The sequence below is a fragment of the Caloenas nicobarica genome, chromosome 2, assembly GCF_036013445.1.
Source record: "Caloenas nicobarica isolate bCalNic1 chromosome 2, bCalNic1.hap1, whole genome shotgun sequence".
Taxonomy (NCBI): Eukaryota; Metazoa; Chordata; class Aves; order Columbiformes; family Columbidae; genus Caloenas; species Caloenas nicobarica.
In genome coordinates, this window is record NC_088246.1 from 100,609,020 (window position 1) to 101,170,316 (window position 561,297).

A 561,297-nucleotide genomic window follows, 5' to 3' on the forward strand; every position below is an offset into this window, starting at 1 on the left:
GCCTTTATTGTGAAAGTTGGGCAGACATTTGATTGACTGTCTCTGTTTAGCTTTGACTGAGGCTAAAAAACTAAGAGACCAAGGGAGCCCTCAGAGCATTGAAGTCTGAACTTCCCAGATAACAGAAAAGGATATGTTATTTCTCTCTGAAACATAAGGACTAGTTGCTTCAGTGAACTGTTTTCAAAAGCTAGTTTCTGAAATGTAACTCAAGGAGAAGTATAAATTATTCTCTCTCTTGACATTCTCAAAAGGTTAAATTGAAAAGGAAACTGTGCCTGTGTCTGAGCTTCTGGTAAATGGAGGAGGAAGACGAGGGCTGAAATAGGAATGTTACTTCTAGTCAATACAAGTTTTACGTTTTCTAGTGCTTTCAATTAGAAAACGACAAGTATTCAGAAACATGTTGCTTTGGTTAAACTTGGATTACAAAGGTGAAAAGATTGCTTAACCACATGGCTTTTGTAAAGTGATGGTGGAGACAGGTCATAATCGTACAGCAATTGTACATGAAGCAATTTTAAGACAAAAGTCACAGTAATTCATTTCAGTGTTACATGGGCAAAATAAGTACAAGTGGAAAAAGGTCTGAGGAGGTGGCCCAGATCGTATGACCTACATTCTTTGTAGTCCTCAACGCTTATGGATGTTTTACCCGACTCTAGTTTAACACCAGCCACTCCCTGGTTTCATAGGAAATAAAGCTTCTAAATATAAATTCAAAGCCTCAGTACTCTTGTGAATCTGGCTCTGTACTTCCTTCTGTATTCAAATATCTGTAAAATCAATATTGTCTGCCTTGGTTTTATCTCATTTCAATAAGGTACAATGATTATGAGTCCCTGTTGTGGAATGGTGATGATCTGGTGAAGGGATTTCTCGAAGATTAAAGACTAGAAGTGATATCTCCAAATAACCTTAGTAGCAAATTGGGATGTAGCTTGGGGAGAACAGAGATAAATGTAGAAGTAAGAGTTTATAAGCAGTGTGGGGAAGGCAAATGTTACATAGTCTATTGTAATAGAAATACTGAGAAGTTGTATTCCAAAAAGTCAAACAATGACCAGTGTTAATTTAGTAATTCTTTTTTTGCAGCTCAGTAATGTCTATAAGTAATTTTCTACATTTCTTGCTTAAAGTTAGCATTGCCACTGACAGGTTTGTCCAAGCACATATTTATTTAATCACTTATTTTTGGCTGAATTTTGCTCAACGAGATTCTTCGTAGAAGCCATAAAGATTACTTGAGTATGTGAACCATTCACAAACGAACAGAAACTTTATTTTTTCTGTCAATGTTTAATTAAAAAGTCCTCTTGATTGTTTTTGTTGCTATTTCTGCTTTTGTTTTTACATGTCATAGGGTTTTTATGCCTTATGCTTTTCATATTTTACACTTTGAATTTCAGATTATATATGTCTGATATTTAAAACAAGGAAAATAGTCTTAAATTGCATTTATTATTCTAGAATTTTTTTTATTCTGGACTTTGCTGCCACCAGATAAAATGTTTGTGTACTTATTATGATTGCAGTGTCATCTGTAAGTATTAAATATACTCATCTGATACTTTAGTTAGCTTCTTGTCTTTTCATCACATCTGTATATAAATCAGCACAGTCAAGATTTTATTTTAGTGCTCTTATGACTTATAAGAAGTTAATTCATTTGGTAAACTACCTCATTTGTATACATGCTGTATAGTTGTTAACGCAATCAAATTGTAGATCAGTTGCTCTAGATTTTAATTGTATTGGATTCACTGAAGCTTTCACTATCCACCCTAATTATTTAGAGACCCCTTGTGGATAGTTATGACCTTGATTACTATAGACACAGGCAGAATTATAAGTATGGAAAAATCATTTACAATGTATAAGATAAAACTGGAAATATATGTCAATCAAATTACACAAAAACTGAAAATGGAAAAGATCAGCTCTGTATGTCTGCACATTTAATCCTTAGCCTTTTTCCTTCACTATAGTTTTGAATACAGCCAGTAAAGGTTTTTCCACTATTTATTGGCAGAAACTGTTATACTACCTGAGAGTTTATAAATTCCATTTGCACTTCATTTTTCATCATATTACTCATAGGATAGTGATGTAGGTAACAAAGTTGAATTGGCATCAATGCATCACCCAACCTTGAGTTGTTCTAAACCTTTGTAACCACAGGGCTGCCTGGATGTGTAATGCAGCATTTCCAAAGCCATTCTTGGCAGAAGGAATATTGCAGATTACCTTTTGAGGTCTCCCCAGAGGTCTCAAAGAAATTATAGAGAGAAAGGTGAATTCTCCTGAGGGTCTCCCTTAGGTATCCATAAGCTAGCAGTACTCAGAGGTACTCTGAGAAAGAAGGTACCAAGCAGACTACTCTGAATGAGCTGTCTGTCCAGCAATGTTTGGAATCCTGCTGTTACAAGGGTGTCTGTGTGTCACAGTTATGCATTCACCAGGGTCAGTAAGTTTAAGCATTCTGTTTAAAAACAACTAAGATGATTTCTGCACCCAGAAATGTGGCGAAAATGGATGCCACTACTTTAGGTGGGGTTTGAAAGAACTCCCCACTTTACAAGGAGACTGAGACTCCACCAAGACATTAGAAAGTCATAGCTGCCTACATGCCGATTCAGAGGCCTCTCCCCTCTCCTATGGAGGAGACTTCCCACCTAATCCCTACTCAGTTGGTTTTACGGAGGTGCTCAGCAGGCCAGGCATCATCGGAGTTGACTTGGATCTCTTGCTCCAGCTTCCAGCATTGTTTATCACAGAAGATACTTAGAAGTGGAATCAGAAATTCAGAGGGAATCTTGACTGCATGAAAAAAGACCTGTCCTCATTTCTGAAGCTCTGTCAGAACCTACTGTACCATCAAATACAAATTCATATTTGTTTCACTTACCCTTCGAGTGTTTCTAGACAAATTGAAGGAGAGTTTGTTTATCTGGATAAACGTCCCTGTAATAGTACTCTTCCATTTGCATACACAAAGAAAGAATGGAACTCTTTCAGCTTCTTTCGTAGGACTTGCTTTTGAGAAGCTCTGGTAGACACCACTCATTTGCTTCAGTCTTCTCAAAAAAGTGCATCAGGATCTTCCCATTCCAGTAATCAAAGCGAGAGTGTGTTCTGCTGGTCAGACAGTTTCCTCTCAACATCAGCTGACCTCATCTAAGGAATCTGAGGTAGGCTTACTTCGCAATGTTTGTCTGAGAGTGTCCCAGTATTTGTTTCTTTACTCCTCTGCTTCTACAACTCAGCGTTTGTGCTTGAACTTTGCACTCGGAATGCCCATATACTCGCATTTGAAACAGCCTGTTGCACATTGTACATTTAAAGGAAACATGGTGTTTGCAACTCTGATCGATGTGTTACTGGTCTTTTGCTTCTGGTGGTTATTCTAAAATATCTCCTCTTAGGGGTCATAGTAGATTTTCTTGTGGCCTGCTTATGACCTGCTGTGGATGTCTGAGTTTCCTCTGCAGGTTAGGTCAAAATGAATTTTAGAATCTCTTGTTGTTTTACGTTTTGCACTGTTGTTGAAAGTTAGATAGTTGCATCAGAATGCCACGATTTTGAAGCTGGAGTGTTTTCTCTTTATTTTCCTATACAGGTGGATCTCTAGCCCACAGGCTAATTGGAACCATGACCAAATAAATTTGTCTACCTGAGCTCACAGACAGCCTGAAACAGCTACTTTCAGGGGTGAATTGCATCATTCGTGTCAAGAAGTTACCAAAACCAAAAGCCCGTTCTTTGAGGGGCAAGCACTGATCTCTCTGGCGACCAGTGACAGAACCCGAGGGAACGGCAGGAAGATGTGCCAGGGGAGGTTCAGGCTGGACATGAGGAAAAGGTTCTTCCCCCAGAGGGTGGTGGAGCACTGGAACAGGCTCCCCAGGGAGGTGTCACGGCCCCAAGCCTGACAGTGTTCAAGCAGAGACTGGACAAGGCCTCAGACACATGGTGTGACCTGTGGCAGGGACAGGAGTTGGACTCGATGATCCTTGCGGGTCCCTTCCTACTAAGGACATTTTATAATTCTATGAAGCCCCCTTTCAAGAGAATGTCATCTAAATGTAAACACCAAGAGCTAATGAGAAAAGGAGTCTTTCCTGTTGCAGCCAAGGTGAGAAGAATCAGCTTGTTCTCTTGAGAAGTGTAAATAGGAATGCTTTCACACCTTCTTTTCTGGGCAGGAAAGAGGTGTCCTCTGTCAATGCCAAAATCTTTTCTAAGAGTAGCATACTAGCTATTTTCGATTTGAGAAATTTGATCATCTACATTAATGCAACATTTCTTAATGTGAATAAAAGTCCAGATTCTCTAACACGGTTAGCCAAAATCACATTGAAATTCCATACATCTCTTTCCAGTTTAATGCCTCTAAGATTTAGTAGAACATGTTTAATTTACAGGCATTACATTTTTTTAGAATAGTTAAAGTTTGAGCTCAGCTCTCATAATAATATATCAGGAATTTAGGCAGATAAACTATTAATGGGATTACTGATTCCCTAAAAGCAAGAGAGCTTTCAGAAAATACCTTCTGCCTTCATAATGTAATTAAATTGTAGTTAAAGTCGCATTATACATTATTAATTAAAGGGGGAAACGGCACTCACATCTCCAATTAATTTTTAGATAATATAAATTTGAAGAAAATACCTTTACCCAAACTTTTCAAACAAGATTGTCCCAGGTCAGAGAGGAGGGCTGTAGACAGGATCCTCTTCACACACTGTGATCAGTGGATGAACCACTAAGTCATGCTCATGGAGACTACTTTGTAAGGGCAAATATGTGATATATTTCTGACTCTGTTATTAAAAAGGAGCGATGTCCTACATTATTTTCACAACAATCTGAGCGTTTCAAACTACCTTTGAATTTATGAGGCGTTATTTACAGTTCTGAAGACTAGAGTGTAAATGCTTTGAGGCAGGTATTGCATGCTGCTTTGTGTTTGCACCACATCTACTATACTGTGAATTCAGCCAGAATACAAACAGTCTCTGAAATGTGCGCCAGGCAAGTAGGCTCAAGTTGAGGCATAGGTGTGAACTCCTACAGGAGACACTAAAAAAGCTCCTTTTGGGAGCTCCCGTTGTTCTGTTCTGTATACGTGATCAATCCAGTGACAGTACCTGCAGCAGTCTCTACAAGGATACATGCCAGAAGCAGGGTTGGTTTTTTTTTTGTCACTTAGAGTTCTGTACTGCTACTGAGTATGGGAGTCATTGTCAATGTAAAATCAATAGTATCAGCTCTGTCTTCAGTGTATTTATGGAATTTCTATTGCCATGTTTCTGGATCTTGTACAACTTTTGTTCTTGGTCTTGTGACCTGCTCAGTGCCATAGGAGTCCAGCTATTTCCTGACTGCTGGTCGGTCTGTAAAAGAGCTGGGAACTGACCATTAATTTAATTGAACGTTAAGATGAAAACATTGCAAGCCTTAGAATCTGATCAGCAATCGGTTCAGGCTGCATTTACAGTGATACATTATTTTCATTTGGAATTTCTGCTTATAAAAGTTTTTTTTTTTAATGGAAATGTAAGATTCATATAAAGTTTGGTAAGGAAGATTATATAGCCATTCCATGGAATTTCTGACCTGATGGAAAAAAGTTCAGGTCCTTGCTCTTTTCTGAGTCAAGACTCTGGTTGGTTTTGTTTCTGCAATTTTTTTCCATATCCAGGTTCAGACCCCGAATTGGTAAATCCCACCAGTACTGAGGAGACAGAGGAGACAACAGCCTAGATTAAGGTAGTTAGGTGCTTGCGTGGAGTGAAATTTCCTGGAAAAGCAGACATGAATTAGCATCTGTGTAGAAAACTGATGCACTCTGGCATGTTTAATTTCTCATTCTGCCTAGCAGGGCACGGATGAGCACTAAGGCTAATGAGTGAACACTTAGGACTATGTGCTTTCCTAAAGGCTCATAGTTGAAATAACTGGTGTCAGTCTTATTTATCTAGAGTGGGCTTTACCCTGCTTTTTACATTACTTATGTTTAGCAGGATTCTTTCAATTTTCAGAGACTTTTAACACTTATATCTGGCTGACAACACAAGACGGTGCACAGAGGGGAGGCTGGTACCCATAGCAGGGGGGCAGCCAAGAGACCCAATGCCTGGGCACCCCAGGCTCAGCCTCAGGTGCCTTGTGGCAAATGCAGCAGCCAGCAGATCCCTCTATGAGCAAGGTGGGAGCCAGTGGGGCAGGAGAAGCCACTTCTTCCCTCTCCTCAGCCGTTTGGGAGACCACAGCTGAGGAGCTGGCTGCCCACCACCAGAAAGACACCAGCCCAGTGGATGGGGCTCCAGGGAGAGTGGTGAAGGGGTTGTACTGTACTCTGGGCACAACACCACAAGGGTCAGTCATGGGGGCTGTGCCATTGAACATCTGGAGGAGGCAATGGAGTGCTTGATCCTCTAGTTTGCAGGTGACACCAAACAGGGGGGACTGATGGTTGTGCTCGAAGGCAGGGCTTTTATCCAGAACAACCTAGACAGACTGGAGAGATGGGCCAGGAGGTACATCGTGAAATGCAGCCAAGACAAATGCCAAGTGCTGCACCTGGCAAGGAAAGAAGTCTTTGCAAGAATACCAGCAGGGGTCTGAATGGTGAGGAAGCAGCTCTGCAGAGAAGGACTTGGGAGCCCTGGTGGACAGCAGGCTGGACATGAGACAGCAGCATGGCCTGGCAGCAAAGAAATCCCACAGCATCACCAGCTGTATTGGCAACAGTACAGGCATTAGACAAGGGGAAGTGATTATCGGTCTTGACGTGGAACTTGTTAGATACTGTCCAGAGTAACGCATCTGGTCTCTGTCCCGTTATTAGAAGAAAGGCATGGATAAACTGAAGGAAGTCGAGTGGAGGGCCACTGGGGTGGCCAAGAGCTGGAACATTGCCCTGTGAGGGGAAAGGGTGAAGAGGCCTTGTTCAGCCTGGGGAGGAGGTGGCTTTGGGGGCACTGTTTCCATAGCTACAAAGAGGTCATGAAGAAGATCGAGTTCAGCTGGGCTCAGTGGTACGTGGCAGGATAATGGGAGATAACAGGCATAAACTGAAACCATGGGGGTTCAGAGGTGATGTGAGGAGAACCATTTTGCCATGAGTCATACATTGGGACAGGTTGCCCTGAGAGTCTTCGTCCTTGCAAGTTTTTGAAACTCAAGTGGATAAAGCCCTGAGCAGCCTGGTCTGCCCTCATAATAGCTGACTCAGCTGCTCTCGGAGGATGCTGGTCTACCATGGTGTGTAACGCTGTGCACAAGTGAAGAAGCTGGAGTTCAGGTCACCTTTAGCAACTTGGACAATGCCACCAGTGCACAGGACGGCAGGAAGGCCTCCAAGACTGCTGTTGGGGCTGGCCTCCAGCACTGCAGGGACACTCTCAAGCGTTGTTACAAGGTCATGGGGCAACCGGAGAGGATTGATGGAACAGGAGCAGTTTCTGAGGCCTGGAAAAAAGACCAGAGTGCCCCCTGCCTTCCAGATGGGTAAAGGAGAGTGATGCAAAGTGCATTTCCACCAGCCATACTTCATAGTTGACTCAGCTGGTAGCAGGAGGTTGGAATTAGAGGACCTCCTGACATGTCTTCCAACCTGAATTATTCTATCATCATGTAGCAACCCGGTAGACCAGGAGTGAGCTTGCAGGCATCGTGAGGCCATCTGCCACCTCCCAGATGCCAGGAGTTCGTAAACCAGGGCTGACCACATCCCCTGTGTCTTGGAGGCAACCCAGAAGAGCTGTAGCTATGGACCAGCTTCCCCGCTCTCCTTTCTCAGCCCTCTCTGGGCTCTGTGACTCAGTGAAATGGGCAGAAGTGTAACTCCTAAATCTTTACCCTCAACTCATACCTACTGTTTCCATAGTATGTCTCATTCAGAGTTGATATTTCCTATACGATTCAATATTGTCTCCATTTGCTGGTTTTGACCCTGATTGAGTTTAACCAGTATGGTGTTTAAAGCAAAAATGTGACCCTGGCATTAAATACAGAGAATAGGAAGTGGGGAGAAGAGTTTTAGGGGAATGATACTGAGTTCAGCTTTTTTTCATGTTGAATTTAAAAGTTTGTCAGATAAAGATGTGGAACTTTGGAGAACATGAAACTACTGTTAGAGAAGAAAAATCTGTGAGAGCAGAATTGAAATGGGGGCCAAAAAAGAAAACCTGTGGATAAGAATGGTGTACCACAAACCAGAAGATAATAAGATGTTGGAAACAGCCATCATTGGGCTGCACAAATGAAAAGGTGCACTAGAGAGGACTATGCATGACAGAGGAACTTGAGTTCCTAGGCTTAACTTCTATTGCCTTGGACAAATGCAGTAGCAAGACTGTTGCTATTTAAGTGAAAGTCTAGATTGGCCACTACGACAGATTGAAGAGTATAGGCTGTTTTAGAAGTCATGGGTCATGGCACCACTGGGCTTAAATGGGTGGTGGTGATATTGAAGTGGAGTTAGTATTGATTGGAGTCACTGAACTTTGATCTGAGAATGTGTTCTTGAAATCATCGAGTCCTGACTAGCCATTACAGTATGAGGAAAATTGACCCAGATCAAGAAGAGTATTAAGGATTGTATCCTTCTGAAGGATACAATTTGCACTATGAATTGCTTAAAAATGCTAGGTCCTTAAAAAACAAAAAGGTCTCCTCATTTTTAACTTTTCCTTTGAAAAGCATGGGTAATTTTCCAGAAATAATATATCTCGATAGCCCAGCAAACTAGAAAAATGGAACTTCTACAAATATACTGGATTGAAAGTCTGTGCTGAGGAATAAGGTTCTGCAAAATGGAAAATAAGAAAATACCTAGGAAGCAAATGCACACATTTAGCATAATAAAGTCTACATGTAATCTATATCCTAGTCACTTTTTCTCTAAGATTACAGACCTGAAATGTATATTCATTAGCTTTCAGACAGGGCCTAGTACAATGAGATTACGAAGGTACTTGGTTCCTCTGAGTATTACTGCCACTTAAATTTTAAATTGTATTGAGATATAATAACTATGTGAAACGACCGCTGGAATTGAGAAGTCGAATATCACAAAACTAGAAAAATCCAAAACGCATGCTTTTAAGTCTCAGTGCCCACCAGAGCAAGAGCAGGATGCAGTTTCCTGAGTCCTAGTCTGCCGTGACCTGTAAGGAAAGATCAAGAGGTCTCGTGGCAAAGGCCATTGAGCACTTCCAAGGAGTAGGTGTGCTTAGTGACAGTGAGCATGCAGAGACCAGCCATGGCCATGCCGTTTGTCTTGTGGTTTAGCTGTATGTTGCAATTGCTGTGTTATGCTTGTGTTGTGATTTCAGCATATCACTGTCTCACGCTTCTGAATCAAAATGGCATGTAATGCCAAATACATCAAATAAGTAAACTTGATGTTAAAGCATTAAACTCTTCTTGTGTGGAATATCTAAAGATTTCGGTGAGATACTGTTGGACTCTTCACACCATGAGAGGTCTGAAAATAGTTCAAATAAGGCAATTTCATGCACTATTTATAAATGCATCATAGCATCCTGATAGCAGATTCTGCCCAGTAATAATACATTTCTGAGGTATGTGGGTTCTTTTCATTGCAATGTGGATCACTTTGTTCTAGAACACTACATTTTTCAGAACTGGAATAAGTAGTAATGGGTCCTACAAACTCATTAAAGAGGCTGGATCCAGCCATAAACTCAATACTTGTAATTCCACAACAAGAAAAGTAGAGCCTTTTGTGAAATAGTTGAGAATGAAGCAAAGTTTTATTAGACTATTCCTGTTTAGTAACAGTCAAAATGTTTATTCTTTCACATAGGAGGTGTGTGACCAAATGAAATAGAAACCAAATGATGCATTTCAGGTTATTGTCCAGGCACAATCTAAAATGATGTGTCTGAGCACTTTGAATATTTATCTGGGCTAAGAAAGGTGTGAAATCAAAATAGAGATTGTCTCTCCAAAGGATCACTCCTTTGTATCTTGTTTGGTTTCTTTTAAGTATCTGGCATGTAAGCTAGACTACTCATTTGGACAGGTATTGGAAATATCTAAATAAAATTGGATTAAAATCAAATAAACACTCTCTTTGTCTGGGTTTTTTTTTGTGCGAGTATACCACTGAATATTTTTGGTGTTAAAAGTTATTTTTCATCTTTTGTTGTAATACTACTTAAAAGTCACAGGTTTTCTTTAACATCTCCTGTTTATTTTTCGAAGCTCTATTTAATATAGTCCTTTATATTCTTAGAGTACAAGTTAGTTTTCTTGCAAGAACTGGATTAAGTTTGGTCTTGGCCCATATCAGTGATTGCTGAACCAAGCAGAATAAATTGAAACATAAATTCACAAATCGCGGTCAAATCAGCACCACTTTGTTTGAGAACTTTAGTATATTTGTCATGTTTATCCACCAAACCACTGGTGATTTAGGATAAGGTTGGGCATTCAGATCATAAATATCAATTGAAAATATATAAGCTTAATTAAAATATAAAAGTGTAATTAATATTACAGAAAGTTTAGAAGCTACAATGTCACAAATGCAGCCGCGGCTTCACAAACTTTCCTTAGAAAAACAACCCCATTACACTAATAACAACAGTTATTTCTAGTAAGTCATATCACAGTTATAGCATGTGTCAAAAAAACTGAGCTGTTGAAAAATGTTAGTCATAGTAATAACAAAAAACCTCTTAGCATATGTCATTTATAAGATGTTCAGAAAGTTGCTTCATAAATAAGCCCTTTAACCTGACAATTTGGAATATTCAGTGGCAGAATATCCTTCTCTTATTGCAAAGAAATCTCAGGGTATATCAAATGGGTCTTTGTTCCCTCATGTGCTCTGTAGCAAACATCTTTAGCTATGCTTGGAATGCTACCCATATAAATAACACCCATACATATATCCAAGTATATATTTGTATATAAAAAAATATATGTACCAATATAGCACAAGCCAGCAGTTAAAGAATCCACAATATCCAAGTGAACAAGCACATTATACTTATGAGAATTGACAAGTGACTTTTCAGGTGAGAATATATATTTTTTCTCCATTCCAAGAAAAAGCTCATAAATCTTAAAGGGAAATATTCACTATCTCTTTACATGAGCACTTTTATTTTCTCTAGTTATGAGGCTAATAAACCTGTCAGCTTAGGACAGATTGACTGATGGCCATGGATAAGCAGGAAGTTTCCCCAGCACACCTGGACACTTGACCAGGGATCATTTGCAACAGATCTCTATCATCTCTGTCTCCATGGCAGAAATATACTGCAGAGCATGATGTTTCCACCTCTGGGTGAAGTGGTTTGATTTCTTTCCATGAGCCATGAGCTCTTCTGAGGCCTAGTCTCTTTGTTTTCCCTCCTGGACTAATTTTTTTCATGGCTTCCTCAGGGCAGCAGTCCAGCACTATAGGTTTTTTTACCTTCCCCCCCCCCCCTCCCCCCCCATCAAGCTAAAAATTGGCATTGCTAAAAACCTATCAACCTTGCTCTGGTTTAACTTGGCTGCCCCCCCCCCACCTCCCCAGTGTGTGTGGGGGAGAGAATACAAAAAAACCAAAACATTAAACTTGTGGGTTAAGATAAAGACAGTTTAATAGGACAGAAAGGGAAAACAATAATAATAGTAATAATGATAACAGAATATGCAAAATAAGTGATGCACAATGCAACCTCTCACCACACTCTGATTCTGAGCCTGTCTCTGAGCAGTGATCACCAAGCCCCAGCCAAATTCCCCCAGTTTATATACTGAACATGACATAATATGGTATGGAATATCTCTTTGGCCAGTTGGGGTCAGCTGCCCTGGCTGTGCCCCCTCCCAGCTTCTTGTGCACCTCCTCGCTAGCAGAGCGTGGGAAGCTGAAAATTCTTGACTTATTATAAGCACTACTTAACAACAAATAAACCATCAGTGTGTTATCAACATTATTCTCATACTAAAACCAAAACACAGCACTATACCAACTACTAGGAAGAAAATTAACTCTATCCCAGCCGAAACCAAAACAGTATCCACCGCTTATTCTACACCATTTACATCATGCCCAGATCCTACACTTTCCAATATATTCCATTTAATCACCACCACTTTTCCTGTCTTTTGATATATATACACAGATATCATTCCCTTAGTCTGTGGGCCATCCCTCTAAACTGTCTGTTGAGTTCATTTAGTCCATGACTTTTGGGTCCATTTGCCATAACAGTCCTTCAGGGCAGGAGAGATGTTGCCAGTCCAGATCCACCTGAGCCACTTCAGTCTTAGCAGCCTGATCCGCCTGCTGATTCTTCAGTGGACCGACTTTTAGGCACATGAGCATCTATGTGACGTACTTTTACAACGAGGTTTTCTACTCAGGCATCAATATCTCGCTGCAATGCAGCAGTCCAGATGGTTTTACCTCTGCTCTGCCAGTTGTTCTGCTTCGATTTCTGTAACCACCCACATAGGGTGTTTGCCACCATCCATGAGTCAGGATCGAGGTAGAGCACTGGCCACTTTTCTCATTCAGCAATGTCTAAAGCCAGCTGGATGTCTTTTACTTCTGCAAATTGGCTCAATTCACTTTCTCCTTCAACAGTTTCTACAACTTGTCTTACAGGACTCCACACAGCAGATTTCCACCTCCAATGCTTTCCTACAATACGACAAGACGCATCAGTGAATAGGGCATATTGTTTCTCATTTTCTGGTAGTTTATTATACAGCGAGGTGTCTTCAGCATGTGTCATCTTCTCCTCTGGTGATATTTCAGGATGTTTGTCTTCTGACCAGTCCATGATCCCTTCCAAGATTCCTGGGCAACTGGAATTGAGCCTGTTGTCTGATCAGTGCGACCTACTTACTCCACATAGCATCAGTTGCTTGATGTCTAGAGACAACCCTCCCTTTGAACACCCAGCCCAGCACAAGCAGTCGAGTTGCCAGGAGAAGCTGTGCTTCAGTACCAAACACTGCCAAAGCAGCTCAAACCCTTCATATGCTGCCAGTACCTCTTTTTCAACTGGAGTTATAGCAGACCTTGGATCCTCTGTATCCCAAACTCCAAAACCCCAGGAGTCAACCTCAAGTGTCTCCTGGTACTTTCTGCCAGTAGCTCCAGGAGGGGTCATTCTTCCCAACTGAAGTGTAAAGCACATTTTTCACATCTTGCCCTGCCTGGACTGGCCCAAGGGCTATTGCATGAACTATTTCCCATTTAATTTGTTCAAAGGCTTGTTGTTGCTCAGGGCCCCATTTGAAATAATTCTTCTTCTGGGTCACTTGATAGAGAGGGCTCACAATCTAACTGCAGCTTGGAGTGTGCATTCTCCGAAAACCCACAATGCCTAAGAAAGCTTGTGTTTCCTTTTTAATAGTTGGAGACATAGCTGCTGTTTTGTCAATCACATCCATTGGGATCTGATGACATCTGTCTTGCACTTTTATTCCTAAAAACTGGATGTCCTGTGCAGGTCCTTTGACCTTCCTTTGTTTTATGGCAAAACTGGCTTTCAGAAGGATTCGAGCAATTTTCTTCCTTTTCTCAAAAATTTCTTCCACTGTATTTCCCTACACAATGATGTCATCTAGGTATTGCAGATGTTCCAGAGCTTTGCCTTGTTCCAGTGCAGTCTGGATCAGTCCATGGCAAATGGTAGGGCTGTGTTTCCACCCCTGGGGCAGTCCATTCCAAATGCTCTGGATGCCTCTCCAAGGGAAAGCAAACTGCAGCCTGCACTCTGCTGCCAAAGGAATTGAGAAAAAACGCATTAGTGATATCAGTTGTGGCATATCACCTGGCTGCCTTTGAATACAGTTTGTATTGAAGTTCTAGCATGTCCAGCACTCCAGCATTCAGCAGCAGCGTGACCTCATTCAGGCCACGGTAGTCTACTGTTAATCTCCACTCTGCATTAGACTTTTGCACTGGCCGTATATTAAAGGGTGAGTGAGTCTTGCTGATCACTCCTTGGTTCTCCAGTAGATGAATCAGCTTATGGATGGAAATCAGGGAGTCTTGGTGCAATATTGCTGCCAGTGCACTGTTGTGGGAGTGACTGGCACCTGCTGTTCTTCAACCCTCAGCAACCCCACAACAGAAGGGTCCTCCAAGAGACTGGTTAAGGTAGACAGGTGTTTAATGTGTGCTGTCTCCACAGCACCTATACCAAAAACCCACCAGTACCCTTTGGGATCCTTGAAATACCCTCTCCTGAGGTAGTCTTTGCCAAGGAAGGATGTATGTAGCCTCTGGGCCAGTGACACTGGAGTGCTTTTGCCACTCATTCCTCATTAGGCTCACTTCAGCCTCCACTACAGTTAGCTGTTGGGATCCTGATGTCACTCCAGAAATGCAGATGGATTCTGCCCCTTTGTAGCTCGATGTCATTAAGGGTGCATTGTGCACTGGTGTCTACTAGAGCCTTATCCTCCAAGGGGTCTGACATTCCAGGCCATCGAATCCACACAGTCCAGTAAACCTGATTGTCCTTCTCCTCCACCTGGCTGGAGGCAAGGCCCCTCTCGTCTTGATCAGAGTATTCATTACTCACTTCATGGAAATACGAGTAAGAAGTCCTTTCATTAAGATCAGAAGCAAGAACAGCCCTTACATTCTACCTGGGGAGCTGCCCACTGGAAACTGGAGAAGCAATTTTCCTGGAAGAACCCCCATGTGACTGTTTTTCCTTGCAACTCATGTACCCATGCCTTTAGGGTCGAGATAGATTTTCCATTCCACTTCCTCATGTCCTCTGTGTGGTCATGCAGGTAAAACCACAGGGTGCACTGTGGTGTGTACCCCCCAAATCCTCTCTCTTGAGCAGAGGAACACCTACTCCTAATAGCTGAGATACTCGTCCGTACAGCTGGAGAGTAGGACATATAATCTTTGAACTGTTGGAACTCCCAGGACTGTTTCTTGTCTACCATGTCCAGTAGCTTCTCCGCAGCTGAGACAAGGGAGTAAGAGAGATTTTCTTCATATTGCTGGAGTTGGCCAGCCAATTCCCTCTCTCTCTCCATCTTTCCAGGTCAGTATTGCCAATGAGTTGGCATATGATGGTGGTGTTCTCCACACAAACTTCCACCACATGGTGGATCGGTTAAACATAATTACCCCTGTGTAAGTTAATATGCCACCTGTTAGTGTCTGCCAATGGGCTGCTGTAATAATGGGTATACATTTGGCTTAAGTACATGGTCCCATGATTACTGAGAAAAAAATAACAACAGTTACAAGTTATCCATATTCTCTGTTTCTAAGCAGGAAAAATAGTGTTGCTGAAGAACAGCTGGTTTTACCCCATTCATTCTGTCAATTATCTGAAGAAAGGAATGGCAGATGCAGCAAGGGTAAGAAGAAAGTGCCATCTAATTCCTGAGTAGTCACTGAAAAGGGTTTTGCATTTCAGTTGAGCAAAAATTGAATAATCTCAAGTTTTTGTAGCACAGCAGAAGAAATGTATTTATCTAATTGTGTCCTCCAAACACAGCTCTGTAAAAAGACAGTGAAATGAAAAATAACTTGAAAAGTAACTTGAATTAAGTCATTTTACAGAGATGAGTCTACTGTTCTCTAATATTTTCTACAATATAATAATTACAAGGAAATTTGAGGAGTATAGTTTTTAGGCCAAAACTTACTAAAATTATAGGGGGACCCCAAAAGACAAATAAACAAATGTAGTTTTGAAGTATCTGAATTATATAGCTGTTACTTCTGTTCTTTAAAACTACACATCAAAAATTAAATCAGAATATAGCAGAATAAAGAAAGTATGAAAAGTAAGTGGAGCATAACACATATAGGGTGAAAGAAAACGGAATTATACTAACTGACCCTGATCATATACTAGGTCAGAGATTAATTCCTGAAGAAGTACATGTTCTGTTTGAAAAAGTCCATAGGAGTTCATTAAAAGGTTAATGAAGGTGATGTTTTAATGAACTTCTCTAAGAAGAGATTAAGGGTGATAACTTTTAGAAATATAATTTCCTTTACCTGGAGCAGACACAGTGCCTGAGTATCGTCACAGAACACTGAGCAGAAGCCAGTGACTTGTGACCAGCACCTGAACTGTACCTTCACTGAATGAGAGCTTAGACTTGCTCCTTTCCTCATGCTCTGCTTAAAAAGATGAGCAAAAAGAACAGTTCCTAATTTCGACTTGTTCTAGCATCCTCACAAGATCAGAGATGGTTGGGTTGCATGGGTAGTGATGCCTTATATTTTCCTTTACCAGAAGCTAGAACACAGATGCACTTGGGATTCTGGAAGGATTGTCTTCTACATCTGCCCATTCTAGCCCTCTTTTCTTCAAGGATGCCACACAATGTGGGACTGAGCAGAGCACAATGGAGAAGTTCAGTGGACTCCCCATGAAGCTGGGTGCAGCTTGTTCAAAGAACAGATGATATTAAAGGTTTAAGCCAAAGATGAAGTCATCCAGCACCATGCACGGCACAGCATTCTCTGTTTTCTTTCCTACCCACTTTCTCCTGGATTACTTTGTACAACCTCCTCCCTCTAAAAGCAGCTGCAGTGGCAACATGAAAGGCAATCTGCTATTTCTTCCTCTTTTGCTGAGAGCAGCAGCATAGGAATGAGAGAATTTTACATCTTCCCGGTTGAGTTAGTGGAAGGAAAGCATCTCCTGCACATCCTTCAGGGATGCTGGTGAGCAATCGAAGTATGAGGATTTTAGTGTATGTAGCATACCTACCTTTTCAACAGTAATCTGTGATCTACCTTCATATGGCAGGGGCCATAGGCAGTGCTCTGCCATAACCATGCAGCACAAGACATATTGTCATGCCTTATAGTGGTTAAGCAGATCAAAATCCCTTTAGCATTATCGGATAAACAGTAGCCATGACTCTACCTAAGAAAATGTATGTAAAGTGTGACTTGCTATATTGCTACAGTATATCTGCAGCCTGAATCCTTGGTTCAGATTTGGTTATTTTTCTTGACAATCTTGACAGCAGTGATGAAAATTAAGAGAGTGTATGTGGGAGAGGAGAGAAATGTGTATATAATAAGAATTTTAAAAGAGGAATATTGTGCAAGTTCTATATATTGAATACTGTACAGTAAGCAGACTTTGTGAACATTAAGAAAGTAACAAAGCTGAACACAAAATGTGAAAGCAGAACATTTAAAATTGACAAAAGATATATTGCAGCCAACACAAACACTTTGTTACCGATAAATGTCATGGAGTCAGGAAGTCCAGCAGGCTTTACTGTTATGGCATGGGAATATTATGGAAACGAGAAAATGCAGGGCAAACCAGTTTGTTATATATGTACTTTGGTTGAAAGGAAAGTGCAGAACAGTATCCATTACTAACACACCATGTCTACAATATTAGATAATGATATTACAACATCACAATAGTATGATATCATTACTGTCTGCCGTAAATGAGCTATACCCAAGGTCTGATCCAAAGTTCACTGAATATCAATAAAAAGACATCAGTGACTTCAGTATGCTTGGGATCAACTGGTACAGAAATAAGAGAATTGCTGATGCTACTCCTGCCCCTAATACCTTATCTAATTAACACTTGGTTGCAAAGACCTCTTAGGGGTGGTTGCAGCAGCCCAGTGAAAACCAAAATGTCAGATGCTGTGGAAATGCCAGTCTTACTCAGACCCTGATACAACCCTGTGTCACTGCTGAGACAGTAAAAAGCATTTAGGTCTTAGCTACAACTGAAGTACCTGTAAACCAATTGTCACAATCTCTGAGCACGTTCAAATGAATTCTTCCTCATGTCCTTGCATGTCTTTGTAAGGACATACATAAACCCTAAGATGAAGCCAGCATTTGGGTCCCTACTTGGTTAATATCCAACTCCTGGAGAACACACCTGAGCCCAGGCTCAAGCACAGGGCAATGTGCAGAGCATGACAGCGAAGTTAAAGCTCTTATATGATTTCTGGTTCTTGGCATTGTTGAAGTAAGAATGGACTGCAGATGAATTGGGACGTGTGCACTGAATTCACATTCCTTACCATATAACCCATAACACCTTGCAGCATCATCATGAGATCGATATTAGAAAGGCACGACTGCTTTAGGATGACTAAAGTACCAAAAGAAACATGGAAATACACTGTTTCATCCTAGTCTAATCCAAGCTCTTTCACAGCAATAGAAACTCATTCGAAAATTAGGGAAAAGCCATTGCATAAATATATGCTAAATATTAAAGCTGAAGCATTGGAAGGGCTTTCCTTCCAGTAGTCATTACAGGCACAACTACACTAGTTAATGAAACAATGCTGGAGTACAGGCTTGAGCACTGGCCTGAGAAGATCCCTGATGTTCGTTACATGCTCCCTGGACATTTTTGACCTCTGCCAACTAGCTCCCTACCAGGTAATGCCTGAGCACTGGGGGACAGAAGCACAAGGGGACAGTCCTCCTAAGGTGGTACAGACAAAGCCACTTTGGGTAGGGAAGAGAGAATCATTTGGAGAGGAAATGTCCTGTGTCATTTGACCTCACATGGGTAATGAATGGTCCTTGGCCCTGTTTTAGAACATGTTGCCTTTAAGTATGCCAGACTTATCAAAATCAAAGAAAAATCTGTAAGAATGTTATCTCATTATAAGATAATGACCTGGTATACCAAAGAATTTTTTCAAGAAATTAACTTTATGCTGCAGTGGTCAATGTAACAGAGGCTGTGTAATGATTAATAGTATAGTTAGAGAAAACACATTGTACTTTCTTGCTTGCCTGGCTTAGATTTATGCTACTGCTATGGTATGCATATATGTCTTAGAGAAATGAGAACTGTGTAAAACTAGTAGCAAATGGGAGCTCAGCAATGCTGTCAGAAAGTTCTCACTGCTGCACAGACGTGCACCTTCCCATTTCCTCCAGTAAAGGTTATTACATTTACTGTTGTATTATACGGAATGAAAAGCAAGATGCAGCACTTTTAAATGTCCATATAGGATATTCTTGGAGAGGGAATGCATAAGGTCTGGCTACACTTCTAAAGAAAAAAGGATGCTTAGAAAGGGCTGTAAGTAACAAAGTATGGAAGCATGTGGAAATACGTGTGTTGTTTACCTGGCATCTTTTGAGAAGCTATATTGAATCTTGTTGTCCTAAATAAGACATTTGTTGTTAGATCTCAGACTGAAGTCTACATCACTACATAAGGCTGTTGATTTGCATACAAGTTAAGGTAAAAAACAGTACTCTTTAGGGATCTTAAATTGCCACCACTAGATGAACAAAACGGTGAAAGAATGGCTACATTTACTCCTTGAAGCATCTTAACTGTTGTTTTAGCAGTTTCATTACACTAGCTGCCCTGTTTTCTTTTTATTCGTTTAGTATGGAGACAAAATATTCTTTATATTTATTTAAAAAATCTAATGTCTGTAAACAGTAGCAGGGATCTCATTTCTTAAGCTGTGAGTTCAGCATGCTGTGAGTTTTAATAAAGTCATTATAACTGGCTACTCAGTTCTCTCAAGTGCATAATATTTTTCTTTTAAAATGTTAATAGCGACATTTTTATTGTGAAGGTTCTCCTTCTTTAAAGTGCTAATATTATTCTCTACAAATCTGAAATATTTGGTGCCATTTTTCATACAACAGCAGTTATGGAGACTGAAAGGCTCAAAAGGGACATTCTTATCTGGAAGACTCTGACATGCTAGAGAGGAGGACTCAGTGTCTAACACAACCATGCATCAACATGGGCTGTCAGTTTAAGGGCACCCACCTATTGAACATTACTTGCTGATGTTTGTTAGGTAACTAACCTACCTAGATTCTCGGGTAGTAAAATTTTTAAGATACTTCCATATAGTGCATTTTGTTTCCTTGAATAGATGTGGGTATCTAAGATCAGGATGCTCAAAAGCCTGCACTCTCACCGGGAGTCACTTCATATGTAGCCAGTAGGAAACACAGAAGTCTTGTAGGTAGCACCACCCTTGGCATTCGGTCGTCTAATGCTGGACTGCAGGGATTAGGGTTTCATTGACCTGAAATATTTTAACCTTAATTTGAAGTGCCTAAGCCTTTTTTATAACAAACAAAAAAGTGTAGAACAGCCTTTTATTTTAGAGGCCTGTGGAAGGATGGTGTTGTGCATTGTCTTTTATCCAAGACCTGGGGGAACACCATGAATTTTACAGTCTGCACAAGACAGCTGAAACAGGTCAGTGCCCTGCTCTGGCTGACAGCGTGTAACCCATCGTTTGCACAAAGAGAATGTTCTCCTTGGCCCAGCAGATATATAATTGCTCTGCACAAAGTTAAACGGCAAGAAAGATAGACAAAAGGGAGCAAGAAGGTCCTATCCCAGAGCAGACTGTAGCAAGGTTGTGCAGCTACACTGTGTGGGAGAGCGTGTGGATGACTCTGACTCCCAGAGCTGTGTTCCAGCTACCGGCACAGATCTGCATTGCTCCATTTTTGGCCAGAGATGTAAGATCTATTTTCTAAAAGCAATATATGTAAACAACACTGGACTGATTTTTACTTTTATGTCCGGCTGTTTAGTCCTCTACATAGGTGTCTGACAACACTCTGCTGTAACACCATCTGCTCTGATCCCAACCCTGAAGCTCTCACATCCCTTTCCAATCCCTCCGGCTACTGGAAGCCATACCAGTCCTTACAACTCTGCTATCCAACCTCCATACCCTGTTTTCCAGCTGCATGCTACCACTTCAACATTTCCAAGCCTCAAGGATCCTTTATTCTTCTTTACTGCACATCCCTACCTTCTTAGCCTCCTCTTCCATTTTACACAGCCTCCTGGTCAAAACTCTAGTTTATTTATCCTTTCTGCCTTCCTCCCTTGTGCCTGCAACTCTGTCCTCTTCATCTCTCAAGCTTTGTCCCCCCCAGCCTCATGCAGAAATGCTGGTGTTATGAGGGACCGAGCTACTCCACAGGATTTTGCTGAGATTTGTGGGAAACAGCAGCTACTGTATTTGGGAGGGGAAATTACAGATCCAAGAAAAACTTGCTGAAAGATAAGAAATCATCAAGTATCAACTGCTCCATGACAGCGACCCTAGTTCATTTTATTTCCTCGTGGTAAACAGGAGATGGTTTGTCTTTTTGCAAAAGTGTATCACATTTACTCTGGGGTACGAACATGCCCCTGGGAAGTTACCATGATAAATTTTCTCCACGTGTCTGCACAGCTTTCTTTATTGTCAAGCCAAATTATCATTCACCACATGACTGGTAAACTGGTAATATCAGGTACCACACTTCCTCTTAGCGCCTCACTTCCTCTGCTCTGCCCATTGCCAGGGATGAGGTTGAAAGAAGAAACTAGGACAATTCACAGAAGCTAAAACAATTTTCTGTTCCAACAACCAGAAGAATGATGTGGATTACCACTAAGGAGCAACATGGAAAAGAAATGGCTTAACAGCATGTGAAGTGGTTTGCAGGATTGGTCTAAATTACCAGTGTAGCTGTACACTTAAGTGTAATTCTGGTCCTAATTACCAGCTGAGCCTTGAGAAGCCAGATTTTTGGCTTAGGCAGCTGAAATGACAGTCAGTAACAACTTCTGCACCTACACAATAAAATTTCCTGTATTTAAATTCTGAATTTCATGATAACTAAAAAGAAAAAAAAAAAACCTGCAAACCTGGAAATACTTACGAAAGTCCTCTTTCCCATGATATCCATTAGAGAACAATTCATTCTAACATTACATTATAGAACCAACTATTGATACTGATCCAGAATAGAAATATGAGGGTTTATATTTTCTCTACTAATTCTTACCTGTTTAACATGATTTCATTTAGGAAGTATGTGAAAAGGCCACTATTATTGTGGAGCAATTGGCTACAGTTGAAATTTAACCTTAGATATCAATAATAATTTCATATTTTTTATTGATTGTGGACTACATTCCCATTTGTTAAGATGAACAGTATCTTAGTTTGTAAGCAGTAGCTGCAAAATATGAACAACTTGCATGTGGCTAGGGGTACTTAATTATCTCTCTGAATATAGAATGTGTTTTTGTTGTTATGTCTCAGTTCACAAAAAGTACTGTATCTATCTACATTTTCAGAATAAATGTCTTGGTTTAGACAGGATGAAGTGGAGATTGTTTGAACAATGTCCTATGTGTCAGTCCACAGAAAATTTCTTAACTCTTTACGTCCACTGAAAGCAGAAATGATTGATATTCCACATATACCATGGAAAAAAAGGCATACCAATCTAAGTAGAATTATACAGAAATATCAGTTTTCGAAATATGAAGATGGAAACAGCTAAAGAAAATTGCATCTCGTATGACCTAGAATACTCTGAAGCCTATATAACTTTCTTAAAGTATGTGCACAAACTGACTTCAGATTTATTATAATTTTGTGAGTCTCAGAAGCCACAAAATCCAGATGGTTTTGCTTTCTTTGATGTAAAATGGTAAAACTGATGATGACTCATGCATAAGCACAGTAATTTTACAGACTTGGCATTGAGGATTCAGAAGTATCCAACCAATATAAAAGTTAGATTTCCAGCGTAGCCGCAACACTGTCAAGTATAAACTAAGCAAACGAATGCAAACATATTTTATGTGCATGGTAATTAAAATCTAAGTCTGAATCTTCTGAGGCCTTGGAATAAGGACAGTAATTTCAGGATATATACTGCTTACTCGGGGATGGTGAGATGCAGGAATTCCAGGTTTAGTTCACAAACAGAAGGCAACCAGTGGCTTCCCAGACAATCTGTTGAGGAATAGCGGTGGCCTTGGTGTGCAGCTGGATCTCCGAGGGGTCTGGCACTTGCTGGCTTGCTTCCTCATACTGCTGAGGATTTACTGAGCAACCTTTGCTCCAGCTCTGCCCGGCTGCCAGTCAGATCCACGCAGTCCTGGCATAGGGATTGCTCTTGAATTGTTCACAAAGTCACAAACAGTTCGTCAGCCACTACTGAGCCCTCTGTCAGAGAAGAATGGAAATAACATACCTAAAGTTCAGTTCAGCTGGAAACTGATCCCACCAAAAGCTATTGCAAACTTTTTCATCAAAGTTTTCTAAGATTTTTCAAAATATTTTTATTATAACGAACACTAAGTCTTTCAACCGAATTTCAGTTGCTAAACTTTAAAATATTCTTTATTTCACCATAAAACACATTACGTGCTCTGCAGCTATGAGAGGTCGGATTATACAGAGTGCCTGTATTTCCAGTCATAGGCTCAAGGCAACATCAAACTCCTACAAACTCAGAAGTCATCAGGTTTCACGACAGCACATGATTTAGCTCTGGGCTTCCTAAAATTTTCTGATTGCCCCTTTCTAGTCAGACAGGGATGCTTGCTGACGGTGGTGTGTGGAGCTTGGTGGGCTGCCAGCTGCCCTGCTAGCTGCTCTCTTGCTCCCCTTCCTCAAGAGAACAGGGGAGAAAAGATGTTGAAATAGCTTGTGGATTGAGATGAGGACAGGGAGATCACTTACCAGTTATCATCACAGACAAAACAGACAACCTAGGGAAGGCCGATTTAATTTATTGCAAATTAAAATAGATTTGGATGGTAAGAAACTAAACCACCTTCCTCCCACCCCTCCTTCCCAGTGTCAACTTTGCTCCTTCATCCCTGACTCCCCTATGTTGCCCTCAACCCTGAACAGCACAGAAGGATGAGGAATCGGGGCTGTGATCCGTCCGTCACAGCTCCTCTCTGCTGTACCTTCCTCCTCATGACGTTCCCTGCTCCAGCCAGGGTCCTTCCCATGGTCTGCAGTCCTTCAGTATACACCTGCTCCAGTGTGGGCTCTCCAGGGGCCACCGTTTGTTCAGGAAACATTCACCTGCTGTGGCGTGGGCACCTCCATGGGCTGCAGGGTGGGTATCTGCTCCAGCATGGTCCTCTCCACGGGCTGCTGGGAAACACCAGCTCCACCATTGTCTCCTCCAGGGGCTGCAGTAGCCTGGAGCATCTCCTTGCCTTCCTTCAGCTCTCCTCTCAGGCCTTGCAGGGCTGTTTCTGTCACATTTTTCCTCGCTCTTCACTGCCAGGCAGCATTTTGCCCTTTCTTACACACACGTTCCCCAGGGCACCACCATCTGGGCTGCAGGGCTCAGCTGTGCCTGTGGTGGGTCTGTTGGAACTGGCTGGAACCATCTGTGTCCAGCACGGGGCAGCCCGGGCCGCTCCTCACAGAGGTCCCTGCATCCTCCTCCACCAGCTCCTGGTCGCTTGCACCCTGTACGCATTTTTGATTTCTTTCCAATTCTCTATTCTCGCTGTATTTTTAACTTGCACATTATAGCCCAAGTATCCTATGACTGGTAAGTAAAATTACCTGAAGTTGGTAATAAAAATTCAAGATAAGTGACCTTAATATGGGTATTAAATAACTTATGTAGCTCCTATGTAAGAGCCTAGTAAAGTTCAGATCTGCCCAGAAAAGCCAAACCTCAAAAGCTTTTGCAGAAGCCGGTACCAGAGAAATGTTTACATTTGTGTCACAGCCAGGCATCTGTCTGAGAAGAGAGTTAATATGTGGGGATGGATCGTCTTGCATATCTGTAGGATTTTGTCACCTCATAGATATTTTGTAAAAACTGAGATTAGATCTTTTTGTCTGTGTGGTAGAGTACTACCTGAAAAATTAAGTACAGGTTAAAACTGGCTCAGATATGATATTGCCATCATGAAGGGAGAGTTGCTAAGCTATGGTGATGATTGCAGGTAGTGTTCTGCTAAAACCCTGAAAGGTCAAAACACTCCCAAAGCGGTAAAAACAAGAGATTGATCTGCTTGAAATGTTTTCACACATCGTTTTTCAAGTGCTAGAATGAAAGGCCTCTCTCCCAAAGTGCCATGATAAAATAAATAATAAATGGACTTCAGCATTTAAGCCCAACAAGTGAAAAAGTTTACGAACAGAGAGAGAAAAAGGTAAAGAAAGGAACCAGTAATCCAGAACGATACTATACAGGTAAATGGAAAAATAAATGTTTATGTAGGGGGTGTGTGGTTGGTTTTCTGTCATCCAGGCCCTGTACGAGCAGATCTTTTGAGAATATATCTACATATTTTTTTCCAATCTGACTAATTATGAGTACTTTGCATAGGCATTTTCACAATTAGCATCTCACAATATTAGCCAGAGTCATTAGTGAGGTGTTGCGTTGGACTGTGAAACCTTTTCCTTCAAGTGAAAGGGAACTTCCAGTTCAGATACGTTCTTCATGGTGACTGATAAATGCAGGTTCCCTAGACGGCATTCATTTCTGCCAGGGCTGAGCCTGTGCGATCTTCCTGGGGCCAGAGCTCAGGGTGAGGGGTGTTGGAATAGTTAGTTCAAATTCGAAGGATGATTTAGCCACATCTGCCATGTATTCACATTTCTATTAGCTGGGCTTTGGTTGAAATGGAAACATTATAAGATGATCAATAAGGGTACACGATTTAACACATAGCAGTACACCATCCCTTTCCTACTATTTCCTTAGAAATTGTGAGCAAAGCTCAGAAGTTATGCTGTTTGCTTTCTGTGGGCTCATACACTGTGTTATTAATAAATGATAAGTAAAGCAAATGTTCAAACTGATATAATTTAAGATGCAACGTGTGTTTGTAAACATCAGTAGGTTAGCCTTCACTTCTCATCCATGCCTCCCCAGCACCTCAGTTCAGCTGGGGAACAACAGCAATGCACCAGAGCCACAGCTCATCCCCAGCACTGGATTTTCATCATCTTCCTCCTGGAAGCACAGCTCCCTGCAGAGAAGAACACAGCAAACCTCCCTGGAGAGAAATGACACCTTTCAGACACAAAAAACACAGCCATTTCCTCTTTCCAGTGCATTTACCTTGTTACGTGAGCTTGGATCAGTAATGCAGCCCTGCAGTGCATTTCCCAGCCCTCCTTAGTGATCATGCTTTGATTCACATTACAGAGGGGTTCCTGAACTCACGAATTTGATTCCTTTTGCATGAAGCTAAACTGGAAGTTGCAGTCCAGGTGCCAATAGGTGTCCAGTTCATGGGGCCAACTTCAACCTGGCTGAAGGAAGACATCCTCAAATGGGCACTGCGAGGATGGAAGATCCTCAGAACCAGCTGCTTTACACATCTGCTCTTGCTGGTCTTCGATGGCTGCTAAGGCAAACATTGCCTTTGTGGTGATCTGCCTTGACCTCAGCAATTCATTACGAAGTTTTCATCTCTCCAGCTACAGATGTGGCTTTGAGAAGTTGTGGGCACTGCCATGTGCTCTGCAAAGCGAGCAGGTACGTTGTGCATGGCCAGTTCAGGGCACATCTCCCATTGACCAAGGAATATTTAGGTGATCTGATGGGACAGAAGAGTGGCTGGATAGCCAGAATCTCTTCCTCCTCTGTGTGCAATGCTATCTTGAAATGCTGGAACACCACAGGAGTAGGTTTTATGGCATTTTAAGGAGTTTTGCCAGTGTTTCAGGGTGGACAAAACAAGTCATATGTGGAAAATGCCAGGGCCTGGAAGGTGGTAACTTGCCCTTTTCTGTATATTATAAAACCAACAAAAGGGATCCTGGCTTTCTGACTCAAAACCAACCCTGGTGCCAAATGGTGAATCATGGAGAAACCACAGTTCCTTAAATACCGATGTAAGACATTTTATAATGGAAAAAAGCCAGTTATCTTAACTAAAGGTCTCACCGCTTCTTGCCTTACCAAGCAGAGTTTAAAATAATACAACAGAGCTTGATGATTCACTTCAAAAGAAAGTGCTGCTGTGCTGGAAGCATAATTGGAACATTACTAACCAGAATAAATTAGTATACCAAAGTCAGGAGCAATTGAAAGGTGGTGGGAAGATGCTATAACAGAAGTTGCATTTCTCTGCCAGTTAGAACTTTGTCACAGCTTTTATTTTAAATGGGTGAACAAAGCAGATTCTAAACACTGGATTTTTCAGATGAGTTCAGCAAGCCATCGACAGTTAGAGGTCAAACTGGCTGAACAGGTTCTCCAGAGAGCCAGGATCTGGAAACTGCTGGACGCTGAACTTTTTGGAGCATGATGGTCCACTGGGTTTCTGGGCATTTGGAAGCATTAGTAAAATATTGCCAAACATATTCTAGCCTGAGGACTGACCTAAACTTCCAGATGTCATTCCTACATTTCCTTGTACCTACTCTTCTAAGCTTTTCTGAAGTAGTTTGTGTATTAGTATACACAATGTATACAGCAGTTGCATGTACAAACAATAGCAGGTCCTGGTCTGGATCTAGCCAGGACATTGATGGGAGGAGCACAGTATCTCCAAATCATAGAATAGTATATCTCAAGTTGGAAGGGACCTACAAGGATCATCAACTCCAGCTCCCTGCTCCTCACAGGACTACCTAAAACTAAACCATACAACTGCATCATCCAGATGTTTGAGATCACTTTGTAAGTTTTTATACCAATATACAATCCTATTTTTCCTACACAAGAGCCCCAGCTTGCAGCAGAGCAGGTTTTTTTAGACAAGACCAGCCTATTTGTATCTTATGAGTCAACAAATTTATAAACATCTTAGAGCCTACACATAACAAGTGCCTATTTTTATATCTTCATATCACATTTCTCTTAATTTCATATTAAATTTCTTTGTCTAATTACATTTTTTGCAATATTAAAAAGATTATCTATTCCCTAACAAAGCTCTCACTGTATCTCATTAGTCAGGTGGCTCAAACTGATAATAAGACATTTGAAATAGCAACATCATGCTATTGCAGTGCTGGATTATTTTATTTCTCTCCTCTAGTGGAAAAATGCCTCTTCAACATTAGTAATTTATGTTCATTTGTCTAGCCATAAAAATAAGAAGTTTTTGAACCAAAAATAAAAATTAGTTTATTAAAAATTCATCTCAGTTCTAATCCTTTATTCTGAAGATATCTCACACATCATTCCTCACAGATATCATAAATTAACAGGAGACTTTTTCTATTTCTCTCACAATAGTCTTCAAAACAATGGAAGAAATCAGCTGTATTGTCTTCTTCTTAGACATCCAAGTTCATATGATGGAATAAAACGGGATTGTTAGTTATGTATCGTGAGTATTTGTTAGCTACTTTTTAACTCAGCATCTAAATACTTAAGGGAAACATGTTTTCTTCCAAGTGAGTAGTTGTATCACCTTTCTGAAAAATATAAAGCTAAGTCCACATAAATGTTGGTTGAGGGGAGATTCTCAAAACTGAAACCTTTTCTTCTTAAAAAAAATGTAGAAAAAACAGCCACCAACACAGCGATATTTTAGAAGAGTGTTTGTTGCCTACAGGAGTCACACAGCAAATAACAAACATGTACAGCAATAGTTTTCTAATAAAATACATGCTCACATGCACTTGTGCTGTTCATCATCACTATGACTACAGTGTTCCTCACAGTTCAGCGTCTTTCATTTCAATCATGAACTGAAATAAATCAGGGATGTGACAAATCCATTTCTCTCCTGATTTGTCAGAACCGGCAGCTCTGGTTAGCACCAGCTGCGGTACTTCTTGCCGTGCCAGCCTTGCTGTGACCAGTGTCTCAGCCGAGGGGGAAGGTCTGTCCAGCTGCCCATCCAGGAGCTTTCAGGCTCTTCCCAACTCCAAAAACAAAGACCTGCATGGCAGATGAGGTTTCCTTTTCCTTCCTGGCCCACCATCTGCCTTGCAGAGAGGGTTTTCAGAAAGGCAGTGGAGGATGTGGCTTTGACAAATCTGGCTTTCCTATTTAATAATTCCTATATAATCTTTTCTATTTTCCAGAAGGTAAATAGAAGTTGGATTTTGATCTTGCCTAGAGGTGTGTCTTGAAAGGAGGAGGACACCAAATCCATACTCATTGACTTTTCCTTTTTGTTTCTCCTGGTAGCAAGCCTGTCCTCTTCATGTTCGCGACTGTGTGAGCAGTGTGACCACAACATACGGGTCTTGTCCTGGAAGAGGAAGTGGAGACCAGGATAAAAAAAGGGAAAACATCCTGGTGGAGTGGGAGCCTCGTGTGTGGTGAGGCTATGGAAGAATGCATATGCACTCTGGAGGTTAAATTAAAATCTTCTTGTTTCTTAGTGTGAGAACAGCTTGAACGTTTTCTCCTCAGTTGCACTGACCATATTTGGCTCTGAGCTCATCCCAGGAGAAGTTATGCCGGTGGAACTGTGATATTGTACAGCATAAGGAGACTTTAACAGCCCTTCCACCACTTCTTCCCAGGGATAGATTCTTGCTGAAAAGATGATGTGTACAGGAAGCTATTTCAAGCAATAGCTTCCTTATCCACAGTGGTGCAAGCTGGGCACATATCTGGAGGTACTGGAACCAATACAGTTGCTACATCTATACGGAAAACATACTTTCCTGCATGCTAAAATGTATTTCGAAGTAATGTATGTAACATAGATCTTGCACATTTCAAACTTCAAGTGACAGAGATAAAAATATAACTTAAAAACCGTGATGTATCTCCTTGCTTAATTTAAAACATTATGCTGAATAAACAGAAATGTTTCTTATTCCAAGAATGGAGCCTTAAAAGCAGACTACCTGCTACCATCGTTACTACAAATTCATTTAAACATTCTTTTGAAAATGAGTTATCTCAGTGATGCTTGCCACTAATCAATGAAATATGTAAAAAGTGGTCCATAAAATCCAAGTCAACTAATAAAACCAAGATTTTTCTTATTTTCCTTCAGCCTTCATGTGAAAGTTCATTGTGTGTAGCAGATTGAAATTCAGAACACGGTTCAGAACCAGTTCTCTTTCCTTCGGTAGCAATCCTATTGTCAAGCTCCACACGGCATTCAGAATGATGCTGTGCTATTCCAGAAGGAATATAAGTATCCAGAGCTGTGTCAACAATAAGTTCACTACATATTATGCTACTAGGTATAGAAAGTGCTTTGGTAAAATACGTCTTTTTAGAGCAATCTGCAGTTTTTGTGGCTCCGATGCAATTCCATTTCTCCCTTTATAAAAGCAAGGAGCGTAGCAAGTTCAGGATCTTGTGAGGTAAAACTCCTTTCATCATCTCAAGCGTCAATAGTGTGTGTGACCTGATGAAGAACAAAGGGATTAATGATATTCTGAAAGTTAACTATGACTCACGTCAGTATCCACAACATCATGTCTTTTGGGGAGGGAGGAAATAATCAAATATAAATAACATTTCATTGCCTCTCTTGGGGCTGCATGGTAGTCGTATAATTTCTCTCTATGTAAAATGTAGTGCATCTCACTTAATAGTTTTAGCCAGTGCTTTCATATTGATTGATATATTTCAGCCAATTTAGATTGCTCCCCACTTACAAGCAATTAGTGCCTCTTCCCAATGCACAACACATATCCTGGGGCAAGGGGAAGGTCTTATTTGAACCTCACAAGCTGAGAAGCATCCTGTCATGCAGACAAAAGTTCCACATTTAAAAACTGTGTGTAATTCATGCTGTACTCCAATACCTACTGAATCTGCACTCTAATGCTGCCTGTATTTTCTACAAGAGAACCAAAATCATTAAATATACAGCAATACTGCTTGAAGACCATATGCGAATGTGGTTATGTTGGATGTGTTTACACCAGCCATGTGCCTCTCAAAAGGAAAAGATAGCCCCCCCGGCTCCAGACAAGTGTTTGGAAAACCGGGACATACTAGGAGACAACAGGGATTGAGGCAGCTTGGCAATGAGGTTTTATCCCTGTGACAAAGTCAGTTGTCCCCAAGTCAAGTGGCAGAGCAGCTTGAAAAAGAAGGGAAGGCCTGCAGCCTGCTGATGGCCAGGGAAGCCTGGAGAGCAGCACCTTGCCACCAAAACCCAGCAGAGCTGGAGTGTTCTGCAGCAGGAGCTCAGTCTTTAAACCAAAAGTACTTTTTACCAGAGAGAAGCAGGTGGGTCTTGAGCAAACTAATGCTCATCGCAATATAACGATCTAAGGGAAGAAGCATAACTTTTCCTGAGGGGAAGCTGGGACAGGAGAAACTGAGGCATAAAAACAAACCATGTGATTACAGAAAGTCAAGAGATCTGCACTACCTGCAACAAGTTATATTCATCTCTTGTCTTTCCAAGTAGAATTTTCACTATATTGGTATTACTTATTCAATCACTTTGTCAGAAAGATTGAAGCTGAATTCAGACGTTTATTACAGTTGCATAACTGATTGATGGGAAATGTTTGGTTCAGCTACCTTTTTAGTGTGTGTGTTTATTTTTTGTTTTGGTGTTTGGTGGTTGTGGGGGGTTTTGTTTGTTTTTTGTTTGTTTGTTTGGTTGTTGTTGTTGTTTTTAATATGGGCATGCAATTGCAAAATCATCCTAATTCACTACAATTACAAAAGGCTCTTAGGGACATGGGTTAGTGCTAGAGTTAGATTGTGGTCTTAAGGGTCTCTTCCAACAAGAATGACTCTATGATTCTATTATATGATTCTATGATTCCAACCAAAATGATTCTATGATTCTATGAAAACTGTTATTATGCATCAACCAGAAGTGCCATATTTCCAGGTGCACTCTCACCAAGGTGCACCAGCTGTCACTTGTCAGATGGTGTGACAGCTCACCCAGTGGGTCTTGTTCTTACCTTGAAAACTTCGGGCAAACAAACAGAAACATATGGAGCAAGATAGCTGATGTTTCGGACAGTCTAAATCCCTAATAGTCTCATATTTCTGGGCACAAAAGTAATCATATTAGACAAGTTCCTATGGAAATTTATTCATTTGGCTTTATTATCTACCAAAGGAGGTTTCATAAGGTTCTGGAAATCCAATAAACCTCCCATTTATAAGCCATGGCTTGCAAATACTTAGAGATGTGCTCCACTGGAAAAAGCATATTACTATGTTAATGGACACACACTGGGCTTCCATGAGATTTGGAAGTTCTTTCTGAATTTTTGTGGAGCAACAAGATAAGAATATATTATTATTTAAGAATGTCATTATTCTGGACCCTAATCTCTCATTAACACTGAACATGCATTAGGTTAGAGTTGGCACCATGCCTAATTCTTATTTTATATGCTACTATCTCTGTGCATGTTAAAAAAATACAGTTTCTCTTTCTCCTTCCTGACAGTTTTTTTTCTAAGTATATAGTTACATATTAACATAATGACAATGTAATTGCTTTTGTGCTTATAAGCATTATATATAATGTGGATCAAGAACAATGTAATCTGTCTCTTTTGTGTAAACATCATTAAAATAACTAAGAAAATGAAGTTTGGACAGTTTGGTAATGATAAAAGCATGGGAAATGCAGCTATTGATAACAACGCATATGGCTATGCCTGAGAAAGCTAATTGTATAATGATAGAAATCAATGTGCAGCCTCCTGGAAATGGTTAACAAACTTTGAAAAGTTATGCAAAACTAGAGTATGAGAGCAGCAGAAGGCTGGGGAAAATTAGACTGGGAAATGCAATGCAATATAGCAATAAAGAAAGGCTTATGCAATTTTGAATTACACACTGTCACAGCGCAGGGAAGTAGCAGTCCCTTTCTGTATGTCTTTAGTGGGCTGACAAGCAGTATGCTGCATCCACTTGTGTGGTTCTGTAGCAAAAATTAAAACAAAATAAAATCGAAATTACAGAGCCCCTTGACAAAAGTGTTTGAGAATATTTTACTATATAATGTACTACTAAAACCAGCCATTGGGGACAATTAAATGCAACATAAAAGATGTCATTCTTTAATCTGTTTTTACATTTTGATTAAGAATTGCAGATAACAAGGTGAAGGGTATTCTCAAAGCAAGGGGCATAATTGGCAAGAGCCATAGTACTCATTAACTGAAGATTACACTTCAAGCAAACTGAATACCCATCTGATTCAAAATACAGAGAGCCGTCGGGGCAACACAACTCAAGTTCAGTGAAATATTTTTGCCCTTGCAAATGCCAAAAGCAGGATTAAAAAATTAGTGTTATTAGTGTTATTTTATGGATATGGTGGAAGAACTGCAGAATGGAATAAGGTGTGACTTTCCTGGCACACCTAAGCACATACAGATTATTATGCTGTGAATTACCTGCAGTAAATATATGATTCACTGGGGTTCAAGCTAACAAAAAATTGAAATAGTCTGATCAATAAGTGACAAAAGCATTTATCAACATCTGGAAATCACTTTTACTGATCAGTGGTTAGAGTCTGGCAATACTTGAATAAAAGAAAGATGTCAACAAATTAGAAGAAACTGAGAAAAGAGTAACAAACTGATTAATGTGCTGAAGAAATGATTAATGAGGAAAGATTAAAAGGACTAAGTATGTGAAGGTGCTAAATGACAGCTCGTATTTCATTATATAAGCCAAGAAAGGAGAAAAATTGTTTGGAATGAATGAGTAAGAACAAAGAATATGTACGTAATGACAATCTGAGATGGGCACACCAAATGGGCACATGCATTTGTGCCCTGAGAATGTTTTGCAGTTTTCACTACTGTTCCTGCCACCGCTCTGAATAAAGGTCAAACAAAGGTGTTGGTGTTCAGAGGAGCTAAAATGCATTGGAGAAGCGTGCATCTGAAACAGCGTTTTGAAAGGTAAGGATTTTGTTTTCCAGTGGCTATAGAACCCTTTGTGTTCTGTGGCTGTTGCTGGGAAAGAAGAAATCTCTCGGTGCCCTGTTTTTTCCAGCAGCAAAATGGGCTCAGCAATATTTCTTGATTTGTGGGGACAGTGTGACAGGAAATTCAATAACATGTATGGGCCAGCAAGCTAGAGTGGGGACAAGATCATAATTACATTAGTGAGGAGATGAACTAAAAGTGTCATCATGAAGACATGAGAATAAACATCTCTAGCCTTGTTCTTAAGAATTGTCGTTGACCCAAATGGGGTTTTGGTGGTGTCTTTCAACTGAATAAAGATTGGCTGGGAAAGGAGAAGCAAGAAGAGAAACAGATCTGTCAACATGGTGAAAGGGGAAGGGAAAAGCAGAAAATTAGGGAAGAAAAAAATAATCCAGGCAAACATCTGAAAAATTAGAGATTGAAAGCAAAAGAGGGAAACAGAAGAACCACAGGAGTGAAGTATAAGATGCAAAGCAGAGTGTCATAGCAAGGCAAGGGAAAAAAGATCTCAGCTTCCCAGGAACAACTACCCTGAAAGTGTTGCTGCCTCAAAAATTGGTGAGGCATTGGGGCAGCCTTATGCACTGGAGAAGGACACCGCTGCACAGGGCAGCAGGGTGCTGGGGTATCAGTAAAATAAACACTGCCCATGCTGCTTGCCTCAGAGCTATCATCAAGCTATACTGGGGGGAAGTGGGAACATGCAATCATCTGCCTTCTCTTTCCCACCTTCCAGGAGCAGCAGGATCAAGCCCAGCTTTCCTGAGCTCTTGCCCTTGCTCTGCCCTCATTACTGTGCCGGCAATTTCAGTTTGGCCTAAACTGTCTTTTTTTTCTAGCTTTGAGCGGTGTTAAATACTTGAATCACTTGATCAAGCTTCTGCACCAAAAGTTAGATGTGAAACCTTAACAGAGGGCAAGTACTGATCTGAGACTGGTGCCACATATTTAGTCCTAGACTGAAAGGAGGAAGACAGTACTGTGTTAAACACCCTTTCTGTTCAGCAAAGAGCCTTCCAGGCAAGAAAAGTTCTCCAAGGTTATGTTTGTACGGCAGGTGTCGAGTTTGGCAAGATAAACCTGTGGGAGGTCTGTTGGATCTGCTCCCATGTCCTACACCGTGACCTCGCTCTAAATCCTGGGCCATACACTTGATTGCTGAAGCACTCAGCAATAACACAGAAGAAACTCTATGGCACCGAAAAATAATTGTAATGTGAATCAATTAAATATGAAATTCAATAGCTAGTGAACTCTGTGTGAAACTAAATTACATAGCCGCCTGGTCCTTTCTTGACTGTTTTAATTTTGCACTCATTTTTTGTTATCAGATTGTGGTGGGATTGTATACTGAAGATCCTTATTTGTATTATCCAAGTCATAAATGCTGAAGGTGGCAGATTTAGGTAGGTGTCTGTTGAGATTTTGGGCACAGAAAATGAGTAGAAAAAAAAATGGGAGCAGATAAATGAGTTCAACTAGTGGACAAACTAAGTGTTTTTGATAAAAAGTCGAAAGAGAAATAGTTTATATGAGAGGACTCCTGTGTCTTGAGGCTTTTATTGAAGCTGATTCTAGATGTGGTTAGACAACAAGATCTTTGGCTCAGGACAAGAGGCAATGAGCACAAACTGATACACAGGAGGTCACCCCTAAACATCAAGGAAACACTTTCTTACTAAGAGGGTGACCAAGCACTGGCACAGGTTGCCCAGGTAGGTTGTGGAGTCTCCATCCTTGGAGATATCCAAAAGCCATCTGGACATGGTCCTGGGCAACCAGTTCTAGATGGCCCTACTTGAGCAGGGGCTTTGGGCCAGATGACATCCAGAGCTCCCTTCTAGCCACAACCTTCCTATGATTCTTTGAACATTGTTCCAATTTATACTATTAATGTTTTTGAAGACTTCTTCACAGCTACAGGAGTTGGAAGCATTATTTGGTTAAGAATGAAAAGTTGAGATTAATAAGTACAATTCTCTGCCAAAATACCTTGCAAGGGCAGGATTCTACTGACTGATGCATAGGGGAGCAGTGGGCTCCAAACAACAGCTTAATGGTTTCACTAAATTATATTAATAGATCTCCTCCATTTTGTTCTCCAAGATGAAATAGAACAGTGCTTTCACAATTAACTGTATCTGTATTGTATCCAGATGTCTGGCGAATGAAACCACTCTCCCTGGTCGGGAAGCTTCTCTCTGCTCCTGCATATTGCCTGCTTCCCTTTGGTTGTGCATCTTCCTTCCTACAATGCCTGTGGAAAAATAAGGGAGGGCAGAAATTGTGTGTGTACCAGCAGTGGTCTGAAAAACTGCTGTTGGTGTTCAAGAGCTCACCAAAGATGACGATTTTCAACAATTTGTAGAGCTTCCTGCTTTCACAGGAGAGCAGTTGGATGTGAACAGAAGTGAAATTACTGTACAATTGCAATAAGGTCACATTTACCTGCCAAAGATGGAAGGTACCAAATGTGACAGAGTTTAGCATGATCTCAAAGACATACCAGATCTATCATTTCATCGGCATGGCGTTCCCTCTGCTTGTAACAATTTGTGTTGCAGAAGCAGCTTGCTCAAATTCTTTCAGAGTTCCTTTGCTTCTTTAGCTGGCAGGAAAGTGTTTAGGGTTTTTTTATACATGTATCAGAGAACAGAATAAGAATGAATACCCAGCTGGCATAGTGTGAATTTGCCAATCAAGCATGACTGTATCACTCAAGACTAGCTAGAGATGCGTCCAGGCAGATAACACAACTCAGACATGGCTTTTCCAGCTAAAAAAATGGCCTGTCATCCATCCTGGGAGTCAAAAAATAACAACAACAAATCCCCCTAAGCCATATCCCATGAGATTGATTTACAATCTATCTGGATTTGTTAAAAACTTCCATATGATGCATTGTGGGGATTGCCTAGTTAAACTGAAAGAGATCAGGTACTGAAAAAAAGCTGCAGATTCAGTTAGGAACTCACCACAGATGACAACACACTGCCCTGGAAGGGGAGCATTTGAACTGGGAGAAGTTACTATTACCATTTCTTAAAGTTTATTTTAGGACTAATAGCTCGTATTTGCATGTATTTGCATTATTGTGAAGGTGGGCGTGCTCTGGACACAAAGAACGGGGCAGGACTGCCAACAGAAAGGATGTTCAGAATATCCTACAGTGGCAACTACGCAGTCTTGAGGACTGGAATAACAGAATTGACATGAAGTTCAATAATGGAAAAGATAGGGTCATGCACTTAGACATTTGTGAAAAGCGTTTTTATTATGGACTGTAAATGAGAGAAAAATAGGAGGAGTTGCCTGTATTAGTCACTCATCCAAACCATCAGTGAGATTTGGTCATATGAAAAGCAAATTGGCTGTATGAGAAAAGGTCGTTTTGGAAGAAATGATGAGAGACTCCCTCCATTGCCAAGACTGGCAATACTATGTGAAAAACTGCTACGTGTTCCATGTCAGCTATGCACAAGAAAGCTGAATTCAAATTGTATCTAGTGCAGAAAATTTCAAGTTACAGAGGCTCTGTGTTATAGGAGGAGACTAACAAAACTTATTGATAGGCTAGACAAGTTGAGAGTGTCTATGACTACTGCCTATAAATATAAGTTTGAGTGCAAGGGAAAGAGAAATGCCCAACTGAAATAGTGTATGGCACAAGGACAGTTGCTTACCAGCCGATCTTGAAAATGTGCAGGCTGACTGTTAGAAGGAGCTTTCTAACACAGCAATAGGGCAGTTCTGGTCCAGCCTTCCAGCAAAAAGTGCAGGAAAACAATATATTTAATATTAGATGGATGTAGATGTGATTATGGAAAGGGTTATATGAGTATTTGCTCCTGCAACAGCAAAGTACTGCCTTCAAAACACAAGATCTGTGCCAGCCCCATGGCCTAAAGATCCAAAAGTTTACCTCCTTAGCAGACCAGATTGTAATATGCAGATCTGACCAAGCTTTAAACATGCTGGCCAATGTACCTCAGCAGCCCAGATACAGCAGAAGAGGCTCCATGCGAATTAATGCACCTTACCTTACTGAGGAGCAGAGCTCTTCTGACATCTAGCATCACTACTAGCAAAAGGAGCAAGTAATTACAGAAGAACGTTACTTGGCAGAGACAGTCAGTATTGAACTCCATATGCTGAAAGAAAATTGCTCACTCAGTCTTGGCAATACAGGACTTATGTCTTCATCGTCGTGTTTAAAAAGACAACAATCTGACTTTACGTGTCTGACCACTGTGCCTACCCAAAGCTTACGGCTGGATTTATGGCTTTATTCCTGACCGCTCTGGTTAATGAACTACTTGAAGATCCCTCCACACAAGAGCTATACCTTAGAGCAAGCTGGTGGCATGCAGCAGCAGAGAGACCAAGGAAACAAGCAGTTATTGTTCCTGAAAATGGAATGGTTTGAACGGTGGATTTAAAAACTTGCATAAAATGTGACAACTGAGACAGGAAAAATTCTTGTTGAATGTAAAGCATTGTCCAGTGTTTCCCCTATGTAAAAGTGATAACAGCGCTGTCAATTTACACACAGCTTTCAGCCACACAGTGACATGCTGAGGGTCTGCACTCAAGACGTGTGCCTGGCACCCTGTACCCGTGCAGTGCTTTTGACCCTCTGAAGCACATCCATGCAAGGGACTAGAAAAACCCCAGGTAATAAAAGCACTGTTACCAGAAGTCACTACTTTCACCATAAACATATTTATTTACCTGGATCACCACAAATGCTCCTGCCATACGTGCTGGGCTTCCGTTCAGTAAAAACTAAACACAACCCTGACAACTAATCAATAGCAGAGACGGTCTCTTTGCTTTCTTCCCCATCCCCACGCAGGCCAGCTTATTAGTGAATAATAAACCATCTCCCGGGATGACAAACGTCGTGCCAGTGGCCCTCCTTCCTCGCCGACCCTCGGGACCCGCTCTGCTTTCGTTCCCCCGCCAGCGTTACCCCTGCACGCCTTTCGGCGGTACCCATCACCCGCCCGGCCCGGCCCCCGCCGCGCCGGGCTCTCCCCACCCGCTCCCCGCGGGGGCGGCCCCGCTGCGCGGGCGGGCGCTGCCGCCACCGCTCGCCCTGCCCGCCGAGCGAGGAGAAGCCCCTCACCTCCCCTCCGGTCCCGGGGGAGGGGGCTGCCATCACGTGTGCTTCCTCCCCTTTCCCTCCCTCCTCCTCCCCCTCCGCGGCGGCGGCAGCAGTAGCAGCAGCCGCCTCGGCTCCGCTCCCTTTGTTGCAGGCGGAGCGGCGGCGCTGCCGGGCGCCGCGCACAAAGGAGCGCGGCCGGGGCCAGGCGGCCCCGCCGGCGGCCAGGAGCGGAGGCGGCCGCCGCACCGCTGGGCTGCGGGGGACGCGCTGCACCGCCGGGGCCAGCCCTGCCCGCGGCCGGGCAGCGGCGGAGGCGGCGGCGGCGGGTCTCTGCGGCCGCCGCGACGGGGATGCTGAAGGTGTGCTCCGGCGCGGCGGAGAAAGGACGGTCCCTCCCGGGCGGCGCCGCGGGCTCCGGTTGATGCTGCGGGCCTGCCGCCGCCGCCATCCCGCTGCCGCCGCCGCTGCTCCTCGGCCGCCCCTCGCCATGCTGGGAGAGAGCCCGGCCGCCGCCCGGCCGCTCCTGCGAGCGGGACCCCCCCTGGCGCTGTGCTACACCTCGGCCCTCCTGGTGCTCGCCCTCTCCGCCCTGCCCGCCGGCCGCGCCTCCCACCCCCTGCCCGGCTCCGAGTGCCAGGGCGGCGGCAAGGGGAAAGGCATCAACTGCTCAGGTAATGCCCCGCCGGTTTCCGCGCACCCCCGGGCTCCGCGCCCACCCGTGCGGGCGACCCACGCGTGTACGTGGGGGGCTGAGCGCGGTCCCCCCGGCTCCTCCCGGCCCGGCCCGGCGGGCGGCGGAAAACAAAGGAGCGGCGCCCGCCCCGGCCCCGGCTGCGGCGGACCGGCGCCCCGGCCGGCGGGGAGATCCCCCTCCCCGGGGGCGGGGGAAGTCCCCTCTCCAGCGGCTCCCCCGTCGAAAGGACGGAGTTTGCCGCTGTCTCTCGGCTTTTGTTGTTCCCCTCCGCCCTCTCGCCGCCGTGCCGGCAGGTGCGCACCGGCAGCCCCGGGCGCTGCCCGCAGCCGCCCCGTGCCCCCCGCCGCTCCGTCCTGCCGGGGGCAGGGGGCGAAGAGCCGGCAGGCAGCCGTGAGCCCGAGCCCTTACGGCGCTCACACGGGCTCTTTCTTCGGTCTCTGTTCGTGTGGGCAGCCCAGACCCCAAAGCCGGGGTAGCCTCACCATCCGTCCTGCTGCCGCTTGCTGTGTGGATTAACTCGGGATGAGGTTAGACAGCAGCTTTTTAGGCATTTTTTTCCTGCTTTGGTTGCATGACAGGAGAATGCTTTATTATGTCTGCCCATCCTGTGCATAAGTATATGCTGGTATAGTACAGTTTCAATGTAGGTGAATTGGTCTGGCATGACGGTGGCACGTTTTCTTATATCTTGAGGGATATGGTGCTTTTAAAGTAGAACAAAGTAAATGCGTGCAATATAAAGTTTATGATTTGTTAGAAAGACTTGCTTTTTCTTCTAAAACTAATAGTTAGAAAAGGTAATTTATTTATTTTTCTCTCAAAAATTGCTGTCTATGCCTCCTACTGCGTTCTAAACTGATAGGTTTATTCCGCTGCAAGGATCGCCAGCGAGAGCCGCACAAAGTGCCTTCTCCAAGGTGATGAACGTTTCTTACCCTATGCTCAGAGCACTCCCATTGTCTTCAGCGGGATTCGGAAGGCAATTTCCACGTTCGAAAAGCTCTTGATACCTCCCAGGATAGGGTCCCCAAACTGTGTAACAGCTTTCAAGAAATGAGTGAATGGAATAGTGATCTTCCTCCCAATTCCATTTTATAATATGGATAATGCTGCTAAAGCAGACTATCAAATTCACAGACCAGCAAACTGTGGCAAAATGATTTTGCAATATAATAAATCTAACTGCTCTTCACTCTTGATATGCTCATTTTTTCTTCATTTTAGCTAGTTTAGATATCTACTGTGTTAGCGTGTGATACCACAATGCTGCTGTTTTACTGCTGCCTTTTGCATTCTGTTTGTATGAATATCATGGTTATTTTTAAAGAGAGGTTAATAGGTTAATGTGTCACTGGCGTTAGCGGCTTACCCATCAGAGCCATGTGGGTCATTAGACTACAGCATGTGCATAAATCAGTGAGATTAAATATGGAAGGCTGATGAAATATATGAGGAAGTTTCTAACATACTGTGGAACGCATGGATACAGTTATTTAGAAACCATCACGGAAAGAGGGCTTTCCAACCTGGAATTAGAAAAGCATATGCTGTATTGAAGGCATTCAGAATGCTTTGGTTCTGCTAAAAATAGGCAGAAGCAAATATATGTGCTATATATGTATGTATGGCAGGTGCTATTTTTAGTGTAACTACAAAAATATGGAAAGAAAAATTCACTTAAAAATACAGTAGTCAGATTCTGCTATGTGTTAATTGTTTCACGCAAGACGGCGGTGTTTCAGTTCTCAACATTAATTTCAAAAGAACTAATATCAACACCTAGTATCTGGGACAGATTTTCCCCTCACTTAGCTCTGCATAGCTTCATTAACTTTTACTGGATAAGCTACTCCTTGCAAAAGGTGATTTTCCTATACTTAGCGTGGGGCCAGACATTGGTATTAGCACCTTTCTCAGTGGACTGCTACAATGTACGTTGCTATTTATACCGAAAGTTAAACTTAAAACCACTATCACTACTCTTTCTTCAAACATTTGGACTCTCTAAATTACTTTGCATACTCAGAGAAGTAAAATTCTCTCTGCCATTATATTCTCATTTTAATATTTGCATCACATTGACCCGCTGCTCTGGAACAGTTTCTTATACTTTCTGGGATGGTTGCTGAGCTCGTAAAATTTTATCATCAGTAGATTATGTGGCTACCTTTATTTTTTTATTTTTAGGAAATGCTGAACTCCTCACCTTTATTCCTCCAGAGTATACCATTTAAGAAAAAGTTTGCTGGTGGCAGACAGAGGCAGACAACAGGAAAATTAAGATAGCCTTTTCAACCTTGATTGTGCCCCTTTGGCACAGGCATTGCAGCTCGGTCTTTTGTTAAATTGTGATATAATTGCATCATCTAAGGGCAGAGCATATAATCAAGTGATTAGAACAGGAAACAGAGAATTAAGACATATCTGCAGTTAATGACGATGAGGAATTGAATGTGTCTGTTCATGTGTCAGTCCATAATTTGCTAAGCTAGGAAAATGAAATAGCCTCATTTTACCCAGAATGGGGTAAAAAACAAGTTGGTGTCTCTGGAAAAGGGAATCTTAGGAGTGATGTTTTAGAGACATTATTATATTCCCAGCGCTACCTGTAGTCATCTTCTGTAACATTTCTGATATTCACTGGCTGTCCGTGAGCAGGTTGGCGTGATGCTTGCTTCTCTGCTCAGGCTATAAGATAGTTGTGTCCTTAGTAAAGACTGTGAACTACAGGGGGTTATTAAGCATCTGGAGTGTAAAGGTAAGTACAAAATGTAGTCAGCTCATGAGCTCTTAATCTGCTGGTACTCTCCAGAGACGCACACTGCATGTGGGCATCTTCAGTTTCGGTTTCAGTCCGGTTGAATCTCTGGTGTGAGATGTGCTCCGGTCACACGTGTGGCAGCCACCGGGGTTGCAATTTGATCATAACTGACCACACTCTGAGGATGTTGGTGAGAGGTACACGGACTTGACAAGAGAGATAGCTCAGTGCATTGGTTTGGATTTGTGCACCTGCGATTTTGAACAACGTTGGTAAGCCTTTCAGGTTGCTGCTCCTTCATGTGATAAACTATGCTTGTTTGGGATGATTCCGTACAACTTCTGTGAGTCTCATAGGCCATATGCTGCCCTTGGTTTCTTAAATGCTCTCTGAGTGAAGTGACTAAAGATAAAACCGCTTCAAGATAGCTTACTGAAGATTGAATGAGGTCAAGGAAAAATTAAGGACACCTTCTCTTCCACAGAATTCTTCTTCTTTTCGTTTGCACAATCATAACGTGTCTGAAATAGTTTGTAGATAAAAGCAGATGGAAATTACCAATTAGGGGGAGGGAAGGGGATGCAGGGACAGATTAAAATATCCATCCAGTGATAGGGTAATGGTTGAATGTATGATGGGCTCTTTATTGAGCGCGGAAGTACAAGCTCTCAAAAAACTTGTAAATTTTCAGAGAGAACAGCAGAGAAAGCTATAGTGGAGCCATCCTTCCCCATATACACATTATCTTAACTTTCAATATGCTTTAGAGGAATGGTTTCTGCCCTGACATAACTCATGGAGTAAATTAGGCAAACAGAGAGTATGGAAACATTAGAAAAAAACAGGGACATGAAGCAGAGAACATGGTGAGCCAACATGAGTACAACAAGCACAAGCAAAACTTAAATGTTTTCATATTTTAAAATGTGATAGGAAGGGAAGGCAGGAGCAGACATCATCAGTAGGATGAAAGCATCTGGAGGCTGGACAACAAGAGCAAGTCCCGAAGAGGGGTGGGAGTGGAAGTTGTTGACTGGTACGTGAACAGAAAGGAGTAAGGAAGCAGCATGAGAAAAGATACAAAGCCAAGAGTGGGAGCAACTCACAGAGGATGGACAAGACATCATATGCCTCCCTCTGTTTTAAAGCATGCCTTTTTCCCTTGTGTGAACAGAGTTTAGAGGAAGAAGGGTTGGGAAGGGCACAGAAAGTTAGCGAGGTGAGCAAAAGGAGGTCCAGTTTAAATGCAGATAAGGCATGAACGTTCAGGAGCGTGATCACAAGCCTGTGTAGTGTAACAACAGAAGAGAAAAATGACATCAATTATTGATTACTGCACACACTCAAAGAAGGAGCAGTGCATTTTAAGTATGGCTACTGTCACTGGAGTTACATATGTTACCATAGAAAAATAATACCTCTTTTTGCCTCATCCTTGTTCTTGTCTGCTTTCCACTACTGATGAATGTTGTCTCAGTCAGAATTTGCAAGTCGTTTTCCTCAGCGTCTCCTGCTGAGGTTCTTGTTGCCCCATGTCCTTCATGTGCAGCAGAGGCTGCTTGATTAGGGACTCTGTTTCCATTACTTTGTTAGATGCCATCAAGTCTGTTCTCCAGACTCCCTCCATCAGGGATCCCCAAGCTTACCATGGCTGGATACCATTGCTAGCAGAAGAGGCATCGCATGCACATTTCCAGAAAAATATTACCTGCTCAAGCCTTATCTGTGTAGCACTTTGATGTGGTGTATGTAATGTGTTCACACCTGCTATATCCAGGAACTAGAAGTGAAGAACATATCTTCTGCATTCTGTGTGCGGGCTACCGGTGTGTGCTCTTGTTCAGTGCTTGACGGCTGGTGGGGGTGGTGGGGAGTGGCAAAATCTCAGGACACAGAGGCCAAACCAAAGCAGGGGAGTACTTGGAATACCTTGCCTGATCAGGAAACCATCTCTGCTTGAACATTGCTCTTGCCTTTGACAACTCTCCTTCCTTCCAAAGGGGTTTGACAGTGGCAGAGTGAGATAAGGAGAATTTTTGAAGTGCTAAAAACCTAAACAAACAAGAATATGGTTGGGTTAGAAACACAACATTTGGGGCACAAGCTCTGAATGCATAAGGAAACAGTTTCCTTGGAAGACAATTATTCAGTCACCTTTGCAAGGGTTTATTTCTCAGAGGCATCTAAGATATATAAGCATTGAGGACAAAATATGCTTTCAAAAATGCTATCTGTATTTATTGGCAAATTACAGTCCTAGAGTTCAAGCAAGGATGAACTTTTGCTACTCTAAGGCATATTACCTATTATGTATGAGTTGTTGTAGCTGAAAACGTCACCTTTTTCCTTGGGATAAGAAGACTTCTAAAGCTACTCCTGTCTACTACATCTATACTGTGAGGTGAAGACTTGAGTTTATGAGTGGGTTGGCCAAAATGAGTTTTATATACGCTCTTTCTCACTCAAGGCTTGTGTGTTGTCTGAAGCTTGGGTCCAGACTGTCCCCACTGTGACAGGGAAAAGCTGAACACAAGCATGGAGCTCCCTTGGCCCTGCCTGTGCCCAATCCACATGGCAGAGGTGAACATGGATTTGGGAGGCTGTAAAGCTCAGGCACTGCCAGTCTCTGGAGGCTGGCCTTAGCTTCTGCCTGGGCTCAGTGGGGACTCTGAACCAGAATGAGATGTGGCCTCAAGACTGGCTTTCATCCATGCTTATCAGCTGGAACAGACATACCCTTTGTGTTTTTTGTGAAGATTAAGTGAAGGAGGGTTTGTTTTTTTTGTTTTTGTTTTTGGTATATCATTACACAAGGCCAAACCAATTTGTGCTAAAGATACGAAGCCACGTTGGCAAGAATGTAAAGGGAGAGGATGGAAGAGAGGTAGAGGTTCAGGTAAACTACCCTATCTGTTTTGAGAAGTACACATCTTTTTATGTTTGCATGGATAAACTTGATCTGAAATGCTAGAAAGGACTAGAGTAATTGGTTATTTTATCTAAGATACTATGACTTATGTTCCTGTAAATGAATTGTAACAGTCAAGACAAACAAACTGTGATAGGTGTTTGTGCTGATCGAACTTCTGAAGTAAATGATCTGGACTCAGTGAGGTTACATTTCAATTTGAGAAACTATCGTAAGGCATGAATATAAATCAGCTATGAGTAAAATGTAAGAACAATGATTAAAAAGAGAAATTAAAACTCAGACAGTAACATGCACATATTTGTTTCCCTTTAGTGTAATTACCTATACATGAAATGTCCCTGCAGTACAGATTCTCATGCTGATTAAAGAGCCGAAAGGTAAGGAAATAAAATTGAAAGTGTCAGAATAGCAGCAAATAATCTTGTAACAGGTGTCACTCCATCATTGTCACTAGTGGGAACTGGTAGTGTGATGGAGCAATTGAGGCTTGACTAAAGGGACTGGATTGAGTCCAATTTCTTCATCATTTTTTGAAAAGGGGAAAAGAGGAGCTTTGTTTGTTGTGGAAAATATTGCCAAGAAAGCATTATTTCGGTACCAAAACCTCTCTGATAATTCCTGTTAAAAGGAAAACAAGAAGTGTGTTTAATAAGAGCAGTCTGGCCCTTTTTTGGTATTGATGTAAGGATAAGGATTTCGTACTTATAGCCTGCTGGTTTTCTTCTAGAGTTTACAGTAGGCTGGATAAAGGTTAGAGTTAAGATTTATTTGGACTTGAAAAAAAAGAATCTGTGGTCAAGTTCTTTAAGTAGAGAAGTACGACAGCAGAGAATCCCAGATATCGACAGGAAGCTCAATTTACCATTTTCCTATGAAGAGATGATCACGTTCCACCATTGATCCCTCAGCTGAAAGTGCTTATGACTTTTCCGGCCTGTGGTCAGACTTTGGCGAGTGTCCACAAAGCAGGTAGTGGCAGTAGTTCCCAGAATAATTGTAGCTGTAACATTTGGGGAAGAAAAAATACCGAGCAGCAGAGTGTGCAAAAAAAATATCTGTTCTTCTGGGTCTAGACTGCTGTGTATCCCCCTGGATAAGTTCCTACAGATGCTGTGGCATGAAAGTAGAGATAGAGGACATTTTGGTGTTTTTGAGGTGAAAGCCTGTCTTTTTTAAAGCAGTCTGTACTGTTCAATAGAACCGAAGACCAAGGAAGTTCATTGTAAATGATTCTTACCAAAAATGGTTCTATCCCAAGAATAGCTTTAGATAATAAGAAGATTATAATTAAATGATGTGCTGTAAACTAAATAGCCCTCTCTAATCTAATTGCTGTAGTTTATTTGTAGATCATCTTGAAATTCTAACAATTCAGAAATACAGAGAAATATAGGAAGAAAAAGGGAAAGAGTGCGAGAGGGTGGAGCTGTATTTTGTGGAGTTCCTAAGTGTGTAGAGAAGGGCTGGTTTGATTACATCAATCCATAATAAATTTCATTTTATTAAACTATTTTTTGGCAAAATGGGTTGTCTTTGTGTGATATTTTTGTTCCAAAAAAGGATAAGAAGATGCAGACAAAATCTGGTTAGGAGTAAGTTTCGCCATCAAAATTGTGATCTGATGAAATTAAATTTTCCTGGAGAACCTTAAATCTGTCCCTTTGTCTTGATGAACAGCTACAGCGTATCTTGAGTTCTAGTTTAATTCACAGATGACTTCAAGGAGATCTGAGAGCAGAATTGCTTTATCTTGTATTATTAGGTAGATATCTAGTGGTGCCATTAGTTGTTTAAATAGTTGGGATTTCTGGCTCATGTGTTCTTAAATTTATTTATTTGTTTATTTTTAAAAATCAAAATGTCAGGTCAGTTTTTTCCCTTAAGGATTCTTACCAGGAAACTTCTGTGTTCTTTAGAGTGAGGATCAAGAAGCCAGTGGATCTCTTTGCTAGAAGACTACCTACAAGACAGGTCTAGAAGAGTGCCTAGAAGACTTCTGTTCTTGCTGGCCCAGTTGCATCCCCAGACTTGGCTGGGTGGGACCTGGGAGACTGACCAGGCTCTGAGTGCATTTGCATATATATTGCTGATGTGAATTTCTCTCTTTAAGAGAGCAATTTAATGTTACACTGATATCAATGCTCAATTTTTTTAAGTTGCTCTAAAACTGCCTCATTGATCATAATGTGGTTTGTGAGGAGGCGGTGTTTGACTAGCAAATCGGGATTTATTTTAGGTTAATTTAAATTCTCATTATAGTAGACAATTTCTAAGGACTGAAAAGACAGGACTTTTCTGATAATAGATTATGTGTTACAGCAACAATGTTTAAAGGATCTGATTCAAAATAAAATTAAATCCTTCTAATACCTCTCTTTTGAGGTATTAGAAAGAAAAATAAATTTAGTTACAATTACAGTCTTGAAACACTCACATTATATAACCGCGTGCAAGCTGGCAGGATCCTCATCCATGCTTCAAAAATAGTGTTAATTAAGACCAGCAGGAAAACATGTGAAAATGAAAGGGAAGAAAATAGGGAACAAGACAGAACTGTCAGTAATTTTTCTGAAGGAGCCTGCTACTCTTGGTAGCTGCCAGCTCCACCGCTAGCCCATTTCTACCAGGCTGAGACCTCACCGTTCTGTTGTGTGTCTTAAATAGGTGCAAAACTCTCTGTGCTTTCATAAGATGCATAGAGCATCCTGTGGGGCGCCGCTGGAGAAGAGGACAGGTACGATGTTCTTGGCAGACAGACAAAAGGGTGTTCAGGACATGAAATGGTTCTTCTCAGTTGTGGTCTGGAGGCCAAAACCTCCTGAAATCTGGCTCTGCCTGGTGGCAAAGCCTTCGTAGGCAGCCTGATCCCAGCTGCCTGGCTTGCTGGCAGGCGACAGCCGGATTCCTCAAGGAATGGCCCTGGGGCATCTCCTCTGCGGCCCGTCTCACAGGATCGATGTGGAAGCAGATGGGGGAATGGGGGTGGCGAGGCGAACCAGAGAGCTGGGTCTGTGCAAACTCTGGTTAATCTGCCCTTGATGACTGTAGCGTGTTCAAGACGAACATCAAATGCTCAATTTTAGGAGCTCCAGTTGCTTCACCCCAGATCCAGCCCTGTTTATTTCCCAGGCTGGCATGTTTTCATCCGGCTTCAGGGGTTTGACACATTTCAGTGTTCACCTACTCCTGACCAAAAAGTCCTGCTTTAAGAAGCACTTAGCTGGTCTCAGTTACTAACTCATGTGAGCACTGTATATGATTATGGAAGAAGAAACACACAGCCCACAATGAAATCATGCCATCACATCTCCATTTGTACGACTACAGAAAAACCTTCTATAAACACACATTTCAGCAGCGGGTGAGAAAGTGCTCCCTTGCTTAAACCTGCAGCATACAGAGGAGTTAGTTGCACCTTACGAGAGTTTTACTTGTTCTCCTATTCAGAGACTGTTTCACATATGTTTTCACATATGACTACAAAGAATGAGTGATTAGATAAACATCATTTGCAGAAGTTGACAAATTTCCACTAAAATTTTAATATAAACAAGAATCTTCACAAATGCAATGTAAAAGCTCGAGATTTGCTCTAGCTAAAGGTGTCATTGCAGAAAATGCCACAAGCAGACTAGGCATTCAAAATGAGTGCTTTTGAAAATGTAAGTTTTAATCCCTAAGTTGTCCATAAAACACAAGACCAAGTTATAAAGTCTGTAGCTGGTTGATGGAGACATCTCAAACAGTTTTTCCAAGAGGTATTTCCATAGAAAAAGTGATTAAAAACTGTGGCTGGGTAGCAGTTTGTTGCTTTAAAACTCAGGGAAGCATTCATCTAATTAAATGTTTACATTTTGCTAATTAGTATTGACTCTGTGTGTTGCCTTTATCTGATCCCCCTGGGAGAGGCAGAGGTCAGTGCGTTGTGCCGAATGGGCTCTCTGGAGCAGAGGACAGCAGCAGAAAATCCTCAGAAAGGCTAAAGAAAGGGACCCCCCCCGAGCGATACTGCCATGGGTAGTGGTGGGGAGATGGACTGTTAACTTTCCTAAAGCACCATATCCCTCCAGCAGCTTTTCCTTCATTTTCCATCTCTCACAGAAGTTTACCTAGACAATTCTGAGAGGCAGAGTTGCTTTTTCCCCGCCTTGATTGGAAGTATAATTTTACGGACGTATCATTTCAAGGTTATAAAAGTGAAAATAAAAAAGGCAGGCTCCTACTGAGGTTATAGACATTTTTTTCTCATATAAAACATGGGTTGGGAAGGCAGTTTTTTTCATTGTATTTTTTCTGTGTTTAACTGCAAAGGATGTCATTTTCTTTGCTTGCTTAGATGTTTACACCTACAAAGAATGTATTTGTGAAAATAGTTATATACATTTGAAATGTGCAAAATTGGTTCTGAGCTGTAAGAAATACTCTTTTTCATGTTAGAAACTAGTGGCTATGGTAGGCATGAAACAAAAATTTTGGCTAGAAAACACAAAGAACAGCTGCCTATTGTTAATTTTTTTTTTAAAGTGAGAATAGGCTTATCATTATCTCTGTGCTCTTTATTAAACCCTCTGTCTGTGATGTAGAAGAGTTATCCAGGTGAGAGAACACAACCTCCGCATTTGCAAGTGATATTCATGCTGCTGGCTGAGCAAACAAAGAGGATCACTGTAACCAGACTCCGAATTTGAGTGTTTTGGGTGATTTATCTACCAGATGGTAAATGCAGTCCAATGTAAAAAATTAGTCTGGGAGCAGGGAATCAATCATCCAGCACACTGATCAGCAAAGGGATTTGGGTGTTATAGCAGAAAAATTAACGAGCTGGCAATCCACTGCAGAGCAGCATTAAAACAAAAAGATACTACACTGTAGTAAAAGAGTCCTCACCCAGAAGACAAAGGAGATGAACATTCTGCTTTATTAGATACTTGATAAACCTAATCTAAAATAGTGTATTAGATACTTAAACCCTAATATTATTCAAACATAATGATTAAAAAGTTGAGTATAAAATTCTGGAAATCAGAGTTGATTTAGGAAAGTGAAGTTTTTCACTGCTTTCACATTTGTTTCACAAATACACAGGCTCTTCTGCCATAGGAATTATTTATTAGTATTCTATGTTATAGTAATAGATATTTCTATGCTATTTAAAGTCACAGCACAGTGCATTCAGAACTACCTAACGAAAGATTATAAGATACCAATACTAGCTTTATGCCATAATGATATCTTTCTATAAAAATATTGAAAACGTATCCTTAGCCCCTTTCTGTCACTCAGGCTACAAGAGATCAGAATAGCGTCACCACCAAAAGTTCTTCATGACTTTTCTCTGGCTTCATGGGAAGTCATTGATTCTCCAACTAGAAAAGACTAAGAAAAGGTGGCTCCTGTGCTCAGTTTCCACTTTTTAAGGTTTGTTTTATTTTTTTTTAAATGCTAAGGGTTAGGTGCAGGTTGGGGTCTTCGGGAAATGACACGATGTACAGACTGCTTCTGCAGGGATGAAGGGCAGCAGCAGGGTCTGGCCGTGCTAGTATGGGGCCACTTGACACAGGTGGCAAATCTAGCTATGGGTCCCCTCTCAAGCCTGAGGCATCAAAGTTATTTCTATGACTGCAGGTAGCTGAAAGAAGTAGGTGGGAAAATATCTCTTTTCTACTGTGGAAAGCTACCCATAACTACTCTTGTGTGTCTTCTGTGAGTAACCACTTTTATTTCTGAAAACGGCCAAGGAGATAGGCAACCTTAATACCGTACTGTCCTCAGATTTTGGCCTTTTTCTTTTCTTCATGGGGTTGGGGATTGGTAGGTTGGTGAACAGCCAGCGAAACACACAACAAAAATCTCCAGCGTCCCTGTACATCATGCAAAGGTAATCCCTAAATCGTTTTTCACTTACTTATCATGTCCTGCTTGGGTTTTGTTGGTTGGTTGGTTTCGGTGTTGTTATTATTATTATTTTAAATGGTTCCTGGATAAAGATTTGTGCAAACACAGGGGAAAGGAGCTGATGGTGTGACTACCTAAACAGTAAAGCCCACTATCTAAGAAGTTTTTCCAGAAATGCTAACCAGTGCTTAAAATCAACAAGAGCTCCTAGATGATGGTTCCCCTGAAAAACAGATTTCTCTATGAACAGAGTAAGCAGTAAGAATCTGCAAATATTAGTTTCATGCAGCTCTACAGATTACAGATGTAGAAACAATGATTTTCTGTAGGCCTGCAGGAGCTGCAGCCAAGTCCATACCGAAGAGATGGACCGATTGATTACATTTCTCTGAGCCACAAAGACATATATTTGCCTTAAAATTATGCAGAGCATGTAAAAGTAGTTTCTGATGCAGTGCTGGATTATACTTACACAGCTCCAGTGCTAATCAGCTTGAGCCTGGGTGTAAATACGAGTTGTACTTCCATCAATGTTTGTACATTTCAGGGCTGAAACTGGGCTTTTATTTCGTTTCAGTTGTATGGGTGCGAGACAAAGGGCAGAATTTAGTCATGTGCATATTTACATGTAGGATTTTTTTTTTCCTTGCTATATTGATATGAAGATTTTTGCTGGCTGTATTTTTCCTGCTATTTTGGATGTGCACAACATTGTTAAAGATGGCTGACCAAAGCTGTGGCCTGAGGGTGCTTGTGGCCCTGCATTCAAACAGAAGATGGTGATTAAATCCAGATTGGCAGCAACGCAAGGTCTATCAGTGCCACAGCAGCGAGATGATTCAAAGCAGGAGTGATAACACATCTGTGATCCTGGTTTCATGCCCCTCCTCACCCTATATGTGGGAGGAGGAAGGCGCTCCCCTCCTTGCTGACTTGGCCAGCTGTTGGAAGACACCTGGCAAAGCCAAGGTCTCCTTTGCAGTGTCTAGGCGAGGGCAAAATGAGAGCCGACGAGTCAAAGTTCCTTGATTCTCCGCTGTAAACCAGGTAATAGCAGCTAATTTATGGCAATTAGGAAGCCTCCCTCAAGAGCTGTAAGCTGACACCAGGCGTATTTTGGCAGAGTGTCCGCTAGCTGTGCTCCTCAGCCCGGGGAGCCGCAGGGAAGACGACTCACGAACTGGCTAATCCGCTGTTACATTTGCCGAGGGAATCCCCAGCAGGGAACCGTGAATAATTTCCACCTGCTTCGTACTGCATGAGTGGTGCGATGGGAACAGGGGGAGATAGATAAACACATCGAAGGAGAGGTGGCCTCCAGTCTGTCCTTTAAATACGGCTTGCTTTCAGTCCGAAATTCATCGCAGGTGTAGCGGCTTTGTCCGGCTTGCCGGTGTGGTGGGCTGCAGAGATGCCGTCAGCTCTGGGCAAGCTGGAGTTGATCAGTTCTCTGCAAATCTGGCAGCTCCACCAGCCCTGTGACAGCTGTCACTGTAAGAGATGATGAGGCAGGAGAACATGCCTTGCTGGATGGATGCCGTGTTCTAGCCCGACTGTCGACTCCTGGGCCCTGAAAATCCTTTTGAGGCTGGCAAAGGGAGTTAGCAGGAGCTTTGGGAATTGTATTTCTCCTTGTATTTCAGTCAGGATAAGCAAGCAGGCAGAGAGGAATTATTAGCTATAGGTTTAGCTGACAAGAATGCATACGGGAGGAAAGCATATTTCAGTAAGCTGAGCAACTCCTCAGCGGTGATTTGTTTTTTAGAAGCGTAATAGAGTTGTTAAAGTTTGAAAGGAGCAGAGCTCCTGGCTCGGGTCCTTCCTGGTTTCTGTAACTTGCTGGAATTACCAGAATTCATTAAGAAACCCTAACGATCAACTGGAGGCTTGTTTGTTTGTTTTCTCCCCATGACTTTTATGCGGCTGGTTATTTTGTTACTTTTCCAGGGGGTTTCTGACTGTTTAATTACGGTTTTCAGATCTAGCCCTAAATAGTGTAGTGTATGTGTGTTTGGAGGAGAGAGTTTATGCAAACCTAATTATGCTCCAGCACCATTCATACTGCTTGTTTCAGCAATGTTACCCAAGAGTTAATTTATTTTCTTTATTTGTATACAAAATAGGAATCTAGTGCTATTTTTACAAAGGTATGTTTATCACAAGAATGCACCGTAATGATTTTTTAATTTATAGATCTGTTAAGGGATTTTAATGAGACTAAACTGCAAGAGGAAACTGAGGTTTTTGTATTAATTTGGAAACTATCAGATTTAAATTTTACATTTTAATCTCTTAGATGGAACATACTCTCTTGTTCAAATTAGTTTCTACATAATATTCTGAAAATAAAAAGATACTTCGTCTTTCTTTTGAAATCAGTAACTACTTAAGATATTTTCATAAATTCTTGATTTTGATGTAGACTGGTAGGGTCTGCGGAGACCTGGAGGTATGATTCACTCTAATTAAGTTTTGAAGTGTATCTCTGTTGTTTCCTTCTTGAAAAGGTCTGTACTATAGAACATTCAGGGCTGGCACTAAAATCTTTCAGACCACAAATACTGCAAAAGCCTTTCATTTTTTTTTTGGTTGGACAGCTCACTTTTTTAAGCAAGCCGATGTTTCATTTCCTATATCTAGTTAAGTTCTGTAACTGACTTAGAAATAGATATTTCTTTCTGTGCTTTTAAATAAAAGGTAATATTCCCACAAAAGAGCTTGTCATGCACACTGACTGTCATGCTGACCGTCTGTCATCCACGTGGCTGGAAGAGATCTCCCCTGGCATCGCGCCTCCTTCATCATTATTGCTGCACTCAAGCCTACTCCTCAGAATCACCCATTTCTTTCTGACTGACCCTCCTGTATACTGTTTGCTTAACCGTGTCTTACCAATGGAATTGAAAAAAATATTTAAAAAGCTTGATATGTAGCTTATAGTAAAAAATAATAGAATAGAGAGAATAGATGTTAGGAACGTTATTGTAAATATTCTTACAATAATCTTGCTTTTATAACTTCTATGTTCAGAAATTTCCTACCTCAGGAACATAACCAGTAACTTTTTTTGGATGTGGTTTCAAAGATCTCTGAAATTTATACACGGACTAGCCTGAAAACTGCTATACAATTTTTTGTGTGTGTGTTAATTAAACTGTTATGTTTGGGTGAAAACTTGGATGTTAGGAAAACAGTGCATTAGGGTACTTAGACTTTTTTAATAGAACTTGATGTATTCAATGAACAGCTTCCAGTGCTGTGAATTATTGTATCTCTCTTGAACTGCTTTGAGAAAAAAAGCATGCAGACAATGAGAAATGCCCAATTAGTGAATATGTCTGGAAAATCTGATTTGAGCAACTTGTCTAGCATTGCTCAAGGACATAAAAATTACATTTGCTCAAATAACATTAACTCAGGAATCTTCTTGTTTCTAAGTACTCGATTTGCTCTTTTATTATGGCTTTGCTTAACATAAGTTACTTTAAAAAAATAAAGATCAACCCTTCACACTGACAGCTAGGGAAAATACAGGCATTTCATAGGATGGACTGATACACAAGTGTCTGTGAGGAAGGCTAAAACTGGTATATCCTGGCAGAGACCTCTCACTTGAATTAATGGCATAACGGGTACCACTGAAAGTAGTTGTCCCCTGTCAACCAGCCACCTGAAAAACAGAATTTTTCTGTGTACTTACTGGAAAGCAAAGACCCGACGACCCTGGGCTCTCTGTCCAGGCCTGGGATCCCATGTTTTGCAGTGGTTTAGTTTTTCACCATCCTTGCCTCTCCCGCTCTCTGGTCCCTCTCTTCTGGCTTTGCTCATGGTCTTCTTTCCACCTCTGCTGTGCCTGCCAGCTCTCTTTCCTTTGTAGTCAATTCTCACCTTTGTACTTGGACCATTTTCTGCTCTTGGGCAAGGAGACGGCTGAGGCATACAATTATTACAGGTATGACAAATATACAAATTTGCCAGCGCTGATTTTTGATGCTGAACCACAGCTTACCTGGAACACCATGAAGACGGAGTGTGTGGAAGGGGGATCCTGTGACCAATTTTGTAGATAGTATGTTAACAGATAGACTTCTTTTAGCGGCTTAAAATTTTAGGTGGATTCAATGTATTTCCACATAGACGAATACAATAGTCTGAGCCTTGAAAATCATACATCTTTCACTGCACCTTGTATTTCAGCTCTGGCATGTGAAGGTGGAAAAGCTCTGACATCTTAATGGTAAAAGTTGCAATTTTGTTACTTAAACAAACAAACAAAACACCGTATATGCCCCAACTTCATTCTTAAAAACTACACAACTGGAAATTTTCTATGGAAACAATGAGATCGCATGCTATAAACAACTTAAAACACGATCTTATGATGGAAAATGTTATACAATGTTAACTAGCAATACAGTTCCCAGCTCTGTGTATTGCAACTTCAGAGTTAGCAAGTTGTATTAAAATCAAAGAAATCTGCATTTGCTTGAGAAGCTGTTCAGAAGTTAGAAACTGCCAACATTTTGGACTATCAGACTCACTTTTTCATGGGGATGTTTCTGATATTCCCTTGGCCTGCAGAAACTATGTACAGCTTTTTCTTACAGGCCCAGTAAGCCTGTCTATTTCTTGTTATGGAAAGGAAAATAATACAAATGTAACAAGTGTTTATGCTATTTATCTCATGGAAAAATCAGCTGGATAATATAATCAGATAACACTGGAAGCCAGTTTTGTAGAGTAGGAATGGAAAGTTAAAGGGTTTGGTTTTGGGGAGGGGGTTGCGTTTGGATCTGTTTTTTAAATGTCACAGCCCAATTTAAAGTATGGTTTTATGAGCCAAGGTATTGAGAACTGACCATGCACATGGTTTCACCCTCCTGCTCCTCGCTGTGTATCCCATCGCAGACCTTGACCTACCTCAGCCTCCAATGCCTCCAGCTCTCAGCTGGCTCACCTCACTAAAAAGTGGCAGAACAGCAATGCAGTAATGCAGCAAAAAGTGGGTACTTTATTTTCTTAGTGTTATTTCTGGCTTACTGACTGTTCTGGTAAGTACCAGCCGTGACAGGACCACAAGACAGAGAGCAGGAAGAGACAGATAATGAGGAGATGTGAGCCCTGCAAAACGGTACTCTTGCCACACCTGGAGAAGGTCCTGTGAACTCCAGGTGTTAACCAGATAGGAAGGTAAAGTCTTTAGGAAAAAGTTTGGCTAGTGAGGCCATATATGTATTTAACATATGGAATGACTTTTGGGTGAGTTGTGGTATTTCTCCGTGAAAACGCATCACGTATTCAGACTCGCACATCTTCCTGGCTTGGACAGGCTCACTGCAGCCATAAATACATCTTATGCCATAGGTTTTCATCACAGCACTGCAATAATGAATTTCAATATTTCTCTTTCTGTGTAATGGCCAGAAATCTTGTGGAGTAAATATCTGATCTTTCTGAAAATGGGGACTAGTGCGTGTGGGTGTGTAGTCACATTGCCAGGGAAATTTCCTGCAGATTTTCAGTGTAACTGAGGTCTGTCAGACAGAAAACGCTTGTTCCCATTTTTCAGAGTCTTACATAGCCAGTGTAGAAGCACTGCATACGAGTAATTTTCTTGTTTAATTTGCCTTGTTCTTCATGTTACACTTCATTAAATGTATTTATTTTTATTTCTGCCATTCCACACGACAGAATTTATCTGCAAGAAAGGAATTTTAACTGCAAGAAAGGTTATATAGGCAGAGAGTGAAGTGGCAAAACATGAGGCAGGAATCTAATGCAAGATGTTAAGCACTGTCTTTCCTGAAATCGAGGGGCAATTAAACTTCTTATTCCACTAAAGAACTTGAAACCTGTAAAGTAATATGGTAGCATAATGGGAAGCAGCTCTTAATGGGCTTGTGCAGTTATTGCAAGTTAAAACCAGTTGCATGTTTGGCTAACAAAATACTGAGAATATGTTATCATTAAATGTTAATGATAATATAGCAATATACGTAAGACTCACAGAGCTATTAAATTTACTGTATCTTCTACAAGGAGCAAAAACAAGCAAGGAAAACAAGACACAGCTGTAGGGAGAAAAAACCCACAGGATTAAACCAAGAAAGCATGGTAGCTAATGAAAAAGAGCGATCAAGTTCACCTTGAATAGCAAAAACAAAACAACCCCAAACAAAACAAAACATAAACCTTCTCTCTCAGAGGAATCCTCTTTTTCAGAGTTAGTATCTCTGGAAACATGTTTGGTGGGAAATTTTAATCATCTAATCAAACAAGTAATAGAAACATTAATGATTTCTAACCTGCTGAAACTCGGCGTCTCTCGGGGTCTGCTTTATTACCTGAACTTACAAGACCTACATCTGCCAGCTTGGCTCATGAGCACAAAACACAAGGAAAACCAGGCTTTTTTCTGAGAGAGCTATGTGAACCCGCTCCACTTTAGTAAGACAGTTGATTTGAAATACTGCCTAAAATATACATTTTTTCCCCCGTGTGTTCGTGGAAACAGCCTTCCCAGGCACTGGATAGCAGGGAAGCTGAGGACACGGTGGCTCTTCTGTCCTTCTACTCCTGTGTCTTCCTGCAACCTGGCATTACCTGCAAGCTTGCCCACGGTTTCTTCTGTCTCAGCACAGGCCATGGATGAAGATAGTCAAGGGTACATGCCCCTGATGTACCTGGCTTGTTACTGGCTACCAATGGCATGTCAAGCCATTGACCACTACCTTTTGAGCCTGGCAGTCCAGCTAACTTGCAGCTGATCAGTTTGTCCCACCTGCGTTTCCTTAACTTGAGAAGGAGACTGCTATGGGAGATGGTGTCAGAAGGCTAAATGTATTTTACATCTACCACTCTCCCTTCAGACTCTTTCTTCATGGAAGAAAGTGAGCTGGGTCGAGCATGTTTTGCCCTTAAAAAATCTGTGCTGGCTGCTTCTGCTAGCCTTCTTCTCCTCTCTGTCTTTAAATATGGATTACAAAAGGGTGTTTGCCAGGTGACCTTCCAGGGGCTGAGATGAGATGGATCCACTAATTGTGGGTCCTCTCCCTTGCCCTCCTTAAAGACGAGCATAATATTAGCCTTTTCCTAGTCATCAGGGACCTTCCCCTATGACCTTGATTTTTCACGGCTGAATGACAACAGCTTCACAATCACATCAGTCAACTCTGTCAGAACCTTGGGTGAAACCTGGCCTGATGGATCTGAACATATCTGGCTTCTCTAAGTAGTCTCTAACCTATTGCTACTTTCCTCTTGGCTGGCCATCTGTTTTCTGAACGGAGTTCATACTTGCTGAGACTTGGGAGCAGGCTTTGTCTACGAAGACTTGTGAGAAAGGACACTGAGTGCTTCAGCCTCTTTGATGCCCATTGCATATCTGTTCCACATCCATCAACAGACTCACATTTTTCCTGACCTTCCTCTTGCAAACAGCATTCTGGTAGAATTTCTTTTTAACCTTCATGTCCCTGGCTAGCTCCAGCTGGGCTTTTGCCTTCCTTTATTTGTGCCAGAGTGCCCAGGCTATGCTTTTATTCTCCTCCTGTCTTTCCTATCTGTTTTTGCACTTGTGTACTCCCTTTTTGTGTTTTCAGTTCATTAAGACTCTTCTCAGAGAAACCAAGCAGGCACTCTGCCAGAAGGGTGAACTCAAGGCAGGGAATAGTCCGAGCCATGTGAAGACGCTACTTGTGAAAAACACAGCAGGTGAATGACTTTTCTAAAGGAGATAGGTTTAGGCTGATGAGAGCAAGGACTTTAAATAAGACGAGGTGTCCTTGTTTGTCCAGGAAGAGGACATTGGCTGTGAGGAGATCAGGGTGGGTGAAATGCCAGACTGTTCACCTTGCTTTTGGGTAAGTTTTTCACTTTGTGCTAAACTTCATATTACTGCCGCCACATTGCTGCCAAGATAGTTGTATGCAATTCACTGCGTGGAGTCAAAAGCGGAGAGGACAGCAGGAAGGTAACGAAAGTGGAGAGCTTTCTGAGGACATGGAGAAGTTGTGTCTGTCCATGTAGGAAAAGTCTGTGGAAGGTTAGTGTATAAGGGGAGCTAGAGAGGATAATTGGCTGGATGTCAGAAGAGGTGTGGCAGGATGGCAGGTGAGGAGAGTTGTTCCTCAGAGAACGGGAATTTGAAGATTAAAAGATCAGAAGGAGGAGTTCATTGTTAAGTCTCGGTCAAGTGGCTGAGACAGGCTAAAACAAGCAAGAAGGGAAAGGTCTTCAGTCGGAAGTGAACGAAGATTAAAATTGCTTCAGCTCAAGGCAAAAGGTAAAGAAACAAGAAGGGGAAGAGGCAAATATAAGAACAGAAAGAATAGTAAAAGGGGGATTTTGAGACGTCAGCTTGGAAAGAAAGAGTAAAAATCTTGCTGGTCTCAGGAGAAAGCAGAAGCCCGCAGGGTGAGAACAGGAACCCTTCCTAGCCATGGAGAGCAAAGGGGATGGTGGTGCGAGCAGAGGCTCTGGGTGGCTGAAGCAGGACATGGTGAGGAGGACATGGCGGTGAGGGCATGGCAGGGGAGCTCATGGGCAGCAACCAGCCTGTTGGAGAAGCAACTGGAGGAAGGATGTTTAAAGAGGGAGAAGAGAGGAATGGGTGGTATTGCCTCTAGCTGGGGAACTGGCTAAGTGGGGGAAAAAACCAAATCAGTAGGAAAGAGAAAAGTGTTGAAGATTCCTGAAGAAAACCCTCCCACACTAGAAAGCAGGAAAGGCGAAATAGGTTCATCAAAATCTAATTTATTGCTTCTTTTTTCTGTTAAAACAAAAACCCAGAAAAACAATCCTTCCCCCTGCTAGTGTATCCTCTTCTAAATCCTTTAATCAGTTAGTGGTTTCCAGTTAGAAAAATATATATTTTCTCGGTTAAACGGACCATGAGGAAAAATGACAGATTAAACCCTTAATCCTGAAAATATGCGCGTGCTTAAATCTGCAGTCATATACATATGTTCTTAACTCTTTTGTTAGATCAGAGCTGGAGTGCTCAACTGCTTTAAATATTGAAAATGAAGATACTTTCAAAAGGATTTAATGCTGTTTCAGACTTAACAGATTTCAATATTAGATCAAGAATACTTAAATAGAACAACTCACCCTGAAAGACACACATAATTTTTAATTTGCTATGATATCTTTATACAGGAATAAATTGCATATACTTATCATTCATGAGATTTTCAAAGCTGAAGTTACTTAGTTAATGTTCATTGTTACCTTTGAAAATATCCTTCTAATTAATTTCAGAAAAATGTATGTTCAAATCCAAAATTGGATTAAGACACATAATGATGCTGGACCTAATCTGCAGTGACTGGACGGATCAAGTATTTAAATTAAAACCGACTAGGTATTTTTCTGGTTTGGAATCAGAAATATGGAACATGCGCAGACTTGTTTTTGTGTTTATTATTCACACCTAATTCATTCAAAACATTTGGTTAATAAGTTTTAATTGAAATTTTTCATTGGAATTTTTAGTTGTGCTGTCAAGTTACAAAGAATTATATTGTATTGTTGGTGTTTTCTGAGCATGCTCTGATTTTATTCTTAGAGATCCATATTAAAATGGATGAGGTTGATAAGACAGATGTTTATAAACTCATTTAGAGACCATTCCATTTAAAAATATAATTAATTTTTGTGTTATTTTCTTATATGTTGCAAACTTTTGATGAAGAAAGTTAGATTGGTGAAAAAGAAACTGTGCCCTTTTTTTCCTCTGATTAATATTATTGATAAATATGGAGTCACCCAATGTTACATTTTTATCCTGTAGTCTCTGTGTAGAAATGCGCAAATGATGGTGTAATTTTGTATCTGTGACTTAGAAAAATAAGTCTTGTTCCTCTCTTACATAGTTATTATCCAACATAAATGTTATGTTATTACACTGTCAGAGCTTAATGTAGACATGCTGATCATCATTGACTTTTATCTTGGCAACTGCAAGAGGTTCTGTGATGAAATCTAATATTCTGATTTAGGTTCTCAAATCATTACATTTACCTATAGTTTTTTCGTATTTAACATTATAATATAAAGTTGAAATATGTGAGTTGTTTTTGATAGACAATTCGGAAACTATTACAATTTTCTGTGTGTTACAAGACATTTCAGAAAATTAATGTTGCTTTCTGTTCAGGTCTTAAAGTAAGTGGCTTATAATTAAATGCCATTGCCACAATCTTGATTTGGTGACTTAGTAAAAACAAAGCACCTTGTTGCATAGTACAGGTGTCAGACAATGCATCTTCTGGAGAAAAACTGGTTGGAGAAAAAACGGTGAAAATAAATGTTTCTGTATGAAACCAAGACCCTTTTTTGAAAGTGAATTTTTACATCTGTATTTGAAAAATATGTATTAAATACAGGAGGCACAGTTATGGGTTCTTCTTCAGCCCCAGGTGAAATATGGTGCCCTGGTGTGCTGTCTCAGAAGCAGCACAGACCAGTGACTGATTAATCAGAAAGTCTCCTAGCTGAATATTCCTCCCTTGAATGCACCTGCCTGCCTAAAGAAAAGGTTCTGGGAAAGCTTTGCTGACCCATCCTGGGAGCAGAGAGGAAGATGATGTTGTAACAAGTGTCTGGTTTTGTTTTCACAGCATGATGCCATCTGGGTCATACTCCACTCCCATAATCCGTATTCCACACCACGAGGAGGACAAAGCAAACGCTCTGTTGATGTGCTTATCTTGTACATACAGTGATTTTTATGTTGAGGTGATCCCTGGGACAACGTGATTTTAATTGTCTGACATTCAGACAGTGTTTGGGTTTGACTGAGCTGTCTGACAGATGAATACCACAGTGGATTAGTGCTGGACACAGCACATGTGCATTATGTATGTATATAATTTTTGTAAGGTTGGATGAAACACATTAAGGCGCATTCTCCATGTTATGTGCTCCTGTGGCAATAGTATTACTAGTGTACTAGTTACAGAGTAACTTATGTAGAAATAGTATGCTAGCAGAATTACTCCAGTAGAAATAGTATATATTCTTCAGCAAGAATATTTCTGGCAATAGCTTTCTGATAAATGGTTTTGTGGCCTTTGGGAAAGAGTTTATTGCCGAATTCAGCAACTGTCCCATCCTCTAGCAGCAGCCCTGGGCAAGAGCATCACGCCAGCATCTCCAGCTTTTCACAGTGGACACAACTTAGAGTTCAGAAACTTCCTCTGCAATCCATTGCTTTCTTGATCTCACAGATCTTTATCCTTATTGTATTTTGGGTGGGCTATCTTGTTTTTTGCTGCCCTTTCTGTCTCTGAGATTCTTCATATAGGCAGCCTTCTCCTTCTCCTTCTCCTCATTCTCGTTCTCCTTCTCCTCGTTCTCCTTCTCCTTCTCCTTGTTCTCCTTCTCCTTGTCCCTTGCCCTCGCGCTCTCCTCCTCTCCTCAGCCTTGCGATATTTCATCATTTCGTAACAGGCTTATGGACAGCAGAGATAAAGGTGGCCCTTCCATCTCATCCTCTTCTGCTCATATGTTGCTGTGACAAGCCCATAGCCGTGGTGTTTGAGTACCTGCCCACTGTGCATTAAACAGAACGATAGCATTTGTCATGTATGATCCTTCCCTTTTCTCTCTCCATCCCCTGGGGAAAATCGGATGCTGATTATATTGCTATATTTAGATGAGTTTATGAGTGAAGCAAAAGTTGAGTAGGAAAATGCAGACAACAGGAAAAAAATTGGAGGGCCAGATTTGTCAAGACTCAGGTGCTGTCAAGCTGTCTGAGGCAGAGCACGGCTCGTCTCAGCAGGAGATGGAGCTGTCCCCGGGGACTGGGCCTAAGGACCATCACAAACATCATCACTGGATATGCAAGGCGTTTCTTAGTGTTTGTGTGTTCAGGCATGCTCTGTGTTTACCCAAGTGCCCTCGTCTTCTTTCATGAAAACTCACATCCTCCAAGAACTCTTTGTGCTTCATGCTCACTCTGTTATTCTACTTTTTAGAATTTTTTTCCTTTTCTCATCTTGTACTGAGTTTGAATTTCTTATGGCAAGACAAAGGCCTTTTACTGTTGATGAACTACATCAGAAGCATTTTTTGCACTCTGTCTTTAACTAAAAGTGACCCAGCATTCAAGAGAGCACAAGAATTTCAAGCAAGATTGTGTTTCCCAGTGCTAGGAGCAGTAAGGGGAAGACACACTCATTCTGTCTTTCTCTGAGAAGCATCCTTGGTCCAGGAGGAGTGAAAAAGCAAAGTTATGATTGGATCTATCACTTTTATCCAGTGTTGCCTCCAGCTGTTCTGGATGCCAGTTTTAATCCTACTGCTCAAGCTGTGGCATGAGGTTACTTGAGACATTTTTACCAACATCCCCTTATCCCCCTCTGAAGTATGTGAAGCCTGTGCAGGTACTTAAAGCAGTCAGCATGTATTGATTGTGGCTGTATGGGGAGGATATTTGGACAGATGGGATTTTTCAGAGCTATTTGTCCAGCACAGCCATATCCAGCCTCCTTGAGCACGTTTCGTGCATGAGCAAATAAGCATCATGTCTGTCCCTCTTTCTGCTCCAGACCTCAGACGAATTTGACTCACTGTTTAGATCCACTGTGGAAACCATCGTTTGAGTAGCTGTGTCTTGGGGATGCAGATTCCTAATTATGGAAGTGGTGTGGTTCCCTGGCACTCAGCACTGTTACAAGTATAAATAACAGGGTCTATCTGTGTGCACCAGTAGAACCTATTTCTTAGAGTCTTAAGACCAGTTTCAATGAAGATTTCAGCAATGAGTTTGGCAAGTTTTCCTACTGTTTCTAACAAAAACTAAGGAATGCCTCTTCGTACACTCTGCATGCTCTGCCAGTGCTTCAAAAATACAGTATCAAAATTTTCATCAGTATAAATCTTAATATGGCAGACCACAGAATAGTCCCTCAGAGAGGCAGATGGGCAGACATGTATGTCCCACAAGCACTTCTCTAACAGGCCTTTGAACACCCTGTTATTCTACCCAAAACGATGAACCTTCCCACAGACCACAAAAATCACTGATCTTCTATTTTGCAATATCCTTTTTTGGGGGCATGATGGGAGTATCAGAGGGGGCAGATTGCAAAAAGAGGTTTGGATGAAAATATGATAGCATACTTTAAAGTAAAAACAGTCAATACTTTAATATTTCATGGTTGTGATAAGAGATTTAGATGTTATTGTCTACATTTTTTACAAAGTACTAAAATAACTTTCTCATTTATACATATTTGTATATACAAAGGAAAAAAAATTGTGCATTTAATTCTGTTTTGGCAAATATCCACAGAGGACTTGCGTAAAAAATGATGTTTGCTTAGCAAGAAATGCAAATGCTTTCTTTAGAAAAAGTGTTTGTTTTTTTTTAAAGACAAACATTTACTAGATCAAAATATTTACTAGATAAATTTACAAATATATGTAGTAAAGCATCTCTTTTTCTTTCTAACTCCTCCTTGTAATCTTGTTATCATTCCATGATGTAATAAATGGCCAGTCTGCTAACTACTTTGGGGGAAAATGTATTTTTTGCAGAAATTACATTGTACAGCAATCCTGTGAGCTTATATCTATTGGATAATTAACATATAGTTCCAGTTCATATAAATCATTGTGTCTGATGTATAAGTATTAGATTAATTCAGTTGTTGACAGAATATGTGGAAGGATACTCATTGAATGATATACTGCAGGTCGTGTTAAATGTATGATTACAAAAATGAAAATATTGCAAAAAGCATACGAAGCATTTTTATAGGGCACTTGGTTTTCAAATGACCTTGTAAAACTAATTGTTTGTGGAAAAGTAGTTTTCTGTCTTTGAAAGTCTGCTTAATATTCTTTTGGTTTTTTATCTCTTTAAAGACAAATTCAAAGGGAATTTGAAAGATTTTATGTATTTCTTCCACCTTAATCTCTCGCTGAGGATAGTATTTTAAAGCTGGGGTTTTGCAGGTAGTCTTTTAAATACCATCACTGAAAATATACAATGAAATGGAAACATAGTATTATTGCAGAGTTGCAAAATTCTCTTGCAAATAATAGCATCTGAATATTTGAATATTGAACAGCCTTTATATAATGTAATTCAGATTGAGGTTGGTTTACAAACATGAGCCTTAGTTAAATTCCTTCAAAGCACATGAGTGTGCATATTTTTTTTTAAGCCAAGAGAAATTATATTTTTAAGTTATCACAAAATGTAAAATAGGAGGAGAAATAATCTGAAATTTAATTTTAAGACCAGAAGGGACTGCTATGAGCATGTAGCCTAACCTCTACATGTGTGTGGTCTAGATGTTCATTCAGTAATTCCCATATCAAGTCCATAATTTCTGGTTGAGCTAAAATGTGGATTTTAGGAAGACACCCTCAGCTTGATTTTTAAAGACTTGAAAAGGCAGAGCATCCGCCAGGTCCCCAGGTATGTTTCCACAGTGGTTAGTCCTCGTCAGTATGAAATCTGCTCCACATTCTGTCTTTGAATTCGTTCAAGCTTCTGCTTCCAGCAGCCAAACCGTGTTGTTGTTTCCTAAATTAAAGTGCTTTCTACCATCAGGAGACATCTCTCTGCTGAGGTGTTTGTATACAGCATCATCAGCTCAGCTCCCGAGCTTCAAGCTGAGAGAGGATGCTAGTGCTCAATGTCAGAAATTATAGAAACCATTTCCAAATCACAGATGACCGAGATCTAAGTGGTCTTCAATGTCTATGGATATGTTGCAGGTGTTGTCCCAAGCCAAGCTGTCACACTGGCTCTGGTGGATGTGATGGTTGACTCTTTCTGTGCAGCCATGTTTAGTGTATATGTGAAGCTTTTGTTTGGTAGATGCCCCATCCCTGGAAACATTCCAGGCCAGGCTGGACGGGGCTCTGAGCAACCTGATCTAGTTGCAGATGTCCTTGCTCATTGCAGGGGGTTTGGACTAGATGACCTTTGAAGGTCCTTTCCAACCCAAACCATTCTAGGATTCTAATACAAAGCAGCCAAGGTTCAAGAAACACACGTGGGGGCTTTGTCCTTGAAATTTGTAAATACCACGGAGTGGAGTTCCTCTGCTACTAGTCCCAGCTGTGGGGTGATAGCATGTAATTGCCTGTCTAAGGAAAACTTTTGCAAACCTCCAAATCCTGCTTTGCTGCTCAGGTTTAGGGGCCCCAGCAGCACCTTTGGGGAGTGGAGCTGGGGTGGGTGGGCTTGCCCTGGCTGAGGAGCCATGGCGGGGGCTGAAGGGCTGCAGGCAGGGCACTGAGGAGAGGGCTGGAAGCGGGGTGCTGTGGGTCTCCTCTGCTTCGGCACATCCCAGCAATGATGGAAAGAAGATGCACAGGATTCGGGGAACTGTGCATCCATGCATGTGTCTGGAAAATGTCATCAACAAGAGTCCATGTTAAGCAGAGCTTTAATGCCTTCTCTCTTTGAAAACCAGGGGCACTTTTGCCACTTAAGAGGTGGCTGTGGCAGAGAAAAGCTGCCCTTTGCAGAAAATAATGAACTTGTCACAGAAGCAGTTGTCGGTGAGGTACAAATAATAATTTCTGTTTGCACATTACTAATATGATGAAAGATATACTAAGGATAGTGTATATGTATATATGTACTTGGGCTTTTAAAAAGGCCAGTTTCACAAAGCTGATGATACTAATTAGGCTATGAGGAAAAACTGTTTTCATCCAGCATTCATATTGTTTTACAGTTTAAATTCCAAGTATATTTTACCAAATGCTTGAGTATACTTATCCATCGACAGTCTGGTGCAGGCAGGAGAGAAGCAAAGTTAATAGGTAAATAAAAGTTTCCATGTGCACATCAACAGGTTCATCTACATTTTTTTTTTTATATGTATGTGTGTGTGTAGAATCATAGAGCCATGGAATATTCATGTTGCCAGCCACCTCCAGAGGTCATCCAGTCCATTGTGTGTGTGTATATATATGTATATTTATGTGTGTATATGTGCATACCTATATGGTTATGAAATGAAAAATAAGGATGTTGATACAAATTTAATGTTAGGAGGAGTAGTGTATTGAAAAGGGAAGCAAGAGGACACAAATGAGAAGAAATCAATGCCCAGCAGAGGTAAGAACACCAGAATGTTTTCAAGGCACAATAGGATGAAAAAAAACTTTATTAAAGATGTTTTTTTCATTACTATGTGGAAAGAGTAGAGAATCTCCAATAGTTGTACAGAAAAGCACTCAGCTCAGGGAAACGTTCCATAAATATTTTCCTCTGAATTAAAAAAAAATGCAAATGATACATGTATATCGAAAAACAATGAGAAAGGGAATTAAATATTTTCCCTTTCAACAGTAACTGGGGAGAATTTTAAACTGTACCTCTTGATAATGTTCAGAAAGGGAACCAAGGAGTTTTGTCAGTCACTGTTGCTGACCTGTAGTGAGTGAAAATGAAGATGTTTCACCAATATTTAGAAGTGCTGGATGGGATCCTCACCTAGGAAATGAGCGTTAACCATGGCAGGAAGGTGTCCCAGCAGGGCCCGGGCTGGAGTGATGGGTGACCGGGGCTGTGGCCGCAGCCAGTGATGCCCAGGAGGGCAGCCTGACAGGCCGCGCGCCTGGAAGATCTTCATGCCTTTTGATCTAGGAGTCACGGTGTAGCTAAACAGCTCGATAATCACTTAAGCAGGGTTTTTACTTTGCAGATTTTGGTTTTATTACTTGTCCTCGATCTCTTAGACTCCTAACGCAGTTTCCCTGTTGGAGGGAAGTGGGAAGAGGGGTGTCGGTTCCTGTTAGCTACAGGTTTCAAACTCATTTTGGAGACTTCTAAATCCTTTTCTGAGGCAGTTTTACCATGACTAAGCTCCTTGTTCTGTAGACACAAACACCATTTTTTTCTTTCTCTTTTTCTTGCCATTGCCTTGACTTGGTATTGTCGTATTAAAAACCCTTCAGAAGTTCAAGCAAGCCCAAGCTACCAGGCAAAACTGATCACTCTGTAGGTCAGCCTGTCTCCACCATCATTCACCCTTTCATCTATTGTATGGCCTGTGAACTTTATTTAGATGAAGACTATATTTTGTCTTAGGCCACAGAAAAAAGTGTTGAATAGTGTCAGGCCCAGAATGTGTATCTGAGCATCTCATTGAAAATGGCCTCACAGAAATCACAATTCTGGATTTACAATTATTGTGGATTTGTAAGTCAAAAAGTGTCACGGATATTTGTGTATGATTTTTTAAAATAATTCTAAACAAAGTGCTTTGCAAAGGTCCATTTAACAATATAGTTACTCTTCACAAAGAAACAGTAATCTCATGAGAGAACAGTATCAAGTTTGCTGTCTGTCATAAAACTGTTGACTCACAATAATAAAAATAAATTAAGAAACAAAGATGGCAGCACACTCATTTCATTGCTCATCTGCTGTTGTGTGATGTTACCCAGGATCAACATCAGCCTAACTTGAATTGTTAGGGGCATATATTGTGGCATTTTTTGTGTAAGGAGCTGCATCTATTATGCAGTCTCTCCTGATTAGCTTGTTCTGTCCTTTATTTTCATTCTGCCACAGAGAAACAAGATTACTCTCCAGAGCTCTCCTGGTTTCAGCAAATTGAGCCAATCCTCCATGCTGAGGGAGGACCTGATCAGAGGCCTCTGCTAGTTTTCCCAGAATTAGAATTGGTCTTGTGACACAACAGCAAAACTTGTTCAGCTGGCTGGAAAGCAAATGGGCCCAGCTTTGCATGTCACTCACATGCCAGTCAGCATCTCTGTTGAAGGAGGGAGGGGGTGGAAACCAAAGCCTTGCTATCAAGTTGGTTCTAGCAGATGAAAATCAATATTTCCTGCAGAATTCCTCTAGCACAATCAGGAAAGTGACAATGCAGATATCATCAGTTTAAATGAGAAGAAAGGGATGATAGCAGACCATTGAAGAAGTGCACACATTAAGACATAGTGTGAAGTAACATAACTAACCAGATACATCTAGAAAATACGGTGCAGCATGGACACCTCCCCAGGCAGCAAGAAGAAGTACAGAAGAAACATCCAGCCTTTCCCTGCAACTGAAGTGAATAAATCTCTCAGCAAGATAATGTATTCCCTAAATTTTATGAGAAATGGTTTTCGGCTGCGTCCAACAAATGTCAATAAACTACCTGAATTTCTTCATGGCCTGGAGACTTAGTAGCTGGGTACTATATGGGTATTGCCTCTTAACTTTCACTTTTATGTTTGAATAAGCTTGCATTTCTAGCTAGTCAGCAACCACCACCTTGTCAAGACTTCCAAAAACCAGCCTTCAGCAAAGGCCAGAAAACGAAGTATGTGGTCCCTACATATAGACTAAACTAACCAGAGACAGCCTCACCAAGTCCCTTTGCTATAAGCACAACACAGAAACTTTCTGCTCAGATGTTAGCCCCTCCTGTTCTCAGTTGATTCTTCTGTCACTTGGAAAGGAAACAATAGCACAGTGATGCTAACAGGGTTTGCAATGATGAGATTTCGAAAGTCTCAGCTCTTAGAAGGAAGTGATCAGACAAGACAGTCAATAATGGCCAAGACAAACTTTGGGAATGTAGAAATAGAAAAACATACGCAGGGAACTTTAATTTATAGGTCCAAACAACATTTCTTTAGTTTGACTGTAATATGGAGAGCCTACCTCCATGCTTTTATAACCTTGAGATAGATAATAATGGATAATGCTGCTATTTTTCCTTACTGTCATCTTTCTTGATAAAAACTGCTTTTCTCACCTGTCTCACAGTAGCAGGAAACATGTACTCTTAGTTCTGGAAACTGAAGAATATCTGGCATTGGGGAACTGGGGAAATGGATTTTCCGATCAGCTCCTGTCCTGGTAGAGATCAGTGGTATTAAATATCTCCATGGACTATTACACTTCAGATGTGAGGGGAGAAGAGTTGCTGAAGTCCACTGCTTAGGAGAATTTTTAATACAAATAACTGCAAAGAGAGCAAGACAGTTTCATTAAGACTTTTTGTTTGTTTGTTTTGTTTTGTTTTTACATAACTACTTACCTGCCTAAGTCCTTTATCCCTAGTTTTTCTTTTCTAGGCCACGTCTGAGTTGAGCATAATCTGACCAGGGTCTTTGTGCTCCTGTCTTACAAATCTAATGAACCAGCGTGGTGTCTCTTTAAGAGAAGACTGCCTTTTGCTTCTGTAGTTTTCTTCCTTTAGCTTTGATGGTAAATAAATGAACTCCTTGGGGTCTTTTCAGAGCAATCTGAGACTTGTGATGCCAGAAAGTGTCTCTGAAAGGAATAAGGCTGTGAAATGAGTGTTCTCCATTATACAATTGTCTTCCTCTAAGTGGTAATTATGATTCTCCTAAAAAAATAAAAACTACAAAAGCCTGCTGAAATGATGAAACAGACCAGCTCTTCCCTCTGTTCCAGGTAACAAAAATGTGACTATTAGCCTCATTCGAGCACCATCCTTCCTAGCCTTCTGTATCGATTTATCTTAGTATACCATACAGCACAGAAAAAATAGTCTTAAATGAATATTTAGATATTACACAAGAATAAACCTGTCAGGAAAATAAGTTAATTATAAATGCCTCCCCTGTATACAAGTTATAATTTAGGGGTTTTGTGTGTAAGTGGAATAACAAGAAGAAGAAAGACACTGTGTTTGAATTAGCATTTTAATTTCTACTTTAAAATTTGAACACTATTGTTCAAAAGATTTTGTTCTCTCCTTTGTTGTAAGTATTCACCCTGGCTTTTCAAAATAAAAAAGTTTAACTCTGTGAGACAGGAGGTTGTTTTCTTTAAAGCTAACAGCTACTTTTAGGGAACTTCTAGTAAAGATGCTGAAAACTATCCATTCGATAAGCAGACTATTCTGGGGAATTTTGATGGCAGGAAAAACTATGTGAGAGCTCCCCAGGCACCTGGGAAGATGAGAAGAGTCATCTGTGAGTCAGAGGAGGGGAGAACCTGCCAGAATCAGTTCCGTTCCCAGCAACGCTGCTGCCTCACCGTGTGGCTCCCTCTGGGTTGATCAAAACTGGAATAATCCATCGAGATTTCCAATCAATGCTTCTTAGCCAGTGCTGCTGTTGCCATTACCGATGTAGAACATTCAGAGACGTGTGTTCCAGGTCGCAGATGGCTGTTCCTGGTCATCGTTAGCCAAGTTGAAGACAAGATGTTACGGGTTGCAGCGTGCCTGAAAATCCTAGTCTGCACAGGCCATCTGCTATTCATTTGACTTATCTATAAATAGGCTTAATAATGCAGATGACATCTTGAGAGGGAAATGTATGCTTTTAAGGGAACAAAGCTTTCAAATAGGAGGCACATCTCTTCCCATGTATGGATTTGATAAGAAACAGGGAGTACTTGCAGTGGTGGGTTTTCCAGTGTAGGCAAGCTGATTGCCCTGAAGGTTAGGAAAGAGGAGTCCAACTCAAGGAAAAGTATGAGAGGGTGAAATACAACCATGAAGTGTCTGATCAACATCTTCCCTTTTGTCCACAGCAACGTGTGTCAGGGAGGCTCAGGATGCTAACGTGCTATTTTCATGTAATCATTACCTGAAGAATTGAGTGTCTGCGTGCTAGTGCTTGGGAAGGTGATGGATGTGGCTCAAAAAATACAGCAACTATGAGAAAAAGGCCAGAGGGGATTGCCAGAGAAATGCAGTGTTCAGTTAAGCAATTAACATTTGCTAAACAAGAAGAGAAAAGAGCATTTATAAAACCATTCAGTGGATTTGTAATCTGAAGTTTGTGATTTTTACCAGCCAGCATTTAAAGACAATGCTTCGAAGGTTAAATCTCAACCTTAAAACAGCACTGAAATTCAAAAACTGTGTGAAGAAAAAGACAGATTTTAATATGTTTTCCATATCTTCCTGAGTCTTCTTCTAACGGATTTCTTTTTATCCCCATAGATAGTTTAACAACAGCTTAATCAAGTTACAAGTGTTTGAAATCTCTTCTACATGCCAGCTGAGTTTTGTAGCATCCTCCTGACCATGCTGCTCTGCACCCTACCTGCGCTGAACCTCAGCCAGAGGACCACTTTGTACTCTTATTGCTCACTTTCTTAATAAATAAAGTAACAGAGAGAGTGTGTGTAGAATCCAAATCTTACCATGGTACTGGGAAGTTTTATCAATCTTTTTCCATTGTAGGAAAAGGGTGGTAGGTACATAGATACTAAATTTCAGGGCAGCTGATATGCTTTTTATTGAATACAACAGCAAAGCAGTAAAAGCAGAATGCACAACAATAAATGCTGAAAATAATGATAGTTTAAAATGAAGTTACTCTTGTTCACACCAGCACTCGAAGGCATTCGAAGTGCTGTGATATTTTTTATCTATTAAGGTGGGCTGTATCTATTTATTTAGCTGTAAACTTGCTTAAATGTTCGGTGTTTTTTTAAAAATGCAGCTTCACATTAAATCATAGAAAAAAATTAAGAATTTAAAATGTAGACATTTATTTTGGCCTGGGAGAATAGAAAAAAAAAAGATATAAAACCTCAACCTGTCACACATTTTAATGCTTATGCTATTAAGGATCGTGCCCTTTGACACAGAGCCATGAAATACTGAACAAATGACACATTTACACCCACCCCTTCCACCCCCTGGGATGGGGACACAGTTGCTCTCTGACCTCCCACCAGCCCAGCCCCCTCTTCCTGGCCACCACCACCTTTCTTTCAAAACCCCTCATCCCTTTCCCACCTGCCTGTCCCCATGTGGCCTTTCTGTGACCTCCCGTCCATCAAAATCCCTGACACCTCACTCTTGGCCCCATCCTTCCCCTCACTGCTCCCAGCTCCCTCAATTCGCTTCTTGTCTCATTTTTGCCCAGTCTGTCTTTAACCCCAGGCTACCGTTTTCCTCCTGTTCAAAGCATCCAGTTCTGGCTTGTGCCTGGCATGGATGTGAGCCACGTGCCTCCACAGAAGAAATCTCAGGACCACCCAGGGACCCGTTGCTGAAAATATTTTCTTGCTTCTTTGACTTTCTTCTGTCACAGCTTGTCTTCTGCACGCTCAGGTCATATGTCTGTGTGCCTTTCTACCAAGCAGGCACCGGTTCCTTCTGTCCTTAAAAAAACCCTTTGGCCTCCCCACAAACAGTCCTATTCAAAGTCCTTTTGAACTCTGATACCCTGATGGCTGCTTCAACTTTCCCCTCTTATTTTGTTCAAATACACCATTTTTTCTGCATCCTTGTTTGTGAATTTCTCTCACTGAGGTTTCTAATGATCTGGACAAATAACCTGAAGTAAGCTCTGGACCTGCCATCATTTACTTCACTGCGGTAGCTTTGACTTACTGTAACATGCTTTTGCTTATTTTTTGCTTATCTGTGTTTTCAGAGTATGGCTTTCCTTTCCTTTCCTTTCCTTTCCTTTGCTTTCCTTTCCTTTCCTTTCCGCACCTTTCCGCACCTTTCCGCACCTTTCCTTTCCTTTCCGCACCTTTCCTTTCCGCACCTTTCCTTTCCTTTCCTTTCCGCACCTTTTCTTTCCGCACCTTTCCTTTCCTTTCCGCACCTTTCCTTTCCGCACCTTTCCGCACCTTTCCTTTCCACACCTTTTCTTTCCGCACCTTTCCTTTCCTTTCCGCACCTTTCCTTTCCGCACCTTTCCTTTCCTTTCCTTTCCTTTCCTTTCCTTTCCTTTCCTTTCCTTTCCTTTCCTTTCCTTTCCTTTCCTTTCCTTTCCTTTCCTTTCCTTTCCTTTCCTTTCCTTTCTTTTCCTTTCCTTTCCTTTCCACACCTTTCCTTTCCGCACGTTTCCTTTCCTTTCCGCACCTTTCCTTTCCGCACCTTTCCGCACCTTTCCTTTCCTTTCCGCACCTTTCCTTTCCTTTCCTTTCCGCATCTTTCCTTTCCTTTTCTTTCTGCACCTTTCCTTTTTCCTTTCCTTTTTCCTTTCCGCACCTTTCCTTTCTGTACCTTTCCTTTCCTTTTTCCTTTCCTTTCTGCACCTTTCCTTTCCACACTTTCCCTTCCCGCACCTTCACTTCCCGCACCTTCCCTCACCTTCCCTTCTTTCATCTCCTGGTTCTCTCCATGCAGTATCTTTTGCTCAATTGCACATCTATTCCCCTGCCTCCAACCAGCTGTATGGGAGCATTACACGTTGCTGGACTCGGGGTCAGACTCTTGCTCACACAGTATGCTGCCTCTCTGCTCAGTTTGCTTTCTTTCTCACCAAATATCCTCCCTCTTACCTCTTTTTCATATGATGTCTTTTATTCCTGTTCTCCAGCGCTTTCTGCTGATGCTCTTTCTTGAAATGACAGCAGCAGACAGCACATCTGTATGGGTGAACAGTAAAAGTTTGTGAATGGGCTTCTTGTAGCATTTCCTGGGAGCCTTCATGGGCAGCCTGTCATATATATGTCTATATATACCTATCTAGGTCTATTCAGACTTGGCACGGGTGTAGGCTAATCTTTATTGTTACTCTCTCTTAAGCACAAACCTCTCCCCAAAGCTAATTTCAGGAAGCACAATGAGGTTCCCTTTCGCTCCTGCTAGTGTTACATCTGCAACCCTGCATCATTACCACCACCTCTGTGACCTGCATATTTAGAGTCTGTTTAAATCCTGATAATTACTCCTGAAAAACATATATCCTGGCTGGCCTTTTGTTGCTATTGCAACAGAAAAAATAAGATGTATGTGTTGCCTCCCGTTTTGCTTATTGTAATCACTGCTGACACCTCCACCTCCTACTTCAAGCCCTGTGAAAGGCAGCCATCAAAATCCCCTTTCTTGCCTCTCACGATGACCTTATTGCCGCCTTCTCTGAATCCTTGTGCTGACACCTTTGGCTGCCTCTAGTTCAAATTTCTTATTCTTTTGTTTTCAGGCCTCCCATAACTCTTACCCTTGTCAAGAGGGTTCCCTTTTCATTTTATCCTGCTCCCATCTCTTTCTGCTCAGACGCTGCCACCGCTCACACTCTTTCTCCTTCTCACCCAGCCCTCTCCCCTTGACTCAGGCTGCAAGTGCCTTGACTTTGTTGTCATTGGTTATAACCATTCATAAGAAGCCTTGCTGCTTTTTTGCACAAACAAAGGAAGAAAGATTTCTTTTTTTTCCTATGTTTCCTCTCATACCCTGTCTGGAGGCATCTCACGGGCTTGCCCAGGTCACCTTGTCTATCACTCGTCTGCAACTGCTTGGCAGGTCCTCGTGGTCAAGGTGTGCTGGGTGCTTTGGGGAGGGAAATCTCTTTTCCTCTGCACTTCGAGGTCTCTCAGAGGCACTCAGACAATTTGAAACGAGTTTTCATAATTAATCGTGGCAATTCAGGCGCAGAGATGTCAGGGGTTGTTTTGGCTGCAGAGTATTTGGTTGTCCCTAGGACAAAACTGATTTCCTCTCTATCTGCACTGAGTTCTGGCCTAGGACACCACTGCCACATCTGAATGGTATTTCCTGAGTTGGAGCCTTTTATTTCAGTGATGAATGGCTTCCTGCACACTTTGGAGTAGGCTAGTTGTGTTGTATATTTATAGTTTGTTCTGTTTGCATTTACAAATCAGAGTTCAGTTATGGATGATCCTTGAGGTCCCTTCCAACCTGGTATTCTGTTCTATGATTCTATGATTATATTGAACTAAAATAAATTAATATTTTTATATTCTTCTGTTTTATTATGTTTTTTGGTCACATTATCTGTGTGGGCAGAATTCAGTGTCTTAACACCCTCAAGTACTTCCTAATATATTTGTCCTTTTTTAACAAATGAGTGAAAGTCACAGAGAAAGCTCCTGATTTTCCTGGAGCTTCCCTATTATCTCTCTTCACTAAAGGTGTCCAGAAGTTACCTGCAATTTCAGTGTTTTGCTGGTAACTAATATTTTTTTGCTGCCTGAGAGGCATCATGTAAGGATATATTGAGCTCTATTTTCCACTTTGTATCTGCAAATCCCACAGTGTGTGGCTTGCAGAGGAGAAGGCTTGGCAGAACTGCTGCAAGGTGGGTGCCCGTGCCTTGGCACCTGGCACAGCTGGAGAGTCGGCTGTGGCCGTACGCAAGCAGCGTGGGCAGTGTGTTTGTCCACTGGATGGAGAAATCCCCTGAGTGTTTTAGTGTGCCGTAGCGTCTGGCTACCAAGTGGCAGACACCAAAGCTGGCCAGATCTTGGCTTTCAGATGTGGTCATCGTGCTTGCAGTCCAGGGGAAGAGCATCATCTGAGTTCAGTGGGGCATCCAAATCTTCAAAATTGTTAACGTTTTAAATTCCTAATATTACATTATCATGTTCCTGCTTTATCAAATGCAAATTTACTCCTTTGGTTTAGTTTTTATCTGTACTGAAAGACTTGATTTAAGGGACTTCAATGTTAGGTTGCACAGGACCATGTTGAAGACTGCATTTTACAGTGGTAATGGAGTTTGTCTGAGACAAAATGACATTCAGTATTACGTATTGATGAGCCACTGTTTTTCTTGATTTATATATATTTTTATGCTTTGCCAAAGGATTTAAAAAACCCCAATATTATTGCTCTGTGGATACTGTCCAGTTTTGTAGAGCTAAAAAAACCCACTCATTCTAAGAGAGTTCCATGGTGAAATTAAGTGCTGGCATAAGTGAGGCTTTTTGCTTATGTTTTCTACACACTTTTTTTTTTTCATTTATTGGAAATGATGTTTACAATAATCTACTAATTTCCTAATTGCCTTTACCTCTTGGAAAAAATATTTTTCTATCAATGACTTGGGACTTTTAAGATAGCAATCATGTGCTCTGCCACTTTACAGTCAACTTTCGTATGGTTTCCCTCCTTATTTATTCACAGTCATAATTTCTCGCTGGTGTTTCTTCCCCCTTCACAGCAGCAGTATATTTATAATAGCCCTTTTGTTCTCTGTAATCACTTTAGCTAGCATTAAGTCATTCTTTTTTTCTGCTGCCCTTATCTTTTCTCTGCAAGGCTTAACCACTGTAGCTTTCTTTCATTTTTCCCTCCTTCTCCGCTTCCCTTTGCACTTGGATCTGTGAACAATTCCTATGGAAAGTGTATTAGTTATCTCCCATCCCTCTTTTCTGACACTGTTGTTTTCTGCTCCTTAACTCAGGTTTGCATTCAAAATTTTCCAGCCTTCTTCCCTGCTGCTAGAATTGAGCGCTTCTTTCCTCATAGTGACTTACAATAACACTTACTGTTTGAAAACTGGTTTTCATCTGCAAAGTCCTTTGTAAAAATTAATTGATGAATAGTAAAGCATTCTCTGAAGGTGTTCTCTTATCAAATCCTGAGCACTCTGTGGCCCTGCTCCCTGCTGTGAAGAGGTGAAGTAGCTCATGAATATTGTCCTCAGTGCTTTCTTCTATCAGTCAGGTCTGTCCTTAATCCTCAGGGAAGACCTAGGTGTAACCTGAGTTCAGGGTGAGGAGCTGAACAAAAATTTAAGAGAAACTCGGTCTCTTTCAGGCGAGAGTGTCCCTTAAAAGCTCAAAGTTGCTTCTGTAGCCAGGGATAAGTGCAAATAACAAAATGAGATGGAGATAAATGTTCAAATAATTTACCTGCTTCTGTAGTTTTTGATTGAGCTTTGAAGTAAATGTCTTGCACATTGATTATTTGCTTTTTAATGATCTTATCAAGAATGCCTTTTAGAGATGAAGAAATGCTTTTGAATGAGGATATGAATGGGCACAAATAGATCCTCTCCAGTATGAATACCTGCCATTCAGACAGGATGAATTGCTTTTCAGAATTGTGTGGTTTCTCTGATCAGTTACTACAGTCAGGAGCAGCCAAGAATACCAATAAAAAGGCAGACTTTCTGGGAGCAAGTCAGCAGTACTCTGCCTGTGCTTAACTTCCCAACCCTCTCTGCCTTTCAGAGGCACTGAGCAGCAGAAGGGCCTTCTCCTGCGTCTCCTTCTGTACCGCTTGTGTTTTGAATGTTCTGAATAGAAAGTCTTAAAATAAAACAGAAATAGCTAGCAGCTTTGGAGAAGTGACGGTAAAATCACTTGTTCTCACTAGAGCCTGCAGAGATTTGGGGTTGTTGTTTTTCTTCCTTGCTGTAGATTTGATATTTCTCGACAGCATAGGTTTCGGCTAGAAAATGGTTTATTAGCTGAATTAAAACCTTTTTGCAAACAGGCCACCACTCTGAAGAAAGCTTCCATCTCCTCAGAGAAGACAGGCAGCCGAGGCAGCCTTCTAAAGACAATAAGGGTTTATCCAGCCCCTGGAGAGACAGAGAAGCTCTCAGCTGAGGATGTCCCATTGAAAGTTGGCATCTGAGCTCAGAAATGCTTTCCTGGTTCAAAGTGAATCCCCAAGTTGCCCCTACTTGCCGTGGTTTGATTTACATCATTGAGTGGTTTTGGCGAACATGCACTGGATTCAGTAAAGGATTGCACGCACCCTGCTCCAGGTGCTGATGGGAATTCAGGACGTGGGGCCAGCCTCGAGCTAGTCTGAGGTGGTGCCTCCAGAGAACATGTGGTGGGGCATCAAGTCATCAAGATCAAATGTTTTGTTTTGCAGATCCTCCTGTTGTGCCACTCTGGAAGTCTGAAATTTAGGACAGACTTATCTAATAAAATGGGACTGGGCACTAGCCATGATTTCTAGAGCTCTGAACTTGTAAGAGAGTATTTTGGTTCCAGTGTGCTTCACCATCTGTCTTTGCTGTGTCTTGTGTTTGTGGATTTGGAACAACAGGTTTAATATGAGGAAAGTTGCAGACAGGTTTGGCAATCCAGACTCAGTAGTGCTATATGTAGGTAAGACAAGATTGTTCAGTGCTTTTGGGCCAATCTGTAGGCTGCAGGTTTGTGATATTGTCACATTTCAGTTGAGGGCAGCAGGTACTTTCGCTGCAATTTTTGGCCTGGAACGGGTTGTTGGGCTTCTGGCAGGAGAGACAGGGCATTTTGTGTAGCAAGTGCTCTTTGAGACATGGGATGACTGTCACATTTTCTGTGCGAGATAACAAGTTCATTTTTCAGCATGAAGTATTTCCACTGTTCCTGGTAGCAATTGTTTTTCACTGGCTCTCACTGTCAGTATGAGGGCTCTAACATATTTCAGGACCTCTTCAGTGGTTTTTCCACAATCCATCGCTGAAGCCTGCCTACTGTTAGATATTGAAAATGATGACAAGTAGCTCTCACATAGGGTGCTTAGTTTGGTAGCGATTGTAACAACATGCTTGCTTGCTACTTAGCAAAAATTTAAGTATCTTAGTATTACAGCAGAAACCTGCTATTTTAACATGTGTAGTGCCATCTCAGGACACCTACCTGCATTTAAGGTACTGCACAAAAAAGACGCGGTACTCATGGGAATCTCATGCTTTGTCTTTTAGCCCCATGCAGACCTCCCAGATACCACATAGCACAGGGGGTGCAAAAGGAATTGCGGTTTTTGCATTGTTGAAATTTGCTGTTTGATATTGGAATATATTCTTAAATAAATGTGGTTATGTTATACATAATTTTAATGTGCTTTTCTCACTTTATGGTGTGGGGTTTTTTTTGCTACTGACTCATTACTTGCTGTGTATTTTGTATTTATTTTAGACTGTGGAAACTATGTTAGACAAAAAGCAAATTCGAGCGATTTTCTTATTCAGGTTCAACATGGGTTGTAAAGCAGTGGAGACAACTCACAACATCAACGACACATTTGGCCCAGGAACTGCTAACGAATGTACAGTGCAGCGGTGGTTCAAGAAGTTTTGCAAAGGAGATGAGAGCCTTGAAGATGAGGAGTGTAGTGGCCGGCCATTGGAAGTTGACAATGACCCATGGAGAGCAATCATCGAAGCTGATCCTCTTACAACTACATGAGAAGTTGCTGAAGAACTCAAGGCTGACCATTCTATGGTTGTTCAGCATTTGAAGCAAATTGGAAAGGTGAAAAAGCTCGGTAAGTGGGTGTCTTGTGAGCTGACCAAAAATTAAAAAAATTGTCATTTTGATGTGTCACCTTCTCTTATTCTATGCAACAACAATGAACCATTTCTTGATTGGGTTGTGATGTGCAACGAAAAGTGGATTTTATATGAGAACCGGCTGTGACCAGCTCAGTGGTTGGACCGAGAACCACCTCCAAAGCACTTCCCAAAACCAGACTTGCACCAAAAAGATGTCATGATTCACTTTGGTAGTCTGCTGCTGGTCTGATCCACTCCAGCTTTCTGAATCCTGGTGAAGCCCTTACATCTGAGAAGTATGCTCAGCAAATTGATGAGATACATCAAAAATTGCAATGCCTGCAGCCGGCATTGGACAATAAAAAGGGCCCAAGTCTCCTCCATGACAATGCCTGACCGCACATCGCACAACTACCTCTTCGAAAGTTGAACGAATTGGGCTACAAAGCTTTGCCGCATGCATCATATTCACCGGACGTCTCGGCAACTGACTGCCACTTCTTCAAGCATTTCGACAACGTTTTGCAGGGAAAACGCTTCCACAATCTGAAGGATGCAGAAAATGCTTTCCAAGAGTTTGTTGAATCCCAAAGCACGGATTTTTATGCTGCAGGAATAAACCAACTAATTTCTCATTGGCAAAAATGTGTTGATTGTAATGGTTCCTATTTTGATTAATAAAGATGTGGTTGAGCCTAGTTATAATGATTTAAAATTCATGGTCCAAAACCACAATTACTTTTGCACCAACCTAACAAAATGGCACTAGAAGCCAGTGGTTCGGCAGCTAAACCTCTGGTCCAGCATGCTGTCATGGGAGCTGGTGGTGAAAACCACCTCCAGAATCTCTCAGCTGCACTGGGGAAAGGGAGGTGTTGCAGGGTAACGCAGGGATTTATGAGATGAGCCTGAAGGTGACCGTATTACACAAGAAAAGGAGTGATTTTTTTTTCCTAAGATTTTGTTCCATATTAGATGAAACATTTGGCAAAGGTGTTGCATGAATCACAGGGGGGATGTTGTTTATCTTTGAATTGCCGAGACATTACATAATTGTGCCTCTTTCTTGCTCTGGTCATTCATTGCAAGTGGATCACACACAGCTTGGTAGCAGCATGATATCCCCGTATGTACTGTTGGTCTGTTACAGCATATCAAGACTTTATAAGCTGAAATAAAGTTTATGGCATCACAATAAGCCACGGTGTTTCTTTGCTAAGAGAACGGATGGTGGTTTCTCAAAGGAAACGCATCTGTAACTTTACCCACTCGCGGAGGCTTGCTGCCTTTGCCTCTCTGTCTCATAGCTCCGTTCAGATCGACACGGAGGTCAGAGCTTAGTTTGGGAATTAAAAAGTTTTCTTGCTGGGACTGTGCGTGAGGGAAGCAATGCTAAAGGTGGCAGCAGATGGAGCATGTATCTAAGTGAGTACTTGGTATGCCCTGGTTCAGCTAGCTATTTCACAAGAGCATCCTTGTATGCATTGCAAGTGTGCTGGGGACTGCAGAGCACATCTGTGCAAGGGCACGTGGGCATGACTCCTCCACTGGTTCAAGCGGGCGTAGTGAAGCTTTTAAATTCACGTGCTCTTCTAGGTGCAAATCAAAACTCTTTTATTTCAATCACAGTGGAAGTCTTGAAAAAGAACATTTTGCAGAAAGCACTGATTTTGATCATCTTTATCGCTTTATGTGTCTTTTATAGTTTGATTTCGAGAGTGCCAGAAAGCTAGCTTAGTTTTAGTGGAATACCACTGGGTTTCGATTATGTTTGCTGGAAATGAGGTGGGGGGGACCTAGTTTTGCACTAGAAAATGCCACAGGTTTTGCTTGCAATTAAATGTACATATAAGTTAATCTGATTTTTTGCAAAGCAAGGTTCCAGACACTGTGTAAGAGAGAGAGAGGGGGAGAAAAATGAAGACTTCTCTAATAATGGCTTGTCTGCCTCACTTATTTTGATGGTTTTCAAATTTGTCTACCTAGACCCCCAGAATGCATAATTAAGATCCCTGCATGTCTACGCAGCCAAAAAACTAGTTGTATTTTGGGGAACAGAATGCCTTCATGGATACAATTCACATTCAGCATCAGAAGTAACATTTTAAGTATCAGCCTACTGCTTCAAGGTGCTCCTTTCTTTCTCTGCGTTTCTCTCCACGTGTACCTGTGAAAGCCAGCTCTGCCCTTTACAAAGTCATTTTATTGTGGCTTCCAGTTCATCAGCTACTGGGAATAAACAGCCTATCTAATATCCCTTCTGCCTTACAAGTGGGAGACAGAACAAACCAACTAATAAGGGCACAGAATCAGAGAATAAGGAGGCAAATAAAAAAGCGATAAGAGAAAAAATGTATTTCTAGCCCTTACTGAAAAATCTCACGCAAATGTGACAGAAGGAAGAGGAAAAGAACCAAACTGGACCTTTAAAGAAAGGAATTATGCAGATACGTATCTTGATTTTCACAAGTGTTATTAATTTTTTTAATTAAAATGGATCTTGTAAAATATGCAAGATTTACAGTTCTCTTAAGAACAGCATGATCAAATGACAGCAATTCTTTCCCCACTTTAAGATCTCCATAGAGCTCAGCAATAATGTATTTTCTCAATTTGAAAGCTTTTAATGTCTTATCTCAAAGATCAACTATGGTCAGCTGGAAAAAAAAAAAATCAAAGACAGCTTAAAATAAGGATGGAGTGACATGAATTTACTTAAATTTTCCTATGAGCTCTGCTTGCAAATACTATTTCTCATCGTAATGATAATATATTCCTGAAAAAAACCCGTTTCACTGCTACGATGATATTTGTAATATCATCTGACGCCATATCAAAATAGCTAAAAACCATGAGTAATTTCACCAGGAATGTGAAATACGCTATTGGACTGTGAAAAGGAAGAAAACAAATCAAACCCAATTGAGATATCTTAAAAGCAACTTCTCACAAAGCCTGTTTTAACAGAAAGCAAGGCAAAATGTTGTTAAGTATATTTACATCATGATGGGTACCCTTACCTACATGAACAGAGAAGACTTATTTCTGACATTAATTCAGAAATCTTACCCCAGTTTAGAAAATTAACAGGGGTGGAGTCAAACTTTTAGACACATCAGTATTTTGCACTGAAGTCCATAAACACATTTATCTGTGTGTGCTGAGCCTGGAACAGCCTGAGGACTGAATCTTAATTCTTGGCACAGAGCTGTGGGACTCTCGAGTTACAAGAAGCGGAAACTGCCCTTGATCTAGACAAAGGGACTTAAAAACTATGAAAAAAATACTAAAAAAAAATAGAAAAGGGGGAAAAAAAACTCTTCATGCCTTCCAGAAAAGTAATTATGTGACTTTTATTGTTATTCCCATCTGTGAGCAGGTGTTCTTTGAAGGTGGACCAAGCAGACTGGAACTTGTGAGCTGCTGTCCAGTTTTGTCCAGAAGCTGAGCAAGACCTTCGTGTCTCAGGTTTGGGATCTTTCAACCCAGTTGTCAAGGCCGTTGTGCAGGATGAAGAAGAGTCACACAGCAGCTCCCATCCTCTTCTGTGGAGCTCAGGGGACTTGCATATGGCAGCCAAGCAGGGAGGGTGCTTGTGCTTTTTCTTTCCCATCACCTATGAGTGGGATGGGCTGAAGCACGTTAGACTACACAGTCTTCTCAGTCACAGTGGTTCATCCCAAGAGCAGATCAGGAGGACTTTGGGCTACAAAGATGTTTAGGGGCCTAGAGCACCTTTCTTATGAGGAGAGACTGAGAGAGCTGGAGAAGAGAAGGCTGAGAGGGGATCTCATCAATGTTTATCAATATCTCAAGGGGAGGTGTCAAGAGGATGGGACCAGACTCCTTTCAGTGGTGCCAAACAACAGGATGAGGGGCAATGGGAACAGACTGAGACACAGGAGGTTCCATCTGAATATGAGGAGAAACTTCTTTACTCTGAGGGTGCCAGAGCACTGGAACAGGCTGCCCAGAGAGGCTGTGCAGTCTCCTTCTCTGGAGACATTCAAGACCTGCCTGGACACATTCCTGTGTGACCTGCTCTGGGTGAACCTGCTTTGGCAGGTGGGTTGGACTAGATGATCTTCAGAGGTCCCTTCCAACCCCAACTATTCTGTGATTCTGTGACCGTGAATTGAGCATGCCTGGAAACACCGGGGGGCTCAGAGCAGGTTTGGGACATGTTGTTGGCCACAACCACAAGGCTACTGAGTGCACCAAAACCAGGGAAGCACCTCCACAGACATAAAGGCGACCACCAAATATGGTTGTTTCCTGGTTTTTTATTCATCAGGCATGAACAGGCCTAAGTGGTGCCAAATGCACCACAAAATACAGGATCTGAAAAGCACTGACAATACGCCCCTTATTTGATATCATAAAGCATCATCTGTGGTTTGCTTTGCTCCTCATCCCGCATCCCACAGCCTCGTGGATGTAGATAGGTGAATGCTGGGTGAGGAGGTGGATCCATCGTGGCAAGAAGGAGACTGAGTGGTTTGGGCGGTTCCCTGTTTTATAATAACATCTGATACACAGACACAATGCAAATATGTGCTGTTGACAGAAATGGCCAGCTGGCAGAGTATGTGTCTGCCTCTGATATTTTAAATTTAGGATGTCTACTTCTCTATCCTTTTTCATGGACATGATGATGATTTTTTCAGAGCCCCTGATTGTTCAATATAATCTGTTTACTACAAAACATCTGATAGCTATTATAGAAAATATCAGATAATTTATGTTCCATTTTTCCATCCTGAGGAAAAAAAACCCCAAACATTTTATATCAAGAAACATTTCAATAGCTTATAGAAAAATGGACAAAATGCACAAATGTCAGATGCACAGCCCTGAGCAATGGGGACATGAGCTGAATAAAATTCTAGTTGCATTTGCTAATGCCTGATAATTGGCACGATAATAGAAGATTACAGATACAGGTATTGTTTATATTCTAACCCCATTTTCTGTGATTTTCACACTGCAAAGGCTATTGCAAAAATGATATCCTTTTGGTATTGAGATTAGTTTTATAAATAAATTGAGATTTGGGAATGACACTTCAAATTAGCACTAAGATAATGTTCTAGGGGAGCTGGATAAAATGGATACTGGAAAACCTATTGCATTTTCAATCCGATTATAGTAATTTACCCGAGATAAGAAAGAAGCATCTCTTTCACTTTTCTGTACTTATTACAGGGCAAATTTTGTATTGTAAAATACAAAGATTTATTTTCCAGTCTTATGATTATGGCAAAAATGTTTACTTGCTTTTAAAATAAAAAAGTAAGCTCTAAGAATGCTTTTCTAGTTAAGAGACACAATATATAATAGCATAATACTCGAATGATGGGATTTTATATAAAAAGACATTATTCTCTATGAGTCTTTTTTTTTTACAGATAAACATGAGATAAAAATCCCTGATGAATTTCATTAAAGTTTTATAGACATGTAGTTGTTTCAATTTAACCCTTCCATTTGTATTTACAGAGGAACAGAATACTAAAACCAAGCCAAAATATTAGTGCTTTGTATATTTGTGAAAGAAAAGAAATTGTTATTTGAAGGCAGTTCTTTCAGATGAGTCAGTTAAATGTGAATGGAAATGAAAAGCTACAGTTTAAAAGCATTTTGTGCATTATACTTTTTGAAAAAGGAAAGAGCCTGTGCCTTTGACAAAACAATTTGTAGGGAGGCAGATTTTCCATGGCTTCAGTTATTGTGCTCCAGGAGCGACAAAGAGGCAGCCGGTGTCCTCTTTGTCAGTTCAGGGGCTTCCAGTCTCTGTGTGTGGCAAAGCGCTATCAGCAGCACTCACAAATATTTCATAAGCTAAGGAAGATCAGCTGAGGCTCAAGTGAAAGGAATTTCTTCTTTTCAAAATCATTGACATCACTCACAATCCATATAAGTACAAAGGAGTGATTTATTATTAGTAAAACCAATACATTTTTTAAACTCCTTTATTCGGGAGTCTGACTGCCTTACCCAGACCTGTATGTTCCTGCGAAAATGTTACCTTTGCTATAGGCTTCTTGCTTTATAAACATAGAGTGAGGAATTCTGCTCCATTTTCACGACAGCTTTGCATACATCTTTGTCCTGGAGAGTCAAGAGAAGAGAGAATTTCCCTTTAGCTTGTAGTCCTTTAGCTCTTTCTGAAGCCTTATGGGTTGCCACAGTTTTCTTCCACTGTAATCACTAAAATACTGGACTTAGAAACCTGCTTTATTGATTAGTGGTGGTTTCAGTTCGCTTTCTCTAGATTTAAACACAAGGAATCCCCTATTTTCTCTCCACGCCCGACACAACTTATTTTGCATAATTAAGCAAAGGAAAAATGTTTTTTTAGAGAAATCTTGATATCACAGTCACAATGTAGGCAACTGAAGTCTTGTCCTTCAAGTGCTGAGGTTTCTATATTCCTTCATGTATTATTTACAGTGCTTTGGCTGGCCTACTTCTACTCTTGTTGGAAATTACCCAGAAAAAGCTTTATAATGCTCTGCTGATGGAAAAATTGGCAAGCTCTTTCCCCATTAAATGTAGCCAACAGAATATTCTTAATCAGAATTTAAGTTTCTCTTGTGACGCGTGGTTTGAAGAACATTTCGAAAGTTTTTGCCACAACTCCTTAATCACAGGGTTCGGTAGTACTGATGTTGCCTCTCTGGGCAACCTGTGTCAGTGTTTCACCACCCTCATTGTAAAAAATTTCTTCCTCCTGTCTAGCCTGAATCTCTTGTCTTTTAGTTTAAAACCATTACCTCTTGTCCTGTTGTAACATGCCCTGCTAAAAAGTTTGTCCCGATCTTTCTTACAGGCCCCTTTTAAGTACTAAAGGCCACAATAAGGTCTCCCTGGAGCATTCTCCAGGCTGACCAACCCCAACTCTCTCAGCCTGTCCTCACAGGAGAGCTGTTCCAGCCCTCTGACCATTTCTGTGGCTCCTCTGGCCTCTCTCCAACAGGTCCATGTCTGTCCTGTACTGAGGGCACCAGAGCTGGACACGATACTCCAGTACTTCTTTGTCTCATCGTCAAAAGTTCTTTGTCTTTCAGTCTGTAAATTGTATGTGGGTTTGAAAAGTGACCTACTCTATGTCGAAAAAGAGCCTTAGGGTGGAGCATCCCTGAGCAACCTGGCTTCCGTGCAAGCCTGCAAACAGCAGTGGTGAATAATTATTACTGATGATGGTGGCAGCAATGACTGCCTATTTGTGTCTGTAGTTAGGGTGTAGTATAGTTAGGGTGTAGTAGTGACTGGTAGCTCCCCATCTTTAAAACTGGAAGAAAACTGAACAGATTACAGAGGACCAGGGCACCTCATGGCTTTTTTTCCTAGTGATGCCAGTCAAGCAAAGTTAAATACTGATAATGGCATAGTAACTTCTAGTTACCTAAAATAACTTTGCTTTGGTGAGACTGAACAATACTTAGATCCTAATGTCTTTGGAAAAAGGCATGGGAATGGTAAAACTCATTTTTAACATCTGAACACGTCAGGGTTAGCTAGAAGCTACTTTACGTCACCATCCACTTGGCAATTACTCTGGTGAAGCACTCACTATTAGCACAGGGTCTGATTCCAAGACTAGGACTATGTTTTAATTCTGAGCCAGGAACTTCTGAAGAACATAATCGTTTCCTCTTAAGAACACCATCATTTCCTTTTAGATCCTTAGACCTTTAGAGAAGCATCTCATTCTTCAGCCAAGTATCTCTGTTATTACTAGTCCTGAGCAAATGCCATTTACACTGAATTGTATGCTTTCTGATTTCAGGAACATACATTGCCGACACAGCACCTTGTAACAGAGGTCTAGATTTCACTGGAAGACTACAACCAGTCTATAAACAAAATATAACCATATATTCATTGGGGAGAAAAATGCTAAATGAAATTGTGTTATTTTACTGGAGAACAGGTTTCAGCATTAGTTAATTTGGATTTAATACATGTGCAATGGAAGACTGTTCTACATCAGACACAGTGAATATTGAATTATTTAGATGGGGTCAAATTACAAAGCATTGTGATAATCTGTAGTTCTTACTTGTAAATTAGTAGACTTCTTAAGCTTTTAAAGTAGTGTGCAAACCACTTCAGCCTTTTAATAATGATGTCCTGTGCTTCTTTTAGTTTCTGGGCTTTTGAAAAGGGCTTTGTTTGTTTGTTTGTTTGTTTTCTGTTTGTTTGTTTTTTCCTTTATTTTTATTTTTGTTTTGTGTTTGGCTTTGTTTTGGTTTGGTTTTTTGGTTGGTTGGTTTGTTTGTTTGTTTCACCTGAATGTTACCTGTGTGGTAAGAAATATTCTCAGATGAAATATGTTCTTGTTCCTTTTTGCTTTTTCCTCAATTTCTGCCACACTGTCTTTTCTCAGCTGTATTGTGGTGGGCATGGAATTAAGTGTAGATGCTTCCTCAGAGGTGGGATATTGGTTTTTCTCCTTCAGAGGATGAGGGGGAGGGAAGAGGGAAGGGAAAAGGAGGGACATACTTGCTTTTCACCTCTGCTTATGGAGGCTTGCTTTTGTTTCCACATTTGGCTAGGCGAAATAAAAAATGGAGTTCAAGGCCAAGCATCTTAGAGCCTTTAAAATGGTGCTATTGATTTGCACTTTACTTGACATATGTAACAATACATGCGGAGCAGGCAGGGCACTCATCCTGCCTGAGACAGACTGGAGCACTTTTAGACTCTTTTTCTCAGACCTGAGCATCCAAGATACTCTCAGTGGTATCCACCCATATATTTTCATAATGAAAATTCAGTCCAGCACCCATCCCAGACTGTTAAATATGGAAATAATTGTTACCAGGATGTCAAGTGTATTCCTACTGTAAGTGGCTACAGCTTCCAAATTTGGCTCCATGACTTACGGTTTTAGTCACGTTTACTTCTAGGATAGGATCTTCAAACACTCTTATCATTCTGTTTTAACTTGAAGCCAATGGGAGTGAGCCAATGCAGAGCTCTTGAAAATCCAACTGCAACCCAAAGACAGATTAATACTGAACTTCTGCCCCAACAGAAAAAATACAAACAATGAAATTCATTGTTGGACACTTAAAATGTTCCCCAGCACTTCCTAACAGAAAGAGTAATAAGTGATTTGCTGTTCAAAGAATATAAGTATCTACAGTGGGTTGTTTTTAACACCAGGGTTACAGAATACAGTTAGAGATGCAACTTCATTTGGATGACAACAGTATGATTGTGAACATTACTATTTGGGAGGGAAATATGTTTGGTTTATTTTGCTTTTTTTCACTTGTTTCTCCTATTTTTGGAACTCCTAACACCACAGAAAATTGACTTCTCAAACAATCTGATGAATATAAAGAAAACCAGCCTGGCAAATTCTTCCAATTTAAAAAAAAAAAAAAAACAACAAGGAAAGGAAACTTAAGAATGAAATTAAAATGTGAGGGGACAGTGCAAGAAATCATGCCAGATGGAGCATTTCTCCAGCAGTTTGCTCAGTCAAAAAGAAAGGTATTATTTATTTCAGTACTTTTAATTGAATCCCATTGTTTCTATGCTGACTTTACAGGACAGACCCTGTAGTCTTTTGTTTTGCTGTTGCTTTGGGATATCTAGGTATGCTTCTGCAGCAGTCTGGTCTTTTGGAAAGGACTCTCTGCCTCTGGGCAGGGGTAGCTGGGGGTCGCTTTGGGGCCCAGGGGTTGTGAACAGGCTTGAGCTGTGTCCCATTTGCTGCAAGTTGTCTGTCTGAGGTGGGGACCAACTCCTCTTCTGCAAGATTTTTTGCCTTAAGGTGACTAGGTAGTCAGGTCCCAGGCTTTATGGACATCCCCTTTTTTTTTTCCCCCAGATCCCATCTGCTTCAGCCTTAATGTATTGTGCATCCTTTTTCCCCTCTCCCTGGATTGCTCTAACAGGCTTCAATGTTTGCTTCTGTGGTGCCCAGTGTACTCCCAACCTGTTGCTCTGTTTGCTTTCTGCCTGTGCTGTGTCATAGGGTGCTCAGCATCTGATGGGGCAGGTGGCAGTATGTCTTCTAGTGTTAGCAAGGAAAGTTAACCACTGCCATGCTCACAGAGGGAAAGCCCCTACTGGAAAATGAGGGGAAAAAATAAAGGATGCATTATTTTTTTTCTGATAAACTGTCATGTTATTTTAATATCTTTCCCATTATTCTACAGTTACAGTTGAGGAGACATTGCTTATTTTATTCCCTTTGTCTGCAGGCACTTACAACTCTTCAGAAAATTTACCTCTGGGCTAAAAGAGGTTTATGGCAAGGATCTCATACGGCTTCATTTAGGGTTCCTTTTTATACCAAGAAAATCTCATAGAACCACCTGTCCTACTGTATAATATTGTTTGACCCTTCTGTCTTACAATTTTAAATCATACTACAGTTGCAATAGTAACTTAAATTGAAAAATGATGCTGGGAAAGCATCTTCATTGCTTATGGGAAGTGGTTTCGTTTCAATCATTTGTAATATAATACTGATGGCACGTTTTGATGGATTTTTATATATGGAAGCTTTTCTGTGTAGTGCCTCAAATACTGAAATTCAGTACAAGCATTTGTACACTTAAGGACTCTAAACTTCAGACCTGTTGTCTGAATTTCAGAAAAACATGGTCTGGGTCACATTTGCTGCTTATTGTTACATTTCAGCTTTGTGTATAATAGATGCCTGCTTCTCCTTCAATCCTTCCCATCAGTTTTATTCCATATAACATCCTTAGATAGCATATTAGATAGCATATTCAGCTTAGAATGTGATGACATATGACCCACATGTGTCACAGATGGCACAGAGATACGTCCCTGACACTGAAGGTGGTGAACACTCAGGGAACCCAGAAGGCTAGAGGAAAGTCCAGCTTAATTCCTTCTTCCCCACGTCAGAAGGGGAGACAAGCCTTATTTACTATCACCTGCATCATTAAAATGCTGGAAGAATACTTCGATCATACTGTGTTTATCTGTGGATAAAGGGAAAATTTCACTTTATCATTCTTGTCAACCAGACTGCATTTTAGAGAGATGAAATATAGAGGAAACTTGACTTGCATACATAAATGCACAGATGTTTCCTTAAATACACCTTCACCTACTTCTAAAGAGCATCCCTTCTTGGAACGGACTAAAGTAAAACTTCAGTATTCCAAAAACTATTCAGATACATGCATCAAGGGACCTGTAAGAAGATGGGGGCAGACTTTTTAGCAGGGCCTGTTGTGATAGGACAAGGGTAATGGTTTTAAACTAAAGGAGGGGAGATTCAGGCTAGACATGAGGAAGAAAGTTTTTACAATGAGGGTAGTGAAAAACTGTCACAGGTTGCCCAGGTAGATGGTAGATGCCCCATCCCTGGAGACGTTCCAGGCCAGGCTGGACGGGGCTCTGAGCAACCTGATCTAGTTGCAGATGTCCCTGCTCATTGCAGGGGTCTGGACTAGATGACCTTTGAAGGTCCCTTCCAACCCAAACTATTCTATGATTTGTCTATTTATTTGTCTTCTTTTTGTAATGTCCTGTTAACGTAAGGTAGTGTACTGGAAGAAGACTGCAAGTGTCTGCCCTTTTGCTACAGCCCGTAGCGAGGATCTCAGCCTGAGTTGAGGAAACCAGTGGAGCTGGAAAACCAGGGAGGGTTGTGTCAGGGCTCCTGGTGGGGAAGATGTGGGAAGATCGGGGAATATAATGTCTGCCTGGCACGGGTGTTGATCAGACGTGCCTGAATGAAATGGTCAATAGCTTAAGTAAAAAGCTTGTAGCTTTGAGCTACTGGACTGGGGATTTATTTGAACAGTAAAAGAAACAGTGTGGCGTTAGCTTGAATGTTGTGCTCCTCCAGGACCAAATTAACTACCTGAGTTCCTTTTGGGAGGCAGCCAAAATGCTGCCCAAGTTATGACAGGTGGAGACCACAAAGCAACATGGATTATATCCCTGGAAATGACCCCTTTTCTTCTTTCATTTCCATGCCGAGAAAATGCTTTTCTCAGAGTTGTGCTGAGTGGTGGGGATGGACATGGCTAGGAGCTGGGAGTACACGTAGTAGAACAAGGATAGAAATAGCAGTTTGGGCTTTATCTCAGGAGGAAGCTAAACGGCCCTTTTAGAGAATGTGAGACTTAGTGGACAGAAACACAAATTGCATAGGATATTTTAGAAGATTGTGCCTTTAAATTCGGTTTGTGACACAACGCTCTAAGACTTTGCAGTAGTTTTCTGAAAAGTTTTTCCTCTTTCTCGTTCAAGAATACTGGATAATAATGTTATTATCTACATGGTGATTTTCACCCAAATGTCTGCAATTGCTTTACAGCTGTAAACATCAGGAATCTCATTGTACAGCAGCTGCAGAAAAACATGCAGAAGTTTGTTACATGTTTAGGAATATCTTTGAAAAGGAAAAAATCTGTGTTTGGACTCCATTTTTTCTACAGAAGAACCAGATTCGATATTTTTCATCTTGGTTTTGTCATCTCTGAACTTTTTTCCATTCTGCTATGTCCTTTTTGTGATAATGGACTAGACGGCACACATTATTAAAAAGGCAGGGTGCACTCTAGATTATATGGTAGCATAATAATGTTCTCTGGTTTATTCCTTGTTCTCCTCCTAATAATTCATAACATTCAATTTGCTTTTTTTTATCACTATTAAGTGCGGACCCGACATTTTTGTAAAACTGTCTATTATAATGCCAGCATTTTGTTCTTAAATGGTAATAAAATTCTTGGGACCTATCTCTAATACATATGTGCATAGAAAGTTGGATTTTTCTCTATATGGATTATTTAACATTTATCTGGATTGAATTACATCAGCCATTTTATAACGCAGTCACTTGGTCTCACGAGGTTTCTGCAACATTTCTGTTAGCCATCTTTTTTAGCACCCTGAGTAACCTGATACTACCAGAAAGTCTTTTCACCTTACTCTTCATACTCTTTCCTGATAATTTATGAAGAGACTGAAGAACAGGGCTGAACACAGACCGCTCTTGGACTCCACTGGGGACATCCCTCTGACCTGAAAAGGGACTCTCTGTGCCCTAATGTTTCATGTGATCACTCTTTGATGCATTAGCTTATTTAGTGTTTCTGATGAAGGCCTTTATCAAATGCACATTTAGGCATCTGAAGATCTCCCTCATCCACCTGCTTCTTTAGTCCTTTAAAGGACTCCAGCAGGTTTCTGAGGCAGAGATCCCTGTTGCAAAGTCATGTTGGCTTTTCCACAGCATACCTTGTTGGATTTTGTTTTGGTTTGGTTTGGTTTTGGGTTTTTTTTCTGCTATAGTTTTTTCTTCTAATTTACCAGGAAACACTCTACAGGAACCCTTCAGAAATCAGGAAACTGAAAGTTTCCCAGTCATCAGGTACCAGGCTTTTGTGTATGAGGGGGGAACCTGAACCTCTCTCCATCTTCACAGTAAACGCTGAGGGAAAGAAGCTGTTTAGTTCTTGTTGCATTTTTCTGTTTTCTAAAGGCTCTTTCCTGCTCTTTGGGCATGGACTGTCAACCATTGCATTTGTGGAAAGTGCCTTCCACATGAGCGTGGTCTTTTCATGCTATTGCAGTTTTAGTTATACTAAATAATGTTTAAAAATTCTTCATGCTATAATTTGTGGTTTCCCCATTGTTCTGTCATATACACTGTTCTGGATCATGTACAGCCTACAGGAGGGATCCTTGCCCAAAGGGATTTGGATCTAAAATAATCTGAAACATAACAACCAGGTATAAAACCAGTATTCATTTCCATTTTATCTTTCCATGACTTGCAAAAGTCCCAGGGGATTTTTGGAGGGTTAAATCATCTGACTTTTCACTCAGACTACAGGGCAGAAGCACTTGTGACCACTTCTGCAGCCATGAACCCCTGGTTGTCAAGACTGTGGGGCTGGTTTGGGGAGCACTGAGAGACTCTTTTGCATCCTGTGTTCACATTTCCTCCTTAAGCAGCTGAGACTTGTCTGGGGCACTCACTCAAATGCAGAAGCTGGAAAGTTTATATTAAGTATTAATCCCACCCACATACCAGAAAAATGCAATGTTTCGTTTTTACCATAGAAAGCATTAAAAGCTATGGAGTAGAAAGCAATTGCAAAAAGGTGCTAACATAATATATTAATAAAGTAGTTTAAATCTAAATAAAGCAATTAAAAAGTTGCAATACTGAATGAACATCATTCAAAGAATCCTCTTCAAATGCCACTGAAAAAATCAGAGCACGTGACCTTTAAGATACTTTAAGAAAAATTTGAAACGTCAGACGCAGGAAGCATAAATGCCATAATGATGAGGAAAAGGTGTAAGAATTACAACATTCAGATATTCTGAGAGAGAGAAAATTCTCCCATGATGACTGAAGCAATGTTTTAGTATCTGTGTTTTGTACTATGCTGTACAGGCCTTTTGCTTTCAGAGACCATTAAAGAGATAGATCTCAAATGAAGATGCTGGGAAGAGGAAGGGAAATGTTACATTTCTTTTTAGTAACTTATTTAAAGAATTGTTCAAACCATATATAATAGGTGAGAAAAAGGGCCCAAGAGACAGAATCAGAGAATGCCCCTGTCTTGCTGCTCAGATGAATTAAGTTGTACTGAACCTGGGCAAGAAAAGTTGTTTTTATTTCTGTAATACATACAAATCTTATCAATACCAGCATAATCTTTACCTGCTCATGTAGAAAATATAAGACACTCTATTCGCAGTCAGTGTTTCCAAAGACAGAACTACTGACCCATCATTGCTTATAAGTTTGAGGTTACAAGAAGTAGACTCATGTTGTATAATTGCATTTTCATATAATTGCTTTTTTGCTTTAGATTTTCTGCCATCTTTATTCTCTACCTTTGTTTACAACGAAAATTGGTCCCCTAGTTGGTTTAAAAGTGTAAGGTAGCCTACAACAACCTATAATCTATTTTTATGCAGTTTTCTTATTTATTTCCTTTAAAAATGTTATATTTACTTTTTACACATTCTAAATGTGGATGGTACTTTTTGCAATACCCACCCAGACCCAGTTTCTTCTCCAAAGGGTCAGCTGCCAATGTGTTCCAACCTAAATACAACTTCCAGGTTGAAAGCTGACCCTAAGTCACTGTGAAAATTAGAAAATGGGATGGCAACTCTCAGAAGAGAAAGGTAAGAGTTGAGCAAAGAAAGAATAAAGTTGGGATTGCTCACAGATAAAATAGGATAAAATTTCCTCACCCACGATGATAGGTTTTAAACTGTTAATGAGTTCTACACAATGCTTCTCAAAGATTAACTTTTCAGCCCATTTTGTTTATATCTTACATTTTAATGCTAGTAATGAATTATGGATCTTTTCATTCATCTTAATTATGCAAGATCATAGTTATGAATGAAGATGTGACTTTGTCAAAGTTGGGGTTTTTTTCTGTATATACAAAATAGGGAAAATGCACATAGCTTCACAATAGAGTTGGAAACAGAGAGAGGAACATGAGGAACTTTGAAGCGGATCACTTAGTCTTCCAGTTGCATTATTTTAAAGGTCCTTTCCATCCACTGAGGATGTGGTCCAGCTGAGCAATGCAGGATGACTGGGGTTAATATTCTGTGGTGAGAAAAAAGAAATGAGTAGGATAAGGAAAGAAGACACATTTCTCTGGGTCTCTCTGGGGCTTCACACTTTCTGAGCTAGTTAGAAGTGGTAAAGTTCAGTCCCATGTTCCTTCTCCCCTGCGTGCTGAAGGACTGGTCCCAGGGCAGCTTTGGTTCATGTGCTCAGCATAGGAGCTGCTTATTGTTCTCGGTACAAAACCATGGCTCAGACACGTACATACAGTGAGACAACCTTGGAAATCTGCAGTAGGGTTTTGCATAAACGTATCAATAAGTGTCATACGATGGCATTCGACACAAAGCATTTGGTCTTCACATTAATGTGTTGGTTAATGGCTGTTTCAAAAGTCTGCATGAACTGGGAGGAAAGGCATGAAGTTCTAAATGCACAAAAATGTGTAAAATTGCATGGCACCAGCAAGAGACATTATAAAAGACTCATGCTGTTCTAAACAGCGAGTGCTTCTAGCCCGCTCTTTTCTCCAAAACCTTCTAAAAGCACCCAGCTGTGAGCCCTTTTAATTAAAGTCTAAAGTCTAAATTTAAAATAAAGATGTTAAATTTATGTTTTGAAATCAATTTTTAAAAGATTACATGGCCACTAAGCAATGCTGAAAACTCGTATTATGTGAGGCAGCTAAGAGTAACTACTGAAGCCTTCCCAAGAGATTTTCTTATTTATTGGTAATGCCTGCTATCCTTTTTCTGACTCTTTTCACTGCTCATCATTATCTATTCTTTGTTGTATTTTGATCTGTCTGAATTACTATTTACCTTTCTTCTGAAATTCATGTTCTGTTTTAAAGTCCTGCAGACATCTTCGGTATTACAGAGTACATATTAATGATATTTTTGAAGTCCTGCAGTGGCACGATAGCAGATTTATGTATTTGATATCTTAATGTTTCAGACAGCCTCGTGTAGACAGAATGTTTTTCCATAGTCACCAAATCACCAAGAGACTCGCCACAAAATCAGTTTTTGTGGGAAACCTGCACAGAGTGACAAAAATTTAACACAGGTAGAAAGCTGATGAAGTGACTGCATAATTGCCCATCAGTATCAGGTATGATCTGTTTATAAAAGCCATGTATTAAAAATAAGACTTGGCCATGTTTCTTGGCATTTCTTTGTAGTAATTCTAAAATGTCACTGCTGTGGAAATGTGACTTCTCTGTCCCTAAACAATCTCATCTGTTTATAATAGTTTTTGTGACTTTTTAGTATTCTAAAGGTATGTCAGCTATGCCTTCAGATTGCAAAGAGCATTCTAGAAAAAAAAAATATTCCACACAGCAGATATTCCAAACGTCTTCATTCTGTGCAAAGGAGGCCAAGGTAGGGTGCAGACTTTGTCTTTAGGATTTAAACACAGAATTACAGAGTCACACAGAATCACAGAATGGTTGGGGGTGGAAGGGACCTCTGGAGATCATCTAGTCCAAGCCACCTGCTAAAGCAGGTTCACCTGGAGCAGATGGCACAGGAATGTGTCCAGGCGGGTTTTGAATGTCTCCAGAGAAGGAGACTCCACAACCTCTCTGGGCAGCCTGTTCCAGTGCTCTGGCACCCTCAAAGTAATGAAGTTTTACATCATATTCAGAAGGAACCTCCTGTGTTTCAGTCTCTGCCTGTTGCCCCTCATCCTGTCGTTGGACACCACTGAAAAGAGTCTGGTCCCATCCTCTTGATAGCCCCCCTTGAGATATTTATAAGCATTGATGAGATCCCCTCTCAGCCTTCTCTTCTCCAGGCTGAACAGACCCAGCTCTCTCAGCCTTTCACTTCTAGAGTGTCTCTGGCACCATTTTGGATTGCAGAAGGGAGCTCCTTCAGCCTGTTCATGGGATCCTGTGAACAACATGGCTTTAAAGATGTGCATTTAATGGCCCCAGAGGCCCCAATCATTCTTCATAGAGCGTTGTGCAGGCAGAAGCAGAGACTTGGAAAGAAAGAAGTGGCCCGTGGGCTCTGAGAAATTTCTGCAGAAAGCCTGCATCATGGAACCATCTGCAGGTGCTTTTTCTGCTGTCAGAATCTGTGAAAGTTCTTTTTTAAAAAAAAATTTCATACTGACATGTGCAACTGACCTTTGAAGTAGCTACTGAGTCAATACATGGCTCTAGATTAATTCAGAGGCCTTGTTTTTCCCCCCACTTAGTATAGCAAAAATAGGAAAAAAGTGATCATTTGAGTAATGCATGGAGGATTCCAATTATATATACAATTAAAATTTAGTATTAGTGTATACATTTAGCTAGAATCTTCTTTCATATAGTCATCTCCACTATTGACTGAACAAGCTACTGGGGTGTACATTTTAGTGCCAGGACCTGCGATATTCATCTGTGTTCCAGTACATAGTGTGGTTTCCTATCTATGGATGTATAATGTGATACATTATGTGTCCATTTTTATACTTTTCTATAATTCTTTTAGGCTATGATGTGGAATTATAGAAAAGCAATATAGTCACCATGTTAGCATTAATAATGTATTAATAATGTTATGTATTTACTGAGAATTTCATAACATTATTATATGAGGGATAAACACACAAAATATAATTTTCTATCTGAAGAGAGTCCTCCTTCCATTTTTTTAATACATCCTAAAGAAACTGCTAAACAGTTTACCTTAATGTTTAAAGATACACCAGCTATGTGTGTTAGTTGAATAGCTAGTTAGGATGGTGATAAAAAATGTTATGTTCTTCTTGTTGAACCTGTTTTAAGTAACAAGTAAACCTAAGGAGATTTTATTATAGGAAGTATCCCAAAATAACCAGAAGGTTTTGCGAAGTACTACCCTGCTTTGTCATAGGCCAAGTAATAGCAGAGCGTAATGCAATTTAAGAATGAATTCCTGATTCTCTTCCATATTTAAGACATTCCAGTGCTTATCAGCTGCAAATAAGAAATCGTTGGAAAGCATATGGCATCTGTTGCACACCACATCATGTGTTTCAGTAACAGGAAAATTGCAAAACTGGGGGAGGAGCCTGGGTATGAAAACCCTTTTCCCCACCTATAGCAGATGGTCAGATTTCTAATTTAAAATTTTCTTGGAGTTTTGGCATACTGCCATCTGTCTCCACAGCTGCAACAGTGCAATAACTCTGTCATCTCTCTTAGAAAATGTTTCTTGAGCGTAAATTTAATGCCTAGCGAAGTGTTGAATTTACAGCTGCTGGGAGCAGAATATAATATGTAAGAGTTGGCCGTGAAGCCCTGCTGATTTCCCTCACCTGGTTACAAGTAAGGTTGTGTTTGTATGAACTGTTGTGAACAGCATTAGGGAGTTGGAGGGAAAATGTTTCCAGTTGCTTGTTTTCACAGGACCTCCAGTAATCCTGTGTACAAAGAATCTATCAGCAGTGTCAGTGGAAATCTTGCATGAAGAGCTTGACTGAGCTTATGGAAAACATTCATAATTATTATAATTGCAAGAAGATTCTTTTCTGTAAGTTTTTTCTTTGTCTCAGCTCTGTCAGTCTCTATTAACACTGAAAATAGTAGTGCAGAGGGGTGGTTGTAATGATAAATACCTTGCCAAGTGGTCAACCCATGAATCTGCTTAGGTATTCAGTTGGAGGTGGTGACCCACCTCTGCAGAGCTTCCAAAACAGTTTTCAGAATGTCACTGAACAGGTACTTGTGGCATGCAAAATCCTTTTCTGATTTTCTCTGACAAGGCCGAGTCAGACTTTTCCAGAGAGAAGATGGGTATCAGGCTCTACTATCTGAATTAGATTTGAAATTTGGTTCTGGGATGACGATCCTCCTATCCCATGACCACAATCTCAATTGTCAAGTTTGATGTGTAGTCTATGTTGCAATAGCATGGAGGTTACACATACAAGAAATTTACTTTATTTCAGAAATTCATGTGTAAGTTGGGCTGGCTCATCCACTTTTGTAAACTTAGAAATAAGACTGATGACAAGTTTACAGTTTCCAGATCTTGCAAGGCTTTCAAAACCTTTGTTAACCTTGTCACCTTCAGATGACAGGTGACTTGCTGGCATTTTTGGAAAATGTCAGTTGGATACTCTGGGTCCAGTTTCTGCCTGTGTGCAGTCAGCCTTGCACGGGCAAGAGCTGCTTGACGGCGGGAGAAATCACAGAGCAGAAATCCTTTTCCTCACACCGTCCAAAAGACAAAGTCCTTTCTGCAAAATGGTATCTGTGTTTGATTCAAGCCCGACTTATCCTCTTATTTGTCTCTTTGCCTCTCTGTCTCACCCTCCCTAGGGTGAAACACACCCCAAAAGTGTGTTCAGGCTCCTCTGTCTTCCTCTGTGTTGCTGCTCAAGAGCCAACCCCATACGATGTTGGGTTTCTGAATAAACAAGAGCTTTTCCCAGCGGGGCTATGAGGCACGTTTCTGGATTTGCGTGGTGCTGTCTGCATGAAACTCTATCACAGCAGCACAGTTTGAATTCTGAGCAGCGATTATCAGCTATTTGAATACAGCAAATGAGTCCTACAAGCTGCGCTAATGTATCAACATAGCTCTTTAGTTAACATTAGTAGCCTTAGTGAGTTAGTATTCATTTTTTGCCACTTTTTAAACTGACAGGCATGTACTCCCGAAATCTTTTCTGTGTGCTCCGTTTTTGGTGATCATAATGATTTTCTAGGTGTGGTATTGAACATATTTCTATTAAAGCGAAGGTGATGAGAGCAAGGAAAGATAACCTTGTGGCAAAACAATTGGACAAGGACAAGTTCTGTTGTGGCATCCTGCCTTGGCCTTGTGTTGTAGCCTCAGATAAATCATTTTATCGCTCTGTACTTTTCCTCCTCAACCACTGAAATGGACACAATCATATCTAATTTTTATCACATTTGTATGACTTCTCTGCTTATGCTGTAAGAAATGGACTGGTTCTCATCTGTGTCTTTCAGAAGGGAGATACAATCTTCACTGCAGCCTCTAGCTATTACGATATTTCACATAGCTGTTAATGATAATGACTGGAAGTGATGAGCAATGTTTAAATTCTAAGATATTTAGAGGCCACATTTTATAGTTCTGCTATCAAATCATCTTGCAGACAGCAGCATTTTCCCCTTAGAGAGTGAATAATTAAGAGTAGATTAATACACTGACAACTTGTTTTCAGATATTTTCCGCTGCCTTTAAGGGAAAGTTTCAAATCTGAAGAATAAACGGTGCCTTAAAATATTTCTCCACACTGTAATTCTATGCATTTGTGCCCAATAGGCAGAAGCCCTAATCAAGTCAATTATTTGCTTAAAAATCAGATCCTCAAAAAATTGCTTGTGTCCTTGATCCTACAAGCACTTAAAGGCATCCTTAATCTTACACATGATCAGTTCCTTTTAGTTTATTTAGATTGCATAGATGCTCAAGGTTAAGTCTCTGCCCAGGCATTTATACGATTGAAGCCTCAGATTATGTATGCTAAATGGTAAAACACCATTTCAAATAGAGTTGTTCGTCATTGAAAACCATTTTGTAGAAAAAAATTCACCAAAAGCCACCTATTTTCTTGGTTTTGTAGCTGAGAATGAAAGGACTTTGCATTCCAGATAGTTTCCTTTTTCTTCGGTCTTTTTAAGTCTAAAGGAAAAATGTTGGGATAAATGGAAAAGTGGAAGGGAAGGAGAGTAGCATAGGAGCCAATACTGAACACTGAAAATATAATTACAGAAAATACTGGGTTAGGATTGTGTGTATATATATTTATTTTGCATTTTTAATATATTTCTTTTTTTCCCATGAAACATAAAATTTTTGGCAATCATTTATACTCTGTATAAGATGCAGAGTGTGTGTAATAACCGGAGTTGTGCTGTGTAATCTATGACAGTATGGCGTTGGTTTATCCCCAAAGGTCCATGAAAACCTATTGGATTCCTCTAGTGTTTTCCTTTATCCTTGAGAGATTTTTCATTAAAAAAATAAAAATAAAAATTGGAATTTATTTTAAAGCTTTCAAAATAAGTCACAAGGAAATGGCTCCCAGGAGGACAACGCATCCCTAAGTGTATTAGTTGACCACCAGGGCTGCTGTTCTCCAGCTGCAAACACAGTTGCCTGTGGAGCTCTGAAGGATCAAGACTCAGCTGCTCTTTAAACATCTCTCTGACACTGGAACGACAAGAAGAATAAGGGAAAAGGAAAGTGGTGAGGTTAATGAAGCATTTGTAGTTGACTTTAATTTCCCAGTCCCTGAAATATCTTTAAAGTGAAGTAAAACAAACAGTAAGAAGCCAAGCAACTTCCACAACTTTCCTTGAGAAAAGTGTAAATCGAGGTACAGAGCCTGTGTCTCCCTTCACATTAGGATTTCCAGACCGCTGAAGTCACGCATATGTTTACGTGACCTTGAGAGCGAATAAAATGTATGGGCTTTGTGGTAAACTAACGTACTTCTGATGTGCTCAAGCTTCTACTGAATTCAGCTCTTCAGTAACGACAAAAAACCTCATGATCGGACCCTTTTACTGCTCCCCTTCCCTCACAGAGGAGAAGGCTCCTTTTTCTGATCGCAGCACAGAGCTCTGAAGGCAGCGATGAGGGAGGAAAGATGACTGAAGTGACGACAGAAAGGCTACATCTTCTTTGCACCAAGCGCTGTTGACACCAGGGCTTGTTTCTCTTCTGCTGCAGAAGAAATTGAGGAGCAGACAACAGAAGGAGGTGTGCTTTTAGCACCATGGCAAGGTAGATCTATTAGCCATCTGTCCCCCACCTGTAAACAAATCCTGTTATTCTGGAGGCTCAGTAAAGCATTTTACCTCTATTCCAGCTCTTAATCTGTCAAGGTGGTCCCTAAAGCAATGCCTTCAAATTTTGTGCCAGGAATGAGATCAACATTGGGCCAATACTATTTTGCAATCTAGAATCAACTTGAGTTGCGTGTGTCACCTACAGATCAAAGAAGAAATTCCCTGCAATATTTAAGGAACCTAATTAGTTGCTTCGATGTTGGTTTTTACCACTGGTTTACTTTGCTTTGGCCTTCAGGTTCTTCAGGAGTATAAATGAGAGCTCTGGTGTTCCAGAGTGTTCAAACAGCTTGTCATTCCTCTACAGGCATAGGAAAATAACTGTCAGATTTACTTTATGAACAGGACTAAAGAGTTCGCCTTGATTTGTAATTGGCATAGAAAGACACTTCAGGACACGGATTCATTAGCCAAATCTATAGCTTCCATGGGAGCAGTATGCTTGCCTCCCTTGTTCTTACATGGGCAATGATGCTAGAAAGCAAGTTAAACTCCCCAATTTGGGGGCCAGGGGAGAGAAAAGATCTAACAACCTTAGCAAGTCACTTGAAAATGTTTTGGATATTTGACCATCTATTTTTCAGACTGAAAGACAGAGCAAGTAGGCATTAAGGGAACAAAGACAAATAACATTTTCCCACTGACGGCAGTTGCCCATGCTGCACAACTATCAGGAATTAACGGTATAATTCATGCAAATGAAACATTTAGTAGGAGTCCCACTAGTTTAAAAGGGCTGGCAAAGTGTAAGAACACTATTTTTAAAGCTATCGTACCAGAATGCATCCATTTGTATAGGCATTAGCATTCAGCAGCTCAAGTTACCCAGTGTCCTAAAAAGTCCATGTATTTAGAACTGTTTACATGATCCAAGTCTAAATTTCCAAGTCTCAATATGCAAGGAGCATAACAGTGCCATGAGTGGAAGACAGTCGACGACCACTTACTTGCATGTGTTTGTGAAAAGAAACACATTGCATGTGTTTGTGGTTTTGTTGCATGAACCTTGTCTCAATGTAGGTTCCTTCAACTCCTCCAATTAGCATGACTTCGGACCCCTCTTCTCCAAGCAGCCACTGATTTTTCATGAACTTGTAAAAAGCACGTGGTCCCAGGCCTCTGCTGCTGCCAGATTTGGCTGGAATTGCCCAAAAGTTATTGGGAGAAACCAACAGAGACACATTTGGAGAGCTGCTGCTCTTGCACAGCCTTGGTTTCCTTAGAAACTAAAGATTGATAATACGTGTTGTAATCAATCTTGCTGTAAATATGCACGTTTCTTTTCTAGTGTTTTATTTTAATTTTATGTAAAGATATGCAGTGGCATACTAACTTATTTATGACAACCTTGCATAATCATATTCAGGAATTTTTTCTAGTAAGACAGACACTGCTTTGTAAGCAAGTTTCGAAGTCAGTGTCCCGGATAGCTGCTAGCAGAAAAGCACACCAGACCTGTGTCCTGAAGGCCAGATTGCTGTACTGCCTAAACCCTGCTACAAAAGTGTTTATGAGAAAGGAAACGGTTTCAAGTTTTCACGGCATGTTTCCGTGTCTCCAGCCAATTGCAAAGCTAGTTGTTTTGTACCATTTGCTGAAATACTTACCTACAGATTATACATAATTTCTGAAATATTGTCAAAGCTTTTAATATAACAAAAAAGTGCCTCATCTTTCTCCACAAATACATTATTTTTTTTTTGCATGATGGAAACAGAAATGCACCATGGGCTGAATCCAATATTTTGACAGAGCTGTCATCCAGACACTCATCACTATGACACTTTCCTTACTTTTTTTCACACTGAATAGAGTTGGTTTGAAGCACACTGGTAATGTGAATAATTGTGGTGTAGGAGACTTTCAGGTTCAAAGCCAATCTTGTTACCTTGCTGTGTGAGTGCTAGTTGTTCAAATCTGCTGTGGTTTCCTATTGTGTACAAGTATACTAATTACTTTAGCAGCACGTATGCATTCTGTTTTTCACTGTTTTAAAAGGAGACTAGAAATGTAACAGTATTATCATCCTAGGTAAAATGGACTGCACTGAAGCAATCAAATGTTAATGCAGCCTTATAAAAGTAGTTTTAGGGAAATATTTCAAGCTTTATTCACTCAGCTAGCATTCCCCAGAGCCAAAGAACAGCTTTCTTTTTCTGCACAATTGAATCTTAAATATTGCATCAAGACACAACAAAACAGGTTTTACTAGTCCTGTAATACGGCTTAAGATTGTTTTGAAAACAGCCACCCAAGGCATCCATTACTTGACCAATTAAAAAAATGTCTGGGAGTGTCTTAATTCCATTAGACTACGATCGTCTGGTTTTTTTAGGGTAAATGAATTTATTTTTTTTTTCATGTAAATGTGTACAACATGTAGGCTGTTCCAATGAATTGTTTTCTTCTAATGCAAGTGTGAAAGAAAATGATACACAGAAAAGGCATTTAAATAAGTTCCAGTTAATAAATCTGTCAGTTATTTAAAACTTGTATTTGTTTTAGATTGTCCTGTGTTACATATTTTAATTTTCCTCTTTTTGTTCTCTGACTGCTTTTTGAAAGAGCTCTTTTCCTCATTTTTATCTTTCTGTTGTCTACACTCTCCACCTTCTTAATTTCTTATAAGTTGTTTCTTGCTAAAATGTCATCTCAAATCAGTGACAACAGCCATCACGTGCAGTTTCTGAATGGCATCCTCCTCATCTCTGAATGGCATCCTCCTCATCTCTGAATCATTTCCCAGTAGAGTTTGTCTTATTTTCTGTTTTCTTTTCTGAAAAATATACTTTTTTCTATGAACAAGAGAGTGTGGTCCATTCTGTCTTGCTTTGACTTGTTTGACATAAGTGTTACTTATTTGGACAAGTAATTACTAACTTTGGCTGAGGGTTTTGTCTGCTCTCTTATTCCTCCCCCATAACCTCAGACAACTTCTGAGAAGAAATTCTGAGAAAATTCAACAGATGTAAACTCTACGATGCAAATTATAATGATTTTTGTAATCTACAACTGCTGAAATGGATGGGAACAGCAAAAAGATATGGATAACCTAATGGAGACGCTTTATTAATTACCAAATAAATGGTATTTTCACGTTTTGTCAATGATCCATACTTGTTAGGAAGGTCATAGTCTCTGATGGCACTATAACGCTAACCAATGTAGTGAGAAGCAGCACTCGCTCCTTTGGTTGCAGCGCTAAAGCCAGGGATCCTCCTCCACCAAGGGACAGGTAGCAGTGCCTGCTCACTCAATCTCTGCTAGGATGAGCTTGGTTTCAATGAAACACTTCGTGAACATGAGATGAAGAAAAAGCAGGAGTAAATACTAGGTGTTTTTATTCAAATGGCATCGGTGGCAGGTGTCAAAGAGATTGATGCAAAGCCTGGGGGCTTCGTTTCCCTCGGAACTGTTAGTGTAAAGGTACATGTCTGAACAGCACATGCTGGCTTGTTTTAAAATAAACCATCTTCACACAGGCACAAAGCAGGTGGAACAACACTTCACCTTCAGTATTTGGCATATGTTAGGAGAGTTTGGCTCCTAAGTTTGCTTTTTGCTAGAGAAACAAAGCACAGAAGTTGTGTAAGAGATGTCGGGTTAGCGCTGCTGGATGTGGCACACTGAAGCTGGTAGAAGATAAAAGTATCCTTCTGTGTCCACCATGCTAACAACCTTTGCTTTCTATCTCCTGCAAAGAACTAAGACGTGCATGTGTCTGCATCCGTGTCCCTGTTTCACATTTCTGTTGTACAAATTAGAAGTCCAACATATGGTTTCACTATCTTAAGCCACGAAGTCTCCAGGAAAAAGACTATTCTTAGCTATTCTCACTGTTGGGGTAGCATGATGCTAGTAAGGGGAATGCTCCTTCTCCACCAGTGCTTGGTCATTGCTTCTTCAACGGCTCTGCAAATGGACCCCCCTACTTCAGAGATTTTTTTCCCCTTAAACTTCTTATTTCAACTTGGAAAGCAGAAGTGCCCTGTTTCTGGAATGTTGCTCTGGTGTTTTGAAGGGGACAGAGAAAATGTAGTGGATGAACTGTAAAGAAAGATTGGTTAAGGGGGGAAACTGGTGTAGTAAGTGTAGTAGGAACCAGTGGGAAGCTGAAGACCTGCAATAAAATAGGTAGAAACAAGTTCCATTGTACATGGCTGTAACTTGCATTTATCTGTGAGATTTGTACCCAGTAGCTGAAATGGGGAATAACCTATGCTGCCTCACTCCAAACATGTATGCCAGCACTTTGCCAGTGTCAGAACAACTAGATCACACACAGGGACTCCCAAAATTATGCCTCCTGTCCACAGCTTTTGTGTAATGGCTCTGTAAGCATTTGCATGACTTACGGCAGGAATGGCTGTACTGGGTGCACTTTGAAAGAGCAGTGGGATGGGGGCAAGCTTGTGGATTAAGGTGCTAAATGTTTATGTGTAGATGTGTACATGTGAGCTAAGTGTCTGAACCAATGTCAAAGTCACTCTATGTGATGACAATCTAAAGTAACTTAAGCTAGTACCAGCTGGGATGCTTGTATATCTGCATGGGACTGACAGGACCTACAGGAGAGCTGTGCTGTTTTGTTCTGAGGTGGCAGCTGGACATGAGCAGATTTGTCCCAGGGTATCCAAAATATTCCCTGGAGAATCTGTTTTGCAGTTATTTTAGTTAGCTGTGATGTCACTCAAACTCACCTTCACGGTTCAAGTGGGCAGGCTGTGCTTGGGAGCAACTGTCTCTGGGTATCATCTTTGCTGTGGGGCAAAGGGTGTGACTGGCAGGTGAAGTTTTATTCAAGGTTTAGATTTAAGACACAGGCTATTACTGTACTTGTCATGTGAGCAGCTCAGCTTTATAATCCTTAATGGAAAGATTTTTTTTCTTTCCCCATTAAGCTCTCCAGTCATTCCAAAATAATTTGCCAAAACCAGAATGGTTTGCCAAAGCCAAGTGAAAGTCATAAGTCTGACTCCCAAAATCAAGTAGGTTATAGGTTTTCTGCGCATTGGATTTTGACTCTCTTTTGTGGTCCTAAGAGCTCACCCAGTCGTAATGCCACTACCTCCAGTATACCTTGTGGGCTCTAACATAACCCTTATACAACATAATTGCTCCTCTGAGCCCTTTCTCAAGACAATGTTGACCCACTATAGCTGTTCTTACAATTTTGGGGGTTCTTTTAACCTTGTAGAGTAGCACACCCTTGACTTCAGAAAGAACAAACAATTTGTGGGACAGAAAAGAAGGAGTGAGGTGCCCCGCACTGCTTTGCTCTTCCCTTCTAGTGAGAATGGTGCAAGCTGCTCCCCTTCTTGTACCAAACCCATATGTCAAGAAGAAAAGGAGGTAACGGGGTCCCAGCAGATCCCCTGTTTGGGGGTGGATCTGTTTCCCATAGGAAACAGAAAACAGGCAGGCAGGCAGAGATGGTTGTTCCCAAGCACAGCTAAAATTTTCAAGAGGGCCAAATCTGACAGCACTGCTACTAAACCCACCTGCTCACTTCCACATGGGAAGGGTGTTTTTTGGTTCCTTACATCCATTCAACATTGCTATGTACTATTGCCAACCTGAAGAGAAACATGAGTTTTGAAAAAATAAATTGCTTACGAAGTTACCAGGTTTGCCCATCTTAGATTTCATTTTATTCTCGAGGTATCCACATGGAAGCAACATGTTTGATGTTCTTAAGCCTACAAATTCGATTTCATCTTCAGGTTCAGCATTTTGACACAAGTAATTTAGCTACACCAAGAGGTTCACGCCTCAGAGCAATGCGTTTTGAGGTCACAGGCAAAAAGCCAATCTCTAGCTACTTCTATCAAGCTGTACGTCAAGTTCTCTGAAGTACTAATTTCTGAAAAGTTCTACTTTCTGAAAAGGCATCAAAATGGAGAAGGCTTTCCCCATTTTTAGTGATGAATCAGATTGTCACAAGGTGAATTCATTTCAAAAGAGGGGAAAAAAACCCAAAAGACCTTGATGTGGGTCTTTGCTGCCAAATTCCTGCAGGTTGCTCTGTGCTGGTCAGTCCTCACACCACTAGGAAGTTTATTGGCTGAACAGATACCAGCAAATCATTTTTGATACCTCATTTCAGGTCTTTGGAGATTAATTCTATCATAAATTTGGAAGCCTGATTTAATTGCACTAATTATATTTTCTCCTGGGAGTTGATGAATTACTACTTACCATCTTCTTGCTGTATGTAATGAATCACACTGAGGCTTTCTCTTATTTGTATCTGCTAAAAGTCTAGGAAATTAGTTGCGATAGTCATTAAAGAAACATGTAAGAAATTACCCTAAACCATTTGCTACATGTTCTTACTCTTTTCGTGGGTCTGTTCTCACATATGATGATAATGATTCTGTTCTTCTGGAAGTAATTGCAAAAGCTCCATTTTAATTCTCTCTGTGGGGAATCCACTGAAGAAGGAGCATATTTCACACATGTGAGACATTTATGGTTCCTCTTCACATCGCTCTATTAACCTCCATCCTCATCTATTCATTTCTGAACTGAATGCTGTAGATGTCAAAGTCGTTATGGCCCCCGCACTCCCTGGTACTTGTGATTCCATCAGATGTAATCACGCACATGTCGGAGGCTTGATTTTGCAGCTGCTGGAATTAGCCACTGAATGGAAGGAGGGATCAGGTGACATCCTGTCATGGAATAAAGTTCCTCTGTCACGTTCAAGTGCCAGTCACCAGGGTATCTTTTCTTTCATACGGTTTTGGAAAATCAGGTTGGCCCCAGGTCACTGAATGACCTTCTCTGCTCAGCGTTCATCTCATGCAAAAAAGCTTATCATCAGTATTTATTCATTTATGTGGAAAGGCAGTCAAATCCTAAAATTAAGTAACCCTTAGAACTGTGTGCTTTCTGTTATCTTAATTCTTCCCGTGGCTTTTTTTTTTAAAATGAAGTCTTTTTTTCTTGAGGTGAGGGGAGCTCACAAGAGCTGATGCCCCACTCCCCAGCCCCATCTTCACTTCTCCTGCTATAGTTTTGTTCTGAAATCTTTCTCACTGGTTTTGCAGCCAGAGCAATAGCTATGTTAGGAACAAGTACATCTCTGGTTCAGCCTTGATGCTGAACCGCTTAGCTGGGGACTAGTAGGACACCCCTGGCATCCTTCTCCTCCCACACAGAAAAGTGAGGTCCCTCGCCCCCCACCGTGGTGAGGATGCGCCTTCCTGGGCAGTCGTGTGTCCTCTTCACAGAAGAGGACACAGAGGTCAAGGGAAGGTCTGCCCAACACCGCTTGGGTGCTTGGACATCGTGTAGACCCTCAGGATTTCAAGCACAAGTTGCAGCTACCAAGGGGTTTCTTCTGCTGATTTGGGGTACTGGGTAGGATGCTGCAAAGCACCGAGTCCAGAGAGCTCAGATGAGTGTTGAGAAATGGGGACCTGCATCTCTTTATTTTCCTGAGATGATGAAAAGAGGATTTTGAAAGCTGCTCATGCTGTAATTTGTCTATCTGGTTACTCACTTTCATAAATTGCTTTTTCTCAAATGTGGTATCACCTAAAGGTGGATCCGTCTTTCAGATATGACAATCATTTCTCCTTAATTAATCTTGATAGTTTGTTCATCTTCATGGAACAGATCTTCATGAGGAGAAAGAAAGGCACATTTCCTTCAGGAGCAAGTTATGAACACACTAAATTGAAAAGCTACGATGTTCTGTCACATTAACTTGGTCCCTTCAACACTGCACTCGCGTTTGATAAATGGCGACATTAAGAACAACATTAGAGAACACATGCACAGGGTTGTGATGGCAACCAGGATACCTAACTGCCCGTTGTTACACACATTGCCCTCCTCATTTATGCCTTCAGGAATAATGGATATATAGGGGAAAAAAAACCCAAAAAAGCCAATATTTTTTTCAATTTTTTTCTCACAGTTGACAAAATGTTTGGATTATAACTGGACCTTCCATTGGGCTGTAATCCTGTAACTTTAGTGCTATGAAAAAATACATAATTATACTATATTAAATACAGAAGCATATGACACATAGTATAATTTATTACATAAATTATTATATACTTGTATATTTATATAAACTATGTGCGTGGGTGTATAATGTTGCGTAAATCCCCAGGAGCAGTTTTCCAGGGTGTTTGTCACTGTCATACCAAAGTGCTGACATTGCTGTGAGCAGGAGGGTGACTGCCTATTTAAGACTGTAAGTGGCAGCAAGCATTATTTTCTTCTGCTTTTGACCTACCTTTCCCCATCTCTGAATAGCTGGCATTCAGTGCTTTCTTTAACCCAGTTATCTGCGTAGGCCTTGCTTATTAAAAGTCACTGTCATTATTTTAAATCACAGCACTATCAATGAATTTCTTCCGTATTGCTATAGTGTCCTAGAGGTTTCTGGCTCAAGACGAAGTACAGACAGCTTTGAATTATATCCTCTGATATCAGGGCAGCCTTAAACAATGGCAGGGGATTTTTCCGGAGCCCTTGGTGTTATTTTCACCTTTTAATTGCAATCGATAGTAACAGCACCGTTCCCACACAGCCTGGCAAGGTCACATTTAGGCTAACCCTGACCACTTCCATTATCCCACCAATAACCTCTTTTGCTCTCTCTTTATATATAGTTCAAGTCAAATACAAGCTTACTGAGGCAGGAGCTGCATTTGTGCTCTGTATTTCTATGCAGCAGCTAAGACAGAAGGCTCTGGTTCATTACTCCAACTGCTACAATGCGAACAGATTATAATAGTTTAAACACACTTAGGTTTATTTTTAGAAGGTTAAGAGTGTAGGCAAGCCAGAGACTGGAAAACTGGGCAGAGAAATTCTGATGTTTTAGCTTTTTTTCTTCTTCAGGACCTTTGTGGTAAGGCAAAAAGAGGTAGCAGGTGGGAAACACGGGCTATGTCTTATGTAACTGTCCTGACTGCTACTAGGTGCAACTTCCGCGAAGAAAGGTTTTGTACTGGGAGCATCCCCAGCAGAGGGGGTCATGGAAGGGAATTTGGGCAATGCAAACACGTGCCTGCTCTGTATCTGTTTGCGTGGTGAAGCGACATTTAGCTACAGCTGCTGTGCCAACCAGACAAAGCTGCCTCTGAGGAGCAGGACCTGCCGCTGGGGAGCATGATGGAGCCGACACAAGGCAATCTGGATAAAGCTCTGGCTTTTTTCCTTTAATTTCTGTAGGGGAGTAAGGCAGCTGGGGGGCTTGGTGGGTTTCAGAACAAGGCAGTCCCAAAAATTACTCATCTTACAATTTCTTTTCTGTCTCCTTTTTCTATTTTGTTCACAGAGTTAAATGTAAGGGAATCCGACGTAAGAGTGTGTGATGAATCGTCATGTAAATACAGAGGAGTGTGCAAGGAAGAGGGCGATGGCGTGAAGTGTGTGTGTCAGTTCCAGGTAAGGGCTGCTCACCTTTTTGTTTGCTATTTCTGACCAGTCTTTCAGGTCTATTGAAGTATTTATAGCATCATCACTTCAAAAGTTTTGCTCATCAACAGGCTTATATAGTGTAACCGTAGGCTCCTTCATGGCACTGATTGGGATGGTACGTGACTGAACTTCACCAGGGTGTGCTCAGGGAGCAAGTGGAGAGCGTGGCATCACGTTTGCTTACCAAATCACAGTTTTGGTAAGTCAGCTGGCAGCACAGAGCGGCGTGGGGAAGAATGAAGGGCCACCATGTGTGTTAGGAACCCTACCTGTGACCGGCACGAGCCAAAGTGGGGAGCGCCGAATGACACCCACTTTGCATCCCCACCTTGCTTCATCCTGCCCTGAGACCCGAGATGGGAGGGGAGGTGACCCAGAGCAGGGTGTCCAAGCTTTGTCACACATACTAGATGAACCTTTATACTTTAAATGCGGTATTTATTATGGATTGCTTACTCTAATGCCCAGTATATAGAGCAGGGGTGTCAAGCTTATTTTCACCGGGGGCCACATCAGCCTCGCGGTTGTCTTCAAAGGGCCGAATATAATTTTAGGACTGTATGAATGTGACTACTCCTATGAAAATGTAAAAATGTGTTTGACACCCCTGATTTAGAGGATTCTTCCTCGCTCTGCTGGTGGCTAAATGTGGTACATTAGCCACTGGAAGATCTTAAGGTATTTTGAATATCAGATAATAACAGGATCACCAGTGATCATGAAGTTTATGAATGAAAATTGTGAATTAGTCCCCCTCAGGAAAAAAAAAGTATGGAAGTTTGATTTTAAAAAATCCTCTGAACTTTTAAAACGTAGTAAATAGCAAGTTCAATTTGCTTCATTGGTTTTTGAGCCTTTAGTTTACATTTTTGATAACTATCATGGCAATCCTTCCTCCCCTCCTACCCCTCACTTTTTAGATAAAAGAATACTGAAGTTCTTTCTTTTCACGATTTATAGCTACGGCAAATGTATCAAATATTATGAGACTCCAGGTAAAACTGCAAGAGATGGCAGTGTTATCAACTGGCCCTGGAGTGGGCTATCCTTCAGTGTTTTAAAATAATCTTGTGTTCTGTTTCCAATAAATAATAAATCAAGGGGAACCAGAATAGCAACAGTGTGTGTATGATCATATACTGGTTTTGGTTTCCAGTGTTTCAGAGCTGGCTTTTGATGTGGTGTCGTTCAGGTGAGTACCTGTGCTGAAGGCATCCTGCAGCTTACATCCCATAAGAAAAATGGGATCTGACTGCTTTTTAAAAGGAGAAAAAATTCTTAGGAGGTTTAGTCATCAGCCTTCACTCTAGCTCTAACTTTTATTTATGAAAAATGATAAAATCAAAACTCAGTAATGATTTTAAAAAGGAAAAGAAATTCAACCCTAAGCTAAGCAAAAGTGTAATTTATTTTCTGTAGATAGTAAATTTTGTGACTTCCTAATATCCAGGTCATGAGGACTAAAAAAGGAACTGGCCCATGTGATAAGCTGATACTTCGTTTTGAAGAATCTGGTTTTAAAATCAATATTATTTTTAGGCTAATTGTAAGCTCACCTGTACTTCTTGAAAAAATAATCCTATACACTAAGGAAAGAATTCTACGGGTGAGGAGAAGGTGGTGTATTTTTCAGATATAACAGGTTGAATTCTTCCTGTAACTCTCAACCTTAATTATTCAGCTGCAACTATCACCACCACAGAGGGGTACAGCTGTTCACAGCCACCCTTGAACTAAAGCCAAGGCTGGCACAAACCATCCCTCAGATTAAACCACCCCTCAGATTCAGGAAAATGCACAGAGATTTCAGTTCCCTTCCAGGCATCACTGCTCCCTCCTCCTCCTCTTTATCTGCCACCACTCCTGACCTGGCATCATTTCTTAGCTGTTTAGTTTTCTAAAACTTTCAATATTAGTTGGTTGTAGTTTTTCCTCCAAGGATCCCCTTTGGAGATGACTGGCTGACAAATTTCCGTGTTGTCACTGAAAGAGCTATAATGTCATGGCAGCAAGAGTTCCGCAGGCCACGACCTCTCTGAACACCTTGTAGGCTTTCCCTCTCTTACCAAGTCATCTGACATAAAGCAAGACACCTAAGTTTGTTTCCCCAGAATCAAATTTACGAATTAGACCGTAGGAGAGGTGCTGAAGGATTCAGTTGTGCTCTGCTTGCAGTGACCTTAAAGATATCCTGAGTTTCTGCAGGCCTAGTCAGGAAAAAGGATAACTTCCTTTTTATTATAATGGAGGTGGGAGATCACACATGTTCACCAAACTTTTGTAAAGGTCTTTTGCTGTCATTTGGATGATGTTTTACAAAACCTAAATTAAAAAGTGATCACTACCTAGTGAGTTATGGACTGGCATGGGGAGGTGAGAGAGAGCTGGCACAGGGCTCTTTTTCGATCTCAGTAAGAAAAGCTCAATAATGAATGGTTTAATAAGATAACTGCTTTAATAAGACATGACACGAAAAGGAATATAGATAGGGAGTAAACCTTATATCCTTTCAGATGCTGGGCGCTCCGCAATCACAGAGCATTGGATGAAGCCCAGATGGATTTTCCCATGGGCTGCTGCACAAAGCAGATCCCATCCATGGAGAGATGCTCTTTTTGTCCTTTTGGTCATTCAAGCTGTTAGAGGATTTCCTCACAAGAAAACCACTCTATTCCTAAGGGACATCTACATGAGAGCTTTTGGCTGCGCTGTACCAAATCGCTAAAGTCTTACCAAACTATAAAAAAGGAATCACTTTGCCTTTTATTTTCTATCCTCAAGACAGAAACCTGCAACTTTAAAATAACACAGCAACTTTAAGAGAGAACAGAGATTTATCTATTGGAAAGTATTGTTCATTCCAAGAGTTGCCCGTTTAATTATTCCCTAGAAGTGAGTGTTCAGTGTGAGATATGACAGGACTGATGGTTGTGGTTGAATGTCTGGGAGCTACTTACTATGGGAAAGTATTACAAAACTGTTAGAAATAATTTTCAGAGCTGGCAGCATGATTTATTTCTGTTTGTGTATGCTTAGCTCAAGTTGGTCATCTGTGGCAGGATGACAAAGGAGAAAGGATAATTCTCTTCAAAATTATGTTTTAAAAATTGAGCATTTTGAGGTTTGCGTATGCCAAAGCACAAAGAAACTGTTGTGGCAGACACTTGTTTGGAATTTGGAGAAGAAACTCTTGTCATTTTGGGGCAGTTTAGCTTAACTAATGCTGCCATTTCTATGTGAACAGTCACTGGTTGAACTATACCAGTTTAATCGCACACTCTACATGGCTGAGAATTTTGGTGGCTAGTCTGTGTCTTTCTTCATTGCTTTTTGTTGTTTGTGGGTTTTCTTTGCCTTAGGTTTTTAAAGATGCAAAAAGTGTTTGTAATTACAGATACCATTGCAGCCCCAACCAGAGCTCCACACAGTGAAATGGGGTTTGGATCTCCAGTTCCTCAGGGAGCGATGCAGCACTTGCAGGTGTTAGGTGGATTGGCTGTCTCAGTGTATTTTCCAGCATTTTAATACACATTACACACACAAGGGGTATATAATCCATCTTGCTTAGAATGTAAGAAAATAGCAAAATAGAGGCTGCTCCTGCTAAAGCCACTCCAAATGATAAATTTTCTTTCCTTTCTTTTTATTAAATGTACTAACTTTGAGCACAACATTTTTCAGTATAGTAATACAAAAGCATTATTATAGTTGTTGACCAACTAAATCAGACTCATGATGCTCATGAATTTAATGGGGGGCAGTGATTGTTTTCCACCTCCCCTGAAAGATCCCTCTATGATCAAAACATTATCAAGTCTCCCCTTAAGCACTGTTCACCTAAAATTTTCCTTTGCTCTGTTTCATCCCACCGTGCCAAGTAATAACATTCTTTTATTATCTTCAAGAAGTTCTCTCCTTTCTCTGTGTTTATCCTTCAAATACTTCTAGATGCTTGTCATATTCCCTCTAGCCATTAATGAGTCCCACTATAGTTATTTTGTTCTTTTAGTCTTTCCTACTGAATTCCTGTGTTCAGCCCATATGGAGTTGGACTATCATTTCAGTGATCTGGAAGGAATACATATAGTGATATTGAGAAACTAACATATTTTAAGTATTTCTTTAGCGAACAGGGTTATGAGTTACTGCTAGTAATCATATTTACACAACTATCTTCCTATGTATTAATATGCAGTTGAGATTAATCACATGGTTTTCTATGACTGAGTTATTTTATAATTTCTTTTTCAGTGTGACACAAACTATATTCCTGTTTGTGGATCAAATGGAGACACTTACCAAAATGAATGCTTCCTCAGGAGAGCTGCTTGCAAGCATCAGAAAGAGATAAGAGTGGTATCAAGAGGACCTTGTTATTCTGGTATGTAAAACATCACTTTGTGTCACTAATGAATGATGTTATATGGTTAGCTCTTTAATTTTGCCCTTAGCTCCAGAGATTTTAATTTTCATGCATTTCCTACAGTAAGATAATGTGGAAACCCCAAGTCTTCTTTAGTGATGAAATACAGTTACAGAGAAGAATTCTGATATTTCTTCTGATATGCTAAGAGGTTAATAAATAAACATTAAAATGAGAAATAGTTTATCTGAGAAAATAGTTAGTGAATGCTTCTGTCTTATGTGTAGAGGAGCCTTGATATTCATCAAAAGATTTACAACAAATTTGGAGCAGACTCCTAATTAGTCATATCTTTCTAACTCATTTATTGGATGTACAGAATTAGTGTGACATCCACCAAGTAACACTGATCACCCTGACTGCCGCTGTGCCTGTGTCCAAGGCATCATCTTCGACTAATTTAAATTTGTGTCATTACATTGAAGGTATACATAACTCTTACAAAATCATTGTACCTCACATTTCTAATGGACTGTTCTTTTCTGTCTTTCCACACACTTAAAACACGGATTTTCCATGTGCTTAAAATACACGGGACAGGTTTTCACTGTCTTGAATGCTCTTGGACACAGAAGCTTTATCCACCAGAGGTCTTCTGAACCTCTGGACAGCTTCAAAGCCAGGGACACCAGATATGTGGCTGCCTTTCTCAGAAGCAAATTAGATTACTTGGTAGCATCAACAACTGCATTCTTTGGTACATAAATAGCACCCCAAAAATTTAAGTTGTGGGACATCCCTCATCTTTTGATACACAATAGTTACTCGAATTAGCTTGAGCAAGGGTTAATCTGTATGGCAGCCAAAAGCATGATTACAGATCATGTACACACTCCTAGCTAGCTTAATAACTCTAGTTATCTAGCATTGATAACTCTAGTTATCAATGACAATTTAGGGGCAGCAGCCTGGAACTCACCGGTAGCTGCAACATCCTATCTGGAAATTAGGGTAAATATTTGGGTAGTGTACCTACTCCCAGTTCCTTGCTGCGGCTGCCAGTCCCAGAGCTACTTCATTTGAATGCAGCATAGCTGTTTTACATGAGCTGCTCTAATGCCTTTGACTGCAGCTCAGACCCGTACTGAGATCTGGGGTTGTTTACCAAGGTCCAAAACGATCTATGACCTTGGTCCTAGAACTGAAGGAAACCTGCATTTTGTGCCCTGCTCAGTTGCATAACTCCAGTTTACCTCAGGCAGGTGACAGAACTTACCTTCTTCCTCAATCTGCCACCTGTAAGTTATCTCCAGATGCTGCAGAAACAGGAAAAAAAGCATTACAGCTTTGGAGCACTCATTTCTATAACAACACCCAAGAAGTACGAAGGTTTGAACAGAGGGCGTATAAGTAAATATGGTTTTTTTATTTCATACCCAAATTATTTTAAAAAACAGACTCGCAACATGAAAGTTTTTTTCCCCTCACTAAAATAAAACCCTAGGGTAATGTTTAGGTAACAACAACAAAAAAAGTGATTATTCTTATATACATTCTAACCTACTACGAAAAAGACATTTTGAAATGAAAAATCAATTCTTCTCAGCCTCAGGTTAATGTCAGCTAATTACTATGTTACTCAGCTGGTGTGAGATTTTTTTTTAACCTCTCCCCCCTTTTCTTAAAGTCCTACGTAAAACCCAGGAAATGCAGCATGATTTTTAGCACTTAGTGTAATAGATCAAGACACGTGCTGAGACACAATTGACCAGAAAGTACTGGTACTTTCCAAATCTGAGGCTGCAATTCAGGCTGCATACTGCATTTCCACTGGCGCAATTTAAAGCGCTTCAGCGGGGCTCTACAAGAACAACACCTGTGACCCCGAGTGTCTGACACGCTCCAGCTGATGTGAGAATACTGGATGATAAAAGCCATCATCTGGAACCTCGCCATGCCCTCCCGGGTATCATAGGTCATCGAGAAGTCAATATATTTGTACTCTTGATCTGTGACACACATATATTGAGAATCAAATGCCCAAATTAAAAAATCCTTTATAGACTCCCATTAATTTTCACATAGTGCATCTCAATTTGCTATGGAAATGCTTTGCCCTGGGATGTCATTGGAAGCTAAGCATAGATTCACTGGCTTCCTATCAGAGTTTTGATTTTTCGAAGAAAGGTGTCATCCTAGTGGGATACACCTGTGACAATAGGACAAAATTCCCCCTAGTGTTGCAACAACCATTTAATATTTAAAGTACCACACACTTCTGAATCTCATACAGGAATGAAGTACTTCCCATTTGCTAGGGATTGGTACCTTCTGAAGCTAAGGCACTGGAACAGACTATACTGAGTGATTTAATCAGACCTATTTCTTGGCAGGTAACATTTTAATTATTTTTTATGTTCTTGGGTGATTTAGGAGAGTATTTATATATTCATTTTTATTTTGAGTGCTGTCAGAGTTGCGAGATCCTAGAATCAGCAACGTTAGAAAAAGAGTCAATCATAGGTGCTTTAGGAATGAACAGAAAGCAAGTTTTCACACTAAAAATGATGGTTTAGAGATGGTTTAGGGACTGTATGGCTGAAGTTTTGGGGATTGCATATAGAGGTCTTAACATTTTCAAAACCCATTTTTCTATGAAGGGACATCGTTTGTTCGAATATCTGGGTTTACAGAGGTGTTTATGTGCCTAATTACCCCTGACACAAGCTGTGGATGATTATGGTCTGTGGGTTTCAGCCAATGCCTGTAGCCCCGTGTTGTAAAATACAAAGAAACTAGGAAAATGAGTGAAACAGCTTTAGCGTTCTCTTTGCCTAATGCCTTAATATACCTTTGAGAAATGATGGTTCAAATCAAGCTAAATACAATTTGGCCTATGCCTAACCTGGCCTTTTGCATTCACGAAGGAATCATCTGGTGTGTGACTGAATGGAGATGAACAGGGATGTGAAGCAAAGTCCTCATTGATGGTACTTCCCACCTTCCATAGCTTCTCCTCCTTCCTCTGTGGGATTATGTTGTGAACAAGACCAGAGCACTGCCCTAGCCTTTTCTTTTTTCTTTCTTTCTTTTTTTTTTTTTTTTTTTAATTTCTTAACCTTATCAGTTCCCAGTTTGCAGTTCAGCCCACAAACAAATACAGAGATGGGACCATCCAGCAGGGCGGGAGGAGATGGCAATAGCTACACTGGGACTCCTGCCTAACTCATAGCATCAGTAGTCTTGCTGCTGACCTGAAGCCTTGATCAGTTCATAAAGGGTGACATTACACTGAAATTAATTCATGTTATGCCATCCTCTACTGGAGGTTATCCTGAACTGGCTTGCTAAACAGATTTAAGAAACCAGGAAGAGACGGCAGTCGGGGTGCTCAGAGCATTGGGTGTCACCAAGTCCCTTGATCTCATCTGCCTCCTTTTGTTGGTAAATTTATTATCTTTTATTAGTTTAAATAAAATAAAGTAATTTAGTAAATAAGAAAAGGACCTCGACGATTCGTTTCTAAGAATGCGTGTTCCTGTTAGCCTGCACACAGAGCCATGATTTTGACTGCTGCCAGATTTATATTATATGCACATGAAAATGTAACGACAAAATGATGTAGTACTTGATATATTGTAATTATATATTCTCAGTGTACTGTATATATTTGGAAGGCACAGTCTGTTGCTTTCTGTTGGGATTTCTAAAGTAAAAAAAAAAGACAATTTGCAGAACTAGAAACAAACACTATATCTCTGTTAGATTTAAGGAATTATTCTCTTAGGAGTGGCTTTAACTTAGTGTTCTTCAGTCTGAAGTAATCAAGCTCTTACCCTGAGTTTGGATGCACATATTTTTACAGTAGGTGTGCTGGGTTTTGGTTTTGTTTTCTGTGGGAGGCTTACAGTGAAGCATAATCAGATGCACACATTGTCCTGAAAATAAATATAATAAGGTCAGTTTAATCCTTTTGAAGGAGTTAAGGAAGAAATTCTAGGCAACTCATTTGTAGATTAAGGAAATGTGAAAATAACTCTTTATGCTCTCTCAAGAAAGCCATAACAAACCTGAAAACTTTCTGTAAAAACATTCATTCACTCTGAGAGGTGACGGAGACCCTGATTCCCAGAGCCAGTGCAGTACTGGAGCTTTCCTGTCCAGCTTGCAAGGAGGGTTTGCGACTGCACAGTGTCACCGTTCTGTCATTAGGAAATGTTTTGGAAGGAAAGAAATAGGCTTACCCAGACATATCTCATCAATACGTGCCAGGATTTAATATCCTGCTTTTTTTTTTTTTTTTTTTTTTTTTTTGGCGTGGCATAGTTAAGCAGTAAATGGCTACTAGGATCAAGTGATAGCAACCACTTGTTTCCTGAAGACGTCAAGGCAAATGGACATTCCCCACACACGGCCCCGGCAATGTGGAGGTTAAAAGCCTGTCTCCAGCAGCCAGAGGCCTTGCAGCTGCTGGCAATTAGGCTTGTCAGCAGAAAAAAAAAAAAAAAAAAAAAAAATCTCCTGCTGGCATATCTAGATCCAGGGTAATTGCTAGCAGGCAGGCTTGCTCCTAGAGGGTGGGGTGGCTGAGCTGATGTGTTTCTTCCCCAAATGCTTTTGTGCAGCAGTGAGAGCTCTGCTCCACTGCCAGCAGCGGGAAGTTGGAGCTTGTTTTGGTCTTTCCTCTGGCTGGTGGCTTGAAGTGGGCTGTGCTGATTTTAGATCTCATCCAAAACATTGGTGCTTGTGCTGCTGTTTGGAGATTTCGGGGACTGTGCTGCTGCTGCAGGAGCTGATGGAGAATTGCAGTGTGCTGAGGAAAGGGGGAAAGTTAAAAGCTCTCCCTGAGCAATGCAATAGGTTATTATCCCCCTCTACTCTGCCCTGGTGAGGCTGCATCTGGAGTACTGTGCCCAGTTCTGGATTCCTCAGTTCAAGAAAGACAAGGAATTACTGGAGGGAGTCCAGCAGTGGGCTACAAACTGATTAGGGGTCTGGAGCATCTTTCTTATGAGGAGACACTGAGAGCCGGGTCTGTTCAGCCTGGAGAAGAGAAGGCTGACAGGGGATCTCATCAGTGCTTATAAATATCTCAAGGGAGGGTGTCAAGAGGATGGGACCAGACTCCAATAATAGGATGAGGGGCAACGGGCACAGACTGAAGCAAAGGAGGTTCCTTCTGAATATGAGGAGAAACTTCTTTACTTTGAGGGTGCCAGAGCCCTGGAACAGGCTGCCCAGAGAGGCTGTGGAGTCTCCTCTGGAGACATTCAAGACCCGCCTGGACACATTCCTGTGTGATCTGCTCTGGGTGAACCTGCTTTAGCAGGTGGGTTGGACTAGATGATCTCCAGAGGTCCCTTCCAACCCCAACCATTCCGTGATTCTCTGACTGGTGCTCTCATCACCATGTCTCATGCCACCTGTGTAGATCATGATAGTCATCTTTGGTAGCGAATTCTTGATAATTTTAGCCAATCTTTAGTTAGAGGCACTCTTGTATACCTAGGGTTAAACTGCAGCAAGCTTGCCCTGTCCTACCATGGGGAGGACTACTTGGTTAGCTCTGTTAACCAGGAAATCCAGGCTAACAGGGAACTAGGAGTTGAGACAGCAGCTGTCCTTTCTCTCTTCCACTTCTGTGTCATCTTATGAGCAACCAAAGATAATTGAATAAAAGAGTCAACATTATTCAAGACTTGCTCAGTGAGCTTTCTGGAGTGCTGGTGTGGGAAGACCAATTTCTGCTTGGTGAAAAGTGGCACGTACTGTCTTTGTACTAAAACCCCACAGCTATATCCCCAAAGCTTTAGGAGAAAATCCAGGACTTGGGTATAAAGAGTATAATAACTCTTGGGTGACAAAGTTCAGATGCTGGAAATCCCTTCTCAGCTGTCAGCTAAGCTTTGCAATACCCAAATTCCGCAAATACATCGTTTTTTGGCTTTGTTTCCTGGAGAACAGCGTACAGTTTTACCTTCAGTGTGTCTGAAGGTGGGCATTCTGTTTTGCTCACGGCTGAAAAGCTGCTGACCTGTTTCTTACATAGATCTAAAAAAGGTGCAGCGTTTTGGTATTTCTTTGCCTGCCTCGCTGTGAGCAGGATCAGATAGGTTTGCTCTGGAGGTGCCTGCTGGATCACCTGCCCCATGTGAATCAAGTGGAAGGGTCTGCTTGCTTAAGATTTGTCAGTGGTCTGTTTGTCCTCCTGTTCATAGTTAGTGGTTTGGAGCTCTTGCCCTGAATGGGGAAGAGATGGGTTCAATTTTCATGCTAGTTTGAGTTAAAAGCCATCCCTCCTGAATAAGACAGGTTTGGAGAGCGTACCTTCTGCCTCTGCACCAAAGCAGACCCATGGTACTCTCCTGTTCAGAGAGAACCTAAAAAAAAGACCAACCAAAAACCAAAGGGATTCTGACTGTAGCCTAGTGCTTACAGTGCTCAGATGCTGTGGCTGATCCATGTGCTCCTTTATGTATTTTAGCCAGAAACTCCTTCATGGATAAAAACAGCTCACAGCAGGAGCCTGTACATTTGTGTATAAGCATATTTTTATAAGCCTATTTGGGAAAGAGTGGCTTAAGTAAAGAGAGAAGTCACTCACTCTCTGATTACTGACCCATGGCTGAGGGGGATACTCTTTCTGTCCAGCTTCCTCCCTTGTCTGAGCATCTTTCTTGCCAGGTCTTGGTGCATGGAGACCACTTTTGGAAATCCCGAATTGGTTAAGGGCCTGAAAAGAGCAGGGCTGCTTGTCCAAGTAAGCTTCAAATAAAGCTACTTTTTTAACCAGCAGCTGCTTGGGAAAATGTAGCCAAGACTCAGAAAAAAGCAGGAACACCGGCTTAGTTTAGCACAGTTACCCTGGAGACAAGAGTCCTCACACAGCTCCAAGGCTCAGAGGGGAGACACAAGCTGCTGGTGAAAAGCTGAAAATGACGCAGTGTTACAGAGGATGACACTCTTATTTTTTTTTAATGGTTTCTTGAGATCCGAAAGCCCAGAGGAGTGGGAATGGATCTGTCCCGTTACTAGGATATCCTGCCAAGTGGTGACAGAGTTGCCTGTGGACTTCATGTGTATCAACCCAATAATCTACAGAGAGGGATGGTCTGAGCATCACCTCTGTCACTTATATAGCTCTCTCATTGTGGCTCGTACTATGTGATGGTGCCTCCTCTGCCGCACAGCACCTCATGGTATAACTTGAACCCCTCATGCTAGAGCAGAGCGGTGTTTCTCACCTTGGGCCGAATGCGCAGGGGAAGGTGGTCAGAGAGTGAGAGCTGGAAACAAAAACATGGAACAAGTCAAGTTTCTTTGAGACATTTTAACCTTTGTTTTTTATATGAATTACAGGTTGAACTTGCTCATGTTTGTCTGTCAGCCTTCTCTCCCCTAGAACAGCTTATGACGCAATTTCACCACTACAAATAAGCCTGTATACTTACTTCATATAAGTAAATTATACTCCTTCGAATTTCTTAATGAAGCAACACCACATATTTCTCAGTGACTCAACAGTGACATTTTATAGGGGGTTGTCTGCTTTGTCAGTAAAGTGGGTCACTATCGATGGAACAAAAGCCCTTCTGTTTTTGCATTTGATTCTCTAAGGTAATAAGATCAGTCTATTAGACATGGAGTAGTGGTACAGGAGGAAAGAAAGGAAAATATAGGCGGAGGAAAGAAACCCTTCTATTCCTGATACTCCATGTGACAGGAGATTATTTTTAATGTGTGACGTGACCCAGTAATGTGGAATTTCACACTTTCATCCACGCACTAGAGGGAATTATTCTTAGAAATACAACTGCTTAAAGAAAAAGTGGGGGGAGGGAACTGAGCAAACAGAGGGTTTGGTTTTTCTTTTGATATGAACAACGAGCTCATATGTGGAAGTAAGAACCGCACTCCTGTCTCTGTCTGTCCTCCATCTTCTTTCAGATTTGTGGAAATAAATTCAGCTGCCTTCTCCATCAGCAAAGCACGCATGAAAGGAGAGGTGTGGGTTGAGCAGTGTGTGTGCTCTGCTCCTCTCCTCATCTTCCATAGAAGCTGAGCTCACGGGGATGGGAAGTAATTCACTGACAGTAATTGCCATCCCATCCTCTCCTCTCCACTTCCTTTGTGCAAGAAAGACGGAGGGAGGGAGGTTTGTGACTCAGAGGGTGTGTTTCAGGGCTGTGCAGAGCGCTGCCCAGCGGGGTGCCTGTCCCTGTACAAAATCCTGAGCCAGCTCTGTGCTGCTCTGAAGTGAAGTTAGTTGGCCTGGGGTGGTGAGGAAGCTCAAGTCCTGCTGACGCTTGAACGCAAGGGGATGCAGCCACAAGCTGTCACTCATCAGATGCTAATCCAGTCAGTCTAATGTCAATGAAATAACTATGCCATTAAAGCATCCTTATATGAAGTGACTGACTCAGCAGAGGAGCTATTTTGTGGGTAGATGACTTAAGCCAACTTTACTTTGAGCATCAGTTGTCTTCTGGAAGTACTTCTGCAGTCATGTGGTTTATATATAACTCCTTCATGTACCACTCCCAGGGCCCAAAGATAAAAAAAAATAAATATTCCAACAATCAGAGTCTGCACTCTTCATCTGTTTTGGTTTTAACTCATTTGAATAACTAACAGTTGGAAAAATGCTAAGAAAGCAATTTAGTTTTCAGTATTGAATGATGCTGTTCCTTGAGTAAAAATATCTTGCCAGGCAAGAGAGAGAATAGGGCACAGTATGCATGGACAAACTGTATTAAAGGATGCCAGGCTTTATGTGGGATGTTTGTTTTTACACCTGGCTCATGAAATGTAACACCTGTGTAATGTTTCACAGTGACAAGTTCCTGAACAGCTGCTCCCAGAGCAATATATTCATTTGCTTTCTTTTTTTTTTTTTCCTCCCCCTCTGTTTCTTTTTCAGATAATGGCTCTGGGTCAGGAGAAGGAGGTGAGTACCAAACTCCAGTTACACTTCCTTTTGGTCTTGCTTTTTTGCTATATGTGTATCGGTTTTATGTACGTGGTTGCTGTATACCACATGAATTAAGGAAAAGTTATAACAACTTAAAAATAAGCTTTAACATTGCAGTGTTATCTGACCATCTCAGAACAGTATTTGTATAGGAATAGGTTGTAGTGTGCATTTGACCAGTGTTGTTCTTTCAGATTTGACCTATATAATTTGTTGCCAGCAGTACAGTGTAATATTTAGATTCCTGTTTCACCTGTATTTCACTCCTGGAAATGTCAATTCACAACAATTTTCTTATCTTTTTTTTTCTTGTATTAATTTCCTTAGTGTCTACAATGTCTATCCTTCGTTCAACATGTTGCCTAAAATATATGATTACAGTACAATACCTGTTTTCAACAAATATTTTACATGTTTCTGTTCAAAGCTGTATGTTCAAAACTAGTACTTGTAGAAGTGTTCCTATCTTTGAACACATCTTAACCTTCTTCCAAGGATTAAAAAAAAAAGACTATTGTATCTTAATTCTATCTTTGATACTGCTAGAAAGAATATATATAGAATGAAAAATGTGAGATACAGATATATACAGACACGGAAAAGCCATTTTGCTTTTAGGTTTTGCATGTATTAAGAAAGTGTTGCAGTTCATACTGATGGGACTGAGTTTTGAAATACTGGAAATCTTGTATAGCTACATGAAAATGTGCTTTTTTGGAAGACAATCGATGGCATCACTATCTGTCTAAACACAACAGTTAACTTTCCAAAAATCTGGAGCTAGCTCTCTTTTCATGTGTGGAGTGACGGGGAGGCATTTCTCTCCCCTTTACTAAGATGCTATCAGTAAATTCCTGGGCTGCTGCCAGCACATGGCTGTTCTCACCTTTGTTTCCTTTTAGAGCAGTATCTGAATGAACAATTTTCTGCTCAAACACTGCCTCTTCTTACCTTCACTGGTGGGGTTTTTTTTTCCGAAACTCTTCTTCCTGGGATTGTATCATGCTCTTTCCCAGCTCTGTTTGCTTGTCCTTCCCTCTTTGTTCCCCAGCCTGTTATCCCACCACAGCTGCTCCCTGCAAGCTGAGCCTTGCTTGCCTTCACACTGCTATTCACTTCTTATAGGAGACAGATGACAGTAATTTAGTCCATGTCCGACTTTTATTTTTGGAACAGTTTTAGAAATGTTTGAATGCTGCTGGGAATTTTTTTTTTTCAGTGTTTCCCAATTGGATACAAAAATCCCCGTTGAAGTCCCTTGTAAATGTTACTGTGTTGGTCTGGAAGAGATTGGCAGCTGACTGACAGATGTGGCAATTCTTTGGGTAATTTTATGAACAATTTGGAGAAAAGCAGGACAGAACATGCTGTGTCTTCTTGGTTAGGCTACTCAATAAAGAGCTGAAAGATGCACGTTCAAATATACTCATTGCTTGTTCTGGGGCAGAAGACTGAACCAGGTCCACCGTCTCTTGGTAAGAGAGGTCCAAAATGGGTTTCCCTTGGTCACTGCTGTTGTTTCTGTTCTCACTTGAAATATTCATTGAGCCTGGGACAAAGGCAGCAGGGAGGAAAGCAACAGCCTGGAGGCTGGGAGGATGTGTGATGTAGAAAGGCTTTGTTAGTTGGGTCTCAGTGTGCTAGTGAATTTTAATTATTTATGCAAAATAGAATGACATCAGCTGAGGAGATTTGGGTTCCCTCCATACTGCCTTGTAGCAGTGGCTAGTGTGTTGTCTTGAGAGGTGGAATAGGTAGGCTTGGTTCGCTTCAGGCACAGAGGAAAATATTGAATCTGGGTTTCTTGGCCCCAGATAAGTATCTGCCCTGCCCAGATGTTGAATAAAGAAGGGACGACATACCCACTGCCTCCTGCAGCAGTCTTGTGATGTTAGCCCTTCATTTATTTGGCTTTCTTCCAAGTGCCTTTGGGCCACCTGAAGTGTTCCTGCACCTGTTCAGTATGAAAACAGTTGGGTTTAGTTCTTAATTTTAGATAGAAATAATATTTTAAACAAACAGAAATTGGAAATCCTGCTTGGTACTTTTTCCTTTTTTGGATACATCTAGGTGGATTTGTGACACGTTGAACTAGTACTGTTCCCATCCACATTCCTCACTAAACTGGGCGCTGGGTAATACTTCCACAAGACAGTTGGCTAGTCTTCAGCGTGTTGAGTCATTTTCTGTGTGTGAAAGTGATCCTTCAAGGGATGGAATTCACTGTTGCTTTGATTACTGAAGTCTGCTTTGGCCAAAAACTCCAAGAGTATTTTTGTACTCACAATAGCTTTTTTAAAAATCTGGAGTTTGTTTTATTTCATTTTTCAAGTAACTGTAAAACTGTTACAAGGAGACATTAAAAACATCAAAGTTATATTACAAGTTGAGGGAATTTAGAATTAAACCCAAACTTCCAAAAGAATGCCGAACGTATTGAGGATGTCGGTGCGTTGTTCAGGATCCAGGCAAAGAGAAAGGACAGGAACCCGGGCAGAGGGTGCCCTGCAGGGTAGGGATGCTCCCTGGTGCACATCGCAGTCCTGCCCCCATGGTTATTCCAGCTACAGGACTGACTGGAGCACAGCACAGCTCCTTCCTGACCCAGCCTTCCCCATTTTCTTCTTGGAGGAATCTAGGACATGCTGAGATACAATAATCACCCTAATCATTTAATATGAGGCTCTTGGCCGAGGGTACACAAATGGGAACCAAGTTGCATGAGGAGCTCCTGTAGCCTGTGGGTTAGGTACAGCTACTGCTTGTAAGTACAAGGAAGCAGCAACACAAGTGGAAAAATGCAAGGGTGAGAGGGAGCCAGCAAGTGAGCTAGCTTAGAAATTTCTGTTTTCTTCCTAGGATTTACATTTCCAGATGTTAATCACAGAATCAGTGTATGCTATGTTTCTTAAACACACAATTAGTGTGATTGTGTATGCACCAGCGATGCTTGCACACATGGATTGGATGAGTGCAGCTGCTTGTATACGTTCAGAAAGCATCGCGGTTGCTGTGCAGCAGGCGTACTGTTTGGTGGTAGGTTTTTAACTGTGAAGAAAAGTACGGGGAAAGCATCTGAGCTGTACCTTTCAGTTGTTACAGCTCTGCCTGTGACAATCTCCGCTGCTGCCTCACGTGTGGCTGAGATTTGCGCTGATGGTTCTCACTGTTCTCTTTCATTTTCCAGACACAGAACAAGCTCATTAATGATTCTGAAACTTGACTTCATGCATATTTTCCCTCCTACTCCCAAATTGTATGATGTTAAATGCATTCATTTTTATGTCAAAAAGAAAAGGTAGATTCAGAACTGATTAAAAAAACCCACGAAAGTCCTCTTCCTCAAAGATTATTTCAGGCAATGTCTTGTCTCAGAAGTTGTCATGTGCCACAAAAATGCTAAAGACTGTGGATCCAGGTTCTCTCCCAGATCCTGTTTACTGTGATAAAGATACTAGATTTTAAGAAAATAATTAAGAGTCAGAGAATTTTTTCAATACGCCTGAATGAGATGAAAGAGCATAATTTTTAAGGGTGTCACAATGGTCTAGTTGCCCTCTGACATTCTGGATAAGCGATTTCTATTTTCTATGCTCTGATGGCACAGTATTAATAAAGAGTTGTAATAAAATTACTCATTTTGCTCATTTCAGAAGTCTGAACCTTCAATTAGCATAATAAAAATTACACTTATGAAACTATGCTTTTGGTCACTTGTGGCAATAGGTATCTATTCTATCTTCTAAGAAGAGTATGGATTGTTAATTCAGAAATTAAAGAAATTTTGAAAACCTCATTACCATTATCTTTCAGCCCTACAGAAAGCAATGTCAGAGAGTGGGGACTCAAACCTAAAAAAGTTGCTTAGTTGAGGTCACAGCTGAAGACGGTGGGATCCTTTAGATTTTCATTTAACATATGGGCTTCTCTTTGCAATCTTGTGTGAATCGTTCTGCAGTTTCCCGGTTCTGAAGAAAACAGTCATAAAAGCAGCTCCTGATCCACTTTGTTTAAACAGTGATTTGTTAGAGTTTGAGGCAGAACTGGTGAAAGAGGAGCTACAGACTCAGATTTATGTTGTAAATTGCAACACTGTTTGACCTGCTGGATGTACTTCCACAACTGGTAGTTTGGGGCACGAAAAATGATCCTCAGGCTGTCATGTGTACATAAAGTAGGTAGATTGCTAGCTTACATGAAGCATTTTCTTTTTTTCTGACAAGAATTTAAAGTTTTTATTTCTGGTGGAACTTGCCATGTTCTCCCTGTAAAAAGAACTGCGCTGACCCGATAAAGTAACCTCTGGAAGATTAACTTGTATAGGTTTATATAAGTGTGACTAATGATGAGCTTTTACAATTTTTTCTCCAAGGTGCTTTCTATGTGCTTAAAGGTTATTTTTTTCCCTTCAGTTTACAACTTGATACTAGCCAAGAAGGTCAAAAAAGAAGGAGTCATCTTAGTGATCTTGCCTTCTCGCTGTACGAAGAGCTGGCACTGAGCACTCCTCGCCAAGTAGAAGCCCTGTCATTTAACTGAAGTAGCCTCCATGGTCAGAAGACCTCAGATTTGGGTTAAAGCCAAATTGTCAATATTGTAAAAAAGATCCAAGCACAACATTACCCAGCTAGTAGTGAGACAACTGAAAGGGCAGTCAGAACCACTGGTGTAAATTCTGCTTGGATTTACAGTCACATCCTACATTATATGCAGGCACATCGCAAGAAGAGCCAGAGGCCACAAATGCATTGCAAAGAGCAAGTTTTATTTTAGTTACCTCTCTACTGGGGGATCTCCGAAGTCGCACCTGAGCTCCCAGGCAGAGGTGACACAAGGGGGACGCGGGCGCTGGTCAGTTCAGCCCTGCTGGAAGATCGCTGCGCCTGCTGAGCTCGCCTGGATTTCAAGGCTTCAGGCAGGCGCAGCCTCCCACTCTTTCCCACAACAAAGCAGGAATCTCAGACACAGTGATAAGGTGCCTAGAGTTCCTCACAGGCCTATGTTCTCTAACACAGAGGTTCTACTCATCAAGCACACAAGGTCAGTAAAACAATTAGTGTGATGTGTGTGCTTTTTCTACAGACAGGTGCAAGTCACTTGAGCGTATTTACATTTAACTAACCTCCTCGCCAAATTGTCCGCTACATTCCCGTACAATTAATAAAAGAAATTTTGGCCCACTACAGATGGGAACACTTATTCCTAGAGGAAAGCTTTGAAAAAGAAGCCGGTTCCTTTTTTGTGTGTGTTAAAGGTATTTGTGACAAAAATAATTTGCTTTCATCTGGCAGTAGTCCTTATTCATAAGGCTTTTTTTAGTAGTCCTTTCCATCTTGCATCCAAGTATAGTGCAATAACTTCTGAAGGACAACCTTATTTCTTCTGAGCTCCAAGGTCCCATCTTTGGTAAATGAGCACTTCTGAGCTGTTCTTCTCATGTCCCTCCAAGTAAAGTTCTTTTTTCCTCTCACTCTGGATAGTCCTTACTCTCTCTATTTGATACTGCCAGCAAATGGCAGCTGTGATGTTGACTTTGTGATATAGTTAGGCCTTTGCAAGAATGTGTTGAAAACCATCAGCAGGTGTTACGTACACCATCAAAGAGTTAACAAATGGTAATGACTTTTCAAGCCAGCTTCTCAGAGACAAATTGGTGTCCTAGAAGAAGCAGGTTCTGTGCTCTAGTAATCAACCAACACGGGTAAGATTTCTAAGTGTCCTGCTATGCCCATAACATTAATTTTTTATTCTTCTTGTTCAGTGTCTATGTGTGTACCTAAGCAGAATGCACTTTTGATATTAAAAAAGATGTAATGGTTAGGCAGATGGCACCCAATCATTTCAGACTTTTAAGCTAAGGAAATAACATGCTTGCAATACATATAGCTAAGTTAATTATTATTAAAATAATTTGTTTTGAATTTCTAATCCCTTGGAAATTTAATAGCTAAAGTATCTTGTGATGAACGTCTAGCAGATTGCATTTAGTAATTAATAAATTGATATACAGTGTGTGCTTTTTAGCAGGCTGCCATCTGTTCCTTCCCCTCACTGGGGACAACACTTATCCAGTAATTGTCACACAGTCAGGGTGTTATAAACAGACACAGTTTAGAATCGCGAATATTTTTTATTTTAATTTGTAATAATGCTACTGATTTGTTTTAATGTATTTTAATATGACTGCAGGAACTCGATGGTGATTAACACCCTACATAGGAGGTAACATCATGTCTTTTAGCATATTTCTGTAATGGCGTATGACTTCAAAAGATTTAAGTGCCGATTCCATCATGTGGCTTTGTCTGACTATCACTTTCGCTTCAAATAGCCCTGTTTATTTCTGTTGAGATACTACTTTCTGTAAAGTTAACACTGAACAAAAACTTGCAAGAATTACTGTGTTTTCACCAGAGGTTCAGCAAGGCAGAGGTAAAGGTCCTGAATGTTCAGGCCTCCTGTTGGTGAAAACTTATTCTAAGCAGGGTTTTCAGGGGGGCTGGAGCTTTTTCAGAAGGATGCTGGAGCCAGGGGCATGGAAGGACAGATGCCTCTTGCTTCTTGTGCAGGATGACAGATAGCGAATGAGGGCTGGTTTATCTTGTGCAGCCTGAATGGGGCCCGTGGAATGGTGTTGGGCATGTTCATTAAATTGTGGGACACCTCCCTTGGCATCTGGTGACTTTCTTGTCCTTTCTGTTTTCCACCATCATCTGCTCATGCATAAATAATTTCCCTGGTGGTTACTCTGAAGTTGTTGTGTCTCCCTTTGGAGAAAAATGAGTTAGCTGCAAGAGTTAGCAACACAGTGGAGTGACTGGGTATTTGACTTCTCCAACCAGAGAGTCCTGCAGTGTAGAAGCTGATCCAGCTCTCACAGGATGCTGGCTTTCTCCACCATTATCCATGGTGCCATATGCACAGAAGCCAGGTAGAAGTTATAGTTGCTAGATGTGTAAAATACCTAACGCATAACAAGGGTAATGGTGGTAGGGAGTCTTACAGTGCACATCCTCAAGTCCTTTGCTTACAAGTGCACGTGCTGTCCTCACCATAACTGCTGGGCAAACATATAACCTTGGCTGAGTTGTGATTAGGATATCAAACTTTGAACTTCCCTCCTCCAATCACTTCAGTCGTAAATAGACCAGGCATCCTTGTGTCAAACCTGTAATGCCCATCTTTGCAAAATTAAACTTCAAAGGCTGGTGTCTTTACTGGAGTGTCCTTACAGCTGCTCTATGTGGTCCATACTGCACAGGGAAAGTATCTTTCAGCCAGGTAGAGATTTCTGGATGTACCAAGCCAGGCTTTGCTTCTGAGCCGGCTGGGTAGTTGGATAAGAGATAACAGGGCCTTCCACAGTGTTAAATATTGCTTTTGCATAAGATCCAGCAACATGGTCAAGATAATTCAAGACACTGCTTGTCAAGAATTTGAGATAGCTAAGAGCAGTTGTTGCACTTGTTTTAAATTTGCACTTACAGACAAAAAAGTAAGTTTGCAGCTTGGTTTTAAATTATAGCGACAATCATCAGTGTGTCATTAAATCTGCCCTAAAAATTAATGGAAGAGATGATAAGTCACTAAAATGTTCAGTGAACTGCAGCCCATAATGTGTGATGCTGTGGACTGTGGTATTTTGAGAGGGATTTCTAGTGTGAGCTGTACTGAGGGAATCAAAGTCTAATCACAGGGGGTTTCTTGGGTACTTTAGGGTGCAGAAGGGGATTTGCTGTGGCCCTTCCTATTTTTCAAAAGTCTTTTTGCAATTAGTTGCTCCCATGGGATAGCACATCAGCAAAAATAACTATACTCCCCAAACAGATAGGAATTGGTTTTTAGAGGGCCTTTCGTAGATGAGAGGGCCTTCATTCCATCCATACATGGCTACTGAGTAGTTGCAGCTCTCCACAAGCTCCCCCTGCTTTACTGTGACTGTGAAAAATATATATATATACACACGCATATAGAGCACAGCTCCCTCTCCAGGCCATGCCTTAGGGCAGACCAAACTTCACCTTGACACAGCCCAATGCTTTTGCTTCGAGTGTGATTGAAAGCCCTCAGCAGAAATCCATATTACCACAGTAGGAACACCCAAATAAGTTGCTGAGGGAAATTATTTACTGCTGGCCAATTCCTCTAGAGCTACTATCCATTTGCAGGCTCCTGCCCTGCAGCTCCTAAGATATAGCTGGCCATCTTCTGCGGAGGAATAATGACTCGAGGAGAAGTTTTAGGGAACACTGCAGCTCAGAGAGGTAACTGAGAGTCACAGATCCCATCCTTGTGCCTCCTTTCTTTGGAAGGACAGAGCATAAATGAGGTGCTGCCCTGAAATATGAATGTAGCTGAAAAAAGGAGAGGGAAAATGAGCTTTCACTCAGCATGAAATTAAGATGTCAAAGAACAGAATTAATCAAGATACCAATGAAACTGAGGAGAAGAAATTCTGTAATCATCTATACATCAACATTAGAAGTCTGCATAATAAACAAGAGGAGTTGAATTGCTCATTTAGGAGCATATTTTGACCTAATTGATATTACTGAAACCTGCTAGGAAGATCTGATTGATCAGAATATTAAAATTAATGGCCATAACCTACTTAGAAACAATTGAGTGTGAGGGAAAAAGGAGAAGGGAGGACAGTCTGTCAAGGGATGCATTGCCTATTTGGAGACATTTGCACCAAACTTATGCTCTCAAATATTAATGGATTAACTTATTTTAACAGCACACAAGTTGGGTACTGAAAATATCTGCTAACAATTCAGGCTGAAAACCAGTATTTATCTATTCTGTATTGGTGGGAAAAGCTGCATTTTCTTCAAGGACTTTTGTCTAATTGATATGCAGTGTCTCGTGCTGTTAGTACTAAAACATCATGCAGATACTAATGAAAGAGGCTTCTAAAAATTGCAGATGACTATCACCTAACTTGGAAATGTAGCATCAATACATATTCATCTGTATTACACCTCATCCTGACAGGTGTAAATTATTAGTACCCGAGGTGCAGGTGTTCTCGACTTGCACATATTTACTATATGCAAACAAAGAGGTCCAGCAAGTTCTGTTCAAGAAAAAAAGGCCACACTTTTTCTAAAGCAAACCAAATTTTAAAAGGTAGAGAAAGCAACTGGGGGGCGGGGGGAAGAGGAAGGAGAGAGAGAGAAGTTTACACTGAATAGCATATAGAATCATAGAATCATTTCGGTTGGAAGAGACCCTCAGGATCATCAAGTCCAGCCATCATCTAACTCTAGCACTAAACCATGTCCCTGAGAACCTCATCTAAATGCCTTTTAAACACCTCCAGGGATGGTGACTCAACTGCTTCCCTGGGCAGCGTGTTTTAATGCCTGACAGCCCTTCCCATGAGGAATTTTTTCCTAATACCCAATCTAAACTTGAAGCCATTTCCTCTTGTCCTACCACTTGCTACTTGGGAGAAGAGACCAACCCCCTCCATGCTACAACCTCCTTTCAGGCAGTTGCAGACAGCGATCAGGTCTCCCCTCAGCCTCCTTTTCTCCAGGCTCAACAGCCCCAGTTCCCTCAGCCGCTCCTCATCAGACTTGTGCTCCAGGCCCCTCACCAGCTTTGTCACCCTCCTCTGCACTCTCTCCAGCACCTCAATGTCTTTCTTATGATGAGGGGCCCAAAACTGAACACAGGATTCGAGGTGCGGCCTCACCATGTAGAAACAATGAACAAGTAGTTGTGGACTAGTGTTTATGAAAATGAAAAGGTGCCAGGGCATTCACGGGGAGCAGATCTAAAGCGGGCGAGGAAGGGGGTGCATGTACCCCTGCGTGTGTGTACGTGTTGCTTCTTTAGCTCCATTACAAAATTGAAATGCTAATAGTGCAGTGAAAGTGCTCTGTATAGCATTCAGGTTGAATTTGTAGTCAAGTCAGAGAGTATATATAGGATATGATGAAATATTTTCCATGCTAGCAATAATGCAGAAGGATATTAAGCACCAAATGTTGAAGACAGGTGTTTTGTAACCAGCAGGTCGGGCTGGTTTGCACCTGATAGCTTTAAAAATGGGTGGTAAAGAATTCTCTGGGCCAACAATGAATTTTTTTGTCTTTTTCAGTAGAACAATAAGAAACAGTGTACAAATCTTCTGAGAAAAGATAAATGTGATGATTGAGCGGGCAACAGCCTCTCATTCTGGTATCAATTAGAAGAAAAGCAGTGGAATAGAAGGTCAAAGAATCAACTGAGTAGAGGATTAAGGGAGAGGAAAATATTTAGTGCCAGTCATCATGGGTTCATGGAAAACCTTTACTGAGAAATTTGCCTTTTTTTTTTTTTTTTAACTTAGTCTTCCATGAAAGACGTTTGTACAACAGAACATTTTATGTAAGCATACCACCTCAAAACCATAACCTTCCTCAAAGGCGATCTCTCATACAAGTTTAAGTAACCAGAGGGCACAACATCCACACAGTGTACATGTACTGTGCAAAAATATTGCCAGTCAACGGATCGTTACAGGTTAATGAATCCTTACAAAATGAGTGTTTTTCTAGGGACTGTTCTTGGCCTCATGACCCCTTCCACTGGGGGCCTGGGAGCAAATCAGTCAGTACTGGTCAGGCCTGGGTGACAGAGGACGGGTCATTCAGCTAACAGGAGGCAAAAGCAGGTGGGATGTTAATGCCTGAGGACAGAGCGATATGTAGTGAGTCCAGGATCTGTGTGATTTTTTCCTGGATGTCAGCCTCTCTCCTTACACAGACTGATGACCCTGACAAGGACTCATTGGGGAACAGGGTGAATAATGAAGTGAATGTGAATAATAATGGTCAGTGCAGAAAAATGGCCAAAAATTAAAATGCTTGTTGGATGTTCTAACTGAAGAATATCATAGATGGCATTTGGTTTTGATGACAACTCTTCTGGAGCAGTGTCCAGCTCTTGTACCCATAACTCTGGAGGATGTTTATGTGCTGGGGAAGAGCATCAAGGGTCATAAGAGCAGCGAAAGAAGTAGAAATACCATGAATGAAAGCCATGAGCAGTGCCATTTGTTTAGCTTATTCAAACTGCAGGAGGTCACTTAATGGCATGGAAAAGTGAAACCTGACACTAAAGGACACTTCAGGATGCCAAACACAGGCATAGGAATGTGGTATCTAGAAAGAAGGAAAATCACAGAATCACAGAATCACAGAATGTTAGGGACTGGAAGGGACCTCAAAAGATCATCTAGTCCAATCCCCCTGTCAGAGCAGGAACACCTAGGTGAGGTTACACAGGAAGGCGTCCAGGCGGGTTTTGAATGTCTCCAGAGAAGAAGACTCCACAACCTCCCTGGGCAGCCTGTTCCAGTGTTCCGTCACCCTCACTGAGAAGAAGTTTCTTCTCAAATTTAAGTGGAACCTCTTGTGTTCCAGCTTGAACCCATTACCCCTTGTCTTACTGTTGGTTGTCACCGAGAAGAGCCTGGCTCCATCCTCGTGACACCCACCCTTTATATATTTATAAACATTAATGAGGTCACCCCTCAGTCTCCTCTTCTCCAAGCTAAAGAGCCCCAGCTCCCTCAGCCTTTCCTCATAAGGGAGATGCTCCACTCCCTTAATCATCTTTGTTGCCCTGCACTGGGCTTTCTCCAGCAGTTCCCTGTCCTTCTTGAACTGAGGGGCCCAGAACTGGACACAGTATTCCAGATGAGGTCTCACCAGGGCAGAGTAGCGGGGAAGGAGAACCTCTCTCGACCTACTAACCACCTCCCTTCTAATACAGCCCAGGATGCCATTGGCCTTCTTGGCCACAAGGGCACAGTGCTGGCTCATGGTCATCCTGCTGTCCACCAGGACCCCCAGGTCCCTTTCCCCTACACTGCTCTCTAACAGGTCATTCCCCAACCTAAACTGGAACCTGGGGTTGTTCCTGCCCAGATGTAAGACTCTACATTTTCCCTTGTTATATTTCATTAAATTTTTCCCTGCCCAACTCTCCAGCCTGTCCAGATCTCACTGGATGGCAGCACAGCTTTCTGGCGTGTCAGCCACTCCTCCCAGTTTGGTGTCATCAGCAAACTTGCTGATAGTACACTCAATTCCCTCATCCAAGTCGTTGATGAATATATTGAATAATACTGGTCCGAGAACCGACCCCTGAGGGACTCCACTAGATACAGGCCTCCAGTCAGACTCTGCCCCATTGACCACAACTCTCTGGCTTCTTTCCTTCAGCCAGTTTGCAGTCCACCTCACTACCTGATTGTCCAGTCCACACTTCCTCAGTTTAGCCATGAGGATGCTGTAGGGGACGGTGTCAAATGCTTTACTGAAGTCAAGGTAGACCACATCCACAGCTCTGCCATCATCAATCCACCTTGTTATGTCTTCATAAAAGGCTATGAGGTTGGTCAAGCATGACTTCCCCTTGGCGAAGCCATGTTGACTGCCCCTGATGACCCTCTTGTCCTGGATATGTCTTAAGATGGCACCAAGGATAAGGTGTTCCATCACTTTCCCAGGGATGGAGGTGAGGCTGACCGGTCTGTAGTTGCCCGGGTCCTCCTTCTTGCCCTTTTTGAAGACCGGAGTGACATTTGCTTTCCTCCAGTCCTCAGGCATCTCTCCCGTTTCCCAAGACTTGGCAAAGATGGTGGAGAGTGGTCCAGCAATGACTTCAGCCAGCTCCCTCAGCACCTGCGGGTGCATCCCATCTGGACCCATGGATTTATGGATGTCCAGATTGCTTAACTGGTCCCTAACCCAGTCCTCATCAGCTGAAGCAAATTCCTCCATTGCCCTGCCTTCCTCTGGGGCCTCAGGGGTACGGGGCTCCTCAGGACAGCCTCCGGCAGAGTAGACAGAGACAAAGAAGGCATTCAGTAACTCTGCCTTCTCTGTATCTTGTGTCACCAGGGCACCCATCAGTGGGCCTACATTGCCTCTGATGTTAGTTTTATCTGCCATGTATTTGAAGACGCTCTTTCTGTTGTCCTTGACCCCTTTTGCCAGGTTTAACTCTAAGGAGGCCTTAGCTTTCCTAGTTGCCTCCCTGCATTCTTTAACCACAGCCTTATATTCTTCCCAAGTGGCCAGCCCCTCCTTCCATGATTTGTAAACTCTCTTCTTCCACTTAAGTTTGCCCAGCAGTTTCCTATTTAACCAGGGAAAAAAAAAAATCAAATAAGATGTGCATTTGTAAAGAAAAAAGCAAATTAGTTCTACTGCAACTTAGTAAGAGTGGTGATAGAATTTCTATGGTGGGAATTTTGTAATAAAGTTTGATATTTATTAATCTTTGAAAAATGCAATGCATACTTTAGACAGAAGGTAATTTGAGAGGCTCACTTGCACTATTCTCCATGTAAGCCCAGCTCCACAGGTAGGAGGGAGAGACACCCTTCAACCAAGATCCAGAAAAATTAGGAAGGACTCTTCTAGATTACTTTTTCTTGTTTACATTTAAAGAGTGTAAATGCAAAGTTTTTTAATGATGGCGTTTGATTAGCTGTTGCTACGGGACATAACGCTCCTGTGAGAAAGAGAAGCACGGATCTACGTCCATCTGACAGCCTTACGTAGTCAGCCTTACACTACCATGATACTGTGATATGTTAAACGGTTTTCGACTCCCTCTCAAATTTCTATGTTGTTTCCCTGCATTTCAAATGTCTCTCTTTCCTTTATGACTTTATTAAAATAAAAAATAGGAGTTACTAATGGTAGTGAAATAATAAGAATATAGTTATATTTCTCTTGGTGAAGAGTTTTGGTGTCCATGTGAACAGTAAGAATGATGCAGAAGTTTTTAGGATCAGAATATTTGAGATATTAATTTTACATTTTTAGGGAAATAGCATTTCTACCAGTTTCTTGTTAAGATTACTTTTTTTCTGCTAGTCTTGTACAACTAATCAGAGTAGTCTGGAAAATATATCATGGCATGTATGAGATATGAGCACAGTATATTCCCATTGTTGGAAAGAGAAAAGGGAAAAATGAAAGCAGTTACCTTGCATAAGGATATCTGTAATTAAAGACTGTCAAAGAAAATAGCATTCAAATCCCCACTACCTAATATTCAAGGATATTAAAAGGCACGGGGTTTACACATTATCAGTGCCAATTAAGATTAAACGTGACTGGGATACATGTCAATGCCAGTTATATGGCTGATGGGGTGAGAATAAATACAAATCACTGAAATAAGAATAAAGGAATAGTCGATCAATGAAGCATTAGTGTTTTCAGGGATGCTTTCTTGTCACTGGTAAAGTTCTACCAATCTCCAATTGCTTGATTTTGAAAAAAGGAACATTATTAAGGTTAATAGCTTCATGTTGACAATATACCTGAAGGCAAATGGATTTAGGTAAGCAAAATCAGAGCTTAATAAGAAAATCATGCTTTTAGTTAACAATACCTTATTTTTCTTAGAGTATGAAGGATCTGGGACAGAAGTTCAGAGAAAACACTCAAAATGTGGAGTTTGCAAATATAGAGCTGAGTGTGATGAAGATGCAGAAAATGTTGGGTAAGTAATAAGTTTTCCTTAACAATATCAGTGAACAAAAAGGGCAAAAATGTTATTAAAAAAAAAAAAAGAGAGAAAAAGAAAAAAAAGGTACGTGATCATCTGCTTGACTGTGTTTATCCTACTAATTGAAGCTTTAATGCTGTCCAATAGTAATGCGTTTGATAAGTGTCTGTAAAGAGCAAGCGATCTGCACTTGCAAGCTAAAAGGAGAAAACAACGAAGAGGTATATTGGAGAATCTTTATCAAATATTTTTCAAACAAAGGACCTTGATTTGTTTTATCTTGGCAACCAAAAACACCCCAAACCAAACAGGAATGCAAAATGAATACTGATAATTCACCTCTGAGATTTTTTTCCTCTATGTTCTGCTCGTTCATAAAGTAGTATACGCATCTCAGAATAATAGTGCCTGAACACCGCTAATTGGGGGCAGCATCGCTCTTCCTTCTTCTGTCTTCCAGCTGGAATACATTTCATGTTGAAATATGTCTTAATTGCAGAAGATTTTATTATGGGATATCAGCATGAAGACACCTCAGGCAGTAAAGCAGCTTAGCACTAATATTCGAGATGTGTATTGAAGATTAAATAATAGCATACAAGGAAAACCAAAATGGCAGTAGTACTCATTAATACTAGTGTGATACTTCACATTTCATAAAACGTCATATTACCAAAGTAGGCTTGCATTTTTCTGGAGAGACAAATGAGCTGTAGCTGTTTTTTATAATACTAATAATTTTCTGCAATATTGCCTTGGTCTGTTTAATTTATGACTGGCAAAATGGGTATAGATTTGTTTGTTATATGCACTGAGATGTGTTCTTGGCTTTGGAAAATAAATCATGAAGCATCCAACCAGTAAAAGGTCGCCTAATTGTTCTATGCCTGTAGACTTGGCATTCCTGCAGCTATGTAATATCTATAAGAAAGTTAGGATAAAGTTGAGGAGAGTGGAAGATTCATTCCCTATGTCCTACTCACATAAAATGAAGCCATGCTTCCTCTTTTTGACAACAGGAGGAGAGCTCTCTTTTGCCTCTAAGATTTCTTTAATTAGTCCTCATTAAAAATATATGTGGAAACAAAAAAATTTACTTAGTAAATACTAAAAACTTAGAAAATATTCCTAGGAGGGTTGGTGACAGTCTATCAGATAATTTTTTCAATTTTGTCAGTTTTCCAACCTAAATAATTTAATTCATTTTTTTTCACCGAGTACTTTTGGCCATTATGGGACGCTTTAGTGATATTCACTGCCTGTTTAGACTTAGATTAAATCAGGCTCTGTTAATACAGATTGCCTTCACAAGGTTGATTTTGACAAGTATGTAGAAAGTCACAGACTTGCTTAAGTGGATGTTAGCAGTTGGCTTCTCTTTTTCTAAAATCAAAATACTTATTTACCTGGCAGAAAAAAGATGGGATTGACATCTTCTGTCTGGGAAACAGTAGCAGTAGAACACCCCGTAAGAACACTTTTTGCATCTTATTTTTACTCCCTTTCCTGTTGAGTTTCAACATAATTTTTAGCCTCATAAAATTATATAATGATACGTAAAATTATTGACAGCACAGATACCTTTCATCAGACTTATATAAACACTGCTACATTCGTATTGTTATTTAATTCAATTTTGCACCCTATTACAACCACTATCACCCCTAGTTCTAGCAAATCACACAAACACCTTCATTTCATAAAAATATGCTTTCTCGCTTTTCCTTTTTAAGGCATGGGAATGGCCGCTGTAACTTTTTTGGATAGTGGGGTGGTGTCTATTGAACATCAAAGAAAAAGTAGGTTTAGTTCCATTCAAGTAGACTTCATAGGCCTGGATAGCCCTTGCTTGCACTTCGTGATGTTAAAACACTTTATTAAATGATCTGTGTGATTGCAGAAGGCATTTTAAGAGGATTTTACTTGATGATAGCAACCAAATAAGTTAGCTGAAATGTCTCCTAGTGTTCAGTAGATAATCTCGATCCATATTTATGAGATGCTGTCTGATACTGAGTGTAAATATATAATTATGCATTTTTTCATCCTCTTTTCCAAGCCGTGCAACCCGAGACCTTACAAACATCAGCTCCTTCCGCTCCAAGTGCTCTTGAGAAGCAAAACGGTAGCTCTACTCCTGGTTTATGAATAGAGAAACTAAATTATGGGTTAAATGATTAGTGAATTGGTGGAAGGGGAGTCATCCATGCCACAAAGTGTTGAGTGGTTTGAGGTAAATGAGCTGGCATTAGTGAGAAATCTCAGGACCTGCCAGTAGGCCAGCCACAACAGCCTGGAGTGCAGAATAAGCAGATTTTCTCCCAATAAAGGAAAGATCCTGCTAAAGACAATTCTATTCCACGCAGACTGTGATTCGTCTTTTGGGCCTGGAGGGATGTGGGAGTCCTGTGGAAAAAATGATGGCCCCTGATTGTTTCAGTGAAAACTGTAGGATGATTCTTGCAACAAAGGAGCAGGAGCAAGACCTCTTGGCATTTCCTGATTTTTAGAGTTGGATTTGCTCATGTCTAAGCAAGTCCGTCCTTGTTCGAGGTGCACAGTGATAGCCTGAGGGGCAACAGGCGCGTGTCGGAGCATGGGAAATTCCGATTTGACATAATGGAAAATGTTCCACCGTGAGGGTGATCAGACACTGGAACGAGTTATCTGGTGAGGCGGTGGAGTTTTGATCTGTGGAGATGGTCTGAACTTGAACAGACATGGGCCTGGGCCAGCTGTGAGCAGGGGCTTGAACTAGGTGACCTCTACACATCCCTTCAAGCCTAAATTATTCAGCGATTCTGTGTAGTTACCAAATCTCGGTGCTTTTTTAAAGCAAATTTAAACAAGTTCAATTGTACACAGCTGTGATGCACTCCATATTTTAAGTTAGTGATGTTAATTTTTTGCTGCTCTTAAATTGTATTTTTACAACTTTTAGGTTTTGTGCTTGGCATTAAAGCATTGTGGCTGTCTCTGACCAAAGTTGCTGCGTGGGCTTTTATTACGCAAGATCACACATAGTCTGAAGAACTCGGGCTTTGCACAGAGTTTTAGATTTGTATCTTCATTTTGTTTGATTTCTCAGAAACATTATCTATCTAAACCAGAAGTGGCTACAATGCATAGTAAATTGAATGCAAAAATATAAACAACTTTATAATTTCCACTGCCTCTGAAAAAATTTTCAACGTTGAATTTAAGTGGACTGATTGGGACAAAGAAATAAAGTCTGAGGAGATGGTTATCTTAAACAGCATGCAATTCTTAGAAAATCAGTATTCAACTGTATGCAAATCAGTACATCATTTCTTTATATAAATGCAAAAAGAAACAGGGTTGAGGAAACATCACGGAAATATATTTCTCCTTTTTTTTTTTATTTTCTCATACAACTTAGAAGTATTTTTAAAGAGTTGTTAGTTTATGAGCAGGCTTTTCAAGAGCGTAGAAAGTCGCTTGTGGATGCACTAGTCTTAAGTTGCATAAACGTGCACTATGTCATATTGTCCATACAGTGGTTTTCTGTAGGTCTGCAGTAACAGGATGCAGACAACTGTTTTCATGTGGAGTGACCGTGATTTTTTTTTTCTCCTTTAGCAACAGAACTGAAACAGGTTGTATATGTCTTGGGAAAAGCTGCTGCCTGAGACTGATCAGTCAGTATCTCCCATCAAAAATTCTCTCTGGCTAGAACCTTCCTCCGCTGTGTTGAAAAAGCATAGTGGTGCAAAACATGTGTCAGGGGAGTGAAAAAGTACACGAGAGGTTGGTAAATTTAAACTTTCATGTGGGAAACAGGCCAGAAGCCTGAAGACTTAGGCAGTATGACGATGGTTGTGTGTTTTCTGCTGGAATTTTGGATTTGAAATGCAGTTGGGTGGAGAAGTGGAGATGGAGGTGGCAGCACAAAGCTCAGGGCCACCTAGAGCTGATGGAGTAAATCCTGTAGGGCACCAACCCAAACATGTATGGTTTGCTGTTGATATGCTCTGGGGTATCCAATGCAGTTTTTTCTTGGCACACACCAGATTTTTCAGTTCTACTGGTTGTTGATGTAATAAACAGATCAGTACACAGTCAGAAGTTAGTATATTGATAATATTGAAAAACTTAATACAGTATGAATGCAAACCAAATGAAAACAGATGTGTTGAAAAATCATTTTCATCAGTGTAGCACTTATATAGACTCTGCAATGAAAGCGGTGTATATAAATATTTGTAATACTATTGTGGCTATTAAGGACTCCAAGTGAATTTTTTTAAACTCAGATAAATAACGTTCTGCATATTTTTTATAAGCTTCCGAACAACATAATGCTTCAATTTACTTTATATGATTGAAACTGAAATTATTATTTAGTCTTTTGAGAGCTGAATAACCTTTTTTTTTTTTTTTTGCAATAGCCACCTGCAGCACTGGCAAAGAAACTGGTAATATAAACTTACTTGTGGATTTGGGTTTTTTTGATATTGTGATTAGGTGGTCTCTTAAGTATATATATTTTTTCATAAGACTTCCATTTTCAAATGGTCCCAATTTCCATGTGTTTTTTAAAGCTTCTGGTCATTTTTTTCCACAAGTATCTTCTTACACATACCAAAATTCATGCTCCAAGTGAGAACATTTTAATACTTATATATTAAATATAAATAAGATATATTTATAGTATTTTAATATTAATATTTAAAATATACTGAATCAATTGAAGAATAGGGATTTCATCTTGCATTTTTACTTCAAATGCGAAGTATCTTTCCAACATAAAAAGTACCGTTGCTTACGAGGAGTTATATCCTCTGCTCTTGCACTCTTTTATGATGCAGTGTGTTTCTTGCCTCTTGAATGCCAAAGCAATTATACATACCTGATAGAACAACATGCTGGCACCTAGTGAATGTCCGAAGGAATGTTGGTTTAAAAGGAATTTAAAAATATGTTGTAACTTCAATATCCAGAATGTAATTGTGAACTGTAGAATAATTTAGGTTGGAAGGGATCTCTAGGGAAATTGTCTGGTACAGGATTCCTCCCTCCACTGCAGCCAGGGATAGTCCATTCAGGTGGCTCAAGGGCTTCCCCAGGAGAGCTGTGACCATCTCCATTAAGGGAGATTTAACATCTGGGCAGCTGTTCAAGGGCTGAGCCGCTCTCACTTTGAGGAATAATTTCCTTATGTTCAATCAGAATTTATCTCACCATGACTTGCAGCTGTTGTCTTTCGGCCCTCTACTGCGCACCTCTGAGAGGAGCCTCCCTCAGCCTTCTTCATAGCCCCTCTTAGGTTGCTGGTGACAGCAATCAGTCACCTCTTCTCCAGGCTGAACAAGCTCAGTGCCCCCGGCCATTCCTTACACAACACACGCTCCGGCCCTCTAACTGTCACAGTGGCTTGCCACTGAACCCTCTCCGGTTCCTCAAAGTATTTTCTGTTACTGAGGTATCCCAAAACTGGCCAGGGTGCTCCAGATGGGACCTCATGAGTGCTGAGTGGAGGACAACAGTCATTTCCCTTGCTCTGCTGGTGACACTCCTGTGCAGCAGCCCCCCAGCCCTGCTGCTCCCCTGGACCCTCAGGTCCTTTTCTGCAGAGCTGCTCCCTCGCCAGATGCAGGAGGTTCCTCCACCTTGTCAAAGCCCCCACTTGCATGGCCGGCAGGTTGAGGGAGGTGACTCTGCCCCTCTGCTCCACTCTGGTGAGACCCCACCTGGAGTCCTGTGTCCAGCTCTGGAGCCCTCAGTACAGGACAGACATGGACCTGTTGGAGAGGGGCCAGAGGAGGCCACAAAAATGATCAGAGGGCTGGAACAGCTCTGCTGTGAGGACAGGCTGAGAGAGTTGGGGATGTTCAGCCTGGAGAAGAGAAGGCTCCACGGAGACTGTATTGCGGCCTTTTGGTACTTAAAAGGGGCCTGTAAGAAAGACGGGGACAGAGCTTTTAGCAGGGCCTGTTGCGATAGGACAAGGGGTAATGTTTTTAAACGAAAGGAGGAGAGATTCAGGCTGGACATGAGGAAGATGTTTTTTACAATGAGGGTGGTAAAACACTGGCACAGGTTGCCCAGAGAGGTGGTAGATGCCCCATCCCTGGCCAGGCTGGACGGGGCTCTCAGCAACCTGATCTAGATAAAAATGTCCCTGCTCTTTGCAGAGGGGGTGTTGGACTAGATGACCTTTGATGGTCTCTTCCAACCCAAACTATTCTATGAGTCTATGCTCAGTAACAGCCTACCTTTCCTTCAGTCCCTAAATGGCTGGAATAAATTTCATTAATTTTGGTTTAAAATCTGGATTTTTTTAATCTTTGATAAGGAAGTCATTAACTTATAAATAGTCTCACTGTAAAAGTTCAAATGTATCATGTTCTCAGTTTTCCCTATATTTTTTTAACAGATAAAATATGGAAATGAGATTCTGAGCACATTCAGTCTTTTTTTAATAAGTGTACTATGCTGTCAAAGACCTCTTTTAACTCATAATGTAGATATTCAAGAAAGATTGACAACTGATCCTCAAACAGACCTTTTGAGATTAACTTTTCACAAATTCTACTTCGGAAAGAAAATGTGTCTCAGCAACATAGAGGCAACTGGCCTATAATTTACACAATGTCTGTTTTCACAATGGCCAAACCAGAAATTAATTGTAAGTTTTAACACTGACAAATACCAGAATGGACTTTTAAGTCCCAGTCTCTGCCTTGTCTATCTAATTTGTCTTCCAGAATAAGATTTGGTCTATTTGAATTACAGCATGCTGGTTTATACTTACCTCTTTTGACCACTTTTTCACTCAATTACCATAGCCAAACTTTTGGGGGGGGTATGATAGTGTACACAGGTATTCATAAACAAGGGTATCTTAATCCTGTGTAAATGCAATTCACAGCTTTCTGGTCCAGCAGAAAAAAAAAAAATCCTATAGTCTCTGTGGGTAAAACAAAACACAGACACAAACGATAGAAGAAATCGACCTAAACAAAAGATTTAGAATTGTGTTATGGGATCACTGAATTATGCAAAATTGGGCTATAGGAAATCCTGATATGAAAGGAGTAGTATAACGGTCTTTTCATTATACTGACTATCAAGAGACTGAATAGATCCTAGATGGATAATAATCCAGGCCTGTTGTTTTAATGTATATTTTCAACAATCTTTGCAGCAGTGTGTGCCAAGTCTTTGAAGGTTTCTGTTATTTGAGGGTGGAGGGAAGGTTAGGTCGCTCTAGTGAGAGCATGAGTTCACCACGTATGTTGCTACATGCTCACTGCAGGTAAGGACTAAATTTCTACGTTGGTCAGAGAAAACCATGCCATTAAATTAAAACAGGGAGTGAGGGGTGGCTGGAGAGTAGCTGAAGCTTATGGTATTCAAAGGGTGTTCTGCATTGCTGGGCAGAAGTAAAGACCGAGAGGTTGTTCAAGCAGGGCACAGAGAAGCTTGTAGAATTGAAATCTACTTTTCTTGCCCTTATGTCCCCAGTGCTAGAAAGGGATTTTTTAAAAAACGCCAAAATAAAACTAATGAAGATTCAGCTTGAGTTGAATAAGTAGAGAAATCAGTTTGAAATCCAGATTTTCTAAGTTCAGGTTTCATCTGGGAAGGATTGCACACAAGGGAAGAAACATCAAATGAAAGGTAATCCTTCATTTGACATGGTTATCTTCCTAACTGCAATTGCAACACCCTTGCTATTTCAGTTCACCTAAATTTATTCCACCGAGCACACCCTTATCCATCTGTGTGCATTTCGCACACTTTGTTTTATTCTAGTGTTTCCATTTCCCATTTGTAAGCAGACGTTCCAATAAATAGCTGAGTACCCACGAAAGCTTACTATTGCTGTCGGCTGCTGGGAAGGGGCAGCGAGCAGCACTCTCTGTGAGGCTGGGCCAGAAAAATACATTTGTGAGCAAATCCCGGATGGGCACAAATGCGGCAGCCTGATAGAAGCACCAGCCTCTCTCAGTAGCCAAACCCAACCAACAAATCTGCAATTCCTTTCATTTTTTTTCTTTCTTTTCTGTGAATCTACTGTGGTTTTTAAGCATGCAGAGTTTCCAACAGACCACGTACACCTTGAAGCCTGACAACAAAAAGTAGCCTTGAAATGTGTTCTGATCTCTGGGGATCTAATTAATTTACTGATAGCGGCAAGTGCTCTTACAGCCTGAGCTTGTTTCAAATGTGTCAAATCATTTTACTAAACACGTTTTCTTTGTTACACCTAGTGGCCCCTAATAAATGAGTTGTACATTCTCGTTTCTTATTTATTAAAACCACCTAAAATTTTTATTTGGTTTAATTATAGCACTTTGTATTTTCCTGAAATTCAAATGCTTTTCTGTTTAACTAATGGTGTTAATGACACACGTGCAACTTCGAAAAGCACATTGTCACAGCAAGCTGGTGCCTTTTTTCTTAGGTTGTCAACTCTCTGATGACAGGTGACAAAATTAAGGGTTTTTTCTGTATACACTAGTACATCAGGAAAACACTTGAATACATCCTGTTGACTTCCTAGGGCTAAGCAAGAGAAAAGATCTGTTGAGGACATTGAGCAGCAACCCTCTCTTGCAAGACATCAACTTGGAGAATTAACCACCTGTTTCAATCCTTTTGGTTAAAACCAATAGGAAGGTTATTGTGAAAAACACTCTTGTAGTGCTCCGACTCCTTTTATCCCCATGCGGCTTATACAACAAGCTGTTACAGCACAAACTTGAAGCTCTCGTTTGCGTCTTTCTGGTATGAAGCATCAAGCATGTTCAAGCCATCCTTAGTACATGATTCTGTTAAGTAAGTTTTCCCTAAGTGACTCTTTTCTTCTGAAGGTTGTGCTGAGCAGCCACACATCAGGCCGAAGGCACCAGTTGGTAGTTTTTCTTTATTTTTGTGGGACACTAAGAAGGATCATGCTTGTCAAACACACACAAAAAAAGACCACAGCAGAGCGGTGGTGGGGCCTAAGCTGTGGAGTCCTCACTCAGTTCCAAGTGACAGTGGCAAAACACTCAGTATCAGTAGCAGGGCTTAGATTTTGCCGTAGTTTTGACTTGTGTTAGGATGTGATGATTGATCTACCCGACGTGGCATGGCTTCGGCAAGACCGAGGGAAGACTGGCACTTCGAAAAAGCAACTAGGCGAACAGAGAAACCTTTTATTGTAGGGGTTTGAGTTATTTTTTGTTTTGTTGTTTTGTTTTGGTTTTGTTTGTTTGGGGATTTGGTTTGTTTGTTTTGGGGTTTAGTTTGTTTTGTTTTTTATGCAGACTTTGCTATGCTTATCCTCACTTTTAGCAGCTCAAGATCAGCTTGACACAACAATTTATGCTTACACCGCTGCTGGACTTCAGGCAATTGTTCCTGGAAGTCACTCCAAATAGCAGGAGTAAATAATTCATAGCAAGGAGAAAGATACTATGATGTTTAACAGTACTCTGGCATTTTTGGTTTGCAAGCTTTCAAAAGAATTACGTTTCTCTTTGTGAGAAATCTACACGATTCCACATTTTCCTTCCCAAGATCCCTTCTGATTCCCTTGTAGGGTCACTCCCAAGGAACAAACGTACCTGTCAGAGCAGCATTTGCCTGAGAGACGGGGCTCAAGCTGCTGCGCTGCCGCCCCAGGAGACTTCTCACACGTGAGCCCAGCAGTCAGGCTGGCTGCTCACCTCAGCTGTGGTTGCCCCATGTTCACCTTCCTGGTCTGCTCGCAGCATGGAAGCAACTCAGACCTGGGTTTGAACCTCATGTTTTCCACACTAAAAGCTTAAATACAAGGTTTTGTTCTGCAGTTATTTATGACTGACATCATCACATGCTATCATCTCCTTGGATTGTGTCAGCCATCCGAACTCAGACCAGCCTTTCACACCTGTGAAAATATACTGAGAGGTCAAAATAGCCAGAGGTTCTAAATAGTTAATTCGGCACATAAGAAATTAAGTTTCTACATCTGAGGAATTTCCTATTATTACACGTAATGTTGTGTAATAGGTTCTATTCTGGTTTTGGGGGGTTTTTTACATTTTTTATTGCAAACCAGACATTTTGCTACACTGTAATTTCAGTGTGCGCCTACCTGCTCACACCAGAAAGCACATGCTTACAGCACACCTCATTTTTATTTCCGCTGGTAATGAGGGATGAAAATGCATCTTGCTTCCATTCTTTTCTGTAAGGAACAGAGCAAAAATGTTACCTAAAAATCAGTGTTAAAAATATTTAAGGCTAGAATCAAAGCTGTGTTGTTGTCTCAACAAAACAGGATAGTGTTTTAATACATCTTTAAAGGGAGTAGAAGGTGGAAAATTCTGTTAAAAATAACTTTTTTATATGGTTTAAAATCCTAACCTAAATCTTGCTAATACAAACTTTCCAATGCTTCCTGGTTTATAAAATTGTCTTCTGTTGCATCATATTATTATATTGTATCTCTAATTGTTTAGCCTAATATTTTTATGCTGGGTATGCGAATTTAGAAATACGATCAAAGCCTTTGCATCCGTGGCGGGATGGTGGCTGAGGAGTCCAGCTTCATAGCGGGGCTGCCCTTCATCTGTGCCTCAGCCCACATCGTTCTGGAAAGTGTCCGTAGCTGCTTGGCCGAGCTTGGGGAGCTGCACATGGCACTGCTCTCATAGACCACTGTACATGGACACAGTGCTGGTGGGAGCTAAGGCAGAAGTGAGAATAAGTGCTTAAAAGGCGGGATATTAAGAATTTTAGAGTTAGGGTCTATTCTTCTCCTGGGTGCCCCTTTTGTGCTCCTCCCACGTATCCCCGCTCGCCCATCATGTTTCCAAGTTTTTCCTGCCCTCCCTTCCTGAGCAGCACTCTGTGTTGTCCTCTGCTCTCTTCATGCTCTCTTCCCAGCATGAGGGACTTGTCAGGGAACAGAGTACGCTATGTGACTTCGGTTCTGTGTCCAGCTTCAGTCTTTAGCCGTGAAGAAAAACAACGCCCATAGGCTGTGTTGCCTCACACAGGTTCTCCTGGCTGCAAAAGCCCCGGTAAGATTTCTGCGCTTTGAGGCCTCACTTTTAACTCATGAATACTGTCTGCTGCATCTTCTCCCGTACTTCTTGTGCTGCTTGTATGGTCCCTGCGATGGTTCAGCCTCCAGGGCTGTGCTTGGTAGTCTTGGGCTTTGACTTCTGCCTGGCTTTAGCACTCAAACTGGATGGTGAGAGGCATTGCTTCCCCTCAGGAAGTTGGATTTTCTGTCATCTCCTCAGTATCAGGCTGTTGTCTGCCTTCTGTAACTCTCTGACTTCAGGGTGCAACATATTTTCCATATTTCATAGCAGGTTCATTTGGAGATCGTCCGTTACTTTCCTGAGCTGCTTTTTTGTTTCAGTCTATGGTGGTGGTCTTGTCTTTTTGTAGGGACTCAGCTACTAGTTTCCATGTGTTTGATGTGCAGCATCAGAGCAGCAGCTTGCTCTCCCGCCGTTTTACCTTCCTTCACAAACACCGAGCAGTTAAAAACAACTTGTGTTTCAAATTTTCTATCGGGAGCAGCACTCCCCACATTGCACTGTTCCTGTCTCGCAATTTGGTGCTTCCTGCTGAACCTGGCTGTATTTTGGGTGTAGTGCCAACCAGCTACGAGCAAGAACAACTTCACTGCCCTCCACATAGATTCTCTGATGGGTACAGGTCTCTAACATGAGCTTCTGGCTCCATCTCTGCCACCCTACTGCATCCATGGAGGCCCTGCTCCCTTCAGAGCACCACAGCCCAACCATGTCCTCGCCTTAACTCCTTCCCTTTCAGCCCTCTGAAAGGCTTCAGGCTTTTATGTTGGAATAACAAAGCAAAATAGTTTCGGGTTTTTGAAGTTCATCAGTCCAGTTCAACTGTTCATTATTCTGCAGTACACTTAGACCAGCTGCTTTTACATGCCAGACAGCTCTTTTGAAGCATCTGCACCAGTAACTGAATGGCCAGGTGAAGGCCAGACGTACCATTTGGCATCATGGTTGTAGGCAAAGAAGTAGCTAATGACATCGGGCAGATAATCAGATGCACGGGGGGGTGGCAAACATCTGAAATTTAACTTTTGAACTCCTGAGCTGCAACCAGGATGGACTGGTGGTAAATTTTGGGTGATAGGTCATGTCCTCAGTCATCCAGTTAATAAAGAGCCGTGAGACAGAGCAGCTGGGAGGCTGGTCGTGCTGTGCGCTTGTGCAGATAGACGGCTTAGACTGGGAAACTGAGGTCCTGGGCTCTGGAGAGAAGAGGTGTCCTGAATGACAGTGCCCTTGGACAGAAGAAGGATGCCTGGAAGAAGGATGGTGTGGATCCCAGAAGAGTGGGCAGATCCTGCAGATCAGGGACATAAACACCAGGGGATGCCCCAGGAGCCCAGCTGGTTTTGCTGGGCACTGTGGCCAGCAATGGCTGGTATCAGAGAGCCACGGCAGGGTAGAAACCACCATGAATGTCTGCCCCATCTCCCCATGGGGAAGGAGAGACAGGACCTCTCCAGGGCTGTCCTGCCTGGGAAGCCTGTCCATGAGCAGCAGGGCCGATGGGCAAGCAGCAGACATGTCCCCATCACCTGGCCTGGCTGTCCGGCCGGCGAGGACCTTCACTGGAGGCCTGATGTGCCTGTAGCCCCCACACCCGTGGGCAGCAAGCACGTATGTCTGCCAGCTGCTTGGGGTCTGTTGCGCCAGCGGGGCCCCACCAGGGATGTGCTGTGCTTGCAAGCCTCCAGCAAATCCCAGTATCCAGACTGGCAGCAGGCTGGCATTCCACTGGCTCCCACCCCAGCAGTGACCAGCTCTGTCCCGCTCCAGTAACGCAAGGCAACTGCAAGCCTGGCGCAGCTGGTCAGTGGGGGCTTCAGCTGCTTCACCCTGCTCCACCACTTAGGGACATGTCACAAGCTCTCCTCTTGTGGGTTTTTGGTCATTTTTTTTGTTTGATTTGGTTTGGTTTTTTTTGGTGTGTGGTGTGCGTGTTTTTGTGTGTGTGTGATTTTTGCTTGTTTGTTTGTTTTCAAATCTTCCTACTTTTAGATGTAAATTTTAAGTGACAAAAAGATTTTTTTGTACATCGAAGAGATAATTAGAGTGTTTGTCAGAAAAACGGGGTCAGGAATGCACAACTACCCCCAAAACAAGCATTCAGCAATGCTAAGAAAGCCAGCATTTAACATTAGATGTTAAATCTAAACACAGCAAAGCATGAAAACGTAGCCTGTAATGTCACCATGAGGAAGAAAAAATTATTGTCAAAACTCACCTTATTTTATCACTAGGAATTACAAAACCCAACAGTAATTATGATGCTACAGACCTTGGATGGTGACTACAAACAAATTTAGAACTGTTGAGATACAGAAATATAGATGGAATTGGAATCGGAATTTGTATATACATATACAAATGTGCTCAACTGTGACAAGGGTGGGTGCATGCAGGCTGCGGTGGTTCCTGAGTGCTGAACAAAGGTGTCTGTAAGCACGTAGCCAGTGTCATACAAATTAGGACTAAATCTCTGCTCGTTTGTGTCAATAAATGTGCACAACTGCTGAGCCGTGAGCCTTTTATTTGCATATGGTAAATCCTAATAAAGCCCTCATTAGGCTTATTAGGCTTGAAATCATGTGGGAGCATGTAAACAAAATAGTACTTCCCTTCCTAGGTCTAAGGTTTACAACCATTAGCATTTCTAGTAAGAAAATTTATTGTATGTTCATCATATTGATATTTAGAGGCTTCACGAGTACTTTGAGGTAGGTCCCTAAAATGTGTCGAGACTCATCACTGAGGCAGGTTTTCACTGTCAGTAGGTGCACTTAAAAACCTGTTTGCAGTAGAGATGTTCTTTTGTCTAGCAACAATCCAAAGTTCATAGGCATGAAATATTACTGGTGAAATTAGCGTCTTCAGGCAACAAAACACGCTCGTAGAAAAAGGGAGAGGGAAAGGTACACTGGCCATCTTCAGCATTTCTGCAGCATGGAATTAGGTTCTGCTGTGAGATTTGTTACTGACTTGAGGCACACATATGTCTATTTAATCATTTAATTGTATCTGGAACAGCTGGAAAGAACATATAGAACCTGCCAGGTTGGTAGCTTGGGTGTTTTTTCCCCACCCCATGTCTTGCAAGAGTGAATCAAGGTGGAGCTAGCAGCAGCTCCTAGCAGGCAGGCCATGTGCCCCCTGTGTAGAGCTTTCTGGCAAGGAGAGGACCCTGTGCCCGCTGCCACCTCTTCAGAAGATGCAGAGCGGCTCTTCCTGCGCTCACAGCATCAGGAGAAGCTCGACTGAGAGCTGGACCTGGCACCCACCTCACCCCTCGTTCTGCTGCCACACTCCTTATTTTTCCCAGACCAGAGGTGGAGTGGAGCTTGCAGAGCAAAGTGAAACACACACAGAAACTTTCACTCAATAATAGAGGTTCAGTTAAAAAGCAGAATATTAATTAAAATAAGCAACAGGGGTGGGGTTTGGAAAGCTGGAAAGTGTTCCTGTGCCATTCACACCTGTAAAATTTCAGGACTTTTTGTTGGGGCAAAACCAGGTAAGTCATAGCATTGTCTGAGTCTTTGGCTGTCCTACATTTGTGTGGTTAGGAACCAGCTACATGCCAGGTCTTCATTTTTCCCACTTTCTTTTCACAATCCCGGGTTGCAAATTATATGGAAAATGGTGTGTCTAAAACAAGCAAAGTGTCAATTGGCTGCAATACAAAATAATTCAGATTGCATAATCCTGTTTAAAATACAACATAATAAACCCACTGTTAACTTTCAAAGGTACAAATGAATGTCTTGCTGTAAATGGCACAGTTAACAAAGCGTATTGATTCTGTACAGCCTCTGAAATAGAAAAACTCCTTTTACTGTTAACAGAAATGGGAGTCCCTTTCTTTTTGTTTCCCTTTCAGATCCTGCCACCTCAAAAAAAAGTAGAATATTCATCTGGTTTTGTTCACACCTGAGAATAGACACCATGAACTGATATATTAATATAGTAAATCTTCCTAGCAATGTGTTATCGATTTTCAGGTGTTAATCAATGAGATTGATGTCATAGTAAAACTACAAGAAACCTCAATACATTATTAAAAAGCACACCGAAGCACCTATTCATAATTTTGTACATTCTGCTTGGAAGCCTGAGACCTCAACGAATTCTTCAGCATCCTCATGCAAAACGCTCTTCTCTCCTGGTGTTAGTGCATGAGTTAGTGTTTACTCAGGACTCAACATGACTTAATTTTTGTTTGCTGGATGTCAATTTTGTATTGCTGTATGTTTCAATTAACAGGTGTGTATGTAATATAGACTGCAGTGGATACAGTTTTAATCCTGTATGTGCTTCTGATGGAAGTTCCTATAACAATCCATGCTTTGTTAGAGAAGCATCATGTCTGAGGCAAGAGCAGATCGACATCAGGCATCTTGGACACTGCTCAGGTAGGCATAATTTTGTTTTTCTGGTAGTGTAAATTCTGACATAAGTGGGCTTGGTAGAGCTTTCCCTTTTCGATTTTTGATCAGAAGCCACTGATCCATTTTTCAGTGAACTTCCTGCCTATATGTTAGCGTTTCTCGTGCGGAGGTTTGTTTACGCTACATACATATGTGCCATGTTTACATTATCTTTCTTTGGCTGCTGTTACCTGGAAAGGCAGCAAAAGCTGTTAGGAGAATCTAAGCAATAGTCCAATGGGTTGTACCTGGCGGGGTGGTAAGAAGTAGGAGAGTGAAAGGAATATTGGAAATGTTCCCTCTGGCTGCTGTAGGCTGTACAATGTGCTTCCAAGGTGAGTCAAGTTTGGCAGTGATTGCACAAATATTTATCCATTTCCTTTTCCAGTGTTGGAATGGTCCTCTGAAACTCTCTGTCTGCTGCCTTGTAGTTAATCATGGGCATGACTCTTCAGTTTAGGATCTAGCACTTTGGACCTTCTCATGGGAATAATAGCTTTCCACCATCACTTTGCCAGCTACATCTAGATTTGTAACTTGGACAGTTCCAAAACCAGACTTGTCACCAAAATAATGCCCATACCACAGAAAAGTTTTTAGTTCAAAACCTACAGCTTGAGGTTTACCGTGTGTTGGTCTGGATGCTGGGGTTTCTGACTGTGACTGACCAGGTGTGCTACCAGCCTGGTTGTGTGGGAATAGCAATGTGGGAATGTGTCCAATTTTGCTGTGATTAAAACACTTCTTTGAATATTATTCTGGCTTCTCAATGACATACATGTAGCAATCTAGAAATAAGGCCTTTCCTAATAGCTCTCCATGAATGTGTTTATCATCTAGAAACAGATGACACAAACGCAGTTGGAAAGAAAGACGATGGCATGCAGTATCGGCCAGAGGTCAAAGGTACTGTGCTGACTTTGTGCTGTTTGGTTATGGTTTTGCAAGATGAGAAAAAAGAGCACGCAGCTCCCTTCTCCTCTGCCTTACAGCTTTGATTTGTGTAACCAAGGCAGACCTGTGAACAGCTTCTTTCTTACAGCACTGAGGTTGCAAGGCTGGCAAGAAGATGTGTGTGATTTGTGAGTTTTGCCTGCCCTGTTCCTCTAGGATGCCCAGCTGCTCCCCACCCTAGGCAGGGGTCACAGGATTAGACTCCCCCCAGGTGCTGTGAAAATGCCTTTACTACAAGATACCAAGCTGTGACATTCCTTATGAAATGACACAAGCCCCACCTGACCCCATCTTTTCTGATAATCTCAGAAAAAAAAAATTATGGTTTCTGTATTTGTTAGGTTATTTTAAAATGTTTTGGTGAAGTAATACGCTGAATCACATTGATAAAGTTGAAAATGTTTTACCTATATGACCTTACTTTACCGGTATGAACCTTAGTATAAATGAAATAAGGCAAAGTTTCACTTTCTGCTAAGTTTTATGTGTTGTTAGCTCATGCATGTTAGGTGAATTCTCAGAACAAACGTTCTTCTGCATTTCATGGCTTCTCTCTTACAGTGCTTCTGTCCAGGACAAAATGACTCTGTCTTTCTCAGGTTATTGTCAAAGAGTAGATCTGCATAGGTGTTAATCTTTCCTCCTCTTCTCTCACAAGTAATAGCACTGTTATTTTCCTGTTACCTCTGGTCTTTAGTTTTTTTCTGTCATTATACCTTTTTTGCATTCCCATGGCCTCCCAGACTAAAGCAATCCCACCATGGCTTTCGATATTCCTTGTGTTCTTGAAAAGCCATTCAGGACCAAAAAGCTCAGTATATTTTTCTTTTGTCACAAATTCTCTTATTTTCACTCCATATAATGTACCAGTTGGAATGATTTAACGTCAATTTTCACTTACATTATGAATGCATAAAAGGCACCAAATGGAATATACATCTTCTTATGTGATGTAATGAAACACCACTTTTGGTTCCTGTTGAGAAGAAGCTGAAGCCTTTTATTCATTGCATATAAATTTCCCTTGAAATCTAGTTAGTGGGAAAAACATTGTATATAACTATTACTATTAATGTGTATAGCTTGTGCAGTTTCAAGTTCAGCAAATGATGTGCATGGAAGGAGTATGCCTTGTGCAAAAAAATTGTTTTGAAATTTTTTTTATGCAGTAGTCAGGTCTTTTTAGATAAGTTAGATTCAGTGAAAGCCTGAACTGAACTACTTTGAATGGCTTTTTCTTCCACAATAATAGAACAGTCCACACTTCCATCTGTTTGCTTTTGCTTTAAATTCCCATGTGTTACTCTTGTTGCACCCTGTTCGCTAAATGTGTGATACCTTCTAGTCTCTAGAACCACAGCTGTGACAGTCTCCTCCTGCAGCACAAGTGGCTACTTAAAGTTACACCAGAAATGTCCCTCTTCCCTGATTCAGCTGGCTTGCTGGTTTTGATGTACCAAGATGAGCTTCAGGGTATCAGCTTTTGTGCATGCCTCTTCCTTCTGGTGAAATTAGATCCAGTCACTCTCTCAAGGTTCCTGCGCCAGTTAAACCTTTCACTTTGAAGCTATCGAATAGTCTAGTAGGCCTCTCAGATTAAAAGTGCATTCCCATCAATAAGTGGGTAAATGTCTGTTTTATGCTCGAAATCACCTCCTGCATTTATCAGCATTTCTTTTCTTAATACAAGTTTTGCTCTGACTTGGGTGGCCGCGGCTACCTGGCTGCCTTTCGGGAGACGCGTCTTTCACTGGGCCTGCGTTAGTACATACATTAAAACCAGACATGGCACAGCTACCTCAACAGGCTAATATAACTGTATGTAGCCTTTGATTGGGATCAGATACAACAGTAATTAATGTCTTGGAGAAGGCAACTGTTTTGGGATGAGCCAGCCCCACTTTTCTCCTCTTAGACATGCCACGACATAGGTGATTCCAACAGGGCAGTGGTGGACGTATTGTCAATATTAGGCAATGTTCCTCCCTTTTATCAAGTTTTCTATATCTTTGAAGCATAGCCTGAACCATCAAGCTTCTTTATATCTAAAACCTCTAACAGATTTTTCTTTTCCTGGAACGAATGAGAAAACATTCCAGAACATGTTCAGTGAAAACCTAAAACAGCAGTATGCCTTTTTTTTTTTTAATACAAATACATTCTCTTTCTTCCTGGTGTTATTTCAAATATCTGCAGTTGTGTAAGAGATTTCTTCTTTTTTCTTTGCATCTGAAGTTCATTATAATCTTGTATTTGTGATGCTATAGTCTATTGCCATGGAAATGAACATAATTCCATGGTTGCGCTCACATCTTTAGGTCCCTGCTCTTTAGAGAAGTTCATTATGAAATACTGACTTCTGTGTTTAGGACTTTTTTACAGAACAATTTGGGGGAACGAATGATTGAAAATGTATGCAGCTTTAGATAGTTTTAGTAATGTGACAGAAGGTGGTGGTGCAGAAGGAATTGCCTTCCTGCGCTGGGCTGACCTGGCCAGCAACTAAGCGCTCAGCAGCTTCTTACTTAACCCAGCTGTACCCCCAGCAGAATGAGGGAGAGAATCAGAACCAACTTGTTTTCTACCCAGTAATCATAAAATATGGTTCATTTTCTTTCTAACCCTTCAGGTTTTTTTCCTGTATTTGGACATGAGAGAGAACTCTCTGTACCTGTGTATTAGCTCTTTGCCCCATTGCTACTGACAAAGCTGCTGCTGATTTTCCTGCACTGGCTTGTTTCTGTCATGAACACCTTTCTCCTTTCAAGAAACCTGACATAAGAAGCATATTTAGATGTCTCTGAGGATCTTTTTTCAGTGTAATACATCCTGGCAAATCTCTGTAGGTGTCTCTGAAACTTCACCTGTAAGCCTTTGCTTTATTATTCTGTATTCCTTTAGTCACTGCAAGTTTTTAAGAGTATGCTATTCTTGGTTGAGATTTTTTATAAATATCATACAGCCATGTATAATTGGTTATGTATATTTCTTTTTAAGATGCCAGTGATCAAAGAGAAGACATTTACATTGGAAACCACATACCTTGCTCAGAAAGCTTCAATGGCTACTGTATACATGGAAAATGTGAATTCATTTATTCCACTCAGAAGGCTTCCTGCCGGTAAGTCCTGCCTGCACGCCTCCAAAATCTGCTTGAAATTGCTGTAAAGCTTAATTGAAATGCTCTCTATAGGTAATTACAGCACGTATCACTTTGCGGTTATCTAAACAGGGGCACTGGAGCCATGTCCCTGTGCTGTGGGCAGCACCCAGCGGCCCCAGCCATGCAGGATGGTGCTCAGAGGAGAGCACCATCACTCAGGCAGTTCAGAAGCTCAACCCCTCTGAGGAGTGTGGCCTCACTGTTGTCTTCTTCTTTTCATCTGCTAAATCCTATACAAAGAAAAAAAAAAAAAACCAAAATGAAACAAAACACGAAAAAAGACTTTGCCTTGCATGGCCTCTCTGTATGACTCTGCTTTCCTCATTGACCGTCTGTTCTTACGCTATCTATACATTTTATTGTTCTTGTCATAAACTCTCTCTAGAATATCAGTATCTTATTTTTCACATTTATTGACCTTTTTCACAATAACAGGCTTCATCTAGAGATTGCAAAATATTCTTTAGCCCAGATTTTTTTATAATCTAGCAGCTCAGTACAGTCAGTATTAAGCTACTCAGTGTTTCCGAGGAAGTCTGAATGTTCCATTTTATTTCCTTAGCTCCCAGATAATTTTCCCTTTACGTTTCACTGACTAAATTATGTTTCTTTGTTTGCTTTAAAGAAGAAAATTAATTTTAATGGTTGTTTATAGAAAAAGGCCACTTCTTAATAACATGGAGTGCCCTACTTATTAGGAGGTTTCACTCTTGAACTTTTTTCTTGCAGGCTTGTACTTTCAGATTAAGGTGGTTGAAGATGCTATAACTCTTTGGTTTGCTTTGCTTTGGAAAATTCAGCTGTAAATCCATTAGATACTGTCACATTGTCTCCCTTGATCTTTATCAATCGAGGATATTTAGGGTTTTTTCCACTGCCAAGATCTAAGGGTTTCCAGACTGACCAGGAAGCAGGAAGCCCAAAAGGCAGAGCCAGTATGGTTGTCAACATAAGCATTTGAAAGCTTATATTATTTCTTTTCCCATCTGAGACCCTATCTTGTTTATTTTCACCTTTCCAATACAACTTATTTGTTTTTCTCTTTTCTTTGGCCAGAACCAAAAGAGCTCACCATGGCTTTGCTTCTCTTGGGAAACTGGGTGCAACCCCAACATCATCTTGATGAGCATTGTGCAGCACTATTTCTTTACAGTATTCTTTTGATCTAGTACTTTGTTTAACACAATTTCTGATGGATTGTCTCTCAAAATATTCAAAGTGGAGGTATTTCAAGGAGAACATTTCTGGCTGAATGAACTGGGTTTTTATTTCTCAGAATTTTTTTTCTGGAGGGCACTAATCATATGGTCATTTATTCATGATTCAATTACTATTCAATCATTTAAATAATTATTACTGTAATAATTACTTATAAGAAATGTTTTGATGAATTTAATTCAAGTACTCTCCCTTTCAATTCTATTTTATAATTACATTTACTATTACTACCTTCATCTATTTATTTAAACAGCCTGAAGAGTAGCATATCAGCACTGGACCTAGCACAACAAACCTCATGTGGTTGCAGTCAAGAATTTCTGACTGTCAGTTCTTAACCCTAAGTATCAGATCTCCTTTGGTTTTTTCTTGGCTATTTAAATACTGATGGTCTCATACTTTGTGAATGTTTCCTACTGGAGCAGAGTTATTAAGGAAACAAATTATTTATATCAGACAGCAATCCACCGTAGTAATCACGTAAAAATTCTCTCTTTTTCTGGTGAGGAAAATGTAATCATGAATGCTAGGGGCAAACTGTCCTTTTCAAATGCTTTGAATTCACATACACATCCAGCATATACATTGTTTAATCTGGTCCTCATTTCCTGGTAGTGTTATATGTCAGGTATCAGATGACCTACAAAACTGAAGAAAATACCTTCACAGAGCAAACTCTGACTTTTGCATTCACTGAGGGCAATCAGTCTCCTTGCTCATTGTACTGCAGCCCTCCAGCACTGCCAGCAGGCAGGCAGGGGGAAGGTTTTGTAGTAGTCAGTTGCATAATATTTAGTTTAGCAGCCTTTGCACAGCTGGGATCTGGTCTGTCCCCTGCTGCCCACCTTGTGCAGGGCAGTTCTGCCCTGTCCTTATGGCAGGATGCATCAAGGAGGCACAAGTTCAACCCTTTGCAAAGAAATCTAAACTTCTTTCCTCTAGCTCATTTAACTGATCAGCATAATTTGATAAATCCATGCTGACCTCTATTTATCTTGTTATTATATTAGTTCTTGCTATATATTAATGCAGCAGAATGCTTTAAAATCTGTTCTACTAGTTTAAAGTAGCTTAAACTAGTGCCTAGTACTTCATCCCACCGTCAATATAATTCTTAACGCAAGCACTTCTTTGCAGGAATTCAGTACTCCTGAATCTCCGTTCAATATTTCTCAGAAATAATTTCCTGTTGCTTCAGTGTTTCTGAAGAAACATCTTTGAATTATTGTGCGTCCTCTGCTTTGCTTTGCCTCATACACTTTAAAGCAATTCTCACATTGATCACACTTTGACTGTTACCTTCTCTAATGAAAACAAAAGCAAAGTAACAAATAAGAATTCAATCTTCTTCACCAGTGAGGAGTCCTCTTATTGTTCTTTTTGCATGATTACCAGCATGTTCCCCATCCTCTTCCTTCTCATACGCTAATATATGTTTCTCTTGATTCCCTTCCTAGTCATTACCAAGCTTACTTACAAGAGTCCATGGGGGCTTTTCTTTAATAACTCTGCTCTTACTGGAACTCGTTTCAAGCCTGAACCGAAACTCCTTACACAGCAGCTCATGGCTGGAGAAAGCAGGGTCACGAGATTATGAACATGTAAACCCCAACCATTATCCCTGCATGCAAATGGGGATTAGGAGTTGCATTAGCAGTCATAGGAAAGTCTGAAGAGTAATGATTTCCTTCCTCCAAACAGAATAAATTCCTACCCTAGCACCAAGGTTTTGGGTGGATGAGACGAATTTTGCATTGCATGTGGACTTATCTAGTCTAGTTTACAAAATGATTGTTTCTCTGTCTGCATGTGAGTATTTCTTCTCCACCTTTCTACTATAGAGCTGAGGCCAATTGTATGATTCAGTTGCCCTTAACGATGCATTCGCATCAGTTGGTTTTAAAGGACAGCTACACCAGTAGCTTGCTCAGGGATGTAAGTGGTGGGCTTTGATCCTGCAAACTCCAGCTCATTGTCTTGGGTGGCTCTTACCTTTCCTTGTTGCCTTGCGACATTTATTCCTCCAGGGCATGTTTCCACTGCCACCTTCACCACCAGCACATCTCGAGTTCCCTGAACACAATTTGCTGTTTGGGAGCAGCCTCTGCTGAGTTTCTCATTGAGCCAACTGCTGCTTTGCTCAGACAAGGTACCATTTAGAGCAGCTGCTTTTCTTCTGTCTTCAGACATTTCTCCCCGACCCCTGGCCAAATTTTTATGGATTCTTTCATGAACCTTCACTTGAGTAGTTGTGAGCCACTGGGTTTCTAACCCGACCTTTGGTTTGGTGACAAGGCAGAAAGGAGTTTGATGCTGGTCTCCTCCAATAAGTTTTGCAGGATTCCACTTCTGTAGGCTGCAGCTTGAGAAGGAATCTTCCTTTTTTCCCGTTTTTCAAGGTTTCTCTTCCTCTTTGTCACTCCTCTCCCATATATATGCTCACTTTGTGTCTCATGAGCCTGGGCCTTTGTCTCGCATTTAGCCTCGTCTACTTGTTTCACCTATTTGCTTTATTCTTCCTAAATATTGCCCCATTTTAATAATGACCCCACATATTCTTTTGCCAAATCAGGGCATTCCCTACACTGATGTGTTGTCAGAGAGGGCCACTATTATAGTAACGTTATCCAGGAAGGCAAAGCATACCTGCTCTATCTCTTCTCTTGCCACAGAAATTCAAACCTTTCCCCAACCCAAGCATTACCACACCAGCTCTTTCTCACCCGGAGTCACCTTGAACTCCTTATTTCATCTACAAAATGACTGGTCTGTTGTCAAATTACAGATTCCAAGAAATATTCCTTTTGTTTTGCAGGTGTGAATCAGGATATACTGGACAGCACTGTGAAAAGACAGACTTTAGTATTCTTTACGTTGTCCCAAGCAGACAAAAGCTTACGCATGTCCTTATTGCAGCAATAATTGGAGCTGTACAGATTGCCATTATAGTTGCAATTGTCATGTGCATAACAAGGTAGGTAAACACAAAAGCAGTGACAAATTACACATTGTATGGATATACTTTTTCTGGATTTAAATATCCACCCCCTCCAATTTCATGTGCTTTAACATATATCTTAAAATATCCACGTAAAAAATACCTAATGACTGAAGTGGAAGGACTATGTAAGATCTTATTGCCATTTTTTTTTTCTTTTTTTCACAAAACACACATTTGTTTAAATTCAGAAATCACCAGTAACCGCTCTCAATCCCCAGACCAAATACCCAGCAGAACAGATCAGCCTTGAAACACATCAAAGGGTCAGCTACTGTGTTAGACCTTCGCTGGGGTTATTCAAGCGTTGCTGGTATCTTAAAGAAGCTATGATGCCCCGTCCCACCCAGTGAAACCAGAGAGGTTGACAAGATGCTGTTCCCCGCAGTACCACTGTAAATGGTGTTCCACAGAGAAAAGTATCCCTCACACCATATATGCTTTCTGCAAATTGATGTGTAGCTAGTCCTTTTATTAGGCACTCTCCATGGGAACCTATTTTATGAAAGGTAAAGATGCACAAGCACAGAGTTCAGGTTTCTGGGTTGTCTCAGACTCTCACTCTGTATGAAAACTGAGATGAGAACCATGGATTCTTTTTATGACAAGGGATTCAGTTTGCTCATAAAGGACTTGAACTCAATGAGGACTGGAGGCTCTGGGCTAGATTAAGGATGGCTTAGTTCCCTTATAGGTGCATGAAGCATTTAAGTCCTGCACTTAGACATCTCTGCTACACTTTGCCTTTTCCTCCTTGACTCCTTCACTTTTTCAGCTCCACTTACATCAGGTCATAAAACTTTCTGCCACTGCGTTAGTGCATGGCTTCCCAAGCTTAGTGATGTAGAGTGACACCCTAAGCAAGAACAATATAGGCGTCCTCCCCTCTCTCTTGCGAGGTTCAACATAGCAGATATCTAAATTATGTCTAACAAGATGTAAAAGACATCCATTTGGCTCATGCAGTTGATGTCGCCCCCTTTTTACCCAACACCCTGCTGGCCAAAGCTGTGGTGGGGAAGGCTGTGGTTCAGCAGCCCTCCTCTTTCAGCCTCCTTACGGCCCTTCCCCAGCTCTCAGGGACAGCCTGTCCTCCTGTGTCCCAGCGGGACTTCTCCATCATGCATAGCCCACTGTCTGGCAGACTAAGGCCCATCCTGTTCAGAATTGCTGGCTTTTGTGAATCTTTTCTTAGTTGTGTACCCATCCCCAAGAAAGGGATCCCCCGAGTCACCACACAGGGAGTCCCGGGTGGGCTCTGCCTCAGGGGCTCCCATGAGCAGCCAAGCATCTGCAGGTCTAGCACTTCAAAAGGCTGATTGATCCAGCCTTACCATCCACTGGATGTTAAGTATGAAATATGTATGAAATAAAGCCAATGCAATTATTCACCATGGTATGCATTTTCACAGAATCACAGAATGGTTGGGGTTGGAAGGGACCTCTGGAAATCATCTAGTCCAACTCACCTGCTAAAGCAGGTTCACCCAGAGCAGATCGCACAGGAATGCGTCCAGGCAGGTCTTCAATGTCTCTAGGCTGTCTGGGCAGCCTGTTCCAGTGCTCTGGCATCCTCAAAGTAAAGAAGTTTTACCTCATATTCAGAAGGAACCTCCTGTGTTTCAGTCTGTGCCTGTTGCCCCTCATCCTGGCACCACTGAATTGCTGGATTGAGGCTGAAGGACGTGGCACCTTGCTGGTTTCAGTCTGAAGTTCAAGCAGAACTTCTTTCCAAGTGATCTGGGGTCCCACAGACGTCCCCAGGCGACAGTCCAGTACCATACAGCAGGAGCGTCCCCCCAGTCAGCACAGCTCATAGACTGCCTGCTAGTGTTAAATAAAGAAAATAAAGTCAATATGTTATTGCTAGGTTTAATTTTCTGTGGCATATATGAAAGCAGCCCTCCTTTCTCTTTTTCTTTTTTCTAACAGAAAATGCCCCAAAAACAATAGAGGACGTCGGCAGAAGCAAAACCTAGGCCATTTTACTTCAGATACATCCTCCAGAATGGTTTAACTTAGTGATTTTTATACCTACATTGACCATGTGATGTACATTTTTATTATATCTTTTTTTAAAGAATGGAAATATTTATTTCAGAGGCCTTATTTTTGAACATTTTTAGTGTAACAATGTTGGTCTGTATTCTGAAAGCATCAGCTCTAACAGCTATGGACTGTTTTCGTAGCTTTACTTTTATGTTTTTGAATACAGTAGTTCATTTTCTGTATCTGTATCACATGGTTATATAATAGACTCGTGCTCTATTCATGGAATGTAATATTTTTGGGAACATAGATTTATTCCACCAATGGTTGTAGATTTAAAAAAAAAAAAAAGACAACAAACCAACAAAAAAGTCCATATTACCTAGCAAACAAGGCATGAACTAAAGGTAAAAATGTTTACAGCTTACTTTTCTTATGAGAAACTAGAAAACACTGTGTTTAAATACCGTAGATATTTAAATGTTTTTGGAAGTTAGTAACTGATTTTTTAGACACTGCCTATCGCATGAACTGTGAAGCTGTGTGCTGTGTGTAGTTGTAACATATTTATAAAATGTGTGGGCTGGGTCTAAGCACTGCCATCTTCATAAATAATTCCAACAATTTATTTTTAAAGAGGAAAATTATAAATTTCATAATTTGGGAAGTTACCTGGTAGAGCAGATGGCACAGGTCCAAAAGAAGTAGGTCTTAGTAGATTTAGGTATTGTAAAAATTGGTGTTGAATAACTGAACACAGAAAATTGGAATAAAGCCTACTTTATCACTGTTAAAGCTGTTTTAATACTTCTTAAACTTTTTTTAAAGAAAATACATGTTTTAACACCCGCAATATGGATTGTATAGTGTTTGTGATTAAAAAAAAAAAAAATAAAAGTGAATGAATTACTAGTGCTCTTGTATAGAGTATTTTCAAGAGCTAAAGAAGTCCATCCAAATTAGTCTGCTGGTCATAGTTATATTAATAGACTGTTAGTTGTTGTTTGAAAGAACCCGAGATAAAGTGTGAATAGGATGTGTTCAGCTGTTTTAACATGTAGTTTAGGCTTTCAAAATTTTGCATGTAGGATTTAATAATTTGTTCAATTTAAAAAAAATGCTTTCAACATTTTGAACTGGAAAAGCATGTCACAATACAATGTTTTCACTATATTGTCTCTGGTTTAGTGTGTTTATTTGTTGCCCCATGTGGTAATTGCAACAAGCTGAAGACTTGAAGTTGTTTTGCTGGAAAAAACAACTGTGTTCATTTTCCTGACCACTCTTTTGATTCCCTCAGAGGAAAGCACTCCAGTAACACGAAAACAAAAGTAGATTGCTAAAAATATGCAAGTTTGCTTTCCTGCTTAATTAGTAAGTTACTTAACTTTCCTGGATTAACACTAATAACTTCATCAGTACAGAAGCGTGACCCTTTAAACGTATGTTCCTTTCCAGACATTGCTTCCTAATTTTAGGGGTTTCATGTTGCTGAAAGTATCCGAACAATCATGTGTGGATATTCTGTAGTCAGAAGCATTTGACCGAGCTCCAGGAGTGGCGTTTCACGCCCTACTTTGAGCATCGCCGGAGCCAGCTGTCGCCCTGGCTCTCCACAGGAGCTCCAGAATCCTCCTGGCAGGATCACCGAAACTTCACCTCCCGCCGAGCCAGCCGAAGGCAGGCAAGATGGACCGCCACGAAATCACCCTGGAAGCCGACAAAACCCACCAAAATCGTCTCTCCAGCGTCACCGAGGAGGAAGAAGAACAAGATGCAGCTTATACTATTGTGACGGTCCTGGACAAAGTGGCCAACGTTGTGGACAGCGTGCAGGCGAGCCAGAAGAGGATAGAGGAGAGGCACAGGGAGATGGAAAACGCCATCAAGACCATACAGATTGACATGCTAAAGCTTGCCCAAGCTCACGGCAATACGGGCTACACGGTGAACAAGCTACTGGAGAAAACCCACAAGGTCAGCTCCACCATGAAGGAGGTGCGGGCCCGCGTGGAGCGGCAGAGCGTCAGCGTGCGGAAGGTGGAAGCCAAACAACAGGAGATGCTGAAGAAAAACAAATTCCGGGTTGTAATCTATCAGGTAACCGTGAACCTAATTTCATGTAGCATTGTCATTGTGCCACCTCCCTGGTGGCTGCTGGTAGGCGTCAGTAAATGAACAAAAAAGGCACGGTCTGTCCAATGTGAGAGTTATTTTATGCTTTCTTTAACACTCAGTTGTGCTCCGCGGTGCCTTTCAGCATGAACCTACTGCCGGCAGCACACACGGGTCTATTATTAGTGTGGGGAGGTTTCTGAGCCAGTCGTGTAAGATTAACTGCAGATCAGCAAGGACTATTTGTTGCCTCTCCGAAAGGTAATATGAGGCTGGCCCTGTAAGTCTTGTCATACAAACCATGCCTGACATTCGTCCCTGTTATTTTTTTCGCCATATTAGGTAGAAGTCCAAATAGCAAAAGTGTTTGCAGGCTCCCTGGAACACAGGCTGTCTTCTAACACTAAATGTCAAAACAGATGGTTTATTTAACTTGCAGGATTACCCAGGCTTTTGTAGTGCTGACAAATTGGGGCTTTTTTGCATTGTTTCAGTCTATAGCAGTATATTCACAAACTAAAGCTCAGACCCATAAACCTTCATGACAGCAAATAGTCCCTTGCATGCTCTGCTTTGGCAATGGTTTAACACAGCGCTGTTCTTCCAGTCATATTGGGCAAGAAAATAATACATTTTCTTTCATTGACCCCATTCTAGGATGTTCAGTGTTCTTACAAATAGTTGTGTTCAAAGAGAATCTTCATGAAGTGGCATGGTCTTGCTTACATCCGTGCAAACAGACGGCGCAGGCAGTTCATGGGGTCTGTCAGTCACTAGCCAGTGCCATGAAATCCCTTTGATTAATGGCCCGAACCTGCATTTGCTGAAACTTGCCAGTTCCCCAAGTCAGTAGAAAATAAAAGTGTTTAATCTTTTGCCAGAAGCACAGTCGCTCTTTCACACCAGTGAGCCCCCAGAGCTTCTTTCAAATGGGTCGTGTTCCCTATTAGGTGTTCTTCAAAATACCAGCCCTCGTGAGTAACACATCGCCCAGCCTTACGCCCTGGTCTTGCATCTGTTTGTACATAAATAACTTTACTTGCGATGAATGGAACTGTGTGTTCCACTGAGTATATTCACCACTGTATACAGCTGACAAATTCTTCTGCATAATCTAGCTTTCTTAGCTACTTTATTTTCTACTACTGGGAAGAAATAGCTGGGAAAAAATGGGGGGAAAAAAAAAGAGTAAAAGCTGAAGGTAGGAAACATTACCTCTTTAATATTGTGTTAGTACCATATGTAGCCAAATTGTGCCACCCAGATTTTCTGACTGAACGACTTACTATGGATGTTCAGGAGAAAGCATGGGCACAATTTGGCCTATTATTACAATTATTGCAGGCTGCACCATCATGATGGAATAGAAAACAGGCACTTTCGCTTTTTCCTTGCAAATCATTTCCCAGCTAAAGGCAATAAATATCTCTGACTCCCCTGGTTAATGGCATGATGCCATTTTATTGATGGGCCTTTACCGTAATGATTGCAGCAGAATCAATACTTTGAAAGTATTTATTCTTAAAACAGTATTCATTACATAATGTAAATTTTCTCCTAGCAAGACATGAGTTGCTGGTTATTTTAAAATGTAGTAAAATATGGTGAAAATGGATTTACACACACCTATAAATAACAGCTATTTTCAGATATTTAATACAAAAGGTGGCTCTCATGAGGTGTGCTTTCTCTGTGAATCACCTCCAGTAGGAGTTTCTGAACTCTGCTGGTTTTGCTGGAGAAGAATGACCTTCACGCTTTTCGGTATACTTAGGTGGTACTTTTCAGGAAAGGAAACAGCATTTTAGACTGCTGCCTTTCTACCTTCCTCTTCTGACAGTAGTTGAGAACTGCCAGCCTTTTGTAAGGTAGATTGAAGAACCTTTTCCCTCTTGCACAGAGGAGGAGCAGCAGATCTGCTGGTCCCTCTAGGATCTGACATTTAACACTTTTCTGGAGGATGATAACTGCGTTGCTCCTCAAAAACGGGAACATGGCAGGTAGCCAAGAATGTGCTGAAGCTTTAAGGCATAGGTACACTTGTGAAAGTCTCTTTCACACAAGTGCAGTGATTTCACACTGTTGATTTACACCAGTGTAGACATACTGATGGAGTGCCAAGACCTGACTGACCTAAGCTTGGCTACGATGAGTGGGAGTCTGTTAATAGCTACGGAATCAGTGTGCTCCCTTAGCTATATTTTACAAATGGGTATAACCAAGTTGTTTACTTGGTGGTTGTGAGTGACATCTCGTCTGTAGTGAGATTTTTTTTTTTCTGGTGAACCATTTGGGACATTGTGAGGGAGCCAACGACCTGTGTGTAGCTGGCATTGAATGCCTGCGTGGATGAGCGCACATGGTTTTTAGCTTCAGCTTTTGCCAAAACATTGGCACATGAGGAAACGGGAAACACCAATTAAATCCTAAAGATTTTCTTTCAAGTGGGTAGCTTTGATCTCATCAATGATAGAAGGAGTAGGCAGGTTGAAAAGGATCATTGACTGGAGGAGATTGTCCCAAGAGACCCCAGCCATGATGAAAAGAGTTGGCAATATCCTTGCATTAAAAAGAGACAAAGTGATAATCCATGAGCATAATGATTAAGGAAACTGAGAGCATTCATTTTTAAAAGGCCATGTGTTTGAGGAAAAGATGTGGTAGCAGGCAGCTCTCCTCCCCAGGCTGATTGCATGATTAAAAATGCCAGGTTATTTCAGAGTTTCTAGGGAAGTCTTTTGACCCTGGAGTGCTATGTGCCCCTAAGGGTATAGTAGGGAATGCAAAGTACATTGTAGGTTGTGCGGGTCACTGTTCACTTCTGTTCAGCTTAGTCTGAATAATCAGCTGTGAGAGCTATCATCTCTCTGCAGTCAAAGAGCATCTGACAATTTAACTCATTCTGACTGAATTATTCGGAAATTAAAAGGGGCTTTTATTTTTTTAAAACCCTGAAAGAACTTGTTTCATTTGCTTTTCTGCATGTTCTGCAAGTCCGTCTTTGAATGTGAGCACACTGGCACCAGAAAGCCCATGTTACGGTTCCTGGGCTCTTTTCTATTATTTATGTAAGTACTGTAAATAAGTAACAATTTCCTATAGAATCACAGAATTATTTTGGTTGGAAAAGACCTTTAAGATCATCGGGTCCTACCGTTAACCTAACATTGCCAGGTCCATCTCTAAACCATGTCCCTGAGAACCTCATCTACGCATCTTTTAAACACCTCCAGGGATGGTGACTCCACCACTTCCCTGGGCAGCCTGTTCCAAGGCCTGACAACCCTTTCCATAAAGAAGTTTTTCCTAATATCCAATCTAAAACTCCCCTGGTGCAACTTGAGGCCATTTCCTCTCATCCTATCACTTGTTACTTGGGAAAAGAGACCAACACCCTCCTCACTACAACCTCCTATGAAGGACGGATGCATTTGTTTCACTTGCTGCTGTCTGATGCTTAAAATTAGTGGACAGTCACAGTGGACATGTCAGAAACCAAGTAAGATGATGGCTTGACTGGCCTACAGAGCCATGTTACAATTGATTTGTTTGCCCTGTGATTGCAGACATGAGGAGAGGCTAGCACAAGCAGCCTTCCATATGCAACTCATATTATGCATAAATAAATTAAAATGTAAGTGGCTTTTCCTGGCCACTGTCCATCTGCAGCATAATGACTTGGACGGTAAAAATGGTGAGATCAAGATGGGGACAGTAATCTGAAAACTGAAGTGGAAGCACTTCCATCCGAAGTGGCAGTAAGAATCAGGGTGTCAAACAGTCAAGAGGCTCTGGAAAACCTGGTGCACAAACTTGCCATCCATCAGCATGGAGTTTTAATTACAGCTATTCTGAGAAAAAAACTGTGACACTAACAGTGACATGAAAGACAGCAAATATAACACTGCTATTTAACAAAGGACAAACCTATCTGAACCATTGCCATTAATCTGAAATCGTTTGGGCGTAAGAAGGGCAGGCTCAGAAGGGGCTCTGCAGGACAGAAACATTAGTACCATGGAGTTAAATAGCTCACCAAGAGCAGATTGTGCTAGGTAACTCATATTTGATCATTTCTCTGTTTCACAAAAACATAAGAGGTCTTATCCTTTCTCATATTTATGTACCTAATATCTTACCTCAAAACAGATAATCTGGAAAAGCAACAGCTGAGAGTGGATTGTGTTGAAATGGGAAAGTCAGGCTTGTGATGGGTTTGTAAAAGGGTTTGCTTCTAAGACTGTCAACTGTGTAATATTTTCATTAAAGATCTTGGCAAAGAAAAAGGTGTGGATACTCAAAATATACTCAACACATGAAGCTGTCAGTCCAGAGAAAGACATATAGACAAGAAACCAAATAATCTTTAGAGTTGGAGTAATGCTAATCTAAGTATCCACAGCGTCGATTCCTGTACTTAGCAAAAGCCCTTTTTCTTAGTTTTGTCTTCTGAGGCCCCACAGTTTGGAAAGGACAGAAAATCGTGTATTAATTGCTCGCAAGATGACTGAGAGCCCACTTGATGTTGTGGCTCTTTAAAAAAGAAGTTAAATGTGGACATGAAGGGCTTCAGGCAAGATATTTCCAGAAATTCTAGAGAAGCCCAGTGGCCTTGCCCAAAACACTTCAGAGCCCACCCAGACTAACACGTGCAGCTCTGATCACCCCTGTTGAATTAAGCTGTGTTCAAACTGAAGAGGTTTGGAGAACATCTACCAGGTTGATCAGAGTAATGGGAAGTCCTGGTAAATAAGAGGACACCAGAAGGGCCTAGCTTGGTTTAGTTCATCAAGAAAAGAGGCTAAGAGAGGTTGTGGTTGTCGTTTTTACAAACATTGGGGCATGGATGAGGAGTCCAGTAAAAGACCATTGTCAAAGGTGAAATATGTGTAAACTGCCCATGAGTCATCTCAGGTCAGAACCCATAAACTGATTCTTAATTCTGGAGACATGAGGGTCTGTACAAAGCCTTCTGCCAGAATCCATGGGGAAGGAAGAAAACCTAAATTGCTGTTAAAAGTGGAATCTGAAAAGTTAGTGGGGAAAAAGATGGCATAGGTTGATTGCCTGTGGCAGCAGAGCACTGGCCTCAGACACAGGGGCCTCAGCGGCCCAGCAACGCAGGGCCTATGTTGGAGACTTGTGGCACAAACCTTATAAATATTTTTACAGCTGGGACAGGTAATTGCCTTTGCTGAGATTACAGAGAATACAAGAAACCCAGTGGTTGTTGCAGAGAGTGTAGCACCAGTCCTTTGTTTGCAGAGTCAGGCCCCGGCCTGCAGCTGAAAGCGCGGAGCCAGCGCTCAAGTACTGCGGCCAGCCGAGATGGTCATCAATTACACATCGTTTTTAGGAAAGAATCAACCACTTTCAACCTGCTAGAGAAAAACAATGTTTCTAGGGATGTGTCCAAAAGGAACGAGGAGAAAGGAAAATTGAAAGAAAAAAAAAAATTAAGAGCAATTTTTGGGCCATTTCTGTGTTCCTAAATTGAAACAGGTTGCATATTTCACAGGGCTGTGTTCATAGCAAGTTATAAACTTGACACTACACTATTTGGTCTGGTGTAACTGGAGTCCCCAGACGTGTTCCTTTTTGGCAGTCCTCACGAAGGACAGGCAGTCATCTTCTCAGGGCTGCCATCAATTTTTCTCCACCTATTAACATCGAGTGGTGGAAACAACTGATGTTAATTTACATTTGCACTGGATGCAGTTGTTCAGGGCTTTGCTTGTGGTTGTCTGCAAGTTTGTAGAACAACGTAGCTACATCATGAGCCTCCTGTGTCCTGCCTCTCCCCCACGGTCCCAGAGGCTGCCTGGAGTGATTTATGGGCAGGAGCTGTGGCTGGCCGCTGTGGGCACACACGTGTCTTCAGCCGTACGCTTCATGCCCGAGACCCAGACTCAGGAGTGGACTTGGCACTGGGGGGATGCAGTTGGGCTTCACAGGGTGTTTCAAAAAGACGGGCTCAATTTGAAATCACTACGTCTCTGCAACCACAAACTGGCCATGAATTAAACTCTTGCCACTTGGGAGGGCAGAGCACAGTAGAGTTTCAGATGATTACTGCTAGATAGCTTATTAAACTGTTTGTAAATTTTTGTGTAATTGTAACATGTTGCCATCGTGAAATTTACTGCTTTTAAATTGGGTTCATCTTTTTGAAACACCCTGTGAATTCTCAGCACTACTGAAGACAGCTGAATCTTGCAATTATTCCTTTAGCACAGGAATAAAGTTGATCGGAACAGCACAGGCACAGACACAAGGAATACGTGAAGTCATTAACAGCAAATTCAGAATTTAGAACAGGATTTATCCTGCTAGGCTTTAGAGATCAGTACATTTGGCCTGTAGACTCCCTTCGAGCAAGCAGAGAGAAATGTATGGAGCTGGATTTACCCGGCCTGTTGTAGACACCTACTTCTGGATAGTGTCTGCTTAATAAGTTCCTGTTATTCAGCTCCATTGGATTGAAAGGGTGTCCAGAAGTGAGTCAATATGGAGACACGGTTGCTTGGGCAGACTCTTCAGCAAGCCCTGAAGACTGTCTGGGTTTCACTGGTACTTCCCTGCTCTAGCTAGCTTGCAAGAGCAGTCACCTTGTGAGGAATGAATTAATCAAAATATTACCAAACATATTTTTGTGTCTTATCACAACTTGTGATCGCTCTTTCTCCTCCACTGACAAGAGGTTGGTATCTACAGATCAACTGGAAGTGAGAAATTTCACCAGTTTGCAAACCTGCAGAGATATTCCCTAGGCTGGCTCCATAAAACAATAGCAAAGCAAAGCCAGTGCGAAGCTGTGATTCTCCCCTGGAGCTGCAGAAGTCCTTTTTGTGCAGCATGTGGTGGCCTGGAGCCAAGGGCTTCTCCGAGTGATGTGGTGTATAACTGGGTACCGCTCACTCCTTGTCTGTAGCTTGCTGCTGTCAGATAATGAGAGAATGAGCTGGGTTTTTTTTTTTTTTTGTAGTCATTGTATACTCTTGGTTAAATTAATGGACTTCTGACATAATTTAAAGAAAAGGGATGTGTAGTAGGATTCACAAAAGAGAAATGGGGGGAGGGGCTGTGTCTTCTGGCCAGAACACTTTTTCATTATGTAAAAATTATTCTAAATACAAGCAACAGCACTTGGCCATAAAGTCTTACGTGCTGAAGTGTTTATTCTTTGTCTTCTTTACTTGATAAAATCCCTCAGGTGCCCTTTTAAAATAACCCCATTTCTTTCTCATCTGAGCAGCTATTTGCCTGATGGCAGAGATTTTGAAATGGCATATTTGCGGAAAAAGTGAAGGGATTGCTTGAGATTTATAAAGCTTCACTCTTAACTGTTGGAATATGAGTAAAAGGACTGAATGATTTGTAATTGGTTATTCATCAGCGGTTTCATATTGATTTAGAGAGCAATTTCAAGGGGATATTTTAGTGATTTACCTCAGCTGCTGGTATGAATAACAAATCATTCGTTTAACATGCAAATTTCCAGGATTTTTTTTAAATACTATGGTGATGCAGTTTCCTGCCCATACGCTGCCAGTCATCTGCATCCCCCGTTGTCATAGACACGGCAGCAGCGCCAGGCCAGGCGCTGCGTGGCCTTCAACCATTTCACTGCTTCGTGCTCTGCTTCAGAATTGTCAGGTGATCGCCGGTCCCATCTGTGCCTGTGTTAATCATCACCTGCACCTTCCCTGTCACACATCCCAAGGCTGAAAGGTCATTTGCCGTGACCTTTTCCCCGTGCAATACAATGACTCCAAGTTATGGAGTTCATCATTTTCCTGTGAGCAGTTTCTTTAGGAGCATTTTGAGTCTTGATTTTATATATATATACACACCATATATATATATATATATATATATATATATATATATATATAAAAATAAAGGATTTAATTATTGGTCATTCTGTTTTTCTCTGCTATTGTTTTTGTATTTAAAAAGCTTTTGTTCTGCTAAAGTTTTCATTCAAATGACATAATAGTTGAGACCTAATAACAGATGAAGGGAGTAAAGTTCTTGAACTGGCCATACCCATTCAAATGCCCTTATGTCCCATTATTTTTTATTTTAAATGACATTATATTTAAATTATTACCAAAATAAACATTTGAAGTGTTAATGTATTTAAAGCCAAAGTATTGCTGTGGAGTGACACTAGGTCACTGCTTCGTGTAGCGAATCTAGTGGACTCTAAATTAGCAACACACCTCTTCTTAATGAAAATGATACTATTGCTGCTGTTATTGATCCAACCTGTGCTTGCAAAGATAAGGAGTGGCGATTCAGCTAACAAGTTTGCGAGGGAAGTTTTTTAATAACCTTCTTCCTTTGCACGGCCTGTTCCAGCAGCCCCCTTGGCTTATTTGCTCCTTATCTCGGCAACATGGGAGAAAGATGGTATTAGAGCCAACCTGATCTTTGCCAGGACACAACTGTAGCAAAATACCTGAGACATGGCTCAACAATTTGCCATTTCCCTTCTCTCCCTGCCCAGAGATGAGAGGAGCCTGACTGTGCAGGCAGGGTTATCAAGCAGGCGCATTTTGAGACAGTCTCTTTTCCCACGCAGTTTTCATCTAGCATCAAACAGCATCAGTGAGCATTGCCACCTCGAGGGTCTCATAACACCGATTAGGGGCATTGCCACATTTAAGATTATTTACCTATTGTTTTTAAGGTTCCCGTGAGGCAAAAAAGAGCCTGCACCTTGGCTTTGTGTAGTTTAAGGACCAGGTGTGTTAGTCTTCCTTCATAAACACCTTGCTGTATCCTATGGGAGGAAAATGCTGCTGCTGCGATCGCTTCCTTGTGATCAGGAGGTGCCGGCAGTGCCTGCAAACTGGTCAGTGCCCTCACGTGCTGGTGCAGAACAGCCAGAGTTTCGGCAGCTGATGAAACGTTTGAGGAGCAAAGGGCCTGTGTGAAGGACGCAGACTACATCCCTTCGAAAATGTTCTAATTGTGAATTAAATTGAAATGAGAGCAGAGGGAGAAAATGACAATGATGGAGTCAGATTTTCTTGGGAAGCCAGTGTTAGACACACCTGGGTTTCAGTGTTCACTGTCCACAGAGCAATCCAGTCAAATAAATGCCATGCAGGCCTTCTTCATCAAAGCTGAGGTTTACTCATGTATTTTTGTATTCAGTCAGGCCCTTGTATTCAGTCAGGCCATTAAAACTCAGACTTTTGACTAGGCATATTTTAGAAGTTAAATACTCAAAAATTATGCAAATCCGAAGTTCCAGTTTAAAATGCTTTCTTAGCAATCTTACTACGCCAGAGGCATCACCAGTGACTCCTGAATTGTATGATTGTTCTGTACAACATTATACCTTTAAGTTTCATTTGTTAAAGTTGTTTATTAAGCAGTGAATCAAACTAAGCTTACAGCTTTGTGGTCTATTTCTCTCCTTGCCCAGCTGAACTGCAAACATCTGCAGGCTTTCCCCTTACCATTGCGACCAATGCCTTCAGTCTCTCCTCTGCTACCACAGAACCTGAAGCCTTTCTCCTTCCTTACACACACATATATTTTTCCAAAATATTTCTAGTTTCAACAACACAACATCTAATCTTACTCCTTTCTCCTCTCCTACACCCATTCATAACACATCCCCATCACTTGCCAAAAACATCGGGTCCAGATCTACAAGCAAGGTACCTGAGCCATGGTGTGTTTGCTCGGGATAGGCATCAGCTGGGAGGACAGACAGAATGACTCACAACACAGCCAACTCCTCAGCAGAGAGCTTATTTCTTTGTGTCTGAGCTCAGCTCCATTCTCAAATTGGTGGAAAACACCCAAATGCTTATGTGTTAGTGGAGAGGATGTGTAAAGGTGAGAAGGTGGGAGATGCATAAGGTGTATATGCTACACTTCTTGTAGAAAAACAAGACAAACTCCAAATCAACCATTTATGTGACTGATTTCACAGAATCACAGAATGGTTGGGGTTGGAAGGAACCTCTGGAGATCATCTAGTCCAACCCACCTGCTAAAGCAGGTTCACCCAGAGCAGATCACACAGGAATGTGTCCAGGCGGGTTTTGAATGTCTCCAGAGACAAGACTCCACAACCTCTCTGGGCAGCCTGTTCCAGTGCTCTGGCATCCTCAAAGTGAAGAAGTTTCTCTCCATATTCAGAGGGAACCTCCTATGCTTCAGTCTGTGCTCGTTGACCCTCACCCTACTGTTGGGCACCACTGAAAGGAGTCTGGTCCCATCCTCTTGACATCCACCCTTGAGATATTTATAAATATTGATGAGATCCCCTCTCAGCCTTCTCCAGCCTAAATACACCCAGCTCTCTCAGCCTTTCCTCATAAGATGCTCCAGAACCCTAATCATCTTCATAGGCCCCTGCTGAACTCTCTCCAGTAGTTCGTTGTTTTTCTTGATAGAATCATAGGGACCCACAAGGATCATCGAGTCCAACTCCTGTCCCTGCACAGGACAACCCCACAGGTCACACCATGTGTCTGAGGCCTTGTCCAGTCTCTTCTTGAACACTGTCAGGCTTGGGGCCGTGACACCTCCCTGGGGAGCCTGTTCCAGTGCTCCAACACCCTCTGGGGGAAGAACCTTTTCCTCATGTCCAACCTGAACCTCCCCTGGCACATCTTCCTGCCATTCCCTCGGGTTCTGTCAGTGGTCACCAGAGAGAAGAGCTCAGCCCTGCCCCTCCTCCTCCCCTGGTGAGGAAGCTGCAGCCCCATGAGGTCTCCCCTCAGTCTCCTCTTCTCCAGGCTGAACAAACCAAGTGACTTTAGCTGCTCCTCATACGGCTTCCCCTCCAAACCCTTCACCAACTTCATAGGCCTCTTCTGGACACTCTCCAGATCTGAGGAGTCCAGCACTGGACACAGTCTCCAACTTTTTTTTCTTTTTTTCTGACTTTTTTCTTGGAAGAGAAGAGAAAAAATTGTTTTGTTTTGAAAAGTCCAGGTCTATTTTCACTGTGTTGAGTGGTGGACTAAATTTTCAGGAGATAATGGCCAACAAGCACACCCAAGTCAGTGTGAGCACCCACTGCAGGGTGCACCCTCTCCAGGTACTCCATCTAGGAGGAGCGATGAAAGGGAAGGGGAATGATCAGCTTCCACAGATTTATTTCTTGGTTTCTGGTTCTGGCATGTGAATGTCTTTGGTTTTTGCCAGTAGGCAAGGCAAGTAGAGAACATGTCCTTTGTTTTGAGCAATAGACAGACCATATGACTGTACTCCTCAATAAGTCAGGTTAGAAATACCCAACTGTTTGGTAGAGTCTTTCATTCTGAGATAAGCTCTCGTCCTCATTTCATCTGAGCACTTACAAATTTCGTGTAAAGATCCTCCCTCCCATGAGGTAGTGCTGGCAGACATGGGTCCTTCCTAGAAAAACACTTAAGTAGAATTTTAACTAAAAGCTCGCAAGCAGCATCATCAATTGTTCAACTCCTTCTCACCCTCCCCTAAGCCTGGGCTGCCCAGTCCTGCTATTTCCAGTTCCATCTGCTTTCAATCCAAGAAAGGTGTCACTTGGTTTAGGGCTTTGTCCTATGCAACTGAAACCAGTAGGTGTTTAATCTTTGCTTTTAGTGAGTCTCTAAATGAGCAGGTAGCTAGATGCTTTGACTCTATCTATTTCCCACATGGTGCTAAAACATCATTCCTACTTTAAGAAAGATGAGCTCCTACCTTGTCTCTACCCCACCAATATCTAGTGATAAGAAGAAACACGCGTATGAAAGTTAAAGTGCTCTCTTCTTTAGGTGATAGACTATAAAGCTAAACACAATGAAAATCTGGCAAACAATTGACAAAAATACAGAAAAAATTGTTCCTCTTCCAAAGGAGGGCAGCCTAAATATTGCAGAGAAAATAGTCTCTCTGCCTCCTTCCTTTTTAAAAAGTAATCTTCATATGAACAGCAGACCCTATTCACCATATTGTATTCATTTCTGTATGTACTGAAATTTCAGAATAGTCATTCTGGAAATGTTTTTTGTTACCATTTCAGCTGAAGGAGTGGGCTATAATTTACAAACTTTGAGAAATTATTATCCAGCTGTGTTTTAGTTCATTTTCAGAAAAGAAGGGATTATGTTTATATATAGAAGGCTTTATATGATTAATGTTAATTTGCACATGTTAATGAAGATGATTATTAGCAAAGCATTGTAGTTTTGTTCCTGCTGATTTTGACAGATGAGTTGAATAACATTCTGCTGTAATCAATGCAAAATGACTCGTCCCTATTTGTTCTAAGCATTAACAACTATTTTAGTAGAGGGCTTTTAATGAAGCCAAGGCATGATGAAAGACTCTTAAGTGGGCTTTATCTGCCAAATAGCTTAATGTATTTTATTTTACATATTGCTAGTACTCTGTATAATAACATTAAATGTGACTTGCTACTAACAAGTCATTGTGAAAAATGACAGATGTCTTTTTGGCTGGAAAGCAGTTCACAGCAAAAAATCAGTAAGACTGACCCACTCTTCATGGGTTCACAACTTCTAATATCTCTTCTATTTTCTGCAGTAAGATAATAATACTAAGGATAGTGCCCAGACACTGTCATGCCTCAGAAATCACCTGAAGTAGTTAGTACTAATGCAAAACAGCTTATAGAAGTTTTATATAGCTGTTGTACCTGTCTGCATCCTAAAGGGCTGCTTCTCTGAGGAGAAGAGCACATGCACATGTGCTAGTAGGCAAGAAGAGGCTGGAATTGGCCATCTCATACACCTCCTACAAGTTATGGGTTTTCTACTCTGCATGCAGAAGTACTTCTAGACAGAAGTGACTCTCTGATGCTGAGCCACAAAATTGTAGTGTCCATGCAGGCAGCAGTTTTCAGCGGATCAACTCTCTTAGGGGATTCTCCCCGTTCAGATAATTCATATTACTGAATCCTTCCATGAGCCTTTTTTTGCACATCTTTAACCACTAAGTGATACTTGATAAATTATTTGTTTACTGAGGACAACTTTTGGAAATCTTCTGTGTGGCTTTGAGCCTCTAGTAGTCTTTCTTTGGAGAGGCTACATACATTCCTAGTGCTAAGATATCTTGGATAGTCACCACTTCCAGGCTTGCAGCTAATACATACCGTATGTATAATATAAATATTTAATACCGCATGGTCATACAGGCCATCAAACTTGCCACAGGAGGTAGAAGTGCTTGCTTGTGGTCATTCATCTGTTTCCAGATGGAACAAGTTAAGTTCACCTCGGCAATGGTGGAGGTGCTGAGAGAATTGTATGGAACTGGCCTTACTGAATAACATCTCATTCTTTTACTGACTTTGTCTCCTTGTGGAGCCAGCACATGTAAGTTAATATGTTGGGGTTCATCCTCTTCTGGGCAGCAACAGAAATGTTTGCTAAGTTCCAGTTAGTCGAAAATGTGGTAAAGGACTGAAGCTGCTGGTACCGAGGCACTTATTTGGAGAATGTAAAGTGACACAGGCACAAAAGCCTATTTTGTCTACAGGATGTCTGCTTTTATTGGTGAGGAATAATGGATCTAAGTCAAATCTCTGAGAAGCAGATCAGCTTAAAAAAAAAAATGAACTAGACGAATCTGCTCTGAAAACCATTAGGGGCCAGTACATATAGGACCGTACCATTAATTAGCTTCAGGTAGAACCACACTGAAAAGAAATCTTTAATCTTGCATAATGTCTTTACAGAAGTTGGCAAAGGTTTGTTCTGCCATTTATATTCTCTATAGGTCACATATGATAGTACAAGCCTACATTACTTTGTTACAACATTGTATTTCAATTAACATTAATTAATTAAAAGCCAACCAGCAAAATGCTTAAATCACCATCCTTTCCAGAGACACTTGCTGGAAGATGACTCTGTGCTTTCATTCACAGGAGGAATCCGAGTGTCCTTCATCTCTCTCAGTTATCAAAGAGAGGACACCGGGTGAAACACTAGAGGATGATTTCTTCCCACCTGATGATCTCTCTTCTGATGAAGAATATTATATCGAAGAAAGCAAAGCAACCCAGTTCAAGAGATCGGGCATGAGGCGCATAGATGATATCAAAAAGGCATTTTCAAGGGAAAATATCCAAAGAACAAGACAAAATTTTGGCAAGAAGGTAAACAGGCTTCGAACCAGAATAGTGACCCCTGAGAGGAGAGAGAGGATCAGGCAGTCAGGAGAGAGACTGAAACAATCTGGGATACGGATCAAGAAATCCATTTCACAAGCTGCCCCAACGAAGGAGACATTTAAGATCCATAAAAAAAATAAAGAACGAACAGGAGCCGAAGGTCAGGAGGGCATCCAGGAAGCCGGTGTGCACATCACCTCTGAGCTCCCAGCAGCAGAGCCCTTCACTGAAGAAATCTCTTACACAGAAGTGATCACTAAGGTAAAGAAAGACAAGAATAGCACAACAAAAGGTGCTTCCCAGTCAACTGAAAAGGGAATGACAACCCCAGAAGTCGTTCATAAGCAGGAAGGAAAAGAAGGAGGAGGAGGTGATGATGTCCCTTTGCTGGACTTAAAGCAATCAGCATAAGCAATCAATTAGCAAACACACTGTACTATCCTTACTGAACAAGAGATAACACAGTATAGAATCACATAATCATATAATGGTGTGGGTTGGAAGGGACCTTGAAGATCATCCAGTTCCAACCCCCCTGCCATGGGCAGGGACACCTTCCACTAGACTGGGCTGCTCAGAGGTTCCAGCCTGGGAACCTCTGGCTTGCAAGAAAAGAAATGTATTCACTCAGCTTTAGAAAAACGTGTGAATTCGTGTCATATCACAAAACGTGTTGGTGGTATTCTATCATTTACACAGGTGTCTGTAGTGTTGTCTTCCTGACAAAAGCCAAGCCATGCCAACTGAATGAAGGGGCTCCCCCTCCGTCTCGCAGTGTGCCGACGGCCACTGCTAGCCCACGTGCAACTCGCATGTCAAAGGGAGATGGAAATCTGCTGGATTTTCAAGATTGATTAGAGTCACTTTACAGCCTAATCACTCTCTTTAGTTTTATGTACAACAGTATAAAAACATTTTCCATTATCTTATACTGGCTCCTCTAATTAGGAAACAATAACAAAGCTATTACTTCATATTAGCAAAAGGAAGAACTATGAAAAATATCCATTCAGCTACACAAATCTTTTTGTTTAAGGGCCCTCACTGAAAGAGCAAAAGGAGGAAATTTTTCCTTTACCCAGGGTGCAACAAGACATGGCAGAAATTATAGGGTTTTGAGTAAATTGTGTTTCCTCTCAGTGGAAAAGTGAAGCTCCTGAAATGACTAAAGATTATTTCCAGAGTTCTGGAAGAGGAAGGTTTGCTGTAGGTAAGCAATGCATTTTCTTCACTTACGGAGTAAGGAAAAAAAGCAGAAGACACATTAAATATGAAGCAGCAGGAGGAAAAGAGAATGAGATGTCGTATTCATGTTGTAGAAAGATGCAATTGTGAGAAAGGCAAGAGTATGAAGCAATAAGAGAGGAATAAGATTAATGCATGGGTTCTGGATAAATAGAGAAAAAAATGAGAATATCGTAACTGAAATTTCCTTTTGTTGTTACTCTATCCAGAGGATCACAGGGCATAGGATCATGAAGGTAACTGAGCAGACAAGGGACTTGTTTTGTTTTCCATTCTCTGTCTTTTTTCCGAGCTTCACTGCAATTAAAATCTATTCTACTAAGCCGCTGAAATTCAGGGCAAATCCATAACCCAATTCTTTGTTTCCCATCATCATCTTTATCGACCAGCCACAGCCTCAGGGATTACAAGACAGACACCCTCGGGAGTATGGAATGCTGTTTATTTGCAACACTCGGGAGCCAGTGGCCTGACATCAGATATGTTTGTAAACACGGCTGCTACGCTGACATGGGGTGCAGGACTGTATCGCTCTCTTCATTCCTAAATGGAGTTGCCTTCAAAGCACTTACCTAAAGCAATGTTAGTCATTACTATCTGTGTGAAACTTGTACAAGATTGCCAAAAGCTGTATGATTGTATTGAATATCTCAGATTTGTTTTAACAGCAGAGCATAACTTGGTTATCTATATACATTGTTTGAGGACTCCCAGCTAATTGTTAATCTATCGTTTAAATATAATTAGTTTGATTTCAAATATTCTGCCTGCCAGTCCTTTCATTTAGTCTGGTGTACATTTGAAGTGAAACACCTTCAGGAATAGTAACTAGGGTACACTCGTCGGGGAAGGTCAATGTTATATTATGTCGATGACATTTCAAATCCAATTAATGTTGTCAGATTGGAAGCAGCAACTCCACTGAACAGAAGGGCAGGACAGGGCAAGAGAGGGAGACAGAGAGAGGACGACATTTCTTTCAACAATAAATTCTACATCACTGTACTGTAATTACATGCAAAAAGAAAAAAAAATGGGGGTTTTCTTATAGGATAGATTGGAGGCTTTGGTTGGTTGGTTTTTTACTAGTTGTAGGAAGTCTTTTCTGGAACCAGATGACTGTATGTTCTTCCAGTTCTGTATAAAACTGTAGCTGTCTTCAGTGAAATACTGTATGATTTGTCTGTCTCTTCTGCAACATGGCCTGCTTTCTGTTCTGCAAGATTTGATGTTTTCCTAAACTGACAAACAGGGATTAATTATTGAAATGAAGATGTCAAAGTTCAAAGCAGTTATTTCTTTGTACTTTATACAGCAGAACACTAAGTGCTAGAACATACGTACCTACGGATTTTCTTTATATAGCATTTAATTTTCTCATTTTACTTGACAAAGAAAGGGAGTGATGCAGTTTCCATAGAGCTTATAATGTAGCGTTTACAAGGAGAAAAAAGTGATTAACAATGTACTCGCTGCAAATCCTTCTTTCATAACATCCCATAGCAATTTTTTTGGTGTTGAATTTGTGCTAGTGAAAAAAAGCCAAACGTTTTCTGTCAATAGCCGACCATCTATTAAAAAAGTAGTAGCAATCACCCTTCAATTACAGGGCAGACAGCAACGGTGGTACCACACAAAACCACAAAAACTAACAGATCCAAACTGGTGTTCAGATGTGTTCACTCTGAGAAGAATTGCAAAACTTTTTTCTCACTAGTAATGGGGGGTTGCACATCTTCCGTATAATGGGAAATAGGTTTAGAAATTAGTTAATATGTACAAAGATAAACTTGCCTGTTTGTACAACTTCTATTACTGTTTTGCAGAAACAAGTGACTAACCAAGGCAGTGGTAGCATCCATTAGTAAAACTACCCACTAAGTTTACAAATGCAAAATCAAATGAGCTGCGCATTGGAATACATGCAGATAAACATAAAGTTTTACCATACGTTTAATTCACTTGTCATTGCAGCTTCAATAATGCTACAGATGATAAGTTTTCAACTCCAAATTGAATTTGAAAATAATTATCTTATATTGTGAAGTAGTCTTGTTATAAGAAGAAAAGATAGCATCTACAAAAGAACCACCATAAATGTCAAAGCAGTTGTCACTATCATAAGCAATTTTTTCCTAGTGTTCCCATAATGAGCAAGCTAGCTGATTATCTTCTCACTTGCGTTATAACAGCTGCCAAATTCTACACCTGCAACTGTTTTCCCTCTGATATTCCTTGGTTAAATACGTTTACTGTTTTTGCTGTGAACAGAGTAAACTAATCTATGTGCAATTAACACAATCTCTGTACATCACTTGCTAATTTCCATACCCCGATGAGAAGGTAGGCACCACTTTGTCAATAGTAGAAGTCCTACCGGCTGCAGATTAATCTTCCTAGGTAGTTCTTTCCTTTTAGCTGTATGCTGGCCCTTATTTTGAATTGCAGAGCAGTGCAACCCCCCGTAATGTCCAATGATCAGGATTCTGCACCGTTTTCAGATACAAAGAGAAAATATACATCAGATCTGTTCTCCGAGGCTTTTTGTAGACAGGGCAGGAGTACACACTTCCGTCTTGCTTCTTCGGGTCATGTAGGGCCGATGTGCTAACAGCGTACACATGGACTACGGGAAGACTTGTGAACAGCACCTGGGAATGTTAAAAGAGACATAGGGCTCAGAATTAGAGAAGCAGGACAAGGCGTCTGAATTCCAGATGCTAGAACTCCATTCAGTGATGGCTTTCAGCAAAAGCTCCAGCACCACAGCAGAAGTGCACACCAGAACACAAGTCCTGTGCTCACTGCTCCATTGGCTTTAACTTTAAGGCAGTGGCAGCTCAGGGACAACAGATGTAAGGAAGCCTGGAAGAAAAAGAAAGCAGCAGAAACTTGGAAAACTGCACCTCATGGAAGCAGACGGAAAAACGACTGGGTGGTTCTAAGGGGGAGAGATACCATTGTCTTTTTTCCCGTCCTCTGCCCCTTTGGCTAGTGTTCCCCATTCTTTCCCCACCTTCTGTTCCCTGAATGGCAGGACTGGAGCTACAAAGGCCAAGCTGCATTTAGCAAACCTCCTTGTTAACTCTGCACTGCTGGCAGTGGAGCTTCAAAGACTCAAGGTGCCTCTTGGCACAGACTAGATCCCTTCAGGTCTTCCAGCATTATAAAGTGTTCATTGTCAGGGGATAAAAAAAAAGACCCAAACCCAAGAGCAACATGGAGGCTTGCTGAACACTCCAGGGCACTTGAGTAAACTTCAGGTCTGAAGATGTGTTTTGACAAACCAAGCAACATCTGTCACCAGAAGCTACAGCTGGCGAGCTTTGGTTTGGAAAAGTTTGCTCTCAGCCAGACACAGAAGTGCTTTACCTACGGAGAGGAATTACCTCAACTCCCAATTCCAGGACAGTTATCACTGGTTTGGAGAAAGTCAACAGCAGCTTTCCCTACTCCATAGTGAGGCTTTAAATCTGCCTAGTCACATCAGTAAAATGTAAGTCCATGGAGCATCTGAGCATAAGTGCAGAACTCTTTCTCCTATTCAAAAAAAAATGCCAGGGATTTCTAGTCATTCAAACACTGACCTCCACAGCAGCTGTCATCAAACCCAGTCCTGAGTTTTGGAAGTTGTGACAGGGTCCCACTTGGTCAGTCAAAAGAAGGCTGACCATGGGTTGCACGATTTTATTCAAACATAGCTGTGCTTCTAGGGCTCCAGAAGCCAAGGAGCCCAGCATCTGATCTGCTCTAGAGCAGCGCATCCTGAATTCATTTTCTAACAAAAGTCTTTTCATTCACTGCTAGTGGGTAAACGCTCTGTCCCCTGCCCAGGCCTGCTAGTATTTTACCCTCTTACAGCCTGTTGTGAAACCACTGCTGCAGGCACTTGGAATCCTTCCCACTGTTCTCTCAGCACACCATGTTGTGCCACAGTCAGTCATGCTCACTTGATCCTTACCTTTGGTGCCGACTCGACCAGCTTGCCGTTTCTGCGGTCCCAACCTGCCCCTTCCAGGAAAAGGCCATATATGTAAACCCCACCGATGTCAGCGGGAGGAGGGCCAACAACATCTTCTTTCATCATCTTGGTCACTTCATTGTGTAAAACAACACTGTCCAGTGTCCACCCTTTTGCTAAATTCATGCGAGTTGTCTCTTGCCTCATAGCAGTTAGGAATCCCTAAGGAGATTGAACATGACTTAGAGGGTTGTAAAAAAACTTGAACTTACCCATTTTCAACTTTTTTCCTATATAAATGACATCATCAGCATAAAACCTCCTTCCACAGAATCCCTGTATATATAAAACTAAATTCAGTAGTGTAAATCCAATGCTTTCCTAAACTTCCCTAGTACCATGCATTCTTATATACTTGGTGTGCATGTGTTGGTGCTAAGAAGCCACCAAACCGGCTTATTTAATGTATCAGAAGCTGACTGTATATCTCACCTCACCTCACATCCTACTTTACAACCAGCCAGATGGAGAGAAGTTTACAAGGCTGCCAGATTAATGTGTTTTGTGAGGTTCCAAATACAGGTAATTGCTAAGCCACAAACAGCACTGGTATTTTGTGTGCTATTTAGTCATCTTTTCTTATACCAAATGCTCTTCAGTCAACAAATCATGAAACATTTTGCAGAACACAAAGGAAATGCAAACTGGAATCACGCAATTAAATAGTGAAATGTCCCTGCCACTTTGCTCAGTGCAAAGCCTTAATATACTACAATAACGTACTATTCCAGACATGGGCAAGATAAACTCACAGCACTTCAGCAGCACAGAATGAAACTCACTCTGGGCTCTGAAGAGCTACAGTCTCATGATTTAGTTGCAAGCTGTCACAAGAGAAGCCAGGCTGAAGATGCTCTTTAGCTTCTCTCATACACCTGACTGCCCATGTGCACGCACACTGCAGGGTATGAGAAACACCTTAGTCCTAAGAGACAGGAGGGTAGGTTGCTTTGCACTTCAGTCAACATGCTGTAGATATACACCTAATTTAACTTATGGAAACCCATTTGCAATAGCTGGGAGATGAATGAATAAAACAGTGAAACTGAAGATGCAAGAGCAAGAGGGACTTAACTGAGAAGGACAACGAGGAAGGAGGCAGATTTCAAGGCAGATTTCGGGGCAGAGAAACAAGGTATCTGGAGACTGAGATGGGGGAATACACACATAGGTGGGTATCAGACAGCCAAGAGCACAGCTAGGAAGAAATCAGGAGCAATGAGGGAATTGAACAAGCTCTTAATTTTTCTTCAGTATCCACAGTGTGGGATGCTCTGCTGAGCTACTGGCAGGGCCAAAAGGATAGAAAGAAGTCAGATGCAGAAACATAAGCACTTTGGTTTACTGAATCAGAGGCCACCCTCTGGCTGCTGAGACTGGAGTGCTTGTTGCATGTGCTACACACTTAGTACTACACAACACCCTTCAAACTATGAGAATGTGAGGTGACATTCATGACCTCAGATGTTTCTGTTAACTGACATCAGTTTCTTCTCATTAATATCATTCCAGAGACCCCAGGAGAAGTGTTTTAAAGAGGTTTTGTGATAGCACAGATAATTGTAATTGCGTTTGAAGTAGTTGAGAACTCTAGCATATAGCTAAGGGAGACAGGATTAAAGGCCAAATTCTTCTATCAGAGATGCTGTTCAATGAAAGCAGAACCCTTGTAGTTAATTTGAAGTCTTTTAATTTGTAGAAACATGCTAGTACCAATAGTTTAAAATACACGAAGTGCTCACTGCCAGAAGGCCCCAGAGGGCTACTGGATCCCAGATAAACTGAAATATTAAAGAAAGAAGAGCCTGAAGAGGACAAGACAGAGCAATGACTGCATTAAGGGAATCAGTTCAAAGACACTGTGGAAACACGGGAATAAAAGTACACTCAGAGCTGTGACTTGTCTTCAGGGATAAGATTTAGACTGCACACTATTCTTACAGAGATGGCACGACCCATGCGCTGCTGTCTGCAGTGGGACTTGCAACACTTATCTGCTCATTTGAATGAATCCTAGACAGCGTTTAAAGTCTGCAGCCCGGAGCTGGAGGCCCAGCTGGGTATCCCAGAGTGGGCGAACTGCACAAATGAACTGCAAGAAAGAATCAAGTGGCTTGAGGTGCCACTGTGTGGCTGAGGGCTTGACTCCCCGCAAACGCCACTGTCAGAGACACAATGGACCACTTGCCATGACATTTGTTTTGATTCGTGGTAATCTTTTCCCTGATTTATTTCTTTTTTCTTTGTGTGTGGGGGTTTGGGTTTTGGGGGGGGCAAGGGGGGGTCTGTGGAGATTTCAGAAACAGGGGAAATTATTTCTTCTTTCTTCACCTGCCTTTTACTGAACTTCTCCATGGACTGCACAGTGAGGCTGCTAAATCTTTGTCCCTTTGCCCTCTAACAACCCAAGCAAACTAACTCTGAACCTTCCAGTGAGGGAGAAACAGGCATCCATGGAAGCTATGACAAGAAACATGGAAATCGGTTAAGTCTATTGCTTTCACAATCATATTTTCTCATTTACGTGGCTTAGGAGGTTACTTGTTTGCCACTTATTTTGCAGTTTCTACAGCGAGCAAATTATGGCAGGTTTACAAGATTTAAGTGGGCACAGAGGAATGGAGGCAATTGTACTTCGTATTCTTATTAGTATTCACATTGCTTTGGCATCTAAGGGTCTTAGGCTGAGAGTTCATTATGCTAAGTACTATACAACCAGAAAGACAGTTCTGCCTCACAGGGCTTAAAATCCATATATAGGACAAGTGACAGCAACTGGATACAGAGATGCAAACAAGAAAACAATAAAACAGCATCAGCCACAATGTGGAAATCGGGAGGTAGAAATGAGATATGCATAGTGTCAAGTTTTTTGAGGAAAAAATCCAGCAACGTCAGATTAACTTCCAGGAAGGAAGAAAATTCATGGCATTGTCTTGTTTTGTTCACCCCAGCTATCTTGGCCCAATGCAGATAGAGACAGGGAATCAGGTTTCTTTTACATAGAAGCCTGAGCCTGCTCTTATTTGTATCACTATAAATAAAGATTAACTTCTGTGAAATTACTGAATTTATCCTAGTGTATAAACAGTCCAAGAGAAGGCAGAGTCAGGTCCTATATTATTTTTTATTGCCAGCATGTCTCATTCTCCCAGTGCTATAAATCTACTTTATTGTCTTGTGCCATCCATGGCATTTATCCATTGACGATAAAGCAAACAGTGAGATCTATGCAAGTAGGCAAATTACAAATTACTTAGGAGCTGCATTTCATCTCACAAATGAAAGGATTTTTCTGACAATTTCTCAGGTATTACAAACAAGCCATGAGAACTGTAGCACTAATACTTCATCACCTCAACCTGCTTGAGAAGATGAAAATCCATTTTCTTAACATATGAAATACTGATTTTAAACATAGCAATATGACTATTAAAAAAATAATTAATTAAATAGAAAAGGAGTTTTTGCTCAGGTGAATTTCTTGTAGAATGAACCACTCACACAGCTTGGGTGGCAGAAAATGGAGACTACAACAGTAACCATCTGATTCTTAACCTTGTGATTGTCAGCACAAATACATTTTTAAACCAGGTAAGCACATCTCATTCTCAGATTTTCTTCTCTGCACACTGTGTATTGAGGGATTTTTAGAACTGTTATGAAGTGTTTAATTTTGTGGTTTTGGAGGCTTTCTCACCTACTATGGTCTACTAAATCACAACTTGTTTGGGGACATTTTACTCTGATTATTTGGCAGCTTTTTTGAGAAATGCAGGTGTATGGATCAAGAAAACTGTAGGATGCCCAATTTGGGTTGGCAATTTTCAGAACTGACACAACCCCGAAGCACAAAAGCACCAGCTAAAATGGCCAGTACGAAATCTGTATCAGGTCTTACTCATCTGTAGCACAAGAGCAAACACCAACAAAACCAAAAGCCCATCAGGGTTCCATCCAGCCTGACCATTGCAAAAGTTACTTAGGCTTATTTTAAAGTGCCACTATTAATGTGTTGCTAACAAACCGAGTATGGAAGCATAATCATTTTCTTAAAACTCCTGCTCTTCTCCCTCGTACTTTTGCTTGGGAACCCTTTGCTCAGGGATTCTTTGAGCACACTTTCATGCTATAAAGTGGTATCGGCAGACAGCTGGCACAGGAGAAATGATAGATGGATATTTCCCAGCAGTAGCCCTAGAGAATATTTGCCAGTGTGGCTTTCTCTATTCTAGGCAGCTGTTTCAGCTAGCTTTTGCATTGCTAACAAGTACTGAGATTAAAATAGATCTTTAAAATAGCTTTTTGCTAAGGCTTCGCGGAAACTTGTTGGCTGGATATTCTCACAATGACTCACTTCCACAACTCACACTTCCCACAAACATCTGTGAATCATAAAAAGCTTTAATGAATGTGCATAGCTGTGCAAAGAAACTACACATATCTAGGTATGTATTCTTTCTTTTAACTCTGTTCTCAGCTGTTCCCTTTTTTCTGTTTCATTTTGTGCCAGGTTTTTATTTTAGACGGTGCAGGCGAGAGGCTGTATTTTTTGCATGTCTCTGCAGACTTAGTCTGGCACAATTCTGGGGTGGTATAAATAACGAACCTTCCATTTCAAGGAGCTAATTTGCAAGGGTTGAGAGCCAAGCCCAAATCTCTTCTTCCTATGTCAAAGTTTTGAAACTTACCTTGTTTTGTACTCAAAGAGATTTTCATACAATCAATTAAAAATGTTACTGTAACAGAGGAGAGGAAAAAGGAGGATAACACTGGAATGTGAAAAGATGTATTTGCCCAATTTCTACACTATAATTAAAGCAACCAGAAGTTGAATACCATTATTTCAACAGTGTTCTTTTGGTCTAGCAAAATTTTCTTCAATAGATGTTGAGTTATCCTACATTTATGCTAAAAAATGAATTTAGATTATGCTTTGTATAATCACGATGGAGTCAATTTGAAGTTCTCTCAAGGTTTAATTTAACTGTTACATGGGAGTTCAAAAGATCAATCTGGCAATCTTACCTGTGGATTAAAGAATCCCGTCATCCAGAACTGGTTTGGTCGGCCATCCTGCAGCCAACTGCTGAACTGCTGGTTTCTTTCAAGAAGCTCAGTGAACCAAAATCCTAAAGTAGCCGACTCCCAGGAAATCCTAAACCATAGTTTTGGGACTCTGGCATCATACATGTTATCCAAAGCATCTTGCAATTCCTCTGACATAATTATGGTTCCTGGAATAGCAGTAAAACATTCAGAATGAACTTTCCCCTAGCTTGCAATTAAAACTTCCAAATGACATTCAGAGTCTAATAAACCCTCTTTTGTTGTGTCTTAATTGCACACCTGTTGCACTAAAGTCTTACCAGTTTGCAGTTAATTTGCTCAAACTTATAAGACTTGATTCAAAGCTAAAGGTGACAAGATAAATTACATTTTTCTGCTATTTTGATCAGAAATAAAGATTTTTTTTTAAACAACTCCTTCTCTCTCGCACACAATATTTATATTCATTATATTCACACTGTGTTTGGAATGTGATCAATCATTTAAAACATTTTTGTATATTTTAGTGGTTCCTACATACATGATCAATGATAGAGATATACTGTGTAACTCATCTATACCCTGAGCATGTACTGAGAGTGATTATATTAATGAAATTCATTGTTATTAATGATAACTTTTTACATTTCCATTATCAAGATTCCCAATGGCAATGACTATGTAGAATAAAGCTAGAGGCAAGATTTTATTTTATTTTTTGGCAGTGGCTGTGCATGCTCTAACATTCCATGCATAGTACTGTTTTTTTCTCTGTTAAAATATTGGCATTTATTTAGACAGTGATTTTTCACACTCACCATTCCATGTGCCAGAAGTTCCTACACCTTATCAATTTGTACTCTCGATAGTACTGAGAGCTGGCACATGGCCATGCTGCAGGATGCCTTCTCTATTCCAGCTAAAATATTTTACATTATAGAAACTAGTCTGGTAGACTTCACTCCAGTTAATTGTTCATGTAATACCAATGTCCAATGCATCATCATACCCACAACTGCTGTAATGCCACAAGGATTACATGAGATACCAAACAAGATTAGGTGGCTTCCACCATAGCATAGAACATGTAAAGGAAAGGCAAGTGGTCTGGGTGACTGCAAACAAGAACTGCAGTGGCCCATCCAAAAACACCTGTAAGGAAATGTGGCCTGTCATAAGGAAGCATTTCAGATCCCTTCCTTCCACTGAGGTTGACAGGTCCCCATTTCAGGGGAAGAACGAGAATATCTAGAAACCAAACACCAGCTTTTAATTTAGAATAATACAGGGGCCACTCTAAACACTTGCATAACAGTGTGTGCAAATCTGGTACTTTCTACTTTTTATCAATGGCAAACATGCTTCATTTCTTCCTGCAGATAATGACCTGCTCTCATCTATATGCACCACCTTTTGTGCGACAAATGCTACAAGGGAACGATCAGCTTTTACAAAACTGCAAATATTTAAAAATACTGACTAACTCATATTCTCTGTAATGGCTTCTAAGTCAGGTTCAGAATCATGTTTTGGGATAGCTAAGAGTCTTTATAGCACAATTAATAAACCTCCTCTTTGAGTATAAATCTTCTCTAACATACAACCAAGAGCACCAACACTTAAGAAAGAAGCCACTCTGTGTCATCTCCCCTTTGCCTAGAAAAATGTAATATTAGACCACACACTCTATTCACCCTTTGGAGGCAGAAAAAGTGAAAAAAAAAATCATGCAACGCATTGTTGGTTTCAACTTCAGAGCTACGGTAGTGAGGGCAGAACACAAGTGAAGAGCACTCTGGGGATCAATACCATCTGAACTAAGAAAGAGCAAACTCTTTCATCTGTGGTTCTTCCTTGCTTTCAGGCTGATGCAGCCAACTTTCTCTTGCAATGAGGCTGTGAGAGAGCCACATTTTCTTCTCTGTTCTCGTAGGCAGCTTTTCAAATAGGGAGATACAACCAGCCTCTGCCCCGAAGCACGATGAAATCTCTTAGGATGTTCTGCCCATTATGACTCAGAGCAGCTGCTGAGAACGCTAAGCCAGAGTGTTCTTGAGGATGAGGTATGTTCACAGTTCTGGCCTTGCCCATATAGCTGCATAAATATACCTAGTGAGTGGGTGTCAGCTCTGGCAGTCGGCACGCAGTGCTTGAATTTCAGCACTAAATGACATCTGTGGGTGTTGGGATGCATTCCTGCAGCTACAATACTCTGATCAAAAATAATTTATAAAATAAAATAATTGTCCAAAATAAAATTAGTAACACATGGGAAAAATAATGGTGTCTTTCTGGAGAAGGGTGATAAAGGTGATTGAAAAACTATATTTGATAAATTGAATGAGTAGCACAACACCATAGGCTTCTCACATTCAACTTCTGAGGTGCTCGGAGCACTGGTTACCATATGAAGAGACAGAATGTCCTATGAACTTAACATGATAGACTTGAATGTTCCATGAATCACACAGGCCAGCTGTTTATAGCTTGGTTATTTTTGGTTTTACTTCATGATATTCCCTTTCTTGAAGGAAATAAAGCCCATCTGAAAATGACTGATGAAAGGTCAGTTCAGTTAAAGGCAGTAGTGTGTGTCCATGCTTCCAGAATAATATGTACTGCAACCCTACTGTTTGCACAGTATACACAGTTTGGAAAGATTGCTTTTTACATTGCCCTAAATTTAAACCATTTTACTTTTAAAGCATATCTAAATCTATCCAATTGCTGTGTAGCAAATAAGCCAAACAAAGAACTCAGTTCTGAGGATAACTAGTTTTTATTGCTAATTAAAGTGAACAGTCCATTTTTAAAAAATGGATCTAGCTTTAGGGCGACTCATTCAATAGATATAATGCTTTGTATGGACTGCAGCAGGACCTCATATGATTTAATGGAGTTGACCCTTTTCACTACCACACCTACCTCATCTGAAAATACGGAATTTGTAAAATTTGGATCTACATTTTGAATTTCACATTTAGGAAAGCCTGTATCTAGACTAGAAAATGTGCATATCCCATTTAAATGAGTGGATTAAGTTAGGAACAAAAGAAGGATCTTAAACTCCAGCATGAACCAAAAAAAGCCTCAATCCACTGACTGATTCTCTTCCCACAGGCACAGGTGTGAATAAAGGATAACCAGAATAATTATGTAGAATATAAATGAGATGAGAAGAAGGTAGTTTCTCCAGCAAGTACAGTTTGCCAATAGCTGACATCGTTACAACAGGATTGGAGGATTCCTCTTGAGGACAATACTTGCTAGACAACGAGTCTGTTAAGCTAGCCTTAAGAGTACACAGAGGAAAAACTCTGTGAAAGCATCAATCCATTCTTGACTGTCACAGTTGCAACTACAGAAGCTGATCTCTTCAGACTTTAATCCCCACTCAAGTTTACCTCCCAAGCAACCAGGTTTATTATTGGACCAGTCACTCCTTGCCTCCACCACCAAGCTGCAACTCCCTCTTCTTCATTGAACAAGTTGAAGGGAAAATCCCAACTTGCCTGTAACTTCATGAGCTTTCCTCCCTTTCTGCTTTATGGCAACAGCTAACTTGCTCATGCTTTCCCCAAAGAAAGCATTATTTATTATTCCACCCAAAGGTACAAGGTATACAGAGTACTAGATAAAAACAATAAAAGCTAACATGTGTTTCCCCATACCTAAAACTCAATCCTTTTTGGGTTTTTTGCAAGCTTTAGTATGTTTCTGCTAGCTCAGTGACCACCGTTGCTGTGCTGAAATAAGTCAACTTCTTTGCTTCAGGCAGTGCTTTCAGTATTTCCCGCTTTCTTCACTTGCAGCACTTGGGTGCTTCAGCATTTGGAGATGATTCCCAGGAAGCTCTCAGCAGCTCATTTAATCCCACCACACTGTTTTAGTCCCAGCTGAGCCCTGCAATGCACAACACTCTCTCCATTTTTTCTTGTAGACTGTGGCATTCTTTCCAGCTGAACCTAACCTTTGCCCTTGTTCTATTTTCTGGTTTTTTCTTCCTTTTCTCGTGCAGAATCCTCTGATTTAATTCTTCAGGTCAGGAGAGATGAAAGGAACTGAGAAACTTGAGTAGCATGTTATTTTTCACATAGAAGCACACACAAATCCTAGATTCTTTAAAACAGCTAATTCTTTCAGTCAGCAAGAAGGCAATTTGAAAGTCACCTTGCCAATTGTTCTGAAAATTTCCCAGCTAAATGGACTTGGTTACACCCACCAAAGGACCAAAAATAAACATTTTAAAGCAACAATTTGAAGATAAAAATTAATGCACGCGCTGATACAAATCACTGCCCTGAGCTAGCGTAATAGAACAGGCAGATAAACTATTTTCTGCAGTTTGTCCTAAATATGCAATGTGTGTTTCTAAACAATTGTCCTGGCCAGCATCATGGCAAGCATGTATAACACTTACTAAGAAGTCCAGAAATAACATGCCACACTTTGTAAAAGAAAATAAGAGGCATTCTGGCATCCTTATCTGGATGAGAAGTAAATAATAGATGAGAGCTGCTGAGCCAAGAGTAACTACACCACAAGACACACTAGTCTCATCCCTTCCATTCCTCAAATGATTTCCCCATTGTTACATTTCATTAATGTCCTCACTGAGTACTCTTAATCATCTTCAAATAAAGTCCTCATCCAGAAGTGGATACACAGGAGATCCCTACAAGCCTCACACACACACACACAGAGTAAGAATCAGTAAGGTAAGAGAACAAGACCTTTCAGTCCAGAAGTCCATTACCATTGTCAGCAGGCCAAACTAAAATTGTGTTGGTGTGGCAGCCTCAAAATATTACAAGTCAAAACAGAATTTAACCAGCCAGTGGGACTGAGTCCATACTCCTTCCCTTCATAGGAAATTACCTTTCCTGTGTGCTCTGGCAAGTCTAGTTTCCTATGCTTCAGTTTTTCACCACATAGATTAGAATAAATTACTGGCTACCTCTTCTGGCTCTTTTAGAGTTCATTTCTATTCCTCTCATAAGGTGCTACACATAATGAACAGAAATTCCTTGCAGCAACATGATGCAAACGCTACCATCAAAATCGTAATATTCTGAGTTGGAAAAAAATAGTGAATCTTCACCTCATTCTTTCAGGGTTTAACACACAAGTGTGTGTAGATAATGTAGGAATTCTAGGTGATTCCTATTATGTATGTAGAACTATATGCTACATCATGTCTACATGAAGTTCTGGGTGTTTCAGCATATTCTTACATGAATGACAATAAGGAAACATGTAAAGCCAACATGCTGGTTAGCAATACAGTGTAAAGATGGCGAGAAGCTAAAAGCAGGTAATGAAATAGTTTTTAATAAGGTAGCAAATCAATGACTGAGATATACAGAAACCAGAGAAAATGCACCAGTATTCCTCAAGGCCTTGTTACTGAGTTATTACTCAGCTTTATCCGAATTATAAAGTTCCAAAAACATTAGAAACACATTAAAATGCATATTTTTTTTACTCTCCAATACCTTCTGTCTCAATAGTCTCACCTGTAGTTTCTCACACTTCTCAACCTGGCATAAACATATACCTGAAACATGCTAGTATATTAATTTTAATGAGTTTTCATGCATCATTTAAAGAACATGCACATGGTATACATCTATGTGGGTAAAAAAGAGGGCAAACAGCAAAGTCTCAACTCCCCTTAGTAATATCCTTGTTCCTTCCTGACCCTATTATTCCAAAAGCTCTGATTGCCTCCTCTTTCAGTGCAGGATAAGAATAATCTGTGATTTTTTTTTCAAGTCCTGCCATGTAGGTTATGTATGGTGTGCATTACATGCATGAAAATATTATAGATTTGTAACATGAGGGGTCCCATGTTGTAGTTGCAGTGGCAATTTTGCTGAAGTCTGGTAGAGCTTCTCCATGACAAATGCCATGATGACTTCTGAAGTAGATATTTGAATTGATTCCACCTGTTTTGCCTTCTGTGTTGGCCTTACGGCTTATGGCTCCTGTAGGTATTTGCACAATGCTTGTCTTGCAAGTACTAACAAGAATGGAAGGAACAAAAACTCTGGGACTGTGGAAAGAAATCTTTACACATTACAAATCATGTAAAAGCTCTTAGAGGGATTCCTGTATTCTCAGGAAATATGTTAACAGGAAAAAGGACTTCTCTCTCCTAACTCTGCAAGTACTGCACAAAGAGCAGTGGGAATTCTGTGACCATGTGGGACATATATGACATGAAAGGACAGCAAATCCAAGGTTTCCTGTATGGCCTTCACTTCTTTATGAAGTAGGCAGTTCCAAAGGATTAGTTGGAAAGCACAAAGCTATGAGGTATCAGAAAAACATGCCAAGTGGACACAGTTTTACAACCAAAGTAGAATCTAGATATACTCATAAATAAATGAGTTAAGCATTTGCTTCTTCCATGACAAACCCTTAAACAGAATGTTAAGTAGGTTAAAAAAATTGGGAAAAAAAAACCAAATTAAAAGCTGTGCTTATTGCCATTGCAAATGATCCAATACGCACTTCCAGTACTACTATAAGCATGCTCCAGTGCTGAGATTCGTGGAAGCCACCCCAGAGGAACTAGGGATAACTTCTAGATTCTGTAGAATCTCTCTTTACACTATCTCCACTGATACAAGACACATCAGAGTGCCATCAAAACATTTACCACTTCTACTTTGGTGCACGGAGAAATGAAGAGAGCCCTCTCAGTCTCAGAGACAGGCCACATTCAGTTTCCCTCTACTCAAACAAACTCTAACAGACTAGGAATAACTGAATATGTCATTAGCTTTTACTGCATTTAAAGACAGTGCCTTGGGGTTTGAAGTGCCCGCTCCCCAACAGACAGCCAGGGTATCAGTATCCTGTGCCAGAGGCATCTACGCTTCCACAGGAGGAAGATAAGGAACTATGACAGGAACTATGTAGCTCGTACACTGCCCTACAAAAAATACAGTCACCTTTTGCCAGAGGCTCAAGATGTGATGTTCATAACCCATTAGGATCTGGAGTTTTGGTTTGAGTCCCATGTCTTACTGCTCCCCAGATGAAAATATGAGAAAACAGCTCTTTCCTTGTCTCTAAAAAGGTTTCTCTGTTTGGAACATTGCCTCTATTTAGGTCACTTGGGAGGACAATCATCATTGCTCTTTTCTGATTTATGTGAAGCTCTGCATTGTACCAACTGTGAAACAAATTCTGGGCAATCAATAAGTAATTAAAACAGAAATAATGGTTGGGACATAACTGAGAGTACAAAGTGCAGCTACAATCTAATTATTACAATTTGATCCAAAAAAAGTATCCCTCCAGGCAGCGAAGTTTATTGACAGAGATACAGGCTTGTGGGGCACAGATGCCAACAAACAAGTTAGACGCATGCTGAGCATCTTCACCCATCCCAAAAGCTGAAAACTGTTTAACCTGCCCTCTGGATAGAGGGACAAAACTGTCTCTGCCGATTCCCTCATCATCTCTCATCTTCAGCTGCACATGGGCTCTCACTGAGGGGGGCTTTATATTACCTCGAATGTAACTGAGTGAGCAACAGCAAAATGACACGGTCCATCTATTCACGTCCAACCTGCAGAATCAAATATTCAGAACTGCTTTCACAGAGCTACCTGACATAACATGAAGATGTGCTTTATTCTTAAAACACAAAATTTGTTTTGAATTTGTTTGAAAATTTAGATCTGCTATAAGAAGGCGCTCAGGCCTTCACAGGTTAATGGAACCAGAGCCAGACGCATGACCTGGGCAGATGTCAAAATTCACATGATCTGTTTGAGCAGGCAGATCAAGTTACCTCATTGTAAAGAAAAGGGAGCACCTCAGGTGTTCTGAGACTGCAGCTGACTGATTTTGGGGGAGAATCTATTATGGGAGAGTTTGGGATTTTCCCCTTTGCTGAGGCAAGAGGGAGTGCCTGAATGTTCTCTTTCCAACTCCTAAATAATGGTCTGCCACATGTACTTGACGCATCATGAATCTGCCAGAAGCCATTAATCGTTATTGTTAACTATACATCCAATTTCATTTTCAGGGCAATTTTTCACTATATTTAACTTGCCTGTCCCTAGGAAAATTACAATGGTTTAGAGGATTGCACAAAAGTTACAGCATTAACTTGATTAAACACCTGGTAGAGGACTGTGCCCACTGTGCAACTGAGTACTAAGTGCAAATAAATTATGTTACTCATCCACCCCTCTGCAGAATATTGTACACTTTGAAACTTTCAATGTATCTGTCACAATCAAGGAAAGATTAATACTTTATTGGATGGAAAGTATTATTTTAATTTACTTCAAAAGGGACTCCATGCACACATAAAAGGGAACTTTCAGCTCAGTATTGAAAGAGAGGAAAATTGTTTCTTCCAACTTGATCTTTGCATAGGTTATTACAGGATATGGAAGCTAATTAGCCTTGGGCATATTCATGAACCTTTTTCCTAGATTCAGATTATAGCCATGATGTTGAAGCATGCATTGTTGCCTCAGTGAATCATGCAAACGACAGGAAAAAAAAAATCCCTTTTCATTCTTGTGTAACAAAAATACAAATTAAAAAAAATCTCCCTTCATGATAGACTTACTGTCAAAAGACTGGAAAACTCCAGTAAGACAGATCATAGTAGCACCATCACCTGTATCAGAAGGGACTAGTTTTAAGGAACTCTGACGCTGTGAGGACAGTTTGCTGTCTCAGATATTTTCTGCCTCTGCAGCATAACAGCAGACTTGAGTGACATCTTAACCAGTTGAACTGAACCGTTCCTGCTAGATTTTCATTTATCGTTAATTCAAGAAGTTTGGCTGAACAACAGTATACTTTCCTTTCTGGATATTTCAGCTCTTGCAGATGAGCAAAATGGAAGTGAAAACAAAAAGCAGATGGTAACATCATCGTACCTTTTTTTCCTCACTCCTTTTCTGAACAAATTTTCCATCTGTTTCTAGTCGCCTCTGCTCTTTGATTTATTTTAACTACATTCACCGTTGCTCACTTTCAGCTAAATACCTCTAGTCTCTGAGAGATACAGAGTGCTGCTGCCTACCTCCTGTGATGGCTAAAAGCAGAACCCCATCATTCTCTTTTGACTGGCACTCCCATTCACTTCAGCTTTCATTTAGAGGCTTCCTATTTGGTATAACCAGTTTCATGAACATCAGAAAACTCACCTTAAATTAGAGTCTTTACCACCTGGCCTCCTGAGTGCCCTGTCTCCCAATTACTTAGCAGCAGCACTTCTATTATACCTTGTTCTATATCATTATGTCTCATCTTAATTTCATAACCGATGCTGGCACATGACCTGAGGATGTAATCCCACAAACAAGCTCCTCTGAACTCTGCAGAGATCCTAGAGGGAATCACAGAAGTGCTGTTGTGCTGTGGGACATGAACTGCAATACTGGAGCACATGCATACAGGATAAATTAGGGTAGAGTGTCCTCAGAGATGCCATCACGAGGCTTTAAATACTAGAATTAATGGTCATATGATAAAGAGAGAGAAAAAGATAAAAACGTGGGGAGGGAGAGAACAAAAGAGAAAGAGTTAAAAAGGGATCCCCTTACAGGAGGGGAAATATTTATTCAGTCATATAGTATAAGCAACCATTAGTAATAAATATTGTATCTTAATTAGTATGATTTTTAATAGTGTAACCTACCATCAATAGCCAACTTCAGATCAGTCAGTGTAGTTCGAACTGTTGATAGAACATGTTGCATACGGTCAATTTCTTGATGGAGAAAGATGTTCATGGGTTGAACAGCTCCCATCTTTTGAAGCTGGGCTTTCACCTAAACAAGAACAGTGCAATGATTATAGAATGTAATCTCCCGTGTCCCATGCAATAATTTTCCAAAGCAAAAGGATCTTTTTTCACCGCATAATTCCTGAGGAAAGAAACTTTTATGTAACAGATGGCCAGGTAAGTCCTGTGCCAACTGTAAGGTTTAGCAGACTGTGATTCATCAGCTCACCAAAAGGAGCTCCTCCATCATTCTAAGGAGGGAAAGTTCGCTCTTTTTGAATGGACACAGCAGTTCCTTCTGTCCTTGTTAGGCTGTGGGGTCTTAGATGTTAAAAACCCCAACCCACAGTAGAAGCCACAAGATTTGGTATAATGCGTGCTACTTCATCAAGGACAGAAGCCCACTGGATTTTGCTTTGTGTTTTCCCAGATATACTCATGCATCTCACAGTATATATTGTTTTGTATACTATACATTATATACACATAGTAAAAATTACTGAAGATATTATTATTATACTGAATAGCAAGTTTCTGAAAGGTGAATATAGCAGTTGAGTAGTTACAATTGTTAGTATAAATGACTAAAGGCTTTGACTAATTCCAGTTCTCAGGTTTCAACTAACTCCAAGCCAATTTTTTCAACTTTATACGCTGTTCTCCTTGGAAGACAGCTATCAGCAAGGTTGTTAATCATATTTTAATCATAAGGACCCATGAGTTTGTCAGACAGAATGTCCAAGAAATAGGTGCCAGCTGATTATGCTAATGCTTTGCAGCCTGACAATTCATTGTACAGAATGAGTTAATGTGTTTCTTCCTGTAAAAGAGAAAAAAATACTAAAATCAGCTATCACAAGACTAGAGCTGAGACTATAAACTGTTTTGGGTAATCTGCATGATGAATTATTCTGATTTTTTTCAGACATAATCCAGAGAAATCTTCTGCTTTCTGAAAATTTCACAGAAATTGATAATTCTCCCTTTCGGCTAAAAAAACCCCAAAAACCCAAAAAAAACCCAACTATTTTTTTACAGAATATTTAGAAGTCTAGTGAATGCCACTAATAAGAAAGGAATTGTATAGAATACAGTCCATGCATTTTAACCTTTAAATAAGACATACACTTTTTTCTAGTCTACAAAGCATGTGTTTCTTTTGGAGATCATTTAGAGGAAGAATTTCTCCTGTTTGAGGAAAAATTGTATGGAAGATGTTGTTAAAGGGGTTAACTTCCAAAATATTGATATTTATGAATCTACAAAGAGAAGATGAAATATTCCAAAATATTACATTACTGATGATCACACCATTTGTTTAACTAGTGATTTCTCAGAATGTAAACATCCTTTTGATTTGTTTTCATGTACTTACAAAAATACTTGTAATGTTTTGAATAATGGAGTGAACCAATGATGCAGAAATTTGTTAATCCATCCTAGATATGTTCACAACACTCAGCCTGGAGCACCAAGCATAACCAGATATGAAAACTGAAAAAAAATCACATACATTCTACCTTAGTGTATACAAATCAATCCTGATCTACAGTGAGATTTACTAGGTGTAATATAGTACCTTTCTCGGAAATCTTTCTGTTGAGATTAATTTTAAATACCAGCTCTAAGGTATGATTGACTGGTTTTGTATTAGAATTCTTATCAAGCAACCAGATTACTTACTTCTAGTGCTGTATTTATTATGACATAAAGAGATAGATCCCAACTGACAAAAAAAACCCCTCAAAAGACAAAACTCAATAACCAAAATAGCCTTTCTGAGATTAATATACTAATTCCATAAAGCCCTTTTTATTATGCAAACAGCTGTCATCTAACATAAAACAAGGTGATTTAAGAAAGGAGCAACTAAAATAATAATCTTAATAGCTTTGTCTACATGATTTTGCAGCACACATCTCTACTGTGTCAGATTCTTCTATGCCCATTTCTTAGCTGTCCTCAGGTCACCAGCTCCTTTGTCACCACATACTTTGTAGGACATTCAGCAGAAAAGCAGTTGCCAAACTCATGTCATTTAATGATCAGTGATTAAGTTACTGTAGCAGTAACTGCCTATAATTTTCAGTAAATGCTATAATGTTCATTTAGACTTGCATACTTGCTATACCCTTTGTCAGCAGAAATAACAAGTCCATCATTCTGTGAGATGATCTAAATAAGAGGCCTGAATAAGAAAGACAAGCTCGAGGCGTATCCCCATCAAAGCTCTTTTCAGGTGGTGTCAAGGACCACTTCCCTGTTGCATACAAGGAAGCAGGCAGTGAAATATATAGGAAATAGCTGAAGCTCTAGAGATATGACCACCATATCTGTCAGGCTTGGTAAGTAAACCAGAGACACCTTACAAACCAAAACATCTACGTTAGCGTTTCAGTTCAGACCTTTTGTTCTTGTTGTTGTTGTTTGGGTTTTTGTTGTTGTCATTTGTTGGGGTTTGGGGGATTGGTTTGTTTGTTTGTTTGTTTGTTTGTTGGGGGTTTTGTGTGTGTGTGTGTGTGTGTGGAAGGGGGGGCGGTTCGTTTTGGTTTGTTTTTTAGCAAAAAACTGCTCTGGAAAGCAGACTCCAGGCACACAACCTGGCTTAGCTTCAAATTAAACTAACTCAAAAACTCAAAAGCTATGCTTCAGGGAGTCTAATGTACTGCAGCCACTAATGGGTGTTCAGCCTAGGGTCAGACCTAAGTAAATTTCCCCATAAAACATGTAACACAGGGCTGGGATCCTCAGATGAAATCCTATTCCCATGCAATACTTGCTAATGTAGTCATAGACTCAGTGAAGTATAAGACAAAATCAATACTACAAAAAATATTTAAGGAAAAATCCCATTGCTACTTGGGTTAGAAGCCAAACTCCAATAAAATGCAGTATCTTTGGAAGGTCTCCATGTCTATTCCCTAGCAGGCTGTTTTTCAAGCTGCAAAGATTGTTTTTGCTACAAACTGCTGTGTGTGACAGGCTGACATTTATTCTTGCATCTGTCTTCACTCACGTGGACTGACTGGACCTCATCGTTTTACCAGTAATCTGTCTGTTACCTGTGAGGCAAGACCCACAAGCAAAAGGGGTTATGAAAGCAGAACTCTGCCTCTGCCTCTGCCTTTGGAGTGAGAAAAATGAAGACAGTTTCAGGTCAGGAGGAAGGTTTATTTCACTTTTCCACCACCTGTGTCAAACTGCAGTCTGAGAAAGCTTGCAAAGGTGACTTGTTTTGTTTATAGTCTCATGGGTGAACAATGAGTTTGTTATTTGACTGGTGAGAGGAAGCGTGACAAGAACACAACTACAAAAGCAGCAACATATAGCATGGGGTAAAATGGTTGCCCTGTTTTGAAAGTTGTTTGTTCCAAAGCCATTGCCAAAGGCTAATAACTGAGAAATGAAGGCCTCTGTGTAACAGCCTGAATTTTCTCTGGATTCACAATGTGTCAAAAGCAAGTACAATCTGAAGCTCTGAATGTCAGCAAAAAATCGGTTGCAGTATCATCTGGCCCTAACCTAGTCCGTTGGGGTTTTAGCTCTGGTCAAATTTTTTTGACCTCCCTTTCTAAAGGGAGCCGCAAGAACTGCTTGAAGATAACAAAGGCACCTGCCACTTTCCCTGAAGAGTATTTGCTTTTAATTACCTTCATTTGTTTCCTAAATTTTTGTTCCTTTTCTCCACTGATAGTAACTCTATAACTGGATTTCCAAAGACTACCGCGTCATGGCCTTACTGGAGCACAATATTCTTCTAAAAGCAAATGCAGGCTGCATTGCTAGGACTAATGAACATTCTTCTTTTTACTGCTCTTATCCAATGAGGCATGCAGAGGAACTCTTTTGGACACATTCTCTCAGTCTCTTACAATTTAGTATACTGGTTTTATTTGTTGCAGGATTGTTAAACTGATCTGTTAGGTAATAATGTCCTGGATCAGGTAATTATGTCCTGAATGACGAAACGTTGATTTAAATTGACAAACAACAGAATTCATCTCATTCCCTTTTTTTTTCAGACACCACAGGAAGCAATTATATAATCTATCTCACTCCTTATACTTGTAAGCCTAATTTTATGTGCTTATTATATTGTAGCTTCTGCTACATTCTGTTGCTTCTTCCCTCAGAGAACACCTAAACTCTCTGTTCTTTTTTTCTCTAATGAAATGCTTGATTACATGTTAGTGAACATCATTGGTTTTGTGGTTTTTTTCTTTTGGTATTTTAGACATTCTTTTTTGTTTTTTCTTGTCAGTCTATGCAAACTTTCATTTTAAAATTAGCTTTCTTTACAGTTTACTTCTGCCCTCTCTACCCTTTCTAAGAGGTTCCAGAGCTTCAGTTCAGATGAGAAACCCTTTTGATATATATTTTTTGCTTATTGTGTAGAGGTTGCCACACTCCTGGCACCATGAACAACTGCAGCAAAGAGGTGGAACTGGGCACTAATAGGAGAAAAGGGAAATCCCTCTCCAACAAAGCAAGCATTGGTAAAGACCCAAAGGAGTTCTAAGATATAGAGAATGAGAGAAATGGTAAATCTGTTAGGCAAAATGAAGAAGGAAATATTGAAGAATCAGAAACTGCAAGAAATCATGTCAAATCTCTTGGCCCTGCAGAAGTAGAATCTGAAGCTGTAGTGCAGCTGACACAGGCAAAGAGATGCACAGAGGAACACATTATTATCGAAACAAAATTTTGGAAAATGGCCAGAGATGCTCTGTAGATACTCAGAGCAAAGGAATGACTTCCATGGCATGAAAACAAAGCATAATTTTTAATAGTTCTGTGGAAAAGTATTTATCAGTAATGTGGACTGAAGAAACTGTGTGTAAATAGAAGGGTTTGATTAATCAAAAAGAGGTGCAATTCAAGATGTATAGAGCCTGAGAAAACTAGAAATCATCAGGAAGAGGTGGTATCTACACTTATTGATAAAAGAATGACACAAACTTACATCCTGAGCTCAGAATACATTCCTGAGCAATACAAGGGGAAAAGTAGATCCAACAGGACATCCTCTGACCGTGCCTGTAAGAACAAAGTGGGGAAGGAGAGGAAGCAAGTTGATGCTAAAGTATTAATACCTAATATTGGTTTGTCCTGTTGTATTGGGTTTGTGTGGCAAGGTTTTGGTAAGGAAGCGGTGGCTTCTGTGAGAAGCTGCTAGAAGCTTTCCCTGTGTCCGATAGAGCCAATGTCAGATGGCTTCAAGATGGACCCACTGCTGGCCAAGGCCCAAGGAGGACCCCATGCTGGAGGAGGAGGATGCCCGAAGGAGGCTGTGACCCTGTGGGAAGCCCGTGCTGGAGCAGGTTTGCTGGCAGGACTTGTGATCCTCTGGGGCACCCACGCTGGAGCAGTCTGTTCCTGAAGGACTGCACCCCGTGGAAGGATCCATGCTGGAGCAGTTTCTGAAGAACTGCAGCCTGTGGGAAGGACTCATGTTGGAGAAGTTTGTGGAGGACTGTCTCCTGTGGGAGGGACCCCACACCGGAGCAGGAGAAGAGTGTGAGGAGTCCTCCCCCTGAGGAGGGAGGAGCGCCAGAGACAACGTGTGATGAACTGACCACAACCCCCATTCCCTGTCCCCCTGGAGGTAGAGAAAATGGGAGGGAAGTTGAGCCTGGGAAAGGGAGGGGTGGGGGGAAGGTGTTTTAAGATTTGTTTTCTATTTCTCATTATTCTACTCTGATTTGGTTGGGAATAAATTAAATTCATTTTCCACGAGTTGAGTCTGTTTTGCCCATGATGGTAATTGGCGAGTGATCTCTCCCTGTTCTCATCTCAACCCATGAGCCTTTCGTTGTATCTTCTCTGCCCTGTCCGGCTGAGGAGGGGAGTGACAGAGCGGCGTTGGTGGGCACCTGGCGTCCAGCCAGGGTCAATACACCGCATCTTTGCAAACATGAATTTTCTACTTGAATCATAAGAGAACATCTGTTGAGCAAATTGAAGTAAAAGATGTTTCCCTGAAGCTCAGAGAAGATGTCAGAGAAGTGGTACAGAAGCAAAGAACTAATTGTGAGCGTCATTATAAAGATGATTGCTTATAAGAAAATAAAAACCTGCATGTATGATTGGCAGATCATGAGAAAAGATAATAGCTTGTCATACTACTGGTTGATGAGAGTGAAACAGCAATGAAAATAATTGGCAGTGATTTTTTTTACACAGTCACATGGAAAAGTATGAATTGTACCCAAATACAGTAGTAAAATAGACAAGAGCACAGGGTAGAACTTTCAAAATAAACTCTCCAGAGTCTTTGTCCTTAACTACAGGTCCTGGCTCCATAACCGGTTGTCTCCAAAGCTAAGACACTTGAGGAAGTGACTGAAAATGGGAGACCTACTCTGTGTGTGTTTTGTGTGGATAACATGAGTGAATAAGCCAAGAAGGAATGAGAGTGAATGAGGAAAAGATTAAACAGCAGAAATGCCAGAGGAAAATAGTATTTGTTCAAATCATTTAGAAGTGAAATTTGGATTAAACAAGCATGTATGCATTTTACAAGATTAAAAGACACTGCACAAATTTCCCAGGGGTAAAATCTGAGGGCAATAGTACCCTCTGGTTACAATATTGTCCAGTGCTATTGATGTTTTCTAAGTATTATGAATTCTTCAGGGTTAAAAAGTTGGCAGTTTAACAACGGAAAGAAGAAATAATCCTTTAGAAGATTTAGCAAATATATTGAAAAAAATTAGCTCAAAACAGATATTACAAATATGGCAAAACCATATATGCTACCCAGGCACTCAGTATTATAAGGAGCTGAATAAAACTAGAAGAAACTAGTTCCAGGAAAAAGCTTTACTCTGATAGGAAGGATAAGGGAAAAGGACTGAGAACAATCCAAGGTGTAAAACATTAAATTTATTAAATTCAGTGTTAGTACTACATGTCATTTGATTTGCCATTTATAATATTTATTTACTATTAAATAATAATACGAAAACTAGAAAACTGACTCCATTCCAAATAAAATTCTACAAATAAATGACTTACATACTATCACTGGGAATCACTCAATAAGCAGGTAACAAAAAAAGAGAGACACAAGCAGGGATGGATGGATGGACGGATGGATGGATGGACAAATGGAAAAAAAGCTATATGGAGAAAGCTGTTAGAAAACCTCATTGAAAAAAAAGTTGCAGATTGTAAGTAGCTTGCCAAGAGGGGAATAAAAAGAGAAGCTCTGAGTTGAATTATGACGGCACAGAAGAGGCTGTTTGTACAAAATATATTAAATCTGAGATGAATATTAGAACAAAAGACAGTCCCAAAACTGTTGGTTGTAACATAAATGGACATTCTAAGTTTGCCAGAGAAGAAAATGAAGTATAACATAACAAGTTGCAATACTGCATACTGGGCATTCTCCAAGCTTGGACTGCAGCCAGGGAAAAAAGCACTATCAGTGCAAAGCAGAATTGTAAATAATAAAATCATGGAAATGAGGGGTTTTCAACAGTGACTGTTCATGAAACACATGGCAAGACACCAGATCCCACTTACAAGCTGATGCAAGAGTGCTTTATGCTGGTTTTTTCCATTTAATGAGATTGTCAATCAAAAATGCAAGAAAAGATTGACAAATGTATCTGTTGTGGTTCAAACTCCAAAAAATCTGGGGCATGAAAAGGTCAGTGATAAAATCCATTATTCATAATGATAGTATCATAGTAAGAGTAGGTAAATTGAAATCTGTAACCACTGTAAGATCACTAGAAAGAGGCACTGGTGTCCTTCTCTAAGCTACTAAGGAGAGTAAGAAATTTCTGAAGTTTCTAATCGCTGTTCTGAGTTAAGGTGAATAATTAAGTGGACTATGGCATTTGAAATATATGTTTCCGGTGTAGGAATATTTCAGATAATAAACCAAACAGACTTATAAAATACTGTGCATAATTTTTAAAGCTTTTTAAACACGTGGCAGTTACATTTAATAAGCACAATAAAGCTCAAAAAACATATACCTACATACATACATAAAATGCCTGTATCTATAAAGCAGCCTATACCTCATGAGGGTTATAATCTGGAGGTAACTTCTCTAGCATCTCATCAGCAAGACGGTGCACCACTGCTTCTCGTGTTTCCCCTCCTCCAGCGCTGCTGTCTTTGGGCTGGATGCTCACTATTGTCCTTAATGTCTCGTTAGCCAGGTTAGTCTGGTAAGTGATATCTGCATTAGGGTGAAGTCCAAATACCTTAAAGTAAAAGGGAAAAAAATAGGAAGAGAATTGCAAATTTCCTTCTAAAATTACATCAAAGAAAGAATCCATGAAAATAGATAAGGAAATCCTCAGCTCAATCAAACAATAGATATGAATAGGTCACTGGACATACACTTATTTAACTGGCCAAGGGCCAAGCTCAAATTGCCCAAAAACATTAACTTAGGCTGCATATACAAGAGCGTTTTCATTCGTATGAATGGGATTTTTTTTAACTGATCTTCTGCTTATCTTCACATAGCAGGCTTTAGATCATGCTGTGGAGTGCTCTCAGGGTGTACAAATTGATTCCTTTCCACTGGATCAGACTAGAGATAGTTGGAAACGTGTCACGTGTGGACACTGACTCCTCACCACCAACTCTCTGTCTCTACAGATCTACTGCTGTTGTACCAGCCCAATAATTAGACCAATTACCTTTTATAACACATTTTGTTTTACTCAGTCTCTTAGGTTATAAGGCATGCAACAAATGAATAAAGTGAGTGAATAAAACCCTGTCCATATTTGAAGCACCTAAAGATCTTATGACTGGTGATATATTTAGGACATTTCATGGTTTAGCTATTTTTGGTTTAAGTCTCTCACTCCTTACTTCCTCTTCTGAAATCAAATTATTTTATTTAAGATATAGCTAGCGCAGAATTGCTGCAGGGCTGCCCTTTGTCTGAATAATAGCATTCTCAGAAACTTCCACTGAAATATCAGTAAGTCTATAATTGTCAGGTTGACAACTGCAACTCTTCTCCGGGAGTAATTGTAGTGTGTCTTATTTCATAAGCCCTCATTTAATTATAGCTATTAACTCTCTCTTACAAACTTTGAACCACTAATCCAACAATGAGGAAGGCTTGCCCTCAAACTGAGCGCCAAAGCCAAGCAATCTTCAATTTCTCATTTTTTATGTTTTCATATTTTATATTAGAATTAGTATATTACAAGGAAACACTTCTAGTAACCAATATTTACATACTCTGAGGACAGAATAAAAAGGGCCATGTGTAATATTATTATGCTTGCAAATCTAGAAACTCAGAGACAAGGGATATAAGTGGCTGCATCTGTGTCAAAGCCAACAAAGCTGCACTGATGTACACCAGTTGTGGATCTGATCCTTACAACAGCACAAAGAACACAGTACAGACCTAATCCTGTGAGAGAAGGTGTGACAATAACTAGCATGGAATTAGGTTCCATGTAGTATTTAACACATTTTACACATAGTAGTTTACTCAACCTGAATATAAAGAGCTGTAAAAAGTGAAAAAAATCAATGCACTTTATTACACTCATATTCCATATGGAATGAAATATGCATTTGAAGATATGCTCTTTTCTGCTTTTGCTCTTGCACAGTAAGGGTTTGTTTGGCTGTTTTTGCTCTAGCAAATTTTGTGGCAATGCTATAGCCCAAGTTAGAATAATTAAAACATATCTGCCATTGTGAACGTAAATTGTAGTGCCAGTCCAAGGGATAACTTCACAATTGGTGTAATATTGCAAAAGACAGGGATATTACATGGGAGACAACTCTGGTCCTACGTTTTTATGCAAGTGATATATGCAAGAATAAGAACAAAGAAACCAGACTAGTAAAGCAGTGGGTGGATGAGTGTCCTGGATGTCCTGTATATTAATCAAGGAGTTCAATCTCTCATTCTTTTTGATCCAAAAATCTCTGGGAATTTTGATTAAAAAAGAGGATGTTGGATTCTGTCTGTCAGGGTTTTTTTTTAGTCTGATAAATCCTCAAAACCAACTGCTAAAGCTCTATACCCCTCTGAAATCAAAGTCATTTTCAAAGGGATTGCAGAGTTCTATAGCCCTCTTCAGAAGTTAGTGTTTATTCTGATCAGAGGTTGAAGTTTCATCAAAAGAGCAAGGATACAGCAATCAGACTTATTCAGTCTTTCTTAACCAAAAATGGAAAGGAGAGGAAACAAAGATACACTGTTCTGACTAGCACAATATCCTTTGTGGAACGAAGATGACTAGGAGATTAAAAGGTTAAAGGTTTCCATGAGCAATTTTGACAGATTTTGGAATGACAGAAGAAAGTCGTAGCTTTCTTCCTAACCTGTGAAAATGTGAAGGAGAAAAAGATGTTTGCATTCCAGGATTTGATCTTATTTACATAAATTCAAAGGTAAAATTCCCCTACCTCAAACCATACATACAGATTTTTTCTTTTTTACAGGTATCAAAAATACTTCAAAAATACATTGCAGCATGGTGAGACAGGTTCCCAAGTGCTTAGAAAAGTAGATCGATGAAAGTAACACCTGAAATCTGATAGAGTCAAGGTTCATACACTGATAGGAACCACTTCATGAGCTGGGCTCAGATGGATCCCACTGGTGCATTATCATGGCTGCAATTACCCTCACTTGAAAAAGGTGCATCGTGGCCAGCACAAATACCCTTGCATTCTGCTTTCACTGCCTTCAGAGATTCAAAACTTCTCGAGTTTATTTTATGACCTTGGAATCTTCTCAACCTCTCAGCCAGCATATTATCAGTAAAGGAAAACCATTTTTTTCTGTTCAGTCCTGTCTATTTAATTTTAATAGAACTTACTTCCAAAGGCATTTATCAACTTAGTGCAATAGCAATGAGATAGAAATCCAGAGCATTCACTTCAATTTTAACTGATGTCATCACCTGTGCATGTACTAGAAGGAGCAGAAAGTCACGGTCCTCCAGTTAATGTGAACACTGCAACATACACACGCTGGGTCATGTAAAAGTGGTTGCAACCAGGAGCTACCCTACACCCTACACCATCAGCTCGTGACAACATGCAGACCTTCCTGTTGTCAAAATGGAATAAACTCCCAATTATAACTTGCAAAATGAGACCATATGGCTTTTTTAATTTTCATTACTTCTCCGTTCGCATGTCTGTGAATTGAGTTTGGAAAGGACCTCTGAGGGTCTTCTAATCCAAACCACCTGCTCAAGCAGGGTCAGCTAGAGCAGGCTGTCCAGCACAGTGTCCAGTTGGAATTTTAATATTTACAAAGATCAAGACCCCACAATCTCTCTGGGTAACCTCTTCCATGGCTTGACCACCTTAACCGGAAATAAAGTGTTTTCTTGTTGTCAGATGGATTTCCTGTTGTTTAATTTATGCCCACTGCCTCTTTTCCTTTCATTGGGTACCATCAAAAAGACTCTGGCTTCATCTTTACACCCTGACAACAAGTATTCATACATATTGATGAGATCCTGCCTGAGTCTCCTCTTTTCCAGGCTAAAGAGTCCCAGCTCTCTCAGCCTTTCCTCAGATGGTAGATGCTGCAGTCCTTTAATCATCTTCATGGCCCCACTCTTGACTCGCTCCAGTAAGTCCATATCTTTCTTGTACCAGAGAGCCCAGAAGTGGACACAGTACTTCAGATATGGTCTTACCAATGCTCACTAGAGAGGAAGGATCACCTCCCTCAACCTTCTGGATCAGCTCTCTCTTCCTAATGCAGCCTAGGATAGTTGTTGGTCTCTTTGCCATAAGGGTGCATTGCTGGTTCATGGTCAGCTAGTTGTCCACCAGGACAACCAATGCAAGAATTTGCATTTTCCCTTGTCAAATATGAGATTCCTCTCTGCCCAGCTTTCCAGCCTGTCTGGATCTCTCTGGATAGCAGTGCAACCATCTGATCTATCAGCCACTCCTTCCTGTTTTGTATCTCCTGTGTGCTTGTTGAAGGTGCACTCTGCCCCAGCATCCAGGTCATTAACAAAGATGTTGAACAGTTTTGGCCCCTGTATTGACCCCTGGCACACAGCACTGGTGACCGGTCTCCAGCTGGACTTTGTGCCCCTGATCACAACCCTCTGGAGCCAATTTTCCAGCGACCTCACGGCACACTTATCTAACCCATATGTTGTCATCTTGCCTATGAAGATGTTATGGGGGGTAGTGTCAAAGGCCTTACTGAAGTTGAAGTAAAAATCATTCACTGCTCTCCCATCCTCTGTCAAGCTGCTCACCTTATTGTAGTAGGTGAACAGGTTGGTTAAGCATGATTTCTCCTTCACAAATCCATGCTGGCTCCTCTCAGTCACCTGCTTGTCCTTCATATATTTGGAAATGCTTTACAAGAGGATTTTCTCTAGTACCTTCCCTTCTCAAAGACAGGAGTGATTTTTGCTATATTCCATTCTTCAGGAACCTCTTCCAATCACTATGACCATTGAAAAGTAATCAGAAGTGATCTGACAATGACATCAGTCAGCCCCCTCAGCACTCATGGGTGCAACCCATCAAGTACCATGAACTTACATATGTTCAGGTTTTTTAAATGCTCCCTAACCTGGTCCTCTGCCACCAGGGGTAAGTTCATTGTTCTAGACTTTTTGTCTCAGGGGCCTGGGTTTCCTGGAGGTAAAGACTACGGCAAAGAAGGCATTGAGCCTTTTCCATATAATTTCACACTAGTTCTCCTGCTCCATTCAGCAATGGACCTTCATTTTCCCTAGTCATCTTTTTTGCTGTTTACATACTTGTAAAATCCTTTCTTGTTGCCCTCCACATTCCTTGACAAATTCAAGTCCACTTTGACCTTCGCTTTCCTAACCCTATCCCTGAAAGACTGGACAGTAGCTCTGTACTCTTGCTGGATCACCTGCCCCTGCTTCCACCTCTTGTACACTTCCTCTTAATCTCTGAATTCAGTTAGGAGCTTCTTGTTCATCCATTTGGCCCCTGCTGCCTTTGATTTCCTACTTATTAAGACAGATCTTTCTTGAGCTTGGACGAGGTGATCCCTGAATATAAACCAGTTCTCCTGGAGCCCTCTTCTCTCCTGGGTCATATCCCATGAGATTATTCTAAGCTTGGAAGAAACCTCTGAAGAGGTTGACATCTGCTCTCCTGAAAGACAGGGCTGTGGTCCTGCTTTTTGCCCTACTCTCTCCTCTTAGGATCCTGAGCTCCACCATTTGTCACTGCAGTCAAGGCTGTCTCTGGATTTCACATCCCCATCCAGTTCTTCCTTGCTCATAAGTATCAGATCAGCCAAGCGCCTTTCTTTGTTGGATCATCAGTTATCTGTGCCAGGAAGTTGTCATTCATGCACCCAAGAAATCTGCTAGACTGCTTGAACCCTGCTATATCACCCTTCCAGCAGATAATTAGGGTTGTTAAAGTCCTCCATGAGGACCAGAGCCTGTGAATGTGAGATTTCTTCCAATTGCTTGAGGAAGACCTCATCTACCTCTTTCTGATCAGCAGATCTACACTAGATAACCACTATGATGGTCTGCCTGATAATCTTGACATATACATTCATCTCTCTGGAAAATATACCCGATTAAATTATTTCTCTGACAAAAATGCCCTTTAATATATTGAAATATCTTACCTCAGGTGTATCAATCACTGGCAATTGCTCTATGTACTGGAGATAGTCTTCAACTGTTTTCCCTTTTGGAATAGCATAATCTTTGTAGAAACAAAATGTTTCACTAAACATATGTTCTCCAAACCACACTCTTGCATATGTATTCAGCAGCGCTTTGTCAAGGTCATCAGTTACACGGCCACCATACTGTACTTCTCCAAGCATATAGCGAACACAGCTCCAGTTCACTCCACGTTTGATGTCCATGTCATCCAAATGATTCTGAACAAACTGCACACTGGCTGTGAAGTCTGCCTGATTAAATTCATAAGGAATATTCCAGCCCAATGGACCAAACTTTCGTCTTTCCTGTAAAATAGAGTTAAAGGTAAAAGGCTGATGGATAGTAATTGTGAAGAAAACATTAAGTGCAGAAGAATACATGAAATATACTAAGAACACAGTAGTCCAGCTGGAGCTGTATTTCACCAATTTTTAAAAAATTATTCTTCTCTTAACACACACACACACAGACACACACACACAAGGCCAAATCCTTGATTAATCATCTAGTGAAATATTTCTTAATTTATCAACATTAGTAGATACAAACAAAGAATAGGAATATTAACATTTTCACAAAGAAAAAAATCCTCTTTTTTAAGTGAAGTGAATTTTCTTTCTTATTTTATTTGTATTAATTTATCAACATGGGATTTTCATTTAAACCTGGTTTTCATTTAATAACATGGTGCATTAATAAATTAAACATGGCATCATGACAGAAGAGAAGAATTTTTAAGAATTTTTAAACCTGAACAGTTGTGTGAAGAAATGCTACAGCATATAGCAATGGTTTCCACTGTGGCATGTTGCTCACTTCTAGGTGATCCTGAGTAATAGCTGAGTATGTTCGTTTTAAGCCAGCTTTGACACCTGGAAAAAAAGTACAAAAATGTAATATCAAAGCAAAAAAGTGAATGGAACCTATAATTCCAACTTCTGTTAAGCAGATTTCTCTGTTCCAATTTACAGTGGTATCATATTTATAGATTCTCTTTGAATCAATTATCTGTTCAGCTGGTCATAGCATGCAAACCTCAATTACATTTTTTTCGGGTAGATGACATATCAAACTAAGTTCAGGAGTCTGGAAGGAATTACACTTAAGTAATCATATTCTAAATGTTACGAGTTACAACTGAAACATAACCATTCAGGTACTATATGGCAATTAAAAGGACACCTAACATAATATGGAATATAGTACTGAATATCAAAGAGTTTGTGCTTCAATATTTACATATTAAATGAGATTTTAGTTCTACCCGAGACAATTTTATTTAGATTTCATTCCTGTAACAATCTCAAAATTCTGTATGCATCTTCTCAAACTGGCATATAGGCACCAAGCAGATGAGATGAGAACCTGAATTCATAGTGGAAATGCTAATACTTGGAGAGGTTTGTTTGAGCACTGACATTTCATATCCCAGGAACAGCTTTAGGCAGATGATACTGATACAATCTCAGCTTCCATATAATATGTAAGCCCCACTACTCCCAGATGCTTTCAGGCAGCACTACTGAAGCATAGTCTGCCTTTGGCAGACAACACCGAGCATGAAGTCTGTGTTATGATATCTTCCACCTAATCAGATTAACACAAGTCTAAAAAGACAGATTTCAAAGACAACAAATAGATTGTCGAAGTCATTTTACTTCCTATGACACAACAAAAGCCCTTTTGCTTCTTTCCTTCTTCACAAAGATCCTGTAGAACAATATATATTAAAAAAAAGCTTTTCAAAACATTATAAGGGTATCATAAGAGAGTTCCAAAATCAAGACAAAGTAATCGAACAAAAGTGCCTTATGCTACCAATGTGGCAGGACAGTATCAGAAAATTAAAACTGTTTATATTTCATCCTGACTTAAATTGTTATACTGGGCATATTTCTATTACTAAATGCAAGTTATAAATTGGCTGTAACCTGACTTATAAAATAGCCTCTTGAAGCTATGGGGTGTTATCGTTTGAATGATAAGGAGGGATCACAGTACAATAAAAAGATGCAGAGCATTGAATTAGAAAGGGGCAGGGGGAGAAGAGAAAGCAGTAAGAAATTACTAACAGCAGACTGACTAACTGCTGAAACAGGGTGTCTTTCACAAGATCAGACATTTTGTAGACATCTTACTAATGTTCGGAGGAAAACAAATAGTGAAATAAGAGGTTTAAATGACTAAGGCATTAAATATGACCTTGGATAAAAATTCTCAGCTCCTGCTGACTTCATTAACTGAAATCAGTGGCAATACAATACACACATATGTATATGAAGGGCAAGTGAATGCATTACACAGTTAGCTAAAGATGAGAGAGTTAATAAGTGTCAGGCTTGAGGATTTCTTTCTGCCATAATCCAAAATACAAAGTAACCTTCCCTCATCATACATAATGAGTAGATATAAGACAGGGTAGTAAATTGCTTCTACAAACACATAAAGGACGTTTGCAGGTAGCAGCATAGTTTAGGTAAGATGCAGACACTGAACAGCAGGAGAGCAACAGGTTCAAGCCTACTTGGAAAAGCTGGATGTTTTCATATCACACAGAATAACACCAAATAGTTGAGGTTGGAAGGGATCTCTGGAGGTCACCTTGTGCAACACCCCTGCTCAAAGCAGGGTCATCTAGAGCTGGTTGTTCAGTGCCTTGTCCATGTGGGTTCTGAGGATGGAGTCCTTCCAATCCCTAACATTCTGTGATTCTGTGATTCTGTGATATCAACTCAACGAACAAGCTGCTCCAGTATTTGACCGCACTCACAGTGGCTTATGTTTTATTCTGATGCTGAAGTGAAATTTCTTGGGTTTCCATCTGTGTCCATCATCTCTCTTTCTGTTACTTGGCACCACAGAGAAAAGTCTTGCTGTTTTCTTTACTCGCTCCCGTCACATAAGATACTCCTTTTCTCTTCAAGGTTAAAAAAATCATGGCGCTCTTGCCCTCTCCTCATATGTCATGTTCTCCAACCCCTTCAGCATCTTTGTGGCCTCTCACTGGCCTCATTCTGTCCATGTCTTTCTTGCACTGGGGAGGTCAGACCTGGACACAGTACTCCACATGTGCTCTCAGCATGGATGAATAGAGAAGAATCACCTCCCTCAACCTGGTGGAAATGATCTTCCTAATGCAGCTGAGGGCGTTGCAGGCCATCTTTGCTCCAAGGGCATACTACTGGCTCATGTTCCACTCAATTTCCATGAGGAACTCCAGGTCCTTTTCTGCAAAGCTGCTTTACAGCTGGTCAGCCCCATCGTGTATGGGTGCACAGGTTTCTTTCTACCCAGGGAGAGTACTTGGCATTTCCCTATGTTGAAGTTCAGCACATTCCTGTCAGATCATTTCTCCAGCCGGTGAAACTCCCACTGAACAACGCCATGACCTTCTGGTGTATCAGCCCCTCCTTCCCACTTTGTATCATCTACAAACTTGCTGAGGGTGTGCCATCATCCAGTTCATTAGTGAAAATTTTAAGCGCTGCTGGCCCCAGTATTGACCCCTGGGCTACATCACTGGTGACTGCTCTCCAAGTGGATTTGTGCAGCTGACCACAACCCTTTGAGCCTGGGAGTTCACACAACTTTCAATCCACCTGACTGTTCATCTCTGTAATGTCTCCATCAGTATGTCTAGAAGGATGTATTGGGGGCTGTGTCAAAAGCCTTCTTGACGTCAAGGTAGACAACACCCTATGCTCTCCCCTCATCCACTAAACCAATCATCTTATTGTAGTAGGCTAGCAAGTTGGTTACTAGGCTCAAAGAACAGTAAGTAAGTAAGGCTTAAGATATCCTAGCAGTCAGAAAAACAAAACAAAACAAAACAAAACATGACAACAACAACCACCACCAAAACAAAACAAAACAAAAAACCACACGCAACAAAGTATAATACCACCAGAGATAGATTCGATCAATATCTTCATCAGTGTCTTGGATAACGAGACAAAAGGCAATCTCAACAAATTTGCAGAAAATACTAAATTAGACAGCATGGCTGACATACTAAATGGCAGAGGATCAGTCCAGAGTGATCTTGTGAGAGATGAAGACTTGCTCAACAAAACCTGCATGAAGTACAAGAACTGCAAAGTTCTGCACCTGCAGCACAACCACCCCATGCATTATGTACAAGCTAAGATCTGCTGGTAAGCACTTCAGGATTAGCACAAATGCCAGGTTGACTATGAGCCAGAATTGCACTCTTCTTGCAAACCAGGCAACCCATATAGCGGGCTACCTTAGAAGCAGCACAGCCAGCAGAATGAAGGAAGTTCTTATCGCTTTTCACCTATCACTGGTCGAGCTTCCCCTCAGATATATTGCTCACGTTTGGCACACAAGGGAGGTGTGGAGAAACTGGATGGGGCCATAATGGTGGTCAGATACTGAGAGGGCGTGACCTACAAAGTTAGGACAAGAAGGCTGAGTTCATTCAGTCTCTTGAATAGGAGGTTGTGGTATGAAAAAAACAATTTAAACTGTGAATACTGAAAGGCGACAGATAATTGCCTGCACGTATTAGGGATGGTGGCTGTATAAAACTGAATTTTTGAACTCTCAAGGACAAACCTGCTACTTGCTACCTGTGAGTGGTACAGGCTGCAACAAGTGAAACATTCTGAATCCTCCAATTAATACAGAAACATGAGTCAGAACCAGCAATTAAGATGCTGATCGCGCATTGTGCTTCTGTACATAGACTACGTAGGTTAGGAAAACTGGTGCCTTAGAGGCCCAGAAAGCATGAGATGAACATCCTAGCTTGAGGAAACATTCTGGAAATGGAGAAAGATCCTGGAGGTTGGGGAGATGCACACAGGCTAATGCCATGGGACACCCAGGGACCTAGGCCAGTAATGTCCAAAACTGGTACCCACAAGTAGCTGCACAGCATCAAACCAGCATGACTTTCTGCCTACCCTTGCTGGACCAGCAGCAACCTCTCCAATGCTAATATGAAATGAATGCAACACAGGAGGCTGGGAGCATGAGAGAATGAGTGTGTAAAATAAGCCACTAGTATAAAAACCCTAATCTCATTGGTTCTTAAGTACACCCCAGTATTCAGATCCACTATGAGTTGTTATTAACTGTCTTGCCTGTAACAGAGGTTAAGGGGTGATTCAAGAGCAGCTCACAAACACTTGAAAGACAATTACAAAGATGCTGGGGTCAGTCTTCTGTTAGCAGTGCCAGATGACATAAAAAGAAGCAACAGCCACAGCTGCCTACAGCAGCTTGGGATGTTGAGGTTGGGTGTTCAAAAGAGTCCTTCCTTTTCCTTACACAGCAGAGCACATAATTGGTCCCCTCTGCATCCTTGGGTGGGGTCAACAGGACAGAAAGAAAAGCGATGGAGTGTACTAAGCTTAAGAAAAGGCCACTGACCTGGCATTCTACATAGGTTCTACACAAAGACCAAAATCACTATCAATTTTTGTTATGAAAACAACCAGTCCAATTTCTCCCCAAAAGAGTAATGCTTTTCACATCGCAGAACTGACTTACACAGTCCTGTATTTAGCTAATGGAACAACAGAGAATAAAACCTAAAACACTGCACAGAGTATAGTGATACAGGGAGGTGGGGGGAAAGCAAGCCCCAAAACTCAAAAAAAGCATTGTTTCCTACCTTGAGGAGGTTCATTAGTAAATTTGATAGAGGAATGTAAAAGATTAATAGGAAACTCTGGGTGAGCCTCTGTAGTGATCCAGGTCCTGAAACCTTCACTCATAGATTCTGTTGTTGTGATCGTGTCCATTAATTCACTAAGAAACTCCAAGCCAAGGTGGCAGTTCTGTAGAAGGAGCCATCCTCCATCTTGCATGCACTGATTTAACAGGCGCCTGGCATGGACTTCCTGGCCTTGGCCCATTGAAATGGCACGACAGGGAATGTTCTGGAAGAAGAAAATAACATTTCTTTTATATATAGTTCTTCAGAATGATTATGCACATGATGTATTGCTTCTGTAGGTCCGTGTGTAGTGACACTGTGCCACAAAGAAAACTGCTAATATCAATGGAAACTGACTATATTAGAATAGAGTAAACAAAAAAGCAAAGCCCTCCAAGTTGCTGTTATCTTTCACCTGCAGAAAGAAAACTACACCCACTGGACTTTTTTGCAGGTGGGATAAGACAACTGAAACATTTTCCCTTCCCTTTTCTAACTTCCCCAAATAAAGCAGGACATACACACAGCAACATAGCTGCCTGGCTATTCTTTTTCCTATGATGTGGGCTATCTTGAGATGGACAGATATTAAGGCTCCACATAATGCGCAGAGTAAAATCAACAATTTTGGTGTCTTTTCAACTGTCTGAACATACTTATTCCATCTAACAGAGAACTGTCAAGGAAGCAGGCAGGAGAGGAAAGATTGGTTCACATTAAGTCATTCCTTAGCAAACATCCTGTATTGTTAGCTGGCAGCTGTGGAGCCACTGATTCAGAGGATTCTAGTTTGGTGATCTGCTAGCTCTAGCTAGTTTTCTAGCTGTTAGTTTTCTGGATTCACAAGAGACAAAGCTCATAAATTCAAACACAAGAATTCTGGAAATTTATGGAGTGTTTCCTTCAGATGCCATGGGATAGGAAAGCCAGTTGTTCAGAAAAACAGAATGTGACACAAGCTTTCACAATGGGATCTGAGAAAGACAAGCTGACTAAGTTGCAGTCAAGACCATACAAGTCTGTTAGTAACATGCAGGCAGACCCCCTCCTGCTTATTGTTCTTACTACCCTTGTACTTGTTAAGTAGTCCCCTGGCTAAGGTTGGCTGCCTGACTCCTACCAGGTAACATCAGAATTATCAAACCCAGTTGAGCATATTATTCTATATACATGTTGAGGGAGCAGGAACTGACTTACTTTCATGGACAGTTTCATGTTCAAGACCTACGGCTGAGTATTGTGCAAGCTGTGAGCCATGAGTTGCGTAAAGACTTATCAATCTGGGCCTATCTTCAGCTGGCTGAGAACTATGAAGGTTAATCTTAAATTTTCCTGCTACTGGGACTCTCTCACTGTGAAACAAAAAAGGAAGTAATCCAGTCCTAAACAGTGTGGATGGGGCTGCCCTGTTTTTGCAGGAGGAAAAGGTCAAGCATATGGACACAAGCTGTGCTGGGTCATTTGGCCTAAGGGGCAGAGAACAGGCCCTGACCTGACTTTACTGAACAGCATAAATGCAGCTGCTATATATGATCCTGCACATCCTGGCAAAAGATAGAAGGAGAAGAGAATGCCAAAGATAAGAAAGCACTTAAATCCTGCTCTCAGGTCAGTAAAACCAGAAATTGCAGCTAAAAGAAGCACAGCTACATAGCTCATGAAGTAGGCTATGTGCTAGAGGAGCAAAAACTTTACCTTTTCTAAGATGTATCTGATTACAGATAGCACTCCCATAAGCCACAGACTATGACTACCCCTGCAGAGTGCATAAATATTCAGCTGGTACATTATTCCCTAATAAAGCATCTGCTCATAATTTGTTCTTCTCAGCACTGTTACCTCTCAAATGGACAATCATTAAAGGTTATAGAAACATCAAGACAAGGAAAAAATACATTTCACTATAGATTGTCCTCATTTTACTCCTTCTGAAAGAACTGTATCAAAATGTCTGCATACAGAATGTTTCTCTCAGTAGTGAGACATACCAATATATCTGTGTCATCTTAATACCTCACTCGCCAGATGAAAATACCATCAATTCAGTCACTACAGTGGCCCTGACAGTTCTCTTGAAGGTTCTGTGCAGCATTCCCTGAAAGAAGAAACTATCTCTACAATAATAAAAATATCTAGTTTTAATGAAGTCAAAGTGCTAGGCATAATGAACTTCAGTTTAGTTCAGAAAGTTAAATTTTCACTCCATCTTCAAGTGAAACTAAAGGGGGCAGAAATCCAACTAGTTTTAAGATAGACCATGCTTGGTTTACAAACACAGTTAGCACAGTAGTCTCAGATACTGTTTCCATTTCTTCAGGAGAAGGCCATCAGAACAACTAAATTTTAGAGTGGAAAATAAATTCTGGTCACAAATTTGAACATTTTCTACTGTAGACAATTATTTCTTATCATTAATATCATACTTAGAGGTTCCACCAATACTAACAATCCACTTTAAGACTACAAATCATGCCTGTAAGAGGGAAATCACTGAAAAATAGGCCCAGCATGTCTTTTGGAAGTTTGCTATCATTAGGAAGAAAAAACCCAAACAAACAACAAAACAAACACAAACAAAGCAACAAACAAACACAACAACAACAAAACAACGAACCATGAATAGGATACTTTGGAGGTACAGAATCACATATACACAGCAAAATCAGATCCTTGGTGCAACTAACCTATGTTAAGTCAAAGGTTTATTCTGGAAAAAAAGCTGAGAAAGCGAAACAAAGACAGGAACTAAATACAATTTGTTGACAAACTAATAAAACAAACACAAAGCCCTCTTGTGAATGTTTCTGAAAACTTTAAATGATTTCTAGATACATTTTTCAAAAGCTAGAGAACTACTGACATGCTCCTCTGGTCCCACAATGATAATGTACCTTTTTACTTAAAAAAAAAGAACTGTGTTTGCAGTTTGATTTACAGAATCTGGATGGCTTTTGCAAATTTGAAAGGTTTCTATATGCTGTGTGGTAAGATCTTAATTCAAGACATCAGACAAGAACTTTACAGTTAAATATCACAGTTAACATTAGAGTTGAACTTCAGGTTCAGACTAGCTGATGTTGCCTTGTTTATAAACCATGTGTGGACAAACAAGAGAATCCCTTCAGCTCGTTTGCATTCTCACTTTATATTATTCTATTTGTGTTTCCTTAAACCATGAGAATGTATTAAAACTGCCTACTGCAATGGACCTTCAGAATGACAGCAAAAACTGCTGTCTTTTAGCAGTCACAATTATCTAAAGAGATTTGTGGGTACTCCCAACTTTTGCAAGTAAATCTTAGTGTGTACAAAATACTGCGCCTCTAAATGAAGATGCATTCTAATAGGGAGGAAAAATTATGGAGATCTACTGTGAATAACTTATTCTTGGGAAAATTATACTTGCATTTACATTGTGAACATAAAACATAAAGCACAGAGTGCCTTAAAGTGACACTGTGTTGTAAATGTTCAACATCTCCGTCAAGTGAACTGATTGAATGATAGGGTCTCCAAATTAATTTCTCTTGCCACCATATTTATGATTTTTTTTTCTCTATCTTCCTGTAATTGTCATTACTGTCATCTCCTATAGTGAATGTGACACAATGTAAACCACTAATATTGCTTTGTTGGTATAGCTAAGTACTTCCATTAAGTAATGGACTATCAGTCTGCTGGATCAAGACAGAGGGATCATTGGAATCACACAACTGGAAAAAGCAAGAAAGTAACATTTACATTTCCTTAGTAGATGCATTTTGGCTACTGGTCCAAAACTAACTTCCAGAGAACACTGGTATGAATATAAATATCATTATTTGAACTTCTATAAAGTGTGGAAATACCATTTCTAGTTCGAAGGCTAGCTTAACATATCTTTATCAGCTCTAGCAAATTCCATTTATGAGGATACCTTCGATTTTGCAAGACGTTCTATATTTTCAGTGGGGTCAGACCCCACTGATAAAAAGCACGTCAATGGTGTTCGACAGTCACTTTCTGTCCACATTGCTTCCATGTCAAGAATAAATCCTTCCGCGTATTTTCCTCCAAGAGATTCTGCAATGTAGTGTCGAGCCTAAAAACAAAACAAAACAAAAATGATACGATATACCTCTTTTAAAAAAAAATGATTTAGCATTAATTACTGATGGGGAATTTACCAATACCTACATTACAGGGCATCAACTTTCTAAACTTCCATTTTCAACTTTGGTGTAGCAAAAGTTACGGTCCACAGGAGGCAACCATTGAAATTCTCAGATAGTAAACTTAAAACAAAGAAAAGAAAGAATTCTGTTCACACAACAGCTGTCCTGTGAACGTTGTTGCTAGAGGATGCAAAAGGTTTTTTAAAAGAGAACTAAAGAAATTCATGCAGAATAAATTCACTGTCAACTCTGAGCACAGCCCAGATATTGCCCCTAAATCACTGACTGCTAAAGCTTGGTGGATAGCCAAACAAAAGAGTTTCTCTATACCAGCCCCATTCTTAGCTCCTCTAAGCATGTATTGTTGACACTGTCTCTACAGCATAGCAGATTACACAGATCTTTCATCTGACCCAGTTACAATCATCTGTATATTTGTTGGAACTTCAAACGGAAATTCCACTGTCCAGTTCTTATCCACTTCAAGCCTCTGATGCTGAATATCCATTTCTACAGAACATAAGCACAGCTCAGACTTTATCCTTAAAGGTCAAACCTTCCCTATGCCTCTATTGTCCTCTTTTCACAGACATGTTCTAAAACGACTTCTAAAGCTATCCTGGTATATGAAATGTTTTTTTGACAGACATTATTTTCCAACTGTGTAAACGACTAGCATGGATTCTGAGGCACATATTATGGAGAAACACCCAGGAACAAGGTGGACTGAGAAAGATGCCAATTCCAGAAAAAACAACTGAATCATACACTATTAAGTGCAACTTCTGCTCCAGCAAAGAGAGGTAAAATTTTGTAACACTTGGGCAAACACAGAAGGGAAAGAAGAGATAAAGAAGATAATAACAAAATGTATCCCCACTTTCCCCAAAAATTAAATAATTACAGTTTTTGATAGTACTATTCAGAGGCATTCTTTCTCAAACGTGGTTGTGTAAGACAATAAGAGTGTTGATAAATGAGCCGTAGCAGCTCTATTGTTTGGTCCACTTAAATTGTGGCAGATGGGAGGTCCCATACTTCTCCTTTATTTACCAGCTGAAGAGAAGAAAAGGAAAAAGGATGGAAGGGGTCTTGTTGAAAAAGAGGTCCATGAAAAAATGGTGTCCCTTAAATACAACACAGATGCTATCACAACATGTAACATGTAATATTGGGATATGCAGGAAATCACAAGCACTATTTTGCAGTGTAGCTAAAGACAAAAAAAAAAAGTGAAAAGAGGGTACTCGTGGGCTCATACATCTCTGTCAGACCTACATAGATAAGAACAATCCAAATATCACAGACCATGGAGAAACTGCAAACTGCGGTTTACAATATCTGCCATGGGACAGTCTTAATGATTATTTCCTCAGCATGGAGAGTAAGTAAACAGTTTATCTGCTATTTTAATTCACCTGTCATCAAAGAAAACTGGTTTACTTCCATTTCTGGGAAAAAAGTAGGGATGTATCTTCTGATTCACTGGAAGAATGCAACTGCTTTACAAGTTTCATGACTCCACTTTAAGAGTGCCATACAAAGAGAATGTATTCTTATAGCTCCAGCACAACTTATTTCATGTTTTGCAATGCCCTTTCTAACTCATTGCAAATAAATAAGTTAAAATTTCTTTCACATATATTTATTATAAGGACTTCAATAGTTGTTTTTCAAAATGGCTCACTCTGCAACAAATGTTATGATAAAAAAAATACGACAACATAAGTTTGGAACTAGCAGTTCTACAGGACACGTCGTGTGGCATAAGTATTGTACAGAAGTGTATCTTACTTGCGCAACGGTATGATCAGGGCACCAGCTACGGACAAGGAGCAGTTTACGGAATTGATCCAGTAAACTGTCATACTCATCAGGAATGACAGCTTTTTCAGGTGCTTCTTCATCAAACCAAGCTTTCCAGGACTTCTCATTCTTAACAACTTGCACCAGAAGGTGATTAAAAGGGTACAACCTAGATAACTGCACAAGATTGAGCCATGTCATGTCAAGGATCCACTTTTTTGGTTTTGGTTCCACAGAGTTCAGATCTAAACTGGCACCTCCTGCAAAGTGAAAAGCATTGTGAAGGAAAACAATCATTGTTAAACAGAAAAATGACAAGTAATAAAAAAGATATTTGTTTCTATAATTTAAGGACTAAAAATCTTTCTAAACCAGACCTAGAATTTGCTTGGAAGAGTCATTTAACAAAGATGGATTGGAGAAGTCATCTCAATGCCTCCCAAAGCTGATATCCCAGTAATTTTTGTGCTGCTTTTTCTCCATCTATAGAGCTGGAGTAAAACTTTTCTATCTATAAGGATACTCAAACCCAATTCTTCAGACCAGATGTAGAAAGGACCTGTGCTTAGTCCAGTCTCTCGTCACTTAGGCTACGGAGTAAGAAAGCACCTGGTGGATTCATTTCCAGGACTGTGCATCTTCAACACCTCTCAGCTCAACCACCACTCCAGTATTATGCCCACTTGCACCTCCAACACAGCTGAGTCACAGCTGAACACTAAAATCGGAGTTTGCGAAGTAAACTGAGATATTTGGATGGCAAGTACCCAACTGTGTTTATCTCAGTACCTGGTTGTACTTATCTTATCTTGGAGACAGTGGGGTCCACCCCTCATCACATTTTATAAACTTTACTAAAATTTTTCTCTGTCATTGTGTCCGAGCAGTGACATGCAGTAGTGGCATAATGCAATGCAATATGGCAATGTTTTACAACATGTAACAGATTTCCACTTTTTTAATACTGACACATAAGTGTACTGCAAAATCAGAATTTGGCAGTTCACAGACCTACGTAAACAGGCACGTTTTTAGAGAAATTACCTTTGATCAGTGTCTCAAACTCAGTGTGTGAAATCTTCTTGGCCTGCAAGTCAATCTTCAGTGCCAGAAGCAATATAAACAGGAATCTGTGATTTTCATACAGTCCTCGAACTGTGTACTTGAAGACTTCGTAGGTGAGATGCTCGATTACATATCCTACCCTTTTTGCTGTGATCTGAGATTTCTGAGATCTTTCCACTGACAGGTCAAAAATGCCAAGGAACTGCCGTAAGGATGTTTGGTACATGACATTAACCAAGCTCATTTCCACAATTAGGAAATAAAGGATGCTACCACGACCAGCAACAGGCCGATACTCTTCACGTGCAGTATTGATTTTCGCCTCTGTCTCCGCTGCTATGTTTAATTTTTCACTGACCTTAAAATTAATGGAAAAGACCATGAAGATTAAGTCATGTCACTTGTGATTTATACTGCACAAGAAAAAAAAAAGGTCTTGATTAAGATCACAATGGCATTTTTAGTTGAGCTTTGCTTCCCTCTGTCAGTGTTTCAACACAGACATTGTGTCTTCGTGCGTTCAAACACCAAAGCACAATGGGATTTGATTCAAACTTACACCTGTGAGGTATGCCTGGAATATAAATTCAATTTTGCAACATTTTATAAAGAAAAAAGTGATAGTGTTTCTACGACTTATTTGTTAAGAAGTTGGATCTTATATAATGTCTCTAAATGGAGGGGGGGAAAAAAGGAAGAGGAAAAAATCTGTCTGCAAATACTCTTTAAATTACAATTACAAAATGTATCTGCAATGTATTCAAAATTCACCTCTTCTGCTGTTGTTTTAGTGATTCTTAGGACTTCTATCAGAGACTCATCTTCAACCAAAGACCCCTCTGTACTGGTTAGACGGAAGAGTAGATTATTTTCAAGCTCCTGCATTTTCCTCTTGTTACTTGTCACTTCTTCCGTCAGTTTTACTCGTTCTGCCTCCAGTTCCTGTATTCAGAAATGTTCCTTAGAATATTTAAGATTAATTCAAAGAAAGATTCCTTATAATGACACAGAAAACATGTGATATCATTCATGACAGATTGGGGGCTTTGCAACTTTTTCAGAAATACAGAAATATTATATACTAAAGTAATATATATGTATACTGCATTTATTTGATTAATGCAGCATACTGAGGAGCAAAAACATATTGGGATTACCAGGAAAAGCTTCCTCATGGTCAGGTGTGCAAAGCTCTAAAGCTAGTTTCCAAAGGGAAGTGATAAAAGCCACATTACATTATTTAGAGTTAAATCAGACATAGGACTGAAAGGTGCATTGTATGGATGGCTTTTACATTGTTAGGGAAGTTGACTGCATGACTTTTTCCATTTCTAATTTCTATGATTCTGTGACTTTGCAAGATAGGCTCTGCTGCTGCTTATAAAATAGGAAATGTTACAATAATTATCTATGTCATATGGAATTTTTATGCTATTTCTACAAGACAGACAATGGCAAGGGAACAACAACAGACAAGTCAGCAAATGCCAAGTGAAATGAGGCATCTATACTGCTCAGCCCAACATAACTCAGGGATACCCCTGCTGGCTACCTTTATTTCATTAATCAAGTCAACCTTCCTGTAAGAAAAGGGCAGTTAATAAATACCAGTCTACCTACACCTATGGCTTCAGTTTATTTTCATTCTTGTCAACATGCCAAGTTAGAGAAAAAGGAGAGGCTCTCCTATATTTCAAAGAAGTGACAAATTTCTTTACTCTCATAAACTTCTTATTTGGAAACCTGTTTGTAATATATTTCAGGGCTACAGAATGTAGCTTTTTGGAAGATACAAATAACTGCATCCCAAGAGGAGATTGACTTCAGCATCAGTCATTCAGCTTCAAATTTTCTGCATTTTCACCTCTTTCTTTACCATTAATGCAAAAAATATTAGAATTACACAAAAGGAGTAGTGCTACAGAACACTCAGGCATGCATTTAAGCACATGCTTAAATTCTACTTAAGGTCATGCTTAGTTTAAGAACAAGCACCTCATCCATTCTATTTGTAAGCCTGTAAAGAGCATCTTTCAGAAAATTAACAGATATGCCAGTTGCCAAGCTTTTGTTTGCAAGAGGATTTCACAATTGCATTTGTAACATAAAAAATAGCTGTTCTGGACACAAATAGCAGCAGCAACTTCATTATCAAAGTACAAAAAGATGCTGACAATTTATTTTTTCGAATAGTTACAGGAGCAACCTTTAAACTGAGAAGAATAAACACTTCTTTGATCATATATTTCATTGATTGGTATAGCAATCTTTAAGAATGTCTTGGTTCCTTTAATCTATTACTTTAGCTCAGTGGTCATACACTTGTCTTCTTGTTTGTAATAGAAAACCTGTCCTTCAGATTCTCTGTTCATGCTCTGTCTTGTCTTTGAACTAAATTTATCAGAGCTCCATTTGCTCTGGCTATCTACACCAGGACACCCATCTCTTATTGAGACAGGAGAGACAGAACCACCATGATTTCTTCGTATCTGCTAAAGGGAAGAAGTTTAATAAAAGTTGGTCACTCACAAGCACGTCCCTGTGCAGCAAGTGTGCTGCTATTAACCAGTTACCCTTGCAGCTCTCTTCAGTTGATACACAGCACTGGAGGGATATTTTTCAGTGACTGTATTTTTGACCTAAAACACAGTCAAGGTGTTGCTACGTACATTCAATAAGAATTTTCTAACAGTTTTGTCCAAGAAAATAACACAGTGAGGGCATCTGTGTGTCAGGAGATGAATTTTATATGAAGGTCATGAGAAACCAATTTCACTTCTATCCTGATTTACACCTCTGTGTCCCATCAGAAGGAAGTTAGTCAGGATAGTCCCAGCTACTCCTGCTGATGCTGTTCACTTTTGCTTACATGAGCGTACTACTGGAGTGAAGATTAGAAGTTTTGCGTCCTTAGCATTTGTCCCACCCTGCTAATGGATTGCTTTTCCTCAGTACCTGCTGTCATAGCTTTTCCAATTTTCATGGAACAATTCATAGCAAGTTTGGGCATAATAACTTTCTAGCCTCTGGCTGTGACTTTCAGACTGCAGGAAGGGCATGTAGACTCCAGTCCTTACTTCAGCAAACGCTTGTTTGAGCAAAGTGGAAAGGAGTTGGTCGGAGAAAGTGACAGCACCACTAAAGCACACTGGTCAGAAAATGCCTTGGGAAGTTGAAGAACGCAGAATGAATTCCCTTAGGTGGGGAACTGCCCTCACATGAACAAGCCCACCTGAGTTACTTATTGAAAACAGCAGCTCTGCTAATCCAAACCTTAATCTTTGTTATTTTTCTCACAAAGCCACAATGAGGAAATGTTCCATTTGAAATAAATAAGTCACTCAATTGGATGTGAAATACAACTTCTATGCTTTCACTTTAATGAGAAAAGAAGCAAATATTTCATTTGAGTGTAATTGGACCATAACATTTATGTATTTATTGGTATGACTGCCACAGTAAAAACCACACATTTGTCCCCACTGCCTATGATGAATTGACTCCTCAGTTTTCAGATAAGCAGGCTGTTAAATTACATCACACAAAAAGAAACAGGAACAACCTAGGAATTAAATTATTTTGGAGGATGTCTCAGATTTGATATTATGAAATAAAACTCTTGCAAAATATCTGAGAAAGGATTTTCCCCCTTATATTTGCTTCCACATAATCAATGGAAATTTCAGTAAGGGCAGAGTCAAGTCAGTCTTCAGGGCTCCTTAAAAACCTCATATCTCTGCACAATATAGCCTGGCTGGCAGAAGTAGTTTGGGTTCATAAGCATTTTTTTCATGTAATTCAAATTAAGTTGAAGAAAGAATTCAGAAATAAAAGAGGTCTCTGGCTGAACAAGGAGCCTTTGCTATATATGAGGGAATAAAGATGCTTTATGTATGTCATGTATATGCCTGTGATGTATTTTTAATGAATTTCTTCTCTTTCCAAGGCCAGGTCTTAAGATAAACGTCTAGGTCTCTCCATTCAATCGACAAACAACTCCACATTGTCTTTCAGCAAATGCAGCATCCCCTAAACTTTCATTCATGTTTTTGTTCTTGCATTTGATTTCAACCAAGATATAGAATATACCCACTCATGGTGCAGATATTGAACAAGCCTTTCCTCTGTACAAATAGTGCAAACTACTAGATACCTGTTTTTCTGTGAGTATGACACGGCCAAGCAGCTGATCTTCCAGCCCTTTCATAGTAACAGTAAAGTCAATCACTGTTGTTCTTGCACTAATTTCTGGAGTATAGGCAGGATTGGCCAACTTCGTTGTCATATAAAGGGTAAACCCCTTCATCAGATCTACTTCCTTGTCACCCACTTTCACCTGAAAATAAAACATTTCACTCATTTTTCAAAAGCTGAATTCAGAAAAGCAGTTATTTTATCCAGTGAAAAATAGATTAACTCTTTTTTTTGCATTTTCATTTATACTTTTTAAACTTTTTGCTTAAAGAGTAAAAAATCCCCAATGCCATGAGTTCACTGCTCATCTTTCTAAGTGTTGCAAAGGTGTGAATCTTGGCCGTGCCCAGATTACCAGATACCCAGCAACTCTCCTACTGGTTTTTACTTTCATGTTCACAATTCATCTTACTTTGTGTGCGGAACCAGATTTTATGAAATTTTTTTCCAAGATGTTATCAAGAGCAGGATCAAGTTCCTCTCCAACATCTTCTATTAACAAAGGTCGTCCAAGGGACAGGCAGTCTTCTATATGACTTCTGAAGAACTTGTGGTTCATAGCTGTAACCTAGGAAGATTGGTTCATAATATAGCATACATTTGCAAGCACATAGAAAACAGCATAAAATCTATTGCAGCTTTCAAAAATTATAGTCATCCTGAGATATCTACACAAATGATTACACTTTGGGAGCCAACACTCACCTCCGCTGAAATGAATGGAAGTTTTGCTTTAAGCTTAACAGAAAAGGGGATCACATTTGATGTTTTTCTTTATTGTTACCTATTTATTTACTTATCTACATATCTATCTAATCACATTTGATGTTTTTCTTTATTGTTACCTATTTATTTACTTATCTACATATCTATCTAATCACTGCAGGTATCTTAGTACCTTTTAAATATTAATGGATTTATGCTCAGACACAAATGTGAAGCAGGGGAATATTTTTAGGGTTCAGACTGGGAACCAGTGCTACATAGGAGGCCTGGTCTCACATCAGATGTTGAATTTCCAACTCAGTTCTCATTTTACAATATGAAGTCTTAAAATTGCTAAAAATCACATAGACTCCTTTTCATTTATTTAAATTTAATAAATTTAACATAAACCTTTGAGATTATAATTGAATAGCCTTTCCAGGCATCTGTTAAGACATGGTTTGGGGGTAATTTTTTAACCAGAAAAAATCCTAGGATAGACGTGTTTTTAAAATAAATCATTGTCTTGCAGGCAATGCTCTTTGAAAAAGGTGTAATTAAAATACCTAGAGGCACATTACACAGTCTTAAAACAGTGTATTATTTAAAAATTAACACTATGTTCCACGCTCTGCACTTTTAGGCTTGTTATAATGTAGGTATATACATATCCACCAAAACAGCACATTGCTTACATTTTTAGTCCAAATGAAACTGAGGGATGAGGTTAGTGTCTTACTGACCAACAACATAACCCTAACAAGACCGTAGCAAATTACAGCATCCCAGATGTAAATGCATAATCTAAATACTTAGGTGTTCAGATTCTTGACATAACCCTGTTCCTCCTGGATTTTACAGGGAGAGAACTCAGATTCTTCTAACACAGCTGACACCTGAGCTGGGATGTCTAAAAGCCCATAACTGAATTTTCATCAGGAAAGCTTCCTCTGCATTCAAAGGCTGCTTCTGTGTGTATTCCAAGTTTTGAGAGTACTCAGCAGCTCAGTAGTTAAGCCCTGTCAGGATTCACAAATCGCATCGGCTGGATATTCACACATATTCACCACAGGGCAAACCTGGTAGACATTTTTCTCTAGCTCATCTGTCAAATGTCATAATCACTTCTAATGTAGGAATAGTGGGGAAAGAGGGAGATGTATTTTAATCTACATCTCCCAGCCCCTGCTTTGGCGAGTATGTGATAGAAGATCCTTATGGAATTACTGGACTAGAGAATGGAACCTGTGTGTTCCCAGTCCCCTTCTGCAGGCTGCACGCTGGCTTGTGGGGTGAGCAGCCACCTCGAGGGTGGACAATACAGACCCAGTGCAACTTATGGGAGGGAACTGAAGTTGCAGCTTGGCAGACACTTTAAAATTATTGGGGAAAAGGCTACAGCATGGCAGAAAGAGTCAGTATAGATCCCTCACTGAAGGAGACTCACTGTTGCCACTCTTCCTGCTAAGCATGGCAGCTCTCTGAAATCCTAGGTAGGAAATGCAAGTCTCAAAGAGGGTGAAATACGAGGTAAGTCTTTCTATTGTTTCCAGTTAGCTACTCACACTAGCTTTTCTTGATCCAATTTTGGAGGGCCAAAGTAAGGTCTGATATAATTTAGAGGAAGCCATGTTATCTATCCTAAGACAGTAGATTTCACATAGTCACGAAATGCCTGAATTCTTCTGTGAATACAACTCATATGTTTTACAAGAGCTTTTCACAGAATCACAGAATGTTAGGGATTGGAAGGGACTTCAAAAGATCATCTAATCCAATTCCCCTGTCAGAGCAGGAACAGCTAGGTGAGGTTACACAGGAAGGCGTCCAGGCGTGTTTTGAATGTCTCCAGAGAAGGAGAATCCACAACCCCCCTGGGCAGCCTGTTCCAGTGTTCCGTCACCCTCACTGAGAAGAAGTTTCTTCTCACATTTAAGTGGAACCTCTTGTGTTCCAGCTTGAACGCATTACCCCTTGTCTTACTGTTGGTTGTCACCGAGAAGAGCCTGGCTTCATCCTCGTGACACCCACCCTTTACATATTTATAAACATTGATGAGGTCACCCCTCAGTCTCCTCCAAGCTAAAGAGACCCAGCTCCCTCAGCCTTTCCTCATAAGGAAGATGCTCCACTCCCTTAATCATCTTTGTGGCCCTGCGCTGGACTCTCTCCAGCAGTTCCCTGTCCTTCTTGAACTGAGGGGCCCAGAACTGGACACAATATTCCAGATGAGGTCTCACCAGAGCAGAGTAGAGGGGAAGGAGAACCTCTCTCGACCTACTAACCACCCCCCTTCTAATACACCCCAGGATGCCATTGGCCTTCTTGGCCACAAGGGCACAGTGCTGGCTCATGGTCATCCTGCTGTCCACCAGGACCCCCAGGTCCCTTTCCCCTACACTGCTCTCTAACAGGTCATTCCCCAACCTAAACTGGAACCTGGGGTTGTTCCTGCCCAGATGTAAGATTCTACATTTTCCCTTATTATATTTCATTAAATTTTTCCCTGCCCAACTCTCCAGCCTGTCCAGATCTCGCTGGATGGCAGCACAGCTTTCTGGCGTGTCAGCCACTCCTCCCAGTTTGGTGTCATCAGCAAACTTGCTGATAGCACACTCAATTTCCTCATCCAAGTCGTTGATGAATATATTGAATAATACTGGTCCCAGAACTGACCCTTGAGGCACTCCACTAGATACAGGCCTCCAACCAGACTCTGCCCCATTGACCACGACTCTCTGGCTTCTTTCCTTCAGCCAGTTTGCGGTCCACCTCACTACCCAATCATCCAGTCCGCAGTTCCTCAGTTTAGCTGCGAGGATGGTGTGGGAGAATCATATTTCATCATATTTTTATTAAAGGCACCCACTCTTCCAAGATCTTTGAATGTTGCACATTATTTTTCTAACTCTTCTCAGTCAATGCTTCCCATTTCTAGCTGCGTTTCTACATGATGTTTTTGAGCACATGCGACTTAGCAGAAACTGAATTTGGTGTGGGATTGAATATTGGGCCTTTCTTAGCAGTTCTGGGAAATACAGATCCAGGTCAAGCTCCAGAAGGTTAAAGCTCTAGCTAATGACATCACTATGATGTCATCAGCTCCCTAGATGTCACTATCCTTACCTTCACTCTCAGTTTCTTTTTCTTACTCATCACTCTTATTTTGAGTGAAGATAGTATAACATGGTGTTCAGGTGACAATCTACAGTTGTAGGATAGACTTGATTTATTAACAACTAACTCCAGTATCATGCCCATCTGGCCTGAAAATATATCATGTGTTTAGATCTTTATCATAACCCATTTTATCCTTATTGATGTAATAAAGCATGGATGGTAGGCTGATTAGAAGGGAAAAAAAAAAGGAAGTTTTGAATTAATAGAAGACCCAGATCCCAAACAGGATGCACTGCTAAACAAAAAGTGAGTAGGGCAGAAAAATTAAGCAACTAATATTTTTATCACGTGCATTTAATCATCAAGATGCAGAGACACAGCCTAAATTTGGGCTTTGTGTTTGATACGCCTCAAAGATCACCAGATTTCCATTCTACCTCAGGACACCATTTTTTTCCCAGTTCCTCCCTTTTTCTTTTCCCTATTTTCCTCTTAAAATGTTTACCCTAAAATGTTATTGCCATGCAGCAAAAACTTCCTGCTCCTGTCTGGTGTTAATTTTGTAAGTGATTTATTTCCCTCTACATTTCTCTTTCTCTATGACAAGTAATTAAAAGATTCATCATGAAAATACATATAGCATAAAGTATAATTCCAATTTGCTCTTGAAACGGTCTTTCTGGGAGATGACAAAGCAGCGCAAGCTATTTCACCCTGATACAGATAGGTCACAGATTTTGCACTAGTCTTGTTGTCATTTCTGCCTAACTGTATACCATGAACCGCAGATTTATATTACATATGACCAAAGTATGACGACAGAAAAAACAGCTTCCATTGCTAACTATGATGTGACATAACACAGGCATAAAAAATATTAAATTAACTATTTACCTGGAGTCCATTATCCTTTTCCTTATTTTTAATCCATATCTTTCCTTGACCTTGTGGATCAATCAGCAAAGGATATCTAGATGCTTTTGTGACAATGATGCCATTCTGAATTGAAAGGTCATCCTTTGGAAGACCCTGGAGGTTCCATTCACCCACTGTAGCATTGTCAGCAAGCATAACAGTAAGATTCAGATCCTAATAGAAAATACGTAATTACAAGATTAGCACCAGTTAGAGGAGTTATACTAAAATATTTGATGGAAGGTTTTTCTTCTTATTCTGATCATAATGCATGATAGAATGTATTTGGTAGTTATTGTTTATTGTTTCCTTTCTTTAAAGTTCAACATCCAAATCATTGAAGTTGGGCAATAATGAAAGTGAATTCTGTTGACGCTTTGATGTCCATCAAAGAGTGTCAGAGAAACTCTGAAGCCAGTTCAATATCTAATGACAAGCTGATTTTGATATTGGCAAACTCTTTTCTTGCTAGCTCAAGAGGAAGGGTCATCTTGGTCACAAGACCGTTCTCCTGCTGTAAAGTTGTAAAGTGCCCTCCAAGTACGTATATGAATACAGGATGGTTTGTAAGAGACTCAGAGAAGAAAGAGGAAATGTACTATGGATCAATAACCATGAACTATCATGGAAAGTTATTGTTGCTGTGGTCAGAACTCTTGCCAGCTCATATATTCTCCTAAAGTTTGAGTTGCACATGTTGACTAATCTGCTTTATTTTATTCACTATGAACAGTGACTGGCATCTCAAGAATGTGTATGTGAAGAAAACAGTGCTTAAAATCACAAACTAAGCTCTCCAAATTAGAAAAATAGCTTAATAGTGATGTGAGTTTAATAAGAATAAAATTGAAGAGTTTTTTTGTTTGCTCCTTACATTTTTCACTCAAGAATTGCTACATGTAAGGTTTCTCTACAAGCAACATGTTTAAAAAGAAAGAAAAAACCTTCAACTCCTGCAAAAATCACATAATTCAGCATCTGAAGCCTAAAGGAAAATTTCAAATACTGTGAGACTTGCGATACAATCACAAGAGTTAGTGATACCAGTGGTTGCAAGACTCAAAAGCTTTTTTATCTCTGATTTTTTTTTACTACTCTGATTATTGAAGAATCCGAATGGAGCAATACAAAACGTTCTCAGAAGAGAAACTTTAAGAATCCAATTTCCTTTTGTGAAAAGGGCAGTAAAGCATTTAATAGCCAAATTTTTCAGCAATTGGAATCTAAAACCATGTTTAGCTCCTTAAGCAGATGAGCAGGGTCTAAACAGATTTGAATTTTTTCTTACTGTAGCATGAAATATCAGTCACTCAGAAACTTAGCTAATTTGTCTAACTACACAGATAGACAGCTAATTTTAAACAGTTCTCTTTAAATTGTTATGCCTAAATGACTCATGCACCCACAGCCAGTCAGTCTGTGACAAAATAAGGCAGATGTCAAGCCTTTTGCTTGAACTGCAAAGCTGTTTTCTTTCTGTGATGTGAAGTATCATGAGAAGCCCATATGCTGCCTTTTGTGAGTACTTAATTCACTGGAAAAAAATAGAACGCTCTTCCATACGCTATCATTGAAATCATAGTCCTGTCTTTAACTACAACTATCTAAACAGAATGATAATTATCATTTGAAATTCAGTAACTATGGCATTTGGTGTCTAACCTGTCCATATAAAAAAAAAAAAGCAACACAGAAACAATCAAAAAGTATTCCTCAAATTTTGAGGGGTGCAGCTGAGTAGTAATGCAGTCAGAATATCTTCACAGAGGCAAAATTTTAGTTCTTTATGTCTTGCTTTCTAAGGACATTATACACCCAAGTTGTCAACTGGTAAGAATCTTGACAGATATTCCCTAAGGTAAGTAGCTTTTAAGAACATTTTGTACACTGAATTTGAGAAAGAGCTTCCCTGGGATGAATGTGTGTAGGATAACCACCATACCACACTGGTAAAGAATCTTGCATCAGACTGCACTGCTACTGGTACTTTATTAATAAATCCATCCTTGCCTTACACATTACTTATCATCGGGAGCTTTCAAAGAGCTTTGCTGTCCAAGTGAAAATCGTTCATCTTTGTATTGTAAGTCATAGCATAAATTGGGCTGGGCTGTGAGGTTCACTCTGTCAGGTCAAGGTTAATAACTGTTACAAGAAGCCTTATGCACTACCTAATGTAAAAAATATATATATATATATTCACAAGCAACTTCTATGAGATGAACAGTATGACAAACCTCTCATGGCAAATAGGTCTCCCTAACATAGGTTTTAAGTGTTAAATTCCCCAAGAACCTGAGAAGATGATGCAGGAGGGATACTAATCTACCTTCAACTGTCTCACATGGCACAGCTACAGCTGTACACAGGTTGATCACTTGCTCCCTGAATTTTCCAGCAGCACCTGCTCTGTCAAAAGCTTTGACAGCTGAGGACAGGCGCCGTTTGGGCTTAATGCCTGCAATCCTATATTGAGAATAGGAAAGGCACCTGGAACTATTTCTCCAACCTTTACTGCTGGAAAAAATGTATGCAGGTATTCACAAAACCAAGTGGTAGGCAACATGGACAGGTTACTCAGATGGTTTTCATTATTATGGCCTAAATTCTGCTTTCAGCATGGATTTGTCTTCCAGATGAAAGGACAAATATTAGACAGACTTCCTAAAACCCATGGAATAGGAGGAACAAGGCTGCTGCTGGCCACAAGCAAAGCCTACGCACCCGCACAGCTGCCAGGTCCAGCACTCCCGATGCAGGTAGTGGTAAAAGGAAACAACAAGATTCATGTAAAGGAACCTGCCCTGTATCATAGTCCCAGCGTGCAGGTTGCTCATTTTAATAAAGGTAGTATATGATGTGGCAGGGAACTGAAGCTGCAGGATGAGACCCTGTCTCCACTGCATTTTAGGTCATCTCTGCCTGCACAGACTTAGGCCAATGAAGGAGAAGCTGTAATGTCAGACTCACCAAGAACAGCCTCACTGGTGACAAATGTACACAGATTTAAGAGCTTAGACTGGAGCAAGCTGACGCAGTGTAAACCAAGATTTACAAAATCCAGGTTTTGTTTAACTTAATCATTTCAATAAGACACTCCAAATTAAACTAAATTAAATGGTGTGTACACAGCAGAGGGGAAGACAGGAGGGTATCAATTCATAAAACATGGAGGTGCAGAGGTGATGTTTCCTGGTTCAAAATGTGCAGTGGTCTTTTCTATAATTGGTTGTAGGAGTATTTTTATGTCAATCAAGGATTAATCAAGTTACACTAAGAATAAAAGTGTGAAGTTTTAAAAAGGAAAAACTGTTTAGTTCTATTTTACAGGTATTTTCTAGCAAATCTAAATTATTAAAATATTGTACTTAAGTAATCCTAAAAGAAAATAATGGACATTTTCATTCCTAGACTAGTTTGTTGTGTTCAATATTTAATATATTAAGAACAGTAGGTTAAAGAATTTATGATGTAATATGTAAGAAACAAAAAAATATATGAAAAACCATTCATTCAAATTCATCCTCTATATTCTAGATATACAGTTTAGAGTGAAAAGTGTATATCCAGAGAGATTTTTAGTGGCAGTACATGAGACTGCAGGTAGTAGAACTGGAAATAGAGTAAATCTTGCTGGGTCCCTGGAAGCTGGTTGGGGCATAACTCCCATCCAACCCAGAAGCCACAGACCAATCTACCCACCTCTGTGCCATCCTATGGGCCTAATTTGGGAGCCGCTGCTTCAAAGACTGTCTGGAAAACTACCGGGGCACAGCAATACCAGTTGTGGGGTGGCATTCTCAACGACATATTCACAAGGTATTCGTTGTAAGGAGATAACTTTAACTGTTGAGGGAGAGAGTTACAACTGATGTTTTCTTCAATATATGCAGTTTCCACTTTCAGTAGATGCTTGATGTGGCTGTGGATGATTTGCTTAACTTTTGACTGAAATTATGAACATAACACGGCATTTGCAAAAAAACACCAACTATGGGGGGAAACTGTGACTACCTGATGGAACTCCTTATGATATGGTAAATCTACTCTAATCTGGTAAATTTTAGTGCATTTTGCATACTATGCAATTTCCTCCCAGGGCAGCTGACCTCAGACAGCATATCTCTCAGATTTGCCAGAGCGATGGTCTATGTACCAGTCTTTCAATGCATGACAGTGTCACGAGGATCTTAAAATACATTTTTTAGAAACTCAGTCGTCAACTGTTCAGATTTTTATATCTATTAAAAATTTTATGGAATGTGACAGCCTGTTAATAATCTTTCAATTATGTACTTTTCTGGAACAGAATGCTCTGAACATTATTTCTCTGCAAGGCAAAGAGTAAGGTCAGCACAGAGTGTGAATACTTACATTACTGTATGGAATCTTGCTGTTGTCCATCTCTTTCTTCCACAATTGGAGCAACAAATTCCTGTACTCCTGATTGAAAGGTCCAGAGTAAGAGAGAAATCCAGTGGCCAGAAGAACATTCCCCACTAAATCAACAATTTGATTTTGAAAGTTTTTGCTGCTTGCTGTCCAACGAAGCTGTGTATAAAAAATGATAAAGAAGTTAGATTAAGCAGGCACAAAACTAAAATGAAGATCTGACTTAAGAATTTATATCTTTCTGGTAAATAATTGTTCTCTGAACCAGGCATACTTTTGGCTTTAAATCAGTCTTTTCAGAAGTAGAAGTTTACTTGGAAGAGATGGCAACCACCTGACCAAGCAGAGAAAAAGCATCTTTGTCAACAAGCTGGCCAAACTGGTGAGAAGTGCTTTAAAGGAAGAACAAAGTGGAAGGGAGAGGATGAACAGCAATCATGTGAGGAAGTAGAAGACCAGGTCAGCAAACAAAATGTGCAGGGTGATATAAACAGTAGGGACCTTTTAATCAAGAAAACAGGGCTAATGGAGGATCACCCCAAGCATACCCACATAAACAAAGAAGTGCCAACCAGACAGAATGCTGGGGAGAGCTTTCATACTGTTTCTGGGAAATTAGCACAGCTGGGCACCTCTGTGAAGTGTTTGTACGCTAATGTGCACAGCATGGAGAACAACTGAGCAACTAGAGGGGTCTGTGTGTGTTTGCAGAGTCATGATCTCATGGGGTCATAGAATCACAGAATGTCCTGAGTTGGAAGGGATCATGGAGTCCAACTCCTGTCCCTGCACAGGACAACCCCACAGGTCACACCATGTGTCTGAGGCCTTGTCCAGTCTCTTCTTGAACACTGTCAGGCTTGGGGCCGTGACACCTCCCTGGGGAGCCTGTTCCAGTGCTCCACCACCCTCTGGGGGAAAAACCTTTTCCTCATGTCCAGCCTGAACCTCCCCTGGCACATCTTCCTGACATTCCCTCGGGTTCTGTCACTGGTCACCAGAGAGAAGAGCTCACCCCTGCCCCTCCTGCTCCCCTGGTGAGGAAGCTGGAGCCCCATGAGGTCTCCCCTCAGTCTCCTCTTCTCCAGGCTGAACAAACCAAGTGACTTTAGCTGCTCCTCATACGGCTTCCCCTCCAAACCCTTCCCCAGCTTCGTAGCCCTCTTCTGGACACTCTGCAGTAGCTTTATATCCTTTTTATCCTGTGTTGCCCAGAACTGTGCACAGTGCTCCAGGTGAGGCCGCGCCAGTGCCAAGGGGACATGGTGGGAAGGCTTCCTTAACCGGAGTGCTGCAACAGATGTGTCCAGGCTTGTCAGGAAGGACAGGCTGGGAAGGTGAGGAGGGGAGTTCTCTTTCATGTGAGAGAGCAGCTGGAATACATGAAGTTCTGCATCTGAAACTCTGGAGGGGACAATGCACCAGCTGAGAACTTATCAGTTAGGATTAGAGGGCAAACCAACATGGGTCATGTTCTGTGTGTGTGTGCTACAGACAAGGTAATCAGGAAGAAGTAGATGAGGTCTTTTTCAGACAATGGATGAAACCTCACATTCCCAGGCCCTGGTCTACACGGAGGACTTTAACCATCCTGATATCTGAAGAGCAGACAACACAGCAAGACACAAGCATACCAGGAGGTTTTAAGGGGTGCGCTGACACTTAGCACTTAGCACAGGTAACTGAGGATCTAATGAGGGAAGGCTGTTGGCTCAGCCTCAGACTTGCAAACAAAAAATAACTGGTAAAGGATGTAAAGGTCGGGGGCAGCCACGGTTGAGAGAATTGAGATTGTTTAGCTGTGAGAACAGAGGGTTCAGGTGGAACTTTATCAATGTGTAAAAATACCTGATGGGAGGGTGTACAGATGATGGTGCCCAACTCTCTTCAGTGGTACCCAGTGAAAGGACAAGGGGCAACGGGCACAAATTGAAATACAAGAACAAAATAGACACAAAGAACAGACACACATACACACACGTTTTTACAGTGAGAGTGGTCAAGAACTGGAATAGGTCGTCAAGAGAGGAGTGTCTGTCTTTGGAGATATTCAGACCCCAACTGGACAATTCCCTAATCAGCCTACTCTGTTTGACCTTGCTTTGAGCAGGGGGGTTGGGTCAGATGGTCTCCAGAGATCCCTTCCAACCTCAATTGTTCCATGATTCTGTGATTTTTCTGAATATTATTTTTGAGTTTTACTTATTCCTTTCTCTCCAGATTTCTGTTCCCTTCCAATCACTCTGCATGCAATCTTGGTCAGGATCTACATGTTTTAAATTTAGAAAATACACATTTAATCCAATATCAGTTTTGGCCAAGGCTCAAAGTGCCATATATAGTCTTTTATTTTTTTGTCTGAATTTTCAAAAGTAGAATGGAATAACAGCTCTTATGAGACCTCATAGCACAAGGCTTCAGAAAACCCACAATAAGGCACCATAACTTCCTATTTTGGTGTTGCTCTTAAATTTAGAAATTCACTGAAAAATATGATAAAGCATCTAACATTTTGACTAATATATTTTGAAGTACAGCTATGCAAACAAATGTCCTGGCCTCACAGGATGCAATGGCTGAAGTCAAAGCTCTCATCAATTTTGACTCTGTGTGAAATCAACCAAGGAATTATCAAAGCAAATAATCAGATGAGAAAAAAGAGTGTCGTGTTTCCTCTGGAAACCTTCAGGCTGAAGCCAGAAAAATCTGCATAGGAAAGGTAAATTTCAAGCGCAGTGCAAAGGATAATGATTAGCCCATAATTCTGTAAAAACTTCAAACAGAATTCAGGAAATTAGTCAAGTTTCAAATTCCTGTTCTTGTATACTTGGTGAGAAAAAGAGAGTAATCCTTCTTATAAATATTTTAGGGCAATTATTTAGGTTAAGCCTAATTCCTCTTCTTATTAAAGATAAAAAGAATTTGGCTCCTTGGCTTTAAATCTGAACTTTATCCCAATATGAGCCATATGATATGACATAAATCTTCATACAGAAGAATTAAGTTAACATAAGAATTTGTTTTACTTTGTTAGATACATTAAGCTCAAGCAAAAACATACATATAACTAAAATGAAGTGTCATATGATATCAAAGTGTCACTATGCCTTGAATTTCTTGACCACTGCTAATGATCATCAGGGAGTATTCTCAAAACTGGGCACCTACTTGGTCCTGGAAACCTACTCATATGTGCTCATACCTTTTCTCCACCTAATCCTTCAATCAGAGCTGTGGCATTGTTCATTTTCCTTCTGCATGCCTCAGCATCATCAAGTAACGCCTGCTTCTCTTTCATAGCGGTATCATACATGGCTTGTACTTGATCCAGTTCCATTTGCTTCTCATCCAGCTGAATTTGTGCGTTATTCAGTTCTGTTTGGGCAGCTGCAAGTCTTCCCTCTTGCAAGGCTAAATTTGCCTGCAAACATTTAAAAGTTGGTTAATACCAATTATTTGGCAAGAGCAAAGAACATTTATTTAATGGCACGTGTACTATATTGGGTACTTTTTAAAGCAATACCCGTTTAAGATGACAGCAGTTATTTTCCTCTTCTACTGTTATAACCTAAAATGGGAACGCAAGCATAACATTAAAGTTATTCAACACAATCTTAAAATGTTTTAATACTATTTTCAGAATTATCTATTGATCACACACTGATCAATGATTTGAAATCATGATACACTTGAAACAGCTGTATATTAGGTATATGAAGCAACCCATACAATGTCTTCTGTAATATATTATCAGTGCAAGAGAAAATTAAGATTGTCCTTATGGATTGTAAAATAAAAATAATGACAACAGATACTACTCTTCTCCTCTCTTTTCCCATCAATTACTTCTAAAATAAAAATATAACAAATGCATTTTTTGCTCCTCTGGAAACTAAAACTCTAGAGATTTTTCTCACATCTCTATAAAAATTCGAATGATGAGTTGCCAGTCACTTAAATGTGGCCTCTTAACCTGTATATTCCTAACATAGGGGAAAAAAAGGTGTTCTGTGATTTCAGAATTTGTTTCCAAATGTATGTTTGCAAAGGATTAGAGACTGACAAAGTCCTTACGAAATTCACACTTACAGATAAAGGTTGCTTCCATTTACTCTGAATATTTGTTTAAATATCATGTATCTTATTTTTTTCTGCTGTAAGAGTTACAAAGATGGAAACCAAGAATCTGTTAAAAATGTTTTATTACAATATGAAACTTTACACTCACATTACCTTACATTAGAAGAGTGAAAGTATGAGAAATCTCTGGAATGACATTTAGTGAACAATATATGTACTATATTACCCCCAACATATGTTAGGTTTTTACATTAGATATTGACTAAAAATATAGATTTAATTCTTATCAAAATATGCTAAAATCAGCTAATTCTTCTTGCTTTGCACAGGACAAAGAGAAAAAAAGGAAAAGAAAAACAAAAGAGAGTAGCCAAGATCATATTTTGAGATCTAGGTATGATAAAGAATTCAGCATGAAGTCTGGTGTATTTCAAAAGACAGGTCTGTGAGCAGGGAATTAGAGAAGCATATATGTAGTAAACAACAAAGTAGTGGTGCTTTAAGTGTTACACATCTAGAGAATAGCACTGTCAGCAAAAAAGTTGTTTACTGTAGCACTGTGTCTGTTGGCAGATCCTAGAGATAAACAAATATTTTACAATGGAGATAAGCCAGTAAAATGGCTGCTCATAAAATTTCCATCTATGAGAATCCTGAAATATTTTTACTCCACTGTTCATCAAAGAGCACATTAAACAGCATCTCCTGGAGATAAACATTGTTAAATCAGTGCATCTTGTTAAGACCCAGCTAAGCAGATTTCAGAACCACTACTGTTATTTTTTAGTGAATCTTGGACTATCAGGAAAAGTTTAAACAGTAAAGGCAGTTTGACTAGGTGATGTAGTGTTACTGTGTCCTGCACTGGAGGGGAGGTGGGGAGGGTTGAGGTAGGACAGAGAGAAACAGTGCAGGGCTCTTTCTGGAACTTAATAAGAAAGGACCAACAAGAAATGGATTAATTAGCTGCTTTAAAAAGATCTATAATACGAAGAGGAGGACAGACAGTGAGTAAATCTTCCATCCCTGTGGATGCCGGGCACCTCACATTCACGCAGCATCAGACAGAGCCTGGATAGATTTTCCCCATGGCATGCTATGCAGGGCAGATCCTCTCCATGGAGAGAAAACTCATCCTTTTGGTCATTCAAGCTATTATAAACTCCATTTATTATTCTGTCTTATTAAACCAGTTGCCTTATTAGGCCATCTGTTGTCAGGTCTTTCTTAACTGAGATCTGGAAAGAGCCCTGCACAAACCCTCTCTCTCCTACCTCACCCCCACACCTCCATCCCTGATGCAGAACATCCTCTTAGCCTTAAACTCCATGAAGGCTAAAATTGGGAGTAAAACAAAGTTATGACATACTATTTCACCTCCAGCTGACAAATAGTGAGCTTACACAGGGAACAAGAACCTTGGAGAGTTGGGAAGAACAGCCTAGGCGGAACAGCTGGAACAACACTGAACTTACACCTGGCGTGCTGATTCATATTTCACCTTGACATTTATCACAGCAGGATGTGAACCTCAATGGGAAAGAATGGCCATATGAATTCCCAACACATAGGCCAATGATGCTTTGTAAATATGAAAAAAAGACCTCCACAAAGCAATATGCTACCTAGAAAGGTGCAAAAGACTGATAAAACAGACTTCTCAGTTCTTAAAAGCTGTTATAAAGCTACCAGCTTTGAAGATGATAGGGGCAATGAGAAAATATTTCAGATGAGTACAAAAAAAAACCACATTGTATTCCAACATGAAAAAAAAAATTATTTATACAAGACCTCATGGAGAGAAGATGACTTGTAACAGAAATTATTTTACAGACAATTCTACCAAGGTTTTCAGTCAATTTTAGGGTAATCATTGCAAAGTAGTAATACCTTTTGGTATTAGTTTGATTCATATGCTGCTTAATCATCTGAGCTGAATAATGGTTGGTCGCACAAGAATAACTGCTAACATACCAGGGTGACCATCTATGTGACTCCCAAAGGCAGAAAGACTACTTGTTTCAGATTACCCTGTGAAATCATCCTTGTCTTTCCAACTCCATTTTTCAAAATTACATGGGTACAAACACAGCTTTCGTATTGACATCACTGGCAGGTTGGTTGGCAGCTTCCCAAATAGACCTTTGCCATGAGAGCAGGAGGAAAGCTCTGCTGCCAAGGAGAATCTTCTGGACAAGAAGGCTATTACAGTCTCAAGCAGCCTCAGATAAAGAGTTCCAGCCAGTTACAGGTAGAAGGAAATGTATCTCCCAACCATAAAGAACCACTGTGGCCCTTCTAATTTTAGTGGCATTGCCATGTGAACAAGCTTCACACGCTTCATTTCATCCCTTTGAGTCACACAGCAAAGCAAGGACTAACAACCTGTTTCAGTTGATACAGCATGAAAGCCAGAATAAATGTATTCTATATGAACGAATCATGAGGGTTTGAGACATGAGATCCACACTCTCATCTGTGCTCCTGGAGAGGGGAGCTAGGCTAGAACGGGCCTAGGCTGGTGTGACAGAAGCAGCTTCAGCCTCTTCTTGCCATTGGGGAACCACACAGACGATCTTCCCGACATCTGCTCCAGCCAGTGCCTCTACCTGTCCTCTGCTGTGTCTGTCTGTGTGGGCCAAGTGTGGAAACAGCACCCGTGCCAACAAGGGCCACAGACTAAATTGTTAAGCAGCCGTTTTGCCTTCTTCCAAGAGGCCCTGAGAGCGGACTTCATAGCAGGTGGTGAGACAATCCTGCCCCTTTTAACCTTTTTGCATTCCACATAAAGCCAGGAGAAATAAACATGTAATTACAGTCCACAGCTATACTATTAAATTAAACAGGACCTTTCTCTGGCACTGAGGTTAACTGGCATAAACCAGCTCACATTAAGCTCTCCCAGCCTCTAAAACAGTCTGGCTGCAGGCAAACAGCCTTATGGAACCAGCCTTTGGACCAAGCTAGTTCCTGAAAGGTACCCAAAGATTGCTAAGAAAATACTGATTAGCCAAGACCAAATTCTCAATAGGGATCATTCTAACATTTCAACACTGCAGATATCCACTTTCCAGCATCTAGAAAAATTCCCCAGAAGTGTTGAATTTATTAGTATTGACAAAACCATTGTTTTCTTGTAGATTCATTGGAAAGTCAGTTTTGCAAAGACCCCAGTATATCTGGCCCTGATCTAAGGTGGCATTTAAATAAAAATGCCTTCTCCATTTAAAAAAACTCACACCATTTAATGCTGTCTCTGCTCTGGAGCGGAATGCCCGGCCCAACCCCAGGTCACTTGGAAGAGCAGCTGTTACTGAGGAAATTCAGGACATGTTACTAGAAGCAGGAGAACCCGTAAGAAAAAAAGCAGCTGAAACGTTATAGTTCACCACAGGTAGGGAAGATTCGGAGCCTTCCCAGCATCTTGCTTGTTTCAGGAATTTTAGCTTTCCAAGTTCACTGTTCTTACAGTCCATTGACCACTCATTACTGCTGGACCAGGCCCAAAGGCTTCTTGCACTTGGACACTCTCCCTCTGCTCATGAGCTGCTGTGGATGTGCTGGGTGACCAGGGGAGGGCTAGATTGGATATTGGGAAACATTTCTTCACTGAAAGGGTTATTGAGGATTGGAACAGGCTGCTCAGGGAAGTGGTCGAGTCACCATCCCTGACGGTGTTTAAAAAATGTGTAGATGTGGCTCTTAGAGACATGGTTTAGGGGTGAACTTGGCAGTGTTAGGTTACCAGTTGGACTTGATAATCTTAAAGGTCCTTTCCAACCTAAATGATTCTATGATTCAATATCATTATAAGTTTGGATTCATCATTATTTAAGGAAACATTATAAGAGAGGCAAGCACATGCACAGGTTTTGCTGTCATTCCAAAACCAATGTTTTCACTTTATCAATACAAAAAAATTATACACATATACACATGCAAACAGATCCATGTAGAGTGACATTAATAAAATCTTGGCCTCAATTTTCTTTTTGCTATTACTGACCATTCTTTGAGATTAAAAACTACCTTTGCAAGGCACAGAGATCATACATCTTATCTGCTTTTCAAAGCCTTTACTAGCTACTGAAAGATTCTCCATTTTCCATTCAGTTACATGTCCTGACTTTGATCTGTTCTGCTAGGTGATCTAATTCTCCCCTTCACCCCCCACCAAAGTATACGTTTTCCTTCCACAGTTATTGTGGGCCTTGAATTCAAACTTGAGCACTTGTTTTCCTGCCCAGTGGGCACCACCTTGACAAGGACAGACTTATTTAAATGAACGACCATCACATTTTGACACTCCTTGGCTGTTACCTCTTCCTCAGGTGCAAAATTTCCTAGTATTGCCTGCTGTGGTTTTTAGTTCAGTGTGGAGACAAGTGAAAGCAGAAAAGGCAATAAAGTCTCACATCTAAAACCGAGTTTGATGGGTAGAATTCTCAATATCAAACAGAATTTATGAACTGTAGACAAACTTCCCTTGATCATCATAACAGCCTAAGGAGAACTTAACTAAAATCACTGGAGACATCTCTAAGGAAATTCATACCCCTATACACAGTATTTTAATTGGAGGCTAACAGAATCACAGCAAAAGCCCAGGCTTCTTTATTCTGTTGTTATATTCTTCAATTGATGGATAAATAGCAGACAATGTTTCAGAATTATCAGGTTAATCCAGCAGGCTTGTTTACTAGGTAACAATCTAGAGAGGAACAGGTGACAGTCATGCTGAAGATTCATTGGCAAGTCGCACACACCTGGTGAGCACTGTATGATAAGCAGCTACACAGCGTTTTATTTGCAGGCAACATTTGCTCATACTTTCTGTGTCTGATTCTAACTAATGACCCTTAGGCTGCAGGCCACATATCTAAAGAATGTAGGTATCCATTTCTAAGAGTGAGATAATTCTTGCAGACTATATTTACTAAAATATAAGCCACTATTAATTAGTTTTCACAAGCTGTCACATTTAAGATAAATGAGGCACTGAGTCTCAGTTAAAATGCAATTTAAAAATATATTGGATGGATTTTGCAGGTGTTGAAGGGGGTTTATCTCCTAGAACAGCAGTTAGGATAAAGCAGCTTGATTAATTCATTCAGTAAACCTGCTTTTAGCACTGGATGATTTAGCGTGTGCTAGAACTTTATGTTTAATTGTACATTTATTTTCAATTATTTTCTTAGCATCACTCCATTGCTCCCTGCAATACCTCCTGCATACTTTAAACACTTCCTCCCTCTGTCATCTTCAGTTTTAAAATATTTGTGACTGTTGCTATACCTGACAATGGGCATCACTTTGCCAAGAAATGCACGCTCAGTCTTTTATCAGCTACAGTGTGACAAGAATGTAAATACTTGAATACAAAGTTAAATTTATATGTAATCTTAAGTCATGTATATTAAAATAAAAACTGTAAGAGTACTTTTGCAGCTTTCAGAGTTGCATCTGCATATAAAGCCACTCTTTCCCCAATGTCTTGCTCTCTTTTATAGCTCTGAATAGCCACATTTCAAATTTTATTTTCATTAGTGAACATCCCATTCTTTGAAAAGGGAATTGCTGCTTATATATCACAGAAATATAGTCTTCTCTATCAGTTACTGGAATAAAAAATATCACACTTTTAACGAATTTGAATCAGACCCATCTAGATAGACTGAATGAACATGCCATGAGTTTTGAATATACCATTGATACAGTGGCTTATACAATAGGAGACTGAACATAAGTACAGTGGAACCATAACCGATTGAATGTATTTCCTCAGAAAAGAGCCATAAAATCCCCGGTAGAAGCAATGATTATAAATCACTATAAAAATATTCAAAACCAATTTTTTTCGATATGCTCATAAATGAAACATTTCCAAGACAATAAAACTATCTGTAGGAATGAAGACAAAGGTACCTGATCCCTTTCTACTACAGTTCAATGTTACAACAGAATCCTATGCCAGGCGACTACTTACTTTATTATATATACACTCATGTAGCAGTTTGACAATCTGAAGTTTTCTTAGAGAGCTGAATTCCAGCTAAATTAAATTAAAGAATACTTCTGTGCCAAGAACGGTGTCTCCTCTCCCCGATTGTACTCAGATCACACTGAGTATGCTCCTTCACAGGCCAGCAGGACTGAGAAGTTTTCTCGAAACCACACTGCCTGGCACCAAGTCTGAGACCAGAGATAATGCCGGTATCTTCCACTTGCAGATATCCAGGCTCTATAAAGAACCTGTGTACTAAAGCTCCCAGTGAACACTGACTGTGTTCACACAAGTCACGCCTGCACCACAGGGTAGCTGTGGAAGGGAAAGAATTGCCAGGACACATTTAACCTCTGTGTGCCTGACTTCACAACTGGATGTGAAGAAACAAGAACTTCTTATAGCTCGTGATCTTTTTCAGCCAAAAGAGCACAACATTTTTTTCGACTCAACTGTAGTAATCACTCGGAAGGATAAAATGAGTAATATGAAATACCTTAAGAGGAAGAACTTCTTTATTAATACCATAGAAGTAAGCCATTGCTTGTGTCCATGAGCAAAGACCTGCTACATTTCCACACACTTTTTTAGCAGTCTCAAGATTATAATCCTCCATATCCAAATAAGGCTCTAAAAGCTCCACAGTTTCTCCTGTAATTGAGTCCTAGTCAATGGAAAGAAAAAAAAAAATTAAATGGATTTTAGAATAAAGTCTGCTTCGCAGAAACATTTTTCTTTTTAAAAGCATGGTGCTATCACCTCTTACAGAAGAAATGAAGAAAACAATGTTGTCTTTCACTCCCATAAAGGACAGAAAAGTAGTTGTTTTTTGTGAACTCAAGTGAAAATAGCTCCTACTTCCATTGCAACAGATTGACTTGAGTTTGTGTTTAATATCCCTGTTTGGCCCATAAGATTTACAGACATGTACTCGTAGCTCCATGACAACTTAAGCGGATCTAAGTTATTGCTGCTACAGCACTGTACCTTCTTTCCTCTCCTCCTCAACTAGATGTTCTTGCCCCATCTTTAATAGAATCATAGAATGTCCTGAGTTGGAAGGGACCCACAAGGATCGTCAAGTCCAACTCCTGTCCCTGCACAGGACAACCCCAAAATTCACACCAGGTGTCTGAAGACATTGTCCAATTGCTCCTTGAATACGTGTTCTCATAGTGTGCCTCATACAAGCCTGTACATTGAAGTTCTGTACACAAAGTGGTGCGGTTCTCTTTGCATTTTTTTAAAGTGTGCCTGGACAATGAGATCATGGTTAAATTGGCATTCTTTTATAGGTCATGTTTGCAGGATGTGGAAACCCCAGGCTAATTTTCCTCCTCAGTCTGAAGAAGTTAATGTGATAGTAGTACGTTTTAGTTAATAGACTACTGTAAAGAAAGACTAGACCGTGAAGGAAAAAAGAACAGAGATTTACTGTTTCAGAAAATCAAACATTATTAGGAAGTCTGGTGCTCATGGCTTTCACCTGAATATAGGGATTCCAGTCCCTGGAATACATGGAAGTGTTTAATACCATCAATAATGCTCAGTGAACTAGTTTGGAAGCTAATATGACACCAAACTAGCGATTAGTTTTCTTCTAGTTTAGTTCCTTGAACAAGCTCACCATGGCATTAGACAGGCACCAGCGTGAACACAGCTAAGGAGTCAAACATGCAGCTTTAGGAAGGAAAATGGTGAAACTGCAAGGCGCTGACTTCACTTCGCTGGAGTTGAGCCTTTTCCTTAACCATAAAAGTGGTTTATCTCAGCTGTGCATTTCATTATACCAATCTAAGATTTCTCCACTTCAAAATTTTTTGAGAACATGAACAGCCAGATCTTTGATGATGGTGGTTAATCTATAATTACGTAAGTGTCAGAAGAAAATTGAATTCATCTCCTTAAGCAATGTAGAGTGTAGAAGAGCTTATAGAGGGTAACAATGGTTGCTTAACAATAGAGGCATTAAGAATCTTCATTTTTTTCTGCAATGTATTAATGCCTTTCTTTTAAGGCATCTAAAAATCATCCTCCCTTCATACTGTCAACCAATATATCCTTTTCCTGCCTTTCTGCATAGCAGAAAGGACTGTCTTGTATTTGTTTGATCCCTAGCTACTATAATAACAAAGACATTAATTATATTATTCCTAAAATCAGACAGTGATTTTATGAGCATTGGCTAAAATGTAAAGTAGTGCTGGACAAACGTTTTGACTTTTTCATTCTCCTACTCAAAATTACGAGCTAGCAAGCTAGCAAAGGTGAAACAAAGACCAATCAGCAGTGGCCTAAATTTCTGTTCAAGAGCTTGAAAAATGTCATGCTTTTCCTTCTAAGTAATGAATTTTAAACCCAAGGGACTATTTCATCCACTACTCTTCCTTGCCTAAAAAAATTAGGAAAGAACAAAAGTCTCACAAATGAGTAAGCAGTGTAGTCTGCTCAGAACTCCAGACACAATGAGCTTTCTTCTCATATATACTTGATCTTAGAAACAAGAAATGAGGCAGGGGGACAGCAAGCGAAGTACCTCATTTTGGATAGAAGTGGTCTGGTGTTCTTCACCACATTTATCAGTATCGCTTCCTTCAAGAATTCAGTCCCATAGAAGTTGTTCTGACTCCTCTGAGTAAAGTTAAATGTGCTGCAAACTACCAGCAGGAAAACATACACTATTAATGAGTGCCAAAACTGGAAGCCTCATTAGAGAGAAGCTTGAGTAAGGGGTGCATAATTAGTCCTCATTATCTTTAAACTCATTTCCTTTTTCTGTTTAGTGAAGATAGCACTTGGAAAAGTGACCAGATTGACAGCCCCAGGAAGAGACTGTCTACAGAAGCAACACAACTTTCCACATGGTGCCTAGTCAATAAGGCTCACTGGGAGAAAGGGCTCCTGGGGATAGTGAGAATCATGGTTTCAAGCCTCGGTTGCACAACAAAAACACTCTGGTAGCTTAAAAAAGGCATCAGTAAAATGCGCACTGAAGCAGATTAAAAAATCAGTGAACAAATCAAAGAGTACCTTCTGCAACATTGCAGAAAGCCTAGGTTTTGCCAAAAACTGCTTGGTTTTCTGGATTTTTAAGCTGGGCCTTATTCTGTCATTCCATAGTCCAGCGTAGCTCTTTTTCTGGTCTAGCTGCCTGTGACATATTCCTTCTCTTCCCTGCAGAGCAATTTCCCTTGTCTCACAGTCCAGTGAATCTCACTGTAAATGGGATAAGTTTCTGCCCTGACAGAAGTAAAAACCTGTGTTTGCTTTTATTTTTCTTACAGTCAATACTAAGGTTCTCAGTTCATTCTGCTTTTCCCTACTTTTCTAGTGAAAGAACCCCGAAATTTCCTGAATATCTCAGTACTTTTCCAACAGGATGCTCATTTTCTTCTGTATTTCCTCCTAGCTCTCAACCAAACAATTCTGGAGGTGGAGTTCCAGAGTGCTTTATATGCAAAAACGCCTGGTAGCACCGGAGATGGTGAGCCATTTGAAAAATCAACACTGAGTCCTTTTAAGACAAATTCCTTCCGAGAAGCAGGAACTGCCTGAATAAAGATAACACTAAAGCTTCTCAAGATCTGACCTAGTGCTTGGGATACTTGTGCGTGCCAGTAAAAGTGCTTGGCCCAGGAGGAAGATTACTGAAATAATGAACCATGAAAATAGAGAGGAACACACTCACAAAGGTATCTACAACTATAGGTACACAAAACCTCATCTGTTTCAAGCTGCCTTTGAAGGACCCTTTCAAATGATCTCTAAAGACCATTACAGGAGTAATAGTGCCACTATCCTCACCTTCTGGAATGTAAGCAACATGCTAAGAAATCCTGAATTATTCATTAGCTTCAGAGCCTCAGTCCATGATGGCTTCACACATGGGCGTTCTTGATCAGGTGTTACTGAGTCTACTTTTCTTTGGAATAAAAGTAATACGCAATCCATAATTCGCATTATCAAGTGAGGAGGTTTACCCAGTTTGCGAACAGTTGCAATGTCAGAAGGTTTTATTGTCTGAAAAATTCAAAACAAAAATAATATATTTATTTAAGCAATCACTTGATGGTAGAGAAAGAAGATTTTGGGAGGACTGTATATGTAATGCAATTGCTGCAGTTTTGCAGGCCACTCAGAAGCGATACAGCAGGAAGTCCTTAAAGGTAGTTAACACTCAATGACAGCTTTATTACCTTACAGTAGAGGAGGTACTGCCCATCTTACCTCTCTGCTGTCTCAATTTTCAGGTTTTTTCTACAAGGATCAAAAGGTCAGTGCTAAGCCCGTCAATATTTTTTTTTTTTAGCAAATCAGAATCATAAGCTATATTATTACAAACCCCAATCATTAACTACATACACGTTCAGAATATCTTTGATTCTGACCTGCAGGGCTGCCTTGGCTTCTTCCAATGCAGGTCTTGCAGCTTCAAGCTTCTTTTCTGCTGCTGCTTTATCAATGGCAATGTCATCCACAATGGCCTGAGCCTTGTCTTTTACCTTTTGCACCTGCATTTTCACCTTTTCAGCAGCTTGGGCTTTCATAGTTACTTCCAATAAAACTTCATCAGCTTTTTTGGAAGCTACAGCCAAATCTTTCTCTTTTGTCACCAACTCTTTGGAGAGCCGGCTTACTGAAACCTCAGCTTCCATCAGTTTTGCAAGACCTGTGTTGGACAAATCCATTTTAGCACTAGAAAGACCTATTGCAAGAGAAACCTCAGTAAAGCAATCTGGATACTTAAAATAAGTTGTTCAGATTCATGTTTAGGAACTTCAGTGAGTGATCCCATTTGTTGAACACCAAAATTAAGCAGAGGTAATATCCATCTGCTATTTAAAGCTTTTTCTTTTTTTTGTTTTTTTTCTTTTTTTTTGAATGGGTAAGGGTCTTCAGAGTCTGTCACTTGATCACTTGTTTATATTCTTATATATGAGAGACATTAAATATTAAACTAACATATTGAAAAGCATTAGTATTGTGAATGGCACTCTTAAGAATTATGTGTGTAATTTCAGAAATCCACAAGAAGTACCACACTGTACTCTATGTAGAAAACAAAGAGGAGGAACCTGGCATCCTAAGCAATGCAAGCTAAAACACAAGGAGACTAGGCTGAGCTTCTAAATTCAACATGATGTGAATGTCCAGATGAGACAGGGGTAAAAGAAACTAAAGATTCCTGAGCAATGCAATGCTCCAACTTTTTTATCAAACTATGCGAAAAATCACCTACAAAAGCTGTAAGTATAAAAATCCTTATATATATATATGCATGCATCTAAATGTAAATGCATCATGTAAATCTTTCTAACCCTCAAAAAAGTGCACTTATGTTCCTTCCAGGCAGCCAGCCACCCTCTGTCTATGGATATATATGTACATAACTCAGTTCTGCAACTGGCAACAGTGGGAGAAGAAACAATTTAAGTTCACACACAACTCCAAACAGCATCCAGGTTGGGAAACTGTTTAATTATTTACTGTGTATGACCTTGTGCAGTGCAAGATTTTGGAAATTTTACATTTGGCATACAACTGTTTCTTTAAAAGATTCTTCAGAGTGACCCAATCTGAATGTTTACTTACCTTCCCTTAGGTTTACTTTTAGCACATGTAAATGTGAAAATTAGGATCTCAGGAGTTCCTTGGTATGCATACATGTCAAAGCAAGAGTTTCAGGTATTTTAACTGCTAACTAATACTATTTTCAAAACTCATCTGCAATCTGCAACATTCACAAAGTTCACTGAAACAAAACCTCCACATATTTTGTAATGAGACTGCTTCCAAATGAAAGTGAGCTCACAATTTAAATCCATACTTTTATATTCCTTTACTCAGATTCTTCTCACCTTTTTAAAAACAAACAAACAAAAATCAAACAGATTTTACAGTACCTGTTCTCATGCGTTCAGACAAACTTCCAACACTGGAAAACTTCTCTTTGTAAATAGCTTTGTAGCCTCCAATGAAGGAGAGGTAAGATTTTGGAGTCACAAATGTTCGTCGCCTATATCGTTCAAAGTATTCAACACATTTTTCAGCCACAATGTCTTGAAATGTTCCCATGGTGTTAAAAACACTCCGTTTCACTTCATCTGTGCACTCAATATGGTAGGAAACTAAAAAATGCCGTGCAACTGCTACAAGAGCATCTTTAGGCCAGCGCTGGAACCAGTCCATGGTACAGCCTGAAATCAGACCTGGAAATTTGAGTGCACGAGTTCTGAATTTTTCCCCAACAGGGGAAAAACAAAGAACGACATGCAGGTTATTACGCACTCGAGCAAGAAAGTAATTATAAAGATTTTCACCAGTGGGAGTACGCCTTGGATACTCCTTCTTCATTGCCGGTATCAGGTCTTGCGTGATTTCACCGATTTCATCTCGTGCAAACAGATTTGAGACTTCACCCGAAGTCAAAACATTGTTCATGTACTCAAGAAATGATTCATCTCTGATTTCATTGTCTGTGAATATAAAGACAATGCCCTTTCCTTTTTGCCCAGCGGTGCGGTACAAGATTTTCAGATCATCCAAAAGGTTATTGGTGGCATATGTTCTGGGATAGAAAAGGATTAAAGAAAACAAAAATTACAGATCATTTTAGGAAATATCTAGCTTCCTTAAGGCAAGAAAAAAAATCTACATTATAATTAATATCATATTTCCCGGTTTCATTTTTTCAGGGATTTTTTCTTAAGCATGGTCCCAAAGTGAATGATCAGTACCATAAATCACAGGAAAGCAGGTGAAATCAACAGAACAACATGCTGGGAAAAAAGACGGTAAGAGTAATACTTTGTCTAAGGTAAGCATGCTGCTTTGCCTCCCTACTGTCTGCGGACATAAACTGTGGACAGGACTGAAGGTTAGTGCAGATGGATTAAATTGTCAGGTAGGTTCTGATATCTGTAGCCACTATGTAAATGCACTTGGATTAACTTTTGAAGACCTTGAGAGCAGGTTAAAGGAAATCATTAAGAGGCAAGAATAACCAAGACTAAGGTTTTTATTGTGTTGTTTCGTTTAACTGAAATGAAGCCCCAGAAACTACGTCCGAACATTATCACTTGGGCTGATTAACTTTGCTGCAAAGAGAGACCATGACTGTTTTTGTAACTACACCTCTTACAGCTGGTGCATACAAGTAAGATTCAGATGATTCAACTACAGATTTCAGATTATGCAATATCAAATTAAGTCAATTGGGGTTAATAAAATGGCAGATATTGTCACGCATGTTCTCAGCCAATTAGAGCTGAAGTTAAGAACCTCTTTTCTTTGAAATCAGTTTCTTATTTCCTAGAGTATCTTCAAAGTCATAAGAAATATTTGCAATACACACATCCCATTCTTTAGTATTTGAAAACAACACTCTGTTTCTTCCAGCTCCATCTTACCACTGCTCTATAAATATCCCTAGTGCAAGCACTGCAGAACTTGTAAAACAATCTAACTCATTTGCATGTGTCAGCTACAGGTATTACAGTGATTTGTGGTATTCCGATAAGAACATAAGAATTTCTCTACTGAGTCGGAATCACAGAATCATTTAGGCTGGAAAAGACCTTTAAGATCATCAAGTGCAACTAACTAATACCAAATCAGAATAGCAGGCCATCTAGCTCAATACTCTTAACACCAGCAAAGGGAAATGCTACTTAGAGAGAAAACATGAGCCAGCATCCATTCTTCACTGCTTATTTCTTTCTTTCCCCCTCCATATTCATAGCCATTCTATTAGGAATATTAGAAGGTATGTCCATCTTGTCCTCTCAGTATTTATTTATGAACCTGCTGATACTGTGATCCTCCACAGTCTCCTGTGGCAAGTTACAGAAAATGACTATCCACTTTGTAAATACACACTTTCAGCGACCTGCTTTTAGCCCACCTCCCGTTAGCTCCAGTAAATGAACGTTTCCTAAGTGAATGAAATATTTATTTGCCTTATCAATGCACTATGAATCTTGTGAGTCTAGGGACTATGTTCTGTGACTTTACACTTTTTTCTTTCCTCTTTTTTTTTTTTGTTTCCACTGTTCCTTCTGCTTCTGGGCTATAGGAAGAGGCTGTGATATGCCTTTCTTTCTCTTTCCTTTCATCAGAAACCTCGTAACATTGTTCAAAGACAAGATATGTTTCTCTAAGATTTCCCAGTGTGTTGAGCACTTTGCAGAGTGAAATACATACTGCTGGCACTCAGCGCTTACCCATGTAAACCCTATGTCAAAAAAGAAACAGATGGAAGGCAGTAGTTGCTTCAAGTCACTTCAAATTTCTACAGATTACTATATTTCAGCACCACGTACTATTGAGTCATAGATACTGAGTACATTGAGTCATAGATAGCAGCTGTAATAATACAGTCTGGGCACATAAGCATCTATAGAAAAAGTTACTATTTCCCCTGGCCATTAGCATTTGCCTACTATACAGAATACACCAGCAGATTATTCCATGTTATCTTTAGTGCAAAATGGTATTTTAGTGGGATTTCACAGGAGTGCATTGCAGACTCAAATGCTGCAGGAAAGAGAGATTTCTTGTCAACAGTATAATGGCAGCAGGAACTGTCATCTATAGACTGTGCGTTTGCTCAGGTGTCTTTGAAAACATAGTTTACAATGAGGGCTAAAACGTTTGACAGGTTTACATTTCCTGAAGTTGATTGTGAGACCCTCGTTTCTTTGGCAAATTAAGGAGCAAATGTCTATGTACACTGCATTCTGTTACCTTGTTAAAGTAATCTGAAATGTCTCGTATCCAGCAATATATGACGCTAGTCTGGTCAGACTCTGTTTTCCAGATCCACCCACACCCACCAACAATGCATTTCCTTGTGGAGTACGAATAATCCGTGATATTTTAATCAAATGGATGATTGCATCCTGTGTATTGAGAGAAAAGGGAATGAAAAGATGTAAAAATAATTAAAAATATATTCAACTCGAAGCACATCACCAAACAACTGCCTCTCAACAGCTAGATGGCTTCTCTGGACCCTACGCCAAAGACTCAGTCCTGTACTCATCAAAATCAACAAGAGATTTCCCACTGACTTCAGTGGGCAGCAGGGCTAGCCCAACAGAAATGCCCATGTACCAATCTCATATGAAGCAATGTCGTATGCAGACTTTGTAATTGGCAGAGCTGAGGGCATGTCCCTTAGGGGACAGAAGGAAAAATAGAAAGGATGTGGATTAACACCATTCCCCAACCTTTTAGTTGAGCTCTTTACAGGCTCTCTAAATAGGCTGCCAAAATTAAAATACAAGTATAGTATAGACATTTCTTATTCCATTGCTGTATTTATCTTAGAGCAAGAATTAATCTTAAAAGCCCTAAAAATCTACCAAGCCACTCGGTTTAAAGCTGAAGAAAGTATCATGCATCAAGAGACCTTTGAGAAGGAGGCAACTTTCAGAGATGCAAGACAATATTCATAATGTGCACTGTAGAAACAAATGAGTTGTGCTTTGCATTATGCAAGGCAGGAGAAAAAAAAGATTGGAAACTGCAAATAAATTGAATAATTTGTGGGAGAGAAGGCAGCTCAGAAACAGCGGCATGGCTTTATAGAGTTTATTTGTAAGGCTTGTTGGATATAGGGCTAGCCATTCTGAGCTATCTCCAAAATAAGTTGATAGGAAGTTTCGAGATCCACGTATCAGTGAGTGCAAAAGACCCGGTACTTTCTGTATTAATATAATTATAGACACTAATACCTTGAAAAATACTAAATCCATCTTTGATCCTCTGATGGTTTCATTGTACTGTTGCATGAACATCTGTAATCTTTCAGCCAAATAATCCAAAGATGGGATAGGCTCATAAATTTTAGGAGCCTTCAACTCTGCATCATCAGGTTCATCTCCAGTAGCTTCTGGGACATCACGCAAGAAATCCACAAAGTATAATTCTGTGGACTTATCTTCAAATAACTTTTGACCATGTTCTGCAGAAGCAATCTACAACAATATATTAAGGACTGCTTTAGTAATGAAACTTTTAATTGACCTCTTTCTCTGTCAAATACTAGAACACTTTTTGCCTACCTTTTTCATCGTATCTTCAAACCAGTCTTTATCACTTTGGCTGATGAACCTGTCTGCAATAACACGTCTGCATTCGTGCTGGAACAAGGCTACCAAAACACTGATGCTCTGGCAGACTTCAGAAGTAACTGTAAGTATTCCTTGCCAAATACGACTGAGGTCTCGTAAATTAAAGATGTAATGAAATTTAGCTGGAGTTGGTAACATCTACAAAATAATGTCATAAGCTATATTCAAATAACTACTAAATAAAACTATTGTCTATCTAGTACTAAATGAATATGGAGATTATCACAAATTTCAAAATCAATATTGCATTAAAGCAGAAATACAGGCTTGGCATTTAAGATCCAACACTAAAAATGAAGAAATAACAGTAGCAACGACCAACTCTTTAATTTCACGTAGATTTCGCTTGAGTTTCTTTGAATTTTTCAAGTCCCAGGAACATGGACTGAAGGGCAGCCAAACAGGTTAGTTAACAATGGCATTAAAGGCTGCAGGGAAAACGTCAGCGTTGCTTAACCTGTGGTGTTGCTGCCGCCCTTTCTTACAGATTATCTCTGTCACTCTTTTTTGTCCTTTCCAAAAGCATGTGAGGAAGAAATCATTAGGAAAAGGGAGAGCAGACGAGGAAAAGCAAAGAAAAGAAAGCAGGAAAATGAGAAAAGATGATATGAAAAAAATATAAACTTAGCAAAAGCTACATTTTCTCTATAGGCAGTTAATTAGCAGTAATAAGCACTGTTTCTGTTGAATATACTAGTCAATAGTTGACTGGTCAATAGTTTCACTAGAACTCTATTTCTCTGTGTAAGCCAAGTTTATATCTACAGAGTTGAGTTGTTTGGGAAATTCTGATCAAACTTTTTTGGACTAGAAAATACCATTTATCAAATCCTTGCCTACCCCTATCTTTCCACCACTCTCCTCCACTTTCTTCATAAGAAGATACAATTTGGCACGCATTTCTATGCTGTATTTTTAATTTTTCAAATTTCATTCTACACATAAATTTTGTTTTCTATTTCAAAGCAACATTTGCTAAGGAATTGCAGTTAAATATATTTACAATCTGTTTGGAATGGAAGACATAAATATTTAGAATTTACTAAATACCAGATTTCATTTGTTTTGAACTGATTACCTCTCCACCAAATTTGACTTATTTACTTTAATTCAGATCTTTAAAATATCTTGCAATTCCAAAAATCTTTACAGAAGATTCCTATCTAATTGTTAATTCATGGTTCCTTATGCCCTTGAAATTTTCTCAACCAGAAGATGTCTAAATCTTCCTATCAGCTAAGTTTGCTATATTATACTTATGTAATCGAATTCTTATATTAGCTATGGAAGGCACTGCATATGATTATGTTTTTAGTCAGGTAACTAGGTGCTGAAAGCAACAAATTTTGAACAGAGGCATCACCCAGCAGTTATACATACAGGTTACAGCTTCACAATATGAAGTATGAACACACATGACAGTACAAAAGACCTGGATCTTGTTGCTTTGTCATGGTACAGGTGTTTCAAAGGCTTCTTAACAGACATAATTTTACCTTTGTTTTTGTTGTTTGCCAAACCTTTCGAGTTGTAGACACTAATGCCAAAGCCAGTTTACATACTTCTGCAGGGAAACCTCGTTGTTCACAGAAATAGCCTTCAGCTATTGTTCGAAATATTTTGTCAATGGAGGAACTGGAAGGCAGTGTGCAGTTGTAGATGGTGAACTGGCGCTTCAGGCGCTGTGGGATGTCATTCCGGCCTCCCCCAGGGTGAATCATAGCAGCTACAAACTGGATGTCAACCACGTTTGTGAATTCTCCTGGCTTCTCCAAATTGTAGAAACCTTTCTGTTCCATCAGCTGTCTTACAATCTCATTGGTGATCTAGTTATTGAAGCGGGGCGGGGTGGGGAAAAGGAGCAGTAAAGTATTTCAGGGTTCTCAACTTGAAAAAAGGAAATCTCCAGTATAACAAATTAGTCAACAGAAGGAAAGACATCTCTTATCTTTCTTAATTCCAGGTATTCTGCTGGATATTTCAGCAATTTATAAAGCCACATGACACAGTACCAAGTGCTCTGATGCAGCAGATTGCCTGTATGTAAGCTTCACATGCTAAGGAGTTGTGGACATGAGGTCAGACATTCAACTGGATTTCCATAATATCAATCTAAGAAAATTCAGCACTTTAAAGTTTCAAGCCAGACTATATATTCAGATTGATACAGGCACTTAGATAGTGACAGAGAATGGTTAGCTTAGCACAAAGTATAGTCACACATTCACCTTTGTAGAGGCAGTGAGAGAACAGGATTATGGCGCTATACTGGGGGAAGGAAAATTACTTTTTCTCAGCTTTAATTCTTTCAAACTGAAGTCTGATTTTCAGTGTATAGGTCTATGAATGTTCATTTATGAAGACCTCAAGACATCTCACTAGTCTTGGATGTCAACTGTGATGTTAGATTTCACCTAATAATAACTGTACTTTAAAGTCCAGATTGGATAGAAGAAGGAAAGAGTGTCTGATTTCTTCTTGGATTTGCATGCTTCCTCTCCCAGACTGGTTCTCAGTACAGCTAGTTCAGAAATTCTGCAAGCTGTGTATGTAACTAAAACAAAAGGCTTAAAAACTACAATGATTGCAAGTGGCTTGATGCTGACCATAACCTTTTGGGAGTGACAGCTTATCATCCTTGTTAAAACTGGCTTGGAGAAATTGCTTTTAGTAGACATACTTGGTGGAGTCCATATTGTGGTACCTTTTTCCTAAACTTTCTCATTTTTGCAACCTGTGGATCAGTATTTCCATCAACATCAATGGTAACACCACCAGTTCCTAAATGTTAACATTTTCCTTTTACCTGATCCCCCCATTCATTGATCACAGGCATGTTGATGTCATCAATAAAGACAGTCATTTTCTTCCCTGACGGAGGACCGTATGTAGTGCCCATTCTTTTATCTATGTAACTTTCTATGCTCCTTTGGAACATATTTGGCAGAGTTGCAGAAGAAAAGTTTAGGCATTTGGTCAGGTGAACATCAGGGTCATACTTGCTTGTGTAATCCTGCAAGAGAAACCATTTTTAAGTAAAGTGCACCAGTAACTCCAGATGAATTCAACCAAAAGGAGATGCAGCAGCTCAGCAGTCCTGCAAAAATCAGACATCTACAAAATCCCAGTCCTGCTATTAACTTCAAAACGTCAAGCAGCAATTTAGTTAAGAAAAACATACCATCTCCAACCTGAAATTCAAACAAAGTCTCAGTTAATGCTTTGCATAAAGTTTCTAAGTATTAAAATTTATAAGCCCTTAACAGATTTCACTAAGTGTTACAACAAACAGACAAGTGACAACTCAGGAAGCAACTAAACTTTGCATTAGCAATTGTCAGGGTTTTTCTAAATTCAAGCTGTTAGTGATGATCTGTTACAGCAATCTGCAAAGAACAAGTGAAAAACAAAATCCTTTTTCACATTTATACTACAGCCCCTTATCTTACAAAAAAAGCAGTATAAAGGAACAGTAGTGTAAAATTAAACCCAGCTACATCCCATTTACTGATAGTTATCCTCTCTTAATGAAGAAAGGAATCCTTGGGTTATATGAATGCACATAATTCCCACAGCTGCTGCTGATGCCCTAAAGCAACAAAGTTCCACTTTTTGTGTTTAGTGAAACTTCATAATAGAACCGGAAAGAAAAAGATGTAACCCTGGAGTAACACCAAGGCATATATATATATAAAATATGAGAAATATTTTGTTTAGCAAGATTCCTGGGACATAAAAACACTATCAAAGCTGTGAGATTTCTAATATTATTTCTTTTTAAAGATTCCATTATTCTGCAATTATTATGAAGTTGAATATCACTTAAATTCTTGTCTTTATAACAGAGATGACTCTAAATGTTCTCATTTTGATACCTGCGAAAAATAAACCTATATCATTACTGATTAAGTGTTCTAAGAACAACTCCAGTGAGACATATACTCTGTGTGACAACAGAAAGGAAAATACAGCTAAGCCCCCTCAAATATATTTTGATGAATAGCGTTAAACTGTTAATTTTGCCAACTATGTTGATACGATGAGCTCAGTTTAAAAAAAGATACCCTTCAGAAATAGTTTTTTCTCAGATATCACACAGATGACAGTCTACACGCACAATGTACATGCAACAGTCCTGTCTTTGGCGAGTATGCTTGACAGCTGATGTGTTGGTGCAGGTCACTGCTCAGACCTCTCCTTGGGGGTCCAACAGTTTGTACAAAACTAATGTAAGGGGTGCAGGTGTCCAGATGGTGGCAGTGGGGGCTGCATGGAAGCCCCTCATGAGAAGAAGACTGGGCTTCCCCATGCCAGACACAGCCGGATCCAGCCGGCTCCAATGGACCCCTGTAGCCACTCAGCCTCTGTAAGAAAGGGCAAAACGCTGCCTGGCAGCTGAGGGGTAGGAGTGAGAAAAAAATGTGAGAGAAACAGGCCTGCAGACACACAGGTGAGAGCAGAAGGAGGGGGCAGCCCGTGGTGCAGCCCATGGTGAGGCCGGTTGTCAACCTGCAGCCCAAGGAGGTCCGCGTTGCAGCAGATGTTCACATTGCAGTCCCCGGAGGTCCCCACACCAGAGCAGGTAGATGTGCTCTGAAGGAAGCTGTAGCATGTGGAGAGCCCACATCAGAGCAGGCTCCTGGCAGGAGCTGAGACCTGTGGAGAGGAGCTGATGCAGGAGCACCTTTTCTGGCAGGAACCAAAGCCCATGGGAAGCCCACACTGGGGCAGCCCGTTCCTGAAGGACTGTGCCCCATGGGAAGGACCCATGCTGGAACAGTTCATGAAGAACCGCGGCCACTGTAAGGACCCACGTTGGAGCGGTTCATGGAGGACTGTAACCCATGGAAAGGACCCCACATGGGAGTGGGGAACAGCGTGAGGAAGAAGGAGCAGCAGAGCAGAGCTGTTATGGACTGACCACAGCCTCCATTCCCCTGCGCTGGTTGGATGGGAAAGAAGGAGTGAAGGTGAGCCTGGGAAGATGAGAGAGGCAAGGGGAAGGTGGTTTTAGTATTGTCTTTGGTTTTTACCATCCTACTCTATTTTTCATTAGCAATAACTTAATTTTCCCCATGTCAAGTCTATTTTGCCCGTAACAGTAACTGGTGAGGGATCTCCCTGTCCTTCCCTCAGCCTCTGTCCTGTTGAGAAGGGGAGGGAACCAGCGGCTGGGTGGGGATCTTGCAGCTCGCCAAGGTCAACCCACCGCAACTATGAACACACAGCCATTTGAAAAACATGCTTGTGTTTCATTCATTATGCCATTTCAGAATCTTTACATGGTAGCAGTAATATTCCAAAATATATAAATGAGAACTGTCTTTGAAAAATAAGAGGTTTTTTAACGGGATTGGTTTTGTTAGTTAAACTGTCAGAGAATTTTCAACTCTACCATACCAGTTTCACATTAAATTCTGGATTTTTTGCAGTTTGTGAATTAATAGCACAGAGAGTAAAGGTCTTAAATAACATTCCATTGTAAATTCTTTATTTTGACATATACTGATGCCTTACTCAACGCTGAATATTACTTCAGATTAATTCAGATTACTACCTGAACTGTTCTATATTAAAACCTTTTCACTTTTTCATGAAACCAGCTGCTTATATCTGGAAATTTCTTTTCCACGAGGTATAATAAAGCAAAATTCTACAGAGGGTGAAAGCAGAAGGGGAACAGTTGTAAAGGCAGTTAACTTTCACTCCTAACCTTAAATGAGATCAAATATCTACTGGCATTATGCTCCCTTGTGTAAGGAACATACTCTGCTCTATAGAATAGACATGGGGTAAGCAGCTCCCAAGAATCAGCTCTGATTATTTTTAGGGACAGGAACAGCAGCTGAAGGCTGGAAGATGCCAGTATCTGGACAAAATCCAGTATGCAGAATATGAAAACCACCACCCGGACCCCACCTCTTCACTCTTCTAAAATAGTTCTCCAGCTGGTGCCAGGAACAGAAGTTGACATTACACCGGCATGTGTGTTGGCATCAACAGCTAAGCTGAAAAAGTAGTATTGATGGCTGCTGGCATTGGTACAACTCGCTTTATGTCAGGGCTCAAAAAGCACATGGCTGGGGGACACAAAATGGCTCCAGATTTGAAGAAAGCCAAAGGTCAATTTAGGCCAGTGTTTTTCAGTTATTTTCAATTTCAAGACCTCTGCAAATCCTCCAGTGGAGGTATAGATGCCTCTCTGGCAAACTCGGCTGCCCCAACAGTAGATCAGCTTTATTTAGCTACCTCTCATTGATCAAAGAGTCTACAGATTCCACCAGAAATCACAGAAACCCTGCTGAAAACCATTTTCTTGCATTTTTTTCAAATAAGGGATGCCAAGTTTGGTATGACTTCTGGGTTTGTTCAGCCTTTTGATTATTGGCTCTTCCGTAGTAAGTTATTATCTTTTTTAAGTGTCATATGATCAACCTGCACCTTTTTATAATATGGAAAGCATGTATTTGTTAATGTAAAAGCAATCCTGTTATTATCTTCTTCTACAGAAAGAACAATATGTCATTTTCAGTGATTACAAGAGCAGATAATAAACACTAAATTTATCCTCTGAAAATCACCCTGAGTAAAGAAGGAAGTTCTTTATTTCTCTTCAGTTTGGCTTGTGAAGAAAGTCTGTGCAACCAGGGTATACAAATGATCAGTTCGCACATGGCACCACCACCAAAGCACAGGGAAATAAAAGGTCCTCCAAGGATCAATATTTTCTTAGCAAAATCTCCAGTTTGATTTCTCAAAAGAAAAGAAACCATATGAAAGAACATTTATCACATGACCTTATGGCCACAGTTAGCAAAGTTTGAAAGAATCCTTTATACTAAAGTATACTTATGTTGTTGCTACTTATGTTGTTTTTGCTTGTAGGCCACGTGAGTACTGGCAAAACGCCTCAGTGAGAATGCTAGTATGTAACCTCAAGAAAAATCAAATCACTCTCACACTTCAATATTTGTGCCAATGTCAATTATTGCAATGTTATCATACAAAGATATTACATGTTTTTCCATTCCACCTACCTTAATCATAACTGTTTTTGCTGTTCCCTGTTCCCCAATTAGCAGAACAGCTTTTCCTTGCTTCATGATAGTGTGCATTAGAAACTCTGTTCGGACACTGTCTACATTTGGAACTAGAATGGAAGTGTATTCTGGTACTGAATCTTTAGGGTAAATATATTCAGAGACCTGCATAAGAAAGACACACAAAAAGTTGGAGACTTTCTACTTGCCCACAAAATCACTTTGCATAGGAGCACAAAACCAAATATCCTTTATAAAATGTACATTAGAAAAACTTTTATTCCTGAAAGCCAAGCATCCATTTATAATCAATCAGTACCTTGCCAAGCTTTTCTAAAAGGGTGTTAGACTAACGGGACATATTCGCTCCACTATTCCCCGTTACATGAAGAAAACTTTTCCTTGCTGGGAGTTCTTAAGTAGTAGGACGATAGACAGTAGACAAAGCTAAGATCACTTCTATTTCACTTCCAAAACTATGTCAAATGCATGTTCCTATTCTCTGCTAAAGATATTTATGAAAAAAAAGAAAAAAAAAAATCTTTCAAAAAAGAAAGTCTTGAGCATTTGGTAGGGTTAATCTTCCTAACCAAATTATGTGGGGTTTTAAATAATAAAATAATATGCCTCTTACCAAATACATCTTTCTTGTATGCTCATTAAGAAAGCTTAGCATGTCACAGCATACGAACCTTCTTTGACCAGTGCTCCCACTGGCCACAGGCATTGATACCGAATTCAAACATGGTTTCTTCTCCCTTCACAGGTGGAAGTTCTTTCACTGCCGAGTGCTTCTGTAGGAACAGCTCCATTTTCAGCCTGTCATCTGGTTCCAAAAGAGCTCCGGCTGACCACATCACAGCAAAAACGAACAAGCGAGCAATGTGTTCCTCGCTGAGCTGCTTCTCATTTCGGTCAGACAATAAACCCTGCAAAGCAGATGCAGTATAAAACTACTGCCCTCCAAGAACAATGTCCAAGCACAAGAAATAGAATGAGAGAAAAACCGAATGTCATATCTACCTGTAGGAGGTCAATAGCTTGTTTGATGTACACACACTCTAAAATTGGCATTTTTGGTGTCACAGCAGAGAAAACAAAATCTATCACATCCTGGAAAAGAAAAGCATAAATTAAAAAATCTGTTTAGTAGTTTCAATGGTGTGATTTATTTTTAGACGAGACCAATTTCTTAATTTCAAATATATATTAAACTTTATTCCAAACAATATTTTTTCCAATTTCTGGGTTTATAAATATTCATACTTAGACCATGAAATTTCGCTAACAATAACATATTTGAAAAATAACTTTGATGTACCACAGTCAGCAGAATTATTCATATGAACAGCATACAGCAATTTCCTGAAGAGTAATTTGAAGATTGCTTTTCAGTTACATCAGGGATCTGCCATTTGTGCTCTCCACTGGAGATTTTCCTCTACCATTGCCATCTTTTGTAGTAGGAAGATCAAAGCACTAGCATTGCTGTAATGATATGTATTTGGTGCACAACCTCACTGCTATAGATTTCTATCTATCTGATCCGTTCAGACTGCACCATAATGTACCTGTCCCTCTTGAAACCAATACTCTCGGTTTTCTGTAGAGCCCTGGTAGGATCCAAAGGAAACTCCATAGTGATGGCTACCATGCCTGCCTTTGCCAAGTGTTCTGTAACATCGTTAGCAAAGTGGCAAATTGATGTAAAGTCCTCTCTGAGATTTGCAGTGCAGAATTATTTTAAAATATCAATTGCCAACCACAGTACAGACCGATGTAAATTATAATCTACTTCCACCTTCATTTAACAACTTTTAATATAATTCCCTCCCTATAGGTTCCACTTGCCTTCTTAATCTTTGGAAATCAACACTGCTTTTTCATTCTGGTAAGTAATGTACTACAGGGACACTATGGGAGACAGTAATTTGGAGGGGATTTCCACTTATGTCTCCCATGTCCTTCCAGTGAGAAAGCTAAGGCAATGAAGACATTCAATCACACAAAGATGAACAATCACCTAAATATTTTTGAAAAATCAGTGAGCTGCTTACCCACACACTCACCAGCTTTGTTCCAATTTTTAGTTTACCTTTTTTGCCACTAAAGTTCTCTAACTACTTTATGCTGAGTATTTATTGGTACTGAATCAAGACTTTTATCCATCCTCCTGAGTTCCATCTCACTAGAAGAGTGGGTAACACATGTGACAAATGCTTGAAAACAAACATCCCTTTTTTGTTATTTCTTGTTGACCAGCAAAAGCGCTTCCAGGTCTGTGTGTTGCTTTTTGTGGCCTTCCCTCTAAAATGCCTGTTTTGCCCCCAGCAGTAAACAGAGCACTCAGGTGACCAACTTGAGGGGGTTGTGGGTACTAGAAGGAACGGGTAGAAATAAGGCACTGAAACCAGTGTGGGAGAATTGAGACTAAAGACTTTTAAAAAATTTGGACCTCAATCTCTCTGAGATTCAATTTCTTCATCTGTAAAATAGACTAGATGTCTCGCAGGGCACTGCAAATCGATTAATAATTGATTTGAGACACTCAGAATAAAGATATTTCATGAGTCAAAGAAGTCTGTGCTTTCAAGAGCCCAATTTTCAGCAGAATGAGTTTTAGGGTACTTATGATTCCAGTGAGGTTTGTGTAATTTTTATTCTTTGAGTTCATGAAAAAAAAATCAGGTCCATATACACTAATATTTTATTACTACTATTTTTAAAACACTACATGGCTGACAAAAAGATTCAAGATTAAGATAGCAATTAGCAAGAATTAACTACTTATTAGGGTATTTTGTTTGGACAGAGGTTCTGAAAAAATGAGTTGGGCCATGACAGATACACATAAATTTTGAAGAATTTGGATCAGAAATTTGCTAACCCTTACAAGGAGACTTCAAAATTAAATTAGATATTAAAAACTCATATGAGAAAAGACTCTTTCACATAGTGTACAGTCACTGTGGAACTCACTGGACTGCAGAAAGCTCTAGGACAAGAAGTTGGTAACATACTCAAAGGGTTTAGACAAGCACAAGAACAATTAAATAATGCAAAGTTATTAATATCTGTAATATTAATTTGAATATCAGCACTTAAATATTAAAGCTAAGAAACTCTTTGGATTATATATTCAACTCTGTGCTCCAGAGGCAATAGCAGCCCTTACGCAAATAAGATTAGGGTGAGATTTAGCATGGAGGGAGCAATCGATCATAACTGTCTACTCTGCTGCTATTAGGACTTCTCTGAAGTCTCCAGAATAGGTCAATAAGGGATCCAGGACTGCAGATTTTGTGGGTTTTTTTTTTTTAAAAAGTGAGTGTGATTTTAAAATTATTAGATTTTTTTCATTTGAACAATACATAGACATGCTGGAACTTATGTTACTCACATAACATCCACCACTAGTTTGAGCTTCACACTTTGCAGACCAACTACATAATGTCACTCAGGTGAATTTTTAATTATTGCAGTTGTTTGAAACCATCTCAGATAATTACTTCTATCAGTAAGCAATTCTGTTGCTTACAGGTAGCAGCATCATTCACAGACAAGAAATAGGCAGTATAGCTTCTAAATTTAAGAGAGCAGAGAAGTTAAATGGGGATGGGAGTTTACTTGAAATTACTCCTAAGCAGAAAGACAGAAGAAAGAACTGGGAAAAGGAGGGTGAAAGTCCGGTTCCTCAATCACGCTTCTAAAAAAATCCCACGGAAATAGAAAGGATTCAAAGATAATCTTGATTCAAACAAAGGTTGTTTTGGTGGGTTTGGGTTTTAAGGTTTGTTGTCGTTGTTGTGTGTTTTGTTGGTTTTGTTTGGTTTTAAATTGATCCTTGTCCTGTGGAGTATATCCTGAATTTTAAATAAAAACTAATGACTTGAGTGGAATTTATACTATACATGAAAAGAATAATCACATTCTTTCCTCTGATTCACAACTGTTATATTCTGGTGCTTCCTCCTACATTATTGCTACTTGCTGTACCTTTATTATTATTTTGTCCAATATGCAGACTTTCAGTGACAAATACTATTAGCATAAATAATGAATTTTTCTTGTAAGCAAATCGAAATTACTATACCAGTTGTCCTACTTCTATTTTAGATGAATTTATATTGCTTTCAAAAGGTCTCTATAGGCATACTTAAAGACCAATTGTCTTTAATTACAATATTTCCAACTACAGCATAATCTTCATTTTCTTCTAAAAATCAGATATTTGTAAGCTACTTTTCTTAACACTAGGATTAAATTCACCAAGGTCTGTATTTGGAGTTTGATTACTGCTGCCAATGCATCTTATTTCACAAATTTTCTTTTAGAATTCATTTATCCCTTTTTTTTATGCAGGAGAAAATAGTTACTGTAAAAAGAGCCACCTGAATACAAAACTAGTGTTACCCTCATCTGTAAAATCACTGTTATTACTTCTATTATTTGAGAAGCAAAGATAGCTCATTAAAAGTGAAAGGAAAATGACAGCGTGACAGCTTTCATTTACATTTCGATAGTTCCAAATGCAGCCTTCAGCACAGAACTAACTTCATATTTCACTGCTTTTTCATCTCTCCATCTAATAAAATATATTTTTTTCTGGATTTTATTGTTATTGCTGCAGGCTTGGGTATTTTAAATGATGTTAGTATGTTTTCAGAGCAAATTGTAGCATAAAATATAAATAGAATTGTGGCAAAGCAGCAGTAAATTGACCCACATATACATTACTTTGGAAGTATATTTTAAAATTCATTATCAGAATTGTTTCTCTTGCTACTTCAGTAAATACTATTTCATATCATTATGTTTTGGAGGCAGAACAAAATGGATAGCTTGTTAAACACTGGTTTTAAAGTAAATGGGCACTGAAATGAAACATCTGTAATAAGACATTTGTTAACATTCAAGGCGTTCCAAAACTATATTAACCACTGCATTTATCATGATTCATAGATAAACTTTCTGAAACGTCACTCAAAGTTTATTAAAAACTGCATTTGTAAAATCCAATGATGAAAAACATTCCAGGAGAAACCCCTGTGAAATCCAATGCCAATTACACAAGAGAACTGGCAGGAGAGAGGCAATAGGAAAGCAAGGTATATCAGGTAGTTGCATTTGTTCCATAGACGTTGAGGAAAACAAGATAACAATGCTGAAAGATTGCAAAGCAATAACTATCTATTTTTAAAATAAAAATTTTTAAAAATCCATTGTAATTGAAAACCATATACTACTGAAATTATGCTTTTAGATCCACTATTGAGTACAACTATCCATAATATTAATGAAACCTTTTTAATTATTCAGCATGCTAAGGCCAAATGCAGAGGGGGGAAGACTCAGAATTCTCTCTTTGCATCTAATGATTGAACACATTTTAGTCATAGAATGTATCAAAGAGAGAACACCTCAGAAATTTCCTTCAGAACAGGATCATAGATATAAGAATCAGAAGAAACCACTATAGATGCCTGTGCTGAGCTTCAGAACACCACAGAGCACAGAACTGCCCTAAATTAATTTGAGCTATAGAATGTCTTTTAAAAATAACTAATGGGCCAAATGCATTCCTGTTGCAGCTGAAATTGAGAAGGATTCCACTACAGTGAATCTAGCTTATTTTTTCCCCAGATTTACTTATTCACTTTTAAAACAAACAGGGAAGTTCATCTGCTCCTTTTATGTATCCTAAGAATTAAAATTTCAGTAGCAATTACAGCCAAAGAGAATATCTCTGTTTTGCCAACATACATTATAAAATAATCACAGAGTTAACAATTCATTGCCAACCAACCTATGCAGACAAAACAAAGCACCCAAATTATTCATCTGTTATAGTTTCTCTCATTCATTAATGTTAGAGATAATTTTCTCTTTTTTTTTTTTAAATCCTTCATCCTTATTTTATTACATAAACAAAGAGAAGTAAATAATTGAAAAAGCACTGAGAAAAAACAATGCTTCGTTAAATAAAAAATAAGAAATGCAAATTTTTTTCTCTCCAGTTGTTGAATTAAGTACCTGAAACACAGCATTAAAGCAATTCCACAGGACATCAGAGTATGTAACAGGTAGCGTTTGCAGCCAAGCTCTTAAAATAGGCTTCCAATCTAACACTGAAGAACTCATGAAGACCATCCCATTACGAGAAACTGTTGCAGGGGAAGCGTTGTCAATGTTGTGTGGTTCAAAAATAATTTTGCAACTGGGGGACATCGGAATACGATCTCCATTGGCCAAAGTAAGGGTCTTGTTATCGTCCAGAACAGAATTCAGATTTTCAATCCATATTGCATCAACAGGTCCATCTAAAACTATCCAGATATGCTCACCCTAAAAAAAGGAGACACAGACACATGCAATTTTACATACATTGACCAAAAATACACATTTACTTAATCTCAGAAAACACACTCTTGGATATAAGTAATAAGTCAAAATTTGGTGCTGATTAGCTCAGCATGAACAGCAGTTTTTATAATTTCTCAGGGGTTTTAATCCTTCCTTTGCTATCCTGTGTCATACCGAAAAGGATATTAAGGAATAGTGACAAAAAATTAATTTGGGCTGCTCTAAGCATAAAGCCATCCCTTTCTTCTACAAAAGTACATGAGCCAGCCCAGCATTTATCGAGACGGGTGAAAACATTTCCCATTAAATGCAGCCACACACATGGACACGGTCAGTCCTTGTTGGATGTTACTCAAGTATTTCCTGTAAGGCTTCCTGTTTTCTAAGTGGGAACTGAATGAAGCTTCTGAAGATTTGAGTGTAACTATGATTTCATGAAACATCATCTGCAGGTTTCTTAAGAGAACTGGGAAATGCCTATACTGATTTCTTACCAGAGCCTCTTACATTCTCATATAATTAGTGGAAAAGAGTGGCAATGACAAAAAATCAGACATGAGAAAAATTAACTTTCCTGTCCTCACATCAAAACATGAACAGGTCTTGCTTTTGCATTTGAGTGGCAGGACTACCTGCTTACAGAAGGAAGCAAACCCCTTAAAATCTTTTCCAATTCAATTCTGGAACCTCAAGTGTTTGGGAAGCCTTGTGTTCTCTGGCACATACACGTAATTGTGACTCTGGTGCACACTGAGCTATTCAGACACAAAGTAAAATTAACACTATTTTTCCTTTTGATTTTATGATGTAAGATCTTTCACATAAATGACAGGTAACGAGACCTTATAGAAACAGTATTAAATGTCCTTATAAAGTATCATGATACAATATCCATTACCTTCTTGGCTTTTAAAGTTTTTCTCCATAGCGTAGAGAAAATACCATCTGTCCAGTCATTTGTAGCAACATCAAGGGTACCAAACATCTGGGAAGCTGTGATTGCCTTTGGGTTCATTCTCATCTCTTTATGAGGAGCACCACAATCTGTCATTGCTTTCATCAAAATATTAATACATTTTGTCTTTCCTGCACCAGTTGGACCTAGAGTCATCATACCTTAAAACAATACAAACATCGTTTAAAATGAAATGTCAAAGTGTCATGCTACCATTTAACGGTTCTTTGCATCAATGATCTTTGCTTTATTTTTATCAAAAGCCAATACAAAAAAGATGTTTCTCACTCCATTTACTCAATGTTGACTGAAATGGAATTTTAAAATATCATTAAAAGGCCTCTATAAATGTCTGTGCTATTACAATAGACAGGCCTATGTGGGTCTGTATCCTCCCTTAGGCAGTTCTGTTCCTCTTTCTAATTGGAAAACACAACTGGCTTTTGATGTTCGCATGCAATGACATTGACATGACTGATGTTAAAAAACCCCAGTAATTTCTAAATGTATTTAATGAGAATGAGTAGTTCTCAATGATATTCAAAATTGAGTCTATCTTTCTGAAGTAAAATAACAAAAATATGTACCTGCATCCATCCATGCTGACATTTTAGTACATTCTCCTTACATAAAAAATAGTTAACAGCAACAACACTTTTAATTTCAGTGTATACATATATTGCCTAAGGAAAAGAAGCCATGTCTTCAACAATAAATTGAGCCTACAGTTGATCCTTTTTAGTTATATTTTCTAAATCAACTACGCAAGAGGCCCAGAGTCTGTCCAAAAGCAGATGGGACATTCAAACCGAGACTTCCCAAGTCATCTAAGGGAGTTAGATAACACCTATTAACCCTTGAGGCAACTGGACAACATAGCCCTTAGTTGGCTTTTAAAACCTCTTCAGCAAAGGTATAGAACAAACAATCACAAACCCCAGTTACAAACCTAATCTAGTACACTGCAGACTGCCTGATGCTTTCTGTAAAACTAAAGGGAGCTGAATGTTCCTAAAAACAATTTGGGCACCCAGACAATCATTTACTCATGCCATATGTAACATCTAGGGAGATGTTAACAGAATGGCCTTCCTGCTGTTTCCAACAGCATTTGGATCAAACCTGTTATGCAAAAGAGACTTCAGGACCCATGCACGGAATCTCCATGCATATGTGTTTTTGTGTGGAAACACTCAAGGCCAGACTGGACGGGGCTCTGAGCAACCCGATCTAGTTGAAAATGTCCCTGCTCATTGCAGGGGACTTGGACTAGATGACCTTTGAAGGTCCCTTCCAACCCAAACTGTTCTATGATTCTACAGTCTTGTGTGTGTGTGCATCAGCACTCCACCTGCATATATTGCTTCTATTTCAACCAAGAGCAGCCATACATTTTACAGATTTTTCCTCATTACTTGAAATGCCATGGTGACTTCTGCATAAATCCAAGGGTCCATGAGTAGGATAAATGGAGGTCAGGAAAACAGAGATCTTTTTCCCTCCATGCAACAACCTGTGTCATAGAAAGGCCCTGGGCATTCGAGTTTTAGGCCAATTGGAGCTGCATGACCCCTGGGAATAGCCGGGACATGTGGAGAGAAGAGGCATCTAAGCAGAATGACACAGTGGACCCTGGAGATTTTGGGGCAACAGTGGTCTATGGTGTCTCACAGACCAAACAGCTGCTTCTTACAAGAGGCACATTTAATCATGACTGAACTCATCAAAACATAGTTCCAATATAGATAATAGGTGTTATGATTTGATACAGAACAATGAACCCAGTGATCTGGATGTAAATTATTATCTTGGCACAGCATTAACCAGTTCTTTGCTCCAACCAATAATCTCAATTTAACCTTTGAGGCATTAAGCTCTGAAACTGTGCCATGCAAATGAGTATTTCGTTTTATTTGTTCCCTTATTTTAAGCTTACTGTTCTCTTATTATGACGTGAAAAAGGAGAATAAAAAGGATACTATCTTCATCAATCTTTGCTCCTTCAGTTACGTTTCCTTTATATTTTGTCCTTCATAAACTAAAAAATCCTTACTTGTTACAGGTTGCGGGGATGGGGGCCATTTCAAAGTAGAGGTATTTTTTTTTCCACTCAGCTATGAATTGTAAGCCTGGTTTTACTACTGCCTTTGGTAGCCTTCCTAGGACAGGATAAACTCCACTCATTAACCCTTTGTGCAATGTAAAAACGTATTTTCACAGAATCAGAGGATGACTGAGGTTGGAAGGGACCTCTGGTGACCACCTTGTCCAAGCCTCCTAGTCCAGCAGGAGGTCCAGCTTACTCCTCCTCAGTAGAAAAGGCCAGAATTCAACACAAAGAACAACACTTGGAATTATACTCCATGCGTGGTAGAATCTATCAAAGTAAAGGTTTGAGAGATTATTTTCTGTAATCTTGTCAGCATCATAATCTCATAGGAACATTATACATGAGCTTCATGACGGTACTGTGTCTGAAGGCAACAATTGTTTTCAGAACACTGAACGAAATAATCTGTTTCTGAATTTTAATGTATACTGTACATTTTACCTTGTTCCACAGAAATGTCAATCACTGAAGGCCACACATATTTCCCACAAAAATGTAACACAACAAAGCTAAAATCTCACTATGTGTGCATTGTACACCAAAAAAAACCCAAAAGTCATAACAGTTTCCTAGCAAAATATCCACATAGGCTTTAAAAATTACATCTGTTTAATTTTAAAATACATTTTCTGTGAAAATAATCTGCATTCTGTAGCAGATAAAATAAACAACTATTGCTTTCATGCAGTCTCAAACCCCCATCTAGCATGCTAACCATGTCGGACTTTTTGAGTTTCATACAGCTGAATGAGTTTAAGTATCCATGGTGGATGATGAATAAGCCCGGCTTTCTCTGCCTGTTTCTGGATGGCTGACTGAAGTTCAGGATACCCGGCCTTATCCAGAGTAATTCCAGGGAACAGGTCATTAATGAGACTCATAAATAAAGGTTCATCTTCATCCACCTGTCAAGGATAAAGTAGAGGGAAATTCATTATTTATTCATTTAAATTATTATTACAGCTGTAAACAATTTCAAGAACGTGCCATTTAAAAGATGGCAGTAGAAAACCTTCTCTTTTCCAAAGCAGATATTGTAATTATGAATCAGTTTTATTAAGCAAATTTCATACAATGTGATCACAAGTAGTAATTTCTAAATTAAATACTAAAATGTTAACATCTTAATACAGTCTTCTTCAATATATACACACACATGTTTCTTCATTTGTCACATAAGCCAGCAAGATTTATTCAAATTGTATTTTACTTTGGACTTTTTATGATTTTTTCCTTCTGCAAGTCACTGAAGCATGCCTATAGGTTTGAATACATGTACCAATGCAATGAATAGATTAACATCAGACACGGAATAATTGGTTCCATGAGAAAACTGGCTCCCAAGGTAAATACACAGGGTCTAGATGTGTTATATCTTTCAATTATAGCAATAAAAAGAAATATGAATACTTTAAACAGTAATATCAGAAGAGATTAGACTATACAAATAGGCGTTAGCTGCTTCCAGTTACCTCACTCATTGCAATTCTTATGGTGTTCTGAAAAGGCAAGACTCCCAAGAAATGTATAAATTGAAATTCTGGATTAAGAAGGATCTTTAATGACATTATTAAAAGTTAATACAATGTATTCTTCCTTTCTCTCCTTAGATAAGGCAGAAAGAATTAAAAACAAGAACCAATTAGAGGATCAGGTTAGGTCCCCTAGGTTCTAATGGTATTTCCAACGATTTTTTCAGCTAAGGCTTCTGACGTGTTTTCCTCTCTTTAAAAGACTAACAGTACTCACACCGTAACTGTATTCTGATTCTCCACTCACTGACAGACCATTTTAAAAACTGAAAAATAATGTATCCCATGGATGAAGAAAAAGAGCTTTTTAATGTGCATTATAAATATGCTTAAAAATGCAAACAAAGTGCTCTTTTTGGGAAAGTCACCAGTGCTACAGTACCAGTTTGGAGAGGTTCATGTCCCGCAGAACTCTCATCACTACAGTTTTCTCTGGCTCTTTGGGATTCGATCTTTTCACTGCTCCAAGTGTTCTTAAAACAGACAGGATATTTCTAAGCCCAAAGTCATAGTGAACCTGGAAATAATGCATAAACACAAATTGTACCACAAAGATTAAACACCTTAAAATCAAGAGAGGGCTGAAAACTAAATTCATTAAATAAATGAATATGCTATTGAACTTCTAAATACAATTAAGTTCACAGCTCTTCTTTTCAACTACATTTCCAGTACTGTTGCTACTGTATCTTGAAGATATTTTCCAGTGTTTTATGTCCATACCTGCCAAGCATCCCCTTTGGTGGTAGACTACCACTTTTATAAGTCATCTGTAACAGAGCTGCATATTCTATCATTTTTCTAAATTCATAATTTGCCAGATGCACAAACAGCAAACCATACATCTTCATACCTGCTTCTGTTTTCTGCTCATGCAAGGACTGTTGCTATATTGATATATGGTACTGGGATTCATGACTAAAGGGGCCAATCTCTTGTTGATATAAAGAAACATACTGAAAATATTCAGATACAATTTGTTATATGTAAGCCTATTCTATCCTGTACTTAATGGCTCCCTGCTCTGTGGATGGTTTCATAACAACTTGGTTCAGAGCAGAAGGATGTACTTCCAACAGCCATGTGCATCCTAGAGGTGTATCTAAGCAGCTTTGGACTTTGGCAGGTAAGGGCTGCAATATCTTCCCTTTCGCTATGGGCACAGCTGCTATTTGCAGAGTCATACAGACATATTCAGTTAATTTTAGCACTTGTGCCTGAACATGCAATTCTCTCTTAGTTAGCATAGGTTTGAAAATATATGCAAGTGTTCTGTAAGGGGTTTTCTCTTTGACCATTGATGCAATTCCTAGAACGAAAGCTATCAGGGTAAAGGTTTTAAACTATGAAGTCTCCACTACTGCTGGCTGTTTGGAAAACTGTTATAAGTGGTAAAGGCAGACACAGGAGATAAGAAATATATTCTTCTACTTGAAGAATATCTGCTCCCTCTGATTGATTGGAAATTTTTTTGAGACCAAGTGCATAGACTCTTTTCATAGTATCTGTTGTGCATTGACCTCAGCCAGCTTCCAGATGCCCACCCAGCCGCTCTCTCACTCCCACTGCTCAACAGGACAGAGGGAAAAGAGAAGACGAAAAGAAAGGTTGGTATAAAGACAGAGGAATCACTTACCAGTTACCATCACAGGCAAAACAGACTTGACTTTGGGAAAATAAATTTAATTTATGGCAAATTAGAATACATTTGGATGGTGAGAAACAGAGACAAAATTAAAACACCACCTCCCCCCAAGTCCCCACCCCTATTTCCCAGCCTGACAAATTGGTACAATACATTGAGTACAACTCTGAATTTTTAGCAAGAAATAACTTTTTGATTAGGTTTGCAGATGATACCAACCTGGTGAACTAGACCACAACTAGAGTTCAAAATTAACAAGAGAAATTTAATAAATGATCTATGTATTATACAATTAAATGAAGACAAGCGCAAAGATTCTACAGAAGTGACAACTTTGTTAAATTTGAAGAAATACTGTCATACCTATTAGAAAAAATAAAATCGGCTAAAATGACTTCTAAAGCCAGTTTTTCCTGGTGCATTTCAACTGACCTACATGACAGGTGGTTCAAAGTGACCATCATTTATTTTCCTTAATCAGTTTGCTAGATTTACAGCTGCTTTGCCTTTCACGAATAGCACAGAAGAGCTAGAATTTACTGGAAAATGTGGATTATAAGATATTTCTTTGCTGCATCTTTTAACAGCAGGCAAAAGATTGCACTTGGACAAAATGGACTGTGGTGGAATAGCTGATGTTTGTGTAGGGAAGAATTAAAAACCTGCAAATAAAAACCTAAACACTAGAAGCATAGTTTGCTCTTGTAGGGAAACGAAAAAAGGGATATCAGTGGTTTTCTCTGTATGAAAGCACCTTGAACATATAATCCTCAAAAAGGGATTATGGCCTCATTTGCTTTCAAGCTTTTTTAGGTTCTTCTTTTCAGTTTCTATGGTTTTCCCTAATCTTGGTGAGGCTCTGTGGTAGTAGGCAGTAGTGAACTTTAGCTGGAAGTCCTACAACAAAGGCAAATAATTCAGCTTGGGGGGCTCTGCCAGAACAACTGTTTCACAGGCCTGTGGACACCTCGGACTTCATGCATTTGCTAAGGACTATTCTTTTACTTTTGTATGTTTACTGAAGGAGATGATAGTGACTCAGGGTGCCTTTGGCTATTTGTGAGTCAGAGTTCTTTCTACAGAGTCTGCATTTGTGTGTGTAAAATGTCTGGAGGACTTAATGTATTCCTTCTATCGAATGCATTTTAAATTTTGTGGGAGGTAAGTTTGGCTGGTGAATGCTTGCTTGTTTTTATTTTCTCCTGTTGACGTATATTGAATTTGCCAAAAACGGGCAATGTTCTGCCATTTCCTATTGCACCGATTCTTTATGTGACCCTATTCTTTCCAGTCAACTGCCTGGATACCCAGCAGTACTTACTTTGAATTTAAAATTTACCATTAAAAATTTAAATAAATAAGAACTTCCACTGGGAAAGACAAATTAATATGTCTCTAAGAAAGTCAGTCTGTACTTTATAGTTCTAGTTTTCTGGCTAGACAGAAGCAATTTGTGTCCCATTGTACTCTTAGAAATATCTCCAATTCATTGGACTCCCCTATCTAATCAGATGAATTATTTAGAATTCTCTCTACATATAATCACGTATCACATCAGATGTATTTCCCAACCTACAACAACCTTCACAAGGAACTTTAGCAAGTCTTTCAAAATATCCCTTTACAAGTATGAATGATGGGGGAGGGAGATTAACAACTCACATTCAAGTGAGAAAGTGGTGGACCCAACTGAAAAGCAAAATATACAGTCTGGTGTAGATAGGAGAGACCTCAAGAATGACAAAACAGGGAAGAAAGTGGCCCATCTCAAGCGTATCTGCGTGAAGATAAAAAGGGTCAAGAGGACAGCATCATGGCAGAAGTTCTCACATTTTTCTTGAGTAACCAGCACAAGTAGGTGCCAATTTGAAGTTCCTGTTCACTAATGCATGCAACACGGGAACAAAACTGAAAAAAACAGAACTCTGTTCGCAGTTACAGGCCTACCACCTAACTGGGATGACAGAAATGTGGTGGGAAAGTTCACAAGACCAGAGTGTTGCCATGGATGAATACAGGTTCTTCAGGAAGGACAACCCAGGAGGACCGCATGGGGAGTTGCCCTTTAAAGTGAAAGTGAGTGGGAATATTTTGCCTTAGGATGGCTAATGAGCCAGTGAGAGTATTTGGTTTAGGGGCAATCAACATTGTGGCGGATGTCTGCTGCAAGCTTTCTGATAAGGAAGATGCTGATGAAACTTTCTTCTGACAACGAATTAGCCTCATCTTTGCAAGCCCTGGTCCTCACTGGGTACTTCATACACCCCAATATCTGATGGAAGGACAACACCGCAGGGTAGAGGCATCCCAGGAGATTTCAACACTGTCTCAAATAACATCCTCAAAGAAAAAATGGTGACAGGTGCTCAGACACTTCAACAACTTGACTGGAGAGGCTGTGCAAAGCTCACCCAGACAAGGTGCTGAGCCACCTGCTCTATTTGAATCCACTTTCAGCACAGGTATGGGACTTGTTGACCTCCAGCGGTCCCTTCCAAACTCAGCTCTTCTCTGATTTTGTAACTGTATATAATGGACTTATACAAGAGCAGACTGTCCAAAACACTGCTGAGAGGCAGCACAGGCAGGACAAACTAGCATATTACCATGGGTTTGCAGAAAGCTGTGCTTCTTGGCTCATATTACAGGGTATAGAAGCTTGATGCACGATATAAACTGCTAGGAGCGAAGATCAGCATAGCAGCCTCCTCTGATGGATAATGGAGAAATGTTAGAAGGTCTTGAAGAAATTATAAATACACATGAAGACTGTTCCCCAAAGACATCATGGCTTGTATAGTAAGAAATATGGAATTCAAGTTATAAGTGAGATATAAGCATAAAATTCAAATATATAATTATGATGTCGTTGGGTGTGAGGGCTGTGCCCATGTGCATACCCAGAGCACTTGGTCATTAATTTCCATTAATTAACAGCAAGGAACTCCCTTGCTAGCATCAGCATAGAGACAAAGGACTGACCTGAGACAAGGTGATTGAGCTACCTTCCTTTATAGGAAAGTATTTGACTAATTGGTAGAGGATTTCTCCAGATGACAATTTCAGTCAGTTCCAGAGTCCTCCAGGCAGTTCCTTTGAACCCTAGGCCAACTAATAAGTGCTACTTATATGCTTCAATACATTGATGAACATGCTGAGTGCAGAATCTTGGTGTCTCGGAGACTCCAGGGCAGTTTCTGCTTCAGAAATGACCAAACTACACCTAGCTGCAGATGCAGCAATGGTCATGTACAAAACATTTTACACCATTAAGATAGTTAAAAATAGTTTTGTACACAGCTAAGTTTTCTTTGTGTGTGTGTGCTATTTTTAAGTACTCTGTCCAGAAGTGAAACAGTTCCAATGCCCGTGACAATACAAAACAAGGAAAGCAATTTTACAGAGGTAGCTGGTCAAACTTCTGATGCCTGCTTAAATGTCTCTTCCACAGTGAAGGAAAGGACCATGTCAGGGACAAAAATGACCACACAAACTGAGGCAATGAGAAAATTTATCCTACTGAGGTCAAGTCTGAGGAAAAAAAGAGAGACCCATATCCAATATTCTGCAGGTAAGCTATGCTGTTAACTGCTAGAACTGTGCATACACAAATTTTCCTAAACAATCTCCACAAATCCCACTCAAGAGGGAGCTCTTGGAAAACGATCCTCTTACAAATGCAACCTATAAGCCTGGTAACTATAAAACACAGGCAGATGACAGGACTGAGAGAGTATGTTGGACAGCAACAAATGGACTAATACTAGTGATGCTACGTCAATATAGGGTGATTCAGATTGCCTAAAAACAAATTTGAAGGCTAATGGAGACACCCTGGGCAATATTAAAGGGAAGCCAGTAGCAAATATGACCCTTAGAAGCCAGTCTACAACCTAAAGCTGATGAGTAAAACTCTCCCAGAAAACCAAACCTGAGATAAATTAAAATGGGTATCCAGATAGGTTGTATATATTGAGTGTGAAATTATGGACATATGGAGAAAGGAAGAGAAAATTGAAAACTGTACTTTTTAATTTTACCTCTGAAATAATGAGGGCAAATGCACCGTTGTATTAATCTGGTGTAGTCCACAAGACTTCTACATGGAAGTCAACCTAGTCACTGATAAACATTTGATGTAGAACTGAAATAACATAATGGAGAATGTAGTCAATATACCCAGATTAGGAGCCAACCAAAGCAGGCATTTGAGCTGCAATTTACCTACCATTCATATGATTTCTCTTTGAGACTCTCTAGTGGTCAGCCAGCACAGGGCATTCAAAAGGCAACAACTAGTTCTGTTCTTAAAAGCAGCCTTATTCTTTCTTTCTACTTAAATACTTTATACCAAACAGAATAGCACTTTTCTGGTAGCACTCAGCAAGACAGTACCTTCTAGGCACTCTTCAGCTATTTACAATTCTTACACTGCCTCTCCAACAGATTTAGCCTCCATAAGTGAGGAGACTGAAAAATGTGTCCTCTACAAAGTTCAGCAGAGCAACATACACCGTTCCTCATAACCTCTCCAATAACTGCACTCTGTTTAAAATCACGAATCAAACTTCCTTTACTACACAAATTAGTGTGAAAAATAAAAACAACATTAGGATTTCAGACTGTTTCTAGAACTTGAAACTGAAAACCTTAAAAAATGAATAGGTTCATGAGTGTAAAGATAATAATATATTCTATGAAAGTATATTCTCTATATACCCTTCCAGTGACAGCTTACAGTTGGACAAATATTTATTTTACCTGTTTAGATAACTGCTCTTCACAGAGTTTGTAGAGTGTATAGAATTTTCGACTAAGGACTTGGTTGTCTCGGAAACCAGCACTTGCCAGCTTGACTCGCATAATAATGCTACGATCAGGTACCATCATAGCAACTGTGCGAAACTGAATCTTCAGATTCTCTGGAAGTTCCTGTCGTCCTGCATAGCCAGGGTTCTGAAAAATGCAAAATATAAAATGAAATATTATAAAATAAAATATTATGTCATGAAGCAGGATGGGAAGGTTTACCTTTTCTGATAATTATTTGGCAAACACAGGAGCACAATTAACACATCGCTACACAGTTGCCTATATACTGCAATTCATGAGTTATGTGGTATCACACATGTCATTCAGAGATGCCCAAGACAGACATAGACAGACAATAATTTACAGATCTTGTTGGAGCTGCTTTAAATGGCTAGTTCCTCACTGTGTCGATCGTCTTCCAGTGCTGGAGGTTCCTGTCTCTTGTGAGCATTCCAAGACCATTCCAGTGCAAAGTGAGTCAAGCAGTGCAAGTCATTACTGAATATAACTGAAATTGATGGATCTGACCTTTCCCTGAAGATGTCTGAGTCATTCATGTGATACTGCATGGCTCAGTTGTGAGAAGAGAGGTCGCTGGCTATGCAGTGATAACTTCTTAAATTCTTCCAGCTGTTTCCAACCTGCCTTCCCACTGGTCTTTGTATGCCACTAATTTGTCCTCTTTTTCCAAATTAAAGTGATAACATTAACACCTTTTCAAAGGTGAGAACGCTTAAAATAAAGACAAATGCTTCCGGTTTGAGTTATGGGTATGTAGCCTACAGCTAAGGAGGGGGAGACACAAAGAGGCTTTCACAATATTTACACTTTCCTGTTTCTTTGCCTCCTGCACTGCTAGAAGCAGCTCGCAGGCACCAAAGATAAATCTTAAGGAGGCCGGTGAACTCAAGTGTGGGTGGTTTCCCTCATGCTGTCATGTAGAAGGATTGTGGTCAAAGGTTCTTCACTGGTGGTGAAATGCCAACCAGACCAACAACACTAGTCCTTGCAGTGGTCAGTTATTTCTGTTGTATTTTGACAGGCTTTCAGAAACTATGAGATGGTTGGGTTCAGTCTCAATCTGTCAAATGTTCAACTAAAAAGGCCCTTAAAATATGTAGTTAATGATAATTGCATACCTCAAGTCCTAAGTTCCAGTTAGAAATATAGGCAAGAGAAAATATCATCATTATTACTTGACCAAATCATTGTTCAAATTGCAGTTGCTATTTTCTAACAGACAGTTCCAATGATTTCAACAAGGAAATTTCAATAGGAAATGAAATAGGAAAGATTTTTCATAATGATGCCATTTACACATATTCACATACATACCATAGTCAGAAATATACCAAATTCTCTGTCCATGTCAACAACGTCACCATCAGTGAAAATGAACTGAGGTTTCTTATTTTTCTTACACTGAAGTACAATATATATCTGCTGAGCAGCTACTGATAAAACTGGAAGTTCAATCCGGTTAAATTCATCAAAACAACCCCATGCACCTGACTGGGCCAAACCTTAAAAAAAAAGAAAAACAAAAACACAACAACAAAAACCACACCAAAAAAACCATTTTGGTAAAAATATTAAACACAAATAATTTTTATATATATATAAAATATAGCATGTTCTATACAACTTAAGGTAACATGAGAAGAACAGAGTATGAACAGAAAGTAAAATGAGAAGTAAAAATTCAAAATAAATTGGGCTGTGCATTAATGACACCCAGAAAAATAATAACCTCTTGGAAGAAAGATATACAAACTTCTTTATAAACAATTCTACAGTTTTACAGAAACCATAAGGCAGAAGGTGTTCAATAATACCGCATATACCACCTAGCAGCATAAACATAAATATAGCATGGAAACGCATCTATGCCAGGGATGAAATTGTTAAAGATGAGCTTGAGAGACACCTACCTAAATGAAAAGCACAGAATCAAATTCAGAGATCACTACATTTGTGACAGAAGCATGATAGCATTTTAAAACAATTGATTCATCTGTCAGAAATAGTTGGAGAAGAGCAGTCTGCTGTTCAAGGGAGAGGCATCCGATGTCATACTTACAACTGTTATTTGGAACAGGCCACGGATTTCTAGACAGACGTTAGTAACCATAAATATCACAAAATGAATGTCTTTTAGGAGAGTCAAGCACTCCTTCTTCTGTGTCATGTCAACAGGATTGAAATAGGAGAGTCTACAGTGGTCTGCTTCCCAGAGCGGTAGTGGGAAAGCTACACAACTCCCTGCTATTCCACCTCCATTTCACAAGAGACAAAGGCCAGCAAGTCTACATGGGAACTTCATGGGTGCCATCTCCTCCCTTCCCAAAGCCCACTCTGCACTAGTATTTCCTATTGCCTGGGTCCAGCGAGGACCTGGATCCGTACTTTAACTGGTGCTACATATAAGTGTTGAGGGGAGTTCGGTTCGTTCCCCAGGACTGGTGGAGCTCAGTTTGGCTTAAGCCATTTGAAGATAGTGCTAAACGTAGAATTAGGGCACAAGTCCAAAAAAAGACATTTGTGTGTTGGCGATGTTGAACAACTATACCCAGAGCTCTCCCAAATCCCCATACTTTATATTGCAATGCCTATAGCACCGGTAAAATAAATCAAGGGGTGTTTTATGCATAATGTTAATTCCTTAAGACACTTAAGCTAATGAAAGAGAACATACTCAAAAATCAATAAAAATGCTATATAGTTATTACTTTGTTTTGTTTTCTCTTCTCTTGTCTTTGCTCTGGCCTGTTCTGCTCATATTACCCTTCTTCCCTTCCCTCTACTGTTGCTTATCTGATCTTCTCTTGCTCTTTAAGGAACTCTCATCACACTCCAAACCTCTTGAGGTCCCTTTTACATTTCTTCTCTGCCTCTCTTCTCCTCTGTCCCATCTTCTACTGTGATCAACTATCATAGCCAAATCAATACTTGTCAGTTTTTGCTGACAGAAAACAAACAAACAAACAAACAAACAAACAAAACCCCCTTATATTAATTTTTATCTTTTTTTTTTCATTCCCGTTAACCACTTCTTTTATATTGTTTCATTGATTCATCTTTTTTACCCGTGTAATTTTGAAAGAACTCTTCGACAAAACTAGTGGAGTCAGACCAGATCAAAACTAGTGGTAGTACAGCCAAAATTGGCTCCTTAAGATTTGATTCAGCCAGGGCAATACTATAGCTCTCCCATGAAACTCAGTTCTATTCCATATGATAGAATCATAGAACCATCATAGAATCATAGAATCATTTTGGTTGGAAAAGACCCTTAAGATCATCTAGTCCAACCATAACTCTAGCACTAAACCATGTCCCTACAAGCCTCATCTACATGTCTTTTAAACACCTCCAGGGATGGTGACTCCACCACCTCCCTGGGCAGCCTGTTCCACTGCTTTACAACCAACAGGTCTTAGTTGCCCTGACCACCCTTACCTGTTATCCTGACTTTCTGACTGAAATTCCTGCAGGACTCCAGAACTATCCACAGTTTTACCTTCAGCTCTGCCTCCTGCTGATCCTGACTGAACTTCCTAGATGGATGCTGGACCCAGCCTATTATTTCATCTTGTCTGATGGTCCCTGGACAGCTGATGGAAGAAGCTGTCACCAACCTGCCCTGCTCAGGCACTGTGGGACTGTGCCCTGGTCACTGAAGTCCCTGCCTCTGCCTGTGGGGTGGCCACCCCTGGGTCCTGGCTTCTCCTCCCTCGTGGAGCTACCCCATTCTTGCTGTTTCCTGATGAAAAATTCTTGCAGAGATTTTTCAAAAGCATTTGGCCCCTTTTTGTTACATGTGTTATATGACTACTAGAATCCATCCTTAAAAAAAAAAAAAAAAAAGGTTTTCTACTTTGTTTTTAAACATCAGTATCTACTCTTTGGGATGCAACAAGAAAAAGCCCTAAAGCTGGATATTCTTTTACAAAGAGACTTAGTTCCATATAATATTGTCTCTTACACTTACTATCTGTATACTAAAGAGTTTTGAAAATAAATTCTCTATAGAATGGTGAGGTTCAGTTCTAACCAAACAATTTTCCTTGGGAAAGGAAAAAAAAAAAAAAATCACTTGTTCTGTAATGCCACCTGCTGCATGGTGTTAGGAAACCTGACTTTCAGGCAAGGTCAGTATCCCACAGATTTGAATAAAACCATTTCTTGCAAAATTATCGTATTGAAACGACACATCTCTTAAGATTTTACACAGGGGTAGAACTACTGTGACACAATTCAAAGCAAATTTCACTAAAACAGAACTCTGGCCAAAATGCAGCCTAAACGCGGTAAGCTAGAAGGTACTTGTTGGTCCTGAAAAAATACATACAGAGCTCCATACTCATTTATTCACCTTCTCAATTAAGATAAATATCAAATCCTACATTAAATATTGCATTGAATATCAAATAACAAAAAGGTACCTCGGGTAAGACTGGAGTTGTTTGACTATAACTTTAGAAAACAGAACCAAAGCAAATAAAACTTTTGTACTCATCTGCAGACAACCACAGATAAAAGGTTTCCTAAAGGGTGTTCACAACACTTTTCAGTAACAGTGATGAAGTACCCCTGATTTCCTATTCCTGGGCAATTTTAACACTGAATTTGATATAACAGAAAACTTGAAAATTCAGCTTCTCACTTGCTTCCCTGCACTTTCATGGGTTACCTCTGGTCCAATTCAGATGACCAGTGACATTTGAATCTACTTTTTGGTTCAAATTTCAAAAACGAAACTATCAAAGGTGAAAGTCCAGGCCTTGGACATCTTGACTAGACCATCTGCCTGTGAATAGCCGGAGTCAGACAGGAAAACAAAAGAGACAGGAAGACAGAGAAACAGGGAGACAGAACCTCAGCTCTGAGCCAACTAAGAGAACTTTAAATTATAATTTTATAGTATACAAGATTTTTTTAATAGTACATTGCATTATATTATTAATTATATTTTATTATTAATTATATTATATTATTAATTATATTTTTCTATTTATTTATTTATTGTGAAGATCAAACTTATTTTCCTTGCAGATAAAATCTGGAAACGTGGCTGCAGACAAGACAACACCACCTCTACATCCTCTTTTTCTCCTCACTGCTAATATCTGATAACTTGACCCACAACACCAAATTAAGTGAAAAGTCTGGAAGAAGAAACACTGGTGTTGGAGTACAAAGCTCATTGCAAACATGTGGAATTCTGAAGAATTTCTCAATGTGTGCACTAAAATAGGTAGTATGTTTTATGAGAACTTTCTTATCAGTCTGCATGAAAGCGCTTCTACAGCTGTGAAGAACTATGCTGCTTTTCATTAAAGATCTCATACACATCAAAAAATCTCTCTCTAAACTCACTTTGCTCCTCCTATTAAACTGAAAAGAGCTCATTTCCTTCCCCAACTTCAGTATATCCACTCTTCAAGAAACAGCAAATATCTTACTTTTCAACATAAAAATCATGATTCCAAGCCAGGCCCTTCCAAGTTGTGGAAATAAGTCCAAAGCAACTGGTGACCTTCACAAATGAAAGAAAGAATGATTTTTGTAAGAACAGCATCTTACTTTTCCTCCCAGACACACAACAGTCTGATGAACGCTGAAAAAAAATCACCCTATTCAGGACCTGTTCAGTTGGATCTATTATCCAATTCTCAGGGAAATTCTCTGAGAAGTAAGTCACCATCCCACTAACAAATTGGCTGAGGAAAGCAGTCACAGGCATCATGGTCACCTGAGCAGCAATTTTTTGAGTTCTATAAGCATCTTTTCTAACTCATAGTGAACACCAGCATGCCATTAAATGAGATAGTCAGATAACAAGGACACATTATACAGTATTACTTAGCTTTTGTTGCATATGATGACAATACTCCATGGAAAATGGTCAGCTTATAGAAAAACAACAAAGAAAGCTGAACCCTAAAATTCAGCTGATGTTCTTAAACATACAAATTGTGCCCAAGTTTGCTAAAAGAAGGAAATGCCAAGCTGTGGTTATCATTCCATCTGAAACAAGAAAGAGTAAGTTACCAAAGATCTCAGGATAAGAAGGCAGAGACAAAGCAAGGATACAAAGGCTAGACGTCTGAACTGACAAAAGTCACAAACAGTTTAACACAAAAAAGTGAAATCACCGAGGAGTCAGGAAAAAAGGTGGTAACAGAAAGAACCACAAATGTTATCACAGAAAGAGCAGAGAGGAAAAAGGCAACAGCTTGGTAAGATCGAAGACAAACCCACCCCAAGGAAAAGCTTCCCCTCTCTGAACTGGTGACTGCAGATACAACAGAGACCCTGTAGATGACTGTGCTTGGCGTTATGAGCACATTCATGCTTAGACAGCAAGCTGGTCCCAGCCCTCTTCTGTTTATTACCAACGAGTAAAATAAACTTGAGACACTGAAAGTCTGCACACACAATAAAAGATCTGCAACTAAAAGTTGGCCCAAAGATCTAGGAGTTAGAAGAGGTGCTTTGAGAAACTTGTGACCTTGACTGAAGGTATTCACATACACAGCCAGTTCAGTTTCTAGCTTAGAAATGTTCCTGTGTTTGTTTGGTATTATATCAATGAGCAGCTTTGCATAGCTCCTAGTCACCAGGTAACTATCTTCTCTCTTGATATGTGAAGATCTGGCCTTGATTATAAACACAGTATTTACCTCAGGTAAGGGCTACAATAACACAATATATTCGGTACACACGTCATCAGCTTCTATGAAAGTTTAACCACATCCCAGCATAATTTAATGAGATACTATGAAACCTGTCTTCTGCTCTCACTGCTCATAGGAGCACTGAGCCAGTTTCAGCCTTTTCCAAGGCAGTGAATGCCTGTATTCACCTAAAAAGACCAAAGCTAAAGCTAAAAGACTAGATAAAAGGCTGCCTAACACCTTCATAGAATCATAGAATGTCCTGAGTTGGAAGGGACACACAAGGATCTTTGAGTCCAACTCCTGTCCCTGCATGTGACAACCCCACAGGTCACACCATGTGTCTGAGGCCTTGTCCAGTCTCTGCTTGAACACTGTCAGGCTTGGGGCCGTGACACCCCCCTGGGGAGCCTGTTCCAGTGCTCCACCACCCTCTAGGGGAAGAACCTTTTCTGAATATCTGTATGTACAGCCAGGGTTGCCGTTTCCCAGGTGCAAAATCTGGCACTCGCCCTTGTTAAACTTCATGTGGTTGGTGACGGAGCAGTTCTCTAATTTGTCTAGATCCCTCTGCAGGGCCTCTCTGCCCTCGCAAGTGCCTTAAATGAAGACTGCAATCAAACTTTCCATTCTTGTGACATTAGCAGAACTTCTAGCTAGAAGAGTGGCCTCTTCATGGGACCAGTTCAAGACTGGGGATTAAACTCCCACAAGAGCTAAGGATGGTCACCAGCTCTACCATTCACTGCTTCTATCTTTACTGCACTATCTCAGATTCCTGGTATAAAAATGATAGGGCTACAGCAAGCACTGTATCGCCTCTTTTCATAGCAGTGCCTCCTTGACTGTTTTCTCCAGCTGTCCTGCTTGCTCCAGGCTGGCCCCTCACTGCAGCCCCAGCTAGAGAAATCCTCAGTGGGAGGGAAGGCAACAGACATGGGGATGCCTCAGAGAGAGGGAGAGAGAGAAATTCAGAGACACTGGTGCCTTGTCAAAGCTCAGTATATCTCTTCTGTCATGGCTCAGAGGAACAGGGGATTGAGACTGGCTGAGGTAAAGAAAGCAAGAATAGAAATGTTGCTTATCTATATTCCCGTTCCTATAACTGAGGCTAATGTGTTCGATTAGTGAGAAGCAGGGCATTCTGCAGAATGCACAGACAGCTAAAAAACTTCTGAGTCATGATTAGAAAAACTTGTCAAACTGTTTAAATCATTTTTTCCCTTCTTTCTCTGCTCTACTTCTTCCCATTTCCCTTTTTTTTGATATGGCAATTAAAGGAAGTTAACAAGTTAATGAGGCCTAAAAATGTCTGTAAAAGAACAAAAGGATTAGGAGGAAGAACAGTAGTCCAGTGAAGTCAGTACAAGTACTGATCTTAACTCAGTTCTTCCCAAATGTGTACTGTTGGTCTTCATCTAATTCAGTGCCAGGCAAACCCAGTATGACCACAGAAGAGATAAGATTGAAACATGGAAAATCTTTTCACAAAATCACCTTAATTCAAACTTCACATACCTTTCAGACTTTCTATCTCCATTAGAAAAGCTTAATTGGATGCTCTTAAAGTCTTAAACAAGAAGCCAAAGACAAAAGCCATTTCTGTTAAAATCTTGGCCAGCTCTGCTGGCTTCTGAATTAAAACCAAAAATGATCTCCAGGTTATGCTTTAACATTCAGGAGATATCACAATGGTGAAAATTATGTTTATGATACCTTGTGTTAGATTTAAGAGTCCACCACTCACAGAAATGGTGGCATTCTGTGGTCTGCCAATCCATATAACCAGTAGTAGCTATGTACAAGAAAACAGACATAATGGAGTCCACAGATATTGGATCACCTGATCACTGTTTGCAAATCTGACTTCAAAGCTCTGCTTACCATGAAAAGTTATCAGAGTTTGACCACCATCTCATTTCCTCAGTTTAAAAAAATTCTAGAGTTCAAAATAAGACACGGCACCACTTTACATGTTTCCCTCCTTGCACAACATTATTGAGCTTCCTATTTGTTTGTCTTGCTTGATACAAAAATGGCAAGGGAGGGCTAAATATCCTCTCCCTTTGGCATGGGTGGGATAAAGGCATAAAGAAAATCAGTAGAAAGGATTAAAAGGGAAAAGGAAAAGAAGATATAAATAGGAAACACCTTCCAAGAACATTAAAAAAAAAAAAGCCTGAAAGCATGCAGGAAGAAAAAGAAAAGGAAAAAAAAATCAAATATTGGGAAAAGTTGACGAGCATCTGCAAATAAGAGGAAACGTAAGAAAATACCCTACTAAGAATTACTAACTCACTAGTGAAGAGTCAAAATCTTATGACTCTAAAATGAACAAACTAGATTATTTCTTACCTTTATAGATACGGCCAAGTCCTCTATAGTCCATTTGGTCTGAACAATTGAAAACAACAACGTACTTGCCCAGGCATTTGCCCATGTCTTTAGTTGTCTCTGTCTTCCCTGTGCCTGCAGGTCCTGCCGGGGCACCACCCATACTCATGCCCAGGGCCTGTGCCAGAGTGATGTAACACCTAGGGATAGAACAAAGAATTTAATTAATCTTTTTCTATTCTTAATTACTTGAAGTCCATTAATGTAACCACAGCAGTTGCATTATACAGAGGTCGGCAAGAGGGCAGAAATGGTTGTGCTTCCATGTGGTAAGTCCTCACTCACCTCCTTTACATAGTGTGAAGCTGAGTTACCAGCTACCACCTTTGCTGCACCTACAGAAAAGCATGTCCAGCACCGCGATGAGTGCAATAGCCCAGGAAACCCACAGCCAACTCTAGCAGCATCACCATTTTCTCACTCTAATCACATGCCCTCCCTCCATGACTCAAGTCTTATACTGCAACACCCAGACCCAAGGGGTTTTTCCCTGTTTTCCCATCCTACTACTCTCTCCCCAGAGCACACAAGATGGGCTCTCTGGTCTGGCAATAGGAAGGCACAGAGGCTGGAAGCAGCTTCTGTTCTTGCCATTTCCCTACCAGCATGCCAAACCAAAGCGGTGCTGCCAATCACATGAGGTTTTGAGTTCTAGAAGGAGAATGGACAAGAGGGAAGATTAGTGGAATCATAGAATCATTTTGGTTAGAAAAGACCTGTGAGATCATCAAGTGCAACCATTAACCTAGCACTGCCAAGTCCACCACTAAACCACATCCCTAAGAACCTCATGTACACGTTTTAAATTCCCCCAGGGATGATGACTCCACCACTTCCCTGGGCAGCCTGTTCCAATGCCTGACAACCTTTCCAGGAATAATTTTTTCCTAATATCCAATCTGAACCTCCCCTGGTGCAACTTGAGGCCATTTCGTCTTGTCCTATCACTTGTTACTAGGGAGAAGAGATCAACACCATCACTACAACCTCCTTCCAGGTAGTTGTAGAGAGCTATAAGGTCTCCCCTCAGCCTCCATTCCTCCAGGCTTAACAACCCAACAATGGGAAATGAAGAAGGGGAGGGATCCATGAATCCTATGATCACGTTCTGCTTCAGCCTCCATCCTAGGTTGACATCCACAGGTTTAAGTCTCAGCCTCCCCAGATGGTGTGGAGACTAGTGAAGGGTGTAGAAAGACTGTTGTTCTAGCCTACAATGCTCCAAAATCCCGGCAAGCCCATTTTAATACTGTGAAACTCAATAGCTTTATGATATATCTGGGGAGAGAAAATGGGCACTGAAAAAACCCAAGTGATACCAGCTAGTATCACTTCCTATAAAATAATACTTGTTCTAATATAATGGCAATAATAATGCTTTATCACCTTATTACTCAGTTATCAGTTAACAGGCACTCAGTTAACAGAGTAAAAATACCACTCCTAGCAATTCTTCTACTGAAAACGAGGTAAGGACAAATTATATACATAATACAAGTCCTAAATAGAACTTGCCTTTCATTTCATTCATCTGCTGTGACACGGTCTGTGTCTGACATGATGTTTAGCAGCACTCAATTTCAGTCCCATTATCTTACTGTAACATACTACTGCCAGTGTGTATTTATCATGTGCTTTGGGAATCTTTCAGAACACAAAATCATTAGCCAAACAGCATTTGACTTCAAGTCGATTAATGGAAAGCAAATATATCGTAACCTGAAATTTGTGAGAAGCTCACAGAAGTCCATATAGCAATATTAAAAATATTAAAATGGAAAAAGCCTATAATGGGCATAAAATCTGTTCTTACACAACACTGCTTACATATATAAGTTTCCCATGCCAACACTAGAAAAACATCTCTGCTTCAAATACTCTTTCAATATACAACAGTGGATAGCCACTAATCCCTGCAGCTCCGTTTGGCTCTTCTACATTTGCCCAAAGACAGATACCTCTGTTCTTTTTTGCTGTTGTTATTATAGTTTAAACTCATTCAAAAGACTCGTTTTCTTCAATACTGTCACCCTGTGCTAGTTTTCAATATTGAGTAACATAGCATCTCGAATCAATCCCTAAGCAATTAGGTTGCATTTGAATTCTGTGAACAAATTTGGAATGACATTTTCTTGATACTGTCTCTCCTGGTGGACAAAAATATTGTCTGCGTGTTAGTACTGCCATACCCACTAATCAACTGCATGGTTACTGCTGCAGTCTCTATAAAGCACAGCAATGGTAGGGTACATAACATAGAATTTGGCAGGCGAGTGTTACATATCAATATCCAGGTACCCAAGCATAAGGTTTTGGCTCTCTTAAGCAGCTCACTGGGCATAATTTTGGTTCAGAAATTGGCAAAAGCCTGAAACTTCACTAGCAAATAAAATCTAGTAGCACGGACAGTGCAAAGACAATTCCAACATTAATTCAGTGGCCGGCAGTCATCCTTCACAAAACAAATGACTGAACATGCACAGTATTTTGACGTTCCTAGCCACACTTAAAAGAACAAGCTCTGGCAAAGCAAATACATCTGCCTCTTGCCTAGCTGAAGCACTACCAAGCACTTTAGGAAAATATGCAGTTAGTGGAGTTTGTACTGTGCTGCATAACTAACACTCCAGCAATAAAAAGTTCTCCTTATGTTTTGCCCTCTGAGCTTTTCCTGTGTTTGTAGTCCTGTAATTCTCCATAGGCCATCCTTAAAACCATACTGGCACTAGTTATTCAATGCTATGTCCTGAGTTACTGTTTTTTCGTCTAGGGTGACTTCAAATGAATCACTTGCCATAACCCCAAATTCTCCTGCAACTGCTAGCTTACTGAAAGCAGCAATATATTGTTTTTAGATCCACTCTGTTTAGGCTGGTGAAGAGTACGATGTTCAGCTATATTTACCTCTAGTACAAATAAGCTTTTCGATGCCTACCACCACACACATAGCTCAAGCAAACACTCAAAAGAGAATTCGAGACCCCTCCTAAGGGTGCCTGCTTTCGCCAGCTGAATACATAAGCACTGGCCTCTGCTGTTCACCGTCGATACTGCAGCACTAGAGTGCAACCAAAGTGAGAATCCTGACTCATGAAAGGTAAAGGAATTAAGTCAAAGGAATTAAGTCATAGCTCCAGTGCTATGCACTGCATTCTTTTTATAACTACCTGTCAGTTAAGGGAGTTATAACAAGCCTGTCTGTACAGCCTAAGTATTCATTGCAGTAGGTGAACTCTACATCAGTGATTTGGATAACACATTTATCCAAGTCTTCAAGAAAATAAAATCGAGACTGTTTCTGCCATTCAAAATCAGACGGAGATTTAATGTTCATACGGACCTATAATGGAAAAGAAAAATCATAAATTCAGAATGAAACAATATAACAAATTCATCTGAAATTCCATACAGAAAAAAAAAATCTACTATGCATAAATGCAAGAGCAGGAAGAACAAGCACAGAACCTGTCAGGAGCCAAGACATCCAGAATAATCTTTTCAAACCTGTCTATGACAAGCTCTGAACCTTTTGACCATTTTGATTTTCCTCTGTATTGTGTCCAGAGATGATGAATTGTGTCTTACAAAGATACTGAAGAACAGTGAAGGAAAACTTCATAGGAAACTAAATAACAATACAGGTTATATATGTTATGTAGAATACATATATTATTCTATATTATTGTATATTTTTATATATTTGATATATTATTATATATAATGTACAGTGTACTGCATGATTATCTGGTGCCATTACTCACAGAAATATTAAATCAAGGACAATGTTTGAATATGTTGAATACATGTCTGTGCTTGTTTATTTGGAGTGTATTTTTCAGTATGAACTTGCCACACACAAATTTGCAGTATATTAATAGATCTTGATTCATTATTTTTGACACTTGATCGCAAAACCACTGGCCTCTTACAGAATATGTAGTTCTGGTTATCAGCCTTACAGACATGCTGCAAGGTGAACAGGAGGTTCTGGATTCTCAGCCACTTCCCTCTACTTTTTCTCAACCAGAAAAGGATGAGTTTAGCAGGGGATATAATGTTTTGAAAGAAAAGGATAGTATTACATGTAACAATTGAGAAACCTTTCCCCAGTTTTGGACTTGCCCCCCCTTTATTTCACATACAGGCCCTTTAAATGTAACCAATTTTCTGTGATTTAATTTTATTATAATATGACATTAAATTAATTGATAATGAAATGTCCAATTAAGAAAATAATTATGGAAATAAATTAAAAATTACAAGCGGAGGATAAAACCCCACGCCTATCTTAGAAACTGGCTGTTTTTTTCTAACTTTCACTCTTTTTCTTTATGATTTTCTGTCTTTCTTTACACATGCACTTAATTTTTACCTTTCTAACATATATGCATAAACTATGCAATATTGATTTATTGATGTTTGCATCATGCAAGGTTTTTGAAAGTTATTTTACTTCCATTTTTATTATTATAGTTTCATGTATTCAACATACTTACCTAAAGTAAGTCTGATGCAACTCAATTACAAAAAGAAATTAAAATATTTGCTCTGGTTATTGTTGCTACCGTTTTCAAATATATGGAACCTCACCGCTTTAACCTTTGTATAACCAGTACCTTAAATCAACATATAGGCTTGGCTGGAAATCATACACATGATTGATAGCAATATTCAAGTGACTTTTTTCCTTTTACATTTCAAGTATTAAATTTTCAATTTAAGAGAATAATTTAATTTTAAAAGTTAAACTCTTTTGCTCACAGTGGCACATGATGGGTATCAATCATTTTAAAAACTGAAGTTTGTACCTATTAACATACCTGTATATAAATTACCCTTATCTCCGCATGACATCTATAGGAATACAACTAAATCTGATATGCTATATCACAGCATTAATGTCATAGCTAGTCAAAGAGAACTGATTGTAAGATTTGTTTATAATTTTTTTCTATGTGCAAAAACCTCCATATAGAAAGTGCCGTAAAGGTTTTTAAAACTCACCAAATCATCGAAGATATCCTTCTGGTGCACATGAATGGTGATTAAAGTTTCATATTTTGTGCGCTCCATTCTTGTGAGATTGTGTGTTGTCATGTCAATCAAATCATTTAAAAGTTCCAAAAACTTCTGATTTGTTGTGTGCATTACCTTTTCCACATAGCAAGAACAGCCATATTAATGCAAACATCATTTGTTCTTCCAATATTTAGAATAAAAAATAAAAAGCACCTGCAAACATATGGGCCCATGACATCTATGATCTGCTTTGTATTTATTAGGCTTGGAATCCTAATTCTGGATTTGCAGGCTGCCCTCCCTGTCTGCATTTTTAGCCCAACAGAGTACAATATGGTTATATCTAGGTGAACAGGTCACATCATAAGATTTTATTCCAAGACTGTTGCTCCTTCTACTATACATTACATCTTCAGCTGATTGCATCCCTGCATATTTTGAGAACCATCAGTCTCTGATTTGGGGTATTGTTCATCAGCCCAAACAGTAGTTTGGGCTAACAGTTCCCTTGTTAGAGGGAACAGGAACCTGGAGATCTATCATACCCTCCAACCAGAGGAGGGGAGAAATGCAGTGTAATTTTAATGCCAATGCTAAAATAAAAATTTCTTTCATGGCACCAGATTCCGTTACAAAATTCCACAAAATACAATACCAACTATACCCACTGCAGCCTCTGTCAGTGATGCTCGTGGTACACAGCACATTATAAAGCACTGAGGTTTCAGAAAGGGCAGCTCATATATATTCCTGTTCCAAATGTGTGAGAGAACAATCGCACCAGCTTTCTGTAAATATATGCAAAGCCTAAAACTCACAGTGTTTGCCGAGAAAAAAAATGCTGAAAACACTGCAAAACCAACGGAGAACTAAACAACCTCCCTGCCCCAAAAACACACAAACAGAGTTCATTCTAAGTAAACAGAAGTTGTTTTGCAGTTAATGCAAAAGAATCTTGTGTCTAGTCGGTATATGAACTGGAGAGGACTAAAAGTAGGTCTGTGCCTTTTTTAAACTTTGTACAATGCAGAAAATGTAGCACTAAGTGGCCTTCTCTGTAGTCTAGAGTCTTTGTTTTCATTCAGTATAAAAGTACAGCATGGTACCGTTCCCCTGCATTTATTTTTATGGTAGGACAGTGTTACTAGTTCTTCGTCCAATCTCACTGTATATTCTCGATGAATAGTAATTTGCAGCTCTTTAGTTCACATCCTGTCCTTCCTCCTTCATAGATTCAGTGTTAGGAATAACACCTTGCTGTTAACAGTATCTTCTCTGTGTGTTTGAGATTAAACCAGCAACTCCTCAAATGGCTTCTGTTCTTTCCTTTCCCTAAAAAAAGAGCTCACCAGCTGAAGAATATAATAGACTCTGTTATAGTAGACCAAAGCCCATGAAGCACAGTTATTTCCCCAAATATGGGGAGCTCTTATTCCTTTCCAAATTCATTACGGGGAAAGTAATAGGATAAGATTCCCTGTATTCCCAAACTGACAAATTGTCCCATCCCAAGATGACTGCACTGACAGGCCAATACAGAAAACCGCAGGTCAGGAACAATTCTAAAGCACATGCTGGGGGATGGTGAGAAGGTGTGACCTCTTAACACATTTTTTATTATTCTGTTTTCCTGTTAATTTATTTGTTATTCTGGTTACTTAACTAGTATGTTGTGGTTTTTTCCTACATGTTACTTTTAACTTTTCACAACATGCACTGTTCCAAACAATGCTTTTAATTAATCCCCAAAGATTCATTAAATAGCACCTTTTTGTCTGTTTTGGTACTGTTCAGTGCATTCTCTGCATCTCTGGTCCAGATCATTTGAATTCCCAGAAGTCCTATTTGTGCAGGAAACATTGCCTGAAAGTCATACAGCTTAAATCCTGCATCGCTAATGGCCATTGATGCCTGCCTAATGATGGTGTGGATTGTTTTCCTGATCCCATTCAGCAGCTGACCTAACCAGAATTCCACGTTGCCCTGAAATAAACAAGAAAATACTTTTAGAGGATTAGTTTATGAATAATTCACAAGGAGTAAAAGCCCTATACGAATTTTTTCCCTGTCCTTCATACTTCCGTTTCCCTCTTTGTTATTCTCTAATCTTTAAAAGATTCCTCTCCTCCTTCTGTTCCACTGCCCTTCTAGAGATATGCGATGGATTTGGCACTTCACATCAGTACTGCTGAAAAAACAGGTAAAGCAATTGTTAGAGAATAACACTAACGTTTTGTCCTTTCTGGCCTTTGCTCTTGCTGTTCACATTGGAAGGTTTTCATTCAGCTAGTCAAATAATAGCATAATGCAATACTGTTTGTTTCTAAAACATAAATATACTTTAAATCAAGTCATGAAAAACTGCAATATATACTTTCATTACCTGAGCTAAAATGGGTTCAATAATATTGACCTGTTCTCCTTCTTGAGATTCAAAGAATAAAATCTGGTCGTAGTTTTTTTCATGAAATCCCACTCGGTTAACATTGTCAAACAAACTTAATAAATGTGCCTACAATAAAATCAGGAAAAAAAAAAAAGCTCCATAAACTGATCTGATATCACATTCTTACTTTGCCTTTAAATCCTATATTAGAAGATTCTGTAAATCTTTCCATCAGTGTAAGAAATTTTCTCAACTAAATAACAAAACAATCCACGGTCCTCACTCTTATTGACTAGAAGAACATTATTGCCTTAGTACTTGTACCTGAATAGTGTGGGAATCAGATGCTTGACCAAGGATTTCCAGAAGAGCAGGGTCAGATACAAAAAAAAATCTTGGAAATATTAACCGTTTTTTTTCCAAATACCCAGTCAGTGATTTCTGACATATTTCCAATTGTTCCAGCAAATGTGGTAATAGCTGTGCCAAAGTCTCATCTCCAACACAGCACTGCACGATGTTTGATGTTTCATGGGCTCTCTGCATAATTCTCTGCCATGATTTATCAATGTTCTGAAATCTTCTGGCTTCCTGAAATACATGAAAAAACACATTAACTCTTCCTCAAATTTGTCAAATTCTAAAAATTAAGGAATTCTGTGAGACAAGGTAACAATTTAATATTTCACTTCCTATTCAAGTCTTCTTTGTAGGACTAATGTATGAATATTTATAGGCATGCCTATAATTATCAGTGCTTATAATGACCAGAGTTCAAATTGCAAGAGAAAGACTCCAATGGAACAGCTCTGGAAATGCCTTTTACTTCATGTTGGGCACCAAAATTGTCCACATAAAAGGATTCCAACAACACACCAGAAAACTCAAAGAGCAGCCTTCTCAGAAATGACAGTCTTCTTAACAGCAATACATAATGTCATATAATGGCTGCTCCACACAGGTTATGAGGAGTAAGTTGTTAGTAGTAATACTTGACAAACAAAACCACTACAAATAGTCTAAAACTGTTGCACTTGTAAGGTATCATAGGTGAAGGGAGACAAATTCTCAAATATAGAGAGCTGGAGAACAAATATTTTTCTGCACTAGGTATACTGACTTCAAAAACTCTCTCTTCACCTACAACAAAGGAAATGTTAATGGGATCCTAAATTACCTGAGAGTTAGAAGACATCTCAAGAGACCCTCCAAAGCCATTTGCCTGTCACAAGACAGGATCATACCCATGCCACTCTTGAAAAACATCTGTCTGCCTTGTCTTTAAAGATGCTCAATGCTGGAGATTCAGAAGCCTCTTTAGGAAACCTTTGCTTCTGGCGGCTCTGTTTTAATATGTAAGTTTAATCTTTCTTGTGTGTACACCAATTACTTCTCATCATATTCACAGATACAGAGAACACATCATTTTCTTCCTGTTGAGAGCAACCCTTATTTTTTAAAAAACTTTTCACATCTTCTCTTCAGTTTTTCCTCTCCTTCAAGCCAAACAAGCCTAGTTTGTTGAATCTTTTCTTGTGCATCTTCCTTCCTGCATAGTTCCTCATTCTTATCACCGTCTTCTATGCTCTCTCAAATTTCTCTATTTGTTTCTTCAGCCAAACCCAGGTACAACATTCTAGTTATCAGTTACTGCTGTCTATGCATCCCACTTTTCTGCCTGCATTTTACACACCGGCAATCTAGGACTCATTTTCTGATAGTACGATGAGATACAGTGTCAAAAGCCTATCAAGATATATGGCAACTACTGTTTTTCCTCTATCCACAAAGCTTGTTGCCAACCCTAAAAATAAATTAGATTTGTTTGACAAGTTTTGCTCCTAACAATTATACATTGACTGTCATTCATCTCCTTGTTAACTTCCAGATGCTTATAGACAGTTATTTGTTGCAGTATTCATCCAGGAATTGTAATTAAGCCCACTCATCTACCATTACTCCTCCACCAAGCTGATCCTTCTCCTCCTCCTTTAAAGACAGTCACCATATTTGCTTTTTTCAATACTGGTTCATGTATAATATCATCCTTGTAAGAACTAGCTTTAGCAGTTATCAAATGCCTCAGCTGTTCCACAGCATTTACTTATCTGAAAAAATTGCTTATTAATTCTCTAATAAACTTCAAAATATAAACATATCTCGTGAACTGAAAAAAAAAATATTGTTATCCTAAATAACAGTTAAGAAAGCTTTACTTACAAAAATTAATGCTAGTTTTGGAAATTGTAAGCCTTTAATTATAAAATATGTGGCCTAAATTCATATTTAATAATTTCCCAACAATCATGCATTTGCTAATTTACAGCACTGGTTGATCCAGTGCTGCTAAACTGTGGTGTGTTAGAACTATAAGAAAACCTCTCATTAGGAGATGCAAGAAAGAAGATGACTTATTTTGGTATTTCTTTCCTGCAGGAAGTCTGATCACTCCTTAACTCTTTTGCAGCTGCTATCAAGGAAGGTCATAATAGCCTTTTGAAGAGGTTGCCATAGCTCACACGAATTAACACACATGTAACTGCCCAAATCTTGCAGCATCTCTCTCTGGGACTTAGTTATACTGAGTCCTAGCAAGTACAGAATTAATAGAGAAAATCTGTCACTCTACAGGATGTTTCAAAAAGATGGACCCAATTGGAAATGGCACACTGTCTGAAATTGGGTCCATCTTTCTGAAACACCCTGTATTCTTACATAACTTAGAACCTATAAACATGGGCACATAGGAAGAAAGAGATGTTGGCACATGTGGGAGAAGTGATGCATCAGTTTTATACCGTTGAGTATTCCTGAGCCCTGTGTTACCATACAAGTCACTAGTATTGCAAGACAACAGGAACATTGGAGCCTGAATTACAAATGACCATGCTCCTGTAGGTTTGACCAAGTTCTAAGCAGTTCAACCAGACAGACCACAGTTTGGCAAAACTTCTTCTGAACTGTCTATGTGCAGCCCACAAAACTCACATGCACTATATGTTGGCAAGTAAACTCTGTGATGTGGCTAATCTCGTCATACAACATATCGCCATTAATATATTGTTATCACAAATCAACATACTTGAGGTAGTTGTTTTGCAATGTCTCCACCAACAAACACAGCTTCGAGGTAAATCCAGAGGTTTTGTACAGTAATCCAGTTTTCAACGATCTCTGCAGTATTGGTCAACTTCTGAACCCACTGTTGTATAGTGGACTTAAATGGTGCATTATACCTGTATGAACATGAGTTAAAGGGAAAAAGAACCTAAGATGATCGTTGTTTACTTTTGGGTTTGACTAGATTGATACAATATGCACACTTATTAAGTTTTGTACCTGTTGCTCATGAGCGAGCCCAATATCATGAGGCTGTCTTCCACCAAAGCTATTTTCTCCAATATATCTGATCCTTTCAGCAGGAGTTCTCCTCGAGTTTTGAATTGGGCAAAACTGAAAGCATGAGTACTCCATTCACTGATGACATGCTTCAATTTTGCTTCAATGTCCTTTTCTTTAACAGCACTGATGCAGATATCCTGCGTAAAATTGAACTAGTACATTCCTCCATGGCTAATAGGATGAACACTTATAAAGACAACTAAAATTCATTGGCTAGATCTAGACCCCAGTGTAAGCTCTATCTAATAAAAATATACATTGAAACACCTCAAAACTATTACATTACAAACTAGATTGTACTACAGTACTAGTTGTAACCGAAACATTTTATGGGCTATATTCCCATCTTCACTAGCACTAGCACCTTACGCTTTTTAAAATTCACTCATTTGCTGAATCTGCAGGCAGAATTTGTAAATAATGTATAAAAATTTGAAGTCAAATATAACTTCTGGGAGGTTAAGGAAAATACACATTACCAATCAAAACCAATAAACAGTCCAAGAACCAAGCATATCTGGATGACATGACACCTGTTACTTCTTGAAGACAGTGAGGACAGGACCGTCATAAAATTGGTTATTCCATCAGAGAGAAAAGGAGCAGCTATTCAGATTGCATCCCAAATTCAGGTTCAGAAATATATAGGATTCCATCATGGGTTTAAAGTCTTTCCGTGAGTGTAAGGCTATCACTCTGAACCTTTCATATGTCTTAAATTCTTGTTTGGAAATTGGGTACAGCAGAGGTCTTATGTCATGTTTTTGTCTTAGAAGTGTCCCTTTGTGGAACAAGACAAATCAGGTCACTACTATGGAGGGACCACAGATTTAGCTAAGTGACAACAGAACTGAAGTTAGAAATTTGTTCTTGCAAAAGGTAATGAGCATAAAGCCAGTGTACTTGCTAGATGACTACTGTCCCCAAAATGGAGAAGGCAATAGCTTTGTAGCTTGTGCGAATTACACAGGTCTTCTCACCACTCTGTGCTCTTGTGAAGAATCACTTTTGAAATACAAAAGAACCCTGTTCTCCTTTAATCCTATATCCTCCACTTCTACTGTGTTCCAAGGATTTTGAGCACTTAACAGGATCAGGCTTACATCAACTATTTTTTCTCTCTGATGAGTCACTTAAAAGGAAGAAAAACTTAAAAGTAGGGAGAACCTAAACAAGAAGCATGAAGGAATCACACTACTCTTAAAACAACATAATTCCTTCTATGAAAGGATTAGCGTAATACCATCTACCCATTTAATCCTTCTCCAGAATAAAAAGGAAATAAACTAACCATCACCACTAATACTAGCTACCAAACTCCATTCTTCAAAAAAACCTCCAACTAAAGCCAACATTTTTAATGTTACAAAGCTGACTAGAAACAGGATTCCAAAGGCACAGAGCCCCCAATCACAAGTTATTCATTAAAAACAAACAGAAATGTACATGTACCTCAATATCTTCTTTATATTTTAATAAAGAGGCATCCATTATGTTTTTCAAAGAGAAATTTTCAGAGTCAACATCAAAGTGATGCCCAGTTACTTGTGCAATTCTTTCCCAGTGTCGTGACATCATTGCCTAGAAAAGTCCATAGGAATTAGGGAAGATTTTTAAAAATTGTATTATTTTTAGGACTAGAATCATCACATGCTCTTGTACTACATCTGTTAATCAAATGCAAGAGTCTTGACTTCCATTACATTTAAACCATTAATAGTTCTTCTAATGACACTACAAAGTCTTTTGTTTTACTTTTCTGTAACTAAGCCTAACTAGATTTTTCAAGAAATATAACTTCTTTTATCCATAAAAAAGAATTATGGAAAGCATCTTATAGTCATACAACAGTCTTCAATAGCGTTTTTCAAGTGAACCTTATCTCCAAATTATTATGCAGAACATACTTTGTTTGCCATCATTTCAAGCAAAGGACAGCTCTCCGTGAAGTCATCGATTTTTTTTTTTAGGTCTTGAAAAGCTTGCCATTCCTTCAAAGCTTTCGGTAACTTACGGATTCTTTAAAAGGCACCAAAAAAAGGAAATATTTAATTCTTAATAATAACATTCCACAACTTAATAGTACAATATATTCTCATTTTTCAACCAGTGGACCAATAATTAAATATCCAGTTGCAAGCTCGCAAAATAAGCTGATTGTTTCTAACCGCAAGCATGAAACGGTGCTAAAGACAGTCAAAATCACATTAGAAAGGTTTGGTTTCTGTTTCAGTTTGAATTAAAACAGGTTAGTTTCATGTGCAAACCCATGTCTGAACAAGCTTTTGCAGTGTCATTGTTTTATTAAAAATGTGAAAGTGTACCCATTTTTGTAAAGGAGAAAAAGGGTTAAACAACATATATTTTTTCAAGCAAAATAAAGTACATCCTACATCAAAACTGACCTGCTTGCAAACACGAAAATACTTCTGTTTCAATCAAACAAGTCCTATTTTACACCTAGTTTGTATGAAAGAAATGTAAAGAAAAACCTTCCTTTATGTACAATTTCAAGATGGAAAAAAAAGAAAGAAAAAAGGAAAAATCTCTTGTACTGTGGATTGTCACAGCTCCACTTGCTTCTAACAAGTCATGCCCATTTCCATCTTCTAAAGCTATGGCCCAAAGAACAACAGGAGTTCAAAATCAGACAGATCTGTCACACAACACTGAAGTACGTGTGAATTCTTAACTGCTTGCTGCTGAGAGGTTGATGAACATACGCAAACTGTCATAGCACCACAATCATCTCTGCAGTCCTTCTTGAATCCAACAATAGATAGTATTAAATATGCTAGAGAAAAGCATTGTAGAATGGATAGATTAGGATTTAAGAGGCGGTTCCTGGGTATTTTTATGCTGAGGCACAACAAGTAACATTCTTACAAGCTTTGTCTTAGGTTGGCAATTGGAAAAGTTATCTCTTAGCTTGGTAATGAAAACTGCTGATTTTTTTACACAGGTACCTTTTTCCTTTGTCTTGGTCTCAGTAATATCTTCTAACAGCAAGTTCCATGAGTTACATACTATGTAAAAACAAACTATTCCATTGATCAGGTTTAAATTTCCTTCTCAAATTTCCTGACATTCCCTTTATACTATATTACAGTAAAACATAAAGGGAAACTTCTCTCTAGCTGTTTTTATAAACTTCTATAATTGTTTGTAACACATGCATTTTCTCTAAATATTTATCCTTTTAATCTCTTTTTATTTTCACCAAGAGTTATTTTTGTGATTCTTCTTTTCATGATTTTAGGTTTTCTATTATAATACCACTTTTTAAAGGGGTAGCAAAAAAAGAACATTACAGTAAAGAGTTGTGCATATCTTTGCAATTACACTAAAACACTAATTGCACTTCCAGTATTCCTGCTCCTTTCATAACACAGCATACCATCTGAATTATTTCTGCGGATACCCCTGGTACACTGTTTACATTTCTCCAGCTTTAACGATAGTAGCTTGATGCAATAATGCTAGCAAGCCTGCCAAAGGAATGATAGTACTGGGTTAGACTTCTACAAAAAAAAAAAAAAAAAATTACTGCCTATTGGTGGTCACCTTGCTTCAAATACAGATCAACACTTCAGAGGAAAAAAGAAAAGTCACATGTGAAGTAAAAAGAGAAACACATAACTTTCAAAATTTGTCACGCAATGGCTTTCTTCAGAGTTCCAGGAGAAGGAAGCACAAAGAGAGTCCTACCAACCTGTAAAATATAATTAACTATAGAAAAAATGATGATGCAGTTCCGGAACTCTACTAAAATGATATCAAGACTTACAAATATTGTCCAAATGGAGAAGTATACATATTTTATGTAAATTCATTTTTACTATTTTTTGTTTTAATGAGGATTTTGCTTCAAATTAATGACTAGAAGACAGTTAATTCTTTTATTTTTTTTCCAGAAAAATAAGAAAATCTCCACCTCACTCCGGTGTATACAGAAATGGACACTGCTAAAATGGTGACATGCTCAAAATACCGTATGACTAAAAAGACTGAGCACAAGTAAATTTTCTTATGCTTCCCAAAGATCTGGGATGAGATCAAAAACACAGATCTGATCTCTATCTCTTGAATAATGCCAAAATGTAAGTGAAGTCTCTCTCAGGTCACGTTGGAGAATCCAAAATCAAAAGCTGATCTTAACTATCTGATGAAGCAGAGACACACACACTGGATGTTGCAGCAGAGAGCCTCTGCAGAAGAGAAAGCTCTTTATATTGAGTATAAACTTGTCTCGACAGAACTCACTGAGAAAGTGAACAGAGCTACTGTGTAAAGAGGTAAAGAAAATGCTTATACAAAAATAATAAAAGAAGAAAGAAAACAGATAGTTCACATATTTTTTTCCAGTAGATATGCACTGGATAAAAATATTGCACATCTACTTTCAAATTTTTGCATGTAATTTGGTTCTCATGTATATTTTGTAATTCCCATTAAGAGTAAAACAGAGACTGGTACAGATAGCTCCTCTGAAGGAATGGATGCACAAAATACTTCAGGCCTGCAGACAGACTCTCCACTGTTGCGTGTAACCAAATTCCCCTTTTCTAGCAACTGTCCATACTCCAGTGCCAGGCATCAGAATTCAAAGATGGCAAAGGGGAAACAATGCAAATCCTATTGGACCATGAGGCCCTGCCTCTGAGAGAAGTAACAAGCTGGGTCAGAGAAGTCTTGCACACCCAGCCATGGCTGTTGAAAAACCAAAGGTGCATCTTTACCACCACAGTAGAAAAATTCCGCTGACTTCAGCAAAGCATGGTTTCACCTAACAGCTATTTTGCATGCAATGTGGAAAACATTCTTCCTCTCAGACCTCATAAACAGCCCCTCAGAATTTAGTGTGGCTACCCATCCTTTTTGAAATAACAATTTCAATGCATACAAATGCGCAGAGGTAGACAACAACATCAAAATTCTGTCTAACATCACGGACTAACAATTAGTCAGCTGTAAACTAAATCACTGAGAAGGTAATACATGAAGATCAGCTATGAAGGTTATTTAGAATTACAACTACATTGCCACAGGTTTATGCACCTAATTCATTAAATAAGCTACAACCTACCATGTCACTATATCCCAACAAGCCTAAAGGGACTTGCAGACTCTGCTAAGTGAGGTCATGCACTAGGTGCACATTGCAAGCCTGTCTGCAACCAGTGCAGCCATGCTGAGCACATGAGCAAGACTAAGCTTCAAAGAAACCAACCGATTTTTGCCCCTTAGGGCAATTGTCACAAGACAAGTAACACAGAAAGCTGAGAAACTAAAGTTGTATGCACTTCAACAAAAAATAACTTACCTCTTTTGAAAATCCAGAAGTTCATTGTTAATTTTTTCAATATTTAAATCATGCCAAAGCATTTCATTGTATCCATCGATATTAGCAGTAACTGAATTATAAAGACTGTAAAGTTTCTGAAGCAATGAAAGCTCACGTTTAATTTTGTGCAGTTCAGGATACTCTGTTTGAAATTTTAAAATAAGACATTTGTGAATGTTAATTAGGTACAACTGTATTCATGAACACAAAAATCCATTTCTAAAATTGGCATTTAATAAATGTCTGAAATCAGACTTGCAGTCTTTTAGACAGTGTATAGTAAGACAAAATTTGCCAGTTACATTATGTAAGAACAGCAGATTTTGATGCACAGTAATTGTTTAGATTACTGAGTTTTTTATAAATATTCTTCTATAACAGTAGATGCAATCTCATAAGGGAGGTGCTGCACCTCTCTGAGAGGAAGATAATGTTGAAAAAGTAGCTGAAATGGCAAAGGAACATACAACAGTTTTATACAAGAACTAAAATATCCCCCATCTCAATTTGCACTAGTTACTTAAGAAGCAGAGGTTGGAGATGGCGGTTGTGCTTTCAAAATGAAAATATAGAACACGTTATACAATAAAAGTATTTAAAATGGACCTCCTTAATGGAAATTTTTTGTTTAGTTTCTCTCATGTCTTTAGGAATTCCTAGTTAAATATATTAAGATTATTGCATATGTCTTCAGATAGGAAAATATACTGCATTTAGGATGGACAAATTTAAGTGTCTATCATACATTCTGCTATGATTTTTATTCTCTTTCAAACTTGAAGTGTGCCTGACTAGGAGGCACAAGGATATTACAGATCAGTTGCACAGCCCAAGGGAATTAATTATATATCTGCAGCAGGGACAACTTGAGTATTTTGGGCAACAGAGTCCCCAAAATTGGACATGGAAAAATACAGACAGGAGATGCACTCAGTTCTGAACAGAAAAAAGCAAGAGAGCGAGGCAGCTGGAGCCTGAGATACACAGAACAGTGCAATATTCTTCCACCTGATGTTTATGTATGTACAGACTGAGAGCCAGTTTCACATAGCTGCTTTTCATAGGAAAGACAATAACATTTTACTGCAAGGATTTTTTCTACGATGAATCCAGCACCGAATGCATTCAGCAGGACCCACAAGAAAAATTTAACAGCCTAGGACCAGGTATCCGTATCCCCTGAGAAACTACCTGTGATAGGAAGACCAAATAACTCCTCCCCACCAGAAAGAGAGATATACTTCCTCCATAGTTCATCAAATCTGGCTTTAAAGATCTGTAATCTGTCACTTGCTTCATGAGGAGGAACATTCTCCACACTGGGACCCCTGGAAAAAATCAGTGCAAGTATCAATCATACAGGTTTCACAAAGAAGTACAACAGAACCCAAACCTGACTTACTGAACAGTATTTAATATTTTCTAATTTTTTTTTTCTAGAATTTTTCACAAAAGATACTAAAAGAGAAAATGCACAGTATATTCAGTGTCCCAACACGACATATTGAGTAGACCCTGAAAGAAATACCAATTTATTTTCTAATAATAAAATTCATCTGGGTTACTGTGTATGTTACAAACAGCTAAAAAGATCTACAGATTTTTTTTTCTTTTCCATTTCTTTTGTAAAATACATTTTAAGGATTATTTTCATTTATATTCTTAAAAAGGGAAGGACAGTAGGTATAGAATTCAGGGGTGAAAGCTGTGGTAGTTGGTACTAGGATCATAATGAAGCACTCAGAAAAAATAACACAAAAAATGTTATTTTGCCCTAATGAGTACATCTCAGCTGGAGAACTGGGTGTAATCCCCAGCTCTCACTTCTGGGTCTGCTTCTTGGCTGCATCATAATATTTTGGGATGAGAACTGCAAGTATGCTGTCTTCTGTTGTGCCATGGTTATTTCTAGAAATAAATACAGGCACATAGGCATCACAGAGCAGTGCAGCCTGGCTGCTTGGCAAGGAAAATGGAACCCGGAGGTGAAAGAAGTAACGTGGTCAGCAGAGGCAGACAGGGCTTGGTCCCACAGTATCTGAGCAAGCAGAGCAAGGCAGGCCAGGGGATGGTAAGTCAGGTTCAAATGGGAGTCCAGATCTTTAGACTAGTCCACATTAATAACACAGGACCAAGGTTAAGCAGGGAAGGTGAGTCAGCAAGTCAGAGTCAGGAGCAGGTCTAGTGAAGGTAACCAGGATGAGACACAGTCGAGCGGTTACCAGGCTGCCCTGAGATCAGGCTGAGAAGTGAGTCTGTGCGTTGGGATCCAGGTTCAGCTCAGTAGGGTTCATGGCCAGGCACAGGCATGGCTGCGACTGAGGTCAGGGGGCAAGCAGTGAAGTCTGAGTTTAAAAGCAAATCCTCCAGGAAGGAGTGTGAGCCTTCCCAAGGTCTCCCAGCAGAGTTGCGTGGGAGTGCTCTGTCACCAAAGGAAGGGGGAAGCCCCCACAGATGCATCAGCTCTAAGTTGGCCTTGAGCCCAGGCAGCTGAACCTCCAGGAGGGGGATGCTCTCAGGGTCCCTACAACTGGTGGCAGCTACAGGGTGTTCCCATGAATTCCTTTGGACAACCCTGAGAGCAGAACTGCAGGCAGGACTATGCACACATCCGCACTGGCAACTTGGTGCAAATTCACCTTGTGTCTATAGCTGGAGTCTTGAGGCACACACTCAAATGCATTGTTGCTGTGCCCTCGAGAGGTTTCACTCCTGGCGAAGTCAAGGTTCAAGCCAAACACCCAGCTACCATTTGGACCACCTTGTTTGCAACACCAATGCAAAAGCATCTGTCCCAGGAGAAGAGCATACATTCTCCAAGGCCCTCCAAGAGCATGTGAGTTGTATGTGCACAGAAATCTGTCCATGCCAGCAAGGCAGCCTGCAGAGGCTGTACCCAAAGCTGCTTCATGCTGCCCATGGGCTATAGGTGTGCAGTGCATGCCTAGGGTCAGCTGCTGACATGAACTACATTGCCAAATCACACACTGTGTGTGTATTGCCCTAGAACCATAACAGATCACGGCAAGCCAAGTTCTGGTATTTCCTTCTTCGTTGCTAATGTAGAAGTGTCCAATGAAGCACACATACTCCACAATTTAAATTAAAAAAAAAAAAGCCAAAGTAAGCGGAGAAGTAAGACTGAGTGATACTCAGTGAACTTAGAAATACCCAGAACTGGAATCTCCACTCACATCCAATGAACTACTTATATACTTAACATTAAATATTTGCTTTGTTGAGTTTAGAATTTGAAATTTGGATCTGGATTGACAATTTGATTTTTTCTTTCCCAAACTATTAACTCTCCTGAAATTTCACCAACATTGAAATTATGGGAATGAATCTGTGACAGTCTCTGCTCATCTTATTCTGAAATCCGGCTTTTTTATCAGCTGTCTTATACACATTGAGGCTGTGATGTGTTTATTTTCTGAAGCCCTTTCAATACACCGTGTTTGAACAGTCACTAATGAAGCATAATTGTATTGCACCACAGGTCACCTACTTTTCATCATAATCTTTGTAAAATTCTGCAGTATCGATCTGGAATTTTTGAACACCACTCAGTAAATCTGTTTTCATGTCTGGCTGTACCTTCAGTAGCAAGTCCTCAACCTGCAGTGCCTACATGCAGACAAAGAGGAAAAACAGACATAAAAGAAGTGAGGAAAACAAACCAAACCAAACAAACACCATAGTTTTAAGTAAGAAAATACTTTCATTCTAGCATTTCAACATTAGAAAGGCTGAAAATAAATTTGATATACATATAATTGGAGAAATAATACAGCTATGATACCTGTGTGTTTAGATTCTTCCAGGCATAAGCCAATCCATCAACTCTTTCTGTATTTCCATCTTGAAAGAGCAGATTGTATTTATGAAGCACAGCATATGATTCTTCTATAGGTCCAACAGTCACGTCGATTCTAATCTCATTCTCTCGAATTTCCTTTAGTGCTTCCATTGCTCCCCGAACATCGTCAAGGTCATGGATAGGTCTGCTCAATCTCTTGCTAACATTTTCAATGAATGAATAAATTTCATTCATGTCTGTGGCAGACTTTTTATTCAAAGCTAATCCAAATGTTCTTTGTCTTGAGCGGCATTCCTGAATTAAGGCTATTTTCAGTGACTCTGTTGCAATATCCACCGATTCCAGTACACAGTGATTTGGCAGCTCTCTGATTTGCATTTCTAATTGCTAAGACAAACACAAGTGTTCAGCTTTTAATTTCACTACTATTTCTCTGAGGAGTTTGTTTTTATTAAAGATATGATACTTACAGAAAAGTATCTGATTTGAGTTTGGAATTCAGCCATTGTTGGTTTAGTATTTATAAATTCCCTCAGATTTTCCTCTGGATCCTATACAAAGAAGTTTATTTTAATTATTATTTAGCATTGGTATTACAATAATCTATGGGGGATCCAGCTGCCTGATGTACTGTGCAGAAACAAATTATTTCTCTCTACAAGAGCTTAAGATATAAACATTAAGATCAAATTACTTCACTTGAACTGCTTTTCCTCACTCTTACTCTTTGCATGATACTCTTTAAACCACTTGAAAGCTCTCTGTAACTCAAAAACTGACACAGATCAGGATTTCTCTGCTAAAACTTTGCAGGAACTATTTCCTTCACAGTCTCCCTTCTGTCTGTAAATGCCCAAAAGCAGCTCACATCCTCTAACACGTATTTAAACAGTAGTGATTGTACTCAGCCATCCTCACTCTTCCTGAAACAGTAGATTTAACTGCGGTTTCTAACTACAAATGTCCAGGCCATGTGAAGCAAGCGCAGTTTGGCAGGGAAGGATGGATCCAAGGAAGAGGGGGCATTCAGCTTGTTGAAGCTTGTTTAAAAGCAATAAAGCACCGAGCATCCTTCCAGTTCCTAAGGTAGGCCAGTTTCTGCAGAGGTGAGAACTTCAGTGTCACCAACTCAATAAATGTGCTCGATTCTCGGTTTAATTACAGACAAATGATCTTCACCTGGCTCAGTGATATTCATCTACAGTCTGTACTGTGAGGTCCCCGAGAAGCTCTTATGGCTTCTCTGGGCAATAATGAGTTACCAGTGAGAGTTCTCAGTGCTCCTACAGAAATTATAAAGACAGGGAGAAACAGTGCCAACTCCTAAGGAATTTTGAGGTTAAGGAGCAGATTAATTGACTATTTTAGAGGATTTTAGTAAAAAGGAAACATTATCATGCTACCGCATCATTCAATCTGATTGCGCCTTCTCTGGGTGAAATGACATACCGTCAACATGTGGTTGGCTCAAACAATATCTCTAAAAACTGAGGTAACTAAGCATCAAAATGGGGAAGTCCAGAAGTCATAAAGAGGGGAAAATTCCCTGTCTTAGCCTGAACTCTAACTGCAAAAGAGTCAGCTGCTGAAACGTGGTCACCTATGAGTTGGTTTAGGAAGGGAGAGTTAAAAATAGTGAGGAGTTAAAAAGATAAGGTTAATCCTGTGTTGAGTGCTGGTTTCTCAGCCCGACTAAAGCACCTTTTATAGGTAAGACCAGCAGTTGTCCATCCACACAGAGCTGAATTTCAAGAGTCAGAATGTACACAAGGTTTTATTTCATGAAATATCTCCTGCTAAAACACTCCTCAGAGCTTTACCATTTATGTGACTGGACCCACTTCCTAATAAAGCCAACTCCATCATCCCAGATTCTCTTCTGCTTTGGAATCCTTATTACTGGAAAGATTTCCTAGATTTAGTTTATCATTTTCGTGAAGAAATAGAAAAGCTATTTTCAGCAGTGGTTGCCGAAGAAAAACTAGTCAGTTTAATATTCAGGAGCAGTTTTGTAGCCTGCAATTTCTCAGGGATTCTGCTAAATTGTTCTTTTTTATAACCTATGCAGAACAAGATGCTGTTAGAAAGATGCATAAGCATATGAGAACATAAGCTTGTTTATGCTCCAACATTCTTTTTTTTGTTCTTCTGCTTTCCTCCTCAGATGGTTTAACTGGTAAAGAATGACTAGTTCTGGTCAACACAAGAGTAGACAGTGGTGGTATTAGGGGTATATGAAACCAATGCTTCCTAGTGAGGACACAGTCTTCTCATGCAACCCAAACCAGTTTATTTAGAAGATTTGATAATATAGCAACATATTTCATTGAATATGTATTTAACCTTGTTCCAGATGCTTGAAAATTCAGAAAAGCTGTTCAGAAGATCCGATGCTTCAGTTTTAAGAGATAAAATAATTGTATTTAGTTGGATCACCACTTTGTTTACATCCTTGTGCTCGATGATCTGCTTGTCTAAAGGTTTCAGTGCCACCATCCTGGTGAATTTGCTCTCATCACCAAGCTCTACAGCAACAGCTTGTTCCATCTGGCATAAATTAAACAAGAAAAAACTTATGTCCAGTAGTTGGGTTTTTGTTTGTCTGTTTTTAACATTATGGAATGCCCAAGAATGCACACACAACAACAACTTCTAAGAACAGATAGAAAGTGCAGAGAAAGCATCCACAGGGAGACTCCCTGTTCTTAGCTTGGATTTTTACAGAACAGTAGTTCTAGTGTTAAAGCTGATTTTATAAAAAATTGCCATGTGGAGCTCTATATTAATTGTCTCAATGACGTCTGTCAAATATGCATCATATAGAACTGTGTTGTTCACTGCTCCTACACGACTGCTCAGGTCTTCCTGCTTTCTGTAGTGAAGAATTACAATCTCCAGACCAGGGGTGTCAAACTCATTTTCACCGGAGGCCACATCAGCCTCGCAGTTGCACCCAAAGGGCCAAATGTCATTTTAGGACTGTATAACTGTTACACTTATACAGTTGATTTGTATATGTATATATTTGTACATGTAAATGTTAAAATAAAATAAAATTACATTCGGCCCTTCGAGGGCAACTGCAAGGCTCATGTAGCCCCCCGGTGAAAATGAGTTTGACACTCCTGATCCATACCCATTCTTGGCCGAAAAAAGTCTCTGCGGCAGTGAAGAGTTGGCTGCTTGGAAATCAGCAAACAGTTCTGCTCGAGAAAACTGAATTCAACCCACTCTCTCTAGTTTGTGGTTTGTTTGGTTGTGTTTATTACTTATTTGCAGCACTTGAATGAGGTTTTTTTATTGCAATAAGCTGATCTGTTTTTCACGTCAGATTGATAAAATAGGAAGCTACTTTTCCAAAGACATTTTTCAGCGGAGATCTACACAGATCTGTATTTCATTACCAGAGGAGAGAATTAAGGCCATTTGATTACCATTACTGTGCATTTCTGTATTTCCACAAATTTCAGTTTCTGTCTAAACCTCAGACCTTCCCAAGGTTTTAGTGCCCATTTTAATGTCAGTTAAAATATCTGTATTGTATTTAGTGTGGCATTATAGGTGCTGCATGCAGTTTGAAAGTTTAAATTAAAATAAAGTTATAATAATTTATACTCAGCTAGTAGTGCCCATGGATGTTTCTCACACATTCTCTACAATTTAATCATCATACTTCAACAGTGTTTTAAAAAGGTTTTTATTAAAGTAACTTGTGATTTTAATATTAAAAATAACCAAACATAAAGTTTATGAATTATTGCTCTTGTGTTCAATTGCTTCCTATAGAGATTAAAAACTAGGCTTTTACTTAACAAGAGGATCCACCAGATTGCAAGTCGAAGTACTAGTACAGAGTATACTCCTAACAGATTAAGAAATGTTAACCAAAATACTAAAATTTTAAAATAATCAGTATGAAATACTCACCTGCTGCTGTTTATGATGTAAGTAAGCAAATTTCCACAGGGGGATATCTTTGGCTATTGACAATATGATATTTACTGCTTTGTTTACAGCACTCTGAAAACAGCAAAACAGTCACCTTGAGCATATAGTGAGATTGTGACAAATAAGAGAGGAGAAAAAAGAAAAAGAAAGGAAAAAAAAGAAAAAGAAAAATTGGATCCTCCAAACAATACCAAAATGGAAAAATTATACCTGTATCTTTACAGGAAATATTCTAATAAGCATAAAGTAGATTCACCCAAAATGCATTTTGTAAGGGAAAAGAGTACTCCATAGCATTTTATGACAGTCCTTCTACATTTATATGTTTTTCAAACAAGAACGTAACAGAGCTTTACGAACAGTAATCATGAATAACTGGGGATCGTAACCTAATTTACCGTACTATTTTCTCTTAAACTGGTTACAAACAGTTATTTTTTATTAATAATAATAGTTTATTTATTATTAATAATGGTTTTTCTATTTACATCAGAATGTCTGAATACATTTGTCTGGATTTGTGATGGCATAGTCCATAATCTATACAGGAGCTATATAAATTATTATATAATTTCTTCTATCTATGGTATTTTTAAATTATGCTTTGTGGTCTGATTTCTTACAGACAACACCATGAAGGCTGCGAATGAAATCCGAGAAAGAATTTAATTACTGATTTTGACAGTGACAATGCTAAATGAAAAGTCCACAAATCAACACCACAAACAACTTGTACTTTGTGAATAATTTCAAATATCATAGGAGGCTGTGAGTACATGTGTAAGAATTTTTCTGAATTAGTATAAATTTAAACAAGCGTTCAAATTTTTCCACAGTTTAGGGCTTCAGGTTGGTAATATTTTTCTCTACAATTCACTACTGCAGAATGCTGATTTATGAATGATATTTTAAAATTATAACATCGTTTTATACTCTGAAAGAGTTTAAGGAGACCAAGAAGACAAATCAGGCTGTATCAATGGCATTCTTCTTTATTTTTGCGTTCACTTTGAAATGTTTGCCTCTAAGTAGAGTTGTGAACATGAGCAACTGAGCTTTTAGGAAAACAGTTCCTTCTACTGGCCTGCAAAACAAACCTAATCGGTGGCTTCACGTCCTTAGCACCCAGTGATGTCACAAACTCAAGTGACATTTAATCTGTTTTTCCTCTCCTTTTAGTTCTTATAGCAGATTAAATCTGTACATGTTGTTTTTCAACAATGCATTTATAAATGTTTTACCATAAATGACTAAGATGCGCATTTATTTTTTTGTTACCTGAATATCTTCAAGACTTGGTCTCAAGACAACATTTGGAATAGCCAGTTGAATTTCAGCTTTGAACAAAGGAGCCTTCTGTGTCTCTACAAACTTGGTCATCTGATACCTAGAGTCATCAACACGCAATCGATGTCTTAAAGATTCTAAAGAAATCTTCATGCCTAAATAAATATAATGTTTAAGTGAGGTTATATTTTATTTACCACAATAAGCTTGGTTAAAAATCTTTAAATAATATTTAAAAATTAAACTTATCAGAAAAAACCAGACTCACATCTGACCAAAGAGTCAGTATTCTTCTGACAAAGTTGTCCCATCAGATTATAGTAACTACAGGACAGGCATTCTTGGCAGCGTGTTTTCTGTTTCATGTCAATATGTGTACAGGTGTATGAATCCTGAAGAGTTAAAGGGAAATTCTTAGGAATTACCCAGCATGTAAGTGAAATATCAACTATCTGACTAGGTTACAAAAGGTTACTTTTTACACTGTAGAGGTCTTACCTCCAAAGTTCTCCCATCATCTGCCTTCAACCTGTGCTGAAGAATGTCTACCAGTTCATACACACAGCATTCCACTTGCTGACTCTGTCTACAAAAACAACCTTACAGTCACCCACAGGGAAGCAAACATAAGGAATACCCTTTGCATATAAACCCAGTCCCACTGTGCTGTGAAGAATTGTATGTGTGGGGAAATACCCTTATATTTTTCAGTTTGTTCCTATTGCTTGGGCATACAGACAATGTAAGACATTAGGATATGCAGACTGTCAAGAAACCCATTTGTTGGACACTGTTATATCTGATTCAACTGGGCTTCATAATAATGGAAGAAAAAGAAGTTATTTTCCAGCTGTAGTGAATAAAACAGGTTTATCATGATGATACAGTGAGATAATCTGTGAAATTAGAATTAGTAAAAAAAAAAAAAATAAATAGAATGTATCTTATTTTGCACAGTGAGCATAGATATCTTTTGGAGAAGAACTGAACAACTACTCCGCTATAACCTGGAAAATAAGCACAGGCCAAAAAATTACAGCAACCTTGAGAATGTGAAGTCTTACATTAGCTAGTTACCATTAAGAACCGAGCAATTAACATAGGGATGAGATTTCAGATCTATCCATCTTCATTTCTCTTGCTACTGATAAGAATGTCACAACAAGAAAAATATGAAATGCTAAACACTACAGATGCAATCTTACATCTGCTCTTATCAAGACAATTGGGAGTTTCTCCCTGCATCCTGAAACCATCATTTTGCTTTAGACTAGTACTCTGTTAAAGTAAAATTTTACAAATAAACTCTCTATGCATAAAAAAGTAAAACATAAATAATCCCTTTCAAATATGGCCTTCAAATCTATGCAATGAATAAACCTACTGAGAGAGTTTGTGAGCAGCAGAGATAGCAAGCGTTTCTGTCTGTTCCAGGAAAGAAAGGACATCTATAGGTTCATCTTCTGGCAAAATTATCAGAGCAGTGTTCGACATATCCTCCAGAATTCTTTCAATTCTGCATTCCAGGGTATCAGCCGCCTCTTTCACTGCATAGTCCAACTTCCTCAGGGTACTATAAACATTCTTAATAACTAAGTGAGGAAAACAAAATGAAAACAAATAATGCAAAAACCAAACCCCTTAAATCTCATCTCTGCTTCCCACCCCGCCCTGCCTCCCACCACAGTATTACAATAAGACGAGGATTTAATGGCAATGAAATATGCAATTAAGGACAGGAACCAAAACATGATGGACTTACTCTATTTCAGAGACTTTATATGAAACCGTTTTATAACAAGTAGTATAATTGCCTTCAAAATAGCTCTTCTTTTTTTGTGTGTTAAAGAACATTGTCATGAAAAAGGTCAATAAAATATAGTGGAAAACTGATAGAACTGTCCAAAAATTATTTTGGTGCTTCTACATAAACCAACAAGGAAATCCACTACTTTTATTATTGTAATTAACTTACGCATTTATGGCTAAAATTCCTCTAGCCAAGATTACATACTAATTAAACCACTAGATTTCTTCTTTCATGTGTATGACCTAACTTGCTTTTGAAAGAGATAAAAGGACTCCTTTAACAGATGTGTTTATTAAACTAGGTAAAAATGACTGGTTTTGAACAGAATGGATAAATTCTTTCCCTGTCCTTCATACTTTCTTTGCAAAAATGAAATATGTCACCTGACACCTTTGTATTTGTCATTACTAGACAGCATCGTTTGAATCACCAATATTCTTTCTTACTGTACACAGAAAGAAATCACTATGATATCTAAGACACAGTGGCATGACAGCGGTGCCCAAATGCTGATGCTTTAAGTGGAAAATATTTTTTATTCCTCTTAGGAAGTTAATGATTGATCTTGTCTTTTTTATTGACTAAAATGGACAAATAATCCAACCTATATATATATATATATATAAAACGTAGTCCTAAATCCATTTTTTCACCTTTTCTCCTCAGTTTTAGTCTAGAAGACAATCACAGGCCCCCATACCTCTATGTATTAGATGAACTTAAGATATTAAGCTATGCATAGTGAGTTCAGCACATCCCTGGAAGGTCAGAGTTATTTTGTGAACACTGAACCAATAGCTAATTTGTAAGTATCCAACATACATTCTGGTCACCTTAGACATTGCATATCTTCAAAAAGCTATGGTGCACACCCTCGAGAAAAGCATTCCTTTCTCGCGGCAAATCCATTTCACCTGCAGCAGAAGGAAACAGGAGGCAGCCCAGATACTCTTGCTGCGCAACCTCTACCTTGTAAAAAAGGCCAGTTTCCACTAGAACAAATGCTGATCCAAAGAACCATTAAAACCTGAATTATAGCTATTCAGATACTTAACAAAGAATCATAGAATCATTTTGGTTGGAAGAGACCCTTAAGATCATCAAGTCCAACCATAATCTAACTCTAGCACTAAACCATGTCCCTAAGAACCTCACCTACATGTCTTTTAAACACCTCCAGGGATGGTGACTCCACCATTTTCCTGGGCAGCCTGTTCCACTGCTTCACAACGCTTTCTCTTGTATAGATGGAATGCTCTTCCTAAAATTGACATGGAAATATCTGGCTGGTACCACCTAATAGCATCAACAATTGACCACTTCTTCCCCTACTATTTTATGTACATTTATTGATGTTCAAAGAAGTCCATGACAGCTGCATGAGGCCTGGAGTAAGGGCATCCTCAACTTGTCCTATGAATGGTTTCATCACTGCTTTCAGCATAACAGGAATCCCATTCAGACGCTCTTTGTAATCCATCAATAGATTCTGGAGTCTGCAAGACATGATGATGTCAAGAATGTACTTAAGTCAGATATTTGAAACATAGAGAAGTTTGGACATGTTTTCTGTTAATAAGACTTGCAAGTTCTGGCTCTGTGTTAAAAATAAGAACTCTTCTTAGCTCTTCCTAGCTCAAACTAAGCCTCCTTCTCCCCACTAACAGCAGAACCAGAACGGAGACATAAATACCTCCAGTAAAGCGACTGTGATTGATTTAGAGAAACTTCCTTCCAAGGAAAATTAATTAGAGTTTAAAAAGCCAGGAAACTGAAAACATGATTTTTTTGTTCCCTTCTTCCTCTCTTACAAGACATGGTATGAAATGACACTGCTTATAAGAAAAGTTAGATCCAAACCACTTAGAACACCAAATCCCAAAGAAAAACAGTCCAAATTCTGAATCACGACCTACCAGTATAGTTCCATGAAGAGCAAGCTACATAATAAAGCTGCATAAACAAGAATTAGAAGTGAATGCAACTCAGAAGTCAGATACATAATGAGTTTCTTACAAGAACTGCTGAAAAAAAAAATGTAATAGCTGTGTTCTGGGCCAGATTAAAACCATGACTTTAAACATCATTGTTACAAACCATATACTGAGATAACCCATTCACAATATATCCAGAAGTGTTTTTCCAGTGTTGCTTAAGCAAAAATCTGCAATCTCTGAATATTCCTTCTTTGCCTGGGAAGTAGGTCTGAAGTCTTTTTTAGAGTAGAAATTAAGTTTGGATTATTTTTTTATTGCAAACATTTTCTGTTATTTTTGTTTCTCTTGGATGGCAAAAGTTAGGGCTGTGGCTTTTTGGAGCACATAGAGTTTGCCTTGCACATTATAAACTTTAGGTTAGTTTGTCCTAAAACACTCCACAGATGATTAATGAAAAATGTGGTATTGTAAGAGTGAAAGACTGAAAACTTTAACAATAGAAAAAGGAAGGAAGTGTTGAATTCTGGTATTTCTGAAACTCTTTGAACTTTGTCCCTTTTTGTCCACTTCTATTTAAAAAACTACCTAAAAAACACTCCTCACGAAGGATGGCTTTTTATAAGACCTGTCAGCTTTGCTTAGTGAGTTAGAGAATAATCAGCATCAGGGGGAATGAAAAGAACTCTTCCAGCACAGAATTAGACTGCTAAAATAAGCAGAAAGAAATTATTTAAAATCAGAAAAAGTTATTTCAGATATTCAACATAAGACAGCAAATTATAACTTAGGTGATGGATCACCTATACAAATATGTGGGTTGTGCCTTAATCAAGTGGTAAATTCCAGATTGTTTTTCTAACAGAAAAAAGCTTTTGATGTTAACAGTAATATTTTGTAGTGTAATCCCTATGTTATAGTGCATAGATGCCTCACCAGTACCTAGCAGCCTTACCTACAGAGCAGCTGTTGCAGTAACAAAACAAAAGCATGTAGGCATTTTCCAGTAATGAGATTTTTGTGGAGACAGGAACAACTGCATGTTACCCATATTACTATGGAAATGTAGGGGAAAGCAATTGAATTTCAATTAAACTCCATCAAAAGGAAAAATTATAATAAATCAAAAGCATATGCAACAGACTCAAAGCTTGGGATTCCCATTTGCAGATGAGAATCAGATCAAAAAACTCTTCACTCACTCCATTTGATGTCTTTTAATCTGTTCTTCATCTGCCCACAAGCCAAGGACAAGATCTGGAACTTCAAAATTCATTTTTTTCAGGTATTTTGTTTCATAAAGTACTTCCAAGACAACTGGGTCCAAATTTACGAGTAATTCCTTCATGTAGCAGTAAAGGGAAAAAAAAAAAGATATAGAAAATAAGGCAGTAGTTTGATGGTTACATGTAGTGTGATATAACTGGAACATATCAGAAGATGTAGATGACTAGATAAGATTTTTAAAATAGATACCCATGTTTCTACACAGAACTTCATTCTCCTCTGCAAACATCTGGAATTTCCAAAGTATTAATCAACATGTATCTTACACTGATTCCAATTTCCTGTGATACCTGCACTGTGCTCTAACACTTGGCTCCTGTGACTTCTTAAGTTTAATTCTAGTCCTGCAGCTACACTCTGTGGAAGGTAATTTGCCTTTTCATCTCAGTTTCTCCATTGTTAGACTAGGGAGAAATGTTGTGTAGGTTGATCTCTGTACACTTTGAGCCACTTAAGGCTATTAAGATGCTAAATAAATTTGAAAATGAGGTTCTAGTTTTCCGTTATGGAATAATTAGATCAAAAAATGACACATTTAGACCCTAATTTCTCTGCACTACAGCAGAAAAAATAATCAGTGAAGTAAGAACGGTAAGATTTTCTGTCTCAGCAAGCAGTTTTGAAAGCAAATTAATGAATGATTGCAATATACTCAACATAGTGATGTCGATCACTACAGAGAAGACCATGATTTAATTAAAAATTCCTTCCTTGACTAAAATTTTGGTTAACATAGAAAATAAAACATGAAAAAATATCTAAGAAGATGTAGATAAGTAAATAATAGATATGTATCTGCTGGGTATTGCCTCTTCTATGCCCTGAATGAGGCGGGAACTTTACAAAGAAGAGACATAATGAAGTCTGTACCATATATACACAAAAAGGAAAGTAAATTTAAAAAATTAAAACCAAAACAACACAACAGTTTTAGTAGTTCATTCTTTTTACTCTATCCAGATTATTTTAATGCTGTGCTTTTCTATCCATGATAGGATTGAAGTAGCATATAATACTAAACAATGCAACAGTAACACAAAGAATAAATCATACATACCTTGGTTTCCGGGTGCCTAACAAGTAAGGAAGCACACAGAGCATTTCTAGCCTGGTCAGCAAACCGGCACCAGGCTCTATGATAAATAAGTTCAAATTCCAAAAGAACTGCAGCCATTTGATTGTAGCTCTTAATAACCTTTTTCATTTCTTGCGTCTGCAATTCAAGGAAGAAAAAAAAGGCAAACACCATTTAATCAATTCCATGAGTCTAATATAGTAGAAAAGTCCTCTACTAGGCTTTTCCTCACCACCATTAGGAAAACAAAACAAACAGAAAGCTTTAAGTTGTGCTATTTTAAAGAAAAGGTAAGACACAGAAACATTAAAGTATATTTAGGAATTCAATTATTAAGAAGTACTTAACTGCTCTAAACAAAAGAACTCTTCCCAATTTTTCCTTCCAGTCTTAGCCATAAAACAACATCTATATTGTGACCTATACAAGGCACTGATGTCCCATTGAGAAAGCTATAAAAATTATATTCTTTCATGAAGTGTGGCTAGCATTTAAGGTTAAATATCTCAGTTCTCTTCATTACAGAGCACAGCAGACAGAAGGCTGTAAGCTTAGGTACGAGGCCAACAGTGCCACTACCAGGATTAACATGAGTGAAGCCTCAGAAGGGACAAAAGCACTGGCCTAAGTCATCAGCTTAATGTCTCATGGAAAATAATGTCCTCAGCCACAGAATAATAATGCTGCAAAAAGGAATTCAAATCCTGGAGCAAACACCAACACCTTTCCTGTTGGATGAGCTTCAATATCAGTTGCTAGAAAAGTGAGCTTAGAAGTATAAAAATAAATCATGCGTCTGTTAATAACATGCTTGAAAGCTGAGCATAAATCCACTTCTGCTGATTTCCAACCTTCAAAAGTGTGGTTTTCTTTTTAAGGAATGTCATCGGATGGTCGATTTTTCTGTATAACTGCTGGGCCCACATAATCTTCCCTGTTACCTAAAACACAAAAGATATGAGGTTATATTTCCATTAACTTAAAAAGAGTCGAGAAGCAAAGTCTTTGTTCTCTCTCATTTAGTTCTTTCTTACTGGTGGTATATTACGTGGTATAGGTGGATTTTCTTTTTGCTCCTGGTAGAGTTTACGAACAAACTCTAAGTCTTGGCTGTACTGCTGAAGGACAATGGTATACTTCTCATCAAGATCAATATGATTTTCTCCTATTTGTTCAAGCTTCATCAGAAGTCCCAGCATCTGTTCAGTCTAAAAAGGAGGATGGAGCATTTACTGCAGCAGATGTTAATAGATCATAAAGTCATTTTTCATAATTTTTTAAAAAATTTATAACATGTAAGTTTGTAAGTTGCTTTCTAAGAAACACAGAAAAGTCCATACAGACAAGTTAGTGAATTTTACTTCTGCATTTTGTCCCATGTAGAATATATTTAACATAGTATGAACCGAGAAACTGCTACCACTACAGTATAATGGAATTGAGGTTTTTTCTGACTCTCATCACACTTTTTTTCTGCAAACATTTGTGGTAGAACACCTACAACTTTATTCATGCTTCATTAACATCTCATATCATGATCAGGGCCTGAACCAACGAACAGTACTGACATTAAGGTGACAGATGGCAGAAATTATTTCATTACTCCTGCCAATCCAAAAGGAATAACTCAAAAATGCAACAGGAAGCATGGGCAACACCAAGAAGAAGAAAGAAAATAAACTTCAGAAAAATAGGGCTACAAAATCGGTAAGGAAAGAAGGAACGTAAAATTGGCACCAAGAAACAATGAACCTTCTCTTCCAGTGCTTCTGCAATCGACTTTTAGGACAGCTGTTACGGGCTTGGTGTCCTCTTACATTATCTCAGCCAGCCGCCAGCACAGTACAGAATGCTGGCAGTAATGAAGGAGCTCAGCAGGACCTATGGGTGCTCAGCCTTTCTGAGCACCAGAAAAAGTGTGTTGCATTTGTAAAATTACTTACAGTTACGGTCTTCTCAAATGAGGAATCCACAAATTCTTGTATGGACTCATACAATGCTGCAATTTGGTTCTTAAATTCAAGGTAATCTTTTTCAAACTAGAAAAGGGGGGGGAAAAAAAGGTAGCTATAGTGTTGCTTTCATGTAATACAAAATTATTTCCCTGAAGTTTTTGTTTTAGTCCCCAGTACATGTGTGCAGCACTGAATTAAAGAGAACAAGGACAACACCAGTAACAAACGCATTTACATTCTAAGCAAAGCAAACAAAAAAAGTGTTAGGTTATATGATTGAAGCCTCATTTTTATGAACACAGAGGAGCACAGAGGAACAAGGACAGGCAGAGGAAATCCAATAACCCTATCAGTGAACAGAGCACACTCACCACCTACACCCAGCACTGCTACAGCAGAGTGTTCAGCTCACTGTCCAGGTATGAAACTCATTGAGATGAGCAAACTGGCAGACTCTCTAGAGCATGTTACAGACTAAGGGAAGTTATTGCCTAGGAGATAAGGGGCTCTAATACTACAGTTTACCAGGGAAGAGCATTTTGGGACTGTACAAAATGTATTATAGGAGTTAGGGAAGAAGCAAAGGCAGGGATCAATGTGGTTTGTGGGAGGAACAAGTGTGGGAAAATGGAGGCACGATGGGATAAAAGGAGTCTGTCACTTGAACAGGTTGCTGGTCAGTATGCTTTTCCAGCTGTGCCCTGCATCTGATCAGTACAGTCTGTCTTGTCATCTTTCTTATCTCCATTTCTAACCATTTTCCTGGGTGAAAGGGTGTTCTCTTCCATATGCATGGGTGTGTATGGGAGTCTATGCACCAGCAACAGCAGCGAAGGGGCTTAAGGACAACTTACAAGAAAGATGAAGAGAGACTTTTACCAAGGTCTGTAGAGACAAGACAATGGATAACAGTTTTAAATCTACCCAAAAGAGTGTTGATTTAGATCGGACATAAGGAAGAGATTTTTCATGCTGATGGTGGTGAGACACTGGAACAGGTTGCCCAGAGAAGCTGTGGATGCCCCACCCATGGAAGTGTTCGAGATCAGTCGGGACAGGGCTTTGAGCAACCAGATCTAGTGAAAGCTGTCCCTGTCCACTGTGGCAGAGGGGCTGGACTAGATAATCTTCAAAGGTCGTTTCCAACCCACACCATTCTATGATTCTACAGAGACCACAGGTCACTGGGGCCTGTGCACCTGTAGAGCCAGCAGCTGGAGAGACTGGAGTGTGTTGAGGTCTAAGCATCAGCAGCCAGGCTAGGAACCATGGATCACAGCAACCAGAAACACCGCAGCACGTGCATATTGGGTGAGTGTGTGTAGAGAATACCAAACCAGACGAGGCAGCAAATAGCGCAAGAGGCTTGGGAACCAAGTGGTGGGGCAGCCACAAGTCTAGGCTGGATATTAAAGAGATCAGAGTGGTCTAAGAGTTGGCTAGCAGAGGGACCAGGAGGCCCCAGCCAGCTACCAGAGAGACAGTAGACTCTGAAGGTCAGCCACTGGTAAGGTTCTAAGTCTAGACCAACTACAAGAAAGAAATGTTTGCACGTGTGTGACTTTGTGTGTCAGCAACCAGGAGAGCAAAGGGATCCAGGGGTCAAGTAGAGAGCGGACTGATGGCCTAAGACCAGTTACTGGAGGGACCCACAGCCCATGTGTCTGTGTGTGTGTGTATGGGTCTGAGTTCCAGCAGCAGGAGTGGGGCTGTGGACCTTGGGGGAGGATTTCTAAGTTCAGGAACTGGGGAGACCTGGGTACCCAGGAGCCAGTTACTGGACATACTGTGTAAGACCAGCTACTGGAAGGAACCATGTAAATATATTTTCTACTAACAGGCCTTCATCCTGCTCAGCCAGAGAAGTACAGGATGGGGACATTAATACTGTTTGTATGATTGCTGTGTTTTCAGCTTGTGTTGAGCAGTATGGCTGGAACTGTGTATAAATGCATGATGTGTATGCGTGCATGCAGCCTGTTAGGAATTACACAACCAGCCTCGCAGCTGAGGGGACCTGGGCACATGGAGCTGTGACAGCTTCATTGCTATTAGACTCCCAAATTTGGCAGCTCCTAGCTATAAGTAATTTGGGTATTTATCTGTAATAATTTTTCTCAGAAGTCCAAAACACTGAGGACCTGCAAAAAGAGTTCAATGCAAACTTCTTCTCCAAGAAAGCACTCTACAAGCTTGGGAAGATAGTCCATAGTATACTTTGCTCAAATCATTTAAGTGTAGGAAAGCCATGCGATTTTTAAACAACTCCAAATGCCTGTTAAGAGTAAATGTTCACTTACAGAAAACAACCACACAGCAAGGATTACAGAAATGTAAGCCATCAGCCAGTTAGAAGAACGCCAAAGGTACTCCAGACTTAAACATTCAAAGGAAAGTTCCTGACAGTTGCAAGCTACAGTTCAGGAAGGCAGGAAAGCAAGTCAGCATTTCTATTATAGCACTCCTATTGTGGGGCTATCAATCCTGCAAAGCGAACAGGCTACAGCTCAATTCCAGCATGTACAGGCTGTACTAAAACAAGAGTCTGAGGCACTTGAAAAGTCCTTTGCAAGTTCTTTGCATAACTCCGGTGAAAAGCATAGAATTAAGGGAATGATTGTCCAATAAGTGCTGAATGTATGTACCTCTTTTTTTCTGTGATCCAGAACATCATACTGTTTGGATTTGGTGTTTGTAGCAATGCTCTGGTAATGAGTACTGATCTCTTCAATACCTTCTATTTTTATACGCTGGAGCTCTAAAAGGCTTGCCATCATATTGCTCATATCTGAAATCTTCTCCAAACGTTTACAGAATGTATCAAATTTTCCAAATATATAGTTTTCACTAACAATGAAAAAGCAACAGAGGGATTGTTATGCAAATGTATTTGTAACAGATTTTCTCTATTTAACCCACATATATTCTACCAGAACTGCTACCAAGTTTCATATAAAAAAACTCTAGTGTAATAATTACAAATCAAGTAAGAACCATTTTAAAGTAATGCATGTAAACCAGAAAATGCTTAATCCTTATATTTGTAAATTAAAAGCCTTTATATTTCACAGGAGTTACTCTTTTAAATAAGACATTTGCAGGAGATCAAAATGTGAATGTACAATACTAAGAAATGTCCCGTGCTGTAAGTGTCAATACAGGTAAAAATCCCCTTAGCACTGTGATAGACAAGCCAGCCCAAAGGTGACTAAAATTCTCCTGGAGTCTTTTCACTTTTATTCATTACTCAAATTTGTTGGGATTTCAGACCATACATAAACATATGTATTAAATTAACACATGCATGAATTCTCCTGCAGTCCCCTTGGACACCTGCTAAATCAAGTTACTGGCAAAAACCTGTCACTGGTTTATTCCTGAAAACAAACAAACAAATCAACCAAACCAAAACAACAACAACAAAAAACTCACAAACCTCTGCAAGGTCATTTCCCAATTATAATAAATACTACATTTTAACTTAATATTTAGCTTTTCTGCTAGCCAGCAGATATAATGACATCTCATTTGTAAATTGTATAAATGAATATGATTCAATATTAGAGTAAATTATTTACCTGAAATCAAATTGCCTCTCACTTCGATTTTCCTTTAGCTCCTCCCTAATTCTCTGAAAGCATGTTTGGTACAGTTCTTTGAGAGAAATGCATTGTTGTATCCTCTTCAGCAATTCTTGCCTGAGGAAGAAAGTACAGAAGACAGAAAATCATTCTAAGAAGGTCCTCAAAAGAGTATAAATAAAAACAGAATATTTCAGTCAGACATGCAACTTTGCAAAATAAGAATATAAAATTATATGTTACCTGAAAACATTCAAAATATGAGGATTACATTAAAAGTTTTTTTCTTAAAATTTGTTATCTACATTGCATATTTTTAGTGTAGGTTTTATTGTCATCAACCCAAAACTTTCACAGCATAGTCCAGAAAGGACATACACTGGGTAAACCCTGGCTCCTGAATGCCTTTGGCTTGGCCATTCCTCATCTTCTGTAAACTGCATATTTCTGATGGGTTTTCCTTCATTTGTTTCTTTGGTTTTTTCTATGCAGAGAAGACTGGAGAGGTATTTTTCCAGACTACAGTAAGCATGAGGAAAGTCTTGTTTCTTTAAAAAGATACACCAGGAACATCTTGGTTCCTAAGGCCACAAATAGTTACATCTTATACAGAGTTGTTCATTAACCCTGAGGTACTACTATGCATGAGATACATAGATGAGGCACGGAAATTAGCCATAAGCCATTTACTCAAGACTGTTGCTCCACTTTGGCTTTGTCTTTCATCTTCCAAAAGATCATTTGGAATGAAAATGAAAGTCAGACTTTACAGACCAAAACCACTACAGGGGACAGAGAGAAACTTCCGCAGGGACAGCAGCAGCAAATAAATAAACAAGAATGTCTCAAAAATAAATTCAGCTAGAATAAACAAACAAAAGTATTCTAATTCTATTTAAATTAATTCTTTAGAATAAACATAGCCAGTAGGTGATTGATTACCAGTAATTTCTGAAATCTTCCTTTTACCAACACCAAAATACAGGACGAAACCAAATTATTTATTAGATTCACTTTTACGTCTCCTAGCCTGTTACCTCAGTGTCACTTTTGACTTGGCTGGAATTTAAGCACAGATATCCTGACTGTCTATGATTGATGAAGCTTGTAACACCTTTTCCTTCTCACCTCAGTAACCATAATCTTGCTCCAGTTATACTCTTTCAAGAGGTTATTCAAATCATTACTTTTCTAGTTGATAACTTTAGATATCATGCTCATCTTAAACCCTCTCTGTGGTTTCTCCCTTCTCTTTTGCATGAAAATAATTGAGTTGTTCTGATAGTATGTGTTCTTCCTAGCCTATCTCCAGTTAACTTATCCTTCAGATAAGTGACATCACTTTTTCTGCCAGTGATGTCAGCATTCACCATCCTCTTGTTAAGTTTCATACAAGCTCTTCTGTGCTTCCACTTATGCTGTATGTAGCACTTGGGAGCAGCTCCTTGCAAGTAGCCTCAGAGTAGCTAACTCGTCCCTTCCTTGAAATGTCTCCTTTCGTTCTCCTGGCAGTGATGCCTACAGAACACCCAAGCGCATCACAGGGTTTGCTGAAAACACTGTCACTCCAGCTGACCAACGCTGCACGACTGCTGGTTTTTCTTCATCCCTCTTTCCTCCCTCATCTCTTTATTCACTTCTTATGTTTCAGATTGCAAACTCTTCTTATGTTTTAGATTGCAAGGTCCTTAGAGCAGGGGCAAACTTTTTGTTCATTTTCTGTATTGTGCCTAACATTTGCTGAAAACCTGGGACTCTTCCTACGCTAGGAGCTGTAACAAGAACAATAGAAAAGAAGAATAAAACTCATCTTAGGCATGTCTGACTAGCAAACTTACAGGAAATCTAGCTGTTTTAATTTAAGGTGCCTCATTAGCACCATTTACAGTCTTCATGTGTTTGCTCATACGGCATTGTCCACAGAATACTCAGAAAATTAAAGTCTGAGTCTCATCACTCACATATCTCGCTCCAAACAGAGCACAAATGAATTGTGATTCTGGTCCTGGTATATACTGTCTCCTTCTTCAACCTAACTATCCTGTCCACTAACAGCAAAACACAAATCTTAGATAGAACTTCACCAGTTTGTCCTCAGAGCTTCTTTATGAAAAACCTTAGCTCCCAGTTCTAATTGCTCAAGTGTGTTTTAGTCTAAAAAAAGCCAAAAATATCAAATGTTGCATACTGATAGCTCCCAGTTCTAATTGCTCAAGTGTGTTTTAGTCTAAAAAAAAGCCAAAAATATCAAATGTTGCATACTGATATATATTACATGCTTTGCAATAGTTTTTTTCACGATACATAGTAACTTTTTTTTTGCAGAGTACTTAATTCTACAGAAAATGAACAGACACAAGCTTAAAATTAACATGGGAATCAGTGTCTGATAGGAGGACAAAGGGCTACTTAAATTTACCTTTTAATAATCTTGATGAGTAATCTATAATCTTATTTCTAGTGCTAACAGAAGAAGATGGAATTATTAAAATTCTGTTACCTGTCCAGATCCCAGATTTTTGAAACACCTTCACAGAGGTAGGTCTTGCATGTGTTAATCATTTGATTAGTGATTTTAAGAAGAAGAGATGTCATGTGCTCTGACGTGTTGTAATATGGTGATGTACAGTAGATCATACAGATAGTATTCATTAAACTGGGTACATGTTCCATCATTGTTACCTACATCAGGAAAAAAATGGGAAAGTCAGCAATTTGAATTTCCTAAAAAATTAACACAATGGAAAATGTGATAGCGCTGGGAATACACTGGTCAGTGGATAAACATCTTTTTGATTGTAATACATGGTACTTGTAGACATCTAATTATGAACTGGACCATCCAATTCATTTGAGGGGACTTAAACACGCTATGACCAAGACTTAAAAATGGGGAATGGGGAATGAATAAATGAATAGGTCTTCTTCCAGAGTGGGATTTTCCAGAGGAAAAACAGAGGCTGTACTCTTTTTGGCCATGCCCTCCAGCACATGAAGGTGCTGTAGTCTCTTTTGCAAAGGAATATGCTACCTGAGGAAAAGAAGTCATATACTGCTATAAAAGAGTTGGCCTGCTGTACGAAGAACAGCAAGAAGAAAGTTAGCCATTGCTCATTTTGTCTAGATCTGTACAGAAGAGAAATACAAAAGGAGGAGGCAACAATAATCTCTCTCTTAGTGAGGACACTGAACTAGAGACTTTTCTGTCCCACAGAAATGCATGCAAGCCAGATATTCTGAGAACTCAAAGCAAGAGACAGTGACTGGTTTAGAAAAGTGGAAAAAAAAAAAAAAAAAGTTTGGTATGTAAAAGTCAAATCCAATATGGCCAAACAGTGAGTATTTGCAGAAGAAAAGCAGTGTGAAATAGCACAACGGATTCAAACAGAGTACAAGCTTTGAGAACAACATTTAGAAAAATTGTAAGCAGCTGGATTATGTGTAAATCTACTGAACCATGTAAGCTTAGACAGTTTTGCCTGCTGCTGTATCTTCAAAATTCATGCTCTCACTTAAAAAAATGAAATCTGAGACCCATATGGTTATGAAAGTAAGTTTTAGCATTTGAACCTAGATGACAGTAAATCCGTGCTACCAGCAAGAGAAGCAGTTTTAACCTGTAAAATAAGTGGAAGCTGTCCAATTTCAGCTCAACTGAAGGCTTAGGATCATTTTATGATATTAGCATTAAAACAATCACAAGTAACTAGTAACTGAAGCATGGAGACAGGAAGAGGTACCATATGTAAAGCCCAACCTCACAAAGACAATTCAGCTTGATATCAGGTTTGGAAAAACAACATCTTTTGCTTACTTTTTTCATGCCCTTCGATTATTTTCTGGAATTTCAACTTCCTTCTACATAAAAAAGTAGTATTATCTCTGGATTATTCAAAATCTGTAAACTCAATTCACTGGTGCCAAAAGAGTTAAGCTGTCCACTAATCATTAAGAATAGGAATTAAATGCTGAAAAGAGAATATCTTTCAGAAGCAAAAGCCTTTCCTTTCTTTTCTGAATTTCAAGTTAATTGTTGCCTTTAGAGTATTACTTACAGGTGAGACTTTGGCAAGTGGGCCAAAAAATTTATCCAATGTATATAAATATCTCACGTTGTCTTTAGCTTCATTGGCAGCAATTGTTATATTGCCATCCTGAGGGGAGAAAAAAAAAATAATACTGTTAAAATTTACTGAAGAGGTTCTTGCTCTTGCATGTTACTGCAAGACTATTATTCCATCTTGCAAACATTTTCTTTCAGAACGTTCTCTCAAATAAGACATTTCTTCTTTACATAAGAAATAACTACTTTTACAGGCAAAAATTGGTAAGATCTACCTGGCAATCAGCAATATTTTGGATATGATTTAGAAGAACTCCTTCCTTAAACCCCCAAAGTTTTCTTTCCTGATAGAAGTAACATAGTGTGGTTTCAATAATCCAACTTACATTTTAGAATGGTTTTAGCATGATACCCATTCTACAGAGCTTAGACAAGATCCCTGAAATGTACCAAGGTGTTTCCCATCATTTTTTAATAAACACTTGTTACGAAAAATCAGTTCACAACTAATGCTTGTATATCGTTCTGTTCATGACAGGTGAAACTATCCAGCACTTAGGGGGCAATTTTGTATGAAGAAAGAAATCTAGTTCATCATCTGTGGCTTGTACTGGCTCTGTACAGACACTCTCATCCAAATTCCATTTATCACAGAAGTCTGTGACAATGTTAAGCACAAAACCAAAAACTCTGTAGGCTGATACCCTTTTGCTGGTCTGTTTTCAAAACAGTATAATATGAATACCTTCTTAAGTGCTAGAAGTTCCGCATTCTGGTGGGGGGGGGGCGGGTCTGATTGGCTGTACATGGTCTACAGCTTATTTTCTGGCTTGCCTATCATTTTGACTGATAAGTTTACATTACAGATATCCACTTATCTGAAATAGCTGTTATGCTACAAAAAGCCAGCTGTCAATAATTTTAAAAGCAATATGATGAACTTTCTGACATCTCTACAGGTGGCCTGCTTAGTGCACAGCTGGAGAGAGACAGAAAAATGTTGTATTGCTGCATGGCTTTACTTTTGCACAACCATTCTGCTCACTACATTAATGAAAGACACATACAGAAGCATTGACTTCTTTTCAAGTCATTTATTTAACTTCAGAATCTTCAATGTTATATTTCAACAAATGGATAATAAACCACAGTACAAAACTAGCGTAAACACTCAAACCTATTTTTAGCATTGTGTTCAGTTCTCTGTGTATTACAAATACAGTATTGTACTAATTTAAAACTTTTATTAAAACATGGTAATTACCAGCTCTTTCCACTGCCTTAATGTCTTTGATCTTGCTGCCTGAAGAATACTTATGATTTTCTTTACTCTTGTACTCTTGATCTCACCTAAAAGGCTTTGAAGAAAGAAACACGATTAATACTCCCTTTGGAAATGAAGTTTACATCTATTTTTAAAAAACTTTTTTTTAGACTCTGTGAGAAATAACACAGGGATTTAACCTGTTAAATGATGACATTCTTGTCTTCCAGTGTTCCAGCTCTGCAGATGGACCAACGTCACCAGCTTCTCTTCTCATTTGTTCACTCTCCACTAAAACTTGTCTGATCTGTTTGATCCAAATCATGACCACTTCTTCCAGTTTCTCAGTGACCTCTGTGTTACTGCCTTCAAAATCATAGAATAGGATGGTCTCATAAGTACCAAGAAATAAATACAGATTTTTAACTACAGAAGTGAAATGTCCTTGTCAAACGTAAGCTGAAACTGTGTAAGCTGATGATATTCAAATCACTGATCAACAACAGGAAATTATTAAGACAGTAATAACAAGATGCACACACCTACAACCTGTATCTACCTACTATGTTACTCCTGCATATCCTTTAAAATGGAAACAGCTAAAAATACACTGAGTTCATAAGGGGAAAAGAAAAACAACAAACAGTAATGTGTTTTTGGGAGAATTGTGTTTCAGTGGTCTAAGAAATGCATTAAGTATTATGTGTATATTTTCTGCTTGTATTTCACAAGCAAAGGCTTACATCTCCACATTTCTCTCCTGCCGTTGCAGCCTATTCCACATCAAAAGCATCACGTAACTGACACCACTATTAACAGTCACAAAAACCCCCCACGATTCATAAGTCAGCTCATCTTTTAGATTGCCTTAGCAGCTGAAAGAGTCCGGTTCACTTGGCGCATTATATTTAGGACTCATGGAGCTTGTGCTACTGAACGGATCTAAAGAACTTGTCCAGCTGTATAATGTTATTGTCTCATCTTAAAACTCACTAGTTCTTCTGTGGAAACTGTCCTGCCCCAGGCTCATGTAGGGTTGAGAGGGCTTGCACAAGTATTGACTGGTTTGGCATTATTTCACTCTGAAAATCCATGTGGTGAAAAGAAATGGTGGAAAGCTATTGTTCAAAAAGACATAACTACTCTTTTTCCCACATAAGCATATACGTATATATATAAGACAAATTTTTATAAATTCATTTTCTTTTGACACACAGCCTTCAGAGCCAGACTTAACATCAGATATGATTTCCCCAGTATCAAAGAAAGTGAAGACTATACACACTAGTAGATGGCTACACTCAGTAACTACTTGGCCAGCAAACTAGGAGGAACACAGGCCACTGCATACATGATATGTCAAGGAACTACCTAATCTATAGATCTGTGAATTAAAGGATGGGCAAATGATTGATGATTTTATAATTATACAGTGAGAAACCTGGCAAGTGTAAGCAGAAAAATTTATACAGCTAAGGGAAGATGAATTAATTCTTCAGAGTAATTTTTTAGTAATGACAGAGCATTTATTATATAAACAGCATCATTGTGGTTGTTTTGACGTAGGAATTACTCACCTGCAGTTATGTAGTCAGATGGGTTCTGTAAGTTGCTGATATAAATATCAACATCCACTTTTGTGAGCTGAATTTTATCTTCTATATTTTGTCTTGATGATGACAAAGTACCCACAAATTTATCCACTGAATACAGAAAGTCTTGTATCTGGCTGTTCTTCAAGCCTTCTTTCACAGCTCCCCAGTTCTGAATATTTTACGATTTATGGGGGGGGGGGAAAAAAAGTACGAGGGTGACACTTCCTTTTGTTGGTGTTTTTTTTTGAACACAAAAGGTATCTTATTTTTCATTAGAAAAGTATTTCTTATTCAGAATATAAAGATTTATCAGTACGCACTTTAAAATACACTCATCTGTACCATAATGTAAATACTTTAAAGTGTGCATTGATTTAATTATTAGACAAGAGACAAATGAGCAAGAGGCTCTCGAGAAATGAAAATGTCTCCCTGCTCTCACTGTCTCCACACCGAATTGTTGTCTTCTTTTTTTTGGTCTGATTTGGCTCTCTCTGGGCAGAGAAAAAATATTCTAATTTCCCTTCCTGCTCCTGGTTAAGAGAGAATGGTAGTGTATGGTAACCACATACAACACCATCATTCTTGACAGACACTGAGCTTCAGTATATTTCCTACCTCTGAACTTGTCCTTCTGGAGGCAACAGAACCAACTGTGATGCTTTGTGAGTGACACAGAACAAACAAAACTTAGAGAAGATGGACACTCTGGCTGTGATACAGTGCTTGCTGTCCCTCGCTCTAGAATAAAATCATAAACTGATCCTTTGTGCTGACACTTCTTTCAATCCAGGCTTAATCTACTTTTGAATAAGTCATCACAGTTTTACCTTAGTATGGCTGATATGCTGCATTCTCCTTTGTCATGAGCATTACAGTTGGTGCTATTGCTTGAAAATAAAAAATAAATATATGTATTTCAAACACTTGTATACAAATTGCATGACTCCCATAAAGGTCTATATTAGACTTGTATCTTTTTGTATTGTTCAGCTGATGCACAAACAGGAGTGCCGTAGCCACTTGCCTTAATTCCACATGTTCTTGGGAAAAAAGGCTAGCTATTGGATTACCTGTTGGGATTTAAGTGCTGGTATCATGATTTGGGACAAGAAGAATTCCAGGCCCTGAAGGATATTTCCGTTAGTACAATCAAATGCACCAAAATTCACCTCCTTTGGGAATAAACAAAAATTAGCAGAGTGCACGTAAACTTCTGCAACATTACACTACTTGAGTGAAATTCAGACACATGACAGACATACATACAGTCATTAACTGTGTAGGTTCCATGAGAATATTGCCCCCCCCCAGCTACTGAATTTGGATTGGACACAGACTAAAATTCGACTGGAAATTCCAAGACTTGCCATTAAGTTTGAGTCACCTGAAGAGCCAGTCCCATATTGTAGCAACACTCCAGCCACCAATTAAAATGAATCATTCAACATCAGTGCATTAAGACAATTATACATCTGTATTTCTCTTTTAGAGGAACAGCTTCCATCTATCATAAATGCCTAAAAATGGATAACAAATGTATCAGGCAAGAAATGCCTCAGTTGCACAGTTCTCTCCAGTTCATTGTTACGAAGCATTTCTTTACCCAGAAGGTGGTCAAACATTGGAACAGGCTCCCTAGAGAAGTGGTCGATGCTCCCAGCCTGTCAGCGTTTAAGAGGCATTCGGACAGTGACCTTAACAACATGCTTTAGCTTTTGGTCCGTCCTAAAGTGGTCAGACAGTTGGACTATATGACCATTGTAGGTCCCTTCCAATAGTCCGTTCTAGTTAATGTGAAGCAACAAGCAGTGAATTGCTGAAGCTGGGGACAGAGATCGTACTGGTGAGTGGAATTTTACTATGGAACGTAATGCATTAATTGGAGGAAGTAAGAGACTGCATGTTTTCCCAGTGCTATCTGCTTATGGACTGGTTATCTTCTTCTACAGGCATTTTGCTTACAGATGGATACATCCTGAACATGGGCCATGTGCTTTCCACGACCCATAAGGACTAGCCATTTCAGCTCTGGGTATGTCTGCTGTTAGCAGAGAGGGAGTCTCACTGAGAACTTCTGAGCTGCACAAACATACACTGATTTTGCCTTCATCACACTGAATGCTTCACTCATACAGGGAAAAGCAGAGTTCTGCCCTGGAAGCTTCTACTCCCAGCTTCTGCCTGTGTAAAGACAGCAATTCCAGTGTGTTTTAGGAACAGCAACTACAAATGAGGTTTCGTAGAAGCTTGGACATTCTTGGCTATCTTGATAATTCATTTCACTAGTGTTTTTCTTGCTAGTTCCCCCTTGCATGCAAAAGAAGAGCATTTAAGACAATTAGTTGTTATGCATGGGTGGAATACTACATCCTAACATTATTACAGTATTATAATCCCACTACACTACAAGAGGGTAGAAAGCTCTCTCTCAAAAAGTGGTGGTATTATGGATGACAATCAAGACATCATTCTGCTTGAAGAAGTGCTTAGGAGGAAGACCAGATTTCTCTGCACGTCTGAACATGTTCCCTGGGAGGCAATGCTCACAAGGTTGTTAACAAGGAAATGCTCCTAAACTAGTTCTTTCTGCAGGAGGGTGTGCTAACAAAATAACAGAAGGAAAGGACAGAACGCTAATGAAGAAAATAACTGACCTCTATTTTTCCCCTTCAGATGCTTTTAACAATGCCAGTCTCTCCCATATTAGCGTTTACATTTGTCGCAGGGAGGGGGAGACATGGCAAATTAAGTCTTTCAAGACTTCTGAATCTCTAGGACAAGGTCGATATACAACCTGAACCATTTCTTTCCACAGGATGCCAAAGATTCGGCTATTCCTCTTGAGAAACAGGGGACAAATCCATGTATTTCTAGGGTGTTCTCAGGTTCTGCTTGCAGCACAGCTCTTCAGGATAAACCAAAATTTGCCAAACCAGCCTGAGCCTGAGCTCCAAGCCTCATCAGTGTGAAGACTGCTGGATGGAAAATTAAGGCTTGTTTTACCTTCTATGTCATCTAAAAATGTTGCCTCACATAAGGAATGAAGTATGATGACAGCTACAGGACATCCACTGCCAAGACGAGGTGATTGCAAGAGAACCACAGAGAGAGGACACGAGGGAAGCTCACTGAAGAGTTTGTACAACCATTCTGACAGGTGCCCAACTGAAACAGTGCAGCAGGACTCACAGGCCGTGAGAAGAGGAAGCCTCAAAATTACTTTTGCACCCTTGGATGAGGTATTTGTAAAAATATTGTCATAAAGCAAGTGACTGACAGAAACCGAAGTACTAATTTCCATGACTGTAGCTGGAGAACAAACTTCCTACAGCTTTGGACTGCTCTAAGGGAACACATCAACTTATCAGTGACAAATAAGGAGAAAATCTGTAAAGCATAAAAATCAGTGCATCAATGTTTTTGAGAAAATTATTACAGGCTTATTGATTTTTTTTTTGTTTAATGTCTATTCTCAAATGTTATATCTGCATGCTCTTCTGTTGCAAATATTTTGGTCTGACCTGGGAAATATTTGATGCAGTTATAACTTTATCTGATGTCCTTAGGAAAAACGCACAAGTTCCTGTAAAGTTCTGTAAAAAGGACAAAATGCAATCAGTTAAAAAGAGTACACCTCTACAGTAAAAGTAATTTACTTAACAATGTAAAACTGTGCTGAAAACAAAATTGTAAAAAAATTATTACTCAAAAAAGTAGGAAACTGTTTGTAGGATATTTCAAAATCCGTCCTTCTCAAATCAAACATTGTTTTTTCTTCATCTGACATAAGAACATCAAAAATGCCCTTTTGGGCAGACCGGTCCAGTATCGCATCTCTACCAAGAAAATGCAGTTCAGGGAGAGCTTGTGAGCCAGGCTCCTTTCTAAGCTCCATTCCTCTTGTGTTCCCTGACCACTTGCGAACATTGTGCAAGAGCTGAGAGATGACAAATTCCTGTCTAGTCATTTTAGTATCCATTTATGGACCTACCCATGAGGTTGTCTAATCCCTTTCTGAATGTACCAACACAAATTCATTGAAAAAAACCTAAAGATATCTTCAGCTTTCAAACATTTAAAGTACTTTTCATAGACACCTAGACCAGAATGGATCATGTTAGAATGGCATTTATTTCATTTTTTTAAAGGGGAACTTAAAGATTACTAAAAACTTCTGATTCAAATACTTTTTAACATGTGCTTTCATCTTTTTGATGGACTGAAGTAATGTAAAAGTTTCAAATCAGTACTGCAACAATGCTTATTTTTAATCTATTAAATTTAATAATAATTCAACTATAACAAATTTTAAAAGCCATTCCAGTTGGTCCAATTGGCAGAGTAATGGACCTCACTTCTCTGAAAGCAAGAAAGAATTCTTCAGCTATGTTTTTTCTAACATAACTATGTTAATATAAGCTCATTGGAAAAAAAATTAAAACATTAAAAAGAAAAAGACATCACCATGCCTTACTCAAAAAGTTGAATATGGTACACCTGATTTCCTCCAAAAGAGACAGAAAGAAAATTAATCAGAAATGTTAATGACTAGTCTGAATAATGCTTAGATATTACAGTGAGGCGGTTGTTATAAGAATTTGAATGGAATAAAGGAATTATTAAAGATATTTTTGGAGTTATGTGTGGCATTATTGAAACCACTGAAGAACTGCACTTTTAAACTAGAAGTGCACAAGCACTGGAAAATACTTGAACATACAGTCATTAACAAAAATGTTAGGATCTGCAATTTTTAAACAAGCGTTTATTTGACCTGCTCTCCTCTCAGACAGTCAAATCCATTAATCACTACTTCTTTACTGGTAAATTCCAAGCTCATCTGAAGAAATACTGGGAGATCTTACATTACGACAACATGGACTAAATACTTAAATATCTATCCAAGAATTACAAAAATCTGTTTAACACTGCAAAACTGTTACATTTTTCCAATGTTTCACTTTTCAAATGTCATCTAATGAATTTTTCAGCCATACCTCAGTAGAACCCATGGTAATAAATAACTTCTTCTGAATCAAACTGTTCGTTGATCCATCTGACCTCAGTGATGCATTCAACTTTTGCTAGTAATTATAAATAAAAGGTTAATATAATAAAAACTATTATCATACAAACACCTCATCCTATTTGAATATGTGAATTATAACTAAGCTCATTCTGAATCAGTTAGTAATTCCCAGACAGAAATCATGAGGCTGACTTTGGCGGTGCTAGCTAATGGTTGGACTTGATGACCTTAAAGGTCTTTTCGAACCAAAACAAGTCTATGATTCTATGATTTGGTGAAGGAGCTTTGTATGAATCTCACAATCCATAGTAAACAGTTTCGTAGCCCTGTTCTTCCAGAAAACACTCAAAGAAGAAGGGGAAAAAAATCTCAGAAAAATATAATGAAATAAAATCTGAAATGTTTCCTGGAGCAACTTCCTCCATAGAAACAAACTGGATGTCTTGCAGAAAGAGTCATGTTCCTGGCCTGCAGAGTCACATGGTAATTGTGAGCAGGACTCACAAGGAACACTCTCAGGTAGATCCTGGCAACAATGCAAAGAAATTTAGCTTTCTGCTGATGTCTTTAACGACACATCACTCTGAAAAACTTCCTCTCTGAGAAGCCTTGCTGCCACTGGTCTCCCTCCACTGAGATGTATCTACAACCTCATCTCTTGGAAGCAATTATAAAGGTTTAAGCCAAATAAAGACCCGCATCCCTCTAATTCTAGTGAGAGAGTTAGGTTAGCAGTTAGACTTTATGATCTTGACAGTCTCTTCCAACCAAAATGATTCTATCATTCTATGAATTTTCTGTCACACAATTTGGAAAATAATCTGTTGAAACTTGGAAGAATGTCACAGAAAATAAAGCGGAAGAAGCCTGCAGGTATATTCTCCTTTTAAGTTTAAGGAGAGGACTCTTCCTAAAAAGTCAAATGTTCAGCTCCTGCTACACCAAATGTGTGATGTATGATACACAGTGGTGGCTCCCCACTCTCACCTCTAATCAGTATCTTCTAACCCCTATGCACAGTCTCAAGTGAACATCATGCACCCAAGCTGGTGAAAAAGAGAGATGAGCAGCACTGAAGAAAGAATCTTGAGAAACCTTGGTAAAAACGTGATTTCTAGGTCAGGCCAACCGTCTGCCCAGACCAGTATTTTGTCTCCAAGAACGGCCAAAAATGGTTAAAAACAGGGCAAGCATGTATGATACTGCCCCTGAGTAATCTCCAATATGTTTGAAACCAAACTGTTGACAGAACAATTTAATGAGATCTCTTGACTCATCATAATTAGGTGGAAGATGGTAAAGACGGCATTCATACTTTCCATCAGAAACATTTATTTTTATGCTATGCTGCCTTTGCAACAAAATTTTCATGAATTCATATTTTAATGGTTAGAAGACCAAAATAAAACAAAAGTAAATGCCAAAATGAAATGTTTCACTTAACCCGAGCTGGGCATAAATTTATGACTTGTAAGTTGAGGAAAACACTTTCAAGATTTTTAGTTTCATCTTGTTCTAAGTCAGAGAACAACATGCTCATCTCAGAAATGTGCACACACAGTCTCAGTGAAAGGAAAAACTGATTAAACTGTTTTGACAGCTGAGCTGATTCTGTGCTTTGCAAAGTCTCTAACCAATCCCAGTAACACTCAAAAGTTCTTTTAATTTCCATCAGTTATAATGAATCTGTAATTCATTCTTGTGCTTAACTGATGATCAAGCATTACCAATTGTTTTATTGTCCCCAACGAGCCTAAAATGGTGAGTTAGCCGACCTTAACATGACTCCTCAATGGCATAACCTGAAAGGACTATGGAATGACTTACGCAGTTCAAGAAGTTCACAACAGTCACATTACGCAATTTCAAGGTCACTTTGCAACTTCTTATACCACACACAGATTGGAAGCTGAACACATTATTTTGCTTTTTATGAAGAGGCTTCCCCTTTTTAAAATTGAAAAGAGAGAAATATACCTTTGGGACTACAACTACCTTGTTTCTAGTTATGTATAATTTTCCAGGCTTGAGATTATTTTCTGCAGAACAGGACAGACTTGAACGTGAAGCCATCTTAATTCAGAAAGAAATTGCACCATTTTTCATGCTCTTGAATCACTGCTTTGTCCATAATAGAGCTGGTGAAGTTCACACCAAAAGAAGCCTGCTCTTATACAGACATTTCCCCATTCCTATAACACATTAGCTAATCCAGTCTTTTTAAATTCTAACTACTGTGAACACTTTGCCTCAATTATCTTTATCTTTTCTGAGGTCTGAATTATTACTTTACTTGCCCTTTTTAAGTGTTCTTTTGTGAAAACAAAACAGTATCAAACCATGCCACAGGGCATCCTCCCATTTCCATGTAAGTTGATATGGCAGCATCTGAACAATGAGATCCAGGTTCTTTTCACATTCGCATGCATAGCAAAATAATCTCTGTTAACATATTCTGAATTTTGCAACAGTCATGATTTTTTTTTTAAAAGTGCAACTTTGCTTTTGCAGAAGTAGTAACAGAAACATACCTGTAATACATCTTGGTAAAAGAAGAGCAATTTCTTAAGTCCACTAGATGCAAAGAATTGTTCTATAAGTTGAAACTAAAACCAAAATTACAAGTAGTTAATTGTGAAGTAGTCTCAAAAGACTGGAAATTTTTGGAAAAATATTTAATAATAATAATTTAATTAATATTTACCTTGTCATCAGAAATAATGGCCTCCTCCACTTGCTGCTCACTTAAGTCTATCCCATCTGCTAATCTTGCTATCAAATACTTGTGTCTTTCATCTATCTGAGCTCTTCTCTCTTCTTTGGTGACTTTGGCTTGCTTGGCTAGTTCTTTTCTAGTTTCACTGGAAAGTACTATACTTTTCTTACCAGTTGTCTAGAAAATAAAATTTTGTTATAGAGAAATTATTTTTCCTCGCTTAAGGATTGTATTTGATAGTATTGATCTTTAAGCTAGTTTCATAAACTAATTCAAACAGGAACATAAAAAATATATCTAAGGGATGCAGAGGGAAAAGATTAGTAATAATTAACTTGTTAGGCCAGAATTAATTCTTACTCTAAGGTCATTACAATGGAAATTTCAGATCAGGGCCTCAGAATCAGATGTGGATGCAGGCTAACGCAACAATACAAATTTAGCACTATAAAGGCTCTAATTCAAATCTCGGCTTTGTGAATCCAGTTTCCAAACTTCTGTATGTCCATATTCCAGATCTGGGACCAGATCTCTCTCTTTACTCTCAGCATTTTAATATAGAGTATCAAATTATTACCTCAATGGAAATAAATAAAACAAATCCACTATAAAATCAGTCACCACTGGAACAAATATGCAATTGATGTTTAATACACAGGTCATATAAGGGTAGTAGCAGAGTGATAAAGGATATTCATGTAGGCAAAGGATTCTTAAGTCTTCATAACAGTGTGAACAAGACTGAAAATAAATGTGGTGGATAAGATTTTTAAGTCAATATATAATTTTTAGAAGCTATACAGAAAACTAAAGATTTGGGTAAAAAAGTCACCACGCTGAGCCTTTCCCTCTACACACAGCTCCCACTGACATGAGTATCTGGAGCCTGGGGATGTCTATACCTCACAATTTTTACTGGAGAGAAGCAAACATAAATTACATCATCCTCCCAGTACTCTAAACTAGAACTTTACTCTTAGACTAAAAAAAAAAAAAAGCTGGCCAATGTCCACCTTTGCTTCCTACCATTTGGTGTTATCCCAGACTGAATGGATGTTCTACATCCCTCGTGTCTCTACCTGCATCTCTTTGAGACCAGGAGACACCAAGAATACCTGAATACCTGTAGTTGTTGGTCAGTACCATTCTGAGGTCTCTAAAAGCTACGTATTTTCTGATTCACAGTTTGTTCTTCTCTCATGTAGGTCCCAGCTCCTCTGTGCCAATCTTTTATCATCTCTGGCTTCTATGCCAACAGCTGGATTTTTGTTTTTGCATATGCCTTCCCTGATGCAGCATGACTTTATTCAAGTATTTTTACGCGATATTAATTTTCAACTTGGCAAAGAAAGGGATTAACTGGTGGATGATCAAAAAAAAATAATAAAAAATCCCAGCAACACACATTATAAGCACAGGAAGTAAAAGGCCTAACATTGTATAAACTTTTGAGTGGCTCATTGTTCTTTTTCCTTGTAATTAAGAGATATGAAAGGAACTCAGCATCCTGCAGTATTAGGCCAACCTTTGTCAATGAAGACTTCAAAAATAATCTGTGCAGAAGAAAATTTAACAGACAAAAGATAGCTGAGTCGCCACCTTTTTAGCATGAAAATACTTGCCGGAAGAACAGCAGTTAAAGGTGATCCTGTGACAGCAGATCCCAGCTCAGTGCCCCTTGTCTTCAGGTCCCCTCCACGTCTACGGTGCTTACTTTCTGTGCCTAGTTAAAAGAAGTGAAAAGTTCTAATTATTCAGGTATATGCACAACAAACACATTTACAAGACCTGCAATGATGTCACTACGTTGTGTCTCAATATCTGCTGGCTGACTTCTCAGGTTGGGGAAAATGAGACACGAAAGGAACATTAGAAAAGCTGTGCCTCAGCAGAAACCGTTAGAAGCCGTTAGGGGAAAAGATGTCTTATAATGGCTTTTATCTCAAGTTCAATTGCAAAGAATCCCTACTGACAGCAGTAGAGGTAAGAAAAAGCAATTTAAGGTACTAGCTTGAAGAAATCAGTTCTGGAAAAAATGGAGACACTGAAATATCATCACTTTTCACTTTTGCTATTGTCGCCCAGTTATTCCTCTTCTGTTACTTCTTTACCTAAATTCTGATTGTACGCCTCATGCATCTCTGACAAACCTGCTACTTGCAAAGACTTGCAAGACAACTTGAGCACATGGAATATCTGAAGAATAAAGATTGCTAATATTTGCATAAAAACCAGGACATATAACATTAGAGTGTGTAGTTATCTCCTGTCGATTGTTTAAGCCTCCTTATGAACTTCTGAAGCCCTTCAAGTTATTAAATAAAATTTATCACATGCTTTTGTTTTTCCCCAAAATTAAAATTTGTATATTTTAAGTCGTTTAAGTAACAAATAAGAATATTTATGTTTTCCTGATAGTAAATGCAACTCATCTCCAGCTAGCCACCATTTCTCTTTTAAATCGTTTTTAATTACAAAGCATTTGTAAATATTGCTTTACCTCTCCTTAATGGAAGTAGTGTTTTAGTTACCTTTAAAATTATGAATGTTTGTAATTGCTACAGCTTGCTTTTAGTCCAAGAAAAAGCAACCATCTTGTTTCTCAGAAGATGGTGTTTAGGTCCCATTCTTGGCAGCAGTGGAGCATGCAGTAGTGCTAACGAGCAGCTCACTAAACTTTCAGGAACTACTATTTAATCTGTTCTAAATAAATTATGAGATTGTGACTAAAATTAATATTCTAATAGTACTGATTTCCTAATAAATTTCCTTACAGATTATGTCTCTTCTCCCATGAAGTCTCCCCTGATTATAATGTATTATTCACAGAACCAAAAAAACGGCTGAGGTGGGAGGGGACCTCTGAAGATCATCTGGTCCAACCCCCCGCGCTCAAGCAGGGCCACCTAGAGCAAGTTGTCAGGACCATGTCCAGATGGCTTTTGAATTTCTCTGAGGTAGGAGACTCTGCAACCTCTCTGGGAAATCTGTGCCAGTGCTTTATCACCCTCACAGTGAAAAAGTGTGAACCTCTTGTGTTTCCATTTGTGTCCATTGTCTCTTGTCCTGTCACTGGACACTACCAAAAAGACCCTGGCTCCATCTTTACACGCTCCCTTCAGGTATTCATACATGGTGATGAGATCCCCCTGATTCTCCTCTTCTCCAGCCTGGATAATCCCAGCTCTCTCAGCCTTTTCTCACAAGAGAGATTCTCCAGTGCCTTCATCATCTTCATGGCCTTTCACTGGACTCTCTCTAGTAGGTCCATGCCACTGTTGTACTTGGGAGCTTAGAACTGGACATGGTACTCTACGCATGGCCTCACCAGTGCTGACTGGAGAGGATGGATCACCTCCTTTCATCTGCTGCCAACACTCCTCCTAATGCAGTCCTGGACACCATTGGCCTCCTTTACCACAATGGCCCACTGCTGGCTGATGCTCAACATGGTGTCCCCACTAGGACCTCCAGCTCCTTTCCTGCCAAGCTGCTTTCCAGCTGGTCAGCCCCCAGCTTGTACTGGTGCCTGGGCTTGTTCCTCCCCAGGTGAAAGACTTTGCATTTCCTCTTGTTGAACTCTATGAGGTTCCCACCAGCGCAACTCCCCAGCCATTCAAGGTCTCCCTTGGTGTATCAGCCATCCCTCTCAGTTATGTGTCATCAACAACCTTGCTAAGGCTACACCCTGTCCCGTCCTCCAGATCATTAATGAAGATTTTAAATATGACTGGACCTGGTATTGACCCCCCAGGATACACCACTAGCTACTGGCCCCCAACTGGACTTTGTGCCACTGCTCACCATTCTCTGGGCCCATCTATTCAACCAGTTTTCAATCCATCCCACTGTCTGCTCATAAAACGCACACTTTATTAGCTTCTCTATGAGGATCTTACAGGAGCAAAGAGGAAAATCAAATTGTAACTGCTCAGCAGTGGTAATTTGTGATCAAGGAATGATCTGGCACGGAGACCAAAAAGGCCCAGCTGCCAAGGGGTTAAGCTGACTGGAAGCAGGAATGCCAGAGACACAACAATTCCCTGTAAGGGACTTTGGCTTCCCTTGGTGATGAGATAAGAAACAGCCAAAGCATTCTCTTGTAGCCATCCTAGGAGTGTTCAGAGTCAATCCACCTTTGGGCAGCAGAGCTGGTGCTGGGGGATGGACCCAAGGCTGGGCTGAGGTGCCCCAGTTGCTGACACTCACCATACTGGTGCTGGTGTAAGTGTACATAAGGAATCAGCTCGTGAAGCATCTTTGCAGACCCCTTGTCGAACCGCTTATGGCAGCAGGACTGTCCAATGCATTGTTAATTATTTTTATATATATATTTCAGCACAAATATGTGTTTAATTCACCTCAAGGGGCACAATAAAAAATTCCCAACAGAAGAGTGTCAAAAGCCTTACTTAAGAAAAGGTAGACCATATCCACTGCACTCCCCTCACCTAACAAGACAGTGATTTCATTACAAAAGGCAATGAGGGCTGGTCAAGCACGTCTTCCCCTTGGTGAATCTACGTTGACTATTCCCAATCACCCGGTTTTTCTTCATGTGTCTGGAAATGGTATCCAGGATTAGGTGCTCTGTCACCTTCCCAGGGACCAAGATGAGGCTGACTAGCCTCTATTTTCCTGGGCCCTCCTTCTTGGAGACAGGAGTGGCATTCGCTTTTCTCCAGGCCTCAGATACCTCTCCCAGTTGCCATGAACATTCAAAGATTATTGAGTGTGACCTTGCAATGACATCAGCCAGCTCCCTCAGCACTCGTGGGTGCATCCCAGTTGGGCCCATGGACTTATATATATACAGTTTCCCTGACCTGATCCTCTCCCATAAGGCCACACTCAATAATCTTTGAAGTAATTATTCAACCTGCTATCACTGTTGATATATTTCAGAAAGGAAATACCATACTACATGGCATACTATTATGTGAGTGCTATTAATTCCCAAAAAAATGGTTCTAATCATGTTACTGTGATTCAACATTAGGAAATCTGCTAAGGGATCTGAGTCACACTGTTCCAGACACTGCAAATACATATATACAAAATAATCCATATATGCATGTGTTTATTTATACGTACGTATTTATTTATAAAGCTGTAAATAGCAGATTGCAGTCCCTACACTGGTATATTCAGAATAGCGTGTACCCACCCACTATGTATAACTACTTGTTATAAACTGAAACATGCTCCTTAAAAATTAGTTTCTCATTTTGTTCCTGGATTTTTTTTCCACACAAAGCCAACATGAAGTACTTATACGTTCTTACAATTATTTTCTTCCTTACCTTTTTTTATAGCAATGAGAGGTGGACAGAGATCAATGTCAGGTTTGGAAGAAAGTTGCATTCCTCTAGGTTGTTCTAATTCCTGCTGTGCAAAGCGACCAGGAAAGGAACTAGATTCGACTCTTCCCCTTAACTCAGTCTCACCTCCCACAGTCTCCTCCATCTCCACACACAAAAAAAATCAACCTAAATCAAGAATGCAGAAAATGACTGGACAATGTAAAGTCATAACAAGCAACCACACCATCAGTATTTTTATCCCTGTTATGGCACCAGTATGATAGACTAACAAGGAAGGGGAAAAAACCAAACAAATTAAAAACCCTACGCCCACCACCACCTCTGCTTCTGGTCGTTACTTTAGAATGAGAAGATCTAAGCAGTTTACAAAACGACAGAAACTACTCTAAGGCCACCCTTTAACAAAACTTTCTAATTGCATAACTGACATTTCTCTCTGGTCAGAGTAAGCATGCTGCAGGTGGGAACTCACGCATCGAGGGACAGGTTAAGCTCCTTCTCACACAACAGCTACAGGTCCCACTCCAAAGGACTGGGCACAGAGCACCGACTGAGGCACTTGCTTAACCTGGAGCAGGTTTCCAAGCCTGAGGTTTGCCTGGGCACTCAGAGCTGCTGGCAGCTGCTATGGCAACCCCTACACAAACCCAGCAAACAACCCAGGCAGCGGAAGGCACCTCCTCTCTCTCCATTTCCTGCTGTATCCACCAACCCACTGCTAATTTCATAACCACTTCGTCTTCTCAAAAGCACCATGTCTTTCCCTTACATATAAATTAAAACCTAAGCAAGCAGCTTCCCTGAGCCTTGGCATTTCTCAGGCTGGACGGGGCTCTGAGCAACCCGATCTAGTTGCAGATGTCCCTGCTCATTGCAGGAGGGTTGGACTAGATGAGCTTTGAAGGTCCCTTCCAACCCAAAGTATTCCATGATTCTAGGACATGCAGAGACAGAGGAGGCTGTAGTGAGGTGCACCCCGACAGCCACACCACTGTCCTCAACACAGCCCGTCTCAGCAGCCTGGGTTCTGGGCAACAGATGACGAGATGCAGCTGAAACAAGTGGCTGAATTAACACTTTAGCTTTATTTTTATTTTTTTTCTGCCGGGCAAAGCCACTTCTACATAGATCTGATGGGCATTGCGTGGTTCACACTCATCCACCTGCGCCACCCTTTGCATCCTTCCTTTCTCCAGACGATACCCAGTGGCCAAGCCCTCACTGCAACAGGTCACCAAACCTGGAGGTTTAATACTTCAAAGGGCTTCTGCATTTTATTTTTTTTAACCGGTCTCAGTGGAGAGAGAGAGGGAAGGGAGGCAGAAGAAGAGGGTGCAGCCGCAGCCCCAAGCCCGCTCTGAGAGGCAGCTGCCGCTTCCCCTCGCTCCCACCTCCCCCGTCGCACCCAGCACCGTGTGCGCGTCCACAGCCGCCCCGCCGCCGGAACGAAGCTCCTGAGGAAGACCGAGGCCGCTCTTCCAAAATCTTCTCCAGCCAGCGCCCGCCGCATCCTCCCCGCACCCGCCCTCCCGGGGCCGCGCAGGCGCAGCCCGCAGCCGCGCACAGGTGTGGGAGCCAAGCCCGCATGCGCACCGGCCGAACGGCGGGGCGGCGAGCGGGGCGGGGGGAGGCTCCGTTGTGCGCCTGCGCGCCCGTTCGTGCGCCGCTGTGTGCGCCGGGCGCCTGCGCGCTGCGCGACTGTCAGTACCTTCGCCAGGGGCGGGCGGCAGCCGGTAAGTGGCAGCTGCGGCTCCTTCTGTCCCCGCCGCTGGCCCTGCGCCGGCGCCCCGGCTGGTGAGCGCCGCCCTGCCCGTTCCTCTCAGGCTGGCGCTGCCCGTGGCCACCCGAGTCCGGCAACGGGAAGCGGAGGGAGGGGGTGAGACGGGCTGGGCCGGGACGGGCCGATCCGATGCGGGGAGCCCCTCGGGATAGTGAGGCCGAAGAGGGTCCTGAGGGCCCCTCCGGCGCGGCCGCCGTCAGCGGGCGTCTGCCAAGGCCGAGGGAGCCCGGCGCGGCGGGGCTGCAGCCTCGCCTGCGTGCCCGGGGACAGCTCTCCGGCCTCTGCCCGGCAGGGACGGGCACCTGCGTCGGTGCGGATAGTTCCGTCCGAGCCGCCTCGGTCAGGGAGCGCGGGCGGGCGGAGCAGGTGCTGCCGGCCGGGGGCTGCCGCAGCTCCCTCCGAGCTTCGTTGTGAGGGGTCGTGCCCCAAACCTGGGCGCCGCTTCGCGCCTCTAGCGCAGAAGCTCTTTCTGGAGGGGGCAGGGGCCTGTGGGCGGCTCACCCCCGCTGGCTCCCTGCTGGAGCTTGGGGCTGGAGCGGGGGTGTCAAACTCATTTTTACCGGGGCCCACGTCAGCCTCACGGTTGCCTTCCAAGGGCCCAATGTAATTTTAGGACTACATAAATGTAACTACTCCACCTGACGTGGCCCCCGGTGAAAATGAGTTTGATATCTCTGTTCGGGAGGATGAGGGTGTGCTCGCAGCTGCAGCCTTTCCAAGACTGCTTAGGACTTTGTTTTGCTCGCTTCTTCCAGTGCTTTGCTCAGAAAATGGTTGTGGTTTTGTCTAACAGCCTCTGTGTGAAGTTGGCGTGCCTTCTTAAAGTTTGTTCCTCCTTTTGAATGGTCAGTAGTTGCGCAACAACCTGTCTACCTCAGCAAGTTAGTACATAATTGGTTAGGAGACTGCAGTATACTGACTACTCATTTTGTTCATAACGTTACTTAATATGCCTGGGTAGTGACTGTGTGGGTGAGAGCTATCGTGACTGTTAAATGTATTCAGAGTTGTTAATAAAGGAAGTAATTCAGCATAAAGCTTTCTACTGCAGGTAGCATTTCTGCTGCTACTTAAAAGTAACTTTTTTTTTTAATTGTAGGTACATTTCTGGTAGCTTGGAAATGTATTGAGCTCAACAAAACCAGAGTATTCATTCGAAAGTGTGAGTGGTAGGGATAGATCCTGCACCTTGAGATGCAGAGTAGGAAATTGAGCATCGTTTGAGCTAAGCAGGCTGTTAGAGAACTGATGGGTACAGTTGATGGCTGAGGAGGTAAAGCAGGCCATGAGTTTACACTGTGGGATTAATTCTGGAATAAGTGCATACTTGTGCATGTAACTTTTGAAGACACTAGCGGTACAGATCTTGAGATATCAGATGAAGGAACTTGAGCTATGGACTTAAGGTTTCACAGACTAGCTCTTGGGTGACCTTGCCTGGAATCTTTTTTTAACCCTGTTAAGTTATAAAATGACTCATTGTAATAATGCTGTACTGAGTCCGGCTGGGAGTGAATTTACTTTCTTCATAGGGGCTGGTGTGGTGCTATGTTTTGGATTTGTGACTAAACCAGTGTTGATAATACACCAGTGATTTGGCTGTTTCTGAAAGGTGCTTGCACAGCGTCAAGGCTTTATCTTTTTTCCCACTTGCCCTTTACTCCCCTTGAGTAGGTTGGGGTGGACAGGAGATTGGAAGGGAACACAGCCAGGACAGCTGACCCAAACTGGCCAAAGTCATGCTCAGCAATAAAAGAATGGGATAGAGGAAGTAAAAAGAGGGGGGAAGGTGGCTTCTAGGGCAGCCATTTTTTTCAGAGGCTGGCTGGGGCACTGTTTTGCCTATGGTAGGTGGTGAGCAATTTCCTTTGCTTCACTTGTTTTTTATTTTGTTTGTTTTGATTTGGGGTTTTTCGTTTGTTGTTTTGGTTTGTTGTAGGGTTTTTTTTCCTCTTTCCTTCACCTATTAACTGTCTTTCTCTTGACCCATGAGTTTTCTTGCTTTTACTCTTCCAGTTCTGTGCACGTAGTATAGTTCTTCATCAGTTCACTGATTAATCTGTTGAGATTAAGTGATGTACTGGATATGTAAATACAGACTGCCTTGAAAGCGGGTACTTTCAATCAATAACATAGATATGAGAGAGTATAATCTGTAGTTACGGCAGCAGAACCTAACATGTTCCATTAATATTTGATTCCAAGAGTGAAGACATGAAATGTTCCTTTCTATTTGGAAGGAATGAGGTATTCCAGGTGTGTTCCTTGGAGTTCTGCGGATATCATGTTTTTACATCTTTGTTGACTGGGATCCTTCCTGCCTCCTATGAGTAGCTAGTGAAGCTTGAGAGAACAGGTTTGGTTTTATGGCCAGCAAATTTTACCTTTTCTGCATTTTAAATCTAATACTAGTTTGCATGCATGTCTAAACTTCACTAGAAATTCCAGTGGAGACTTGGGTGAGATACATGATTAATTTTTCCCTGCATATCTGCACCTCTGATGGACTGAGGCTGTGGGAAGAATGGAAAACAAAGAGTAGGAAATAAAAATATAATCCATTGAAAGTGTAAATGGAAGTGTTTTACAGTTAAGTCTCTGGATTTGGAGCTTCCACAGCTATGTTTCCCTTCACTTTTGGTACCAAATTTGAGCTATGGCGAAGGGACTATGGTTCTCTCAGCTCCACCAGATTCTAGTTCAGGAAGTTTGGATTTTTGCTTGGACTTGCCACAAGATTTCTTTGTGCTTATCTCATTCCCCTTTTAATTGGCAAACCTAATCTAGGATGAGATAGAATATATTTTTTTAAATGAATATTTGCTGGTTTTTTGTTGTTGTTCTCTTTTTTGATACAAACTTAAAGAGAGCAAAGTAAATAAGAAAATAGTAACCAGAGAACATTTCAGGTAAATTAATGAAACAAAGTTAATTGACTTCAAATGTGATTCCTCTAGAATTGTGATTACTGCTGTTTGTAATGCTTTCTAATGATGCTTCTGTCAAGTTGCAGGTTTTATTGCCAAAGTTAGTTCTCAAATCGTTAACTTTGAAAGGACGCATAGCCATCAAATGAAAATATGTTTTCAAAAATGTCGTATTTCTTTTCAGTACTGTTAAATTATGAAGGCATTTTGAGGTCCTAATCAACAATGGAGGAAACGGATAGAGAAGCAGTTGCAACAGCTGTTCAGAGAGTAGCGGGAATGCTTCAGCGTCCTGATCAGCTGGATAAAGTGGAACAGTATCGCAGGAGGGAAGCTCGTAAGAAGGCTTCGGTAGAAGCTCGACTCAAGGTACAAAGTTTGATAAACTTGAGTGTCCACGGTGCAGCATGAATGTACTTTCAATTTTTTTCCTTCTGTTTTTTTTCTTCTACATTTTCATCCAGATAGTTTTAAACCACAAACTTTAATTTTTGTTCTCTGTCCAAAACAGAAACTTTGCATCTCGAAAGTAACACAAACTAATGCTGTATATCATACTGAAATTTTATTCAAGCACTTCAAGTGTTCTTATGTCCTGTAAATTCTACATGGACAGCTACCCTCATGCTGTATAGCCTGTCAGCCAGCAAATGTTTGTCTTGATGGTTGAATACTGAACTTGTAACACAAAATTGATAATTGCATCTGAAAAAGATCAATAAGTTTAGTCGTTGACTGTTACAGGGGTTTATGTAAGATAGCTAAAAATCTGTCACATTCTTGTCTCTTGCGGAAGTGTAACCGGTGATTTTTGCCCCTCCACCACATATGTATGTGTGAGTGCACACGTGCACACACACAAACTTAACCTGAAATATGGATAAGACCATCCTATGCTTAGTGTCTGTATGGATGGGAGAGCAGAGAGGATGTAAGAAATACTCTTGCTCTGTATTTAGATTGTATACATGTATGATGTGGAAGATGGAGAGTCGGGGCCATCAAGTTCATCAGCTGGAGGAGTTGCTGACTTTTCAGGTTGGATCACTGTTGAACAGTGTCAGCTGCTTCATCTATGTGAATGAACACACGGTAAAACTTTTAGTGTCAACATGTTGGTGCTTCTTTCTGCCTGGATATGTCTTCATCTTTGTCATCATCATCTTCTTCAGATAAATCAAGACAATCAAGTCAATCGAGGGTGAAGAGTAGAAAACCAGGATCGTATTTGTGTGTCAGTTGCAGGGATGAAGCTGCAGAGATCTGGAATGGTGTTCTGCCCAAAAAGCCAGCATTTCCTCCAGTTGGTTATCCTATCCCTCTCTACATCTTCTCCCAAATATTTAGTTATGTCTATTTGTTACATCCTTCTCCACATTTCTTCCTGTGTTATATAAATTCTTACAGGAAAAACTGCTTTGAAATGGGTCAAAGTCGCCTGCTTCTTATTTGAGACTGATGGCTTTCAGTGAAGCCATATTTTTAAGGATTGGTAACAGAACTCTGAAATGCTGGGTGGATCAGCACCAGCTAGCACTGTAGGCTGGTACTTCTCAGCTCTGCAGTCTGAAATGTAGGTGAAGAGCTGCTTGGACTCTGTTCCAGAGCCTGAAAAGTTATAAGCATTGACAGCTGTCTTTGTGTACTTAGTCAATGGGCGAACTTAGGTTTTGTTTTTCTTTCACCCTGAAGAAATACTGTTGACGTATCCTAGGAGAGATCCCAGATCATGGGTTTTCCTGAGTATAAACATGCTTGAATCCTCTACCTTTTGATTTTTAGCTGGTGTGCAGTCAAGAATTTGAACTGTAGGGCTCTAGGGAGACCAGGCAGCCAGGATCCTGGTTCCATAGCTTAATGTTGAGGGCTATCACTTGAAAAGAGATAAAAATGAAGTTTTGAGCCCTGTTCCTAGAATGACTTGGTTTTGTTTTCATTTTTTAGTACAGTGATGGTCAGTCCAATCTAAGATGAGTAGATCACTAGGAAGTGAAGTCTGCAATGCTAGGACATGCTGCGTTCCAGCACCCCCATCCCTTCCCCTGGCTGCAGCTGACTATTAGAAGACAAACTGAACATGGGTGGATGTCTGTTTTTGAATTTTCCTTTGCTGTTTGTGCCAGTGACCAAGATTATTGTTTCTGTTTAGCATAATCAAGTTTCTGCAAAATTTAAATAGGCAAAAAATTGAATGTGTAACATTTGTGAGATGTGCCTCAGAAGAAATTGAAATATCAGATCAGAAGTATTGAACATTTAATAATTATGCGTTTCTTAAAATACTTTATCATTAGCTTCAGACATTTGTGTTTGAGTATCACATTGAATGTTTGAGTATCCTTATTACTTCAGTTTCTGTAGGGGAAAAATGTGTTAATACAGCATTTCTGTAGATAGATATTGTATAAAAATGCCTTATCACTGCTTAATTGTACTGAGTCTGACAGGAAAATACATCTTTATCAATAAAATCAGAATTTGAAAGTACATAAATAGCAGTAGCTTAAGAATCACAGCATTTTTCTGGGACTTTCCTGGTACATTTAAAACACAATAAATGTTTTTCGTACTTAACCAGGATTTCCTCTTTGGCTTCTAGTATCAAACAAAAAGTTCTGTGACTCCCAGAGCTTTTTGGCCTTAAAAGTATGGCAAAAAATGTGGTTTATGCTTAGCAAAACCATTAGTGCCTCATTTCTTTACTGTTTACTTCAAGTCCTTGAGTTTTCTCTGGTGTCTTGCTTTAGGCTTGTCTTTCGAAGTCTGTTATTTCCAGTTTCACTTTCCGCTCACTTGATTTCACCTTAGTAATTTCTTTTTAAAAATACATGTATAAAAAATATGCTGTGGATGTGATCTGATTTCTTTCAGGTACACACTATGGTTTCTGTAAGGTGTCTAGACTATCAAATGGTATTCAGGACTAACAGCCGATTTGAAGAGTCATTATTTCAAGTGTCACCTGTCACAAGAGATGTCTATATCAATAACCTTTCTTTATGCCAAAATAATCTAGTAGTTGTATTGTTGGTCTGGTTGTTGATGTTTCACAGTGTGGAAATTTTGGGTTTGGGTTTTTGTTGCTTTTTCTTTTGGCTGAATTAGTTTTAATTTTCTTGGCTTTAAGGGGGTTTTTTTAGAACATTTCAGAATTTTTTTTTTTTTGAGAGCGCTTTCAGTTGCCGGTCAAAATTGTTAATTGCTTTAGTAAAATCTTTTGTGAATCTGTATGTACCAAGCATTCTGTTGAAACACATGGATCAGCTTTCTTCTGATACTCCGCTTTGAAATGCATTTATGAAGGAAACACAAAGAAATCTCGTTCTACCTTCCCATGATCCTGTTTTAATATAGATTTGTAAAGATGATGATCTATCTGCCTAATCTCCTATGTCAGTTTTATGGGTGAACCAGTTGTATCTATGTTCTTTAAAACTAGATAGAACTTCAGCAAAAAAATATGTGTGCAAACACGGAGTAAGTTACATATTTCTAGTAAGCTGTAATATTACCTTTTCAGGTTTTTTAAATCCAAAAGTGTTAGATACTGAAATGAAAATTAATTCTTGAGGAATGTTAAAAATACAGAACTTATAATGATTAATACGAGTTCTTTCTTTGTCATCGTTTGTATTTAAGGCAGCAATCCAGTCACAGTTAGATGGAGTACGAACAGGTCTGAGTCAACTGCACAATGCACTGAATGATGTAAAGGATATTCAGCAGTCTTTGATAGATGTCAATAAGGACTGGAGACAGAGCATCAACACCATAGAAAACCTCAAGGATGTTAAGGATGCTGTAGTACAACATAGTCAACTGGCAGCTGCTGTAGAAAATCTCAAGAACATATTTTCAGGTAACGTCATGTTCCTTATATAATCTATCACATACTGAAAGCACTTTAAAATGGTACTGACAGCTGTAAGGTTATCAGGTAATGTTGGGAACTTTAAACCTTACTGGGAAGGAAGAATTATGGAAGAATCACCTAGACATTGCATGGATGTCTTCCTAGACATGGAAGTAGCTGGTAACTGTTTAGTATATCTTGACTCTAAATTGTGCTGTAAGAACTTCTAGTCTGGCCTATCTCATCATCAAACACAAGTCACGACCAATCGGTAGCAGGGATAACATGTTTAGTATGAAAGACCGAAATATGTGAGCGGCATGTACAGAAAGAAAATCTGGAAAGATCTGGAATGTTGCCAGTGAACTGGGCTCCTACAGCAAGCCTTTTGGGTAAAGAGTCCCAAATTATTTTAGGAAGTGAAAACTTTTTGCAAACAAAGGCAAAATATGGAACAGCAAGATCTCCAGTCAAAGATTCCCTAGCAATCTTTCTCACACAAGAGTTAGGAGCCTCAAGGTTTTCCATTACTGTTACAAACCTAAGTATAAACCAGCTGAAATTCAGTTTCAACTGTGCAACAGTCTTTGCTTCAGAATTGGGCAGCACAATCACATAAACCAACTCATGCATAAAGAAATTATACATGGGAGACACTTCTTCATTGCACCACTGCACAACTGCAAAAGTTTACAAAATAAGATCAATGTGATACGATGGATACTGTAAAGATAAAGAAAATGCAATTATCTGTGTCCTTTTATGCAGCCTTTTTGGTCCACATTCCATTCCGTCTTGAATCAGGATGAATTTCTTGCCAGGGTTCTTCTGCTTATGAGCAATTTTAAGAATTTTGCCCCTGTAATGGGGGCTAAACCTATTATAGCCCTTTGATTTTATTTAGATACTCTTCTCTATCCTCTCATGATAGCAATTCACAAAATGTACCCATAAAGAAAAATTGTATCCTGGTCATACCAGATTGATTTGTTTAATTTCTGTAAGAGTGTATCTAACTGCTGCAGTACTAAACTGGGATACAGTGTGCAACTTCAAGAAAAAAACCTGGTTTACATGCAGTGTCCAGCAATAAAAAACAACCAAAAAACTCTGTATGTTCCAATGCTGAGTTATTTTGGGGGGGTGTTGTTTTCTTTTACACTGATGTATGCAATTGAGACAATAAGCCTTTTATTTTCTGGCATTCTGAGAAGTTTTTAGTGTGAAGCATCTTCCCCCAGGATTGTTAAACAGTGTAATTGCTGATAAATTCACTCTGAGCAAAACGAATGTTTTATGAATGAAGTGGTTTTCATCATTGAAAGGACAGTTACGCACAATCATTAACAAAATTTTTGGGGCTGCCAGTTTTATCACTAGCTGCCTTGTTTGCAGTGACAACTTTTCTGCTGAGATTTTTCAGTTCTTTCCCCTGTAGGATCCTAATCTGCTACTATAGTATTCCTCGAATACTGAAAAATAACGAAGAAAAAAAAATCTTCAAAGTAGTTTAGCAGCATAGGTAACTAGTGCTGTTCTTCCTTTGTGCCTTAGGCAGGCAAAAACTGTTCCTTCAAGGAGGCGGTAAAATTCAGTATTTGTTGGGTAAATTCAGCCTCAGGTTCAATAGGGTAAGTGACTTAGGCAAGTTAAAAGCCTTTTGTAAAAGATACAAGAAAACTGGTGCTGCAATTTGTTTCATAGTAGACTTTCATGAATTTTTTTTTTAAGGTGTTGGGAGTGGGAGAGAAAGGAAATTATGCTCTGTTGGCACTATAATATTTGTTTAGCCACTGATCAAAATAGGGCATTATAGTTAATAATATATAAAGATATATAGCATTTACTAAAAATTTTTGAATACTCTGAAATAATTTCCTTTAAACTATTTCAAAACAATTACTATAGCTGTTCTCCAGCTTGCTCCTAGTTCTTTTATGGTCTTGTAGGTATTCTTTGTATTTTGATTGACTTGTCTTACTCTTTGTTTCTTCTTCTTTGCCTTTCTTTCAGTTCCAGAGATAGTCAGGGAGACCCAAGATCACATTGAGCGAGGGGAACTTCTGCAAGCTCATCGAAAACTGATGGATTTAGAGTGTTCTCGTGATAACCTGATGTATGAGCAATATCGCATGGACAGCAAAAACACACATGACATGAACCTCATCCATACATACTTTGGGGATATGCAGAAACTTTCTGAGGAGTTGGGAAAGCAACTTTGGATGGTGGTTCAAAGATCTCTTGTTACAGTCCGCCGAGATCCAACCTTGCTTGTTTCTGTTATTAGGATAATTGAGAGGGAGGAGAAAATTGACAGGCGCATGTTAGACCGGAAAAAACAAACTGGATTCATACCTCCTGGCAGACCAAAGAAGTGGAAAGAAAAAATGTTCAACATTTTGGAAAGAACTGTGAGCACACGAATCGAAGGCACTCAAGCAGATACTAGAGAATCTGACAAAATGTGGCTTGTGCGCCATCTAGAAATCATACGTAAATATGTCCTTGATGACCTGCTCGTGGCTAAAACCCTGCTGGATCAGTGTTTTCCTCCCCATTATGACATTTTCAACAGGTTGCTAAACATGTACCATCAGGCTTTGTCTACCCGCATGCAAGAGCTTGCTGCAGAGGATCTGGAAGCAAATGAAATTGTTAGCCTTCTCACCTGGGTTTTAAATACATACAAAAGGTAAGGTCGCCTTATCTCTTCTGTTAGCAATAGTTGGGAGTAAGCAAGCAAAACACAGTTTGTGCTAGTATTTGCATGTCTGTTAACAAATAAGATAAACCAAAACAGGAATAATAGTAAAGAACTTGCTGGTTTGATATTTGTTATGCATTTTGCTTTCTGGAAATTGGTCTTTAAAAGTTATGCACATTTTCTAATATGTGATTTTAAGTTGCTTTGTAAGGTTGAAGTTTTAATATAGTTAAAGACCTGCTTGAAGCTACAGTCGCCTTCTATTTGTGTGCAAGTTTGAAGTATTGGCAAGAGCAGAAGAGACTGAAGGCTCGTGTGTGGAACAAAATGCTTGTTGTTGGCCACAGCCCCAGAACTTTCTATTGTTCTTTTTTACAGGAGTTGGGAATGTTTCAGTGTTGCTTCATTAAGGTTAAATGGAAAGAATGTAGTAACTTCCTTCAGGTTTTCTCTCAGAACTGTGGGGTGATTTGTTTATTCAGAAGAATTTCTGCTTACACTTTGTCTCCTGTGATACTCTTAAACTCTTTTCTTTTGAGTTGTGTGGTTTGTTGGGATAACTTAACCATTATGTCATCTTTTCTTTTTCTTCATCCTCCAGGTAGAAACAGCTCAAATGGCAACCGTTTTGTTTTTGCTGGCATGTAGTTACTAGGGCAACTGATTTGTTTGGGAAAAATTAATGCTAGCCTTTCTGTGGGTTACAACTAACTGTTCTCAGTAGCTGGCATTGACTCAGTCTGTATACACTTTGGCCATCTTGAGTTGTTCAATCTTACTAGTTCAACAAATTGGAAGCTTGATAGATTTAAAGTATAATATAATAAAGCAAACAGGTAGGAAATAATACTGTTCTGTAGAATTTTTATAACCAGTTTTAAGATCCATTTTGTGTTTAGAACTCCGATCTTTGCTCTATGCTGCAAAGTTCTGCTGCTTTTCTTCCCTGCAAGGAACAATCAGGAGCACCCACTAATGCATACTTACCTGCCTGTGTGGGGTATATGATATGCAGCTACTAGTAAGGGTACAGCATCTGCTAAGATAAAGGAGCTAAGTTCATTGGCCTTCTCTTCTTTGTTAATAGAAGCCCAGAGGAATAACCCCACAGTGAATGAAAATCAGAAATACGTGAATCCCTCTATAGGGCCATGGCCTTGGCAGAAATCCTGCTCCCAAATTCTTAACTTATGTCCTGGGACTGATGTTCCAGTAAGGCAATTTTGGGGGTTAAAATTGCTCTTTTGCCCTTTCCCCAGAAGGCAGAGCATGTCATATTTGACCCTCTTTTGTCTGAATAAAAAATAGGTTCTAAACTGCTGTTCACTTCTTGTTCACTTCTATGGAACATTGTATGGTGGAAGATACAGTTTTGTCCTTTTAAACCTTTCTCTACTTTTATTAAATGTAATTGGATATTAGAGGGACCATAGAAATTTGTACTTGTATTTGCATATTACATCTGTGCTTCAAAACCAGCGGAGAAAATACTGACCAATTATGAGAAGCATTAAGTTTTTTTCATGTAATGAATTTAAAGCTATTCATAACTTCTGTTTCTAAGATTTGCAGGATAGGAATTTTAAAATAATTATGTTCCACTTTACCCAAGCATGTATTGGAAGCTGGTTTTAGAACTGTATTTCGCTTTCATATGTAAGTCAATGAGGGCTTTGGAAACATACTGCTATTACTAAACCTGTACTGGGTTGGTACCAGGACTCTAATCTGTGTTTTAGGAAAAACTTAAGTCTTGTAGGATCCTGATGCCCATATTCATAACATCATTTTATCAGTTACTGATCAAGTGTTGACAAAACCACAAAGAGTTCAGCAGCATTGCTACAGACAGTGTCAACAGTCTTCACTGGAAGGAATGGTGCTATATATCTAGCTGGAGGCTGTCTCTAGATCAAGTATCTTTTTTTTACAAGATAGAGCAGGATTGGTGGCAAGCCTGGCACAGGATGCAGAACAGATGTCTTCTAAAATGTTAGTTTCCAGATAATACAATTCTGGTTGAGATTTCAACTTGTTTATAAACTTTTTGTTGTAGGGAAATAACACTTCCTGATGTTCTAAGAGCATTGTCTAGCACTTTCTTTTCCCAGACACTTGACTTGGGTTGTGGCAATAAGGAAAGTGAGCGTGTGTACAGGAAAAATTTTTGGCTTTGGGGGCTAGAGGTAGAAGCCTGTGGTCTTTGTTTTGGGGTTTTCAGTTAACAAGCTTTGAGAAAGGTTTAATGTCTCTGTGGCCTTTTGAAGTAGGGACAATGGTTCTATAACGAGGCTAGAAATATTTCTAATAGGGGACAGTGCCACACAGTTTCTCACATGTCCCTGCTTAAAGTATCTTCAGTCTCTTTTCCTACAGGCTCAGGAAGATGCTACAAATGTAAAGTGTTCAGTTACAGTAGCTTTTATAGTTTCAAATACAAGAAATTTTTTTAAGTAGTTAGCCATAGTATGGGCTTTTTTAGTGCTTGGAGATGTTTTTTCACAATGTGGAAGCACCACTGTGCTGACTCACTGCATATACCCAGAGAAAATCTTTAACTTGCAGAAATACATATAAACCAAATAGTAAATAACAAAAAAACCTTCCTAAACAAGTGTTTAGTTTGTATTTGCCACTGCAAATACAGAACTTGTGGCTTCCTTCTGAAAACACACTGGAAATTGAATGTGAAACAATACATGTTATTATGATTGAATATATTTCCATCAACTGTTAATAAAGCACTCTCTGAAGAGTGTGGTTTTGAGTTATTGATTTGTCTGAGTATGAAATATTAAGAGTTCTTGCTATCTTGTGCTTTGGCATACATTTGTTTGGGTTTTTTTGTTTTAGTTACACAAGCAACTCATTATATAATCTTATAAATTATTGATGAAAAATATTACTGTATTTTATATAATCCCTGTTGAAATATTTTTGAGGGTTGATCTAGTTTCTTTCTGATCCTATAAAATCAATAATTTTTCTTTGCAAGCAAGTATAGCTAATGGTGCTATTATAATAAAGTACCCATGAAATGTACTTTTGATTTGGCATGCAAGATGCTTCCTTGTCTTATATTAGTTGTATTCTCTACCAGTGTAGGAAGCATTGGTAGACTTTCTTTTAATGTATTTTACCTTTGATATGCGTGTGATACAAGTAGCATAACAGCAGCTCTTTTCAGAAACCCTGAGCAGGGTATTTCATACTTTTAACTGATCTTTCCCATTCTAAAATTCAGAATGTGTGAGTTGTCTGTCATCACCTCTGAAATTTAAGACATATAAAAATGTCCCTATTAAGAGCCCCCAGGTTGAACCAGTTGGATTTTATGCAATCTTAAGCAATCACTAGTTCTTGTATGTCAAGTTAGAAACACAGGAGAGGGCTGAATATTTTAAATGTCCGTAAGGTTTTTAATATATGCTGTGCTATATCTTTTACATCCTGTTCTTTCTCTTGTATAGTTTTGTTTACATCCTTGTAAATGCATTTATTGTTGCAGTTACTATTAAGAACTTTTTACAACGTATAAATATTGGAAAATTGCCCCATACAGTGGTCATACAGTGAAAGCTGCATAGTTTTTAACTTTTTAATCTCATTTTTCCTTACTAATTTTCAATGTCTTTTTTTTTTTTTTCCCCTCAACTCAGTGCAGAGATGATGGGAAATTCAGAACTGTCTCCCGAAGTGGATGTAAATTCTCTGGATTCTCTGATTTCACAAAATGTTGTAGACCAACTTCTCAGCAAATATATGTCAACACTTACTGTGAGTAATAATAATTCAGAGACACCTTTGGATGAATGTGCAGCTGCATTAGTGCTTCAGTGCTGTTCCTCCATCAGAGGAAACTATTGTGACAAATGTGAACTCGATATCATTACTTTTATAAATTTTCATAGACTATGTGTAGGTTTGTTTATAAAGTTATGATCAGATGATTTTATAGATGTGAATCAAGACACTTCAAGGAATAACTATGCTTTACAGACTGTATTAATCATATCCAGTGTTTGTACGTCTAAATTCATAGTGCTAGTATGTCGGGTATTACTATGGCTACAAGCCACTGAATGCAGTTTCGTCTCTGTAGTAACTACATCAATATTTGATACAGTTGTGATCTTTTCAAGGTACTCAATGTTCATATCTGCCGGCTTGGTTCTTTTAATAGTCTTGTTCCTTTCATGCCTGTTGACTGCATGAACATAATTTCCTTTTGTCGATGCCATTTCAAATGCATCTTAAATATAAAGATGCTGCTTCTTGGTTATCCTATGAGTCACTTGAAATTGGTCGACTACATGGCAAAGGAAATCAGTATGTGATTGTCAGGTTTTTAAATGTATTTTTCTCTAAAGGTCCACCATTGGTTGCCTCTGAGACTGGATATTGGGGTAGCTGAAACTTGGTACTTGCTGTTCTTATATTGTTCAATTGAATTCCTACTCCTCCAGATTTTAGGAGCTCTGCCAAGCAGAGGAGGGAAACTTTTTGTTTCTTTGTGTTGGCTACTAAAATATGTCCAGCAACAGCAACTACTTGGAATAGATATTCATCTCAATAATACAAACTGATCTTGTTATGTCTGAAGGAAGTTGCCAGTAAAGACTCTGCGTCACATTAACTTTGCTAGAACTTTCATGCAATTTTATTTTTCTGCACTTACCTGTATGACCAAAAAAAATTTTTCTCAAGCTAGTTTTGGCTTGACTCAAGAAATGCCTTTGAATTCATTTTGTCCCCTCTTAAGATGGAAAAAATATACCAATATTGTTATTTAAGAAGTGCTTTTCCCTACTTACTGAAAAATATTATATATACAACATTGTTGTATTTATATTCTATAAGTAAAATAATGCAAAGTTGCTATTCTGTTAAACGCAGAGTGGTTTTCTTTTGCTGGTTTTGATTTTTGGCTGTATCTTCTTTTTAAGGCAGAAAATACTGAAACCGCCTGTGTGTTTCACAGGATTCAGCGTGGTGCAATTTTCTACCCATCTCTACTTGCAGTTCAACTTTATTTATTTTGATGTTGTGTTTTAAACTGTTTGCGAACAAAATATAACGACTTCTATTTGGGTAAATGCAAGTATTTCCTAACTGCAAATATCAAGTTAAATATTGATGTTTAAGTCAATTAAAATGTCTCATTTTCGTGAGAAATAAAATAGTAATAAATTTTAACAGATTTTTAATAGATTTTTTTTAAGTACCTCACCTTGGAAAAAAATGCTCTTGTAAACTATGATCTTAAGATTAAAAATGTTGGTGTCCCCTGGGCTGCTGGCTTAAAAGATAAATTCTTCTTTGCAAATCATCTCATCAGAGCAGTTCCATGCTTATGAGGAAAAAAACCATAATACATCATTTCACATAATTGAAGATGGTGCTATTACATATGTACGTAGCAGGTACAGCACTTGACAGGCTGTAGTCAAAAACACTTGACACTGTAGCTGAAAAGAGAACAACAAAACTACAGGTCTGTGTTTGGTCAACAACCTTTCTTGTGCGGGAAGACTGTAGAGCTTTCTGTTTCTTCCTTTATCCTATCTGCCGATAGGAGTTTTGACTAAAAGATATTGACTTAATACGTTTAAAAATGTAAACATTTTTTTAAATGCCTGTTTCAGACTGGTTTGCCCTTTCTGTACATGCCTACTGGTTATTTTAATTTTTCATGGTAGGGCACACTAATACACCTGTTACACATTGGAAAGAAGTATGAACCTTTATATTACTAGGGGGTTTAACTAAATGTGAACAAAGTAGAAAAGAGACAGAAATCTTCAACCCTTTGAAAACACGGAGATAATTATTTTAGACAGATATCAGGGAATACAGCTACATATTTAGCAAACATGCTTGTCTTTACTACCTACTCTTGCAAATATGCTCATGATACCTGTGTCATGCAAGTGATCAGAAAACTGGTGTAAACTCATTCTAAGAACAGTTGTTGTTAATGTCTATTTGCTGTATTATGTGCTTGTTGGATGGAAGGCCAACTACTGTGTCTCCTCCACTATTTTCTGCAGCACTTAAGTTCCAAGAAGCACAACTCAGTCTAATCCTGGGGTTTTGTCTCCCATGACAACAAGCATCAGTTTCCTAAAATACAGGTTGAAGGAACTATAAACAGATATGTGCTAATTTTCCTACAGGAAGTATTACCCTAATTTATTCCAAATATTGTAGTGGGGTATTTCATTGTATTAAATTTTTAAAACTCTGTTTTTTCTTGGTTGCTTTATTTAATGTAGTCCAACATCATTGGCTGGTTACGGAAGGCACTGGAGACAGATAAAAAAGACTGGATAAAAGAAACTGAACCAGAAGCAGATCAAGATGGGTACTATCAGACTACACTTCCAGCTATTGTTTTTCAGGTATAAGAGAACTTGGTTATTCTAGAAAATCTCCAGAAGCAGTACAGGGATTTGGGGGAATAGAGGCATGGGGAAGGGATGGAAACCAAACTGTTTGGAACGCCGTTGGTTCTATGTCTATTGCAGTATAGGGGGTTTTTTTCTTGTGGAGTTTAGTTGGAAGAGTTGTTTCTTTTGAGGTTATTATTTGCCTTTTCTTTTGCTTAACACTTACAGACTTAGTTCTTTTTATGTGTAGATTAGAAACATATTTTTCCCAGCCTTTTCAGTTGATATTTGTATTTAGTTAACTGCTTTTACCTAGGTCTCTTTGTAAGGTATTAGAATATTGTTTGTTAATATGGTACTGAGGTAGTTAGGTGTGTATTTGTTCCCATAAATTATTTGTTCTACGAACACTTTAATACTGGAAGGAAAAGTTCCACTGAAGATCAAAAATGTTACTGTTTAAATACTACTTCAGTTAACATTAATACCTGTCCAAATTATTAAATAACCTCAAAACAGAAAAGATAAGGCTGTTTCTAAGATTTTTAAGATCTTTAAAAAAACAAAAAAACGCCAAAACAAAAAAACCCACAAAACAATAAAAACCCCAACCTGCACCACCCTGTCGGCAGTAGAAATTAGAAGTTTTTAAAGCGATCTTTATCAACCAGAAAAATGTTAGCTCATTTATTATGCTCATTTTCTAATTTTTCTTTACAAATATTGTGTTGGGTGCCTTCAATAAAAGATAGATGGACTGTTCTTCCTGCATTTGTTTCCTGCTTTTTTTTTCCAGTCTTATACCAGCATTTTTGCTACATTCTTTCATATTTGTATTAGCGCCAAGGTTGACTTCATCTAATTCTTTTCAGAAGGTGTGTGATGGCAGAGAAACTGGTGGCTGGCTATCGTGTCATACTGTTAGAGGCTGCACTGTTGAAATTCATGTAACAGTGAAACTTTCAAAGTCATCTCAGCATAAAAGCAGCTGATGTTTCCACCTGGCTTTGTACCCTTCCTTTCCAGTCCCCCTGCTCTCAAACACAGCTCCCTGTAGGTCACCTAGCTCTAGTTTCTGAATTTAAACATTCCCTTTGACTTCATTAATGTGAACTTAACTACTTTCATAGATGGGGAAAGCAGAGGAATTTCAGTTATAAGGTCATTCATTACTAGCTGCAGGAGCTTATGAAGAACTTTGATTCACTGTAAAGCCAAATTCCTACTGAATTAGAAATATTAAATACTTTTTTTGGCTGAACAAAGAATGCAACTGTTTCAGTATCAGGAGAAAACTACAACATGCATGAATGGTTGTCGATAATTTATTAATTACATGTATGGAAATAGTGGTTTGGTTTTGTGTGTTTTTTTGGTTTAGTCAGCAGCAGTTGTCTGGGCTTTTTTTTTTTTAAAAAAAAAGCACATGTAGAACTGGTGCTAGTGACAGTCTCAAACAAGATAGGAGTTCTGTCTTTGGTTTACCACTGATGAAGGCCTGTCTTTACAACTAAACAATTTTTAATCTAGATGTTTGAGCAGAATCTTCAGGTGGCCGCTCAGATAAATGAAGATTTGAAAACAAAGGTACTCCTCCTATGTGTTCAACAAATGAATTCATTTCTGACCAGGTAACATAAATTTTGAAGTATAAATGCTTTATATTGCCTCAGCCTCTTTTTGTTCCTACAATTCCAATGCTTAGTTTTCCTCTGGATGTTTCTTTATTGCTTTGTCTTTTCTCCTATCACATCCATGCCAACCAAGCTTTTCTTCTCTTTCCTTTTCTTGCTTTGTTCCTCCTTTCCCCAGTTTCACTGCAGTTCTTCTGGCACTTTCACTTCCTCTCTGCAAATGGCTCTAATTTTTGCAGTCAGTTCTGCTTTCTTTTATATCTCAAATTTGTATCTTTTTCTCATAAATAAGACAAAAAACACCTCCTTGGCTGGATTCCACCCAGAACAGAGATGCTAAGCATCACGTGAGCACCCAACCCTTTATAAAATAGTTCTAAATACCTAAAAGGCCCTTGTGGAGCATTCGATCATACAGGTGTACTTATATTACTACAGATTTCTGTTTAATGCCATTCCTTGTCTATGTTACAGGTACAAAGATGAAGCACAGTTGTATAAAGAAGAACATCTTAAAAATCGTCAGTATCCTCAGTGCTATGTTCAATATATGATTGCAGTCATCAACAACTGTCAAACATTTAAGTAAGTCTGTGTGTTCTTGCAGTATTGTGAGAAAAATAAGTGTTGATATTTCATTTGTATTAAAAATATTACTTGTTCCCAGAACCTTCTCTTCTTTCGTATACAAAGAGGGTTTCAGTTAAGATAGTTTAGCTGACTGGACAAAAACAACAGGCTTAAATATATTAATGTTTTATTAGGAGGTGGATATTGTGATTACTCTTGCCCTTGGCAAGCCAAGCCATCGCCCCTCACTGGCAAAAATCCACTTGTTATTCCAAGAATTTCATTTCCAAAGAAAAATTTATCTTCAACTTTCAGAATTTCAAAAAGTCGTTTCATTTATTTTGGCTGGGCCCTGCAATGTTCTCTTACATTTGATCTCTCACAGGTCACCTTCAAGCAGTATGATCAAGGTGAACTGAACTGGAGAAAAGAGTAGAGTTTGCTCTGTTAAGAATATCAGAACAGGAGAAAGAAATCCTTTTTGTTTGTTTCAGTGTTCAGCAATCCAGCTCCATGTTCATCTCTTATCTGCTGCCGTTCTCAAGTTTACAAGTCAGCAGTAGTTTGTTACCAACATAAAAGCAGCCTAGGTTGATCACTCTGAAATCATGCTGGAGCGTAAATTAAGGCTTCCAAAGCAAGCAGAAGACATTATTTCCTCTTGCAAAAATAATACTATCTAGTATGTCTCTTTCTGTGTATGCACTCCGAAAATTTAGTAGCAATGCAATTGTGCATCAGTGGGTGATGAAAAGCATTGTTATTTGTCACAGAGAATCTATAATCAGTCTGAAAAGAAAATACTTGAAAATTGAAATGGAAGACACATTGTCAAGCAGTCATACAAGCATGGATGCAACTTTAGACATCATTGCCAAAGAAGGATGCTCTAGCCTGCTAGATGAAGTCTTCATGGATTTGGAGGTTAGAGATTTTTTTCCTCAAAACAACAGAAGTATTATTTTATAAGGAAAAATAATTCAGGAATGAAGTAGTTAGGAAGCCTTTTGATTGCTAAATGTATTTTATGTAGTGCACTAGCAAAATGCCAGTAAACATCAGTCTTACTCTTCACTGGTATAGTTTGCATGTAGGAGAAGGAAAAGTTTCTTATTTCTATTTCAAAGAGTGACTTCAGGCAGGTGCTTTGTATATAGTGAATATTTTCTAGCACATTTTATTTAGTCTAATACTTATGTCGCTGTGTTTTAAGAATTATTTGGGAAACTTCTGCTGATATTATCATCTTTGTACAGGTGAAGGACACCTGTAATTAAGATAGTTAAATGACTCAAAAGGTGGGCCCATTCTGACTGATAAACTTCCATGTTGAAGAATTCTAGCATCTTGTATAGAATCTCTCAGGAAAAAAAGAATTTTTTATAGCTAAAAAGAAACTGGGAGTATGGGGAGGGAGGCATGTAAATTAGTGAAATAGGGGGGTGAAGAAAGAAGCCCTGTGATAGTATTTTCAACTAATGTAGACACCTTCAGTGGTTCACAGTAAGATAGATAAGGGGAAATTGTTTAAAACAAACTTGAGGCTCTTAAGCAAAACCTTTATTTCTCACTTACTATGCTCACTGACTATGAGAAGACACTCCTACTCTAATGACCATTCTTTTAAATTCCTTAACCTTAAGCTTCATGTCACTATTATCATTTAGAAAATACTGTGCTCTAACATGTCAAGATTTTTTTGTCTGGGGAGAACAAGGAAAGATGGGTATGTAGATGTAGAGAATACTGGAATTGCATATCATGGAGTTCTGGGAAAGGAGTAAAGTATTTAGGCCACCAAGTTTGGTACAGGCACAGGAAGTTTGTGGGGCCATCAAAGAGGAACAACTGAGTAGCCAGTAGCAGTTCAAGAAATCAGGCATGGAGTTACATTATCACAACAGTTGAAAGGTGCCTTATGTTTAAAATTTGAATCCTGATGCTTCCTATGCTGATTTTATCCTCGGACCTTTTTTTTCTTTTTTAATTTAGCATTGACATTTAAATAGAGCACGTCATAAAGGATTTTAGAGAACTCCTGAAATGCTCAGGTTAGCGCAGTTGGTGTATATACACACCCAGTGTATATCTCAGGGTAGCACTCTGACAACTGATCACATCATTTTCCTACACTTACTGCTTATTCCTTTTGAAGGAGTGTAGTTTAGAAATGTATAACACTTAAAGTTGTCCCTTATTTTTTGTAACTGCACTGATATGATGAAAATAGCAAAAATTTGTTCTGATCAATTGTTTATTTTCTCAGCCACATCTCAATGAGCTGATGACAAAGAAATGGTTGATGGGGTCTAATGCAGTGGGGACTATCTGTGTCACTGTAGAGGATTATTTCAATGACTTTGCAAAAATAAAAAAGCCTTATAAAAAGGTAGGTGCAAAATATTCTATGATACTTTGCTAATGTACTCTGAATATTGTGTTGGATTGGAATTTCTGAACACTCAATGGAATTCAGAATTCGAATACAGAAATTGCAAGTGATTCATCACTGGAAATGAAAAAGTGTTCATAATCATATTGCAAAAGTCCAAATCTTTCTCTCCTTTTTAGTCCAGAAAATGTGTTGGCATGTTACTAGATTGTATTCTTACCAGCTTTTACTTTTCTGTGTCTCCTCAGAAGTTTGTAGTCAGATAAAAATAGCTCTTTGGAAACTAGTTTTGCTGGCTTGTAATTACTTTTTTTTAAAAAAAAAATAAATGCACACTCTTTAATTCCTAGTTTTAGCATGTACAATGACACATAGATAAGTTGGTGCCATAAGGTTTAACAAATGCATAGCTCATGTTTAAAGTGCTGTTACAGCAGCATAATGTGCTAGGTTAGGTCAACTCTAGGTTAGGTGAACTCTTTTTTTCTTCTATGGTCTGCCAAAGGAAATATGGATTTCTCTATTATTCTTTAGTCTTCAGTATTGCTGTACTTGTTTTTGTCCTTTATTGATTAAAGTCAATTTTGTGTAGTTAAGATAGCATGTCTTAAATGATTTGCTAAAATTTAGGAATTATTTGAAGCCAGCAAGATCAGGGTTTAGGTGAGGTCTTTGAACAAAGTCTTACTAAGTAGAGGTGCTTAAAAGACACAGTCTCAAAATCATACACTTATTCTTTCCTACTTCAACTCTGAAAGAGTTAGAAGGGACTGCTCGAAGTTCCCCTGATGACCTCTTACCGTCAGTATTCGCAGATCCTAGAGGCCTTATTATGTGTGTGAATTATATACATTTTCAGAAAAGGTACACAAAAGAAGTTAGGTCAGTCCCAGAATCAGTCTATATTCATGGAACAGCTTTCTTTTCCAGATCTGCTTTGTTACTATGAGGTAATAGTGCTTAACATGAGTTTCTTTAAGTGCTAATACCAATCTCTGCAGTCACATGTTTCGTCATGTAGCATTTACTGCCATCTTATGCGGCGGCAGAAGACCACGAACACATTCTTTTTGACATTCATCACACCTACTATTCCACTGTCTCCTAGGACAAAAAAAATCTCCCACACAAGACACTTTTTGTTTCTCTTGTTTGAGATGGGCTCTTTTTTTCTGGTTTTAAAATATTCTTGGTTAACCCTGTTTTGAAAATCCCGTTTTTAAAAGCCACATGAACAGAGCACCTGAGTAAAGACTACAGCTCAGTAGGGAGGACACAAGTCTGGAACAGGGGAGATCTGGATTTTAGTCATTCTGCTTTGCTGTTTTCCTCGTATGCCCTATTATTGCACTGCTGGCTCTTCTTCGGTGTTCTTTGTCTCAGTTGTAGTAGAACTGTTGTTCTTCACTTACTTTTTAGTGGGATGAGGCATGCATGTCAGTCTCCCACAGTCTATTCTGTGGAGTCAGTTTTCCTCTGTGTACTTGGCATCAATTCCACCAATGCAGGAGAAGCTGCCCTTGAACAACCAGTAAACTTAGTGTATTTCTGCACACTCTTGAGAGCAGGACTTGAAATCATGTTTTCGATGTCCTGAATGAGGCCTGAGACTTCCAATACTTTGCAAACTGTTGTTTTCTCTTTTTTTCTATTTTTTCTCCTCTTCTCTCTTTCCTGAAACCTTTCTCCAAAATTTAGACTGAAGCTGGAAGCACACATTGATTGAAACTAAAGCATGATATATACTAATAAAATATGATTAAAAGTTTGTGACTCCCTGTTACACAGGCTTTTTCTTAGTCTTAAGTAACTTTTCCATCATGCTTAAGGGGAAATAAAACCTACCTGAGGCTTTGCGGGATTTAAGGATTCTCCTTACATTAAGGTGGAAAAAACATGTAAAGGATTTTTTTGTGGGTTTGCTATTGTTTTTTATTTGCAAACCTTGGCATTTCTCTTGCACCAATACCAGGCGCTCACTTAGTCACCAGTAGCTATTTCCCATAAAAACACAAGTGGAGAACAGCAAAGCAGCCAAGGAAGGTGTGAGAAGGTGATTGCTGCTGGCTCTCTAGGCTTCTTACCAGACTTGACCCAGAGCACAGATGACGTGGCAAGACTTGGAATGCTTTATGCAATGTACTGGAGTTATCCAGTAAAAGCCTCTGTGATGGCTCGTCATTCCTAGACTAGATAGAAAGAGCAAGTCTGCAAAGCCAAGCACAGATCTGTTCTAAGGGTCATCTGAATTATATCATGTTTGTTCTTCTATCTTTGGATATGACTGTGTTCCTCCAAAATAATTCGACATGTCATTAGAGATATCTTGGTTTTGTTGTTTCTCATAATTGGCATGTCCTTTTTGTTAGGCAAGGTCAGATTTTCATTTCTGTTGGCATCATGAAAATTTAAAGCCACTCAAAATGTGTAGTATTGGCAAAAACTGTGTACTGGTGATTAAGTGCAAATAGTCATTTCAAATCCTAATAATTGTTCAAAGACTAAATATAATGGCTACATTTGCAGGTATCACTGGCATAATCCACCACCTTTTTATTTTCTTGCAGACAATGACTATTGAGGCCCATCGGAGAGTGGTTGTGGAATACATCAGAGCAATCATGTTAAAACGTATATCTTTCAAGAATGCAGAAGAGAGGAAAGAGGGTGCGGAAAGAATGATTAAAGAAGCAGAACAGTTCAGATTTCTGTTTAAGAAGCTTGCGGCTGTAAGTATTTGCTTTGGATAATGCCGCTAACCTGGTAATTTAGAATAAAACACACATCTACTGCTTGGGGAAAATGGCTGGAGTTAGACCTCCACCTCTCCAAAATGTTGGGTGGCTTGTGAGTATCAAGGGTGCCAGCTGAGGGCACAGGCAGAGGTTTCTGAACACACACAGGCCTGCTGCTCAAGTTCCTGAGCACCAGTTTCTACTGCTTTGTTTTTATACAGCTCTCTGCAGCTGAATATTTGAATGGCCTCACAGAGAAAGGTACTCCAAATTTGTAGTAGTAAGTGAAAGAAAAAAGCAGTTGTTTATTTAAAAAAAAAAATTAAAAAATTAATTGGGCTTTGCTTTTTCTGGCTAGAAGAAAGGGTGATACCATCAAACAGATGTAGACTTATTACCTAAGTAACATGCAGTGTATTAATTTAGAATCAACAAGTATGTTGACCCCATTTAAAGTGCAGTAGAAATAGAAAAGATGGACAAAAAAAGGTATTTGAGAAACAATGTACAGCACAAGCCTAAAATAAAAACTAAATCCTTTTTTAACTGCGTGAGGAGCAGGAATCTGTTGGAAAGCTCCGAGGGCCAACAGATGACAAAATGGAAAAAGAATGCAGAGAAAGATAAAGCTGGAAAAACTGTGGAGTGGTGGAAGAGGTGGCATTCATCTCTGGTCACTGTGGAAGATGTTGGGGCAACTCCTGTGTCAGAGTCCTCCATTGTATGGGATTCTGTGTGAGATCTGTTTCTGATTAAGGCATTGATAGAAGAGGTTATGGAATAAAAGAGGTGAAATAAATACCACATCAGCGGGACCAGATGACCTGGAACTAAGAGCACTAGAATAGTCCAGAGATTAAATAGTAGATACTACAGTTGGGTTGTTCAGTTGTTGAAAGCTGCCTTGGTGGCCAGATGACTAGAAGGAAGATAATGCAGGGCCAATTCTTAGACAATGTCTCAAATGAGATTTGGCTTTCACATCAGTTATACCTAATGTTTGCACTGGCAAATTAGTGAAAGTTAAGGACTAGAATGCATCACCATGTGGATAAATACAACATCATTTGTAAGACATGAATTTCTTTACTGATATTCTGAGGATAGGTCTCTGGATGAAGAACAGGGGAAGAGGGTTATGGTGTCAATTCACAAATATTTTGTTTTCTAAATGTCTGAAAAGTCAGCTGTTTGGGGAATTCAAGAGCATTGCCAGACAAAATACCAACGGAAGGATTGCTTATGGATATTGATGGGATTGCTTTTGTTTTGGGGACTTTTTTTTTTACTTTTCATCTTGCAGGGCTCTGGGGAGGACACTGAAGGACTGTGTGACATCATTGAAGCCATTGCAGAGGTTATCAAGCTAACTGATCCTTCACTGCTCTATCTGGAAGTTTCAACATTAGTCAGTAAATACCCAGATATCAGGTAATTCTCTCTGCCCTCAAAATTGAGAGAGATAACATAGTTTCTTTGTAGTCTTGGGCAAACTTTAAAACAATGTGTAAATGTGATCATATTTTAGAATGTAGCCACTTTCTTGTGAAAAATAATGCTAATATAAAATATATGTGACCTGGACAAGGGTGTATACGAACTTATGTACTTAAGTGCTCAATGGTACAGCAAAGAAATAATGAAAATACTTCTGCGTTTTGGGGGAATAAAATATGTTTTAGAGTCCTAAGAGCAGTCAAAATAGTACTTCATATTGAGCTGGAAAAGCCAGCTAGTGACTTGAGATCTGATTAAAAATTAAAGTACGTGCTGAAACTGAGTGAAAGGATTGCCAACTAAGGGATATTGTTGACAAAATCCTACTTGTGCAAAGTGTCCTACTAATGCCAGTTTTACCATTTTCCTTTGGTAGGGATGACCACATTGCAGCTTTGCTGACCGTGAGAGGTGATGCCAGCAGAGATATGAAGCAGACCATCATTGAGACTTTGGATCAAGGTCAAAGCCAAGCGAATCCAAACTATGTGCCAATATTTAAAGAAATTACGGTTCCCACTCTAACTGTGCCAAAACTTCTTAAGTAATTGACAACTCTGTGTGTCATTACTGCTCTGGGATCGGCAGGTTTGAAATATTTGAGGGCAAATTTGGCAATGCAATTTTGAGTGAAGTTCAGCGTACCCTGATACTTGCTAGGCATGTTTCTTCCTAAAGACTTGGATGTGGGGAAAGGTAGCCAGATTTCTGAAAGAAGATGGATGTAAAGGTCATGTTTGAAGAATGAAGCTTATAATGGCCAGGGGATTTTTACTGATCCATTTGTTTTTGCTGTCAGCAAATACATTTTTCTCGTGGAATATGTTTGCACTGTGCACTGCAATGCCATATAAAGATATTTATACCAAAAACAAGAGAGCTGGATTAGTGCTGGATAGACTAACGTACATTGCTTATAATACCTAAGCAGACTCCTTTAGAACTGTCTTTATATGGCACTGCTTTGAGCCTATGTTGATGTCCTGTATCCACTTTCACATTATACTTTGTGTATGTACTTACTTTGGTGTAAAATATTTTATTGCAGAAAACCTAATTATGAAATGAAAAAACCTGACTTAAGGGACTGAATGAAATTGCTACCGTGCAATTTGATTATAGGATGAATAAATAAAGACATATGAGGTACAATTTTTTTAATCGATTCACTAAAAACAGCACAAAGCACTACCAGTTCAATAAAATGTTAAACCATTGCTACTGTCAGCTATGTATTCTTTACATCCTTAGAGATTTACAGTAGGTTTAAATCTTTTTTTTGTTTTGTTTGAAGTGTGAATAAACTTTGCATTTAATAGTTTTCTGAAAACACAAGATACTGGTTTTTATTTCCACAGTATTTTCAGACTAATGCTTAAACCTAATTTTCAATATTATTTGTTCTAATTATAAAATACTACTAGAAAATTGTGGATTTGGAATGACTTGAAGAAGGACACAGTGAAGGCATTATCTGTTAGTACCTGAACAGAGTTGTCAAAGATAAGTACAAAGACACAAGCCTACGTGTTCTAATTAATGTTCTGCACTTTGGATATGGAACTTGTTTGGCTTGTGAACACCCAGACCTTGTGCAATTCAGGCTCTCTCCCTGACTCCTCTTTACCCTGGAAGAGGTATGTGCAAGGTCAGCAGTTTGGACAAGGGATTAAAATAAAGATTGTGGCTTTTTTTTCATTCACAGGGGGAGCACGTCCCAAAGGATAAGGATGGTTCAGTAGAGCATTAAGTTGGTATCTCTGTACTAGGTAGTTTTAGCGAGGTCTGGAGGCACCCCAGGTCCCATGGGACCTTACACAGTTCCTAGAAATTGCAGGTAGGGGGAGAGGAATTAGGCTGATTTTTGAAGTGTTGTGTTCAGCCCTCACTTAAGAATTACTGAGGTGATACTAATTGGGCTTGTACTTCAATTTCAATCCTGTACCTGACATTCTCGTCCTATGCGCTTTTGACCTTCAGTTTGTCCAAGGCAATCAGTTCATGGGGCTGTTTTTATCCCTGTACCCTCTTCTTCTTCCGCAGCAGTAACTCTGTATCTCCGGGATGTTATGCCGTTTCCCTCCCGGAGAGGGGACCTCTTAGTCTCTCCCTGTCTGCCAGGGAGCGGTCGCAGGGGCGGCTCCTGCGCTTGCACGGTGAGTGAGGCCTTGTGTGTTAAACTGTGAGCGCGGCTCCTACGCCCGGCCCCGCGGGAGCCACCGGCCCCGGGCAGCGGCCGCAGCTCCGCCCGCTGCCCCTCCCTCAGGGGCCCCGAGGGGCTGCCCCGCTGCCGAGGAGCCGCAGAACTCCCCTCGGTGCCCGGGAAGATCGGGGGTGGGCACCCACCGGGGGCAATGACTGGCCTCGCCCCCCCCGTGCCCGGCGCCAGCCGCCCCGCCCCGCCGCCGTCGCCGTGGCAACGGGCGGGCGGTGCAGCGCCCCACCTCGGGATTCCCCGGGGCGGGGCCCGTGCGCCCGCCCGGCTCATCGGCGTCACCGGCCGCGCTGCGTCAGGCGCCCCGTGCCGGAAGCGCGGAGGGGGAAGCTCGGGCTGCGCGGCGGCTCCGCGGAGGGGCCATGGCGGCGGGGTATCACTACAGGCCCAACGGCGGCGGCGGCGCCCCGCTGCCCGATCCCTCCTTCCTGTGGAACGTCTTCCAGAGGTGAGGCTGCCGCTCCCCCCCCCCCATACACACACACACACACCCACCCCGGGGTCCTGCTGGCGCGATCCGCGTCGCCGGCCGCCCTAACGGCTGCGGGGCTGCCTCCGCCCGTCGCGCTGAGGCGGCCGTCACGGTCCTCGGTCGTTCCCGGATTGGGCGGGCGGACCGGGACCGGGACCGGGCCCTCCCGGGGCTGCCGCTGCCGGAGGGGGCACCGGGAGGGAGCAGCTGTTGGGAGGTGCCCGGAAACGGTCAGCTGGGACCGGGAGCCTGTCGCCGGCCCGGGAACGCAGCGCAGGGTTTGCTGCTTGGCTGCCTCGGGCCTTGCAGGGCGGGCGAACGTCGCGGTTCTGTTCCTGCGGGAGGAATCTGAGGGGGAGCTTTAAGGTTTGAGGAGGAGTAAGTATGGCTGCGTCTTAGAGCCAGGGGAGGGAAGCGAGAAGGTAACCTTGAAAACGCTGAAGTCATTTTTGACCTGAGAATCCAGGAAGGGTTCTAAAGTCTGGAAGGACAATGTAGCAGTACAGGAAGGCTTGTGAAAAGGAATCTGAAAAACGCTTAACGGAAGACTTTAACAAGAAAAAAATCTCTTGAATACATCTGGTGCAATAACCTACAAGGGAGATAGCAGGCCCATGTTAAAAAAAATAGAAAGGCATACTGTCAAGACCATAACAGTAGTGAAGCTAAAGGAGTTCTTAACTTTTGTGTCATGTCAAGGAACCTGGGGAAGTGTCTTCACTGGATCCATTTTTATGTGAGATGCTTCAGAGGATCTATCTTGACTCAAGTGACAGAACGGATAAGGAAGGAGCAGACAAGCAGTAATAAGCTGCTAAAACTGACTAGTATTTACTTAGTATCTCAGGAGTGACTCAGGAATGTGGCACTTACCTACCCAGCCTTCTCTAAAACTACTTGATCTGAGAACTTGGAGAGGGAATGCATGATGCTGTTTCTTTTCCTTAAAGGGCCCCAAACCAGATCAACAGTCTGATTTCTGCACCAGGCAAACCAGTAGAAACCATTTTAAATAATATAGCTAGTCAGGAGAGTTGCATGGCTTTTATTGAAAGTATTTCTGTCTGGCAAACTACTGTGTAAGGCTTGGAGTATGTTGGTTAAGGCTTGGGTATGGATATCGGTAGAACTGGTGCCATTGATATAATCTGTGTAGTGTCCAGAGAGGCTCTGAACATACATAAGTAATAAAGACCTTTGAGGAAACATAATAGGCATAGAATGAAAGGGAGGGTCCTTTGGTGGGTAAATAAGTGACTAAAACCAGGAGTGTTTGGTCATCTGCCACACTGACAGATGGGATCTTTATTCAGTATGTTCAGGAGCAACTAGGGGAAATAGAGTGGATGGTCAGATGACGTTTGGTTACACTAAACAGCTCCTGCAGTAATTGAGGCCTATGAAGACTTGCAGGAGCACCTTACAGTCCTGAAGGACTGCGTCTTCTCATCCTGTCATGGCCACAACATGATCACCATATCATGGTCAGATCAAATCCAGAGTAGATACCTGATGTCCATGTGGAAGACCCACTTTAACTTTGCGTCATTTTGTATAAAAAATTAATGTGCTTTAAGCTGACTGATGATGCTTCTGAGCAAGATAAGTAGGTCGTAACATGTTTTCATGACTATATTAGCTTATCACTCAATAGCAGCTCACAAAAGGTAAAAAATGTTTGGAATACCTAGGAAAGAAATAGATAATATAAAGCGGGAATATCTTTTTGTTATTATAATTATGCAATTTATGCTTGCAATTTGAATGTTGTATGTGGTTTATATAATTTTTGAGATGGGAAAGGAATCTAGTAGAATGAGCTGAAAAGGTTTAGAAAAACAGTAAAATTAAACAAACAAAACCAAACCACAACAGATTCTGCAGGGGAATCAGGAGAGCGGCACTCTGCTTTGGAATGGCAATAACTGGAGGGAAATAAAAACTGTCAGTGTGAAGGGGGAGGTCTTTGTATAAAACAGAGGGAAGCCCCCACCACTTTCAGGTATCCTCCTAAAGAAGGCATGATCCTGCTTTATTTGGGCAGAAATTACTTCATTTATTAATTTGGGGATAGAACTCAATTTTCTAAGACAATAGGCTGTGAAGGCTCAATGAAAGCAGGCACCTGCCTGCACTTTTTCACTTTTTGTACCCCTTTGAAAGGGGTCAAGGCCCTGCAGTCAATTCTTTCAGTACTTGGCACTGGTTACATTAGTGGCTTTTTCCCCATTGCCAGCATCTTCTGGAGAGAAACTGGGTGCCAACCTTGGGGCTCCAGTTGGGGAGCCCAACAGCTTACTACAGTGACAGTAGGCTTTTTGTGGATTTAACCAGCAGGATGTGTTCTGCAGTTCTTTTTAAATAAATTTTTAAAAACCTTTCTTGTATGGAGTACGCCCACACTGTTTTATTGCCAGGGTGTGTTTTTGTGTCTCTTCACTCCTTAAGTAAATCTTGCAGTTTTCTTCATAGCTTTGATCATGTCCCAGCATGTCTTCTCAGTCTGCCTGAAGCTTTTGATTTGCAGTAACTGTGAATGGTTTACCAAGTAAAATGCAATTATTGACTTTTCCTGAAAAGATTAATCTTATCTGGTGAGTGAGAACCAGAATGTTGAAGCCTTCTGGAGGTGAAACCTGTTAATTTTAGCCATTTAAAGCTTACTGCTTTTTTTTTTTTTCTCTCCTAGGGTCGATAAAGATAGGAGTGGAATAATATCTGATAATGAACTTCAGCAGGCATTATCCAATGGTAAGTCTGTTCATGAGCAGTGACGTAGTTTACAATAAACTTAATGTTAAATTTCATGTGAGACTGGTTACTTGATGCTATAATTCTTTGGTTGGTGGAGGTGAGGGGGATGTTCCTACCACTGATTAATACTATTTAATCTACAGCAAAAGGCTGAAGGGGGAGAAACATGGACAATCTTCCTGATTGATTTTTTTCTTTTCTTTTCTCTTTTTTTTTTTTTAAGACCATTGTTTCTGGTGGGATTTTTTTATTTCAAGGGAAGTTTTGTGGGTTTGGCACATGTCAGTAATAACACATTATAAACTGAATACTTGTTGTAAACTTTACTGATTTGTATTCTGGGGAATGAAGGCATGCACATCCCTTTATTTTTTTTTCCAACTGTTCTTCCTAGAAAACATAAACAGTGATTTGTATGTTCCTCACTCATCACTACTGAACCTTTGTTTTTTAACTAGGATCAGTGTATAACCTGGACAAAGATCAGATGTTTACAACCAGCCTTTTCACTGCACATAAAATCTTTTCATACAGTACAGTGCAGGAATTGAAGATGGTATTTTTTTTTTTCCCAAATGAGGCATGTGTGTTTTTTTCCTAACAAAGTAGAAAGATGCACTCTAGATCTAGTATTAAAACTTCCTAATAGTCTGTCAGTTCTCTGTCATGATGCTTGAAGAGTAACTAAGGCGTGGTCAAATAACTCATGGAAACAAAATAAAAAATGAAAAATGTTTCCAGTAGCCTATTTTTACTTTCCTCTGGTGACTTAGGGTGGGTATGGTTGTACTTCGTGGGGGTTTTTTTCCACTTAGAAATCTGGAAAAGTACATATTGAAGCTGTTTGTGCACCTTTGAGTCTGTATCAAGTTCCCCTTCTCCCAAGGTTTATTTCCTTCACCCTTCCTGTGCTTTGTGACTGAGAAGGGATTAAACTGCAATGCACACAGACTGAAAGGCTCCTTTTTGTCAGTAGTCACCTGACTTGAAATAAATTTGGATGGCTCGATTTAGTAAAATCATGGTCTTATAACTAAACCGGATTTACTAGAATATTTGTTTAATAATATGTCTGATAAATTAGAAGTAATATATTGTAACTGCCAGACCTGATCCATAACTAAAATACTATTTTGAATAAAAACTTCAGCAAAAGCTAAATTAAATTAAGTCACTGTTTTCATTTAAGATTACAGTACTTTTTATAACTGTGGGAACCTGGCTTTACCTGCCATTTTAAGCTTCATATATTTTAGATCACTTTTGATCTGATTGGATGTAAGGGTAATAGGCAGTGATGACTATCTGAACTCTTTTCTTTCTTTATTTACAGTGGAGATTAGCAGTTTCAGTGTTTTGCAGTTATGAAGAATCCCCACCAAGTGATTTCACTATTAGGCAAAACATTTGCAGAACTTTAAGCTTCCTTCATTACGAGAGATTCTAGATCTTGTACACCAAAGTCTCAAACAATTCACTATGTTCTTTTCAAAATATATCCTCTAGTGAATGGTTGTGTGTAGCTGTCCTGCAATGTAACATGGGCTAAAAAAATGTTACGTGTTTACTTCTAAAACATTTTTAAAAGTCTGCATAGTGCTCCTCAAAAATTTGAAGTTCAACGTGGTTTTGACATACAGCTTTTCAACATGTCAAGTTTATGCAAATAACAGTATACTTACCTGGAAGGGACCGATTGTCACTTTGTGTAGTTGTTTCTACAATAAAATCCTGTGCTTCCTTCTTGGGTTTTTTGTTTGCTTGTTTTGTTTTGTTCGTGGGTTGTTTTTTTTGGGGGGGGAAGTTGGTTGGTTGGTTGGTTTGGTTTTTAATATGCTGCCATATAAAGTTAATAGTAGAGTTAGAGGAAGAGGAGGGAACAGTCTTTCACTGTTTATTGCAACAGGCTGAAATCAGTACAGTTCTTAAGCACTGGAGTTGCTCTGATTTCACTCTGTGCCGTCTATATGAGCCTCTTGAAAATTTTGACATGAAATAAGTTAACTTCCAAACTGTTTTTTCAGTTCATCCACTATTCTGTTCAGCGTTAAATGCTGGCATGCTATTAATAATTCCATTATTTTTTTATTTATATCAGGAGACGTATAACTCTGAAGTACTGATGTTCTGTCTAAAATAACTGCTTAAGTATTTTCACAGCCATTTTTATTCTTCTCTTTCTCTGCTTATGTTTCTCTTTATGTGCAAATAGCCATATGGCCTGCCTACAGTATGGGGTTTTTCCCCATTACCCCATCTGTAGACTTACACTGATACAGTTTCCCTTCTATGGGAGAAATTCAGCACTGGTATAACCGCTGCTCACGCCATTGCAGCTGGATCTGGTAAAGCAGCTGTTCCTTCACAAAGCCTGCTCAGTACCCAAACAGCCTCTCTAGTAGGTATTTCTGGGCAGCCAACTGCATCACTGCAAATGCCTCTGCAGTACCCCTGCTCTCACTCATTCCTTTGTGGTCCCTGTGCTCAACCACAGTAAATTTAAGGCCGCCTTGGTCTTCCTGGTTCTTTCAAAGGCTCTAGAGAATTGGTGGTAGAATTCTAGATGAGGCACAGTAGTTCTCTTAATTTAAAGCTTAATGCTTCCTAGCAGTCTGGAATGTGCCCAACCAAGTGAAAACTATTCCCAAGTGACTCGCTTCTAAATATTCAGAGAAGTACAAAGCTCCTTTTCAGGTGATTACTGCTTAGTCCCTTTTAAGCAGCAACAGTTCTTGGTCTGAAAATACTAATAAAAACTAACACTTCGTTGATTTAGCAGTGGAGGTGGGATTTAAACTAAACTCAATGCTAAATTGCACCGTGTGGTTATACCATGTTAGGAGCCTTTTCACTTGTCAGAAACTAAATGCCCTGGAGTAACTGACCTGTAAAATAGGAAATAAGCAGATGGTTTTTTACTGATGAATAGGTATGAGACGTTGTTTGAGTTATAACTTAAAACTCTTCTGCTCCCATCAGTAGAAGAGAGACTTGAGTTTTGATCTTGCATTTTATCCAGTATCTCCTGACTACCTGGAATGGAAAAAATCCTTATTAGTTGTTCTGCTTAGTCTGGGATTTTTTGTGGGGTTTTTTGGTTTGTTTGGTTGGTGTTTTTTTTTTTTGGTGCAGCCTGAAAAATGTCGGTTTCTGTGTAGTATCTGTAAAGCATTGGTCTGAAGTCATCTCTGAATGGTCAAGAACGTAATTACTTCAAAGCATCCTTATTTTATAATATGCTAGCTCTGTGTACTCTAGCTCTGAATTCACTGTTTAAGTTCTTACTTGATTTTTTTTTTGTTGGTTTGTTAGTTGGTTGCATTTTTTTAAATGTAACTTAGTATTGAGGAACTAAGTAATTCTCTCTCTTTCAGGCACGTGGACTCCATTTAATCCAGCAACAGTCAGGTCCATTCTTGGTAAGTGTAGCTGTGTGATGTGAAATAGCCCAGATACTGTTTTGTGATCTGTTCAGATGATTAAGAATGCTGTCAATCAATTGCTGCACTGTTTTAGAGAAATAAGTAAGTATGCACAAATATTACAATACATATACAATATTTACTTCTACTGCAATAATGGAATGCCCACTTAAAGGTCTTTTGCAGTAATTTGGCTGTAGTGTTAGCAAGCTCATCTTTCCTTGTTAGATGGTATGTTTCAATGTCTTTACTCTTTTTTTTTTTTTTTCTCCAGACAGCCCAGCAGTAGTAACTTAAACTCAAATATTTTCCCTTTTGAATAATACAGGTCTGCCCTTTGCATGCACATGCATGCACTTGCCGAAGGAGCCTGAAAAATGTTACCATACAACTGAATAGACAGCAAATGTCATTTACACGTGGGGAAATTGTCAGCTTAAATATTCTAAAAAGATATGACATAGCTTGTCTTCTTACCTAGATTTTCCTGTCTTGCATTTTAAGCCTACGTTCTGTACCAAAAAGACCAAACAGAAGCTTTACAGTATCTGAATTCTTTAGCGTCTTAAAATTATTTCCAGTAATGTAGAAGATGAAGGTGGTAAGAGAAAAATTGAAGCATAAAAAATATTTTCTATCATACAGTTCATAAATCCGAGGACTAAAATTTTTGGTTTTAATAAATATTCAGCAGCAGTCTGGGCTCTATCGCCGTGCGATGTGCTTTTCATATAAAGATGAGAGTGTTAGTAAGTCAAATGCAGATGAATATCCCAGCATTTTTGGCAGTGAATAGACTTAGACTTTGTCATGCGTCCTTAGAAAAGCAGGACCCCTTCCTCCCACCCTTTTTGTCACTGGATGATCAATCAAGCCCTAAATACTTTCAAACTGGAAATGAAAACCGAGGAAAAAATAAACATTCTGTGATTCACGCTGGTCCTCTTTTATCTTGCTTTATATTTTCCTTCTTCAGTGGATGACTACTTGCTTTTTTTTGGCAGAACTTTCAAAAATATCATTGGCATTTTAGCAATTTCTTTTCTGTCTTCAGTACCTTCCACAAAGCACTCTTGCCACCTTCTTGAAATGCTAGCAGATCTTACTGAAAAGTAGTATGATGAAGGTTTTATATGTGGTGGGTTTTTTTTTTTTTCCAGGCATGTTTGACAGAGAAAACAAAGGTGGTGTGAACTTCAATGAATTCACAGGAGTCTGGAAGTACATCACAGACTGGCAGAATGTTTTTCAAACGTATGACAGAGACAATTCTGGAATGATTGACAAAAATGAACTAAAGCAAGCACTAACAGGTTTTGGTAATTCACTTGTAACTATAGTTTTTATGACTGGCTTATGTCATCAAATGAGCTGCACCTTGTTAGGGCTGTACTGCTCTGACAAATGTGACTGAGGCAGGTGAAATACAGTTATCCTTCTGGGTATAAGGCACCTTTTAAAGATGTCCATGCCACAGGCCCTTCTTTGTAAGCTATTTCCTTTTAGAAAAAAGAAACTGGGTGTGTCAGTACATGCGTGTGGAATGTTGTCTTTCTCCGCTGTTAGCTGTTCTGAGAGTGTTACCAATACTTTAGGTAAATGTCTGAAGTTACAAAAGCACTTGGTAGAGCTTGCTGCTTTTTAAAATGAAGCCAGCTGTCTATGCTCTAGTAACATTCTGATGGCAAAAAAACAACTATTCAATTGACTTCACTTATAAAAACTTCAGCTGCAGCCCTAAACCATTCCCTCAACCAACCAGTCACTTTAATCAGTAATTATGTTTACTGCAACTCTGTCTATAATTATTATTAAGCACAGTTTTTAATGCATGCATTTTAGTTTAACACCTTTGTTGTGCAGTGGCGATATCTGGCCCAAAAAAACACATTTTCTTGTAACTTACCGTTTTCTGGTTTTGTTATACACGCCTGCTACACAGCCTCGTTCTTTTTATGGAACGACTGCAGTAATTGAAACCTTTTAAAGTATTTCTCTTTCCCAAGGTTACCGACTGTCTGATCAATTCTATGATATCCTTATTCGGAAATTTGACAGACAAGGAAGAGGACAAGTTGCTTTTGATGACTTTATTCAGTGCTGTGTTGTTTTACAGGTAAGAAAGGAGATGTACGTTAATGTCAATTGAAAACAAATCACCTTTTCTTTAAGTTTTAGGGTTCTCGATTTAACCATGATATTGGATCTAGAACTTGCTTATAAATAAATCATTTGAATAAAGTATATGAGAGGTGCTAGAAACATCTTCATTTATTGGTCTTAACTTGTTATCAATTTGCATCACAAGTAAATTTGATATATTTTTTGACCTGTTAAATACTTTTATGGGGAAAAAATGTAAAATAGTCTTAGTGTTTTAAAAGGAAAACACTTAACACTATTTCCATTGGTTTAATACATACACTTTGGACCTTGAGTGTGTTAAAACTGGAGTGTGTCATGTCCTCTGGTGCTCATTATTCTTATATCTGAAGTGAGAGTTTTTTGTTTCTCTGTTTACGGCTCTGACTAAAAAGAATTTGACCTAGCGGCTGAATTATTCAGTCTTTTGTCACTGGTGATCCTGCAGGGGCAATGGTAGTAAAATACATTTAAAAGAAAAAAAAAGCAAGCACAACCTCACCAGCCCTTTCTGCAACAGAACTGAAAGTGTGGACAGAGAGAGAGAGAGAACTGTAGTTTTACAGCTGTATTACTTTGTTTAGAAATCAATCACTGTGTGATTCCTCACCTCAGTGCTTAAGGTTTCTCTAAGCATCTCTGACTTTTTTGAAATGTAAGAAAGACTTCAGGGAAAAGCTGGGAAGCCGTAACAGTGGACAAGCTCAGTTTTAGTAGGACAGGAAGAAGGCTGCTCTTCTGACATTGGCCAGCATTGCAACAGTATCTTAAGATGTCTTCTGATACGCAACAAGAAAGGAGTGCCCTGTGAAAGTCCTCTCTCTCTTATCTGCATAGAGCTGTTGTGTAGCCGTAAGCCTACACAACATCAGTTGCCTTTATATTAATTTGTTATAGAAGCCAATTATACTCAGTTATAAACTTAACCTCTGGTAAAGAGGGCTTTGAAATGGAATATCATACAGCTGGTGTTGGGGACACCATGGTGGTAGTTATTTTGGTCCATGGTCTGTACTGCAGAGCACTTCTGAGGTTTCACAGAGACAAGGCAGATACTGCTGATACACAAAGCATATTTGGCTAGGAGATGGCACACAGACAAGGTACTCCTGGGATTCTGCCTCCAGAGGACCCTCAAATGTCTCATGAGAGCTGTGCATTGTTTCTTCCTCCTTTAAAGACAGTTATAAAAAACCTGTCTGGTCTACAGAGAAGCGCATAGCTAGCCTTGAGTATCGTATCATAAGCTCATCTTAAAATCTGATCTGCTGCACAGCTGAAGCACAAGACATGGCAAAGAGCTTGTGCTCTAATGCAAGACATTGAAAAGTGTTTATAGAAGGGATGAGCAGAAAGTGAAACCTAAGCGGCATGGGGAAGACATGGCAGTCTGAACTTTACTGATGTACAGAAATGTATATGTTTTTTTCCCCTTTTCAGAGGCTGACTGATGTGTTCCGACGATACGATACTGATCAAGATGGCTGGATTCAAGTGTCCTATGAGCAGTATCTTTCCATGGTCTTCAGCATCGTATGACACTGATATCCAGGAACTGTACACTGGCATTACACAGACTGGAGCTGCCAAATCATGCTGTACTGAATAAGATTATTGATGTATTATAATGGATATAATGTCACATTCTTACATTTTGTATGTTGGTCATCACCTTCAGAATCTGTACTTGAGTTGGTTTTTATTTTGTGTGACTGTACGATATGACCATCTCTGCTTACTGTAGTACAGAAAGCACAGAATCTAGATTTAACTGGTGCAATGTCAAACTTAACCTTCTACCACATATCCTGCATGGAGAAAAATGACTCTTTAGAAATGCCAAATAAAAATAATGCTTGTTAGTTTATAAGAGAGTTGAAAGTCAGAAGTTGCACAACATGTTTTGCATGTGCCTTACTTTTATAAGAGTTTAATGTATTAATTTTTAATACAGAATTTAAAATTAAGTAAAAATATTAGATCAATTTTTATAGTCTACTTCACTTTTGTACAGCTTTCTTTAAGGAGGTGGTGGTTTTATTTCTGTATTTTTTGTTTTCTATGGTTCAGGGGTCCCTCTCGCTTAACAGCAATGGCCTTTTTTCCTTGCCTTTTCATTTTCTAGCTGCCTCCTTCTTTCAGGGTATCCTCAGGACATCTTCAGTTACAACTTCTTCACACCTGTGTCCAGTATGGCATCTTCCTCAATGAGTTCCCTACAAAAATAAACTACCCCTAACTGCTCTGGACATGCAGCTCCCTCTGCTTAGTGGGCTCATTCAACACCAACAGTCTTCCCTTTTGTGCTGAAGCACTTATTTGAAGTGGCCCTAAGTTGACAGTCAAACATTCTCGACACCTTCCCCTCCATACCACCATTTACAGATGGAGAGGGACACAGTGGAAAAACTGAACCAAAAATGAGTCATTACTGATTCCTGTCATGCACCAGCTCTTGCAATAACTTTGAAGAAGCAACTTGGAAAAAGAGAAGTTAACAAGCTATCTTAGATTGCTTTAAGAAAATCTTAACACCAGCGCTTTCCAAAGCAATTAAAATACTCAAGCAGCACTTTTACTTACCTGCAACTGTTACTCTTTAGGCTATGTTTACAAAGGTACCTAAAGGCAAGAGCTTTTAGCTTTTACCCGAAGACTTTTTCTCAAACTATAGCAATTCTGATTTACTCTTAACTCCTCTCCTAGCCTCAGGTCCTTGTGTGCAGACAGTCCTCATGTGCCCTTTATGTTTCAAATTTGTAAGTACATACAGCCACAGGGGGGGTTAGCTGTCATTGATGGGAGCGCCTTTACATAAACTGATGCTGTCCGTGACATCAGTGTTCCAAGAGATTATGCAGAGAGGGTTTGCATCCATAGAAAGACATCCCACCTAAAAAAAAAAAAATTAAAAAAAAAAAAAAAGTTATAATGTTATTCCCAAGTGTACTCAGCCAGAGTATCTGGTGTCAGGGCAATGGCAGCCAAGTGCCAATTGTGCATTTATGGACTAAACATCTCTTGTGCAGAGAAGCTGCCAAGTGATAATCAAAGAGACCCCTACTGACAGTTCAGCAACATTTTCTAAATGCTCTTCTGGTGTGAAATACCTGGAGACCAATGGTCTCCACAGCATAAGCATATGAGAACAAAGAGCGCTCCCAAAGCACTTCAAGCATTATCACCCAAAGGGCAGTGGATTATTGTTGCTGGGTGAGGTGGGAGAGCAGGAATAATGACTAACGGCAGAGACCACCTCACCCAACCGCCTTGGGTAAACTGTGAAAATTAACTTTGAAAATTAATATATCTTTAAGGAGATAAGAGAGAAAGACTTCCAACAGTTACTGCTTGAACCTCTCCTCCCCAGAAGGCTGAGATGGTCCCTATGTGTGTTCTCTTCAGGGAAGAAGGAAAAAAAAAAAAAGGAGCTCCGAAGTTTTGGGCTCGAAAGAGCTTCTCCAGTAAAAAGCATCATTGAAAATAAATTCCCCATTCCTTTCCCAATGAGGAATCTGTTCCTTTGGATCACACATCCGCCCAAATGAAATGCAATAATTCTGGGAAGCATTTTGAGGACCATTAATAGGTCCAAGGTACCAAACTAAAAAAGCTGGAGCCTGAGAAACTTTCCAAGTTGTCTCCTGTGAATGATGTCTCTCTTTCCAGCCAAACCTGCTATACTTCACTGTCTTTCGTATAGAATAACTGGCTCCAGCACTTTCTAAAGGTGCCCTGCTGCTGTGGAAAATCACCCAAGTGGCTCTGGACTGGAATGACTCAGGAGAAAATGGATGCTTCTGATGGCCTGAAAGCAGATACAGCACAGACCAAGAAACTGGCTGGGAAGCAGACTGCATATTCACCAGAGCATGTTCTAGTCTGGATTTTTAGCAACAGCTTTTTAAGGAAATGTGAAATTGGTTCAAAGGGCTTTGGTGCAGCCTCAAAACTCTTGCCTCAGCACCAAAGGTCATGGTGTAGCTGTATTAGTGCTGACGAGTGGCAAGCACTTTAAGTGATGCTGCTCTGCAGGCTACCAATGTCTACCTTATGAAGGTTATTTCTTGAAGAAACAACTCTAGAGAAACGAGAGCAGGCAGAGGACTCATTCTGTTCCCGTTCTACTACCTGGGAGCAAGATAAGGCAAAGGGATTTCTTGGGAGTCAAGAAAAGCCAGAAGTTGATTCAAGGAAATTGCCCAAGGCAGGAAAACAGAAGCAACAGGAGGTCTCAGCTTATGCAAGCCTGTTGAAGAAGTAACTGGTAGGATGACAGAACTTCCAAGGCACGTTTTTCCTTTTATTTCCATGACGTCTTCTTACCTGGTGTCTTTGTGGACACTGCTGGTCAGGTGCTAAAAGGTCAGAAGCCTCAATTTATGTTTTCCTAGCATAATTTGAATCCCCCTTTGAAAGTAGCAGGGTTGAATGAGTGAGAATGAGTGAGACACAATCCAAAGTTGCCATCTCTCATAAGCCATGTTTGTAGGATGAGCTACAGAGGAAGAAATAAAACAGGCAGGTAGATCCTTGGGGTGGATCCCGTAAAACAAAGCAGCCCCAGTTGCAACTACCTGGCCCTACAGAGGAGGGGAAGGTGTCACAGAAGCCCTGCAGATGACAATGATGCTTGGTACTCACAAGTCTACACAGCCCTAGAAAAAAAGAAAAACATTCATCACTTGTGTCACAGAGGTAAACAATCCCTTTGCAGAGTTGCATCCTGAAGATGCTTCTGTCCATTTCTTTTTGCCCTTCATTTGAATACTAGGAAATTTGTGGGTATCTCCAGGGTACTGGTGGATGAAAAGCTGGATGTGACTTGGCAATGTGCACTCACAGCCCAGAAAGCCAACCGTATCCTGGGCTGCATCAAAAGAAGCATGGCCAGCAGGCCAAGGGAGGTGATTCTGCCCCTCTGCTCTACTCTGGTGAGACTCCACCTGGAGTCCTGTGTCCAGCTCTGGAGCCCTCAGTACAGGACAGACATGGACCTGTTGGAGAGGGGCCAGAGGAGGCCACAAAAATGATCGGAGGGCTGGAACAGCTCTCCTGTGAGGACAGGCTGAGAGAGTTGGCGTTCTTCAGCCTGGAGAAAAAGGCGGCTCCAGGGAGACCTTATTGTGGCCTTTCTGTACTTAAAAGGGGCCTATAAGAAAGATGGGGGCAGACTTTTTAGCAGGGCCTGTTGTGACAGGACAACGGGTAATGGCTTTAAACTAGAAGAGGTAGACTTAGACTAGATATAAAGAAGAAATTTTTTATGCAGGTCCCTTGCAACCCAAACCATTCTATGATTCTAAGGAGATCACAGGTCACTGGGGCCTGTGCACCTGTAGAGCCAGCAGCTAGAGAGACTGGAGTGTATTGAGGTCTAAGTGTCAGCAACAACCAGGGTAGGAACCATGGATCACAGCAACCAGAAACACCGGAGCACGTGCATATTGGGTGGGTGGGTGTGTCACATAAAGCGGCTAGAGAATACCAAACCAGACGAGGCAGCAAATAGCACAGAGGCATCTGAAAAGCATTTCCTATCTTAATTTGGTCACAACTCCAACTCTGTTTCAAAATGCAAGAGCCGTTTCCCCAATGCAGGACCCTGCACAACAAGCAGGGACAGGAACTGTTCCCCACAACGAAAAATAAGAAGGGAATGTGTAGGCAGAAAGAGCATCTAATTTGGGCAGAGACCATCCAGCTGCTGTATGCCACTGGGATATACAGTCATGGCAGTAAAATCCCAAAGGGAGCGAGAAATGGCCCAGAAGTTTGCATTCCTTCACCATCTGTGACTTCTGTGTAATTCCGACATTAATTTCACAATTAACAAGTGTTTACCTTGATGTTTAAAATTACATGCTGTACAAAACAGAGTTGTGAGATTCCCACATCATCTTTTTCTTGGGATTTCTCAAGCAAATTACTCTTACAGATCTACCATTAACTAAGCACTTGAAGCCATGTGAAATCAACTATTGAACTTTACAAGAATCCTGGATTTACGATTAAATTTGCATATACACTTAATATCGAAAAAGGTTACCTTTCTATGCTTTACACCACAATAGCAAGACTGAAGATTTATAGAACTCATACAGGGAACTTTACAAACCTAAATAGATAAATTGAAAGCACATCTTCAGTTGTGCTAAGGATATTCTGTAGTTGGTGAGTTATAAAAACTAGAAATACATCCATTTCTACAGCATAATTCTCAATGTCTTTTTTGATTTAAACAGTACAATATGCATGACATTTAGGAGAGCAGCATACCACTGAAGTGACAAGAAATAGTGTGCAAACCTGTTCAAATGCTATTTAAATATACATTTTAATGTACCAGGTGGTACAAAACTTTAAGAGCCTCCCCCTTCCCTTCTACCATCACTTTCTGGTTTCTTATTTTCCTAAGCTTCTCCAGGCTAGAAAGTCAAGAAAAAGGGATAATCATATAGTGACTAGAAAGGAACAGAGACAAAATTATACCCTAGAATAACCACAACGCTGTTCATTGTTTCATCAAAGGAATCAGAAAAACAATGGAAAAAGACACCTGCATGTCATTAAGATCGATATACAGACATATACCATCACAATAATGAATGGAAGATAATACAGATCTACAATTATTTCTTATTATCTTTAGCTAAAAAAGCAGTGACTAATATATGCTAATGTTGTGTATTCTCTTGACATACTGTCCCAGAAGTTTAATGCACCAGACTGCGAGAACAATACGATAGATAAATTTAACACATTCTGACAGAGTTGTAGCCTTTAAAGATAAATGAGCCTTTACAGTAGGCTATAAGAAATACCAGACAGAGATTTGAAACTGTAATTAAGGATCATTATATTGCACCTGTAACTGCTCAAGAACAAGCTGAATGCACTAAATCCCCAGACAAGTAGCTCTTTCACCGACTGACCACATTATTCTCCATATTAACAGCTGCTCTCACACATTTGCCACACCACATTTGGATAAGCTCTAAGAGGACAGTTTCTAATACCTTAGGCCTGTGTTGTAGCATATAGTCTGAAAAGCCACCAAGAAACGCACTCACTTCACAATAAAATATTTTTTTTTCCAGATTCCGGTTTGCCGCCTTCTGGCTTAACTTCTTCAGTTCCAGTGCTCAACCTGCAAAACCGGTTCACAGCCTACAATGAGGAAAAAGCAAATAAATCCAGCTCTTGCTTATAAGGCACTTTTCAGCAAAGAATCAGGGACGGGAGGGATGCGCTTGATGAATTGACTATTTGGCTTCAACGCGCTTCTCGATGAAACCACGCCTTGGATCACTAGGACGCCCTCACAGCCTTAGGCCGGTAAAGGTACCCTCCCCGCCCATCTTTCTGGAGAGGTTCCACAGAGAGCCCGGCCCCCGGAGGGCACCGCTCTCCCACCTACCCCTGGAGACACGCCGGTAGCTCAGCGGCGGTAGCTCGGCGGCTCTACCTCAGCGCCGCCCCCACCCGCTGCCTCCCGGCGCCTGTATGAACGGGGCGCCCGGTCCCGGTGCCGCCCCAGGCGGGCCGGTAACGGCAGGAAGTGTCGACCCCTCACGTCACTTCCGCTGCTCCACAGCAACGAGGAGACAGCCGGAGTGCGAAACCAGCGCAGACCGCCCCCCAATGCCACGCCCCCAATGCCACAGGCAGGTAGCCAATAGGCAAGAAGGCGCTCGTCTCAACCAATGGGAAGCCTGAGCCCGCCCTCCCGGAGAAGCAGCCCCGCCCTCCCCGGCGGCGCCCTGGAGCCCCCTGGCGGGCCGGGCGAAGCCAGCGGAAGCGAAATAGCGGGAAATAGCGGGAGTGTCGCACCGCCCGCGTGCCGCAGGGGGTCATGGGATCACAGAGTCCGTTTGGTTGGGAGAGACCCTTAAGGTCATGGAGCCCAACCATAACCTGACTGTAGCACTGAGCCATGTCCCTAAGAACCTCGTCTAAACGCCTTTTAAACCCCTCCAGGCATGGTGACTCCACCACTTCCCGGGGCAGCCTGTTCCAATGCCTGACAACCCTTGCCATGAACAAATTTTTCCTAATATCCAATCTAAACCTCCCCTGGCGCAACCTGAGGCCATTTCCTCTTGTCCTATCACTTGCTACTTGGGAGAAGAGCCCAACCCCCTCCACGCTACAACCTCCTTTCAGGTGGTTGCAGACAGCGATCAGGTCTCCCCTCAGCCTCCTTTTCTCCAGGCCAAACAGCCCCAGCCCCAGTCCCAGTCCAGGGCCCACAGCTCAGCCCTGGGGCTTGCAACCTCCGGCCCTGAGGAAAGGGGTTGGAAACACACTCCGCCAGGGTTTTAATTTAAATGCAAATATTTATTTTAAAATGTCTTAACTTTACACTTCCAACTGGTAATAAATGTAAAATATAATTTAAGAAATACACTTGAGAGTTCCTTCTAAAAGCAGACTGCGAAAACAGTACAAAAAAAAAAAAACCAAAACAACAACAGAAAAGTGCACCGGTTTTAACAAAATTCCATAATATCAAACCCAGTTTTTACTGCCTGTTTTTAATGAACCCGCTAGTGCTACATCGTGGCATCTATTACACTCGAACATGAAGCCATGTGGTGGATACTGGTTAGGTTACGCGTTACCACAGGTATTTTCATATTAACTCTTTCTGCCTTTGCGGGAGCGGTGCGGTTGACAGGTGTCGGGGCTGGGGCTGTGCCGGCCTTAATGCTTCGGCTGTCCCGGTAGCTGGTGTGTGTGTCCAGGTCGCACGGCTACATGCAGACCTTGTGCACACAAATCTGCACGTTTTCAGCTAATGCTCAGGTGTTTGTGGCGTTTTCTCCAGAAATGTGCCTTTAAATTTGAGTGTCATACGATACCAGTTAGGCCAAAACTGTCGGTGAACCTCTATGCATCTTTTTTTTTTAAATCATAGAATCATTTGGGTTCGAAGGGACCTTGAAAGGGCATCTAGTCCAAATCCCTGCAATGAGCAGGGACATCTTGTTCTCCACTGTATTTCCATAGGAGGAGGAATGGCAGTTTTAGTACAGGATTGTTAGTAGAGTTTGATGGCAAATTATACCCCTTTTCAATATGAATTATGGAGTCACATTAAAATGCTTTGTAATTATGTGTGTTTCTAAATCTAAAATGGACTTATTGAAAACGCTGCATTGTACATGCTGTTTAATTCTTCCATACCCTCCTGAGGAAAAAAAAAAAAGAATTAAAAGTGCAATTGCACAGTGAAAGAATAAACACGTGTAGAAAAAAATGAGAGAAGCAACAAAGGAGAAAAAGGGTTCCTCGATTTTTTGAAAGAGAGACCAGGTCTAAACACAAAAGGATTTGGTGGTATCTACACTTGCAGTACAGAACTGTTGGTGGTAGCTCAGAGTTTCTTGGCAGTGTAGCCTCTTGAAGAGAGGACATTTCACCAGCAAAGTGACTTTTTTTCTGTTTTAGGAGTACAGCTGTAACTAATGAGTACCTCTGTCTTCTTAAGGAGGGCAGGGAGCAAATAGGGGATTGCACTTCTGCCTGATGTTGCTTTGACAAGACTTTTGAAGTATGCCTGAACTCAAAATAAAGCTACAGATGCAGAAAACAGAAAGAGTGGAGGCCACAATGTACCATACTATAAAATCAAGAAGGTAGAAAAGCCAGAGGAAGAAAAAGCAAAAGTGTTTTGTTTTGGTTTTTTTTAATGGATGCAGCTGATTCTAAGGAAGAAAGCGTTCTTTGGTTTTCTTAAGAAGCTGTCTAGGGGAAAGGGGCATGAGGAAGGATCCTTTCAGAAGAGGGAAGTTTATTGACCATGTCGAGGAAAAAACTTTTTGGCTATAAGAGCATAAAGAAAACTGAATACTGTTTCTGAGAACTGAGATAACTTTTTGCATTCTTTCTTAGAAAGACAATTTTAAAAAAAAAACCCCACACAACAGTTGATACTTGCCTCTCCTTATCTCGCTCACACTTTAAATGAACAAACAGAGGACACAAAGGGTCCCAAAGTTAGGGAAAAAAAAAAAAAAAAAAAAAAGAGGTTCAGAAGGGAGAGTAGCAGGATAAAGAAAAGAGAGATCAAGGTGTGACCTAAAAAGAGGCAGAACAGCAGTATAATTCCTGACAACCTCCTGTGCAGAATGGGGAGCTCTAGACAAGAACCTCACCTGATTTTTTTTTTAACTTAGCCTTTTAATTAGTTAAATACAATTAGTGTGACTGGCTAAGCAGCTGATGTTCTTTCCATTACCTTCTGCCACATTTTTGTATTAGTCGTTGTAATACCATCATTCTACCAATGCGTGAAAATGGAAGTTTTGGCTGCTGTACAGCTGTCACTGGAGTCCTGTTGCATCAAAGAAATCCTGAGAAACTTCAGACTGGACAACTGAGCTGCAATGACCAGCAGCAAGAGAGTTAATGCAGGCACTAAATTTGCCATAGTTTCAAAGGGTAACCCCAGGAAAGGAGCAGGAGCACTTCATGCCTCCTAGAATAATGTTTTCTGTCTGATTGATAAACACGACTTCATACTGGAGTACCTAAATCCTTGTTTTCAAGAAATTATTTTCAGCCTGAAAATTTACAAATTCAGTTCTACAGAAAAAATAAGGACCTGATTTCAGGACACAGAGTTAGTAGCAGTGGGTGGAGAATTAATGCTGTAGTCACAGAATAAATACCCCTTGGCAACCATATGTCCATCAAGGTGATCTTTTTCCTCCCCAAAATTTGTTTTAGCAATCTTTTTTTACTTTCTCTCCAAACCTCGACCTAAAGAAAACACAGGCAAGTGCTTGGATGCTTAGGGAAGGAAAAAAAAAAAAACCAAAACCCCCAAATCTTTGTGATTTTAGTATATTTTTCAGCCTGTCACTGACGATTTTGTTCAGAAGCATTTCTGACAGCATGATAGGGAAATGTAATTATAATAGCAAGAACATATGCTACAGGTATTCAAACATGACAAAGATGTATTTGTCAGGGTGGAAGTCTCTATGAATATAAGCTACCAGCAGCCCTCTTATAGGAGTCAGCGAGATAATAAACCTTGTGACTACGACCTGAGTGTGGCCACATGCAGAATCTCCTTGTTCACCACACGTTACAGAAGTCTGCTTCAGGTGCAACACATGATTTCACACAGGACTTTGCCAGATTTAAAAGAGGAAGAAGCTCTGGGGAAAAAAGCTCCTTTTCTAGCGAGAAATTTTCTACAACCTGGTTTAGGGGGTTTGTCTCAATATAATCGGAAAGGTCTTTCCATTTCTAGTGTTTACACTAAGATAGTAGAGAGAAAAAGAGGAAGAGAGCCGAAAGACAAGAAAAATAGAACAACAGCTCTATTCCTCCATCTTTCTGATGATGGGGTTTTTAGTTACGTGACACTGATGAAAGAAAATGAGTACGTAAACTTTTGTCCCACTACCTAAGGCAATGTATATACCTATAAGTAGGGGAAATCGTGTCTTTTTAACTATTTCAATTACAACTTCACACATTGTTAAGACAATAGCTTTTCCAAAATAACTACAGTGGGTGAGGCTGTCTTACTTAGGTTCCAATATGGCTTCAACACAAAGAGTTAAGAAAGGCTTCTAGGCAGCAGAAGCTGATCTTATCCCACAGAATATTCCCTGCCTCAGGCTTGTTGCCTCCCACTTAAGTATTTTAAGCATTAGCGATTTCCAGAAGAATTGCACATGCCCTGTCATTCTCAATACTGTATCAAAGGATCAGCACCTAAAGTCTTACTGACCTGGCTGATGCACAAATGTCAGGCCTCCCTGTGCCGTCCAGACTCAGTTCTAAGGATTTTAAGACTGCATCACTGTGTTCTAATGAAGGGTGATTAAAGCATAGAGGTATACTTCTCATTACCGTGTTACAATCAAGGAGTGGGAACTCAGTCTGTCCTACAGAGGATCGAGGTACAGTCCCTCGATCTTTCATTCCGCTAAGTCTCTAAACTGAGGAGGAACTGAAAACAGCTTAGCCCTTGCACACTGCTGCCCTTACTTCAGATTTTCAAAACAAAGCTCTGCTTTGCTATCCAAAGGGTCTAAAGTGAGTATAAATTATTGATAGTGTTATCTACAGTGGAGGTCTGCCCCAGTTCCAGCCAGTGGTGTAACTGCATCCCAGCAAACCTTAGAAGCAGCACGAAAATTTTTGCTGCACAAGCTTAACCTCCACTCAAATCAAGTTGGTTTTCAGTAAAAATAGTGGCTTACAATGGTGTACTTCAGTAGGGCTAGCATTTGTACGTTGCTCAGCAGCTGTTTGCTGATAGCTAAAATCAGGCCACATTCTCAGCAAAGACAAGACCTTAATCAGCAGCTTCAGCATTGGTAACAGCCTGTGCCGTCTGTGCACCAAGTAACAGCTCAGAGGGAGACACGTTCTCAGAGCTTTTAGAACTGCTCGCCTTCCATCCCCAAAAATATGCCCCCCAAACACCAGAATTCATTAGTTCATTCTGTCTCAGCCTCTGGAGAGTTGATGGCTGAAGAAGTTTGAATGCTATCATCAGTCAGGTGTTGGAGGCACACACTGGAAAAAGAAAGGCATTTCTTTCAGCCTGAATGCTCCAAGTTCATATCAGGCAAGCATTTAGCTAGGCATTTCTTCTACAAGAATTTTGTTGTTGTTGTTACAATAGATGCATTGGGAGTCTCCTAAAACAGACTTTAGGGCTGCGCTTGAGGGATGCAAATACCAGCTCATTAAGGACAAAAGCTAAACACCAGTGATTGAAAACATCTTAAACCCTACTTCTCAGTGCTAGTTTTTAAAATAATACCAAAGCGACAACAAGTGCTAAGAAAATGTAACCACTTAAAACAACTGCTCTGTCTTTCATGCTCTTTACCGATCGGTGTCAGGGGATCACGAATGTCTGCGTACAAAAAGGTTTTAAAAGATTGAATCAGTGGCAATTTAACAGGGCACAATGCAATGTCAGATTTCAGTCCAGAGTCAATCCAGTGCGCATGTCGTGTGGAGAGGATGAAGGAATATCTGTGCCTTAAAAGCAGATAGCAAGAGGTTCCTTTTTTTAGCACTTGTGTCCTCTGTTCTTTCCAAATGGTGTGATATACCAAGAACTTAGAAGGAACTGGTCTTTATTTACTGTCAACGGTGGTTAGTGATTGTCCAGAAATAGGATAAGCTACTGTTCTCTATATAGGCACAGTTTTTAGGAGATTGCTGCATGTGTGTCGTAACTTAGACTGGAAGGAATTCCACTGATAACACATTTTTTATGTGAGAGCTGGAGTAACGACTCTGCTACAAGTTAAGTGGACAAAATTCAAGCGTGATGTGCAGGATAAGTGTGTTTTTCTTGGGTTCAGGCTTTATGGTACGATAAGGAAGCAAACATGACTGCATTCACTTAGCGGGGAATCAGAAGGTGACATCTCACTTTTGAGTCACACATTCATCCATCTGCCTAGAAGAAAGCCATTACGTGTCTTATATCAGCTTAGATTCTCTTACATGTAGAAACTTAATCTATCTCTATAATGTCAATTAAGGTGTGTAAAATGTGACTGGGTTTGTTGGAAACATGGGAAAAGTCATCACAGAATATTAGGGATTGGAAGGGACCTCAAAAGATCATCTCAATTGAAATAAACCAGGAAAGCCTTAGAGTAGATAAAGTTATGTCAACAAAACAGCCTTTATTCAGTAACGGAGAGATCTATAGAGAACTTCTGTTGTTAGTATAAGTTACTCCCTCACTGAAGAGAGAAATCTGGCTGGTACAGTTCTCCTACTGTAGTCATGCCAGGAAATATTTCTAAGCCCAGCCAAAGCATTCACCGGCACAGCCCTCTACAGCAGGGGTGTCCAATTCATTTTCACCGGGGGCCACATCGGCCTCGCGGTTGCCTTCAAAGGGCCGAATGTCATTTTAGGACTGTATAAATGTAACTACTCCTACAGTCCTAAAATGACATTCGGCCCTTTGAAGGCAACCGTGAGGCCGATGTGGCCCCCTGTGAAAATGAGTTTGACAGCCCTGCTCTACAGAGTTGTACCCGGTGTCACCACTTACTCCTGTGTGAAATGGCACCAGCATGCCCAGACGGGTATAGTAGTGTTTTACAGTCACGTTACAGCAATGTGAATGATTGAGAAAAGGCTCAAGGTAGTGTGAAACCAGGCCCAGGCGCTCTCATCCAGAAGACTGTGGCAGTGAGTCCAAGCGTGGAATTAAACGAGCAGCTTGTCAGCAGTGACGCTGGCGTGTCCTCTGCTTGCCCCAGCCATCTAGTCCCATCCTACCCCGTCCCCACACTGTCCTGTTTCTACCAGGCAGCTGCACAAGGACCCGGACTCCAGAACATTGCGGGGTTCACGGCACAAGCCTCGCGGTGGCTGGGCTGCCCCGGCAGAGTGTTTGGCGCCGGGACGTAAGCTGTGCCACCACTGAACGCCAAGCTATGGCCTCAGAGAGCTGCTCTGAGAGAGTCTAAAAGGAACCGCCGGATCAGCTGGATCAGCAAGACAGAGTTGTGCAGCGCCCCCAATACCTGACAGTCTCACTCTATGTGAGTACCCGGTTTGCTTGCCCAGAAGTATTTTTGTGATTGGGATTAAATTTATGTGACATGAACAGAGAGCGGTGTAAATTCAACTATTATGGTCTCATCTCTGAAAGGGGTCTGATGTTGCATTGCAAGAGTATCAAGCCAAGGATATCAGACTGTCTCAAATAAGAGGCAGCACATATCCAACAGAGAGCTGATTCGCCTCAGACACAAAAAAAGAAGAGAGAAGTTCTCATGGCTTGGGCACGGTCAGCTGGACTATGGCAGATTTAATGTGAGCTACGGTAAGACATTATTGCACTTCTTTACTGTCCACTCTTTCTGCTGGGAATACTGCCTTCTGCAAGACAGTCATCAAAAGGTACATTATCTAAACCATTTCAGTGAAAAGTGCAGCATTTCAGATCAAACCATTGTTCACACGCACTTAAATGACATGCAGAGAATGTGTATCTTTACATCTGCCAACCCTAACGTGCAGGCAGTAATATCTATCAAAAGACAGGCAGTCTTGGAGAAGAGCGAGCTCCCAGGTGCAGAACCATTCCTCTACCTGAAAACTACATTTATCCCACATATTTATAGCATTTGGGAGAAGTTTATGCCACTTTTCTGGCATGTAAAGCCATTCCCTTAGTGACTAGTAGATATAGGAAAGAAGACATAATTTTTTATAACATTTTGAAGAAGAAAACGTTCATTATAGGTCTTCTTTCAAAAAGCACATGTACATCTAAGCTTTTTTTTTTAAATGATGTGGTTTTTATATAGGTGAAGTTGATATAAAGTGGAAATAGTGCAATTTTTTAAATGAAAGTTAGTGCAGGAGTCAAACTACAACAACAACAAAAACCAAACCAGAAGTTGTAGATTTCTTTCTTTCTTTTTTTTTTTTAAAATACCTTACTGCCTGGGTTCAAAGGAAAGTGTATGGATCTGTTTTCAAAAGCACTAAAGTGCTTTTGAAAGGTATACATCCTCCAATTAGCTCTGGGTGAGATTAAGATTTTCTTTTGGGAATGGAAGCAGGGTGCTTTTGAAAATAATGTAGCTCAGTGTGGGATTTGGTTTTGATATAAGGTGGCAATGTCTAACAAGCTGCTATCGGTCAGAAGTACTATAAAATAAAAAAGTGCATTTCTTTTGTTAATGTTACAAGTAACAGCAAGGAAAATAATGGGAGAAATATTTTCTTATGTACATTTAGCAGCACTTTGTAACTCATTTATAGAAGTGGATAACATCCCATTGTTCGGTCTTTCAAACAGCAACATGAAAGGCTGATGGCTTTAAAATTGAAAAATATGGGCACTAAAACATTAGTATTATCAAGAAAACTTGGGAAGAACTTCAGTTTGAAGTGAAATATTGTATTGGGAAGCCCTTGCCTGTTGGCACTAATTTCTGCTGAGATAAAGGAATAGCTGATGCATCTTCTTAGCGTAGGAAAAAAAAAAAGGGGGGGGGGGTGTCAAAAACTCCTAAGACAAACTGGGCACACCGGAGACCATAAACATTTTCTCTTTGCACAGAGGCATCGCATCAGCCTGAGAAAAACAAACAGGACAAAGGCAGGAAACAGAAATAGCTAGACCTTGATAATGAACTGTAGACAAGAAAGGAAAGATTATGAAGACAAATTAGCAGGTATACCTGTGCAGTCAGTAATGATTACTTTTCTGTGCCTGAGGTTTTATCTTCCTTTCTTTCCAAATATCACTAAGAGAAGGGCAGGGGGTGGGCGGATGAAGTGTGTGTGTGTCTGTGTCTGGTTTTTCTCACACACAGATGCACACACACACACACACACTCAAATTCTTTCCACTGGCGTTTAATTTTAGAAACTCATTTAACCCAACTGGATGAGAATCTACAACTTCTTGCTTTTAACATTATAAATATTCCAAATGTTATAAAATCTATTGTAAAAATGTACATTCAGTGGTTTTATGAGGCACAGGACCTGCAAATGTATTTTCGGGGAAGCTCACATGTACTCTGTTCTGTCCACTGTTGGACAACGGTGGAGAATCCAGGGGCTCACGCTTGATTGCTTGAACCAAGCAGGGGTTTTTAAATTCCCAGGGCATTTTAAAAACCTCATTATTCTGCTCTTTCTCTTCCCCTGGACTGGGGCTGTAGAAGTGGCTGTAGCACGCCATGTGCGGCAGGTCAGGCAAGCTTTCCAAACACCCGGAGGAGTTCTGAGGGCAAAACGGGGCCACCTCCTTGCTACGTGACCCCTTGCAAGATCTGTTCAGGTTTAGGTTGTTGGGATGATTCGCTACGACGCATTGCCAGTTATGCGGCGTGTAAAGGCAGTGCCGTGGTTTCTGACAAGGTGAGGCTGGCTCGCAGAGGTCTGGTTCTGTTTTGAGGTTTACTCTATTGGGGTAGCCAAACCCCGGCTTTCTCACCGAGCCGTTCTCATCCAGCCAGGCTCGGTTTTGCGACGCCAGGTAGTTATCGGCAACGTTTTCGGAATCAGAGTCATGTTCGGTTTTGATAGGCATCTCCAAGGGAAAGGGTGCATCATAGAGAGGCTCCGAGGATACGAACGGTCTCTGCAGTTTCAGATGGTCCGTCGCATAGTTCTCGGCACAACGCTGTTGGACACCTGAGTAAGACTGGCAGCTCTCTGCGCTCCCCCAGTGGGAAGGGCAGGTTGATGCTAAATTTAAGAAGCTTTGGTCTCTGTTGTAGAATGATCCAGCTCTCCTGTTTGAACATGCGTTCACTCGCTGGCTCATAGGACAAGAGCTTGAGTTTCTTGAAGTCCAGCTGCTGTTTGTGTTGCAGTTGTTTTGAACACCTAAAAGTGATGTGTTAGAACTGAGAGGTTCCTCTTGCATAAAACACTCACCATTTGTGTGAGGCTCAAGCTTCACTTTTACATTATCTTGTTCATTTTTTACTGCTGTCCAGTTAAGTTGCTTCCACTGGCCCAGAGTTTCAATGGCACTGTTATAAGAAAGTCCCTCCACGTTTCCTTTCAAACTGGCAAAACCACTTGGTACCTTTAGTTGTTCATCTTCTTCCCTTTCAAAAACAATAGGGGAAAAAAAAGTCAATCAGAGGTTTCTAAACTGATGTTTTCTCGGATACAAATGGAGTGAATCAACATACATTATAAATGATACTTTGCCCTTAACTTAATAGGGGACTCTCACACTCTTGTCCATATAACCTTTGCATTTGTTCGAGAGAAAAAAGAGTGTGCATGAATCAGGGTGTCAGCGTGTGTGCACAGCTACCTTTCTGTGTCACTGCTTCATTTAAATTCTGACATGCACTAATTCTTCCATCTCAGGCACACAGTTCACAAAGACTTTAAATATTGTAGTACAGTGTGGGAACTACCTTGCACTTTTGTTCTTCCCTTAAAATGTATCTAAATAATATTTGTGTGCAGAGAAATCTAAAGATAAACTGCAAAAAGTATCTTAAATGAGATAGATTTTGTTAGCAAGGAATTATTTGGACGCACAAGAACTTTCTGATCAAAGTGATTTGAAGGAGAACCACGGGGGTCTTATATTTTGAGAATGCAGAGTTAGCTGAGAGGAAAGAAAATGCCTGAATTAAGTGTCCAGAATAGTCACAGATGTTCATATTGGGCGTAGGTTTGTTTCACATGTCAAACTTAATTCATGCTGTCTTTCATTTCCTAAGATGGCCAGTGAACTAATTTTCCATGACCTCCAGCTGAAGTACTCAACATTAGGGAAGAGCTCTGGCAGAGAAAGTTGCCTGAGCATTTCCATGCCCGATGCAGCAGTTTTCAGAACTTGGGATCCAAATATTCAGGTTCAGGATTTGTCTGGAATTCACTAACGTGCTGATTCCCGACCAGGCAGGATCAGTGCTATGAAACCACCCTCTCCCTCTTCAAACAAGAAGTCGACATCTCAATAAGAAACAGAGCATGAAAACCTGGAGAGTTAGTAAGGGGTTTAGAATGCTTTTTCTTAGCTAATTACGAAGAACTTTTTCCTTGGATATGGACTCAAAGTGCAAGTACAGGATTTTCCAGTAGAGGGAGTTCACGTTGTTACAAAGAGAGAGTGTCCCACTGTAATAAAAGTACACCAAGAAAGGAGACTATTTTCTCTCGTTTTTTCCATGAGGTATTGAAGATTTTCAGTCCTCTGCTAAATATTGTTATTATTGATAGTCTTGAGGTGCAAATGGTGTGATACAAGTTTGCTGCAGAACTTGCTTCTCAGGAAACGGTCTAATTGGGAAACCATGAACTGAACAAAATGCAATAGTCACAAAAGCTTAGACCCCCAAATGAAGACTGTTACAGTGAAATAGTATCTAGTGAAAATTCTCCAAAAGAGTATATGTTTCCAGAAAGACAGCATACATTAAAAAAAAAAAAAAAAAAAAAAAAAGTAGTAGTAAGGATGAAGTCTGTTGCAGACTATTAGGAGGATAGAACTGAGTATAACCTCCAAGGCCAATTCTTATAACGCTTCAGTCTGCAGGAACTATCAAGCACAAAGGAAGGATTTTAACCACTCAGAGGGTAAAAATGTAACTAAATAAACATCAAAGAGCATGCTTAGTTACACACACACATACACAAAAATTATAAGTAGAGACGTGAATACAAGAAACAGCCCCTTTTAACCAGCTGCTTAACAGAAGCTTATTCCCTCACACGGCAAGATGACACTTGTGCTATCCCAGTAAAGGTGAAGAGTTCCACCACCCTCAGGTGGGAGCTTCTCTGCTGTTCACATGGATGCTGGGCCTGCTGCCCGCAAGCGATATCTACTCTGGAAGTTCAAAGACTTTTTCGTTTATTTCTCTCACCTGCAAGGCATCCAAAAGGAAAAAAACAGAGCTAACAGCCACATTTTTTTCCACTGGGCCAGCTGCTGGCTGCATATGCCTCCTGGCCCCTGCTCGTTCAGTCCACTCTCTTATCTCTTCCCTCAGACCAGCTTGAAGAGATACCTCAACAAGGCCCATAGGAACTGGAACAATCCCATGCGGGAAGGAAGAAAAAACTATTTGGAAGGAAAGGGCAAAACCCGGTGGAGAGGTCCTTGTTGAATGCAAATGTGTGAGATTGGCTTCAAATCCAAGGCTGAGCCTACAGCCAACTAGATGTATCTATCGACATTAAATGAGTATGAGCATTCCTGTTTAGATCATGTTGAACATCCACAACTAAAGGCATGAGCTCAACTGCCACCCATGAGGGAAAAAAACAAAACAAAACAAACAGCTTAGCACAATCAAATGCTCAAATGGTAAAATGTAGTAAAAGGACACTAAATCAGCGAAGAGTTTGTTTTTTTTTTTACTGCAAAGTAAAACAAGACCCAAAAATACATTTTTGTGCAAGAAGTTCAAAACATATTAATAATAAAGCATTTTATTTTTGAAGTATTCTGGTTTAATATCTATGTGCACTCAACTTCAGAAGAAAAAAGACTGAAGAAAAGAAATAAATATCATTTAGGATTATAACAGCCATTTGACATGATCCACAACAAAAATGTATTTTCATTTCATAAACCCTTCTCAGACAGCTCTTCTCTTAGGTCACTACAGTCCTTTTAAAGATGTTATGCATAAAGAAAGATTCATTTTTCTGAAATACAGATTTTTTTTTTTTTTTAGTATTGGAAAATATACTTACTTCAACGTTTGCTGTTGGGCAAGGACATACTCTGAACAGCCACTTCGGTAGAGAAATTGAGTGTTAGCTTGAACCCAAACCCAGTGATCTTCATTTGTTTGTACTTTGACTAGAGAAATGCCATTTTCTCCATTATTCTTTGCTACACAATTCAAAAGAAAAACTATTTTAATACAAGCAATATTTAACATTTTTTTCTCACCTAAACTATGGTGAATGTTCACAGGTTTCTTTGCTGCCCTGGAATTATCAGCACAGGAAAGTACAAGCTAAAATATGTCACAGAACTAGGCAAATTACATTAAAAAAACCAAAAATTAAAAACCTAATGAGGCAGTTTGAAACACTTAAACTGTAACCAAAGAGTTTTCAGTATTATTAGTTCATTATCCTTTTTCCCTCTCAGTACTATACTGACAAGATGATGTTCATGATAAATGGGGCTATGACAGAGGAATGTTTTTAAAGAAGTTAAAGGTTTCCAGCAGGTGAGACAGAAGACTGAGTATAACTCTACTCAAGAAGAAGTTGCCCATTAGGGAAGACTCGCTGTCAAAATTTTTTCCATTGTAAAATTTGAAATGCAGCATAGACTGTCAAAGTATTGCCGCAGCCAAACACTGGGAAAGCATGAGTCAAATCTGCAAGCAAACAGGGAGTTTTAGAGACAATACATTCTGAATTTCCTCTGGTTTTTGGTCTTCGTGGAAAAGTAGCATTTGTAGCATATTATCCAGTTTTCCTCAAAGAGGCATAGATATGGTAATTTCTTATTAAGATTTGCACATAATCTTGTTAAATTCAGTGCTGCCATTTTCAGGGAGCATACATTGAGTATTGCTATTTGCTGTGATTTTTCATGTATCTGTAAACTTGGCATTGGAGTATTTCTGCTCACTCCAAAATAGCAGACTGATTCAGCACTATCTTTTGAGGTGGAAAATCTTTTCCATTTTTTTACAGAAGCAGTTTTAGAGAGAAGAAAATAAAGCATTGGAACAAAAATCTAGAAAACCTAACAGGGAAAAAGAAAAGGCAAGGTTCTTTCTCCATGAACTATATATAATCCAGAAGTGTTTAGCAGACACACCTTTGATTTGGTTTTCAGCAATCTGTAACACATTGGTGAAAGCTGCACCTTCATGATGACTGTTTCTTCCATATGATTCTGCTGCTTCACAGAGGCCTGAACTACCTTTGGAACTGGAGCTGTAGAGGGCAGAAAATAGAAAAAAATCCTTGTCAGTGAATAACAGTAAAATCACAGACTCTGAAAGATGTGATCTTCAAGCTGTTGACCATTAGCAAAGACTTACAGTTTAAATATATAGTAACCAACACTAAATAATTCTGCTTATGACTTACTCTATCCAGAATGATAAGTTTCAGCTTGAATGGAGCCAAATGCTGTGTATATTGTGCTCTGCCCGTTCAAGGCACATTCAAGATACGTACATCACACTCACCAGCAACGCGCTTAAGAGTTAACATGACTTCAGTGTGCAATAATCATCATATGATTTGAACGGATTTCTTCCAACCTTTAGTTCAAAGTGCATATTAGGGTTTGTGAAGTGAGCAAAGTCTGCAACACCGCTTTACAAATTTTTTCTTTATTAAGACCATCATAATAAGTTGCTATATAAATTTGCCCACCATCCCTGGCCAACATGCCTCGGGTCTGAACCAAGGGAAACAGTCAAATGCCCACTTCATTCCTGTCAAATCCTTGGCCACTATCCAGTCAGTTAGTAAAACTGAAGTAAAGCAGCTCACTTCTAGGAGCTGGATTCATCATTTAATTTCTACTGGGCCACTGAAAAACTGGCAAATGACTTTCCAACTCTGTTCCAAAACCATGTATAGTCCCTTATATCAGCCTTCCAGTAATTTAATTATTGTCAAAAGGATGTATGTGCTAGAACCACATTACACGCCTGGATGGTAAATCCACACATACACACAAGCATATTCTAATTAAAAGCCAAATTATGACGCTGTCAGTCACACTGATGAGCATTTTACTTCACAGCAATGGACGCCATTGCTGTAAGGTTATATTTAACCAAATAAGGGAAAACATAATCCTAGCCCCAAACATCAACTAAAATTCAATCATAGAAGAGTAACGAAAATAAGTGTTAGGAAGGAAATGAGTCTGAACACAATCTGTCCTGATCTTCTGTGATTGCTACCAAGTGATCAGCCCCAGGCCATTTAGTGCAATTGTAGACTTATGTGTTCATAAGCCTTCTGTTGTAAGATAAATACATACGCCAAATACATCCCATTTAACTCTACGTGAACACTCACCCACATACACATTCAGCTTTCTGAAGTTTTCCGTTGTTTGCTACCAAAATGCCCAAGTCCAAACAATTGTACTAACAGAAGATACCGAAATTTGAGAATTCTCAGTAAAAATACTTTTTCCACTTTCACAACCACTAGGATGACTTATTGCATTGGTAACTTCTGAAGGTTAGGAAGATACCCTAACTTTCCAGGTTTTAGGTAAAACTATAAATATAATACTTAATATGTATTATATATAAAGTACAAGATATTATCTTATACCATAGATATTATGTATTATATAGTTAAATCCAGGAAAGTTATTCACTTTTTCTAAACAGTTTTAAAATGGAGAGTTACTTAGCCTAATTTGTGCTTTTAGCATGCTTAATAAACATAAAGCCCTTAGTATACTTTACTAACTGCTAAAAGATTAATTTGAAAATACTTCATATTCACTGCTGCTGCATCATCAGCCTTGTGTTTTGCTTTCACAAGCAGGCTTTTCATCTTCATTTCTGTCACAGAAGGGAGCAGAAGTGGTACCACTATGCAGAATAAGGACAGCTGAGGTGGCAACACTGTTCCTGATGAGGACTTTTTCCTTTGTCCAAAAAGAAACTTTAGTTTGCCTTGGAACTGCATCGTCTGTTATTAAAAAAAAAAAAAAAAAGATCTTCAGCATTTAGTATAAACATTTAAAATGTGCCTACAACCTAGGACCATGTTGTTTAACATTAAAACCAGTCTTAAAACAGGGAACAAAACTAAGAATATCATTATCTTCGTGCAATTTAAGCCACCTCATTTCAGAGGCATGGTGAGTGGAGGTACTATCAACAGTAAAATGAAACATTTGAGGCTCGTTTTGCAGTTAGTTTTGGGTTGTTGTTTGGGGGGGGGGGGGGTTGTTTGGTTTTGTCTGTTTGTGGTTTGGGGGTTTGTTTGTGGTTTTGTTTTTGTTTGTTTGTTTGTGTTTGGTTTTTTATTTTTTCCTTTTCTCCTGTGTACTTGAAGTTCTGCATTATGTCCTGTTTGCTGAGGTGAGCAGTATATGGTGGTGCGAACAGGTATTTACTCTGTGCCTCACTCTGAAGCTGGAAATATTATTCTTCTATGCTCTGTTCTCTCCAGTGAGATGGTTCCTAAGTTTCTCTCCTCTTGCCCTGCCCTCTCCCTGGGAAGCCTATGGACTGGCACAACCCAAGGGCTGTGCAGGCAGACACCAAGGGAAAGATATACCCAAGGTAGCCAGATACAAAGTACATAGCTTGGAAGGAACCATCTATCCCCACCTCAAATCTCCATAGGAATGAGAAGGCAGAGATCAAGTTAATAGCGAGCTGCTGCCTCTCAGTGAAAAAACTACCTACCACAAAATCAGTCCCTTTGAGTCGGGACATCTTCCAGAGCTACAAGGTTAAAACAGGGGTGCAAAAATGATTAACTGGTACATCTGTTCAGACCAGAGTCTTCCAGCAAGGGAGCATCTGAGGCAGAAGTTGCATTTATCCGTCTCGTGCTGATCCTCTCGTTTTCTTTGTATATGCCGTACTTTGTTGTGAGAAGAGCCAGCATTGGTCTTTACTAAGCAAACGGGGAAGTGATTTCTAGAAATGAGCCACTCTTGGTAAGGATATTTGAGAAGCATGTGAGAGACGCTCTAATCCTGTTTTTTTATTATTGAAGGACCCTTTACAAAAGGGGAAAATGGATCATAATTATTCCTATTCCTTAAAGCAAATATTTTGTCTAAAAATTCAGGCTTGCCACACTTGTGCTAAGCCCAGTACAAATCAAAGACAGGTATTGTCCAAAAGAGCTTAAAATATAAAAGTTTATAGATGCTTTCAATTTTAAATATTACAACCTTCTTTTCTGCCATCCTTCTTTGTATGTATTAATAAATGTCTTTATAATAGATGTTTCTTTTTAGTGTAGAGCAAATGGAAAGTGTATCCTGTCCATGGCTCTCCACAATATTTACATTCAATATTCACATTCAAATAGTTTTCATATGAAGTAATTAAAATCTAATGTGTCATGACTACAGTTCTCTAAGTGCAATTATACTTACAAGGAAGCCAGAAGTACTGTCCAACAAGCAGCGAACTCGGCAGATAAAACAACGAGTTAAGAAGGAAGAATAATCTGTTGTTGTGCTGTCATTCTCTTGTGCTTTAAACAATTTACTGAGAATATGTTCTTCTCCTAAGGACAACAGTGGAGGCAATATATATCAGATCACACTAAGAAAGAACAAAAATGTTCTGTAGCCAATTGAAGAACCTGTTACGGCAATTGCTAAAAATTACTTTATGGAAGGGGGCGAATATTAAATTGTATTATGTATAGATACATCTGCACATGCTCTACCAAAAGAAAAATGAAAAGCTCTACAATGGGTTTCAGGTGAGTTTCTTCAGAAACTTCAACTTTTTTATTTCCTGAGTTTTTGTGATTTCTGGTGTTGCAAAGCAGGATAACAGATGTTGCTGGTTTTGAGTTCAGAGATCACAGAAAATACATTAGAAAAACGAATGAAATAAATAAAAATGCTAATGCAAGAAAAAAAAATAAATGGTCGCTGATTAGCTAATGTTCAACTGTTGCCTCCTTGATTTTCAATGAAGCATTTTCCAGTTCTGGACTGCAAGTGCATAGCTTTCGAAATACTTATGTCCCAAAAGGCACAAGTATTTGTGCAGAAGTTTGAACTCAGGGACTGAAGTTCTCCACTGTATATATATCAGGACAAAAATTCCAAATGTTTTGTAACTTTTAATAGCTTGAAATATTCATACACATTGTTTTGTTTTCTGTGTACTTCCTACAAAATCTCGCAAAGTTCCTCAGGCGTCTGTAAGACTCTCACAAAACACAGAAACTGCAAGAAATTCTACTGAAGTTTCACGACTGTTCCTGAGGACTTCATAAAGGTGGCTGAAGGATTGCTTGAAAGTTTCTCCGCACCCTTCTCGAGACTGTGCTTCCTCAATTTCTTTCCTCAATTACTTCCTCACCTTTTGGTTGAAATGAATACATTTTGCTGGGATCAATATTTCTTTATAAAGCTTACAATTTCAACCCCATTGTGAGGAAAAAATCCATCGCTAAACCTACTTTTTCTTCTGAAAACTCCTATCCACATAACTTTGCATGGGAAAACAAGTGGCAGAAAGTGATGTGACTGCTGTGGTAGTTTACAGAAACATTTCGCATGGGGTTCCTTTGCATTAATGAGAGAAATACTAATGTCCTGATCAGTATGAACAAAAGGTTGGTAGGATGAACAACAATGCTATCCATTCTGCATGGGTAAGAATATCCGTAGGTATATTAGTCAGAGAAAAATAAAGGAAACATCAACTTTACAACCTCAGTATCACACACTACCTTATAAATGTCACAGATCAGGAAGAAATGTCATCTATGGGATGAAAACATCATAAATGGCCACTATGCAGCTTTCCAGTGAAGACTTGATGTGGAACAGACGGGTGTAGGTGGAATGCAATTATACAGTGCTTTATACAGTGGTGCCTATGTTTCCAACCAACATATACAATCCCACCTGTTTCTGTCTGTAGTTGCTGTCCAGACAACATCTGGGGAGGATTCATGGCCCAATGCAGTTGTCTACAGAAATCCTGGCGATCATCCACATGAATGTAATCATATATGTTTTGGTGCATTACATCAGTCTGAAACAATTACAACAACAAATTTGTAAAGGCGGTGGGGCAGACACTTATCTTTGCATTGGTAATTTCCTTAAAATAACGACTGGTGTAAAATGCCTTCAGAGCAATGATTGATTGAGGAAAGTTATTTCAGAGGACCCTGGTTTTCACATCTGCTTTTTGACTTCAGATCCTAGATTCTACTCTGAATTCTCTGTGCATATGCAAATGTGAATCATAGAAAGGTCCAACTGACAGCTAGTGACTAGTGGTGTCCCCCCAGGATTGATGCTGGGACCAACCCTGCTTAATTTCTTGATTAGTGAATGATGGGGTAGAGTGCACTGTCAGCAGGTTTGCAGAGCGTACCAACTGGGGAGAGCAGGATGGCTACTCAGACCTCGTTGGGCTGTAAAAAAAGGGCTGACAGAAACATCGGGAAGTTCAACAAAGGCAAAGTTCTCCCTAATTTTGGGTACCCCAGGAAAAGGAAGATATTAGGATACCGAAGTGAGCCCAGGAGTGTGCTACCAAGGCAACTGAGAGGGTTGGAGCACATGACGTATCAGGAGACGAGAGAAGAAGAGGGTTTGTTCAGCCTTAAGACAAAAATTCAGGAAGAACTTACTGCTGTCTACATCAACCGAATGGGCGGGTGTAGAGAAGACAAAGCCTGGCTCTTCTCAAAAGAACAAAGTGGGAGGGCAAGAAGCAACAGACACAAATTGCAACATGGGAAACTGAGATTTGTTATAAGCAAAAAAAAAATTACAGTCAGGGTGGCTAAATACTGGAACGGGTCTTCCAGAGGGGTCACAGAAACTCAGAACTTGACTAGATGAGTCCCACATCAACCTGCTCTCACTGGACCTGCCTTGAGCAGGAGGTTGGACTAGATGACCTCCAGAGGTCCTTTCCATCTACATGGTTCTGTTATTCTGTGACTTTAGAATGGATTTATTCTACACGGGCAACCAGTCCAGAACAGCATCATCTTATACTGAAATTGAAAGGAAACTTTTAGCTAAATCTTATTTTTACAATATATCATGTTTCTGTTAACAAAAGCTTTCCAAAAGGAAAAACATTACAACGAATTAATCTTTACCTGTCAGATCACCAAAAAAAAAAAGCAAGTTAGTCTGAAATGGCATAGTAAAATGACTTAATTTCAGTAATACTCTATGTCTAATCAGCAGTAGAAGGGTAAGGCAAAAAAAACCATGAGTGCTGCATTTTAGAAAGCCGGTTATCAGGAGAGACTACAGGAAAGTCATTACAATGACAGTGACTAAGTAGTCTAAATATTTGTTAATGTATTTACCTGATGAAACCCTAGATAGTCCACAATCGTTGATGACGCATAAAATATCATTCCATCTGCGCTCACCACCAACGCAAAACCGTTCAGTGACTAAAGAAGAGAAAATAAAATAATTAAAAATATAATCAGAAAGTAAAGAGTAAAATGGATATAAAACGTAATAATTTAAAGATTATTCTAGATACAAAAAAATCACCCTGAAAAAAGTTGGACATCAAATTTTTGCAGAAAGGCCGTTTTTTCCTAAAATGAAAAGATGAATAATAATCCAGAACATGGTTTTTTCCTTTTTTAAGAAAGTTAAGATAGCTAACTACAGTGTAACTACCGTATTACATTACTAGTTTATTATCTACTTTAAATTTTGTCATTAATTCATATAATTAAAAGGTGTTTTAAATTTTAATTAAAACACCACATTCCATAATAATTGCTTTGAATTTATATGCATTGATACATATAGATAATATAATAATCTCCAACAAGAAAATTATATGCATGCGCTGTTGTAGCTATGACTTTAAAACTGGATGTGTATTTTAAAGTATGGCTATTTTCTTAAGCTTCTATAAAAACACATAGCATAATTGCATAAATTCAATGAGTATAAAAAGTAGGCAATAAATACGTCACTGATACAGACCAGTGTTTAGTCTAGAAAAATGCTAAATTAATTCTCATAGGTTCAGTGATGCAAAGAAAGCAACCAGAGAAATCCAAAGCCAAAAGTAAGGTTTAAATGAACTACTTGACACGAACATTAAGATCCATCATGCTTCATGCAGACTGAGTAATTTTGCCTCCCTTCCCTTGATAAAGATTCAGTAACAATATTCAGGATTTGGACTCGGTGATCCTTGTGGGTCCCTTCCAACATTCTATGATTCTATGAACATATCTTCACTCTAGCCTTGCATTCCAAGGTAGTTTAGACGATACTTTTGTGTGACCGTTTTGAGGTCTTTTGAGATTACAGTTCAAATGGCTGCTGATGAAATACCGCCATATTATTATTATCTTTGCTTCACCTTTCTCGCAGTTTACTGTTGTAGTGATGTGCCTATTAATCCCGAGTTAATCCTGAACCACAATGAGGGCAGATTTTCAATTGCTCAGTAATCAGACACACTGACATATTTTTGTGAGCTTGGTTCTGTTTTCAGTTCCTAAATAAGGACCAGATTTCCAAGACTGCTCGAAGCCTGTTCCCACTGTGACAATGGTGGGCAGAATTTCAAGAGTTTAGTGCACAATAGGCCGACCTCCTCAGAAGATTTGACCCCAATCACAAATGTGGAGCACCTCAGGAAACATGGCCCGGGGGGACCATACATGGCCAGGGCCTCTGCACCTCGAAGAACATGTGAAACGGCGACTGGAGAAATCTAGTGGAGAGACCGCAATGGCTCGTCTATGTTTGGAAAGAGCTGTAGCAGCAAGTGGTTCCATCAAGTCAATGCCAACCATGAGTCATCACTGAGAACAGTCAAGGGCAAATCGTTTGGAGCTCCAGGTCAGCTCCACAGGTACAGATCCTTTCCAGAATAAGTGTTATCTCCACCTCGTTGGGTTTGTGTTGAACACTGGTTATCCCTGTTGACTCTTCAAGCACAAGGAGTTGCTGGACTGGTGTTATTTTCTGCTCTAAATAATGCCCAGATTCATCCCAGCACCTCACCAACTAGAAGAAGATATGTCAAGATTTCTACATCTTCACATCTGTGCCTTTCACTGTGCTGAGAGGAGCCTTCATAAATGGTATCTGTCATATCCATTCCCAATGTCAAGTGGAGACAAGAAAGCAGTTTGGGCATCTTGTCTCTGGACACATCTTCAGAGCAATGAAACCATTAGTCATGCGATGTTAGGAATTTTATTACATTTTTAACATCTGGTAGGCCTTTTAATTTGAACAGTCTAAAAATTTCCACAAAGATAACCATAGGACATTTAAGGGAGCTCCTTCATGCAAGTGTCTGTGGCTGTTACCATGCACTTTCCAAAAGACCTCCAGTCCCGCTCATCCAGCTGGGACAGGTAGAAATTAAGAACATTAAAGAAATGTTCCTAACCTGAGCAAATTAATGCACCAAGCCCTATCTGGGAAGGCTTAGAAACTGACCCCAAGATCTGGGTATGATCAAAGAATCTCACACAGTATCATGCTGTACATCTTTATAATGTGCCTTCCGTTGTCCTGCAGGCAAGCTGGAGTTTTTCAGCCCCAGTGGGAAATATCTGCGGGAGCATCTGCCTTTGCCAAGGATTTTTTTTAATGAATCAAGAAATAAATACTCATATTTGAAAATTAATCTTCTTAATCCAACATATGGGTACATACTCTTTAGGCCCAGACACGTAGCCTAAGAGATCAGTCTCTACCTTTAAGACGTAAAACTTGCTCCGCTATAGTGGAAGGTGGGCAGCTTTTTCTATATACACATTTTTCTTTCACGAAGCCAGAGTTGGACTGGATCAGGTACAGAAGTTTATAAAAATGAGAAGGGGAAATGGGACCATGTGTATTTCTAAGGATTTAGATCAGCGGACTGGCAACTACATCTGTGAGGTTGGAGAAGGTACTAAGGAAGAGCAGGAGAGAGCAAGAGGAGAAAAAGTTCAAGGATCCATGTGTTTAACTTAAGCCAGAAAAAAGTATGGATTTCAGGGAGGTATGTAAATAAAGAGAATTACAAACTTCCCCCGCTTTGTTTTTGTTTTGTTCTCAAAATGCTGATGTCCTTTTCTGAGTTAAGATCTCTCAACCAAGCACTGCCTGATTTTCATGACCCCAAACACATTAGATGCTCTGCCCTGCAGGCAGGGAAAGCAAAACCCACTTTGGTGCAACAACAACTTTTACGAAGCCACATGAAGCTATTGAGGATTAACACAAATTCCATGTGTTTAAACCCCATTTTAGCTGGGAAACCTGCTGCTTCAACTACAATGAGAAGAGATGAGCTGCACATGGAGTAAGACTTTATAACCAGTAAGTCCTACCCATCGCTGCAAATTTTTCTGTTTTCTCAATATTACCCTCAAGTGCAGTTCAGTGTGAAACCTGACATCTGTAGCACAGAAGACTCAGAATAGAGTCAGAGTTGGGCTGAGATTTATGTTTTTCTTACTTACTTACCACAGCTGGGGTAAATGAGAAGGGTGTTTGCTAGCACAGGTCTGGTACCCCAGAAGTGGGTAGCAGTGATTGCAAATCAGTAGGAAAAGACCTCTCAGATAAGACTTTCTCAGATAAATCTCAAATATCATATGCAACTCCATACTCAAGCCCTTTACTGTAACAATGCATAGCAATTTTTCAATTTTTCTGGCCAAAATCGTAATGATTTGTAAGACTGAGTGGAAGAGAGAGACAGCTTCAGTCAATGAGAATTAACAAAAACTATTCCCAGCTTTTTTCTTCTAAGTTATCAGGTCTCACATTAAATAGGACAACAAAGTATTAAATGACTTCACTTGTGCTTCTAAACATTCTCAGTTACTGAAATGAAATTCCCAGTGATAGCTTTCTCTCGTTGCCAGTGAACGGGAGGCTGCACTGCTGTGCTGTGTCAGAACCACAGCAGCCGTCTGCCTGGGTAATCCGTAACCTGGGGGGAGGAAAAGGGAAAGAAGATGCAGACCAGCCTCATACCCCTCCCTAATGTAAGCCTGGGTCTGCCCGAAACACAGGGAGGACAGCACAGAGATGTAAAGGCAGCTCCCTCATTTCACTTTATTCCTTTCAGTAGAAATAATGGAAAGCCTAAAATAGGGCTTTTGGATTTAGAGGGGGAAATAACCAAGCTTCGTGGCTCAATGTCAGTGTTAGTTGCTTTCTGTACAACTGGTGTGTTTTAATCAACAAAGTCCACTTGTATCCTATCACAATTTTTAACAATTTGCATATAGTTAAACAGGTACACAGGGACACACTCACGCGTAGAAACACACAGAGAAATGTTAGGGTGGACATTAAAACTTTTGCAACAAAAAACAACTGACTTTGAATCTGCAAAAAGTCCATGGTTGCCAGCTTCCACTTGGTAAACCATACGGATTCAATGACAGATGGAATTTCTAAGCCAGGATAATAGTTGAAACATGTGAGACAGACTTAAGTATGTATTGTGAACATTTGTTTGTTTGTGTTTGGCTTTTTAAAAACACTTACATGAGTTTTCTACATTGTACTCTAAAAAAAAAAGAGCTTGGCACCAGACAGGGGCCTGTGTTCTTTTGAAAAAACATGTACATCCAATTATGTACTCACGAAAAGCTGCACCTGCTACTGAAACAAAAAACAATTAATCTGTCAGTTCAAAGAATGTATGACATTATTCTGGTGCTCACAGTAGCTGTGAGATGAAAGTTATCAGTTCCTTCCATTAAGAAGTTTTCGAAACATTATTAGTCAAGAGGTTCTCTTTGGGAATGAAAGCAAGGAAGATAGAACTTCCTTTGGCAAGATCCTTTATATATCCTGATTTTTTTTTTCTGGTCCCATAGCAGAAAATCAGCCAGCAAATACTTCAAAGATATTTTGGTCAAGGTCATGGCATAGTAAAAATAAGGAGGGGGAAAAAAAAAAAGAGAGAGAGAACAAGTTCCAAGCCACATTTCTCTTATTACTCTTCCTTGAAATAAAGGAAAATTCACTAGCATTAGGTCTCCAGAGACCATGTTACTATGGTTACTAAAGTACAACAGTCAAGGCCTGCAGCCATGCCTTGCTTTGAACAGATTTTCGAGTCACGCAACTTGGGTACTAAATTTCCAGGGTCAGTTGGCTTGCAGTTTATCTGGAACAGCTTCATCTAATAGTGTATCGCTGGATTTTTGCATCCTATGTGGGATGGGGCTGTTTTCCGGTGATCTAAATAAGTAGCTATTTAAAAACTCTGGAAATGATATACTTGTTCTTGTCTTATGAATATTAGGATGAAAATGCAGACAGTTAATGTGTCTTCTGTCTTTAACTGTATTGTTTAGTGAATCAGTATTTCTTCCACTGGTGTTTTTAGGACTCATAATTGCCCTTCTCAAAAATGCCTCTGGAATCCCTGAGGTTCTCTCTATAAACCAAAAAAAAATTTAAAAAAACCGAAACTCTTACGGAACCCTGAAATAAAACCCCACATAAAAGACTATTCAGAAATACCATATCTGGTGACATCAGAATATGGCTTTTGCTCAACAAGTACAGTATCTCTTAGCCCTCCGGACTCTTATGCATTTCTCTGGTATCTACAAAGCAACTTCAAAAGGAATATTTCTGCGAGTAAGCACTATTCCGTGCGAAGGGGGAGTGGCAGAATTGTTTTTAGCATTCAGTTTTGATCAAAGGCTTGCGTGCACTGCTTAGTTTTCAGGCAAAAGAAACAAAACAGAAAATGAATTCCCATCATTTGAGCCAGGGGAGGAAGTAAATCCTACAGGCTGAAGCCTACAGCCGTTGGTTTATATGGGAAGCTTTTCAGTGGGAAAGTGTCAGATCTAATGGATTGGTTTTCATATACAGCAGAAATGTTTCTTTTCAAATACAAAGAAATACATACATGTGATCGTTATGCCCCTTCCACTCTTCTTGTCTTCACAGATAAAATGAAATTCACATTCCTGCCTATGTCCTTGAGCCTGGATATCACTTCAGATTCCTTAGAGACAGTATGGAAATTCAGCATCTAGTGCTGTGCTACCCAGAGCAGAACCTGGCAACATTTTCAAAGATTATTCACATTCCCAGAAGAATTTGAACCCTGGCACTCCCATTTACTGTCAGAGGGAACAGCTGTGCCATCTGAAAGGCACAGACAATTGTGAGCCATTCAGCTGGTGAAGTTTCTCATTATTCCATTTTTCAGTGTCCCATCACTTCCACCAGGGAATGAGGGCAACTTTGGAGATACTTGTTTATATATGTGTCTTCAGTCTAACGAGGGAGCTGGAATGCTGTGGCTCGTCAAGAGACAGCAGACAAAATTGGCCTCCTGGAAACCAGTTAGGAAAATGTAAGTCATTGGTCTCTGGTAATTGTGAGCCATAAACTTTCAAGAAAACACAGTAGTCCCCTAGAGGGTGAGATTGTAATGTGCGCACACATGTAAACGCATTTTAAACCACAGCGACGTTGTTTTTTGTATGCTTGATATGTAATAAGTATTGGACACAACCAATAACAACTTTGCCTTTAAAGTTGTTTTAATTGCATTATGTGAAACTGCAAATGAGTCTTTCTTCCCTTATACTTTCCCTCCAAGCTAAGCTTTTGCAACAAAGCTTGCTTAGTCTGTGTCAAGTCCTTGGGGCTGGGCCTCTCTTCTTTACTATACGCATGAACCACTGGCCTCCAATGAGGCTGGTGCCTCAAACCCAACTACTCTGCCTGAGATGGGAGTGAGTAAGAAGAGCTGAAGCGTAATTTGATTTTGTATGTGCAGAAAGTTGATGTGGTGCACTCTAGAAAGAGATACATCTCAACTGGATCCCATTGTTTTCACAAGTACTAAACACTGGAAATGAGAATACAGACCATGCTTCCAGAGTGGAGTAGTGCGAGTGACTAATAGCTTAAAGATTGGTTAGGGAAGGTTTTGTGGCTGCAAAATTAATGGGTGACACCAAACACCTCGTTACAAATTTATTACATGGCATGTTTTTTTAGATCAAATTATTAACACTCACAATGCTTGGTATTGATGGCAAGTTTTGGTGCATCGTTTCATGTCTAATTGTAAAAAATCCATTACTTTCTTCTTTGCATTACCAATTAGGATTTTGTGAGTATACGCATATTACCTGAGATTAATGGACATTATACAAGTGCTGGAGACTATTTATAGTAATCTAAAAAAGAAGAATATTTGAATCATCAATCCTAAAATTGTCAGAACCCCGCCCCCCCTCCCCCCCATTTTATTAACTAATACATAGATATTTGTGTCATGATTACTGGATATGCTTGTGAGTACTTGGATGAGTAACCTGTCATTTACCTTAGCAATTACCATGAAAGGACACTGACATAATCTTGTATAACTTTTCCTTTAGCCTCCTCATTAATCATGATGTTGAATTTAAAATTGTGCTGTGCCAGTAATAGAACCGTACTGTCAAAGCTCTTTCACAAATACTATGCCTTGGACTACACTTGGAAATAGAAACCATCTTTATATTGATTTATGCAATTTCTCATTTAACTTCCTCAAAAGCAGATGTATTCACAGATGGAAGCAAAGCTGGGGCAATATCGTATCTTCGGTGCAAGTTCAGCCCTTCATTCTTTCAGAGTTTTGCAGCTGCTCTGGGCTTTTCAGTCTTCTCTTCAACAATTTCAATATAGAAAATGAGAGCCTGATTAATTCCATTTAAGAAGACTCAAAATGAAGCATTAATTGCTCACTACTCTGCACTTGTAATAATAAATTTAGTCAGGTAGCCTTTGCAATAACAAGTGTAATAAGATTACCCATTATCTTCCACAGAAACAACTTACTGAAAAGAGTCTCAAGTAATATTTATCCAACATGTTGGACAATTGGACATATATAAGTACCAAATGTCTGGATTTTTTTTAGTGTTATTTACATGTAAGTGCATCAAGTCCTGAAGAGAAGAAGTTGTCATAGTATTCCATCCACAGCTGACTTTTGCTTGTACTTGCAAACAGTTAATGAGCAGGAATGGCAGACATCTCTTGCTGTAAGGAATCAAAACCTAAAAGATACAGTCTTGAAGCCTATATACTGTAAACAGAATGTGATGTCCTAATTTCACAGCACTATTTTTCTGTGTATTTAGCACTATATGTCAGTCTTTCTTACACAGAATTATTTCAGGGCGTGGGGAGAAGAGCGAAACAATCTGTATTTCACATTCTGTTCAATAATATATACTAAACCAGATTTTTCAACACCATTTCAGGTCACTGGGGGTTTTAGAGAGTGTGGCATTCCTGAATTCAACCCTGGGAACTGTCTTACTCTGCCAGTTATCCTCTTACGCGTGTTTTGTATTCTGTATAAAACATACGCTGTCCCACACTGGCAGCAGGTGTGAATTTTGCTGTCAATGCGTCACACTGACCGCGACAGGCAAGCAATACTTTCTCTAATCTAGATATCAAGTGGATGACAAAGGATTGTCTGGAAAGAGGTAAGGATGGAAAGTTAGAGACAACTCCTCTAACCAGCAGCAACAACTGCAGAAAGCTGAATTATAGGCTAGATGAACCCTTCCCCAAGGCTCTTCTGCAAGCCCCTGCTTTCAGTTTGAGCAAACATTTGTTTTGTTATTGCTAAAATAAGCCCAGTCTCAGTTAGTGGAGAATTCTGGGAGAATTGCGGTATTGGGAGGAAGGGAGAAGGTGCAAAACACATTGGTGAAAATACGTGCTGTTTGTCATCTTCTGCTTTTGCAGCGAGGAACTTCTGGAAGAACTGCAGTTACAATGGGATGCAAAAACAATCTCATTTTTCTTTTTTCTACTCATAAGTTGTCAGGGACAGTTAAAAATCAGAATGATGGTGATTTCTCTTGACGTTCTTGGAACAGGAACAGAACTATCTGAAGGGTGCCTATCTGTCCTGTCTCCAAATCAATACTATATCCTTGCTAATAGGAAACAGTACATTTAATGGTCAGCATCATGTTTTTTAATAACAGTTTTCTTTTCAGTTCAAACCCATCAAATAGCATAATAAAGTTTTATTAACTGAGGTAGGCAAAAAGTAAAATTGAAATGTACTCAATATTCCTAGTAAAATATGTAAGTTTTTCTTTTGAAACCTTCATAAACACAAAACAAAATCACTGCTAATTTGCAAAAATTCTTGCCACTTCACCTTACTTAGAAGATAGCAAGGCTGCAGTTCAATAGCTTTTCTGAGTTGAAAATGACGAATATACTGGAAGCAGGTGTCAGCTGCAAATACAGATTAGGTTACTAATTCATAATTTAACTTCAGCCAGCTGAAGACCAGTTAAACCATGTAAGATTGCAATTATCTGTCATAACAGACCAGCATTATTTGAAGTGTATTTCTATTTCTTTTTTTTTTTTTTTTTTTTGCAATACATTCCTTTGCCATCTTCAAAAACAGGACACTTCCTCAAAAGCAAATGCTCGTGCAGAAACGTGTATGGGAGGAATGATGTGTTATGATTGTCTTCGTTACTTGAACACAAGAAGTCCAGTTCTAGTAGCAGACTAAATCCCTGTCCATCTACATGATGCAGTGCTCACATACAGATATTGAACCTATTGATTGGGGAGAATGGTTGCCAAGGGTTATCTCTGAAGTCAGTGAGAGAAAAAAAAAACAAACAAAACTAACTGAGCTGAAACGGGAGAATATGTTTTGTTGGGGAGGAAGTCACGTGGCTGCTGGACCATCTCCAGCGGCACCAAAATAGCCAGAGCAGAAACAGAGGAAGGGGCTGTGAAAAGTGAGCTCGAGGGGAGCCGGCTGCCATGAACGCGCTGGAGAGAGCACCAGCGAGCTTCAATTTGGATTCACATGTGGTCCGCACCCAAAGTTTGTTGATTTTTTTTACCTTAACACCACTGATGGACAACTGCTCCGTTCACCGGTACACCAAAGATTTCTCAGTTTGGCATCCCCATAAGACAGCGGGTTTGCCTCTGCCCCAGCAAATGGAAGCCAACTTTTCTGATGCCAGCACAAACCAGAGAGGATGTGAACTGTCCCTTCTCGCTGCACCTGGCTCCCCCTTCTCTATCACATCAAACATAAGCCGCGTGTCCTGATTTTCTGATCTGCTCACAGCTTGCTCGCCTCTCAATTATAATCTGTCATTTCATGTTGGAGAAGCTGAGTACTAACTCCCATCAGTCCAACACATTACCCTCACCCATATGCAAGATTTGAAAACAAGCACTTGATGGTGTTCCCCATTTTGCTAAAAGGCTCCACACAAGTCTCTGCAGGGATACCTCATTTATCTCCTTCAAATCCCTCCTTAGAACTCTTGCAAAAGTCCTGGCAAAGGTCAAGCTGTTCATACACTATGAGTACCGGCAATTGTGGTTACCATTTTTTCATTATTTCTGTGCACTCTCTTACCCATTGAAATGCGTCTTTCTTCACTTGTCTCGTATTCAGGCTGCAAACCTGAAAGGAGAAGATCACATCTTTTTGTTTTGCTCTGCCTCCCTGTCAAACTGGAGGGTGCCACTGCCTTATACTTCAGAAACCTCAGTGCTGTGGCAGCATCGCGACTGCTATAGTCGTAACAGTAGCACCAGGGACTGGAGTAGAGAGCAAATGGTATTTAGAGGTCACAGGCTTTTCTGTCCACATTTGTTTGAGAGGGAAAAAGAAAAGAGGGGAGAAAAAAAAGAAGGAATAAATGACAACATTATTTGTTTATAGGGCAACAGAAAGGATATTTTTTGCACAAAGTTGTGGCCATGCCAAATTTCAAGTCTGGATTTTAGAAATATGCCTACTTGAAAAGAAAAAAAAAAGGGACGAGGGCCTCTGAAATGTTCCTTTGTGTTTTGCCTACGCCTGGCAAGAAGAAAGTGAATGTACGCGTGTGATAGAATGGCAAGTTACTCCTGACCTCATTTATGGCTCTTTTTTTAATGGATAAACTATCTGAAAGTCACCCCAAGTGACTAATGTCAGCTTAAATCATGTCATCTGAATTACTGGGAAAAGGTTCATGTCTGAAAACAAAAAAAGCAAAAGGGTTGTTTGGGTAACTTTTAAAAGTTATATTAACTGAAAAAGAAAACGCACTGAGACTATGAGCTCTTTATAAGAACTTCCTATTTTGATGGCCTCATTTTAAACCAATAGATTAGAAGGTAAAGCATGGTATCAAAATCTAACAGGATTTACTTTAGAGGGACTGTGCTAAGAGAGTCAGCACTGTTGGAAGGTGAAGAGGAATTCAAGACAAGAATAAATCAAAAAGTGTCTCCCTACTAGCTTTTGATTTCTGTAGTCCAGCCTTGGTCATAGCTCTGTATAAAAGCCATGCACTTTGTCTGACTCCCAATTTAATTTTAAAAGTTTAAATTTAAAAAATAACAGGAAGACTAAAATCTCTTGCTTTCTGACTAAAGTTTAAACTGGAGTATATTTTTCAAGTGCAGAGTTTTATCAAGTACTGATTACATAAATCAGTTTGGAAGGAGGAAGTGGAATTACACTAACAAGCTTAAAAAAATTACAGGAAACCAAGTGGGAAAAGGGTTTCCTATGTTATTTCCTTATGCAGAGTGAAGAACGGCACCAATAGGATGTTTTCTAATGTATCATTTTCCAACTCCCTTGGAATGAAACTTGAACTCTAGTTCAAGCTGTTAGTAGAGGACACCTGGAAATACCTTTCAGTGCCAAAATGTGCAGATACACCTCTCTCTTCAAAGTAACTCCCAGAAAGCTTATTATTTGCAGCTATTTTTAAGGTAATGACATAATGTTAAATAGTATGCTTCAAGCTTGCAGTGTATCAAATCCTGAATCCTTTACTTAGATAAAAAGTCTGACTTTCATTGGTTTTGATTAAGAAGATTTGGGCTTTATTTGGTATTAAAGCTAATGAAAAATGCCTCGCTGACTTCAGTGGGAACTACTAAGCAGATCCAAACTTCCTGTTCACAATAGTGCCCAAATCTGTGCTATGGAATTAAGAAATAATATATAAAGAACTTTTCTGTGTGAAAAAGTGCCTATACCTGATTATGCTATCACTTTGCACCAACAGTCCGTTCGAAGCACAAATGGCGGTTCAGTAGCTACGTACCTAAATTGTCTCACTAGTCATGTTACAACTCAAATCGGCAGAATTCACCCGCTAAATGGCAGAACAAAGGCATGCCTACAAAACACAGAAGCTCAGTTTGAAAGGTCCAACTTTAGATGATTAAGTGGTTAATGTGATGAAGCTAAGATTATTGATACCGGTAGAGAATTATAAGGGCAGCACCACCAAAACTAGCTTTTGCTGGTTTTTTCCACTTCTGAAGACAGACATGATTTTTTTATTTTAATAGAAGACCATATGTCTGTGATTTTAAGACATTTTTTAAGATGCCAGACATCTGACAGTCTTTGCCTAAAATTTTAAATAACTAAGTTGTAATTGTAGTACTGTTTAGGAAAGGCGGAGAATAAGACCTTTGCCATAGATTAACATACAAAATGTCAATAATTTGCTTTTTCTGCCCTTGATGAAAGCTAAGTGGTCTATCCAGTGTTTGGCCAGAAGAAACAAAGTCTCCTTGACACGCACAAGAAGATCCCAAAGCATTCAGCAGGCTGCTGCTAAGCGTATACACTGAGTGCACAGGTCTCCTGGGCATAGTCTCCTGACAGGCTAAAATGAATAAAGATTAGTGTAGTTACCACCAGATGCTCCAGAAGGGTGGGGTGGGCTGCAGAACCAGGGAGGTGCAGATGTTCCTACTGAAAGAGCAGGTGATTTCAGCTTCTGAGCAATGTTGTCTAGGTTTTTGTAAGGGAGCCTGTTGTCTCTTTGAAGTACATACAGAAAAACAGGCTACAAGCTTTTTTTTCAGCATGCAGACAGGTTGAGCCTGCAGCCACCCCTCTGTTTTGTATGTAATTCAAATTATGCCTGCAAGGCCCTTGCATTTCTTGTTCTCATGCATGTGTTTTATAGTGAAATAGCAACAAAATCCAATACCGTTCTGTTCAACTATATGTCATTTTTGGTTTTAGCAGGAAAAAAGGTAACTCACGCACGCATAGCTAACTACCTCTGCTCAGGAAGAGCAGATGTACAGTGTCACTGAATAAGAAATACCAGGATAGCATGATGACGGGCTTCTTCAGCTCAGCCATAAAGTAAAATATGAGACAAAACCACGGAAATGTGATTCTTGTGCACTGAAGCCTGAAGAGTAGAGGACTCATGTGGAAATCTGTCTGTGAACTGCGCAAAAGGGTGGCTTGGAACGTTCTGAAAATAACATGGACCTTCCCTGACAGAGCATGAGCTGCCCGTGAGCACAGAAATGACAAAAGAGGCCAGGTCTGGCCTTTATCAGTATTCATCAGCGAGATGGGGCATGACAGAACCAGGCAGCCTTACTCCATTAGCATCTGTTTGGGAGCTGCCTGGATCATCTAGATTTCTTTTTAATTTTTGTGACATTTTGGATATAAAACACTGTTTTCGCACCTGAAAAGAATTATTTCCAGTACATGTGGAGACAGAGATACCATAAACCTTATGCTGCAGCCTACAACAGCAGAATAGAAGACCAACAGACATAATAAAGAAGGAAAGAAAATCCATCAAGACATCTCCTTCAGCAGCAAGTGTTGAGACAGAAATTTGAACATCCATGATTCTCCCAGAACAAATAGAAAAACTGCAGGAGCAACTGTGAGGTGGTCAATAAAGTCCAAGTGATAAATTTAGGAGTGTGCTGCTTAGTATATGGGTGATGATTACGCAAGAAGCAGTGTCAGTGGTGATGATGGGGCCATGGCCTGACTGCATGTCATTGAGAAAACAAATCCACAGAGGGCCTCCCTCTCAACAACAGACATTGAGTTCTTTCAATAGGATAGTGTAACACGTGAAAATTACACATGCGTTTGGGATGAGGAATTACCTGCACAACAGTGTAGACTCTGAGTCTGGACTTGAGATTGTGAGTGCAACGTAGCTGGGGGGAAGAGCAGGAGGTGGCCAACAGCTGTGAGATTATTATTGCAATCAAGGCTATTGCCTAGATACCCAGCAGTGATTCATTCTTATTTTTCCAACTCACCATTTTATTGTGTTTCTCCACCCCATCACCCCATAAATTCTGTTTGGATTTATTAACTGCCAATACAATTTATTTTCCCACTTTTCTGGTTATGGGTTTGGCCCACTGTTCTTTAAGTATGAAGTAACAAACTTCAGAAACTGAATGTGACCGTTCTCTGCCAGAAAGCATGTGGCACAAGGGTTGCTATACCACCTGTCTTGGAAAATATTTTGAAAGTGCAAAGTTAAAAATCATTAGTGCAGCAAACGGCTGGAGTCTGAAGTCTCCAAGAAGAGCAAAGATTGCAAGAATGGGGTGTACTCAAAAAGCCTGTTAATAACATTGGACTTTGGTTCTTAGGGCTTTGTCTGTCTTCCCTCCAAAGGGAAACAAAGATGGCGAGAAAAGACTCTCTTATCCAGAAGTGATCTTAAAACACTGGAAGAAATTATTTATTTAGATACCTACTGTGCTCCACTAAAAAGTCTTTGATAAACTGGTATCATTGTTTATTCTATGATTGCTGATGAAAGCTATTTGATTATATCTGTAAAAAATATCTATAAACTCTTAAATATAAAACACATGTTATGGCAGAGGCTTTTAAAAATAAAAAACATTTTAAACATACTTTCAAGACAGACTAATTCCATTGTTTTCTTTGAAGCTGAAAGGGGAAGTACTGCATTGTTCCAAGAATCTAGAGTTCCAGATACATTATTTACCAGTAATTAGGGTTCTTGTTTTTCCATATTTCTATCTATACATAGAGCACAGTGATCATACCCACTAAGAAAAAAACATGCAATTATCTCTGGTTTTCCATTAACATTGCAGCCAGAGACAGTATTATTCACACATATTTTGGTGATTCAGATTATTCTGGTTTGTATTATATAAAGCATGTGGGAGAAGTTGCACAGTGCAAGGTGGTATCATGAGAAGGAAAGCAGCTTTTGACAGGTAAAAAATATCTTTTGAGAACCAATAAAGTGGACAGATTCACAAGTCAATATACAAAGCACAGCAACCACCAGCAAGATTGTTTGCTTCTCCTTGGAAGGAATCACAAATTTGACTCTTTAGTTAAAACCCCACAGTCTCTAATAACCAACATGGTGAATTTGGTTGAACAACAAAAAACCTCCACTTTTCTTCACATGCACTGGCCACTGAATGAGCATCTGAGCCAAACTCAGTGCCCAAGGAACATTCCCAGACAGGCCTAAAGAAAATTCACTCTCTTATTCTAGGCCAGACATGCCCACAAATGAAGCCTGGTGAATACATTCATATTAACATGCAATTAATCATCCACTTAATGATCCACATTAAATATGACCCAGGATAAAATCTCTCTCATATATTCAAAATGGTTCTCTCCATATGCCCGTAGCAGTAGGGCTACTGTTTGAAGATCCTTAATGATTATAACTTGTGGACAAGTAATATACACCAAACAAAACAAAGACTAAGGTTAGGAAACCCTCATTATAAATTAGATCATCACCATATTTGTAATTTGTTGTACACCCTGTATTCCTTATTCACTGAGAATGGAAATGATTGCAAATAATACCTGACAGCCAAACATCTCATTTTGGCACTAGCACTAACTAATGTCATGGTTTAACCCCAGCCAGCAATGAGGACTACGCAGCTGCTTGCTCACCCCTCCCAGGGGGATGGGGGAAAGACTGGAAAGAAGGGAAAGGTAGAAAAAGTCTTGGGTTGAGACAAGAATAGTTTAATAGGACAAAAAAGGAAGAGAAAATAATAATTAGAACAACAACAATAATAATAGAATATGCAAAACAAGTGACGCAAGTGATGCACAAGGCAATTGCTCACTGCCCACGCGCCAATAGCCTGTCAGTTCCCGAGCAGCGGTATTTGCCCTCAAGCCAACTCTAGTTTATATACTGAGCATGACATCACATGGTACGCAATACCCCTTTGCCAGCTTGGATCAGCTGTCCTGGCTGTAGCTCCTCCCAGCTTCTTGTGCACCTGCAGCCTTCTTGCTGAAAAGTCCTTGACTTGGTATAAATATTGTTTGGCAACAACCAAAACATCAGTGTGTTATCAACATTCTTCTCAGGCTGAATCCAAAACACAGCACTATACCAGCTACTAGGAAGAAAATTAACTCTGTCCCAGATGAAACCAGGCCACTAATCAGATGCTTCTGTGTTACTTGCTTTGAAGTATTAAGAGGAAGGAAAGCAGGGTGGCAGTTCCATTCCATAGACTTGAATGACTTATGATTTAGATCCCATGATAAAAAGTCTTTTCTTTTTTTTTCTTAATAGTATACAGCATTTATTTGCTGGACACTACAATTTAATCTACATTTACTTGTATCTCAGAGCTGTCATTAAAACACAATTTTTATACCATGAATATTATCCTATCAAAAACAACTATGCATATGTAGTCTTCATCACATAGGAATTTCCAAGGACCTCAGTGTACAAAAGGCATTATTACATCATGTGTTTGAAATGCAGATGTATCTGGGATGGACTGCTGTGCTCTAGCTGGTTCAGTAGTTCACAACAGTATTAATTCTTCATCCAGATTAATGGATCCAATTCTCAGTAACAGTATGGCCCCTTTATGCTGCTCTGCCAATATAAAGTCATCCTAAAGTGGATAAAAATACATAGAAGGAAAAACTTCTGCACACACAGCTTCCCTCAGAGCACAGATCTGAGGAAGTAGGATAAATTAAAATATCCCAGAATAATCCTAACTCAGATCAGAAACCAGGCAAGGTCCTGTTGGCAGAATATGGGCCAACTAAAATAAACCTCCGCTATCGCTCCAGGTGAAAAAGAACTGTGAACTGGCCGACTGGAGTTCACCGGTAATTTCAAGGATGTGGGGGTGCAAGGTACGGTACAATTGCCCAAGCAGAGGCTGATGGGGGCTATCACGACTACCAGTTTTGCTCTTGCAAGAAGCTCTCACAAGTGTGATTCTTGAACAATTCACACCAAGACTGATCATTTGTTCAAAGTTGCCACAAGCCATTAGCCTGAATATATGATCAAACTGAAGAAATTTCAGCCAGAAAAAGACAGCGTTTTTTCACTCACTTCTAGTAGAAGTCCACCTTCTTGTACAGCAGTGTTGTTAGATGCATTGTCTTCTTTTATTGTTTGGCCAACTTGCTTCTTAAAGTGCTTTTCTTGAATGGCTGTTGGAAAGAGTTATTATCAATTTAGAAATGGTAATGATAAGGGCCGCTAGACTAAAATTCTTATTTAGGCACTTAACATGCATTGATTTAATTGGTAGTTACTGTCTTTGTGGTCTGGATCTCAGTTACTGACAACTTTCTTTTGCTGTGAGGGAGATAGATACATATTTGGCAGTCCCAGATGTTTTTTATATGAAATATCTATCACGGTTTTTATTGAACATATTTTTTCCATTAGTGTACTCTACATAAAGCAAAAACCAAAACCCACAGGAAAGAAATAAAAGAAAGTTAGCAAGTTGTTTTGTTTATAAAAATACGTATTGTTTTGTTTATAAAAATATGTATTATGACAATGTAAAGAAATGCGTATGTTGCTCAGAAGACAAGCATCTGAAATAAGTTTCTTATTTTCAGTGCTGACCTTCTTGGCATCAGATTATTTTCATCTCACTTTACCCTATTCACTTCTATGAGTGTGAGCCTGATCGTAAGATTAAAGGGAATGTTCTTAAACTGTTTCACTTTTAAAGAGAGGTTTAAGGTTTGTTTTTACTCATGAAATTCCTGAAAATCTCTCACTGTAGATTAAAATTGCATATATTTTTCCTAATAATAATGAAAACCTTCGTATGAGTCAAAATTGGTGTTTTTCCTGCACGTGGATTATCATTGCTTGATCTGAAATATCTTTGAATAGTCAGATTGAAGTCTTTATAGTGATATATCCCACAGAAAAATCCCTGGGGGAAAAATACCTAGGGGGTATTACAGGAACCTCTCTTTACCATTTGGTCAGTAAAAGTTAAGGAGTCAGCTTTACCCTTCCTGCCCCATCCCAGAGATAGGTCATACGAAAATCCTGGTAGGAAATAGAGATTCAGTTTTCTGTTTGCTCGCCTTCTCATGGAGAGAATGAGAGAGCAGAGCATACCAGTGAGATTAGCTGGGACATTTGATACACATTGTCCCTTCCAGCTAAAGGAGAGCTGGAGCAACCACAGCCAGAGATGGTTAATAATACAAAAAAGAAAAAAAAAAAAAAAAAAGAGGTTTAGACGGTCAGGAATAGTTTATACCAAATCAGAATAAGAAGGGGAGACAGCCAGAAAGCCTCTAATGCTCCTGAGCTTGTTGCTAAAAGTCATGACAGTGTGATTTAAATTTTTAGTAAGACACCAAATTACGAAAAAGTTAATGGCTTGAATAACATTTGTTGCAAATGGCTGAGGATACGATCAAAATGGAGTAACTTCCTTTCCAAAGAGCTGCACAAGAGCCCCTTCTCAATCCAACAGCCTAGTGAGGGACTGTTGCAAGATATATTAGTGTTTTACAACAGATGATGGCAACGCAAAACCATACTGACTGAATATTCGTGATGGTTTTTAGCTTACATTGTAAATATTTGCCGCCAGTGATAATGTCGGTCATTACCCCAGAGCAATCATCTCAAATGTATAATTAGATGTAATAAATCCCTCCCCTGGGCATGGGAAAACACATCAGGAAAATCCCAAGCTGCCTAAAACAGATCCCTACTCACGTTTTCCAGCCAAAATAATTTTGTGATTTCAGACTTGCAAGCTAGGCTGCGATGAACAGGATATACAGATTTTTCAATCTGCATTTTCATTTTGGTATACCTTTTGAACTAACTGGAAAAGGTTGTGCTTTTTTTCCCCCGATCGGCCAAGCCTGCTGCTACAGCTGTCCATAAGAACAGACATATGGACACTCGTGACAATAATTTTTAAAAGCCTAGTTCCTATTCCAATGGCCTCTTCCAGAGCTTCCCGCCTCAGAAAAGATGTTTTTGTAATTACTGACATGGTGGTTTGCAGTTTTTGTGCAGGTTAAAGGACAGACAGGGAGGGGTGAAAGGAAATGAAGGTTTATTTTTTTTTTTTTAAGCGTTCTCTCGGTGCTGTGAAAATTCCACCAGTTGTAACTTCATCATTAGTGGAAAGTATTACTTTACCCGCCTGAGCGGGCCAGAGCTCCCTGCCTGTTTGTTAGCCTTCAGGCTCACACAAACACAGCAGCAGAAGCACAAGGGATGTTTGTTCCGCCGCTCGTCTGGCTACTATAAATTCCCTCTCCAAATGGAAAGTATTTTAATGTTATTCTGCCAGATAGAGTTACCCGTATGTTAGGCCACACACATCCGTTTCATAACATACCCTACTCACTGGCCTGGGCTGCAAGGAGACCCAGTGCACCATCAAAGACGAACGACACCCTTCGCGTCAAGAAGCGAGACATCCTCAGAGACAGGGATGCTTGTTCCTCACACCTGAGGCAGCAGAGCCACTGCTTAATGTTCAGTCTCGTTCTGCCTCCCTGCGCTGGAAATACCCTATTAATCCACCCAGGACACGGCTGATACTGCAGCGACAGCTCAGAGGAGAATCTGCTGCTGGTGATAGCCTGTCACCTGGGAAAAGCAGAGCAAGGAAGGCAGGAGACCGTGCGAATCCCCAAAATGGATGAGGAGGGGGAAAAGCAAGACATGACGGGGTGAGGAGTGGAAATTGCAGGGTATTTCCTGACTGGGCAGAAAAATAGGGAAAAGAAAACAGAGCAGCCTAACGATACCCCTGTAACCACCACCAAGAATCAAGTGGGAGAACTAAAGCAAAGTAAGTTTTGGTTATGACTCATGGCTTGATAGCAAGGGCCCTGATGCCAAGACGGCTGTGATCAGGCCTAGACATTACATAAAATGGTGGCCCTCTGGAGCAAAGGTGAAGCCTATGACGATGAAAACAAACAAAAGGCTGGAGAATGCAGGAGTACTGTCTCTAGTAGGCAGGGAGAAGCAAACTGTGGAAAGTTAAAAAATAACAAACAGCAAAGGATGACTCAGTGACCTGAGGGGAAAACCTCTGCCTGCTGGAGTTCCCATATATCAAGAAACTGATATTGCAGGCAGCCTGATGAATGCTGCTGGCTGTGGGGGGGAAAAAAAAAAAAAAAGGAAAACTTTAGCTTTATCAAGCCTTGGACTGCTTTCTATGGGAGAGGCAACTCTTTGGTAGACTGTCAGCAATTCAGCGTAGGGTGCTCACCTACTAGGTTCAAAACTGGCAAAGTGAAGAGATGGGAAGCAGGAACAGCAGAGACCTTTTTCTGAGTGCAACTTATCCAGCCTGCACTTCCAGAACACAAAATAAAACAGAAGATGGAGCTGTTCTGCCAAAGAAGATGAATGAGCGTATTGATACCATAGGGTGATAAATACAACATATACAAGTACCAGGGCTGACAGTTTTGCAAGGTCATGCCATCTAGTGAGCATGGTGCAATCCCAGGCTACATTAAAAGCCCACAAATTTGGAAACGCTGGGTCCTACAGAAGGACAACGCTGTTGAAATACACAGGACGGGGAGAAAGGGGCACGGAGGAGGAAGAGAAGGGCGAAAAAATGAAGAAAAATGGCCAATGCGATTTCCTGAAGGAAAGGTCAAAGATCTGAGGACATTGTTCCAATTTTGGATCTAAAAGAAGTGAAAGGAGTGGAAACTAAAAAATAATGTAGAGTTAGATTTGACAGCAAATTAATATGAGGAAAAAAGTCCACAAAAGGGATGATAAGTTTGTCTGAATGGGGTATAGGACTGTCTCAGGCAGTGCTGCTGAGCCCTTCACAGCTGCACTGTCTCTCCCCAGAACACTGTAAAAAGCCGAGATCTCTTTTGAGCCTCCAGTTCTGATACAAACATTGCTATCTGCATTTGCAAATGCCTTGGCTTGAAAATCAAATCTGGAACATTGTAAAGACGAGAAAAGCTGCCTGACACTTTAAAGTCTATAGAAGTATCATGAAACCAGCCGTTCCCTTTCCCCCAGAAATAACAGAACATTTATTCATCGCAGAACACTCTTTAGTTCAGAGGGATGGAAATTTCAGGACTCTCATAAAACTATGCTTTTTAAACCCATAGGATTACATTTCCCAAAGTGTTTCTGTATCTCTTCCTACACAGGCACAACCATCCTTCTTCAGAAAACAATCAGAAAAATTACCTGCTGAGCTAAGCTCTGCAATAAACTAACACATGGTCAAACCATACCCCAAGCCATCCCAGGGTCCTCCTACTCCTCAGGCTACCTGCAACAAGCAACAGCACAGGAGGGAAATGAGTGGTGAAGGGATGCTGTTTCTTGCCTGGCTTCATTTGGGTTGTAAGAAGGTGACGGTACTGTCTTCTTCGGACTTGGTATGATGCAGGCCTATCAGTTTCAAGCATTTCTACAAGCAGCCCCTGTGAGACCATTTCTCTCTAGAGATGCCCAGGGGATAAATTGTTTCTTAAAATGGTCAGATGAAAATACCCCAATCTAGCTTGCAGGTCCGAAGATAACGCTTTATGAATACGAGTCTTACTTTTGGTGACTGTTAGTTGAAAGGAAGTGAAAACCGAGTCTTTCTTCCTGGATCTTTGAGCTGCAGGAAGAATCAGCTATGCGTGTTACCCTGAATGCTAAGAAAACAAAACAAAACAACTAGGAAACACTCGGTAGGAGCAATTCTGCCTAACGAACCTACAGCCATGAACTGAAATGGTCTGTTTCCTCTTGCTGTGTTACAGAGAACACCAAGTGACGATAAGGACAGCACTCGTTAAATGCATACTGAAATTTAAAAATATTCAACACAAAGGACAGTTATTATACATTGTGAAAAATATAAAAGGAATGTTTGCACTCTGAAATGCTACAACATACAGGTTGCACAAACGCTTTGGGAAAGAAATCAGCACCAAAATGCATCCTCTGAATAAAAGATGTATGGTGCTCAGTACTGTTGTGGAGGCTACTGGAACACCAGATGAAATTATGCTAGCAATAACACAAAGTTTTTCTTCGCAACTTAGCGGTTTTCTCAGTCTGCTTCTTCTTAAGAGATGCTTTGAAATCTGACTGCCCTTTGAAGTTTCTTGAATACAGCATGACATTTATTTAAGGTACAAACCGAACCGTTTGCTTTCCAGATCCCGTCCCCTCTTTCTTTCAGAACCACTCCTGCCCTTCCCCAAAGACCCTCATCCATTTTTCCCCCAAATGCAAGAGCGGCACCAAAGAGATGCCACCACCCAGCAGCCCTCCTCTCCCCGCAGCCCTTGCGTGAAGCTGGTGGGGCCACCTCTCCCCCTCTGACACCCCAGCCCCTGCCCCCCGCTTCCCCGTCCTGAGGAGCCCTTTTGAAGGGGAGGCGAGGGGGAGGAGAAGTCCCTGCTGCGGAGGAGGCAGACTGCTGACTAACCCCAGCCCCGCTGTCACGCAAGCCTCGCCGCCCGTCAATCTCCCGGCGGCTCTGACAGGGGCCTGGCGCCCGTTCAAACCCTTGCGTGCGAGCAGACGAGCCGCATTACCCTATGAAGTATTTCATAATAACAACAGCTGTTAAATATTGATGACTCCTGGCAAGCGCTGAATGCTTTTCGAGAAGGTTAAGCCTTCGTGTAATGGAACCTAATTCCTCATTATATACTGTATCAGATATCTGGAAGTTGCCTAAAAAAAGCAAAGGGGCTTAAAGGAAAGGATCAGAAAATGACTCTTGTGCAGCAGGGAGAGGGGAGAAAACCGGCAGTGTGAGAGGTGACGAGCGTTTCCCCGAAGTCAAATCCTTTTGCAAACAGTAAAAAATGCTGCTGGAGTGATCATCAAAACTGTTGGTTTTTCTGTATTCCACCGGACAGTTTTGTGTTTTTAGAAATTATTGCAGGTGTGATAAACTTTCTAAAACAGCAATCTGGCTGCCACTGCTGTCTATGTGTGTAAGAGCACACATGGAAATTGTTTCTACAGAAAAACAGAGAAGAGGCGAAAAGCTCACATTCCTATAATTTTTCTACATCAGCCTGGAGAGATCTGGCTCATTAGAAGATTTAGCAGTGATCAGACAAGATATTAAGGATGAGATCTCAGAGAGGTTTTCCAGCCGGCGAGAAAGGGAGAAGGGTGAACCTCTTGCCTTGGGCAAGTCCTGATATGCTGTTCTCCAGTTCCCAGAATAAATCTCCCCTCTTCCTCACACTGCCCTCTAAACTCCGTCAGTCCCATCTTCTCCTTCCTGACCTCTCTGTTGAGCAAGGTTGTGTCAGGAAGGGAATCAGTTCAGGGTAGGAGTTCGTGATGGCCAGACCGAGTCTTTGGGATGGAGCTGGTGTGATGCCAGGGCAGGGAGTGCCAGTGAGCTCAGCAAGAAGGCAGCATGGGAGTCAGGGTGAGGGTGAAAAGAAGAAATAAAAACCAAGGAGTTCTTGGGGTGGTGACAAAATCAGGGTATTTTTATCTTACATGTGAGAAAGAGGTCTGTGTGCCTTCAGGGGATATAATTTAGACGAGGCAAGATAAGAAGCTGAAAACAATTACCTGATCATGTTCAGTTGTGCTGTGGTGCAAGGAGTTCTGTGAAGCTTTAGGAAAGTATTTTACCTGTGGGGAATCCAGGACTATTTATTGAGTCAGGATAGGGGACCACAGAAACGTAGGAAGTTGTAGGTTGGAAGGGGCCTTGGAAGGCCATCTGGTCTATCCCACCTTGATGAAAACTAACTTCAGTTAGGCAGGTTGTTCAGAGGTTTTTTTGTTGAGTATCTCCACTAAGGGATATTTCACATTCCCTCCAGGAAAATTTACGTTGTTTAATTACAAACAGGATTAATTTTTACAGCTAAGAGCTGCTTATGTATTTAGGTGAATGTGCATTAGCATGAGTTCTGGATGGACACTTCCTGTTTCCACAATTCTTGGTCTGTAAAATGTGTAGAATAATTTAAGAAATGCTGAGAATGGCTAAGAGGCTGTGATGAAAAGTGTGAAGAATGGAGAACATGTGAAATAAGCTATTAGTTATTCTTATAATGGTTTTTCATGGTTTATGCTATCTGTATCTCACGCAACTGGCTCACAAGAAACTATACTTGTATGTCATGTTTTCATGTAGTCTGGGACTTTTATGTCATGTTTTTATGTAGTCTGGGACTGTAACATCTCCCTTACTATCCCATCACTTCTGAGAGATCACAGATCCAAAGAAAAGCTGCCTCCATGTGAAACTATACAAGGAACAGACGCAAAATAACTTGCCTAGAAAGCACATTTCCTCTCTGCAGCTTGGTCTTGCAACCTTTCTCTCTTCATATGACTCAACAGATGATCTCCACAACAAGACAACCCCACACTGCGCACTGGCAAATAAAATATTTTAGAGATCTGTTTGCATTACTGTGAGTAAATATTTGAGTTATCTGTTGGTCTGGTACACTATATTGGCTATAAGACTGCCACAGACAGGCAGTCCTCCTAAATTATCCCAAGATATAATACTTATTCCAAGTAATTGCCTTCCATTTTGCCTTCATAATTCCATTTGATTACCTACTACTTTAAATACGATGATTCGATGATGGGAACCTATTGATGTATAGGTTCAGTCTTGCGGCCTTAAATTTATCCCTGTATTATTCCATTCTTAGTTTAATTAAGCTGTGCTACATTAGATTGCCTGAACGTGTATTTGCTTGCACACCCTTTTGAATAAATCCATAAAACGTAAATACAAACAGGTTATTCTGTCAAACTACAAAATGGATTGCAAGCCTGAGTTATCGACAACCATGAGTAAGAAATCTGCAAACCACTTAGTCCACTTTCAAATCAATACCCCCATCTCTCATAAAAAAATAAGATGATTCCAACAAATTCCTTGCCCCTCACATTGTGAGCTTGTGAAGTATACATCCATAAATCAGAACTGAGACCAACAGCAGAACTTTAGTGTAGAAAAAATAAATTTAAGAGAACTACCCTGTATTTAGAAAACTTGCTTAACATTGGTTGGTTCCAGCATTAAGGACCTCAAAATGTACAATCAATGTAGTTTTATGTTTGCTTTATTGTAGTTTGCATTTTCCTCTGTCCTACAGTCTAAAACACTGCATGTTAAGCCAATGTAGAGGGATTCCGACTTCACCAAACAAATCTACATTAGCCTGAAGTGTACTGCAGCATGTTCTGACCTGCCACATCCAGATTGCTTGGGTGGGATCTCAGCATATCCCACTGATCATTATATCTGTACACATTCAGGGAACAGCAGATCAGGACATAATGATTCTAGGATCTACAGAGCAGATGGCCTATCAAAATAACTGTGTCATTCGCGATGGCTTCTTGGTTAAATAGCCATTCATCTTTTCCCTTGTCCAGATATTTCAAAAAATCTGTACAGGGAAAAATAAAATATAGGTTCTCCATACCCTCTGGATTCCCAGCACTTAGTCACTCTGTAATCCAAGAATGTAGTCCTCTTTTGATATGGCTCTTATTATTTCATTGTCCAGAGGCCATTTGTTCACTGTTTTGATTCTCACAATGAAAATAATACAACAATGTACATTGGGGTCCACAGCAGAGGCAGCTGCCTTTTGAGGAGAGGCTAAAATGGCTGTGACTGTTCACTGAGGAGAGAAGGATGAGAAGATATATATCACAGAGGTTTAAAAAATTGTAAAGGTAATGGATAAACTGAATGCAGAACTGCTGTTTGCCCAGCTCCACAATATGAGGACAGTGAAGTGCTCAATGACACCAGCACAAGAATGTTTTAAATCAGCTGAAAGAAAGCAATTTTGGACATGAGAATACCAGACTAGATGGACCACTGGTGTGACATGGTAGTGTATTTCTTATGTTGTTATATTCTCACTGCAATGCCGTGACCTTGTCCACAAAATTTGTTGCAGACAGAAAATAAGCAACAGATGAACAAAAGCAGCATCTGTGATGTGAAACAAAGTATACCACAGAAGTGACAATAAGAAAAATCGGAACCTTATGAGAAAGCCTGTGTGTGACTAAATTTAAGTATATGATGAAAGACCAGCTTGTGACTAATCATTGCACCCAAACAAAAAAAATAATTCATGATAAACAGCCTATTGAAATAAAATTGAGTCTGAAATATTTTTCAGAAATGTAAGTAATGAGACCAAAATCCATTTTTACTGAAAAGACAGCCAAGAGAAAAGCTATTTGTGTTCACAAGTATGAAACTACCGTCTAGTGCAATCATCCTCACTTTGAAAAAGGAGACTGTAAGAATTGCATCTTACAGAAGAAATGCAACGAGTTCATGATAACAGATTTATCTTGAAAATATCAGAAAATTTTTAGTCATTATTGGCTGCAGAAGACGTGCACAATTTTACCCTCTTCAATTTACATGTACAGTTTAGAACATCTAGTAAATCAGTCCCTCAAGAATGAAATCAAATGAAAGACCAAGCGTGAAAACAAATGCAATTAGGAAAGCGTACAAGAAAGCATCTCTCCCCCTTCCTGATTAAATCAACCTGACGATGACTGACTTACATGAAATTTATATGATCTTTGCTTGCCTTTTTGGATTTGATAACCTCTTTTCCAGTCCTGTATTTCAAACAGACTATCTCCTGAGCTTCCACTCCTCAACTTCTTCTACTTTTATAACATTCTTGCAGCTTTATAATTTCATTTGCACCACTCTGCATGGAAAAGCACAGGCTAAATTCATACCTGCTGGATCCAAGAGGGAATTTAAGTCAGTATCTCTTAGAAAAGAGTTGAAAGAGCATGTGTCAGTAGGCCAGTATATCACCCAAGAGACTGTTTAAAAATAGCCACAACACACGATCTGGAGAGGATAAAGGAAACCTTTAAGATGAAATAAACATTGCATCTAAAATATTCACGCGGAGACCTTAGAGCACAGGATGTGCATATGTTACCCAGAAAACCGAATCTGCCTTCATCACTCTCAGAGTTAGCAATATCGTAAGAGCAGTTCCTTCATATCAGCTTTATATAGCACCCATACTGTATCTGATATTAAAGGCAAAGACACAGCCACATTTGCTTTGCAGTGTACTTTAAATAAGCAAACATGCTTGATGGGGTAAATGCGACAATCTCCACCTGTGAGTCGGCTGGATGCCACAGCCCACGGCTGCACAGTCCCCGATAAATACACACACCCCACAGAACACAGCATTCTCCTTCCAAGGCAGAGCTGCTTTGCTCTTGGTCTTTTCTGCCACTTGTGGGGACTGCCATGATGAGACTGACTGTATGAAGAGCTGCCTTGAGAGGTTAAATGGACCTAATGAGCTGTGGGAACAATATGCCTGAGAGAAGGTCCTTGAGCTTTGGCTTTTCTACTTCAGGAAGCAAAAGAAAGTGCTGAGAAGGCAAATGAAACACTAGGAACAGTATCTAAAAGTTTAAAAATAAAATTCAGAATCAATTTTCAGGATAATTTTAAAACACTGAACTACATTCCAGAACATCTTAAAATGCTGAAGAAAACCAGAAAGATTAAAATCTTACTTAAAAGCTCAGAATGAAGCACATGCCAACAACGGAAGTCAAAAATTGAACTACCTGAACTCTAAATTGATAATGTTACTATCCCTGGATATGTTTAATGTATTTTCATACACATGAATTTTTTAATGATGCATTTAAAAACTAGTCCTGTAAAGCTATCCTAACAGATGGACCTTGCTCCCAACTGGAATCCCTTGCAAGTCAGAGGGCCTGCAGGGAAGATATTATGGTTTGTCCAAAAATAAATCACTTTACAGAACAGGAACCTTCTGCAGAATTAGAAAATAAATGCACATGACGTGTTCAATTACTACAAGAACCTTCATTTTTCACTTCCTCATGACCATTTTGCTTTGCCTTTTTTCACAGCCAGGTTCCACACTCAGAAAAAGATCCCAAGCAGATCCTAAAGACTCTAAGCAGGCCAGTCGTGCGCTTACATATTCTCTCTCCCTTAGCACTAGAGAAACTGTATTTTTTAAAAATGCCACAGTCCCCAGGTCAAGGACCAGCATTAGGACCTTCACAATTTCCAAGCATAATGAAAAAGACGATCTTTAAAACAGGCAGGAAGGGTAATATTTGAAAGCTCTAAGAATGAAAATTGTGGCCCTGCTTTGATTTGCTTTTCAATATTTAAAAACAGACACTACTTAGGTATAGCGATAAAATTAAAAGGCAGCCGCAGAGTTCTTATCAGACTTGTCTCATGTGAAGACAAGGAACAACCAAGTAATGTTCTGTATTTCAGAAACAAAGTTCCAGCTAATAAAAATATAACCTTTTCTCCACTTCCAACTCTTCTGCACATGTGTCATTGACTTGAACAGGCAAGTCTGACTCCTGTGAAGGTGCCTGCTACCTTGACTCATAGCAAGCTACCAAAGAAATAACAAGTATTCTTTATGCAATAAGGACCGAAAACTTGTCTCCCACTCATGAAACATACGGGATTGTGGCCTCAACATTCAAGGCAATTACAGTGAATTACAGATTTCACCAAGTGATCAATACTAGCTGAATAGTATGTATAAAGAGAAGTACGATACGTAAATTACTCCTGATGCTTCTTATTCCGTCAAGGTCTTCCGGATGAAAACTGGTGATTTCTTACCTTCTGACTCATCAGATCTGTTTTACACTCATTATGTGACATAAACATCAGTCTGTTTTGGTTTTTCATCAGTTATAATATGATCTTCATTGCATATACACTGCCAGAGTCAGCCCAATAACCATTGAAACAAAACTTATTAGCACTATGCCAAGGAAAATATGTCTAGCTTTAAGGCAGAAAATGAACACTGCAAACTGCAAAAAGCAAAAGCAAAGATGCTTTTGCACATGTTCTTAAAAAATGTGAAAGTTAACTGGAGAAAATATGCACTCTAGACCCTGCTGTGTTTTAAGCCGTGTGTTTTTTCAGAGGAATCATTAAAAACTTAGTCTACAAACGCTGCATCTAAAAGAGGAACATTTTTTCTCTTGCCGGGGCAGATTTGCAGGGAGGAGGCTCATTTCTGCCTTGCTGGTCTGGCAGGCAGCAGAGCTCTATTCCTCTGATCAAGAGATCACTTTCATAACCACTTTTCTGAGGTCACAAATGAGGCTGCTGCAGTCACGCAACCCCTCGCCTACCAGAGCTTTACTATACTACAACAACACAGGTTCACAGAAGCCTTTTAAAGAGGCAGCCCATCCTTGCGACCCATGCAGATACAAGGAACATGCATGTTATCGTAGGGGCTTCCCCCAAATATGCCACAGGATTATTTTATTTCAGTTTGAGCAGGAAAAAATGTATAGCTTGGAGTTTTGTCTGGATGGAGTCATGTTGCCTGAGTAGAATTAAATAAAACTTTAAGATAAATAGCTTTTAAACTACACTGGCACCTTTTCCAAATATTTATTCTGCATGTTCGTTTTTATTATCTTAAAGGTCCATGTCTGCCAACCATGTGCTACTGTGAATTATGCTAATTAAGATATTTAAAAGCCATGGTAAACAGTCAAACAAACATTAGAACCAGTAAACAACAGACATGATTGCCCTGAATTAAACACTGCCCTGCTGTAGTGTTAGAAATACCGACACAGAAATGGTAGATCAGGAAACAGGCTTACTGTCAAAAATTTATTCTGAGGAAATAATATGAAAATACTGGTTAGAGCTTGTTTCTGGAACAGGAAAGCCTATTTTACATTTTAGCTGACAAGAGTGACCAACATAGTAATCTGTTGTATAGATGTGCCTTGTAGGGAGTAGCTGGAATGGCCCTTGGGTTAGGAGGCAGCAGGTGGGAATTTAAAGAAAAAAGTCAAAAATACTTTTCCTCTTGCAGTAAGTCAACTCTACCCAATGAAGGGGAAGGGTTTGACATATTTTCACAAGCAGTTAGTGCTATGAAAGCAACCACTGTTCTCCCATCACAAATTATTTCCACTAATTACCTGAAATAAAGGTTTTAAAAGCTGTTAAATTACTTTGGAGCCTACAATTTAAAAAAAAAAAGATGTAGTTGGATGTATTGACATTTTATGAGAATTAGTATACAGACACATTTCATTTAAAGACAGCACAAACAGACTTGTCCAAACCAGCTTTATAATCCAGTTTGAATAAGTAACAATAGCAATGAGGGCACAGTGTTAAGCCCGTTGAGGACTCACCGTGTGGGCCGACATGACTTGTTTGAACACTGTCCCACAAGCTCGTTGCTATTATTAGCCACATTAGACAGGTAAAAGCTTGTTCAGGTGTGCCCACACATGCTACAGATGGCTTCAGGGACTCTGGAGGTGAACCCACAGGTTCTGTAGTGCCTTTGGCTTCATACAAAGTGATATTCAGGCTTGACCTTGATGTGTATCTTCATCCAGCTCAAGAAGAGAGAGAAGTAGCCTCCCATCTGCACTGCAGTTTGCACAAAAGGTGACCTCACGGTCTAGCTTTGATATGAAACCGATCATAGAATCATACAATCATAGAATAGTTTGGGTTGGAAAGGACCTTCAAAGGTCATCTAGTCCAACCCCCCTGCGATGACACCCCAAAATCAGCCTGGCGTCCTCTCCAGGTCTTGCCTATATTTATGGACAGGAATTAGGCTGGAAAGTGGACAGGGGACTGTGGTGGACTGCACTGTCAGAGCCTGGCTCGCTCCAGGGCTGGGCAGCAAGGCAGGCCCAGCCTCTGACACCCAGCACCACCACTGTTTCTCGGGTCAGGCAAAGTTCTGCTGGAGGTGGTAAGACAGAGGCCCTGATCTGTAAGCAGGGGGTGTTGACAGCCTCCAGAGTGACTTCGAGGGCAACAGTGCCAGTGCAGACAAGGCCACAGACATTTCTGAACACACGCCATAGTTTCGAAGATTTCTGAAATTTCTGAAGATGTTGCTGAGTCTTACATTATTGATCTGTGCCCGTTCACGTATCACTACTACTACTTCCCATGGAAATAAAAACTAGACGAAGTCAACTCCTGCCTAAACAAAGAGATGTGACTTTGTCCCTCTTTATGAACTTTGGCTAAACCACGAGAAGCTAATCTAAAGTGAAAGAGCGTTGGATACTAATGCAAGTATTTAATTAATATGGCAAATTTTCCTTTCCAGTTATGGAAAGAGATACATGAGAATGCTGTTGTGCTACTTTACCTTTACAAACAAATTATACTGTTCTTCTGGAGTGGGTTGGTGAAAAAATAATGGGTAACAGCAGGAATGAGTCTACATATGGGTATCTCAGGCTAAACAGCTGCCAGAATACTTGCTGCTCAGTGCCATTCTGCACAGCAGTCTGGCCACAGAGCTGGTACCTAAAAACCTCGCCTTACTGAGAGTCCTCTTTATATTCCGTATTATACGAAACTAAAAGATTTGCAATCTTTCTTTCAGGAATACGACCTCTTCCACTCAAAGACAGTGTGGTCGAGTGCTCCGTTTTCTAAGGCAATGACAGAAGGCATCTAATGCATGTGCCTAAGTGCCATTGGGCCTGCAATTCTAGACAAAGAATCGGTCGATAATGTAATAGAGTGAAATCAAGATAAACAATGACATCTGGTATGCCAATTTCCAAATAATTGGCACAAGTTTTCCTCATTTCCTCCACAGCTCTAAAAACTTGCACCTGACAGTCAAATATCTGTAATCACCTATATATGTAAGAGAACATGCAGACAGGACTTCGGGTTAGCTGCAAATCTGCCTTTACGTTTTTTCTTTAGTCCTTTTGTAAAGTTTATTGAATTTGAAAACTATCCAGAGAAATGTAATCTAGCTCACTTTATACTCAAACTAGTAACCCAAAACCAAATTATTACAGATTAGTGTAATCTAAATTGTTATTTAATAAATAAATTGACTTTAAACAGCTACTAAGAGATATTCTTTCATTAGAAATAAGTTTAAGTGCTGTGAGAAATTACAGAAATTACAATCAAGCTTTAAGGATCTCTGGGTAACTCAGTTACAAAAATTATAGCAAGTATGCTCAAAAAACCCCCTTATACCACTGCCCCAACATGGTGTACATACTTGGTGCTCAGCTACCTTTCTACTATGACCCAGTGCTTTCCACCCACTTTTTGTCTGGAAGTGGAGGTAAAAAGTGTTCTGTTACTGCAACATAAATGAAGTTCTAGTCTGGTCAGGACTGCTAAAGGACACCTGGCACTGTACAAGTAGAAGACAGATTGAAGAGTACAGCAAATACTGCAGCTGCAGAAATAAGTTTAAAGCAAGTTGTTGTGGCTGAGCCTTCCACATGCGGTGGTCCACACAACCTGTCCGAGCACAGCATAGCCTTTGCCTGACATGCAGGACGAGAAAAGAAGATGGTGCACCCAGCCAAGGCAACGCAGCCGGGAGTCAATGAAGTCAAGGCAGGATGGAGCAGGCTGGGAACGGGGCAGCTGGAACATTCTTATGCCTGATGTATTTTCCACTGCCCAGATGTTCCCCAGTTGACACGAGCTAAGAGACGCTGGATGCGCCAGTCCCGGAGGGTGTTCTGACTCCCGGGAAGTGCTAAAGAGGCCCAGGCCTGCCCAGCATTGAGGAGACACAAAGGTATTTTGAAGCTCTGATCTTCTCCCACTTGGTCCCTGTGCCAAGTTCAGCTGTGGTGCAGGAACTCGGCTCTGGTGCAAGATTCATTTTGTACATTAACCCGATGAGCTAAAATACCATCTGAGACCAACATGTAGTTAATTGCTGTGAGAACAAAACTTTGAATTTCCTGACCTATTCAAAGTTTGAATTTCCCATTAACTCCACATTCCCATACTAACAGATGGTATACAAGGGGTAGTTGCAAAACTCCCTGCATCAGAGAATACGCAAAGGGAAAAAGACGAGCTGAATTGTACACCCCTGGAAACCTGTGCTTTATATGCAGAATGGTAAACTTCTAAATAAATCAATTAATGTGCCCAAGTGGCCTCTCTCTTCCATGTAGATAATCCTGGCTAAAACCTGAAACGCCAAAGCTATCCCTGCCATGGGGAGCTGGAAAAGCACTGGTTAGCAGAGCTGACGCATCAGCTGACTAGCCCACAACACCAGCCACAAAGGACCAAGAATGCTGGTGGTGGCATGAAGTGTGTGGGTGGGAGCAAGGAATAAGCAATCATCTGGCAGCCTAACGCAGTAGGGAGGGTTGACAACAATTCATTATTTATTCCCCCCTCCCGCCCTAAGGCTTCATCCCTCTGCTGCAGTGATTCTCATCATCTTGACGCTGTGGTAGGGCTCTGTGTAGGGGAGGGAATGAAAGGTACATCCCCTCCCTGTGGCCCATGCAATGAAAGCATCAGTGGGCTATCTGAGCTCACCACACCCAGACCACATAGGGCAAAAGGCCCTCATGGAGGAGAATGGAAAAGAGGTTTGCTTGGTCCTTCTTTCACTCAACAGGGGACAAGAACAATGTCTTACTCACAAAAAAACCCAAAAAAACATTGCTTTCCCACCAAAGTCAGTCTGTTAGTAGTGAGAAGTGACGGAGATCTAGTTCTGGAGTGGCAGAGGGCAGATGTAAGAAAAAGAGCTTGGGGATGGGAAAAGGGGAAAAAAACCCTATATAACAAGAAAATCTACAGATGAGGAAGATGCAAAAAAGAAAAGCATTTAAAAAGAGGTGAGGAGGGTTATCTCTAGAAAGGCCACTAGAGAAAAATAGGCGAAAAATATTTCTCAAAGATTTTGCAAGAAAAGAGATTAATAAATTACAGACACTGAAACAGGGATAGAACTTCATCAAGGTAAACAGCAAAAGCATGTTCAGGAAAAGTAAAATTGGCAGGTTTAATTGAAAGCTTGACATGAAAGTACACTGACAAAATGCCCCCAAATTGTTCACATGTATCCCGTTACCTCCATGTAGATCTGAGTTCACTTTCCAGTGCTCTTTCCCTCCAGCAATCTGCCACCACTGTGAATCTGGCTGCAATCTGCCTACCTGGTGCCCGGTTCACCTGGCACAAAACATGCTCCAGCCAAATTACTGAAGTGGTGAAGGTATATGTTCATCTCTCCCAGCCTTCAACCTTTCCAATGGCATTTTTGCTTTGATTCCTAAAAATACATTTAATTTCAGGCAATGCAGTTTTCAAAACACTGGGCCAGATTATGAAGACCTGACTTGTATTACTCCACTAATGCCAAAGTTAAGTGAAACATAATAAGGAATTAAGGACTTGACTAGTTGTCCTTATGTTTCCACACCCCGAACAACCAAACCTGTTGATTTCTGAGAAGAGGCTTTTTGCCTGAATTTTGCCTACAGTAGGTCTTTCCTGGCAGATTGCCCTCAGTAGGAGGTAGATTAGGTTTCCCACTGTCCTCTTCGAAAGTTTCTGTTACATTTCCCAGTCTCCACTACGGGCATTTCAGGGCTTAAAAGTCTTCCCCAACATGTTTTTCACATGCTGCTGTATGTATCATTTGCCAGGAGAATGACAGAGAGTCACAACATTGCAGTTTGCCATTGCAGTTCTTCTCTAGCTGGAGAAACCATTCCCTTTTATTTCCAGAACTAAAACTACGCTAGTTGAACATTACGTTCAAGGATTCAGAAGACAGAGTTATCTGCTGAAGCTAGAATATCTAAAGTAAGCACTCTGATTTCTGTCTGGAGGTCATGACTTGACTAGATAAAGAAAACAAAGAAACAACAAAGAAATTCCTCTTTTCCAGATGACCCCTTGTAACTTGGTGCCGCTGCAGTGTTGCTGCAATGGACACGTCCTCTGTCCAGAAACTGACCTCTCCACCTACCTCATTCTGCTAGACATGATTATCTCAGTCACAGGACTGGTTTTAAAGACATCATCAGTTATCACCATGATACTTACAAGGTGTGATCATGAAGCGAACCTTCAAACTGACATTATCTCTTCTGTCCTAGCCATAAGTCATCAGCAACAAATGTAGGGTGGATCACTGTCCCCAGATAATATGGCACTTACTACTAAATTTATTATATATTTCTACAGTGATTGTAAGCATCAATAAGAATGAAGACTGACTGTTGCAATGCGTAATACCTTCAAACCCTCTGCCATGTCACCAAGTATACATTTGGCTCACAAGAAAGAACTCTTCCCTTAAACAGCTATATAGAGCTGTATTGCTAGAATTTAATTATTATACAGTTCTGATGGTTGTCAAGAAGTGTTGAAAACAATCAGTTCCTTTTGAACAGGGTAATTTGAGAGCACTCTGCACCTTGCAAGACTGAAACTTTAATAACTATTAAAGTAATTCCTGTGATTTTAAACATCTCTGATTTCCTCACACAAATATTAATTGTTTTGAGATGTACAGATTTTTTTCTATATGTAGCTATGTAAATTAAGACATTAAAAAGTATGGAAAAAAGAAATGCAATTCCATTTTTCTCCACGTACTGTCTTAGCCCTCAAAATAACTCACTGGAATAATTTTCCACATAAATCCTTACATTTGTCTGTTCAAGATGTATTATCTAGGTTAGATTACTTCTCCTCTCAATAAATGTTTTCCTAAAGTATTATTTATTGGGCCATTTTCCGTACAAGGTTTATAGCATTCATTTGATGGCACAATATCATTTCAATAAATTATCTGGAAAAAAATACAGAGTTTTTGTGACAAGTTTACAGTGACACTGATATACAACGTAATATTAACACAGAGAAGACAGTATTTTCTGTGCAGGTGTTGAAACACTCAGGGGAATACATAAGATTGATATGACGTACATGTTTTGCAACTACATAATTAGTAAAGTGGTTATGAAGTTTCTAATGGACTAAAAAAGAAAACCTAAAATACATTGGGCATTGATCTAGATCTGGTCTTTGCTTGTTTTCAGTCCTCTTCTCTCAACTTCTTTCAGCTGTTTCCACTATGTAAGTAGTCAATTCGTGTTGCATGTTCAGAGGTAAATAAGAATAGCAGACATTTTATTTATTGTAACAAAAAAATACAGGCAGAGATTTACTTCCTATATATGCCTTCGACTTCATATATCCATGAAGATATAAAATGGAATGTATTGATGGGATTTTGGTGGAATTTTAGGGACACAGTAAATCCATGTGATATGTATTTGGCAAGACTGTTTCACAGCACCAATCTTTCACAAAATTATGAGCTTCTTTGAAGGAAGTTTTAAAGTCTATTTGTAACTTCTCTTAGTAAGGATTTAGTTTATGGATATGCATTCTGCTTCCACTTCTACTCATATAGATACAAAGATTTTAGAAAATGTATCTGTTGCATTGTATACATGATTGCACCAAAAATTATAAGCAAATTAAAACTGGATTTATAAAGGGAAATCTGCTGTGCCTTATCTAAAAAAATATTTCGTTTAATGGTAATGAATGTTCAGAGCACTGACTAATATGTTACTGCTACATTAGATAGAGAAGAAAAGCATCTGTGTTAGTCACTTGGGATTTTCTTTCTAATAACGTACAAAAGACACTAGAGCGAATACAGTCAAATGATAACAAGCCCTTTAGAGTAATTCATTGAACCAAACTGTAGGAATAATCACATAGCAAAATGAGGTAAGCTTTGCAGAAACCAGATCCCATCTCATGTTTTATGACTTCCAAGCATCTAAATAAGTTCTCATCACAGCCTAGAAAGACAGGTGTCTTGCACAGACTCAGCCATATAAATCATGTGATAAATCATAAATATTTGGGTTTGACTACATCATCAATTTATTTATTTGCTTTCAACCTAACAGCCACCTGCACCTCTGCTTACAACTAAGATTTTTGTGCAGGAAGAATTGGTGGGTAAACCAGGCGTGATTTCAGGAAGGGCTTTTCATTCTATAAAGGGCAATGTGAAGAAAATGAATGATTGCTGTAGAAGAAAGAGTCAAAGCTGTGGAGAGGAATGGGGGTTGATAAAAGACTTGGTAGGCAAGGATTATTACAATTATGTGGCCTTAATGGGAAGAAGCTCAGCACAGAGGTGCCATGGAGGTGACAGAGCAAGTTGTTCAGTCAGAGAAATGGGCAAGAAAGAGAGGTTAGTACCTATGATTTTGTGTGGAGCACAAATGCCAATAATGTCAGGAAGGCCTGCAATACAGAGGTTACAAAACCATGAAGATACAAGATCTGGACAACAATCTGCATCGTGTTCAGAAAGGAAGTTACAGTCCAGAAATGATGGAAGAAGACGAGATGTCCCCAGGGTATAGAGGCAAGACAGAGAGAGAGAGGGTAGGGCGTGGCCTCAGCTGGAGCCCAGGTTGATGCCCAATGCCCAGGGTTGGGGCTGTCCCTGGTGCACCCCAGCTGCCCTGCTTCTGGCTGCAGTGGTGGGACAGGCCCTGGCTGGGAGGCCCTGGTGGACACCATGGGCAACCTCCATCCCTTAGGGAGCGGCCAGCCCTCACGGCACCCTGGCAGGTGCTTCTGACAGCAGATGCTGGAGCAGCAGTGATGTTGGCAAACAAGAAGACAAGGGTTTAAGAGGAAAGAAAGGAAGCGCCAGTCTTGTCCACAGACAGCATTCAGACAAAGATATGTCGAACTGTTTTGGAAATTACGCAACAAAGACGACTGAAAGGCATGAACTGAAGACACTTCGGTCTTTCCAAGACTGTGAGGACTGCTCAGAACGTGGAAAATCAATTATTAAAGAAATCCTGAGAAATGGTGTCTGCGGGTCACCTGATATTGTTCTTTCTCCCATGTCAACACTGACCAAATGCCTCAGGCTGCTACTCAAGAAGATGTCACCGTTGAGTATCGTATGACATAAAATAAGAGTTTCCAGATATTGGCACACATCTTCTGAACCAGTAACTAGGTTAACCAGGGCTGTCTACCTGAATTTTAGTGAGGTGTTTTGTTTATTGCTAACATTTGATTTAGATTTCATTTGCTTGTTTCAAACTCATTTAAAACTCTAAGTACAGTATGCAAAAAAAAAAAAAAGCACCCCAAGTACATCCAAAAAAGTCAATAAAATGCTATCAGTAAACAAAATTTAAATTTAATTTGTCAGAGACTAAATAAAATCTTGAAAAGACACAATGAATTACAGAAAACTCTCAGGGCACTTAGCCTTGCCCTCTTGTCTTGGTATCCTCTTGTCTCTGGGTTGAGTTGTTCTAGTGGATTTTTAGGGCTGTTAGAGACGGAAATACACTTGGCCCCTCAGAATAAAACATGGGTCACTCACTGACATAAGACAGGGAACAACAGACACATGCAGACAATGCAGAGGGAGCAATAAAAAAAAAACAACAGTGAGACGATGTTGATGCTGATGCGCACGACTGGCACAAGTCTCAGAGCTTCATTGGCCTAACAATTAGTAGGACTTTGGGGAGCAGAACAAGAAAGAAGGTTTTTAAACTAAAACTCTTGAAAGTGGATAATAAAACACATCTGCAAGTGGATAGAATAGACAGAAGTAACACAGCATTTATATGAAAATCTGGTGAGTAGATGATGAAAACCAGTTAAGGATCTGGCTATTAATCTTTATCTTCTCCCCTCCAGCCTATTCTTCATATATTAGGCATGAAATCCAGTTGAAAATCATGATAGGGAAAAGTGGTTTTAAATACAATTCAAAATAATATAATTTCATCTAGTCTTGACACACCTTTGCAACCTCCACATTCACCCTGCCCCCATGCCTAGCCTTCAGACTGCATCTCATGGGCTTCTCAGCATTCCAGTAACCACCATGCATTGCTAGTGAGGCATATGAGACAGCATTTCAGAACTTCATGAACTGACTCTAGGAAAGTACTACAAAGTCCGGAAGCTAAATGGTGGTCTTATAATTAAAATTATTTTTTAAAAGTCTTTAAAAGGAAGCATTGTTTTAGATTTACCTCTGAATGACAGGCTCTTAGTTCAAGATATTAATGGGTTTGCAGCTTTCCATCTCCATGGACCACAAGTGTCCATCTTGAGTTCTGCCTTGGCATAACCAATATAATTGTATAGACTCAAAAGATTGAAGTTAACTGATTTGGTGAGCACCTGAGAGATATGTCTGCACTGGACACAATGGAGCATAGCCCAGAGATCTTTGAGCTAGCTCTAAGGATATTGTTATGGGCACGCAGTGTCTTATGCTGCTAAGTGGAGATAACAAGAGCTTGAAAAATCGCGTGGCTGTATTGGGATGGCAAGGCACATATTCTAGTAAGCTGTGCCTCTCAGAAGGACTAATTCATGTGGGCTTATCCCCAAGGAGACGTAGCCACTCTGCTACTTGCTACAGGACCTGCTTTAGCATCTGCATTGTTTCGGAGTTCTCTGCAGAGAGCTTCACCATGTGCTGTAAGCCAGAAGTGAGGCTATTTGAAAGCGCGAAGAGAAACCAGGAGGACAGTCTGAGATACTGTTCTCTAGCCTAAAACTATTTGCCCTATTTGTCTTCAAAGCCCTATGCAATTATATTGTGCCAAGTCAAATTCCTTGTTCTGTTGGATAAGAGGTATTATCTTCCCTTTAAAACATATCTGTGTTTAAAATAAGAAATGAAGTAAATCATTTTCTTGACAGTAAAGAAAGCATGTTTCCTCTCAGAGATGGTAATCACTCATGAAGCTGAGAACAAGTGTAAACCAAGCCAAAGTTCATGCCTGAGGTAATGCTTTCCTATCTCACATCCACTACAGCAGTGATTAGGACAGAATTATTGCAAGGGCATTCCACAATCACTGCAATTGCTAGCAACTTCTGGAGTAAAAATACAATCTTTCCTATGATGAAAACCATTCTTCTTTCCAGATTCAAGGAAAACTTGGGTTGCAGTCGAACTAAACTTATTCTAAGTTCTTTCTCAGTCTCCAACATCCAAAGACAATTGAACTCAAGAAAATAAGATCAATAAAAGTTCATTCATTATAGCGTAGGATAATAGAATTTGGTTCATGTGGGACTATGAAGGTATTTCAACTGCTGCTACCAGGCTGGGCCAAGGAGGATCTTAGCTGCAGAGGAAGGACTAAGGAAGCACAGTGCTTGAACTAGATGAACATCACCAAATACAAAAGACAGTGCATATATCAGCCCGCTGGATTAGATGGGCCCAGTTTTTTCCTTGCCACATACTTACATTTATTTATATCAATGCTACATGAGATGCATAGTGTGAACTAACCAAATGCAACCAAGCATAAAAGCCTACCAAATCAGAATGGTTAAAAATTACTAAACAAGCTGGAGAAAGGCAAAGGCCCACATTTAAGGGATGAAAGTGTATTGGGGACTTCCCCTAGCATTGAACCAATATTGCAGCTGTGGTTTTGGGGAACACTTATAAAGCCAGCCACTGTGTGTTTCTGTGACCATGTTGTCTGGTTCTGAGTGTACTTCTACTATTGCTAGAAACAGTGGAACTCTTCCAGTGCCAAATGCTCTTAGGAAAAATTTAACAGTCAAAGATTCCTCCCCCATCAGTTGTCATTTCTAACTCTCTGGTTTCATAATCAGCCTTATCAATACCAGGAGAAACATTGAGGCCTACAGTGATGTTCACTTGAATGGCATCCAACAATAGAAAAGTGGTATAAGATACAGATCCAGAATCGCAATAGGAAGTTCTGCAAGAACAATCATAATGATGGTGTATTTCCCAAAGACAGCACAAAGTCCACAGAGTCCAGCCCTCTTTGTGCAGATGACTGACTCAGGCTAACAGCTCTGAGCCTGTGAGATTTGACAATATGAACAACCCACAGCACATGACAGGAGTACCCAAGGGGTACCAGAGAAGATATGACATTTCTAACTAAGTGCCATTACTCAAAAAACCAGGTATGGAATTTAGAGCCAGTCTCAGAATGTGACACTTAATATACTGTCACACTAACAGGTTCCCTTGGTTTTCGAAGGTGACAGGAATTCAAGCAATTTAAGAGTTCTCTTGTTCTTCCTGAATATAAGCTTAACCTGAAGTAAGTCCTGCTTGTAAATCTATTTTCATTCTCCTACAAAACCCTCCTTGTTTGCAGGAAACTAAAGACAACTAGCAGAAGGAGATCCATCCTCTTACAAGGCACAAAGAGGAGATACAGTCTTCTTCCAAGAGTCAGCAAAGGTCTCCCAAGGGTCAGAGAGGTCTCCAGGTTATCCAAGAAGACGTGTAGCCCAAAACAGCCTCAAGTATTTGTTACATGGAATAAATGGTGTCCCAAGGAAACAAAGGCGGAAGGGGAAAAAAAAAAAAAAAAGAAAAAAAAAAGTGAAGCATTGGTATAAGCAATATGTCACAATAAAACAGTCTCTCTGGCAATTAAAAATGTCAAAAAATCTAGTCAAAATAATCCACTGTTTAGAAATGGGTAGTGTAAGGGAGAGTCAATGTGCAGCTGCTTCTCCAGAAATGAGTCCTGCCAGATCTCAGGAATGAATATATGCAACGAGCCTGCTTAAAGTCTTGATACTTGTACTAAAATTTCACTGTTTTAGCAATTGATTAGATAAAGACTTGCAGACAGTAGGTCTTCCTTCAAAGATTTACTTACGTACCACTTACACAGCAGAACCCTTTTTTCCTCTTTTCAATTGCTATATTGTTATGAAGATGGCAAAATTGTAGGCCAGTAGAGAATGGAGAATGTTTCTTTCATGAACACTCCCCTTTCGGCTGAAACACTCTGAATGCTGTGGTAATTTGAATACCATTATTCAATACAGCCACAGGAATAACCTTACCTGTTACTCACTCTGACCATGAAGATTCCTCCTCAGTGCAAGTCATTGAATATGCTGCCCTAAGAAACCTGAACAGCCTAAATGCTTATAGACAATCTCATAAGCTATGACTGTGAACTACAGCAACAGATACCCTAAAGACATTTTGTATGTGTGCAAAAAGAAAGGTTCTTATTTCTCCTTCGAAAAAGGAATCATTCAGGCATTCCACTTCAGAGGATGGCACTGGTAGTGCTCTGAATCAGTATAATATGCCTTTAAAAAAGAAATTTGTAATTTTTAAACTGTTCAGATATGTTGGGGACTTCTTGACTCAAGATATCAGCTTCAACCCTAGCTAAGCAGACAGCCACAACTGAAATCCTAGATTTATAACCCAAAATACAGATTTCATATAAAACTAGAGGCTTGTTGGTCATCTGAAAGCCTCTTATTATTTCCATAATGGAAATCAATATATAAATCATACCAAGAAAAGACCACTGGGAGGGTGACCAAGCATTCGCGCAGGTTGCCCAGAGAGACTGTGGAGTCTCCATCCTTGGAGATATTCAGAAGCTGTCTAGACATGGTCCTGGGAAGCTGGCTCTAGGTGACCCTGCTTGAGTGGGGGGATTGGACCAGATGACCTCCAGAGATCCTTTCCAACTTCAACCCTTTTGTGATTCTGTGATTCACTAAGACTATGGTTTTAAATTTAAGGGAAAGCTTCAGGCTACTGGAACCAGCTAATACATGAAAGAAGACATTTTCCATGGAAATGTATCCAGTATAGGCTATAATTGTAACAATAAACTCAAACATATGAACTGAGTTTCAAAATCAGTTAAATCTTGTTGTGGAAAAATTTTCCTTGCTTATGTAAAGAAAAATCTAAAAAATATATTTACACCAAAAGAGCAGAACTTTTCAATCCAGAAAAAGCTTTAGCTGAGAGATTTTGAAAAGAAAATCCTGGGAAAATAGAAATGTTAGGTAGAGACAGTGGGGAAAAAAGGGGTGCCTGATAACCCCTCTGCTTGCGCTGCAGTGGAATCCTGGATCCTCACACCAGGAGCTTTGGTTCAGGTAAGCAGCACCCATAAAGCAGTTTGAATAGTATTACAGTGCAGATAATAGACTGAAAACAAGATCATTCTTTGCTTCACCACCCACCTCAAGTTTGATTTCTTAATCTTCTGTGGGTGTCACTGGAGTGGCAGGTGTGTCACATGCTAAACAGGTCTGCAAGCTATGGAGTGTGGACTGTGGCACTAAATATTCAAATGCTACAATAAATTATAGCTGTCCTTCCTTTGGACAGCCTGATCTGAAGAATCTAAGGAATGAACCTAAGGAATCTGAATCGAAGTAGTAAGAAGTCCATGTATATTATTGAGCTATGAGATCAGCCATGGATACAGTTAGAGGAGATGAAAGCTGGAACACTGCGAGTAACTGAGGACACTGAAAATCAGGCCAGCTGGGAGGAATCCTTTGTTGCTTTCTTCTTAAAAGGGATAAATCCAATTTCCATTAAAGATAAACATTGGTGGGAATTGGATCATGCCAAACACATAAATGAGTAAAAGGAAATGACCCACTAACATAAATGTTAAATCAGAAGAAAGACAGAAACCACAGAGTGTATGCTATCCTGCCAGACCTGAAAAAAATAAATATATAAAAGAGATTTAATTCAAGGGGAGAAATGGGTTAGAAGGAGGAACGGCAGCCTGGTGACAGTGAAAAGGAAATCCTGGAACTGATGGTGGAGCATCTCCCTTATGACGAAAGGCTGAGGGAGCTGGGGCTCTTTAGCTTGGAGAAGAGGAGACTGAGGGGTGACCTCATTAATGTTTATAAATATGTAAAGGGTGAGTGTCATGAGGATGGAGCCAGGCTCTTCTCGGTGACAACCAATGATAGGACAAGAGGCAATGGGTTCAAACTGGAACACAGGAGCTTCCACTTAAATATGAGAAGAAACTTCTTCACGTGAGGGTGCCAGAGCACTGGAACAGGCTGCCCAAGGAGGTTGTGGAGTCTCCTTCTCTGCAGACATTCAAAACCTGCCTGGACACCTTCCTGTGTAACCTCATCTGGGTTACAACCCCTCCCTGCTCCGGCAGGGGGATTGGATTAGATGATCTTTCGAGGCACCTTCCAATCCCTAACATTCTGCGACTCTGTGATTCCAGCAGCAGCAATCCAAGGCATAGCAACATGAAGACACCGGACCTAAAGAAGAGAAACTTCAGTACACCTGGAGAACTGGAAGGCAAAATCTCAGAGGACAGACACCTAAGGGACATAGGAACTAGATGTCCTTTCTATAAATCAATGTGTAGGGGATAAGTGTAAACTATCTCGATGGCGGTCAAGAGCAGGAAATATAAGAAAGGACCATCTTAACAAAATCCTGAGTTCTTCAAAGACTGGAAGGTCACAGAAAATGTTTTTACAAATGAACAAAATAAAGCACAAGTGTATAACAAGAAAAACAGAAAAGTCAATGCATAAAATAAGATGTAGCAAGAAAGGGAAGGTTATAAAAAGCATGCTGGAAGTCCTTTAACCATACAAGGTTGAGAAAAGTGTTTTCTGCTAGTCAGCAGAAGGAGAGCTACAGATAATGAAAAAAACCAAAAGTTTGAGAGGTTACTACCTCTTTCTGCTTCCATCAGCTAGGCTCAGACAGACACTGCCACTAAACACCAGCAGTGAGGCTAACACCTTAGCTGCTTGGATGAGTTTAATATTTACAAGTTAATTGCATCTAACTAAAGTCATTGCACCATATTCTGAGAATGAGCTAAAGCATACTCAGAGCTATTAATCTATGAGAAATCATGACAAAAATGGGGAGATTTGAAAGACTAGAAGAGGGTGACCATGGATCTTATCATTAGAAAGCATGGGAAGAGAAAAATCACAGAATAGTAGGACTAACCTGAGCTTCAACCCGTAGAAAAATACTGGAGAAAAATACCAAACAACCTATTTGTAAAGGCTTAAAAGCTAACAAAAAAAGAAGTAGAAATCAACAGATCTACAAGAATATGTGCCATGTTACACTAAATTAATTACCTTCTACAACTGGACATGTGGATGGGAAGAACAGTAGATATACATGTCTTCATAACTCTAAAAAGGTTATTCCTACTGTCTCACAGTGCTTTAATAAGTAAACTGAAGAATCTTTTTGGAAGGGAGTCCAAGCTTACTTAAGAAACCATAATAGGAGAAAAGTTATCAGTCATTTGCTGTAAAATGGAAGGATGCATTGCACATACCCTAGGTGAATTCTGAAAAAAGACAAAGCAGAACAACAAGAATGATTAAAGAAAATATAGCCCTTGAGGGGAAAAAAAAAAAAAAGAAAAAGAGCAGGGCAGGGCTGTTTTGTCTAAAGAAGCAAAGACTGAGGGAAACATGGGACAACTTCATGGCTGTAAAAGCAGAGGTGCTACGAGGAACAGGAATAAATTGTTCATCTAAAGAAGAAGGGTTTAAAATGCAGTAGCAGAGATCCAGTTGGATACTGGGGACTGCCAAGGAAGGTGTGGAATCAATCACTCGTGTTGCAGATTGATGAAATCTTTAGACAAACATCCCCCAGGTTTAGGCATAGCTGATTCTTCTTTGAGGAAAATCCATTACAGTCTTGTTTCCTAAAATCTTAAATTTTACGTGGAAGAAAATGACATAATATTTCTCACAACTTTCTCAGATTCTACTGTTATTCAATTTAAAAATTCATATATAACTTCAGTCTAAGACAGGTAAACAACAGGTCCCCATGTTTGACTGTCCCTAATTTTGGAAAGATCTGGACTACAATTTAAATATAAAATTTACAGAAACTTTGAATATATTTATTCACAGAGTTAATCTATGATTCTCAACATTCCTTATTTAGTTCTCCATAAATCTATCAGATTTTCAGCTTTCAAAATGAAATGAAGTCTGGAAGTAAGTAAATACAGAGAAGGCATTGAAGTCTGAAATGAACACAGAGAGTACAAATTATACTGCAAGGGAGATTTTTGTTGGGATTACACTATTTTTAGTGTGCATGCATGTCTCTGTGTTTGCATGTGTCTGTGTGTATAAATACAAAATACACGTTTGTGCATGAACAAAATGTCCACATGGGAAAAACAAGCAGCTATGGAATTAAATTACTTTTTATATAAATTATGTAGTGAAGGATTTCCAATACTCCCACTTCTTGTATAATCAAAAAATTGATCCATATTGAGGTCTCTATATTTGCCACCTAAGACTGTACTCAACAACATCAGTTGTCATTTATTAGGAGTGCTTATGGCTAAAAGGATTAACATTAATGAATGGTATGTTGAAGGAAGGTTCGAGTGTCCGACCGATACAAGGTTAGTTACACTAAGAATGGAAAATGCGGAGCTTTAAGCCCTAGTTGTAACTGTGTTGGTCTATCTAAATTGTCATAACTATTTTCCTTAGAGGTATTGGGAAACTTAAGTGAGCTGTCTCTCAGAAAGAGTCTGAGATGCTAAAAGAACAAGGTGCTACTCTTTCTTACATTGATTTACAAAATTAGCACCTATACTAGAAGGGAACATTTTAAACAATCAAGAAAAGGGAGTCGGTTTTGAAGTGGAGCGAGACCACCATTTTTCCGCCAGTGGAAAAACTGAGAAATCAGAGGTATTATAGTAAAGGATGTATTGTCAAGAGTGGTAAAGGAAGACAGAATACAATTAACCAAGATGGAATATGGCCAAGACAGAGGCTCAGCAAACTCAAGTGGTCACAGCCACTACGTCCCACTCCACTCCCACAGGAGCCCCACCCAGGGCAAATTTTTGTCAGGGCCAAATGACCAGTTCACCTTCCTGTAGCAGTTGATGTCTCTCAGTCTAAGTACTGGTTTGTACACGAGATCTGGTGAGATTGGAAGGTTACTGCTGCAAGCCATTTTGAAGTGCTTATCAGGAAAATGCAAAATGACTAGATGCATATAGCTTGGGGGCAGCAGGGCTATTAATAGAGCCACTGCCAGCTGATAACAGAGATAGGAAGGCTGTAAACCAAGTAGACAGAAGAATTGTTCTGAAGCCAAAGGAAAACATTTCTAAGAATGAGAGAGGGAATCCATGAATAGCAGAAATATCTGTCTCAACAACCAGATCTAAATTTGAGAAAAGAACCAGGCCTTTGCTTAAAGAACTTAACTAAGATGAACTGGCCATATGCTTTGAGGTACTAACCTATAATGTTTAGCAAAGTGGGAATAAATGTCTAATGAATATTCTCTATCTCCTAATATCTGATTCTCTGCAAAATTATTTTCATGCTTGAAATCAATATGGTGAAGTAACTCCATGCCCTCTAATTGCCTATTGATCTTTATAAATACAACATTTGTGCTACACACTGACTATTGCAGAGTAGCTGCTGAAAGGACACCTAGTGGTAAGTAAATGAGTATGTCTAGAAAATGCTGGGACTGTTGAAGTTGTATAATTGTAACTGACACGGCATTTGCTGGACTGTTGTGGGTTGAATCTGCAATGTCATATATGAACTTATGTGTCAAATAGCACTACTTGTGTTTTTTAAAAAGTTGCAAACAGCATTCATACAAGCACTTTTTAAAAACATGGAATTTAAGATTAACTTCCTTAAAACTCACAGAACAGTATTCTGCACAAAAGATGTGCATGCCTGTGTGTCATAGATTACAAATTTGACTGTCCTGAATCTCCACTGCATCACTTTTAGGAATATTGGATATCTGAACAGAACACAATACAGATTTGTTTTGCTTAATATTCCAGCCAAATTTCAGCTTGCTCATAATCATTCTTTGTGTCCTCTACTGTGCCACTCTAAAATATCCTAAGCAATTCATTCCCTTCTCATCCTTTTCTCCTATGAAGACAACCAGATGAAGCATACAAATTGTACACATTCCAGCTAATTTGACTTTTTTTTTTTTTTGTCCAGCCAACTTTATAGTCACATCTTGCCTGTGTTTATTTCAAACCCCTTAATATGTGCTAATGCCCTTGTGACCAGGAGATGACCACAACAGAAAGCTGTATTCCAGATGGAGTCAATGCTGGTCTCATGCAGAGAGGGATTATAACCTTCCTGTGTAGTGACATGCTGCCTCTGGGCAAACAGACCAAAATCCACACTTGGCTTTCTTGTTTATGTCAACATATCATATTACAAGCATAGAACAATTTGCTGACCAGTGTCCCTCTTCGATTATTGTCTTTATGTTCCCTTTTCCAGGTTTCTCTCTTCTACTGAACACCAATTGTTTTGGGTTAATTTTCCCTGAGTGAATTAGTACAGATTTGCTAGGTCAGTTTTTCCAGATACATTTTATTTTGTCCAATTTTATAACATCTCTGTATGCCACTGGTCTGTTCTCTGTCCTCAGTGTTTATAACAGCTCACAACTTAGTACCATCTTCTGATTTAAAAAGCCACAAACAAGGCATTTCTGCTCGTCTGTCCTCTTTCATCACAACAAAGATCAAAACATTGGGATGGATATTTTTGGTTTGCTTTTCTTAGGTGACTTCCTACCAAAGTTTTTGCTTTAAAAAAAAAAAAATCAGGTTCTGCCTTATTTCTCCACAACTCCAAGGAAGTAGATGGTGACGTGCCATGAAGCTGAGGCTGCAGCTCCTGCTCTTACCCAAACATTAGCACCCACTGCTCACCCAGATCTGTTTCCATGGCTCATCTCTCCTCCACTCCACTCTTTTGAAGCTCCAGCCTGCTCTCTTGTCTTAAAATGGCATGTAGTTTCCTTCCTTTGCTATAAACAATGCTTTCTGTAACCTTAGTTTCATGATGTAAACATTTAAAAATAAGAATGAAGTGAACACAAACTATGTGTTCAGTTAGGTAATTCGGGGATTAAATTAAATGAAATCTCTCAAATCATGGAACATTTCAGAGTAACAAAGTCTGGTTTTACTTGTTTCCCTTTTATCCCATCCTTTTTTCAAAAAAAAAAAAAAAAAGGAGAAAATGGATCTTAGAAACTCCAGCAGAAGAGTAGTAAAGGCAGCTGAAGACAGCTTATGAATCCAAGAGAAATGAAAGTAAAGCTCCAAGGAAGGAGCTGTAAGATTCGGGTATGTGTTCAAAGGGAAAGTGAGGCACTCTGTAAACTAGAGTCTGGGCAACCAGCTGCCACAGTTGACATGGGAGGTTCCCACTATCAGTAACATCACCATCTGCAATCTGATGTCAGCTTGTTAAACGCCCTGCAGTCTGCCAAAGCCTCTTCAAACTCACATTTCTTTTATACTAAAATGTATTTTAAAAGCAAGAAACAAACCAAGATACTATTCTCCAGTCAAAACCAAAAAAATCTAAGGCTCTCTTGTATGCACTGTGCAGAATAAGGAACAGTAACAGGAAGGAGAAGCAAAGAGTAGAAAAGGAAAAATAATGTCCATAAAAAATTACTTCTGTTTTTCTCTGCAGTCCACCTATAAGTTTGGGTCAATTATACTCCTTCAAATAGGTATTTATTTTCTTTTTTTCTAAACAACTCTAGAGAGGACTTTCATTGTTACATCCCTAATCCAGATTTTGCTCTCTTGAACTCTTCAGCAACAAGAAGAAACTAAAACTCTCTGCAAATTTGGAAGAATTCTTATTATGTACATCTGAACATGCACATTTGGCTTTCATTGTGTGGTGTGCCAGACAGCTACAAAAACAAAGCATAGCCTAGTACAGCTTTAATCAACACTTTAAACTCTGAATCTCACTTATCCTTAAAGAAAATTTTGGTTTTGTCCTTTCAAGCAAGCCTATTTCCTCTTGGCATACAGCAAACACAGGTAATACAGTAGTTTCTTGACTTTCACATTGTATTTAAACAGGCATTGCAAACACACAGATAACAGTTTCAAAAACGGAGTTCAAAGTATCTTCAGGTATTACATCTGCCCCAAGCGTCTTTGCTGGTTTAGTGATTTTACAGTCATGTTTTCCCCTTTTCCTAAAGCCTGCTGAAGAGGGGTGGAGGTTATCCAATTATTTGGTGAAAAACACACAAATGGCATAGAAGAAAATGCACAAAATTTCCAGCGCAACATCCCGTGCACAAAATAAGTTCAATAATAGATTTTTTTTTCTTCCTTTATCAATGTAATACTACTTGCTAATTTTACTCAGGTTTAGTACAAATCAGCAATAAATTAGAGGGAGACTTATAATGGAATATCGATATCTTAAAGAGGCCTACCTTGAAAGAAACTTTTGACTCGGAGATAGCTGACACTAAGGCGCAAGACGGAAAGTTTGTCCAGCTTCGATATGATGTCAGGTGGAAAAGGCAGGAGGCTGGCCAGATGGTCCAGTTCTGCGTTCAGACGGTCCCTGTGTCTCTTCGAAGGATTCGATTTTTCGTTCCCAACTGCAGGCCTTCTGTGGTGGAGAACACATTTTCAATTACCTGTTTTACCTCCAGACAGCAGAACCAGAAACTGAGATGTTGTCTGCAATTAGTTAATAACAGACATATTTAACCTAGCTTCCGTGAACATCTTTAAAGTTTCCGTCCTCTGCCAAAAAGAGATTTACCGTTCTGCACTTGCAAAGACATGGATATTGGGCTCTCTTTTCACACCTGCCCAGTAAAAACCGACAAAGAACTGATATGTCATACTCAGGACTCTCTCACCTTAGGGGAATGGGTACTATTTTCATGTTCCAGTGAGTACCAGGAAAAACAATTTCTCATCTATGCAGTACAAATAAGGATCAGAACAACAGAGGAAAATTACCGTGACTAATGCATGAACCCATTCGATATCCACCATATTCACTCAAAGCATGTCCATTTAATGACTCAGAGTTAACCTGTGGGTTAGGAGATAATTAAGAAAAGAGCCTGTCTTTAGACATATTTTTAAAGGTATGGGAAGCAAGGTGAAGAGACTTTCTTTCCTCAACATTCTCACATTTACCTTCCTATGTCAGTAATAAAAAATATAAGAATTTCTCATGCAGTGAACAGCACCAGATGCCTCAGAAAAAAACATTGTGAAAATGCGTTAAGATGAGGAAGCTCAATTTTGGAGTATCTGCTGATATTCTTCTCACAGAACATGTAAGATGCTGTTCTCAAGAGGAAGAAAAGGAAAAGCTAGTGCGCTTGCACACAGTCATGGAAACCTGATTTCCAGCATGGCAGTGAGTGGTGGTCAGTGCTGAAGCACAGAATTGTCACTTAAGCAAGAAGACCTGAGTGGTAAGTTTGAGAAGGTGGTTATCTCCAGCAGACAGCAATTGCTGGACCCAGCAGTAGTCAAGTGCGTTATCCAGGAATGAGCCACTGGCCACTGGAGCCATAAACTACTTGGATCCACCATCCCAGAGGGAGTGCAGCAGCACAGTGCTATAGCTCCACTACCACCTCCCAGGGGATGTAGTGCTGTGTCTGCTGGTCCTCCACTCACTCTCCTAATACCCATGCTCAAGTTCTTACTGTAGCACATTGCCACATTCTTCCTGAGGCACCTTCCTCAGAATAAGAGACATTGAGACAATAATCAAGGTGAAAAAGTTGGAAAAATACTCAAGAATGGGAAATGGTAGGCAAGAAAAAAATACATGTGTGCTAAAAGCTTCCATCTTCTCCACACTAAAGGCAAGGATCATAACCTTATGTAGCTTAGCTTGGTGCTCCAGTGGAGAAACAGGGTAAAACTCATTAATTGTAGCACTTTACTACTGCATTTCCACGCTCCACACATTTACTGTATTTTTCAATTTTAATTTCAATTTTGAGCATTAGTATTTCACAAGATGTTTAAAAGGTTAAATGATAACACTTGCATATAACCCTCTTGTTAGCGCAATCTTAAATAATCATGGTAACTGTGATTTTTTTAAAAAATATGCTTAAAAATTAGTAAAAAAAAAGATTAATGTTTTGTACACGTGATTGTTGATAATTGAAAACCTCTTAAACCAAATTAGGTACGAAATATTCATCACTACTTTTGAGAGCTTTCATTTCATTTTAACAGGACAACACTGATGGACAGAATGAGTGAAAAACTGTTTGAGGTAGTGAAAATACATAACTCCTGCTTTTTCTTTCAAAATTACCAATACCGGTATGTGGCCTTTTAATAACGTGATGAGTTGCTTCCAAAGACATGGGGGAGATTTTGTTGATTGGGATCAATAAATAACTTTCCTCTTTTAGAGAGCAAATATCTAAAAAATAATGCAATCGACAAAGAGAGAATAATCTTTTTTACTTTTCCAGAGTTAACTATTTTTCAAAGAAGTCTGTACATACTGGGCACTATTTTTTTGCAGTAAACCCTGAAACTCAGCCATCCTCACTATGACACCAAAAGGATGCCTGACCTGTGGAGAGCAGTAATTTTGTGGGATTATAGCCTGTAGTTGAGTAGAAGCTAAAGAACATAAGCTTTCGCTAATTGCTCTTTATGTCTGACAAACCAGCTGAAGCAAGGAAGCAATTTTGGACAGAAAAAAATTAATTCCAATAAGGAAAATTAGACTGATGAGTCCAAGGCCCGAAAATTGTCAAGGCTAACATGGAATAGAAACAGAAATTGCTCAAGCCTATTTACCATGTAAAATAGTGCCTTCCCTATGCCAGCGAGGTGTGGTTTAGGGCGATTATGTGGACTGCATTTGTTCTGAGCGTAAGGAACGGCTTTCTGGAGATGGCAAGGAATGGAGCAAAAAGATGACAGAGAAAGTTCAGGACAGAGTCTCCCTGAAAACTCAAGGAAATGATTCAGTAAGGGAGTGAATCCAAACAAACAGGGGTTTGATGTAAATGCTAATTAGGTGCCAAGTGGATGCGATTTAAAACAATGCAAGTTCCATGGAAAGGCCAGCGTGGCTATCCATAAACAGAAAAGAGCAGGCAAGGAAATTCTTCAATGAGCTGTTTTGAAGCCAATGGAAATTCTAGACCTTATCCTGAGCTGAAAGAAGATGGTGCTTGTTGTGTTTGCCTTAAACCAGGGATTCTCAGACTGTGTAAATCAGGTCTAAACAGAGACATAACACTCGCTCTATGATACCTCTTTTACTGTGCTTTTCATACAACACTACTACAATGAAGTAGCACATGTTAATTAAAATAATAAAGCTGGCTTTTCCCTCCGTTCATTGCTTAACCATTCAAATTCTGCTCTGCAATAACAAGTACTTGTACCTGTACAAGACCCGTATCACCAGACCCTGTGTGGTTAGAAGTGAGCGTAGGAGGTGGTGCAGAGAACATTTTGTTTCGGTGGTATGTCAGTCATTGAGCCATTTGTGCTTTAATGATTCGGTGTGCCCGTGACAGACAGACCACTGCTAGTGTGAACCAGTTTGGTGAGCTCGCAGAGCAATTTCCTGCAGCTACAGCTCTGTCTGCTGTTCACCACCCTCTGAGGGAGCCCTACCCTGGTAATGAAAATTTCACTCTGAATAAGTTTTTAATGTATGCTGAAGTGTTAAACCAGCAGATGATCTAAAGTGAGAAAAATCTAATCATTTACTATGATGGCATGCTTTCAGTAAGAAAGGGAAGAGGGAGACCATGAGATGCAACAGATAGGCTAAGTGCAAAGTAACAGCAAGATGATTATCATGAACATACTGGCCAGCAGCCCACAGCCTCTGAGCTGTGCTTGGGCATTGCAGAGGTACCCTGGCAGAGCTGAGCTCCAGTGCCAGCTGCACACGTGCAGATGTTCACCATCTCCTACGAGGACCAACTGAGGGAAAGCCGTGTGAAGGAAAAAGAGCCCTTTGCCACCTTCTGCCTCTTCTGGGTCTTCACAGTAAGGAAAGGCAAAAGCAGAACTAATGGTTGAGAAGACATCCCACTGGCAGAGCAGATGACAGGTGGGATAGTGTGACACCAAGTAAGAGGAAGGGTTATATCCCAGAAGACCTTAAAATGAGAACTAGGAAGCAGGAGAGAGCTGCACCTCCTGAGGTCCCTGTTTACCCTGGCACTGGTACGCTACTGGCTGAAGTGGGCAGTTTGGAGCAGTTATAGATACACTCAGAGCTAGGGCAGCTGGAGTTTGCTTTTAAAGAGCTATAAAAAATTACAAGAAATGTTTTGTGGAGGGAGAGAGTTTTACAAGATGCCAGGGTTTGAGGTGAAGAAGTGGCTGAAGCTCTCAAATGGTAACTGTCCAGAAGTGTTGCCTTAGCATTTCTAGTATAATATTAATTTCACCACAGTGATTTTAGTTTCAGGTTAAAAACAAGATCTCTTTAATTTACACATGCTTGAATTACCAGTAAAAAGTTAGATTTCCACAGGAAACAAACACTTGGTAGAAAATATTTCCTTCAGTCAAAATTCCGTTCTCTGGCTGAAAAAAATGTATCTGATGGAAATTTTTCAATCGGTCTGAGCTCCAGGTGCTTGAACTGGTTCCATAAAAGCCAAAATTCTTTAGTGTAGACCACATTTAATGGGGCTTGTTTGGAAGCTTTCTGGGGCAAAAGGCAAACAGCTAGGGTTTTTTATTTATTTGCAGGTATAGAAGTAGAACTTGAACCCGATGTATAGTCTGAAGAATGGCAACCTAATGAAGATAGTCTCTCCTAGTTCAGTGTAGGGAAGACGACTGACACATATTAGGTCTTCCTGTTAAAACATGTTTTCCTGCACATTCTTCCACAGTTCCATGGGTATCTGCATTCTCCCATAGAGCTTCTTCATACATTTTCATCACTATTCTGTAAAACAACCTCAGAATAGAATTTCTGTGCCTGAAAAGCTACAGAAGTAGTGAGTAATATCATTCTGCAACATCTCAAATTAAAAGCCAGCTGCAAGATCACCACCTGGCTTGACAGCCTGATCACAAAAAGCTGATGAAGAGACAGAGAGTTGGTGCTATGGGATGCACCGAGTATGGGCAGACATCAACATCCCAGTTGTTCTGCGAAGAGGAGAATTGCTCTCCTCTGCCCTTTGAATCCTGGCCCTCAAAAGGACTAACCCATTAAACCCTACAGAAATCCAAGTATCCTGCTCAGACTGGCACCTGAGCTAACTTATTCCTTTGCCAATAGAAAGTTAATTTTCTAGAGGATATTACTGGGAAAAAGAGAGAAATCATTACTAGGACTGGCCAAAGAATTCCCATCAACTTTTTTTTCTGTGAAAAATTAGGTTTTTCAACCGAACAAATACCTCTCCCAGAGCAGGTGTCAGCATCTACCATGGTTTATTATCAGAATGATTGAGGAAAAAGTGAGACAAGGCCATGCAGGAAAAATGTGCTATACTATCAAACAAGAGCAAAAAGCTGCAACAAAAACGGTATGACATGGATCAAAATCATGGTTAAATATACTGTTCTATTAATAGACTTCATCTACCCTTCTAAATTCAAGATAAATTATTTGAGGCAGCATTGACAGTCAGGATACCTTGGAGTCCTGAAACAACAGTAAAATCTGTAGGACTGAAGGACGTAGACCATGAAAGGAGCAACATCAGCCAGTTGGTCTTAGGCAGTCAGAGCCTCTTTAGATGAGAGCTAGGAAGTCCCCGAGTGAGGGAATGAGTACAGGAAAGACTTACCAGAGATCAAGCCCACAAACAGATAAGGTCTGAGGAAGAGACCAGTGTTGCTAAGAACTGAGAAATCATCCTCAACAAGTGGTAAGTAACTAAACACAGAAAATAGAGGGCTGTCTCCAGTGTGGAAGCTCAGTATTCTAATAATCCAAATGATTCCCTTTGTTTTAACCAAAACCAAGTTTCTTAGTCAAAATTGTCTATGTCGTGACTGGATAAGCTCATGCTCAGGTACCTGTCCTGCAATCTCACAGCAAAGCTATTTTCAAGGTAGCATTACTTGCAATGGCTTGGAAGGTGAAAACTTGGTTCCATCAAAGTAAAAGAGAATTTGCTTCTGATTTTGTTGAAGCCAGAATTTCAAAAAAGGCTAATGAGGACATTTCTGTCCTTTGTTGGCAGGTATTTTTCTTAACCATTGTATTTATCTAGAAGTCATCTTTGAGATAAGTATTTTCGACTAGTATATATGCTCCAAACATGAAGCCTAATGTTTCTTACAGCAACTGCAACTCTCCCTCCTTTCTCACAAAAGTTATGATCCATAAACAGTGCTGCACAGACGTAATTTTATCTATTGGAGCAGTTCCATATCTTATGCAGTTATAAAGCTAAATATCTACATCCATACTTGAACAGTAGTGCAGAAACCTTACATACATTTTGTATTTAACACTGGTTTTGCAGGAAGAATAATTTTCTTATGTAATTATCTTTGTCTATTGCAATTGTCACCTAGCATACATTTTACAGTAAAAGAAATATTTTTAAGTGGTAACAAGTAGTTCATGTGCAAATACTCTACAAAATCCAAACAAAATCAACAGATTTCAATCAAACACTCAGAGAAACTCCCCTTTGACTTTAGACCTATATATACAATTTTAAGCCAAGTGGGTTATTTTTAGAAGACCTGAAGAAGTGAAAACAGGCAAATCTATTTTAGTTACCTTCTCATCCTTAAATTGTCTGTGAAGGCCACCAGTGCCAGTTCATAATTTTAACACAGTAAAAATGTGTGTTTCATAACCATATAATCAAATGTAACACAGAAAACGTGGGATGATTATATTAAAAAGCTTCATTTCACGGAGTGGTTTATGGCATCTGGAAATCATTTTAAATTTGACTGATAGCAAACTTTTTTCTCTCCCATCTGAAGCATCTTGTAGTAACAGCTTCCCACCGCTTTTTTTCTTTTTCTGCTTTGCCTGCACACATACAATTCCTCTGTCTCATTTGTCTCCTAATGAAAGTGATCCCATAGTAAATAGTGGTTTGAAAATGATGTGTTCTTTATGCAAAAAGTGAGTCACCGTTCTGTTTTCTCAGTTGGCTGAACTGACCCACTTTCCAGGCTCACACATGTTGGACTTCGCGATGCCCCAAGCAAGGCTCAGTTAAGGAAGGGGGCACGGAGGGGCACAATGCCAGTGTCCTGGTGCCACAAAGCTCTCAAAAGGCTCCTTGAATGGGCAGCGGGGAACATAGAAGTGCAGAGCCCAGCTGCCCATTGCCCAGCTGACATTCAGTCCACCACTATATTCTGCCTACAGAAAAGCACTGTCCCGCTCTGCTCCTCAGAGCAGTGTAGTCTGCAGTACACCACAGTAGACACCACAGCTACCAGCAGCCTCCTCCTGGGACACCTAGTGATGGGTAAGGATGGTCTGACCCATGCTCAGCATCCTTTCTGGAGCCAGTCTTAACCATGAAGAGCCAGCCTCCTGACCAGGGGTTTCTCACTGCAGAGTAGGAGGTAAGGTCTCGCCTGTGTCAGCGGACCATGGGAGGAAGGAATTCCTCCTTCTACCTCATTTCTAGCATGTACGTTCAGAGGGATATACCTCCTGATGAATATGATACTTAACTGTTTCTGAATGGGTTTCCTCCTTTTCCTTCCAGCATATAGGCATTCCCCTGGAGGAATCATGGTTCTGATGCTGAAAAACAAAAGGAATAGGTTTCTTAGTTCAGAGGTTTCTGTGTTTCATACACTGTACAAAATGACAGCACCAAGAAAGTTCAACCGAGGAAAATGTTCCTTGAGTGTGGTGTTCAACAACACTAAAAAGCACAGTGGCATTAGTTAAGATAGAAGCTTAAGGCTTATTCCAATTTCCTACCTTAATATTATTATAATATTGATGTTTATATTCAATTTTCATTTTTTTAAATTAAGCATACTATACATGGTATAAAAATGGGTATAGAATATATCCTGTTTACTCAATATCCAAAATTAATTTTTTTCCTCTAGGCTCATTTTTAACCTCAGTTAAACAAATAAGAATGAATAATACTACCCATCATCTTCTGTGGGGAGGATTTCACAGCTTTTTAAATACACAGGAATATTGTCTTCCATTACTGACACTGTGATAAGTAAGATGCAATTATTCAAATTAGCATTCTTCCAGGTCCTCACATCCTCATTTTTAAAGACTGAAAGTATATTTGTCAAAAGCTTAAGAAGTGCCACACAGTATTGTGGTCAGCACTAGGACCCAATACAGTGCTGATGGAGGTGACAATTTTCAGACAAAACTTAGCCTGATTATTTCTCTATTTGAACATGTTTGCCTTAAGAGACATTGCAAGCTCTGAAACAAGTCTTTGCATTTGGTCTGTTTAAATCTTCTAGAGATTAGCTGAATATCAAAGTCTCTTGATTTTCTGTTGAAAGGGTATTTTAGCCTTGCCGTCTGCTGTTTCAACACTGGGTGCATGCTGCCTGAGAGGCTGCTGTATCTCAAGAGTGTTTGCTGCCTTGTGTAAGACGTAAAATTAAGGGGACCTTCTAAGTCATTGAATCAAATCCCATGCTGTTAATACTAAAGACAGCTACGACATACGATGCAAATTATAAACCTATTGAACTTCATTTAAAAGCTGTTTAGAGGAGCTTTGCTTTTCATTGAATGACGGCTTTCTGATAACTAGAAAGCTTTTGCTTTCCAGCTTAAATTTGTTCATGGTCATTTCATGTCCATTTGTTCTTCTGCCAACATTGTCTTTTAGTTTAAATAGCTCTTCCTCCTCCATTGTGTTTACTCACTGGCATAGTTTTAAATATCAGTCATATCTTCGGTCAGCCTTCATTTTTTCTGTTCTAGGACAACTCAAACTCTTTTATTTCCCTCTCATGCTACAAACTATTCTTCCCATCATCTTAGGAGCCTTTATTTTCTCATTTCAGTCAATCTGCCTAAAACATGGATAAACATAATCATGCACAGTATATTAAGTAAAATCTAAAAGTATTTCATACTTGCATATATATACATATGTATTGACAAACCATTAATTCTTTATGAGAATTATCTCACTTGATATTTGTGTGACTGTATTTTCCTTTTTCATAGCCATGATCAAATTAATGGCTCACAGTCATCCTGTGGTCACCTAATATGCACAGTTCTCCATCTTCATGTATAACTTACAATAAATAAATGCACAGTTTATGGAGAAAATCTATCTTTTAGTGCCAAAGTGCCCAGCAATTTCATTCATACAAATAATCTCCAGTTCATTTTTGTTATGTGAGAATTGTATCTTCTTCTGTATTGATGGCATAAGCAACTAAGTTTATCGGTACGCTCCTGGTTTTGCATGAAATTTCTTAGTAAAAATACAATTGTCTCCAAACTGATAGTTGAGGAACTCTGTAGTTTCCTTCCTGATCAGTCATTTTCCTTTCGGCACGTGCTGTTGACCCAGTTCCTTCCCCCAAAGTTTCAATTCTTTACTAGTCCTCAGCAGCACAGCATCCTTCACTAAATTCAAACAGATTAGGTCTACCATATTTCCCTGATCTGGCAAATCAGTTATTGTATCAACAGGAAGCTCTAAGGTTACTTGGTCTAAATCTACATTCCATTTTTATACCACTACACAACTAACCACAGCCGTCAATTGTTATTTCCTTGAGAATTCATTCTAAAACCTTCTGTAGCATAGAGATCAGACAAATTGGTCAGTAGTCACCTTCTCTCAATTGTAACTAATTGTGGAAACACCAGTCATTTTCCAACTGGTGCAGTGTCAGGTACAGAGTTCTTCCAGAAACACAGAAAACATTTTTTTTTCACTATTACTGGGACAACTCCATGTGAAATTAAGACGCATGAACTCCTTAGCCAAAGTCTATGAGGGACAAGATATGGTGCAATAAACACTGCTCCAGGTTAAGAAAGTTTGTTTATCCCACAGCCTGTGCTTACGTAAAGCCTTCTTGCCATCTTCAAAGACCTTGTTAGGTTAGGCTAACCTGCAAGCTCATTTTTTGCAACAGTCTGACAGTTTTTAAGATTTCATCTATCCTGGTGGGTTTTCTGTTCCAGTGGGAAGCTGAAATGGTGTAAAGTTGCCAAAAGAATTGCTGCAGTTTCTTATGAGACCTTACATTAGAAGATATTTTCTTTGTATTGTAATACATTGGTGTTCTGAGTCCTTCCTGTCCATAATATGAAGCTATGACTCATAGTTCATGTTTCAAAACAGTGTCACATGCTAGACTTCCCTTCTGTTGCCTTCACGAGTGAAATTACAAGGAGGAGAAAGACTTGGACAGCACAACTCAACTGAAAACTGAAAGTTAAGAATTCGTTTGATTTCCCAAACGGATCACTTTGTTTTAAAACCCATTCTGGTTCAGTTGATGAATATGTGACAGCAAATAGAGATAAATTAAAAGACTTCCGTATTCAAACAACTGAAAACCAGGAAATAAAGAGCAAACAACATGAGCTAGAATTATGAAGTGTAAAATGCTGGTTAAGAAAGACAAAGGCCCAAAGGAAAATTCAGAAGTTGTAGCACTAAAAAGAAACAATAGTGTGCTTTTTAGAAGAATATTATGAACAAAAGACGTATAAAAAGTGTGTAGGGTGCTTATTAGATGGAGACGGCTATGTGTTAGAACTGCATAAAGGGTAAGAGTGTTCCACAGATTTGTTTCTAGTCTCTGAAAAGAAGGATAATCATGCACCTGCATCAAATAAGAATCAACCATGCACTCTTCAGGCTTTCTACAGGAACTTTCTACAGAATTAGGACAAGGGGTTACCACAGCAACACCATATTGAAGCACTGCCTCAGCAACTGAACACTAACGTCCTAGATACGCGCACGGCCGAGAGGTGCTTCTGCTACTACCACTAATGCCAATAGTGGCATGCAGGTAAAATGAGTCTGAGAATGAATGTACAGCAATAAAAACCAAGGCAGAAAGCTCACAGCTAGTCATTCTAAAAATACAACTGAAAACAGCACTTGAAGTTGTTGAGCTGTGCAGAACCAGAGACCAAGAAAACATTTATCTTAAAAACTGGAGAAAAGCACATGTTCGTGGTCCTGCCTGGACCATGCTCTCTTCTGATTGTCTGTGAGCTCTGCGCTCCACCACTGGTACAGAACAGCCCATCTCCACCGCTCCAGGAGGCCAGGGGCTCCTTCCCCTACCAGCCTCACAAGTGAATGAGAAATGGGAAGAAGTTGCGGGGACAGCACTCAGCTGCTCAGGACAACTGTGCTCTTTCCTTTCTCTTTCTCTCTGTTACACTTGAGAGTCCTCACATGCTCTCCCGCTGTTTGAGGGAGGATGAAGACGAACCCAACGCAGCAACCTTCCACCCCTCCAGCGCAGGAGACGGAGCTTACAAGATTGAGGAGCTTCAGGAGAAGGACAGCTAGGACTGAAAGGAACAGAATTGCTGCGAAAGGGCAGATGTGGGTCATGATCATTCACTTTCTTATGTCAGATGCTTTTCATCACTGCTGACATTAAGTTGTAATTAATCTCTGAACGCTGGGGAAACCCAAAGGACTGAAAGACAGCTGCTATATGATGATCTTCAGAGAAGAGAAACATAATGATCCAACTAACCACCGGATGGCGAGACTGACATCCATCCCAAGCAAAATACCAGAAAACCTGATAAGAAAGAAGAATGACATCGCTTAGCAGAATTTTGTGGTATATCATGCTTTTTGGAGTGAAGGTACTCACTGAGAAGTTGTCACCTCTAGTAGATAAAGGAAATCATTTGTATTAGTAAATAATTTAACTTAGCGGCACAACATTCTGATTTTTAAAAGCGACAATGAAGTAGTGTAGTGCAGAGTTTCCATAATTAAAGAATTTGTCAAGTGACGGATCCAATTTTTTTTTAAGAATAATCCTAGAGAAATCACTGCTAAATAGAAAGGTTTTTATGAAGATCTTACAGGCATCGAGGTTGAATACAAAGACATTGGTGATAACATTTGCAAAGTTATAAAAATTTAGGAGTGGTAGATAGCACTGAAGACAGAGCGAAACAGCAATCTGGAGGGTCCAGTAGGCTGTTTCTGTTTCTCCACAATGCATTTTAATACTGCCAAATGCAAATGCTTGCATCTCAGAATAGAGAACGCAAGTCATTGCTACAGAACGGGGACTGCATCCTGAAGTGGCAGTGATTCTTGAAACGAATTAGGGATCAAAGTTAGAAAAGAGTACGATACATACCCTGAGCTCCCAGGGAGGAGCTGCTGCAAAGGCACTAATGCAGTTGCTGACTTAAGTGAAGTGAATTTACCTCTGTTTACAGATATGATGAGACTGATGCTGGAACAGTGTGTACAGTTCTCATGTGTTTTTCAAATAGTGTTAGAAATTGGAAAGAGTGAAGAAAGAAGCTAAAAAAAATACTTTCAGGCTGAAGAAACTACCTTGCATAGAAATAATAATTAGGTGACTTGAGCACAGCGAAGTACTTTCATGGGGAAGAGAAGGGTGCCGAATTATTTTAATCTGAAACATTGCAAGAACTCAGAAAGTGAAGCTGAAGTCAGATACATCCATATAAGAAATGTCATTAATCTGTAACATTGTGAGCATTTAAGCACTAGAGCAAGCTACAAAGGATTTAATGGATCCTGCTCTCTTGAAATCACTGTTAGATGTGTTAGGTATCTTTCTGTAATGTACACTAGTTATGCTTAAATTAAATATAAGCAGTTGGGCTGAATGCAGGCATAGTCAAAAAAAAAAAAAAATTGGTAGCTTTCATAGGTATAGGAGGTCAAATTACATTACCCAATGATCTCTCCTTTCATTAAATTTTATGAATCATTTCCTGCTCGAATGTGACCACATACCTTGCATTCAATGCCTGAACTACATAAAAGGGCTGTGCAGACCACAGCTTTGAAGCGGCGCAGGTTTGGAGGAGGCAGCCTGGGAGCAAGGAAGTTGTGTTCCCATCCCCACCGCACCACAGAACTGCGGCGCAGCTTCACCGGCAAAGCGAGAAAGGGATGGTGCTGGACTGCAGCATGGCTTTCACAGGATTACGCATTGCTTCTACCTTGGTAGGCAGCGACTCTGGAAAAGACTTCCACTCGTGACGGCTAATCAACGGAATAGAAATCTACCTGCCTGCTGTCACTAAATTAATTGCGATTATCACGTTTCTGCCAAATGCTTTGCTTCTGACGAACGGTCATGATTTAGGAGAAAATATGATAATGGCTTTGGATATATTATCTTTGCAAATAGCATGCAATACTGTGTGTCCAGCTGAAGTAGCCCCACTTCAAGAGAAGCTAGAGCAAGAAGACATAAAAATGATTAAAGGCTGAGAAAATGAGCCCTGCAATCAGAGTCCAGGAGCTCAAACTGTTTGGGTTATCATGAAGAGCAGCAGCAGAGAATTTCCTCACAATAAGTAACTACATTATGTGAGAAACAAACATTTCGTGACAGGGATCAAGCTAATTCCAGCAAGATCCAATTTGCAGAATTTGAGGCTAATTAAATTCAAATTACAAATAAATGAGGATAAGTATTAAAATAATATGCCCAGGACTGCAGAGAACTCTCCATCACCGAGCATATTTTTAATCACAATCTTTTTTCTTAAGGAAACTATTAGACGCATGTGGTGAAGAATTTGTTTAAGGATATCTGGTGGTCCATGTTGCACAGGAGATTGAAACAATTGATCATGATGGCTCTTTCTGGTCCTAAAATTTACTTTGCTGCCTCGATCTTCTCTCCAGTGGAAAAGGAAGAAGGTTAATTCACAAACCCGAAGAGTTGTTAGAAATGTTAATTGACTACTAAAAAGGTATATAATACCTGACTTACAGAGGGTGCTCTGCAAGTACTGGGGATCATATGTTGGGCTAACAGAACAGCTAAGGTTGCCTGATGGAGCATATAGAAAATCTCTCTTTACTTCCTTCTAAAGAAAATATGTACGAACTTGGCTACGTTCGGAGCTTCTGAGAAAAAAAAAATCCAGTTCGCGTGTGCTCGGCAGACTTGCAGTCTGACAGTTATCTATAGTTTCTGCCTGAGCTGAGCACATGTTATCCCCTTCATTCCTCCTACAGGCATCTGCGCTATACATATGCATCCTCATGTGCTTTACATGCCTCCCCTTGGAGTGGCAAAGGCAGAGCCAGACTTTCCCTCTTGCTGTTCCTCCTCATCCTGCTGTGTTCCCCCTGCTCCAGCAGCTGCAGCCCAGGAACAAGGGACTCCAAATATATGGCAGGGGAATTGGGAGTTGGCCGTGTGAAGGACTGGGACGAGGTAGGAAGGGGACAGAAGCAGACTGTTTGTAGTCCTGAGTCTCAGCATCCCTAAGAGCTGCAGACAGACGCTGAGCTTCATAACACTCCAGAAAGGGACCATTGGGGAGCGCTGCTTTTGAATTATCATCAGGACTTCAGAGTAACCATCCAAAATTTGGCATTTTTGCCAGAAATTAGGTAGCCTGCAGCTCCCTAATGCAGTCTCCCGCCCAGGTCTCCTGACAGTTCCTGTGCCGTTTCTGCCTGTGCGATGGGGAGAAATCCGAGCAGGCAGAGCAAAGAGAGCTCAGAGAGGGAACTGCGGCTGTGCAGGGGCTGTAGGAGTGAGGGGTGTGCGATGCGAGGCACACGACTACAGCTGGTGATGTCAGAGGCGTCAACCCTCATTTTCTGGGAGCCTTGGTCTGATTTCTGAAAGTGAGGAGCACTCAGTGCCACAGCTGACGGCACCCAGAACTGTGCTCTGAATGAACGTACACCAAAGGCTGTGTCTTCAGAAAAATCACCTCCTGAGTGCCTGGAGTTGAGTAAATGAGAACACATCTTTCAGATTTGTCTCTATGAATAAGACCATATGTCTCAGCAGTATAAAAAAGATTAATTCAGCAGTGGTTTTGATGTGCTTAGATATTATAGTCACAATTATCACAGAAAAGTCTGTAACAAAATTAACAGCACTGTGTTCACAACGCGATTAGTACAGAGCTGGGACCACAAGGTGAATGAGGATAATAAAACCAAAATATGCAATTTCTGAGTTCAGTATGAGCTTAAGTCTAGTGCCTGTCTGCATAGGTGAGGAATTCACATTTAATCTCTAGCTCCTGTGTTTCCTATAATAATTTGCAAGTGCTTCACTTTGAAACGTGGCAGCCCTTTAGCCCTTTGCTACAGGGTGAGTGTGCAGCTATGCTCTTCAGGAATCTCTAGCAGACACAGACCTTCTGCGGAGAATATGGGATTTCCCCAGCAGTTAGACTACCCTTTGCATAAAAAGCTGTGAGCAGTGGTGAAAAGCTTTGCTGCATTTGCTGGGGCATTTAAGATATCGTCTAAACCATATGGTTTATTTGATGATTAACAAGACAGTCTCACACTGCAGTCTTGCCCTCAGTGGGGATATTAGTGTAGTACGTTTCACCTTTAAACTCTCAGGAACGTAATATCTTTGAGATCTCTGCCCCTCTGTTATGTTTGCTGGAACCTGATTAACAGGTCAAAAGAAGTAACTTCTGGAGACTAAAAAGCAGATGCTGTGAAAGCATAAGCATCATTTCCATAGCACGATTGTCTGAAAAGAGTAAGACAGGTCAATGAAATATTTCTGCCATGAATGTGTAGTGTAGCCTTAGTTGAGCTGTCTTCAGCCTACAGCTAGTTCAGGTTCTGGGAGCAGCTTTACGACGGCAACAGAGAGCTCAGTACCAGCTAACAACTCAAGTATATTCCAGCTAACAACTGAAGTATATTCATCAAGTATATATATAACTTTTCAGGTAGATTCTGCCCAGATTTAGCTCTGTGCTGTCATGATAAGGCTGATAGAGCTAGTTAGTTCATCCTGTTTGTCTAGTTCATTGGTTTGTCTACACTCCTCCACAATTGTGAGTGATAAAAAGTCTCAGATAAAAGGAGACCAGCATAACTTTGGGTTGGTCGTGATACTTTTTATCACAACAATCACATGTGGCCCTGCATTGGCTGCTTTTTGGGTTGTTTTGCCCTCATTTCCCAGTCCCCTTGTTCCACTATAAGGTGGTCCGTGTTCCAGCACGCACAGACCACTGTGAAGGAGTGAACTAGACATTGTCGCTTTGAGTTGCAGAACTAGCCACAGGTTACAAATGCAACTATGAACTATGAAGCTATGCTGGGTCTGGGATTCTCTTTGAAACAGTAGAAGAATGATCTTTGATAAGACTGTCATCATGCATCCACCAGGCCAAACTAGAAGTGTGGAGCAATTTTGAAGCAAATGCTAACGGCATGATGAGAAAACCTGAGTTATACAAATGGAAGCTACAGATAGATTAGAGAGATGTAACTACTCCTACATTTATACAGTCCTAAAATCACGTTCAGCCCTTTGAAGGCTGATGTGGCCCCTGGTGAAAATGAGTTTGACACCCCTGGTTTAGAGGATTGAACAGATGAGACAGGAAGAGCAAAACACTAGGAATCACTTTTACTTTGCCTTTACAGCAGTTTTTTACTGTAAAGCCAAAAGGGCGCTAATTTAAATGGATTTTTTGTCAGGAAAGGATTGCTTATGACAATCAGGGAGACTCTCCACAGTAGCTAATAAGCTGATGAACCCCTCCTGTGAGTGGGCCAAGATCCAGCTCCAAGTCCTTCAAAAAAATCTGCCATACACCATAACCGTGCTTGCTTTTCTCTCTTCTTTTTCACAAAAGGCTTCTTTAAAGGTTTCAGTTGCACTCCAGTGCAGAATAGGAGCCAAAATATATGACAGCTCATATATTTAGTATATGGGGGTTTATATACGTATATATTTCATATATATTTCATATATTTGCATATTTCTGCATCACCACAGACAGAGAGACAGCATGGATGGAGAAAGAAGTGGCTGTCTCTAGCTCAGGGCCACAGTCTGTCCTCAGAGGCACTTCTGTGACACTAGGAGAACGCAGCACAGCATTTTCCCCAAGAAAAGAAGCGAAAGAGGGCTGGATCTAAGGCCAACAAAATGGGAACTGACATCTTTATTATTATAAAGTTATTATGAAATGTGCTTGTATAGGAGTAGGAAGGCAGGGAGAATAAATGCTTATAAAACTGGATGTAACATCAGCTTGCTGGGAAGATGCAATCCCATTCTTATCCTGGCTTTGCTTTCCTGTGTTTCTCTTTCTCGGACATTCAGTGGAACAAAAGGAGAAGTAAAGGATGAAATGCCAAGTGGCCCTTAACAGAGGTTCAGCAGAACTTAGATATCTGAAGATGCACAGGGGAAAAAAGAGAAGAGAAAGGAGAGGAGAAGGGAGAGGGAGAGGGGAAAGAGAGGAGAGGAGAGGAGAGGAGAGGAGAGGAGAGGAGAGGAGAGGAGAGGAGAGGAGAGGAGAGGAGAGGAGAGGAGAGGAGAGGAGAGGAGAGAAGAGGAGAGGAGAGGAGAGGACAGAAGAGGAGAAGAGAAGAGAAGAGAAGAGAAGAGAAGAGAAGAGAAGAGAAGAGAAGAGAAGAGAAGAGAAGAGAAGAGAAGAGAAGAGAAGAGAAGGAAAAGGAAAAGGAAAAGGAAAAGGAAAAGGAAAAGGAAAAGGAAAAGGAAAGGAAAGGAAAAAGAAAAGAAAAGAAAAGAAAAGAAAAGAAAAGAAAAGAAAAGAAAAGAAAAGAAAAGAAAAGAAAAGAAAAGAAAAGAAAAGAAAAGAAAAGAAAAGAAAGGAAAAGAAAAGAAAGGAAAAGAAAAGAAAGGAAAAGAAAGGAAAGGAAAAGAAAGGAAAGGAAAAGAAAGGAAAGGAAAAGAAAAGAAAGGAAAAGAAAAGAAAGGAAAAGAAAAGAAAAGAAAAGGAAAGAAAAGGAAAGAAAATAAAATAAAAGAAAAGAAAAGAAAAGAAAAGAAAAGAAAAGAAAAGAAAAGAAAAGAAAAGAAAAGAAAAGAAAAGAAAAGGAAAGGAAAGAAAAGGAAAGAAAAGGAAAGAAAAGGAAAGAAAAGAGAAAAAGGACCACAAACACCTTTCAGGGAAAAAAGGTGTTTCTCTCAAAGCTTGGGATGGAAAATGGGAATGCAGAGAAAAATTGAAATGAAACATGAAATATATCTCCTAGAAGTGAGCGAGTTATGTTAGCTTGTTGTCTAAATTGACGTTGTTATTATTGTTATCGCTGCAATTCAGACTTCTAAAATGTTATTGCTAACACCATAAGAAACCCTGCAGCATTTGAAAGCAGTGGGTCACAGTTTAGAAAAGCCCACTGAGAGCTGGGCTGGCATGTGAGTTGTCAGGATTTTACTCAGTTCTTGTAAATGTCCAGTTTAATGAACTACATGAAAATCAGAATGAAAACTCAAAAGTTCCTGTTCTTTCAAACACAGAATCTGAATGTAAAAGTAAAAATAAAAACTGATGCAGCTATTATTTTGGAGATTATAAAAGTAGCTAAACAAGTTATACTGGTTGAAAAGCTGCCTAGTTTTGTCTGCTACACTGACAAGGCACTACTCCAGCGCCTTGGTTTCGATACGTACTCAAATTTACTGCAGGTCCTTAACTATGTGTAAGCATATGATTTCCTCTCCAGGAACATAAATTTCTCAATTGTAAGCAGTATTTCCAGCTATTTCCATCCTGTTTCTGAGATCTGTGGACATATCTACATTTTTTGTTCATTATTTGCCAATTTTTGGTACTTTCTATTGTAAATACTTTTACTATTTTAGAGATACATCTCCAGCAGAGGAAAATACATTTAAATATATTTGCAAGTTGCCTGCAGTGAAACTCTGTCTTCTAACGTTATTTATATGTCACTACTCTAAAGTAATCAATATTTATAAATTTATTCTCATTAATATCCCCAGCAGTAGTATTTTCTATGTGCTCACTAAATTTTTTATCATATATTCTTGGATTTTTAAAAAATAATTAAATTTCGTTTTCATAAACAAGTAATAACTGCAAGTATTTCACTTTATGTAATTAGGGTGAGAAGCGGGGGAAACAAATTCACCTCTTGCCTTCAAAACTCCCAATTTTTTTCAGTCTGTAACGTAAAAAGGCAAATGTTTTGTAGATACATCCTATCGCAATATGACTTGTCATAAAGCATTTGCTATAATCCAAAACCACCTGACACTAATAAAGCAGCTAGTTTAATGTTTGCTGATTCTCATCTCCTCCTGAAAAGTAATAAAACAGAATTTTTCACAGGGAGAAAATTTTAGGGAATCTCCCTGATTGCAGGGTAGGAGAGAGCTATTTTATCTGCTTTCACAGTATTCCTTCCCACCCCGATCCCTGAACACCCATCTATCCCAAGGCAGAAAGATTTTGTTAATCATTACATCTTTGCAAATGGGGCTGTAAGGACCCTCAAGAGATCATCCAGAACATCCTTCCCTGTTTCATACAGAAGCAGCTGTACCAAAACCATTCAGAGGTTTCAGATTGGAGAAACGGCTTGTGAGCATGAAAGGCTTGTCTGTTTTTTCTAGCTAAATCAATTGATATAATAAAAAAGCACCACGTCTTTCTAGTCTTTTCCATTCTTACATGCTTAGGCCATCATAGCTGTAACAACACAGCTGTTCAACCACTCCCAAAAGCTGCTTCTATTGAAGAAGTATAGTTTCTATGAGTACCCCAGAGATTTTATTCCAGCATTTAACTATTACCAAAATCACAATTTTTTTTTCTAAGCATCTTAACCTAAATTTTCCTTACTGCAATGTAAGATCATAATTTCTTGCCCTAGCTGACACAAACTTGAAAATAGTTTAAGTTCAACTAACTTTGCAGCTAACCCTATATTTCTAAAGATTTTTAACATTTTTGCTTTTATTCTTCCCATCGCCAGACTAAACAATTATTTTAGTCTTTCCTTCTAAGTGGTGTTTTCTAAGTATCTGATCATTCCTGTTGCTCTTCTGTGAACTCTGAATTGGATCTGTATTTTTCCCCAAGCACCCTGCTCCCAAACAAGTTCACTACTCCAGCTAAGGACCTACCTGGGCTGAGCAGGGCAAAAAGATTATTCATATACCTTACAAACAACACTTCTATTTTTACACCCCATTGTTCTGTTTACCATTCTCATAACAGTGTGATGCTACTGACTCATGTTTAGTTTGAGATCCACCAATTTCCACATCGTTTTCCCCTTAGAACACGTTGCCTAGCCAGCCGTTCCCCATGCTGTATTTGCCTACATGATTATTCCCCACTGAAGATGAACTTTTGCACAAAATCTTACAGATTCACATCCTGCTTGGTTTTCTGGAGGCTATAATTGTCAAAAATTACTTTGATTTTAAGTCTTGTCTTCCAGAGTGCCTGATACCCGTTTCAGCTTGGTGACATCTGCAGGCTGAATGCCCACATGCTCTGATCCATCATTTGAGCTGTTAATGAAATATGCAACAGCTCCGACAAACTGTTGTGGAGTCCCGACCTGAATGCTAGTCTTCTCGATATACCCCTCCAAAATCTCTAGTACTTGTATTCTTTGCCCACAGAAAAACCTCAGCAAATTTTGCATATCTTGAAATGGCCTGAAACAAGAAGAAAACAACATATTTGTGGAAGGATTCCTCGTTTGAGGACGAGGAGAGGGAGACTCAATCTGACAAGTTCACTAGGAGTTCTCAGACATCAGAAAAACATAGGTTGGAGAAGCAAATCCCTCTGAAAGACAATGCGGCCAAGAAGAACCCACTTTCCAAACAGCACTGCCCTGACTGCAAGGTGGGAGCATAATATTTGGAGTTTCAGCAAAGGAAAAAGTTTGAGAGGCTACTCAGCATCATGACTCCCAGGGATCAGTATACCACCGAATGTAGCAAAGAGCTACCGTGACCCCAAAACTGCCACGTATTCAGCTTCACTCTGTCTCAGCTCCAGTGTTACAGAATAGGAAGAAATCCAGCAATTTTTAAAGCCCTAATGAGTGACAAAATTTGATTTTATGTTAGGACATGTTTTCAGCAAGCTAAACCTACTGAAATGACCACCATTTAGAATCAATACAAACAAAATTTAAGAGTAAAGAATAAATATTTAATACATTTAATGCATGCACGGATATTGCTCTTGAATACAGAGCAATAGCTCTGGTGTACCAGGCACCACTGCAGTCACAGGGCAGGTCAAATACATGATTGCAAGCATGTTTTGCAGTTCCAGCTTAATAGACTGCATCATGCAAATTATTTATTCGTTGTCTGCAGATGCAGCCTTGATTCAAAACTATAGACAGTATGGTCCAGACAAAAGCAATCTCACCATTTGACAAGTAACCTGGGTGCAGACTAAATGCTTTGTTTCACAGACTCTCATATTTAAGGTGTTCCACTGACACAGGCTGCTAAGCACCACCGTCTTGCACAGTTTTACACCACCACCCTGCACTGGCCCTGCTGCTGCACACCAGAAGGCACTTACCAGAGGGAGAAAGGACAAGATCCAGAATAAGGTTTCTAAAACAAAGGTCAAAGAGATACACTGGGTTTCTTGCGACTGTAGCTGCACAGCTGCATACCTGAGGACTGCACCTGAGTGAGCAGAACCTACCTGTCTACACTGAAATGATTGTATCACATACTGGCACTAGGAACCTCAGGGGTTCCTAAGTATTTGAGGTGCATTTCGTTGGCATTATGTTGGCAGTTCCTACATTTTGTCCACCCCATCTGTAAAATCCTGTAAGTCCATCCATTGAAGTTCTGCAGTTACCCACATAGTATTTTTTTATATGACAACAGCACAACACAGTCTCAACTGCTATAGAAACCTCAAAGGTCACAACTCTGAAGGTAAATTGAATTAATTCCAAAATGACTATCAACAGCTCCATGGGAGCTCTGGACTTACAGAGACATACTCTGAAAGCATTTTTCATCTCAGGATGTTCAGCTGATCCCTAACTCAGTCAAATTTATTGAAAAGCACCTTGAAATTTTCATTCTTCATGAAGACTGAGGAGTCCGTATTACGGTCATCTTCCTCTTAAAAAAAAGCAATCCACCTGGCACACTTAAGGGTGCATATTTGCTTTTGTGCCCACCATCTTTGCTTCTTTGACCTCAAAATGTTTGTAGAAATCCTGATCTGCATTTCCTAGTAGTCATTTGCACAGAGGGCCAACAATGAAACTGCTTCTTCCAAAGCAGCAGCTCTTGCTACTACTAGCCAAGTACAGTCAGATTTATTTTCATATATATATATATAAAAGCATATACCTCTGACATATAACCGACCTTCTCATACCAGCTGATAACTGACAGGAGACTAATGTAGGGGGCAAAGACAACTTTTTGCTTTTCACGTCTTGTTGCAGCCGTGCCCCATTCTGCGCATCGGTGAGCTCTGCATCGCTGCCAAGTCCTCCTGTCCTGCTCACCATGGTCGTGTGGTGACGGTGACCCCCACTAGTGAGCTGTCACAAACGGGCAGTTAGGCAGCAATTGTGTGGGAGCATTTGCATTGATAAATGTCCCGTTGCTTACCTCATGGCTGAACCCATGACGTCTTTGCTCTGCCCGTACTGGGGAAGCAGGCAGGCGATGCCCACTGTCCAGGTCACCCCATTCAAGCCGGAGCTGAGCTCAGTCGCACTTGTGCCATTCAGGCAGATCGTGTTGGGAGCTGATGAATTGTGGTTATCTGAGCTATAGCTTATTCCTCATGGGTAAGCCAATTCAAATCGAAAACATCACCACTCTCCAGCAATGAGTTTGTGTGTGGGGACATGAGACAAATTAGAAGCAATGTCTGAGTTAGGACTCCACTTATTCCATAGTGAAGACAAGCCCGTGTTATCCAAACTGCCCCCTTCCTGGGACTCAACTTTATCGGTTATTTAAACATTACTGTAAAAAAAAACCCGGCTGACACTTCCTACCCAAATTTGGCAATTCCTTAAATTTTCCTCCAAAATCTGCGTTGTCCTAGCTGTCTCTGGGCACAAAGAGACACTCCCACATCATTTACATTCCAGTTGGAGCTAATTGAACTCACATGTCAGCATGAGTCAGCAGTAATTACCAGGAATATTAAGGAAAGATTTGGCACCAGACCTCAGTTATTCAACGGCAGAGCCCCCACATTTAGTGGGGTCTCGGATTGAACTGAACCCCTTAAAAACATGACAGCAAAAGCTGAACAAAGTTCGTAGTCTAGTTCAACTACATACAGGCAGTTCCTGATACTGAAAGTGTTTTTATTATATTTTTAGATATACCTACAGAAAGGCAAATCTAATGAAAAAATCATTTCTGACTACTAAATCCTCCACGGTAGAGTTTAAACCTGTTTATACACTGAAACCCATGAATCAATGTTAGATCGGCTGGCTGTTTTTTGTAAGCATCTACGCTGCAAACAGGGCCTAACACTGCATTTCCTCCGTACGATTCCTGGGCAGAAATCTGAATCAATGGGAAGCTGAGGTAATAATATACCTCCCACTCTTACAGCTCACTTAGAATAAAAATCCTGAAACCACAACAACACAGATTTTCCATATATGAGGGTTCATTCCCTGGCATTCTTCACCGAAACAGTCCCCCACAGTCTCAGTACGCCTTTGCCGTACGGGCTGTGGACCTTTGGGTTTCTAGAGCTGAAGAGTGGAGGTGTTCACACACTAGCCCAATGCATTCCCTAGAAACCCAGTCCTCTCCTTGAAACCAGAGAACACACAAATACACTTTTACGGACAACTACTGAAAAAAAAAAATAGGTTGTCACAAACATATATGCTGATGCAGAGATGCGGTGGATGTGGCAGTGAAAAGAGAGAACTGTGTCAGCCTGTGCCCAAGCAGAGAGTGCGGGCAGGAGCAACGGCATTACAGTTACTATCCAAACCTTAACTGGTAACTCTTTCTGGTTCTTAACATCTACAGTATTAGGCACTTTGTTTTTCAAGGAAATAAGTTCTTGCTCTTGGTTGCAAATTAACCGAGTGTGTTGCCAGTGAATTTGATCTTGTCAGTCATTAAATCTCTCTTAAATGCAATGGTTTAGTCTTAGCCCTGGATAATAACACTCTCTATGGTTCATAAAGGAGAACAGTTTTATTTTATCTACTGCAAACATATGTGCATCAACATTCTTCTCAACAAACTACTTCTGAGCCCAACTGGATCAGTCAGTTTTATTTAAATCCAGTCCCGGCTGTGTTTTTGAAACCTCCGACTACCAAAAAACGTCAAGCATATTCTTGTATTCTCAGGTTTTTCTGGTGTTTTTTGTTTGTTTGGGGGTTTTATTTTTTTGTCTTAATAGTCTATCTCCTAGAAACTTGCAAAATGACGCACGACATTGTGCCCGTCTTTAGAAAAAAAAAAGTTTTTCATTATGTAACTTGGTTTTATGCTATTTGCATTATTCTCTAATAAAGACATAAAACTACAGCTTCACCCAAAAACGTACAAATATTTTGTTTACTACGCAAAGTAATGCAAAGTCAGAAAAAGCACCAGAACCTGTATACACATTTCGTCCTTCCCTCACTGATTTCCCCCGCTTTGGTATGTCAAACTGAAACACAACAAGAATTTTTAGCTCTAGAGTGATAAACCGTTGAAAACGAAGATTTTCAGGGGAAGTACTGACTGACCTCAAAGCATACCCACCCTCTTCTATGCCAAGCGAGTGCACTTTGGGCTGGAAAGAGGCGACGTGAAACTTTTATTTCACTTGCTTTCCCCCCCGAAAGGTCTCTCGAGGCATCAGTGGAAAGGATGGGTGAAACCAGATGTGGCCAAGGTGCCACGGCAGAGCCCTCCGCTTCCCCCGGTTTCATCCCTGGGGACAGCGGGGCAACACCCCGGGCAACACCCGCCCGGGGGCCGGTGGGCACCCGCCACCTCCCGGGGCTTTCGCGTGGGAGCTGCGGACCATCCCCAGCGCCTGGGTGGAAGAAGCGGGGCGCGTCCTGCGCGGCTGCGGTCCCAGCGCCGCCGAAACGGCCCGGGGGGAGCGCCGACCCCCCGGAGCGGGGGTGGTTTGGGGGGCGAGGTGGCCGGAGCCGGGGATCCCCCGGTCCCCCTGCAAAACCCGGGCTGAAGCTTCGCCTGCCCATCGCGAGCTCTCGGGATGCAACGACTTACCCCACGGTCCCCGCCACGACCCGGGCCGGGGGGTGCAAAGTTTCTGCGGGCGAGCAGCAGCCCCCGGCCGCGGCGCAGAGCGGGCGGCCGAGGCGCGGCGGCGATGCCGGGGCGGAGATGCGGCAGCGGGCGGCGGGAGCGGGACGGAGGACGCCGCGGGGGTGGCGAGGAGGATGCTCGGCCGCCGCTTCCCTCGTGATTCAGGTGGCGGGCGGGCGGCCGAGTGACAGGGCGAGCCGCCGGCTCCCCGCTCGCACGCGATCCCCGGCCCGCCGCCGCCGCCGTGACCCCCCGCCGGCGGCAGAGGGCGCTGCGGCGGCGCGGCGGCACCGGCGCTCGGGGGCGGGCGGCGGCGGGGACGGGACCGGCGGGCGCCGGCCGGACGGGGCCGCAGCGCGAAGCCGCTCGTCCCCGCCTGTACTGCGCACCGCTCCGCCGCGGGAGGCGGGGGGGACGAGCCGGGCACGCACCTCCCCGGTGCGGTGCACCTGCCCGCGGCGCCGCCGAGCCCTGCTCTGGCTCTCCCGAAAAGTTGAAAGGGAGAAGTACGGTGCGGGTCCTTCCCCGCCTCCGGGACGTCTGCAGCAGCCTCAACCCCCACGGCACCGGCACGTCCGCAGGGGCGTCCCTCTGCCTCTCACCTGCCCCTCTGCCTGCCCCGGTCTCTGCCCGGTGCACGTCCATCGTGCTTGTCGCCTTGCGAGGTAGAAGCACATCTCCCTCTGCGTATCGGTACCTTCGGTTCAGCACAGTATTTAGCAGCTTCACCAGGAAGCTGAGTAATATCTGGGATTTTTTTTTAAACTACCATGTGGTTTGTTGGGGTTTGTTTTGTTTTGTTTTGTTTTGTTTTTCCCAGAACATTTTGCCAGCGGATTTCTGGTTTGTACTGGAAGTGCCAGGGGATCCCAGTCAATCAGCAATGCCTTTTGCAAGTGATGTTAGATGCACATGTGTGATTAAGTATGGAAAGCGACTCTTGCATGGGAGGCTTAAGGACAGGACAGACAAAACCAGAATGGGCTGATATGGAAAGACCAAGATAACAAAGTGAAAAGCAATCCTCTCCCTGGCGGGATACCACTACTTAGCGAGGAGATCCAAAGGTTGAACCCCCAGCAGACTTCTGGGACTGGTCGCTGTCAGGAGGAACAGCCCTGTGGAGGTGTCCATTGGGATGCAGATGCTGTGGCAGGTACTACCCTTCCAGCAGCAGCACCCTGCACCACCTGCCTGTGCCCCAGACACAGTGCTGTAGCTTCTTATTCCCCAGCTGGCTTAGCTCTATATTCACGGGCAGTCATTCTTGGAAAGCCCAATTATTAATATACACGTGGCAGGAATAATGTATAGGAAAGCAAAGAACACCACTTTTGCTAATCACAGAATCATAGAATAGTTTGGGTTGGAAGGGACCTTCAAAGGTCATCTAGTCCAAACCCCCCTGCCATGAGCAGGGACATCTGCAACTAGATCAGGTTGCTCAGAGCCCCGTCCAGCCTGGCCTTGAATGTTTCCAGGGATGGGGCATCTACCACCTCTCTTGGCAACCTGGGCCAGTGTTTCACCACCCACATTGTAAAAACTTTCTTCATTATATCTGGTCTGAATAACCTAATAGATGTTTTGTCCATGCAAAGCTTCAGATGTTTCATCCATATGAAGCTTTACTCTCAAGTTTGCTTATGGTACAGATTGCATGAAAATGCACTACCTGGGCATGTGGGAAGGAATGGAGAGGAACAGGAATGTTAGAAGCATACCTGAGCCTTCCCTTCGCCCCTCTCACCATGGTCAACAGTGAGGAGGGTGGCACCAGCTCTGTTGCAGGTCTCTGTGGCTGCAGTTGTGCAGTTTCCCAGCTTCTCCAGCAGTTCAGATAAATATCTCAAGGGTGGGTGTCAAGAGGATGGGACCGGACTCTTTTCAGTGGTACCCAACAATAGTATGAGGGGCAATCGGCACAAACTGAAGCACAAGAGGTTCCATCTGAATATGAGAAGAAACTTCTTCACTTTGAGGGTGCCAGAGCACTGGAACAGGCTGCCCAGAGAAGCTGTGGAGTCTCCTTCTCTGAAGACGTCTAAAACCCACCTGGACACATTCCTATGTGATCTGCTCTGGGTGAACCTGCTTAACAGGTGGGTTGGACTAGATGATCTCCAGAAGTCCCTTCCAACCCCAACCATTCTGTGTTTCTAAGATTCTGTATGTCTCTGCAGTGGCCCACTGCCTGACCTCACAATCACTGATGTTTTGGCTTGACCACTCTGTCTCGCTTTTAGCAGAGAGACCTCACTTTGACAAACGTACCCACATAATAGGCTTCCATCCTTCTTTTGCCTATGTTCTTCAATATGAGGGGAAGCCTGGACCTCAGCTGTGCTGTCCTGTGCATGAAGATTGAAGAGCCCTGCTCATAGCAACATTATTGTTCCAGCAGAATAGAACCCATCAGTGTTGTTGATTGCTCTGTTACATCTTCCCAGACAGAGCTTTGGCTATAAAAATAGATGCAATAATCCACACGGACATTGCAATTGTAAACGGCATTCAAAAAGCAAAAACGGAATTCATAGTTTGACACAGACATATCCCCAATCCATCAGGATGTGACACATTGGCAGCATGTCTGTGCCAAACTATGAATGCCATTATTTACTTTTCTTCTGAATGCTATTTATGATTGTAAACTTCACAGTAAATTAGTGTATCTATTTTATATTGAATGTTTTCTGACAGGTTTTGGTATTGTCTGCACTTATTATATTCACAGGATTGATGGACGATAGACCAGTTTAGGCCACAATAAATCTTTGGGGACTACAGAGTGTGCTTATGTTGGGAAGATTTGTCAGCATAACCCTACCAGCAAAATCCTATCTGGCAGAGGCGAGGCCTGTGTTTGGGAAGAGAAATCAAAGGCCATCAACACTGAATAGCTCTCCACTAGATGGAACAATGGTGCTTCTGCTGCCAGGCCATTGACAGGGAGTGATTTACCCAGAAGAGAATTGGGGAGGGTGGGGTAGAGCCCAGAAAGTGCTGGATAATGGTGAGACAGTCATGGGACAACTGTTGTTCATCACTTCTGGTAAATGCAATGCCATGGAGCAGAGCCGGGGAGATAGGAGGTGTCTCGGTGTATGAAGACACATCTGAGCTCATTGACCAGCCATGAACCGGCTCTGATTTAGAAGCGATGTCACCACATGGCGTTCAGGCCTCTCTACTAAATCTCTTAGCGAATTCGTTTGACTGGGAACAGTGCCGAGCTAGCATATGTCCAGCTTGGAATTTGGATCCTTTTGCACCTGTCTGCATCGATACGTCCGAAGACGATGGTTCAGATGTTTTATGGGAGCTTATTCCATGTACAGCTGAATGACCCGACCTGCAGAGAGAATATCTCTGCTGTGTTCTCTTCACTCCCTGGTTTTTAAATTTTGTTAAAAGTAATCACATTTGCCAGGCAAGAATTGTTTTTCATAATCTCATGCTGCTGACTGTTTATACTTATACCAGCTATGTGCAGAGCTTTTTTATACAAGTTAGACTTACTGAACAACTGCCAGATAGTTCTGCTTTCCTTCTTGAATTTTAATTGCTTACTTGCCCAGCATCTATTTTTAAAATGGAACTGTAAATGGAACAGTAAGTTCCATCACTCACCGTAGAGGCAGGGGGTCAGTGCCCTCGTTACTCCTCCTCTGTTCCCTCCTGCAGGGAATGTGGAGGAATCGGGACCTGAGCTGTCAAAGCGTTTCACCACAGGCACAAGCACTGAAGTTCAGGCATGCATCTAGGCACTTTGCAGGACTGGAAGTAGAGCTCAGTATTTCATAGGGCTGAGACCAAGGTTATCAGAACATACTGGTTTTATATGAGCAGTGTGATCATCTATAGGCTCACATGCACTAATGCACACATATACATAGATACACAGAAAGAGCGGTAGCTGCAGTGCACAAAGGAGGCTGGAGGCCCATGCAGTCTCAACTATGTTGTGTGAGCAGGAAAGCTTGTTCTGGATAGTGCTACTCAGTGGCTTACAGACCCTTCATCCACTTTGCATATCTGTGCCTGCACAGGGTTTCAAAGAGGAAACTTTGAAATATCAGTCTGCTTTCTCCTCAGACTCTCTCCACTTGGGGGTAAATGCATGTGCATTCAAAGGGCTGGTTTGAACACTGAACCTAGACTCCCATCCATACCTTTATTTTCTATACCACGTGCCATCAATTTCTCACATAACCCTACTTCACTTCTGGAAAATAATTATAGACCTTGGTCTTCATCAGTCTTCTTATGGTCATCATAACTTCAAATCCCTACCCACTCAGAACATCCATTTTATCTCCAGTATTATTGCTTCTTGAAAGTAACTGCCTTCTTAACTGTATCCTTTTGCTCATTTTTTAATATTTCCCATTATTTTTAGACTACAGGGAAGGGAGGTGAGCTTGTGCAGGAAACTAGCAGGGAGCTGGAAGCCAATATAATTTTCTTCTAGATGCTTTAGATGACACACACTATTTGAAAAAAAAAGACAGACATTCTTAATATTCTCATAAACACAAGCATTTCCTCATGAAGCAACACTGGTTGCTTCTTATTCCTTCCATACTGCTTTTAGAAACTCTTAAAGAACAAAGTGATTGAAATACAGTAGGTCTCCAGATTGTCAGAGATAGCAATTTCAAATTACCGTCTTTTCTCCTTTTCTCTGAATAGAGTTTGTCAGAACTATCATATCCTATTCAAGGGGAAAAAAAAGAAAAAAAAGTGTAAGATATTTGGACAACATTCTTGTTAGACTGCAAGCTGTCCTCACTCCTTATTTAGTCCTTGATTCAGTCAAATGCCCACAATAAATGCAGAAGAAGTCAAATTGCAGCTCAAAAGAGCATCATGATGACCAGTTGGGGTTTTTTAATTATTTAGTCTTTAATTTTATTTTTTCAAGATGTGTTTAACGAGTAGCTCTCTACACTTGCACACTTCCAAGGGTTGTCTCCATTAACCTCACCTGTGTTACACGGCAACAAAAGTTTCACCATCTGAGCTACTTTTGCTCCCATTTCCCTCCTTCTGCTCCTCAGAGGGCTGTAGGTTGGTGTGGCAGCGGTGCTGCTGTTCCATTGAAGGCTTCTGAACACTGCAGAGACGGAAGGAGAGACTTCGGTTGATGCTCTGCTGCTGCTGCTGCTGCTGCTGCCCACATGCTGGGGCTGCTGCTACTGCTCGCTTGCTCAGAGAGAAAGGAACCCTTGGGCAGAGAAGGCTGAAAGCACTGCTTGCTGCTGCCCAGAGTAGTGGTAGATCCAAGATCTCAGATAACAACATCCTGGATGTGACAGTGACCTCGGTATTAAAACTCTGTCACTTTTGTTGTCGCTTCCCTGCTAATGGAAAGTCGGCTCCAGGCAGGAGCGGGACCTGGTGTCCAGCCCAGAAACTGCAGATGGGTGCGTGGGGGACAGAACCACCTTTACAAGCCACCAGAGAAAGCGAGATGAAAAAGAAAAATGAAGTCGCTTGGAATAAATGCAAAAGAAGAACGAGTGCTTATAACGAGATACTTCTTGCATACTCTGTGGCACTTTTTGCATGCTTCTGTGTGTTCCAATTTTGTTTCTAGCAATTCCCCTGACCTTTCTTACCTAGGTGTCAATCTGACCCTGTGGATTATGGCAAGATGCAAGGAGAAATGTTTAACGTGCTTATAGAGAGAATGGAGAAAGAAGAAAATATGTTTAGAAATCTAAATTCTAACTGTATTCTCCCAATGTGAGTAAGAAGAAAGAAAATTGTAAGCAAATATTTAAAACAGCACTTCATGAGATACTAAACTCTGGTTTGTCATTTTATTCATTTACTGTGAGAAGGCGTACAGACAGCTAAATGGACTCGATTTCCTTAAGTATTAAAAGAAGGTGCTAAAGCAACAGACAAATGGAAGACCAAAGCCCTTACAGGTCATTATTGTCTATAAAAATCAATAAATAACTGCATCATGTCAGTGAATTTTTAAGTCAGTTCATTCCATATGGTCCATCTTCCCTCAGACAAGTCAGCTGCTAAAAACAAACAATAAATCTTCCCCATTCTTTTATTTTAATACTATAAAGAATATTTGTTTTTATTACCAAATTGATTTAAGACTTAGCGTGGCCACAAAACATTCTGAACAGATGTCTAACTTGAAAGACGCTAGTATACTCTATTACCCTGTAGTTATGAAACTCTGGGGTACATGCAACCTGAAACCTAAATTTTTAAGCCCAAAGGGAAATGCATTTAGATAAGATATATGTTATTATAAATATGTGTTTGTAATAAGTAACTTTGGTGAATAGAAAACATGCTTGCTACTCAGCTCTGTAACTGAATTAAAAGCCGTGCAAACAGAAAAGTAGTTGTGGTACTTAGGATTTATGTGCAGAGGAAATATCACTTTATTAACACGTGGATTTCTGTTTACAGCTATAGATTGCTGAGAGAAGGGAAAGCTTTTATCAACACATATATGAAGAATCTGAGGTGTAATACAGCCCATGAGCTTTTATAATTGTTTGCATGTAGCACTTTCTCTGGGAAGTATTAGAAATGTTTCCTCCTGAGGGACACAGCAACAGAGGAGCACCAAATGCTGCTTTGTTTGACCTTGGGCTTGGAGTTATGACAGTATGACAACGATATTCTCTTTCAGAAAACTGCCTGCTGCCTCCCTCTGACTAGTGCACTGATTGCTAAAGTGGACACTGAACATTCTGGAGCTTTTCCAGTAGAGGATTACAGCTGGTAAACCTGCTAAACTCAAATCAAAGTGGGGGAAAGCAACCATGGTGAAAAGGCGCATCGTACCGATCTGAGTCCTGTAAAATACGGAGGGTATTTCTTCTATTATGGATCTGATATGAAACCACTCCAGTCTATCTTGCCCCTGCACGCAGCTCACTTGGACAATGCAGGCTTGCACCGACCCCACAGTGCCCCATCGCTGACTTTCTGCCCCTGCCGACCCTGCTCCTTTGGTTAGAGACTATCCAAAAAGGAAAAACCAGGCTGTTTCCTAAAGGAGCATCTGGTAAAGGAACCAGAGCGATATGGGAATGGGTGCCAGGCTGAGACATGGATGAGCAAAAAGGTTCTGCCAGGCAGGAACATCCTCAGCTCAGTTCCCAGTCTCACTGTGGGGAGCTCCTTGAGACACCTGGAATGGCCTCAAGCTGCCCCATCCCAAAGAGCAGCAGCCCATAAGCTGACAATAGGGCACAACGGACTTATGCTGTGGAGGACAAAGGTGTAGAGCAATTGTTTTTTCACGCCCTGGATGTCCTTATGAGTTTTAAACTTGCAGAACAGCACTTGCCAATTGTGGATGTCTGTGTATGTGGGAGAGTAGATCTGGCCACATTTTTGTATTTTCATTGAATTTAACATACTGACTACTGTAAACTGTAATTTGATGTCCAGCTTGAGTGCCTGGACCTACCAAGTTCCTCATGGTGGGTTTTGAGGGAGAGAGGGATTGCATATAGCTAACGGTACAAAGAATAAGAGCTCTGTACAACTCAACAATTTCTTGCCTGTCCCACCATATAGTATTAGTCTTTGTGAGGGGGAACAGTACTGTCTCTTGTGTTGCCCCAAGAAATAGTTTGGCTGTAGGTATTTCATGGACATGACTTTGTACTTGAAGTGCAAAGCATAAGTGTTACCAAGTGTGCAAATATTATGCACTGTGCTAACAGTAAAAGTTCAAATTAAGGAAAAGGGAGAATTTGAAATAATATCTTCAACACAATGAAGTCAAAGTTAGTGGAGTAGACTGCCTTCCTCAGGGCTGTTGCAAGAAGAGAGCAAACCAACTCTTAGATCTAAAGGCACTTTGCTCCCTCAGGAAGGGAAGAATTGAGACATATGAGTCTTGCCAGCACAATAGTTGGTAGTGATTTAATCACTTACGTGCTAATAGAAATAGGGTTTGGGAACCCTGTAGCTTAGAAGATAGGAAGCAGGCAGAAATTTTGACAGAGCCTGTCCTCGTGGAGTTTGGTTGTCCACCTTTGCAAGGTGCCATGTCACCTCTGTATCAACTGGCATTTTTAACAGCCACACCCCATTCAACCACTTCAAGTCCCGCTTCAGCTAAGTCATCTGGCAAGTTTCATATTTTCACCTCCCTCTGCTGTCATCCTTGGCCTTCCATTCTCTGTCTCCTCCTTTGCCTTTTCCTTGCCTTAGAGACACCTTTGAGAAATCCTACAGTTTGTCCCAGAGGCCTCCCTTTCCTGCAGACAAGCCAGAAGTTTGGTCTTCATTTAACTCAGCAGGTCAGTACGTTTCAGGAACAGGCACAAAACTGTGCTTGTCAGTACAAGGCTTCACGGAGAAGACGCAGCCAAAGTGTTGCTTCATTGTGTCTTTTGCCATCTTCTTCACTGTGATTTACAGAAAACTTGATATAGCGCTTGATAACTTTACTATCAAAAAATGCTCTGCCAAGATATGCTCGGGAAATTCACAACTCTTTTTCTGAAGTTATTTCCTTTGTGATCAAAATCCAATATGTACATTGCAGGACACAAATCCTCAGCTATGCAGTGCTCTGCTCTCGAATGTTTCCGTGATAGGGTTCATGGTGTGTTGGGATGGCCGATGAAAGACAGGTACGCAGTATCACAGGAGAAGCCATGGCTGGGTTTGAAAGCTAACACAGGGGAAATGCAGTGCTACAGGAATCGATTTGATTGATTCTAGGGAGCGAAGTGGGGATAAGGTGGAGTTTTCCTTTTCAATACATCTAGATTTTGTGGATAACTACAAGACACATTTAACACATTTAATTAAGGACTTACCTGAATTCCTTGGCAGACACATTAGATACTTGAGCCAAATTTTGGCATCTTTTGTAAAGACAGGTAAAGTAGCATTAGCAGGTCTCATGTTAAATGTCTTGAAATTGTTATATCAGAATCAATGAAGGTTTAGAGTTTCGATGTGACGGGTCAGCTGAACTGGATGGCACTAGAACTTTACAAGGCAAATCTGGCCTTGTCCCTTGCTTTCCCAGATACTGACTGCTTGAGCTGGGGTGGATTGCTATCCTTTCTCTAAGCTCACAAGAGGCAGAATTTTTACCCCCCAAAAAATGAAGGAGACACAAACAGGAAGAAAAGCAATCTGAGATGACAGACGTAGCAAGCTGGGCAAGGGCTTGCATTCAGTCATTTTCAGCAGTGTGCTAATCCTGACATTCCAGTAAAAAACAGAGTCCCTGGGGTGAAAAAGGGAACATCCAGTCTTTCCCTCAGGGAGTGCTAAGGGAATTTTACTGCCTCTTTGGATCTTTGAAATCAGCATACCAACCTCAGGCACAGAGCGGTTTTTGCCATCTTCTCTGAAGCGTTGCTGACAGAGCAAGTGTTCTCAAGGGAAGGAGTCTGGCTGGTGGTGGAACAAGAGGATGGAGTGCCATCTCCATTTCTGCAAAGTCTTGTCAGGCTTCAGCTATCTGGTGCACTCTTTCAGGAGGAGTCATCAATCTTGTTTCCTTGGCGCTTGTTGTCTGTCATCAACTTCTCTTCTGTTGGCCATGCCTAAATGTGTGGGTCTGAATGAGTGTACCATGCCAGCAATCCTGTCCAATTTCAGAGCTGGGAGACATGACAGGAGCCTTGCCAAGAGTGCTGTTTGCCTCAAGTGCTGTTGTTGGACACTTTCAAATCCTTGAGCTTTATTCCATGCTGTAGTGTCACATCAGCAGCCCTACACAAGCTTTACAGTGGCAATACCACCAAGAGTATCAGCTTCTGCCCCTAATACAGGACTGTCTGCATCATCACTTTACCCCAGGCATCAGTTGGAGCATGATGACCAGGACTAGCTGAAAAACATCAGATGTATTTGCCAGGGTGTGCTTGTTGTGTCCTAGGTTGTGCAAGTGCAGCAAGACAAAAACTTGGCTGTACCAGAACATTAAAATGGGACAGTAGTATCTGCTCGCTTTGCCCATAGGAGCAGTATCATCCTTCACATTTCTCCCCGCACTTCTCCCACTCTTCCCGTGGAGCACAGCAGCAACAGGCACTGCCATGCCCTGAAGCAGAAGGCATCTACAGAACAGCAAACCTTTGCAAACTGACTAGCAAGAACTCGACCTCCCTGCTGTCCTTTCCCGTATGGATGGGGCAGGCTTGCATATCCCTCTGAGGCAAGAGATCACCTTGGGCAGCAGTTGGACTCCAATCCTGGATACTTAAACAGGGGCGTAATAAGACAAGAGGTTCTAGCTGGCTCCCTCAGTTTTCATAGGAGTTGGAGAACTGCTTCAGGACTATTGCCAGAGTCACTGTAGCATGAGAAGCTCACCTACCATTCACCAAGACTCTGCTAAAGTTTTTTTGCACTGTCTTTCCTCAGGACTTCTCTTTAGATCTCCTCTATGCATCACTTTTTGCAAATGAAGAGTCTTTTCTTGCTTTTGAGTGCTCAGATGTGCAGATAAATTTTCCTGGTTTGGGGGTGAAGAGATCAAGGCATCTCTCTTAAGCATTTTGGCATGTATGCCTGGAAATTGAATCCGGTCTCTTTTATAGTTAATCATTGCCTAGCAAAAAAGTTTATATAAAAAGTTGGTTGGTGAGGCAGAACCTAATACTGTGGTCACAGATTTATACCAATGGTGAGAAACACGCAATAATACTATTTTTGCAAATTAGATTGTTAGTTTTGAACTTTCAGAACTGTTGCTTATGTCGTTCTCTGCCTGCACTCTTGAGAGGCTCATCCTGTAGGTTTAAGGGCAGAAAGCCACATGCAGACTCTGGTTTTGTTTTAGGCTCCTAGTGAAAGAAGCTAGTATTAGAAGATCATGCTAAGTGGTTACAATATTGTCACGGTGACTTGTGCTTTTCACGTATTCTAAGCAACCAAACCAAGAGAAATAGATTTCTGACTAATGGGTAAAACGATATGGTGCATCTCATTTCCCTCTTCCTCTCCCACTTCAGTACAATCTGCTGTTATTCACACTCTTGCAACTTTTGAGGACAGATACAGTTAGTGAAGGACAGTGAACAATGTTGTTTGCAATCTCTCTTCTAGTCTTTATCTTATAAGGCTATTCTGTGCAACTCTTGAGGGAAACATGCTCCTAGAAAATTCAGTGTAAGTCATTTGAGCAATCTCATTTGAGATTCCTATTTTTTGATGAACACTTAGAATGACAAATGGATTTCCACAGGCACCCTTTGTACCCATCTACCAGTTGTTCCCCAACAGGTACTCCAGCTAGGAAAGGAGTACCTCCTCATCACCTTTTCCTCCATTATTAATTGACCAGGGGGAGGAGAGCAGCCATGCCCTCCTTCCTTTGCATTGCTTTTTCTGGGAAACTGTGTTCTGTGGTGGGGAGAGGGATGTCGCAAGCACATAACTACTGAAGCTTCAAAGAGAGAAGCAGGAATACTCCACAGTTCTGAAAAGCGCAATTCATGATTGTGTCATTTCATGTGTCATGCTTGTTTTGTTCAGCTGTGAATGTCAGCGAAGAGACGGCTTCATTTCACACTTGAACCTCCCCTGCTGCAGATGGAAGCATGCAACCGCCTTCTAAACTCCTGGTCTATAACATGCATCGCTTGCTTCTGCCTGCAGATGGTACGTACTGTTCCTACAATTCACCATCTTTTTTCTTTCCTGGGTGGCCAGGGAAGAGGCGGATTAAAACAGTGAAAGCTTGGAGAAGAAAAAGTAAGGGGGAATGGGTAGGAAAGAAAGTGTTTTGAGGACCAGTGATCAGAGTTCTTTTCTTTCAGGCCATCCTTTATCACAATATCTGCTGTGGATGGGCCCGTCCACTCCATACGGGTGAGGTGCAGGGTCTAACGAGATTGTCCTCTCTAGGTCAAATGCCTACACCGAGACATTACCAGCTATATGCAGACCACAGGCAGACAACAAACGGGTGTTGAACTAAAGAATAAAGAGTTCCCAGTGAGATTCCAGAAATTCCTTTGGTATCCTGTTCAAGTACTTTTCCATTATGATTTTCTGCAAAGCAAGTCCGTTTACTCTTGCCCTTTTCTCAGCAGAGGATATTAATAAGTCATCATCATTCCACTCTAACATATAGAGTTGAATAAGTTTCATTTAGAAAAAGAGAGGAAAGCAGAAAAAATAACGCCAGTTTCCTTCTGTCTTTTGCCTGACAACATTATTTCTAAAACTCTGATCACTCTTGTTGCCCTACTTGGGTTCATTTTGGGAGTCTTTTTTACCTGAAGTATTGTGTTTAAAACTAGGCACTCCTTCAGTTCACTAGTAGCATCTTTTTCAAAACCAGCACTCTCACATGCAAGATGGGCTGCATGATGTTTGTCCAGCATGGCACCACTCTTCATTGGAAAGGTAGATAAAGCAAGAGCAACAAAGCAGTTTAATTATTTTTCCATGGATGAAACGTGTGCTGGGGAACATAAAGATTCCAAAAATCTAATCAATACAGAAATTAATTGCTCAGACCCGTCCTTAATAAAGTGTTATAAAGTTAACTAGTGGAGACTTTGCAGACTTCCAAAACATCCATTTCTGCTACAATCAAATCTTTGGAGAGAAGGCAAAGTACATGTTTGTCCCAAACCAGAGCCCAACTCCACGTGTCCTTTCTCTCCTTCCAAAGTTGTGGGAGTTTTTCGGAACAACCTAACCTTGTTTTTTTCCATAAAAAGACTCTTCAGGATAAGATTTTTGAATTAGACAGCCCAAATCTGCTCTTTGTGTTAATTCTTATTCGTTCATTATATTAGGGGTTAGTACACCAAAGAGTGACAACATTAATTAAAACAGCCTGGCAAAGCTGTTCAGGGTAGGGGAGTTGCACTAGAATATCCTGAGCCATATTTCAGTGAAGAGCTCCGCAGATTGTGTCAGTGGCAGCCGTCATGGTCAGGAAATTTTCTTCCCTTAGCAGTGCCAGCCTTGTGCAATAGCACTCCCCATAGCTTTAAGGATGACAAGTCTCAGCAGGAAGAAAAAATGAAGCAATGGTGATTTCTGGTGATGTTCTGCAGCGATTTGGAAACTTTCCACCTTTAAGACTTCATTTCCCAGTATGGAGAAGGACTGTGGCTGGAACTGGCACTTCTCACTGCTGCCACCGGTAATCTTATCTTCACTAATGACATTTGGGAGGGGGAAAGCAGGAGAGGGACATGCTCACTGTGCATTGCAAAAGGTGGACCTGTAAGACTTCTGCTATTTTCTCATCCCCTGTTTTCAAAATGTAGCTACACCATGAGATCTGTCTCTGGGCAGACACACATTAAGTGGCTATTGAAACCTGCAGACTTCTACCAGCATCTCGAAGTACGTCTTGCTCCTCAACTGACCCCCAACTTCTTCGGGTGTTTTGGTGGTTTTCCCTCTACAGCATCAGCCATCTTTCCTAACCTCTTCATAAATGCTTATGCCATGTAGAAACTGAAGTCTTGCATAGCAAAGAGATAGCAAAGAGACCTTTCCCCTTCTTTTTTGTGATCATCTCTGGAGCAAGGACAGATGGCTCCAATCTTTGCCTAGGAAAAGGAACGGACAGTTCCTCTGCCAGTTCCAGCACAGGTCTCTTCCCACTGCAATGAGACAAAAAAATATAAGGAATCATTTCAAGCGGTCCCTTTCACATGTCAGCTGGAACACTGTTGCTTCTGAGTCACTGCTGGGGCTTTGAGTACTCTCTTCACATGCCTCTTATCCACCAGTCCTACCCTGACAGACAGTGTGGGAAGAATGTAAGTGGTGTCATTCCAGAAGTCATCCCCCGCTGTCCTCATAGCCAAAGGAGAGGGTTTGAGACACAACTGTGTTGCTGTTCATTTCTACTGGGTCTTCTCCGTCCCAGGCTTCAGGTTTGTCTCTTTGGGACACGGAGTTTTCCTACTATGCAGGAAGAACAAGGCATGTGCCACAAGCCACTTGCCAGCCAAATTTTTATGCATCAAAGATTCCCTTGCTTACAGGTCTTTTGGACAGCCCAAATGTAACCTATATTTTCAGACTGTTAAAATATTCAGTAATAGTTACCAGCAGCACTGAAATTCCCAACCATGTTTCTTTAGAAAAAAATATAGGTGATAGCAAAGGTATTTTTCTGCTCGTTTTGTTCTTACCACTACTTTCTTTTACTAGCAATTGGAGGCAGTTTATTTTGTCAAAATTGTTACACCCCTAGAATGGCAAAACTTTTATCTGCTTTAAGAAGCTGAAAGACTGCAAAAATGAAACCCCAAACAATCTGGACATCTGTGTTTACAAACGCAACTTGCCAAGTGGAATAACTACACCTGGCACCTGATTTATTGATTACATATTGTGATGTGATGCATTAATTTCTTAATATGCTGACTTAGAGTGGCTTACAAGTTTCACTATTGTGTTCATTTCCTGAATCAATTCTTTATTATTTTTCAGTACAGCATTTGAGTTAAGGACAAATATTTTTAAAGCATAAGTGGATCATCATTGACATCACACTGTTCATAGACTTTGATCATCTCTAATGCCCATTCATGCATGCTCTGTGGACTTAGTGTTGAAGTTAGCTTCTCTAGCTTTTCAATTCAATGTTTCTTTGACTATGTTTAGATGATACAGAGTATCTTATATTGCAAGGGAATGAAGAAAAACATATGAAAAAGGGTGAATCTTACCAATGTATACAAACACCTGTATATATCATTGTGTATATGTATCTCAGGAAGATCTTATCAATGTGTATAAATACTTGAAGGGAGTGTCCAAGGAAGACAGAGCCAGGCTCTTTTCAGTTGTGCCCAGTGAGAAGACCAGAGACAATGGGCACAAACTGAAACACAGGAGGTTACCTCTGAATATCAGGAAACATTCTTTCACTGTGAGGGTGACCAAACACTGGCACAGGTTGCCCAGGGAGGCTGTGGAGTCTCCACCCTTGCAGATACTCTGAAGCCATCTGGAAATGGTCCTGAGCAACCAGCTCTAGGTGGCCCTGTTTGAAAAGGGGGTTGGTCTAGATCACCTTCAGAGGTCCCTTCCCACCTCAAGCTTTCTGTGATCTATTGTGAACTGTGATTCTGTGAAAAAGACGTGATAAATGTTATTTAAAAATTGGAATATCTCTTCTAAGTCAAATACTTCTGGTATATATACTTCTGGTATAAATACTTCTACAACAAATTATTTGCAGAATCATAGTTGTTTAGAAGTGTCTTTTATTTCCGTTAAGTATTGCTTGGTATCTCCTTGTTTTGCTGAGGAACAATTAGACACTATCATTAAATTCCTGTCAAAATACAGGATTTCTACCCATTTTCTACCTGTACAGTCTGGATCTTCCTCAGCCACCCAGAACTATGCTGCATGAGAAGGGGCAAGCCAATTCTTTGACAAGTCAGCCTGCTTATTTTTCTGTCCAAGTTCAAAGTCAATGATCCTGGCTTTCTTAGTACTCCAAAGGAATGGAGATAAAGAGGCGGAGACGTAGGGTATTCCTGTGACAAGTGCGTCAGCCTTTCCCTTAGTACATATCTCCTGTGGTTTTTGTGGTATCCAGTTTGATACACACCATTCTCACTGCTGAGTGCATTCATTTCATCTGATGCCTGATGTCTGTCTCTTGTTTATTAGTTGCACTGTTGACACACTCCATAAACCTAAAAGCAAGGAATTTATCATGAAAACATATGTATTATGAGCAGTACAACAGTAATTCTGTGTACAGGGGTCAAAGAGTCAATTACCCCCAGCGGTTTTCTTTGCAATAGCTTTTCTAATGTATCAAAAATGGTGGAAAATGAGTGGAGCCTGGTGGTATTCCAGTGATGAATCCTTCGCAATCCTTCCTCCAGGAATCACCCCAGTGCAAAGGAAAAGCCCTTTAGCTATAGCTGCAGATTCAAGACCTATTTGCATCTGACAAACCTCTCAGGTGCAGAAAATGCTCTTGGGCCTCTGGGACAGACATATGCAAAAATGATATCAAGGAAGGAAGTGTGGAGACAGTCATTTCAGAACTGTACATTGGGGATGCCAGTGGAGCAGTGAAGCTACAGTGATATCTGGTGATAGGGAGGAGGACTGGGACAAGCCTATGAGGTACATTGTTTATGTGGGGTTTGAACATCCTGACCCCAGTTTTCTTGGTGGAATGAGAAGTGCACTTGTGCTTCCTGCTGAGACAACTGGTACATTCTTTGGGTGAGGGTACTGATACATGGCAATAGAAGGAAGGCTGAGAGCTGCTTTGGACCTGCCGGTAGTGGTCACGGCTGTAACATTTCTAGGATGGAGCTGACCTATCATTAGCATTGCTGCTTTTAATAAAGCAGTGAGCTCCAACACACAGATCCTGCAGGACCTCTGACCGTTTGCATGGACTATGTTTCCCACAACTGTGGGTCTTGAGAAGGTTTGTCAGCTTGGGCATGATGTCAAACTCAGACGACTTCTTGGTAGTCGTGAGGGTCTGCACATTGACACACAGGGCTACAAAGTGGATGAATGGTTTGGAGGGGAAGCCACATGAGGGGGCGGCTAAAATCACTTGGTTTGTTCAGCCTGGAGAAGACTGAGACGAGACCTCATGGCAGCTCCAGCTTCCTCACAAGGGGAGGAGGAGGGGCAAACACTGAGCTCTTCTCTCTGGTGACCAGTGACAGAACCCGAGGGAATGGCAGGAAGATGTGCCAGGGGAGGTTTAGGTTGGACATGAGGAAAAGGTTCTTCCCCCAGAGGGTGGTGGAGCACTGGAACAGGCTCCCCAGGGAGATATCATGGCCCCAAGCCTGACAGTGTTCAAGAAGAGACTGGACAAGGCCGTCAGACACATAGTATGAACTGTGTGGTTGTCACATGCAGGGACAGGAGTTGGACTCAATGATCCTTGTGGGTCCCTTCCAACTCAGGGCATTCTATGATTCTATGATTCTATGATATCTGAAGCAAGCTTTCCAGACAGCGAGGGACTTGGGAGCAGGAGAGAGATACCTAAGGAGTTCTCCTGGTGCCAGCGTGGGTCCAGTGGGACTGGCACAGATCCAGAGTTAACGGGCTTAGGTGGAACAGACCTGATTCAGCTGCTGGGCATCTGCACATTATACATACACTCACTGCTGTGTTTCAGTGGTAGAGCATTTTTCTGAAGTTACGAAATGCCATGAGACAAAAGCTGACACAGGCTCTCTCCCCATCTCTTACCTTCCTTATCTCCCCTACCGATTGCTGCGTTGCCCATAGTTCCCTTATCCTACCATCATGGTAACCCCAAAGCAGTTCACATGCAGGAGGTGCTGCCTGCTGCCTGCCTGGTTGGGCAGTGAGCTCATCAGCCTTCCTGGATTTCAGAGCAGTGGATATCAACCTAAGATGCTTAGAAAGCTTTGGGACTTTGCCAAAGGCGACGAGCCCTGGCAGACCCAAGCTTATATAGATTCATCAAACTACTTAACATAGCCCACAAACAGTTTGGCTATTCTGCTGACAAGGGTAGTGCAAAACTGGTGGAAAGTAGTAACTTTACCAGCTAGCGGTAGTGCTCCAGACTTACTCAGACAGGCAGTGGTCTTTAGTTTCTTGTTTACATTCTGCTTCTTCAGTAATACAATAAATATCAAGTAACTCTTCTGCAACTTGAGATAGGGATCTGTCGCATTTTTCAGTCTTGGCAGAAATAGTCTTTATTAAAAACAAAAATTGGGGGAGGCAGGGGAGTTGAAACCAGAAAACTTATCAGAGATGGTTCTTCTGTTAGAATGAAGGAAACTGATAATTATCTGTAAATTTTACTCCACTGTGTTTTGCGCAAGTGCCTGGACAGCAGTAGTCCACAGGTTCTTCTTTTCTGCCTATTGCAGTCTTCTGATTTTCCCCAAGGTGACTAGGAACAGGGAACAGCTTATTACTCATTTAGTTTCTCTACTATACATACGCGGTTTACTATTTACCCTTTGAATAGACTCATTCATGTTTAGAAAATTACTTGGCATTTTTGTATATTAGAAATATAAGGGCAAATGCAAAAAAATTACTTCTGTGTTTAGCTTATGTCCTCTGTGGGTTTGGCCGTGCCATTTTTAACAAGATCCCGGTGCCCAGAGAGCGTAGAATGGCCTGACTCACAGCAGCCACCTGGAAGGTTTGGGACAAGTCCCTCTCAGGTGTCTATCCTACAGCAGCTGACCCAAGTGGGGTGCATCTCAGCTGATGCCTGTTTGCAGTTTTTGGTTTACAGCCATCCCAGTAAAATAAAAGCCTGGAAGTGTGGGGGGTTATATTAGTATTTAGCGATAGAGGGCCAAGAGCAGTGTGCCTGTGTGGCTTGAGATGAAGGAGCCTTGAGCAAGCAAGATGGAAGAGAAGGAGAAAAAAATTAAAATAAAATAGGAACGGCTTTCTTTGCTTATAGGTGCTAGGTGCTTGCCATTCATTTACCTCCCAAGAAAATAGATTTGTGGGTACCCTTGGACCTGTGATGTCCCAAAAGAGTCAAAGAGGCTGAGGAGGCGAAAGGGGGAGCGGAATGCTGGCACTGCAGGTGGCTGGAGCAGGCAGGAGAGTGGTGAATTGCTGGCAGTCGGCAGCGGCTGCTCTGTCGGTCAGTTCCAAGGCTGCTTCCTGAAGCGGGAACACTGCTGGAGACTAAATACTGACCCCCAGCACACCGGGACACATCCAGGCCAGGAGGATGAGCTGGGAGCGGGGTGCGGGCTCTAGCTGGGGCAGCGTGGCTGAGAGTCAGGATGGGGTCAGGATGACTGCCAGCAGAGGATGGCTATTTCTCCTATCAGCTAAGCAGGTTTTCCAAGTTTACATGTTGTTGTATTTTTTTTTTTTTTCTTCCCTGGCCTCTCTCCTTGGGTCAGAAAATGTGTACATCTAGAGTCCTTTTGTTTAGGTCTCAGCTTGGGAGTGGGAAAAAGTTACTCATGGCTGAGCTCTCAGGGTATAATTTAATTTCCTGGGTCTAGCGCTGGTAATTTAAGCTCATGTCATTTAGGAGGGTTTTTTTAGCAAGGGCACCTAGAAGCTGAATTGGTGGAAATGATGTGACAAGGTACAGGTACGCTTTCTTTGAAAACCAGAAACAAATGTGAATGCTACCGAGAGCCAGGAACTTCAGATATGTCGTATTTTAGTGTTATCTGCACAGATCAGCCTCCTCAGTTTTTGGTTGTCTGTGTTTTCATTTTCGCATGAACACAATGATGTTGCTTTCAGACTGAGGTATTTCAGGCACTATGTCTTACGCAATTTGCTCTTAAACAGCTGAGACATGGGTGCCTATCTGTGTATGACAAGGATTAGTTTATTGCTTATTTAATAGAGATCTTGAAAACTTGTTTATAACTGTTTACATACAATTTTTTCAACAATTCGGATTGCCTAAGGCTACGGCATGTTCCCCGTGCTTTTGTGCAGTGTGTAACCCCCGTGTGGCCTCAGGCAAATGGAGTGGTTAAAAGATTTATGCACTGTGTGGATAAACAAAATCTGGGAGAATTTCCCTGAGGCTTTGCCTGGATTGGCAAAATGGTGTGATTTTAAAACATGATAGTTAGTACCTGGCATTTCTCATATAAGCTGGCTCGATGAGGAAAAACCTGTAGGAGCAAACCAAGGTTTTTAAAGAAACCTCACTTAGGCATAATGTCTGTTCAAACCACAGCTAGCCTTCTGTAATTTTTTACAAGACAGTGACTACTATCACTGAAAAACGACCCTTTTTCCTAGTGTAGACGTAACCTGAGAAAATAAGTGCCTCAAAGACTTTCAAGAATTTCCCTGACCAGGCAATGCAATGAACACACCAGATCGAGATGGGGATTTGGAGAATTGTTCTTTCTGGGGGAGAAAACAAAGAGGAGTCTGCCAAAACGTTCTGCAGGTTTGGATCCTGCCCCAACCCTTATAAAGGAATTCCTGGAGCCCTATATCAATGGGAAAACTTCCACAGGCTGAAAAAAATGTGAGGATTTCACCTGCAATGCCTTTCCCTTGTTCTGGTTTTGTGTTGAACCCATAAAACTCTAGACTTACAGGAGGGGCGGTGGGGAGGGGTGGGGGACAGATGTCCCTGAGGGGTTTGGAAAACCTTGCTCACTCTAATCATAGAATCACAGAGTTGGAAGGGACCCACAAGGATCATCGAGTCCAACTCCTGTCCCTGCATGTGACAACCCCACAGGTCACACCATGTGTCTGAGGCCTTGTCCAGTCTCTGCTTGAACACTGTCAGGCTTGGGGCCGTGACACCTCCCTGGGGAGCCTGTTCCAGTGCTCCACCACCCTCTGGGGGAAGAACCTTTTCCTCATGTCCAACCTGAACCTCCCCTGGCACATCTTCCTGCCATTCCCTCGGGTTCTGTCACTGGTCACCAGAGAAGAGAGATCAGCGCCTGCCCCTCCTCCTCCCCTGGTGAGGAAGCTGGAGCCCCATGAGGTCTCCCCTCAGTCTCCTAAGTCGGCTTTTAGGCGAAGTACAACAAGCCATATGTAATTCTGATTTCTCCAGGAAAGTGATTGATTTTCTTTCAGTATAAACCAGTCCCTCACTGGCTTAGGCCGAAACGAAATAAAGATGTTGGTTTGGCTTCCAGCACCGGCGAGGAAATTAATTTTAAAGCAGCCCCGTGCGTTACAGCAGGGCAGCGTTTCCTGGGGCCACGGGAGGTCAGGGGCACCGGCCATTTTCCTCACAGCCCCTGCGGAGGAGGTGGCTCTCGGCGGGGCAGGGAGGGAGGGAGCTCGCCGACCCCCGCCCCCGCTTTGAAGCCACCCCCCGGGGCCAGCTCCGTACCGGGGTGGGGGGGGTTCCCCGGGAGACCGGCGGGCCCGGAGACCCTCCTGCTCTCTCAGTTTAAGAGCTGCTTTTCCCTCCGGAAAGAGGCTGCTTCCCGAGAAGCGGCCGGAAGCCCGGGCTGCCCCCGGCGGCCGCGGCCCGCGGCTGCCGCCCGCTGGAGGGAGCGGGCAGGGACCGGGGTGGCCCGTTGTCCGGCTTGTCCCTCCCGGGCCCGGTGTTTCGGCCTCTGACACCCGTTGCCTCTGGATCAAGTCCATAACTGGGTTATGGCAGCCCCTAAAAAGGCACCTGGTCGCGGCGGGATGAGAAGCAGCCTGTGGTGGCTTTTCTGCCAGAGGCTGCCTGCCCGTCACCATTCAGACTTCCAAGGCGCAGGCTTACTCTGCTAGAGCACCTTTTTCCTCGATTAAAGAGACCTTCAGCAATCTTTTTTTCTTCCTGGGGGGAATTCTTATGCACTCAGATGATGCTACTTTACCAAATTTTTATTTATAAACCAAGGAGACAGCTCCCATTAAGATGGCCGGTATGAGAAATCCTCTTATCCATCACTTTATGGCTCACGTGAGCGCCCTTACCTATTCAGTTTTTAACACCGACGTAAAGCGTAGGCATGAAATCCAACAATATTTTGTTATTGGATTCCCCAGGGCTACATGGGGAGGTACCATTTCCATCTCTTACCACCATCCTTCCTCTATAATTCCCTTTAATCCTCTTTGCGCTCAGATCAGGTGCCTGCGTTGCGATCCAGAAGCGCTGCCCGCTCCGGGTGTCTGCTTTTCCCTTCACGCATGGCCTCTGTGCTTCAATCCCAAGCGCAGAGTTTTGTGTTTGCGTTGAGATGCTTACATGACCCTTTCCTCAACGAGCAACCATCAGCGCTTCTCCAGGTTTATGAATTTTCCCAGTCTTCCGAGATGAGTACCAGTTGAGCAGTGTTAGTCAGCCGTCATTTCTGGGAGTCCTGGTACAAGTTTCCTGCACATTTTAATGAAAAAAAACAACGTCTCCAAACCTGGTCTTTGCCTCTAGCCGAAAGCTGATGTTCTCTTTCTGTGGAAAGGACTGTGAGGTTCTTTGTCATTTTCATATGACCGTCAGCCAAAACCCAAGGTCTTGCTGCTTTCTAAATACAGAAGAGACTATTCTTTTTAACACTTGCCTTTTCTGTATCAATAACAGTTTGCCATTGACATATAGTAATAGGACTATATACTTTAATTTTTAAAGTGTTTTTGTTCCCTGTCTTGTACATCTTAAAAACCCTTTCCTTGTATTTAGCTGTGCTGGTCAAGACTTCTTTTCTTACTATGTTTATCTTTACTTATCATTGAACTTCATTAGCTGCCTGTCTGTATTTATCACTGTTCATTTTTATATCCTTCTATTTGGTAAATAATGCCCTTACTGCCAACAGCTACATTTATTTCCCCTTTGAGGCAGACTGTACTTGGGTTGTCCACTTCACTTCATTTCACTTCACTTCACTTCACTTCATTTCATTTCACTTCCAAGAGCATGAAGTGTGGACACTGTCCTCGGCCGGATGATGAAGAAACTAAAGAGACCTGGTGACAACATGGTGGTGACTGCCACTACAGAGAACTAGTCAGGTTTGTAATCATTGGTCATATGACACTCTTCAATTCATGGCCTTACATTTTTGCAGGAGCACTCAAATTAGCTGTGAAAAAAAAAAATCCAGATCATGGCATAACATGTGGAATCTTGTATATTCTATCACAAGGAAAAACTGCTGAGTTTGATGGTGTAATCAGCCACAAACCTGGCTACTTCTGTTCAGGAATCAAGAGCGGTAAGATGAAGGTTGTAGACAGAAGACTGCAGGTGCACAAACCTTTCTTCTGGGGTCCTGTGGTCACACTCCGGAAGTCTTCAGGAAGAAGAAACGATTTGATGCTGAGGACTAAGGAGCAACCTGCTGGTCAAAAGCAAAATCACCTAGCATGAAGGCTTTTTTAACTCAGTGGAACTGTTCTTTCCTGTTGAAAATAAGTTAGAGAAGAAAAGGAGCAACCTTACTTTAAGTGAAGAGTGGCTGCTGGAAAAGTATAAAAATGATGTTCCATCCCTACTTTTATTCATAATTACACTACCATTTCTTTTTCTTTCAGATTTTGTGAAAGTATTTGTTGTCTTCTAATCAAGTGCACTGGAGGAGATTTGTTGTTGTTGTTCTGTATCAATTAAAAAAATAACCCTGTGCTGCTGTAAGAGAAACCAACTCAATGACCTGTTATAACCTTCATCTGATTTGAACCAGTCTTAACACTTAACACTTGAGTTTCTAACTCAAGGTTCTTTATGGAGAGATAGACCAGCAAGCTAAAATAGCAGAAATTGGCTTCAGAGCAAATAAAGGAAGGTATTTCTTAAGTCTACATATATTTCAGCTGTGGAACACATGGTTACTGATAGCTTACATAGGTTCAGAAGTCATTATATGCAAAGATACCATTTCAGTCTCATGAAATACCTGCCTCACAGAGAAGTACATACTACGAAAGTATCATACGCTTGCTTTGATTTTTACTTTTTGCTGGGCAGATGTTATCAGCCACTTTCGTAGGCAGGATACTGGGTTAGATGGAGCTGTAGCTTGATCTGAAACAGCTTTTGCATGTTCTCATGTACATGAACCCAGCTGCCTCTGAGGTCTTGCCCCAGTTCCTCTGGATATCATACTATTCACCACAAAGTTCTACACATGGTATAGGCAGATGAGACATTGGGGGGAAATTGTCCTGTAGCACCATGGCTTCCAGTTCAACAGGCCTGCATGGCACATCCTAGAGAAGCGGGGAGAAAGCTCAGGTCATCCTTATCCACTCATTGCCCTCCCTCTTCTCTGTTTGCTTCTGAACACTCAGCCTTGCAGGTTCTTACACCCCACTTGTTCATTTTGCTGCTTGCAAGTGGGACGGACTTTCAGTTTCTTGAATTTGTCACAGCACAGTTTAGTTTCTGGATTTCTGTGTAGGCTTTGAACTGATATCATTAAGGTGCTCTTAATAGGAACCCAATTATTTTTATTGCCCATCAGTGACTGATACAGGCTGCCCAGAAGCAAACTGCTAGCACTTAACTCAGGCTCAAATCTGATCTACTCAATAGACTCCTACATTTATACTGTCCTAAAATTACATTCAGCCCTTTGAAGGCAACTAGAAGGCTGATGTGGCCCCCAGTGAAAAGGAGTTTGACACCCCTGACTTACAGGATGAGCATTTCAGAGGAACCTACGACTGCGTTAGCATTTAATCAAACAAAATTATAAAATTCAGTAGCGAATACGTAAAACTGGCCCCACAAAATTTGACAGCACAACTGAGAAAGTTTATCTGTTCCATGTAGTTGAGTGGAGTTTAGTTTAAAAGACAGAAATAGCACAGTTGTGTGTAAATTAAATGACATTATTTGAAAACAACTTTGAAAGAATGGAGACTAGAAATCTTGTCCAATTAATGTGTAACAATAGTTGATGATTTATTGACCTTTCTGTGAATATACAATTTCTATTAACAATATTTAGATACATTTTCTCAGAAATTCTTAATTATTTATGTTTAGTAATTTATGATTAAACATTTTACAAGAAACAAGGCACTAAAATGTACAGTTAGTCATCCTTATTACATACTCTGTGAGCTTCAGACAAACAGTAGATTCCCTTCACTTAGACAATTATTTAATCTCTTCCTCCAATGGTACTTATTGTTGCATTTCATACACCCCCAATTGTCAGAAAGTATACATTTCAGAGCTGTACTTTTGTCTCCTTTTACTCACTGTTTCTGTAGAAAAAACAAAGAATTTGCTATGAAAATTAGCTACACAATAAAGATAATGAAACCCCATTCCTCACATTTCCAAAGACTCAGATATACTGTGAGCTCCCTAGAGATTCAAACCATAATGTGGGCATTATTTATCAATTAAAAACAACAGTAACAATTTTTTTTTTAAAGGTGCAATTCCAGAAGCTACTTCCGTGCAGGGCAGAAACAGCTTTGGTGGTGTTTGAGGCACTACAATACTAAACTAACACTTTATAACAGGTGGAATGACTGAAGCTGACACCATGCTAGGAAAATCAGATTAGCCTAGTGGCTACCATTCGGCTAAATAGGGAATCTTAAATAATGTACAGCTTTTAGTGCAATTTAAAAAGCAAAACCCAGAAACCGTTGCTAATAAAAGGCAAAGACCACGAGAGGTACTGTCTAATATTCCATTGAAATATTTTGTATCAGAAGGAGTGTATACATTTTCAAGTATCTTTTGACAAATAACCCAGTACTTAAGTGCTAGTTCCATTTTAGATGCTCACTGACTATAAGCACAAACACGGCACAATGTAATTTTATACATTGTTAAAATACAACAGAATCTAATGTCACATAATAAATACAACACAGTGTAAAGAAAGAGTGATTTCCTAATTATTTGACCACTTATACAAAAATGACAAAGAGGAGCACCTAGATTTAAGTTTCTGCTTGAGATCCTCAAGCTCTTGTGCTGGCAATAATTTAGAGATCTGATTTTCAGTGCCTTTGTGTTTAGACTGCAGTGATCCTGAGCCCCCTGAACACACATGGAAAGGTTACCTCTTTCAGAGGTTTTCAGAGGATCCTTGTTGTCTCCTTGACCAAAAGAATTCAGGTGCAATTCCACTGCTGGTGGAATAGACATGCAATATAGGGGAAGCTTCTGCAGGATAAGAAAAAGTGATGGTGGAGAGAGAAAGTCTCACAACAACCTTGAAAAATACCCTGGGTCATTGCCAAATTAAAGTGAAAGTTACTTTTTCTCCTTGGAAAGATAAGACTCCTAAAAACCTGGCCAATAAGACTTCTCAAAACATAGTCAACATGATGTACCATCACAAGATGGTAGTACTGGCAGAGATGGCAATTACACATTTTGGGGAAAAAAAAATCTCTTAAAGCATTTTCACTTGTTGGATATTGTAAAAATGCATCTGCAAAACAGCACAAATTATTGGAAAATAGAAGTTCTTACTCACTTAACAATACAAGTCACTCAAAGATCACAGGAAGAAAAAACGTTAAAGAAAACCACGATGCAATTGCTTTTTATAAGCAAAACCCTTTTTTTTTTGCTTGTAGTCTCATAGGCTGGAAATTCCAGAAGATGTCCAGTGGAGGTGAGGCTCCAGTGCTCCCTGGAAATTGGTGGGATCTGAAAGTGCTCTGTTGAAAATCCCATCCATGGTTTCTAGAGCCCGTTTTGCCCTGAAGTCCTGACTCGCCATGACCCCTGCTGAAGACAGTGGCTCAGCACCTCTGACAAACTGACTGTGTAACTCCACCAGCGCGGCCAGATGCCAGTTGGTGGCAAAAAAGCTAGTACATGTTGTGAGTGGAAGTTCAGAAACACAACCACAAAAAGAAAGGTATTGTCAGGGCTATGCCTTCTAGTGCTCTGAGAAGCAGAGTAGATCTTAATATCTCTGTATTTGCATGTATGGATTACTAGAACTTTTCGCGGTATGGATATAAAATGTCAGGACATCTGCATTTCAAGAAGCTGAAGATCAGACCTCTCATTATTTTTAACCTTAGACTCTACAGAGAAAAAAAAAAGTGGAAAGTATAAATAAACATAAAAGCCCACATATAGCTGAAAATATGAAATATTAGAAAAAATATTTGATATATTGTTCATTTGTTTGAGTTTATGCATCTGTCTAACTGGGGATGGATTAACAGAGTTGGCTTTATTTTTTTATTTAAGAATGCGAACTAATTTGATGAAAGTAGCAAAGATTTTACAAGCAAGAAAGGTGAGAGCATGTCTGTATGATATATTAACCATATACCAGTCAAACAAATCCTAAAAGAAAACTGAATCTCTCAGAGTGAAGCTGTGTTAATTTATTGGTCTTGTTAGTTGAACGCTAACGGGCTATAATTTTAACCTGTCCCATGATTTGGAAGATTTTTATACAACAATTAATAAAACCCAGTTGCTTACCACCCAAAGCTGTTTTTAGAGATCAAAGTAAACCACTGCTATTACTATGTCCATACTTGGTTTTTAAGTTGTGATAGGATATAGGCTTGAGCTTGCTGTGCCATGGGGTTTGAGCCACTTGTGTCTATGCTGTGGGTAGAAGGGCTTAAGTTTGAGTCAGACTTTTCCCGTGCCTAGTTTTCTCAGCCTAGCCCCCTGACAGTGCTGGATTTACAGAAGTAGCGTTGGTAGCTGTGGCATTTGGACCAGAATGACAGCAGAGATCTACACTTCTCTGTCAAACCCACAGCAACATGCAGAGAAATCTATTGGCTTCAGCAGGACTGTGCAAACACAAACTGGGAGGAAGCAATTAATTTATCAGACTACAAGAGGAGTAAAAGCAAGATATACCCCAAAAGACAGTTTTGTAATTGGCTGAGACAAAGTACCATTCCAACCGTTTATTGATTGTACTTCTAAATTTGCCACCTTGTCAGTGTGACAAGGTACCGCAGTGACACAGTTAGCAATGATGGTTGTTCCTGCCGGCCACAACCACTCATTTTTTATTCAAATTCATCCACCACCTCTGATTTGGTAATCGGAAAAGGTACAGGGCGTCAGTGCCAGACAACTTGAGAGTGTGAGCCTCTCGCCATGGTCCAACTGGTACCATCACATGGCTCAGTGCATCCAAGTAGGAGCATTGCATTCGGGAGAAACAGGACAAAATCAGCATGGGAAGTCGTCTTCAAATGCTATCAGCCACCAACGAAGTGCAACATAAAGCCCAGCCTGGCCTCTGAGCCCTCAGGCAAGCCAATAATTGAAAGAAAACAAGTGCATTTTGGAAACTACTGTTGCTTTATTTGGCAAGGACTTGTCATTTCACCTCATTTTAGATGGAAAGTTGGAGATAAGGCAATATTTGGATTGGACATTATTGTTCCTTAAGCAGAGGTTGAACCTCTTTTTTAAGTCAGCACTGATAACTCCCAGCCTGCCAAAATTTCTGCCTCAGTTTAAATACCAAATCCATCATATCATCTCCTTAATTTGTACTTTTCGGACTCTCAGTATGTGAGAGCGTTTACAAGATATTTTTCAGATAAACGGGATTTATCATGTGTGTGTCAATTCAGACTTCATACAGTCTGTAGGGTTGATACTCAAAAGTTGTAAAGCGACATGGTTCATTGGGTTGAAGGAGAGTTCTGTGGGAACACACAGGTGTCTAATGGAACAGAATAATTTTTAGCAAAGCTTCAGTGAGAATAACAGGTCAAAATTTCAAAACTCCATAATTAAACAGAAGCGGGAGGATATTTTTCCCTGCATTATACTGTACAGAATGCACGGCAGGAATTTGTATGGGTGATTCAGCTTGTCCATTTGTGGCTTAGTATTATACATCATTTCAGGGTATAATGATAAGAAAAGGGAAGGGACTTGTATGTGACCAAGTAATGGACAGAGCTTGAGCAGATTATGTCACCTCATTAATGCCATATAAACAATAAATTACTACTAAATTGGTGTATAATGCCAGTTTCAGATTCAGGGCTGTCCAAGAACAGCCTCTTATATCTGAGAATAAATATCTGAAGACTTGTGGAATACAATCAATCTCAAGTTGTGTTGAATACAAACCTACTTCTGCTCTCTTGCCAAACAGATTTGATTAATGAGGTGCTCTAACATTTGGTCAGAAACTGAAGCACACAACTATTCTGCAGCTGGACTGAATCACAAAAGGGAAACAAACAATCTCAATCCACATTTGAAAAAACCCCACATAAATTAAATAAGGACTATCTAAAAAAATCTATCTTGCTTTATTTCTGTTACATTAGGGAGTTATTTCCCTGTATATATGTAGTGTAACTTTTTATCTAGCCAGCTTTTCATCAGGAAGGCAACAGACTGTTTCTAGCTATTTTGACTGCTTAATATTTTTTCCCCTTTTGTTTTTGTCCTGTGGCTGTTTTGACAGATTGGGAAATCTAGACTAGGATGAATTAGATTTGGCAAAAATACTTCTTGATTCTTATTGTTAAAGAGGTTAAGGACCATCCAGTGTTACGCACCCACATGCCCTCGACAGTTTTATAACCCACAGCCATGTGGTAGACAACCTTTTCCTTTTCCTCTTCCTTTTCCTCATCCTCTTCCTTTCCCTTGCCTATGCCATTTGGCAGACTAGATGCCGGACAAATTTTACTTGCCTTTCCACAGTGCGTAGGATGCGTGTCTGGATAATGCAGTCATAGAAAACTGTCCAACTTCAGTTTAGTCAGGAGTGAGGTCTAATACTCTGGCGGGATTCCTACCTGACGTGATTACTTTTCTTATTGTCAGGCACTTGGAGCTATGAATGGTACGATGGAGATGTCCAGAGCCTCAAAGGAAACAGTGGGCAGGGAAGGTGAAGACCATGCAGGGGAATTGTTTGACGTACGTGACAGTGTTACCTCTTAGGACAGCCAAGAGCTGTCTTCACTTCTGACTGGCCTTGAAAACCACACCAGCCCTTTTATTTTTGCCTTTGCAAGTTTTAAATTTGTTCAGGGTTATTAACATGACTGATGATGTTGTGGGATGCTTAACCCCTTCACCACTAGAACAGTAAAATTTTCAGAGCCACAGCTAGTACTTTTCTATTTTATTGCTCTTGTTTTAGGCCCAGAAATCTGTCCACGTTTCTATGTGCACCTTCTTTACATATAAGGGAATCAAGCTGGTTTACATAACTCCATGACCAAAAAGAAATTAAAAAATAAAAAATATCTAAGAAGCAAAGTACCTTGTAAATCAGCAGCACAGAAAGTTAATCTGTGATACTGGAAACAGAGATCGCTGCTTGCTTTCACTGTAAAAATATATTATTATCCTATTCTTATAGATGGAAACAAATTGTCTTCTTTCTTTTTCTCAAATGTACAGAGATTTCTCCTGTGGTGTTTTCAGAATTATATTGACAGTCGCTGCATATTACCCTATCATCTTGTTACTTGATTTATTTTATTAGCCTAAATGTATTAATTTTAGTACAAAGTAGTACTTTCTTTGTACGGAAATCTTTCTGAGTATCTAACTAGAGACAAAGTTCAGGAACAGTGATGATGTGAGTTTACAGTCAGCTGCTTTGAGAAGAAACAGAAAAACCATGTGAAAAGACAGGCAATTATCTTATAAAAATAACTAAGATGCATCAATCTTATAAAAATAGCTTCCAAGAAGCTAGCTCAAAATATGAAATCACAGGACTACTTGTAAGGGATTTTACTTGCCTGGAAAAAAATTCATTTAAAGTGTTATTTTAAGATTTACTTGTAATTCCCCTACTCTCAAAGTAACAATATATAAATGTGTAGCAGTTTATTGTTTTAATGTCATTATGAGAAAAATACCTGAAAATACAATATTGCACGGATGTGGGGTTGTACAGACTGTAACCGCAGAGATTCAGAATGAAACTGGAAGCATTATAATGCAAGTGAGGAAGAAGGAGGGCAGATCATAAAAGCCACTTTAACTACAACCAGCAGAAAAATGTCTGCAAAAGATCATTGAAAACACCTACGTAATCACACAAATCCTTGGGAGACCATTAAAATTTGGTATTGGAAACACACAAAGTTAAACAACCACTGAACAAAAGTCAGAACTACACCCTCAGCTGCACTAGATGAGCTATAACTCAGAAAAGGGCAGCGCTGAGCCACCCTTCCTTCCTCTGGTCACAGGGCTACAACGGGACTACCTCAGCCCCGCGGTCTGAGTGCCCAGCTCAGCCACACCAGCTGTACCTGCTCTGTAAGGAACGCATCTCTGGGCACTGCCTGCTCAGCAGGGCTGTGTCCTTCAGCCTTGGCTAAACACATCTCTGCAGTGTGGGAAGGAGCATCACGGAGAAGATCAGTGGCAAGCAGCAAGATCCCTTGCTCCTGTGATAGAGCAGGCTGGGTGTTGAAGGAAGTAGTATAATAGATTGCAGGATGCGTTATTTGTCAAGGTAAGGGTCTCAAGATGAGGAAATATCTATGAAAATCTTCCACTGGCACTCTTCCACTACCTAGAAAGAAGGAACTTTGTTACGAAGAAACCCCAAACCTAACATCTGCAGAACCCCAAGGATTTATGAAGAATCAGTACCACTTGTGCAGCTTCAGCATCCTGCATTAGCTCTGTTCCTGATGAATGACTTTGTAGTCATGGGATAATAAAATCATTTCAGTTGGAAGACACCCTACCCTCAGGATCATCGAGTCCAACCATAGCCTAACTCTAGCACTAAACCATGTCCCTAAGAACCTCATCTAAATGCCTTTTAAACACCTCCAGGGATGGTGACTCCGCCACTTCCCTGGGCAGCCTATTAACACAGACTGTCCTCCCAGAACTACAGGGAGCTGGAACCAAGAAAGTGCTCATCCCTATACAGCCCTTTCTCTACACTAATCTCTCTTCAAAATCCTCTGATATGTTCCTAGCCTGTGCACAGAACCCAGAGTGCTTGGGCAGCTGTGTAGAAAAGGCTTACTAAACATGCTTTCTGAGGAAGGGGAAGATGATGACTCTGAGAAGCACCTATTTCATGGTCAGATGTTGTGATGATAAACAATCTAGGCAAGAGAAAGGAAAGAGCAAACGACATAGCTCTGGGTGGAATTCCCTGCTCATATTGCTGGTTGAAAAATTAAGGGGGAACACAGACATAAGGAAGAACCAGAGAAGGAAAAAACAATAAATAAAAAAGATTATATCAGATAACAAACTAGATGATCTTGAAGAAGAGACAGCACTTGGAGGCAGGCTAGTGTCATTTTTGTGAGCATAAAGGAATTCACCACATTTTATCTAGAAGGTCATCGTTTCTCTTCATAAGAACATAGAGGCTGAGAACAATGGCCACAACACGGCTAGTATATATTTTATCTTATGGGGGTAAGCAGGGATCATTTTACCCAGAATATCTTTTGATTTCATTCTTGCCAACAACTTGTATAACAAATCCAGAGGAGAACAGGTATGTTGTTCTTCTTAAAATACTGCTGTATTTTATCTATGAAAAAAAAAAACCAAACTTGTGAAAATAACCTACATAGCTTGGCCAAATGGTTAACAGGAAAACACAATTATGTGAAAGTATCTGAATGATGTAAGCTAGAAGACAGGGAGAAGAAGAAATGGACATACTGCTTGAGATGCCTATATTAAATAGAAAAGTCAAACAAAAGAAAAGCTAAACCCTAACAGCAGAATAAGTAATTTAAAAAAAAATCCACATTTCTCAAGTAATTTAAGCTCCACCACATAAATCAACTTATAAAGCCGTTAGGTGGAGAAGCCAAAGCCTGGCAAAGAGACACATTACTTCATCTTGTTGATCTTTTACATTGTTCTGTGTCTATCACCCAACCTTACAGCAACCAACCATCAGCGACAGATGGGAAAGCAACAGCCTTGTGTCACCAGTAAGGCATCTATTACCTGTATCACAAAAGCTATCTGGTATCATTTGTGTTAGGTGTGACATTCCCATTCTTCCTCTATGCATGCACTGATCATTCTTTCTTTCACATCTTCATCTTGGCTTTTTCTAATTTTTCTCCTGCAATTTTTTTTCTTTTAAATAGAACCTGAATTAAAAGACTCTCTTGTTCAGCCTAAGAACTGTAACTTTTGGTTCAGGACAAGTATATATACCAAAATGCAAGGCATTGCTCACTTACTACAGTTCAAAACCATGCATATTTTAAATGATCTTTTAATATAAAAATAAAAAAAATCTTTCACGAGCAATAGTATAATTGTCAGGAGTCAAAACTATGCTTATCTCACATATCACGAGATTCTCCCTGGGCTATTTCATTCTTTCTCACAGGGCTATCTAGAACTGGATTGTCTCTCCATTCTTGCTCTCTTCACAGTGCTGAAATTGTCTCCATCTGTCACCTTTTGACACCTTAGCGTACATGGTTTCAATTTCATAATTTCAAATTACTTTCACTTGGAAGCAGTGTGGAAGCAATCCCATCACTGGTTTAGAGAAATGTCTTTCCTGTTCTTTTTTCTGGATGGTGCCTGAACAATCATCATAACTGCTCAAATAACTGACTCATCTTCCAGACCACAGAATGCAACCTCAGAACAAAAAGGTCCTTACTCCTGTTTACTTCTTTCTCTTGCCTCTACTTCTATTATGCATCATTGTCCCACCGTCCAATAGTGTTTCCGTTCAGCAGAAAAAAAATATGTCTGTAAAGATATCCTTCTTTGGAAGTCCTGTGCTTCCTTTACACAGCCAATTTGTAAGAAAACTGAGTTTGCTGTCAAAAAGGTCTGTCTTCAGATTTCATACATGGCCTACTTTTGATCTTGCAGCAGCTCTGCAAATTTTTTTCTCTCTGCCATATAAAATAAGTTGCAATAAATCACCCCCGTTGTGATTGCTGGTGTTAGCACATTGAATGCATGTACCACAGTGTTAACCACAGTGAGTACTGTGGTTGATAATGACAGTGCTTGCAGAGATGAATCATCAGCAGGGAGAGCAGTTCAAGAAAAAGAAATACACACACACAAAAAGAAAACAAAAATCCAGAACAAAACCAGAAGAAACTCACACCACCAGAAAGAACATCCAGGGAAGAGATGGGCACATAACTGGGAATGTATGTGTTGTAACATACTCTAATTTGAATATGCTGCTCACCATATGGACTTGCCCTCATGAATCATAATCTGAAAATACTTTATTGAACAATGGGATATTCAGGTTTTCCCCTGAAACTTTGTTTTTGTTCATTTTTCTCCCTGCTCCAAGTGACGGTTGTATACCTTCCTGTAAAACCGGTTTTCACACTCCAGAAATTTTTATGAAACTTCATGGAGTCCTGTATTTCACATTTTCTTAAGCCTTGTGCCACTAGACTAAATAATTGCCTGGGGAAGGATTATACTTTTCTTTTCTTTTCTTTTTTCTTTTTTTCTTTTTTTTTTTTTCTCCTTTTTTTGTGCTTTCCTATCATCTACTGTTCTGGGTCCCCAAACTTTGTGGGGACCTTCATGTGAATGCTTTCTTACAAATCATGTCCATCACCCCTCACTGACAGCAAAGGCAAGAAACACACCACCAGAACGTGCAGGACAGAACAAAACAGAACAGAGCTCCAAGATGGGAATAATTCCCTTGAACTGCTTCCCATCCTACATGAAGGTAAAAGAGGAAGCATCTGAGTCTTTTTTTGCAGCTAGGGAGAGGCTGAAATACTCCAGGTATGCCATTAGGTATTGCACGGGGAGAAAGAGGGAGACTTTGCCAATGGACTGGATGGCTTGTGACATTTTAAGAGCTTTATGAATTATTAAAAAGCTCTTCCCCTCAGAATGGCTCCAGGTGAACAGCACACAGCACCGGCAGCAGCATGCATCCCTCCTATTTCGGTATTCTACTTGGATATGAGATGGGCCTGGAAAAGACAGGACAAGCACAGTGGCTTTTGAGGAAAAAGTCACTTTCTTTCCAACTTCTTAAGGGTCAAGGCTCAAACAACCAGAGGGCAAATCCACAACTGTTCTCTCAATCAGCCAGTGAGCTGGAAAATATTACTGTTCTTCAAAAGTAAGGGGCACAGTTACTACAGTGGTCCTTTTGCTATTTTCTTCATTTTTACATCTTCTATGAAGAATAAGTTATGAACTATATTAACCACAGACAAGTTGGTTTTGTTTTTCTTGTTTTGTTTTCTAAGCTCCAGCATAATTATCCAACCAATACCTGTCAATCACCTTTTGTCTCAATAGCAGAGAGCAACACGGACCCTTGCCTTCATTTGGGAAATGATAGATTGGAAGAGATAGAAATAAAAATAAATACTATAACCTCATGTTTAAAGCTGTTAAGTTCTCTCAAGAACATCCAATGTAAGAATACCCAGAGTACCTTAAATTTCACAGGCATTTTGAGAGGGAAAAATATGTTCACATTTTAGAACATTGTGCATGTCTGAAAGTTAAACAAATCAGAACTACCTACAAATGAACAATAAGGTTTTCCCCTTGGTGGACTCTGTTTCCCTAAATGTTAAGAGTCAAAGTGTGTTCACTATCAGCCAGATACTGGTTCTGTCACCGCACATTCACATTAGAAAACCTTCTTTCCAGTGTACGTTACTCATAAATGTGCCCAATCAGACTGACTCTCTGCCTCTTTATGTTCTATGGTGAATTAGGAAAGGGCCTGTTGAAGGATGATACAGGCCATTCTTTTGTGATGGTCTGCAGTTTTCTCTCCCAATACATTTTCTTTTTATTTAGCACTTCCATTTTTATCCTGTGTTCCTCTTCGGCCATCTCACACTCTCTTTCTATTTGCTGTATTTTTGCCACATGAACTTCATTCATTTGGATTAACTGCAGTTGCAAAATTGACATTTGCTGATGATGTTCTTCTTCATGCATCTTTTTTAGAGCACTTTCCTGAGTTGCTTTACTTCTGTAGTTCTTATCTGCTGCTATTCTGACATCAGAACACGAAGGCTCAGGTTGAGAGGTACCTTCACATACTGGGAAATGTACCAGTTCTTTCTCTTCATCACAGAGTTCTCTATTTGAGACAACAAATGACTCTGCAAAACATAAGAGGAAAAAGTATTATAGCATTCCATTATTCTCCCTCAGGAAACATGAACTTGTGATAATGCAGTTATTGGTGCACACATCTAAACCTTTTGCTTCTGTACTATAGTACAGGAGCCACTACATAATGCCGTTCTGTTACAGAATACGACAGATATAATGGTCTGAACTGAAACACTTTGGGTTCTGTTGATAGACCTCCATGGCTATAACAGGAGCTCAGAATACTAAAGAGAACACAGACATTTATAAGCGGACACTTAAATTTAGGTGGCTGAGCCTGAAGTTGAACCTTAATGCAGCTGTTCAAGCCAAATCCATATGTGACTTGCAATATTTTTATGAAAGATTTGAGTCTCAGGTAAAGAGCTACAACAACATTAATATCAAGAGACTGAGGGAATACTAGGAAGACTACTACTTATTCCTTCGTTATTGCTACTGTAAATGCTGTAAGTGCAGTGGTGTATATTTTGGGGAAAAAATTACATTATTCTAACTTTGAGAAGGTTCTACCAATTCTACTGAAATAAGTGAAACTACTCATCAAATAAAATAGTAACTGCTGCAAATAAAGGTCTCAAAATACATTTCTTTACAAATCCTGATTACTACTTATGTTGAATACAATTATGAATGAGACATTGCAAGAATGTTATCTAATGATGTAGTTACTGGTGTCTTTTGAGCAAGGACAGTCTTCTATTTGCAATCCTGATATTATAAAATTTGCAAGAAGACGCTGTAGCCACCCTCCCTTTCTGGTTTTGGATTACTCCTTCTGTTTATGCTTGTCAAACAAAGAAGAATGTGGTGCTCAACTTTTTCAAAAAGGCCATTCTCCAATGTGGACTGCGGTGTGAAATATAGCTCTACATACTCTTTTCAGCCCTTCTTGAAAACAAAGGAGGGAAGACCTACAGGGAACGCTTGCAGCAGACAATTGTGTATCAATTTGCTGTTGGTGGCTTTTTTTTTTTTTAAAGTGCTCAGACAACCTTTTCCCAACAAAACACTATTTTATAAAGGATCAAATTATCCTTGGGACTGTCCTCTGTCCTCCGGAAAGCCAGCATGATAGCTACTGTGATGCTTGCCACAAAGTAGCAGATATGTCAAAAACTGATGAAAAAAAATTGAGCAAAACCTCAGTTTAACTCCTGGGGGCCTAAGGAAATACAATAGGGAGTCTTGTAATATCATAGCTCTGAAATTGCTTTTCTATAACCAGCAGTCACAGCTAAGTGGAGAGATTTAGGCTGCTGAATGAGAATCACTGGCAAAAATCACATACAAAACAATTCCACTTGCATCATTACAGTAACATTTATACCTTGACTAGAAGCATCAGGCTGATATTCAGAATCTTCTTCTGGTGGGCTCTGCAAAAAGTACATTTGCTCAGGCATTATGCTGGCAATCTTCTCTTTCCCTATGATGTGGGTATTTATAAGCGGACTAATACTTCTTTTTACCTTCTCCCGCCTTTCATGTGCCATTATCTTTTTTGTCCGTGCCTTGATATTTTCCCAGCATTTCTTTAACTGTTTGAAGTCTCGCAGTGATACACTGGGCTGTGAATTATATTCATGAGCTAGCGCTTGCCAGGTACGTTGTTTCAGAGCAATAGTTCTTGCGTCACTTTTTTTACATTCAAGCACGTATTTGTATTTTTCAACTAATGCAAGCAGCACACTCTTCTCCACTTCCGAGAAGTATTTAGCAGGTTTAATTATTTCGTTTTGCATTTTCTAATGTTTCTCCAGGAAGCCAAAAATCCTATGAAAACAATTATGAAAGAAAAAAGAAAATCGCAAATTACAACTGGTTACAGTGTCAGGAAACTGTGTTTCAGCAAATAACTCCTCAGCATAGCTTCTAACACATTTTCATTTTCATACTTTGTTAGTAGTTCTAGAGCACATAACGGAACATCCAGGTAAGATGTAATAAAATACTGTTTTCTATTGCGACTTCAGTGGCTACACAGTTACAGAAGTATACCATAAGGAGAAGCTTCATTTCTTTGTTACAATTTGTCTAGATACAAAATACTTAGTATTCAATTTACTTAGTAACTTGCTTTTAATAACCTGTTCTCCTATTCTTTGCACTTTGCATCACCCAGGGAGTTTTCAAAGCCCCGAACTCAAGTCCCTCAACGCAGCCCTTGACAGCTTCAGGTTTAAGTCTAAAGCCACTTTCAGCAGGTTTGGGTTTCCTTTGGTACACGAAAGACCCTCTTCTGCCCTTGCTGACTGTGTATAAGTAATATCTCCCCTCCCTCTGCAGTATTTGAAGGTTGTGTGAGAAATGATAGTTAGAAGTTGACTTGACATCAAATAGGCAGCAGGATCCTGACCTTACAATAGTGAGAAGAAGCAAAGGTTGCAAGAAAATATGAATCACAGAAACTGCTCTGAAGGTACAGGTTCTTCGCCCTTTACTGCTGACTCTGTGTGTGTAACACTCTTCCTCGCACTCGTGCTGCTGGTCACTTCCAGAAGTAAATGACCAGGCTAAAAAAAGTTTGGTCTCACCCAATACGGCCACTTCTGTATACTTACACCATGTTAACAACTGCCTCTATTCTCAAGCCTAGGACTTACATACACAATAGGGAAGAGGTAGATGCTACCAAGGAATTCTTAGCCAGAAAAAAAAAATGAAGCAGTGTTTCCTTTAATTATTAACACATGACTGCAGCAAAATACAGTTTCTTTTATCTTTCCACACTTATCTCCCCATTCCCTCCCACTACAACTGTATAGCCCCATTACTTTTAGATTTTAGGCAGAAACTTCTGGATGATTAAGCAGAAAGAGGGGGAGTAATGGTGTCTTAGCTCATATTTCTTCTGGTTTTAATAATAAAACAGAGATGAAACATATACAATATGATACTTAGTTCATATTCCTAACAGTCTCGGACTCTCCCAAAATGAATTTTCTAATATTTTGCCCAGTGTTTCCTTCTTTCCTCATAACATTACTTGAAGATGCAATAGATGTCACCATCAGATTTGCTCTTTTCAATATTTTTTCCTTAATTCCGCTGCACTAGCACTCTTTTTGCGCCATCTTTGTAATTTTTTTCCTCCAAATGTCTTAATACTTACATTTATCCTCACCTCTTTCAGTGAAGACTACTTATGTTTACAAAGAAAGATACCAAACAAGCTAACACCAAAATAAGAAATCAACTCTGACATAAGAACAGGAGCTTTCTCAAGAAGTCCATGAAATATGACAAAACCCAGCAAAACAATGGAGTCAAAGACTAGAGGAGGCAGTAGAACAAAGCTTAGAATAGCAAAACTGAAACAAAGTGAATAGAAATAAGTAATAGTCTAAGTTAAATGTGTTAAGTCAGTAGCAGTAGGTAAGTTGTACTCCTACAGAAAAAGAGGCAACACTCAGTTTGTACTTTGTCACTGCTCAACTGGGCAATCACCGGGCATGTACGGATTGGGCAGCCGGCACCATGGTTCCTGGCTAGTCACAATTCTGCTGTCTTTTCCCGAATGCTGGTGTCATAAGGACGTGAGAGAGGTAGAGGGTTTGCAGCAGATGGGATTTAGGGGACAAAGGGAAAGATCCATAGGAAACCAGACTTCATTAGCTCTGCTGCTTGCAGAACAGCTTGTCTATTTTGCAGGAAAGAAAAAGGTGGAAGAAGGAAGAGAGCTGGGTGGCTGAGCATCAGGAAGACAGTTCCCTGATCAAGCATTTCCTCCATCACACTGTATCAAGTTACTTATTACTCTCTGTGAAAACTTAAGTTAACCCAACTGTTGGTGACAGGAATTCTTAAACACCTATAATCCCACAGAACAAACTAAGTATACATAAACAAACTTAAAAGTGTCACATACCAATCATTATAATGTATAGGTCTAATAGACAGAAGAGAACATCTCCTTCAGAAGTTCCTTAAACAAAAAATAAATTTAAAAAGATAAACAAAAAGAAATGGACATCCTAACAAAGAGATACTGAAAACTAGCAACTTTGCTCCTTGAAACAACTCTCAAAACATGTAAAATAAGAGACCTATAATGAAATGGACTCTACTAATCTATTTCGCTTACGTACTTATTGTACCATTTCAGACTATTGACCTGCTTTGGACAGCTGCTGAATTAAATTTTTAGGACTTCAGCCTTTCTTAGCCTCTATTTCACCAAGGAACAGGACGAAAAGCAGTCCCCACCAGCAAGTCATAAGGTCCAATAGCTTATGACCCTGAAAAACCAGGATCAGAGCCCCTGTGTGATCAGAAATGGCTGATTCTGCCTTCTACTGATGCATGTAAATCTTATTTCTAGCTTTGAAAAGGTGCGAGAATCTCAGACCTAAAATCATGTCATGCTTGTCTGTAGAAAATACCTTTGATTAGAAAACCAATGGATTTTCATGAACTTTGGAGACTTAAGTTCAAAAAGTTAAGCAATGATACAGGGACTTCTGGATTCCAGGTGCCAAATATTTAGCTACACAGACTGGCAGAGATCAACTGATATTAGTAAATATTTAAAACATTTCCAAATATGACTTCGTATATATTAACCACCTATGTACTAGGATAACAGCTCATCTTTCATGGATGGAGCCACAGTAAAACTTCAAGTATCACTTTCCTACCACTCTATCATTTATTACTCTTATTTTTACTGTGGTAGCATCTGAGATCCCCAGTTATAAGCCCAAATACTGTACACTTAGGAATGGAAACCTAGGTCCTACTTTGAGAACACAATATATGCCTTCCCTTCCCCCATACACATTCCCAACTGTTTTTTCCTACACACATACACACTGTGCTTGTGTCCTTTGCATGAAAAAGCCGGGATTATGATCTAGGACACATAAAAGAACTCAAGAACTCATGGAAGCACTTTAATGCACTTACTACATGGAAGACGAGAGTTCTTGAAGATTCTTTTCAAGCTCTTACACGCTTAGACTGCTTGCTTCAATATATTAAAGCCCATTTTCAACTAGGTGAACAAAAAGCACTCTGAGATGTCAGAGAACTTAGAATACTGAGAAGTTGCAGCAAAACACCACCATATATTTATATGCACCTCTTTTGCTTTATGCATATCAATCATGTTCTGGCAGCCCACAGGCTCCTCTGCAGAATATGAGAAAGGACTCTCACAAGCCTAAATGATTTCCATTTTGAGGCTAAAAGATCCTTCCAGGACATATGCCCAAGATATAATTTAGCATGTAGCAATCTGTGCTGAAATTGAAGTAGTTTACTGTGTATAGCTGATAGAGTAAACAGGATTGATTTGGGAATGTGTAGGCACATGAGGCCAGTTGCACAGTAAATTTAAAGAAACAAAGACTGAAAGGCTTCTCCCATCGTTACAGGAACCCAGGCTCTAAGACGTGCAGTAATGAAGTACTTTATCCTAAGTATCTTCTCCTGGCATGGCTCAGTTCATAACTTGCCTTAAAACAAATCAGTGCCCTAAGTGCTTGTCCTGTCACACAAACCTTTATCTCTTTAAAATAACAAAAAATATCTCTCAGCTCCTTGTTTTTACTTTGAAATGTTGTGTGGCTTTCTTCTTTTAAAGACTATAAGGGATATGCTGTGATCTGCTGGAAGAATATCTTGCAAAAAAATTACACAAGTGAAAAAGTACACATACGTTCATAAATATGTATATATGTATTGTTTTGCTTGCACACACCTAAAGATACACACAAACTCCAACCAGTTGCAAAGAAGCCCATTTAAAAAAAAAAAAAAATCACTTCAGATTGATATGTATGAGCATTTTCAGTCCCCCAAACATTTTTTTAGGCATAAGAAAATGCAAAGAGCAAGTTATGGTGGAAGACTTAACCCAAATGTTCAGGTTACACTAACCAAACACAGAGAAAATAATTTGCTAGCAAACTGTGGTCACCTATGGTGTGAAAAAGGAATTAATTTGCCAATGCCAACAGGATTACTAACAGAAATAGTTAAGGATTGAAAAAAAGACAAAATTTGACTGAAAAACAGAGAAAATTTATTTATCCAACTTAAATTGCAGATGAATTAGCAGCATTGGAATTAAATCATAATCCTGTCCTTTTCATCCAGTGTTTGATGGTGAAAGAAAGGCATGGAATGCAATGACCCAAACTGGCCATAACAACAGGTTTACATTTCATCTGAATGACAGAACCAGCAGCAAACAGTGTCCTTCTTTCTCAAATGTTGGGTTTTCCTCACAGAGCTTCCAGGCCTGACCCTGTCTACCTTGAGACTTGAAATCACTAGGTTATTAGGTGCATATTACAAATACAAATGAGATTTGTATGTAAATCGTGTTACATACAGATTTAAAAAAACACCTTTTGGGGTGCTTTTACCCCCATGTTTTAATACAAATTTATAGTTATCATGGATCGTCCAGCAAATGAACAAAATAGTCTATTAGTAAAAATTCACAGTACTTTGCCTAAATTTCTCCTGGCAAATTTTATATACATGCAAATGTATTTAAAAATATATAATATTACATTATCTAGGCACCACATAGATATATTATAAGCGGGTCATCCCGCTACCTATGGAGGACGTCCAAAGCAGTTTGTGCAAAGAAAGGTAATGGACGCAGGTTGTTATTTCAAACGACTGTCTGAAATTCATCAATAAACAGGCATAAACCGGAATCCTACCAGACTCTCCCGCACCCGAACTTCTCAAACATCAACTCGAGCTTGCTTTTAATTTCCTCGCTAGCTCCTCTTCTGCTTGAACGAGCAAGGAGAGAGCGGGTCCCTGCTCGACAAAAGGCGGCCGCTCCACCCAGGGCGGGCATGCAGGCTGCGGCGCGGATCCGGGGACATCTACCGCGGCGGGAGGCACGGCGGACGGTCACGCTTGTCACCCAGCGCCCCGGAGACCGCGCTCGGCGGGGACAAGCCCACCCTGCGGCTCCCTTCTCGTAACAAAGCGCCGCCGAGAGCCGTCGCCGGCTGCCTTGCCTTGCCCTCCCCTCCCCTCTCCTCCCCCCGCAGCCGCGCTGGGCGGCAGGGCCTGCCTCCCTCACCTCCTCGCCGGCAGGTCGCTCCTTCAGCTCCCCGCAAACCCCGCGCTGGATTTGCGCCCCTCCGCAGCACGGGCGGGGCGGCAACCGGCCTCTCCCCACGGGAGGCCCAGGCGGCGGGGAGGAACCGTCCCGAGGGACCCCGAGCACTCCGGGTGCGGGGTGTGTGCGTGTGTGTGTGCGGGGCGGGGGGGGCTGTTCTGGGGAGCGAACACCCAGCGGCCGCTGGGAAGGGGGTGGGCAGCCCCGTCTGCACCTGGCGCGGGCCGAGCTCCGGGGCCGCCCGTCGCTAGCGCAGCGCCCCGCATCCCACTCCCTCCCCGCGCCCCCGGGACGGGAACCCCCCCGGCCCCACCCGCCCCAGTCCCGGTGCAGCGGGAGCAAACGCCAGCTCGGGCTTTACCTCCGATAGCGCCCGGCGGAGCGGCACGCGTGTGCGCCAGCGCCCCCAGCGGCGGCTGGGCGAGCAGCGGGCCCTTGGATGCCGCGCCGTTCCGCCGCCGCGCCCCGTCCCCTCCCGCCGCCGCGGAGCTCCTGCCCCTCGCCACCGTACAGTCCTCCGGCCCCCCCGCCACGCATTTCCTGCCCGCGGCGGCCCTGCGGTTTCCCTGGCTCCTTGCGGGAACAAGTGTCCGTCCCTTCCCCGGCAGGGCTGGAAGTGTCGGCAAGGCCAGCGTGCCTCGGCGGGCGGCCCAGGGACCGGCTCGCTTTATGGGCGCCTCTGTTCGTGTGGGGTTTGCATCTTGCCTCCCCCCCGACCCCTCCGCGGTCCGGAGTGGGACAAACCCCCATCGTGTTCTTGATCAGCGCACACTGCGGGCTCTGCGTGCCTGGTGGCTGTTGCGTGTCGTCTGTTCCAGCCCATGCGCGAATTGCAAGCCCAGGAAAGAAGGCGGGAAGCTTGAAATAGTTCGGATTAGTTTTGTTCTCGGGGTGCGTGTAATCTTCTGGTGGCTTTGTGTTTCCACTGTACTCGGCGCTGGTGAGGTCCCACCTTGAATCCTGTGTTCAGATTTGGGCCCCTTATCATAAGAAGAACATTGAAATACTAGAGAGAGTGCAGAGGAGGGTGACAAAGCTGGTGAGGGGTCTGGAGCACAAGTCTGATGAGGAGCGGCTGAGGGAGCTGGGGCTGTTTGGCCTGGAGAAAAGGAGGCTGAGGGGAGACCTGATCGCTGTCTGCAACTGCCTGAAAGGAGGTTGTAGCATGGAGGGGGTTGGTCTCTTTTCCCAACTAGCAAGTGACAGGACAAGAGGAAATGGCCTCAAGTTGCACCAGGGGAGGTTCAGATTGGTTATTAGGAAAAATTTCATGGAAAGGGTTGTCAGGCATTGGAACAGGCTGCCCAGGGCAGTGGTGGAGTCACCATCCCTGGGAGTGTTTAGAAGACGTAGAGACGAGGTTCTTAGGGACATGGTTTAGTGCTGGAGATAGGTTATGGTTGGACTCGATGATCCTGGAGGTCTCTTCCAACTGAAATGATTCTATGATTCTAAACTCTTGGGGCAGAATTGTTCCTTTCCACACTGTGCTTTGCTCTCAAGTTAAAAATGTGATCATTCACCTGGAGATTTAAAGGTTGAACATAAGTGAAGGTGAGGCACAAAGTAAAATTGGAATATGCATGACCCTTAGATAGGCGGATCAAGAATATGAATGATTTTGTGAAGCTAAAATAATAGTTTGCAATCTTTTTGCAATTTGCCTACATTTTCCTTATCATCTAAAGATCAAATATGGGCCCTGAAGCTGAGATAAAGAAGCGAGTAAACCCTTTCTACTGCAATGTAAGCATTCCTTACTGAAAACTATAACTAATACAAAATAATATTATTAGAACAAAGTTGGACTAAACCAACTTTTAAATTTATTTTTTATTTTTTCTATTGAGCTACAATGATAAATAGCACTGGAATTGAACTTTTTTTTTGCTGTCTTTGTCATGTTTGACTTGGATATGTGTCAGAAACCAACTTATTAAAATGAATTATTTTAATAATATTATGTTTCTAAATAAAGACATCCTTTTAAAGTGGAAGATTAAAATGCAGCTCCTGTTCAGAAAAAAAAATCCTAATTTATCTTGTTCTCAGGCTTATTACTCTTTTTTTAAAGCATCTTGGTTTCTTTAGAGGAGGAGAAAATATTTAGACTACCTTTATTTATTCACATGAATTTAAACCTAATCTGCTCCTGTTCTGAACCTGCCCAGGCATAAACCAGCTATGATTGGAAAACTTTGTATGCATGTGAGCAAGGCAGGCTCCAAACTGATGAGGCCAAGTGTCTTGGTCTGGATGCAGCGCTGAGGAGAACTGGCCCATCTTTGACAGGTGTACTGGCTGGTTACAATTGTGCTGTGTCTCTGGTTCAGCCTTAGGAGCTCGTGAGGAAGATCTCGGATCTGTCTTTACTTATCCATGAAAAAAATCTGCTATGAGGTACCTGCAGGATTCTGGAGACATCTGGAATTTTTATGTGATGTGGAGATTCCTTTTCATTCACTACATTTGAGTGGCCTTGGAGCCTCATAGAGAAAAGTTTTAAAAGCTGCTTTAGTTTGCAGGAGTAGTACTTTTGTAGACTTTACATATACTGATATTTTGATAGCAGATTTGTTTTGATATCAGTGGTATTTTTTGTTGTTGTTTTATGTGCAATGATAGAAATACTTTTTAACCTAGATTTGCAAAATCTGGTGTGCTTCTGCATTGAGCTTGCAGACTCACTTCCTTGGCTTCAAACACAAGACGGTAAGATCAGTGTTTGAATGCATCTTTTGCCAGATTTTACGGATTCATTTTGCAATAGAATATAGGTTTAAAATGTATTTTTAATGTAGTTTTAAAATGTGCAATTTCAGATACTTAGCTAGTTTTGTTGCTTTACTATTTTATTTGCTGGAATAATATAGAACTTAGTTTTGTATGTTAGTCCTATCAGAGACTGTTGTTACAACTTTGTATCTCATATTCTAAATTAGTAAAAACAATACATGAGAATATGTGGCTGTTAATAAATGCAAAGTGGAATTACTTAAATCATAGACAATCTAGGAAAAAAGAGTATGCCTTTTTAAAGTTTCATGTAATTATCTATTCACCTGAGCTAATTTGTGGTGTTAGTGTTAATCTAACTTATTTTATAAACAACAAAACGTTTGCATTTTATTTTTTGAATCTTAAGTGTCTGTCTTCTTTGTTGGTTGATGACTTGGTAACAGGTTGAAAAAGCACTGAAAGTTCATGGCATTGGTAAGTGCAAGATTTTTTACTTTTTACTGTGTTCTATACATGCACCTTTCTCTCTTCCCCAAAGTTGGTGTTTATGAAACAAACAAGAAAAAGACTTTCTCAAGACCTGTGCTTTAAGACCTGTCTTGTGTTCTTTAATGACGTAATTATCTAATCCTACAGAAATCAATCAATAATATGAGCAAGAGGTATGCAAAGTTTAAAAGCGCTAGCTACAGTAGTACAAATCACCTACATTAAAGTTTTGAGAAACTTTAAAGAATTAAAGACCTTACAGACCTTCAAGATTTAAAATATATTTTAAAAAACTACGCTTATTAAAGCATGTGGAAATACTTTTTTCTGTATATACTTTACATTTGTTTTTTAAAAGAGCATACTAAAATACCTTAATTAGCTGAAACAAAGTGTTTTTAATCGGTTTAATATATTATTAAACCTTCCACAGGTCTTTATGAACCGGTCTAGTTCCAGAAGGAATGAAAGTGTAACTGTGTTCATAATTGTTTTCCTACTTCCATTTCACGATGCACCAAAATGTACTTCCGGTTTTCTACAGGGCGCTGCTCCTAGAATTTGGCTTGAAAGTTGTGACCCAAGTTATACCTGCTCAATCTAGGAATTTTTGTATGCACTGCAAAGGAAATCTAAGTGATTTAATACTTAGCAGCTGGATGCTGCTGAAATGGATGCCCTGAAATTATTTGGTGCCCTGAAATGTTTCGAGGTAAATCGGTAGACAGTGTTTTTATTTCTTTCTATTTTTTCTTTTTTAAGGATTGGTTGATCACTTAAAAACTTGATGAGTTCTAGTGACCAGAATATGATTAGTGTTATTAGAGTCTTTGTAGGTTTATTTTCATAACACTTTATTTCTTTATCTTTTACTCTTCTGACATCTTAATTAAGATCATTTCAGAAAGCTGGTGGTAATGCAGCCAGTATTAAGCAACATCTGATTGGCAGGAAAGAGCTGGCAGCTTCATCAGTTATCAACACAATAAAGTTTGTAACTTAAATACCCAAGAAGAGTTTTCATGAAGATTATCTCTGTAATCAAAGCAAATGTGCAGTAGTATAGGTTGAAGCCTTGTGACTCCCATATTCTATATAGGGTTTATTGTAAGCCATATGCTCAACTTCTTCACAATATCTGATGTTTTAGTAAGAGATTACTTGCAACAGGAGAATAACAGGGTTGAGGGACATTTAAGAGACGAAAAAATTCAAATTTGCCCTTAGCTGGTGTTGTTTCAAGCACCGCTAGTGATTGATTTATTTATGTATTTCCATGTAGTAAAATCCTGAGCTTTCTGAATTTCTGAAATCCTATTTTTGTTTTCTTATAGTGAGCGCATGAAGCCCTTGTTCAAGGAATAGCAATTTGCTTCCTTTGCATGCTCTGCATTCCACTCCCAAACACACAATCTCATCTCGTACAGATGTCTCTCTCACTCTCCAGGTTCCTCAATGCCAGATCACATTATGTGATCATCTGTCTTACTTTTCTTTTTTTGCAGCCCCAGCCGTATCACATGATGTATGTAGATAGAAAAAAATATCTGACTGGGGAGGGGATAGCTGCAGACCTTTTGAAAAAGACAGCAGGGTTATGGGCTGTGTCACATACCCTGGCAGGCAGCACGTGGGCTGGCAGTTTTAACACCTCAAGTTCAGTGGATTTAAACTGAATTTGTGTGATGTATTTGGATTAAAGTAGCCCCGAAATTTACTAAATGAAGTTTATTCATTATAGAATAAAAGATACTTGTACTGTAGTGAATCAGTCAGGCTTTTCCCTGGTTGCAGGTTTTCTATATAAACTAAATTACAGCCATAATTACTTACAATTTAAGCCACTGTTTAATAATTTAATTTTGTGATGTGTGGTTGAGCCCATGTTGTGTGCTAACTAGTGGTTTGATTAGTCTTCCTCTCTGCCTGCTTCATTGGATGGCCTGACATTAAGTGTGTTATTGTCTGGTCTAAGTGGTTTTTGTCCATTTTTTGCCAAAAGAAGCTCACAGCACATTCAAAACTAAACATAGCTTTGTTTTGTCATGTCAACAAAAGCTCAAAGGTGTTTGTGTTTTAATTCATTATCATACCAAATTGGTTTCTGTACTGAGAATTTTATTTCTGCTTCTGGTTTGTTGGTTTTTTTTTTTCCAGTTAAAACAGCAAGTGGCTCAGGGGAGCAAGCGAAAACACCTGTAAAACTTCCTGATTGTGGTAAGGATGTTTAATAATACAAAAAAAAAAAAAAGAGTTGAAGAAATAAAATGTTTCGAGGTACAGTGTGACAAGTGATATCTAGACCTTAGCAGGTCATTGGAAATTCATTTCTGTTCATTGTATTTTCTGCCTGCAGTAATATTTTGTAATAATACTTAAAACAATATTTGCAAACAAAGTGCTATACAAAGAGTAAAAATAGGTTTGGAGAGATAATGTTTCTCAATAACTGACTTAATTTGTGATGTCGGGCTATGTATGTGCAGTGATTCACTTAAGTGTGAATTTCTCAGCATATTTTCTCTAGGTCAAAGGTTAAACTCAGGAGTTTGTTTCCTTTATGAGGGTTTTTGTGATGCGGCTTGAGACCATGAAGACTGATTGATAGATGGATGATGTGGGATTGCATAAAATTGATTTTCTCTTACAGTGCAAACTGAGCCAGAGAGGTTTCGTGGACAGACCTTGGAAGAACAGCTTAATACTTGTAAAGATTCAGAACCTGCACTTGGTGAGGACTTTTAATACTGTAATTGTTTGCTTGTGTGATGTTTACCTTTAAGGAGCGATTATTATCTTTTTAAAATGTAAAATTAGGTAATGTGTAATAAAATCTTGCTATGTTTACACTGAGTACCCAATAGTATGGTATGAAAGTTTCTGATCTTAGTGACAAAATCATTGGATTTGGCCTGGAATATTGTTTGATTAGGGCAGATACCACATATTGGGGATATTCTCTAGAAAAAAATCTAAGGTGATGTAACAGAAATGAAGTTTGACTTAAATGATCATTACTTTTTTTTTGCAATTTAACTGCCCATTTGTGAAGGGGAGAGTGGAGTGGACAGGAAAAATAACTACAGGAGTATATATATGAATAGTTACAAAAAAGCTGTTGCTATTATTTTTTTAGATGATTTTTTTTAAAATTGTCAAGTCCCATGTGGTAAATACAAGACATCTTAAAAAAATTCAGTTTTGTACCCTTGGTGTTGAGGAAGTTTAGACACCCAAAAGATAAAATAACTAGATAAAATAAAAATCTTGATTCACATTTGGCATGCAGCAGTAATAATTTTCTTTAACGTCACTTTTGTAACTGGCACAGGTTATTCGTTTTAGCAAACAGCAAATTTCCTAACTTTTTTGTTATCAATGCAGGACTTAATTATATAATTGAATACCGATCAAAAGACAATTTATCTTTTCTCTATGAATGTCAACTGTACCACTGTAAAACAGGACCGAGTAACATGTTCATGCATGTTTGTGGTTCCAAGCATAGCCTGGCATACCTGATAGGTTTGTAGACTAAAGGTTGTGGGTCGTTGTTGTTATTTTCTAATGTAATGATTTAAGTATAGAATTTGCTAGTCATACTACGACTAAAAAAATAAGTAAGGTGTTACATAAGCTTTTGTGAAAATGTGTGTGTTTGCATTGCAACCATGCAAATAATGTGATAAATGGATTTAAAATTCTTCTCATCAGTAAGGTGTATGCCTGTCCATTGCTGATGCTGAATTTTTAGTTTATTCTGTTTTGGTTGACCAGTAATCCAAATAATGAAATCTACAGCTAAAATTGACTAGACGTAGGTTTTTGACCAAATTTTTTATTCTCTGAAAGAACTGGATCAATGAAGAAATTGTTCCATCTTTCAGAAGCTTTAGGTTAAAAGGAACATAATTATAAATGAAGATGAGATGTATTGGATAGAGGCTGTGACTTGAAATCAGGAGAAAAAAAATTATTTCCAGTTTTATGGCTGGACAAGCCATGTAAGTTCTGTGCCTGTTTTATGGAAATTTGCAAAGCTCTTAAGGTTCGTGTCAGCCCACAAATGTTTAAATACGTTATTTTTTTCAGTATGTTTAGAGAAGTTAGTCTGTCTAGTCTTTGAATATCTACTTGAATATATTTGTTTAGGACAGGCTTTAACAAAATGGAGAAAGCAATATTCTGAAAAGTATTTTGATACTTCCCATAAAATATCTGCTCAAAGATATCCCACATATCTTAAAGTAATACAAAGTTGAGTTCATATAGCATTTTGAGACTGTTTTAGAGCTAATGTTTTTATTGGGTGTACTGCAATGGATCTGCAATGATGTCCTTTGTAAATATCATGCTGTTTCTGGTCATTAATTCAGATGTACATGCTGAGTTTTGATGTTCTTAGCTCTTGTATTTATTGTTTACTTTGAACTGTTTCCCGCAGTTCTGAATCTTACGCTTGTTAACTGCATCTCTGCTATATCCTTAAATACTATAAAATATAAGAACTTGACAAGGATAACTTTCAAGTCATGCACCTGGGATGGATTAACCCTAGGCAGTGGGAAAGGCAGGAGACTAAACGGCTGGAATTTGCTCTGCTGAAAAGGAGCTGGGGGTCCTGGTGGACAAAAAGCTAAAGGTAAGTACTATACCTTGGCATCAATGACAGCTCACAGCAAGCTGAGCTATACTAACAAGAGTATAGCCAGTAGATGAAGAGAAGTGATTATTCCCTTGTTCTTGATGCTTGTTAGGCCATATCTAGAATATTATGTCCAGTTTTGTGCTACTGCAGACAAGAAAGCTATTGATGAAATTGAGCAAGTCCAGTGGACAGCTGCCGAGATGGTCAGGAGACCGAAGCACTTGCCCTGTGAGGAGAGGCTAAAGTAACTGGTCTTGTTCAGACTGGAGAAGTAGTGTCAGGGGGATCTAACAGTAGCCCTTCAATACCTCAGGGGAGGTTATTCAGAAGGCAGAATCAGACCCTTTATGGAGGTGCTTGGCAAGAACATAAATTCAAACAGGGGAGTTTCCTACTTGACAAAAGTAAGAAGTTTTTCACTTGTGAGGGCAGTCAAGCATTGGAGTGGGTTGCTCAGAGAGATGGGGGAATCTCTGTATTCAGAGATTTTTAAGACCCAAGTGGACAAAGCCCTCTGCAACCAGTTCAGCATTTGGTGTCTGCTCTGTTTTGAGCAGAAGATTTGGCTTCAGTCCCATAAATTATTCTGTGACTCTATACACAATTGTCTTAATAAATTCTACTATGTATAAGTAAAAGTTGATTTTTCTCCATGATTATTAGCTGTGCTAATAATCTGGAAAGAGTTGCATAGGCTAGAGTGTAACTTCAGGATATGCATTTCCTTTTCTAGAAACAACATTATCCTGAGATAGCAGAATCTGATGAAGTTAGGGGTAAAGGCTCGGAACTGAACAGAAAAGTTAGGCAAGTTGCATTAACAATTGAGAAGAGGGAAGAAAACAAATAAAGGTATGTTTCTTTAATAATTCCAGAGGTTTTATATTTATTAAAAAAGTAATTTCTGTTATGGTGGATAGAACTGCTTTGGATGACAGGAAAATCTTGCTTTTTTAACCTTTATTACAAGTACTTTTTGTTATTTTCATAATTTTTCCAGGATTCCACAGGGATCCATCTTAGGGCCAGCACTCTTCATAAATGACTTAGACTCAGGACTTGAGGGATTGCTTAGTAAGTTTGTTGATGACGCAAAACTGGGGGGAGCTGTCGACACTCTCAAGGGCAGAGAGGCCCTGCAGAGAGATCTGGACAAATTGGGGAACTGGGCAATCACCAACCGCATGAGTTTCAACAAGGGCAAGTGCCGGATTTTACACCTGGGACACAGCAGCCCTGGCTGTACACAGAGACTGTGGGACGAGATGCTGGAGAGCAGCTCTGTGGAGAAGGATCTGGGGGTTCTGGTCAACAGCAAGTTGAACATGAGCCAGCAGTGTCCCTGGCAGCCAAGAGGGCCACCCGTGTCCTGGGTGCATCCAGCACAGCGTTGCCAGCCGGGCAGGGAGGGGATTGTCCCGCTCTGCTCTGCACTGGGGCGGCCTCACCTGGAGCGCTGGGTGCAGCTCTGGGTGCCACAGGATAAAAAGGATATAAATCTACTGGAAAGTGTCCAGAAGAGGGCTACGAAGTTGGTGAAGTGTTTGGAGGGGAAGCTGTATGAGGAGCAGCTAAAGTCACTTGGTTTGTTCAGCCTGGAGAAGAGGAGACTGAGGGGAGACCTCATGGGGCTGCAGCTTCCTCACCAGGGGAGGAGGAGGGGCAGGGCTGAGCTCTTCTCTCTGGTGACCAGTGACAGAACCCGAGGGAATGGCAGGAAGATGTGCCAGGGGAGGTTCAGGTTGGACATGAGGAAAAGGTTCTTCCCCCAGAGGGTGGTGGAGCACTGGAACAGGCTCCCCAGGGAGGTGTCACGGCCCCAAGCCTGACAGTGTTCAAGCAGAGACTGGACAAGGCCTCAGACACATGGTGTGACCTGTGGGGTTGTCACATGCAGGGACAGGAGTTGGACTCGATGATCCTTGTGGGTCCCTTCCAACTCAGGGCATTCTCTGACTCTATGATTACTCTGGACGCAATTTCCCATTGGTCGCTCCCGTCATAAGTATTTATTTTGTTTGAAATAATACTCATGCTACCTGAGTCTACAGAAATACAACTCTAGAGTGCACAAATAACAAATTAATATTTAATAAATTCCCAGCTCTCTGTGTGTGTAAAATAATTTATTTTGTTGTTGCTAGGAAACTATGACTTTTCTGAATTAGTTTTTGCTAGCACCTTGTGGCAATTCTCAGAGGAGCCAGGTAGAAATTTTGGTAGTACAAAGGGAAATGCGGGAATTTGCAGGTAGATATGAGATTATCAGCAATGCCATGGGATCCCAGGAGCGCCACAAGCTTAAATTTTTGGGGAACTGCACCTTAGAAGCATGTTCTTATGAAGATATCTTCATATTGCTTTCTGTTGATGCTTACACCACAATAGTATTGAGAAATGTTTACCACCTTTATCTGGGCGTGATATTGGCAAAGGTTCTTCTTGAGGTGTACCTTACCACTCTGATTCATGACAAGGTTATTTAAGTGCTTAGTGTTCTTTATGGTGTACATTAAACCTGTTTTCTCCATCAATTCCAATGTCTGTCAACATCCTGCTTGGTGAGTAGTGTTTCTTGGCAGGACCTCTTGCTAAAGCTACTTAATGTGCGTGGGCTATGTCTCAGTTTCAAAGCAGAGTGCACAATGTTACCGTGTTTAAGCTCCTTATGTCCTGCCCACCTGAAAAAGAGACCTGTATTTCTTTCTGTGTGATATTATCACAGCTAGGCTCACGGATTAGAGCCTGTACTGATCCTACTCTTTTGGGATTAAAAAAAGTATGGGAATATTGGAAGATCAATTCTTTCATCTAGAGTGAATGCTCTAGAAGGGAGAGATTTCAGAGCATCAGATTCAATCTGTCTGCATATCCTTCATTTTTAACATCAGCTTAAAAAGAAAAACAAACCTGACTATTCGCAGTGACTTTTTCTTTTGGCCTGCGTAATAAATTCAAATGTTTTTACTCAAGACTGTATATTTTACTTTAGAGCTATGTTCATGGATATAGATATAATTAATTCCACTTATGTTTTATAGACTGTTTTGTTTCTCTAGGAACAGTTTCACTACATTCATAGCAAATCCATCCTTGATTTAAGCAACTTTTAGATAGAGCATGCATAATCTGCTTTAATTTTACTGCTATATTTTCTGAAACCAGGTATTTCATTTTTTTAGCTCTAACAAAAATTTAATTGTGGTAAAAAAGTGTCCAGGTAACTGACTTTTGAATATTCATTCAGGGATTTACACTTACGTGTTTAATGCTACTGGTCATATATCCTTAAAAAAATAAGTATTTAACTCTAATGAAATACCTATGGAAACATTTTATCCACAAAATAGCTAACATAAACAGGTTTTATTTTTACATTGTTACAGATGCTCCAATAATGAGGAGAAGATGGCAAGCATGTAAGTGTGCTCAGTCAGATGTAAATTGTATGTTTCTAATTTGGGTAAACTCCCTTTAATCTAAATCAGCTTGATTTAAGGGCAAATTAAAATATTTGGTCAGTAATTGTAGTCTGTGCTTATGTTCTAAGCTGCATTTCGTATAGTTTATATTGAAAAAATGATAGATGAACAAGTTCTTCCATGGGCAACATAACTATATAGACCTGATTTATAGGGCTTTGTTCTTTCTCCCTTTTTCCATCCCAGCCCCGCTTGCTTCCCCTTTATCTAGGATTTCTTTTTATTTGGTAACTGCTGTAGTCTCTGCAGTGCCAACTACTCATGGGGATTTTGGTGAACCGGGCAAAAGAAAAAGGTTGGAACTCCATGTGTGTATTTAATTTGCAGTCCAGAAAGTCAGCTGGAATTCCTAAAGTGCAGCTATAGCTCTTTTCCGTGGAAGAAAGCTTTCTGTTTTACTAGCCATTGATACTCACAAAATTGGAGGAATGCAGTATCTGTGGGACCGCTCCACTTAAAACTCTTTCAAAACTCACTGTAGCACAATGTCATCCAGATGGACAGACAGGACAACTGCATACTAAAGATTACTACAAGACCCTCATTCTCAGACCTGCATGAAAAATAAGTTTGAATTAAAACTAATTTACTTAATTTTAATGCATATTGGTATGTAAATGGTGTCTTAAAGTAGCTCAATAGTAGTAATGAGAAGATTATTTCTATAATGATCTAGATTAGCAGTGTCATACTCTGAAGAGGAAAGAGATCCATTTTGAATCAAGGAAAGTGTTTTGAAATAAGTTGACTTCTATTCAAATTACGTTTCTTAACTGTAACGTTTTGGTTAATGTGTCTAATTTTGCACATAGCTATGTGGCATTCTACTATATAGAATATTTACATATTTTAAGAAATTTATATATGTAATTATAATCAGGGTATAAAATATTTAAAACATTGACATTAATTTGTAGCTCATATTTAATATGCCATCACATAATAATGATTATAAAATTATTCTTAATGTTTGTAACTAATAATGCACAGAAACAGAGCAAATTGCAATTGAAGTGCAGTTTTAGAACCCTTCTCTATCAAGACAGTGTCCATTGTGCTACATTTCAAGCATGTTTGTTTGGATCCTAATGCAGATGACAGCCTCTCAAAAGCTAAAGTTCAGTATGTGAATATGTCACTTAGTAATGAAGAAAAAACAGATTGTAAAAATAAGGATGGAAAAATGCCAGAATCTATTCAAGGTCAGAGAAAAATGATTTTTTGATTTTTTAATTTACTTTCACCAATGTATGAATTATTTACTCTTATGTGCCTGTTTATAGCTTCTAGAGTTATGTTCTGCTATGGAAAGTGAATTTGCGCAGTGTTTGAAAGGGTTTGGGGTCTGTGGCAGACAAAAGAATAATCCCAGTGTTTGTGAAGAAAAAACATCCAGTTTTACTTCATGTCACTTGATACTTTAGAACAGAAACAAGATGAGATTCGTAATTAGAAATTTTTGCTATGCATATTTTTGAGGGAAGGTGCACAGACTCTTTTTGGGCATATAAGCTGTTCTTCAGTGTGAGGAAAAAGAAATGGGAACAGCTGTATGCCAGACTGTTTAGAGTACAAGAAGATTAAAAAGGAAATAGATTGGATAGATTTTTTTTTTTTATGAACAACATCTAAAATATTTGATTAATGCTTGTTTTCTTGAAAACAAACCCAGAATTTAACTATAAAAATCAGCGAACAACATGCAATTGAAGAAGCATCAGAAGTTGCTGCTTGGGTGTAGACTTAATGTCAAAGGTGAGATTAGGATTCTGTCTAAATGCATTATACTTATTCTCATTCAGAATATTTCTGATCAGAAATACAAACTTGTATTTCATGGCTGAACCAAATCTTTGATTTTTAGGTTCAGTTTTTATTTTATTTCTTCACAAGATACCTTACTTTCACCTTCAGGTTTTATTGATGTTATCTTTTTAAAAAATCTAAGCAAAGAGTAATTTTAAATTAAAATATTGGATAACCACTAGTAAACATACTGATTTTGTTGTTTTAGCTGAAAAGAATGTTCAAGAGGAGCAGGAAAAAAATAATAAAGAACAGGCAAAACCAGATGAGAAGGTTGAACCTAATAAGGCTATTGAAAGCAACAGAGGCAACAAGGGTGAAAAAGGCAGCAACTCAGAAAAGTAAAACAAACAAAAAAATCCACCACCCTTATAAACAGAAACCCTTTAAATTTACTCGAAGGAAAATGCTGCAGATGATACCTGTGTACACTGAATTTGCCCAGAGTGTGCTGTGAGGAAGAAGGGCATGCTATAATAGTGAAATGCTTGTTGTTTGAAATTGTGCTCAGCTGTAAACTTTTCTCCTCAACAGAAAACCCAGTGTATGTAAATTGACCTCAGATTTTTCTCTAGATGCAGGTAGTTTTTATATTTAACTGTGTTATCCTTAAGGGATATCCTTGAGGGGTGACCTCATTAATGTTTATAAATATGTAAAGGGTGGGTGTCACGAGGATGGAGCCAGGCTCTTCTCGGTGACAACCAACAGTAAGACAAGGGGTAATGGGTTCAAGCTGGAACACAAGGCATTCCACTTAAATTTGAGAAGAAACTTCTTCATGGTGAGGGTGACGGAACACTGGAACAGGCTGCCCAGGGAGGTTGTGGAGTCTCCTTCTCTGGAGACATTCAAAACCTGCCTGGACGCCTTCCTGTGTAACCTCACCTAGGTGTTCCTGCTCTGGCAGGAGGATTGGACTAGATGATCTTTTGAGGTCCCTTCCAATCCCTAACGTTCTGTGATTCTGTGGATAATCCTCTTGTATTACAAGTTCAAAAATAATGTTCCCTTGTGGTTTAAAAAACCCTCTGTTATAGGTTCATGTTAGATAATTAGTGTGGTATACGAACTGATTTTAAAAGGAAAAGATAATCAGTAAATATCTGCAACAACTGGAGTTCATCTTTACAAAGATTTCATGGAGGAACAATTAGAAGTATCGTGTGTGGTTCTAAAATTGTGAAACTGTGATCGCTATTTGTAAACATCTTTATTAATAACAGTATTGTGAGTGTAGTTTGAACTATCAGCCTTTGTGTGAGGGGAATATCTCCAACATCAGTCATCTTTGTGCAACACCAGGAACCACAGGAAAGTGTTTGGTAAGGGGTATACATGCAGCAACCCAAACATAAGACTTTTGTTCCAACAATAAGTTCTTTGGTTTTGCTGTAATGACTTTCTCTTGGAACGGTTTGTAACTTTAAACCAGTAGTATCTCTCCCAGACATGGAGGGCTAACACCTTTTGCTTGTTTACTGTTATCCAGTAAAAGGGGAAGTTTTCTTGTTTCTGAAATGTCTTTTTGTAGGAATTCAGTCTCTCTATGGGCAACCATTAAGGAAAAGGATTAATTGAAACCAGATTCAAGTCCAGGTTTTTGAATATTTGTGTTCTTTTGTCTGGCTTTCAAATAACTGTAACAGTTCTTAATCTGAAGAGTGAATGACTTCATGAAAACATCAAAAATAGGGAACTAACAAAAGCTCCGACATCCACATCTGGAAATGCTGCTGTCTGTTTCTACCTGAGGCAGATCCTCATTGTTCAGTCCCATACTTGAAGTTTTAAGAACAGCATCCTTTGGAAAATCCCTTAATGTTGTTCTTTTAATCCAGTTGTTCAGATACATCCTGGGTAACTATGAGCCAACAGGCGTTTCAGCAAGAGACTAATTTGGAGGTTAGTTACTAAATTAGGGCTTCAGCTTGTTCCTGTGCTGTTTATTTTTGTGACACTTCTGAGAGATGTGAACTCAATATACAGTTTCTTAAAAGGAGTAAGATCAGATTCTCTTTGACAGCAAGCAGTCAAATGGTCTTGAAAGATTCTGCGTTATCAGTCTGGGAATTGCTATTACTTCTAATTTCTTTGTAGTGAAGTTCTGCACAGACAGTCATCCGAAGAAGTAAATTATTTTATTTTGAGTGTATCATCTGCTTTTACGACACTTTTGATTCCTCATAAAGATTTCAAGAATGAGGAGGGCTTAGGCTTGGCAATCATATGGTTTCGGTTAATTAAAAAAAAAAAAACAGTCACACTCAGCCCTGGTTCCTGGGCTTGCAAAGCGATGGAATGCAGCTATGATAGTTGTAGTTGCAAAACAGTGGAAATATGGGTTATTAACTTCTAGCCATATGAATCTTTGTATGCTCAGTAGCTTTGTGGCTACATTGTGAAATACTTATTTTTATAGCTGAATTTTTATAAAGGCAAGTTTGTGAAGTGTTGATAAAAATCATACTGTACTTAGGGGCCTTGTCTTTCTGCAGTGAATATAAAAAGCTTACAGCTTTTACTACCAATGTAAAATTTTTTTCTTAATTCTGGGTTTTAGAACTAGGGTACTAGCTAATCACACTAAAAAAACCCTAATAAATAATTTTCATTATGATATCTGGGACCACTGGGATTTTTTCAAGGGAATTATATGTGACCTCTCAGAGTGTGTCAGAACTACTCTAGCAGGAGTGTCAGGAATTGAAACTGATTATCAGTCATTGGCTGGCTACACTTTTTTGATAGATTAATCAACTCTATACTGTTTCATTTATTTATATATTTATTTATTCTCTATTAGGGTGTGAGACCAATAAACCACCACAGGAAGAAAATGAGGAAGTTGAGGTGAATATTTTTCTGTGAATGTGTTGCTCCAGTTTACAAATAGTTGGGGAAATAATTACTTCAATATATGATTGCCAATGGTGTTTGCTTTTGCTTATTTAAACTAATAATATTGACAATAGATTTTCAACTATGCAAAACTATTAAGGACAAGGCTTTTTCCTACTTTGTCATGAAAACACGTGTATATGTTTCATACAAGCACACACAATTTAATTAGAGCAAGAATCTAGAATAACTATAATACTAATTAATGTTTAATTTTAGAATTACTATGCATAATAGATGTCTGGACTTTTTTTTTCTTTTAATGCTAAACAGCAAGACTCTACAGCAAATACTGAAGAATTCGCTAGTCAAGAAGAACTGTTGAGTAATTTGGTGAGTGTTAAATCTTACGTTGCAATGTAATTTTTGAAAAAAGAAAAAAAAATCACAGCATTACTAAGTTTAAAATGTAGCAAGTAACATGAAAGCCAAAATCTAGGCAGTCTGCTAATCTAACAACATATTTTGTCAGAAGGTAGCATTCAGAATAAAATTAATATCACTGAATTTATGGTGTATCTCTTCGTTTTAAAGTTTCTGGACAGAGATTTTGCCAAAGTACTAGTTTACTGTCAGAGGAATGACTTGCATTGAAAACTAATGTTGTTTTTCTCAACTATAGCTTAACTCCAATCCTGGACTACATGGTTAAGTAAAATGACCTTTTCTATTTCTTTTCCCTTCTTTTATAAATGGCCTATGATTTTCAGTAGAGGAATTTGAAAAGATGTAGTTCAATGACAGAAGGAAGCAGAATGAAGAAAAATATCTGAGGTGTGCAGAAAGGAAAAAAGCATTTTTGAAGAAATAAAATATGAGTTGTATAATCAAACAAAACGAAAAACAAATCCCAACCAACCAACAAAAAAAAGAAAAACCAAAACCACAACAAACAACATAAACTAAAAAACCTGTATCTATTCTCTTTGTAAAGTAAGTGGCAGACTATCTGAATTCTGTTCAGTTGTTGGAAATATGGATTATGGACACATTCACAGCACGGATACAATGAATGAGTGGAAAACCGGCAGTTGCCAGTTAGATGTATTAACAACGTTTTTGGTCGTGCATACAGAAATGGTGATTTTATTAAAAGTATCAGTGACAAACTGTACAAAAATCTTTACTGATGGTTGCTGTGACTCAGCTACTGCATGGTAATTTACGTGCTGTTGACTATCATAAAATATTTTTTCCCCTTTCTAGTAGGGAATTTTTAGGTGTAAAGATTGCACATTGCTAATAAACCTTGAATTTGTTTTGAGGCATCCTCTTGCTTAGTATGATTGTCCTCCAAGAAAAGAGGATTGGAACAATGTTCTGTTTCTATTGTTGGATTCAAAAAGCTTCTTATGTAGTGGAAAGTAATTTTATAGGTATCTTTTTTGGACTTGCTGTTCATATCATGGAATAATTCCAGTTGTTCAATAAGTAACCATACTGTATATGTATTTTTAACTGTGAAAATCAGTATCCTCAGCTTTCTCATTAAAATAATTGAATTTCTTTTACTACCCGATAGCAGAGATACCCTTGCCCAAGTTTAATTTTCTTTTTCCACCTCGTTTTTGACAAGATCTTATTTAAGTATAACTTGTGAAAACCAGGACAGATAATTACTATCAGTATTAAAAATATAACATAATCTCCATTATGCTGTCACATATGAACTCACTGCTAGTTTTTTATCACTTTTTTTCCATTCTCTAGAGTGTTGAAAGGTGTTTGTTTCTAATCCAGAAGACTTTGAATTGTTAGGACAGACCTGCAGTTCTGTTACATTGTGCCCAGTGGAAGTATTTTCAGCAGAACTTGATTATTATAGGTAAGAGGATGATACATGTAGGTCTCTTTGTGAGGACTGTTAATGCTAGAACTTGCTTCCCTACTAGAGATTCAGAGTTTCAAAGGCTGCTTTTTCCTTAGGCTTTTTGGGAAGAGTGTTAATATAAGGCAAGGTGGCATACATTTTCAAATTCAGTAGTGTTCTGGATTTTTTCTACTTTCTAGATAAATGGGTTCTGATTATATTGCCTTGGGGAATTTGTACACATTCATTTGTATGCAGGTATCTTGGAAAGAGATTAAAATACTTAAGGAAAAGCTGTATGTATTTCCAAGCATATTCTTGGGTTGTTTCTTTTCAAAGGGCTCTTTTGAGTAGCTGCAACTTCCTTCTGTTAGGATCCTATTCTACCTCCCACCCTCCAATTTATGGGATTCAAAGTAAAAACTTGATTTGCTTTGTAACTTCAGCCATGTCTGACAGAAGAATCGAGACATAAAAAATGAGGTTCCTGCAGGGTTTTTTTATACATTGTGATACTTCATCCTTTCAGAGGGAAAATTTTTATATTGTGTATTATTATTTTTTTTCTTTTTTCCTAGCAAAGTTTTGAAATACTGAATGAAAATGATGCTTCATTTATCCTGAAAGTAACACAGACTCTTACAGATGTGCTGGTGAAATATCGTCAGCAGGCTGCATCAAAAAAGTAATGTGGATTTTGTTCTGGTTTTGTTCTACTAATCTGTAAATTCCTGGGACTATGCATTTTTGTTATTACAGATAGCTAAAACAAAATTGATGTGGACACTGTATTGTTAGTTTTGGCCATTAAATACTTAAATTTTTGTAGTGATGATAGGATAAACGTATAGCTTTTATGTTGAGGAGTCTTAATACTTTCTGTTCAAGGGTGCTTGATTTTTTTTAATAGAAACTAAAAATCATCTTGCCTCTTATTTCCCATGCTTTTACTTTAAATTTATAGTTTTCTGTAATTTTTGCCCTCTTTGATTCTGACTTAAACTTTTCTCATCTCCAATGACGTCCCTAACACTCTTCTCCTCTATCCCATTTCCTTTCCCAGCCTTCACTTCATTCACCATGCGATCAAACATTATTGACATCCATTTTCTTTCTTACACAACTGTTTGGTCCTACTCTTTGAACTCTTCCCTTTGAGGTCTCTTCCCCCCATCCCACCCCCCCCCCACCCCCCCCCCGCTATTACTTTTGGCTGATTTGTCTTTACATAGGCATAGTATGGTGTTTTGAGTACTACTTTGAGGTTGTTGTGGTTGCGACTTGCATTGCCTATACCTTCAGTTTACATTCCATTATGCTATAATCTCCACAGTTACTACTCTTGGAACGACTTCTTGTTCATTCCCCCATTGTCAACAGGGATGGTAGGAACATTCGTCTTGCTGGTGATCCATTCAACACCTTTGCCATAGGAAATATGATTCCTTATCCCCTCCCAGCATTTCTTGCAGAATTGTCAGTGCTGAACAGACCTCGCATTCACCACAACAGCTACTTAACTACTTTTTTATTTAAAGGGTGAGCTTAAGCGGATAATGCCAAATAGAGGTAAATACGAGCCAACAAGCTAGGGAGAATCACAGAGGTGACACTTCAAGAAAGTTAGTTTTGTTTTGTTTTTTTCATTTGTCTTCAAAAGCCTTTCTTAATTCAGGACTTCATAATAAAGTTGATCTTTGTTCCTCCTATTCCATCTTTCCTCTGTTGTTTTCTTTCTGCCCCAAAGGCAGTACTTCTCCATAATAAATTCCATGTCTATAGTTCTCATTAATTATTTACTGCTTTTTACTTCCTCATTAAGCTTACTTATTCCTGCTGTTTTTTTCTATGTAGGATTTTGCTGTTTTATTCATATGGAAGAGGGCAAAATCTGTTACTCTGTTACAAAACAATCGAGTTCTAACTGATGTAACTCCTAAGTACTAGTTGTAGAACTACATCAGGTTGTTTTGGGGTTTTTTTTTGTTTGTTTTTTTTGTTGTTTTCTAAACTGTGATCTTTCAACTGGTAGTTTTTAAATGAAATGTTTTATTCTGTGTGTAAAAAGTTTCCTTTTTTAGACCTGACAGGTTAAGAATTAGGGTCTAAAAGTATCACTTCTTGTCCTAATACAGTGCATTTTCAAATGTAGAGAGACACCATGAGCAGTGTATACATAGAAGTTCATTATCAGTTGCATGGTTTTCAAAGAAATGCTTGATTTTTCAGATTTGGTAGCAGAAATACTGGTCTTTTATTTGGCTTGTGATCATTAAAAATGTAGTAGTTAATTGTTTCAAGAGTTTATCTTAATGAAGTTCTGAAAACAACTTTTTTCAAATTGTTTCAAGAGTTTATCTTAATGAAGTTCTGAAAACAACTTTTTTCAAATTCGTAGGACCTCACAGAGGCTGAATATGGTGGAGAAGCAGCACTGGAATATTACACAGAATGGTCTGACCTGACTTCAGCAGATATTAGTGACGCTGATACTGGTAATGTTAGCTTTGCTTTGCAACCTTGAGTGTGCTTTAATCTTAACACTAAACCTTGCATAAATTTTAGTAAGCCTTTTCTTCCTGCTTCTCTAAAAGCAGAGATAAGAGCAGAATAAAGCCAGGGTCAAGTAGCATAAATCAATAGTTTGGTGGTTTGGTGTTTTTTTTTTTTTTAATCCTCTACAAATGTTAGAATGGCCAGACTATTCAGAAAACATTCATCTTGCTTAACTATAGGATTTGGGAAGAAATTTATTATTGACTCTGACTTTCCTCTGTCCAGAGGCAACTGTTCCTAAGGAGGCTTTCAAAGTTGAACTCTCGCTTTTTTTTTTTTTTCCTCATTTATTTCCCTTCTTGGTGGAGAAGAGGCTTAATGCAGGTCTAGTCCAATCAAGATGTTAGTGGAAACAGAATTATGTTGTATAGGATGGATAATTCTTTGTATTAATAATATGTGAATATTGCAGCTACTTGGCCTCAGTACTTCTGATGAATTTTTTCGAAGAATCTTGGATTTCTTTGAGGTCCTTCCCTTCTTGATATTAACAAATGGTTATTTTTCTCAAGCATAGGAAGTACAGTCATATGCTTGGAGGAGCAAAATACCCAGCATACTAGTGAAACTATTTTTTTTTCCTGTGCAGCGTCAATTTTCTTTTTTTATTTTTCTAGGATGATTAGCTTTTGAAAACCTAAATTAATACAATGCTAATAACAAAAATGACCTACAATATATGAGACTTGGAACTTTTAGTTTGTTTTTGCAAGCATAATGGAAATAGCTTTCATCCAGCCCCCCACCCTCATGTCTCCAGGATTTTCTGTAAAAGGAAAGCATTCCTCACTCTCAGTTGGATGAACATGTAGCAAAGTCAGATGTGAACCCTACCAGCAATGCTGCTGTGCCAGACTGGAGATGCTTGTTTTGAAAAGCCCTATTTAGAGATATAAGTAATGAGGACTCTTCAGAATATTCTCTTACTGAAAAAAATATTTCTCTTCTTCAAGACTATTCAAGCAGCCAATCAGCCAAACAATCCTTATCAGTAAATGAAGAAGATGAACCCCAAAACTTTTCAGCTGGCTCTTTGGAAACAGCGTATGAGAACAACGTCGCTACTGAATTTTTGAACAGCTTAAGAAATATGAATGTTGAAGAAGTTACTGCTACTCTACACAAAATAGCAGCAGCAAATCCAGCTTTCAGAGGTAATTCACATATACATGCATACATACACACAAATGCATGTATATAAAAATATACCTTACATAATTTTGTTAGCTCTGTGAAATATCAAGGACTATATGGGTCAAAGAACTTTGAGGTATTAAGGAGGGCTGAAGAGTCTTTTCTTCCCCCCTTTAACTTTTGCAGGATTCGGTTTAGGAATGGTATTTCAAAATGGCTGCATTTGGCTGAGGGTGTTAATAACTGCCGAATTTTTTAAAAAAATCTTTTCTCATTTGTTTATAGTAATATTTACATGGTGAGAGATAGTAAACTAAAATCAAGCATATTGTTATTAGAAAAAAAACAGAGTATTTGTCTGTGGTGAAATGCTGGGTTTAGGAATGCAATAGCAAAGAAATTTTTACTTATTGATTGCTGAAGGAACTGTATTTGCACAGTAGCATAGAAATAATAATGAATCGGAGACAAGTAGTCTTTCGTTTTTTCTAATAAGTTTCAGCTACTAAACCTTCCCACATCTTCAGTCAATTGCTGCCCCTTCTTCAGAACCTTCCTGTGCACATTTCTAAGTTTCTTAGAGTGTGTTTAGGATCGTCAGTATAAAAAAAGAACACTGAAGATGAGTACATTGTAGAGCAGCTGAAGTTATTCTTTGCAGAGTGCTCACTGGGGAAGAAAATGGAGGTACTGCAATCTGTGCCATAAGCTCTTCTTGGACGTGTGTGTGCACACAGCTTGGTAGAATATGCTTGGAAAGGAAGTTCTGAAAGAAATTAACATCATAAAACCATGAAAGTTGCAAATCATTATTACTCTTCCATGAATACCACCTGGTCCTAGGGACCTGCAGAACAAAATGGTGAAGTTACTGAAGGTAGATTTCTCACACAAAGCCTCCTTTGGAACCTGAAAATTTGTGGGTAGCAAACATTGCTCTCTTTTATTTATATTTCTCCTTTATTTAAAGCTTTGTTTTGTGTTGAATACAGTTGCTTGCTCACTGCCTCCCTCTCCCTCCACCCCCGACTCGGCAGCTGGACAGAGAAGTAGGAATAGGAAGAACAAAAGTAGAGAAAACTCATGGGTCATGATAATGACAGTTGAATAGAATCACAGAATCATATCAGTTGGAAGAGACCCTCAGGATCATCGAGTCCAACCATAACCTAACTCTGGCACTAATAAGTGAAGGGAAAGAGTGGAGGGGAACAAGTGATGCAAAGACAGTTGCTCAGCACTTCCCACAAGCAAACTGATGCTACGCCAGTCCTGAGCAACAGCCACCTTAGAACCCAACCCCACACTCTTGCCTCCTCGGTTTTTATTGCTGAGCATGATGTATGGAATATCCCTTTGGCCAGTTTGGTTCAGCTGTCCCAGCTTTGTCCCCTACCAGTCTTTTTCCCATTCCCAGCCTAATCACTGTGGGAGTGCAGATTGGGAAAGAGAGAAAGCCTTGAAGCTGTACAAGCAGCCTTCAGTAACAGCCAAAACACTGGTGTGTTATCAACACTGTTTTGGCCAAAAATCCAAAACACGGCACCATGCCGGCTGCTATGGTGAAAGTTAAATCCATCCCAGCCAAAACCAGTACAGGGTTCCGGGTGATCTTTGAAACTTCTAGCTTCTGTTGCAGAGGTGAATAGAAACTTTTTAGAAAAACAAGGTGGGAATTAGTGAATGCCTGGAAAAAGATGATCTGCTTGGAGTGGCTGGTGGGGAATGAATATGGCTTTTGTGATAAGGAAACCTTCTGTACAAACCCCCTGGTGTTATTTGAAAGGGGTCAGCAAAGGAGTCAGATAAAGGTGATCCAGTTCACACAGTTTGTTTGGAATTCCACAAAGCTTTTGATAGGTACTCTAATCAGAGGCTTTTAAGGGAACTAACTGGCTGTGGGAAAAGAGGCAAATCCTTGCAATGTTAAAATAATAAACAGATAGCAAATGGACAATTACTTTTTATAATGCAATGAAAAGAGGTTCCAGTAGAGAACTGTGGGCCTATGTTTAAGACCTGTGCTGTTAGTATCTTCACAAATGACCTGGAAAAATGGATGAGTATCTGGATGACACAATTTTGTCAAATTCGAAACAGTTAAAAGTGTTGATTGGCTGATGAATTTCAAAAGCTCCTCATCAGATCAGTGGAAATGCCAACTTATCAGTCAGAAGAATATGCTGAATACAAGGAATTAAGGAAAGAATGGAAATAAAGATGGGAGTCGTCATTCTTTCTGTTGCATAAACTCATGCTTTGCCTGTATCTGGCAGAAAGAGATGTTTCTTCATGCAGTAGTAGGTGGATGATCTGTGGAATTCTGAGCAAAAGGATACTGTGGATACAAAAATATGACATGTGTCCTTGTCTTTACTGTCTGGGCCAGACTGGGCAAGTGTTTGGAAGAGGGCTACTGAAAAGTTTGCCATATCAGACTTGGAAAATTTCCTGAGCTGAAAATGATTTGATATGGGAAGAACATAGTATTCTCACACCCCACCAAGCATCAGGGAAACTTGCTCTGCTCTTCCTCTTCCCTTAGCATTTGGTCATGGGTGCTGAATGTTTATTAATACCACTTCAGCAGTCCCTGTGTCTCTTCTACTTCTCCTCTTCCTTTCCTAAAGCCATGGGCATTAGTTTCATCAAAGCAATGTGGCCTTCTTGCTTTTCTTCAGAAGAGGACTCTTTGACTTATTGTTACAATGATAAAATCAAGCATTGCTGGTCATGCTTTCCTGGTTATCAGCTGCAGATCTTTCAGAGTCAGAGTACAGGTGCAAGACAGACCCTTTAGCTGAACCAGTAGAGCTGTTCATATCATACAGTTATAGTTTCCAGGCACATTCTGATTATTGACGATTATGGTATTTTTCATTTAGTAAGATCCAAACTTACGTCACCATGTAAATGTTTCAGTATAACTTGTGCTTTTAAATGTATTTTATCATCAAACCACTTATGTTCTGCTTTTGTTTGTTTGCCTTTAACCAAGGAATTGATATTCTGAATGTTGTAAGGATCCTGACTGAAAGTGGAACTTTGAGAAGACCGAGCAATGGCAGCACACAGCGACATGGTAGTTAATAGAGTTAACGTAGCAATGTTTACTTTCTATAAGTTTGTTGTTTTACTTATTATGAACTCATTGTATCTGAGGTTGCAATGTTCAAATTTTGTACTGTGTTATTTTAGTTAATAACTTGGTTTTGAGATTCTTGTTATTTATTTATCCATATAGCTGAAATTTCTGTATTTGTGGAAAGGTTGTAAAGCTCATGTTTTTTCTTTCCATGTTAAAGCATACTTTTAAAACAAGTAACTATTGTTTTTCTCAATATCATTAAATACCGTACACTGAGAGTCTGATAATTTCTTATTGTTGGTTCTTTTACAAAGAGTTATCAGCAGAATGAACTACTGCCATCAGCAGTATAAATTCATCCTACAACAAACACTTAGATGTTATTCCCTGTGGCTGCTAGGCCTGATTCAAAAGCTTTTGTAATCAAAAATCCTCTCCCATGTAACGGTTAAAGAATAGGTGTCCACATTTTTTTTAAATACATTAATAATAAAAATTCAGTGCTGTCAGTCTAGTTCTGAGTTGAGAAGTGCCTGGACTATAGCCAATTCAGGAAGTGTAGATAATTGGAAGCTTTAGCAAAGTCAACAGAGATTGGCCGTGCCTGCAAATTCAGGGATATGTCCCAAGAGATCTAACCAAACTATGGTTAAGAGGCGCAGATATTTGCGAATCTGCAGCAAAAGTATCTTTTGTTCTCCCTTATCCCAGTAGCAAGAGAATGAAATGAAAGCCGGCTTATACGGTCCTTCAGTTCAGGCTCTTTTAATGTGAACTTTTTTCCAAATAAAGTAGTAGTCTTTTTGACTGAATGTAAGGGTCTAAATATCAATGACTACTACTTCTGTAAGATAATGACAAATATTTTGTATGGTTACAAATTACTGTGCTTGGGGGAAAAAAAATTAAAGTTAAATTTTGTAATTAAAATTTGCTTCCTGCTTGTGATGATGGGTAGCATTCCGTGGTTCTAAACATAGCTCTTCAGTTTTGCAGCCAAATGCTGGTATAACATAGATGTGCTGGGGCCAGATGGTAAATGAACCTTTTAATGTTAACTTACTTTTTTTTTTTTTTTTTGAGATCTGGATGGAATTGAGAATCGTCATCCTGATGGTTTTACAACTTCATATCATGGAATGCAAGACACCATAAAAGCAAGGGTAATAAAGAAAGCAGCAATTAAATTGGTTAGTTTTGTTCTATGAACACACACGGGAATGAAAAAAGTTATATGACAATTCAAAAAATTAAAACACAAAATGCTGCTTTAAAGAAATTGTGGAGAATTTCTAGAATGCCTCTAAATACATTCTTATCAGAAGCAGAGACAGAACCAGAGCTCTTACAGCTCATTTACTCTATGATAGGGACAGTGTTAATGCCTGCTTAATGAAGGTGAACTTGATCAGTAAAAGCATCTTTTAGTTGATACGAAATTCTGAATTCTGTTCCTATAATACAGAAAATAAAAATTGAAACATCTTTTTGTTTGTTTGTTTTTGAAGTGCAGAAAGTGGTTGAGTTACCATCCCTGGAGGTGTTTAAAAGACGTGTAGATAAGATTCTTAAGGACATGGTTTAGTGCCAGTGTTAGGTTAATGGTTGGACTCGATGACCTTAGGTGTCTCTTCCAACCAAAACGATTCTATGAATTAAAATAATGAGATCAGAATGTTCAGCTGTTGTAAATGGCCATCTCTGGGACAGCTTTTTTCTCTTACTGTGGAATCATTCCTAGTGGAAATAAAATTAAGTTGAAATTACTTGGATTTGAGTATTTTTTATGTTGGGTGCAGGAGGAGCATGCTGAAAATGGAAAGACCTCTGAATCTACAGCACTTGGATATAAACTGGTTTGAATGGTGTGCTGCAGAGCACGGCTGTATTCTCAGCAATGGCTGAGAAAACTGAACTGCACAAAAATCATGAAGTGCATGCTTCTGGAAATGTTTTGAAAGAATGTCTAACAGCCTATTCAGTTGTACAATTATCTTCCCTTTTAAACTTATTTTCTGGTGCAAACAGAGGCTGCAAAAGAATTCTATTATTTAGTTCCAGGTATCTGCCTGTGTTTTGTGATGGCATTATACTATAATGGAAAACAGCATGTTTGTTCCAAACCAGTTTTTAAGGATAATGCTTTACTTCTGCCAGAATTTTAAAGTAATAAACTAAAGGCATTCTCTTTCCTAATGACGCTTAAATGATGTTGCTGATTGTGTTTAATATTATATATTTTAATTGTTTCTCACAGCAAGGCAGACATCTGGGGCAATTGGAGAATTAGTAGATTAAAACTTAAGCAACAGCAAGAAAAATTAAACCAAGACAGAATCAATTTTTCTTTTAGCTTTACCTTGGTTTTACACATTTTACTCAGAGACCAAAGAGCTTAGGGGAAGTGATCCTTAACAAAAAAATGCAGAACTTGCACTCTTCTGAGAAGGCAGAAAGTGGAAAGGAGAAGGGTATTCACAGGTGAATGGATAGGAAGTGAAAAGTTTTGAAAGTGCAACAGAAGACTT

At 40.0% G+C, this 561,297-nt stretch overlaps 7 protein-coding genes and 1 long non-coding RNA gene across 10 annotated transcripts; 4 read left to right on the plus strand and 4 right to left on the minus strand.

Annotated features, from left to right (window-relative positions):
• Positions 1-39,152: 39,152 nt before the first annotated feature.
• TMEFF1 (transmembrane protein with EGF like and two follistatin like domains 1) lies at positions 39,153-166,111 on the plus strand. Its single transcript, XM_065629092.1, has 10 exons — positions 39,153-39,402; positions 111,602-111,711; positions 115,996-116,125; positions 125,028-125,054; positions 139,502-139,598; positions 154,907-155,055; positions 155,911-155,976; positions 159,022-159,145; positions 163,221-163,379; positions 165,336-166,111. The coding sequence occupies exons 1-10, from the start codon at positions 39,153-39,155 to the stop codon at positions 165,418-165,420; spliced, it is 1,197 nt and encodes a 398-aa protein (XP_065485164.1). The 3' UTR covers positions 165,421-166,111.
• An 847-nt stretch (positions 166,112-166,958) lies between these two features.
• On the plus strand, positions 166,959-183,648 carry CAVIN4 (caveolae associated protein 4). The gene is made up of 2 exons (XM_065628250.1): positions 166,959-167,492; positions 181,399-183,648. The coding sequence occupies exons 1-2, from the start codon at positions 167,082-167,084 to the stop codon at positions 182,053-182,055; spliced, it is 1,068 nt and encodes a 355-aa protein (XP_065484322.1). The 5' UTR covers positions 166,959-167,081; the 3' UTR covers positions 182,056-183,648.
• Positions 183,649-184,181: 533 nt separating this feature from the next.
• On the minus strand, positions 184,182-353,499 carry LOC135985194 (dynein axonemal heavy chain 5-like). Its single transcript, XM_065628249.1, has 77 exons — positions 353,419-353,499; positions 351,993-352,178; positions 348,312-348,412; positions 346,678-346,866; positions 346,505-346,579; positions 343,942-344,028; positions 342,466-342,537; positions 340,015-340,116; positions 338,924-339,110; positions 337,547-337,712; positions 337,347-337,440; positions 336,075-336,173; positions 334,520-334,701; positions 332,017-332,136; positions 331,084-331,285; positions 328,427-328,522; positions 327,518-327,691; positions 327,335-327,424; positions 326,466-326,621; positions 325,324-325,463; positions 323,532-323,683; positions 321,762-321,969; positions 320,876-320,963; positions 320,646-320,769; positions 320,369-320,532; positions 319,070-319,162; positions 317,486-317,689; positions 315,613-315,693; positions 315,125-315,529; positions 314,831-314,949; positions 312,514-312,650; positions 311,302-311,464; positions 307,886-307,997; positions 307,431-307,559; positions 305,916-306,115; positions 305,659-305,812; positions 302,901-303,167; positions 302,574-302,702; positions 301,958-302,173; positions 300,176-300,322; positions 298,339-298,511; positions 295,133-295,311; positions 287,433-287,620; positions 286,047-286,241; positions 280,023-280,157; positions 278,824-279,013; positions 275,942-276,159; positions 274,714-275,025; positions 269,704-269,793; positions 269,373-269,609; positions 268,678-268,845; positions 264,447-264,653; positions 263,137-263,466; positions 261,572-261,778; positions 261,242-261,484; positions 260,250-260,404; positions 257,408-258,072; positions 255,893-256,173; positions 255,309-255,524; positions 252,001-252,168; positions 244,623-244,841; positions 241,403-241,579; positions 237,008-237,202; positions 232,701-232,856; positions 232,248-232,430; positions 228,866-229,036; positions 228,074-228,452; positions 227,018-227,289; positions 224,986-225,150; positions 221,025-221,292; positions 216,134-216,255; positions 215,341-215,688; positions 209,762-209,950; positions 201,639-201,771; positions 191,939-192,147; positions 186,851-187,072; positions 184,182-185,540 (listed from the first exon to the last, which is right to left on the minus strand). The coding sequence occupies exons 2-77, from the start codon at positions 352,153-352,155 to the stop codon at positions 185,322-185,324; spliced, it is 13,971 nt and encodes a 4,656-aa protein (XP_065484321.1). The 5' UTR covers positions 352,156-352,178; positions 353,419-353,499; the 3' UTR covers positions 184,182-185,321.
• Positions 353,500-353,666: 167 nt separating this feature from the next.
• On the plus strand, positions 353,667-379,757 carry EXOC3 (exocyst complex component 3). Of its 3 annotated transcripts, none has more exons than XM_065628806.1 (13): positions 353,667-353,746; positions 356,905-357,089; positions 360,360-360,579; positions 362,587-363,268; positions 366,940-367,057; positions 369,556-369,681; positions 371,200-371,300; positions 371,778-371,888; positions 372,647-372,797; positions 374,140-374,262; positions 376,833-376,994; positions 378,304-378,431; positions 378,874-379,757. In XM_065628806.1, exons 2-13 carry the CDS (start codon positions 356,946-356,948, stop codon positions 379,043-379,045), a joined length of 2,238 nt encoding a protein of 745 aa, XP_065484878.1. In that variant the 5' UTR covers positions 353,667-353,746; positions 356,905-356,945; the 3' UTR covers positions 379,046-379,757. The 3 variants fall into 3 exon arrangements, with proteins under 3 accessions (XP_065484878.1, XP_065484879.1, XP_065484880.1); XM_065628807.1 differs by having other exon boundaries at positions 353,734-353,807; XM_065628808.1 differs by lacking the exon at positions 353,667-353,746 and adding an exon at positions 353,871-353,889.
• Positions 379,758-380,851: 1,094 nt separating this feature from the next.
• Positions 380,852-391,481, plus strand: PDCD6 (programmed cell death 6). The gene is given in 7 exon segments (XM_065630031.1): positions 380,852-380,901; positions 380,903-381,160; positions 383,874-383,935; positions 387,313-387,357; positions 388,521-388,679; positions 389,367-389,476; positions 390,943-391,481. Coding segments are annotated over 7 exon segments (783 nt in total). The 3' UTR covers positions 391,042-391,481.
• LOC135986181 (uncharacterized) lies at positions 389,366-397,061 on the minus strand. The gene is made up of 3 exons (XR_010605857.1): positions 396,923-397,061; positions 396,576-396,672; positions 389,366-392,395 (listed from the first exon to the last, which is right to left on the minus strand). It is a non-coding gene; the product is annotated as an uncharacterized LOC135986181 (long non-coding RNA).
• Positions 397,062-405,973: 8,912 nt separating this feature from the next.
• Positions 405,974-474,087, minus strand: AHRR (aryl hydrocarbon receptor repressor). Its single transcript, XM_065629841.1, has 10 exons — positions 474,023-474,087; positions 466,806-466,987; positions 433,873-433,973; positions 417,013-417,102; positions 415,580-415,709; positions 414,083-414,216; positions 412,454-412,653; positions 410,801-410,919; positions 409,711-409,852; positions 405,974-407,093 (listed from the first exon to the last, which is right to left on the minus strand). The coding sequence occupies exons 1-10, from the start codon at positions 474,082-474,084 to the stop codon at positions 405,974-405,976; spliced, it is 2,280 nt and encodes a 759-aa protein (XP_065485913.1). The 5' UTR covers positions 474,085-474,087.
• Positions 474,088-525,451: 51,364 nt separating this feature from the next.
• On the minus strand, positions 525,452-528,774 carry MSANTD3 (Myb/SANT DNA binding domain containing 3). Its single transcript, XM_065629527.1, has 2 exons — positions 528,351-528,774; positions 525,452-527,007 (listed from the first exon to the last, which is right to left on the minus strand). Exons 1-2 carry the CDS (start codon positions 528,763-528,765, stop codon positions 526,598-526,600), a joined length of 825 nt encoding a protein of 274 aa, XP_065485599.1. The 5' UTR covers positions 528,766-528,774; the 3' UTR covers positions 525,452-526,597.
• Between the last annotated feature and the right edge of the window lie 32,523 nt (positions 528,775-561,297).

Excerpts from the sequence above, each read along its gene's own strand:
- AHRR (XM_065629841.1), bottom strand. The coding sequence starts at position 474,084 with ATGATTCCTCCAGGGGAATGCCTATATGCTGGAAGGAAAAGGAGGAAA. Across the intron at positions 466,988-474,022 it reads AGGAAACCCATTCAGAAACA|AAGGCCTGCAGTTGGGAACG; the intron begins GTTAAGTATCAT and ends TCTCCACCACAG. Across the intron at positions 433,974-466,805 it reads AGTCAAAAGTTTCTTTCAAG|CCATTCAAGAAAAGCACTTT; the intron begins GTAGGCCTCTTT and ends TCTTTCCAACAG.
- TMEFF1 (XM_065629092.1), top strand. The coding sequence starts at position 39,153 with ATGCTGCGGGCCTGCCGCCGCCGCCATCCCGCTGCCGCCGCCGCTGCT. Across the intron at positions 111,712-115,995 it reads AGTGTGTGTGTCAGTTCCAG|TGTGACACAAACTATATTCC; the intron begins GTAAGGGCTGCT and ends TTTCTTTTTCAG. Across the intron at positions 116,126-125,027 it reads AAGAGGACCTTGTTATTCTG|ATAATGGCTCTGGGTCAGGA; the intron begins GTATGTAAAACA and ends TTTCTTTTTCAG.
- CAVIN4 (XM_065628250.1), top strand. The coding sequence starts at position 167,082 with ATGGACCGCCACGAAATCACCCTGGAAGCCGACAAAACCCACCAAAAT. Across the intron at positions 167,493-181,398 it reads TCCGGGTTGTAATCTATCAG|GAGGAATCCGAGTGTCCTTC; the intron begins GTAACCGTGAAC and ends TTTCATTCACAG.
- MSANTD3 (XM_065629527.1), bottom strand. The coding sequence starts at position 528,765 with ATGCAAAACGAAATAATTAAACCTGCTAAATACTTCTCGGAAGTGGAG. Across the intron at positions 527,008-528,350 it reads GCCTGATGCTTCTAGTCAAG|AGTCATTTGTTGTCTCAAAT; the intron begins GTATAAATGTTA and ends TATGTTTTGCAG.
- LOC135985194 (XM_065628249.1), bottom strand. The coding sequence starts at position 352,155 with ATGGAGGAGACTGTGGGAGGTGAGACTGAGTTAAGGGGAAGAGTCGAA. Across the intron at positions 346,580-346,677 it reads CCATTATTTCTGATGACAAG|TTTCAACTTATAGAACAATT; the intron begins GTAAATATTAAT and ends TTTTGGTTTTAG. Across the intron at positions 232,857-237,007 it reads AAAAGGATAATGGACTCCAG|GTTACAGCTATGAACCACAA; the intron begins GTAAATAGTTAA and ends CAATCTTCCTAG.
- EXOC3 (XM_065628806.1), top strand. The coding sequence starts at position 356,946 with ATGGAGGAAACGGATAGAGAAGCAGTTGCAACAGCTGTTCAGAGAGTA. Across the intron at positions 357,090-360,359 it reads CGGTAGAAGCTCGACTCAAG|GCAGCAATCCAGTCACAGTT; the intron begins GTACAAAGTTTG and ends TTTGTATTTAAG. Across the intron at positions 374,263-376,832 it reads TAAAAAAGCCTTATAAAAAG|ACAATGACTATTGAGGCCCA; the intron begins GTAGGTGCAAAA and ends ATTTTCTTGCAG.